Here is a 405857-nt window from a genome sequence, read left to right as displayed (position 1 = left end):
GCAGTGACAGTATGAAGAGATCAGAATTATTATATTCTAGTGAACAGCAGCTTTGAGAAAAAGGAACTGGTAAACTGACATTAAAGACAACGCTTTAATAAAATATACACCACTAGCACTTTTGCCTATCTACCATTTTTAAAGTTCTCCTGATCTCTTATTTGAAACTGATGAGTATTTCAAGGGAGGCTATGGAAGTACTGAGGAGATTATCTGCCTTAAAACAGGATCTGGTAAAAATAAAGGATAATTTCTGTCCAAGGTTGGAAAAGACCTCCAAGATCATTTAGCCCAACTGTCCACCTACAGCCAACATTTCCCCACTAAACCAAGTTCCTCTGTACTGCATCTAAATGTTTCTTGAACACCTCCAGAGATGATGACTATGCCACTTCCCTGGGCAGCATGTTGCAGCACCTGACCACTCTTTTGGAGAAGAAATTTTTTCCTAATATCCAACCTTAATATTCCCTGGTGCAACTTGAGGCCATTCTCTCTAGTCATATTGCTAATCATATGGGAGGAGAGGCTGACCCCGACCTCACCACAACTTCCTTTCATGTAGTTGTTATGAGCAATAAGGTCTCAGCCTCCTATTCTCCAGTCTAAACTATACCAATTCCCTCTTAAGTTCATAAATGAATTTAAAAAATTCATGGGCAAAAATCCATAAACAGATACACAAATAGAATACTCATGCATATATCTTCTAGCATCACCCATTGAATTGTGGGTGCTGGGAGACCACCAGTGGAAATGGTAAGGGTTGCATGCTCTTCCTGAGTAACTTTACTGTGCCAGACAGAATACTAGGCTGCATAGAACATCAGTCTGATACAATTGGTGTTTCTTACATTTATACTCATGGATATATACGCTCTGACACACCTGAAATGTACCTACAGCTTATTCTATTGCAAAGTACAGACATATATGACATATATACAGACATATATGGTTTTATTTTATTTCTATCAAGTACAGTAGTGATCTAGATTTAAAAGATGTTTTTAAGGGAGCTCTGTATACAGGATAAAGAGCAGAATTAATGCACTGACATTTTACAAAGTGCCAATACAAGTTTTTTGACTTATTGTCTAGGTTAGTCTCAATTGGCTTGACTTAAAGAAGCTGACAATTCAAAATAATCTGGGTTAAACTGATATTTACACTAAGCAAACAAAAACCAAACAATAAATCAACTTTATTTTGTACATACAGAGGATATGCTAACTGTTCCACTGTTTGTTATGTGCTGAATCATTCATCTGTGTGAATTCCGAGACAAAAATTCAAGTGGAACTTTCTAGTGCCACTCCTATTGCCTACGAGTGACTGCATATGATGGTTAATTTTTAAGTGTGCATCTTCAGCAACTTCAGATCTGCCTCCATTACTAACGGGTTATTTATCATTTCTGTTAAATTTATTGGGAATTTTGGCTATTCTGTAATGCTACAAATTAAGCAATGCTTAGTAGCATCTAAGTAGTACCACTGAGAGTTTAGACCATAACTTTTTCTACTCCTTCTATCTATAAAATGGAGACTCTAAGGCTTACAGAACTTAGAATGTTATTAATGTTTGTACAGTTCTCAGGTAAAAATACCATAAAAAGGCAAGGTCTCACTTTAATAAAAGTTCAGGGCTGTGTCTTATTTTATTTATTCCTTTTATGACCTTTGAAGAGAGTGAAATCTGAACTTTCTACTGATCCTAACTATAATTCCTCATACATATTACTTAGAACTTAAAGTATCTTTGCTTTAGCTGTAGTTATCATTAATGGCTGATGCAAATGCATTACATTTGATGCCTTGAAACTGAGAATTTGACATTATAAAAATAACATTAACAATACTGTGGCACAGAGGCTATGATAACTGGATTTTAAAAGATAATTCCAGTGAACTCCTATGATGGTTAGTAATTCAAGGGAAACACTTTCTACCTTTGCATTCCTTATTCTTATTGTCTCTTTTCTTCAGTCACCAGCAGAATCATGTTACAAAAGCAATGTAGTTAGGTAAGAGGTCCTGGATATGTATGTGGTGCATGCAGTTCCCTGAACGCTCTCACAAATGAACGATACAGCAGTTCACAGACTAGAAAGTAGCTTTCTGGAAGACATAATCTTGCAATAAAATATGGTGTATTCTGTGGGCTGAGGCTTCAACAGATGTAATTTTTAATAACTGCAACCAAATACATTTTTAGAATGTTATGTTGCTTGAAGATAAGCAGTTATCTGGCAGTGCAGAAGTTCAGTTCTCAATCAGGAGTTTGATAAGGAGAATGTTTATGCTTGTCAGATCTCCATTGAAAAGTAATGGAATGATGACAGAAGAACTTGTTTTCTGGCATGAAAAGAGTAGTGCAAATAATTTTAACTTCACAAGACAACTTCAATAAAGTTAGATGCATTACCATGGTCATTTTCAAAAGACTGTTTAACATGACCATTTCTATTTCGACTAAAACATAGATTTCAGGAAGGCAATGTCAGATGTGTAAATCTTTAATGGTCTGTAAAATCATATTCAACTACGTAATATATAATAGATATATATTTTATACAAAAAAATTAAGATTGGAAGCAGTACAAGTAAAAGTATTAAGATAATCATTTTTTTTAATAACTTTTATGAAAGAGAAGTATGGATGTTATATAAAAAAGAACTGATGGTTCTCATCATAATGCCTATTGTAGGAAAACTACAAGGTGATGCTGTCTTCTGAAAGATTTCTTAGTATAATAGATACTATTCAAACTTCTAGCCAATATATATGAAAAGTTACTTCTGGCAACTTCACTTGCATAAAAGTCACTATATCTTGTCATTAGAATTCATTGACAAATGTATTTAATTTATGCTCAGTGTAATTGAACTATTCCATCATTCCTTCCTGTTTGGACAGTTATGGCCACTTAAGAATTTTACATCACTTTTAACCTTGGATGTTACAGGTTTTTCTTTTTGATGGTCTCTGGACCAAGAAACTATAATTTGGTTGTTCACTCAACATTTTTGTATTTAGGTGGTTGTTTTTTTTTTTAATCCATTTATATTTTTACCAATGTTGGATCAATAAGAATTCCTTTAACAAAGATAATGGAAAATCTCCATGCTCTTGATTAGTTCTCTTTTTCCTGTTTTATAAGTATTTTTAAATTTCCCTATCATTTTTTCCATGCTTACATCTTCATTTTAACTAGCTATTTATCTCTTTAGAGTATCATATTTGGACACTCTCTTTTTGAAACATTGATTATAAAAATGCATCAATAAAATTTCTATCTGTATGTAATGCACCTATAAAGGTTCTAAAAGGGACATATTACAAGTGAACATTTAGGCTTTTCCAGTTGACATCTTAGGATGTTCTTTGTCTTAGAGGTTGATTGCATCATTTTGGGGGAGGTAAATATACAATTCTTCAGGCCGGGAAGAACCTCCAGCATAACACTGGTAAAGCATAGGGATTTAACAGTACTACTGAGCTCTCATCTGTTCAGGAAACTTCAGTGGTGTCAAAGGTATATATGAATATGTAGAAATATGTGGATTTATTTCCCTATTACTAGTCTAAAGGAAAAGAAAGGGGGAAAAGAACAGGGTTTTTTTTGTTGTTGTTGTTGTTTAAAAAAAAAAAAGGAAAATTAAAAATAAGCAAACAAAACAAACCAAACAAACAAAATATTAAAAAAAGGGGGAAGAGGAAGAAGAAAATCCTGTACAGAGGAAGATTTTTTTATGGAAATAATTTCTTTTTATCTATTGTTAGGCAGACAGCCTGGGGAAGATGACTACTCACTAGCATTCTAACTCCTCTCTTTAGTCATATATCCAAGACTACTCATTAGCATTCCCAAGCATGTACCAATTTGAAAATGTCTTCCTTTCAACTCGGCAATATGGAAACCCCAAAGTGCACTTTATTTGTCTAATAGGTTCCGTCAAGATGTTCAAAATCAGTTGTGAGACTTCTAGTTTTATTTTAGTAAAATCCACTCAAAGGAAAAAAAAATCTTTTTACTAAATAATGAATGCAGACAGTGCAAAAAATATGGTGCTCTTGTCTGAGCAGTGACAAGAAACACATGGTATTCTCTTATGATGATATATGCAACACTGTGATCTTAACAGCATGGTATCCTGGTTCTTACCAGATCTGATTCCAGATTCACCAAATAGCCCCAAGAAAAGCACACCAACAGATAATATTATTTTGGTTGCTAAAGAAAATATATTTTATAATGTTCAAATGACCATTCAGTAGGTTTATCAGCCAAAATCACAATCAACCAAGAGACTGATGAGTTCAGTATTATTCAGAGCACAACAGTTTTCCTCCGCACTACTTATTGTATTGATTTTGTTTTCTGCTCTACCAGGAGCCAAGAAAAGCCCCTTCCGTCCTCTACTCAGTAAATATTACCAGTGTACTTATATTTGTACCTCACTTGTTCTGTTGTGCTGTGTTCAGATGCTATTTATTTCCTTTCATCTTGTATTATGCACTTCCCCGGAATAAGGAGTGAGTGGATGCCTTTTTACCAGCAAGTCTGAAAATCTCCTTTGGTAATAGAACGAAGAGCACCCCTACTGTTAGTAGGCTGAGAAAGTTAACAAAATTATAAAGAACTGCAAATACAAAGACTCTGTACCATGAGCATGTAAGATGAAATTGTAATCAGGGGGGACATAAGTTGTGTTTTATAAGGCACAATCAAAGCACCTTACTGCCTACTTTGCCTTCATTTAACTGGTTAATGGCATTTTCTATAACACAGAAGAATTAATCCCCTTCCATCTCAGTTTCCTGTAAAACAGGGCAGCGATATATATATATACCTCCCAGGGCTTCTGCAAGGATTCACTAATTAGATATAGATTGGTTTTCAAATGGAATGTATTCAACCACAGCTCAGTCTCTCCACTCTGCTCCAGCAGGGTCAGAACTCAGGGCTCTGGCTTCCCTGAAAGCTCTATTCTGAGCTTTGATGAAACGATGAAGATGGAATTGGAGAGAATTTGCTTTAATGTACTGCATGCCGTATTTCAGGAGAATTACGAGATTATTTAGTGATACCGTAATATTATTTAACAATACCTTAAAAATGTATTTAACAATACAGGGAAGGAAGGAACATGTTTAGAGTTGGCATCTTAGTTGCCTGTTCAACGTGCACTGTGAGGTCCAAGTACAAATCTCCTCAAAGTTGTACAGATGAAAGGAGCTTCCTTATAGCTTTCTCAGCTTTCTTTTGTGGGAGTTCAGGGTGTGGTTTTTATCTAAACCTGTATGTCCATGCTGTCTTTCAGCTTCTAAGTATTTTTTCCAACTCCGTCTGATGCATTCTGCAACAGCTTTTCAAGGGTAATGAGCTACACGGGAGATCCTGTTCACCTGTAAAAATTAAAAAAAAAAAGATCTGTGTATCTGCTTGGATGAGAACAGGGGTAATCTCAGAGGAGATCCACTGTGGGAAAGTTCTAAATGCTTAGACTCATTCTTTTCCAACAAATGTATTCTTATGTATCTCAGTTCCTCATTGCAGTTTAATTAAACGCAGGGCAATCATTTCCCATTTTAGAGAGGGAAAAAAAATCTCCACACACTAGCTATACGCAAAGCTATTTCTTCTCAAAGGTTGAAACAAGAGGAAATAATTCCTACAGCTTCAGAAATGGACATTTTTACAGTTGTGAATCGCTCCTGCCTTTAACACTTGACAGCATGTAAAGTAGATGGACTGCATTTTGCTCATATTCACTACATATCTGCTTCCTCCTTGACAATACAATTTTGGCTCCATAACAAATCACTGTTGCAAATCATCCTAAGAATTTTTGTCCCATAATTTACCCAAAGCTTTTTGACCTTGCTAACTGCAGTTTTTTAGAGCAGAAGTTTAAAATAAATGTGTCTTGCTGATATGGCCATATTGTTTTTTCCCAAGAAGATAGCTTAATAAGTTTTGACCACAGGAAATGACGATTTCTTGCAAATTTCAAGAACCATCACTAATTTATTTTAATAATGGAAAGCAAAATAGCATGTGACAATAATGTTGTGGTATATACAAATTAAGCTCTCACATCAGCAATGAAACACTCTTAGGTATAAGAAGAAGACCTCAAAGTAATATATGTTACTAGTGATTTGGTATCCATTACATTGTTATCACTGAGGTTGCTGTTAAAAAAAAGGGTATTTACATGATAACAACGAAGGCAGGTATACTTTTTATTTCATTGCTGCTGACCTTAAAAAACAGAACATTCATCTAGATGAGCTATTCCACTTGAAGGCCTGTTTTTCTCTTGCTAAATTCAGTACAGAAATTGTTACTACTAATAAGAGCAAGAAGGTGCTATACTGAAGGTTTTAGAGCTCTTGAACTTGAATGACAATGGTCACAAGGCTAAATATGAACTCAGTCTTTCCAGTTCTTTCCTGTGTGTCATTAACAGAACAAAATATTACGGGGAAGATATTTTCCTAATTTTACTTCTCTTTTTTCATAGAGAAAAGAGAGGATGGCCAAGAGGGCCAAAGGTAATTGTTGGGCTTGTATCAAAAATAGTGTGGCCAACAGGACTAGGGAAGCAGGAAGTGATTGCCTTCTGTACTCTACCCTGGTGAGACTACACATCGAGAACTGTGTTCTGATTTGGGCCCCTCACTACACTCAAGGTTGCAATGATGACAGTGTCATTCTCTTTTCTCAGGTGACAAGTGAAAGGACATGAGGAAATGGTCTCGAGTTGCTCCATGGGAGTTTTAGATGGATATCAGGGAGAATTTATTCACTGTACAGGGTTGGTTAGGCATTGGAACGGGTTGCCAAGGGCAGTGGTGGTGTCCCCAGCCCTGGAGGTTTTCAAGAGATGGACGTATAGCTTGGGGACATGGCTTAGCAATGACTTCTAGTGATAGCTGAGTTGTTGGGTTTTTTAGGATCTTAAAGGTTTTTTCCAACTTAAATCATTCTACAATTATATGGTAAGAGAAAGAAATTTGTAGTCCTGAAAGGACTGTAGGCACTTGATACCTTCAGGACTGAAATATCCTACAGGCATCAGCAGCTACACTTTTCAGGGACAATTTGTTGACCACATTCACAAAACAGTCATCAGCCATAAATGAACACTGCATAGAATTTTCCTGATGATAAACGAGATAAGGGTATAAGCATGAGAGATACTTTGAAGGAGAAAGGTGTTTGTTTGTTTGTTTGTTTGTTTTGTAAGATAAATTCATCTATGTAATCACAGTACAAGTTTGTTGACTGCAGAACAGAAATGTCTAAAATTACCCACAGTTGTGGCTGCATCTTGTAGAGATTATATTATTATATTATATTATATTATATTATATTATATTATATTATATTATTATTATATTATATTATATTATTATATTATAAAGAGATTTGTTCTTATGAGATTGTTGGTAGTTTTGATGCACAGTGAACGCTTGAGTCAGTACACCGAGGAAAAAGAGGAGTGAAGTATTTCCTCTTACGCTGTATGACATCAGAGCTGCAAAAGGTCATCTTTGGCATTCTCATGCTAGCTGCAGTACCAGGCTCTGAACATGACAATGAACAGAGCATCTCTTCAAGATTTCAGTGTACTTCTTCTGAAGGATTTAAGGGATTCTAAATGAGATAAACTTGATAGGGTATCACCCCCTTTTGGCAGCAATTACTTGCAATCCTAAGCTGTATTACTTGGTAAGTGAAAATGATTCACAATGCACTGAAATGGAAATTTTAAAAGAATTGTTTCTGAATTTAATGCTGATGAGAACAAATGACCTTCAGTGGGACATGATGCAAACAGGAGCAAGACAGAGCAAACTGTCCCAGTAGTTCTAGTTATTCTCCTTTTCCATGAAAAAACAAAGCTACCCATAAGTTTCTCTTGAATAAACCCAGACTATCTCTGCATTTTCCCAGGCTACAGAAAAAGGAATTCTATCCAGTCTTTATATACATTCTCTTTAATCAATTTAAACCTGTTTTATTCCTGTTCAATTTATGTCAGTGAAATCAGAGGCACTGAGTTAATAAAATTGTTTTTAAAACAGATTTCAGTTAAACAATATAATTTATGAGTTTAGAAAAGGCCTACTTGGTTCTACATGAAGAGGCATAGTAAGCATATGTCTTCAACATGCAACTATTTTTGTAAGCGTATGACAGGCACTTATAATGTCTAACCTGAAGGTGCAGTCACTTTGTTCTATTCTGACTAACTTTCCAGAGAGAGAGTTGTAGAGACAACTGCGTAATTTCTGAAGTTCACTTCACCATTCACAGTGCTCTTTGGTCGATTCATGGTGCATGCATGGATGCTTCCCCTCTGCCATACAGAAATGCTGTTTCGTATCCCATGCCCTGAGTAAGTGCAAGCATGTTCTGTGTCTGATCTAGACAAAATCACAAAGACACTCACAAGGAAGCAAGAGGTCATGAAGGTTCAATATTTCAGACTTTTTCTTGAAGATCAGAATGTACCTTTATCTGTAATTATGCAGTGTTTATATGTTGCTCTTTTCTTCGGATTTGCTGCTACACTAAGCATGGAAAAACACAACTTCTGAGTAAAATAAATGGTGACAACATATAATTTTCTTCTTTGTGGCCCTTGCTATAATTTCCTGCCTTTCAAGCAACAAAAAAGTCGATTTGATAAAACCTTCTTCATTAGTCTTGTCAGCGTCTTGTTACTTATGTGTGGTAATTGTATGACTAAACACCCTAATTGTTTCAAGAGGTACAGTTCACAGGTGCTTTATACATAAAGTAAATATCTCCCAAGACCACATTATGGAAATAATTCACTAAAGCACATAACTTTCAGTTGTCAAAAAGAATATACTGTCTGAAAAGGTACTCGGTGTTTAATAAAAAAAATTACTGAAGACTTGGATTCCTTTTGTCAGATGAATGAATGTTGTTTGTTTTGTTTTCTAATTAACTACAGCAATAAGAGTATTTATATAGCTTTGTTTCTCTCATTACTGATTCTACTATACCACATGCTTCTCAGGGTTAATAATGATTTCAGGACAGGCTATTTAAGCCACAAGGCACCTTTAGGCAGATTAGCTACACTGTCAACTGCTCTGCCCAAGGACAGCCAGCCCCAGAGACTGAGCACAGGAGCAATAGTATGGGGACAAGTAGCAGGGAGGATGCATTCTTAGTCGTTTCTTTCCTCCTTCGTTTTACATTAAATAATAATACTAACAGCAACAACAACAGCAAATATAATAATAATAACAATAATAAATTCATTTTAAAAAATTGAACTAAGTATTTTGGTCCCCTCAGGATTCCTGATGCTTTGATCACGTTCATCCACATAGCTTTCACCTCTCTTAACCCCCTGCCTCTATGCTGTCTCTGATGCTTTCAGCCAGCAGTGACTGCTCATTTTCAGTAGTCTCCCCATGGCATTTCTTCTCCTGGGACTTCTCCTGGGTACTAGGTACAGATTTTTACAAGCTTCACTGAGGAGCACCCTACTAAGTTCAACACACTCAACATTCAACACACTAAGTTGAATAAAACACATGTTTTGTTACTCTGAGGAAATTGTTCATCATTCTGTTGTATCCTTTCTCTGACATTTTCCTTGGTCTTAGCATTTCCATCTTCCCTTATGTTTCCCAAACCATTTGATATCATTTAACCATTCTTGCCATTCCTAATAGGTTACTAACAGCATCATATCTCCATGGTGTAAAAGTGGGACACTGCGGTGCCCAATAAAGATACACTAGAGTAAATGACCCTTCCTGCAATAATACTGCTTTGTTATTGAGAGAAGCAGACAAGCCCTATTGCCTCCTTCAAACAGCAGGATAGAAGCAGACAAGCCCTATTGCCTCCTTCAAACTTCAGCCTAAAGAAAATGGACTGATAGAAGAAAATTGGTCTGATTTATTCTTGTTAGTCATAGGCTGTATTGCTTTAGGATGCTGGCAATAACAGAACATCCTCACAGTTTGACAGCATGCACAACAAATGACTCTACACCAGTAAATCAGTCCCTTTCAGTTTAAACATATAGCAATACTCAAATACTCAAGAAAAAATGACATATAGTTTCCCCATTATTTTTGTCAATTTTAAAAATAATTACAAGCATACTCACTAATTTTGCCCTTTGAAGTGAGAGGCTTTTTTCTTCTTGGAATTCAAATGTCTCTCAAAACAAGTAATTTAGTTTTCCTTGTTGTTTACTGGAACCTACATGATTCAAGTGCTCTGCAGATTACTCTTCTTCCCAGACTCCTATTCTAGTTCTAGCATGGAAGGGTACAAAAATATTTAATTTTGTGCTACTGCTACATGAAGACCAGCTAACTTTGGCAACTCCATAACTGTCAGTGGAGGATGTTCCTTCGCAGCCCCAAAGACATTTCCCAAAGCATGTAGGTTCTTTCCCAAATATGGCTGGACATTGAGAACGTATCTTCAAGATAATATACCACGACAGATTTTCCTCTGTACTGTCCACATCCAATGAAAGAGCATTAGTTGTTAAAGAAATACAGATAGCCACTGTTGCTTTTAATAACAAAGCACATCATGTGACCAAAGAGACACATCTGAGGGGCAGGAAAGGAAGCTCCAGCCTTCAAAGCAATAAGGCAGACAAATTGCCCTGTTTGATATCCATTTATTTGAACTCTGAAAAGAAACAGAAATGAAACTGGAAATCATTAAATGCAAAAATATAATAACGCCAAAAGTCAGCGAGGAAAGACTGATTTTTGTAAACTCCTCAACCCCCATGCTGAGGCTTATATTTTCTAACATAGAGATCAGACAACAGTTGTAGTACAACAGGTTTGATTCACACTAAAGCAGTGTTGATTAAAATAAATAAATAAATGAATAAATAAATAAAATTTAGTTTGTGGTGTAAACAACCAGTCTTTCTGCATGAATTTCCCCATGGATTCTACCGTAACCAAAATTATGGCTGCAGATAAAGTGCTCTGTCCCAGCTTTAGTCAGTTCCTTAAATAAATAAATAAATACATAGAAAAATGTCTCCCTTCTAATATCCCAATTTGAAAATGCTGTGAACCATATCAAAGTGAGAACAGAGACGATAATCCTCAAAGTTCATTTACAGGGTTCCCACTTCAGTAGTCTTGCTGGAACAATAAAATAGTTTGAATGCAACCTTATTTGTTAAAGTGTATCCTGATTCGCTTCCTCAAGATATTTTTGATTGCTATTAGTTTTCTCACTAAAATATGTGTGAGTGTTCTGGTTAGAGAAGCTTATGATCAGCAGCCAGACATTTTGAGATCAATAATTTGTTGTGGTTCTATTTTTTTTTCAAAATTAGTTACTTTACTGCTATTAAAGGCTAAAAATAAATGAGGCTGCATATGCTAGACAGATTATAAATGAGATGAAACTACAGCTGTGCCTTTCTTTTCAATAGCAAGACAGCTCCTTTAGCCCCAACTAGTCTGATTTCCACCCCTGAAGACTCTCTCAAACAGACAACATTCACAAGAGGCATAATACATTATTCCACCAAGCTCCAGGTGGCAGCCAGAGTTTTGGATTCAGTATCAGAGAGGAGATTACCACCTCTTATTTTGGTTCATTTCTCCATGGAACAAAGGCAAGCTTAAAATTCACTGAACAATCAGTCAGACAAACCTTTGCAAAGCAACATTAAGGAATGTAATTGCTGATTAAACTTTCTTCCCAATGTAAAATTAATCCTGTGGAAACCTATAAATTTAGTGAAACCTAACCACAAAAGATTAAAAGTGATTATTCTTTTGTATTGACCTAAGATTGAGCTAAATTTAAAACCTGAAACACTAAGCATTGCTGTAGCTTCATTTGCAAGAGTTTGCTTCTTCTTTATGATTCACATGGGAATTACTGTTTTTTATTGGCTGTGTACTATGTGCAAGTGAGAGCTTTGAAATACATTAATAAGCTATTTTCTTCTGTCAGACCCTGAAATTTTGTAAGTAGGGATCATACCAGGACTCTGAATTTTAATCCAGTTTACATTCTATAAAAATAGCAGTACTTTATCTCTTATGAGGCTTTGCTTTATTATACTGCTTGTTGAGATCGTGTTGTTTAGAGGAGTGTTTAAGGTGAAACACTCAGTGCAACAGGGAAGAGAAGTCTGTTTTCTCTGAATTGAGAAGATGAACAACTTGAAAACAGAAGAATATAGCGAGAAAGGATAAGAACTGACAGTGATTAAGGCAATTATGAATATTCATACCCCAATGGGACTGCTAAACCTGCAGTATCTTTACATTTCACTATTTCTATATTATTGCAGCATTTATCGTTAAAGGAACTAGCTTCTCTCATAAACTGTATAAGAGATTACTTCACTTGACATCGAACAGACATGCCGACTGAAACAACTGTCTACCTGATGATTCTTAGTGAAGGAGAAAGTTGTACAACTAATGCTAAAAATGTGATAAAATTTAATTTTGATAATCAAGCTGATTAGTGTTGAAGGAATCTAATATCACAAATTAATGAAACAATACCCACAGCTGATGCTCATATACCAGTTATATAACAAACATGCTATAGAGGATGCGAAACACAGTTAAGGTAACAAATATTTTCGTTAAATTACATTCAAAATTAAAAAGCTTCCTGGTCACTTTTCCTTGTAAAGCAAATGGTCTCATGAGGCAGATAGCAGCCTTGAAAACATAAGAATCTTGAGGAGAATGCTTCCTCTCCACTTTCTACCAATAGAATTTGAGAATTACATCATACTCTCCAAGTGAGACAAAAGCCAGAAAAGAGGGCAATTCCATTGAACCAGTGTTATTTGCATGTTTCCACAATCTGCTTTCTATTATATAGTCTTCTACTGTCATTGACATTTATGAATTTAATGACAAAGCAATAAACTTAGAACATCTTATAGCTAATGAAACACTAAGACAAAGCAGATCAGTCCCTGGAGGACCACCAAGATGGTCAGAGGGGTCTGGAGCACATGATGTGCAAGGAGAGGCCAGGAGAGCAAGATCTATTCAGACTGGAGAAGAGAAAGCTACGGTGTGGCTTTAGATAAGATAACTACCTAGTGAGAGGGTATAGATAATAGAGGCAATATATTTTCGGAGATGAAAGGGGCAGAAGGAAAGAATGCAAACTGCAGCAAGGGAAACTGTGTTTAGATAGAAGGAAAAAAATCTTCACAGTGAGATGACTCAAACACTGAGAGAATCTTTTAGAGTCTACATCCTCAGAGATGTTCAAACTCAGCTGAGATGAGGTCCAGAAATTTTATTTTAAAGTTGATCTTAGAGAAGGCAACCTTCTGAAGTCTTTTCCATCCCCAACTATTTTATAATTCTGTGATTCCTTGAGTTACTGAAGGGTTAAAACTTGGGAAAAGTATTGCACGCTGAGATATTCAACAGCACTTGTATACATGGTTCTTAATTGTATAATGTGCAATCTTCAAGCCTTATCTTCAGCTTCTAAAGCTTGTTGACTTCGTTCTATTAATTTCTATTTCATAGATTCTGGTCAGAAAACACTCCTTGTGGAAACAGATTTGAACTGAAGTTGGTAAATATGGAATCACTTACAAACATGTAATAAGCTGCAATTAATTTTAGTTGAAGCTGAACATATTTTAAGAACAGAGGTAGAAAAAAAAAGATGTATTGAATTGCAGCAAAACTGAAAATTACAATTTCTAACAACAACAACAAAAAAAGTTTTTGACAGTGGAAATACACAGCTGCATAATATGCTAATATTATTTCTCCTAGAAGATCTCTTAAAATAAAATGCTTCATTATTCTCTTGCCACTTACCTGAGGCTTCCAAAAATATTTACTCAGATAAAATAATACACTGCAGTCATACTTTTACCTAAGTTGTTCAATAAGTTAAGGTGCCTCTTAACTCTGAGTAAATGATAAATATACACAGCTACCAGGAAATCTAGTCTAAAAGAAGAAAAGGATCATCAAACACCATCTATTAGTGGTAGTGTGGTTTCCTGGGTAATGCAGTATAGAACTGCAGAAGTCAAATATTTGGGTCAGCAAAACAACTGAAAATAAAATGCCTTAGTCTACGAACACCAAAATATTTTATTTCAGCTGTATGTATTTTTTAGCTTTTTTCAATTATTGTGCATTCTGTCTTAGTCTAAGATGCATCCATAAGCTGTACACAGTAAAATGCAGGCTGTTAGGATGTAACAGAAGCAATACATTCTGATGATCAGTGCTCAGTTGCACAAACAATGTTTAGCCTGGGCAAAAAAATGAGAACTCAGAATTCCAATTCAGAACAAAGAGTCTCCTATACTGAGATAATTTAGCTACAAGAGAATTGCTTGCTACAAAATTCAAACCTCTATCCTATGATATTTTTAGAGTGTGGGCTTTTTTTTTCCTGTAACTCCCATTTAAAAATATTGAAGGTAGCGTAACAATGAGTCAATTTCTATGGAAATGGTCTTGTTATTATTTAATCAGGCCAGCATCTAAGTGACTCATGAACTGCAGGTTGGAATTTAGTAAGTAGTTCAAGAATCTCTGATTTGAGAAAATCTGAAGGAAAGAAAAGAAAGAGCGTCCTTCCACAACGGTTTTGGTAAACACTATGTCAATGATGAATGCTACCTAGTGTATTTACAACAGTTAAAAGATTTTATTCCATAGGTTATTCATTGTTAGCTTATAGAAATAATGAGCATCAGTGATGCATTTTGCTAAGCACTGTATAAATCCTTAGCAAAAAGATAACCTGTACCTTAGAGAAAGTAACTGAACAGAGCGGTTACAAAGGGAGTTAATTGAAATTTGGAAGTACTGTAAACAAGCCAGAAATTTTCTTCCATAAAGGGATAGGGATCAATATGCTGGAATAAAGCTGCCTCATGCTTCCAGCAGCCTTTTTATTCACACTTTACTCATACCTTTTCATCCTTAAATTCTTCACCATAAGGCCAGGAAAAGTATCCTTTGTTGTTTTCCTTGCATTTTTATACATTTGTATACATAAACAATTCTGTGATTCTATGATTCTATGATAAACATGCTTGCATGTGCCCTATGGGTACACACACAGCACTGAAGTCTCCCCATTCACCTTAAGAGCACCTTGTAGTCACACTTTCAAGCAAAAGACTATTTTTCTAATGTTTCCACAGGGTGATCTTAGTAAGACTATTAAAGAGTTGTAATTAGCTAGAGCTTAAAATAAGCAAATGGAGGAAGAAAATATGCACTCCAACTCAGTTCAACGTGCAGAATGAGCCCAGAAAACTGCAGCATCCTGATGTTTAAAAGAGTGATACTGATTTTTTATGGAACAAAAATACTTTTCCTCACTGCCTTTTATTGCCTATACTCCCACTCAGCCAAGTTAAGTGGAAAAGGAAGATGGATGAAGAAGGTAGGTGAACAGAATCCTGCTGGAGCAAATGGTGCAGCTCAAATTCCTCTCATTTTGCATCCCTGCCTCTTGACTAGATACGTGCATGGCTTTTTTAAATAAAAAATTTATCTTCTGAGAGGTTCTGATTGCTTAACTCTTAAGTTGCATCATTTTTTTCTACCTGCTTTCATATACCTTTCTTATATCAAATATAAATGTGATTCCCTTACTTTATCAGGCACAGAGAGTTCTTAGCGATACTTTACCAAGATGAAAAACATATAAGAGGCAAAACATTTTCTATATTATTATTGTAGCCCCAGTAACAAGACTACTGTATTGCTAGACAGAATTTCAAGAAAAATGAGATTTTTTTTTTCCAGATCATTCTATAACTATTCTTGCTGCAGGGGCTTGTGAAATTTTGCAACATATGTGTTTTGCTGAATAAGGGTGCTTACAGTACTGCTAGAGCTTGCATGATCCTAAAAGGTGGTGACAGAGTGTTGTTAGTGAATAAAAAATAGATAGGATGAAAGAGGCTAAGCAACAAGAGCTTTGAATAAAATGAAAAATATATATCACATGGAAAATCACTGAGTTACCTTCAGATTTTATTTTCTTTATCATAAAATCATGTTGACTAATGACAGAAATCAGCTAACACTCACTAAATAGTTGTGTTTCTACAGACAATGGAGATGCTCCAGTATGAGTTTGCTCACTTTGTAGAATCCTTGCATCACCTTATTGATCATCATTATATTTAAATGTTTTAGCTACTAATAATTACAGGCACTCCCAAGGGCATTCAGTAATTAATCTGGGAAGAGGCCAATGTGCATACCATTGAAGCTGCTTCTGCATGGTTTCAGACTGTCTGTACAGTGAGTTTTGGCTGACCCTTTGAGGTGAGATGTAAACTCAGCTGCTCATCAAGCAAGTAAAAAATAATTTTTCCATGTCATCATTGACTGAAGGGTTGTCAAAAGGCAAGTATAGAAAACAATCTGCTGCCATAACTGTGGGAAATACAAACCCTAAATTGACATATTTTAGGAATCTTCTGCTGTGAGACAGGGAGAATAAACCAGATGGGGAATGAAGGTGAGGAAATGCAGAGAAACCATGGCAGTGGCCCATATTGAAAGGCCCAGGAAATGTCAAGGTTCATATGTGGCCTCAGAGGTGAGAAGGTAAGAATAAGAATTAATGTACAGTGAAATGTGAAGAACTTGAAAGAATTTTTGTTCTACCAAGCATTTCCTTACTGCTGAAAGCAAAGTTCAGACATCTTCGTTAAAGGACTGAGAACTGCACTTAGAGGCTTTTATAGAACCATTTTAGAGCCAAAGAGCCTGGTGTACTCTGTGCCAGTATGGCTCTATACAAGTCAGTGCAGCTGAGCTGCTCTGAAAAAACCTCTAGTGGAGGACAGTTTAGCAGGGACTTGCTTTTGCTGAGTTGTCAAAGTTTTATATATATATACAATTTGTTTTTTTACCTTCCAATTTCTAATATGAAAGTAATAAATAGAACTAGGCTTTTTTTTTTTTTTTATGTTCGGCCTTCTTCAGTTGCATGGGAAAGATAAACTTGAAAGATTCTTGTTAAAGTGACCTCTTCAGGTAAAGACATTTGTTTCTTCTGGTGGAACTGTGTTGCTCTTCAATGGTTCCACTGCAATCACTGTTTTGACTGGAGGGCTGGATCTAAATTTGTCAAAATCCATATAAAAAGAAAAGATGTATGACAGAATAAGACAGACAGCTTAACAATTCATATCAGTAGTGCTTATTTATTAGGAATATGACCACCATGGTAGAAAGTAGCAAACTGTAAAGACCAGCAGACATTCAGGAGATGGGAATCTCCACCTGAGCTCTGTTGGCTGAGAGACCACAGAATAATAGGGGAAACAGGATGTGTGCAGAAGCAGTGCTGTTGAGAACCTTAAAGTGACGATGGAGTGCATGTCAATCACTTACACAGAAAGCTATAACCTATTTTCCTTATCATATTCACACAAGTAAAAAAGTGGAAACTTCATATTTTTTGTAATCTCCAAGTCCAACCTTATTATACAGGGACTGTCACACTGAATAAATCAGAACTGTTTAAAACCCTAGGCTGTTCACACAACTCATAGCCACCTGTTCTTGTGTCTGGTGCCTTTCTATGACTTGCTGTAAACACAATGTTACTGAGGTCAGCAGCTGCAAGACTTGGTGGAATGGCTGCCCTCAGTTACATGCAGCCACAGTCAGATTATATTACAGCTCACACAGTGGCCTTGCAGGCCCTCAGTGAATAAATGTTCTCCACAGAAAGCAGCTCTACATTCTGGGACATGGCATTTATAAGGCAGTCACTTATTCCACACTTACTTTTATGTATGAATATATAATCAAGGGAGAAAGGAGCAGAGTGAAGCAGTTTAAAAGCTGCAGTAAAAGAATCTGTGCCAGAGGCAGCAGTAAGGCAGACCTTCCATCTCAGCTTCTGAAGACTTCATTGTGAACTTAAAGCCTGGGAGAAGGATCACGGCTGTTAAATATCTGCCCACAAGTATTGCTTAAACCATTTAGTCCTTAAGAAGTTCATTCCTATCACTGACATTAATTCTGCAGAAAAGGTATACTTTTAGGCCACATTTCCACTGAAGAGCTAGCAAAGAAAGCAGTCATGCATACCTCCAGCTGAACAGTTGTGTGATGGTTTTCTGAAGTGCAACCAACTCAAAAACACATTTGCTCTTAAAGAAAGGGGCTTAATATATAATTCTACTCAGGCTCAACCTGGAATAATAAAAAAAAAAAACAAAGCAAAAAAACAAAAAACAAAAAACAAAAAAAAAACCAACAGAACCAGCTGCCAACCAACCAAACACAAACAGAAGGGATCAACCTGCACTAACTTTATTGTTTGCAGAAAGTGCTACTATCAGATTTCACTCTTTTGTGCTAGTTGCTATATTTTGAAAGAGCATGGCCTCCACCATTTCCTTGTGCTGCTCTTCATGATAAGAAGCACCCTGTAGAAGATCCTGGTGAAGCACAGAAGATTCTTTCTTGCTTCCTTGATGAGCTGAGCTCATGTCTCACCTTCCCAGCTGAGAAAGTTAGCATGTAAGTGACTATAAGTGGAAGTAAACTATTAGTAAACTATCTTTAGGATGCAAAATTTGGTACTTTATAATGAAGAAGAGGGAGTAAATTTAAATCAAGCCTGAGAATTCCATGGTAAATGCTAAAGATTATGTATTGTTGGCATATGTTCCATCAATGTCCTTATTGCCTTGCCAAAATATCTAACCAGTCTTTATTCCTGTACTGTCTGATCTGATATGAATGTTGTGTCCCAGTGCATATGTTACAGACTTCTTTGGCATTGTAAAACTGGCAAGTGAATCCAGTCAGATTTATAAGCACTATCTTTCTGACTCCAGAGCATCTGTACACTGTGGGCAGACTGTTCAAAGAACATGTAAACTACTTATGCATCCAAACGGGAAGGGATACCCATGCCAGTTTAGCATGTGGTTTGTGAAATGCAAATTAAAATAAAAGATTGAAGATGAGTTTCTGGTTCTAAATCATCCTGGCTAATGCAAAGATATTTGAGAAGTACTTCTTTGTCAATAGATCCGAATCATTGCCTTTCTAGCAATTATTTTATCTAATCTTCAAGGATGCATTGAGCTCCATCTTCCTCGGAAGGCTGTTCTAGATCTTTGTTACTCTATTCCTTCTGTGTTTTGCCCTTTTATCACCAGATAATTTTAACCAATTGCTGGTGCCACACCAGTGAAATTATTAGACAAAATAGTGAAATTATCAGACAAAATCAGGCCCTCAGAAATACCACTAATAACCTTCCACAAGCCTACCACTGTTCTGTCATTGTTATTCATTTCTATCTCCTGCAGATAGGTCATTTTATTCAGCTTTTTGTCTCTCCGGCTTTGCCAACAGTTTTCAATTGACTCAGTATCCAGTGCTTCACATACTAAAAGAGTTAAGATCTACTGTGTTGACTTTGTCTAAAAAATTCATTATCAGACTACTCTTGCACGATTTGCTTCCACTTATTTTTTGTTACATTTAATCAATTTTGTCTTATAGTATGCAGACAAAATGGCAAGCTTGTTCTTGTCTGAATCGTGTTTATTCTCTACTGTGTGTATCAGCTACTCTTCAGTCATGTAGTTGCACTTCTTACTGAAAAGATTTGTTAAAAATACACACTGCTGTACACCAGCTTGTATGGTAGCTCTCTGAAAATTGGTGGAAACTGTGAAACGCATCTATGCCTATTTTCTTTGCATTACCCACTTGCTCTGCCCTTTTAGTTTGTTTCATAGTCTTGTTCTAAAAAATAACAAATTCTTTGTTCTACCGAAAATGTTATGGTGAAGTTCTTATCATCTTTTTTTCCTGCTATATGGAACCCCCAGTATATTTGTTCTCTTTTAGCTTTTTCAACCTTATATTATTTTAATATTGTTTTCAAATGCTCTCTTCTACCTGAAATTTTTGACCTCTTAAAGTGATATGTATTTACTAGCTAGTCTTTAAAGCATTCTGAATATGCTTTTGGCTTGTTCTGAAATGTCCTTCTCTGTGCAGTCAGACAGAAGAACCATAATCTGCAAGTTTTATAGCCTCTATGTTGTATGGTATATAAATCGCTGACAGTTTTGCATCAATGGACTAGGAAACAAATGTAAACCTGTTGCCACATTCAAGTCCTGGAGTACTAAGCCTGATCATTAAAACTGAACAATTCTTTTCGTTTGTCAAAGTTTATCCAATTTTGTCCAGACAAAAAAAGAATGTTTTTTTCCTCACTAAAAATGACTAAAGCATTGATAAGATCCACCCTCAGCCTTCTCTTCTGCAAGCAGAACAGTCCTAGGTCTCTCAGCTTTTCCTCATAAGGGAGATGCTCCATGTCCCTTGTAATCTTTGTGGCTCTCTGCTGCGCTCTCTAGAATTTCCTTGTCTTCCTTGAATTGAGGTGTTCAGAACTTGTCACAGCGATCCAGATGTGGCCTCACCACAGGGCAGAATATAGGAAGAGGGTACTTCTAGATGTAAGGATTTAGATAACTGAGGTTGTAGGAGATGGGCATGAGTTTAAAAGGTTTCCTGTGAGGAGAGTTAAGATAAGGGAGAGCCTGAAAGCTGAGAAACAAAGATTTCTTTAGAGAAATTGGTGGTGAACAGCTGCCAAATAGTATTGCATATATTCAGCATTAATTTTTTGCAATTGAATTGTAACAAATTCTACAGAATAAAATGGAAATGAAAATACAAAATTAAAAATAAAATAAACTCATCAAACATCAGATAATCTGCCTCTTGAAGGAAAGGTCTATTAATATGACATCTGCCTTGCTCTCTTTCTGCTCTTTGCATTAGGAAAAGTCCCAGACAGTGTTGGGCTAAATCTGATCCATCTACCTTTGCAGCCCTCCTTCCACTCCCATACAACCATGCATGTCGTGTAGTGTTGTAGCAGAAGATAATCAGGTTAGTACATGAATAAGATGATTATTTTTGTTTTACGTATGCTATAAATCTGTCCAATCTGTTTTAAAAATCCTTTCAGTTTTCAGTTCACTTAGCATTCACCGAATTGAATTCCCCACCTGAAATATATAAAACAACTGAGATTAGAACAAGGGAGTTATTTTTTTACTTTTAAGTACAAATCTCTCCTACTTTCTTGGAGTAATTCTTCATTAGAATTATGTGGATTTAGCACACAGTGTATTGTTTAATCTTAGGACTGTCCCTGAGATTTTTAATCACCTCTCAACCTAGCATTACTTCAATGGACTGTGTGTGACATTATCCTTCTTTGCAGCTCAGTCATGGTATCTTCCTGGCTAGCATTGGTGAATGGGTTGCAAGTATCAGCTGCTAGTTTGGCAGTCAGCTTGCTTCGAAGGAACATTAACTGTGGGGCAATGCATACCTGATAAAATGAGCTAAAAGCATCAGGGAATCCCTGAGCAGGAGCCTGCTATATTGAAAAAGGAACAGTATCTAAGTAAACTCTAAAAGGTTTCTAGCATCCAAAATGCGAAGTGGAAGCTGTCTTCCTTTGGAAGTTTGCATAATAATTTAATTTAATCCTTCCTGTGGTGTTTTCCAGTGAGTGCTTTAGTTCTTTGATCATAATATGCTAGGACAAATGTCAGGAAATATGAGTCTACAAAGTGATGTAAATCTTGTTCACTATCGGAGATGTAACTATGAGCATCATCTTCATGATATTTTCTTTCCCATGTATTTATTTCTGCAATGTTTTTTACAGTTCTAAGATGACAGAGAAAAGCAACACCTTTCAAGTTAAAAAATGAAGTTATCTTGTATTCTTGCTCTGGTTAAGAGGGTACTTTACCTTCTATTTCAAGGTATGGAAAAACTGTATTGTTCAGAATATTATCTGTAAGATATGTAATAATGTGGCATTTGTAATAAGATGTCTTTTGGCTTTTATATTGTTTTTCCACTTACTTCATCAGCATATGTGATGAGTTCTACAATATGTTTCTGTCTCATAGCTGTGAAATATCATAATACAAATATTGCAATTTCTTTTCTTGCTCTTAATTAGCTTTTTGAATTTATAAACTATTGTTAATTAGAGTGAATGAAAAAAATGTTGAAAATCATATATATATGTCAATAACTGCATAGAAATTAGCATGAAATACAGCTAGGACATAAAGATCTTTATGGTTCTCTTGAACTTTGTATTAAAAATTATATATATATATGTGAGAGAAACTTAGGACATATCTATCCTTGTAGAATATATTTTATATCCATTTGAAGTTTTATGTGATTACATAGTGCTGTTGAAATCTTTATACTAAAAGGAAAAATAATGGTGGAACATAGAAGGCAGAGAACCAAAACTATTTTGTTACAGCTAATATTTTGATGTCTGTTAAGTAACGAATATTTTTTTCACCCGTGAAGTCCTTGCTTGCTTTTAATTAATACCACATTAGTCTTTTTCATAAAAGCATCCGTTTAAGATATTGCTAATAACAACATCTATTTAAGACATTAAGTTTCTAACATTAATTTAATGGAAGATTTACAGTGGCAACTATTATATGTTCCAGTTAGATTAGTATGATGGTCTTTTAATGGATATTTTAATGGACATTATTAACCAGAATATTATAAAATTAAAGCTGCACTCAGTGGGTTCTTTGAGTTATTGTAATGTTATTTGAAGTCTGATTCTGAAAAATAACAACCTATATATTTTTTAACTTAATTCAGTGGCCTTTGGCAGGAGCAAAAACATCCATCTATAATGACAGTACTAAAAATTACAGTTAAAGAACTGGAATATGTCTGGTCTAAAAACTGTCTAGCAAATTTGATTCTGTGGGTGAAACTCTTTCAGAAGGGGCTTCAAAACTTTTTGGTAACAACAGCCATGGTCATGCTTTTTCTCCCTGCTGATGTCTGTGATGAACTGAATTTTTTGTAGCAATCAGCTCTGAAAATAATTCAGAGGCCACTTCTTCAGAGAAAGAAGCACTCTTTTTATAAGCTATTTCCCATACTTTTCAAAAAACTCATTTTCTCTTGTTTGCAAAACTACACAGTGGGAGGGCATTGTAAATATCAATTCCAGCTGGGCTACTTCTACCCCAGGTTCAAACTGAGAAGCATTGCAAAAATCAGTAGATAGCAGACCTGCCTAGCAAGTTCTTATTTCGGTCAGCAAACATTTAGTACGCAGGCAGCAGAATTTGAACTTTCTCCATATTGATTTTCTGTTTGTTAGCCACACTACTGAAAGTACATATTTTGCCCATGGAAAATGTTAATGTTCTTAACAATGAAGAGGGCTGTTGGTCATTATCTTCTTATTTCAGCAGCAATTATGATTAATTCCCATTTTCTCTTTGGAACTTTTTTTTTTCTGTTGTGGAAATGTGGAAGGAGAGACACCTGTCATACACTTAAACAACACAGATAAAAGTGTCTTGTATAACCAGTTAGTTGTCATTTTAAATATGGCATTATCATTTACATTGGGGTAAACTTCCCTGTGTTTCTCAGTGCTACATAACCAGCCCTCCACAAAGCAATGCATAACACAGCATGATTAGCAGAAAAAAAAAAATTTAACGGAATTATTTAAAGCACCACCGTTTTTTTTCTTTTTCTGAAATCCTGATGATCTTTTTTACGCTGAAAATTGCCATTTTACAGGACAGACAAAGCTGGAAGACCTAACGGGATTTCCCACTGGCTTTTTCTGTAAGCATAAATCCAGCCTTCGCTAAAGAAGGACCAACCATCTCTTTCCCATCTCTCAGAATACTTTGTCAAAATGTTCAAATGAAAATCTTTACTTTTCACATAGCTCTTATGCTGTCTGCCTATATCCATCTGGCACTTTGTGATAAGGTCATGCCCACTGCTGCTATCAGATGAACAAATGATATAGAAACTGGACCTGTGTGCTATAGATATTATGCATGTAGAGAATAGGTAAGCAAGTAACAAACTAATGAAGTTATAGCACTGAAGTCGCGAAACAAACATACATCAAGAAGTTAAAGGGTTTTGTTGTGCTTTTCAGAAAGTCGGCCTCTTAAAGGTATGTCTTAAACTAACATTCTTAAAATAATTCTTCGATAAGCGGGAGGATCATTTGTCCAAGAGTAGTGAACTTTGCACTGCATTCTCTACTGTTGTGCAGAGAATTGTTTGTTAGAACCTTGTTGTAATAGAACCTGCCAGGAGGTTCTATTAAGAAAAGAAGATGCTCTTATTTATAATCTCTGGGATTCCCAAAATGCAATGGGGTACAAACATACTTGAAAGCAGACTTTATAATAATATGAGAAAAAGATGTGAATGTCTGCTGTGCTGAGCCGGTTTGATTACCAAGTAAAACTCTTTAAAAACTGAGATTAACATCTCTTTGGGGAGAAGAAGGCAAGTGAAAATGGGCATTCATAATAGGTCTCTGTGAGATAAGGAGAAGCTGGTTGCCACACATGCCAGTTTGCCTGTGCTTTTCATTTTAGTTTGGATGAAAATAACTCAGACTAGTAAACCAAGGGAGAAAATGAAAAAAAAAAAAAAAAGAAAAAAAAAAGGAAAAACAGAGTTCAGTATTTCAAAGAGATAATGAACTTCTGAATTTCTACTTACCAGCCTTTTCCCTTAAGAAAAGAAAAAACTGCTTCAGGCAAGTTCTGTTGCCTGTATTATCTGTAGGCAAGTTCTCCATCTTCCTTTCTCTACTTTCCAGCCTCAGACCTGAGCACAGGGCTGAGACAAGGGAATTGGAGACCCTACATCTCCCCAGAACCCTCTCCAAGTTCCTCATCTCCATCTCTGGGACCAGACTAATATGTCTGCTGTGCTATGGTCAATGTTAATGTAAAGCTTCACAGAAGCAGCAGTTGACTTATAAAAGCTCTCGATGTTATTTGCTTACTAGTAAGAAGTGAGTCTATTGAAACTGAGAGATGGTTCTTGTGTCCTGGTTTCAGCTGGGACAGAGTTTATTTTCTTCATAGTGTCTGATATGATGCTGTGTTTCGGCTTTAGGAGAAAAACGATGTTGATAGCATACTGATGTTTTAGTTTATGCTGAGCAGTGCTGCACAGAACCAAGGACATTTCAGCTTCTCATAGCGTCCTGCCAGTGAGGGGGCTGGAGGGGATACAAGAAGCTGTGAGGTGACCACAGCAGGACAGTTGACCTCAACTGGCCAGAGGGAACATTCCATACCATATGGTGTCATGTTCAACAATAATACTGGAGGAGCTGGCCACAGTGTGGTGGTGCCACTGGGGGGGCCAGGTACAAGTGCTCTCTATGGCGTGGATGAAGCTGAATCCCTCATATTCAGGACTTGTTTAAATGAAAAATGTTGGCTGGATAGAGGATGCTGACTTCTTGGCGTGCTGAGCAGGACACTCGCCTGAAATGCAGATGACCCAGATCCAATTTTCATTTTGAATTCCAGTTCCAATTTGGATGGAAGTAGGACTTGAACTTGCAGCCTCAATTCCCAAGTGAATACCAGTGACTTAAAACCTAGTAGCTAGAAGAGCTCCCAGGATTTTTTAATTTTAATTTTGTTACAGAGATTGCAAATTGGAGCCTATAATTGCTTTCAGCTGTATTTTCATTGAAACAAATATATTTCTATACAATATGATTTAAAACAGATTGGCATTTTCTGCCAACATCACTGAATCAAGAATATTTTGGGGAACTATACTAGAGAAAAACTATTTAAAAGAAGACAAATAGTAAGGGTAGAAGAAGAAAATGGCAGGCAATCAGAGAAAAAGGTAGATAAGCCAAAATTAAGTCCTGCTTGGAAAGGAAACAATAACTTGTCTTCCATTTTAAAAATACCTCAAAGCATTCCTGGTTTGATGTCTGTTCTGCTTACAGTCAGCAGGCCAAAAGATTTCCTGCTAACCAGTGAGAATCAAGTCAGTGATGGATCCTTTTATTAATTCACTAAGTTATCAAAGTCAATTTTGAATCTAGAAAGCTCTACTTATAGCCAAACAAACAGCCCCAGAGCCCACTTTAGAATCAAGACCCTTGACACCTACTGTAGCCAGTGAGGATTTCTTTTCTGGCTTTTTCCTCACCTTTTTCCTTTTATAGTTTCTAAAGTAAAGTTTTCTTATACAAGTGCCCTTTAGTTTTATATACTGCCCTTAGGCAGAACAGAATTCTTCTTTATTGCACTGGCATTGTTTTGTCCAGAAGACTCAAAATCATTCATCAAGGAGACAAACCTCTTGCTCTGTTCCTTTGAGCTGGTGTATTGATGCATTTATTTCCTCAGAACAACTGATGTACTTTCTTGAGAAAATCACCTTATTTGAGAGAAGACTACTGCATTCCAGTAGTCTTAGAGCTAAAGAGTTTAAATTTTTTAACCATGAGGCTAACACCTGATCTTGCCCGACTTCTTGGTCTGAAATCTCGTGGGATGAATGACAAACTGTCTTCCTGTGAAATCTGTAGGATGATAGTCAACTGTAAACAGTGCCATGATGTTCTACCACTGCAGAAAAAATGCGGGGATTGTTTTATCACTTGGAGATAGTCAGGGTCCAATTTAACTCAGAAAACTTGTGACAAAATGAAATAATTGCACAGATAGCATGAAGGCCAAGAGGTTAAGAACCATTATGGATATGTGCAAACCTAAGGACTGGAAAATATCTATAATCTTAGCCAACTGTTTTTCATAAATTCCTTGTATACTCCTTAGGAGAGCGTGAATTATAGACCCAATTAACATGATAATAAACCAAATAGCTAAAGGCATGAGAATAGACTATTAAACAAGTAAGGAAAAAACCTTAAAATGGGGAAAGTCATGAAGCTGTAGAAGTCCAGAAAGCATGTTACTGTGATGTAACACGAAAGTTAAGGAAGTAAATCTTATGCAAAAGCTGATAGGTTATTTGACACAAGTATAAAAATGAGCCTTCTGTTGTGCAATAAAGTTAATGACTTTATCTTTTCATATAAAGCAATTCCATTAGTTCAGCATATGCCAGAATGTGTGGCACATTCATGACAAGCTGTACAAAGCTGCCACACCTATGCACATCCAGGTTGGTAGATAGTGATGCTACAATAGAGGAAAAAACATCCCCTGGGAAAGCCGCCTGGGAAATTTCCAGAATATGCAGACATCCTGATTATCAGATGAAATCTTCTTATTCACTTTTTGCCTGTTGAAACTGAGGTATCTGTTCAGTACTATTCGTTTTACAGGATGATATTTTTGAAAGAGAAGAATGGCTTTTTTGACTGTTCAAGGCAGATGCTACTACTGTTACCACTTTCTAGTAACACTCTGGTTTGTTTAGAAGCTGCTGTAGCTTGTAATAGGATATTAGAATACTGACTTAGTGTTTAAAATAATGAATAGCAGCACAGGGAACAGATATGTTGTTGGTGCAGACATATAAGTTCAAATGATTTTTTGCTCATCTTTCCTTTTCTGTCTAATAAAGAATTATTAACAGTTCAGTACATATAGATTTCTGTGTACTGGCATTGCAACTGGATTGCCCAGGATTTGAGGATCCTTAGTATTACCAATTACTACAATTCAGACAAAAGATATCAAATCCTAAATCTCAAAAGACTTGCTTTAAAGTGAAATATATAAAAAATATGAATATATGTATCATATTTGTTCCTGTACTATTTGGTACTTGGGTGGGTTTGTGCTTTTTTAAGCTTTACTGTGTAATGTTTTTAAGCTAGCCACAAATGTAAAACAAGTGAAAAATAATTCTGAGAAGTTCCTGAAATCCTGAGGCTCAGAGTGTAGCTGTAGGAAGAGTGCTGAATGTCAAGATAAATTGAGTTGACTGAAGTAAAATTTTGATTTTCACTTGGTGGTTTTACTATGCGTAAATCAATTTGCACCAGTTTTTTAAGATCTGTGAAATTGAAATATAGCAAATAAATGAAATGTGGTATATTATTTTTAATTTGGAATACAGTTTCAACTGCTTGACTCATCTCTTACTGCTTCATTCCCCAAAACTTGTTTTCAAAGCAACTTACATTCTGAAATGATAATACGTATGTTTTGGGGAACAGTCACTATTAAATTGGCTTGTAAAATTTGAACAGGGAAGAAGAGTGTGTCTGAATTTTGTAAATAAATATTCAGTTGCCTAACTGTCAGCCATTCCACTGATTTTGCCATTTCTTCTGTTCAGAAATTGAAATATCTGCTTTAAAATATAAGCAGATTGACTTCCAAACTACAACTTTTGAATTATTTAAAAATAAAAATGGCAGAAGACTGAAATAAAGGTGAAATCAGAGAGGAGATCTGCAGAATAAACATCAGAAACACATGATTGCCAATGCAAAACAGTTATGCTAAGCATGCTCTAGTGATATAATATGACTGGCATTTTAATAACAGAAAACATCTGAGAGTTAGTATATGAGCAGGATGTTATACGGTTCTAGCCCAACCTAGATGCTCCTGACAGCTGCTGAGAGAGGCTTCATGTAAATCAGTTTTTAAAACTGAGTCTTTTCTGATTGGTATTCATGTTATATCCATTACAACATACTGCTTGAGGCGGCAACAGCCCTGATGTGAATGTGATTTCTGAGCCTCTCACCCAATACACCTGATGCTGGAGTGGGGTCAGACTTGCTCTTCCAAGTCCAGGAAGAACAGGATGCTCTATTACCTGAAGTGCTGTCTAAAACCCACAATCCCAAACTCGATAGAAGAGTTCCTATCAAGATGTCATGGCACAGGCAGCTGTAGCATGGAAACGTGTATCCAGCAGCTTCAGCGCCATCCTCCTCCACCTCTCTACCAACTCACATTCCAGCACATTGACACTCGGAATCTGCAATTTTCAGATAACTTTCTTAAATTATTCAGAGACTCAGCATCAACAAGAGCACCATGGATCTCAGTTCTTAGTTGAATTTGACCCTATGTAAAAGCATAGCTCTGTGTCCCACCACATGATGACTTTTCTTTAATCTTTGTGTTTGGATCACAGGTAATAGATCTTCCTTAGTTTTAACAGAAAACTAGTTCAGACAAGGAAACAACCAACCTGAATCCAAGATGTGAAAACGAGTGAAACCATGTTTAGAAACTACAAGCTTTTTGCTTCTACAAGCAGAATTTTTGTGCTTATCTCCACTGGGCCTAGTTTGGACTTTAAGAAAAAGTGGTAAATTCACTTTAAAGCAAACCTAATAACACAAAGATGACTTTCATTTCATTTTTAGTATAAGCATTATCTTAAAGCTGAATGATGCATCAATGGGAACATGTCAAGGAAATGCATTAAAAAAAATTCTAGAAAGAAATCTGAGATTCAGCAACTTCTTAGCTGACATTGCGTTGCTAGAATACAGCATTCAAATAAAGGGACAGTATTCTTGAGGTCAATGCCATCAAGTGAATATGTAAAGAACAAGAAGCCAATTAAGATATTTAAGAAAAGAGGTGAATCTGAGAATTTAGGATAGTCAAAGATCAAACTAGTTCCACAGTCCTAAATTAGTTCTAATTGGGAAGTATAGATTCTATTAAACTCATCTAAAGACCATTAAAATGCCAAAACGGAAGACAAAAATTGTATGTTCCAGAATTGCCAATCATCTTGTATGCAATAGATTTTGAAGAGTCTAGTAACAAAAAAATTTGTCTAAGTAATGCAATCTGAATATAGTGAATCATATACAGGAAGTCTAGTTAAAATGAAGTTTATGAGGGCTACTCCAAAACTAATGCCTTATATTTTATGTTGGCCCAGGACAGCAGAGGTGGATGTTAATGGTGGGGCAGTAGAGGTTGAACCTCCCCACAAATGTTCCATTACATTTTGTTGTAGTGCAGCAAATGGAAGTAGTGGGGCTGTCTGACAAAATGGTGACATGGAAGTGCAGATGAAGCAAAGGTTTGATTTCCTGCTTTTCCTACTGAAACAGATGAAGCAAAGCAATGATTTCCTGCTTTTCCTACTGAAAACAATCCGTTGATGTTTGCTGAACAATTCTGGTGACCAGTGGATGTGAGCACAGTGAGGTGGTGCATGGTGTGTTTCAGCAGCCATGAAATGGGTACATGTTTCAGCAGCCATGAAATCTCTGCTGGTGCGGATTTTTACAAGCAGGACATGCAGGCTCTTGTTCATCACTGGTGGAAATACATAGTTAATGGTGGTGACTATGTTGATAAATAGTGTTTTGTAGCTAAGAATTTGCTCTGTTAAATAGTGTTATGGTGTTCTTCGTACCTATTTTAATTTATGCATGGAAATAAATAGGAAGCATTACTATTGGACTGACCTACATTAATATTGAATGTAGTGTTAAGGAAGAAAAAATGAGCAAAATGATGTTAAATACAAACAAGACATGGAAACTAAATGATATTAATGAAAAGTACTCTCACAGCCAAATGCGTCTCTCAGACTATGATGAACAAAGGCCAAAAAATACTTCAAGTATAAAGATACCTCCATTTACATGCCAGTATCCACATATACATAACCAATACAAACAGATAAGGCATCAATTATGAAGAACCAGAAAGAGACCTGGTCATCAGCAGTCTCACACTTTAGATTATCTGGGCTTTCCTACCAGGATCTCCATTTTATAAATTCTGTGTCACAAATGTTCCAGATTTCTGTCATATCTTTAGAGAGATCATGATACTCTGTTATCAGCATAGTCACGTGTCAGTGCAATAGATTACATGTTTCAAATCAGAATATACTTCTGAAAATCTTCCCAGAAGTCTACAGTAGGGAATTCTCACTCTCCTACTGTAGGTCTATAACATTATACAATTCTTTAAAGGCTGAAGGCACAGAGCAAAGGGAAGCTTTAATTACAGTTTATGTGTGGAACATTATAAGTGTTATGTTAGGAATACAGAAAACAAGATAAGTAACAAAAACTGAAAAAACTGATGAAAAAATTGTTTTAGAAATGACATCCTGAGGCAAAGGATATTGATGAATAGTAATAATATTCAATGTCAGATAATGCAGATGGCTCCAGCAAGAGCTGCAGAGATTATGTTTATCGTGATATTAGTCATTTCTCTGTGGCTTATTAGGTGAATCCTAATTCAGTCAGTCCTCCAATTCTGTCTCAAGTGGTGTGATCCAAAAACAAAGATTATTGTTATACTTCCTCTCATGGAAGAATGCATTTTTTTTTTTAATTTTAACTTGAATGTACAATCTTCTGGGAGACAGAACTATAGAAGAATCTGTTACTGAAATTGTATTAAAAATGTAGTTCTAGAAAGTGAGACTGTTGCATATTTTAAGGTTGCTCCAGGGTGTTCCAGCAACCTCTTGAAGTTAAAAAGAATAAAATCAGAAATAGCCTTTTTCATCTTTTTCCAGACAGCACTAAACTCCTTTCAACTCTAAAACAATCTTCTAACTCACAGTATGTTCTCATGCTATTAGAAGCATCTCTTCATTGCTATGCTAGATTTACTACTGTTACACTGGCTTTACTACTTTATTTACTTTAGTATTGATATTTTACTTTATAGACTTCTTTATTTTTGCTAAACATATTATTTTTATTTAACTCGTTACTTTACTCTCAATTTTACTACTTCTGTACTGTTTTTACTACTTCTGTACTATATTTTTACTGCTACAATAGTAGCTTTACTACTTCTGTAGTAGAAGTAAGCATATTAGACAGCATAATACTTCATTGTAGAAAATTTAGGTACTATCCTTACACTTCAATATGAATCTGTTCATGACAGCTTGGAAAGGAAGTTTCCAGTGTATGATGAGAAGGTAGACAGAGAAAGCAAGGAAGAGATGAAGTGATATCTATTTCAAAGTTGTAGTATTTGAATGAACATGCAAAGAATAAGTACAATTCTAGATCTGCAACAAGTTATCCATCTATATACACATTTGTAGGGGTGATACTTGGACTAATTTTGTACTGCTGCTGGAAGTAGTACCTTGATGCATGCTGAAGTTTCCATCCAAGGCATGCATACCAGTTGCTTCCACACTGCTGCCATCTGCAGAACGCATCAAGAAGGCATGACCTGTCCCACACTGGCTTCACCTAACTATAAAATCTTAAGACTTTCAAGTCATTATAAACCATTATTTTGCATTCACTGTCACTCAGTAGCTGTTTCAAACACACTGGTATTATGCCAGGCAGTGAATTGCATTCCGTCTCTCAAAAGCCTCAGACACAAATCACACCAGCCACTCTGAATTTCCTGTTAGTGGTCATTCGTTTCTACTCTTCCACCAGGAGAACCAGGAGAGAATCGGTTAAGCATGCGCAGAGAGGTGGATTGGATCTAGTCATTGCTGACTGGCAACTTTGAATTGATGATGTTAATTGCAGCTAGTGGAACTACATCCCCTTCTAGACAGTGAACAGCTGAAAGCAGGTTTTCAGGATGACAGTGCATTTCAGGATGAGAATAATCACATGTGCCCAGTGTATAGTGTATTCCTCTGAATCTACTGATTCTAGAAGCTATTTTGAGTCATCACTCCTTCAGGCTTAATCATTTCTGGTCATTAGTTTGGACTGGAAAAATCTGCTGTCAGGATAATAGAGTAATAGTGTTGAATGGTTTCAGAGGAATTCCTATCCCTATCCTCCTCACATAAAAGGTACTACACTGCTTCCTCAAATTTTTGGAGCTATAGAGGGTGCTCCTATCACCAGCTGATCACCACTCCAGGAGATACAACTCTGAAACAAGAGAAAAGTATATATTTCCCATCCTGTAAACCTTCTGTGACTTATAGAGGGTGCAAACTAGCTATAAAGAGCAGGTATGCAATTTGTACCCATTGTGTGGGAGAAAAATAGCAACTCCAGTTTACCATAGGTCAGCAATAATGGCTGTATTAGGTACCTACTTGTCTGGCCTTCTATAGCTTTTTGAGGACTAAGGACTCTTCTGTCACAGCATGCCCCAAAAGGACAGGTCTCCCCATTTAACACTCCTTTCCAACACAGCAACAGGTAGTGAATTTGGATCCCATTAAAGAGCTGCTCAGATATCATCTGTACGCATGCAACATAAATGGAAACTTCAGCAGGCCTAATACTCACTCCTCAGCTCCAGTAACAACAAATATTGCTCGCTTCTTAATATTCTGTTGAAGTGCCAGCTACTCTGTATCTCTGACACTCTCATCTCAGAAAAGACTGCATAAACCCAAACGTGGCTGGAGCTATACTGGCTCAACCTGAGACATCTGAGTATGAGGGCACAGGCTGAGGCAGAGATAGTGGCAGATGACCTGCAAGGGAGCATCTGCTGAACAGAATAACTGCAAACATATCTTGGTCATACCAGCCAAAGAAGTAACTGTTAGGATAAAACAGCACATTTGTGTTCTTCGGTGTACAACATGCAATTTAAAAACCACCACATAGCTATATAATCTTAGTTGAGCTTGTCTCTGGTAAGCTGGTTAGGAGCTGTTGTACTGAACAGGAATGGTTGCAGCCCCTCAGAGCTTGGCTCTTAGCCACCCTGAAACCCATTTCAGGAAGCCACCCCAGTTTTGGCTGGTTCTGACCAAGGATGGGCAAGAAGAAATGCACCCTTTTGATTCTTTGACTTATAGCTGTAATTCAGATATAAACATTTTCAGCACGTCCTTTCAGAGAAGAAAACTGACTGTATCTTTGGCTGTATCAGCAAGACATAAGCCATCAGGTCAAGGGAAGAAGTACTCCTTTCCTATTCAGTACTTGAATGACCACATCAGGAGTGCTGCATCAGTTTTGAGCACTGCTACAACGACATCCCAGACTGAGGTCATTGGAGGTCCACCTAGATGGTGGTGGAACTTCCTTTCTTCAAGACACTCAGAACTTTTCTGTACAAAGCCCTGAACAACCTGTTCTATTTGGTCCAGATTTGAGCATGTGGTTAGATCAGATGACTCCTAAGGTCCCTTTGACTCTAAGGTATATTATAATTCTATGACTACACTTTACTAGCAGCAAATTTTCAAGGCTGAAATTATCACATAAACAACTCAAACCATTGTTCTCATCTAGCTCTCTAACCAGAACCAGAAACAGGAACCGAACCCTAAATGGATGCTCTGCATAGGTATGGCAATGTGGATTAGATGTCCTTGCACAGGGGTGTATAGGCTGCTGGAATCCTTTTGGAGAACTATAAGCTGGACACACATAGTATGGTGCATCCACAGCGAAGTAAGTGAAAACACTTCAAAAGTATTAGCTAGTCTCTGTACTCACACTATGAGATGCCTCTTGTAAGGCAGCCTCCAGATGTGTTCACCAACATATAGGCAATATTTAAAGTCAGTGGCAAAACCTGGGAGTGCAACAGCATGACAATAGTGAAATATGTGCAGTAAGTTTGACTGGAACATTTCTCATGTCTGATCATCACTAGAGGGTCAGTGCTGTTTTTCAGGGCTGATCTGCTGACAGTAAAACAAGAGTTCCAACTGCAGACAGAGGTGAATCTATTGCCATTGTGACTTCTGTAATCTATTTCAGCTCAGCCTGCAGAGTAAAGTGTGTCACAGTAAATGAGACATTAGATTGTAATTAAACTGGCAATTAAACTGTAAATAACTTCAGCAAATAAGCTTTTTTTGCTCAAAGAAACCTGCCAAGGTTTTTTTAGAAGTGGCTGCAAGAAAAATCAAGTTCTATTTAAATTCAAGTACAAAGGAATATAAAACTTTTTTGAAAAAGTCAGAACATTTTTATTATCCCATGTAACAACAACAACAAAAAAGCATGACCTGGAGAGAAGCCCTGCAGAGAAGGACTTGGGGGTTCTGGTGGACAAGAAGCTGGACATGAGTCAGCAGTGCAAGTTTGCAGCCCAGAAGGCCAATTACATCCTGGGCTGCATTAAAAAGGAGGTGGCCAGAAGGAAGAGGGAGGTGATTGTCCTCCTCTACTTGGCCCTTATGAGGCCCCATTTGGAGTACTGTGTCCAGACCTGGGGTCCCAGCACAAGAAAGATGTAGAGCTCTTGGAATGGGTCCAGAGGAGGACCACTAAGATGATCACAGGGCTGAAGCACCCCTTCTATGAAGCAAGGTTGATGGAACTGGGCATGTTTTGCTTGCAGAAGAGAAGGCACCAGGAATATGTCATTGTGGCCTTCCAATACCTGAAGGGAGCATACAAACAGGAGGGGAAACTATTATTTACATAGGTTGATAGTTATAGAACAAAGGGGAATGGTTTTAAAATGAGATAGGATATTTGTGTTGGGTATTAGAAGGAAGTTTTTCACTCCGAGGGTGGTGATGCGTTGGAACAGGATGCCCAAAGGGATTGTGGAGGCCCCATCCCTGGAGGCATTCAAGGCAAGGCTGGATGTGGCTCTGGGCAGCCTGGTCTTGTGCCTGGCAACCCTGCCCATGGCAGGAGGGTTGAAACTAGATGAACTTTGAGGTCCTTTTCAACCTAGGCCGTTTTATGATTCTATGAGTCTGATTCTGTCACCATTTTTCTTCAAAACCAAACAGTTTGGCGAGACAGAAAGCCTATTAATTTTCAAGGGAATAATCAAAGTGAAGAATTACTTTAAAAACAAAACAAAAAATAAAAACACACAAAAAAAGACCCCAAATCCCACAAAAACAACCACCCCTACAAAAAAAAAAAAAAAAAAAAAGAAGAAGAAAATAAAAAAAGAAAACACCTTGAACAAACCTGTTTAAATTTTGGAAGAATGACTGATGATTATAATGCCTTTCTGTGATTATGGTGGAGAAAGCATTTGTCATGGGTTCTAGCAGAAGGAAAAAAGTTGAGGCACAAAGGAGAGCACTGTAAATCTCAGAGTAACTAGGTTCTCATCTTCAGAAAGAACATTTTAATTGAGAATTCTAACATCAAAAATCACCACTTCTGTGAAAATCCGCACTTATGGACAAGAAGATATCGGTCAAAATCCTTAAACTAATTAGTACCAAACATTCCTTCAGGCTGAACTTTTCCCTGGGATCAAATTACAGAGCTTAAAGTAGAAAGCTCTCAGACTGATACCAGTATGGGCAAGGATGAGCTCCTAGTGATGAGAATCTTTATCTCATCACTTCTCTCAATCTTTTAAAATTCTTTTTATTTTTTTCTTCTCTCCGTAAGTTACATACCTGACTAGGTACTTGTGTTCACATACAAACAAGAATTAAAAAGAACAATGAATTAAAAAGAACAAAACTCAGTGAGTTTTTCATTACTTAGCAGGGAACAATGTGCTGTCACATCAGTCATAATTCTGTTTTACTTTCATATTTAAGATAAAAGGACCAATCCCATTTGTTCCAGAAACAGGTTTAATGTCATGGGTAGAAAAAATGATTGTGGTTGTCCAGATCATTTGACACTTTGGATTAGCAATGCTATCCCAAAATATTTTCTTGGGTGAACAGGAAGGACAGAAAAGAAGGAAACTAAGAAGACTTGTAACTAAAGTCAAAAGCAGAAAGCTAGAAAGGTGATAGGGGATTCTCTTTCATGGATTTACAAGCACCAGGGGAAGATGGTACTGCCACTAAGAACTACTTAGTAAGGAAGAAACTATGTCCCCGGTGTGCTATTGGAGTATGTTCCCTTCAAGCTTCATATTTAAGCTCAGTTTGAATTAAAATTATTCCATGCCACATTAACTTCTTTGGGTCTTAAAGATAGCCTGATTTACAGAAGACAGCAGTTACACTTCTAAGACAGAACGTCCACTACAGATTTATCTGTGTAACTGTGAGGAGAATTAAGTTTACTGGGTAGGATTTGTCATTATTTTGCCTAAGTTTTTTTAAAAAACAAGAAAGTTTGTATAAAAAAATTAACATTTTATAATGATTAAACATTCAGGCTTGACTTGGATAAATATCTATCAGGATTTGCAGGTGACCTTACCACTGACCTTATCATCTTAACAACACAATTACAGTCAGAGAGCTCTAATCCCTCCTGCTTTTGTGGTTTGAAGGCAATGGTATATACTACAGAAAAAGCAATGTGGGAAACAAAACAAGCATTTTAGTTTGCAAACAAAATGGTGCTGACAGACAGAATTGCCATAGGTAACTAGTTTTTACTGTATTGCATTTAGGCTAAAACATAGCTATGAAGAAACTGAAATTTAAAAACCTTCTCCCCTAATTATATTAATGAGATATAATTTCCAGTTCATTTATCCATGTGTTTTGCAAGCTTTTATGCCAAAGAGTAGTCTAAACATCAGAACTGTGAAGAGACTGCATTTCTGTGAAGAAAATAAATACATTTTTTAAAAAGGACAGAAAATGTTATGAAACGGTGAGTGGTGCAAAAAAAAAAATCCTCACTTTTTTATGGTTTAGGATTATAAACTATTATTAATTATTATTAAACTATAAATGCTAGAATAATTTCACTGTGCCTTTAAATGAAATGATTGTGCAAACTAAATGCAAACAAACTCCTCTGAAATTTTACTTATCACTGTACTGACATTATAATGTACTAACTGAAATTTAAAATATGTTGACTAGCTTTGTGCCCTAGTAACTCTCTTGTTTTTCTCTTCACATTAACATTCCTGGAAAACTCTTAACAGCTGAATGGTAACCCCTGTCATGCTTCAGGGCTGGGCTGGCTTTTTGGTACTTCTTTCTTATGTGTATTTTTCATGATATAGATCTTGTGGAGATCTCGAATTAGAGACATCAAGTTCAGGAAGCTTGAATCCATAAGTTCTCACCTACAGCTCAGTGATATCTTCTATGTATGGATTCTTCTATGTATTTTCACCCTTACTCTGTTCTCAGGGTAGTGTTAACATAAACATACTTGCACAGGCAACTCATCTGAGACTTTCAAAATTGAATTAACATCATCCTTATTTTGTAGTGGAGATCATGGAATGACAGGGATGACTCTTACATGTATTATAACAGCTTTAAAAGACATTTATTGATGTTTCAGTTGTAACATGGACAGCCATTACATAGAATCCCAGAATAGCTGAGGTTGGCAGGGTCCTCCAGGTCCATCTGGTACAACCTCTGCTGAGGCAAGGACACCAGAGCAGGGTGCCCAGGCCTATGTCCAGGCAGCTTTTGAAGCTTTCTAAGATCTCCAAGATCTATCTAAGCCTCTAGATCTATTCCACTGTTCTCCTATACTAAAAGTGTTTCCTGAAATTTAGGTGGAACCTCCTGTGTTCCATCTGTGCCCATTGCCTCTTGTCCTGGCACTGGGCTCCACTAAAGATAGCTGATTTCATCCTCTTTGCACCTTATATTCAGGTACTTATAGACATTAGTAAGGTCCCCCCTGAGCCTCCACATCTTCAGGCTGAAACCACAGCTCTTTTTTGTGATTTGTGAACATCAGCTCCTCAAAATTAAATTAGAAATCCCACTTCCCATTCTTTTTATTATGCAGTCATCCATATGATGCATATGGTCACCAGTGATAAAAAATTTTACACTAGGGATGCCATAATGCTCACCACTACAGAGTAAGATTGGAGATTAATAATGCCTAGGCACTCTGGAAGTCATGGTTCAGTTGTTCTTCATTTTATATAGTAGACTGTGCCTGAAAGTGAAACCAGTCAGTCCTCTTTGTCCTACCTGCACTGAAAATACTGTTTATCTGGAGTACCACTTTGAGCACCACTTGGGAGAAAACTGATTTTCAAAGTGAGGAGGAAGATTGGGGAAGTGTAGTTCTCAACCCAAAACAGAATCCCTGAACTAGGGGCACCATCTACAGGGGAACAGACTGACACTGACTCAGATCTGTCCTTGTATTCACAGCTGACATTTCTGCAAAACATATGCAGATTGATTTGACTACCCTTGAACTCCCTTGTAAGAGAATATTTCCATTTTCATTTATACCACTGCAGTGTCCAGAAGCCCTGGGCAGAAATCGGGAGCTCTGTGTTAGCTGCTATAGAAATGCAGATTAAAAGAGAACATCTCTGCCTAAAACAACTCAGAGGAAGCAGCAGCAGATGTGTACAGATCAAACACAAGGAAACAATGAAATAAAAATGACACACTGAGACAAATATCTGTCAGTGGACTAACAACTGATTTGATTTTATCCTTTGAATTTTAGCTAGGATTAAAAAAACCCAAACAAACAAAACAACTCTTATCTCTCTGTATATCAAACTCAGAATATCACACATTGCTCCAAAAATCATCTTCAAACTATACTTCATACGGCACGTGCTTTTATTAGTTGCACATAGCCAAGAAGTTACTCCAGTATTTATTTGTTGTACTGAAGGTTAATTCTCACCTTTGGGACTTGAAATTCTCACTTTGCTTTCATGTTTCATGTTTTCCTAATGCAGACTTTGCTTCTTGATTAAGAATGTGCCTTCTAAATACGTGAACATCACATAGTAATATACTGCGGAAATTTCACTGAACTCTGTGGGATGACAGTGTCCTAAAGTGGGATTCCAAGCTTTTAATTTTCAGCTGTACATGCCAGTCCTTGGATGCCTGTCAACTTGGAACATAAACAATAAAGAGTGGGTGTTTCATCTGCTAAGATGAGAAGTTTCAGACATCTGTGCTTGAACTCACGCAATCAGAACATGTTCAAATACTGTCCCATTCCCCTAAGCAAAAGATAATTCCTTTGTCTTTAGACTTATAATGAAAAACTTCAGAAAAGGCCAAAACAAAGGAAAAATGGGGAGAAAATAATGTGACAATGATGTAAAAAGTAAAAATCTCTGTCAATTAAAAATAGGTACCTGTGATCTTGGACAACACAAGGTCGGAGAATAATTTCATCATGATGATACAATTCAATTCCTGATAGTTTACAGTTCTAAATTCTGCCTGATAAGTAAACTAACTGCCATCAATATCATTGACGCATTCACCTCCTGCTGATTTGCCCTCATGATTTGCCTGACTTCCCAGCTTGTACCTCTGACTGTGGTAGTGGTGATACTTGGTCACACAACAGCTGATGTACAAAAAGAGACTGATGGCAGCTTAGGCCCAAAGCCAGAGCCCTGATTGCTGTTTTTTTTTGTATACTACTAGCACTGTCTTTCCTGAATTTGCATCAGTTCAGTGACTACCATTCTAGTACCTGCTCTTTATATGCCATAAAACTTGCCAGGACAGGCCTGAGATTACTTCAGTTTCATTGACTTTGGCCCAGGCTTCTTCCTTGTTTATAGAGCAAATGGGAGTCTTTTACTTTCAAAACCTAGGTTTTACAGCTCATATTGCTTTCTAATCTTGAGATTTTATCTTGAAGCCGTAGTATACAGAGAAAATAGAAATTGCAAAGGCAAAATGTACCATTTCTGCTCTTGCTTTTTTATTCAAATTCTTCCCAGATGCTCCTGTACCTCTGGCTCAGTCAAAGTATAAATTAAAAATAAGGAATATGAAGGATGATTCAGAGTCAGTTTCTTTGTTTGTATTTATCAGGGTTCTTGATAGAACTTCTAAATGGTAGGCACTATTTAAGATTCTGTTTTGATGCACATTAAAAAATAGAATAAGTCTTTGTTTTGGAACATAATTTTGTCTGGTTTTGCATATTTCTTCTTTTTTTCTCATGACAGAACATCTTTCCTGAATGCAACTGTGCAAGACACAACAATAATAACAATAAATACACAAAGGCAGCTTTGAAAGCAATACCTCCTATTTTATTATGTTGGAGGATGGTGGTGTTATGGCAGTAGAGGTTGAACCTTCCTGACAGTATTCCATTACATTCTGTTGCCATGTGACAGACAGAAGCAAAGGGGCAGCCTGACAAAACACCATCTGACATGGAAAAGCATATGAATTCTTCCATGTGGGAAAATTGATGTCTATTGACCTTCATTAACAATTGCTGAATGCTTATGGAGACCCAACAGTGAACATGAGCACAGTGAGGTGGTGGGTGGTTCATTTCAGCAGTGGACAGCGACATGAAATGCAAGCCATATTCCGAACAGCTGTGCGCAGCGTCTCAATCAGCTCATCTGCATGAATCAGGAGATTACAACGAGGGAACTGTATACACAGTTTCAATACATTGGAGCTTCAATGCACTGGAAATTATGGTGGTAACACTGAAATATTTCAAACCTTGTGCCAGGTGGGTCCCACGAATCCTCAAGCAGGAACAGAAAGAACACCACGTGCACCTACTGAAGAAATATGAGGCTGAAAGAGTTTCCTGGATTGCAACTTTACTGGTGACAAGATGTAGCATCACCACTACAAGATGGAGTCAAAACAGCAGTCTATAGAATGGTGATGTAAATTCCTCATAAAAAGCAAGTTCAAGATGCAGCTCCCAGCAGATAATGTGATATGCACTGTCTTTTGGAAAAGAGGTGATCATTCTGTCTTTCCTGGACCTAGACAAACCATCAACTACATCACAGCTCTGACTCAGCTGAAGGCTTGAAATTCTAAAGTTAGGCAAGAGAGAAAGACTTTCTCTTGCAACGTGGTAACACCAGGCCTCATACCAGTTTGAAGACTGTGGAGTACACTGGCAATTTTGGCTGGACTGACCACACCCACCATAGATTTACTGCCTTCTGACTTCCATCTACTCAGACTGGTGCAAGTTGGACTGCATGGGCAAAGTCACAGTCACTGCAAAACAGTGGGTCACCTCCACTGGTGCAGATTTTTATGAGCACAGCATGCAGGATCCTGTTCATTGATGACAAAAATACGTAGCTTATAGTGGTGACTATGTTGAAAAATAGAATAGGTGAGAATTTGCTCTATAAAATATCGTGGTTTCTGTATCTCTTGTAGTTTGAAAAATAAATAGGAGAAATTACTTTCAGGGTGACCTACGTACAATGATCAGTGCTTTGTGAGTGGTAGCGCTTGACTAGCACTATAATCACATATCAAACGCCTCCAAGCTTTTCCAGAATTTCCTCACCCATTCAGGATGTGCTCATTGTCCCTCGAGTGCCATAGCCTCACAAGCTTTCATTAACAACATGACAGCAACTGCCCATTTTGTTGAGGATGCAGCAGTTAAACAGAATTTGCTCTCAGGACTGGAGACCTCTCTCTGCATGAACAAGCTATTGGGCATAAAGGGAAATGAAGCAAGTGGGTGCAAGAAGGAAGGAAACTTTGGCACCAATTTCTCCAGTGAAAATTACCAAGCTCAGCAGCGGAGATGAGGTGCATTATCTCCACGACTCACCAGTCCCTACCAAAAACATCTTTTTATCTCTCTCTATACATATCTATTGATATGTAGCAGATTGCATATGGTCTGCCACAAGCAGAGAGCAAGAAAGTGATGATACACACTCTTCAGGGCTACTTTTATGTTGCATTTTTATTCTTATCCATCTATGGACTAAGAAAATTCCATTGGGTTTAGATGATGTGTTTTGTCTTTGCCCAAATCCAAAGACAAGGCACACAGCACCCGGACTTGAGAGCACCTGAACACTGCAGGCATCTGGTCACACAGATGTTATGAATACAGCACAAAGTCCCTGGGGTTATCAGCACTGAGACATGCAGGTTTTTTAACTGATCGTATATGTGATCCTACAACAGTCCTTGAGACCTGCTGCACTGGAGGAAGAGCTCTATTTTTAAATGGCACGAGGTGGTGTGGGTGCAGGTGACTGCATCTACACTATGACGGCTTCTCTATACAGCCCAGCAGAAACAACATGTATTTTCCTTTTCCCTTTTCTCTCTCACAACAAAATGTTCCCTCACAAATCAAAACGTGGCTAACAGACCTCAAGGCACTGATGAGATCGGGAAATATGTCTTTGAGCTGAGCCGAAGGCAAATGTCACCACCACAGCGGGTCTGGGGATTGGCAGGGTGATGTTCTGCTGACAGTGCAGGTAAATTCCCATTCTCTCAGGTTTGCTTAGGACCTCCTTGACTCTCTGTGACCTGCAAACGGCAACATGCAGAAGGGGCTCTTTGCCAAGATTTGCTATTTATCATATTAAAGAATAATCTGGGTAACTGTCACTGTGGTGCATACTAAGTGAAGCCAACTCCATGCTTGTGAATACATTACCATGTACTCAAGTTTTCTTCTAACAGCCATAATTCAGCAGCGTGCAGCGCACTGAGGCTGGGCTGGAACCGCATGCTTAGCTGGTATTGTGCAACTAACTCAAGGTTATGGGAAACCCTCCCATAAGCATCACCCTATTATTTTTAGTTTTGCAAATGAGATTACACTTCTTTCCCATTACTTTGAGGTATGGATGCAGCACTGAAACAGGCTGAAGAACAAAGAACTTTAGCCTGTCATGTTTTTGAACGCTGAACTTACGTCCCCATCTCTTTCCATTTCCCACTGGAGCCCAGGCAGCTCTTTGTGTTGTATTAAACATTAGATAAATAGCATAGATCTAATTAAAAGTTGAAGAAACGTGCTTCCCTTAATTGAATTCGTCCCAGTTACATTCCGCAGAGCGGCGTTAATCAAAGCTCCGGGTCACAGCGGCAGTGGAGTTAACCGCTCCGTGCCCTTACCTGCGCACACGCACGGTCCGCTCCCCGCCGGCCGCACACCCCGACCACGGCCGCGGCTCAGCGGGGCGGGCGCGCCGCAGCGGGAGGGCCTCGCACCGCCGGGCTCGGCAACGGCACCGGGCACCGGGCACAGGGCACCGAGCTCCCTGACGGCCGCGAGCCGGCCCCGCTCTCCCCTCCTCGGAGCTCCCCGCTCGCCGCTCCCGCGGCAGCCGTGCGGCGGGGATACCCCCGCGCCCCACCCCTACCGGCCCCGCCCGACGGGGCGGCCGGGGACCGCGCGGCCGCGGGATGGGCGAGGCCGGCGCGGCGGCTCCACCCATGGTGGGCGCGGGGCGATTGGCTGGCGGCGGCCGTCTCCCCGCCCCGCAGCCAATGAGGGCGGCGGGCCGGGGGTGATGGGCTGCCTCTCGCGGGAGGGATTCCTGGAGACGCTGCAGTGTGGCGGCGCTCCCGGCGCCGCGCAGCCCCCGTGTCGCCTCCGCCTCCCCGCCCGCTTCGCCTCGCCCTGCCCTGCCCTGCCCGCCGGCGGCCGTCGCCGAAACTTAGCGCCCGCCGAGCGCGGGGGGCCGAGCGGCAAGAGCCGCGAGCGGGGGCGGTCCGCCGCGCACCCCGCTCCGCTCCGCGCCGCAGCCTCGCCCCGGGAGGGGCCCGGGCAGAGCGCTGAAGGACGCGCCGGCGGCGCCCGCCCCGGTTGCCAGGTAAGGAGGCAGCGCCCCGGGGCCGCCCGTCCGCGCGGCGGCGCCTCGAGCCTGGGGGCCGCGGCGCGGGCGGGGCGGTGGCGGCGGCACATGCTTCGGGGGCGGCCGCCCGGGGGCCGCTCCGCTGCTGGGGGGCGGGGGCTCTCCGCGGGGGGAGGGGGCGGCTCGCACAAAGGGGCGCCCACGCTCCCCCCTCCCCTCTATTCTCCTCTTCATCCTCTTCTCGTCGTCGCCTCCAGCTCCGCCGCCGAGCGCCCGCTGCCCCGCGGCTCGGGTCAGGCTGGCGGAGCCAAGTCGGGGCTGCCGCCGCCGCCGTGCCCTCGCCCGGGGCACCGCGCCCTGTCCGGTGGCGGCGGGGCGCGGCCGTGTGTGCCTGCAGCGCCCGGCCCGACCTCCCCTCCGCTGCCGTTCGCCTGCCCGCTTATTTATTTTTTATTTCTTTAAAGCCTCCGTTGGCTTAAGCTGTCACGCTAATTCGTTTTTTCAACCCCGTGCGATTTCACATTGGTTTCTCGGATGCTGTTTCCCCTCCTTTATGCGTACCGCCGGCTTTGATTTCTCATGTCTCCTGGTCTGCCTCGTGCGCTCCCGCGGTCTGGGTGCAGGATCCGTGCTCTGTTTAAAAGTTAATTTGGCTTATCAAACTCCTCTAGGTAGAGTAGTCAGAAAGTGGCGAGGAATGTTAATATTTCTTTTGTTTCAAGTCTTCTGAAATGAAGATATCAACCGACTGCCAGCTTCTGGTAGTCAGTATAGTAAGTAAATTAAATGTAGTCATTGGAATGAGGCTTTATGGCACTTCCAACAATCTGTAATTCAATCATCTCTGATACGAGCTGCCTTTTGCTATTATTCATCAGACCCAGCTGAGTGATTTCTGTCAGATGGAAAGTGGTGGAGGGAAATCTCTAGGTAAATGTAACTGAAAAGCTTTCCGTGCGGAGTCCTAAATGAGCACAGAAAGCACTTGGCCGCAATCTGGAGACAGATGTTGGCATCGAAAGAAATCATTTCTTTTGATTGTCAAGGGGTTGTCAGCTCTTATTTCCCTTATTTAACAGCCATTTGCAAGTGAAAAAGAGGGATCTCTTTTTATGTTTATGACCTTGCAAACTCAACGCAAAACGCTGCAATTCAATAGTATTTCTCTCTTTGAAATACCAAACTGACCTTTGTTCAGAACATCGTCGTTCTGCGTGCACATACACGTTGTAGACCACGGCCAGATTATGGGTCAGCACCGGCAGTGTTGATCCTTGGAGCAGTGGTGTGATTGCTATGCTAATCTATTGCGTGCTGTGTAAATTGCTTGGTAGTCTGGGAGAGTTCCTTAGTCCTGAGGAGCATGAGGTGATAGTTGTGGCTCTGGGAGGAGTCCCTTCCCTGGTGGGTGGATGTCCTGAGTGGGGTGAGAGTTGTGGGATGGCCCTGGGAGGAGGGAGCTCTGGGGCATGGGGACAAGTGGACAGTGAAGTCGTTTGCTCTGTGAGTATGTAAGCTGTTATCTCCTGCCATGCTGAAATAAACCTGCTCAGAAAAGTGTGAGGCAATTCCACTTGTGTCTGAAATAGTGTTTTCTTGCTCCTTGTTTATTTCTTGGAAACAAGCGACCTGATTTTATGTCTTGAGAGTCAAACCTATAATATATTAAAATATATATATTTCTTAGAAGCATTTGGAATTGCAGTTCCATTAGTAGTGTCCAAGGGGAATATATTTTACCAGAAGCTCAGTAATAGACCATATTATAGTTGCTCAGAATTTGCATGCATGCAATTCATAAATTGAAAACTACATAGCTTAAAAACATAGTGTAGGCAGCTTGAGTGAGAAGAGATAATTTAAAAAAAAGAACCACAGGGCAGAAGATAATGACATACTGTAGGAAATAATCATACTCCCGCACTTGCAAAAGCATGAAATGTTCCAGTGTAGCCATTTCATACGAGCCCAATTTTCCTTCACATTAAGAGTGCCTAAGTGAGCCTTATTAATGTTTGATGCCAAAGATGCTAAATCCATTTTGAGGGTTGATACTGGATTTTAAAGAGGTAGCTTATAGACTGATGGTGCCGTTCTAACACTTCCCGAGAACAGATGTGAAAGTCGCTGTTTGCCGACTGTGTGCCACAGCTGTGCAAGTGGGGCACAGTGCTCCCTGTGATGGTGGCAGACCTGGAGCCTTTTCAAAACTGTCGATTAAAATAAAAACAGGATTTGGTTTAACAATCTGAAACTTTTTTCCACCTTAATCATAACTTGGATCTGCCGTAAGAACCCGTGCAATGTTCAGCTTTTGTTTGCGGAGTAGCGTAAAGGTGTGAGATATGGAAAGGCTGGGTTTGTCAGAAACCTAGGGGAAAAAAAAAATCTATACTTTTTCAGCTGGCATAGAGAGACCGGAAACACAAAATCAATTTTTATGGTCCTTTGGCAGGGTTGGCTGTTAGACTTGAAAGAAGTCATAGCTCAGGGTCTTGGCAGAAGTTCTTAAGCCACTCAGCTGTACAGAACTCAGTTAATTGATGTTTCCTGACATGAAAATGAAGCTCTAATTTAGCGTATTGTAGTTTTTCTTGCCCATTTAGTGATCTGATTATGATTTTTTAAAAGTATTTGTGTAAACAAGTGTGGCTTTATATTTATATACACACTGAAATGCAGAGAAATCTGTACTGGGAAGGGAGTTCCACATAAAAGGCATATGCAGTCTCGTATTACATGCTGCAGGAGAGATGTTGAAGTTTTCAGTGCTATTACAAAGAACAAGATGATGTTTCTGTGCATTCTAGAATGAAAGTGTGGAGGAGTTGTTATGCACGTATCCCAGGAGCTCCTTTCCTCTGCTTCTGGTGCCTGTACACGTGTGCCAGTCCTTGAAGGAATACGTGATCATCTGATTTCCTTTCTCTCTATAAAATGCTTGTTTCAAACGTTACTCTGTATCTAGGAAGAAGCTTAATTAGAAACCCACGTAAGGGAGGCTTGTTAGCCAGCGATGACTTTGTGTTTACCACTGACATTTACTAAAGATACTTGAGGTTAAGATTAAAGCATTTGCCAGGCTGAATAAACAAAGCATTATGTTAACAAATATTTTCAGGATCTTTATGTACAAATGTCGTCTTCGCTGGAGTAGGCTTTACTCCTCCTAACCCTATGGTAAGAGGGGGGATTAGGAAATGCTGGTTATGCTGCTGCATCTCTTGCAAAAATACCGGATACCGAAGCAGGTGGATTAGAGGGAAAACAACAGACAGCGACTCTTCGTGATTTCTTTTGGTGAGAGGATACAAGCAGCTACAGGTGACGTTAGTTAGGAGGCACGCAAAGCAGTAGAGTGCTTTGGACAAGCAAGTGTGGAAAGAGTTTTCTGGTTTAAATAAATTATACCAAAATAATTATATTTTGAGACTTACAATGACTAAATGCAAGGGATTAGCTTTAATGGGACAACTCTTAGTGCTGCTTTTGATAGCTGCCCAATCACAATGCTTTAGAGTGGGCTGCTGTCTGTTGTTTTTTTTTTGTTGTTGTTGTTTTTAACTTTCCAATGCATTTCCCAGTTCTTTCAAGTACTATAAATACACGTGAGGAAGCTGACTATTTTTCTTAACGTGTTCTTATCATTATTGGTCTTGAATCCATTTTCTCAGAATCGCAGGCGCTGAACACTTCTCCGTCCTAGAAGGAGTGATGTTGCTATCTTCTAAATTCCGAAAGATTTGCCAACTCAAGATGTCACTTTCTTTTCCAGCCTTCCCTGAAGATGCTGGGAGAGATGTGTCAGAATTCAAAGTGAATCCAGAGTGCCTCCAGTGCTGCATTACTATCTGATGAGCTACTAATACCTTTATTTAGGAATGGAAGGTCATATAAATACAAGAAAGTGTTTCCAGAAATAATCTGAAGTAGTTGTTTTTCAGTAACTGGGTAATTATGCTAATAAAATATTTCAGCAAATTAAAACATATTTAGAAGAAGCTAAAACCAGTGTGGGTATTTAATGATGCTGCCTATAAGTTAGCCAGGTTTTATGGGAGTACCCAAATGTGCCATAATTAGAGTAGCCAAGGTTACAGTGCCTCAAATACAGCAGAGTATGTGCCTCGAAGCAGCTCAGTGATGATTTGATGAAGCTGATGATAAGCCTATTTGCAAGTTCTGCTTTATACTCTTTATCTGAAGGGTATCGGGTTCCCATGTGTTGTTGAAAATCAGTGTAGCAGTTGCAATATGGGGAAACTGGTAAGCATCAACCAACATGGCTTTGAGTTGTAGGATTGCCAGCAAACTGTCTCATTTCCATGTATTTGAATAGCCATGGAGAAGCAGATGGGATGGCTGGAGTGCTATTGTGGACAGCACTGTGGAAACAAAGGCTCTATGTGACTGGTTTACCTGGTTCAGGACACTTTCTGATAGCGATACATTGCCTAGAAAATGTATGTATATACATCATTGACAGGTGGACGTTAAATATAACTCTTCTTATTTTGAGTACTTAATAACTGCTAATTACATGCATTTTTTTATTCCTTTCCAAAGTTACTGAGATTATTTCTTTGTAATTATTTTCTACTTCATTTTATCATAAAATTATAGAATTGAGGTAAATTCTTGAAAGCTTGTGTGGCAATTACAGTGGTTATTTTTACTTTACTTTAAAAGACATAATGCTGCAACTTGAAATCCTACAGTGTCACAGTGTCATTCTGAATCAGTGTCTTAGAAGACACGATCTGTTGGCAAATACTTGAAGGCTAGAGGTTGCTAGCATAGTACGTCCTAATCTATGTTGCTTAAAAGGAAATTGGTGTTCATTTAAAAATGCAGAGCAAACTTTTGCTGTTGATCTTTTGCAAGTTTTGTGTTTTGACTTGAAAAAGATATAAGATTTCTTAGGCTAATGTTTAGGTAAAGAAATAGTATTGGAGTAGGACACCATTGTCCGCGTGAACAGTTTTTTTTAAATTTTCCTTGACCAGTTGCAGATGAAATACACAAGGTCAGCTCCAAAAGTAATGCCTCCTATTTTATTATGTTGGCTCACAACATCAGAGGTGGATCTTGGTGGTATGGTACAGAAGTAGGAATACTTCTTGCCAGTATTCCATTACACTTTGTTGCTGTGTGACAGATGGCAGCAGAGAGGCAGTCTGATAAGAGGATGTCTGACACTGAAGTGTGGATGAAGCAAAGGTGTGGCATTGAATTCTTCCAAGTGGAAAAGATGGCATCCGTTGAAATTCATCAGTGCTTGCTCAAGGTTTATAGAAACCAAACAGTGAATGTGAGCACAGTGAGGCAGTAGGTGGTGTGTTTCAGCAGTGGTGGCAGCAGTGTGAAAAACAAGCCATGTTCTGTGCAGATTTCCATCAGTTTGGTGTGCAGACGCTTTTTCATTGCTGGTGAAAATGCACAACTAATTGTAGTGACTATGTTGACAAATAGTGTTTTGTAGCTGAGAACTTGCTCTGTCAGTGGTTTATGGGCTAGTTTGGCCTGGTGACTAATGGGGTCGGGGGACCACAGACCCACGAATCAGGGAGGAAGAAAAGGGGGAAGACAGGGAGATGGGCCTAAAAACAAAAAAGCAGCAATGATTTGAGGAGGAAAACTAATTTACTAAAGATATCAGCACGCAAGGTAACACAATATAATACTGTATAATTGGAATTGAAGCTAATAGATAAAATGAGTGTCCAAAATCCAAAGGCCTTACTCTAATGGTAAAGACAAGATGACTAGGGAGCACGTGTTCTTCCGTGATGAGCAGAAGGGGAAAAAAGGGGCATCTCACGACATGCAAACAGTTTTATCTATTCCCTGAATAGAAAACGGAAACACAAAGTCCTCAGGGTTATGTATGGTGGGTATCCAGAAATTATTATGTGGGTACCCAGAAATATCAATAATCCATGGAACTGGAGTATTAACTCTTTAACTCCCACAGGACTACATGATATTGTGGTGTGGAATGCTGATAACAAAAAATCATAAATCATAAAACCATGCCACTGTTGAGTAGTGTTATAGTGCTTTTAGCATCTGTTGTAGTTTCCATGCGAATAAATAGGAGACATTACTTTCAGAGCAATCTATGGCAATGAGGAATCACCATCTCTATTATACCAACTCTGTTCATTGTCTTTAACAATGATCTGGAATAAGAGACAGAATCCATATTCATGAGGCTAAAATTGGAGAAAATGCTATGATAGACTGTCTTCAGCAGGTTTCTCATCCTACTACATTTCAGTGTATACCTCAACAAAGAAAACTATAGTATTTTTGCCTACTTCTAGTTTTTTTTTTTTGTTTTGTTTTAATTTAAAGAAAGTTACTGGGAGTCACTCTGTGAAAAGGCTTAGGGATTACATTCAGGGAACAGCATCTGTCATTGCTCAGAAGTCATTTGCAGTCATAAATGCTGAATCGTTGGAAGTAAAGAAGTTGCCCAGTGTCAAGGGGAATGCGAGGCAACTAGAATTAGTTTAGAGAAGAGATCTGGTAACATGTTTTGAGATGTCCCAGATGCACACATTAATGAGATTCCAACAAGCTTTGCATTCTCTTTGGAAAGGAGAATATGCCAGGACCTTCCTTGGTTCCTGCTTAGTGAAAACACTGTTAGTAGTAATGTGTCATGTGGCAGCCTGTCTGGGCTTGTAAGCTGGAGGAGTTCAAACTTAGAGATACTGATTTTTATCTATTAGGATAGTAAGTGTATCAAGCAGCTTACTGAGGAGATGGTATTTTCTACTTGAAGGTAATAGATTAGTCTTCCATCTCTTTTTAACTACACTAAGTACAAGTTCTAGTTAGAATTATAGAATAGAGTCTTTATGGTTGGCAAAGACCACTGGGATCATCTAATCCAACCATTATCCCATCATAGTTCTGATACAGAAGTTGCTGGAGGAAGTGGTTTTTAGTTTATATTAATCCATGAGAACAGGCTAGATGGTGAATTGGCATGCTGACCATGGAATTGCTGACCTGTTGAATTTGCTGCCATTAACGACAATTGAGTCTTGGATGAGATTTTTATTATTATTATTTGTAGAAGGTATTCTGACACATTCTTCTTGTAGCATGAAGATACAGTGCTGTCTAAACTTCTCTTAAGCTGTCCTTGTGTTTTATAATCCTATTTTGTCTCACCTTACTTAGAAGAAATTTCTATGTACGTGTCTAATTGGCTTTATTCTTTGAGATGTGACTTAAACCCCACTGAAATAAATAGAACGGTAATTATTATTCTTCCTCAGACGTGTTCAAAAATAATGTATTTAATAACAGGAATTCTCTTTAAAAGGTGAATGTATCATATTCTTTCAAGTGTGGGAGGACCAATATACTACATCTCATGAGTTTGGTCCGGACCTGCGTTACAGTACCTCTTATGCAGATGCCCAAAAATAACAGTGCTGCCTGAAGGACTGCATTCTGCCAAGCTGCTCTGGAGCTAGCCTTGCAGGTGGCAGGCCTTGTGCCTGGCATCTGAGACAGAGTGCTCTGTGTGGTGCATGCTGTCTTGCACTGTCCTGGATAACTTTCTGTTGGCTGGGGGCTTCCCTGTTCCTCTTTCCACCTGCTGGTACCAGTAGCTTAACGGGTGACCTTTATGAGAAGAATACAATCTTACCAAAGTGGCTAGCCAAGTATCTTTGAGAGTATCCTCACAAATGTATCTTTGGATTGACAGATACATCCTTGCAAGGTCCAGGAAGAGATGAGAAATAAACACGTTCTTGTCGGGGGATGAAAAAAAAAAATGGCTGAATTGTAGGATTTCTGCATCCTGAAATTAAAGTGAACTTTTTGTTTATTTTTTATCAGTACAGTTCCAATAAAACTTGTCAGTATTACTCTAGTTATGGCTTTTAAATTTACTCAGTGTCAAGGTGATACTGGGAGTATTTAATTTTGCTTTGAGTTGAAATTTGGCTCTTAGGAGTGGCTCAGATGTTCAGCTCTTCTTATCTCGGAACAACTGAACACTTGTTAACTGATTTCAGGGGGTGAAGCTAATTTATTTGCTGGAAAAAATCATCACCTGGCATTCCTTAGTCAGTGGTGTTATGGCTTTCTCCCACTCAGTTTTGTGACCTTTTCTATGACGAAGAAAAGTAATCAGTTTTGGAGGAGTTGGGAGGTTGTCAGGAACAACAGACTTTTAGCAGTATTTTCACTGTTTTGGCTTCAGAAGTAGGTGAAAATGTGAATTTGGAAGGATATTGCAAAGGTGAACAGAGGCCTGTAGATAGTTGCAACTAGTGCCAAGCTTGGTCAGAGATATTCAGTTTATTATGGCCAGCATGCTTACTTGTGTGTACAGTCAAAGTGTGAACAAGGGTAAGCAGTTGCAGGAGTAGTAAATACATTTTGTGTTTTTTGTTTTTTTTTTTTCCTCCTAGATAAAGTACACAGGACTGGTCTACCATGGACACACTGAAGCAACTGCTTCAGGCCACATTTTTTTTTTTTTTTCCATCAGACTTGTTCTAATGCTTTGCAGCCAGTTCTGGCTGGCTTAAACCAGAATTCTTTTTAATCATATTTTGTTTCATTAAGTGAGTTGAATTATATCCCTATGTTTTTATTTTATTTTTTTCAAGTCATTTACACATGATTTGTCCTTTTATGGAATATTCAGTTTATTGTCACCATCATTTAAAATATTTATTTAGGCTTCTAAACCTTTTATGGTTTTGTAGGGCTACTTTCTTGCCTTGATATGTAGGAAAAATCAAAAGTGGCATTTCAGTATTTTTTGTGGCATACATCCTAAAGTACGGTGGGTGGATTTTTTTCCTTGTTTGTTTTAAGGAATAAATAAAAAGTGCAAGGAGTAATGGCTTACCTCTCCTAACACTGTGAATTCTGAATGTGGTCTGTAACTAGTGACAGCTGTTTCATCAAGAATCGCTCCATGTTTGTGAGAAGCAGTGTTTGCTTTTGCAGTCTCTTTAGAACAGGGCCTGACATAGTTTGTAATGTATTTGTACTGTGCCTAACATAATAGGATCCGGATCTTTGACTGAGGATTTGGCCTGTTGGGCAAAACAAATAATCATTAGTCCAAATGTAGAAAAAGTGACGTTATTTTAGGCCCCCAGAGCTGAACAAACAGTTCATTGCTGTGACGATATCGGCTGTCTCTTTTGCAGAGATTTTAATTCTATTCATGTATGAAAGTTCTGAGAAATAGTGAACATTTCTGTTAGGTATTTGGTTAGACATGATTTATACTTTGCTGGTCATTAAACCTTCACTGTTCAGATATGGCTACTTGGGCCCTCAATTTAGAGCTCTCGATAGAAACTCGTCTGAGTTATTCTTTACAACCTCTTTACTCTCATCCTGGTAAAACGTTCTTATATATCAGTATTAAATGGGAAGAGGAGGGCAGGAATGGGGATTTTCCTGTTGTCCACTTATCTGATTTACTACTTTCCCTGAGAATTTTTGCTGAAAACTGGGTAAACTGTTTGGCCTGCTCATAAAGAAAGCTGTTTTATGAATAATACCGTGTTCACAACTGAGATTTGAATTACCTGCAGGAGAGATGGTGCAAGGGAACTGGATTTTAGTCTTACGTGGCCAGGAGGGAATTTACGCGGCATAAAGCAGATAAGTACTGCTGCAATTAGAATGAGTTTAAAAGGCTAGCTACTTCTTGGCAGAAAACAGTTTTTAGATGTTTCTGTGATAGAGGAATTAGCAAAGTTCTGCTACATCAGCTTTTCCTGTACAAAAGCCAGTTCTCTGTCTGGTGATGGATGCAGTTTTCAGAGATCTGTGTTCCCTATTTTGTTGAGATTGTTGTTACAGAAGAAGCAACTAGTCAGTCTGATGTGATATTTGTAAATGGGTAAAACAAACTTAAAGCCAAAACCCTACATAGCCTGTCCTAAAAGTAGTGCTAAAGATTTGAGGTAAAGTTCTCATGTTTACCTTTTTGTAAATAAATACAAATCTTAGATCAGATGGTTGTTTATATAATACTTACCTAGGAGCATGAGTAGTGCAAGGTAGGCCTCTTATGTATCCTGTTGATGTGGTGAAATATAAATCCCATTTCACAGATGGGGATCAATGAATGACAGGGAGACTGAGGATGGAATTAATCTCATTTAACTTTAAATTAACTTTAAATACCCTCAAAAGGTGATTCATTTGACCAAATTTGGACATTTATATTACTGTGAGTTAGACTGCTCTCTGGAAGTATCTGTTCCTTTCTTGTATAAAGAAGATGGGATGACTAGATAAGATGTAATCAACTAATTTTTAGATGCCTAACACGGGCCCTTTGAATTCTGAATGATGTCCCTAATGCCTTAGTAGGGAGCATGGGCTAAGACTGAAAATTGAACTCAGATTTTATTAATTAAATTAAATTAAATTTAATTAATTAAAACTTTAAAATTTAAAACTTAATTTTATTAATTAAAGTTAATAACAATAATTACAATAGCATCTTTTCTGTGGATAATTAGATGTATTTAAAACTAGTAGTACATGATGAATACTCAAAATTGCTTTCAACTGTTGCAAGTAATATTAAAAAAAGAAACAGTGATTGAACCAAAAGACGGGTATATCTTGAAAGCTCCCAATTGAGATCCAGTTCAAACTGTTTATTTTGCTGTGGCTAGTATTAGTGTATGTGATTTGTAAGGAGAAATGACAATCCAAATAGTGCAGTAACTTTATGCAAGAGAGTAGATTTGAAAAAGAATATTTAGTGCAAAACTTACATCTGATATACTATATAGTAAAATAACGTGGAAGTTTGCAGAATCCACAGATCTGTTAGGAAAGAAACTTTATATCCACAAATAATGTTATTTGTGTCATTAAACTTGCCCACCTTTCTATGTGTTAATAGATATGAATGGACAGAAATATAGACATGGGATTACATGAAATGAGACACCTTACATTCTGTACACCAGCTCAGACCTTGCTGTAGTGTGTGTGTTTTTTGCCTCCTCAGAGCTGCATTACATCTTGCATCTGAATCAGATATTGTGCTTTTGGAGGTTAGCTTGGTTCCTTCTTGCTTTCCTTCCTCCCTTATAACATATTTTAAGGCTGTGATTTTGACTGAGATGAAATCATTTTCTGAGCTGATGTGCAGAATCTATTTAAATAGATTTTGTATGTAATTCGTACATAGAAATCTATTCAGATGATCCTGGTAAAATTTGACCCCCTTAAATTCATGGCACTGCATCTCTTTTAATGGGAATACATGGTGATGTTAAAGCTTCAGGGTGCAAAGTATTTGTTTTAATGAAGTGCTATGAAGAAAAAGCAGGCCAGAAAAAGCTTTGCTACATTAAGATAAAACAGAAGCTGGCAATGTGAAGAATAAAATAGGATGTATATTTTAGGCTTAAACAATTTCTTCCCCTAAAAACTTGAAAATGACTGTTAATTTCACAGTACTGCATATAAAAGAAATCATATCCTCATGTTAGGTCTAAGACTGTTAACATTTGAGTGGTTTAGAAAGAAAAATCCAATACTCTGGAAAAATTACATCACATTAAAATGGTTGATCTCTTTCGTCACCAGGATTTCTTCTTCATTTCTATTCTCCTTTGAATTACAAGGTAAACATGATGTTCTCGTAGCTTAATGAACCTTTCATAAGCTAGATGTCAACTATATATGGATACAGAACAGTAGATCTCAAATCTGTCATACTGTCAGAGTACAACTGTTTTCTCTGTGAATATGGAAATTGTCAGTTATGTGCATTCTCTCCCTGTCCTACTTTTCCCCTCTATATGTTGATATTCACCCATGTGAAAGAGGCCAATTATACTTTGGCCATTGTGGAAATAATGCAGAAGTTGTTAGTAGCAGAGGAAAACTTGTTAGAAACCTGGGGTAGTGAATAAGTAAAAACACTTTTTAATGAGGGCAAATAGTCTTTGCTTCTATGTCTCATCATGATTATATATATGTGTGTTTATATGTTTTATGTATGTATTTAAAACTGCTACTGGTTTATCTTTTCTTATGAGCACTGGCTGTAATGAGTTCCCAGGTCAATCTTCCATCTGGTTATTTTGCTCTGCAACATTTTTCCAGCTGTTTTTCCAAGATCCTCCTGTGAATAGGCAGTGGTCTCTCCCTCACTCTGATGTGGGTGTTGAGCACAGCCAGAGATGGAAGAGTGCCCTGGCATTGTCACCAGAAATGACTTTCTCTTCCTCCTGGCTCTATGAAAACCATTGGGAATGTGGAGTGCAGTTAGCATCAGGCTACCATAGAAGTGGTCAGTCTTGTTACAGGTGAACTCCTGAAGCTGAGGAGCAGCTTGGCCAGCTCATGTTAGTTGTTGTGGGTACAGCCAGGCCCAGGCATTTGCTGCAGTTGCTATGACGTTGGCCTAGCTAAATGGCAATTAGCTGCTGTAATAAAGTGGTAGCTGACTGTTCTGGGTGAAGGCCAAAATCTGATTCCAAATGATGTGCAGAACTTGATTTCTGAAACTGCTGTTTCTCTTGAGTATTATTCTGGGAGAGATTTTGTGACCTTCAGCTTAGTATGTCAAACCACGTGCTAGGAGTCTCACCAGCATTCTCCTGTGAAACTTGCAGGTCTATGTGCCTGCTCTGTCCATGGTACCGCTTACTGGGGTGCAGACATCAGATTAACAATGTTACTAGCCCTTGCCTCACATAATTGACTTTGTTTTCAAGTGGCGATGCTCTTAATGTAGTTCTTAAAAGGATACTTGTAAAGAGAGATAAAGACTGCATCTTCACTGTGGCTTAGAACAGGAGTAATAGGGAGATAACCAAGTATCTCCTATTTTTTGATCAAGGAGCTCAAATTTTCCTTGTTATCTTTACTCTTTCATGATTGAGCTGTTTGTTTCCAGATGGTGGCTATGCGTGTGACACTGGGACACACAGCGGCCAATCTGTTCAGTGGCAGGCCTCTCCTCAAGCAGGGCCCGAGGTGCTGGGCAGGCGGCTGCGGGAGGGCAGCTCATGGGGCCCCTCCTGCAGCAATTAACTCTGCTTTCATTTCCCCACCCACAGGCTCTGTAGCAGCATCCTTCTGTGGGAGGGAGATTCAGCTGCAAGAGCTGAAATGCAAAACTGCAATGACCTAGTACCTTTCAATTGAAAGTTTTTCCACAGTACCAAAACATTTATTGTTCCGGGTGTTGGTTTCAGTCTTTTTTTTTTCTGTCGGAGCAGAGTTCTTAATGTAACATCAGGTATATGTCATGTGCAGTATGTTAACAATTGTTTTCTTGGCATTTTTGATAGAAGTCCTCCCTAGAGAAGGGAGATATTTTGTGGAAATACAAAGTCTGCATCATATGTTTAAGGGCATGATGTCATATTTACAGAGAACTGAGGCAATGTTTACTCTTTTCTTTGGAAGTCCAAATATTATTCTTAGATTTCTTTTTCTTTTTTTACCTATGGCTGTATTACAACTTGATTGAATGAAGATTTTGTACTATTATACCTTACCTTCTCTCCCATGCTTATAAAATAGTGAGGGGCAGGGAAATAAAATGAAATGTGGAACAGTAAGCTCTTATTAAAAAGCAAGTAGTCAAATAGCATGCAACATACTGAAAGGGCTAAAGATCTGTTGCACTGAGTCAAAAAATAACTCATTAATACAATAGAGAAGATATGGCCATATTGACCAGGATGACTTAACACAGTGATTCAGGGGTTTAATTGGCTGTTCTTCAGTGAATGAAGTCCAATTCTATTTTGTTCTCCAGGAAAGCATGATGGGGGCTGATGAATAAGCACTGATATCTCCCCCGTGGTAACTGTGTCAGTCTCTGAGCTTCTGGAAATCCCTCTGAAGTTGAGATAAACTGTATCAATGGAAGTGTACTCATTAGTAGAATGAAAAAAAAAAAAAAAGCTTTTGAAATAAAAGCATGAGATACTGTTGTCACATGGCTGTTGTGCAAAGAATTATTTTTGACGGTAAGATATCCTGGAAAACCTTTCACTGTATGTGATTATTTTCATAAGAGAAATATGCCACACCTGATCTGGGAATCTCTCTTCAGACATGTTACTGATATGCTTGATATGTTTGCTTTTAAAAGTATACCAGAAATTGAGTGAACTTGAAGCATTTCAGGTAGCTTATGAAAAGGGCGTGATTGTGTGTTTTTTTTCCCAAACTCTAAAAACTCCTATAACACCTGAATAGACACTTCAAGCTTTAGTCTAAGCAATTCTAGTGAAAGGTTTTAGTTACCTATTTATTATTGTAGCAAGATTTTGGCTTGTCTCGAAACTAACTTTGGAAAAAAATATCCAAGACACTTTAACTTGTAAGTCAGCATTGTTTATCTTAGCAGTACTATACTACATATACAAAAAGTAAGTTCAGATCAAATAGCTGCAAGAGCAAGTAGAAGTTCCATGTGAAAAACACTAGTCACATGAACTGAACACTGAATGCTGATACCTTTTTCAGACCCCTGCCCCAACTGAATATTAGTGAAATAAAGCATTTCAAAATAAAACTTTCTAAGCAATAGACATTTACTACTTGTTCACCAGCAGGAAATCAGTCATTTCTGAAATCACTTGATGTGGAACACTTCAAACATGTCAATCTTTGTCAAAATAGGAAGGCATTTCTTAATTCTGAGTGTTACAGAACCAAATATAACCTTCTAAATTTCTTGTGTCCATTCCTGTGATGAACAGCTTTATACAAGCTAGAAATAATTTAAACTGTTTATGCAAGTAATTTGGATTTAAGTTTTCTGTACTTATTGGGGAGTGGAGCATTTAAATACTTCTTGTGGATGACTAACAGAAATCTACAGAAACGTGCTTAAAGTAGTTCACACATATGATATATATTTTTTTCTACCTTTTATCTACATATTTTGACTTTCTGAGCTGATTTAACTGTAAAATTCATTAAAATTGAACTTTTTTTTTGAGGGGATGGCAGGCATAAACTGCAAGAGTAATTCAGAATAATACAACAACTTGTTGCAAGTAGTATTTCTGCTTTTTTAATAAAATCTTTTAAGTACTGTTTCAGTTTTCAGTAGATTGTGGGGATTGTTTTTTTTTAATTGTTTAAGTAAATCCTTTTTATTAATATGCTAATAGTACCATACAATGCAGTAGCAGTAATCTTGCTACAGGTAAAATGTTCAAACATGATTTTTCTTTTCCCCCATAAAGAACAGTAGAGAGAACTGCACAGCAGTCGCCTTCCATTGTAGAAGATGGTAACATATTATTCCTTTCAATTCTAGTTTGTGCTTCATTGCTCTCAGAATAGATATACTTGGGACATATGCCCAAACTCAAGATGTGGTCAGTGTGCTACTATGATTATTTTGTTACTGAAGAGCTGCTTTTATTTTTTTTCTTTAATTCTTATTTTATTTTGCCAGAGACAGAATTATCCAAGACAGATGCTACTGTGAAAAACAGCTTGATGCATACTACACTAGATGCTGGAAAGTTTTATATGATGAAAATGTAGTGGTATTGACATCATAAATGCTTAACAATCTTGTTCATCTTAGGTATGTGTGGGAAGTAATACCTGATAAAATATACCTGTCCAAGTTTTTTGGGTGAATGGCAAAACTGAATAGCTAAATTATTATTACTGTTTATGCAGGTCTGAATTTGTAAATGACTGGTTATGTCAGCAGTGCCCAGCTTGAAGCACATTCAGAAGTGCCTTGTTTTCACTATGTGCTGGGCATGCATCCTGCTAAAATCAGACTGTATGTACACATGACTGAAGGGCAAGTTTTCTTCATATTAGAGAAGCTGTGAGATGGAGGTAATCTGAACGCATTCTTTATGTGACTAAAGAAAAGTTGCTAGATGGAAAGCCTGATCCAGTGTTGCAGCTTTGTCTTCCTAGACAGGGAATAAAAATAGGAATGTACTTTGCTGTTCTGGTGTAGTGGCTTTCAGGAAGCTTGCTCAGGATGGTACCAAGCCCATTCTCATTATATACTGAATAGATGTATTTGAAATTTAGTACGCCATTGTTATCAGCTGAGTTAACTATCCTGAAGGTAGTTGTCTAGTCTAAGCTGACAGTGATGACTTCTTATCATTAGAGGACTTGGAAGAGAAGATTCTTAATTGTCCCCGTTTTAAATAGATTTTGTAGGATGCTGGACAGATGCTGGAGCTCTTCTTCCATTGCCTACAGTGGGAGACCAAGTAGCTGTCATGGATCTAGGAGGATGAAACGTTTGTGAATTAAAAGGATTCATTAATTCTCACCATAAGAAAAAAAAGTTAATTGGAATTTTCCAAGAGTTCATTTTTCAGGAATTTTCTTAATTTAACAGTGAAACAAATAGGTTGTATTGACTTCAGAAAAAAAATGTTATTTGAGGGTAGTTTCCATGATAAAGGGTTTTGTGATGAGATATACTGTAAGAATTTAGGGAAATGAAGGAAATGTAATTTGACTTGGTAATTGTATCACTTCTAGACCCTCTTAGGGATTTTGTGTATGTGTGGTACTAATGATGTCTTTCAGTACTGAATGATGAATGTTCAAATTAATTTTAGTCAGTATTAAGAGTAGTATGACAGTGCTAATGTATGCTAATGTATTTTTTTTTAATCTGACCAAACTTTAGTGTGAGCTTCTATCTAGTTGTATAAAGGTTTCTTTCCCATCTACAAGGTGATCTGAAAAATAAACAAAATAAGTTTCTGCTTAGTTAGAATCACAGAACACTACTGAGTAAGAATGAAGGACATTCCCATAATATTTTGTGATGATGAGGATGCGTGTTTATGCTTATGTAATTTTGTCTTTATTTATACCTGTGGCTGATAAATGGTTTTACTGATATTTTGGTACTAGTTCTTACATGGTATTTTGGTTATGTATTTCTAAATCTCCTGAAGCAGCAAAGAAAAGACAAGCTGCTTTGACATTAAATGTTACTAATGGGTTTTTGTTGAGTACCTTTCAATGCTCTGCTGTTTTACGTGGTCACTTAATGGGATTCAGAGGGACCAGCCATTGTAAAAGAGATTTCTGAAAACTGTATACATTCGAGGCAGATATCTTTTGCTTATGCTTTCTCTTTCTGACTACATATCTATTAGTGTGAATCCGTGTATTCAGATGATAGTGTTGTTACTTCTGGCAAGATGAATGTGCATGCATGACTGTGCATCCGTGTATGGTGTAGCTTGGCATCACACGGCTTGAACATGCCTGCCAATAATGCTTTTAGCTTGGCGTGGTATCCTTGGCCTTGGGCATTTCTTTGCTATTCCTAGGGACCAATGCCTTCCTTCATGTTCTGTCATTTTCCATTTACAGGAGAGGACTCAGAGATGCTAAATAACTGCCATGTAGCCAAGTTATTTCCAGAGTATATTTGAAGTCACAGGTGGACACACATAATTCATTTACAAATTGTGCATGCAAATCGCCTCTCCAGCTCACCAAAACTAAACCTTTGATTATCATGTTTTCTATAACCAAACAGACCTCAAGATGTTTGTGGAAATGCATGTGCATAAATATGCAGTGAATGCGCAAGTACTATTTTGTATCCTTAAGGATAGTGTGAAAATCTATAATTGTTCTCTTCAAACTTCTTGTGTTCGTGCACTGGCTAATTTATGATGAAAAGACTGGTGTTACTAAGACTTTAAAGCTTTTTCTTTTGTTTGTTTGTTTTTTATTTTGTAAATACAATGTTCTTTTAATGAAACAAAACGATCTACAGCTACAAGACATGCAGATTGATGGTTGTATTGCCATTGTCAAGCACCAAAAATGCAGGAAGCCTGAAACATTATTTGCTGTCATTTTTTTCTTTTTCAAATACAGATTTCCAAGTTCTTGTCCACTATAACAAGTGGTTTTGATGACTCTATTTTATAGAGCTTTGGAGCAGGTGGGAAGATTCACAGATGCAGACATATTCCTTCGATTTTTGTAGTAATCATGCAACAATTCTTCTTTTCCCCACATGTTCTGAAAAGAATAAAGTCTGTAGATCTCATTCCTAGTGGCAGCAATTATACTTCAGAAGACAGTTCTGAAAGTTTTAAGTGATAATCTCCAAAAATAATGGACAGCTGAAAATGAATACCTCAGAAGTCAAAGAAGACGTTTAAAAAATGAACTGAAATCAACGCCATAAAAAAAGACAGCTAATTCATGGGGTTTCTTGGTGTGTGTGTGGTGTCTTTTTTTTTTTTTTTTAAATTCTGATGGTTCTCTTGTCTTTAACAACTAATTCTAACAAGGATATTGATTTTATACAAACAAATGGTAAAGTATCTGGGCAGTTGAAGGTTGACTTTGTTGTTGTTGTTATTTTAGTCTTGTTCTTGTTAGTTACTTAGTCCTGTGTCCTAAAAGCTTCAACATTGTAAAGCTGAAAAGCGTGGTTATACTCCCATTAGACATTTATTAACTAGTTAGGAATTTACAAGCTTAATTGCACATAGAATGAAGTAGACATAGATTTTCCCAAAAGCTGGAATGCTAATTTTCAGTGTAAAATGCTGTCAGAAGAGGCTTCTTCCTTGTTGCTACTAGCTCTCCAGTCTGCCTTGAAGTGTCCTCATTGACTTGATCTGATTTTTCAGTAGCCCTGAGCCTTCTGAACATAAATTTGCATGTATCTCTTCCACAAAAAAAAAGTACATTTTTCCTTTCTTTCCTTTAAGGAAGGAAATGACAGTGGTGAATGCTCCTTATACAATGATTTCTTGTTTCAAATCACTCATCTCCCAGAAGGAGTTCAGAATGAAGATACTTGGCTTTTCAGTCTTCTTAAAATCGTTTCTCTATTTTTTTCTACTTTAAGTGACTGTCTATTCATGCTATGTCTCTGATTATTAAATAGAAGAACCAGATTATTGTTGCCTCCTCATCTGATCATGTTTTTTTGGGTTTCAAAGATTGCTTACTTGTAGGTATGGATGCTCAAAGCCTATCCCTAGCATAACTTCAGGAGGCTGATGAGTGCTTCAGCAAATGCTCAGCACAGGTGCTCCAGACAGGGTAAGAATAATACTAACTTTGGCACACAAAAGCAGCTCTGCTGTATTCTCAAATTCTGTTGCCTGTGGAGCTTAATTGGAAAACACAGATGCTGAACACCTTGATAAGGAGATTAAGAATTATGTTCCTGGACTGTCATCTATTTCTGAAGTGGTCATATGTGGAATTAGAGGCTCTTTGTGTAGATAAGGCTATTTTTCTAAAAAGACCAAATGAAATAAGTCTAGAATACCAAGCATGGAGAAAGGACCTGTCGTGCATGTTTGTTCCTGTAAGGAAGAATAAATCTCATCAGAAGCTAAGTAGCTGTAAGTCTTAGCAGTTTCAGCATGTAGTCCAAAAAAGAGAGCTGTCAGAAACTTACTGAGGAAGTCTGAAGTAAATTGAACTGGGATTTAAGGTGGACTTTCAAAACTGAAGTGTGAATGAGAAAAGGTTGACTTCCAATATATTCCCCATCTTTTCTTCAGAAAAGTGTATTAAAGGCCTACATTTATTTTAAGAAAGCTTGGAAGCTTTAGCCAGTGTAAGTCTATGATTTATTATGCAAAAAAAAAAAAAATGGTTAAAACTGTGGAATGTCGTAATTTAGCAGTCACTAGTTCTGGTGACATATGTTATATCTTGTTCTGTTAGTCGCAATTTGAGATGTTTGATATATGCATCTTTGCTGTCTTGTTTTTATGAGCTACTTAAGCCCTACAGATTTAATGAATCTCTCTAGACCACACACTAGAAATAAACATTTTCAATGTGCCTGAGACTTGTACAGTATGATGCAAATTGGAAAAGTGTTTAGATTGGTCATATTAGAGCATAGGTTTACCAAATTTACTTTATAAAACCTGAAAATATTTTTATATATGACTGGCAGTTTCTAAAGGGTTCTGTATAATAAATCATGCTTTTAACCTTAGTTTCTTTCTCTCAATTATGAATTTAAAATTTTGTAGCATGAAAATTTTGGTTTGGGGAACTGCTTAAGTGATTCTCCACCTTCGCTCTGCACTGGTGGGACCACTTTTGAAGTACCATCTTCAGTTCTGAGCTCCCCAGTTGAAAACAAATGGGTCTTCTAGAAAGAGTGCAGTGGAGGGCCACAGATATGATGAGGGGCTGGAGCATCTTCTATGTGAGGAAAGTCTGAGAGACCTGGGGCTGTTCTCCCTGTGGAAGAGAAGGCTGAGGGGATCTCAGTATTGTTTGTGAATATCTAAAGTGTGGGAGTTAGTTTGATGGGAGTATACTCTTCACTGGTGTGCAGCCATAGAACAAGGGACAATGGTCAGAAACTGGAACAAGGGAAGTTCCACTCAAACACGAGAAAGAACATCTTTACTGAGAGAGTGACAAAACACTGGCATAGGCTGCCTGGAGAGGATGTGGAGGCTCTTTCTGCAGATATTCAGAATAGACCTGAACACTGTCCTGTGTAGCATACTGTTGGGAACCTGATTTAGCAGGGGGGCTGAACTTCACTGATCTTCAAAGGTCCATTCCAACCCCTGCAATTTAGTTATCCTCTGAAGTGATGAATAAGGATCAGTGTTTTTCAGGCGACTGTTTGATATGGTCTGGAAAAATATGAATTAGATAATGACCCTGCCATTACAGTTCCTGATAAGACAAATGGAGTTTTCCAACTTGTATACTGTATATTGTTTATAAGATAATGAAGAAGTATTGGTTAAATTGTGGAAAGGGAGGCTAAAAATGGTGATTAAAGACAAATCCGAAAAACTAAGAGGGAGGAACAAAGAGAAGTATCAACTAGTAAGATGCTTATTTTCTTCTACTATCTTATAAAAGGATTATACATACTCAGATAAATGAAGGATTCCAAGAAGCATGAATTTGGAGTGTATATCTCAGTTTCCAGAAATTAACTGTATATAGGCATGTGTTGAGCATCATGGAGAAAATGGAGGTGATTTTTCACAAGTTCTCTAGCTTCTTGTGGAATTGTCCATCATGACTATTCAAAATAATGCATTAGATCTAAGATATGAAACTGCAAATAAACTTTCATTTTAAAATTAAATGTTTCTGTTCTTATTTGAAAACTGGGAAAACTGTTGCACAATGAGAAGTCAGATAACCTTGCTTCATGGAGTTTACAGGCTTCAGGGAAAATGACTTAAACTAAGTGAGATAGTTACCATACTGTACTTTGAACTCGAGAAATGTATGTAGAACAGAATTTTTTGGAAGAGTAACACATGCTGTTATTAGTCCCAAATTTGAGTACAAGGAAACAATTGGTGGTGGTTTTTTTTCAGTCTAGCTGACTGCTGTTTCTGTATAGTATTCCAGCTGAATCTGACTCTAGGTTTATTACCAAAATGTATCACACGAGCTTCAGATAAACTGAGTTCAATTAATAGGCATCACTGTATATGCTATTAACTCCTCCAATTGTATATTGATCTGTTTGTGATTCTAATGTTCAATAATTGCTTCATGCTTCTGTGGTTGTCGCCTACACCCTTGCAAGTTCAGTATTGCATCTGGGCATTAAAAAGACAGCTCTTTTTATTAATTTCTTTAATTTTTTTTCTTGACATAGTAGGTCCAGATTGAATAGCAATTCCTAAATGTTTAACTCATAGATGGTTATTTAAATAAAACCTGTATCCGTTTGTCTTGATGAGGTCATGTATGGAACTGACATTGGCCTCTTACTGCTTCTTAGCATCAGTTGATTCAGAAGTCCTTGCTGAATAAAACTTGAAACGGTCATTGTAATATAACTATGGTTATTAACTGTTTATGTTACATTCGTTACTAATACTAATTATGAGTTGGCTGCTCTGAAAGTAATGCCTCCTATTTTATGTTGGCCCATGGTATCAGAGGTGAATGTCAGTAGTATGGCAGCAGTGGTGGAACCTTCCCACCGGTATTTCATTGCATTTTGTTGCTGTGTGACAGGCGGAAGAGGGATAATCTGACAAAATGGAATATGACATGGAACTGTAGATGAAATAAAGATAGTGTCATTGAAATTTTCATGTGGGGAAAAAATGGCACCCATTGACATTTGCTAATGCTTACTGAACATTTATAGATATGAGCACAGTGAGGTGGTGTATGGTGTGCTACAGCAGTGGTGACAGAGGGTCATCTCCTCTGTGCAGATGTTTACAAGCGCAGCATTCAGGCTCTTACTTATAGCTGGCAAAAATGCATAGCTAATGATAGTGACTGTTGGAAAAAGTGTTTTGTAAATGAAAAAGTGCTTTATCTACCAGTGTTATTGTGCTCTTTGTAGTTTCCATGGAAATAAATAGGAGGCATTACTTTTGGAGTGACCCACATATAAACACATTTGAAGCATTTCTAATAAGACTGTCCAGCAGTCTGAGTTCAGTTAGCTCTCTCCATGAACTCGGTGAAGAACCTGAAGAAACGTGGGGAGCATGCTTAAAGTCTGAGAGTTTCCTCCTCCCCAGATGGGTAGTACCCACTGTTTATATATCTAAGAATATTATATGGCATGTATAGAATGCTATATATACCTGTCTCTTTTTCTTCTGATGTTATGTTTTCCCTTCAGCTGCCCAGACTGCGTGAAGGAAGCCTTTCACCATTGCTCATGTTTAGGTGACTGTACCAGTCTGTAGGCAGATGCTGTTTCTGTAGTAGAGAAATCTTGGGGAAGGGGTGAAATGCCTGGTAAAGACATTGCAACTGGGAGACAAAGAATGTGAGTCAGGGAAATAAGGAAAAAGGGAATAGATCTAGGTGTGATGGAAAGAAAGGGATAGAGCCACTCATCTGCTTCATTTACTACACTGTTTCCCATTACTGCAGGAAATGAAGCTGGAATTCTACTGACAGTCTCCTTTACTATATAACTCAAATTAATCCCTAGAGCAACCTCTGCAATAAATGAAGCAAAATTCTATGGAGAAAAATAGTAGAGCCTTAAAAAAAGAATTGAAGACTAAATTGCACTAGGGGGCTGAATTAACTTTGCACTAACAATCTCAGTTCAGCTTTTCTTAAGTTTAGGGTGCTTATCTTAGCAACCTTAGCATTATTTTAATGTAGGTCAGGGGGAAAAGGGATTGTGCATATAATTATCACAAATGGTGAACGTTTCCTGCATATTCTATGTGGTATGTTCTTTGCAGGTGGATGTACAACTCCTACTGACCTCATTGTGTCATTGATTTGAGGATCCAATTTGCCTACTACTTAATCACTTTTCTTTAAAAAATACTATAAAAAGAGAAGGTTCACAGGCATAAATCTAGGAAGGCAGCTTTTAAAGAGTGTGGAACAGAGATACTTCCAAAATAGCTGTTACCATGAAAACGATTTATGAATCCTAGCACATATCTTCTATATTTTCATCCTTGTTGTGTAAATAGCTATTGCTTCCAGGTGTGCTGACCCACCTAGCCGTCAGAAAGCAAGCACACTTTGTGAATTATTTAATAGTTGGATTACAAATATTAATCATAAAAAGAACAGAATGTTTTTTTAGCATATTCTTGAATATGGAGCTTTGTTTGCAGGTTCTTTCAGTGCAGCCTGGTACTGTAACTAATAGGTGTGCATGAAGAAAACCATTTCACTTTGCAGCCTTTCCACCCACATCTTTAGGGTTGCCAGAAATCCTATCTGTCAGCTAAAGTGATGTAAAGTTCTGTGCTGTTCTAATCCAAATATGACAGAGAATAGGATTAGCAGAAGCTGTTCAAATGTGATAAAATAACTGAATAAAAATGAGTTGAAGAGGAAAGCGTGATATTAGTGGAACATGACCCAATTATATATGTAAAAGCATACCCACCAAAATAGGTCAGAAATACTCGACTAAATGCATTTACATACTGTTTTGAATGTGAATTCTGTGCAGCTGTAGGAGTATTATATAAGATTTTGGTATCTGGGTATTTATCTGTAATGAACTCCTGTAAATATATGGTACTAAGGCGAGACTTTGGAATCTGACTCTTTTAGAATATGAGATGTGTAAACCAGAACATCAGGCTCCTGGATTGATGCAGCTTTCATGTCATTTCTCTCTCTTCCACAGTTCAAACAAAATTTCAGTAGGTAACTTGCATAAATGGAGAAAATAAATTTGTTGACATTTAACGAAAGGAGTTTATTCTTTCAACAGTGAATTTCCACCATATATAAAATTTATTCATGCTTACAGGTTAATAAAACAACCTAAAATACAGTTACTGCTTAAGAAACTGTGTCTAATGTTGTCACCGTTAGGGTGATGATTTTTCTATAGTAAATAAGTGTTAAATCTGTTAATTTAAAGAGACAATGTGCAGTTTTTCAGTTGTTACTCAGTTCTCTTGACAGTAATAAGATATACTCCAATTGGCTGTTCTGTTTTACTTTCATTATTTAGAGAGAGAATCATCTGATATGGACTGAAAAACAGAAATGGTGTTCAGATCAGATGTAGCTTTTTTGTTGTTGTTCCCAGATTTTTCTCATCATGTGAATGACCCATCTCTATATGTTGATTAAAAGATATCTTTCACTTTTAGGTAAATAGAAGTATTAACATTCATTAATTGAATGAAGTGAAAATTTGGAAATACATAGGGCATTTACTGGAGTTCGTTTTAAAAAGTAGGTTTGTATTCTCTGCTCTTTAAATAGAGGCTCCGATCTTCAAAATACTTTTAAAATAGCCAATGAACTTAGTCAGAATTGGTTGAACAAGCAAAGAACCTTTTAGTGCATTACAGAGCTAGCTGAAAATGGTCTTTAAATCCTGTTTTATCTTCCATTAGCTAAAGAAAGCTCACAATTAGAGACTGGGTTAACTCCTTCCTCAAGAAAGTTGACAGCAAACAGGACAGAGAACAGCAGTGGAGAAATGGGAAATTATTCTACTAATCTGATAAAAAAATGGCCAACGTGGGTTCCCTGTATGTATAAGATTTATGCTAATTTAAAGAGGCTTTAAAATACTAATACTAGTCAGTTCTTCAGTTTCCAACATTACAAGTTCTTTGAGATATTTCAAGGAAGGTACTTATTGTTTTATGGATGAGTATTTAAAATAGCTATACACACTTATAACATCTTTTCATAGCTTCATTCTGACAATGTCATTGGAAGTACTTTACTAAATGGTCCAAATTCATTAAAATGCGTTGTCTTAACCAGTGAAAATCCAGATATTAATACTGAGTGCTCTTTTTTTGGATATGAATTTAGTAAACTGTATATAACTCCTGTAGACAAAGATCATTTGGTTTGATTGTTAACAGACATCAAGCCAAATGTATAAATTATTATAATGTACATAAAAAAAGTGTGTTTAAGAAGTGACTCCCCTCAGTTATACTAGGATTGGTATACATTTGTTCAGTGGCAGAATTCATTTCCACATACCTAAATACAGGTTGTTTTCTTGTAATATGATACCCAGGATTTATTCTCCATGTTGTAGCTGGAGTAAGGGAGTGCTGAACTATAGCAAATTGCTGCCCTCTAACCTCCCTTTTCCATTTTGCCCCTGACTTTGTGGTCTGGACTCCTCTTACATGATTTCTTTCTCTTTTATGACCAGATGGTAAGTCAGTTCAAGGAACTAAGCCAACAGAAAGAGAATCCAGGAGAGGAAAGCAGAGTAATTACTTTGGATGCTCAGGTCACTGGACTTGCTCGTAACCTGCTCATCTGAGCGTGAGTGCCAATGCAAAGGAAGAAACATGATGGTGTGGCCAAGGGCAGGAAGCTGCAAGCCTTCATTTTGGCATTGCTATGTGCACTAGGTAGTGACTTTCTAGACAAGTTGAGCTAAAAGCAGTCAGAATTAATAAGTGTTCTAACAGAGACAATTGTTTTTCCCTTGTTGTAAATCTGAATGTAACCCTTTTTAATAGTATGCTTATTCTTTTACTGTTAATTATGTCTGGTAAAATATTTGACTTTGCACTTTTACTTATCTTGAAGGAATGAAAAATATCTCAGGATTGCATTGAGAATATCCCAGTTTACCAGCTTAACATCCCTGGAAGCCTTCTGCTAAATTATTGCATCTGTAAAGAATCTTAACTAGTTTTCTTCTTTTAGATAGTCATTCTCAGTGCAGAACCTGGAGAGATTAATGTTTTATTACTGATGTAATCACTGTACTTATGCACAAAAGTCAAATGAGTCTGTTTCATGTTGTAGTTTATCCTGACCACGTAATCAATCAGGGCGTTTGTGTAGCTCACTTACTGTTACTTGGTGCAAAACACCTGTTTCAAGGGAGCTTCAGATTGTGTTCCTTGATGCAGTTTCTTTAAGCCCAATTACCAGTTTAAAAACATGTGGAGCAATATGAAGATCTTGTCTGTAGTCTATCAAATAACACTTCATAAGACTGCTGATTTCAACTCTTACACTCTTGAAATGGCTGAAGTGTCTTCTGTTCACTGGTCTTTCTTTTCATTCAGTGTACATAGCAGTTGAGAAATTTAGTTCTTGCCTTTGGATGAACACGCAAGAGGAGAAACAGGATGGATAAATAGCTTCTTTTTTTGTCAGCTGTTTTTTTCCAGTTTCCCATCTGAAAAAAAACTTGTATCTTCCTTTATTTATTTATTTTTTTAACATATAATCCTAGAATCATTTGATTTGGAAGGGACACTTAAAGATCATTTAGTCCATCTCTCCTGTGATGAACAGGAGCACCTACAGCTAGATCAGGTTGCTCAGAGCTCCCATCCAGCCTGACTGTGAGTGTCTTCAGGGATGAGGCATCTACCACCTCTGGGCAACCTGTTCTGGCATCTCATCACCTTATTGTAAAAATCTTATCCTTATATCCAGCAGCCTAAATCTCCCCTCTGTAATTCTGAGACCATTTTCACTTGTCATGTTGCCACAGACACTACTAAATAGTTTGTCCCTTTTCTTCTTATAGCCCCCCATTTAGATGCTGAAAGGCTACTATCTATCTATCAGGTCTCCGGAGCCTTCTCTTCTCCAGGCTGAACAGCACCAGCTCTCTCAGCCTGTCCTCACTGGGGAGGTATTCCATTCCTTGGATCATTTTTGTGGCCCTCAATGCAATATTTTTTTGCAAATGTCAGATGTTTATTGTGCTACTCAAAGTATCGACAAATTGTAGTGACCTTGTCAGAAACTCTCTTCTGTCCATGTTTTAGTTGGACTTGATGTTTCTAATGAATAATTGTTAGTGAACAGGTTTAAATCAATGTGAGTTGTATTTTTAAAATACCCTTCTGCATCAGAGCCTTATAGTTTAGCAAATCAACATGTTCTTGACATTGCAGTTGTGTTGCCTGTAACCATTACCTGTATGATCAGGACTCTGTTTCCTGTTGAACTTCTGGATATTATAGAGAAGGAACAATATTATGGAGGAACAGAGGACAAAAGGTGGAGCTGTGTGGGAATACTTGAGAGTGAGTGATTCTATATTGTAATGTAAGTCTTTCTCTTCCAAGGGAAAAAAAAATATCTAGAAATTAATTTTCTTTGTTTGACTTAAAATCATTCAAAAATCATTTTAGACTACTGAACTGGATGGATCATCATATTACTGTTGTTTCACTTGGGGAGAACCTGTAATTTTGAGATCTCTTGTCACAGCCATCTTCAAAATAGCTGGACATCCTTTATTAAAATGAAATAACACTCTTCACTGAGAAACCTAAGTTTTGTATGACATCTGAGTGCCTGAGAAATATAATTATGTGCCAAACTGAAGATGTGATCTCTTCACTCTTTCCATGTCATAAGTTCATAACTCCGTTGCAAGTCAGAACCACTGGTCTGTCACAGAATCATAGAATGGCTTGGGTGGGAAGGGACCTCAGAGATCATCTAGTTCCAGCTCTCCTCTCTTGTGGGTAGGGTTGCCAGCGACTAGATCAGACTGCCCAGGAATCCATCAAGCCTGGCCATCTCCAGGCATGGGGCACCCACAGTTTCTCTGGGCAGCCTGTTCCAGTGTCTTATCACCCTCTGAGTAAAGAATTTCTTTCTCATGTGAAACCTGAACCTCTCCTTTTTCAGATTAAATCCATTCCCTCTTGTCCTGTTACCATCTATCTACATAAAAAGTCAGTCCTATAAGCTCCTTTTAAGTACTGGGAGGCCACAGTGATGTCTCCCTGGAGCCTTCTCTTCTCCAAGCTAAACAATCCCAGCTACATTAACCTCTCATCACAGGAGAGGTGCTCCTGTCCTCTGTTCTTCATGGCTTTCCTCTGGACTTGCTCCAGCAGCTCTTCATCCTTCACATACGAAGGAGCCCCAGCCTGGATACAGTGCTCCAAATGGGGTCTCACAAGGACAGAGAAGAGGGTGACAATCCCTTCCCTCTCCCCACTGGCCGTGTCTCTTCTGATGAAGCCTGGGATGATGTTGGCCTTTTGGGCTGCAAAAGCACACTGCTGGCTCATGTCCAGCTTTAGGTATCTAGTTTTGCTCTCAAATGAGGCACTGCAATTCTATTGATCTTAATTTATTCCTACATTAAGTGGCCTTTTGAAGACCGTCTGTTGAATTTGCTGCAGCATTGAGAACAGACTCTAGATTTGAGTACCAATTCAAGAACTGTTCCATGCTGATTTATCTGCCACAATTTTATAGTTTATTGGCCACAATAACCCCATGCAATGCTATAAGGTTGGGGCAGAGTGGCTTGAAGAATGTAGAGAGGAAAAGGACCTGGGGGTGTTGGTTGATGCTCAGCTTAACATGAGCAGGCAGTGTGCCCAAGTGGCCAAGAAGACCAACGGCATCCTGGCCTGTATTAGAAATAGTGTAGCCAGCAGGAGCAGGGAGGTGATCATCCCCCTGTACTCAGCTCTGGTACGGCCGCACCTCGAGTACTGTGTTCAGTTTTGGGCCCCTCACTACAAGAAGGACATTGAGGCCCTGGAGCGTGTTCAGAGAAGGGCAACAAAACTGGTGAGGGGTCTGGAGCACAAGTCTTATGAGGAGCGGCTGAGGGAGCTGGGATTGTTTAGTCTGGAGAAGAGGAGGCTCAGAGGAGACCTTATTGCACTCTACCACTTCCTGAAGGGGGGTTGTGGTGAGGAGGGGGTGGGCCTCTTCTCCCTGATAAATAACGACAGGACGAGAGGGAATGGCCACAAGTTGCGCCAGGGAAGATTTAGATTAGACCTGAGGAAACATTTTTTTTCTGAAAGAGTGGTCAGGCACTGGAATGGCCTGCCTAGGGAGGTGGTTGAGGCACCATCCCTAGCGCTGTTCAAGAAGCGTTTAGATGAGGTGCTAAGGGATTTGATTTAGTAGTTTAGTGGGTAGGGATGGTGTTAGGAGGATGGTTGGACTAGATGATCTTGTAGGTCCTTTCCAACCTAATGTACCTATGAACCTATCTCAGTGTTGAAACTTTTAACAAATAGAGTGACATAAACTTTGCAAACACCTATCAGAGCATGTGATCCCTGTTATAACAGATGGCTATTCTTAGAGTATGTATTTGTTTCCTCTTTGCTGGTAGAACAGACAGGTTTGCCAATGTTGAGCAAATCTTGTCTGGTGAAACTGGGGATGGAGATATTTTTCAGCTGCTATTATTCCCCTGTAGCTGAAAGCTTACTAATAGTGGAAAAAGTTTTCCCTGCTGTTCAGCTAACTGTCTAACATCCATACTGAAATCAAAGTGAGATGCTTAACTACCCAACAAAATGTCATAAATGTTTCTGCAAATTACTGAATAAGAACTATCTGTTTTTCTGCCATTATTTTTTTGTAGATCGTCTTGAAAATTTTCAAGTCTACCAAATCTGATGCAGGTATTTGTGGCTTAAGACACTGCCACCCAGTAAGTTATTAAGCTGAGCTGTAGCCTATTTCATCTTGCATTTTGTTCTAAAAAACTTCAGTAATGTTACATATTAGAAGTCCTGGCAGTTACTGGTTGCATGGCAGGGAAAGCACTGAGTCTAATAATGTGTTTCTAACAGAACTAACAGGAAAGCCACAAAAGAAGTGGTGCTTCTAGGAAGAGCCATTTGAAGCCTTTCATATTCTTGCTTATTTCATTGTTGTTGTTTATTCTATTGCTTCACTAAAACTGTAGGTACTAATATAGACTTGAAGAGTTTGAAAGAGAAGAAAGCATGAGTGTGCTTTGAGTGAGTAGGGTGGTGGGTTGCGTTTTTGTTTCTAGGTTTTGGGTTTTTTGTTTTGTTTGTATTAAGATTTCTTCCCTCCTCCTCCTCAAGTATTTTGATGCTGAATGTTTCTCTTCCATCTGTGGAGGAAATGTAGAAACTTTCAATAAAAATTGTCAGACTTTGTAAACCTGAATAAGGAAATGTGTGATGTAACATGGCCCAGGGCATAAGAGGCGACTGAAAACTGCTTGTGGTTTTTCTTTGTCTGTATAGCTTTTGGTGCTTTGCTGTTATTATAGTGCCTTTTATCTCTTGGACCATTTGACTGACTGCTTGCATTGACAGCAGTTCTTTAATGGAAGACAGTTTGTGTTTATCTTGCTCTGTATGGACAGCAGATCTCAGAAAGCAGATGAGAACAGTACGTTGGTGGCAGTGATTAATTTAAGACTTGAGATATTTTCTTGCTATTATTTTTGGTTTTTTAAAAAAAGTCATTGAAGATTGCTCCCCTTCCTGTCTTCTCCCCTCTACCTTAGACATGGAAGGAAACAGGCTTGGTAAATCCAAACTGGATCTTAGGTTGTGCTTGACAAAGAATGAGCTTTTCAGGTAGTGCTGGAAGGACTACAAGGAATGGTTCAAGATACAGCCCTCCTCATGAGGTACACAGAGCTACTGGTAAATGCCCCCATTTGTTGTGGTTTGTCTTCACCTTGAGGATAAAGTTATTTCTATTCAGAGCAGCAGAAGAGCTGTGCTACAAGCACTGCATAAATTCTGTCCCAAAGATTTATGCCTTGAGCTAAGTGATGTATTTATTTATCAGCACTGTTTTAAAATTTATAGACTTTTGAGAATAGTTGGTATGCAGAAATAATCGAAATTAAAACCTCTCTTCCAATCTGTAATCTGTTACTCCTTTTGTTCACTTTGTCAGCAGTACCAGGCTCAGAGAGCACACCTTAAAATTAGAGGGGGATTTGTAAACAGCATAGTTCTTTTGTATCCTCTTCTTTTCTTTTTTTCATTATGTCTTCTCATCAGTAAAATGGGTTTCTAAAGCATTGTTAATAATGTTAATGCTGCTTGTTAAAACATTTTTTTCCACTTAACACTGAGCTGAAATGGGTTACAGGAGAAGATGGTAACTAAAAACATCAAATTATTATTGATGCTTCTTTTTTCTGTCATAGCACAGATGAAGACCAAGACAAAACATAATGGTATCTTCTCTTCCTGTGAAGCCCTGGGAGGTCTAGCTATAAAAGGTCCAGTTGAAGATAGAAGTGCTGTTATACCTGGTATCAATTATTACTTATTGTAACATGTAAAATTTGCCTGAGAGCTAATTTATAGGTACTATGTAGATTCAGATTATAGATTTTTGGCTCAATGAGCAATTATTAAAATCTTAGTAGGCCAATTTTTTTAATGAGCTGACCTGATCGTGGCTTTTGCTCCTGGAAACTGTAACATTTTATGCTAAGTACTGTCCAAGCTTATGTACATCAGCACTACAGCTGCTGAGGTATGTAATTGCACCGCAGACTTTAGGGGCATCTTATAAGCAGGGGGAATCACTCACCGGTGGACCAAAGAGACAAGAGACCTTTATTGTGAAAGAAAAACATTTCCTCAAAAGCTGGCTTCTTTTAAATGAAGAAAGTCCTGCTGGATTTCCCGTTGCCATTGTGATAAAAACAGTGGCTTAGTCTTGGCAGAGGTGCCAGAAGCTGTTACGTCAAAGTGATGAGACGAGTGAAATGGCAGAAAGGCAGTACTCTTCAGACAGCAGTTAGCAGTCTCAATATGCTAGTATTCTCTGTTACACTGCTACCTCCTTTAACATGAATACTACTAAAATAGGTAGGTTATTTGGGGGGCTTGGACTAGATGATCTCTAGAGGTCCCTTCCAACCCCTACAATTCTGTGATTCTGTGTTTTTTTTGAAATATAAGACAGCTTCAAAAGACTGTATTGATGCTGTTTTCACTTAAAACTAGTCTTCTATCTCAAGTTTACATTTCAGCCTTGAAGAAAAAAGAGTGGTTATAGTTTATTAGTTAAGACCTCAGTTGAGGCTGTAGGGCAGTACAAAGAACTCATAGGAACAGAGGGAAATTTTTCCTCTTCTAAGACTTGAGATATTTCAGGTCTGTCTTGAAGTCATATGAGGCATAACACTTTTCAGATGTGTGAAGCATATTGCTTATCCTTTCCATGAAAGGAAGGAGAAAGATTGTCATAATGACACAGTGGTTATAATCTAATAATTTTTGAGATTGTAATGTGAGTGGTAAGAAGGTAGAAGAACTGTGAGTCTTCATAAACATATGCTTCTCAGAATTGTTTATCAAGAGGGTCCTGAAGATGATCACTTAATCTTTGCTTTAACGAAGACTTGATTCCAAATAAAAATACTTCTTAATTATATTTTCATGGAGGACTGACTTGTTCAGGGAGGGATAAAAAGAAAAGTGTTGTTTTGGTTATTTTTGCAACTTAATTTGAATAAGACAGGTTTATTTATAATACTTTGACATGATTTCCAGACTCAGTTGTTTTAATAGTGTAGCTTAGTGGTTAAGCTTTATATCAATAGTTAGGAAAAGTCTGAGCTTTAATACAAAAATTATATGCTGCTACTATAGTTTTTACTGAAGTAACACGTATGATCAGAATAGGAGATAATTTTGGCATTGTATAAAGTAATGAAAAATGTATGCTTATTTCTTCAGAAAAAATAATGAATGGAGAATTGCTTTATTTGTCTTGACAGACTGTTTTTCCTTTAACAGAAGATCTGACATGCTTTAGAATTTACTTCATTTTTAATTTATTATTTGAAATTGTGTTTTTTAAAAAGTTATTGATCAGAATAACTTTTTGACAATATTGATTCTACCTGGTTTCACTTCTGTGTAGGTGTTTGAAAATGGCAATCAACTTGTTTAAAGAAAAATATGAAGAAAATTCTTCAAAAGCAAAGACAGCAGCAGGATATTAATGCCTGTGCATGATTAGCAATCAGCTTGGAGAAGTACCAAATGCATCACAAAGCTCATTTACAGAGGGAGGAGGGGAAGGAAGCTCTACAACAAAGCACTTGATATGCACACCCCACAATGTTACCCAAAATGTGTTATGAGATATAAACATCTCTTCTAATCTTTCTGCTCAAGCCTGATTTTCTTTTTTAAAGCGTAATAAAGTAGCAGAATAATTAAAACTTACACCACAAAAGATTAAGCAACATGGGATTCTAGATTAGTTCCAGTTGTTCCAATTTCAACGTCAATAACCTGAAGTATTTACCTAGCAGTTCCAATGATGAAGTATACTCTCTGAAAATCATAACAGAATTATCCACATAGGAAAACATTAAACTAGAGATAATTCTGGTAGTTATTTTTCACTATGGTTCAGTTGGTAGTAGAATACCAGAGTGGTATAGTGATGCTAAGGGTGTTGCTAAGCTGTTTACGTGTGCAGTCATGTTTTTTCCTTGTTTGACAAAAAACTTTTATTCATGCTCTTACACTCATCAAGAAGTGCTTTTTAAAACAATTATGCCATCTACAGAATTGTGTGTAATTATGAAGTGCATTAATCAACTGTTCTGATCTGTCTGATTAGTAATTTTTAGCCATGAGTAAAATGGAAGAATACACAGAAAAATGGAACTCCATGTTTTGCGTTGTGTTCAGGTATGCAGGTTTAAATGAACAATTTATGTAAATATGGCTCTGTCAGCCACCCCTCAGGGCTGCTTTACTGTTGTTCACATTGTACTGTCATTACTTAAATAACCTCTGAATTGGTGCCTCAATGTGTATGAGCAAGTTTCCTGTTTCCATGGGTTTATTGTTTATTTGTTTTTTGATAATAGAAGATGAAACCTCCTAAAAAAATTTGTATTTGCCAGTGTAAGCATCCAGTTTGAGTCACTTTGACCTCTTCTACAACTGGTTTATCTCATTCTGTGGTATGTCTGTCTTTACTATTCAGCCTGCTTATGAAAGTATGCTTTTGAGCTAGCCTTCTTGGTGGCAGGATAAACATCTCTTCTAATCTTTCTGCCCAAGCCTGATTTTCTTGTTGGAAGCGTAATAAAGTAGCAGAATAATTAAAACTTACACCACAAAAGATTAAGCAACATGGGATTCTAGATTAGTTCCAGTTGTTCCAATTTCAACATCAATAAACTGAAGTATTTACCTAGCAGTTCCAATGATGAAATATACTCCCTGAAAATCATAACAGAATTATCTACTTTATCCACCTTGATGTCTTTTTCCATCTGTTGATGTACAAGGCTGACTTGACCATTTAGTACAAATAAAATCATTTTATTTATTTATTTTTAAAGGAAATAATTTATTTTCTGATTTTCTCATGTTCCCTTTACCATTATTACTGAGACAGAGATGCAAGTAAAGTGTGGTATAGTAAGTACGGATTTTAATCCTTTGTTCTGATGGTAGTAAATAGTTCATATTCCATTTATACTTTTTGCTATGAGAGCTTTGAAAACAGAACTTAGCCTAATCCATTGCATCTAATGTTTTTCTGACAGGATGACTTGGTAATGCCATTGCATTAACAGACAGTGAGCACAGACAATCACTAGAATTCATTTATCTAATGAGGAAATATCTGTTTAATTTATGTGATGCTGTGAACTTTTTTGATTTTTTTTTCTGAAATGACATTAAATAGCTTTATTTAGCTATAACTGCATACTATTCTAGAACTTAACTGATATTAAGATGTAGTAATGACATTAATTATGAAGTTTTTTGCCCAGTCTAAGTCTTTACTGCCTTTGCAATGTCATTCTTTAGCTTACATTCTCAAAGTTCCATAAAGACCATCAGTGCACTTGCATTGGTGTTTGCTTGACTTTAGGAAGAGGTATTCTTTCTCTCCTATAAACAAAGAATCATTGTGTTTGAGTTTCTGATGCCCCAGAGTTTTCTGCTATAGTGGTTGTATGGTTTAACCTACTTTTGTATCGCTTCTGATAGGTAAACTACTGCTCCCAGACAACCATGCTATCTTTGTAAGCCGTCTAAATGAAATGCTCAGCCACTATTCAGATCTGAAAACGCAGTTGATAAGAATACTTTCTCCAGTTGTCCATTTGCATATGCTTAATCAAGGGAAGTGTACAGACTGGTCAGTATTATGAAAATGCATCAATAGCCTTATCTTTTATATCTCACCAACTCTATGGGAGGAAAATAATCTCAGACACTTGGTTTTGACTGGATGCAAAAGTAGAAGAAGACCAAACTGTTTCTTTCTGATACATTACATTGTAACTCAAATCTTCCCCCCCCCACCCCAGTCTTTATATAAACATTATTTCCTTAGCACTTTGAGAAGTGCTTTTCAGGTTCAAAGCGCTTTACACAAATTATTTTAATTAGTTTTCACATCTCCTCTGAGAGAGGTAAGTAAATATCATTATCCTCGTTTTTACAGACAGGGACTCTCATCTAGTGAGGTTAAGTAACTTGCCCAAGGCCACAAGGGGATATAATGTCATTGGTAGCCCTGGAAATTCAACAGCTGTTAAAACTTCACTCTTCCACTTCGTTTGCTAGGCAGCAACTGAAGTTGCTAATGGCTACTTTTGTGTTACAGAAATATATTTTGTATACAGAAATATATTCTTTTGTGCAAGCTATAGTTTAAGCAAGGAAGAAAATGGATTTTTCTGTAATTGGACTGTAGCATAGTAAGCGAGCTCAAACTTGGTTTGTTCTCTCTTTTGTCCTGTTGGATGTAGCACTTTCCCGTGTTAACTTGAACTTTTTTTTTATCACTTTCTGACATTTCCTTTATTTCGCAAGAAACGATATTGAACTTGATTCATTTGCCTACAGAAAGGCACTTGCTTCCTTCTGCGATCTCTTAGATTGTGCGAGATTTCTCTATAGGGCTGACAGGTACTACACAAGACCTATCTGATGTACTTGCTCTGCTACAGTGGCAGATGGGCTTCTGGGAGATTCTGTATGTGCCCCAGGGTACTTCACTGGGGGCCTCCGTGATTGCATTTCTGTACATCCTGCAAAACACATAAGGCTATGAACTTTCTCAGTTACCTTACCTAGACATCTAGACCACAGTGGAAAAATTAAAAGGTGGAAGAAAAGCAAGCAAGCTAGTGACAAAACATGCTTTATGAAGAAAAAATACTGAGTGTTTTGCCAGACATTTTGGAAGCTATGTGCTTAGCATATGTGCAGCAAGATAAATTGATTAGCTACCAGCAGGGTGGCAAAATTAGTCATCAGTGAAAGCGTCAGGTAATTCTCTATGATAATGATCACGCTAACCAGAGCTTTAGGGATAATTAGTATATAAAGCTTGAAAATAGTCACCATCTAGCATACTACTGCCCCTTCCTTTTAAGAAACAAACTCCATTTGCACTGAGCTATGAAATATTTTCTCTTTCAAACAGTCTGTCCGGGAAGAATCAAATTGCATTATAACTGTTTATAGTATCTGTTATCAAAACCATCTTCTTTAATAGCATCTCACTCCTTGGTTTCAAAACACATGCATTTATTTCAATATTATTTGCAAGGTTCTTGCTCTATTAGCTGTGCAGAAAACATTTATTCTTTTTATTTTTAGCATTATAAATGCACGTAGTGAACAGTGGTTAACTTAAACTATTTGTGGGATGCCAAAGTAAATAGTATCTGTGTTACTGGATTTTGCAAATTACAGAAATTAATCATACAAATTATTGTTAATAAAATGTCTCCATTTCCTAGTAGTGAATTTTTCTGGGTTTGGTTGCTTCTAAAACATCGTCTAGAAATTTTGTTGGTAAAGCTTTTAATAATACATAACTTCTGTGAATGATTTAAAGGTACCTTCCACTCTCCTTTGCTGCAGTGTCTGGCATCACTTTCTGTACCAGATTACTGCAAGCAACTAAATAGTATGATTTACTTATATATATATGTATATATGTATTTTTTGAGCATTATTTTGCCACAGCTAGGAAAAAGACAAAGATGTGTGTCTTAATGGTGAAAAGGTCGTAGAGATATCATGTTCTCTGGCTTCTGACCCTCTCTCCTTGGTCTACGTTGTCAGAAGCAGTGGTGCTAGCCTCCTGCATCCTGAATTCATATCTTGACACTCCAAAATCTGTGGAATTCTGGTGTTGTTTGAATTTTGAGCCTTTGAATGAAAAAATGCCTATTGTGAAAGCATGTGAGAGTATTTAACAGAAAAACAAATAGCTGCCTCCTCAGCGTGGGGCCTGTGTTATTCCTTTGTTTTTACAGTAGCATGCAGCACAAGGACTATTGTAGGCCCTCTTAATGGGGAGGAAGGAAGGTAAAGAATGTGGATGATTTAAAAACAAACAAACAAAAACAAAACAAAAAAAGCAACAGACTGTTCAGAAAAAAATGTTGAAAGGAATATTTTTGAAAGTGTTTGATATATCTTTAAACAGAAAGGAGAGCTTAGAGAAGGAGCTGTGTAGTGGGATGGCCAGAAGGCCTGGTGGTAGGGGAGCTGGCATCCCTTTGCAGTGTGCGCTGCCTGGGCTGGGGAGAGAAGCCAGGGAGCCAGAGCCAAAGGAAAAAGTAATGATTATAATGAGATCAGAAGGCCTTGATGATGGACCCATAGATTACATCAGAACCAGAGATAAGATCAGGAGTCCAATACTTTTAGGAGAAGCAAAAACTGAGTTGAAGAGGAGCAAGGCAATGAAGTCATCCTGCTCAGAGTTGTGTTTTGTGGCTGCTGTCCGGCTCTTTGGGCAGATAGGCTTCTGCAACAGTTACAAGCATCTGACACCTGGTTTGCCCTACATAGATAATGATGCATTGTTGTGTATCTGTGTAAGGGCTTTTTGACGTAATAATAGCAGATGTTATTGCAAGATTGCATAAGAATTATTTCTGGGCAAAACCTACTTGTGGGATACTGCATGAAATCCTGAACAAGTGCTAAACACAAATGGTTTTAGTGTTGTTATTATTAAAACAGATAGTATTTAAGGACAAATAACTGGGTAAAAAACAGCCAGAGGGGTGAACGTTAATGTTCCTTTTTCCAATGATGTACTTGCAACTACAAGTTCGATGATTTTCTCTGTTGAAAATTTTACTCAAGACTCCTCAGGAGGGAGAGACAATGCCTACTATTACTTAAATCTGTAATACCTCTTGATTATGCTTGCTGAGTTATACCAAAAACCTTGCTTTGAAGTTTAGTGTATTGTAAGTTGCACGCACAGTAATTTTAATCCATTTTTAGCATCTATGTATTCTTTGCATGGTAAATGGTTACATCTTTCGTGGATGGTAATACAAAAAGAAAAGGCAAAACCAGCTAACCCAACTCTATATCTATTGTAATGATCTTCTCTACTGTTAAGGTCGCTTGGTTCTAGTTTTAACCAATATTGTTCATCTCAGATTGTGTGCAGTAGGCACTTCAGAGGAAAATTTCTCCAAAAATATTTTAAAATGCAGCAGTGATGGCCTAGCCAATTCCTTCTAAGACCTTGAGGAACAAACCAAATACCTTTATAGATGGCTTGAATCTTTTCCTTGATTTCTGTGACAAATTGTTCAAACTTCAAATTGTTTTGGAGGAGGAGAAAACACTAAAAATGGATGTTATACAAAATATACTGAACTTAAAAAATATATAATAGTGGCAACTGAAGCAGGATCTATGCTTACTAGATTTGGGAAGGAAATTGCTGTTGCCTGAATAGTCCAATTGATTTAACAGATCTAATACACAAGTATAAATCTTCTTCCCTCTTATTATAATAGGTTGGGGAAAAGTTAAGTTTCAACTTGGAGCTAGAGCATAAGTAATATTTTAAGTAATACTCTTCAATTTTCTCAGATAAAGATAATTTGTGTGCAATATGGTTGAAGTCTTACTTGTCACAGAAATTATATCCTGTAGTAATACTGAATGCTAATTACACTGCTGATGACTTTTAAGAGTTTACAATTTGATATAGCCCTGGCTGGCAGAACTACACCTTATAATGTGTGCTAAATTAAGGGTTGAGATGCACGCTGAAAGGGAGATAGTTTTTGTAGTAGCTTTTTTTGCAGTCTTTTGCTTCAACTTAACAATCTCCAGTTTTGTGTAACTATTTTTTAAACATAAAATACATGAGTTTATAAATTGCACTTCATTTATATGGCTAAACGGTGACAAGAACTTTGATTATCTGTTTATGTGGTATATCTGCAAGCTAAGCTCAGTGTCTCTTATTGTAATAAAGCCTGATTTTTCTTCGCAAGTAATATTTTTAATTTATTTCTTAGAAGAAAAGTAAAACACAGAACAGCATAGTACTTTAGTTGTTAGTGAAAATAGTCTTCCAACAGTGAGTCTCTATACTTAAAAGGAGAGCTGTATTTTATTTACAGTAGTGGGTAATCTACCTATTGTTTTGCAGAATTTAGAGAAAGCATATGTTGATCTGAAGTGGTAGTTCTCACAGTTCAGCATACATACATGGAATAAGATTGTATATAGAAGATTAATGTTAGAGCTGTGAAGTCAAACACTAAAACCTATGCAGTGTTCATTATAATGTTGCCCAGGCAACTTTATTTCTGTCATTTTTTTTTTTTACATGTTAAGGTACATTTATTTTTCCCCACTATTTTGCAGAGTAAAAAAAAAAATTATTATTATTTTTATTTTTTTTTACTTGATCAGTGTCTGTGACCTCCAAAAACTATCTTCAGTTTTCTTCAGTATATCAGTGTTGTTTACTGCCTATCTCATTGCTCATATATGAGCCAGAGGACTGAAAACTTAATACGTAATTAAAGACCCGCAGGAGGGTGGAATTAAGATTGTAGGTATGATGCTCTGTATGATACCAGTTAAAGTGCAAAACATTATTGGTGTGAGAATTGGAGGAAATGGATATGGAGTTAGTGTTGTCATTAGTTTGATGCCAGCTTTCTATAGCAAGAATAACAGGTCAGATTTATGGTCAGCTACAGGTAGCAATTTTTAATAGCTTCAGCCTGGCCACGTCTGCCTGTATTTTTATGGGTCAGTGCATTTGAATCCTTTCCTCTGTGCATTCCTCTTTCAAGCAAAAATAACATACTGGAAATTAATGTGAGGGACACGGGGGAGGAAAGTGAGAATATATTAGTACTTCAAAAGAAAAAAAAAATATTTCTCAGCTTAAATTTTCAAAGGCAATGTTTCATCCTAAAAGCTTGACTTGGCTCCTGCCCTCTAACCCACTTCCTCTGCCAATATCCATGAGTAGGAGATGAACCATAGATTATTCTGACTGCAGAGTGACTGTATAATTAAAAAACATTAGCTAGGTGTAACATAGGTGTTACAAGCTCTGTATTATCAATGATAAAATAAGATTAACTATATTTTAATATGGTTAGCCAGATGGCTAACGGATGAGGAACCTGTTTTTTCTAAGAACAAATGTCAGAAAGAAGAGAATAGGACATACTTAAGCCAATACTAAAATAATATTGCATAAAGGTAGGGAAATAAATGAAAAGAAAATTAAATGCCAGATATGATTATTTTGCAAGTCATGGAAAATTTTTTATGTGACCTTACAAGGCATTTAATAATCAACGAGACTAGAGAACAGTAAATGTGGTTATTGATCGAACATTAGTAATTTAGTTTCAACATACTGTGTTTAGAGTCTGATTCATGGTGCACTAAAGTGGAAACCTTTCAATAATGAGTATGGAACCATCTGTAATAGTTCAGGAATACTTAATTCTGGTGTAGCTATTGCAGTGTTATTTATTAATAGGTTAGTATTATTAAAGGAACAGATTAGTTTAATTCCATCATGTTTCTTATTCAGATGCAAAGAGCAGAGCAGTTTTAGATAGCTGGTTCTAAGTCAGATGCAAAATGAAATTCAGTTTGGTTTTATAGGCCAGCCTGATGGATTAGCAAAGCTGTGAGTGCAGAGGACTTGTTAAGAAGGAACGCTATGACCACTAACACTGACAAGACCTGTCATCTTGTTTCTGATCAGTCTACATTTGATGAATGCGCAAAAAGAAAAATCAGCCAAACAACAACGAAACCTAACAAACCTCACTGGAGAACAAAAGCAAGGCAAATAGTCCCACCTCTATGACAAATCCCTGCAGTGCAGGGATTAGGACCAGCCTTTAAATGATTATGGCCCTAAGCAAAAATAAGCTGACTGAAATGAATTCAGATCTATAACCTCTAAACACAGTATATTGGAACTTGGAAAAAGTTGGCAAGTAAGAAATTCAGGCCTTAGTGTGCTTCAGTTTCATACTGAGCAGATGAAATTGGTCGTGGTACGTAGCTGGTACTTCAAAGACTGCTACCTAAAACTATTTCTAGATAGCATAGTCCACCTGACTAAGAAATCACAGCGGCTATTGCATTTCAAATAATAATAATAATATTTTCTTTCTGTACACCAGAACATATTTGTGTTGACATTTAAGTATTGCTTAGCTAAGATGTTTCACAGCTTGAGGGATAAGAAAATTTCCTCAGCACATCATGATGTTTTTTTCTGAGTGACTGACATCAGCAGTAGGAAAGGAGATGGCTGAGCAGTAGAAGGGTTGCTGAAGGATAACATTAGAGTATAATCCTCCCTGTGGTATGTTCCTCTCCATTTGAGTTCTATGGCTTCTCCATTCTCACTTGCTTACTAATTGGCCCCAATCAGTACCCCTAGCAGTGATAAGCCTTCCCACCATCTCACATCTTCATTTGAAAAGCTGGTGCCAGCAGGCACAGTGCTTTGTGGATATAATTGCTTAGAGAAACTGATGACCCTGGATGAGGAAGGGAAATGGTGTAAGACCTCGGTAAACCTGATCTCTGCATCACCACTGGCCATCTCCATCTGGCACAGCTCTCCATTGTATCTCCAGGTCATAGGAGATTGTTTTGAAGGCTGGAAGAATGATTTGTGACCTTTCCCCATCATGTGATCTTATAGAAATACTTCAATCAGAAATGTTCACCACGAAAATCTGTTGTACTTCACCCACTTTTTTTCTTTAGAGTCAGTAATTGCCATAAAATATGATAGAAGGGTTTGCCAAGATCTGGTCCCCTCAGTGAGTTCAATGGGGCATAATGCTCTTATGTCTTCTGGGAAGCATGTTAAACTTGGAAATAAAATGCTTCATCTACACTGAGAATGCAGAGTTAATAAGTGAGGTCATTTTAATGAGGCTATTTTAGGCTGATATCACATATGATCCAACAGGCTCTGTATTCTGGAAGGATGCTACTTCTCTGAGCTAAGACTTAAGGAAAGAAGAGTAGTAAATGACTTTCTGACATTTACAATACAAGAATGAGTTGCATGTGTTGGTCCTGGCTATTTCTAAACACTTTTAATGTTCAGATAGCTTCTAGTGGCATCTGGAGCTCCTCTTCTTTTCCTCAGTGCAGTCGTATGAAATTTTTGGAGATGAACCTGCAGCACTGTTCTGTCATATATATTGAACACTGTCTCTTCTTTGCTAGCAGTTGCACAGCATTGCAGAAATACTCTCAAGGGAGTGCCTGTTGGAGTTATCAATAAAAATGCATCCTTTCATATTTTTGTTTTTTCATCTGTAATGATGTCTTTCGAAACTAAGGCAAGCAAGAGGGGTAGGGAAAGTTTGTTTCTCTTGGTTTTGTCTCTCTGTTACAAAAGCTTTGCAGAAGTCAATAAATGAAACTAATATCAATGAGGCCTTGATTATTTGAAATAATGGTAGCCTTAGGTCTAATTAACTCACATGGAGTTTGTCAGTGACCTTGAGATAATGTCCATACTTTCTGGAGAGTCATCAGCAGGAGCTGTTTGAAGTGTGCAGTAAACAGCTGTAGGGTTTTTTTTTTTTTGTGTTTCTTTTATTTCTTTATTCCTTTATTCTGATGCTATACTCAATTGTTGTGCATGTGGACACTTGGTGTAATATGAAATTCTGGGACACAAATCTCAATCTGTCAGGGAGAGATTCAATTAATCCAATCCATTCCCCTCTCCTCTCCCCCCCAAGCCCCCAGCAACCCTTACAGAAAGGCTGCATTTTTGTGCAATCACAACTCAATGGCAGAGATCTAAGCACAAAAGAGTGTTTTGCAGAGTGAGTGTCTGTAAGCCCTGGCTACTGGCACACGTCACTGATAGATGCATGTGTGCTGACATACTACTGTGCCTTCTGACCACTTCCCTCCCCTTCCTCCCAGTGCATGCAGTCCTGTTAGCGGAGCCTCACAGCGGAAGAAGGTTAATGGAAAATATGCATGTACCTTTCCCTTTGTAGAAAAATTGCCTATTTAGAGTTTCTATAATAAAAACTATGTTGGCTATCTCATCTAAAAGATACTACTTCTGTCTCAAGTACTTTCATTGTCCTGTACCTCTTTAACTTCCTAGCAAACAGCAGTGAATTCCATTTGTCGGTCTATTTGTTTGCGGATATGTTCAAGTAAGATTTATAGATCTGAATTAACATGTCTGGTAAAGCTTTGTGGTTTTTGACAATTTAAGTTGGGAGATGTAAGCAGGTAGTTTCAGGAGCTTTGAATCCTTATTTATTTTGGTAAATAGCAGCTCTATTGTTCTTGTAGAAGAGTGCACCAAAAATAATGGTTCTAGATCTTGATGAACCAATGTGAAGCTTAACAATCTAGTTCTTGTCTTTAGAGAGGAAAAAAAAAAAAGGATAAGTAAATGGAGCTCTGATAATCTCTGATTTTATAATTGTTTGTTCCCTATGATGGGGAATCTTAAATGACTACCTTAAAAAAGAAAAAGCATTTTAAAGTCTTAGGAACATACAAAGATACTATTTTATGAATGCCAAATTTGCAAATGACTTTTTTTTTTTTAATTTAGGAAAATAAAACCTGTAATAATAAAATTCTTAGGAAAAAAATACAATTAGCTGAAAAGACAAATGTAATTATCTTCGAATTAGAACTGATTTTCTGTAAAGGTGGGCAAAACTGAGCCTCTACTGTTTTTGTGAAGCAAGCCCTTGTGATATTTTTCTTCTTTATACTGCTAAGATTTATCTCGTCTGTAGTTGTTAATGTCAACTGTATGATTTTAAATTGCTGCCAGTATTGTCACATGTGATTCTGATGGTTTCCTCAAACCTTACATCCAGTATTTGGTTCACAGTTAAACTGTAGGAGATTGAGGAGTCATAAGGAGATGAACTTTCTGTGAGCCTTGTTTCCAGCTGGAATGACGTATGTGACTTAGAACAAGCTCTTCCATCAGTGTGTTTACAAAGTAGAAGATCCTGTAACTCTTCCTTGCAAATCTTGAATTATCAAAACTGTGAAAACTGAAGAATACCTTGAGCTAAACTGTTCTGCACTGTAAGAAGAGCCAGGAGGAGTGATACGATAGAAGGGGTCAGCACTTAAGAATTGCATCCAGGTAGGTGTGAGCTTTTTTAAGAGAAACAGGGAGGTAAGGCACCATGTGTTCACAACTTGCCCTGTTGTGTCTAGGTAATCCAGTACATATGGCCTTCTCTCAGGAGCTGCAGGAGCAGTGGGAGAGTGTACGTGCCATATGTTCTACTATACCTCGTCACTTGCAGGAAGTTAAGGACAAAGTGGCAGCTTTAACTTATAATTTCCTTTTATTGGTGTGTATCTCAGCTTTAATGTGTTCATTTGCATATGTTTAAATAACTATGTAAATTATAGCTTTGAAACTGACATATGGTATTTTATGTGCACATCTATCCTCTAATGTATACTTAAGGAATACAACACTTTGACTAATAGAGCCCAAATGCTGCACTAGAGACATGTTGCCTGCTTCTATCGTTTCTACATTTAATGCCTGAAAGGAGAGGAAAAAAAAAGTCCTTTTATTCCAGGACAGTTGCATTATGTAGGAGGCAGTTGAGTCTGTCTGGAATTAAAACTGAACACAGTATAATGTAAATAGTATGTCACTCTGGAGAGTAATGGTTTTAAGAAGTTTTCAGATTTTCAAAGCCCAGGTGAGACTAGAATTTCTAATTAATGAACTTTTGAGGAGGTTATTGATGTAAAATAATTATTTCAGCACTCTTGACAAGTTCTCAGTTTGTCATCTTTTTCTCACACTTGTAAAATTACAATAGAGACCAGAACTAATAATGCCTGCTGTGCACTCAAATAAATTCTGGTTTGCAAATTGTAGGAAGGTGGATTCTATAGCATTAATTGATGTAACTGCCATTATTCATTTTGAAATGGCAATCTATTGAACTTAGAGTCCTCAGAGCAGTCTGTGCTTGCTGAAAGGGGCTCATTAACATCATCTGGTTGCTTTTCTTTTTGTTATGCACAGCTAGTATCATGGGTGGCTTAGAAGAAATAAGCAAGTGCATGTAACAGTTTTATCTTCTGATGTTACAGAATTTCAGTTTTTGCACCCATTTTGCTGTTATTTGGTTTGCTGTTTTGTCTCCTAAAAAATGCAGATGATGAGTAGCATCTTATGCAGTCAGAGAAATGAGCAGAATGCTTGTCCAGCTGACACTGCTGCTGATCTCACAGTTCACAAAGTCTTAGTCTGTACTCCTGTTGCTCATCCTGCATAGACTGTGAGGATCAGCAGACAGCTCCCCTTTACTGTACAATTCAGTCACTTGTAGATTCATAACAGACTTTTGGTGAGACTGCAGGAAATACAGAAGTTAGCACGTGGAGAATCTGGAGACCTTCACAGATTTGGCATGCTGTTAGGCAGCAAGACTTGAAGCTGTCACCATTACTGCACCAAGAGTTTTTCTGGACCAATTTGATTCCAGTTCTCCAGCTAGGCTTTTCAGCATGTGTGTAGGCACACTCTATTCTTTGGCTTTTTGGGGAATATAAGCTGGAGACCTTGGTATGTTTAGAAGATATCTATAAGTTGTTTATAAAAATTATGAAAGAAGAAAAGGAAAGCATGTGGCGCTAGATCTGTTCATTGCTAAAATTAAATTGCAAAGTTCCCCCTCCTACCCTCTCCTTTCCCTGTCCTTCTTTATTCCTTCTCCTCTGGCCCTGCCTCCTTCATCTAGCAGACCTGCTGTAGGCTTCTGGGTTCCTTGCCTGGCAAGAAATTCCGTATTTCTGTAACCGTATTTCAGACTATGTCCATCTTCCTGATTAACTTCCTTCTGGAAATCCTTCAAGGGATCAATGCAGATTGATACTTTCTCCCAAAAGTTGTCAGTTTCCTTTGTAATCAGCGTATTTCTTAACTACAGTAAAGATCCTCCTGTTCCTTTGGAGACATAAATGTCTCTTTGTTAGACACAGCATTACTTTCTGTATTGATTAAGCAGTTAACAATTCATCAGCTCGATGAGAGATAATACTCTCCTCATAGCTCCTTTTAGTGACTTAAGGTGGGATTCCAAACAATTCATTGTCTGCACTGAAGTTTCTGTTCATCATCTCTGCCTTCTCTTTTCTTCCCATTACCAGTGCTTCACTTGGCATGGCACTTATCAAGAATTGATTCAGCCCTCTGATTGCACAGAAAAACTGAACAGAACAGGAATCTGTCATGTCTGGAGATCATTTTGGCTTATGGGAACAGACAGGGCAGAGAGCATATGGCAGTGGAGGGCAAGTAGACAGGTCTTCTCCCCTTCACCCAGCACTGCTTTGGTTGCTTGGTGCTTATGGGAATGGTTGAGATTTTAGTTTGTCTTTGTCACTGTGGAATCTCCATATTCATTCAACTTCTATTTGTGTGCCTTTTTATAGTAATAAGTTTGCTTAATTCAGCAAATGTATGTAGGTCATTATTAGCTTCTCATTGTCAGAAAGCATGATGTTAATAAACCACTTTGGAATGACATGGGATTTAGAATGACTGACCCCCTTTCTTCTCTGGATTCAGTGTTACTGGAATAAAGGCAAAGGAGGAGCAAGTGAAATATCTTCTGTTCTTCCTTATATTCACTGTAATGTAATTTGCTAAACAGGCTCAGAACTTGCTGTGTAAAAATCTAGAGTGGAAGAAATAGCTACTTGTGACTTCTCTTATGGAAAAAAAATAAAGGAGTTTTGCCTGTAGCTGATGTGCTCTTAAATTCCATCACAATCTCAGTGTGGTGAGGGATATGCAGTAAATGGTATGTCAAAGAAGCTTCCAGAAGGGCTGTATTAAATGTTACGCTTAATCTGTTTCTGAGATAAGAATTTTGTTTCTCACAACTCTGATATTTTTGATTTAGTAAGCATGGTTAAATTTTCATCTACACAAAAAGCTTTAAATATTATTTTATACTTATGTATATACAGATATGTATACAAATGTATACACTTATACAATTTGTTGGAGTGAAGCATTACAGAGTTAGTAAGATGACACTGGCAGTAAGCTGGACAAACAAAGATTGAGAGGTCAAGCCAGTACTCATCTGAATTATTATCAAAATTGAGCATTGCTCTGTCTTACGCAACTGTATTATTTCTTCTCTTTTTTTCCAGCATTATTAAACAAGCATTTATTTTGTTTGCAGCATTATAAAGGTTGGGATGGGAGTAGCAAGAAGGCTCAGATTTGCTGTCATTCTCATTTATGGTAATATTCCTTTGCTGAGGACTGACGTGATCTTTATCAAGTTAGGTAAAAAACAACACAGATCAAGCTCCCCACCCCACCTTGATGGGCAGCCTGTTTTACTGCGGTTGACTCTGGGTGGGAATGCTGTTGCTGTAGGAGGATGCACAAGTAGAACAGAAATACAGATTCACACATTTCTTCCACATCCGTGACCTACTTGAAACAGCCTCCCTGGGACATAAGTAGCTGGGTTGTTGACAAGCAGATGCTCTTTTTATCCTACTGATGCAGCAGATACAGAGTGCAAAGAACCAATGTGGCTATAGTATACTTTAGTAGATTTTATCTGTGTTGTAGCAACTACATTGCAGTGTACCCTGTCCTTTATTAGTTTTAATTTTATTTATATTTATTTAATATTTATTTATGTTTAAAAAGAGCAGAACACATTTTGTTTATGAGCAAGCTTGATTAGCTCTGCCCATTATGAAGTAATCAAATGCTTCTAATTACTTTCATGACTATATGTTTGTTTGATAATATTCTTTCAAACTGAGGCTTTTAATTGCTTCTTTAGTGGTTCATTTCTCCAGAAATGCCAGTTGTATGAATCTCTCCACTTTCCCATCTCTTCATGCTTGTATATGAATTTATGACGTGTGACTCCACTATGACTTGTATTTATTCCTAAGTCAATATTTTTTTTAACAATGACAGCTTCCCCAGACTTTATCTTTCCTTGACAATGATTACAGAAATAAACACTGAAAAACACATCTGCAAGACTTGAAGCTAGCCTCTTTTTTGTATCAGCTGTCCACTGAAGGTCTCTTGTCTAGCATATGCTGCTGCCAAATTTCTATCTCGTGTTTTTATTTCTTTCCTCCAGGGAAAAATCCCCTATGGAGCAACTCTCCTTTCTGCTTCAGAAGCCGATGACTTGCTTGTAAACAACGCAGTCCTTACTAGTATTGCTAGGAAAAAAGCCCAACAACATCTACCACAAAGCTCTATAGTTGATCAGATTTGAGCATGGCCAAGAAGATGCAGCTGTATTCTGGTCCACCCAGTAACAACAGCAGTGTGTTCCCATTCATTCTGTTTTCCCTTCAGGGCGCATGGAATTTTGCTTAACAGGAATGTGTTTTATGCTGAGTTTGTAAGCAGTAAAGCATACTTCTGTGCTTTCTTACAGATGACTAAAAACTTAAAGTGGAATACCTATTTATAAGGAGAACTGAAATATGAGTGCAAAGTCTTTCTGACTTCACCTTTCTCTCCTTTCAAATTTGACCTATCAAGACTTAATGAAGTGTGCAGCATTCAGAATTACTCTAACACATTTGCCATTTTCATTATTCTCTGTATGTGCAGAAAGTTTCTACTGGGATTCTTCTTTGTGCTTGTTTTAGTGTGCTTATGTGATGGCAAGTAATACTAATTTACTTAAATTGGGACGATATCTATGGGTGTTCAGTTAAAACAGGTTCGGATTAGTTGTTACAGTTTATTTTAAGGCACTCAGTCTCATCAGAGACTAATTCTGACCACGGATACAGAAGACTTCTGCTGCCAATTGATTGCACACTGGTCCCATTTTGAATGTAACAGCACTAATGCCTGAGAAGGACCATTAAGTGTTCCTTCCATCTCCACCAGGGACATAGAGAAAGCCAGCAACCATACACTGCTAATGTTAAGGGGCAGGGTGAAATGAGCACTTCAATCTCATGGTTATAAGCACTGTATAAAAATTCCACATAGATATAGGCAAGACACACAACAGGTTTCAAACATAATTAATGCAGATGTTAAAAGGAAGTTTAATGAATTATCTGAAATGGCCAAAACATTTATTTTCCACTTTTGTTGCAGAGACACTTGAGCTATTTTAGAATCCAGGGAGTTTGAGGTGCCAGATTGTGTTGTAGAAGTAGAAAGTACAAGAAAGAGATGATCTTGGCAGCATCTCCCTCCCTTGCAAGGCAGAATACCAGTAGAGGCTAGTAGTAATAAGAACTTATATTTGCATTTGTGTCTACTCTGTGAAAGCATATGCAGTTTGTAATCTGTAGAGTTGTACTTAACCAAATTCCTTCAGAAAGGCGATTAGTTCAAAATTCTTCAAATGTTTTCTTATTATCATTTTTCAGTGAGCTTCACTCAGCTCTAACAGCAGTGGTAGTATAAGAAGTATTTTTAAAGATGGTGTCTGGCATGAGTGCTGGAAAAAGAATGGAGTAAAAGTAAAGAAGATAGAAATACCACTGTGAGGTGGAAGGATAGATAAAGGGAGAAAACAAGGACATTAAAGGAGGATGTATGGAATACTGTTAACAGTCATCATGCTCTTACAGTGTAAGGGGAAGTTAATTCCTTCTAGACTGGAGAAAAACGTTAATGAGCAGATATCAGTGCTTGGTCTGCTTTTGTTTTGTTTGTTCATTTGTCCTGTAGGAAAGCACTGATTTTTACAAGATTTTTAGATAAAATACAAAGCTTTTGGAACTTGCAAGACTTTTTTCCATTTCCAGTGAGAAATGATATTTTGTTTTGGTAGAGGATAAGAACAGTGAAGGTATTTGATTTCTGAAAATGCATTGGCACAGAGAATATAAAGAGGACATTGAGTGCTCTTGGAGCTGAGTGCACATTCACCAGCACTAGGAGACTCGATAGCTTCTGTGAGGGTGAGAGGTGTGAAGAGGGAATGAAAGGTTGCAGGAGTGTTCCTGACTGCCCCTCGCTTGCTTTGTCTGTGTGTCAGCGACAGGAGTTGGGAGAGTGGGAAAAGGCAAGGTAAAATGCTGGCAGCAGCAGAACTGGCAACGAACACAAGGTATTAAATCATTACTGGGACTTGGAATATGATTAGTGAAGTTAATGGAAAACTAAGCCACTGTGCCAAATGACTGTTGCTAGGTTAAAGGAGGCTAATTTGCAACACCATAATGAAATTAGGCATGCTGCCTTTGTTCCTGACACGGAACATGAGGAAAAAAAAGTTGCGTGTATTGTGCACTTTTGGCCCCTCAACTTTCCTGCTGGATGGGACAACTCGAATGGTGCTACCAACTTTGTGTGACAGCTGTTCTTGGTTACTGGTAGGGTTTTAATAGTAACTGGGGTTAGTCATGTATGCAAGATGGATAGTGAACCTGTCAGCCAAGTGCCACTTTTAAGGTGAGGAGAGATCATTAAGAATTTTCTTGTCTGTCATCTACTTTTTAAATAAAAATAATTCCCAAGAGGTATCACATCTTTGAGCAAAACTTTGGAGCATAGAGATTTCACAGGCTCCTTACAGAGCTAGAATGCTTGTCCTCAGGCTGCATGGCTATGGTATAATGAGTGTCCTGTCCTTTTTGCTACAAATGATGTTCTACTGCACGTAAGTCCTGCTTTCTAAGCTAAGTATGTATCAAAAATTTTTGAGACTTGTGATTTCCAGATTCTAATAAAAATATAAATAAAAACAGTGGGTGGGATTCAATTTACCTGCTTTCTAGATATCTACAGTTATAGCCATCAGAATGTGATCTAACATCTATTTTTATAGTCAGAAGAGACGAACATTTACTTCTGAAGTCCATTCATCCTAACCTGGAGTAGCTGCAGGGAGTAAACTTTTATTCCTCTAACTGTTAATGGAGCCTCAAGTGTAGATGTCTAAACTCGTGTTCTTTACCACCCTTCACTCCTAAAGCAGCTGCGGAGAATTATTTTATTTTAAATAGCGTTCATTAAATCAATAATATTTTATATTGTTTTTCTAATTAATGATATCCTCTTTACAAAAACAATATCACCTATAGCCTTTTCAACATAGGTCACAGGACTGTCAAGAATTTAATATTAATGTAGGATATACTTTTTTGAAATGTGGTGCAAATAAAATTAGTAATTTAATGCATTCAATATACATGCCTGTTAAGACTTGTTGTAACAGAAGATTAGATAACAATCGTTGTGCGGTTTTGTTTATTACAGAGCTTGACCTCTTATATAATCTTCCTCAGCTTTAAAGCAGCTCCTCTTCGCTAACATTTCCCGTCTTAAATAGTAATGAAATGGCCTAAATGTTTTAAAGTTTAAATATTTCATGAAACTTGAGTGATTATTTTGGTGGAATAACAGAGGTAGATGTTGAAGTGGAGTACCTCTTTTGCAACTTCTCAAAAAATCCAACGACTTGACCTACTTGCACAGTTTCTTTAACAAGGAAGTAATGTTTCTCTAAAACATCTAATCTTGTTAGTCTGTGTGGATTCTCCTGGCTTGTGCTCGTTTGCCTGCTGTGTTATACAGACAGTGAATATGATTCTCATAACAGAGACAGATTCAGGCTAAACACATTTTATGGAGGGGTTTATATCTGAGGGTTAAAGAGAATATTTTAGCTAATGCTTATTTATTATTATATGTTTCCTTAATAAAGTCTAGGAAAAAAAGAAAAAAAAGAAGAAGCGTGAGTTTTGCATGGCAAAGAACTGTGATTTTCAGAGAAATTTGGGTAAGACTTATGTATGATATGAGACATATAGAACACACTGCTGTTTTTTTCAATCTCCATGCAAAATGTATAGCACAGCAAGAATGACAGCCAGTCCACATTACAGCTCAACAGGAACAGTTCCATCAGCTCTGTAAACTTCACACAGCTCAGTTATTTATCATTGGTTTTTTTTGTTTTTTTTTTACCTTTTCCAGGAAGGTGTTTTTATTCTGTGTCCTTACTCTACAGGCTATTGCCTAGGCAACATTCCCACACAGAAATTGCCACCAAAAATTACTGTGTCACAAGTGTATACTTTGCATAACTTTATTTATATTCTCACTCTGATAGAAACTATTTTATATTTTGTGTATGTGCCTTGCACCGAAGGTGACATAGTATCACCTGTTTTAGGGGACTGATGATCTTCTTCACTATACCAGGTAGCATAAATGGGAAAAAATTATAATTTTAACCTCATACAGAGCCACTCAGCGCTTTCTAGTATGTAGATAAAAATGACTTTGTCATGAGATGGGAGGACAGGGCAAAGCCTCAAACACTTGTTTGAGCTCGTTCCCACTGCTGGGGCCATAGGGCAGTGGGCTGGGGGCAATAGGATGGTACCTGTGGCCCTTTCCAGAGTATCCCTGCAGCTCTGGGCCACACAATGGCTTCCTGGTCAGCTGAAGTGTTTTCCAGCTGGAGCCATCTCTGGTTGTGTAGCTCAAAGCCTCTTGCACCATTCATGTGATGAGCAGCTGTGATGGGGACCCCTCGTTCTGAGGAGCCATCCTTTGCACCTTCTTAATGACACTGGGGGAGCGGGGCTTTCCTATCACTGTGTGGGATATGGTCTGTCACAGGGACATTGACCACAGGCAGGTACAATTACAGCTTTATCACCTGTAGTTACTCTATAAATGGGCATTTAAATATTGGTTTGCTATACATAACAAAACTTTAGGTATTGCAATTAGCATGATATCTGGGGATGCACAGTTGTGTAGGTAAATGATTTTTCTAGGTAGAAAACATTACTTTTGACAATCTTAAATCTGTTTACTCAGGTTATTTTAATTTATAATTCATTGCAATTACCAGTAAGAGCAATTATGCAGGTAACAATGTAAGGTTACTTTGTTAAATTCAAAATGCGTTTGGATTTGAGTCCTGCAGTGGCATTTTATTGTAATTTAACTCAACATTTCAGTTATTGCACTGTTCATTATTTTGTTTTCTTCCTACATATATTCAATATATATACCTTGGATGATCTACTGCTATCAAATAAACTGAATTAGAAAAAAGCTACATACTGTTCAAATAATTTTGCTTGATTACTAGGTTAAAACATGCCAAAGATACTGTAGAATATGCTTAAATTCACATTAAAATCTAATTGTCTGATACAAAGTACAGCTATTATTAGATAATTTCTTACCAGTTTTCATGGTGGCAGTATGGTTATGTCTTTTTTTCCAGATAAACTTTAACATAAAATGTAGAGTATAAAAAGCTTCGTTGTGAGCCAAAATTTATTTTTATTTTTCATTTTAAATCCAAGTCTATAGTTCCTCTCTGATAGAAAAATTGCTTTTTTCATGAACACTGTTCTTGTCTTTCATTTTAGTTGTTTGGTTGTTCCTTTATTTTTTTTTGTGTGTGTGTGTTGGATTTTTGTTCCCAGTGAAAGATTGTATATCTTCCTTGAGAACTGAATAGCTCCATGAATGGTTCATTTCTTGAGCAGTAGGGGTTTGGACCAGCATACCCTAAATTAATTGATATGGCCATATCTGTCACAGAGCTTTGCTGACACAAAAGGTCTTCGCTGGAACAAAATACGAAAAAGCAGATGCTTTCTTGGGAGTTATTTTATTTGAAAATCCCTGGGAATGAAACTTCCCTGGAAGTCACTGGCTGTGTACTCAAGATCTTGTATTTTAGCATGCTCAGCTGGAGGCATTTTAAAGAATCAGCACATCACAAACTTCTGTATAGAACCTGTTTTAAATCCATATGTGTTTAAACACTTCCATTTAAATCTGTTTCTCCTGCTTCTCCAGTTTTTTGTCCCCCTCCTAGATTTAGAACATTAAGGAAATGAGATATAATAGATACTACGTATTTAAAAACTTTTGAAGTTTTAAGGTGTAACGAGATGGAGTATCAGCCAATACATGCTCAGTTTTAATTTTGATCTATCCTGTTTTTTTCATTATTTAGTATGCCCTCTATGTTTGACTTTTGATTTAGAAAATACTGTATTGCATACTTTGAATATATCTGCCTTATACATGTAGTTGCGTTAGACCAGATGTTTGGGTACTTGTGGATGATACCAAATAGTGAAATAACCTCTGGTATAAAACATGTTGACTATTTTGGAGTAAATGTATTGTGCTTCTTAAAGCATCCTCTATGCCTTTTGATCATACTGTTATTAGACAGCAGTATGGTGTGAGATTAGGGGTGTGTGCTAGCAGCCACTTTTGGCTTGTGCCTCCAACAGCACTTGCTGAGGGAGCTGCATGATTGCAACAGCAAGGGAACAGCTGCTCTCTTTGTGTGGTTTTGCATCTCCCTAAACAAATGGTTGATTAGAAACTGCAAAAAGCTGTATTCAGCACAAAACAGGAAGGTGTCCTGTGCTTCTGAAGTGTGCACGTGACTTTTATCATGAGAGGAAGAGGAGGTGCGGTAGGAAGAAACGTTGTCTCCCTAAAGAGATTTGGCTTCTGAGAGCCAGCAAAAAGCAATCTTGCGTTTATCATGGAAAGCCAGGCACAAAAACCCAGCAGCATTTTTTGGGAACAAAAAAATCAAATCAAGATCTATGGTTGTATGGACGAGGCTATGTTTTAGAGCCCACTGCTGTCAATTGCTGCTATTTATGCAAGCTTTCCTTTCCTTAAAAATGTTTTATTCTTTCTGTTATGTGACGGTACTCCTGGAGGTGAGCACTGGTATTTCAAGTTAGGGGTTCCTTGAGAGTTTGGATGTGAATACATGTCAAATTCAGTTGTTACAACAGAGCTAAACTTGATCTCATAGGTTGTTTACAGATATTGTCCTCAGCACATAAGTGCTGCATCTAAATCTGAGTGAAGCTCAGTTTGTGGTGAACAGCAACCAGTTACCATTTACAGAGAATGGAAAGGCGTGATGGGCTCCTGTTGTCAGTGGGCTCCTTGCCATTAATCCACCTGGGCAACTGATAAGTCTTTTGGCAAGAGACCTAGCAGAGCCTGCTTCCTGGTTGAATAGAGAAATGTGACAGAACAAAAGCAGACTGGCTTATAAATAGTAGGGATTAGTGTAATTCATTATCTGCTCCCCTCTTGCCATCACCTTTTCCTATCAATCTTCTCTGAAAGATGGCAGCAATATTTGCCTTTTTATCATGGAGATGCTATGATGACTAAATTAAAAAGACAATTTAGATCTGTTTAGAAATCTTCAGTGACCCTCAGGCCACAGGCCTGCAATTAGTTGAAGCTTTTTTTTCCCTTTGAAAACAGGTTTAATTATTGGCATTTGTGCTCTCACACATAATCAGCAGGACCCTATTTGTTTTTCAGCTGGAGCTGCCTCTTGGTGGCCAAGTAAACAGCACCTTTTTTTTTTTATATGGAATAAACTGTTGGCATCAAATGCTAATTCAGAATTAGCATTACTTAAAAATCTCTGATGCTATAATCATGACAATTTTATGACACAAAAACTATTGTAGAAAGTGGGGCAAGTGTGGAAAATGGTTTTACAGCTCCTCTCTCCTGCCATCCGCTACTGTATATGAGTCCTTCCTCAAAAGCCAAGCCTCAGTATGAACATGGTCCAGGCTGTTTACAATGAGAGAACACCTCAATTCAAGCAGCTGTCAGGGAGCAGGTATTAATCATGCCAATATTCAGCAAACCATGTCTGAGAGCTTTCTTGTTCCTTTGAGCTTAATATGGATAAAGCAGGTTGAGAAAGAGAAATTGGAAAAGGTGGCTTCACTGATAAGAAAACGTACCATAAACTTTGAATTAGTGACAGTGTACCAGATTTGCCTCTGGAGTGTTTCATTAGTATTGTGTACTGCTTCTACTGCGTGTTAGCTTTCTGCTGACATGTCACCTGAGATAACAACATCATCTATTTAACGGGCACAGGAAGGAAACAAATTAGTTTCATACTATCCTAGGAAAAATGTGAATGCTCAACACATTCACAGTGTTCCATACTCACTGGAAATTGTTTTACGTTTATGATTTACACATTTTTCTTAGAAAACCATCATTTTTTATTTTTTCCCTGAAAATTATATGACAGATTGAACCAGGGAGCTAGATCTCATTCAGGAAGTAAAGCAATGTACAATAACATGATGGGAGCAGCTGCTCTCTTTGTACAGTTTGCTACGTAGATTGCTATTGCAGAGCTTAATAAGGATAAAACCAATTAGCTGATTAGAAGCTGCCAGAAATGAGAGAACACGTAAGTGACAACAAAAGTGAATGCAGTTCTTCAGTAATTTTGCTCAGTGCTACCGATATAAGAATTTGTAGGAAATCGTGGTGCGTTATATTATGCCTAAGATTGTAATAATCCAGCACCTTTTTTTAAGCTTAAGAGATCTTGATGAAACTGCAGTGCTAACCAAGAACAAATTCTACACATTTAATGGCAGATTTTAATAAATAGAACAGCTGAGCATTGATCAAAGTTAATACTCAAGAGCTACATAAAAGGAGGCAAGCTCTAAAATGAACATTTTAACTTTTAGAGTAACATGGGATAGTTATTTTTTTTTCAAGAAGCATCTCATTTAAATGTAAATTTGGCGTTCTGTTATCAAAGTGATTTTTTTAATCATTCTACATTTCTAGGGATCTAGGATCAAAGTCATATATTGCACTTGCAAGCCAGTTATTCAAGATGGCTGGTGATGAGTTCTAAATTACATGAAGGTAGAGTTCAGAGCAAATATTAAAGAAAGTGAGTGGACAGAAAGTGAATTCTGGAGGATTCCATGATTTTAAAACTGCGATCTGTACATTTTAGCTCTGAGATTACCTCGCAAAAGTGATAATTTTTCAGATTCTGTCTAGTCTGGTGCAGAAAAGCCCAAGGGAGGGAGAAAATTGGGAATGGTGGTAGTGCAAATGCTTTGGTACTGCAAAAGCACAGCAATACATCCACAGCAACACTTACCAATTGGCACAGGGCAGGCCATGTCTTGGATAGAAGAAATGAAGCCAACTGAGTGCAAACAGAAGCTTTTATAGCTCTCTTCACAGGTAGTATGATGGCTGCAGTGTAGCTGTTGATACACAGCCTTGAAGCGTTCTGCCCAGGAATGCATTTAATTTCATTAAATGCAGTCCTACATGAAATTCTCCAGGAGGCCTCTGTAAGCGAAGTCAATTTTTTTTTTTTTGCAAGTTTTGTGATTAAAGAGCAGGTTGAATCGAAAGCACTGATCTGCATTCTTTTAATAAGTATAAACCCTGTACAACTCCTCTGTAGTCAGCAAGTACTAGAAAATAACTGTTATACTAATAAGAGAGGCAAAAGTTTGAATACCTACTTATTGCAGGTCAGTGCTGGAAGATATGGTCAACCAGAAAATTGTTTTCAGTGTGAAGCACTTTGCACATAGTTGTTTACTTTTTCTTTTTTATCTATGTACAAATAGGACACCTGTGATGTTGCTGTTAAAAGTCTCTCTCCTCACAATGTACTAGGGCAGAAACAAGGTTTAAAATATCACTGTTGCTAATGCTATGTTTTCTCACCATCTATGTGTGTTTTGGTATATGTAGTTTCTTTTGTATTCCAAATAGTTTAAATAAATTATAAATATAAGAAGCAATATTGCAATAAGCAATTAAATCTAAGGCATGTGCTTATGCTGGGAAGTGCACAGTTGACTTAAAAGAATAACACCTAATGATAGTTTGTCAGCTTGCAAACTAATTTTGGAAGCAGTTTACATTCTTTATAGTCCGTTGCCTGAAACTCTGAGCATCATGTTCTGGTAAAACACACTAATATATGGCAATGCAAAACATGTAGGATGGAAAAGTGGGTTGTTCTGTAATGGTCCAGATTTTGAGCAGGGAATGAGTAGTCAAGGTGCTATTCAGTCAACAGAACCAAATGAGGTTCAAGAGAGCCAAGTGCAAGGTGTTGCACTTGGGTTAAAACAATCCCAGATACATGTACAGACTGGGAGAAGGACTGCTTGAGAGCAGCCTGCTGAGGAGGACTTGGAGATTCTTATGGATGAAAAACTGGACATGATCCAGCAGTGTGGGCTTACGGCCTGGAGGGCCAACTGTATCCTGGGCTGCATCAAAAGAGGGGTGGCCAGCACGGAGTGGGACGTTATTGTCCCCCTCTTCTCTGCCCTTATGGGGTTCCATCTGCAGATCTGTATCCACATCTAGGGTCTCCAGCACAAAAAGCACCTGAAACTGTTGGAGTGGGTCCAGAGGAAGGCTATGATGATGATCAGAGAGTTGGAGCACCTCTACTGTGAAGAACAGTCGATGAAACTGGGCATGTTTAGAATGGAGAAGGCTCTGGGGAGATTTCACTGTGGCCTTCCAGTGCTTAAAGAAAGTGTACAAACAGAAGGGGGACCAACTTTTTACATAGTCTCACAGGACAAGGGGGAATGACTTTAAACTAAAAGAGGGGAGATCTAGTTTAGATGTTAGGAAGAAATTTTTTAGTCAGAGGATGGTGAGGCACTGGAGAATAGGCTGCCCAGAAAAGTTGTGGATGCCCCACCCTTGGAGATCTTCAAGACCATGCAGGATGGGGCCTTGGACAACCCGATTCAGTGCCTGATTTAGTGGTTTGCAACCCTGTCCATGACAGGGGAGTTGGTCGCATCCAACCCAAGCTATTATGATACTTTGATTCTGTGATTATTTGATTCCTAGGTACTGTGCCTTAAAATTAGTTATCAAGTATCTTCTATAATGGCTTTCCCAAACAGGTCTTGGGTCTTCGTTTGGCCCATTAAAGTCTTGACCTTATCATAAAAGAAAAGACTGTCAGGGTCTCACTGACACTTATTCCTTCTTCACTGCACCCATCTCCTTGCTCCTCAGTCATTTCCATTCAGAAAAATGAAAAGGTTACTGCTCTTTAAATATCCCTTCTCAAGGGTCTGTGGTAATTGAACTGTCTAAATTCATGTATCCAGTTAGATTACTATTTCTTTACAAAAAATAAATGCTTGACTTTTGTCGGTTTTTACCTCCTTAGGAATAAATCGCACATGTGAGCCTGTTCTAGAAAGTGGCTGTTAATGAAAGAGTGGTACAGATATGCAGTGCTGTTATGAAAGCTACTTTATCTATTCATTCAGTTTCTGTCAAATAAGCACATCTTTTATACTACATCTGAAGTTATGTTAAAAAAAATTGCCATGCTGGTACTTTTTGTATCTTTAAACAAGCGGGAACGTATACATATAGAAAAGGTGGGATATATTAAGAAGAAGGTGAGTTGTTGATTTGCAGTCTTAGAAATTAATTCTTCATGGCTGGTGCTGGGTGGTATTTTTCTTACGTATTTTCCTTTACTTAAAGCAGAGTTGTTACTTGAGTGTATGAAAATGCCACTTAGCAGTTCAGTAAGAAAATATGTTTGAGATGGAAAGATCACAAACATCTCACAGGCGTGCAGCACTGGATTCCTGAAAAATTTAAATTATTGTTTTAATTAATATGTTTAGTCAGTGGAAAAATGGTGTATGATTCTGTAAGCAGTTATGGGCTCAGATAAAAAGTTATGGTTGCTGTTCAAGGAGTTTTGGAAATGTGAGATTGGTAGGGATTTCTTTGATTGACAGCTCTGGAACCTCACTGTTCTCAGTATCTCTTTATACTGGTCCACCTTATAAGCTTGCAAAACAACATGCAGCTAAGTTGTTAGTCTGAGGAGAGGATAGGAGCTCTGTTCCCTGTTTACCAAACCTGTTCCCAATTCTCATTGTTTTAATGTTTAGATTTTTTGTATATTTTAATTTCTAGCCTAACTGTTTGTGGCCATCTAATATTCATTGTTTTTTGTGTCACCTGGCACCCCTGGATTGAATAATTATTTTTCTCCTTCATTGTTCAGTACTCTACTGTATTTTCTCATATTTTCTCATATTTTTCAGACCAGAACAGCTTAAGCACTTTTAGCCTCTTTTTATCAGATAGATTTTTCCATTCCTCTGATCATGTTTGCAGCTCTTTTCTGCACCTCTTCCAACTTAAACTTATCATTCTTTAACATGAGTGAGCAGGACTCTGGCGTATTAGAGCTGGCAGTGATGAGATTTCCCCCACATTTTGCACAATAGCATCACTATTTACTTCTCTAGAAGAATTTTGTCTGTTACAGCTTAGAGTTGTATTGTCCATGTAACACTAACAAATCATGCATAATTCCTGCAATTGATTTTTTTTGCAAGTGATGAACTTCTGGCTTTTGGAAGAAATGATTTTATTAGCCTTTAGGGGAATCAGCTTGCCAGAAGTGTGACAGTCTCGTTTCATTTAATATTATTCATGTTCTCAAGGTCATCAAGTCCTTTGCATATGGATATCCTAATGCTACACAGTATTGATTACTTTCCAAGAAAAGAATTACTGTAAGATTTCATCAGTATATTACTGATACAAGGTCATTATGAAAACATTAAACAAGACTGCTCCCTAGTCTGGCCACTGAGAAACTCTCTTAATAGCTTCCCTATAGCCTGAAACTTTTCAGTGCTAATCACTTCAATTTTTCCTTTAGTTAGTGTCTTATTGACTTAATATTTCTAGAATTAATTCTAATTTTGTCTAAGTTAAGTAATGATTTCCTGTGTTGGCACCATGTGAAAAACGCATGCTTTTCTGAACTTCAGATATGTAAGGCCTCTCACATCCTTAATGTTGGAAAAAAAAAAAAAAGCCAAACCAAAACAAGAAACCACAGAACCTTGAACACTACTGACGTGCTCTAGTATTTTGCCCTTTTTTGTCCTTCAGTAACCTTCACGTCTTTAATTACATTTTCTCTGGAAACATTCTCTAAAAACCTACACATTTCTTAGATCAAGTTTCTTTGCCATCAGTTGTTTACATTGCTTCTTTCTCATACACATAACTTTATGCTATATTCTTTCTCCTATATCTGTAGGACAAGGCATGGATCTTGATACCTGAAATATTTTTTTCCCATTCTTTCAGAATTCAGGCTGGAAGCTTCTTTGACACCATCATCTTAATTGGTTTGAGCTTTTCTTTCTCTGAGTTGCATTGTTAACTCATATCTCATTGTTATCCATCTTATCTTCATCCCTTCGTTCATTATCTTCAGCATAATCTACCCGTAATATAAGCTCTGCACCATCTGCATTATGGTTTTTTGTTCTTATTGTTTGTATTCAGAGAGGTGAAAATTTTGTTACTACTTGTTTCTGCTTGTCGGTTTGTTTTTCATTCATTTATTTATTTATTTTTACCATTAGCTATTTCACCTTGCACATGTACATACATGAGTATATGTACAAAAATTCTGGAGCTCTCTGTATTTTTTCTTATTTACCTACATAAAACTTTGAAGGAACCATTTACTTATAATACGTTATGCATATAAATAGGGTTAGGCAGATATTCAAAGTAGCAACTTAATTTTTTCAGTCAAGTTTTAATCTAGCCTAACAAGTACAATAAAAATTTCATGTTATGATCTTTGTTAAATCATTGGCTTCTTTCTCTTTTCTTGGATAAGTCAAGTTAGTACTTGAATTTTATGGGTTTTTGGAAGACTGCAAGGAGGAAATTGTAAATGCAAGTCAGATAGTAGCTGGGAGAAGGTTCCCCAAAAACTAGTTGAATACGTGAAATCAGTAAGAGCAAACAGAAGCACTCCAGAACCAGAACTTCTTAATTGAACACAAAAGTCAGAAATTAATGTGGAGAAGAATAAAAAAAAAAAAGAAAAAAAAGAAAGAGAAAGAGAAAGGCTACTGCTTCGTAGGTATGGACAGTAAAGAGGAAGTGAGAGCTAGGCAGATTATGGGTTATTTCACTGGCGTAGAAATAAGTTTTCTGCTATGAGAAGAAAAATCAATGAAATTTCCCACATAAAGGAACATGATACGGCAGGGTGAAAAAAATAAGAGGAAAAAGATTTTGTGCCTGAAGGAGGAAAATGTATGCTCACTGGAGGCAGCCACAGCTTCAGTGATACAACATGATAGAAGACTACTATAAATTAATGCAGTGTACTTATATATGGTAAAAATTTGTTCATACGAGAGGAAAAAGAATTCAGTCCTAAAAAAAATTCCTGTTCCTTTCACATGGATTTTGATAATAGTAGTTGTACAGTATTAGATTCTTCAGTATCTTAATTTAGTAATACAGACCAAAGCCTCTAAGTGTGCATCTCAGATCTCAGGAGATCATAGGGTTTGTTTTGAGGTTTCCTTGTTATTTATTTAGTTCTGGATAACTTATTTTCTAATATATCAGTACTGATGATAACAATAACAATATATCTAACTCTGAATAATAACACTGATTAATTGCATTTATACGGTGAAGGAAATGATCATGGGTTGCTTGGGTTGCTGTAGGCTTGTGTGCATGAGTCTGTTGTGCATGTGCATGCATTTGCCAGTGTTCTGTTGAACAGCATCTGCTATGAGAGGGAAGGATGCAGGTGTATGTTTTAGAACAGAGGTGGCCAAGCTCTCCCAAAGCTCCAGCAGCCCTTCAGTTGTAGTTCAGAACAGTTTTTACTTTGCTCAGGACCACAAATAGTCAGCAGTCAATCACTGTCTTGTTAACCACTTTAAAGTACTAGCTCATTCCACCAAGTAAAAGTGAAGGAGCTGTGATGGGCATACTGCTACCAGACAATTATGTAGCTGAGGCACTTCCGTCCTTCTGAGGGGTAGAAAATAGCTTAGTATGTCTTCATAACTGAGAGTCTAATCTTCCAGATAGTGCTACACGTGTGACATTTTGAGAAATAAGTGAATAAGTGGATGGAAACTTTAAGACAGAATCTTATTCTTGTGGTTGTTGGAGTACCTGATGAAGCTCCCTTTGAATTTCATGATTTCATGACCACGGGGTTTCTCTAACACCTAGTCAGGAAACTCAGATCCATCATGTGGGGTATTCACTGTATGCACTGACAAGACACCACTGACACAGGTGTCCAATTTGAGACATGAGACAGCAGCTGAATATAACAGCCAAAAGAAGTAAAACCTCCAGAATATTGTCTTAAAGAAAGGGTTACTTTTAAAGGTAGGTTTTGATCATAGCCTGAGTTAAACAGCTAATTTCTGTGGCATCTCTGCTTAACCTGGTTTGTTCAGGTAGCAGTACTTCTGGCAGCTTTAACAAGTACTATTCTCTGTAGGCACTATGGTTCGAGGTTCTAAAAGCAGAATGAGGAACCACTGCATCAGTTTTTGATATTTAGTAGCCTTTGCACCATCTGGAGGATTCATGAAATGTGTCTTCATTCCTGGTAAATTTTGGTTTTAATCTCAACTATTACTTCCTTAGAATTCCATTTGGAACAAAAAATAACTAATTAAGACTTACACTGCTTACAAATGCAGTGTCTCTGACTGTTATTAGTGAGCTTTTAATATCCTTTTTATTAGGAGGATGAATTCTCAGTAGGAGTGATTTATTGCTCTCCTGATAGTAAGTTTTTAAAGAATCCTTCAAAGGGCTATTTAAAATATGTGGGGGGAAGAATCTTTGCCAAAGCTGATGTTCCTGAAGGAAAGATAACAATAGATGATAAACTCTGTCATGTTAATAGGAAGGCTTATAGCTCTATGGGCATATGTGGGACTCTACGCAAAACTGCTCTCTCAAATCAGTGGAGATAATAGGTTTAGATGAAAGGGATGAAGATGCTCAGCTGGTAAATTTTCAGCTGTATCAGTAGTTAAATTAGTACTAAGGAATTGCATGGATGTTAAAAGTGATTTAAAGAACTAGGGTGGAAGTGTTCTTAATGGCACATCAGTTTAACGAGTAATACTGAGTGAAGAATTAAATTGCCTAATGAAATAAATTATGTTTACCCAACTTTAGCAATACAATTAAAATAAAACATAAATAGTATTTGTGGAAAAATCTGTTGTTAGTAAGCAATTACGGTAGTTTGTTTTATTTACAGTATTATATACAGTTTGTTTTATAATGTTCTTTCACTGAAAGAAAATACAGACATATTCTGCTTTCATATTTGGAACAAATGTTACTGTTTTTCTCTTACATGGTCATTTTACTCTTTTTCTTTCACCCAGCTGTCTATTTTACCTTTAACTCAAGAACTACTTTTGTAGAAATAATTGAGTCATTTTTAATTACCATCAGAAATTTATTATTGAGACTGATGAGTACTCTAGTTTCAGTCTCAGCTGTACTTTACTGAAGCTTTTTGTATTGTATGCTGCAAAGTGCTTTTGTGGCAGCACAATGCCCACTTTTCCACCCTTGCTCATTGTGCGTCCGTGTCCTCTGCCTCTTAAAGGATGGGATGTTCAATTTTCATACAGTTAGTATCATTCTGTGCACATTTTTCAAAGAATACACATGTAGAAATAATCATCAATATAAGTATATTAAGTATATAACCTGAAGTATTGTGTTCAGCTCTGGGCTCCACGGTGCAAAAAAGACAGGGATCTCATGGAAAAAGTCCAGCAGAGGGGCACAGAGATAATAAAGGGCCTGAAACACCTCTCTTATGAGGTGAGAAAGAGACCAGGGTCTGTTCAGCCTCGAGAAAAGAAGACTCAGAGAAGATCTTATTAATGTCTATAAATATCTAAGGTGCAGGAGGCAAAGGGATGAGGCTGGACTCTTCTCAGTGGTGCATGGTGATAGGATGAGGGGAAATAACCACAAACTGAAGCATAGGAAGTTCTGCACAAATGTGCGTGGGAGCTTCTTCACAGTGCAGTGATGGAGCAGTGGCACAGCTGCACAGAGAGGTGGTGGAGTCTCCTTCTCTGGAGACGTTCCAGACCCACCCCTGTGCAACCTGGGCTAGGGAGCTGCTTTGGCAGGGGGTTGGACTCGATGATCTCTAGGGGTCCCTTCCAACCCCTACAGTTCTGTGATTCTGTAAAGGACAGCAGATAGATTTAAGTTGAATGACATGTACTAGAACAGCTATAATATAAGGGATCAATATTTCCAAACTGATAGATTTAAAAATGAGGTCTGTACAAACATGACACTGTGGCTCATTGCTAGGCTCTTTTGTTTGTTGGCTTTTATACTTCCTCAGAAATTATTGTTGTGAGATGACCTATTTATTTACTGGCATTCTAAAGGATAATACCAGTAATTCACCTGAAATGACTATCAACCATCTTATGGAGTCTTACTGCTGAGGTTCTGTTTGAATGCTAACGTAGGTTGTAATTAATCAATAGTGACTGTGCAAAGCATATAGCATTTATATCATGCTCATAACTGACATCTAAATTCTCCTTAAGAGATAGCCTGAAATAGTAGCAGAACTTTGCCTTGAAACTCTTTGTGCTAAGCTTTTCCTGTTTGATGTGCTAGAATATGTGCCTTAAAATAGACTCAGAGGTAAGCTGTTTCAGTATGGCATTTGAACTGAATATAGTTTTGAGTGTTCCTATAGTATATAAAAGTAATAATGCTGAAAGCACTTCTATGTAGCATACAACAGAAACTAAAATATTGTTCTCTTTTTGCTCATCTTTCAAAATCAGAATGACAGTCTATCTATATGATATTTCTTTAAATACTATTTCTTAATAAAGAAAAAGTGGAACTTTATTTTTTATAGGGCTTGTGTTTTCATTCTTTTTTGTATATAAAATGCAGTCTCTTTTTTCCAGGCTTCACCCAGCTGTCCTTTGTGTTGTGTCTTTTACACCTTAATTTGGGTAATAATGCGTAGTCTTCTTACTGAACTGACTCTGCTTGATAGATTTTCCAATATAAATAGGAGTTATATTCACATATGAACATTTCTGAAAGTAACCAGGTACTATGTACTGACTCTCCAATATCAGTATGTCGTAAGCATGTTTAAACTCCTTGTTTTATTGTTGTAATGTTTTTCTTTTTTTGAAGTAAACAATTCCTTTCTCACTCTCCACCTTTCCCCTCAGAACAGCTCACCAGCAATTATGGGAGGGGTTACAGAATGAATTAATTCAGGTCCTTAATTTCTTAAATTCACATGTAAACCCAGGTGGTTAGTGGGCTTGTTAGTGTCATTTTATGATGTAAATCCTCTGACTGAAAAAAACGATCCCCTGTATGGTTCATTTCAAAAACTGAAATAACGTGAAAATGAGGAAAAAAATGTGTTATGTCATAAACATTACTTAGCAGTATGTCTTACAGACAGAGCATTCTAGAACTGCTCTTATACCGGGAGAAATAACTTTCCAATCACAGAACCTAGAAACAGCCAATTTTGTTTCTTCAGATGTTCCTTTGGTTGAAAGATAGAGCTAATAGGCTTGTCATACCCTGTTTTTTAAGCTTTCTATATTGCTGTGAATGCTACACCTTGATGGTTACCTTTTGGGAAAAACAAACAACAAAAAAAAGTTTTCTGATTGGCATTGATAAGGACATTGGTAAGAAATATTTGGATGTTATGAAAGTTGAAGGGAAATATGTAATAGGTCTTAAGAAAGTGGCTAAGCATAGCAGGTACCTAACTCCTCTAGAAGTCCATACAAATAAGGCATTTAACTCGTTCAAACATTTTGTTAAACTCCATTAGGTGCTTATGTACTTCTTCAGGCATCTGAATACCTCATCCTGTTGTCCAAACAAAGGGCTGCATGCACTGACAGCATTTACAGTGATAGGAGTCAGGTATGATTTGACTCACATCAATGGGCTGTGTTCACTTATGCCTCAGTCTGAAGATTTTCTAGTTGTCATCGGTTTCTGGCTGATGGAAAAAAGTCAAAACCAAAAACCAACAACACCAAAACCCCTCAGCTGAAAATCTACATTTCAGGAGGAATAATAAATGTATTTTGAAGATGAGGAGACAAAAAGTAAAATTACTTACAGATGACACAAAGCTATTAGAGGTCTGATAAATCTGGGTTAGCTTCATCTTTAACAATGGCTGATATTAAATCCCTGGCCAAAATAATAGATAATTAGAAACACGCCATACACAGCTCTTCAGTTTGGCATCAATTTTGAAATACAATAAAACTTGTCATTTGTAAGCTTGTCTAGTTTTTAGAAAAAGGCTGTGAACAATTTGCTCTGTCTTGATACATAAGACAATACAGTGCAGGTGGTTTAAAAACAAAAAAAGTTAATCAAGCAAAATTTTACTTAAACTACCTGATGATTCATCATCCAGTCTTTGCACAATCAATTGTGCCTTTCTGAGCAATTATTTATGGAATATTTAAATAGCTTGGAGAGCATGTGTGACTGCTGAGAATGCTATTGTATTATGAATTACTTCTCCAATTTGTTTCAGTTCAATGTAGACTGACAACATAGCAGTGAGTCAACCTTCTGTTTCCCTGCATGCAATGCAGTGTAACACTTATAACAGAAATTAAGTTTTGCCTCCAATAGTGTTTTGACTGTTATAATATTCTTGAACTAAATTTTGAAATGGTATGAAAATAAGAATTTCTTATTACATTATTTTTCCACTTTATTTCATATGTGTATAATCACAAACTTGAGAAGTTTTGGGGTTTTGTTTGTTTGTTTTATCAATAATAGCCACTATTCAACTCTTGTTTGTATGACTGCCATTCAAGCATGTCTCTGCTTGGGAGCACCAAAAAAGGATATGACAGAATAGTTCCTTAATGGGCTGGGAGCTAGTTGGAGTTTGTGTAGAAACTGGAGGAATGCACAGAGTAGCAGGAAGCTGAAATATGTTAAATATACAGAGAATGAGATGGTTAAGAACTAGAGAAGATTTGCAGGCCACAAATTAAGAGGATGAACTTGGGGAAAGTAGAAAACACAAAAGAGAGGAAAGGAAGGAGGTGATATGGTTGCAGACATGAGGTGTTTATGGTGTACCATCTGGAGCAGGGAGCTTAAGTATTTTTTCTTGTTGTACGGGCCTTTGGAGAGTGGAATGACAAGTACCTGGAAATTAGACTGATGACAACAGAGTTCCCATCTGGTTTGAAGACTGTGACTTGTCTAGCTACATCTAGACTACATGACAGCACTTTCTGGGATACTTGTTGTCTGTTCCTCAGCCTACCTGAAAACCAGGGAAGAAATGATTAAGGGAAGTGAAATGGGGAGAGGTCATATTACACATTCAGAAGTCATACTGACTAAACTGAGACACAGCTGTGGTGCATATCACAGTTTGGGTACTGGGTCTGCCTGTGGTGGAGCTGGCTTTCTTCATAGCAGCCCATATGTTGCTGTGTTTTTGATTTGTGGCTGAATCAGTGCTGCTAACTCACCCTTGTTTTAGCTGTTGCTGAAGGCCTTGTGTCAAGGCCTTCTCTCACTCCTCCCCCAACATACAGACTGGGAGTGGAAAAGAGGTTGGAGAGGATGTAGCCAGGACAGCTGACCCAAACTGACCAAAGGAACGTTCTTTACCACTCAGCAATAAAAGTGGGGGGTGTTCTTTCCAAATTAGCTATTGCTTGGAGGCTGGTTGGGCACCACTCTGATGGGAGGTGGTAAGTGATTGCCTTTGCTTATTCCCTTCCCCCTTTTTTTTTTACCTCACATTATTGAACTGCCTCTATCTCAACCCTTAAATTTCTCTTCTCTTGCTTTTCCTGTTCTACCCCTACCAGGGGCAGGGGAATGGCTCTCGGATAGGTTTTGGTCAGGTTCAGCCCAGCACATTTGAAACTTTAAAGTCCTTCTGAGTCCTGTTTCGCGAGGGAACCAAAAAGCTAACAACTAGAAGTAAAGCAGTAGTGTCAGTTAAGTGTAGTTACAATGAAAGTATTTAATTGAAAATATAAGAAAGATAATATTAAATCAAGTGTTGTATAGGAAACTGTGTCAATGGCTTTTTGTGGGTTTAGTGGTGGTTTTTTGTTTTGTTTCTTTTTTGTTTGTTTTTGTACCACTGTTATTAACTCTGTAAGACCTTCTGTATCACTCAGTGTTCTGTCGAAGGGTCACAGAAAACATTTGCTTTTGTGGCACGTTACTTCACCCTTTTTAAGCTTAATCATCTAATATGGAAATGCTCAGGAAACTAAGCAGAATGTTCATGTGCTTTAAATGGATATTTTGAGTGGCATTTTTGAGCTAATGGCTTGAAGGCTTATGTAACCTTTGGTCATGATATCTTCCTCATCACATGGGGACTGTAAGTATGAACTTCCTTTAGGTACTCAGAAGTCATCAAACAATAATAAAATTGTATCTTGTTATTTTTTACACATTTTCTATTTTCAGTCTTGAGAGAAATAATTATATAATCTCCAATATGATCTTTCAGAATGCCTAGTTAAGGAGAAAACTGAAAGACTATAAAACTGCATTTCACCTTCAACCACACACTATGGCAATATGGACTGTTTTAATCTCCTGCTAGGTATTTTATGGAACTGTTTTGTATTTAAAAGACTAGTACTTCAGTGAAAAATGAGTATTATTAAAAATACTATCTCTACTATATCCTAACTGGTATGAAATTGTGCACTGAGCATTAATACATTAATGTTCCTTAGTCTGTGTTTGATATAACATATGTCCAAGTTATAAATAAAAGATGAAAACTGAAAAAACGTGGGCATTGCACTTCTTTCCTTTTTCAAGGCTTGTACTGCATATTTGTTTTCCTGAACTAGTTTAAAAGTCATGTGCGTGTTGTAGTTTGTCATTCCTGTTCAGAAAGTGGTTTCACTGTTGTAAGTTGGCTGTGCTGTCCCTGTGTTTTCCCATTTCCAAATAAGAGTCATGCTGAGAACTAGTTATGCAACCTGTGTTGGTGACAGGAACTCCAAGGTTAGGATGCAAAGCAGAATCAAAAGAATCACAGAATGATTTCAGTTGGCATGGCCACAGTGTCCATCTGCTCCAACTCCTGTTCAGCAGGGACACCCAGAGCAGGGTGCCCAAGCCCATGTCCATGTGGCTTATGAAGATCTCCAAGGATGAGACCCCACAGCCTCTCTGGGCAGCCTGTGCCAGTACTCTGTCACCTGCACAGCAAAGAAGTGCTTCCTGGTGTTCAGTTTGTGACCATTGCCTCCTGTTCTGGCACAGGGCACCTTTGAAAACAGCCTAGACTTATCCTCTTTGCACTCTCCCTTCAGGTATTTATGCGCACTGATGAAGAATCTCATCTCAGGAGGCTCAATCTGAGCCTCCTGTTCTCCATGCTGAACACTGCCATGTCTTTCAGCCTCTCCTTATAGGATTCCCATTCTCATCACACTTACACTCTAAGCTTTTCATTGTAACTTACCAGGATTTGACTGCTTTATGTGTGCATCTAGATGGCAGTTTGAGTTATAGAGTGTATAGAGATAGCAAAGCTTCTAGGATAGTGGATGAAAAAGAAGTCATGATGAACCTTTTGTTCATTCTAAATGTGAACAGCAATTTTCAAGGGAGCTAATTAAAACCTTTATCTGATCCCTGGGTGTGAGAGAGCTCTGCCTGGACGCATGCGTGACGTTCATGTCTTTGGAGATTCCTAATTTGATTGTATATTTTTTTTAATAGTTTCATGGTAACAGCATTTTTTTATGTTCATAAATCTTTGCCAGAGGAAATAGCAACCTTCCTTTTAAATGTTGTAGTTTAGAAACAACACTTTGTATTTTTTTTCTTTATGTATGTAAGATGTATGGTAAATCAATCTATTATAGTGGTTTGTAGGATTAAAAACAATATTATTTCCAATCTGGATGGATAATAAGCTATTGTTTTGAAGAGAATCTGACCTGAAATAACATACAGAATCTTGAGAAAAAGCAAGCTTCATTTGCCAAGGTTAGTGAAGATGGTTTTACCATCCTAAAAAGACATGCAGAATTTTATAGATTCAGAGTGGAACATTGTACATCAGCTGGATATCAGCAGAGAACATTAAACTCTTAATTTGACATTGCAGTTTGTCAGCTGGTCACATCAGTTGACTTAATAATTGCTAATTGAGCACATACACAGATGTGGAAAACAAAACCTCAAAAACTTACCCTTTGGCAGATTGATAGTATTATGTGATTGGGCTGTTTTCACTTGTAGAATGAAAAGAAAGTTTATTTTCTGTCTGCAGTGAGGCCTGTACCATCACATCGATCTTGTGTTTGATGTCTTTCATAAATTGAAGGACACACTCATAGTTTAAGCTTGAAATTGTTCCATAGTAGCAAGTAAATGAGTTGATCAGTATGGAATTGGGTTGGTAAGAGAGGTCAGAAAGAAAGTTTGAGGATAGGACTTGGCACAATATAAGGAAATCATATAAATTTGAAGTGCTCACACTGCAGTGAACTATTGATTCTTACTTTCTATTGCATGCTTCAGCCTTCATGTGAAGGAGAAAAGTTTATAAAGATCAAAACATGATGTCTGTAACAATCTGCTTAGGCTGTAGTAGAAAACTTCATGGTTAATTACCTGAGGTAAAGTGAAAGAATTTTACTTAGAAACCTGTTTATGTAAGTAAAGTGGAAGTAGGAAGGTAATAATGATACAGAATTTTTCACAAAGACCATTTAGGTATGGCAGTATTTGTTAACTGGCAAGATCATGACTGATACCTTTGCCAGTGCAAACTAAAATATGTATCTGTATATGTTTATCACATGCGGGTTTTAATAAGGAAGTAAAAAGTGACCAAAATTTTCTGTCTAAAATGTGTATAACTGTAATAGAAACACAACAGTTCAAATTCTCCTGTGGAAAGATATCCCCAAAGGGAGAGTCTAAAGCATCCTACTGGGACCAGAGAGGCTAGAAAACACGTATAAGCTTGAATAGTGTCACGTGGGGACAGGCATATTTTCTTGAAGGGTGATGAAGGGTCTGACATGGAAGTGTGTATGTGGAATTGGATTCCTCCATGCAGAAAAAAACTGCACCTCTTGACATTCATCAATGCTTGCTGAAAGTTTCTGGAAACCAAACAGTGGATGTGAACATGAGGTGATTGAGAGTCACCTCTGCTAGTTCAGATTTTTATGACCACAGCATGCAGACCCTAGTTCATTGCTGGTGAAAATACTAATAGGGATGACTGCATAGAAAAAGAGTGTTTTGTAGCTGAAATTTTGCTCTATCTGATAGTATTATTGTGCTCTTTGTATGTATTGTAGTTTCCATGGAAATAAGTAGGAGGCACTGCTTTCAAAATGACCTTTGTACTTTGCTTATGTCTTTATATTGTTGATCGCAGGTAGTGACTTAGTTTTCTTTCAAATATTTCAAATAAAGTTTGATAGTGCAAAAATATCTCAAACAACTGAAAATACACATCTGAGGCATTATATCTCAACCATTTAAGGTGGAGAAGGCAGAAAAAAGATGTTGCAAAATTGCACAGATAAATATTTCCACTCTGTGAATCAGCTTGTTCATTCTAATATAGCTGTGGGCACTCTCAGAAGTTTGCAGATGTAAACAGCCAGTGTTATTATGGATTGCATGCAGAGCAGAATTAGACCTTTCAGCTGAGGGGTGCCTGTTAAGGAGAAGCTAGTGGACACTTTTTTTTAGCTCAAATTATAGAATGAACAGTTACTCTTTTCTGTGGGCCATTCTTTTGATTTGTTGCTTTGTTGTTGTTTTCTTAGAAAGTAAAAAGAACAAAGTGAATTCATGTTCCTGTGTTTTAGCAGAATATAAATAAAAATCATAAATTGATCATTGACCTTTCTTGATTAAGAGAAAAAAAGAAAAAGGCTTTTCCCATCATCTTTTGTTACTTGCAATCTTCTTTTTCTCTTCTCTTTTTTTTTTTTTTTGCCGAAATATTCATGTTACTTGGGTGGTTGAGTCTTGATGGAGAAAGACTGGTGCATTTAAAATATTTGACTAACTTAAATATCTTACTTATCTACTTGAAAAAGAGACTAAGATGCAAAATACAAAAAGAAACTTTTCCACAGCTTCTTTTCCTGTTTATTTTGTTTGCATTTTGCATCTCTATGGAAGATTCATAAAGGTTTTCCATAGAGATGCTAGTATTCTGGCAAATTTTCACTTGTGATGCATAGACCACTGAAGAGCTGACAGATGCAGTATTATACAGAAATGCAAATATTATAATCATGTCTCTGTACATATCCTGAAAAAAAAAAACCCACAAAAAAACCAACCAAACAGAAAAACACTGACCCAAAACTTTGAGATCTTTCCTTGTTATTCTGTTGCAGAATGCTCAAGATGTCTGTATTTTGTTTCCTCAGTAATGTTCACATGCATTTCAGGCTGCTTAATTTCATTACGCAAAGTATTATGCACTGCTCATCCAATAAGTGAGAGAGGTTCATTCTGCTACCCAAGGGACTTGTAAAAAGAAGTTTTAAACCTCCAAGAAAACCTGAAAATTCTTGTTGAAACATGGATCATGTTTTACTGTTACCTTTATTAACATACTAAACCTTACTTATTGATTAAGTTATCAGTGTTTTTCTGACTCCCAAAGGCTATCTGCTGTTTCTTTAGAAATATTTACTTCTACCTAGGATTTTTTAATGTAGTTAATATCTCTACTAAGCATATTTGAAAACTGCCTTATAGATGAACTTAGGTCTGCTGCCTCAAAGTAATATTACTGGTTTTGATATAATGTGGCTGTGAACATCAGCAAATTTAAAAGGTTTTAAAAAGCATCGGGATTCACGGAGGCAGGAGCGATCTGTTGACACGGAAGAAAAGTCTCCATCCAATGTCAGTCACTGTTGGGTATGCTCAGGCATCTCTCAGCTCCTTAGAGTGCAGCACACACAACAGCACTGTGGAGGTACTGAGGACACTTGTATTGCAAGACTAAGAAGATTGATAAAAGAATATTCTGTGATAGGAAGGAGCCAACTCCAGCAGTGAGAGATGGGCTCATGTGTACCTGCTGGGACCCTATAGGGACCCCAGTTGACAGAAGAGCACCAGTAATGGAGAAATACTGTCAGTGTTCAGCTGAGATGGTGACTGAGGCTTAAGTGGCAAAAACTGTGGATTGGTAGTCAACCTGAAGAATGGGAAGGGACATATAAGCTGAGCACGAAATGGGAAACTGGGACTAACCAGGCAAAACGAGGGTTGGCAGGAAGCTCTAGGGAGAACAGATTGAATAAGGAACTGGATATTGAGGTAGTAGGTTTATTGCTGTCAACATATGTCCATTAGCATCAGATAGTAGTTCTAGCTGGGGAGAACTAGGACTGGTTGAGAATTGAGACAAGAAATCAATGAAACAGACTTCATTGAGAACTGTGCTCTAGTACATAGGAATATGCAGTCTAGGCTATGTGTGCTTCACAAAATAAAACTCAGAAAAAAAATAAGGACTTATTAATAGGTGTTAAACATTACTGTTTTCTTTTCAATCTTCCAAGAATTCCACTATGAAAACCAAAACTTAAGGATGTACTCTGTGATTGGTGTCCAAATCACAGAGTACTCAAAGAGCAGGAAAGAAGGTTCCTTTAAATTCCCTGAACAAAGATAGGTGCTAGATAAGCATAACTCCACCCTGTAATATATGGTTCATTATTAGAAACTATTAGAAAGAGACTGAATTAAACTTTGAGTGTTTGATGATGCAACAGTGTTGTTTTATTAATGTTGTGGTTTGGATCTAGTAAGTTTAATTTCACTTTGATGTTTTGTTAAAAAAATATATTCTATACAGACAACCCACAGGATGCAAAATAATAGTCCACTGTGAAAGCCAGAACATTTTTAAACCACCTGTTCCTGATCTTTATCTCTTAAGCCCTTGTTCCTGGAGTTATTTGGAGAATATCACCTTCCTTTTCCTTTCTCATTTCCTTCTATATTGCTTAGCAGTGTAAATCCTTATTGCCCCATAACTTCGGTGACAGAAAATTCAGTGCAGTGTTCTCTGTTAATTTAAGCTGAACTCCCTAAAAAATTTAGAAAGCTAATTATATATTTATTGAAAATACCATTGCTTTTACTGCTTTAGTTAACAACATTGATTTCTTGGTACACAAGTAGTGAAAAATGAGTTTCAAAACTATTAAAATACTTCCATTAAACTTCTGAATTATTCAATGAAGTATTTGCAGTAAAGATCACAGTATGCAATAAAACTTGGTATATGCATAATGTAATCTTATTTCTAGGTATTGTTGCTGTTTTAACTATTACCAAAACCAACAAAATGAAATAATGTCTGTATTTCATATTAAGGAAAATAATAGTGTTATGTGCAAGATATGAGCACTGAGGACAGTTTTTGTGGTGTATGATAAAAGCACTGAACAAGTCAAGATATTTAAGGCTGAGAAGATTCCTTAAGCTAGATTTCTTGTCTGACATTTGGCATATTAGTTAATTCCATGTTACTAAGCTTCCTTATATATGAGAAATGTTGATATTACTTTTTTCTATCCTCTGCCTGTCTCAGGGATTTGATTTATTAAGAACTTGAAGATCTCCAACTGTCTTGTTCAAACAATGGCCACCACAGTATGCATTCAGTCTTCACTGAAGCTTCTACACAGAGCTGATGGGGAAAAAAAACTAGATGAATCCTCTTCATTTACCAGAATCTGAGATTCTGTAGAAGAAAAATACTGTATGGTATAAGCTGAGTCATTCCAGAAATTATTCAAATCTAACGATTGAATTTTCTTTGATCACCTTTGCCTGTTAATACAAACTGTTTTGAATTGTCTAGTTGTGTATACAAGAAGGAGAAAAGAAAGCATAGAAGTTCAATTCCAGATCATTTTTTTAATCAAATGAGATCAGAGAGCATGCTAACTTAAGGAACCTTGTGGAACACAGCAGCAGGAGAATATGTTGTTGGTGTCACCACTGCAATTGACCACAGTTGACCAACTGAGTAAATCTGCAGATATATATATGAGCACATTAAAAAAATAAAAAGAAAAAAAAAAGAAAAAACTAACCGAACAACAACAGAAACAGATCAACTGAGTCAATGATGAAGGAAATTTGTACATATCTTTTTTCCTGTGTATGTTAACAACCCTTTAACAGTATCAACTCCCATAATCAACTTCTGACAATCAGCAGCTGAATGGCACCGAACAAACCAAGTCCAATTAAAATATTTTTTAAGCAGCAATTGCTTGTAAGCAAAGATGGAAAATACAGCTGTGTAGGTACAGGAAATGTTTACATGGAATGTCTTAATGTTCTCTTAAAGGGAGAAAAGAAAAAAGGACTTTTTCTGAGCTGTGAAGAAACAGCAAACTGACTGATAGAGCCTATCAAGATTTCCCTGTGAAAAGAAAACTGTGTTGATGCCAGTCATATAAGGTATTTTAAACAAACATGAATTCTTTTACATTCTGTACCCTGTTAATGCTTTAATGCATGGCGCTTTCCTAGAAATAAAATGGAGGTAGTAAATGATTTAAAGTCATAGTTTTTCAGATGTACAGTCTATTAGATTGGTGAACATATAATTTTGTGGGAAGGCGTAATTATTTCAAAATGACATGAAAGACAAAAAAGCAGTTTGTATGCATTTGTTGACTGTTCATAATGTACTTGTATTTTTTGCCTGTTCTCACCATCAACTTGCATTTTGTCAAATCCCAAGCTGTCATGGTTCATTATCCATAGATGATCTTGAGCAGCCTTGCATCATAAAAAAATATGCTGTGGCATCTGCCATTGTGCACCAGTATACAGCTCATTTCTTACTAAGATTCGTCTGATTTATCCATTCAGTAGTTTGTGCTCATGTATTTTTGCATGTGAATATCTTCAGCAATGGGAGCTGCACGTACTACATTACTGAGATCTTTCAGATTCTATATATAATATGTCTCCCATGCATTTTTAGCTAATGAGTTCCATTTGAGCTAATGTTTGTACAGCTTCATCTCTACCAGCCAGTCATATCACTGCTGTAGTCATTTCATAAACTCCTGTACCAGTGATGTAGACAGCACAGTGAAATTAGCAGTTGTGATAGCTGTGATTATAACATCAGTCTTGCACTGTAGACCCTATATTTTGATTTTTCTGATTTTAGGAGAGTTAAATGAAATTTACATCATGATTGCATTAGTAGTGAGCAGTAGAGTCCAGACATAAATATATTTAGTAATGAAGTCTCTGTTTTTTGTTAAGTTAATCACATTGGTAAAAACTATTCTTTTTTTTGAAAGACAGTAAAAATGCACAGTGCTCATAGGTATCAGTGAATAAAAGCAATCTTCATCCCTCTAATTTAAATCTCTGTTTAACTGTTGTGATGGGTAGTTGAATATATTTTGTTTTAGAGATGTTCCAAGGTCATTTAACTGTTATTTTCTTTTAGTGGTATGGTATTTGGAAATGAATTTGTTATTGCAACTGTTTAATGTAAAAACGTTTCAACATTCAACACTGAAAATACATTACTATCCTTTTTAGCTTTGTTTAAGTTCTGCTTGAATTGGTGACTATTTGAAATTAATCAAAAAAGCTTTTTTTAAGGAACTGTATGAACACTTTTCTGAGTACGTTAAATCAAAGTAGAGTTGATTGCTGTAGACTAGATAGCCTGTCTTCAGCCAGTTGCTTTGATGTTTCCTCCAGGGAGGAAGAGAGTAAGAGAAACAATCTTGTTCTATTAAGATTCCTTATAATTGTGAGGCTTGATGCAATTTCAGTGAAACATTGCACACAGAAATCATTCCTTTTAATAGGTGAAAACTGCCTCTCTAGTCTGAAGATATTTACAGGGCTTCTGTTTGCATGTCACAGCTCCCGTACCAGTTAATTGTCCATACTTACAAGGGCTTTAAGGCTTCATTTGGGTTACAGCTTTTTATACTTTTTCTGTTTGTTTGTACGGATATTTCACAGAGAGCTTGTGGAAGTGCAGATCATTCACAGGTCAAATAGAAAGCAACAACATGTAAAGACAATGAAATGTCAGGGCCCTTTTCAGTGGAAGTTCACAAAACAAATGAACAGCCCCAATAAAATGCAAAGCAGTATGTCCTCAAAGTAAATTGTCCCCAAGGAAAATAACTCACTTGAACCAGAAGACTGCTTTTCTTTTGTATTGTAGAGCAGATTGTTGTGAGACTGTCTTGATGTGTGACTTTTTCAGTGGCTGTCATTTTGCCCAAAGCCTACCTTTTATTTTCAGTAATAAAACAAAGTACAGCTCTGTGCTGAATGTGGAAAAAGAGGGGGGAGAGTGAGAGAGATTGAAAAAATATTATATTTTTTAATTCCCCAGCATCTGTTCATGTTTCACCAAAACTTGCAAATGAATTTTGATTGAAGTAGTAGTGTATTCATCACAGTGATAAAATTAATTTCTATCTCTGTTTACCATCTTGAGTCTCTCAGTTACAGGCAGTTTCTTCTGAGAATATGAAATACTGTCTATGAATGTGTCTGGGAGTAAGTCACCAATGTTTGAATCTGTTATCAAAGATAAACTAATCTAAATGAAGGCAAATGTTTTGAGATCTGAATTTCCATCTGAACAATAGCTTCAAAGACTTGTGTGCACATTTGACTGTCTTGTGCCCTGAGGTGGATTGCTACTAAAGAGATTATCCATATATATCCACAAGCTACAATAAGGTTCTTAGGAATGTGAAATATAATAATGTCTATAAGGTAAATATTAAGAGGAAAAGCAATTCCAAGCAAAAAATGAATATGAATGACCCCAGGAACATAAAAAAAATAAAAATAAATCTACACCAAACACTTAAAAGACATAACAAAGCCTGAGGATCTTAACTGGAAATGCTTCTTAAATGTGTCACCCAATTCACACAATTTCTGTAGAAGTTCTCTAAGTATTGTTGGTGTCTATATACTGTATTATAAATTGGGTTAAAGGGTATATATTAATCAGTAAAGTCATTAGGAAATACCTTCTGAGAATATTGAATATTAGAAAGTTTAATTGAGACACAAAATAAATAATGCTTAACAGATGGTTAAGCATTACAAGGAATCTTCCTATTTAAAAAAAACATTAAAATATTAAAAATAGTCCTTTGAGTATTTTAGATGCAATGTCTAATACTGATTTCCATTTAGAAATATTTTTAGTATGTTGATTTTGATGTTACTTTTTTCTATTATGTGACAATAAGAATGAGGATAAAAGCAGTTGTACTGGACAACTGAGAGCTGGGGCTGTTTAGGCTGGGGAAGAGGATGCTGAGGGGAGACCTTATTTCTGTCTTCAAATACCTGAAAGGTGATTGCAGCCAGAACGACTTTGTTCTCTTCTCACTGGTGACAGGTGACAGGACAAGGGGAAATGGCCTCAAGTTGTACCAGGGGAGGTTTAGGTTGGATATTGGGAAAAACTTCTTTACAGAAAGGGTTGTTAAGCATTGAAATATGCTCCCCAGGGAGGTGGTTGAGTCACCATAACTGAATATGTTTAAAAACCGCCTGAATGTGATGCTCAGGGACATGATTTAGCGGTGGGTTGTTAGAATTAGGGTAGTGTGGTTTGGTTGTGTTTGGACTCAGTCTTGACTGTCTTTTCCAACCTGAACAATTCTGTGATTCTATTACAGGAGTTGTTCCTTCCAGTGTAGCTGTTTCAGGTATTCAAGAAATGCAGTGTGGTGCTCCTCTCTGAGGTATTCCCCACAGAGCACGGAGGAAAGCCTGTAAATGATATAGGTTCAGAACAAGGAGGCCGTAGGCCAACTGCTTTCAGAGCTCTGACCCCATTTAGTACAAAAAAAGCCATTCCAATTTATAGCAACACTCTCGTGAGTTCTTTTCAGGAAAACAAGAACAAGTGCTAGAATTCCTATTTCATTCTCATGCAAGTAATAGTCAGCTAACCATGATGAACCAAGTAGGACTCCAGATGAAATTCCTTTTCAGTCAGTGAATTTGATTGGAGGAGAAAACCATAGGACTTATATCTCACTAAAAAGTGTCTGATACACTAATATTAAAATCCTTGCAAACTGGAGATTGTTCTCTAGCTTGATGGAGAAAAATGATGTTTCTTATCCCCTTTTTTTTTTCTTTTTTAAATAATTGTATTTTGTTTCTAGATTTTCTGGATAGCAAAGTCCTATATACTGGAAAAACATTCATATATTGTCATGGCACTATTGAAGAATCAAGAACTAAGGCATTGTTGCAATAAATGCCAGCATTACAGATGAATAAAAATTGCCAACATTTGTAGATCTTTTTCATAAGAAAGGTTGTAAACAGGAATTAGCATGTCTTTTTGGTGGTTTATATTACATTTTTTTATATTTTTACCTTTTTTTTTTTCTGAACTAATGCTTCACTTAATTCCTCTTATAGGATCCAACTTTCCACTGATAAATAAAATCCCTAGTCTGTAGGTGGATCCATCTTGCCTACTGCAGTCATTTCCATCTTAAAGGTAAAGCTTTAAGCAACAATGAAAATTGATTTTTGTATAGATCTATGGTACATTAATCCATTAGAAATAGAGAACACGGTAATGCAAAATTTACTTCATTTAATCTCTTGAAACTTATTAAATTGTTTAATGTGCTTGGTGGAAAGTAACTACTATCTTATATTGGCAACACAGGTTGCAGTGAGATTTCTGGCCTTTGGCCATTTGTGCAAAAAATAAAATTTTCACAAAACCATATAGTTAAGTGCAGGTTTTACTCTCCCTTTTAAGGAAAATGAAATTGCTGGTGCAAAGAAGGTTTCTTTCTTCCCACAGTGCTGCATATATTGTGTTACAATCTAAAACTGCAGCAATTATACATAGCAGTTAAATAAAATGAGAACAATCAAACAGTCAGCTCACTGAGCCAGAGGTGGTACTTGGACTCCCTGCTGTTTCTCCCAGTCAATCTCAGCATCAGTGATGGTCAGGAAATAGACTTCATTTTCCTGCATATGTTTATGTGGTGGGGGGGAAAATGACTTTTCTTTTTGTCTGACCAAAAAAAAAAAAAAAAGAACAAACTAAAACTACTTGGGGAACAAAAAAAATAAAAGAAAGAAAAGAAAGAAAAGTCATGGATTTGTGGGGAAAGCAAGCATTTACAAATGCTGCGTAGAGGGTCCACCTGATCACTACAGGACACCAAGAGGCCTACAGAAATCAAAAGTGCTTGGAATTTGTATTGTAATAAGATTTGTAGCAGTAAACTCTTGCAAGATTCTAGGGAGAAGAAAATGCACATGTAGGGCATAATAGATAGATAAGTGGATAGGAATTTTTTTCATAGACACAATTGTATTTCATGTAACTACTGTAAAAGGTTACACAGATTTTTGAAGTAATTGTTCCTGTAAGTGGTCAGAAAGAAGTTGCAAAGATGAGGCAGACAGTAAATTTAATGTATGTTTGAGATGTCATTAGGTCAAGTCATGCACATAAGATTTTGTTACAAGTTGCCTTAAAAAAAAAAAAAAAAAAAGCAAACCAGGATATGTTTACCCATCTTTATAAATGACATACATATGGACATTTTAAGAATCTCCAGTGTAGAGGTAGGGGAACAGCTGTGGACTAAACCTATCTAGAGTAGTTATTTTATGAGTTAGACTGGAAATCATGACTCTGAAAAAGTCTAAGGCTGTAGTATTTTGATGGCCTACAACTGCGCTTTTACTGGAAATTGTAATCTTACTCTCCTTTGTTGTTCCAGCATTAAGCTCTAACAGAATAGTTTTCAGCCAGATAGACCTTGTTGCTGACACACAAGGAATAGTAGTTATGTGCATGTGGGAAGTAGGGCAGAATATCATCTGTCTTGGCAGCCACAAAGCCTTAAATCTGTTTAAGCACCTCCTGATAGCATTCCAAAACTCAGCCTACACAGGACGGGAGGGAGTGGGTGCTGACACCACCATTCTCCTTCCATGTAGCAAATGACTACATCACTAATGGCATCATGCTCTGTATTGTAATGGATAATGAACTCCAGTCACTTTTGTATAACAGAGGTACCCAAATTAGTAAAATCATTTCCTAGACTGGATTCCCAAGTGTGGTGGGATGACCTTGGCTGGCCACCACATGCCCAGCTGGACACTGTTACTCCTCCTCCTCAACCAGGATAGGGGGAGAAAATAAGATGGAAAAACTCATAGGTCAGAATAAAGACAGGGATCCATTTGAATTATTACTGATTAAAATAGATTTGGATGGTGAGAAAGAAAAAACTATGACACCAGCTCCCCAATCACTGCTTTTTCCTAGGCTTAACTTTACTCCTTCACTTCTAGCTCCTTCACTTCCATGTCCCCAAGCACTACAGAAGGTGGTGGAATAGGCTATGCTCAGTCCCTAACTCCACTCTGCCATTTCTTTCTCCTTGCACTTTTCCTTGCTCTACCGTGACTCATTCCTTAAAGAACAGTCTTTCAAGTACTGCACCATCATGGGCTCTCCATGGGCTGCAGTGTGATTATCTGCTCTGGCATGGTCTTCTTCGTGGTCTGTGGAGGGTCAGCCTTCTCCACAGGATTCAAGGGAATTCTGCTTTGCTGCCTGGAGACTTTCTCACCTCCTTTCTTCACTGACCTTGTCTGCAGAGCTGTTTCTCTCAAATCTCTGCTGTCTTGTATTTTTGACCTTTCCTAATCCGTAATCCTTTAGGTGCCACCATCATGGCTGCTGGCCTAGTTGTGTCCAGTGTGAGGCTGCCCCAGCTTTCTGACAGCACCCGTAAGTGCATGCACACCCCATACCACAAATCTTCTCTCAAACAGTTTAAACAGTGAATTAAAGGTAATTTTCTCCGGGTGCTCTTGAAAACCTTTTCTTCTTAACTAATCTTCGGAACCTTGAAACTTTTTTTATGATCACAGACAGCTATTTTGTGTTCATGTAACAATACAAATTGCAAGGAAGCTCTTCTCTCGAAGTATCTTTGGAAGTACAAACAGAATAAATCCTGTGATGTATTTGAAAGTATTTTTTTGAAAGTATTTTTTTTTTAAACTTTCATTGAATCCAAAATTTGCATGTCCAGGATGAATTAGGAATGGAAGAGAGAGACCACAATGGAGGCAAACCTCAGAGCTTGCTGGAGGCGCTCACAAGACATAGCAGGTGGATGACCAGGCAGCTCTGCGTGGCACCCACCTGCTGTTTCATTGCTGCATGTTCTCCAAACCATTGATTAGAATACTTTCCTGAGGTGAAATTCATCCTCTGCTGTTGTCCCAGTATTTCTGTATTAAAGGGGGTTCATAGTGATTCTTCTTTTATTATTATATATGTCTCACAGTGTTGAAAACATAATGACCCAACTAGTGTCCCTTGTAGTATGACAGGCTGGTTGGAACTGTTTGTATGAACAACTGATTTATTTTGTTCTCACCTTAAAAATATATATATATATATGAAATCTTATCTATTTTTTAAATATAAATTCTTATCTGTGCCTGACAGCTCACATCACTATGAGAGGTCCAAAATTGGTGGTTCTCTGTAAAATTTAATTATCTGGCACTTTCCAACAGCAGCTTGTCTACTACTGACATGTAGAATTTCATTTTGTTCAAACATCTTTTGTGTGTGCGTCTCCTTGATATTGATAACAGTGGCTTGTGGTAATGCTTATCTCCTTTTGATTCTGAAAATGTAATAAAGAAGGAGAATACAAAGTAATGGCTACATTCATTAGTTAGACAGACATCCGTCAAAGCTTTGCATGAGACTTAGCTTTTCAGATATCTCAGGCAACAGAGATCACAAAAGCAGTGTTAGGATGGAAAGTGTCCACAAAACCAAATAAATCACTGTCGAACAAGGAGTGAGCCAGGACAGATCCTCTTGTTCATTCATGGAATTATTTGTTCTCTTTTCCAAACATTTTTTTCAAATATATTGTTAATTGCTAACCACCATGGTTATCTCTCTTCATAGCTACAGTAATTAAACTTTTCAAGGCATGTAAGGCTTGGGTCCTTACCACAAACTCTGGAAGATATGACAGCAATAGGAAACTAGTGTAAAAGAGAGAAAATAGTCTTCATAATCTTGTGTTTATAGATAAGAGTGGTTAGCTGGTAAAAAAAAAAAAGTGTAGAATTACATAGAACTCAGTCTCATCTGTTTAACAACCCTATTATTAAAGACCTGTGCATATAAATACAAGAAGCTATTGATAGAACTCTTGCTTTATAGTTTCTAATTTAGGTAGTTTTAAAGCTCTGGATGTTTTTATATAGAAAATGTTTAATTATGTGACTTCCTGTGAGATACTTGTAAGTAATGAATTAGACAATAATTACATCCATCCTGGTGTGCATATTGTACAGGTGCATATTGGAAGTATCTGGAGTAAAAGTTAAACATTTCATAGAAAAAAAAAATTGGATGGGTTTTATGTTCAAATATATATGTCCAGTCATTTTGTGTCTGGCACAAAAACCCACTGTGTACAGTGAAGACTGTATGATGTGTCTCACTTGGTTAAGCTTTCATGACACTCTTGTATCTGGAAGATCTACCTAAAATCTCTGGACTGTCATTGGAAAAACAAGTTAGAAATAACAGTAATGATTTTGAAAAATCAGTATTATATTTGTTTTACTTCGGTTGGTTTTGAAAAAGTAAAAAGTACATTGTTGTTTGATAAAAGATTATAATTTTGAATGAGAAAAAAAAAGTCAAGTATTTGAGCCAGAAAAATTATTGAAGACTGTAAGTCTTGCACTGGGATTACATAGGAATCATAAAAATATTTTAAGGCATTTTTTTTCCTGTGTCCAACTCAAACCAGCCAAAAGAAACTGACTTTTCTGACCTTGGTATTCAAATTTCAAGGTATTTATGATCAGAACTTCTCAAAATGGAAATTTTCTAAATCTTGTAATTAAAAAAGTTACTTTTCAGTACACTAGAAATCATTTCCATTTTCATTTTAAAAGCTTTCATTATAAGACTGCGTAAATGTCGAAAAGCATGCTACAAGTAGATAATATTTTAAGCTTGAATTGACAAAATTTAATTTTAATTTAATTTTTTATTTAAATTAATTTTTGATTTAAATTTAATTTAATTTTTGATTGACAAAATTTAAAATCATTGCTGAGGTTGAAATCACTTTACAAAGCAGGGAAGGAAATTTTCTCTACATGATATATTAGATACTTTCTAACAAAAATATTAGTTTAGAAGCCGCAATATCTTTTTGGGAATATGTACCAGTCATGATTTTACATTGATAAATGTGTGCAGTTATCTTACTATGAGGCTTTGACTTTGTAGCTCTTAATTTGTGCAGCCAGGTTCAGTGCTGACTGAAGACTTGGAGGAGAAACCTATGTATTTCTTTGGGAGGACGTATGATCTGAAGAGAAAAACACTGTCAATCTGCTCAGTATTGTGAGAAAACTAGAAGTGTTTTTGGCTTTCTGATAGGCTGTCAATAGACCTTGATAGATGCAGTAAACAATTTTAAGTTTTGCTGTGTTCCACAGAAGTCTGTGCATGGTGTGGTACAGCCTGTGTCTCAGGAGAAGCAGAGATAGAAATTAGGATTTTCTGAGCTTGTCAAATAATTATTTAACAGCCTCTCTGAAAGAAGTTAGGTGAGTACAGCTGTAGGAAAACCATACACTTGATAAACTTGTCATAGTTGTGGAAGTAGTATATCTAGTGATCAGGGATGGATATATTTTCCTTAGGCAGAGAAAACTCACATTGGGTATCAAACGCAATAAGCATTTCATTTCTCATACTAGGTCCATCTTTTGTGGTGGCTTACAAGTGGGTTATAATAGTATAGCCAACAGGGAGCCACCTGACCAAAGCACACAGAGCTATACAGTTTGATCTAAAATAAAATAATAATAATAATAAAAAAAAAACAACCACACTCACACAAAACAATTCAGCAGCAAAAAGCTGTCACTCTTCAATTATCTACCTCTGGACAATGTCCAAGAGAAGACATGTCATACACGCTATGCAGTAGTGTTTTAAGTATGCAGATGTAGGAAAAGATGGACAGGAGGATCCGTTATGGTGATTGAGAGAAGAGTAAGCAAGTAGGACAAGCAAGGACATCTGGTATATATGGGCTTTTGCATGTAAGGTCTGAAGTGTTCTGAAATATTACTAAACAAAGGTGACGAAGGGAACAGGTGTGGACAGAGGAGAGACCTTCCATCTTGTCATACTGGTCCATCGCCTCCATGTTAGGTCAGAGAGCTGCATTGAAGTGGGATTCCTTTCTATTCTGTAAATAAAAGATGGATTTTTTTACAGAGAAACTATAGAGAATGTAGCTCTATTTTCAAAGACAGAAAAAAATGATGGCATGTGGTAATCCTTACAATATGTGATTAGTTCTGGCAAAAAGATGCAAGGTGTTCTTACTGTACTTTGTGAAAGACAGCTGTTATTGCTTTTATTTGACAGAAGAACTCTAACCTGCATCCATTAATGTTCTTGTTTTGCAGGAAATAACAACAGTTAAATAGGATTGACAAATTGTTTCAGCACAAACTAGTTATAAATGAAGGGTGTTAGCTCCAAAATTTCATTCAGCTGCTACCAATACATCATCTGTATACAAGGGTATGCCTGACATAATTTTGAGCTCAAAAATCACCCATCAAATAAACACTTGTTTACCACACGGTGATGTACAAATATAAAAATGAATCTTTTTTTTAATATCTCTGCTGCTGTACATTCTGCTGATTCTTCTTCCTCTAGCAGCCAAATGGTTATTTCTGTATTAATACCTTCACTGTTTGGGCTGATGAAAGAAAGATAGATTCAGATCTTGCTACAGTGAGCAGTGTTTTAAAATGTGCATTTGATTTTCATCTGTAAGCAGTATGGAAGGCTACCAACCTTGCAAGTTTTTGTCTTCTGTTCTTGTGCGGATAATGTTATATGGGAAGTGTGGGAAGCATATATTCACATATGCAGCTGTGTGTATAGTGCTGGCTTATTCTTATGGCTGCCTAGGAGTGCTTCTTGTGTTTGTTTTTGAGCAGCACAAAGAAGCTGGGTAGATAATGCTGAGCAGACAGTTTCTCAGTCTATTTGGTTTCTGCAAGTCAGCTGCTTCCACGACTAATCAATACATTTCTTGAAAATGAGAAGGACTTAAAAGAGGTGCCAATTCCTGGACAGCAGACTTCTACATAATTGTGTCTGGTGGTATTCTTTTGAACCTGTGAATTCCTTGATCAGATGCTTCCTGTACTACTAACTTCTTACAGGAAAGGAGGATGTCTTACCCATAGATAAGCGATTTTGAATGAAGTCCAGGAGATTGTTTTTATCTTGAAATGCAGGTTAGCAGTGAGATTTCACATACCCATCACAGCCAGATGTACTCTGAGGTTTACAGAAAAGGATATGTGTCTATGAATTGTGGTAGCATAAAGGCATCCTAAACAAGTTTCTTAAATCCAAGTGTTGTATGCAGATCTCTTGAAAGGGTGGTGCCCTGAAATAGGCATTGAATGCCACCTGAGAATTGTAGTGCCAACTTTTACATGTTTGGTTATGTTGATTTCAGTGAGACAATTTGTGGATTAAGATGCTAGCCAAACGTGCTAGTCTGTGTCAGCAACTAATGAACTCAGCTTGGCTAGGACTAGTGATAAATCTGAATCTAGTTAAAAATGCAACATGGTGTTCATTAGCAAGGGTAATTTCTGAGATGAAGTGTTGCTATCACCCAATGTGTTAAATAAGCAGTCGGACTAAGCAGGTGGTGGGCAGAGATCAATGACTTTCCATTAAACAATAGGTAATTTCTCAGTAGGAAATAACTCATATTCCCCAAAAGGGTCACATACCAAATTTCTTATGCTGCTTTATAGTTGTGAGAAAATTGGCAGTCAAGTATGTGCACTCTATAAACAGGAAGAGGCGGAAAACGTTGTAGACTTCTTGAAGGATGATCTTCTTTTTTCTGGTATACCACTGTGCATGACGTTCTGTGCACAAAAGGACAGGTTCATATCTCAGCTTTGCACTGAAGTTCACCACTAATTTATTTGTATGCTGAATTTTTCCCAGTATTACAGCCATCCTCTTCTGTGCCCATTTAAATTGCCACCATTACGTATGATGGAAGTATTGACTTCATATATTTATGTCTGTTTAAACAGAATTTTGAGAGAAAGGGTTATAATATTTAGAGATAAAGATGAAGATTTGGATAAATTAGTCAGTCTACCTTCTTGATTAAACCTACAGACATGTAATAAATTTTGGAAGGAAAAACCTGTTATTTTTTCTTTTCCTCTAGCCATTTTATATTATAGCCTATTTTAGATTGAAAGCAGAAGTGACAAAAATTCTTGTAAGTTTGCTCTCCAAGCATTTCAATTTAGTTGTTTCATTCTTTACATCCTGATTTTTTTTTTAACCTGAAGCTTAATCAGTTAGTTTCAGAGGTTGTACTTTGTCTAATCTACTGTTATAATGTAGAAATCTGACAGTGGATGGAAGTGAGTGAACTTGAGAAGGGATGGATTTGTGTCCTTACTGTTGAGGTCATGTCCAACCAGTTCATTTGATTTAGTCTCTTTCTGATTGACCATAATACATTGGTGTTAAAAATGGATTGGCTGGAGCTGACCAATGAGCACTCTGTTATTCATGCCCGGAAGGTAGTGAAAACTATCTGAAGAGCAAGGACGGGTGGAGGACTGGAATTGATTATACTTTTTGCCATCTAGTTTTTTTGTCTAGCCACCACAAATATGTGGAACTATGTAAGACTTCCGTGATCTTTAACTGTGAATTATCAGTTAATGTCTGTTGATATTTTGCACATACCCAATGTGTTGATTTACAAACAATAACAAAAATAACCTGACAGAATGAGAAATGAATGAGATGTTAAGAAAAGTATATGTATAATTTATAATATATAATTATAATAGATAAGTAATAGAGCATTAGTATTTTCTGAGGTTTTTAAAGATATATAATGTAATGACCCTGCCCTGGTAGAGTTTGTGATTCGAGGAAGATAGGCCTGGTAAAAAGCAAAGTCAGGACCCTGAACTTCAGGAGAGCGAACTTCAGAATGCTTAAGGAATTAATGGGTGAGATCCCTTGGGAAGCTGTTTTTAGGGACAATGGAGCAGAGCAGAGCTGGCAACTCTTTCTGTATACCTTTCTGAGACTACAAGAGTGCTCTGCCCCCAGTATAAGAAAACAAGGAGAGGAGACAAAAAATTGACATGGCTGAGCAAACATTTGACCTGTTGGTCAAATGGAGAGATAAGAAAGACATGCATAGACAGTGGAAGCAGGGACATGTGGTTTGGGAATAATACAGGGATGCTGTCCAGACATGCAGAGATGAGATCAGAAAAGCCAAGGCACAGATTGAAACAGCTGATACAATAGAAGGAAGGAATGCCATCCAGAGAGACCGGATCAAGCTAAAAGTGCAAGGTGTTGCACTTGAGGCAATCCCAGATATATGTGCAGACCAAGAGAAGAATTGCTAGTGTCTTCACAGAAAAGGATTTGGAGATCCAGGTAGATGAAAAACTTAACATGAGCCAGCAACATGTGCTTGCATCCTGGAAGGCCAACAGTATCCCCCAGGCTGCACCAGAAGAGGGCTGGCCAGCAGGGAGAGGGAGGTGATTGACTCTCTGCCCTTTTGAAGCCTCATCTGCAGTACTGCATCGAGGCCTGGGGCCCCAAGAAAAAGGAAGACATGGAGCTGTAGAATTGGGTCCAGAGGAGGGCCATGAGAATAATCAGAGGGCTGGAACACCTGCTGTATAGGAAGGCTGAGGCACAGGGCTTATTCAGCCTGGAGAAGGCTCAAGGAGACCTACTTGCAACCTTCCAATAAGGGTAGGGAAGGCTTATTATAATGAGGGAACTTATAATCAAGAGGAAAGCTGACTTTTTACATGGTTTGATAGTGATAGGAAAAATCTCAGCTACAAAACACTATTTTTCATCATAGTTATCATGATTAGCTATGCTAATAATTAACAACAATCTGCATGCCACTCTCATAAAAAGTATGCATGGACATCCAGAACATGGCTCGTCTTTCACATCACTGTCACCACTGCTGAATCGAACCACCCACTGCCTCACTGTTTGGTCTCCAAAATGTTCAGCAAGTGATGAATGTAAATTGGTGCCCTTTTTTACACATGGAAGAATTCAATGATACACATTTGCTTCATATGCACTTCTGTATCAGACGCCATCCTGTCAGACTGCCCCTCTGCTGCCATCTGTCATAAGCAGCAAAATGTAACCAGACATGGGTGGAAAGGTTCAACCTTTACTGTCATACCACCAACATCCACCTCTGCTATCAAGGGCCAACTTAATAAAATAGGAGGCATTACTTATGGAGCATCCCTCATATATGTATAAGCATGTTTAACTTGGAAAGAGAAGGCTCCAGGAGACCTCACTGTGGCCTTCCAGTGCTTGAAGGGAGCATATGAACAGGAGGGGGAATGACTGTTTATATGGGTTGATAGTGATAGGACAAGGGGGAATGGTTTCAAACTAAGGGGAGATTTGGGTTAGATATTAGGAAGTTTTTCACTCAGAAGGTGGTAATGCACTGGAACAGGTTGCCCAGAGAGGTTGTGGATGCCCCATCCCTGGAGACATTGAAGGCAAGGCTGGATGTGGCTCTGGGCAGCCTGCTCTAGTGGTTGTGACCCTGACCACAGCAGGGGGTTAGAAACTAGATCATCTTTGAAGTCCTTTTCAACCCAGGCCATTCTATGATTCTATGTAGTAATTTTTAGTAGTCTATTCTGTATATGAGGATAGATTTGGATTGTAAGATTGCAGAGATCATTCCTGAGATTATATTAGAAATTTTATATATTGCAACCCCAGCCATAATGTTTCACATTCTCTATGTAGAGACTCAGTAACATTGAATGTAAGTAGTTGTTCATTTTTTATGACAGATTTCAAAATAAGTTCAGTAACAGAAATATCTACTTCAAATAAGTGAAATAAAAATGCTTTACATCACATTTTAGGACCTCATTTTTCCCTGGAACAGGTTTCCCAACTTAAATAGATAGTGTGATAGACTGTCTAATATGTTGCTGACATTCAAAGTACACTGAATTTTACACAGTGTAAATATTAAATTTACCTGTTTAAAGATTGAAATTGTGGTATCTTTACCCAGTTAGCTATTAAATAATCATTCAATTTACACTTGACTAAAACAAATAAGTAAATATAACGAACATAAGTAATGTGTAGCTAATTAAGATCTTTTGAAAGTAAAAAAAATTGTGTATTTTTTCTTTTTAATATTTCCATTTTGTCTGCTATGGACTGAGATTTATTTGGATGTTTATGAGCAGAAAAACTTAGTAGTATTTTCAGCCAGTGTGGAGCAAGAAAGAGGCAATAATCTCACATCTACTGAGAGTTCTAGCCTCAAAAATTATTTATTTTTTTGTTTAGAAGTGGTTTTTCAGATATTGCATAGAGTCATTCATAATGTTTTAGCAGAGGATCTAGTGTTAAATAAGAATAGCAGACAAAATATATTGGAAAGTTTGTGGATACAGGAGTATAAAGTGTTAACTAATGCAGAGATACCACCCAATCGTGGTAGTTGTGTAGTCTGTCACACTTGCAAATCGCTCACTTTTATAGTAGTTGATTCCTTGTTCTAGCAGTGCATCTCACAGGATTGTATTTCTAATCTAATTTAGTTTTTCTTTGACATTCATATTAATAGTCTTAATCTATGTGAAGATAAGACCAAGTTTGTTTTTTTTCACTTTTCCTCTTGTTTATTCTTTTTCTTTCACTTCAACTTATAGTGAGTAATTTTTAATACAAGGTAGCGACACCTATGTCTTTGTTAGTGTCTGGCAACTTTTCTTGTGAGTTTTATGGAAGATAAGACTGTGTCCAAAGGGAAAGCTTTTCAAATCTCCTATGCACTACAATTCTGGGATTCTGGGATTCTGTGAAACCCTTTCTCACCTTCCTTACCTTTGAGTATGCATGAAATACCTAAATACGTTCCAGAACAAGCAGATGTAAAAATGTCCATGAGTTACTTCCGTTACTGTTAAAAGGCTGCATATCAGTGCAGTTGAAATAGTCTTCTAATGTCACCCAAAGGCTTATGTTGGAGCACCATCAGATTATGAATGGAATTTCATATTGCGATTTCCTGCACACTGCATCAACCCAGCTTGTGCCTTCCAGATGAAATGTATTCAGATTCATATTATTAGAGGCTGGAACCCTCAGTAGGTACAAGACAATATTGACTCTTTATTGCTGTGGTTTCAGATCTTGCAGTCAAATGATGCACGTAGATGTCTGTGTGAAATGTTTTTAATCACAAAATTACCTGTTCGTCTGTTACTATACAATGTTGTGGTGGAAGTCAAGCAGTATGAGTTAAGGTTTGTGATTCACAAAATGGATTCTTTAGGAATGATCTGAATATAGTTATTCTGGGACCTGATAAAGATCACTTTGCTTGGGAGCAGTTTCAAGAATTTGTGAAATCAAGAGCTTAGACATTTTGATACACCTGTTTTTGTTGAATGTGTAAGAAACAGGGTCTGAAGAATAGAGGGTTGAAGAATAGAACAGTCTTGTGAAAGGTGAGCAAAAGCTGGGAAGGCAAGATTGTAGTTACCAAGAAAGAAAGGAGTTAGGCTGTAGACAGAGTTTTTCTTTTTGAACAGAAAAAGTGGTGTGTATTTGTGTGATATTTTTTAAACAGAGAACTCAAGTAAAGGACAAGACTTAGTAAACCTGGCATGATAAGCAATATCTACAGAAGGTTTTAAGAATAGTTGAGTTTCTTATTACCTGCTAAATGAATATGCTTCTGAGAAAAGCTTGAGTTCAAAGAGAGGAGTGTTTTGAGCAGGTAAAAAAAGTGCTTATATGTTTCAGGCTGAACAATTTGGTTTGTCTAATTTGGTTTTATCTGCAAAACATCTATCTTAATTTTGAAAAGATGTTGACCCTTAACGTAATGACATACATTTTAACAGTGAATTCATTAGATTTCCTTTTAATAGGTACTACTGTCTTCGTCTTATGATTACTTCAACTCATGCACATTCTTCCCTCCTTTCCAAGTAAACAATTTTCTTCCATCAAGTCTGATCTTTTCTTGAATGTTGTCAATTAGGATTGCCTTTATCACATATATTTTTCCCCTAAAAAGGTAAGTGACTAAGTCAGTTTTATCTGATTTTTGTAAGAAAAGCTCAAACTCAGAGACTTTAAAGTCTTTAAAATCTTCTATACAGGTGTTACAAAGGTTAAAACCCAGAGAAATTAGATAGTCTCTGACACGAGGATTTTATTTAGTAGAACCATTATTTCTCAATTGATAAGCAATCCCCTTGTTTATGCACACTAAGGCCTCTGCAAACAGGTGTTACACATGACTCTGTACAAGTAGCCACTGGTGCTTTTTGCCTTGTTACCTGAATGCAGGTTTTGTTTGTCTTGGTTTATCTTCACCAGGTTTGTGACACTTCCTGTGTTAAATTTCATGTTGTTGTCATCTGTCCATATTCTTATCCTGCCTGATCCTCTTCACTTTAGTGATATTTTCTTTATTAAATTCTTTTAATATGTAAATCATATAAATGAAGTTTATATCATTAATTTCAGCCCACTCTAATAACAAATTAAAGTATGCATTGCGTTAGAATAGTAAAAGACAAGACTGTGCTAAAGGACGTTTTATCATCTGGCAACTTCTCATGTTTCATGACAGACTCATTTTGAACAGGAGGAACAGCAGGAACAGCATAATGTTAAGTAATTTTATTGTTTTCCTTTTTTATTACTTAGGATAATTTATTAGAAACACAATTAAAATAATGAAAAGTTTTTCCCTTCAATGTGTTAGCTACTCCTGGAGTATTATCAGTGTCGTTCCTGTACAAGTTTGACCGATAGCATTGCCAAACACATTTTAGGTTAAGCATCGAGCAGCTCTGTACAAGCCCTGTGCTAATGTCTGTAGTGGTAACCATCAATTATGAATGCTACTGATTCTAAGGAAAACTCTCAACTGGGGCTAAAACTGTGGTTTGGGGATTAAATTTTTGTATGTGCATGTATTTTTGTTTCCACATTACATCTGCCTTTGAAGTAGCACTGTCCATACTTGAACAGCTGTGATCTTCAGCTGTGTATGTTTTATGCTGTTTATAATTACAGTGCCGTTCAAAATTTCTGTTCTGCTTGATATAATTTGAAATACTACTTTTAAAATAAATGGGCAGATTATTGAAAAATCAGAATCAATTTAAATATTAGCCAAAAACGGCAGTGACAGAAATGTAGGCCTGTGACAGAGTCTTGTATTTAGAATAAAAGCTACATTTCTAAAATTAATGAGTTCTTGAGTAGATGCATTAGTCTTTGTTAGTGTGACTGGATTTTGAACTGGAAATACTACTTACTGGAAAAAAGGGAGTGTAAAATCTTGTCTTTTGCTTATTCTGAGTTATTTTCCTTGATAGCAGCTTTTTGCAATTGATTTTCAGATTTTATATCTGGCCATGTGCTTGATATTTAAAACTCAATATTCACTAGATAAATCTACTACCTCTCTTACTCTATGGAAGCATAATCAATAGCTGCCAAATGTCTTGGCTGTCTAATAGCTTTCTTTTTCTTTTCCACTAACTGAGGAAAACAAAAAATACAGAATTACTTCCTCTTCTCAGAAATATAAAAGTAAGAAAGGAATCATCTGGAACCACTGCCCTTACCCTGTTCAGATGTTGTCTTCCCACCTTTGAATATATTAACTTATTCACTTATCTCTGTTTACCTTTGCAATTTAGTGTCAAGTTCATATTAAATTATACATTTGTGAGCTAAACTCTTTCTTCCTACCCTCCAGAATAGCTTTCACTTGTTCTCTTGCAATTCGTCTTTTGTTTCTTCTATTTATAAAACTATCTTAAGGCCCTAGAGAAGAACTTATGCATTTGTCTTTTGAAATGCTTCTCAAGTTTGATTAAAATGCAGTGTATAAAAATTAATCTTTTTCTTCCACTGAAGAACTGGAAGTTTACCAAACTCACTCAGTATTCCAAGCCCAAGTTTGACTGCACTGTTGTTGCAGTCAAATGCCATACTTTTTCAAACTGCTTGATGAATGTCAAGGATGATATAAATTCAGATTTCATGTCAAAGCCTGACTTTTTTTTTGCAGTGTCATGTTTCTGTCTGTATGTTTGTTTAAAAAAAGACCTGGCATGACCAGAATGCTCTGCTTGAAGTCCAAGTATTTGGATTCTGTAGTTTATACTGAACTTTATTCACATCCATTTAGGTATTATTAGGAATTTAGGTATTACGTATGGATTCTTGTAACTGATTTGGTAGAGTAACAATCATGCAAATTTACTATAAAAGTAATGTCTGATGTGGAGTTTGTAGACATCTAGAAAACATTTTTTTTCTTATTTTTCTGCTTACTCAGTGTCTCTCAAGATGCTGATAAACTTTAAAAAAAATAGAAGAGGAAAGGGAAGAGGAAAGGGGTGGGGAAGATCCTAGAAATACATAATGAAGATATTTCCTTTGTAGCTCAACTTTAATTGAATTTCCATTTTCTCCTCGTGCAATTTCTTTTTCAGTTAGGACAGAAATTCCAGTGGGGTTAGTCTACTTTCTAAGAGCTTTTGTAGTAAGGTTTTGTCATGTGAAACACTGAATCTGAAATGGAAGAACTGCATCAGAGTGAACAAGAGTTCACTGAGATTACCTAGATACAGCTTAAGCAAAACAGCTAAAGTGTGAATCCTCATGGATTCTTTCTGTTTATGTCTGCTTTGTGTCCACTTCATGACTTCTGTAAGAACGATGCTTTTCTCCTCCTGTCTTATCATCTCATGGATCTTCCAGGTGGGCACAGAATTCATCTGAGTTCCTTACAGCTGGAATACCAACTCCCATCTCTCAGCTGTGTAACTACCACTTATAACGGCTCAAGTGTATGGCAAAAATAGCAGCTTTCGATGGCTCAAACTTCAATCTCTGCTTGTGATACATATGTATTTGCCCACTCTGTGAAAAAAAATAAATAAATGAAGCAATTGTTATGAACTGCTTTGAAAAGATCTAACATATCCGCCAAGAAATTAATAAAGTGGATATGAAATTCTGGTGCATTTTTAATAATTTAGTGTGATGGATGGATTAACCAGGGGACAAAAGAAGGCTGTGCATTTCTAAACTTTCAACTGCTTGGTTTTGCAGCTTTAACAAAACCGTTTTTGTTTAATCTGTACAGGCGAGTCAGTTCTTCATATTGACTGACCTGTATTTTATAAAATACAATCTCTTCAAGGTAGCTAATAAGTTAGTGTAGTTGAGACTAGTCGACCTAAGTCCAGCAGTTCATGAAAAAATAGCTAAAAGTGTTACTGGAGCCTGCAGTAACATAGCTCATCAGCATAAAGATTACAAATTGAAGTGTGTTACTGGCATCTGGCAGAAGCAGTGGATTTGCATTAAAGAACTTGACAGAATGCTTACAGAATGCTGTAGTGCTGTCTCCAAGTCTGCCCTCAGCAGCTTTCCTTCAGCAACTTCTGCTTTGTATTGCAGTAGACAGAGAGTAATTGTGAGAAAGAATATAGAAAAGTTATTTATTTGACTCTTTATTTGTATAAAACATTTTCCTTTTTTATACCTCATTTCACTAGTAGCAGCTCCACACTGACATAAATGGAGTAATCTTTTTTACCAATAACCTTACAAATTGCTTTAGAATACCACACTTCACCATGTAGTGACACTTACACTCTGAGCTTCTGCAAAACACCATTTTGGGAAACAAAACCCATGTCGCTTTACATGGCAAGAGAGTGAATACTACATTCGTAGCTCATATAGAATCTGACAGTTCAAAACTAAAACAAATTATTTGGAAGGTCAACTCTCTTCTTCATTGACCTTCATATCAATAATGTTTGTGCCCTGGAATGTAAATGAATCACGTTGCCAAATTCCTTCTCTATCAGGATAAATTAACAGCTTTTTAATTTATGTATCTATGAACTCTGGTTGTTTTCAAACATGTAATTTCAATCTACCTAAATCAATTTAACCAGGAAAAGGCTAGGATATGACTCACTTTCTTCATGCCAGTGGGTAGTATTAAGCTGATAAAGGAAGAAATTCTGACAGATTTGTGTGCCTGAGCGTCTTCCTGGATATTTGCAGTTGACAAAATTTCCACAGCAGATAATGTCTAAGTGTGGGATCCAGTGCGTGAAAAAGAGCTCGTCTGAGGGAGATGTACACATTTTTCATGCAGAAATTCAAGCTATTGGGATAATCTTTTCCTGTAATTCTTCTTTTAACCCAGAGTTATTGTTTTCTTTCATTTATGATATCGCTTTTACTTTTTGACAACAAGAGGAATCAAAATAGGTGGGTAACTGTAGAAATACAAGATGTCAATATAAAGAGTTATTCTTCAAGTACCAGCAGATTAAGAAATGTAATTATAGGAAGTCACTACAGAGTCAAACTATGGCATCTGCTCTCTCTACTTGGCTCTACGGAGAGCAGATTGGAAGAGTCAGAAATTCTGACATGGATTTCAGGCTTCCAATGGGGAAAACTGTGATTTTCTCTTCCTTGTTCTGTCTTTCCTTTCGTGGCAGTCAGCTGGAATTCTGGACTAAAAATAAGCATTGCAACTCTTGTGCTTGGCATTGTAAGTCAGGCTTTCTGTGTGGAAGAAGCAGCACAGTACAGCATATACAAAACAGAAAAATACTAACTAGGACTGGAACATAGCTATGTTGTAATGTGCAAAAATGGCTAGCAAAATTTGCTTTTATTTTTCTGTAATCCAGTGTTGCCAAAATCAGAAGTTCTGTATTGCAAAATCTGCATGCTTCACTGAATGCTTAGTTGAACAAGTTCTTCTCATGTCCATTAGTTTTTCATTGAAATATGCATGGCAGTTTCCAAATTTGGAAATGGAAATTGGAATAGTCTCAGTGGAAAGTGTAGGCTAATGCATCAGGAAAAGCTTTTTTCTTTATGCCTTTTGAATAGATTTTTTTTTTAATTTGTGTATTTTATTAAAGGCATTATTGAGAAAGAATAAACTTTACTGTAAGGCTGCTACATGGGAAACAAAAACTAATGTAAGCACAAGTGCTCCTGAACTCTAGCAAAGGAATCTGAGTGATACTTTGTGTTGTCTTGAACCTAATGAGTATGAACTGCATCTGATTTTAAGAAGTAATACTGTTTACAATGCAACCCTCAACAAAACACTTGTAGATATCCAGTCTGGATTTAGTTGCTTACTTTTTAAGATCCAGGGACAAAACACAGTTAATGCATCTGGTGGGTTTTGTTTTCTTCCCAGACACATATTACATGTCACAAAAAAGTGAGAAATACCTATGTTGTCTCTGTTGTACAAGGTCAGTTTAGTATGAGCATGACCTCTACATAGAGAAGACTGTTTGCATGTCTAAAAAATGCTCCGTACTGTTATTTTTGCCTTGTACATTCCCTTGTAGTATCATTGTACAGCCCGTTGTCTTTCCCTGGACACTTAAAATTATAGAATCATTATGACATTTTGTCAACAGTTTACCGGGCTGGTTCAGCCCAGTTCCACGACAATTGGTGCGGGGGACCCGCAGACCCACGCCCCAGGAGAGGGGAAGGGGGAAAGGGAAAAGGGAAAAGGGAGATGGGCCTATAAACAAAACAGCAGCAACGATCTGAGGAGGAAAGCTAATTTACTAAATAAAATATCAGAAAGCAAAATAACACAATATAATACAATAATTGGAATTGAAGCTAATAAATCAAATAAAATGAGCAAGAGAGAGTGTCTGATAAACTGAAGGCCTTACGCTAACGCTGAAGGCGGACGGCAGCGAGCACCCACTGCTGAGTCGATCCCAAAGGAAAGAGAGTGTCCCATGACCGCAGACAGTTTTTATCTTCCCTCTGAGCGTAAATAAGTAAAAATGCAAAGCATCGCAAAGTCCTCTGGGGAATGGAGTTCTTCTCTTCTGAGACAGGTATACCCAGAACTATCAGTCATCCACGGAGCTGGAGCATTAACTCTTTAACTCTTAATGCACTACATGATGTTATGATGTGGAATACCAATGCCAAAAATCATAAAACCATGACACATTTACTTATGAGGTAGCTAGTAATTGCATGGAGCTAAAAGCATTAACGTGCTATATTTGCTACAGGAACTTCATGCTTTTAAATATTTGTGCTAACAGTGATAAATTCTTTTACCCAAAATAACATATATTACCTCATTACAAAAAAAAAAAAATATATATATAAGGCCATATATTAATAAATACCCACTGAGATATTCAAATGACCTAAGTATTCAAGATGATGGGTTTTTGTGTTGTTTTTTTTTGTTTGTTTGTTTTGGTTTGTTTGTTTGTTTTTTCCATATTCAAACATAACCGAGCATCCATTTCCTGCTGGAGAAGGATGCTTAATATTCTGAATGAGGCATTTTAAAGTAATTTCTGAATATAAAACAGTGAGATATACAAAATCACTTTTAAAAATCTTGGGTATTTTATGGAGAGCTGTATCACTTGCAGAGAAAACAATAAGCATGAAATACAAGCATTTCCGTTTCGGTAGAATGGCATCACTGACCAAAAGTCTCCCAGTTAATGAACTAGGATGATGAAGTACACTACATTATCTGATAAAAATATTTTCAGTAGCATGATCATAGGAAAAACAGAACTAAAACTAGAAATTGCCGGATTCTTGCTTAGTATTTGAAAACAGTGGCTCAGAAAAGCAGAAGAGATCAATGTCAAAGAGCGGAGGGAGAAATAACAGGAGAGTTGAGCTGAGGGAAATAACTGGGGAGAGGTTGGAACCTGGACAGTAGAGTTGACAAGGACAACTGCATTGTTCGGTTAAAAAATGAAGACAAAATGACATGGAAGAGATGAAGGAGAAGAATGTGAGAAGAATTTGACTTTGGAAGCAGGAGGAGGGAGAGAAATGGGAGAAAAGTGGGAAGATAGGCAGGTAGGAAAGACCAAAAAGGGAGGATGACTCCCATTCAGCTGATTGAAGAAGTTGATATATCACATGACAGTAGAAGGGATTGGGGTGAAGCAAAAGCTGTGTATAAGCAGAAGGTGTGATATTCATTAGGACTGGAAAATAATTGCTTCTTGGTCAGAAGAGGAACTGATTTGAAAGAGGACAGAACAGATTTCTAGTGAAAGAAATTGATTTGGTCGAAGCTTTTCACCCAAGGGCATTTGGCATGAACAGAATTAGGAAATGGAATGTGGAGGTTATAGGTCAGGAGAAGAATGGAAGAGGAATAGGGACTGCAAAATATATTAATTCAGCTGAAAATAGTTCTATATTGTTTTAAAAAGAATCCCATATTTCATGAAACCCATCAACTTTGTCCTGACCTCAAAAGATAAATCTCTTGTAAAAACTGACCTATCAGAGAACTAACAGTACAAGATGTCCTCTCAGTTCCTGATCCATTTTATCAGCATTATTAACCCATTTATCTCAGAACATGTATTTTCAGCAAATTAAAACGGGAATCACTTCACAAGATTCCCTATTAAAGAACAGCCACGGTAGTTAAATAAAAACAAACAAAACATTTTGTTTCTATCACCATGTACACAAGTTTCAGCTTCGTAAGAATAATAATGAAAAAAATAGCTAAAGAGAACATAAATCTTTCATTTTTCTATCTTAAGACTGCCTGATGTGCAAGGGGGAGTATCCAGAGAAAATCAGGGCAATTGATAGCAGGATGAGGAGAATAATTACTGTATTTTGAAATATATTACTGCTATAGCATTATGCTATATGGACTCTACAATATGTACAAATAGGAAAGAAAATACAATCCTTACTCCCAGACACTTTTCAGGTGTTAGGTAAAATGCAGTAGATTCACCAAGCTTTAAGATTTCTGTGCTTATTGAGTGAAAGAATACAAGACAATTTAAAGCGATGTCTGCTTTCATATAACAATAAATACCACAGAATTTCCATTAAAAAAAAACCAACACACAAACTTGGAATCAGTCTGAGAGTACTGCCAGCATTATAAAAGCAATGTACTTTACTGGGATATGAAAATTCATTCTGAAGGAACTTTATGAAGGAGTCATTTTATATTAAATACAGTTTTTGGTTTTTTTTTTTCTTAAATGTAATAAATGTTCTCATCAGAGCAAGAACTTTAAGTCATTAAAAGTGAGTTTTCATTTTATCCCGCTCATCAAAGGCACTCTTGGATATAAAAATTAGTTACCTGAAATAATTTTCATTCATTTAAATATTTACAGTTTATTAAATTTTATACTAACAGAATATCCTTTTTTAGTTAGAAGAGAATGAATAATTACATGTTAGCAAAGCCAGACAAAGTTTTTTCCTAAAATAAAAAAATATTTGCCAAATCTGATCCTACTGAGGTTGAAGTGAATTTTAAATTTCCCATTGACTTTCCATGTGTAAGTTGAGGATTCTTTCAAATCTGGAATTTTTACTTCTTTAATTCTTGAACAGAAGATGCTATTTAACTTCTTTTCAGCTCTTTCCCAAGCATCAAAACAAAGAGGAAGTAGTACAAGACAGAAGTTTTTTAGCTGCAATTCAGTTGTATAGGATTTCTTTTTGTTAATTTGTCTTTTAAAGGGTAAATGTGTCTACATGCAGGGGAGAATACACAGAGGCAGAGTTAGAGCTCCTCTATAGATGAGGAAAGGATTGACAGGTTTATTTTCTTGAAAAGAAGATGTGCATATATATGTGCATATATAAGTGCATAAATACTTGTATTAGTTATTTGCATTTTATAACTCACATGTTATCATTTCCTATTAGTGCCTCAGATCAGATACTTTTATTTTGCCTATGTTAATTTCAATGGCATAGCGTATGGGTAGTTCTAAAATAAGGCAATGTATCATTGGAAAAATAGGTTATTGGACATAATTTAGAAGTGAAGGACCACACAAAGAAGCTGAGGGCATTAGCAGAATCTGCTCTGTAATTTCTTTTAGCCCCCCAAAAAACTATTTTGCAAGTACTTGATTTTTTTAATATGTTCCTAAGGTTAGAGATGGTTGACTTAGCAGTATGGAAGACGAAGACACTCTGAGGAAAATCTAGTTGAGTTTTGTTTTTTTTTTCTTTCCAAAACTACTGCTAGGAATATTAATTGTTTCAGAACTGTTTGAAATTTAACTTCTGATGACATGGGATCATTTTTAGTTTCGGAGTTAGATAATAGTTAAGATGAATATCTGCTTACAATTTTTAAAACATCTTGGAAGAATTGAAGAGTATCTAGAGTAATTTAAAAGCACTGAAAGGAAGCACTTTTTATTATCTGCATCATCACAAGAGACCAGAGTAAAGATAGTTTGCTCAATCTTAGATCCCAAGGAGCATGAGGTTAACGATGAAATTATGTTAAGCCTAAAATGTCCATGATCATGACAAGGTCAATAATGGGATATTCAAAGTCTCCATAAGGGAGATGGAGGAGATGATCTGGCTGCTGTTGCATGCTAGTATTATGGGAATTTTACCATTTGTTTGTTTGCCTTTTATTCATATACTTGGAATGTATTAATTTCAAGATGAGTCAAAAGCACACAGAAACTAATTTATTTGTCTTGTGTGAAAACTATGTCTGTTATTGCAATTTTTTTAATGTGTGAGATACATTACCTTTGTCAGGGCATACTTGATTTATGCACAGAATTAAATTAGCATACAGCCATCAAAAAACAAAACTGTAGGCACCCCTGAGCAGAACAACAAACCGTAATTAAAATGCTGTGATTTTATGATTGATTTATTATCAGAAAGCATCAGGGCTTTTTCATCCAGTTTTTACAGTTATGACTGTCTCCAAGCCTGACTGTTCATTGATTTAATTATATAAACATATGTTTAATTTTAAGCACAGAAGTAGTCTCAAATGTTTTCAGACTACTAAAAGCAGTTGAGTATGTTCTTAAGCATCTTGCTGAGTGTCTATCTTTCCACAGGCTGCGGCTATTGTTTAGGGAATTTGGCATCTCTCAGGAAAATCCCTTCTGGTCGTGTTAAACTGGCTAAATGTAAAATAAAGTCTAAATACAAAGTAAATAGCTGTTCCTTGATCTGTGGAGAGCCACATAATTTTAGAACTGAGCAGTGAATGAAGTTTACCTGCCAAAATTTAAAGCCAACGAACAAATCTTAGCGTACTAACTCCTTAAAGGAATGAGGGGGAGTATTACCTGGGGAAAAGAACAAGGAGAGCAAGAATGAAAGGAAGCTTTGGGATGAAGTATTACACGATATGAAAACTGCACAGATCATTTTTGCTGAACCAGGCTAGGATATTGTGAAGCAAGCCAGGCCCTACAGCTTACCACTGAGCTGAATAAAAATTCTCAAAAACTCCATAAGCAGAAGGAGAAAGCCAATGCAAAGAGCTCCATTGTCCCCTGTCCTCTGCAGTAGAGAAGATAGAAAGGTCCTGTCCATCCCCCCCCCACCCCCACCCCCCTTTCTGGACGTTTTCAACTAGGCTTTTCTTGCACTGTTGCAAAGACTTAAGAAACCAGGGTATTTTTGAGCTCTCCTTCATCCTTCCAATGATTTAGAGATTAATGTAGCTTTTGACTTGTTTGTATACTTTGCCTGTAGCTTTTGGCATGGAAATTGTCAAGTTCTTTCAGGGTAGTATGGAGTGTTCTGCACCTTGTTGCCTAGGCAATGTGCTGAGTATTCCTTAAGGCCATGCAGGCTCAGACACTGCTTAGTGGCTTGCCTCCAATGGCAGAGGACTATACTCAGTGCCTGGGGCAATCCCTTCTATTCCCTTAGGGGGTTCACTTCCTAGTTCTAACAGTTTCTTGATGAGTACTGCAAGTCTTGTGACTTTTTTGTTGTATTCTTTGTCATTTCAAAGCAATAATACCATTTTGGTTTTGTAGGAAGTTGTGTAGTTAGACAGAATTGCCTGACTTTGCTTTAAATGATGTAAGCTGGACTAAACAGGAGGAGGAATTAGGCTGTCACAGTCAAAACATTTCTACTTTTTATAGTTGTCCATCTACTTTCATTCTCGGGGCAAAGATTTTTCCATGCTCTACCAAGAATTTCCGACCAGATCAATCTGCAGTACTGAGGACCGGCTAAAGCCACCAGTCTGGCACTCAGTTCAGTCCCTGCAGCCTGGGAAACCCTCCTTTCAAGGCTATTGACCCAGCTGAACTTGACTCCATTTTGTCTTGCCTTTTTAAGATGGTACCTGTCTTTTGCCTCTCTTCTTCAAGAAGAAGTACCAGAATCCTTGATGGGACAGGACCACCTGTTACCTTCAGGCAAAAAAACATGCTGTACGCTGTCCAAGTTTTACTAGCTTTAACTTATGGATTAGTATAGGACATAATTAGCATAGCCTCCTGGAGATAATTTCCGTGCACACATAATAACTAAAAGCTGAAAACTGAATTGGTTTCTGGCTCCCGTTTTACTTGAAACAAGCTATTCATTTTATTCTAGGTACTGTAATGGGAAAAAAAAATAGAAAGGTATTTGTATTTATTGTAATACATCAGGAATTTCAGAAGTGAAATTTTCTACTGATGTTTGGAAGATTAAGCGTAAGTGAAGTGCTGTTTTTAATAAAAAGGCTTGTGAACAGAGTATGCCAAATCAGTATACTTAGTGGACTTTCAAAAGAGATGTTCCTGCACTCCTGCAGCACAACCTTTTGCCTCCTGCCAAGGTAATTATCACTTTAAATGATGATATATTTCAATATTTATTTTAGTTACACTGCTTAAGACCTCAGAAGGAATTGAGTCAAAAGGAAGACCTAAAGCAACTCATAAACAGTGTCTCATAGTCTCTGTGTCATATCTATGCTTGAGCACATCATCTCCCTCTGCTATTCTTATGCTATAAATTATATAACATTTATTAAGGTTATTATTTCACGGTGGTGCACTGACCAAACTGAGGGTTTTACACCACCCTGGCATCAATGGCCTCACTGATTTTGCACAGAGGGATATAAATCTCTTAACTGTTAACTACAGAGGCTTCTAAATTGGGATCATCTTACTTTTTCTTTGTGTAAATCAAGGCTGAGGAGTCAAGAGCCTTAGATATAGGCGATCCTTTCACAACATAGATTGAGTTCTATAATGTTACATGACATATTTTAAAGACTATAAATAATCTATTCATTTTTATTTATTCAAAAATGACAACAATTTTTTAATGTGAAGTTTATTTACACATTCAGTCACATACTGGTACAACTGCAGTGTTATATAAATATTTCTATGTCAACCTTTTACTTACAAAAAGAATATAATTTTTGTCTGCCATAAGCATACATCTGGGCTTTATCCAATACTTGTATGGAGCACTCTAGTTCACAACCAGAAATCCCCAAATAAATCCAGAACAGATGAATGCAGCAGGCTTGGAGCTTTGTTTTCTGTGGGCAGTAGATAAGGAAAAGGGATATGTACCTGTGCATGGATACAGCTTGACAGAAGCATACATATCTGCAGGTACAGTTATGTGCCTATACATAAGGTGGTGTGATTTCATTTAAGGCGATAAATATAAGAAGATAAAAATTACTTATTTTAGTATTTTAATTAGGTAATATAGTAAATGCAACATGCAAAAGGAACAGTAAGCAAAAAAGAAATTCTCTGTGACACTGAAACAGAACAGCGAAGCAAGTCAGAATTATTACTGGATTCACTTAACTATGTTTGAGCAATCCTGTAAGTGCTGTGAACTGACAGTAAATACTGTTAACAGTCTTGCAGCCGTTCGGCCCTATACTGCTTCTCTTTCTCGGCTTAAGCCATTCCATGAGTGCATTCACTTTCTGGTTGAATAATTTGACTGCTGGTAAAGACATACCTCTTCGGGATTTAGTAGGATGAATGTAGTATTAATAGCAGTGGCAGGTGGACCATGTTAAATTTATTATCAAACATACTGTTTCTTTTCAATACCGCCTTGCCCATAGAGTCAGATGTGATGAGCTTTCTACAGTTGCACAGTGGGAAGCACTTGTAGCTTCACTGAATTTTGTAAAACAAGATGGTGCAAAACATAAACAGAGGGATGAAAATTTCATGCTTTTCCTTTTCCAGCTTCAAATTTCACCTATAGTAGTTTGTTACTTTATATACCTTAGACTGCTTTAGAGAAAAAGAAGAGTGGATATCCAGCCAGTGCTTTCTTTCCCAGTTTTATTCTGTCTACTTTCAGAGCTGGTCTTGTGCCAAATATTGTCTCGGTTTCAATCTTTCAAATATTTCTTTCTCTCTGTTCAGCTCTTTTTTCTTTCTTTTTCCTTTTTTTCCCCACACCTCCTTGCCTTGTTTCCTCTGTATCTCCCTTTTGAGAGTCCTCTTTGGTTTTCTCATCTTTTTCAGTTATCTGTTCAAATACTTCTTAATATTGACAAAGCAAAAACAGAAAGCAGATGTATTTTCTAAACAGGCCGAGATAAGGGTATTATCTGTAATAAGCATGGAAGATAGCAGTTGAAAGTCCCAGAAGCACATCAGTCTGTTTTGTTGCTATATCTCTTCACAAACTCATGTTTAGGAGAGAGTACTGGGTAAATTACAAGACAGTAGATATGGATTTCACATCAAGCAGAAATTGCTCTGCAGTTGAGGTAACTTAACTTTTCTCTCCGTCTTCGCTTATTCTTAAGGATGTTGAAAGATATAAATATAAGAGAACTTTTAAGGATTTTCTTACCATACACTCAGGAACTGTCAAGTGCAAAGAAAAGCAAGTAGTGACTATGTAGGATTCACATTTTAGTTTACAGAGAAGATGAAGAAGGAGAAAGAGTGCAACAGAAAGGAGCAAGTGAAGCCAAGGCCGGAGGAGAATATATCTAATTTCTTTGATTTTTTTTTTTTTGTCTTTCTGACTCTCATTGGTTTTTAGTCCTACACATACTAATTACCTTGAATTGCCTGATGTATGCTTTATGAAAAAAGTTAACAAATATTCTGATTAACTGATATCCAGGTACCTGAATGCACCCTTATTTTTCTGTTTTCAGTTGTCAACTTGTTCTGTTCATAAAGCAACATTTCAGGTTTCATCCTACAAACTCCATGTACTGCAGAGCTCTACTAACAGCTGACACTGCTGTGGGTTGTGTTTCTGTGTTGCAGGGGAATTAATTTAGCCTAAGAGCCCACACTTCAGATGTTCTTAAGACAGGACTGTAACCTTATAGGCGCAACACTGATTTTTGTCAAAAGGAAAAGAAACTGACAGTCAGCTCTGCTAGAGTTTGTTGAACATGCATATTTAATATCACTGCATAGATTAGAAAATTGTCTGCATACTTTATTAAGCGATAGTAGAAATTGATTAAAGCAATTGATTGTACCCTGTGCAAGGAAGTATTTATGGTCATTACATTAATCCTAAAAAGCACCTGTCAGCTTCAGAAAGGGCAACTACTGATTTGTTGACAGGCAATTTCATATTTTCTTTTCTCAGAAGCTTTTATTAAGGGCTTGCTTGAAGTAGATGATCTTGAAAAGATATTTCCTTTATGCCAGATGCTGAAATGCAATTTTAGATACATCATGTGGTGTTCTGTCGATTTGTTTTAAAATCCACCCTGAGAGGTGTTGAAACAATCACTTTCCGTAGCAGTGTCCATTATGTTATCCCTTTATACCCACAAATGCAGTTGTGCACACACTAAACCTCTTTAGTGGGACCTCCTAGATATTCCACTGGATCATTCAATGGAGAAGGTCAGCATTTCTATGTTAAGCAGCTTTCTTTTTTGGGGGGCTATTGTGGGACCTTTGACAGTGTAGCAGTTTGCTAGAGAATGAAAGGGAAAGAATTCAACAAAGGGGCCAGAAGAGCTCTCGTAACACAACTGCAGCGTCGCTTCCATGAATTAGACTGCCATATATTTTTCTTCTCCAGGCCCCTCCATAAATGCGTAACACAGCCTGTGTTGACAATATACTGCAGTATGAGGTGTTCAGTGGCCAGGCTTGGTTTGTCAGTTAGAAAAATAGATGAGACATTTTGGATATTGCTCTGCACTGAGGTAAAGTGTGTCCCTGCCTCAGGATGATTCAGATATTTGTTATGTTTTCTAACTTTCTGCTTCTGCCTCTTCTGGGCCATGGGTAGTACAGATTACTTTTGTTTTATAGTCTAAGCTAATGTGTTTGCAAATTGCAATGAAAGAATCTCAGAAAATTACTCTATACATCAGCGGAGACAGAACAAACGTTTTTTTGTTGGGGTTTCTTTTATTTTTTTTTCTTTCAAACTGCTCCAGTGTGCTATTTGAGTGCAAATCAGTAGTGGCTGAAGTTAGGTCTGAATAAGCTATATTTCAGAGGATCTAATAATCAAAAATTTAACAAGTTTCCTCAAGATGGATTGAAAGATTAAATTAAAGGGTGGTTTTTGTTAACATTTGGCTCTACAAAGAGGGAGAAATATTGCTGTGTGGAATGCTTAGCTTCATTAGCAAAAGTAGCCCAATTAAAATATTTGCCATATGGGTTTTGTAGGGATTTCAAATAGACCTTTCTTGAATTTTCCTTGATTCAGAGATGCTAACATTAAATGTGACACATGAGATGATAATTGTGAAGTAATTATTTGATTTTCACTAAACAGACATTTCCATTAGATTCCTTCTGGCAATATCTTGCTGAGGAAGTTCATTTCATAGCCAAATACAATATCAAGATGTCTTTTCTTTACTCAACTATGTAAGGAACAATAACCATAACTACCTCTTTTAATGTTCTTAGCCATCTGTACCTAGACACTCTGCAACGTATGATGTGCTACTTTCTGATTAGGCTATGAGATTCACTGAATGTGGACTCGATGTTTCTCTTTTCTTTCATGAGGACTTGCAAAACCAGCACTTGCCTTTTGTCCTGCTTTTTGTAATAGCATCTTTGAATGTAATCTACAAGGTTTGACTGTTAAGCTCAGCTGTTACAGTCCAGGGTGAGTCCTGTGATTAAAAGGTCTGCCTGAATTCAAGAGACTCTAGTTTTGTTGTTGTTGTTGTTGTTGTTTTTTCTAGTTTCAAGACGAAAAAATCATGGTGCTTCAAAGTATCATCTCAAGAAGTGCAAAATCAGCTGCATTTTTCAGGCAGGGGCGCATAATATGTAAACGACGTTTCAAGAAACTGAAATGAGACCCTTCTATGAGGTGATAGCATTATGAATTTAGACCCAAATTCCTATGGCAATAGACTGCTTAAAACTTTTATTCTGCTTCCATATTTTACTTTAGATGCACTGGCCAACCCTGCTGAGATCATTGATCAGGCAGGGAAGCCAAAGTGGGCAGGTAGTACCTTACTGAGTGCCACCAACCCTGGCTCAACCATGCTACACCAAGACCCCACCTGTGCTTGGTTAGTAGCTCTGATAATTGAAGTCGTCTCTTGCTTGCACAACCAGTCAGGCTAATGACCAATTTATATCTGCTGAACTCCACAGCTTCTGCACATCAAGGTAGTGCTTACAGCCATGGCCACTATGGTGCTTTGTGCAACCTGAAGATTTACTCTCATCATTGAGGTTTTGTAAGTTTTATCAGCAAGCTGCAGCCTGTCTGTAAACCCTAGTTTGCACTGCTCTTGGAATTCACGTATTTTATACACAGACAGTGCTTTTGCCTACCTCTTTTTCTGTTTGGTTTGGTTTCTTTGTTGATGTCTGTGTGACTGCTTTGTTAAGCACTGGAATAGGTTTCCCCAGGGAGGTGGTTGAGTCACCATCCCTGAATGTGTTTAAAATCTGTTTTGATGTGGTGCTCATGGACATGATTTAGTGGTGGGTTGTTAGAATTAGGGTAGTGTGGTTTGGTTGCAGTTGGACTCAATGATCTTGCAGGTCTTTTCCAACCTGAGCAATTCTATGATTCTATGATTCTTTGCTTACTGTTGTCTAGGAAAAAAGGAGAAGCACTGAAGTACTGAAAGATATACAGACCGGTCATCAAGTCACAAGTGTTTGAGAATCCGTGTTACTGATGAGCACGTCTCATTGTTGCTTCTGTAATGGCACTATATGCAGCCTCCCCATGAGACAGGGCTGTCTGCTACAGTGACATTCGCTGGAAAAACAACATTCTGGATAGTAATAAACAAAAATGACACTTGTCAGTGTCAGAAGAAGACTGTGACAAATATGAATATATCAGACAGTTAAAAAAAAAAGCATCTGTCTTAAGTTCTCTAATTTCCAGAAGCGTCTCCATATATAGTGTTGCTTTCATGATAATCTATTTTACATTTCGATTCTTTAGGCTTTTGTAACATAGAGCATTTACTTAAGGTTCTTTTTCGCTAACTGTAAGGAAAGCTAAAACTCCAAAATGCTGAGGAAAATGAAGGAGATGGCACAAGATGAATTCATCTTTTTCAGCAGTCTTTTAGTTGTTAATATAGCAATTTCATAATAGTAATCCATTCTTGTAACAAATATATCAAAGAAATGCTGCAGTTATATTTTTAACATAAATAATTAGTAAGCTGCAAATATTTCTGTATTTTTAACTAACTGGTTGCAATTTTATCATCCATATCTCCCCTGGTTTCCTGTAGGCGTCTTCAGGTACTGGAAGGCTGCTATAAGATGCCTCCAAAGAATTCACTTCTCCAGGATGAAGAGCCCCAGCTCTCTTAGACTGTATGCATTATAATAATGTTCATTTAATCTTAAATCAGCAAATGGTCCTAAGCAATTTGTATTTTTGTAAATGTATTAATAAAATATATTTTATTTCAAATGTGGAAGTATATTTACTGATACTGTTATTCATACGATGTAGTATCAGTATAAAAGATTAGTGCTTCCAGTTCAGTTACTAATTTGAGTTTTTCACTCTTTGCTGCTGATGACTGTAGAAATTAATGTGTATTTCTAAAAGAAAATCATCATTTAAGTTGATGACCTTTCATTCACTTATTATTTAAAAATGTGATTAAAAAAAAATCCTTACAAAAGAAAAAAAAAAGTCCTGCCAACTGTGATCATGAGAGCTGTGGAATTTCACATGCAGTTCAGTAGTAGTATTCTTCAGATATGAGTCCTCACATAGTTTAGGAAGATGAAATAGAGCAGAGAGCAGTTAGTGCAGAACAAAGGATGTTGCATGGTGGGTGCAGAGCAAGCAGTGTTAAAATAAATGTGAGAAATGGTGGGTAGCAGCTTTGGGAGTTGTTGTACCTCTTCTCATAGGATTTGTTTTGTTACTTACCAAAATCAGAGCAGTGTGTATATCTTTTTGGATTTGTAAAGGAAATAGTAAAAAGTAACTTGATTTTGCTTGCAGCTCATTTTCTTTTTCATAATTTTCTGTAGGAGAATTAAAACAACAGCATAAATAAAAATTATAGTAAGTGTAGGCTAAGATTATACATGCAGTGAACTATTCTCTCTTAGTGCATGTAACCAAGTGAACCTCAGAATATAGGCCGTTTGTTTTACTCTACACAGTTTTCCTTGAAGGGATGAATTTAAGTGGCCAGCAAAGATTGAAGTTTGTTGTCACCCCAGGTCTTTTTAGGGTAGTATAGAAAGGCTGTTAAAACTACTCACCTGTAGATTACATTGCTTAATCTGCTCAGGTGCATATACGCAGTATCAGGTTTCATGGTTGAATTGCTGGCCCACATTAGAATATTTTTGTAAAGCAGAATAGAGAAATAAATGTAAAAGCCTCACACCAAACTCACAGAACATAAAGATCAGCAGTGTTATGTAATGCATAATCACTTCCTGCAGTGGATACTGTAGCAAGTTCTTTTGTCCTGGGATAAAAGTGAGTAGGTTGTGAATCTCCAAATACTGAAATACAGCCCAGCATGTACTGAAGGTGCTGATGTTCTTGCGGTTACAATTAGACAACTTGTATTAGTTCCATAAAATACAGCATCTATTCATGTAAAAATCCATGGGTTTGGGAGACTGATTAATAGCCTTCTCTATACTTACAAATCCTGGTCTATAACTGTAAATAAATATGATTTACAAAATCAGTTTTTACTAGGAACTACATTCTGGTCATTTCATATAATCAAATGTAGTGTAAATACTGTTATGAAATGACTTGTGAAAGATTGGATTTCTTTATTCTGAAATGACTCGGAAGATACTGACAATTCTTTATCTTTTTTTCACTAGCTTGAAAATATTTGGAATTAAATTTGCAAATATCAGGAGTGTTGGTTGTTTAGGCTGAACTCTGAATTTAGGAAAATGAAGTTACCCTTTGGTCAACTTCTTAGAGCGTTTTATTGCTATTAAATGACAGTAGTATTACTGTGTGTTCATATTTTCACATGTAGTAATGTGTGCTTTGAGTAAAATTTGAAGACTGTACTGTTTGTGAAGAAAAAGGCTGAGATAGCTAGCAACCACAAAGCAGCAACAGCAAGCTGTGCACTGTGAAGATTCTGCCCAGCGCGGCTCCACAGGTACTGAGTGGCAGAGGCAGCACAGTGGTTGAAGAACCCTATATAGTGTGAGCACATCCTACCCGTCTGCTCTAATGGTCTGTCACATGCAGAGATTTCCTGGGTGCATGTGCCACATTTGGTGTATATCCATATCTCTGCCACATCTGACATCCCATTTAAGGAGCAGGATTACACTAGCTTCACTGTGAAATGGGTGGTAAAAGAGGAAGAACTGTATATGATCCTGTATAGGGAATGAAGAAATGCTAGTACTGCCCAAAGTCCTCGTGGTCATTTGATGTTCCTGTGAGTAGTCAAGAGGTGTCCTAGGAGCATAAGCTCAAGGTGGTTCAGATACTGATTTGTCACTATATTGCCATTGGCCATATTAATAGGTTTTCTTTCATAAAAAGAGAATCTTTTGGTACCCACTGATTCATACTATTGTTTATTCATCATGAAGTTATGTTACTGCCCTAAATGTGGTTGATTGAAATATCAGAGTGGATGGCTCTTTTGACAAACCAAGCATGAGGATAAAGCAGAAGGTTGGGAAAGGCTATTGACAAGCAACAGATCTGTCTGTGACAACAAGTGTTTCACTCCCTCTTTGTTTGTCCCTTCCTTTTGATTTCTTTTTTTCTGTTTATTTTTGTATTATACTTTATTTTCCATTCTGTTACCCTAGATTTCTCTCTAGTATTGAAAAAACAGCACATTCCTATTGTTTGTCTTCTCTCTTTCATTTCCTGCTCCAGTAGCCTTTTTGTTTCCCTTAGGAAAATCAGCAGCTTGCATCCACAAACTTACTCCCTGTCCTGTTTTTAACTCCTAGTTTTGAGAGGACAGAGAATCTGGTATCAGGCTGTGACAGGCAGAAGTTTACTGTCTCTTCTTCGTACACTGACTCCTAATGACAGGAACACATCTCTGAAACTTCTGAATGCCTTTGGTTGTTTTAAAACCTGCTAGACTGTTGCAGTCCAAGTTGTGAGAGCTGTTGAGTACATTTCTGTGTGATTTTCACTGAATTAATCTCATTCTGTGTACAGTCTGAGAGGCTTTCCAGAAAAAGTGGTCCATGGAAGTGATTAGCTGTCCTATTGCTATTATTTCCTGATCAGACTGGCTAATTGCCAGACTTTTCACTCAACTTGCTATCAAGATGACCATAAATACTTTTTTTCCAGTTTATTAGAGAACTCTCTACTGAGATTGACTCACAAAATATTGAAGACTACTGAGTCTATGTCCATTTTTCTGCAACTTGATGTTAATTACTTGTACCATCATATGTGTATGCCTTTCATATAACATGTATGTTGTTTTCCACTATTCTGTACTGTTGTCCATCGTTTCTTATTGGCAAGGAGTCAAGGAGATGGGTGTAGGGAAAGAATGCTATTATGTAATATATGGTAGCTTAGATGAATGCTATTTTGTTATTTTTGTGGAGGTATATTTAAAATTAGTTTCTGTTCTGCTGTATTAAAGGCCTGAATTCAGCCAGTAATGACCTCAATAGTGCCTGTTTTGATGTAATCCCTGCTTGCTGACTGCTGTTCCAAGAATAAAAATTTAAGCCAAAAGATTTAATGAAATCCTTTGGGATTAGTGCTCGCTGGGCTGGGGAAATTGCATATCAACCTTTTCTCTGTATTCTAACCATAAGGTTTGGTATTTGAATAGGAGGGTGTCCAAGAGCGACAACTCTGAGTTCATCAATAATTTACATTTTGGTTAGTTACAAACCTGGTATTTGGGATTCTGTTGCCATAGTAATCCATCTGGGCCTGAACGGATAGTGTTTTAAGTGGTGGTTGTATAGGGATTCTCAGTGTGTGCTTTAAATCCCTTCTAAACTAATCCTCAGATCTGTTCTGTGTCTTATTTGAGGCTCTGACAAAATCAATGTTACTCACAGGAAAAAGTTTATGCTAAGCAAATTAAACCCATAAAATATTAGAATATGCACATGATCAAGTGTTCAAAGTTCATCATGTATGACAATTTCTGTTTCAATATGGGTAGCAATTAATACATGCCCAAAAATACTTTTTTTTTTTTCCAAAATACATTTGATTTATTGCACATTATGCAACTAGAAATTGCCCAGACTCTGTACTCTGGTTTATTAGCTAATTTATACTTCATAATCAAATGCTAGCCTCATTTTCCCAGATGTCAGTTTTACATTTTACAGGATGTCAATCTATTCATAATACTGTATAACATCCACTTTCAATTAATCTTTTTTTCTCTCTTATAAATAACTGTAAGGCTGACAAAAAAATTTGAAATTTCTATTTTCATTTCTATCACTGCTGAAGTTGAATATTGAGACGGCACTGCTAAACTCAATAGGCAAAACACCAGCTGCTTTTAGTCTGAAACTTGGTTTGTTTTTTTCATTTTACCACCCAACGCTTCCAAGTGGTTTATTGAAAACCTCCCAGATATGCCAGAAGAAGGGAGGTACTCAGACCTGAAGAACAATAGGTAAACTCCCCGGCAAACCTGGACTACTTGCAAAACTAAAACTATCCCCAAACTACCTGATTTTCAGACCTTTTAACTCTTTATAGCAAAAACTGTTGCCTAGTTGTCCTTTTGAATTGTTAAACCATAGTACTGATGTATCATCACTCCTGAGTATAGCAGTTCAGTCAGCAAAGTTATTCCTCAGTTTTGAATTGAGAAAAAAAAAGCTTAAATAATAGCCATATGTTCTACTAATGAGGTTTTAGTCTATAATCCTAAACAGAAAAATAATAGTTTCTTCATACAGTCTATAAACGTCTCCTTCTGGCTGTAGGGCTAGGAATAGAATAAAAAAACTGCACATGACCCTAGAGATCTTGACAAAAACTTTATTTACCAGACAGCTTTCCTTTTGTCTTTCATAATATGGCATAATATGGCTCACAGTAAATAATGAAGCATGTCACTGCTTTATATAACTTATTTTTGTCATTCAAGATACTGAAAATGTTCTTTGTCACCTGTAATAAATGTAAATCTACTGTTTCTACAGGAGTTGAACAAGTTTTCTGTGAGAAAAAGTTCAACAAATGTCTCCTTTGCAGTGGAGTGGTATTTCATTTCACTGGCAACAATCTGCGTGTATATTATTAAATTAAGTGCGTCTGACTGAAGTTGGTTTCTTTTATAGGCCTCGTTCCTCTATCTCAATTTAATGGGGCTATTGCTGTAACTATGTGGTTACCACTAAATGTAACTAGGAACAGAGAACTTAAAATTAAAAAAAAAGGTTTTGTTTTGATTGATTTTGCATATCCTTGTGACTAACAAGCAAAAGTTGCAGATCGTTTACATGATTACTTACCCTAAAATTACATGCCCTAAAGTATCTTCTGTAGATATCGTTTGTGAAGTATAGATTGTACTCCAAAGGGATATTAGAAGATGTATGCAGGCATATCAAAACGCGTTTCTGTTAAAATTTCCTATGGTTTTCACTAGGAAAAGTCTTCTGCAAATGTGACTGAAATGAAAAGGGAGTCTTGAAAGATACTAGCAGTATGACAGATGCTATTTGTGGCTCTGGAAATATAGTTGTCACTGCAGGGGATCTCCTGCACTGAAGACCCACAGGAGTCCATAACCAAGGGTGAATGAATTAATCTTCCAACACATCTCATAAAAAATAGCTTGTGTTTAATAGGAAGTAATAGAAACACAGTTGAATTTCTGTGATATTTCCTTTACCTTTCTCTGCAATTACAAATCTTTGGTTTCCTTTATTTCTCTCTGAATATTTTAGCATTTGCAGCTCATTGCAAAGAGTGCTGCTTTTTAGTCCCTGTGACTATTATTAGATCATGTTGATTGGCTTTTACTCATTTGTTCCAGATCTGCATTATAGTTTCTGTATGTTTTAGAAACTCTGCCAGTGAACTTCACAGGGGCAGGCAGCCCGGCTGTTCTCGCTTAATGGCACTCTACAATTACTCACACTTTTCCTTAAGTTTGCTTCTCTAATCTAGAATTTGAAGTATATTCTTGTTTGGTTATTTCCAATTAATATTCCAGTAAACGTCTAACTTCTCTTTCCTTTACACTTTCTGTCTTTTTAGTAGAAGGAAATAGTTAATCTTCTGAATGGCTCAGTAATAATAGGACACAGCTTGACACAGACAGCTTAGAGAAACAGGGAAGGATTGAGACAGTGTGCCACAGAGCAGGTGTGACTCTGTGTGTTAATTTCTCTAAGGCACTTGCAGCTACCTCTATTCAAATGAAAGATATACGCAGGGACCTGAACCAAAACCTTGGCTCTGAACCCTGGGAGAAGTTTGAGATTAGAGCTTTTAATTTAAACTTCTCACTGAACAGATCTGAATTTCAGATCCCTCAGTTTGGGAGGACGTGGATAGCAGGGAGAGGTAAAATTTGTGTTGGGTCCCTTCAATAAGTATTTGCATACAGTAGTCCAGAGCAGGTCTTTTATAGCCTGTACCACTTCATTTTATACAGCTGGCAAGGAACACCAGGCCTGCTACAACTATTTCCAAATGTCTTACAAATCCTAGGAAACAAGTGAGTTTATCCCAGAGCTATGTTCTACATCAGCATCTGAATTATTAAAAACCCTTTCAAAAAAAAAAAAAAAAAGGGATCTCTTAGCATCATCCTGCTAACTTCACACTGTTTTATAGCTCCTCAACTCCTTATGGGTCTCTAGGGCATAACAAAGTAGGCACTTGGAAGAGCGAATCCATATAGTTTTAGAAAGTTTAAAAGTTAATATTGTACTACAGTCTGCTTCAGACTCATGGCCCATACAGCCCACAACAGAAACATGTGTTGCCTAACAAGTATTATCAGTAGACTGACATGCAAATAAGTAGTTTCTGGGACATTCTGGGTGCTGAAGGAACCATACAGAGAGCCATATTCACTTGCTATCAAAAAGAAGGGAAAATTAGACCTTTAAATCAAATATGTTCCAAATATTTTATTACTTGGGTCATTAAAGATGTTTGCTGAGTTAATTTAGAGTGTGTTGCTGGATGAAATCACAATTTGACTTTTGTAAAGTGCAGAGTAAGGGTCAATGTGATGTACTTCGACCATTTCAGATAATGGCAATTTTGTTCTCCTCTGAAAAAACTGATGTAAAATTGAAAATATGTTTACCTATCTTGATAACCGTTCATTTGCCTCCCTTTTTTAACCACATCGAACAAATTGGTCATCTTTGCATTTAAGTGCCTTCACAGTTTGATCTTTCCTGCTCTTTCATATCGCCGCTGCCCTTATTGCAACCTTTATTGCACATCAGTCCCAATTTTCTCCCTTTTCTCATGCAACCTTTATTCAAGGAAACTGTTAATAGTAAAAATCTGTAGAGACAGTATGCTGTGTTCCTTCAGATCCTGCCTTAAAATTCATCTCTGCTGTGTTGTTGTAAACTGACAAAGACTCAGCAGCTGGTGTGCTGTGATCGCTGCTTATGATGGTAATTGTTTGCATGAAGCAGTGGGAGGGAAGAATCAAACACCCCTCTGCTGCCCATCCCCCTGCCCTTTGGAAGCCACGGAGGGCTGTGACTGTCCTTGGAGGTACACATTGCTTCTTCTTTACCTCCTCAGCTTCATGGGGTAATCCAGCTGATGTCTAATACAGAATGAGAAATTAGTTTTGAACACAGGATTGCTGGTATGGTGAATGTGAAAGCCTGTCACCTTTTCTGAACTGAGGAGAGCCACAGGTGTTCAAATGCAAATCAGGTGCCCAGAATTTGTATGAGGTTTCAAGAGGGATTTGTCCCCAGAACCTGTGGATTTTCCCTTGTATGCTTCTGTTGTATTGTGTAAGAGTAGCAAGTTTGTTTTTTAAGGAAATGGAGCCATATGGATTTTCTTCTTTTCTGGGTTCTTTCACAAAAAGCTAAGGCTTCAAATATTGGAGTTAACCAAAGCTTAATATAAAAAATGGCAAAATTCTTTGTGATGTGAAACCAAAGTAATTTATTTTATGTAGATGACAAATGCATTTATTTGTTTTTCTTACAGAAACATAGAATCCTGAGTAAACAAAGAGAAGAAAGCTGAGCAAACAGTCTGCATTGTGAACAGTAAGTGAACTGACTACATACTCTGAAGTTGATTGTTATCTGCACTTCCATTTTCATGTTTTTCCTATTCACAGTTCTTTTAGCAAGTGTTAAAAATGACTGCAGTGAGCATCTCTGCCTTTTATCCAACTCAGTTTCATGTCACAGGAGTAGGTTTTTATTAATCCTATAATCATCTTAGGTAAGAGGCCCAGATAATCCATGCACTGTCTTCATCGCTGCCCATACTGAAAATATTGCAATTGCTTTTTTTCTCCTCGGTAGAAATGAATTGTAATACTAGAAGCTACCAAGATAAAGTAGAATGACACAAACATTTGCTCACAACTGAAATTTTGCAGAGGAGTATTTAGGTTTTGGATTAGCATAATAGTCAGATCCTGTTGGGTGGATACATGAGCAAGAGAGTTTTATGGCTTTGTTATCCACTTAATCACTGATTAATTGTGTTGAATTGCACTGGTCAGAGCTGTACTGTTCATTGCCCAGTATGAGCAATCGCCTGCAAGCAATTGTCTGCATGGGCTGTGAAGAGAATGAACCACGAAAATGAGCCATGTTTGTGTTGAGGAGGATGATATTGACGTTGTAGTTTGAAAAACATCTTAGGTTCAGGCGAAGTATCAGTTGGGATGCAGCAGAGAACAGACACTGCTTTTACTGCCCTGGGAAAAGCAGTAGGGTGTATGGTTGAACTACATTACCAGTTAATGAAAGGCAGTAATATCCTTCAAGAACCAAAGCTGGTGAATGTGTTTTTGGGCATTTCTATTAAGAGTTCACACATAACAGTTCTTCTGTGTTATGTGCTAATAGACACTACCCCTTTGTTGAAGAAGGTAGTGGACAGTATGTAATATGCAGTGAATATGTGCTATTCAGCACTATTCTACTTACAGGGTATGTGACTGACAGTAAAGCTGATGGTATTTCTCTGAGCAACCAAGCTCAATGGCAAGTTTCAGTGTTACGTTTCATCAGATATCATGAAAGGAAATGTGTGACATTTCACTGAAGCTGAGGGCAATATAGTTTTGTTTTTTTTAAATTGATGCTGTGTATGTATAGTTATTTATACACTGTACCAAACTGTGCTATCAGGAGGCATTTAATAGGCTTATAATGAAACGTACATATTTTCCAGAAGATCATTAGGAAAAAAAATAAGCCTCAGTAAAGCTTCAAAACTTTATCTATTCCTTTTAAGTTTCCATTGCTGCTTCTCAGTCAGACTTTCCTTCTATTCTCTCTGCTTTCTCCCTTCACATCTTGTGGTTTATATTTCACGCATGCATCATAGCTCTCTTCACCCTATAGCTTTCTACTTTTATACCTACACAACTAACCTGCTCCAACTTCATAGTGTTTTCTCACATCTCCCACGCGGGGCCATTGCAGAACTGCCTTGCAGAATGTTTCTGCTTTGCAGAATGCAGATCTTTGGAAAATTTTGAGCTTGCTATTTCTAGTATGAAACAGACAGTCTACACACCCAAAGCATTACTGCTGTTACTGGATAACATTACACTTAATAATGCCTTGTACTATATCTGAGGATTTTGTGAAAGAGTGCAATAGATCGCAATATATGTCATCTCTAACAACTTTTACTAGTAGGAAGTTATCTTGGAAGTTTGGAGAGTTGTTATTTGACACATGGGATACCTTCAAACAAAGCAGCTGTGCTATTAACCAGGGTCTGAAGTTTCGGCAGCAGATTACTGATAGTAATGAGTATTAATAGTAGCAATTCCAAGCAATTCATATATCATTTGACTTCTACAAATATAAAAAATCCTGAGGTCACTTTAGAGCTGTTTGTAGAAAACAAATGTCATTATTGCAAACACTCAGATATTTTCTCTTCACTATTATTCCTCTGTCAAGTGGCCGGAATTCACAGGCAGATGTTTCAGAATAGCATGGATTTATTTGTGTACAATGAAAAAAAAAAATTAATCAACCGTTATTGGTACTCCATCACATACAAATTCTCTCTCTTCTGCTGACAGAATAGGTTGATGGAACCTTTTCATAGTGTCCATCAGTTAATTTTATCAGTCATGGCATTATGATTATAAACCTCAAATGACCTAACAATGACTATATAATTACAGAAATGAAAATGTACAGTGGTTATTTAACATTTGTAATGTGTAATTTATTTAATACTCTCTTTGGAATATACATGGGAAATTAGAATAATAAAACAGAAATAAAATGGCATTTAACTTTCATCCATCATCAGTGAGAAGCAATTTTACCAGCTCGAATCAGGCTATACTTTCACCGTGTTTGTGTGTGCTACCTTTGGGCCTGCTTCAAACCATCCTGGTGAACTGTATGTTATTCATACACTAAGCTATGAATCATTCTTCTGACACTGGGATCAATAAATTGTCCTTGTTTTTAAATGTTTTTCTCAACCGTTTTCCCGAATTAAAAGCTAAATTACAAAATATCCAGTGCCAAAGGCAAAAATACTGTATTGCAGGTATAGAAAGAAGATAAAATTATTTACATTCTTATTAAGAAAAAGATACTTGGTAGGTTTTAATAGTCATCTTTATTTTAAATGCAGGAGTCTTTGTCATTTGGCTTTGAATACTGCAAAAGATCAGTCAGGCTCTTGTGGAGGAAGGAACAAATCTTCCTGTAGGTTTTCCAAAAAAGTAGTTAGCAGCAATCAAACTTCATCTGTCATATATTTTAGTTTGTTATAATTTGATGTGTTTGGTGGCTGTTGGTTAATGGCAACTTTCTCATTCTTCTTCTGTAATAAAGACAGTTCAAGTAAAGTGACATGAATTAGACTGCAGAGATGAATAGCTAACACAAGTGGAATGGCCCAGCCATGCTCTGCTGCCATTAGCCTAGAGGTTAGACTTGCTGAGAATGACTGCACAGGCAGTGTGACCCAGTACTTGGAGAGGAGCTAAGCTCATGTTCCACTTATCATTAGCTTACCAGCTTGCAGTGTTGCCATTGTTTATCCTAAAAGCTATTTCAAAAACATGCTGAATTTGATATTGTGCCAATTCTCCATATTATATCCAGAGGTATGTAATGTACCAGAGACGAGGAAGCTAAATGAAGGGTTCCTTGGTTTTGGAAGGGTCTGTTTTGTAAAAGTTGAATTTATGAGCCTTCAAAAGGAAATGAGGCTATGGTTTCTGAATGTTCTCTGCTAATCACAATAATCTTCCCTTACACTGCAATTTCAATCTTTCATTGCAGTGCAGTAATCTAGAAGCAGCATGGAAGTACCCTCATTCCCTGTGCTCCCAGGTTTTCTCATTGCCCATTAAAAATCATGTGCATATACTGCAGGCTTTGATAAAAGACTTCATTTGAGTATTCACACTACCTGAATTCTTTAGTGAGGTCTTCCCCTAAATTAGTTCCAGTTCTATATTAATTTATTTTTTTCCGCAGTGGAAGTATGAAGTTCTGGCAAAGTATATAGTAACATTTGCATGCTGTAAGGATTTTTTTATTTTATTTTGTCTTTGTTTTGGTTATCATATTTAAAATATTCAGAGTGGTATATTCTCTGTGACTCTTTGACTTAAAATTTTGTGCCTCAAAATCTGATTTTTCCTTTTTTTTACTGATTGTGTGTTAGAGCTACAGCTTTGCATTTTTTAATTTGAGATCTCTGACACGGATTTAGATTCTGTAGTGCTTTGAGATATGTTAGTTATGCAACCTAATTTTGCAAAATGGCTCTGTGCATGTGCTTCCCTGGGGCTTCAGTTTAGTTGTCATCTATCATTTTAGCACTGTGAGTGATTACTCTCTACTATCTAATTTATCTTCTGCAGCTTCTCAGTTTTTTCTTCAATTGGTAAACACATACCTTTCTAGAAACATTTTCAAATGATATGTTTTCCAAGTGCTTCAGAAGTCATCTAATCTTATTTTTTTCAGTTAGGATTTTAACCATTTAAATAAATTATTGGTGGATATTTTGTCTGTTACTTGGAAGTTCTGTCTTTCAAATCTGTGATTCATGATCCATTTTTCAATTTTAGTGTATTAATTTATTCTGAAACATGCATATCTGCTAACTGCTTCTATGTCTATCAAAAAATAGAAAAATAAATGAGTACCTTTTTAAGTCTAGGAGCCAAAAACATTAGCTGATGCTACTGCAGTAGGCTTTAGCTGCCTTTGCACGTTAAGTTTCAAATGCAAAATCTTTGACTTAGTTAACTTGTTGGGATTTCACAAGGCAGCTTCAGTCATAGGGTTAGTGGTTATAAGTGGTTTCTTGTGTGCTGTGTTCTTGTACTATTTTTAGACATCACATGGAATATCAACTTGGCTATTATTTTTTAAAATAATCACAATCTTTCAGAGTCACATTCAGCTTTTCATTTAAAGGAGGTTTATTTTGCATTAAGTCATAGTGTTTATGCATATGCTGGCCACTTTAAACAGTTACTGTGGCAACTCCCAGCAATCTAGATAATGAACAGCTTCTGTGGTCCACATAACAAAGAATTTTTACCTTTTTCTCTTTGTCTTACAATTTTTATCATACCTCTCTTATCTATATTTTGGGATGGGGAGATTTTTTATTGGTTTTGTTTACTTTTTAGTTAACAGTTGTACTTAGCATATGAGATTAAAATCTCTTCATAAGAAGATTTATACTACGTCATCACAGTGCAGATTTTGCTGACATTGACTACTGTTGTAGCTCTATCTTAAAGTACAGTCAAGCATTGGTATGTCCCATGTTGCATGCTTTTGGGGGCCATTTTGGAATTCTTTGTGAAAGACAGCTTTAACCAACACTTAACTTCTGTTTGTAATCTTACTATATTTGCACAGTTCTCTTTTAAAGACTACCAGTTCATGATAGGTGAATTCTAGCCCCATTTTGCAGACCAGTAGAGACAGCCAGTCTTCTCCAAGTATGAATTTTTTCTTCAGTGATGGCTTTGTTTATTTCTTTTGACGTTTCACACTGTAAATCTTATTTTGAAGACATAGCTATCATAAACATCACATTTTGATAGCTTTCTTATGTGAATGAAAGTCATTAAAGTAAGTCTATCCAGTAATAAAAAGATGCATTTGACCTGTATGCAGTGATATCTTTAAGCATCTAGTATACTGACAGCATTGACTTGACTGAATACATACCAGATTAAAAATATACTTTAATATATTAAACTTACATATTTATCTTGATTACTGAAGTGTGCAAAAATGTGCTTCAAATTTTTTTTCTTGCGGTAAATACTAGAAAAATTCAAAATGAAGAATTGGGAAATGTGATTCCTTGGTTCTGTCATGGGAAATTAATATAGCATGGGTTTTTTTTCAGGTATTTTTATTACCTAAAATCAGCAAGAATTTTGGAATGCTCTAGAATATATTGACTATAATATAGTGGAACTGCAGTGTGCATCTGCTGCTATACTTTCAACTTTGTACTAAGCTAAAGAAGTTTCGAGTTTTCCTGGAAGAGGAGCCTCTCCACAAGGTCTTTTCCACCAAATTTGGTCAATATATTCACTACTTGAGACTCTTCTAGCTCTGCTAATTGATGTAACAACAGTGATTTGAGCTGAAGCAAAGCAATAGGACTAACAATGGACTCAAGTTGCACCAGAGGAGATTCAGGTTGGATGTCAGGAAATACTTCTTGAGAGAGTGTTCAGGCACTGGAATGGGCTGCCCAGGGAGGTGCTGGAGTCACTGACCCTGCAGGTGTTCAAGAAATGTTTAAATGTTGCATTGAGGGACACAGTTTAGTGGAAAATATTGGTGATAGGTGGACAGTTGGACTGGATGATATTAGAGGTGTTTTCCAACCTTGGTCATTCCGTGATTCTGTTTTTTAACACGGTGGTTGTAATAGCCATGTTTCTAGTCTCAACTGGAAACATGCTTAAGTTAAGTCATAAAAGCCATTAAGATTGTTTTTTAAGTGAGCCATATATTTGGGAATTTTTCTCATCACTACCTGATTCCCGTGACTGTGCTTCAGTCCCTCCAAAATCTAAAGATTTGAAGTGTATTTTTCATTAAAAGGTGAGATTTTCATGCAGTCACAGGGATTCAGGAGTGGGAGCTTCCACGGGTTATCTTCCAAACATGTATTGCAGTCTGGCAGTTCTAAATGCATGATAGCCTGGAGGTCTCTGCCAGTACTGTACAGCAGTATACTTTGATCTTTCCTATAATCGGTCTCCCAATACCTTTTCATTTCTAAGAGAAATAGGGCCCAGGCTGTGCTTAGAACGTAAGCTGATTTTACTCATCCTTACAATTTGTGATGTCAAGTGAAAACATTTGTTTTAAGAAGGATAAGAAAAAAAAAGGAGGAAGATGTCATTTAGAGTGTACAACCTTAACAATCTTTAATGGGATTTTGCTCTTCGAAGTGTGTCTCAGTGCTTGAATCATTAAATGAAATGCTTAACACCAACAGAGTTTATTTAAAGATCTAATTTTACTTCAGGGAAAATAATTTTAGGGACTTTAAACTGCATTAAACTATTAGTTATTTAACCACTAGCTATTTAACTGTTAATAGTTTATCCTGCAGATAACAATGATTCCTTTTGGAGAGTTATGGTCTATTGGGCAAATGTGCATTGAGGGAAGTTTTAAAATGAGGATTACATCTAAACTTTATAATTATGCACAAAGACATTTCTTAAGGAGAATACAAGCAGTGGCTGTTTATACGTAAAACAATTTGCTCTTCAGAAAAATCTAAATGCTTGCAGTATGCAGCTATTGCAGCTATTCTTATAACAAGAAATGGTTATGTATCAGCCTGTATCATTGCTAATTTTGTATTTGCTCTAAATCTTGCCTATTTGCAGCCTCAGTGCTTGGAGCTATGGACTGTTGGTGTAGACTCTCCAGTTGCACTCTGGGACCAGTCCACACCTTGGTCTTTAAAAACTTAGTTTCATATCTATTTATTCATAGTAGTAAACACAGAAAGAATGTAAAACCTCAGCCCCTTCTACAGGTAGGTTTTTTAAAAAAGGTAGTATAACATACATGATGCCGTCAGTAGTTCACATATTTTAAAGATTGTTTTCATCAGAAGAAATAATTGTCCTTCATATTAATAATCTCCTGAATAGGATCACTATATTGAATTACAACTAGAGTTCCACATACGCTAATTGCCTCTGAAGTAGAATCAGTGACTTCAAGCATGTAGAAAGCTGTGCAATTCTATCCAGCCCCACCATGGATCTTACACAATGGCTTTCACAGCTTTCTGGCATTCAGGGAGAGTGTGAAATCTTACTTTCTCATTCGTAAGTGGGCTGTACTTTGTGGCTGATACACCAAGATTTTATTGATGTGATTGCTGGAAGTTTGATTTTCCTTCATTCGTTTATCCTGTTTAACGTTTTAATAGCATTTTTTCAAAAAAAAAAAAAAAAAGAAAAAAGATTTAGTTAACCAACTTTCAGTTAATATAGGGATCCTTTCCTCATGACATCTTCTTCACAGCTTGAGATGTGCTTACATGGACAGGAAAAAAACCAAACAAAAACACAGGTATTTGTGGCATGGAAGAAATCCAAATGTTTAATACTGAAATTTTCCAAGGATATATTGGCAGACATTAACAACTTGCTTAGGCCTCCCCTAGTCCATTCAAACTGAATGTGGTGGCACATAATTGTCAAGGGGGTTGCAATTCACTCTGTAGTGACACTGATAGTATTTATAACGGATTACTAATGGCATGAAAAGAGTGTGCCAATATCATTCCAGTATTGCAAAGACCTTGCAGAGCTACAGTAACATTTACTTATTGCCATTTCTGATTCTGAGGCTGTTCTGAATATTGGTTTGTCCAGTAGAGCAAACTTCTTAAAAGATGCCATTGTATTATTTTTAATGTATGCTAAAAGAAGCTGAGATTGTATCTGTTGCTAAATGTGACTCAGAAATAAAAATACTGATTTGCTTGGTATTTTCTCATGTTGAAAAAGCCTGTGTACATCTGCGAACAAATCATGCAAACATCAGAGTTCATTGCTGGAGTTTTTTTTTGTTTTTTTTTGTTTTTTTTACAAGTATAAACTCTTCCTGCTTCCCCTACTCATTCTTCTGGGAAATGCAGCAGACTTTACAGATGTAGCCTGAATAATAAGATGGGGATAGGGAAGAGGAAATCTCCGGTATTAATTACCCTCATCTTCTGTTACATGCTACTGTACCATCTAGCTCTACATTGTTTCTGATGCTTCTTTTGCCTTCCATTTTTATTTATAATCCCTGGTTTTTCCCTTCACTACTCTCTTCCTTGCAATCTGCTTAAATCTTTGTTCCCCTTCTAGACCCACCTTGACCTACAGTCCTCTGGAAAAGGTCTCTCATTTCCCACTGCTGCCCCACTTATCTTCTTTAAGTTTTCATTGTCCCTTATCTTTTTCTTAACAATGCTTTCTGAAACATGATAACAGGGATAAAATAGGGCTTCTTTCTCCTCAGATCTGCTGGAGTCCTGTGAGGAGGCTGTGCCTGACCTCGCAAAGAGGTACTTGGGCTGGGACAGTGCCCATTCCCATCATCAGCCATGTATCTTGGCAGAGAGAGAGCAGCTGTTTTTACATGTATATTTCATCCTCCCAATGCCCAGGTGTCTTTGTTGGTGCTATAGAACAGTGAGCAAACCTGACTTTTGTATCTGCTCCAAGTGTTTCTTTCTTTGACATCAACTTGAAGTTCCGTAGACATTCTTTTACCCCAGTTAGAAATCGGTCTTTGTAGCTTTGTTCCTGGAGCTGCTTCCTGTGTAAGATGTCAGGAGGCTGCAGCTTATTTTGCTAAGAGGTGATCTGTGAATATGTTATCTCGTTGCCTTTTTGTTGGTAGTTAAACACTTTACTTTCCCTCATCTGCATGCTGCACGCTAGTTTTGATCTGTCTAAAGAGCTGCTGGTTTTTGCTGATTAAAGATTTTAGTAAGAGCAAGACTGCAAGAAAAAGTTTGCTTCTTCCTTTTCTTTTAGCTTAGTCTCTCTCCCTCTTTTGCTTGTCATCTCTCTCTCTCTTTTTTTCTGTTTTCTGGAATATTATGTCCTTAGTTGTCAAATAGCTTCCCTTTCAGATGAAGCTTCTGTGCTGATTCAAAAGAAATCAACCAGAAGCCCCAGAAAAGGTTTCTTTTTCAAAAGGAAAACAAATGTTATGAGTTTAAAATGAGTAGAAGTATATTACTAAAAATATAGTATTAGGCTTGTGAAAAAGGGGTCTCTAAGGTTTAGCATAAAAAAAACGAGAAATGTTTTGATAAGATTATGAAACCTTAAGGGTTTATTTGAATGATTTGCTTGTTTCTACCAACTAAATAAATAATACTCCATTTCATTAATCTTAGGTGTTTTTTCATTTATTATGATATATTCAATCACGGCTACAGCATCTCTTCAACATTAGCTTCCCAGAAGTAGCAACATCGAAGTGTGACTATCAGTCAACTGAGTGGTACAGATACAGCACTGAAAATGCATGTGGATGATTAGGCAAGTCACTGTCTCTTCCAGAAACAGCACGTCTGCTTCTGTGCAGTACCAATAGGAGGTTTTAAATGTAGATATACATATATAGAGAGACTTCAATAAAAACTGTTGAACGAGCTGTTTACTGACCAATAAACCACTTTTGTGAGGTAATATGTTGATAAACAAAGGCAAAAAAGAGAGATTGTAAGTTAAAGAATGTCATGAGTTACTTGGTACAAGGAAGGCAGTTCATACTCTTGAGAGCTGTGTGACAGCTGTGAATCATAGCTGGTTAAAGACATTATAGCTACTAGGAGACATTAAAGCGTTCTCTGTTGACTCTTCATGAAGTTGATTAAGATCTGAGTAAAGGCATTTCTGTTGCATTCAGCACGTCGTGAGTGGCTTTCAGGTGAACCAATGTGCAGCTTATCTGTCCCTGTTCAGCCTTGCATATTTCTAGACATATATTCTGGTTATCAAAGTGTTGCTTCATCAACTTATTAGGGGTACAATGTAAGTGCTGTCACAACTTTTGCAGCAGAAGATGCCTATGAAAATTATGACGGGGTAATTGGACGATTTATTTAAAAACTTGAAACTCATAGATTTAAAATGAACTGAGCTGTGTCAGATGATTATATACTACAGTGCAACCTGCCTTATGGGAGTCATCTCAATTTAGATTTAGAAATCATTTTCAAGAGATTAAGGTTATGTATTTAAGCTTTTTTTTTTTTTTAAGTGAAATTGAAATACAATTAGTACTTCTCACAGAATTAAGCAGAAGGAGCAAGTGAACCCCAGGCTCCAGTCAGTAATCACAATTTTAGTTGTTTAAGGGAACAAAACGTGACCAGAACCAAGAGAAAATCCAAAAATGTGAGAACAGAAAATATCTGAATGCTTGTTGATAATAGCATTTACCACCTCTCATGTTGCTGTCTACTTAAGTCCAGTTTTCATGGTTGATCTTAGAATGGTGCCAGTAGAAACAATTTGCTCATTTGTTTTTCAGGGACTAGAAATTTTCTAGGCCACTTATAGTTAGGAAATATGGCACACCAAGCTGGACAGAAAAGAAAGAATTAGGGACTTGAAATGATAATGCAGAGGAAGAAGGATGAAATATCACAGCTTTGTACATTAAAAAAAAAATCTCCATAGTAACTGCATTTATTTAAGCATTTATTTAATCCTTAAAATGTGTATTGTTACCTCTTCTGTGAGTGAAATTAGTTGGTCATCTAACATTTGATGAAACTTGTACCCTCAATTTCTCTCAAAGAGCCTAAGAGGTTGAAATTAAAGAAATAAGGATGAGCAGATGTATCTGGAAACTAACTCTGAGAAAGTGATGAATAAATGTATGCAAGTTCATGATGTTCTTTGGTAAGTTAAGAGGTAATAGTATTATATGTAAGAAAGGAGAGAGCTTGTGAGTTATGTTTTGAAGGCTTCGTGTATAGTGAAAAGGATCACTATGTTGGTTAGCTGTAAACAAAAGCAGTGACAAAGCGAGAAGAATGCACTTGAAGGTTTTGTCAAAATAAGAGTAAAATCACTAAGCTCCTTTACATACTCTGATGAAAAATTGCTGGTTGTCGTTTTTCCCTTATGGTTACCTTGACCTGTATATTTTCTGTAGAAAGTCTGTCACTTATACCCAAATAAAAGTAGCCATTCTGAATGCTTTACATTTTTCTTTTAGAGTGTGCCTGGTAAAAAAAAAATAAAGCAAGTATTTGGTGGTAACAAATGGTGACTGATCTGTAAGCAGTATTTGTTGTTGCAGTAATGTAGAATGCCATCTCATATATTTGCAGTGTTTTTTCATACTTGGCTTATACTGATGCTTGTTCACAGATTAAGTGGTTTCATATATGTCTGGTTTATGTGGTTACTGTACATTGTTAATAAGCAATAATAATTCAGTTGGGTTTGGGAGAGCTGATCACAGAACCTGCACATCGCTCTTTTTCAGAACTGTTATGGAAAGCATGCTGGATTAATATATATGTGGTTTTTTTTTTGGTCTGGCATAAAATACAAAAATTCCTTCAAAACAAAACAAAACCGAAAGTGAGTGAGATTTGTTGCTATGCTTTTGGGTGGATTTTGTATGTCATTATTGCTCGATATCTTATTTGCCTTGTGATAGTATCATAAAGAAAAGTTAAACTGGCTTGTATCCTGTTTAGACTGAGGTACCTTTCTTGATTATGTATGCTTGGTACCTTATTTGTTCTTATGAAGAGGGTACTCCTCAGATTAGCATTTCTAGAAGACAATCCATGAAATCAGCCACATTCCTGTACAGAAAAGCCAAGTTCCTAAAATAGTTCTTGTGTGGAGGAGTCTGGCAGAATTCATGGCAAGGACATGATCCCACACTGGACTTCCTGCTGACACAATTCTTAATATACAGAAATGTCAATTTGAGGAATGCTTGCTGATATGGAGAAGTTTTGTTGCTAGATACTCCAATTCTGTTCCCTTTTGGCTTTTTATGACAATTTCATTTAATTTTCCAAGAGAAGGCAGTTCCTCTTGTATGAGGAAGTATAAAGCACGTTTTCACTGAAGTTAATAGTTATTGCAAGGTAAGGTGTGACTTCTGGGTAGATGGAGCTGCCTGCTTGCTAAAAAAGATGATGGCTATTCTAGTGTCTCTTTTTCCCTTCAGTTGTAGTTTTTCTTCTCAGTTGTTTCGGTATTTTTTCTTTTTATTCTTTCTTGTCTTTTATTATTATTATCATTTATTTATTTTTATTTATACTTGCTCTTACTTTATTCTTGATGTTATGTATCTTAGTTTGTGTTCTATACAAGCTATAATGGTTTATTCTGTGTTAGTTAATTCAATTTGGATGCACAGATGGTTGGTAGATAATTTTTAGTATCCATATTGCCTACCCTTGTAAACCTTGAAACTCTAGATCATGCAAATAGCTTCAGGAATTTTTAACAATGACTGTATATGCCAGGACACTCTATACTTTAAGGAAATTGGCTTTCTGTTTCTCAGTCATCGCTAGAAGATGGGCAGCTGCCTAAGTTGTCACATACCTGGCAGGAAGTCAGGTAATGTCTTGCAGTCTACATGTGTTTGCTCCTGCACGCTCCTGGCACTTACACATTTGTCTTCATGCCTAGTTATGGAAACATACACAGTGCTTTCTCTGGTGCTCGCAGTGAATAGTGTGTTATCAAGACAGGCAATCACTTCACCCCTGGGTTGCAATAATGCTGCTTTTTAAACTGAACTAAGCTTCCTTGAGGAGAGCCCATTTAGATGGCTCTTCCCCAGAGTCTGAACCAAAGATCCAGGTCAGATTCAAAGCACTGTGTGATGTCGTTGAAATATAATGACTAAAATGCCACCTGTTTGTCCCCGTAGGGCTGTTATGACACACAGGTAACTTTTTTAGCTTTTTAATTAAAGATACATATCACAGATAAGCTAGAAGAAGGAGTTCTATTAATTGACTTCCTGTAGTTCATCATTCTGTCACTTGCAGGCTATTAGTAAATATTTGGTTTCGTCAAACCTGATTTAAAATTATAGGAGAAGACATCAGTTCATTTCCATGGTTTTCTGTTTGTTTGCTTATTTGTTTATTTTTTAACAGTGATATCTAATTTCCAGGTCATATTACATGTTAAAAAAATATTGAAGGAATACAGGAACATGGTACAGTTCACACATATACATGTATAAATTTTATCCCAAGATGTTATCCTAGCTACTTACTACGAGAGTCAAAAATACCTTTCCATAGAAAAGAGTCAAGTTTATAGAATTACAGAATTTCTCCAAACATCACTTGAAAAGGTGGCTTTTTATTTTTAAAATTTATGAGTATGTTTTTAAAATGCTGTTTACTGTAGGGCATGTTCATGGTCTCTTGAAATTTCAGAATATAATAGGGAGTGAATAATGGACTTTATTAGAAGTAGGAACAACAGGTGAAAGCCCTATATCAAAAGTCACTGTATATTGCAGTTGTTTTATGGGCTGTGTATAATTATTTCAGTTTCAGTGGAGGGGTAGAATGCAGCTGTTAAAAAGATCAGTTCTTATAGCCTTCACTGTTATTTTCCATTCCATAGTAAAAGTTAAATTCATTCTTTATACCTAAATTAATATTTTATGTTGAGGCCTGGGGAAGAAAGAAAGAGCTTCGGAAGGGAAGAGATGAAGTGTATATGTATAATTGAAAGCTTTGCTAAAAAGGACGTTTTGGTTAAGCTGGTTCCCATGGTTACTTGCAAATAATTATGCAATTTTAGAAACACAAAACTTTTTTTGCAGTCTTACTTCCAGGCAGTTAAGTGTCTACCTGTTAATTACCATTAGCCATGTAAGAAGTAAATTAGCAGCCTTGATAGTCAAAATTCATCTTAGCCTACATATTTTACACCTGTGTACTGCATCTTTATTGGCTTCACTAAGATTAGATTCCCAAGTTAGGCAATTCTGTCTGGCTAGAGTAATCATTTCAGTTCACTCTCATGGCTTATTTTTACTTCCCCAAGTTTTATCGTAAGCTCTGAATGCCTTTAGAGAAACAGTGTTTTCTAAAACAGCATCTATTATACATTTAAGACTTTTAGTCTTTTCTCTCAGGGCCTTTTTTTATTATGTATCTAATTTTATTAAAATCATTCAGATCATGGAGACTGCAGTGACGAGAATAGAGCTTGCATGAAAGCTGGTCATAAGAGGCTACTGTTCTTTTTTGTTTCATTAATGACAAATATAAGTTTGTCTTGTTAATAGTAGTAGTAATATGATTATTATATTTGTAATACCTTATTAACGTGATGAGAAAAATAAAAAGATTAAATTCAACTGCTCCAATTTTTCTAAATGAAAGAAAACTCTGTCATTGCTTTGTTTGTTTAGCTGCCCTATGTCGACTTGGAACTACACAGCAAACATCGTTGCAGAATTAGGGGATTGCAACAAATGGCTTAAAGCTTAGGCTGATCACAGTTCTGACCTTTTTTCCAAGAACATTTGGACAGTTCTGCTTTGTGATTCATAAGTAGTATCTCAGCAATAAAAATTGTACGAGGAGTTGGTTTTAGGTGATTTTTTTCTATTTGGATATATGTGAATTTTTCCATGTTTTATGATTAGTCAGAAATATGAATAAGAAGGTACTTCATTTCATTATCAGCTCTACTGGCCTTTAGGAAATACTACTTCTCCAAAAGAGTGGTCAGGTACTGGAATGTCCTACCCAAGGAGGTGGTGGAGGCACCAACCCTGGAGGTGTTCAAGGAACATTTAGATGTTGTATTGAGGGACGTGGTTTAGAGACAGCTATTGGTGTCAGTTGGACTGGATGATTGTGTAGGTCTTTTCCAACCTTGGTGATTCCATGATTCTGTTCTATGATTCTATGTGTCCTTGTCTCTTTTTCATTAAGGGATGCAAGTACTGGGACAATAAATCACTATTGTGATTAATACCTGTTATAAAATATTCTGTGTAACTACTTTATGTAATTTTATTTTTGAAGTGTAGGAGTCATTTTATATTTAGAATGGCTATCCTTTTCCAGCAGAACACAGATACAGTTGTTTTTAGCATAGTAGTTTGAGTCTTCTATGTTTGCATTCAAAATCTAAGTACCAAACATTCGTATTAACAGCGGCTGTGGTAGTGATTTTGGGATGATGGTAAGTAAAGCTATGAGGATGAGAAAATACTTCTTGGTCACAATATTTTCCTCATTTTGTCTAGAAAGCTATGTTGTTCAACATTTGTATTTTACTCACTGAGAAAAATAATTGCAACTTTAGTATGGGGATTGTGGATTTAAATGCTCTGAATGACTTTTATTATCTGTACACTCTTAGAAGGTTCTGTGAAGGAAGACCAATTGAATCCAGGGATTTTCTAAGTATACAGTGGGTTTATTAATAAAAGTATGTTAAGGAATAAAAAAGGTAGTAAACTCTGCTAGAATGTGAATTCTCAGTGACAATTCTGGGAGTTGAGAAAGCAATACCTTGTCAGAATCCTGGGTAGCTGTGGCATTGGAACTTAAGATGGCATGGGCAAAGATTCAGAATTTTCCAACTGGGCCTTCAACGATCAGTGGAACAAGAGAAGCTGGTATGAGCTGATGACTCTAGCACAGGAAGAAGAGAAACTCTTTCTCAGATAGAGTACAAATGCAAAATTATTGTTTCAATTTATGATCGTTATCTTGTAGCTCTTAATGTACGTGTTGTGTCATGTTTTAAACTGAATTACTATACAAAATATACAAAACAAGTGGTCTGAAAATTACAATTGTTTTTTTAGGCAAATCTCTGACATTTTCTCAATATAATATTTAAATAATTTGATTTTTATATTCAAATCTTTATTTTAGGGAAGTTTTATTCAAGGTCAGTGTAGTTTCACAAACCTTGAGATTTTATTTTTTTTTTTATCTCTCCAATGAAACCGTTGCCTGACTAAAATGTGCAAGAAGAGATTCTCAGAAAGATAGTCTACTTTTCAGAACTGCTACTTTATGAAAGCACAACAACTAGAAAGAAATATATATTTGAAACTGCCTTTCAAACAAAATGAAAGTTCTTTATCACCAGTAGATCGTTTATCAGTCTGGAAAGCTCCATTTTGAATCACTGGAAAAACAGATGTAAAACATGTCTGGATTTTAGTCATATTAATGAACTTGAAAGGGAATTCATGTCTATTTTTCAAGTTGGGGATAACTAGAATGGCCACACAGTTATGTAGAGTCAGTTCCGGAGGGTAATGTGTCATCCTTTTACTGTCAAAAATCATCAGTCTTATTATAATATTTTTGTTGTTGAAAGTGGCTAGATACTTAATAAGCATTTCATTCAAACAGCTGGATAAGGCAGCTTTCTCTAAAATAAATAAATAATTTTCACTTCCCTTATTCTGTATGTATTTTTCTACATGGTGCTACTCTTCTTCTCACAAATTTTCCATTGAGGAATATTTTATTCCATTTTAAGTAATCACTTTATGGTCTCCTTTTTTTTTTTTTTTTTAATTTTTTCCCTTTACTTCAGTGCTCAGTATTTTCTTCTTTTTTCTCCTCTCTTACAGTTTCTTATTGCCAAGTCACATTCCAGATAAAAATGTGAACATGGACACCTAGCTGTGCAGCCTGCTGTAGGGAGCCTGCTTTGGCAGTGGGTTTGAACTCGATGATCTCTAGAGGTCTCTTCCAATCCCTACAATTCTGTGCTTCTGTGATAGTGGTTACCTGTTTAGCCCCCTACAAATGTTGTGCAGGACTTGCTGAAAAAGAGTTTGAGTTTTCTGAACATAAGAATTATTTTGTAGACTTGACAATGCTGGCTTAGAAAAATCTTGTTGTCTGTTAGACTGGAAAAACCAAAGTCAGTTTGGGTAAATGAAGTTGCAGGATAAACTACCCTGGACAACAGAATCTAAATACTCCATAGCCCTCTGCATATCACTACTAGTCAAACCTGAGGCTGAGAAGAAAAACAGCTTGCCACATCAGCTCCCTTGAAAATGCTACAGAACATTTAAAGCAGGGGCTTTGTTCAACTTACTTGGTTGCTCTGTGGTAAATTCTTTTTTGTCCAGGTTATACAGTAGTAGTTCACCAAGGGGAAATCATGGTGGTAGGCTTCTGTGATGTAATAGCTGGCTTGGTGGATGAAATAAGAGCAGTGAATGTTGTATGCGTTGATTTCAGCAAGACTTTTGACTCTGTCTCCCATAACATCCTCATAGGTAAGCTTGGAAAGTGTGGGATAAATGATTGGACATTCAGGTGAATTGAGAACTGGCTGACTGACAGCGCTGAGGGTTCTGATCAGTGACACAGAGTCCAATTGGAAGGCTCTAGCTAGTGAGCTCCTCAGGGGTTGGTATTGGGTCTGGTCTTGTTTAACATCTTCATAAGTGACCTGGATGAAGGGATAGAGTGCACCCTCCCTAAGAGTCCAGACAGTACAAGGGTGCTAGGAAGAGTGGCTGACACACTAGGAGGCTGTGCTGACATTCAGAAGACCTGGACAGGCTGAGGAATTGGACAGAGAGGAACCTTATGAAGGTTCAGCAATGGCAAGTGTAGAGTTCTACACCTGGGGGGGAATAACTGCATCACTATAGATTTGGTCCTGACCTGCTGGAAAGCTGCTCTGCAGAGGAGCTGGGTGTCCTGGTGGACAACAGGTCATCCATGAGCCTGCAGTGGACAAAAAGGACAATGGTATCCTGGGGTACATTAAAAAGTGTGTGGCTAGTAGGTAGAGGGAGATGATCCTCCCCCTCTACTCTGCCCTGGTGAGGCCATGTCCAGAGTGCTGTGTTTAGTCCTGGGCTCCTCAGTTCAAGAAAGACAGGGAACTACTGGAAAGAGTCCAGTGGAGCTCCACAAAGATGGTGAGGGTCCAGAAGCATCTCCCATATGAGGAAAGGTTGAGAGACCTAGCTCTGTTCAGTCTGGAGATGACTGAGAGGGGATCTTATCAAAGCTTATAAATAGACAAAGGGAGGATGTCAAGTAGATGGGGCCAAGCTATTTTTGGTGGTGCTCAGTCATAGAACAAGGGGCAATGGGCACAAACAATTGTACTCTGACACGTTGAACGTTTAAAATGAACTGATGGTTTACAAATCAATGGGTTTATTGGCTTGAAAAAGCTAGCCTTATTTATATGTCTGAATAAATGAAATAATCCGATGCAATGAGTGCTTCAGGTGAGAAAACACATGGAAGAGTCTCCAAAAAATATATGAGTTCAGCACTGTCTAAAAATAATGCACGTGAATTCTGTGCTGTCGTAACTTATTTCATTGTGAATTAGTGTTATTCTTCTTATATGAATAACAACAAAGTAGAATGGATGGTTAGTGAATATATAATGAGAGTGAACACCCAGAGCAGGTAAGAAGCTCAGTTTTAGTAGAATGTTCTTTGTTTTGCAGTATTTTTAAATATTAATCTGTATTCTCCAGCACCATTAGAAATAGGAGAGCCTGAATCTTACATGTCACAACAGAAGTAATGTTCTATAAATGATTCAAACTATGATCCTCATCATAAATACTGTTTTTATCATAGTATAATTTTGTATTATTCAATATTATGTATCCAACAAGTATTCTTTATGAAAAGTGCAACAGTCTTCCCAAGATAGGAAACAAAACACTTTTTCAGTTCTATAGAAAATCAATGTTCAGAATGTTGTACTTAGAAAGATAGTAAATTTGGGCTTTGTCATTATGATGATAAGCCAAATTGAATTTTTGTCCCACTGAGATATACTAGATTGTAGCAGAAGTGTATGTTGGGGGGTAAAATGTACATCTATTATTTTTATTTATGAAAATTTCTATATACCTATTAAATTATGCATCTATCTTAAGTTTGTGTATTTTAATATGTATAGGTTCCTGTCCAGGAGGATGTGACATGAATGGTTTCTCTTGTTTTGACATTAAAACAGCAAATTAATAAGCTATAGCTGTGTAATGATGAAAATACTGAAAGAAGTGTTAATATTTAATGGCTGCAAACTGAAGTCTGGAATGGAAATAATTTGTCACTAAAAACCCTGCACCAAATTTTTCATGTATTTTTCAGACAATTAATTGAATATCTTCACAGTACAGTATTGTTGTAAATGCATGCGATGTGTAGACTAAAATCAGTGAAATTTTTAAATCTGAAATTTGAAAACTGAAGATTGATGGTAGTAAGCAAGTCTTTCCACTAGCTTCAGTATATGTGATTTTAGTTGTACGATTGTATCCCAAACTAAGGCAGAGCATTCTAGAATATAAGCAAAATGGAGAACACTCAGGAGAAGAGCAGATGCTCAGAGTTGTTTTTTTTTTTTATTTCTCATTGTTCAGGAGGATATTTACATTCAAATCATTTCCTGAAGATGAAGTCATTTTTTTTCTGTGTTACTTAACTTTATTGTCTGGTGATAGTAATAATATGATTCTCAGATAGTAAGAAACTTGCCGCATGCATGTGAAAAGAGGACAAGGTTTGGGTTCCATTTTATAAATGGGTCAGCAAGGCACATCATGCACAAGTGTGTCCATTCATTGTGTTTGTCCAGTGAGCACAAGATCTTTAACATCTTTATTCATGTAGAATACTGTGATTTTTTGTTGTTGTGTATAATACATTAAAAACCTCACTTGGAGATATTTAAAAGTAGGAGGAGAGACACACAGTTAGTGGGTTTCACAGCTATTTGAGGAGAGCAGAAGAGTACTGAGAAGTTGAATTCCAAGGCAGATACTTGTAGGAGAGTGCTTCTATATGGCATTGAACTTTGTTCCTATTTCACCAATTCACTGATCTTTTTCTCTGAAATTCTTTGATCTGTAATAGTTCTTCTGCCTACAATAGTCTTCCCCACGCTCTTCATAATCATTTGCCACATTCTCATGTGCTCTTTAGGGTCTGTATGCCCATCCAGTATTCTGACCCAGAGCCTTCCTGCCTTCTGTCGCTTCTCTTCTTTGATTCACCTTTCCATCGTGTGTAGTTGGTCTGACTGGCCACCAGTTTCCATCCCTCCTCCCTTGTTCTTGCCTAGTGTTGATGCCAGGACATATAAAAATATATACAACGTCCAGCCATCCCCCTTGGAGACAGTTCTGTCCTTATCTAAACCTCTCATTCTGATTGAAAACCAATGAAGTCTGTCTTGATTTTTCATACCTCCTACTTGCCTGTATGACCTCAAATAGGAAAGGCTGTTCTTTTATTCTAGGGTCCTGTATTATAATTTCAAGTTTTCTCCTGCACAGTATAAGTCCTTGGTCCTTCCAGTTCTTAGCTGGAACAAGGTGATGGCAGATGGAAATTTGGTGATAGGAATGTAGCTGCTGATCTCTCATCTGTACAGCAAATAGAGGAACTGAGAATAATTTAGGCACTTCACAAAAATCAACACGTGCCAAGGTGAACCTTCTGCCAGAGTGGAAACAGGTGGGAAAGCAAAACTTCATGAAAGATTTGTAAGATTCTTGTCTCCAAAATGTCTTTCTTCCAAAGTAGTATATTTTTAATCCACTTGAGGAAGATACACAGTGTGGATATTTCAATGGCAAACAGGCTTGGCAGAGTAAACAGTCACGTAACCAAAAGCACTGACAGTTCTTAAGAATAGGCCTGAGATTGCTGCCTATCAGAGCTTTTAAAATAGTTTCTTCTGCATCTCTCTGTATGACAAAATTCATAAGCTGTGGATTGGAGATAAATATCTTTCACAGTATAATTCTAAATTTACATCTTTATTAAATTCAGTATATAAATCATACTCATTAAGCAGTAGGGCAAAGCAAGAAAAAAATCAATTATAGGATTTAATAGAGCATTGTGTTGAGATTTAAATGACTGCCATGAAAGCATAAAGAATCTGTTTGACTTTCATTAAGTGACAGTTTACTTCTATTGAAGAAGTTAAGCCTATTTTCAAAAACTCATTTAATATTGTGCCATCTTCCTTTCTCAAGAAATCTGGTTAGTACTTGTTTACAGCAAACTGTTTTGCTGTTTTGATTGTCAGAACCTTGGAAAATATCAAGGTCAAATATAGAATTGCAAATTAATGCAAAAATGCATTTAATTTACTGATACATGATCTGTTCAAATGTTCCTATTTTTACACTTATAATTTTTTAATTGTAAAAGAGAGGAGTGAATTTAATGAGATGAAACTGATGGCTTAGTGTTATTAGTTGGAGCTAGAACATTTTGCTTGAGTGATATGCGGTTTTTCTCATAGAACTCTGCCAATATAATTTAGTCCAAAACTGAAAATAAAATTACAAACCTAACTTGGCTTAACATAACACAACTTTCACTGTACATCATAGCAGTATGTGGGAAAGAAACAGAACAAGCAAATATTAAGTTATTTAAGTTGTCAGAACACTGTCTAGTAGGCACTGTGATAAGGCTAAAGATAGATTTTTTTTAAATAGTAGATATCAGCTCTAAAAACTTTCTCTATCCTAAACAAAGATCTTTTGTCTCTTTATTTTCTGAATCTCTTGAGATTTCATCATTTTGTAGAAGTGTGTTGTAGAAGATCTTGTGTTGGCTTCTTACACACACTGAGTTTGTTTTTAGGCATTTTTCTGTTAAGAATATTGTTTATATGGAGGCAAAAGTGTTTGAGTCCATGTTCATTAGGTTTTCTTCCTTGTATATTTGAAGATGTAAGTTAATTAAAATATATAATTAATTACTTGGTGACTCTAGAAGATTGTATTATATTGTTTTCTATAGAGTCTACAAGTTGTGAATCTACATGATACCAAGCTAATTGCATTTATAAACTTTCAAAAATCAAACCACAATATTAATTACAAAGTAACTTAAAATATGTTATCCCACAGTGGCAATTGTATTGAAAGATTAGAGAGTATAATGCCAAAAGTGTTGTGTAAGAAAATCTAAATAAACATGAACTTGTGATTGATATGGCAAAAATTCAATTTGGAGTTTACTAACTTAAATCCTTACATCAGTACAAAAGCTGAATGTAGAAAAGGGGGAAGTGACAAAATTGTTGATTAGAGTATTACAGACCAGTGGGAGGTTGGAAGTTAGGAGAATCAACATCAGGCACTGAACTAAGCTGACAACATTCTGCTCCAGCTCTCTAATGTACTCCTATTATTAGGGAGAAAAGTAAAAAAGCAAATAGAAAAAAAAAAAAAAACCGACTTGCTGTGATCTCTTATCAAACTAATTGTCATAAGTGAAAACCTGCTTTAGCCAGAGGGTTGGACTCAGTGATCAATCTGGAGGTCCCTTCCAACTACTACGATTCCACGATTCTGTGAAAACCTGCAACTCATGTTCAGCAATTAGGTCATCTTATGGACTCTAACTATGGAAGATGAACATCTCCACATATTTCTAAAAATCCTAAGAGCTACTTCGTGCAGCGCTTTTGTCTTAACCTCATATTTTCATTTAAACTCTCCATGCTGTTTGCTGTATGTACCAGTGAAATTGGGAGAGAGAACTGTTTGAGAGTGTCTTCATAGTGACTGAAAGTACAGACTGTCCCCAGCTGGCAGACAGAATGAGGCTGGGTTGTCAATCAGGATGCAGTTTTAAGTTAGAAACAAAATAATTTCAGACAAAACAGAGAACTTTGGCACAGGTCAGATGTCTTCCAAGTTCCCTTCCAAACAGCACTGATTTCCCGGCCCATCTTGTGGCCTCATCCCTTTCCTCCTCCCTGCTATTCCCTTCTCCCACAAAGCTGTACATGCCATTTCATGAGGGGAAGCTGAACAGAAATAATCCTTAAACAATTTGGTGCCAAATTCCTTATCAACCAGTGCTTCACTGTATCTTACTTAACCTTAAACAATTTGGCACCAAATCAGTCAGTTTGTGCTGCGCTATAGCTGGATGAGTTTTATCAGACCTGTCTCCAGAAATACTCTGAACTTATAATCCCTATCATTGACCAGTGTAGTCAGCAAAACAATTAATGTAGGTGGTTTTTTTTTGTTTTGTTTTTTTTAATTGTTAACTTAGTATGTTTAAGATATTTAGACACTGGGGGAAGAATCACAGAAACAGAATAGTTGAGGTTGGTAAGGTCTATCTGGTCCAACTTCTGCTCAAGCAGGGATACCCAGAGCAGAGTGCCCAGGCCCATGTCCAGGACACTTTTGAAGATCTCCAAGGAGAAAAATCCACAACCTCTCTGGGCAAACTGTGCCAGTGCACCATAATCTTCACGGTAAGGAAGTGCTTCCTGATAGACAAAAAAAATCCAGCGTTCCAGTTTGTGCCTATTTCCTCTTTTCTTCTTGCTGGGCTACTGAACCCTCTCTCCCTTCAGGTATTTGTAGACACTGATAACGTTCCCTCTGAGCCTCCTCTTCTCCAGGCTGAACAGTCCCAGCTCTCTCAGCCTCTCCTCACAGGAGAGGTGCTCCAGTCCCTTCGTCATCTTGGTGACCTTCTGTTGGACTTCTTTCAGTATTTCCATGTCTCTCTTGTACTGGGGGCCCCAGAACTGGACACAGTGCTGCAGGTACAGCCTCACCAGTGCAAAGCAGAGAGGAAGGATCACCTCTCTTAACCTGCTTGGTTAGGCACATTGCTGACTCATATTCAACTTTGTGCCCATCAAGACCCCAGGTCTTTCTCTGCAGAGCTGCTTTCCATCAGTGTGGCCCCTAGCATGTCTTAGTGCATAGAGTTGTTCCTCCCAAGGTAGAGAACTCTGCTGTTCTTGTTAAATTCCATTAGGGTCCCCATCAGCCCACCTCTCCGGCCTTGTCAAGATCCCTCTGGATGGCAGCACAGCCAATGGTGAGTCACCCAGTTTTGTGCCATCTGCAAATTTACTGAGGACAGTCTTATCATCCAGATGAATAATAAACAGGATACGACTCAGTTCTAACCCCTGGGATATTCTGCTCATTACTGATTTCCAATAAGACTTTGCACCACTGACCACCACCCTCTGGGCCTGGTCATACATCCAGTTTTCAATCCAGTTCACTGTTTGCTCACCCAGCTTTTACATCAGCAGCTTCTCTATGAGGATATTAAGGGGAAGAGTGTCAAAGGACTTTCTGAAGTCCAGAAAGACAATATCCACTACTCTCCCCTCATCCCTCAGGCTGGACATTTCAATTATAGAAGCTTTATCATCAGGTTGGTCGAGCATGACTTCCCCGTGGTGAATCCATGCTAATTAGATCTTCTTCATGTGCCTGGAAATGGTTACCAGGATTAAATGACAAAGAAATCACCAGGTTCACCACAGGATTGACATTTGCTTTCCTCCGGTATTCAGGCACTTCCCTCAGTTGCCGTGATTGAGCAGTTCTCTACAACGAGAGTAGACTTGTAATCACATCTACAGTATCCTAGTATTCATGGGTCCATCACATCAGGGTCCCTGAACTGTGATTGTACAGTTTGCTAAGTATTTCATGACCTGATCCTCTTCCACCAAAGTTATTATCTTACTTGCTTCAGCCTTTTAGCCTGGTCTCTGGGACCTGGGATTCCTGAAAGCCAGTTATGCTGGTAAGGACTGAGGCAGCCTTAGCTTTTTCACTGTCCCAGATAACCAGGCCACCTATTTCCTTCAGGAGAGGGGCTGCATTTTCCCTAGTCTTTCTTCTGCCATCAAGGTACTTGTAGAGTAGCCTTTCATATTGTCTTTGATGTCCTTCACCAGATTCAATTATTTCTGGGCTTCTACTTTCCTAATCTGAACCCAGGCTGTTCAGATAAATTCTCTGTATTCCTCTCAGGCTACCTGTCCTTGCTTCCATTTTTTGTAGGTTTCATTCTTGCGTTTGAGCTTGGCCAGGAGCTCCTTGATCATCCATGCAGGCCTCCTGGCATTTTTGCTTCACCTCCTCTTTGTTAGGATGCATGAATTCTGATCTTAGAGAAGATGATCCTTGAGTATTAAGTAATTTTCACGGACCTCTCTTTCCTAAAATTAGCCCTTACTTTCTCTATCTCTACTTGTGCTGGATTCACTTTCCTAGAGCAAGAGCTTCCCTTGCAGGAAAGTGATGCAATCTAGATGTTACATTTTAGTGATTTAGTAATGGTATTGACTATCTAATGCCATTTTGATAATAAACAAATACACATAATATTAAATACCCAGGGTCAATTTGAACGTAAACAGTGTGGTAGCTTTGCACTGATTATTTACTATTAGAACACAGGTTTGAAGAAGCTACATATAGTACAGTACTGTGTTATGTCTACATTTGAGCAGAAAGGAAAAGGGAAATCAAATGTGAAATTTGATGCACAGCGTGAAATATACGTAGGTCTTATTTGGCTCATATGTATTACCCGATTCTATCACCAAAGATGACTTTCTTCCACACACGTGAGAGGTAGCTTTATTCTCTGGAGCTGAAGGTTGTTAGAACTGCAAGGAGGGCTGTAATGGAGGAGATGGGAAGAAGCTGTGTAGTGGTCTGACACATCAACATCACTAGAAAAATTTGTTCTTTCTTCCCTCAGTTCTCTGGTGAACACTAGGTACTGTCAAGGGAGGAAAGGGCAGCATTCATTTAGATGATACTTACAAATGAGTTGTACTTTCCAAACAATGAGACCCTCAAACACTGCATGAGTGTTAGCTGTAATGACTGATGGGCTGCTGGCTGGAACTGTTCGCACTGGGCTTTTGCCATGCCATCCCATTGTTTTCAGTTGCAAAATTAGTGAAAGCCCCAAGTGAATTGCTTGTGAATTCTTGGAGGTTGGCTGTTAATTAGGGTTGGCCTTAGTAAAGTTCATTCCAGAGCGTACCAGTTCCATGGCTAGTCCTGTTTGACAGAGCTCCTGTGGGTTTGAAGAAGGGCTTTTGGGTATGGAGTATTTCCAAGCTACAATTGCTGAAGTGAGACCGAAAATGAATGGAAGTGTCTGGAAGCATGTCATCAGTACTGAGAGTAGTTTAAGCCTCTCACTTTTTGACTTGCCCTGAACTGGTATAGGAGAGTTAACACGTTGTCAGTATCCCCACACAACAGCAGAGACATTATAGCTTTTTAAGGTTCAGCCATCACTCCTGGGGCTTTGCATCGATGTCCCAGTTTGGAGGGAGCTGTCTCTGCCTTGAGTCATAGGGTGGTCTGCTGCTGATCACAGCTTCTTAGACGGGTTAAATGGGGTCAAATGTCTCAGACCAAGGAAGAGCCTGGGAAGGCTCTGGGCTGACACCTCTGTCAAACATCAAGTATCTTCACGCTCCTCCTCTGACTCTTGTATCAGGGCAGGGAAAGACAAAAGAAAAAACAAAGGATGGTATGAAAACCAATCTGTATTGTTGCTGTAGCACAAGAACATGAATTCTTTTTTGAGAATATACAAAAGTGATTCATTGTTGTGGCTGTGGAAGTTGTAGAAGAAGTCTGTCCCTTCCCGACTTCAGCACAGATCATTCTCGTAATGCATATAAATCAGACTGTACAGGAAATTATTCATGTCTGAAGCTTCAGCAACATAATAAATGTTGTTACATAGCTTGGTATTTTTCCTTACCAGTGGTTACAAAAATACAGCTACTAAAATCAGTACTTTGAGATGCATCCACTTCTGAATGTGAAGTGAAAGCCATTCTATTGAAAGCTCTGTCCCAGCTGCAGGAGCTGTACCCTGTAGTTGCTGTGGAAAAAAATAAGTGCATTGGAACCACTGTTGAAGAAAAATAAGTGCTTCCTGGACATTAAAGTTGAATGTCAAGCTAAGTGATGGTAATTTTGTTTTCACATGATGTCTTTCTGATGGCCCAAGGCTAGTAAATTTCTCTTCTTCCCCTTGTAATTTCATCAGTTCAAACCTGAAATGTGAAGTATGTTTATTAGGAAGCCAGTGTGGTCATTGCTTTAAATGGATGATGCTGACAGTGTAGCTGCTTATATGTTATTTGTGTGTTGTTTTGCCTGGAATTTGGACAAGCTTGCCACTGAAGCAGAAAAAGCACAGCCAGTGTTGTCAAATATTATTGGTGCAATGTGCCTTTATATGTGCCTGGCTGAGCAGCATCAAATGGTATTTGACATGGTTCTTTCCCAGGGCCATAACTTGCTGCGTACTGCAGACTCTCAGTGAAATCATTTATTTTATTTTAGATTTACACACATATCATATTTATAATCCATAATGGTGATTTGCATGAATTTGTAAAATATTCCTCCACCTACCCTGCTTAATCTTTTCATTTTATATTAATAAGCTACTTTTAAAAAAACAAGGTATCTTTTCCTAAATAGTATGCTTGAATTGAGTAGTCTCAGTGCATCTATGATATACAGCATTCACAAATATGTTTTTGAAGCATTAAAAAGACTAGCACTTTAGCAGTTCTTATCCATACAAGTGTTTGAATTTATTCTTTTTCTCGATTATTTTTTGGATGAAGACTTTCCGACCTGTAAGGTTTTTTTATTTGTTTGATTGGGTTGGGTTTTTTATGAAGCTCTGAACTCTTTATGTTAGCTCTTGTTACAGAGAAATTTAAACAGCATTTATTGTCTCTGTCCTCAATGCGAATAGAAATCCAACTACATTATGTAACATATTCTACACAGAAATCACAGAGAAATGCCACAGTAGCATTAGTTTGGAACAAGTTGATCCTTTAACAGTATTCTAAAATGCTATTTTGATTCTTCACAAAAGCTGTATTTTTAGGATTCTTCTGTTGAATGTTCATTTTGAAATTCATAAAATATTATTTTAGTGGTGTAATAACTTTGATGCCCACCTTTGCAAATTTAAAATCACAGAATCACAGACTTGTAGGGGTTGGAAGGGACCTCTACAGATCAAGTCCAACCCCCCTGCCAAAGCAGCTCCCTAGATCAGGTTGCACAGGTAGGCATCCAGTTGGTGTCCATTTCCCCTTGTCCTATTGCCACACACAGCTGAGAAGAGTCCAGCCTCGTCCCTTTGCCTCCCACTACTTACATATTTATAGGTGTGGATCAGATCTCCTCTGAGTTTTCTTCTTTCAATGCTGAACAGACCCAGGTCTCTCAGCCTTTCCTCGTTAGGGAGGTGTTCTACTCCCTTTGTCATCTTTGTAGCCCTCTGCTGGACTCCTTTGAGGAGGTCCTGTCTTTTTTGTACTGGGGAGCCTAGAACTGGACACAGTGCTCCAGGTGAGGCCTCACCAGGGCAGAGTAGAGGGGGACCATCACCTCCCTCGACCTGCTGGCCACACTCTTTTCTAATGCTCCCCATAACCCCATTGGCCTTCTTGGCCACCAGGGCACACTGCTGGCTCATGACCAACCTGTCATCCACCAGGACACCCAAGTACCTCTCCTCAGAGCTCCTCTCCAGCAGCTCATCCCCCAACCTGTACTAGCACATGCAGTAATTGCTCCCTAAGTGCTAGACTCTACACTTTCTCTTGTTAAACCTCATCTGCTTCCTCCATGTCCAACTCTCCAGCTTGTCCTGGTCTTGCTGAATGGCAGCACAGCCTTCCGGCACGTCAGCCATTCCTCCCAGCTCTGTATCATTATCAAACTTGCTGAGGGTGGACTCTATCCCCTCATCAAGATCACTGATGAAGATGCTGAATAGGATCAGAGCCAGCACCGATTCCTGAGGAACACCGCTAAGTACATGCCTCCAACTGGACTTGCACCACCAATCACAACCTTCTGAGCTCTGCCACTCAGTCAGTTCTCAACCCACCTCACCATCCACTCATCTATTCCACACATCCTCAGCTTTGTTATAAGGATGCTGTGAGAGACAGCGTCAAATGCCTTGTTGAAATCAAGGTAGACTACACCCACTTCTCTCCCCCCATCCACCCAGACAGTAATGACATAGAAGACCACCATGTTGGTCGAGCATGACCTCCCCCCTGGTGAAATGAAAATGTAATAGATGCTAACTTGTCCTGTTCTACTTTTTGTACAAGTCTCCTCCTATTCCAATAAATTATGTGAAAAACAGATGTTAGCAATGAGAGCAGATACCTAGTATGGGTGTGAAGAATTATTTCTGTTTTAGCCGAATTTTGACTAATCTGGACCGAATAATAGTAGCATCTTTTCTGCATGCTGTTTTTATTTTTCTGTTCTCTTTAAACGGAGATGAAAAACACCTGCCAATCCATACTGAAACGTTTGTGTCTCATTGATTGCTACCTGCAGAGACCATCTCAGTAATGACAGTATAACAACTTGGTGGTGAAAATGATCTTTCTGTCTAGTCTTGTGTGGGATAACTCCCTACAGAGAAGGACAAAATGGTCAAAGCCTCAGTGCTACTTTGCCCTAGACTTGTCCTTTCATGAAGATTTTGTTCATCGTACCTCCTGCTTGCTGCTGGCTGTAGATGTTTTTTTTTAGCCCTAGCTTATGAAATTATAGTTTTATTAAAGCCTGTACAGTACGTTGTTAACTTGGTAAGACAAATCTCTGCATTATCTTTAAACTCAGATAATAGCCTAGCCTGTTTTGTTTTAATTCAAAATCAAGTTCCAGGGAAAGTAGTATGTAACCGATTTTTTAATATGCTAAAATGAATTTTAGTGGGGACATCTTGTCAAGCTATGTAGGATTTATCACCTTGTCAGCTGTTTGTTGAACTGAATTATTATAAGTTGGTAGTCATAAATGTACTATTAGTATATAATATGTTGCCACTTTAAATAAAGATTTGTATTTTAAAGTAATTTCAAGAACACTGCTAATGCTTGAATCTTCCTTCTAATTTAGGCAATATAATTTATTGTTGAAGTGTTCTTCTTTTCCCTTGAAGAGTGAAGGAGGAAAAGGAAGGCAGGAAAGAGGAAAGAATATGTCAGAAAAATTATTCATCAGCTGTTGTCAGATGTAGGGAATGAACCAGCTGGATTAGAAGCAAAGGAGGAAACCTATAATCTTTTCCAGTTTTAGCAATATTGGAACATTCATTCTAGAATTAGCCTAAAATATTTCATACAGAAACGTAGCGTTCTTTTTAAACATCGTACATTCTGAAAATTATTACTGTTTGTTTGTTCAAACTTTGTACTGTGGTACAAAATTGTTTAATAGCGGTGCATATGCCACTGCATATGTTTCATATTCAGTGTTCACCTAATAAAGAGATGGTGCATTACAGAAGATACCTACAGAAGATACCAGAATAGAATTTCTACTATTTTTAACCTTAGCATAAGAATCACTATTTCTACATACATCATTTTAATGGAAATTAGTTTTTATTTTCTAGATATGAAATGATTCTCTTATTTTAATTTAAGCTTCTTAATTTCTGAAACTGAGAGATCAATATTGAATTGAAGCTCCAAATTCATACTTCTTTTCTTTGAGATTGATCAAATGTTACAAATAGTAAAGTTTTTCCATTGGACATATTCTGTTTTTTTCAAGTGACCACTTGCATGTGACAATTGTCACTGTCTTTTCTAAACTACCATCATTACTATCATTCCTATGAAACTGTATTTCCAAAAGAGAATGACATTTAGTTTTATTTCTTCTATTTCTTTCCCTATTCTGTTCCTCCATACATCTGCCTGCCTTCATGCTATCATGGCTGGATCTCTACCAAGAGATGCTTTCTTTTTCTTTTTTGTTTTCTAATCACTTCAAGGTTAGGCATGCTTGCCAAGATTTTCAGAAAATGTAGTACTTTATGAGTATCCAAGTTCCAGATTTAAAGGAACATAATTTTCAGCACACACTGAACATAAGTTCTGTGAAAAATAAGATCTCTTTAACACAAGCTAAACAGTGCCAGCAGTCATCAGCTCAGAAAGTCATGGATCTAGTACATTTATTATGATCTAGGAGGAGAACTACAGCTTGTCAGTGGTGACTTTGAAATGATTTCTTTATGCAATTTGAATTCTTCTGGTCTTTTCTGAGCTAATGTGTATTTTCCTAAGGTGGATCTGATTTAAGAAAAACAAGACTTGTAATGATCTGAAATTGATGACTAACCACATATGATTTTAGAGTATGTGAACCACACACTAAACAGGATATTCTGGAAAACAATTTTCAATTGATCCAGTATATTACTATTGATTTTTTTTTATTTATTTATGTTTTTTTTTTGTCCTTTGGAGCTTCACTGGTACAAATGTGGAAATAACTGCATGAAGCACAAACCAGAAGCCAGTGTCTTATCTGTGTAAGTGCACTACTTAGCAGTGGTCTGCTTGTGTTTAACACTTGTTTAAGATCAAGAAAACAGTGAGATTAAGTCAGGGTTAGTATTCAGTCTAGCTCACGTCTTCAGAGCAGGATCTCTAGCTAATTCAATTGTTTTCAGACTGTCAATTATAACCAGAATGTAGCAAAGGAAGCTTTAACAGTGAAAATTCTTTCATTTCATATAACAGTTTACCCTAAACAATGGAAGTTTACCCTAAAGAATGGAAACGTTGTGGTATGTTATTAAATCTTGTCTTCAATCCAAATTGCTGAAATTGTATTAAAACAAAAATAAGAAAATTATCATTGCAAGTATGCAATGTTAAGAAAAAAAAAAAAAAGAAAAGAGTTAATGGTTTTTCCTTGTATAGGAGCAGAAATCTGATTTCCAAGTCTGGAAACTCCTCATAGAGTTGCCCTTTAAAAATGCACAAAAGCCTTAAAAAATTGCTTACTTAAGAATTCCTTTTTGAGGAAAATGAATGTTTTTTTTATTATAGTAAATAGTTTATTGTCTCCAGACAATATGAAATCGCCTTTTTTTTTTCTAATTTGATTCTAGTCATCAAATTTGCTATGATGATAGAATACCTCTTAAGAAAGTAGAAATGCATTAGAAAAGAATGATTTTTTATGATTAAGTTTGAGGATTGTTTTAATAAATCAGACCAAACAAAATGGGATAAATTAAACATAATTTTTTAATATCATCACTGAATTAATTCTAGTATTTATGATATTATAAAATGTGCATTTCCTATCTGTTGCATTTGAATATTATGGCAAACTTTTGCAAATTATTACAACCTATTGCAAAACTTTTCCATCTCTAGATTTATCAGCCAAGCTTAAATTTCCCATCTACACATTGGTCTCAAATAATAATTAAAAATACAATAATGTGAAAGAATCTTATTGTAATATGTAGTGTTTTCTGCTATTAAAATACATATGTGAATATGTGAAGAGTGTAAAAATCAACAAGGAAATGTAATTCTTTTGGAAAGATTATGTGAAGAAACATTGTAAAGCTCAAATACCTCCTTTGCTCTTGTTATTCAGGGTTGACCCGAGTAATGGGGAGAATACTGAAGTATTTTGCACTTGCATTGCCCCAGGGTCTATTATTGTGGGCAGGTGAAGGATTTACGGGACTTGAGAGTCATGTCACATATTCACTAGGGCAGCCTCATATTTTCCAATAATTTTTATTCCCAAAGAGTTAATTCAACTACTGAATATCTATTAACACTAGAGGTCTAAGCATGCATCTATACATTTTGTAAATTGTATTAAGATTTGTAAATATTGAAAAAGAGAAGATCACTGTCACTAAATGAGATTAGCTGATTTATAAAGCTTTTACTTGTGTGAAGCTTATTGTTTGACCACAACTTAGAAAGGCTCTGAGACAAAACAAACAAACTAGTGATCTTCTTTCAAATAATTACAATTTTTTTCCCCTAGTGATTAACAGAGTATCCTATCACTCCCATTCATGAGTACCTAATCCTCTTCATGTGTTTTGGGATTGTGTTGGGTGTCTACAAGTACCAAGGAAATACCTATCTGTTGTAAAGGGAAACAAGGCAGATCCAAAATATTATGTTTTGGAGATAACCAGAAAGACTTCTTGTTACCTGTCACATAATCAAGACTGAATCCAGTAACAAACTAAAAAGAGGGACCAGAATCAGCAGCAGTAAGGAAGTGATAACAAGAGAAATGGTTAACCTTGTAGTACTAATTATGTTTGGGTTGGAAAGCTCCTTTACTGTGAAGATTAGATTTATAAGTTTGGGGGGGGAGGGAATGAAAAAAAATATTGAAATGTTACTTTATGGATAGTAGGTGGATTTGTAAAGAGACTAAGAGCGAGCTGACTCATAAAACACTCCGTCAATTAAATTGTAATTTAAATAAATCTGAAAATATTTAAACAAAAAAGTGCTTCATCTTATCCAAATTATTGATTTAGCAACTTTTCTTATGTTAAGCCTTTTACTGATTAATTGATTTAATATCTCAGTAGATGTATATATTGCAGTATTGCTCAGATATCCCTTTCAAATGTAAAATACTTATTTCATAGTGTCCTGCTGACACAGAAGTCAAGTACTAATGGAACTGTCTTGATAGTTATAGGAAGATTGCATGCTAAGTGACAAAGGATTTAGGGGTAAGGATTAAAAAATCAGACAAACTAGAAATACATGTGACTACTTTGATTTAAATTGCTCAGGATAGGGGCTTTTTTACTTTTATTTTTTTGAGGATGTTATGTGCCATGAAATATTACTTAAAACAAACAGTAAGTAAATAATATAATAGAGTGATGAAAGGATTTTGAAGTATTTCTCTTGGGAGAAAAAAAATGCAACATTGAATGAAAAATGCTATTTTGCAAAAAATGCATCTGTAGCCATTTTAAGCATGGGATGGTAGTTAACCATTTCTAGTTTTGTAAATTATACTCCATTTTCACAGTAACATGAAGGTGGAAGTTTAAGGTTGTGATTTTTCCTATTTCTAAAGAAAGTTAATGTTAATTGAAGTCCAAAATTTATTCTGCCTTGTATATTTTCAGGGAGTTTAGTTGAATTGCTTTATACCAAAGTTATCATTCTGCAGAGAATCAAGTTTACTGAAGCCAAATAGAGCCATTCTGTCCTCAGTCCTTCATTAGTCAAGGGCAGTTGTTGAATTTCTCATGAGTTTCTGCCATTAGACTTGAACAAGGTAGAAGGTACTGTGGAAAATATGCTCTCCAGCGAACTATTGTAATCCACAATACTGTGGCAATCTTCTAGTATTTGATATTGAGAGTGCTCTGTATGTATCTTTCAGGTATCAAAATCCATTAGGAAAGTGGGATTATACTCTGTTGGCTTTTCTTTTACTTTTCTTTTTGGATGAGTTACAGATGAATGTGATACATGGTTCTCATTAAACGTGATGCTACTTTATTTACTTAGAACCCCTGGTACAAAAAGATGGGAGCCACACACATCAAGGTAGTTTTTCAAGTTTGCACTTTAGTGTATTGGTGACTAAATAACAGATCACCTGGTGGGAAACTTTGATTACCTGTCAAGGCCAATCAGGAGTCACTGGCAGAGAAAACACTTATTCCAGCAAAATATTCCTAGTGTAGACACGATCAAGTAATCACAAAGACCCTTGGAGATGAAAACAGCTTCTATGCAGGATACTTTAGTTGCTAGCAGCTAGCTTTAAAGAATAGACATGGAGAGACTGCTTTTGCCAAGACTCGTCCACAGACTGCTCACCTGAAAGTGATTTTAAGTTATTCTGGGTCTAATTATCTCAGTTGAAGGCAGAACAAAAAAAATGAATTTTAAGTCCAGTTTGCCCAGAAGGTAATGGTGATAACTGAGACAAATTAATGGAAGAGGGAAATAAATATCTGTCTTCATCATAATCAAAGCAAAAAGGGCATGGACAGAGTAAACATGGACAAAAGTCACTGCTGTCAGTTTTCTTCAATCTGCACTGAAGAGCAAGGTCACCTTTGCGTAGAGAACATCTACAATTTAGATCTCCTGATGTGTCTATTCAGAAACTTGGTAGCCTGGCATTTCACATTTTTATTACTTCAGAGTCTAAAGAATACAAAAATCTCTTTGTTATATATTATTGGATAAGTTATCTCCTGAATGAAGACCATTTCACTGTGTTTTTTGTTCTTCACTGATATTTAATGTTAAAAAAAACAACCTGATATAGAGTTCTTACAACGATGCTGTGTTTTTTCTTTTTATTCTGACCCTGTAATAATCCAGGATAAATGGCTTTCAGCCATTGGATAGAATTTTTTCTTAGCCACTTCTTAAACGAGTTTGATTGTTATTGTGAAAATGAGTAGATTCCCTCATTATGGATCAGGGCCAGCTTGTTCAAATACTGTATGAGCTTGAAACAAAATATACAGCCCTTCTCATAAAAAAATAAAAATAAAAAAAAAATAAAGTGATGATGAATTAGAATCACAGAATCATTGAATGACTTTGGTTGTAAGAGATCTTAAAAATTACATGATTTTAACCCTCGTGGTGTGGGCACATTTTCCAACCACTAAATCAAGGTCTAGACCAGACCAATTACAGAGAAATGCTGTACTAAGTTTTGATGGAGATTGTACATAGACAGTGAACGGATCACAGGTAACAACTGTGAAAGTGAGGATGGCTTCAGTTCTGCTAAGTTGTTGCATCACTTTGTAAAGTCATGGGTAGATAAAATGAACATGAAGCTTTATTTCCAGTCCATTCACATGGATCAAGGGTGGCTTGCTGGCACTCTTGGAAGCCAGAACTACAATCCTAGTGTGGATTCATAATGTCATGATCTAGAGCCATACAAGTATCGCATTACAGCATTTGGTTCCTTTGTTGTCAGTCTGACTTTAGGATCTCATTTTATTTCTGTTTTAAAATGCAGATAACCAATTAAAGCATAGGCATGCTTTCTTTTGCAGTGGTATTGCCATGTGTAAAAGCTACTGTTATCTATGCTTATTGGAATTTATTTTTTTTATTTTTTATTTTTATTATTATTATTGTTATTTTTTGTATTGAAAAGGAATCAAGTACAAAAAAGCCACAGGATGCTATTGCTTTTACTAGTTCTTCATTTGTGTGGAAAACAGACTAGAGAACTCCTGGTCATTTTTGCAGATTCTGACAGTGTGGAGGGGAAGGTGTGAGGCAGAACTTCTTAGATTTAGCCACTGTTCCAATGCCTGTTTAGTGCTGAAGGCACTTTCTTGGTGAGAAGACAGATGAGGTGGAAGAACCTGTCAGTATTCTGTATGACAAAGTGAATTCTAATGAAACACTGATGGTAGCAGCTAACCTGTTTTGAGTGTATGGACACTATGCTGCTTATACTGTTAGAAAAAAAGAGAGAGGAATGGTGCTTATACATTAAACTGAATACTTAATACTAGGATAGTTATGTTTTTCTGACTTCTGTATTAGTTTTAGGACTGTTTGCAGAGTGTGGTTTTGCCTGTCTGAATTAATACTAAACTGAAATGTAAGTTAGCTTAAATCTCTTGAGGAAAGAGTAATATCTGGTTCAATTAGAGAGTAAATGAAGTTTAAAGGGAGATACAGTTGAGAAAATCGTAGAAGGAGAGACAAACAACTTGGACTGGAAGAAATACATTTATTGTGAAGGAGGGATGAGTTACTTTGCATTTATATCAATCTACTTTATGTCAAGATTCAACCAGCTCTCACTCACTTTAAAGAGACTTTGATTGTTCTAAGCGAGAACATGTGAAAAACACTATGTAGATAGTTAGAACAACAGACTATCCCTTACTCCAATTCTTTTGTGTAATTTAGTACCTATGTACTGACCTCAATTGATGACAACTGAAATTATCTCTCAATGTCTGCAGAAGAATTTTGATATAAGCAGTATTAATAGAAGTTTCTGCTTTTTGCCACAGCAATATATTTCATCTTTGCTCTTCAGGTTCAGCTCTTGATGTGAAAATAGGTCAGTTTTTGTTCTCTGCTGTCTGTCAGTATGTGTGTCAATCAGTCTGGGAAAGAACATACTCCCGTTTGGGGTTATATTTGAGATCATCAACTCATTTCAAGTAGGCTTCTAAACAGATGGTTTCTCTTGGTCCCCGGAAACATTATCTGGATTTGAACCATTGATATGAGTGTGAAATAACCTGTTTATATTCACCACAGAGTAGCTTCTATCTATTAAAATTTTAAAGGCACAAGAATTTATTCTGTATGAATAAAGCATATGAAAAATCACTGTACTGGATTAATAAGTAATTAGTAGATTTTCCTTCAATTAAAACTGAACACACAAGCCTGCAGCCTTGCATATTGAGTACAGTCTTTAAAACAAAGTAGTCACTGCTATAACGTGAAACAGAGCTGTGATGTAAAGTTTTCCAGCATATATTAGTATAATAAATTTTGAAGGTGATTTGCATTTTATGCCTTTCCATTCCTGATGGTTCTTTTCAAGAATTTCTAGGTTGTATTTTCCATTGGATTTTATTAAGTGTTCAACTGTTCGGCAAATAAGAAAATAGCACTGCAGTCAGAACAGAAAAATCCTGCCTAAATTATTTCTGGTAATGCAAATGGAATATCAAAGTCATCTCATGGATTTTTCTGAGAATCTTGACTTCTACTTATGAATACTTCTATGAGCTAATGACAGACTTAAGTTGCATACCAAAGTCCACATTTTTTATTTCCTAATTTTGTTTTATTTTTTGCCTCCCTCTCTCCTAGAAATACAATGCTGTTGAATGTTGTTACTACTGTTTGATTTGCTGTACTTCATAATAGCCATAGTCAGGATCAACATGTGTGATGGTTAGTGTATGTTACAAGATGCAGTGTAACATTAAAAGACCAGAACTAGATTTAAGAATTAAGAATTATTGAGGGTACTTGAAGCAGTCTAAGAAAAGAACCATTGGTCAGTAGTTATTTATTCCTCTTAACTTGATGTAGATACACTCTTGGTACAATTTCTGCGAGACAGCCTTATGTGATGTGCATTATACATGCATTAATGCAGTAGTGTTTGTTTCAAAGTTGTATGTATGCTGCATGTAATGTATTTGATTGTGTATTTATGATAATATAATACAGCATCTTGATTGTTTTGGTGAGATTTAGTCTATTTAAACATCAGCCCTGTATATCAGAACTTCTCAAGGATTCAAAATAATAGAAGGTACTGTTACTACTCTTATGAAAATCAAATCTTATAGCAGAAAATACTATGACTACAGAAATATGGAAGAGCTCGAATACTTGAAACGTTGCCTAAGAGAAATTCAGTTAAAATGCATACTCTTAATATCACCTAGTACTTATTTAGACAGCTGTTGCTTCTGAAAAATGTTGACACTGTGTCAAAGTCAAGATGATAATTGAGTATACAAATAAAGGATCAATATAGCAGTATGTTCGGAATTATATTGGCAAGGTGTTCTAGGTTGATTTTGGCAAGTAAAGAAGATTAAATTTCTCTGTTCATAAACTAGGAAGAACATACAGAAATGCTTGTAGAGCAAGTAAAAAATTACAGTTATGCAAGGCTTCATTATTTTCTTTATGAAAATGCCAAGTTTGGTGTTAAAAAAAAGAAAAAGAAAAAAACAATAAAGTCGTTGAGTTGGTGAGACTTCTTGCATAACTAGAAATAATGTATTCAAACACCTTAAAAATTGGCTACAAAATTCTTTACCAGAATACCAGAATTATATACTGTAAGAATTCTGTTTGAGATACCTCATAGTCCAGGCTACAAATGAAACCTTCAGTCACATCTCCCTTTCATACTCTTCCCCTTCTAGCTTTGATATTTCTGAATTACAAAGCTGCAATAGCTGCCAATTCCACTGAGTTACACAGCAACCCCTTTAAAAAGAAAAAAAAAGCTTTAGTATGCCAGTCTCGTGATTTTGGTGCTCCTTAAAAGCAGCTTATGAATACATGGCAATAGCAGTAAACAGTAGTTTCTCTTTTCATAGCATGTATTTTAGCATTTATGGCTTAAGTAGAAATCAGAAAAGTTGATTTTTCCTGAACTCAAACGTAACCTCATAACCATCAGAAACTTCTGCAGTGGAAGTTTCCTACTGTGTTTTGTATATTTTAAAAAGTTAAGCTGGCTACTTAAGGCGGATTTGAACATGATGGGTATTCGTCATTGTAGTGCTTCTTGCTCTAGAATAGCAATCAGATACTAGTAGAAATAGGTATATTTTTATCGTAATAAGTAAGCCATTTCTACTCCTGGAGGGTGATATGTATCCAAAAGGAAGGATTCAGCATTGTCTGGGTTTCTTGAATGTTGACTTAGAGAGTTGGAAGACTATGATTTGTTTAGTGGAAGGCTTCATAAGGATAGCGCTGAACTTTCTTGTCTTCTGATGCTACAAAATTCTGTGTCTTCTGTAGCCACTGGTGGTTCAGAATTCAGGGTTTATTTCCTGTATTTATATGTATTGCTGTAAGTTTGTAGTCTTATATCACTTTTAACCAAGCAATTTATTTTGTGTTAATCGTGGCTTGACTTTATACTGCTTTCAGTAAAATATACTGTTGTGCTATATCCAGGACTTCCTTTAAAATCTTGCTTCTACCACACCAGCAGTGTGTAGAGATTGGCAAGTGTCAAGAAGCTTATGTTGCAATAAATCGTCCTATACTTTAGCATACTCAGAACATATGACTATATCTTCAGTAAAGATGAGAAATAATGCTTTCTTCATGAAGTAGTATTGAACACTGATTCTCTGTAGTCACCCCCACAAAACATTTCTTACTGCATTCGTCTTTTTTCCACATCTTGCTCTCCTTTTCTCATTTTTCTTTTTCCTTTCCCAGAAGAATTCTGTTTAAGGGCTTTGGGCCACAGATGTTTAATCATTATTTCTGACACACAAGACAGAGTAACTCTGGCATTTCAAACTAGATATCCAGATTTCGCTGTGAGTTATTCTAAGGGTCACATTATTGAGACTTTTTTTTTCTTCTGCTGGAATGAAGCAGGAGTTGTTGCCTTCTTAGTTAACATGGAAATTACATGGTGACTTATTACACTGCTGACACCTTCTGAGGGTCTGTCTGGCTAGTACCATCTCATCAGCATGGTGAAAGAGTAAGTGACTGCACACCTCAGGTAATACAAGTTGCTGAACTACAGTTCGCTTGCATGGTAACAGTAGTGGGTAACTGTGTTAAATTTCTCTGCATGTTGCTCACTACTGTTAAGTACACTCAATTGTTTAAGATTCTACAAGAGGTAATACAGTAGTACTGCTTGTGTCAATAACTTTAAAGCACTCGCAAGTGTAGTTGAGGATGTCTTTAAACTATGTCTTTTTAAGAATTGCATTCTATTTGGTAGTCTAATCCATTCCCATAAAGAGATGAACTAGACTTGAGAGTCTTTCCATTAATGAGTTTTCCAGGCTGTACAGAATAGGTTTAAAGATGAAAAAACTGTGACTTAGTGAGGTTGAATTACATTTGTTACTACGCACAAGTGAACTCCCTTCTGGTAGCTGGAGTGAGCTTTTAAAGCAGATGAGAAGAATAGAGCATGAGGCACGCAGCAATTTTTCATTGTTATTGCAGATGACATCTAAACTGGCAGCAGGCAAGCATGAGAAGGGCATATAAATTAGGCAACAGAACTTCTTTAGACTTTTTCAAAAGTATCAACAGAAGGGAGGAAAGGAATGAACTTATGTAGAATGTGAGAATAAACATCATAATCATCCTTACCCATCTATCTTTCAATGACAAAACAAAACCAACACCTAGAAATAAAAGTAGTTTCAGAACTCTGTTCTGCAGTAGGCAATAAATAAATAAAAATTTGTACTGGCTTACCTAGTATCATGTGCATATTATAGTCATTTTTCATTTCAAACAGAATTAGATTACTAACAAGCAATTCAAGGAAAATGTTTTTCAGGATGGAATGGATCTTTCTGTTCGTGAATTTCCTGCCACCTTCAGAGTTTCAGTGATCTTAGATCAATAGTAAAGTTTGGCAGATGGTAATAACCTCTTATTTTTGCCACTGCAAAGCTTTGATACATTCTGTGGTAATGTTTGACCATTACAGTTGAGCTCTACTGTCAAAATTGGGCAGTGGCTAATTTAGGTACTGTCAATGCTTTTATCAGTCTGTTCTCAGCCTACTTAATTTAAACTGAAATAAAACTTCTGTAGTAGAAATGCCTGTATAGCACTTGATACAGAAGTTTAATTAGAAACAAATAGATCTGTATAACTTAGACAATGGCTTTTAAGAGAGAGCTTTTGTGTAGCCTAAGTGAAGAAAAGGCTTTTTCTTTGCCTATCTATTCACTCGATTTAGATCAAACATTTGATTTTTGTGTACTGAACAGGTAAACTAGTTACATGCCAAAGACTCTTCCATTCTAATCACCTTTTTTCTGTCTTGCAAGAAGTTACAAGGGGATCTATCTGATATAAGTTCATAAGTTCATAAGGTTGGAAAGGACCTATAAGATCATCTAGTCCAACCATCCTCCTATCACTATCTCTACCCAACTACTAAATTAAATCCTTTAGCACCTCATCTAAACGCTTCTTGAACAGCGCTAGGGATGGTGCCTCAACCACCTCCCTAGGCAGGCCATTCCAGTGCCTGACCACTCTTTCAGAAAAGAAATGTTTCCTCAGGTCTAATCTAAATCTTCCCCGGTGCAACTTGTGGCCATTCCCTCTCGTCCTGTCATATAATTCTACTTTGAATCAGAGTATACTCTTTGTACATATGGAGGCAATCTCCCCAATCACACTGGTTAGCCTGCTGCTAACAGATTCTTAAAAGGTTTTACTTTTCAGTATATCAGAGCTATTTAGGAAATAGACCAATTAGAAATAATAGCACTTGCAAAACAGACAAGCACATACACCTAACTCACTCATAGCACACTCTCAGTAGCACACAGTCTGGATGCACGCCGTGGGCCACGACCCATTCTCCAGTCCCAACATGGACTCCTCCTGTGACACCACATCTCAGGCCTCCACACAGTTGTCAAGCCTATGGGAGTCTACCACTTTGGGATCTCTGTGTGGATCCCTCCACATGTAGCTCTGGCCGAGATTGCCAGCAGGTACCATGCCCAGACTATAGAGGTTACAAGGGTGGAGCATTGGGAGCAAAGTAAGAGTGTATTCATGGAACAGTCTTCCTGGCTTTACCAGGAGGATAGGAAGATGAGAGTATGGATGAAGTAGTTTGAAGGTGGATCTTTTGCTACTTTACAGCCTAATGGATGTGGAAAAGGTCTTGGCATTTAACCTTACTTAAGAATTTCAAACTATCAGCCCATTTTTAGCTTCCACCTTGTATTTCAGATACTCTGAAGAGAGAATAGCCTCAAAGAAAACTTAGACAAAGTTTCTTTCAAGTTCTGCAACTTCAAATTAATGTGATAGTTAGGTTCCATAAAAATAATTTGTAGAGAAAAATGAAACCAACCATCCATCAGTGCATTTAATTCCAAAGTTATGCCATCAAAGTATCGTCCTCCTATTCTTATCTACTCTTTCATCAAAACAAATGTAGCACAGCCTGATAACGTTAAATAATATCACACAGCATAGGGACTACTACTTCCTAAGATTGGCATAAAGAGGATATTGCAATTGCATCCGTTTTATTGGAGAAAAGAACTTTTAAACTTTCACTGAAATGCACTGCAAACAGCTTTTTTCCCTGCCAAATACTTGCAGCATAATGGCGAACTGGCTGTTAATTTACAAAATATTTTTACTCTGTTTATTTTAAAATAGAACCATATATTTTTTTTTCCTGTTGAGTGGCGGTAAAACAATATTACATGATGTAAGCAATTAAAAATAATTGCAAAGGCTTGAAAGCTAAATACTAACAAGTAAAGGCCAAACTGAAGTTTTTGCTTTGGTTTCTTTAAACAAGATTCTTGTTTCACTGCAGTTTCTACTGTGGCACTTCCTAATTTAAAGCACACATAGGACTAGATTAATAAAACAAACTATTAGACGTTGTCTGCAAAACATGCATCTTTGAATGCACTTAGTCATCAGTGCCCCAGATAAGTTTTATGTTAAAGAGCGGAGTATGAGCATACAGTGTTGATGTGTCACTCTATATTCCTTATTCTCAGTTTACCTTGCCTGGATACAGTGTTGACTTACCTCAGAAATACTCAGGCAGTATGGTTTAGTTCTTTTATGAGCTTTATTAATTACTGATGCTTGTTTCTGATATGACTGAAACTTTGTCAGTGCAACGTTACCAGAACCTTCTTTCTCTTCTCCAACAGCATTGCTTTCTTGAACATTTATCTATATTCAAAAGTTTTTTGCAATATATTTTCAGCCATTTTGTTTCCATGGGTTAGGCTGTACCTCACCACACTTCGAGGGCTCTACTACATCAGAGCATGGATGTGATGAGTTAACAGTGCTGGCTTGTCATATCTCAGTATGTGAAGCGTGAAGGTGAAAACTGCAGACAGCAGTGCCAGTCAAACAGATTAATACTGTTGCTGTAACTGGAAAAAATGACTAAAGCAGGTTAAACTCACCATCTTCTGTAAATGCTGCTCTCACCTAATTTGATTTAATTTTAATGACTGGAGAACTAAGGAGTAGGATTCATTTTGTCCAGTTGTAGATGCCTGTAAGTTGGGTGTCCGTTTTACAGTATTGACCTCAGCTGGTTTTACAGCCAGTAGAAGGGCAATTAATCCTATTTTATGTCAACCTCTATTATGGAATGGGATGACTCATCTTCTAAGAGAGCTGTTTCTTGCCACTGACTATGAAGGAACATAGTGTCTGTCAGTTAAATCAGGGCAGATGAACTTGCCATGAAGCTTGCTATGTTAAACTCCTGGAAATATATATCATTCTGAAACTCAAAATACTTAAGAGAAATGCACGTTTACTTCAGAGTAATGGAAACAGCAAATGTTCCAATGGATTAATATGTACACAGGTAGTGAACTGAAACAGTTATATAGGGTTACTAACAGGTTAATATTTATGCATAAAGATGGTGGGATTTTATGGTTATCTGTCTTTTTTATTTTTATTTTTTTTCAACAAACTTTATTTTGGTAATACAAGGAGGACAGGAACATGGACGTAAGGTACTTTTCTCCACTTGAACAGATGGTTCAATGAATGGGCCAAAAATGCTTTTGCCACGAGTGTATGGTATTCTGAAAAAAGATATGGGAAAATATCTGAGAATTGTAAAATCATCTTGTATCATGCTAACACATGACATCTTCATCTAGTGTTTTATATTCAGAATTTCAAATAAAGACATCTTAAATTCCCTTTTCAAACATTATTTTACAGATTTTGGTATTTACAAGAACTCTGGCTCCACAGTATGTGCAACCATACCTTCATCTTGTATTTCATGGAAAGTGATTGTACTTGTTAGCACAAATCTGGGGGTGTGACAGGATTGTTTTATATCTGTATTAGATCAACATCATAATTAGAGAAAAACTTTCTTCAATCTGGCATATCTTAACCTTTAAAACTATTCTGTAGGCAGGCAGGTTCACAAATCATTTAGTTTCTCAACCATTTATTCTCTGTAGAATTTTGATAAGGGAAGGTCATTAAATAATTTAAAAAAACATTAGAAATTGTGTATAATATATGATAGCAGGAATAAAGACAAAACTAAAATTGCGATCACTCTATTTATGAAATTAATCATACTTATAATTGGATTTTTTTTCTTGATCTTTCACAATTACTTTGTAGTCTTTAATTTTACTCCCTCTTTTCTCTCTTTGTTTTGTTATCATGGGACATTTGTCTCCTGACCCTTTCCTGCCTTCTCTTTTCAATTTCCTAAACAGATTTGGAATGCAGTTAGAATCAAAGTGAACTTCTGAACTTAGTGTTCTTGAGCTGATTAGAAAATGTGCATGATAGGGAATCTCGTTTTTAACAATGATTTTGTGGCAGTAATTGAATAGCATCTTTCAGCTAGAGATCTCAAAATGCTTTGTAAGGGTGAGGCGGTATTATTGTTCAAAAAAAAATAAGGAAAAAAAAAAGTGGAGCAGATAAATTTAGGCATGCTTTCAAAAATGTTCACCTTTGAAGTGGGGTTCCAAGGCCTTTAGGCACTCAAATGCTAGGTCTAACTTTATCAACATGACTACCTGGGAGCTCTTTTTGAACCTGTAGAGAGCTGTAAATGAGGAGAGAAAAATCACAGTGTTATGAGACGGACAGATTAACTGAGTACAGAGCCATTCTTAATCTTGATGTATGCATTTCTCTTACCAGGTTACTTTTTCCTGATACTTTTTCCTGATAGAATGATATTCCAAATTCCTTATCCTTCATAGTTTTCTTAAACACAGTTTTCCTGAAGTCCTCAGATGCACAGGAACTTTTCAACTCTTCTTTTCTTCGAAGGCTTCATGTGCAAATCATCTTCCAGGGTTTGATGAGGGAAAAGAAGAAAATATAACTGAGCCATAAACATTTTGCTTTACAGGAAAGAGAGATGGATGATTTAGTTAAGAAATTAAATAATGCTATTATCTCAACTGGAGCTGTGATGATTCAACAGATGTGGGGTCCTATTAAACCTGGAAGCTATGGCTGTGCCCATTCTATTGAACTTACGTGTGGAATATTCAGAGATCATTATGCTTTCATTTGAGCCAGAAACAGACAATTCTAACATTACAGAATCAATTATAGAATCTTCTGATTTGCAAGGGACCTCTAAAGGTTATCTAGTCCAACTGCCTTTCAGTGAACAGGGACAGATACAGCTAGATCAGGCTGCCCAGAGCCTGTCTAGCCTGACCTTGAGTGTCTCCAAGGACAAGGCTTCCATCACCTCTCTGGGTAACCTATTCCAGTGTTTTGTACTGCTGTGTAACTCTTTTTTACCGTTTTCCTCCACTATCTGAATCATAAATTCATAGCTTGGATTGGAAGGGATCTTAAAGATCACCTAGTTCCAGCCTCCCTGCTATGAGCAGAGTTGCCACTTAACCAGCTCGGACTGCCCAGGGCCCATTCAACCTGGCCTTGATCACTTCCAGGGATGGCGCATCCACAGCTTCTCTGGGCAGCTCTGCCAGTGCTTCATGACCCTCAAAGTAAAGAATTTCCTCCTAATAGGTAACCCATATCTCCCTTCTTTTAGTTTAAAGCCTTTTCCCCTTGTCCTATCACTTGGTCTCCCTTCTGCCTATAGGCTCCCCTTAAGTACTGGAAGACTGCAGTGAATTCTCCCCAGAGCCTTCTCTTCTCAAGACTGAACAAACCTGGGACCCTCAGCCTTTCTTCCTAGGAGAGGTACTCCAAACCTTTGATCATCTTTGTGGCACTTCTTTGGACCCATTCCAACAGCTCCATGTCTTTCTTGTGTCAGGCAAGGTGTAAGAGATACAGCCTCGGTCAAAAGTACATTACGATACAGTGCAAATATTTGTAGCAACAGTAATAATTCTTTCACTTCATGTTCAGAGTGTTCAGGCACTAGCATTGCATCTGTTTGTATAAATCTTAACTTTCATCACACTGTAACTTACAGGCTGTATTTAAAGAGTAAATTGCCATAGTCTCACCATAGATAGATGCGGCCCCCTCAAAATTTCCACACAATATTCTTAACCAAAACAAAATATTCCCCCATCTGTCCTGGTTTGGTTTGGTTTCAACTGCTGCTAGCTGTGGCAGCTTCTGAATGTTTGTATTGGGAACATCTTTCTGCAGAACATCCCTTCAAAGGAAGAGAATGTCACTCGAAGCCAAGAGCAAGCAGGTGCACCTAGAAGGTGTTTACTGATGTGACTGCCACATCACTGACAGTTGACACTACATTGTGATATTAAAAATTTATCAGTTTAAAGCTCAAAAATAATCATGTAATTATGCTGGCAACTGGAATGTTCCCCAAATCTGCATGTTCCTGTTATTGCTGATGACTACATAAGTAAGTTTGCTACAGTCAGCAGTCTATTAGTAGGCAAAAACTGACGGGGCAAAATTTAAAGACAGCTAATATCATATCTTAACATTGCCAAATAGTTAAGGATTTTTAATGCAAGCAGTTGTATTAAAATACATATTTTGTATTAATACAAATCCATTTGTAGTAAAAGGAATGGGAATCTGCAAAAGGTTATAAAGTAACATCAGAATCACTAAGGCTGTGCATAGATTTTGCATGTGCTCTGTTTGATTTCCAGTGAAAACTGACATTTCAGGATCTTACTAAAAATAATTATGAACATCAGTCTATTACAGCTAAATATTCTCTGGAACAGTTGTTTATTTTTCCTGTTTTAAATATTTTTTTCCCAATTTATATCAAAAAAAAAAAAGCTTATTTGCCAAATTCTTGCCATCTTGCTGCACCTCCTGAGGCCAATAATAGCCCACAGATCTTCTTGTTAAACACCCCTACATCTTCAAAGCAAAAGTAGATACTTGCATGGTGTTACATAACTATTCTAGCTGTTTATCCCTGGCCGTCCATGCATGTTGAAAAAAAATGGAAAAAAAAGGTGGACTGTTGTTTAAGGAACTCTCTCTTTTAATGTACCCTCTCTGGCTGTGTATTGTTAGGAGTTTTGTGACTTCAGAATTGCTTTATCTGCCTCTGGGACCACTTTACTTACCATTTCTTGGTGTTAAAGGTCCAGCAATGAGGTATTATTTTGACCTTTATATGAAAGTTACTTACTTGGCCAGAACTTTGCAAGAAATGTACTGTCAGTTTGCTACGTAAAATCCTGCAGTATTTGCTCTTTATGCTTTTATAGATAATTAGGCAGGTGTTTAGCTATTGGGAAAGAAAGTGTAATATTTTGCAGATGTAAAGAAAGAACACATACCTGCCTAAACTTCCTTGAAGAAAATCTTTCAGATAATGATTTTTGTCATGATTAGTTGTCTCGTTTGTGTTATTCTTCTTCCATAAAAATCCTTTCAATTAAGTTTCCTGTGACAAACCCTTTCTACTTGCATGTTTTCATGTATGCATGCATGTTTACAGTGTACTAAGATTGATCTATTAATTTCTGAAGAATACTAAGCAGTAACAGTTCAACCAGTGGTATAGAATGGATGGCTCTGATCAAGTGAATTATCTATGATAAAAAGGATACTAAGCCAGGAGTGTTCATAAATGTTCTCTTCTATACGTGAAAGCAAGCTCATTGTCATCACAATACAGTATTGTTATTATGGAGTTCCTTCTACTTCAGCAGTCTCTAAGACCACTAATGCTGGAAATCATTAATAGTACCCTGGCAAACTCGTATCTGAATATGTTTTTAAGGATTGTCAAAAGAACTCTCTGGGTTTTTAATATCAATTTTCATTGAAGCCCTGTGGATGTTCCATAAGCCTGTGGGAGTTAAGGTCATGCAAACATTTTTTTTAAATGGGTAAGGTAACCTAGGTAATTATAAGCCTGTCAATCTGATATCAGTCTCAGGCAAAATAATGTAAATGCAGATGTGGGACTTGAATAATAAAGAACTCAGCTACGCTGAAGCAAACAATGTGTTTCAGCAAGCAAAAGATATAGGGAAGGAAGCTCAAATTACAGAGTATGAGCGCTATCCAGGAAAGCATTTTGTTGCCATAATGGATAGTAATAATGAGTGGAGCTTAGTCTTTCATCCAGAAAAAGCCAACACGAGCTAATGTAATCACTGAACCTATATATAGAGCAACATTTAATGAAACTGAGGCCATTTTATCCCTTTACCTATGTCCAACTAGAGAATACAGAAAACATTTCCAATTCAGTAAGGATGTTGGAAACCTGAAGAGGACTCAAAGAGCCTGAAAACTCATTTGAAAATATTCTGTGATACATTATCTTGAGGACTTTTATTCAACTGATTTAGTAAAAAAAAAACATTAAAGATTTGTTATCACTCTATAACTGTAAAGTTGGAGGGCAGAAAACTGATAACAGAAGGCTTAAGACCTAGCAGACAAAGATATAAATAGATTATAAATTGTAAGATGAATTTGTTCATTCTAGAAAGAATTGTCACAATGCTTCTGAAAATAGTAATGGTGGATTCTTTACATCTGGAAGTTTATAAATCAAAGTTGTGATTTTTTCAGACTTATTCTCAGCTACAAATAGGAATTTCTTCTGGGAATCCCTAAGCCCTTTGTAATCCTACAGGTTAGACCGCATGATAACAATAGTCCCTTCTGGCTTTGTCATCTATCTGTGAGTCAGCAAAGAAGGTATGGCTTTGGGTTTTGCTGATGTTAATGCTTTGCAGTAATTGGGGTCTCGGTGTCGTGCCAGAATACGCCTTTACATGTAACCATTGGCTGATAGAGCAATGATAGCCTTAACTGACTCTTGATCACAAGGACAGCACTGAAAAAATCATACTATTTTAGCACTGAAAACAAATACTGTGCTGATTTCAGCTGTTTAATAGCCAAGAGTAAGACAAATAAGAAATCTATAAATGTAAGTAAGAATAGGAAAAGCTCTGTGGGATACTGAGGAAGATTTTGTAAATACTGTGTGGTTGTTCAACCTTTTAGCTTGCCAGGGCCACACTGAGCAAACAGGAATTGCTGTGGACTGCATATAAAATAAAGCGTAAAATAAATTTAATGTATGTAAGCCACAAAAGTTTTTCTTTTTGTATGTGTGTGTATTTATATTAAAACAGGGAGCAACAGAAATATGAAACTTGTAGGCTGTGTGACCTTGTTTTTGTGAAACTAACACATCAGGCTAGTTCATTGGCAGTGGTTGCCATTCCCAGTAAGCTCTCAAGGTGTTCATCATAGACTTTTGATGAAATATTACTCTTCCTGTGCACCATCCTGACAATAATTGTTCACAAATGTACATAATGCCACAAAGTGATGATGGAAATATGTGTGACTGTGAAGTGAGGGCTATTTTTCTCTGGTAAGGTAGGGCATATGAAAGTCTGGTACATAGACATGGCCAAATTTTTCTTAGAGTTGAATGTCTGATTGCAACTGTATACATTTCATGTTAAAATGTGCAAGTAATGTGTTTTTGTTGACTGAAAATGGAGTTGCAAATATACAAAAATGTGATTATTCTTTTTTGCAATCTGTAAACCTATTCTCCAGTTTCTCTATCAAAATGGAAAGCACAGCTGCTTATTTTTCACTGTTCACAGGACTGTGTTTAGCCAATATATCAAAATACATACAATTATTTGCCATAAATTAAGCTTGCCATAATTTAAGTTTCATTTCAAATGCTGTTATTGTCTGAAACATTGCACATATAAGGTGATTTTCACCTTGAAGATACATGTTTATCTCATTTAAATGAGAGATCAAATCCACCCAAAATGCTTGATCTGTGGTCCATTTTTAATCTCTATATTCTGGCACAAATTTTCTTTTTGATTCCATAAAGGACTTCATTTCACTTTGCAAAGTTTTCTTAGTATTTTTCCCTGATCTAGCCTTCAGAAAACCAAATGATGTCCCCATAATCACATCCATACTTTTAATGAATTCTTAGGATTGGCGATGATTCAGACCTTTGGACTTTATGAAATTCACAGCTTTGATGATGATTTGCATGACATTATCCAATTTTAAAACTTTTGCACATAAATTTTCTTGATGTCTGAGACACTGGTATTTCATCAGACATGAGATACTGATGGTAATTGCAGCATCTTAAATTTATCTTTTAGGTCCCTCTTTTTTTACCAACCATTACTGGGCACCCCTGCTGCCATGCTGCATAGTGGCTGTGCTCCAGGAAAGCAACCCCTCACTTGGCACCAGCCAAACACCAGTGCAGTTCTAACCCTGTCTGGGCTGAAAGCAGGGCACATTCAGGGCACGGTGCAGATCTAACTCAAGTGATAAGAAATCAGTTCATGGATTTTGATACACTGGCTAAACACAGTCCTGTGAACAGTGAAAAATATGCAGCTGTGCTTTCAATGTTGATAAAGGAATTTGAGAATAGGTTTCCAGATTGCCAAAAAAAATCCTCAGTTTGTTGGTTTATTTGTAACTCCATTTTCAGTCGACATAAATACATTTTCAAATTGAATGCAAAGAGTTGGAGTCAAAAAAATAGACTAGGAATCTTAATAGCCTTTTAAAAGCCCCATCGTATCAGAGAAGAATATCCCTCACTGCAGAGTCACGCCTTACTCATGTCACCACGTTTTTGCATGTTTATGGAGCCCAAACAGTGGATGTGAGCACAGTAAGGCGATGGGTGGTGCATTTCAGCAGTGCCAACAGCAACTGTGGGACACCTCCAATGGTGCTGATTTTTATGAGTGCAGCATTCAGGTTCTGGGTGGTGAGTTGCTGGTGAAAATACAAAGCGAATGGTGGTGACTCTGTTGCAAAATAGTGTTTTGTAGCTGGGAAATAAAATAGCTCTGTTAAATAGCGTTATTGTGCTCTTTGTAGCTGTTGTAGTAATAATGTTATTATGCTCTTTATAGCTGTTGTAGTTTCCAAGGAAATAATTAGGAGGCATTACTTTCAGAGCAACCTTTGTAAATGCAGACCTAGACAAATCCTTTTCATTCAGGGCAGCCCAGGCAATCCAAAAGGTTTGACACCCATGGTTTAAACTATATAGTTACCAGGGGGACATGGGAATATGTCATTTTCAGTCCTTGCTACATACATCACTTACAGTAAATTACTAACAAACAGTTATGAGTTCTTACAAATCACAGAAAAATATCAACGCCAAGTATTTTTTAAAAAGAGGAGAACTGGAAACATTTTACTTCCTTATGCAAACATTTAGATCAGCAGTATACACATCCTTCGGTATAAATATTTTAATATTTTTCATTTTCAGCTTATCACCCTAATGCCTTTCTTTCATAAATAATCTTTAAATAAAACTACTGCTAAATATCTGCATGTATCTCTAAGATATATGCATAAACACTGATACATAAGGAATTCACATCAAAATTAAAAGCAAACTATGTTTACTGTTCATGGTACAGACATCTCAAACCATTTGTAGTACAGATTTGAAATAGAGAATATATATATATAAATACTCCATTTAAAATTATTATTTTATGCTAATGTTTATTTTGTTTAATTTACCACATGGCAAAAATAAATAGGCACAATGTAATGCTTGGTTGGGCCTGTTTATATTGCAGTATCAAGGTATGAGTCAGTATTTTCAGGCTTTTTCTTTTGCCCTGTCCCAATGAATGGCTTTGTGAGAATTCTGCAGGTGGTTAAGAGAGCATGTTGCCTAAAGGACTGCAGTGAGTAAACGCACTAAAGAAAATGTTTAAGAATGTTTTGAATTTGTTTCCATCTTCCTTTTTCACTCTCTTCCTTGGCTCTTAAGAAAGGGTAATTATAAATGACTTAAAATACTAATGTGTCATACTAATTAAAATGTATTTGAGTGTTTGATTTGAGCACTACAATTCTATGATTTTGCAGATTAGTGTCGGTCCCGAAGTGAGAAAATCTACCCAGCGAGCAGACTTGATAATCATTAATGCTATTTTACTTTCTATTATCTGTATTAACATTTTTTAATGAAAACCTGCCATAGTTTGGACATTGCTCTGCTGATCTCACTGGAGTAACAGCAGCATTCCAATTTGGGCAGAGCTAGACTATGCTGAAAATGATTTTCAGTCTGAGCATCAGGGGACTATGGTAATTTATGCCACCTGGCCATAACACCATCACATATGTGCAAGTTGATGTGAGGTTTGCTCTGACTGCTCTACTGATACTAAGTAGTGGGAGCCATACAAGAGCGAGAAATGTGAAGGGAACTCATGCTTGTCCACATCTGGTTGCTTCTTATCTTTATGCTCAGACAGGTGGACCTTATGCTTGGGCACTTTCTGGATCAATTATAAAAATTACTAATGATCATGTATGAGACCAGTGGCATCTTTTATATGTTTCTGTGTACTCTGTTTTCCAAACAAGGACTTCATGAAAAAGAAACACTGGGAAAAAAAAAAACAAAAAACTGAAAAAGAAGATAAAAAGACAATGTTTAAAAAAGTAATTTTGCATTTTGTATGGCTATTATTACTTAATTGACCCTGCTTGATTTTTGGAACTGTAGAAGGCTTTTACGTAGATGCACACAAAAAAAAAAAGCAGTGTGATCTCTGACTTCTAAAAAATGAAAATAAAAAATTCAAATAACCATGAACATGCATAAATAATAACCATGAACATAATAAACAATTTCACCCCTTCACCTGACCTAGCCTGTAACAGTGTAACTGCTATCGAATTCTCTGGGGTATAAAATACGACCGTATGAGTGGCAATCAGACTTGGATTATTTATAGCTCCAGCATACAGGGCTTTCTCCCCATCCTTTAGTTCTTGTTGGTGGTTCTTTTGGGAAAGAGACATAAAAATTTTAAAACAAAAGTTTTTCTGATGTTTCTGGTACTAATTCCAATTTGTGGTGTTAGTAGTAGGGAAAAAATTGGGGGGACATCGCCAGTCCCAGCTACAGATCTAGTACAGGAAATGTAAAACTCCAGATGAGTTTCTGTAGTTGTGTATTTTAGAACTTATGGACATATGTAAAGCCCTGCATTTTTTCATCAGGCACTTCACTTTTTTCATTATGTCTTATGAAAGCTTTATCTGAGCGGGAAGCCTATGACAAAGCATTTTGGGGGGTACAGTTAGATGCCTTCAATGTATAAAACACCACAGAAGAAAACAGTAAAAAAAGTTAATTTTCAAGACCTCGTGATAGATGCTGATAAACTCTGAAAACTTTGATATTTTGTCTAAACTACTGTTGCTTGAGTCTACTGTTAGGTTGTCTATTGTACAGCAGACATAAAGAAAAAGCAAGGTATCAGTGGAAAACATGTTCTGTATCAGCTCTGGAGGAAGAGCCCTTCTCTGGAGCTTTTTCAATTGCTCTACTTTTCCACACAGCTGTGGAGACAGAGGTTCAAATGAGTGCGTTTCTTGCTGTAGGGTGAATGTGGTCAAGTCACCTCATTCCCAGTCTTCCTTGGTTATATCTCTGTAGAAAATGCAGACTGACATCCTGACTCCTCTTACTGTAAGTACTTTTATTTGCTTGTATTACAACATCCTTCACAAAAGAGCTCCAGACTTTTGTGATATCTGTGCCATGCAAATTAAGACATAGCATTTCATTGTATTAATTAATTTTAAAGAGCAATTACTATAGTAATTGGCTGCTTACTTCAGTACTGAAAAAAAAAAGAGAACACTTGCGAAGAAAGGTTTAACTGAATATAATAAATTGGAGGAGGAAGAAGAATGCAACTCCATGAAGGCAAAGAACACAAAAACCTCATGGGTTACCTACAGTGTGCCTTTGGTTCAGAGTGGTGACTGTTTCCTTCGAGTGATGAGAACAGCATTTGGAGCATGCAGAATGAAATAAAATTTGAACGATGGTGTGAGAGCAGTGTGCATTGCAGGTGTGAGAATAAACATGCAGCCTTCCTTTCAAACAGGGCAGCAAACACCAGCAGTGTGCCTTGCAACTTGCTGCTCTCACGCCAAGTTGCCATGCTTTCTTTGTAGCTATTCGGCACCCTGTGGCAAGTCCTAGTGTGGGAGCATGATGTCTTAGCTTGCTGCAAACCAGGCACGTCAGCACAGCCCTGAGAAGGCATGACTTTGACATAGTGTCAGCCTTTCCTATCTTCTCATTTGCCCTCCTGTCAGATTTGAAGGGAGAAAAGAGGCTTTGCAGGCTTGGGCTTAGTTTAACTACACAGGTGACCACCATGCTGGGGGGTGAATCAGAGTCCTGAGACTTGACATTGCTATATTATAATCCCATATTAAAAGAAGTTATAATTCTCTGCATCTTTCCATCAAACCTTTGCCAATAGATATAGATGTTATTATTAACATTAATTGATGCATAATGTTATTTACCTATATATTTGTTTTTTAGTGCTGAACTTCTTTGCTTCTAATAGCTTCCTGCCACCAAGCTCAAAGCTGTCTAGTTTCCCTGTCTGCATTCATCAGGTCTCATGACTGGAACTTCCAGTGAGACAGTGCATTTTACTAATTCAGCAAACAGATAAGATAGTGAAAAACTATTAGTTTACAGCCGTGCTAATAAATACAGTTATTTCATAGTGAACATCAGTGAGGATCAAGGAAGATGTAAAGAATTTATTGGCCCACACAGGAATATAGGGAAGAGAATCAGGGAAGAATGTAGGCAAAACCTCCCCCATTTACTCTATCACTTCCCTATAGCTCCTCGTTTTGATATTAGAAATCCCAAATCATATGGACTTTTCTCTAGTGTCTCAGTTTCTCTCATGGACGCTATTTTCTTTCCATGCAGAGTTTGCTTCTCTTTCCATTTCCTTAAACTGCAGAACCACAGCTTGGGTGCTACCCCTCAGACACTAGAGATCAGGACTGACACCACCGCGGTGTTGAGCAATAATTAGTTATTTTTGCTATACAGTATTCCTAACCTGATGTCTGCAAAATAATGAAATTGTTAAGAATAAGTGGCTGTAGCTTTCACCAGACAAAAATAATTGTTCCTTGTTCGAATGTCAGCTGTGGGATTGCTAGTTACAGAGTACATTTTTTAGGTTTGACCACACGATCAGTGTTTTGCATGCAAATGACCTGAGCTGCATCACCAAAGGAGCAGGCTCGGTCTCCACAAGTTCTTTACCAAGTCCTTACATTGCTCTGTGCTTTTCTACCCTTGTCTTGCATAATTTCCTAGCCTATTCCTACTGCTTACAGTTTGTATCCCTACAGATAGGAACGTTTCATTTCCAGAAGGAAATAATCGATCACTTTTTTTTTCCATTATAAGACACCTTGTTTTACTGTTCCTAGTGTTCCTGCAAATTCATGCAACAGCAGCAGTGTTCAATAAGTACAACATAAATTGTGGAGGAGATTAAAGAAGAAACATAAACTCCAAAAGAAAATGTAAACAGACAAAATAGTCTCATGGTTTACCCCCACTTAAATACTGAGGAATGATGAATCTGCTTCACGAGCGTAACAAAATCTTTAGAATAATGCCTTCTTTTTGTTCCTAAGACATTCTAAGATAATAAAATAGCAAAATCTGTTGCAAGTTTTATAACTTGAGCAGAAGTTGTACGTAAGTATTGAGTTCACAAAAATAAGATTGTACTAATTTAGTAGTACAACTATACTTCAGTTTTGTACTCTCCAACCTGGTTTTAATAATCATTAAAGCATATCCATATTTGCATATATGTATATGTGTGTATTATGTGGGATATTATGACAAGGTAATAATGTATTATCTTACCACTAGTGTTCATTATGTTAAACAGTCTGTGTCATTGATTTTAGTTTCTTTTGCTGGCGGATTGGGATGTGCACCAGGACCCAGCCTCAGTAGAGACTGGGAATTAGCATATTGTTTCTTGGGGAATGCCCTTGAATGTGCCTGAGTGGCTGTCTTATATAAGACGTGAGCAGCATTGCTTAAAGAAAGGGTGGATGTGTGTTTGAAGCAGTATGCAGCAATCCTGCATTGCTGTGCATGCTTTGAAACCTCAGGAAAGCTCTTTAAACCTTCAGGATCATTGTTCAGTGAGTAGCAAGCAGCAGCAGTGTGCAGGTTTGTCACCTGGAAAGTCGGTGCTAGGTCACTTTGCACAGCATTTTAGTAGAGATTCGAACAGGGTCCATGCAGGAGGCCAGGAATGAATCTGATCTTACTCTTTCACTCTGAGGAATGAAAAGCAAACCTAAGGTTTTTCTACTGCCTCTATATGGAGGGTGACAGCAGGGTGTGATGTGCTGCGGGAATAATATACAATGGAGATTTTCTAAATTTGGCTTTTCTTCTTTTTCATACTCGTATTTATTTTCAGAAATGTATTATTTAAATAGGGATGTGACTGACAGTTTTGCTGAATGCTAAATGCTACCAAAAATCAACCTTAATGAGACCAACTAGGAGCGACAGGCAACATGACTTTTTATTAATATCTCATGCCAAGGAACATGGTGTCACCTGCTAAGATGAATGGAACAAAGTGTTTCTTTTTGGCACAAAGGTTAGGAATGGAGAAAATTACAATCAATTACAGCAACATAAGTGAAAATTAAGTGAAAAAATTTAAGAGAAACCAAGAAACATAACTGTGTAACTATCTCCCATTATATCTGATTCAGTTCATATACAATCCACTGTGAGATTTTTTTATTCCCACAACATTTTTTAATCAAGACTTTATTGTGAGAAATGGAATTCCATTGAAATCCCATAAACTATTGCTTGAAGGCTTTTTTTCCTATGTATATCAAATTTGGTATGTCTGCATGTGCATACAGTGTAGCATATTTTAATGCATTAATTCATGCTAGTAACATCAGACATGGAAGTGGGAAATTTTTCTTTGACCTTGGTAATAAAAGATGGCAGGCTGCAAGGAACACTGGTCCATATCAGCATGTGCCACTTCGTAATTGGAGCAAATCCACCTGGTGACAGCAGGTGTTTAAATTTGGTGCACAAAACAAAAAGGCAAATTCACAGTTTGTAGATATGTTTAATTTTCAATTGAAAAAGAACTCTTATTACTATGTAATTTATTTAAGGTAATATTTCATTACATAAAGGTATTTCTATGGTATCCTTGTTGCATTAATTTTATATTAAATGATATTACCAAGAGCTTATTATTTCCCACTGAGGAACAGCACCTGTAAGTACACTTGTTCCTCCGTGTATGTGTAACTGAATGATCATTTTCTGTTATGCATTACACTGCTTTGTATGCTGTGTTCTCAGGATTTCTACTTGATTAAAAATTGGGATTGCACCTGTGAAGGAAAGAAGAGCTGACATTAGATTAAACTTGCAAACAAATAATGGCACTTCATTTTATTTTCAATTTTTCTTCTAAACTGCTGTTTGTAGATTTTCCTTTTCTTAATGAAGAAAATATCTTTGCCATTGTAATCTATTAATGAACAGTAGCCTTGGCATGTATGTAAACATGAATGTAAATGTATGTTGTCACTGTGACTGTACCACTGGTATGGCCTTTTTTCTCTTGAAAATTAAGAGGACTAAACATCACTTGGCTTTGTCTTTCTCCATAAACATAAAAAAAAAAAACCAACAAGAATCATAAGTACTGGGAAAGCCAAAACTACATTGATGAGAGGAAATACATTCAGGCTCAAAGTCGCAAGGTATTTCTAAGTCTTGATTCAGGAGATGTTGGAATTCCTAAAGACCTTTGCACCTATGGATCATCATGCTCTAGCAGCAAGAAGTGACATCTGTAGTAAAAGAGATTTTGACAGTCTGTCTGAAACAAAAGCTGGTTCACATGACACCTGAAGAATCCAAAGATATCATCTGGAATCAATTGTTGTGCTCTTTGTATTGTTTCTTACAGTGAAAGGAGGCAGTTTCTGAACTTACACTAGCAACCGCTAATGAAGCAATTACTGATTTTAATTACTTCTCAAAAACAATGCAATGTTACAGATGAAGTTCTGATTGTCTCTCAGATAGTATGTCATATACTGGAGTAAATTTCACTCAGAGTTATGTAACTATAGATTTGGGTTAGCTCTATTGTAATTAATCATTTTTTTTTTTCAGTTCATATGTTTTATCAGTGTTTCTGAGAATAGAATGTGTCCTGAACATTTTTAGTTGAAAAATGTTTAAAAAAGGACTTAAGAAACATCGCCTAATATTCACTCACTCAGAATCTCAGTTGATTAAATTAAGTAAAGAAACGTTTAGGAGTTTATTTCCTTTTAGTATATACTTTCTTTGCAGGTAAGCTGATTTTACAAGCAGTGAGACGTGATAAAAGTGCTTATTTACTTCTTTCCATGTTGCAGACTTCCTTTCTAGTACTACAGAATAATTCTCTCATTTGGGAATCTATTTTTTTTTTGTCCGATTAATAATTTTGTTTTCCCATTTGTCATTACTGAATAACTTGTAATCTTTCACTTAATTTCCTGTATAAAATACAATTCCAAATCCCTAACTCCAAATCAAAGCATTTCAAATTAACATATTTACGTTAATTTCCATCACAATTTTGTTCATTCTGTTATCAAACAGTAGGAAACCATGCTTATGGGAAAAAGTGTATAGCAAAGCAGATAATCATAAATTTATTTCATCTGATATTTATTCTTCCCCATCCTGTACAAATTCTAGTGTGCTTTGGTCATATACTGCAGTTTGCTTATGACTTTGTTTACAAACTATGTAAAAGGCAAGAGCAGATTTACAGTAGTTTAGCATGACATCCAGTGATTTTACGTACCTCACCAAATGGGACTTAGTCTTTTGAGCTGCTAGCCCAGCTAAATATAAAACAAATGTGCCCATGGAAGTTTAGGGAGAACTTCTGCTCCTTGTTTATGATATCACACAAATTTTATTAGCTATGTATCACCAGACTGCTGGAAATTTTGAGCATTGCTGTATTTACTGCTTTACTGTCTGCCTCATTTTCCAGTCTCCCTAATGATTATATGTACTTCAATTTTCTCCCCTTAAAGACAGTTAAGCCTGAAAAAATGTATTTTGCATTTTTAATATACCATATTGCTCTATATTGAAAGATGAATCTAAGCAAAAGTATAGCAATCAAATTTATCCTTGAAATAATATTTTATCTCATGGCACATATAAGTTGTCACAAATAACACTATTATTAAAGGATAATTATTGGAACAGGGAGATAAACTAGAGGATAACAGTAATTATGAAACTAAAATGTATCAATCTTTGGAAATTCTGGTAACGGACTAGATGACTTCAAATCCTGAAATTTCTCTCCTAATTCTGAATGCTAACAGGTGAGATATTTTCTTAATGATTATTGTTGATTAATAAGAGGTATAAGAGCATGTTTTTTTTTTTTTCAATGCAAGTTACTGGAAAACATTTAAACAAACAGTGGAGAGCCTGTCTGCTTATGGCCAGTACTGTTTTATGTTGTAAAAGGAACGCAGTTATTATTCAAAACATGACATTTTATTCAGTGAGATAATAAGAATCAGTGGAACATGAACTAAACTTTATCATCTCGTGTATTATTTTTCTTCTCTGCGTGAAAAAGAAGTGGAAAAAAAGTGAGACTCGTGTAAAATAAGGCGACCTCACTCAAGAAAAGAATTTCAAGGTATCAACATTCTGTGCATGCTGCAGGAGGGACAAAAAGCCCTTCAATTGGAAAGATCTGTATTAAAGTATTTTTGATGATAGAGGAGGAGGAGGAAAAATTAACATCAATATTAAAGTGCAGTTGGTTTGGATCAGAAGTCTTGATGATGCATCTGGGAACAGAATAATGTAAATCGCTGCAGGTATAATTATGAAAGTAATTGCAATGCAGTATAAGTAATACCAAAAAAAAAAAAGAAAGAAAGAAAGAAAGAAAAAAGAAATTAAAAAATTGCAAAGCAAATAAAATCATGAGCAGCCAAAAGACAAAAAGTTTGTGATAAATGGTTCATTTAGACCTGCAGTGCTGTGTGGGCAAAATTGGATTGCAATCATAGCCATTTCAAAAATGAAAACATTAAGAGAAAAGGAAATTGGACAGAAATGGCATGGAAATTACAGCCTTTGATCCGTTTTTGAAGAACCTTTTATGAAATATCATCATGAGTGGGCAGCAAATTCTTTCCAATCTCCTCTTAAAGCACTTGTGAAAGCTTGGAGACCGTGAGACTGAAATAACGTTTAAGCACAGATTGTAGGAGCGTATCTCTCTCTTCTGACCTTTTTTAGCTTTTAAGCAGCACAAAATTGCACTGAATGTTTAGCACTGTAATACAGAATGTATATAATATGTGCAGTTATATAGAACATAGCCCAATAAAAAAAGAAAGGAAAATATTTTCTGTAGTGGCATTAGTCTTTCATTAATTTTCTGTTAATAATTAAGAATTACAGGTTAGGAATGTCTGCATGCTGTTTTTAGAGATGTGTTAGATAGAAGTGCAGGTGTTTGTTGCAGCTTATGCTTCTGAGGGCTCACTTAGTCTGGGGCTGAGTACCTCCCTGTCTAAGCTTGCCACAAGTTATGTACCTGAACAAGGATGTGTCTTTTAATAATGCATTGGTTTCAGCCTTCTGGGTTTTTCTCCTCTCTTGAGGTAATTATGAATTCTAAAAGTGAAAATTCAGTGTATATTCAGAGAAAAGAGGTAAATTGTTAACATGAATAATATACTGTAATTGCCAAAGCATAGCCCAGCTCTGTATTAGCTAAAATTAGATTAACCTCTGAGGCTATAAAACAAAGATGATCATAGACTTGTTCAATCACTATTAAAATATCTGTAATTCTGTTGTAAAACATTAATGTATGGATGTATTTGGCAGTGTTCCTTATTAAATACCAGTAATTAAAATCAAAATACATTGGGTTAGCTTTCCCATTCTGTAAAGTCTGAGTAATTATCTTTCAGGTAATTGGTCAGATTAGTAACTGCACATAAAATGAACTTAGATTATTGTCGATGGGAAGAAATATGTTACATCCTGATTTGAAGGATCATCAGTGCTGTCACATAAAAGAATAAGCATGCTATTTTACATTTCAGTAAACAACAGCTGGATTCTTCCAAGAGTGCTGCTTAAATCAGATTCAAGCTGCCTGAAGCAAAATCCCTGTTTATTTTCTTATTTTATTTGACTTGACTGGGTTCTGTTTTCATTAACATTTTCTATCTGACCTTTTGAATTAGAGAACCTTTTTATTCTACAGAAAAAGTCAAGTTTTCTTTGAATTTATGAAATTTAGGATCTCTTCTACTTCATAGCTTTCCATAGCATTGTTAAGGTGAAAAATACTGTCCAGTATGCTGAAACAAATATTATAGGAGAACTAAATATAAAAATAGAAAAAAAAATGTTTCCTCATTCATGGACGATTCGATTTTTTATTTTCTTATTGGGTTATTAAAGGGAAGGTAGACACAGAGCTCTGTTTTGCTCTTCTGCTGCTGCTATTATCATTATTAATCATTTATATAGTTTATATATAGCTACTGTTCACAACTTAGTCAAATAAATATGTCATCCATGCCCTAAAGTATTTGCAATCTAAAATTACACACACACACACACACACACACACAAAAGAAAAAAAAAAAAGAAAGCAATTGGCTGTAGGGATGGGATAGTTGGAAGAATAATGTCATTGTTTATCTGCTGTCTTCTTACCACATTCAGGTTGAAATGCCCGCATCTCACAGGCTCATAGAATAGTTAAAATTGAAAGTGATCACTGGAAGTCTAGTTAGGGTCTAGTACAACAAAGTCTGCAAGCTCATACTTTCCAGTAAGGCAGCCTCAGCTCTTACTGTGATTGATCCTGCCCAGGTGCAGAATTTTTACTTCTCTTTGCTGAATTTCATGAAGTTCCTATCAGCCCATCTCTCCAGTCCATCAAGATCCTTCTGATGTCAGTATGAGCTTCTGTTGTATCCACCACTCCCCCCAGTTTTATGTCATCTGCACACATGCTGAGCGTATGCTCTGCCTCATCATCCAGATCGTTAATGATTATGTTAAACAGGTCTGGACCCAGTATTGACCTCTGGACTGCAACTACTAGTTAGTTTTCGGTCTTCCAATGAGACTGTTCCTCTAAACAACAATACCCTTTGGGCTCAGGTATTTGGTTAATTTTCAGTCCACCTCCCTGTCTTCCCATTCAGCTTCTCTGTGAAGATCTTAAAATAGTAGATAATGTCAAAAGTCTTACTGGAGTAGCAAAGGTTGATAAAATCCACTGCTCTCCTGTCATCTACCAAGCCATTTAGAAGACCATCAGTTTTGTCAAGTATGACTACCCTTGGTGAATCTGTTGTCTACTCCCAGTAACCTTCCAGTTCTTCATAAGTCTAGAAATAGTTTCAAGAATCAACCATTCCATCACCTTCCCAGAGCTCAAGGTGAAAGGGCTCTTCTTCCTGCCCTTCTTGTTGTGGATCCCAGTCTTTGTGCTGATTTCCTAATTGCTGTGGTCACTCTAAGGTTCTGAAGAGTATGCTTGAGAATCAGACAGCTCCCTCTGAATTTGTGGATACATGCCATCAAGGTCTATGGATTCAGTTATGTCCTCGTTGGCCAAGGGTACATCTTTCTTACTCTGGCCTTTCTCACTGGTTTCCAGGACCTGGAATTCCTGAAGGCTGGTCTTGCTAGTAAAGATTGAGGTAAAGAAAGCATTCAGTACCTCAGCATGGCGCCGTTTTCCCTTCCGTTTGGCACCTTCGTATTTGTAGAAGGCCTTCTTTCTGCCTTTGACATAAAAAAAGTTCAATTCTGGGTAGGGTTTGACTTCCCATACTGCATCTCTGCACCTATACTTGAGGATGTCTTTTTCCTCCCAGGCTGAGACTCCCTGCTCCCATCCGCAGAAGGCTTCCTTTTTGTGTATGAATTTTGCTCTTTGTTTGACCATGGAGGCCTCGTGGCATTTTTATCTTACTCCCAACTCTTTGGGATGAAGTAGTCACATCTTCTGCCATGGACAGTCCCAGCTCTCTCAGTCTGTCCTTATATGACAGATGCTCCAGTCCCTGAATAATCTTTCCACCACTTCTCTGTGCTCATTCCAACTTGACCATGTCTTTCTTGAATTGAGGAGTACAGGACTGATGCAGATGTTGTCTCACCATTGCTTTTTTACAGGTGGTCATAGCAGGAGTTTTAAGTAATGGATATGGTAAGAGCAGATTGATTAACATGTAACTAGGGAGCACTTTCATAAGCTTGAAAGAAAAGGGAATGCAAAAAAGGTCTGAACAGTCGACAGAGGAAAGTCAGTGGAGTAGAAAGCACAACTAATTGGAAGCAGTGAAATAGAGCAGAAGGATGAGATAGATATATTGGGAAGGTGAGTGGGAGGGTGAGGATAAGAGGAAGTAGCTAAAGCTTGATTTGAAGTTAATTGAAGGCAACAGGAATCTTTTATGTTTATTTCACCAAGTCCTTGTTAGAGAACAGGTTGTGTAAGTGGCAGGCTGTTAGAAATAAGACACACCCTTGTCTAGACCTGCTGTTTCCTGAAGTTCAGCCTAATAAGTGTCTCTGGGGCTTTGAACCTGCTTTCTTAGGTTGGCCGCTGATGGTTGCCTTGGTACCTCATTGGGATGTGTTTTCAGGAGGGACTGAAAGTAATAGGAGCTGTTTCAGAACAATCTAATAAGTAAAGGTAGTTCTTCTGGGTAAAAAAAAAATAATCTGCTTGATTGTGACCAAAGTAGATTACTCCTATTTTCCAAAGAGTGAGTATATTAATGTATTTCTTCAGAACATAGAAAAGCTGCACAAAATGAAAATAGGGCCAAAGGAATGTTTTAAATTCTAAAAGTCCTTGCTAGAAAAATAAAAGCCAAATTTGGATTTACTACTTAAATTATACATATATTTGTACTGAGCCAATGAACTGTTAAGAAATTAAATGGTCCTAATTAGAGTAGCATCAGATTTAAGCAGACCTGTAGTATAAGATCTACACAACATTTTTTTGTGTATGTATTATGTATTATATTATGTATGAGTCCTGAACTCTGGCGGGACCACCCTTTGCCCTTACTCCGAGGACTGTTCGCTTGTTTTGCTTTTTTACTATTTCCATGTCTTTTTGATGTTATTTTATAGATACCTTGAGATTCAGTCCTAATGTGCAAAACACATGCCAGTTACTCTGTTTTGCTGCTATAAGCTCCAACTCTAAATCTTCAAAAACTGTTTAAGTTATCTGTTGAAATCTCCCCTTTCAGGACTGTTGCTGCTATGGTCATCTCCATGCAGGAAACTGCTAACTTGATAGCAAGTGTCTTTTTGGTCTTCCTGAAATGCTATGATAAATACCTGTTATGTTTGTTCATTCTCCTCTGTAGAATCCACTAATATTTGATTTGAAAATCATGAAGATCTCATTCATCATTTAAAAAAAAAATAAAAAGCTTCTCAAAATTTTGTTTCTGAGTGCCACATGCTCTGGCATGCTCTGGTATATAAAAGAGATTTATGTAAATTGTCCAGATTGTTGGCACATCAGATCTTCTGTAAATAGAAGAGAATGAATTCCAAAGTTTATGAACAAGTGAAATACTTTGGCCCTCTTTCCATCAAGTAAAGGCAGCTCTTGTTATACCATTCCTATTGAAACACCGTCACAGACTTCCACGGATGTGGGAATAGTATCTCCAGTGAAAAATACTTTCTCCTAGAGCACAAGTATAAATAGTTCCTATTTATTCCTAACATACATATGACCCTCATGCAACTGAGTGGAAAAAGGAGTCACTAATGACAGAACACTAACTTAAGCAATACTGTTCAACCAAGGATTTCATATAATTGTATGGGACTAAATAGTAATAGGGAGTGAGGTACATTCCCTCAGTGTGAAAGCATTAGAGCCTTTGAATACAAAATGGGGAATTATTTTAGTGGTAACTGAAAATGCATTGTACTTTATTTGTTTTGTTTTGAGGAGATGATGGGAGTCTGGGGTCAATTCCTTTTTTTCTTCTTTCCTATTCTTACTAAAATGTTATTTTAAGTTAGGGATTCTTATATTCTTTTCAAACTTCAAGCAGAATATATGAAAAAATATCATTTTATATCATTCCAGGAATACCTCATAAGAAGGTATCTGAAGTTTTAACATTCTGACTTTTTCATTACCATAGCAGGTGGTCATTTTCATATAAATGAAACTCGTAAATAGCAACCCACCTTTTTCACATGGATTCAATTACAGTGAAGGCCAAGCGCATGAAAAACAAAATCATCCTTTTCATTCTCTCTCTAACCAAATGATGAATTTTTGAATCTTATTTTTCTTATACACTGGTCATAGTCTAAATGCAAGAAAATACAAAAGAATACTACTCTGCTTTTTTTTTCCTTCTTTCTATTTTTCCTCCTCTTAGTTGAATCTAAAGCTATACGTAGAATATTTCAAGAAAAAGTGAAATTTACTTTTTCAGTTTATAAGTTTGTAACATAAGTTTCAGGTTTCTAACAGGTGCATATTAACTTGTGCTATGCTTTTCCATTTTCCTCACTTATTTTTGTGTTAGAGTCACTCTCTTCATTTGGGTGTTGTTATTTCCCTGGCATTATTATTTCCCTGGCTGCTGTCTTCTTGTGAACAAATTATAGTTAAATGCATGGCACCTCATAAACTTGGATGAATCTGGTCAAGTTTTAGGTGTATAAAAGTTAGACATCACATAAAAACATGATAAAAAAGAGAGAATTATATAAAATACCCTCTATATGTCTCTGTTTTCTCCATTCTCTTTTTCCTTCCCATTCTGCTGTTAACTCAAATTCAGTATCCAAAATAAAGTGAGAAAAGTCCTTCATGCCCCAAAAACTTCACTTAAAATGATCATCTAGCTACAGATTTTTGAAGTTAAATGAAGTTCAGGCAACACAAAGTAATGATTTCTAATGATGTCATTATCACTTTGAAATGCATTGTGAAAGTTCATAGTATTTTATAGGGTCCATGAAAGTTTAAATTATATTCCCAAGTAAAATGGAATGCTTCTTGGAAAAGCATTGTAAGGTGCCCAGGCAACATTTTAAATAACAATTCTTAAGTGCAGCTTAGGAGACAAGAAATACATCTTATCTTAGCAGTACAGCTTTTAACCTGTATGGCACTAACACCAGCAATGAAAATAAATACTGCTTAAGCTAGGATTCCCTATTTAAACAGCATTTAAAGAAATTATTCCCCAAGATGAATTTACAAACGTGTTGTTGGTATAGGCAAATGAAAGCACTATCCTGGCTCAGTGCTTGGAGCTGCTATTGTCAACTCATTGGGTTCTGCTGTAGGAAACAGATAAAGTAGCACAAAGAGTTTACACAAAATTGGTCAATTTAATTGGGGTCCTTCCAACTCTTTAAATCTTTGTCTCCAGCAATCTGCTGGCAGACAAAGGTGGCAGTTTAAATCCCTGGCATTTCAGATCCTTCTAATCACAGCAGATGCAGACTTCTGCCATCAATGTCTGTCTATTGCATTTATTGTGGTTGAGAAGAGATCTAAAGTAAGTACCTGTTCTTTGTTAAAGAAGTTAAAGTGATTCCCAAGATGGCCAATATATGTAGTAATTACATTTCTGTTTCCCTGTCAAATGCATCATGATTTAAATTGCCACTCTAACACTACTGAACTGTGTCCTAAGAATGAATTCTTTCCAAATTACACAGCCAAAAATATGAACGTTGGAATACATAAAAAAAAAAAAAAAAGAATTCATGATTACTTTAGCATACAGTTTGTATCTTTTGAAAACTACTGTTTCTAAGCTCAACTGCTGATGAAACATATGTATGTATTAGTAAGTATGAGGACCAATAAGCATATTAAATCAGGCACATTAATTTTTTGCATATAAATTATGATATCACAGAAGAAAGGTTATTGAGCTGGACACAGAAGTGCTAGCAGTGATTTGTAAAACAATTTTTCTAATGAAGCTGATGATAAAAGGCTGTCTCAGAAGTAGACATTTAGCTTTAGGGAATCTTCCTCTATTCTGTCCTTACCCTTCTGTGCCCTATACCATCCTCATCCCATAGTATTACAGTCTTTTGTACTTACTCTATCTGTGCTATTATAAACACAAGAATTTGCATGTAGTTCTTTACACTGCCTTTAAAAATATATACTGGAATTTCATTCTAGTAGGTGGTTTTGGGGTACAAATTTCTTATCTGTAGAGACATGAATGAGCTTGTTCCAGTGCCTGAAACAGGGAAATCTGATATTACTCTATTTTGCAGTTTCTCACTACAAACAGAACACATGAATCTATTGTGTTTTCCAGCTAACTAACCCATAAATTGGTACTTGAACTACTGAGATGACTATGAGTTTTATATTCCTCTCACATAAACATTTACTGAAACCTAAACCATATGCAGTTTTAAATATTACATTCACACCATTTCACATAATTCTTAACTAACATCTTGCAAACCTTTCTATAGAGGTGTAACACAACATTGATTTGTCACTAAAGAGCATTATCACTTATTTATATGGAGTACTTTATGAGTGCACATAGTTACAATAAAGCTGATAGAGAAATAGAAATATATATATACTTTTATTATTTTTATGTATATACAGTTTTCAACTCAATCTAGAAAATTTCAGAGGTAAAAATTACTATTTTAATAATTCCCCAGAAAAGGAAGATTAAGGATTAAACATTCTATTTTTTCTGTCATTTTGATATTTTAATAATCCAGATAAAATAATTAAAACACATTTTTATTTCTAAGTAATGTGAATAATGAAGAATGATAATTCAGACAAGTTTTTGGAAATTATAACATTTGTTTCTGGATTTTGCTGGATTTTTTATTATTATTTTTCATATCTATTTTCATTTCCTATTACCTGTGTTGTATTTAAAATAAAATAATAATTATTTAATAACCCACATCTGTTAATAATTTAGAAATGTCCTAGACTCTGAAAATGTTTTAAAAAGCTGTGGTTTAAAACGTGGCTGGAGATGGCTTTTTATTATATGCAAAAATCTTTTTTTTGCTTTCATACTGAGAGATGATTTGGGCTAAGATAGACCATTAGTCTGACCTCAGTAATATACACGAATTTAAATGATAATTTAACAGAAGCATTGATTAGAAGCATCGAGTCCTACTGGAATTAGCAAATATAGAGCATGGCAGACTAAGTTCACCATGTTCTTTAATGAAATAACTGTTTTCATCTCAAGAAAGAAACCTCGGTAAACTAAACTTCATCTGTATGGATTTCACAGCATTTGATATGGGAACATCTTGGCTATGTTGTGAATGTGTACAGGAGTAGAGAAGTGTTTAACAAACCAGCAAAGGGAGGAAACATGATGCTAAGCTTTGTTTACAGTTATGGGACAGGGAGGGGGGCATCAACACAAATCTTAAAGGAACATAGGTCTTGGATCATTATTTTCCCTTAACAACTGTTCCCAGGAAGTCAGAACTAAAGAAATTTGCTCCTGATACAAATTGGAAAGAGATGGCAGCTTGTAAAAGGAATGTGATATCATTGAAGAAAGGAAGGGAGACAGAGAAGATAATTAGAAATCGGTAGTATGTAAAAATACTGAATGAAAGTGAGTCAATGATAAAAAGTTCTGCCTTGCCTGGGTTCTCATAGAGAAGCCACCATGCAAAACTGAAGGATTTATAGGAGTTATTGGACAAAATACTCAGTAAAAATGGAGATCTGTCAGTGAGCAACACAAGTAAATTGCACTTGGAATGCTATCTGCAAGCCTTGCCATCATTCTTCCAGAGAGATAAATCTATATGAGAGCAGATGAAGAGAAAGGTTATTAAAATGATCAGGGGAAGAGGGAAACTCATTGCATAATCAAGATCAGTTAATGATCAAACGGTCATCACAGTTGCCTTAATAAGCAGTGGTTGGAAGGGGACTGTGGCGGCCAGCACATGCAGGAAGATGAATTTCAATGCACATCAAATGGAAAATATAAATTTAGTGTACTGTTTGAATCCCGGTTCTGTGTTTTCTATATTCCTTAATATGCTATGTAAGAAATTGTATGATACCACTTTTGACAATGTCTTAATCTTAGCTTTGTGCCAACTGTTCACAAACCCTACTTTAAGCTTTTTTTGTGTGGTGATTAAACATTATTTTTCTGATCCAACATTTTAGTAGCTTGTAGCAGTGAATAGATATCTAAACTCTGTGCTGTACCAATGTATTCAGAATCTACTAAGACATACTTAGGAAATAAATCCTTTAGTGCCCCATCAAAGCTCATATGAGCTTTTTTGGTAGATCACTGCTGTGATAGAACTAAATCCGAAGTTCAAGGGTAACATTCTAACTGCAGGATGGTACTTCTGATTGCATTTATACAGTCGCAAATTAGGTATAACTTTATTAGCAAAAATATAGTAGTAGAGAATCCCTGGGAGCTCAGTCTTAGCCCTTCTAAGTGTTGCACTGCCCAGCTGTATTATTTCAGTATTTCTGTAAAGAACTCACCTATGTGCTAAGTGGAGATGCTGCAACAGTACTTGCTGGATGAAGTACCTTTTCTGCTAAAGAACTTCATTCTCAAATAAGGTTAGGCTATTCTAATCTTAGAGGCTAGATTTTGGAGGAGGGGGTAGTCTAGTAATTTATTTAGAAATTTATATTGAGGTGAACTTCTGACATTTTATCTGTAGTTCAAAATTGATCCAGGACTAATGCTCAGTATGCGTCATATTGTGCAGCTCTGGAAATACCAAATATGAGTCAATATTTATGGTGCAAATCTGGGCAGCTCTGGCCAAGCACAGAAAAACTTTTGAAAAATACTGAAATTCAGCTAGCACAAAAAGCCATGTCAGCCTGAACCACTTAGGCCAGGCCTCCATAGGGAGATGCAGCTGGGTAAAGAACAAGGAAAACCAGAAAAATAAATAATTTCACACTGATAATTGATCCTATTGCTCTGCTTCTGTGTAGGAGGGGTCCTGCACTGTTTAAAATGCTTCCTTTCATCTGGTAATTTGAGTTTGCTTCACAAATCTAAGAGAGTTGTATTATCTGGGTAGCTTCCTCAGTGTTAAAGGCATACAGATGAGTCTTCAAAATCATATATAGCAGTACAGTAACTTTAATTTGCACATTATACGAGATATTCAGGGTACTCAGACAATGCACAAAATTTTCAACAGATTTTTAAGTCACTGAAAATTTCAAATATGGAAATACCTGTCAATTAAAAAACCTTCATTTATTTTAATGACTGTCATTTTGTATTTGAAGAATTGCGTGGGAGGCTTTTTTCTGTTTTGAAAAGACTCAAGATGCTTGTTTGATCTAATAACCTCTTCTCTTGTCCTACTGTGTGGAGGTTTTATTGCCATTGCGTTGTTCAGGGAATTAAGTATATATGGATGATTATCTGTCTTTATCTAGACATGTGTTGGTATCTGAGAGCACTTGATATTTTCCTTCTTGCCTTGAAATTTCATTACTTCCAATTTTGCTTCTAAGATACCAAACACAGGTTTCAATGCTGAAAAAACAGTTCTAGAATGATTACTCCTGTGAATATTTTGAAATTCTTCATTTCCCTTCAGAACAGGATCTCTTCATTTGTTCTTTATGCGTTGTGAGCTGCCTGGCAAAGTCATTTTATTATGCTTTCAGCTTTTCTGTCATTGAATTTAAGAACAGCAGCTCAGGCCTTCTGCCAAGTCAGTGTTTTGGGACTGAAATTGTCACTGTTTTTCTTTGTTGCTAAAAATAATATGATGTTCAAAGTTGAAGCCAAAGTCCTTTCTCGTAGACTAAATAATTATCTTGACATAATTTGTGGTTTTTACATGTGGCATTTTGTGAGAGCAGAGCAAGATGGGTTACAGTTCTGAAGAGTTTCAGTTCTATTTCTTGGTTTACTTCAGCAATAATTTCTCATTGCCTTTAAACGAGTATTCCTTTTGGAAACACAGTTTCTATATTGTGAACTTGCTAGTCTGATGCCATGTGTAAGCTGGCAAGAAGTGTGTTTCCAGTGCTGGATGTTTTAATGGCTGGACACAGAATCTTTTACCCTTGAGGAAATGGTATCCTGGGTTTCTGTGTACACAGGGGCTTTTTTATCCTCCCATTTCTCCAGTTCAGATTACTATCTGGAGGACTGACTTTGAAAAAAGCAGTTTTACATCCCTGAGTTCAACCTACCTAGCTGTTTATGAATATCTCAATTAAATGTTAAATTCATACTTACCTCCAAGTTGTGAAGACGTTCTGCTAATCATTATGGCAAACTGATACAGCAGAAATGCTGGAGGTTGAAGAAGAGGAAATGCACATGCTAGGAAACTGCAACAGGCAGCATTTTAAGGTTTGTCTCTGCTTCAGTGTGCTGCTTTTATGTCCTTGCTTATGTTTAAGTGTAACACTTTTGTTGTTTATTGGCACTAAGAGAGCTATGGATGGCAACATATTTGTAAATTTTTAGGTAAAGATGCTGGAATGGGAAATTTGGGAATAAGCTTTTCCATACTATTCTATGGAAAACTCATACAGTCCCAGTTTTCCTGTGCTTCAGTTACCTACATACAAAACCAAGATACCATTTCCCTCCTGCCTGCCATACTAATTCTCCACTCCACTATAACAAAAGAACACTCAGAACTGCTAGGTACAGGAATTCCATATATATACATCTAGAGGGCTGGAGGAGAGTAATCCCACTAATTGTGAATTTTTAGGGAAGGGAGAATTTGCCACTTGTTTAGAACAGATTCATTTCAGTTGTTCTTCATGCCAGTGTGAAAAACTTGTAGTGCAGTGAAAGCCAATAACATCATCCACCCATCTGCCCTTCCCCATGTTTTCCAAGCACACTGCCCCCTTCCCACAGGCTTTGAGCGTTGTACTGATTTCAGGAATAGCACATATAGATTGAAAGCACTCTTACGGAATATATGCACTGGTTTGAAAGGACTGGAAAAGAAACAAGAGATTTCCAGACTGCAAAGGGGCTGCAGACCTTCCAGAGTGTGTTGGACGAACATTGGGGTGCCGAAACCCACTGGTGCATCTTTGATGTCTTGAATGTCCCCAGGGCCTGTTCTCATTGCTGGCTGCGGGAGCAGAGAGTGGAAGTATTTCAAACTTTGTAGCAAAGGACTTTGAAGTTTGTCAAATTCATCTCAGTATGGAAGGGGAAAAAACCTGCTTGAATTATTTTTACATGAGGAGAGAATTGCTTCCTGCTCAGCACTAGGCAATTTCAGATTGTGGTTCTCAAACGTGTACAAACACACTTTTATGGTGTTTAACTGCAGGGTTTGGGTTGGCACCACTTCAGAGGAATATTTGAACATTCCCATTGGATATCTGAATAATGAAGGATTAAAATTTGGTCTATGGTATATAAACGTGCGTGCATTTTTACAACATGTCTTATTATAATGAAAACTGAAAAATATCCCTTCAAAAAACTCCTAGGTATAAAAAAATCCGTAAAATATAAGTCAAGCTCGTCACTTTAAATCCAGCTTTGACTTCTGATGTGCCTCCCTCTTCATTAACAGAAGTCATGGGGAGGCAGACAGAGCAGGAGGGTAAGAGGAGGGTAGAGCTGTGTCAGCTGCCTTTCCCCTCATCTCATTGAGCAGTTCTGCCATCCTTGCAGCCTCCGTGCCAACCCCCTGTAACCCTGAGCAGTACCTACAGCTGAAGGATTGCTGTCTGTGCACAAACGTCTTCGCTGTCTCTTACACTACAATCTGAAGATATGTCCCAACTGGTGAATCTGTTCCTTACTGTCTAATTATCTCGTCCAGTGAAACAACTAAAATATGGCAAGGGTAATTAACGAAAGAAAACAAATTCTTTGTGGGATTTTTTTTGTTTGTTTTGGTTTGTTGTTTTTGTTTTTTTTTTGTGGCTCAGCCTGCTGGGAGTATCCACACAGCCACGGGCTGTAGCTGACCCACTTCTTGGTAAATCCTACAGCAGAAGTGACACTGAGGCAGCTAATGCCATCTACTGACTGAAGTAACACTGCCACTGAGATAGTCTGCCTCAAATGATACTGCAGAGCTGGCAGCATTAGCAATACTCAGAACATTATGTTCACCTTTCTGATTGCATATAAGCCAAGACTGAGAATTTAAACCAGATGCTTCAGAAAGTATGATTAGTCTTAAGCTTGTTCTGTAGCAAGACTGCTAAGAGGCTACAATAGTCCATCTTTGGAAAAGCCTTTCAATAACCTGATTTTCAAAATTTCTAAGTGCCTGCTCTCTCATTGCCTTCAGTGAGATTTGTGCCCTCTCACAATCACTGAAGATCTGCTCTGCTATGTATATATGCTCTAACCCATTTAAAAAGGAAAACAGGCATTTGCCCCTTCTCATCTCCTTTCACTGTTTTAATGGGTTATACCCAAGTGCTATGAAGTTTTTTTCACTTCAGAGGTGAGACTGGGCTTTTTATTTTTGCTACCTCCATCTACACTGAAGACATTATCATTGTGAGGTGTGTCTCTGCTTTGTGATACCTGCAAATAAGCCTTTAATTTTAAATACCTTTTTCTGTGTTTATCTTATCAAATATATTGCTTCAGTGCAATATGCAGAGAAAATTATTGGTTGAAATAAGTCACATTTCCTGCTAAAAACTGTTGACTGAGCAAGTTGGACTACATATATCAGCAGCCGCCAGGTTAATAACAAGAGAACATTCTCTCTAATATTGAATAATCACCTCTACACAGTAAAGTAAATCAGTGTGTTCAGCTCTCCCATAACTCTTTTACTACTGCTACCATCTTTAAGTCCTTCAGTTTTTATCCCTTGATACATACTCCATTCAGGATTTCCTTTTCCTTCCCATCACAGACATTTTTAGATTAGCATTTTCCTGGAAGGTTTGTCTCCTCTCCATCAGCACTAGTCCTGAATTCTCTTTTCAGGAGGAGGAATGGGGATGGGCAGATAGTAGTTCTGTCCTGGTGTAGCATCACCTGTGAAGAGGAGACAGAAACCTGCATCTCAATTCAGCCGAATTCACTGTTCTTTCTCCAGTTGGTACCCCAGTGTCAGGGACAGAGTTGTCCTCAGAAGGCTGAAATGCCAGTCTGAAATATCAGTTAATGTCAAAGAGGAACACAGCTCTAGTCCTTGTAGATTCTCACCAAGTTTAAATGTTAATATTAAGCTCTGTGAAATACAGAGCTGAGGGATTTACAGACTTACAAGTTTTTGAATCCGTGGCCATTACTATTTAATTAGTTATTTGCCTTAACAGAAGTTGACTTCTGCTTTTGCTTTTTCTAGTGTTTGATCACTACACTCCACAGTCTTCTCATCTGAAGTCTGTTCATAAATATTACATGGCAACAGAATATGGTGGGAAAAAATGGCTCTAGTGGGGTGCTCTGAATATTCAAATATTGCATTAGGTTCCACTGCTAAGCCATTACTTTATTCAAGTCTTCATTGATTTTGTATAATCTGAACTTACATGTATCTCTTTTTTCTCCTCCAAAGGAGAATGGAAACAATGCATAAAAATTTAACTATCTAGAGCAGACATGGCTGAAAAGGCATTATTTGGGAATCCAGATACTATCAGCTCTTGTATGCAGTTCTTCAGATGTATCCATCCTCATATTGAAATATAAACAGGCTTTTTTATTTTTGTATTAAAGCTTGTCTTCAGAAAGAGAGCTTTGTTTTGGTCAGAAAAAATGCTTAGCTTCAGGTAATAGAATTATTCTTCTGCTTTTAAAGGTTATTTTCTACTCTGTCTCTTCAGTGCTTTACAATGCTTCACAAAGCCAAGCTCCTGAGGTGCCTGGGAAGGGGTTCTGTAAGAAGGGCCTAAAATAACACTTAAATGTAGGTGCATAATGAAGAGAAGATAAAGAAGATTGTAGGTAGCAGCTGCACAAGGCAAAACTACATTTCACAGTAATTGTAGTAGCCTACTTGTGTCATTATTGGTTCAGGGCCTCTCCGCTTTCTTCTGAGTTTCTGTTTCTCTCCCAAGGTTGTCTCTTGGCAATGACAGCAGATACTCTCAGGACTGGTATGATGTGTCCCGATTAAGAAAATGCTGAAAAATAGGAAAAAGTTTACTAAGATCAACAAGGGATTGAATAAGTTGAATTTTACAAAAAGAACAAGCTTGTTCACTCCAATAAAAAGACTAAGAACGTTACTGAAAAACACCAGTGTTATAAATATTAGCAGGGGAAAAGTACTTATGAAACTAAGGCAACATTGGCCATAAGTAAACTTAGATCAGGAGTTAAAGATTTCCAACTGTCAGAGCAATAAAATTCAGTAAGAGTAGGAAGAGAAACAAGGGGAAGTGAATTTAAGAGGAATTTTGACAGATTGCTGAAAAGGACTGAATGATACCCTTGACTGCAGCAGTTGAGCACTGAAATCTAGATCTAATTGCCGTATCTCCCAACTAAGTTTCAGTTAGAACTATATCTTTCAAACACAGAAGAGTTTGAGAACATTTTTCTGGAATGCTGGTTTTCAACACAGGTGCATCATCTTTTACAAATGTTCTCCTGGGAAACATTTTTTGTGAAAGTCTGAGTGCAAAAGCACAGTTAACCCTGTTCATGTCCTGCTATTTTGAGAGTTGCGTTTTTTTTTTTTTTTTTAGTTTTTCTTAAGGATAAGTGGAGGGTGTTCTGTTCTGTAAGTTGGAATTCTTTCAGAAGATATACAAAAATGTGCAGATATTTTACAGGGGAGCTGCTCAGAAAGTGATGTCTTCTCTTTGATTATGCTGGCCCACAACTTCAGAGCTGGATGTTGGTGGTATGGCAGTAGAAGTTGAACCTTTGTGCCGGTATTCCGTTACATTTTGTTGCTGTGTGACAGATGGCAGCACAGGGGCAGTCTGAGAAAATGGGGTCTGACATGGAAGTATATTTCTTCCATGCAAAAAAAATGGCACTCACTGACATCTATCGATGCTGAACGTTTATGGAGACCAAGCAGTGGATATGAGCACAGTGGGGGGTGAGTGGAGCATTTCAGTAGTGGTGACAGCAAGAGTGGGTCACCTCTGCTGATGCAGATTTTCAGCAGTGCAGTGTGCAGGCTCTTGTTCATTGCTGGTAAGAATACGCAGCTAATGGTGGTGATAGTATTATTGTGCTTTTTGTATCTGTTGTAGTTTCCGTTGAAATAAATAGAAGACATTACTTTCATGGCATCCTACATCCATACATACTATCCATCTGATACAATTAGACTGAGTTATTTTAACATGGGAGTGGTGAGCTAAGCTTTCACAACCCTATGAAACATTTATTCTTGTTATCAAGTTTTCAGAAGCTTCATTCTTTTCTCTTCACTTTTTCATTACAATTGGGATGAATGTTGTGAATGTTGCTTAAGCTTATCCACATGTTACAATGACACGTCATGTTCCAGCAAATGAGTACTTCAGTTAAAGACTGTACCTGTAACAATCTCCAATCCATAACTCCAGTGCATGACCCTATTTTGTCTGTGATTGTCACTGGGTTGCCCTTAATTATTTTGATATATTCAAAGAGTTCCCATATATAGAACTCTAAAATGCTGCATCATATTTTGTTACTGTGTTTTCCCTTGCATTTGAATTTCTTAAAATGCCTTAGAATTTTGTCACAGTGCCTTCATACATATGCATGATATGCCACCGCCGAAGACAGAACTCTTTATTTTTAGAACTTATGAAAAATGCATCCAAACTTCAAAGTTGAATTAGAAATCAAGATTTCTGATTAGATATTTTGGGATTCAAATCATTCAAGACCACTAGAACATAGACAATAAAAAGGGTGCTATTAACGTGCTTTTAGAGAGTAAAAAATAAAAATAAAAAAATAAAAAGAGAACTTTTGTAAATCTCAAGCATTTGGAAGATTGGAAATACAAAACTGCAGTAAAATTGGCAATTTGGCTGCCTACAGTTTGAAGGCAGCTTGTGATAGTTTTAATATGATTGCATATTGTTTCTTTCCAACTACATCACTAAGGATTTGAAGTGTCCAAGAATAATCTATTTTATATATCAGAGTTCACTGAAACACAAACAGAAATGAAACATGGTGTAGTGTAATGATTTCAGAATTACGGCGTAGAAAAAATTCAAGACTGGACTCCTTTATTAATATGTTTGTAATAAATATGACATTTCTACCTATTGGACGTATTTATTCGTACAAGGTCAAAATCCACTAACAGGTTTTTGTAAAGCTGAAAATGTTTTATTAGCTTTCAACTGCCAGAGATGTACAAGTTTAAACTCTTTGCAAGTGACAGATTGAAACTAGGAATTTAAAATGTAAATCAAATAGCACAGCCCATTGCTAGTCTGTGCTTATTTGATTTTGCAGCATTTTGTACTACAAATATTTCATCTGACTTGTCAAAAAAAAATTCTGCAGATCCCATTGTGACACTTGTTTTGCTTATACGCTTATTGAACTGAAGTAATGTGTTTCCTAATGATAGTAGTATCAAATGAAAAAATTACTGAAATTTTTGAAACATTATCAACTTGAGGTGAACCAATAGAAATGTCAGAAATGTGTTCTCAATGGTAAGAATTTGCAAACAAATTTGTCTTCTTCTTGGTACCTTCCAGTCCCACATTTTATTTGCCTATTTTCATGGGGAAAATCTCAAGTTGTTAAATTTGTGAAGCTTGTAATGTCTTTGAACTATGTTCAATGCCTCCAGCTTGCGGAATTCATAAGCCTCACAATTTGAAAGTGATTCACCAGTTTGCCCTTCCAATGAATTTACAGTATGCCAGAGAAAGCCCTCTTCTGTGCTTAGGAACTGCATGCACAAAAACACCCCACTGTGCAGTTTACAAGCTGTGCAGCAGAACAAAGATGTCAACACAGAATCTGATTCCTTTTTTTTTTTATTTTTTAACAAAGAAAGTTTTCTTGGGTGAAAACTGCCCTGCTTTATGCACAGCTCATTAGCAGATAAATGTTTGCCTGCCCCGAGCTATGCTCATTTGCAGAACCTGCATATTAGCTATAGTATTCAGTTAGTTCTCCCTCACAGAACTCAAAGCTCCTCCCTGAACAGGAGGGTGACTGCTGCTTACATGACAAATTGCAATTTTAGCTTCTTATGATTTATTCTCTCCAAACAGCAAAGCATTTAAATCATATCTACCCTAAACATTAGACGTTTGCTACATTCTGCAGTTTGAGATATGCTCACAAAATATTGCCTTCGTGCATTCAAAACAGGAATTCTGATTATTATAGTCTAATGTGAAGAGATTCTTTCGGAACATTAGCGCTTCCTTTTTTTACCTGCTCTGTATCTCCACTCTACTCTATAAAAAATAAAGCAAAAATCAAAATAAAAAATTCTACAGCAGACAATAAGGATAGAAATATTTAAAGGAAATGATCATAGGTAGGAACATACGAAGAAAAGCCCTGAGATTGCTCCGAATATAGCAGGCACTAGGTGGTGGCCATTTAAATGACTTTAAAGCAATGTCTAACGAGGTTGAGTGGGAGAAGCAGTTACTCCAACAGCAGAAGTGAATTGGGTTGTTTAACTTGTTGGCTTCTTGAGCATTATAGCCATTTTAGTATAATTAAATGAAGATGAGTTGGATGACTATTACTTTCCCATATTTACAGAATTTAACTATGATTCATACTTTGTGTGTAAAGTATGCGACAGAAATGTAGTAGAGCTTGGCATATAGCCAAGCGCTGTTCCATGTTTATGAGTATACAGAAATACAGAGATTTACTATAGTAGATTAAACCTGCATTCCATCAAGTTTAATGTAGGTGAGTACCCATCCAATATAGTATATAGTGTCTGTCAGTATTTAGAATCAGCTGCTTCAAATAGACATGCAAGAACTCCTAAAACAGCCTGTTGTGGAGTAATTTGTTATACAGGAAATCACTCCTAACCATTTTCTGCTCAGGGTGTGATACGTGCATAAAGGATTTGTGGATAAAGCTTTGTAGCTTTCCAAAGATGGCAAACATATCTCCAGGAGAAAAGACTTCTTAGTGTGTGGGAGAAGACTGTTTAGGTCACATTGCAGTTCACTTCCCAAAAGGATAAATAGAAATGTCTCTCTCTTTACACAAAATAAATTCTTTTAATCTCTCGTGTGTCTCAGGAGGAGATTCTTGGCTGTATATTCCTAGAACATATTAAATAAATAAATAAACTTGTTAAAATGTGAGCCCTAAAGAGTGTACAGAGATGTATGTTAAGAATTGTTCCTGATAGGTGCTCAAGACACAGTTTCCTACTACCTTTTCAGTTTCTATTGCAAGTGCCAGTCGTGGGATAACAATATAGCCAATTAAATTTTGTACAGCATCGTTAGGCTACAGTGTGCAGTGCAATGGGGAGTTTTGCTAAAAAACATTCCCTTATTTGCTAGGCTATTATAATGAATTTTCTTATACAAATCTTTTAACAGTCTCTGTTCTAATGAGACAGCCATTCTGAATTAAAATTTCCATCACTCCTAAACAGTTGTGACTTATAAAAAAAAGCTCTGAGAGGAATCAGTTATTATTCATTCCAGCTATGATAAAGGAATAGATCTCCTTGAATCTGTTGAATTGTTGAGCAGCTGAAGTTATGTTTTGCAAAAACATAAAGCATGTCCTTAGCCCATTAGTTAGATGCAGAGTGCCAAAATCAATAAATATACTCTATCAAATATTTATTTTGCACCACAACTACCATTCTTTGTTGTTCTGGTGTTGTTGGGTTTTTTTTTCTTTGTTTGCTTGGTGTTTTTTTTGTTCTAAAAGGCCATTGTGTGTCAAGCATTTATATAACTGTGCTGAGCAATTCCTGCAAGCGTAGGTAGAGCTTATACTAAAGAAGTGGCATGTTTGCTGGTGAAGTCCCACTTCCTTCTGAAATTGGGTAATGCATGCTGACAAAAGCTGCTTCTGTTGGGATAACTTCATGCCTTACAAGTTCTGCTGACATCTCTGTGCTGCACAGATATGCTGGCAGAGCTATGGCCTAAGCTAGGTAAGCAAAAAAAGAATAAAGAGAAGAGAGGAAGGAAGGGATGGATGATGAGAGACAGACATGAGTGTGGGAGAGTAGTGGCGACACATAGCTGAAAGTGCCAAGTAAGTAGAAGCAGAAACTTGGCCTTAAAAACATAAAAGTAGTCTAAGTTAAAAGAAACACACTTTAATGCAGGTACTGCTGGGTAATCTGGTGATGATAAGGAGGGCGTCTGTCTAACTTCACTGCACATAGATGCTGCTGCAGTGCATTACCAGGAGCTGGAGCTCATTTCTTGAACTGAACACCCATTACAACACGCTGGGGCTTCCACTCTGGCTACACATGTAGATCTCAGGAGAAAGCTCTAAGAGTAGCTCTAAATGCCTTTTAGGCTCCTGTGCATATTTCTGCATAATTGACAGCCATTATTACTGACCAGGTTCTCATTTTTCAGCTGCTATCACTCTCCCGTATTATTACAAGACAGCTTGTAACCAGAAGTGTAAGTAGGCATAAAAAAAAAAAAAAAAGCAGATCACCCCTGTACCACCTTTCCCTGTCAGAAAGAATTAAATAGACAAATACATATCGCTAACTCTCGTATTTCCAACTGCTGCTCTAAATCCAAGGCAATAGTCACCTGTGTTAAGCAGAATTCAGAGCCTTGAGACAGCAGTATCCTTGTTTCATTGCTGTCTCACAGGGCAAAGTGGGTACTGTTCTCTTCCCATGTGGGCTACACTCAGAAACTACTGAGCCTTCTGTTGCTCTGTAAATCCATGAATTTTTGATTCAAGTATTGCAAAAGACCCAACAAAATTCACAGTGATCATATAACCTGAGATTCTTGTTTTGTTGGATGAAAAAGCAGAAACATACAGGCTTCAGGGGTGTCTTTTGAAAGCTTGAGATCATAATTTCAGTGTTCCTACAACACAGAATCTCAGCTCTGATTTGATCTGCAACCACAGGACTGGGTGCCATAGGGCAGTGCTCATCAGCTGTGACCCCACATCTTGCAGGTCCCTGCTTTGAGTCTGATCCAGTCTGTCAGGAGGAAAAGCTGCTGTGTTGAGCTATTCCCATGTTGCAGGCAATATGTTTCTTTTTTAAAATGTTGTGCCATCTCAGCTTGATTTGTGAAGTTGCACTGAGGGGATCTATCACCATCCCCCCAAGTTTTGTTCCTTAAATTGTCCCCTGCTAATTATGAACTCATGGGACTGGAGTGGAGGATAAACAAATAATGAGTGAAGCACTTCCCAGGATTTAGTCAAGATTCTGCAGACACAAGGAAATGGCTGAGTGAGAGAGGTAAAAAGGATTTGCTGAATCTAGATTGGACAATAAAAGCACTTTACACCATACAGTTCTGACTGGGGTTTCACTGTGCAGGCAGACAAAGGGATTCCCAGTGCTTTTGCCAGCACTCCTCACCATTCCTTCTGCTGCTTACCAACACCCTCTGATTTGAGCCTGTTAGCAGTGGCCACTCTCAGCTGGTGCCTGGCTGATAGTGCAGTCCTTTGCTCTTCAGCATTTCTTCTGCAGGAGCCAGCAGTGTGTCACAGAGATGTCAGTCTCCCTTTTTAGAGACAGCCAGCTGACACTAAATTTTCTTCTCTCCCAATGGTGTATTTTGGCAGCAGGTTTCCTTTGCAGCTGTGAAAGCAATTTGCATTTGGAGAATATTGCTTTAGAAAGAGAAGGTATTTAACAAAGCTAACAATTATTGTTTTCAAATGGTTGGAAAGGTGATGAAAATTCCAGGCATTGCTTTTGCTCGTGGATTAAAAACAAATACCACTGTTTGCCATAAATGCTGCTTCTCTGTTTCCTACCGTGATAACTGGTAGCAGCTGAAACACAGATGCCATATTAGCCCAGGTTTCAGTGGAGGGGACTTTCATTGGACTCCAAGTTTCAGAACTTGAATGGGTAGGACAGGGGAGCTGCGATGATTGCTAACACCCCAGGAGATGCCTTGGCTTCTGGTCTTTAGGTACTCTGTGAACTTAAAACTGCTGGTTTTCTAGTGAGCAGAAGGTGAGAAAGAAGTGCTGTTCTACTGTGTGTTAAAAGAATTAGATGAGGCCTTTCCATCTAAGTCTATTTTTCTTAGTTTAAACAATTTCAAATTACGCTCTTTAAGGTCTTTTGTCTGCAAAAATATGAACAGAATGAAGTTCTAAAATATGTTGTTTCAAGATTCTCTTTTCCTAGCAATTTGTGTTAAACAAACAAGAAATACAAGGTTATAATTAAAGGACTAGTAGTTGCTGCTTGGTTTAGAATGACCTTGAAGCGGTATTCTTTTCATCTTTCATTTTCCTTTGCTAATGTACATTCCAGCAGGGCTAATTCCTCTTTTTTCCTCCAAGGGCTTTGTCAAAGTGAAGGCAAAACTCTAACTTTCGTCTCTTCATATTTATAATAATCTTTTTCTTGTCACGTTCTTAACATTATATTGCATCCACTTTCATTCCATTGTGAACGTCCCTTGTGCTCTAAGTCCAATTTTCTGCTTTTACCTCACACTGCTTAAACTATCCATTCTATTCTGTTCTGTTTTCAGAGAACCAGCTCTTAGCAACTAGATAACAGCCTGATACTGAAGGTTTCTTCCTTTCACACAGTATAATACATCTTTTCTCTTCCAAAGAGATTTCTGGAGCTCAGATACCTGTGCTACAGAACAAAGTATCCATGTGCTTTCTCTTTAATATCTCTCCACAGAATTCTGAAATGCTACTTATTTATTACTTTGCTAAAGAGAAAGCAAACAATTTCATCAATCATCTTGGATCCTTTTGTGCTCCCTTTTTGTCACGTAGGTGTAATCTCTGGAAAGCTCTTGGCTGCAAATTTGTTAAAGAGAGCCAAGGATTTCTTTAATAATTAGTGCTGCATTCATTCTGCGGGACTAAGTTCTAGCAAGAGAGTGCTGGCATTATCACTGGATTCCAGTCCTGTGTTTACTTGCTTTCATGAAGACAAAATGTCCATATAACAGTGCAGAAATGCATGTGCTAGAAGAGTCGTAAAGATTGTGCTGGCCTCCCTGCATCCTGCTTCTGTTTTGCTTCAGTATCCTCATCCATTCCAGAGCAATGTACTATGATTTTCAGATAGCAAAGGGCAGAAAGACAGCTATCAGAAGCTGGATATGAAATGAAAATAATCACTTCTCTGTCTCAGCAACTTCCTCCTCTTGAGCACACGGAGCAACGGGGAGCATGAGCATGGAGTTATCCTGCCCATCAGCCAAGCTCATCAGCCAGGCAGGACCAGCACACAGCCTCACAGGGTTTGTGCCTTGAGTGCTGAAGCTCCCCCAGTTGACAATATTTTTTTGACAAAGAGGCATAGTGGTACACCAGCTATGGTGACCTAGAAAAGTGGGAACTCACTGTGTAAGTATGTTTGCTATGTACTCTACAGCAACAGATTGTTTCCTGCCCATGTATGCTCAGGGTTTTTTAGTTTTCATTTTCAAATGTATTGTGTTTATAGGTTCAGACCAACACATGGTTATAATGCAATAACTGAATGTTGTGCTTCACAGTAAACAAAGAAGAGGAGAAAAAAGAAAATTGAATAAGCATTAAAAAAATTATAATCACATTGGAGCGTACAATTAAGCAACATGAATGTCATAATCAAAGAAATTAAGAAAGAGGGTTTTTTTTAATTATACAAATAAGATCACGGAATCACAGAACTGTAGGGGTTGGAAGGGACCTCTAGAGATCATGGAGTCCAACCCCCTGCCAAAGCAGCTCCCTAGCCCAGGTTGCACAGGTAGGCGTCCAGGCGGGTCTGGAACATCTCCAGAGAAGGAGACTCCACCACCTCTCTGTGCAGCTGTGCCACTGCTCCGGCACTGCACTGGGAAGGAGTTCCCATGCACATTTGTGCAGAACTTCCTATGCTTCTGTTTGTGGCCATTTCCCCTTGTCCTATCACCACACACTGCAGAGAAGAGTCCTGCCTTGTCCCTTTACCTCCCACTCAGATATTTGTACACATGATGTCAATACAAAGATATCAGTAGAAAGTAGAACTCTGTTTCTACCACATTTTTGCTCTCTTCTTAAAACTGCTGTTTTTCTGCATGAATGTTAACTGTAGAGCACTTAGTGTACACACAGCCCTTCTTCTCATGTCCCATTTGGACAGTCAGTTCAAACAGCTAAATCTGCAGGAAAACTTAAGAGTATGTGACAATGTGTACAAGCATGTTTAACTGCAAGATGTCTAGCCTGCTGTATTGTGTTGAAAAGTAAACACTCTGTAACCAGCAGTCCAAGTTTAATTACCAGTAAATTATGCCTGGAAAGCAGAAGTAAAATTTGCTCAGATTTGCATCCACAAACTTGAAAAACTGAGTTATCCTACTTACAGGCTTTTAACAGCATTTTCCCACCAACAAGCACTGAGTCAAACGGCTTAAAACAAGAACTGTACTGGGCAGAAGGAAGAAGCACAGAACAAAACTGGGAAAGCCAACAGTAGCAATAAATCAGCCATGCCTATTAAGTAGGATTTCTATCTCCCCAGGTTGTTTTGGCAATAGCGCTAACCTTAGTTGCCCTCCTGCAGCAGTAAGTGGCTAATGAGGCAGAGTGCTCTATCAATCACTGCCTCAGTCAGAATGCTACTGCAGACTGTTGTCCAAATTTAGGGTAGATCCATCCCTCGGTCTAAAAGGGCATGATGCTCTGGGATTTCACCTGCCAGCCTAGATGAGGCACGCAGGAGGACGGTTTTCAGAATTCATCCCCAGCATCTCAGTTGGCCTTTGTCCAACTGAGAGCTTGGAGGATACAGACAGATGAAGAGTTTCTTTCGAAGCTGTGCTGAACTTCCAGATGGAAATGGGTGATATGACCCACAGCCAGACACTGCAGACTACTTTAAACATCTCATATATGCAAGTGGAGCAAATCCAGGTTGAGGAACCCCCGTGCTGTACATATATAAATACCCCCACTCTCTACAACCTTGAACTGGATCATGGTTTTCAACCAAGCTTCCTATACGATTTCCAAGATGTATGTACCTCCAAATGGGAGCCAGCACACCGAGCGAGGATCTGCCTAATCAGCAAGATGAGCTAAAATGAGGAGTAACTCATAAATCCTGCTCCTCCTGTAAAATGTCTCTCCCATCTTCTTCCAGGTGAGGTATGCTCCTGGCAGGCACCCAAAATCTTCTTTTTCAAAAAATAGAACAGGGATGATTCTTCTCTTTCAGAACACAAACAGAAGATGCAACACCACTGTGTGCAAAAGTCAGTGATGGGAGAACTCACTTGTGAAGGAAGCCTTAGGCCAAAGTCTATCTAGAGGGCCTTCTCTGGTCTAGAGAGGTGGGTCACAGCGAGCATTTGCATGTGCAAAGAAACTCAAAGTTTTAAAAGTATGAAAATCCCTAGTGGTATTCAGTCTTTAACTATAATGGAATTTTTTAAATCCAAGTATTTTTTATTTTTTTCATATACTTCTGTTATTTGCTTACATTTATTACCAGATTGTTTTCTTTAGTATTGCTCATGCATGAGTTGGATACAGAATTCTTGTGAATGGGACACTTCCTATTGTTTACCCATAGAAATAACTGCAGAATGGGAAACCATCGTACTAAAAACAGAGAATGGTGTTTACACTAATATTTTATAAACTGGCTCGGTTTAGGCTTAAAAATTTTGAAAACAGTTTCAGGTACTTACAAGGAGACTTTCAAAGAGACAGCTTTCCGAAACACTGTAGGGAATGCATAATTTTTAATCTCAAATTAGGATCTTTTTTTTTTTCTTTTCAGTAGAAAAATGTTACAAGTTAGGAATTAATTGTCTCGTAATTGATTGATAATTTTCCCTCCTGCTGTGTGCAGAAAGCTATTGGATGATGGCATATCATTCTCAACAGCAGGAAAAAGTATCAGTCATTATGGGACAATTAGTTCCAATTTCAACTATTTCTGTTTCTGTGAGCTGATAAGATTTCCTTCAGAGAGTAAGCATAGTAATTAACCATGAATATCAGGATGTTCTTTAATTTTATTTTTAACTTAGAAAAACAAATCTCATTGTGGATGCTTCCTGTACCCCATGCGCTTCTTTCCTGGATTGATGATGTTCGTGAAATAGTAATTTTCATGTAGCTGCAGTTACCAGAACCTTTCACAGCCAGTCAGGATGGTTTTGCCAGGTTGACCCTGATTTCAATGCTGCTCTGATGTGGTTGAAGAAAACCACAAACATCTTTTTATCAGTGTCTGTTTCTGAAAAGTGAGTATTTCCTCACAAAACTGCTATCTCTTTAGTCAAGACAACAATCACCTCAAAGCAAGCACTGTAGCATACCATTTGTTCATACATGAGAGACATACACATGATGGATATACAAAGACAGGTATGTTTGTACATGCATGGGTATTTTACATGCACCTGATTGATCCTGAGATATTTCAGTCTAGAACACGTGTGTCTGAAAAATCTGAATCCTTTACCATGCAGAATTTGCAAAGCTTGATCTACATTATTCAGTCACTTGTGAGTATTTTTCCCATTAGTACACAGGTGACACATCTTGCAGCCTTACTGCCAAATACCAACTGTTTACATTTTTCTAAATGCCAGCCTTGCAATTTTATCCTGAGGTCTGAAAAACTAACTGAGCTCCTTCTTTCTTCCACCTACCAGCAGTCATGCAACCCAAACTTTATGTTCTTGGCTGTAAAATATAATCTCATGCTTTCATGTATATCTCTTTAACCTCCTGTAGGTTCTCACAGATGTAATCAACTGGTCTTTGAAATTTAGTTAACAGTTATATTCATGATGCACAGGAGGAATAAGTCTTGCTCATGTTCTCTTAGCTTTTTATACTGGAGATATAACGGGAAAAATAGCACTCAAAGTTGAACTTGGAATGTGTTGCTTATTAAATTCAGCATATATGACTGAATATACATAGGGAGCAGATCTTTTTTTCAGAAGGAAGGTGCCATTTTTGTATAGTAACTTGTCAGAGTAGAATCACACTCCAAGTTGCCAATTATTTCACAACCTAAAACCAAGATTTAACTAATCTGTGAGGTAGCAGTGAACTGCACATCTCAGGTTCCTCTTGTTTGCTCTTTACTGCATGTACCTTCCTGAGTATTCCTATTTCACTAATCCCATGACAACGGAGTGCAGAAATTGGGGTGTATAGAGAACCTCAACACAAGGAAAAATCAAAGATATCAAAACAACAATATTAATAGCATCTCTCTCCGTATTTATTTTACAATTCTGTTGTTTTGTTCCTTATGAATTTTCCACGTCATAGCTAATCTCTGTGACACTTCCCAAGCTATAGGCGTTATTAGAGACACCGATCGGACAGTAGCTAAATATGTGAATATAAATTGATTTTATGCAGTGTACACAACAAGGATTTTATTGATATAAAGGGCTTCATTATTTGCAGGATTACTTTAAAATGGTTTTGGAACAAGAATAATTCTCTGTGGACCAAATTAGAATTTCTTGCGTGAATGCAATTGAACACTAATTTTTATATAAATTCTTTTGTCTTACACTGCTTTATAAGGGAAGTCTGGAAGTGAATACCAGGGGAGTAAAAATGGAGATTACAGCTTCGGGTAACAAGATGCAAGTGGGAAAGATGACAGAATGATCATGTGGGAGGAAATTGCTGCAGTTTCTCTCTCATTCCTATTCATAACTCTAGCTGGTATCAAGGACCTCAGTCATTCTGAAGCAGCATTTGCAGCAGTAGAGGAAGGCAGAGGGGTTAAATTATACATATTCTGATGCTTTGACAGCTTTGGTAACCTCACTGCTGCTGAAACATTACCACAGTGTCAACATCCAGAGAGACAGGCCTGTCTCCAGCCCCATTACCTCTAAAAATCAGAAGAAATGCATGACTAAGAAATATCGTGTACTTAGGGGAAAATTACAGTTTTAAAATGCAGCCAGGAAAACAGGCACTTTATACAGTGAATGTGCTCATGGGGCTCGCCACTCTTGACTTGCCACATTGCTCCTTGCTCTCAATTTTTATGTTTTTTTTTTGAACTGCTGTGGCTTCTCTGGCTCCAGCATTGAGGAATGTGACTTTGCAGCACAGTCGAAAAATTGTGGCTTCTTGCTGGAAAATAATTAGTGTTGGCCTTACTGTTCTCACTTAAATTAACCGCAATCTTATCAACAATTTAAAGTTAAACATGAAAATGTCATTTGGCACAACCTGCAGAGATTAACTCTTCACAGATTACCTATCATCAGACTATGCTTCTTTCTGAAAAGAGGTGACAAGGTTTCCCTTGCAGTCTCTGCCACATGAGAGATTTCAGTGCCCAGTATGTTGAACAGTTCCACCTTATTTAATAATGGGTAATCAGGAAGCTGAGGGAGAAAAACATATATTGTGCTATGTACTGAGGAGTTTGTCATACTTCAGTTGTCAGTGTCCATACTTCTTATAAAACACTCCATTTTCCACTGTGCAGGTAATTTCATGTGACATTATATGATTAGCTTTGAAACATGTTTGGAGACGAAATCATACTTTTTAATCATAAATAAAATGATAGTTAAATAAAATGTTTATGTTTATCATTACAGGAAGCTGCAGACAATTCTATGCCTATTCTACATATATGCTATATTTATTAATCATAAAGCAAATAAAAAGTGAATCAGGTTAAAAAGGGTATACAGAGGTAGGGATATTGTTTGGATTTAAGCCATGCTAAGGTAACAGCCTTCCAGAACGAATATGAGCCCAGAAATCTTACTAGATTTCATTTTCTCCTGACTTTTCAGGTGCTTCTTATTCCTTAATGTGCAGACACGCATGCTTTGTCTGGCTGTTAGAGAATGTCTACAGGTGAAATGCGTATCTACATACACAAAACTTCTGGACAGTTACACTGCCAGAAGGACCTCAAATAATAACTTAATAAATGTCTGAGAAAAGGGGCAAAACTCTTTTAAGCCTACAATAAATAAATAAATAAATAAATAAATAAATGTAAAAAAGCCCGTTTTTATTTGTTACCTTCTTTCAGCTGTTACTCTAAAATATTTGTTGCTCTTTTAAGGAAGTTCTGCAGACTGATACTGAGCTCAGCGCCCAGTGAGGGGAAGATTTGTTGCATGCTCCAGGACTGTGCTGTAGATAACTCAGAGTACCAGTTGTTGGTTTCCTCAACTAACAGTTTTGATGAACTGTCAAGAAGCATTTCTGCCCAGCTCTCCTCCTGTCTTGGAGCTGCAGCACTGCTGCCAGTCCTGGTACGTCTTTCGCCGCTCCCACACTTGCTCAGACTTGTTCTCAGAGGCCCCTCCTCTGTGTGCCATGTCTTCATCACTACTGACCAGCCACCTCCCAGGCTCTTCCTCTCTACAACTGTGTTCCTATGTCCCGCACCAGACTCAGTGGCAGGACTCTGCTCACACCAACATTCCCAAACCTGAGCAATAAAGTAGCCATGGATTGTAGGAGAGATTTAGGTGATTTATCTTGCTTTTTCAGACAGGGCAACAAAAGTGTTGATCTGATATTAGTAGCGAGCTTTACAAAACCAGTTTGCAGAGCTAGTGCATTACCAGGATCTACAAAGTTTCAACTACACTGATTTTTTACATATGGCAGCAGGAATGTTTCTTCTCAAAAGAGGTGCAGAGAGGAAAATTTGGGGTGTGGAGGAGCAGTTGCTGAGGCAGTGCTTGTGCATCTGGAGCAGCATGGGTGGGGCATCTGAATTCTCCCATCCAAGTTCTTCATCAAACCTTTTTTTCCCGTTAAATGTCAGGCCTTAGCAGGACTAAATGCGTACTGCATTGTAGGCCTATGAGGTAGCAGTGAAAAGGCTGTTTTGATATGTCATCTTTATTGTGACCTTCCATTCTTCTGAAGATGTAGTTACAGACTCATCTTTAGAAAATGCCAAGAAAGTCTCCTTTCTTAGCTTGTCTTTTAAAATAAATGTACATTACTGAAGCTAGAAAGATAGCGTATTTCATTAATAAGAAAATGAATGAGTATAAAATGTATTATTAACATCCCAGAATACTTCAATCTAGGAAGAGAGCGTTTATTGTAGATATCTTTAGACATTCTAGTAATGTTCCTATCTTCTTAATGTTGAATTAATTTCATTAAAAACAGTCTAATGGAATAGGGTAAATTTTTACTCTGGTGTCAAATCTTTCTGTTACATACCCTGCCCATAGCACCATTGAAAGACAATCATTTCTTCCTCTTGGTGCATCTCTTTCTCAGATAATGTTGTGATCACATTCCAAGTTTAATGTATCTGCTGGGATGCTGAGAAGATAAAGCTGTGCAGGAAATACTGTTAAGCAATCTAGGTGCCAGTTTACAACTTTGCGTGCTTATGGAAGTACAGTGACTATCTCTGTTACAGCTACAGCAATAAGCATTGAATAAATGGTGACAATTACCTCTGAAAACTTACACAGTTACTCACTGTAATGCTACATTTGTATAATTTAAATATTAAGTATGCCAGAAAAATCTAAGAAGCAGCAAAGTAAAAGGACAGTCTCCAATAAATACCTCATGACACCCCCTCTGGTCAGTGTGGGATGTCTGACCTACTCACCATCTCATTGTGTCCTGTTTATATTCAGCAAGTAAGGGAAGAAGCAAGCAAATTATATTGACTGAAATACACCATGCAGAAAATTTCTGTCCATAGGATTAAGTATTCAATAAGTCCTTCAGTATCTGCTGTAGTGTATGCACTGTCAGTTAACCACATAGGAACCACAAAAACTCACTTTGCTGTCATTTGAGCCTTCCCTTCTCATTTTTTTATTTTTATTTTTATTTTTATTTTTGTTATTGTTGTTTTTTGTAAACTCTAGTGTAATATTCTCCATTATTTGGCAGAAGATCACAGAATCATAGAATACTGCAGGTTGGAAGGCACCCACAATGTTATATCGAGTCCAACTCCTGACTCCACACAGGACCAACAAAATTTAAACCCTGTTTCTGATAGCATTGCTCAAATGCTTCTTGAACTTCGGTGGCCTTGGTGCTGTGACCACTGCCTTGGAGTGTCTGCTCAATATGGTACACTGTTCTGCTTTCACTCCAAATCATGAAGAATGCCATAGGAATCTCTGTGAACCTTCTACTTCTCATAAATGCTGTCACATTATTCAGATTATTTTTCAAGAACAATTAAAAACAAGTATAATTTTCCCATGGGATTTGTCCTCCCAGGTGGTGCACATCCCACTTCAGATAGGCCTGAATGTTTGCAAAGGGAAGCTGTTGCCCCCAGAACACACATTTTTCAGAGGCTGTTCCATGCTCTGTAATCAACCATGTCTGAAATCTGACTCTTCTTTACTCCTCTCAGGAAGTGTGTTCCAGCAAGTCTCTCAACACCAGGTTCCATACCAGAATACACAGGCAGTCAGCAGTACTTTGTACCTGCATAAGGAAATATATTCCTTCCTGTGAATCTCCAGGGCGCATTTGTAAATTATTCAGATGTTTCTTTTTCAGAGGAAATGATGTAGAAATTCTATAGGCTTTGGAGCTGATAGTCATTTTTGTCAGGATTTTTCTTGCATAGGGAACAGTAGGGTTCTAAATCCCCTATCTCCTCAAGGGTTCAAATCACCGTTTGCATTTTCAGTCAACACTTAACCTACTTCTGCATAGAAATGACAGGCATTACTTCCAAGCATTCCAAATATTTTTTTTCAGAGGTTTGGTTTTTTTGTTTGTTTGCTTCATATCTGTTTCGTAGGGATTTTATGGTGATACTTGGGATGAGCAGTGTATACCCATATAACAATCAGCATGCTCAGGGACTATGGTCTGTGCTGTGTTTTATAGAAGCATGTAAATGAAATAGGTATTTTATTTATGACCACAAATGTGCTCTTACTTATGACTGCATGTTACACATGTAACATGTATTGTTTCATAACTGGCAGTATCATCACGGCAGTGAACACTGCACTAGAAGCGTAACTGAATTCCATGACTTTCCATTATTTAACCAACAAGAAACTTCTGCTTCCAGCTGCCATTTTATAAATGACAGATAATTTGTTCATCTTTTGTAGATCTTTACCTTTAGCAATGCTCAGGAGCAATAAAGTAACCTCTTTTTTTTTTTTTTTTTAAAGGCCAATTTAAATCTAATTATCCAGTACTCTGCAGTCCCTAATAATATGACAGTGTTTCTACAATTATTGTGGGAAGCTGCAGCATTACAATAATAGAAGCCATCAGATGTTATCTCTGTGAGGCAGTGGGCATGTGTTCTTCAGAAAATTCTTTCCTGCAACAGCTTTTTCTGAGACAAGATGCTTCTTCGGTCTCTTCACACCTATTTAAAATACCAGGACAGTGTCATTGGCATGTAAAGGTCAAAGGCTCTGTAGCAAGTCTCAAAGCATTTGTGCATGCTTCATTAGATGTTGTAACCTCTATCTGCACTAGGGCTCTACTGAGGATTGTTCCTGGAGATCAGAGAAGTACAGTATTTTGTTATTTTTTCCTTTTTTGTTTTTTATATAAACAAAAGCATAGCACTTCAAATTTATTCTCCTAATATATTTTCAAAATACAACTCCAAAACTAGAAGCAAATAAATTACATTTGCCTTAATTTTTAATTAGCTGAAAGTCATCACTGCAAATTGTGTCTTCCGTTACAAAATAAAATAGTCGACTGCCAGGCCTGAAATAATTAACCAATATATTATAATTAAGCAATTTAATTTTGATTTAATTATGATATATCATACAACTTTTCTTCTGATGTAACTGACATTCACTGACAAAACGCTATAATATAAAACAGCATTAATGTTTACAGCTGATGGCTCTGCATGTTTTGCTTCAGAGAATTTGGCATTCATCAGAGCATATGGAAAAAGTCTCCTAGTCTGAAAGAGCTGGCACGTAATTCTATACTACACAAATTATGCACTACATGTTTTTCCCAATCATTATTGTGAGAGGCAAGGGGGGAAATCTTCGCAGACATCGGGCTTGAGCCAAAGTTCATGGATATTAACTGGAATCTTTCCATCAGCTTTGGTCTGCTTTAGATAGCGAACTGCTCCCATGTTGTTACAGGCAAATAGATAAGACTGCATGCGTATGAAATATTTATGTAGCTATCTCACATACGCACTTTGTCAACATCAACATGATTTTATATTAGGCTAGAGACTGTGAGGACAAAGGCAGAAGCAATGGGCAGACAGGGAATACTGCTTCATTCAGTGCTGCCTCGATAAAATTGCTGCAAAATATCCATCAAATTACTTCTTCCCACCAATGACAATCCTCTCTTTAGTAAACATCTTTTCCATAAGATCGTGTATTAAAGGATGAGTTCTGTTACAGAATACACTGATGTGCAGACCCCTGTGTAATGATGGGAATGGTCAGGATGATTTCCAAAGGATCCTCTGCCTGCAATTGAACACACACTAGATCTTCCTAACTGAGGGTTTACACAAGAAAAGCTGAAAGACAAAACGCCAGTCCTCATTTGGAACTAGTGGTGTGAGCACTCTCAGCGTTGTGGAAATGCTAAGTCACAGCTTGAATCAGTGATTGAGCACTTGGTGGGAAAGCAGGGCCAACCCAGGGGGAGCTCAGGTGCATGCAGTGAACCTGAGTGACCAGAGAGGGTGGAGCCAGGTTCCACCCCTTCCCAGACCTCATTTAAGGGCTGGCAGAGGAGGTAAGGGTTTCTTGCTAGAGATCCTTGTCTACCTGAGGCCTTTCCAGGGTAAGCAGATTGTTTCCTTTGTTTCTGTGTCTACGGCTGCTGCATTTGAGCAAATGCTCACTTGCTGCAGTGTAGGACTTTGCTACCCACCTATTATTGCTGTGTTTTCCATCACGTTATAGCATTACACTCAGCAGCATCTATGAAAATGGTCATGTAAGGCAGGAAAGCTCACAATCATGAGGTTGCATGCAGTCAAGTGCTCCTATTTCCCTTTAATTTTGATGCGTTGTCTTTTTTGTATGATGTTTAAATTTCTCAGCAGAAGGTCTAAGGCCAAGTTTCTTCTGGGACTGAGAGCAATTGTGCACTCAGAGCAATAATGAGTGTTTGTTATCTTTCAAACTCTCTTTCTCCCTCTGGTTTTCTGAAGAATAACAAAGCATGATTAGTCAGATTAGTGCTATTTGGGAAGCGGCAGAAATTCAGAACAATATGTTCAAACCAATATAAGCATTTCAGCCAACCTTCTAGTAGTACTGAAATTGCACTGTGCAGTCACCTTCACCCTACTGGCCCCAAATTCTTTGCTTTATACTGTAAGCTCAAGCAGAGGTTTTGCAAAATGCCCATTAAGTGAAAAATAGGCCAGTGTGTTATGCTCATGACAGCCTTTCAGATTCTTCAATATGGTTGCATTTAGGTATCCCACAGATGTCATAGCTTCATGAATGCACCAATGAGACGTGAATAATTTAACAGAGTATTGTCAGTAGCAAATGTCACACATAATAACTGGAAGGAAAATTGCCTCCAATAAATAAAGATAAAAATGGATGCAAATCAATTCTTGTTTAATATAAAACTTGCTTAAGTATAAAACAATAGCTTATTACTTTGGCAGCAAAGTATGAAGTGTTTTTACTACATCCTTATCACTTCATTTGTTTGATATTGAAACTGTGGCTGTAATCTGCACTTCTGTAACTCTCCTAGGTAAGTAATTCTGTAAGTCATTGTGAAATCTGCAAATAGGGAGCACTAATTACCCTTTGTGCTTTTACTTTCAGAATTGAAGAGCAAAAGGTAAATCTGTGTGAGTTTTACAAGAATTCTGAGTTTTCAATTTCAGCAGTTCACATTTCAATGTGATTGAAGAGGAGCTATAAGCACTAAAATGACTCTGACTGAAATTAACCCTGCAAGAGACTTTTCTCTCTGTTCTAATAAATATTGTATGAAGAACATGAAGCAGTGTACTGACATGGTCACATTTACTCAGTAAGCATGAGCACCAAGTGATATCCTGCCTATTTAGTCTTTGATTGATATGAGATCCTTTTTCATAATGTAAACATGTTCTCTATTTGCTGTTGCTCTTGTTTTCATGATGTAAACACGTTCTTCCTCTTTGTTTTTTTTCGTTGTTTTTCCAACAGCTTCTGTGGGGGGTTACAATGGTGAGTGAAAGTCATCATGAGGCCCTGGCAGCCCCGCCAGCAACCACGGTAGCAGCAGCTCCTCCAAGCAATGTCACCGAGCCAGCTGCTCCTGGAGGAGGGGGAGGAAAAGAAGATGCATTTTCAAAGTTGAAAGAGAAGTTCATGAATGAACTGAACAAAATTCCATGTGAGTAAAACTTGATTGATTAAAAGCTTCTTCTGGCAGATTAGATTTAACAAAAGTGTCCTAACGTATATTTAGAGAATGTACTAAATGTCTTCAAGTTAGAGCTAAAATAATCAGAAGGTAACCTTAGTTTAGCAAGCTCCTCAGAATTAATCGTAGTAGAAAATACTGAGACAAACTCAGTTGTGATTTGAAACTATTTTTATATGTCAGATCATCACTGCAGCTTTTACTGGTAAATTATTGCTGAGTCATCAAAACTGGAATGGCCAGAGCACTTCATGGTGGTAATGGGGACAAGGCAAAGTATTTCCTTACAGTAACGCTTAGGGTTTTGTGTTTATTACATATGCTGTGTGCATACTACTTGAAAGCCAAACTTGACACTAGTTCAGAAATCTTGTGGAAAATAAAGGTACTTGTGTACCTTTAGGGATTAAAAAATGAAGGAAAGGAGGAAAAAAAGCTTTTTAACAAGGAAGTAGCTCTATTAAAATTTCAGTTTTTTTTTCTCTCAGTAATTCTTTGAGATCTTGTTGAACTTTGTTGGCACGAGTTTGTTGACCTTTGCTGGATATTTTGAAAGTACCAATTCATATTTCTGTGAAGTCAATAGATTTAAAGTCTTTAGTGTTCTTTTGGTCTTTGCTAGAAATAGTTTATTCAAATATATACATGGTTTGTATATATTCATTAGCTTTCTGCTGTTTATGATAATTAACCTCAGCTTGAACCTCTTTGGTATATTTTAGTACGTGCACATTGGTCTTAAATATGCAACTAAGCACTTTCAGCATAATTTTATATAAGTTAGATTTTTTTAATCTAAATATACAAGCAGATAATTGTGGCACTTTTATATAAACTGAGGTTAAATTCTTTGTGCATCTGTGCTTCCATAGCAGGCACTATAGAGACATTCAATCTCTAATAATTTTTACTTCACAGTAATGTAAAGTACTTTCAAGAAGATGTTTTAACCTACAGAATAGTTTTCATTTTTAGAACATTCCCATTTGTTTAATGAAATGTTGTATGGATTGTAAAGACAGAAAACAAATCAGAACATGAATTGATTTTTTTTTTGTCTGAGATGGATCTTGGCAATTTGGCAGGTGCAGTTTTTGCAAAATTGATAGCAAACAGCTTTGCTCTGTCACTCAAAATTCTCACTTGAAGGAGTAGATACGTTACAGTGGTAAGAAGTCCATATGTCATTAGTTTAGTAATCTGCACAGTCCAGTGCAGACCATACTGAAATGAAATTGTTCAATGATATTATGGGAAAAACAAAACTGCTAGAATTAAAAAAGAGGTAAAAGGAAAGGGTGAGACATTGAGGGAGAAACAGGCAGTGTTTTTAAGATATTCTTTTAATTTAGTATTCTTTTAATTTAGAGCTCCTTGTTCTATATAAACAAGGTAGATTATGCTTCTTACTAAATGGTATTTTATTTGTAAGTTTTGATCCCAGTTAGTTCTAGGAAAATAGGCATGGGCATTTTGAACTTTTTTTTAAAAAAACAACAATGAAAACAAATGGAAACTCTAGTTTTGACAATATTTCCTCATGCAAAGAAATAAGAACTTACTGTTATGTGATTGAATTGTTTTCAAAGGAATGTGTACTATGCCATGAGACAACTGTTTTTATGATGAAACACATTTTAGTAATTATAAAATATGGTTCCTTCTGCTAAGACTGTGAACAGAACGTGTTGCATCTTTTTTTTTATGGACTTGGCTTGGTTTTGAAAACAGCTATCCCTTTCAGAACAGTTATGCTTTGAGTAGATGCTCACTCACTTCCCTCACTTTCAGAGAGGAGCTCTGAGGAGATGGACCTGGGTGGATGACAGGATGGCCATGAGCCAGCAGTGTGCTCTGGTAGCCAAGAAGACCAATGGGATCCAGGGGTGCATTAAAAGAAGCATGGCCAGCAGGTCAAGGGAGGTGATCCTCCCCCTCTACTCTGCCCTGGTGAGGTCTCACCTGGAGTATTGTGTCCACGGATCTCCTTGAAATAGTCCAGTGGAGGGCTGCAAAGATGATAAAGGGTGTGTAACATCGCTCTTATGAGGAAAGGCTGAGAGACCAGGGTCTGTTCAACCTTGGGGAAAAAAAAAACTCAGAGGGGATCTGATCTATGTCTATAAATAACTGAGGTGCAGGAGGCAAACGTATGAGGCCAGGCTCTTCTCAGTGGTGTGTGGTGATAGGATGAGGGGAAATGGCCACAAACTGAAGCACAGAAGTTCCACACAAATGTGCATGGGAACTTCTTTCACAGTGAGGGTGACAGAACACTGGCAAAGGCTGCACAGAGAGGTTGTGGAATGCCTCCAGAGAACGGGACTCAAGACCCACCTGGACGCCTACCTGTGCAACCTGGTCTAGGGAGCTGCTTTGGCAGGGGGTTGGTCTTAGATCCAACCCCTACCATTCTGTGGCTTTCCTATCAGAAGATCATAACATTTCTTTGCTGTTTTTTCTTATGTCAGTAGGGAGTTGACAGTGAGGTCTTGTTAGCTTGTTAGGAAGTTGAGGAATTTGTTTTGGTAGAAAAAACATCAGACCTTCCCTCTTCCAGCTGGTTGCAGACTTTTTTAGACTCTTAGAGCAGAAAATTTCTTCCAACAATATAAGTTTTTGCTGGTCTTCTTGTCAATTTCTTGCCATATGAGAGAGGGAAAAAAATAGAAACATGGTGTACCAGCCTCTTTGGGATAGCATGGATAATTGGATCTAAGACGACTTCTGCCACGTGGAAGACTTTAAAGCAGTATTTTTTTCCAGTCGATTCAGACTGAATACCTGAAGTTGAATCTTAGTAGAGAAATGCAATGGTCAGAAATTCTCTGATATTTGCTATTGGGAGACAAGTATGGAGCACCATGTTTGGTTTGGTTTTTTATCTTGTATACTTATTAAAATCTTCCAAAGTTTTTATGTTCATCCCTACATGACAGGGGAGTCTTTCGAAGCTTCCTGGTTACCTTGAGAGCATTTTTTTTCCAGTGCTTTGTTGCCTGTATGCAAGAGAGAAATGTTTTTGGTTCTAGTTTTAGCCTCTGCATAAGATGTCTGCAGATGAAAAATAAGCCATTGTGATTTAATGAATGTCTAAAAAGATGTAATGTAGCCATATTGCAAAAAAGCTCACCTGAAGTCAACTGTAGTAGGATCTAAATTACAGTCTCCACTTTCTGGCTTTCCATGGAAATTCTGTAATGTCAAATCATGTTGCTATACACTTGCACACACACAGAAAAAATCCAGTAATGTTGGTGATAAAAATAAAGTTGCAACAAAGTATACCCAGACAAATAAATAGTTGTTCCTCCCATGTGGCTTAGAATAGGACAATCATCTTTCAAAAATAATGCTTTATAGAACAGATAAGTCAAAAGTTAATTAGGCTAGACATATTTAACTGAAAATATCAGAATCCCTACTGAGATTTCATCTACAGAACTACTGTATAGGGTCTATGCAGTTGAAATGATACTGTTATTCTTCCTGTGATATACGCACCAGCAAAGACTTATTTTATCAGAAATTGATTAATTTAATAAAATGAGGAAATAGAAATTCCAAGTAGAATGAAGGGACCATTTGTATTAATATATATTTGATAGAAGAACAGTGATGTAATATATAAATCTAGTTAAAATTTTGATCAATATAAGCAGAAATCCTAGCTTTTCATTTATTTGTCTCTTTAAAGAAGTAGATACGTCACGTTTTGTGGCAGGAGTGCGCAGGCTTCCAGAAGCACACAAATCATACAAAATGGTGATTTCCTAACATATATTTCACTCTGAATAAAGAGAGTGGCATCATTTTATTACAATGAGTCATACAATTGAAGTGCAAGAATCCTGTAAGGTTACTGAGGCATAACTGTGAAGAATTTTGTTCTCCGTTATGTAAATCTCTACATTTTGGTGAGTGGCTGATTTGCATAATCACAGTGCAGTTGTTTTTGGACTGCACTGAGTATAGAAGTCACTCTGTCTTCATTGATTCTTATATTTTTATCCCATTTTGCCTTTAATCAGCTGAATTTTTAAGCTGTTAATCAGAACGAGGGAGAAAAAAAGATAGCTTTTACATTTTTCATTTTAAACGTGCAATTCTGACACATTTAACAGGGGGAGAAACAATGCAATTAAAAAATAAGACACACGTAAAGCTATTAGAGAGCGTTCTAAGAAGCAGCTGAGGTCCCTTGGTTGGTTCAGCCCAGAGCAGAGGAGCTGAGGGGAGCCCTGATGGCGGCTGCAGCTCTCACAGGGAGTGGAGGGGCAGCGCTGAGCTCTGCTCTGTGACAGTGACAGGGCCCGAGGGAACGGCATGGGGCAGCTGGGGGTCAGGGACAGGGTCTGCACCAGAGGGTAGTGGGAGTGGCCCTGATGTTTAAGGAGCATTTGGTCAACTCCCTCAAATATGGTTTGATTTTGGGTGGTTGTATGTGGAGCCAGGCGTGTGACTTGATGGTCCCTATGGGTTCCTTCCAATTCAGGATATGTGACAAATGTTTCTATGAAAATGGTACTTGGACATAAAAACCTTTATCGTATACATCGGCTATTTCTTTCCTCCCCTTCTCTGCCCTTCCATCTGGGCCATTCTCTACAGACAACAAAAAAATAACTGCCATATACTTACTGAAAGTTAGTTCTGGGTTTTTCAAGATTAGGGAAATGCAAAACAGTGACAGCTTTTGAGTAGAGGCTTTAAATGTCAAGATACTGTTAGAAACCATATGAAGATAAAACTTAATATTAATTAGTGTTAATTTACTCAATGGGAATCTTTGTGAAATCAAAGTGATCTTGATGTATATCCTAAAAATACATTCCTGTACGAACAGAAGACCTTGTTCTGCCAAAGAGGTAAATAAAAAAGGAAAAACTCTACCAATAAAATCCCAGTATGCGTCTGACTAATAATAACACTCGGTTCATGCTTTTGGTGTAATCCTGAATAGCTGCAATATCTGAATGCCTTCAATGCAGGGTACTATTATTACCTCTTTAATAGGAAGTTACTGTGTCCTACATAGTAATTGGATAAAAAGCTACATTTCTATACCAACCATATTCTGAAATTTGTCTGGCTCGCAGCTCCATTTGGCCTCAAAACCCCTACATTTGATTTATTGTGCGTTAGGGACTGATAGACCCCCAAACCGGGAGCTCAAAGCGATGTGACAATTTGGGCTGAAAAATGGTGTTTTGTTCAGACTTGTCTCATACTCTGCAGCTGTGCAGAGAAAGGTTTGTTTACCTCTCCTTGGGTTTGTGACTAGCTCTCCAAACGAGAAATGGGACTGGAGGCTATAGAGGAAATCAGTAGAAAATGTAAAAATAACTGTAAGACTTGAGTCTGGATTAATTCTAAATAATAGCTTAATAAGCTAAAGTACAGACTTATACATATATTAAGGTTAATCAGCAAAATAAAATAATTCTTGATTTATATGTTTAGCCAATTAACTTAAAGTTACTGCATTCAGCAGTCATCCTAGACACACCTCTGTTTCTTTTTCCCTGATGATCTCTGCTTTTTTTCTCTCTTGACTGGCCAGCTGCAGTTACATCAAGAGTTCTTACTATCCTCTTTAAATGGCAACCAAGTTAATTTCTAAACTTTTCATTTTTGCTTGGTGTTAAGATTTGAGGTGTAGATATTGTAGATATGTAGATATTGTTGACTTTTGTCTGTCATTAGAAAATTAATGGTTTTGTGTGTAGAGTTTTCTTGAAAATTAATTTTCAAGAAGCTCCTAGTTTGAATATTTGAAGAAAATAAATTCAGGCTATTCATTTCACTGCTTCTTATAATAATTGCTTGAATGCAGGTGTTACTGACAGGAGAGGGCAGGGTTTTTTTCTAAGCTCATAGAAAGGAAGCAAAATGAATGCTTTCTGATTTCAAACCTAGATTGAAATAGGCAAATACCGAAAATGAGACTGGAGTTCTCAGTAATAACTATTTGCTATGGGAATACAAATAGTTGTTTTCCATACCAATGTGAGGTAAGGCCTATGATCTTCATAGGAAAAGAAATAATAAATCAATATGACAACAATTATAGTAATAATATTTAAAATAGTAAGTTCCTGTCAGTAAGTGTCAGTGGGTTACAGTTTTTTCTGCACAGGGGAATTTGGTGACACACCTTGCTTCATATGCCCTTCCATGTCAGATGCCATTCTGTCAGACTGTCCCTCTGCTGCCATCTGTCACATGGCAACAAAACATAATGGAATATTGATGGGATGGTTCAACTTTTACTTCCATATCACCAGCATCCACCTCTAACAGTGTGGGACAACATAACAAAATAGGAGGCATTATTTTTGAGCAGCCCTTGTACTTATATTTCTGTCCACATAGGCATATGTAAACACACGTAGATACACTGCTACAGTAAGCAGGGGTCTCAGCTTAGGTGCAGCCTGATGTTGTCAAATTCTGCTTAGGTGTCTTGTCAAGGAGGGCGTATCAAGAGAGTTTTCAAGGAGAATAGAGAAGGCTCTTGATCTTCAAACAAACCTAAAGAACAGTGCTGGAGAAATCAGGAAGGAATAAATTCAAGTTGTCTCAATTTTATGTCATCAAATCATGAGCAGTTGCTCATGCCAAGGAAATATATGCAGCTTTACACTGGGGAAGAAACAAGAGAAATTTATTTTGGAGCATGGTTCAGGTACAAGAAAGAGCTATTGTAGTACAATAGTAGAAGAGAAAAAAATCTGTATTTCTAAATACAGTAATGAAAATGCAAATCTCAGATTACTTTGGTTTCTCCATGAACTGCTCAGCCCCAGACTTCAGTGATTTCATGACAACTTCAAAATTCTTCACTAAAAAAAGTTTCTAGACCAGCTGCAGGTAGGGATGCTTGAGAACACTGCCCACATGCCCACACATGACACAAAAATCATGAGACAAGGGAAAACAATTCAACTATATTTTATAAATTAATGATAGGAGAATGCAATTTTTCACTCTTACAGCCTGACATGTTTTGAATGCTGAGGGAGTGGAGGAGTGGAACTGAAAATGTGGTTAAGCAGAACATGGATGAAAATCCCTGTGTGGAAGGGGCTGTGTGTGGTTGGAGTTCCTGCTGTATTACCTTCTGTTGGTATCATAACAGCCAATTCTATCATGGGGGACATGATCTTACTGCTGTAGCCTGACCAGGAGCACCAACTCCATCCCCAGGACAGGGGGATCTGTTGCACATCCCTAAACCCACTTGCAGCACCTTGAGAATGGACTGTCCTTTTTGAAAGGAAATGCTGCCTGTTAAACAAAAGCATAATGGGTGCATAACCTTGATGTCAAACGGAATTGTACATTATTGATCACGTTCTGAAACATCATTTTCAGAAATAGCAGTTGGCTTTGAGTTGCGTAATCTGAAACAGGGAGAAGGAGAAGCAAGTCCCCCTGTAAAATACATAATGTTGAGACCATTCAGCAAAATATGAGAACAAAACCCCCTTTAGCTTTACAGATTTACTTTTACATCCGTGGAGATGGTACTTGTCTATAACAATAACTGAGGTGAGCACCTACCTTTGGTTTGCTGCCAGGTTTAACAAGGGGTGCAGAAAACCCCCAAGGGTCTCCTATAGCCCATCACTGTGATTGTTTTATATGTTAGAAGGACTCTGAATCGTGTGATTTTATTGCACCATAGATATGTCAAGTTGTGCAGTGCCTTATAAATTGAGTACAGAATTCAATTTACAAGCAGAAAACTGAACATAGTTACTGGCTTCCTTTCAGTACTGGGAATGTATCTTAAAGTTTCATTACTTTGTGTGAGAAGCGCGCAATAAAATTATGTTTACATACATAAAATAAACACAATATTTGCTAGTCTTTTTCTAAGTTACCTGCAGATGAAGCATCTACAGAAATTACCCGTTATCTGTTATAATTCAGTTTGTAATCGTGCTCTGAAAATGCTCAGTAATTGTTCATGGAACAATTGTTCTCAGCTTTAAATTGAAAATACATTTAAAGATTGCTTCTCAGCAATGTACTTCATAAAAGGAAAAGAGCACTTGGGACTATGTTTAATAGATCTGCTTTAAAAATACATGGTATAAGAGGGCAATGAAAATACAGGAATTATTTTAAAGATTGATATTCCATCCTTACCTCTGTGACTAGTGCCTAGGCATTGCAGGAAGATATGAGGTATTCTGGTGCACTTTTATAGACACCATGAGTAGATAATGAAGCCTCTGTTATTTTGAGGCACTGTTGTAAATTGGCACAGATTAACAATAAAATGTCATTCTTTGTTGTTGTAGTTAATAATTCTGCTTTGTACTGGGTTTGCTGCTGAGAATTATCCAAACTGAAGTCTTCACTGTGGGATTATAAATATTTAACTTCCCTACTTACTTTGGTTGATATGTGTTTTCTAAAGTATTTAAACTTTTTTGAAGAGACGGAAATACTTATACTGATATATGAAGTGTTTAATAAGATATCAAGCCTGCATCACCAAGGTGGGTGAAATATTAAGCCACTGACCATCAGCAGGAGCTTGTAGTAATGCTAAAGATCCCTGGAGCATCCTTTTCTGCGTTCTTCAACAGTCCCTTCCAACTCTAAGGATTCTATGATTTAGTAATTCTGTGATGTTTTTCGTCTTTTTAGGCCTTCTTGTGTTTTAAGCAAGATCTTGAACTATATGAGACAATCTCCATTGCTTCCAGAACACACAGATAGTTTGCACAAGCTGTGGAGATAGCCTCAAATCTTCAGGCAACTCTTGGTATGGGTAGATTTTGCTGTGGCTCCAGAGAAGGAACCTGTGCTGTTGAACTTGAGCGACTGCCTCAGGAAGGCTGAGTTCCAGTTGGCAGCCGAGCGAGCCATCTGCCTACTCCTGTGCAGGTTTCTGAATCTGCCTCTAATCTTAATTATCAACTTCAGCAAGAGCTCCCTAATTTGCTCACAGCCCTATATCATCTGGGGCATGTTTCAGTACTGTAGCTGGCACTGTCTCCTTATTGCAGTGAGAGCCACCAAAATGAAATATGAGGTTTGTTCTTTTGAATGGGAAAGGTATTTCAGCCCACATCTAAAAAAGAGCCCCCAGAAATGGTTGGGGTTTCCACACTGTACTTTCAGGATCTGGGCTCTGGGAGTCAGCTTCACACATCCAAACTAAACTCTTTAGTTCTTGTGAGAACGACTCAGCAACAGGAGGCCCAGTTTACCCAGAAGGAATAACTGGAGGGAGATGTGCTTAAAACCATACTGCTCTGACAGACTTTGACAGCTAGGAAGAGCCCTAGGCCTTTATTACAGGTGGATTCACAGCCTGAAAACTCACAGACCTGATTTATCTCACTTTGAGAGCAATAGGTTCACTCTCTTCTGTCAAAGCTTAATCCAATGAAGATCATGGTGTCTCACTGAACCAGAGATCTGGCTGAAGCACAGTACGTGCATTTGGCTGTGAAATGTCAGTGGGCAAAATAAGCAAATAACACTGGATATTTAGGTCTCCATACTCTTAAACAGTGTCCTGCACTAAGCTAAGCAGTCTGATCCCATGAATCCTGTGTCTCTTTTCTAGCTGTTGCTGCAAAAAAGACAGACCCAAGTTAGTTTTCCAGCTTGATCTCCTTTAGTCTCAGGAACAGCAGGAGCTCAGATGTTATAGGCTACCGCCTAATACTCCTCAGCTATTGCAGGGAGCTCCTGTGTTGTCAGTTTGAAGCACCTACACAAACTATTTGTTTGACATCACAGAGAAGGGATGGCAGTTCCTTCATGAAGAAGAGAGAAGGATATCTTAAAACAAATGAGCTGCCAGTAGATCTGAAAGTCATTTCCACACAGGAAGCTTTCACCCCCTAGATCAGTGTTGGGTCCACCCCTCACACAGCTGTTCTGCAGCAGCAGGGAGAAAATCTCCAGGATTAGGGCAGGTATCAGACTTCTTTAATCGAAAGCATTGTATAGAGAAGTAATAACATTCTTCACCTACACATCAAAACTGATAAAAAAAAATTACTCCTTTCTTTAAAAAAAAAAATGTTACAGTCCCTCCTTACCAGAATTCATTGAACTGTCTGGTTTCTTTCGATTTCATCTATAAATTTATGAACAATTTTCTTCAATTCAGAACTCATGAAAAAATAGTCACAAGTGATGGTCTTACTAATACAATATTCAGAGTTGTTTCTTCTTTGGGTTTTAAACCTTGCATTCCCTCCAAGGACATCTATTTTGTCATGGTTTCTAAGTCCTTAGTAACCAATTTTCAGCAAATACATAGTCTGAGCTGAAATATCAAGTCTTGGTCCAGGAACCAGTTGTTTGCTGGTATTATGCCATGGGTGCAGATTTACTTGCAGCATGGGCAAGAAGGACAGAGGAAGATAAGGCAAGCTTACTATTCATAAATTTCAGTCTAGCATGGCATTTTAGATTACAACTCTATGATGGTAATCACTTCATATGAATCTGTTCCAGAATACCAATTTCTTGCCTCTTGAAATATTTATTAATGGGTTTTAAGTCCTAGGACACCAAGGTGGCCAAGATAAAGGAAAACAGTATTGAAAGAGGAAGTGGGGTCAAGAACAGAGGGCAAAAAAGAAAGCTTAATGTTATCTAAGGGCGTTACAGTAATGATGGTAAAGTAGCATGAAAAAAGGTCAAACATGACTTCACTGGCTCCTATTCTGCCACAGCCACGCATTTATTTAGCAGTGATTGTATGTTACAAAAATACTTGCAGATTCTGTTTTTTGATGTAAATATAGGCGTATATCAAGAGACAGAAAAGGGAAGCTATTTATAAAAAACTTTCTTCTATTCAATTAGTGCATTAACTGAATTGTTTAAGCTGTGCGACATCCTTGATTCACAACAGCTCTTTTTTTGTTAGGCGACTGCTAACAATTGTGCTCTGATTCTGCACAGTACATGGATGTGTCCAACACTGCTACTGCCTCTCACTGCCATCTAGAATAAGAAAACTAGGTATAATTTTATAATGAAGCACTTTCATTGTGGTGAACTGAATATTTACTTGGTAATTTTTGGTAGTAACAAGATGAACAGAAAATATATCCTCTTTAAAAACAATCAAACCCCTCATTTAAGTCAGTGTTAAGTAAAATAATTTGTGATACCAAATCCCTGATGGTACAGCAGCTAGCTGAACCCGGCAGTGTAGGTAGAGTGCAAGCTGGTGAACATCTTTTCAAGTCATTTTCTTGACTGACATACTCCACTCCTCTAAATAACAAAAAAGGTAACAGAAGTGCACTCTTCCTTGATTTAGCATGCAAGTATAACCTGGGTATGTAGGCTGTGCTGAGGCACTGAAATGATACACAGCAGATCGTAGAATTTCATAGGGTTTAATCCAGTAAAGTATTTATATATGTAAATCTATGCTCCTGAACAGTCCACTGAACTAAATTTGTTACACACAAATCGTGTGGTGGTTTGAAGGATCAAGACTGTAAATACATTTCTAGCACATGCTACAGTTTACCTCATAAGTTGCTACACGTATTTGTACTTTAAAATGTCAATTTTTGTTGAGCTATTTTTATTTTAAAAGTTTATAAGTAATCTTAGAGATGTGTACTACACTTACATGCAATGGTTGTAGTAAATTTTGTATTTTCATAAATGTCGGTGTAATTTGTTTTTCTCCCATTTCAGTTTATTAGGCTGCTTGCTGAGACTTGTACCCCATTTTGTCACATGGCTTATTACCACAACACATTTTTTTTATTGTTGACAAAAAAAAAGACAGGATTTAGAAAAAGTTTAAGTAATCATTAGAGCGCTACTTTGAAAACGTTGGTGGGGGGACTGAAATTTTGCAATGGAAACTGTTGGAAGGATGTAATTATCTCACTTGGGATTTGGGCCAACCTTGCAAACATCCAATTTCCACAGAAGTGATTGAGGTTCTTTCCATTTAGTTTAATGAGAGTTGGATGGGGCCATAAGGCATTACAGTCCTTTTGGGAAAATCCCAGGGGATCTCTCATCTCCACAAAAGCTCAGATCGCTGGTTTTATGCTTCCTCCAAAGCACAGCAGTTCACTAGTGTGTCTCACCACTGTTCCTCAGCATCACTGACTTGGGGCAAGCAGCCCACCATGGTGCTGCTTTCTATGCCTGAGAGGAGCCCAGGATGCTGGCAGATGATGTTGTTTAGCTTTCTTCTGGGCCTAGGTCATCCATGAACTTCACAGAGATTCTCAGCTGTTCGCTGAGTATTGGAGTGTCTGTGGCAATAAGCAAACAGTGGATGTGATGCTTCACTAAGTTTTCCCTCCCTTCAGGGTTGGTGCTGAGAAGCATCTGAAAGTCAGCATCAGATTATCACAGGGTTCAAAAGTCCTTGCAGTGGTTGAACCCCAGCCGTTCATGCCTTGCAAAATGAAGTAAAAGGTTGCCAGCAATCATTCTCTGTTTCTGCTGACTGCAGAAAGTTATTTATTTTATAAATATTATTATATTTATATTTACTTATATTTAGTAAATATAAGTTATTTTCTGCAGACTGCAGAGACAATCTTTTCTCCCTGTATCAGGAAATTGCAAACTATGAAATGCTAGGAACATACATTGGATCACAGTCATGCATGGTAAGATTGATCACTTAATAGATTAGCAAGTGTGGTAATACCACTCTGTTTCAAAATTAGCTTTGTTTAAGTTCGCTTTTTTAAGAGGTAAAGACCATCTGTAAATACACTTCCCTCATCACAGGACTGAAACAAGTGAAATACTGTTGTTAGCCTTACTATTCAGTTCCCAAGCTCAATTAGCCTACTCCAAATAGTAGGATGTGTAGTTACAGCACTTTGTTACTCATACAGTCATATCAGAGTGATGGTTGGGAGCCATTGTCAGGTTGAAGCTTTTAATACTTCATGTAGTAGAGCAATGCTGCTATTGTCTGCTTTTGTATTAATGGGATAAGAAAAATAAGGAGGTTTTGCACCATTGTACTGCCATCTGAGGAGTGGAGAATGATGATCTCAAAAATATTTGTATTCCTGTCCTGATGCTAGGTGAAATGAAAAACTACTAATTCCTTCTTCAAGGAAGTGCAACATGTGCTTCCACCAGCCACATGACCCTTAATGACATTATATGTCTTCACAATCTCCATATCAATAGATTTGATGTTATCAGAATTGCTATTGCAGAGTATGTTGGCAAGATGTATGGCTTACGAGCACAAGAGGTCACATCTGTGATCTGGGAGTAAATAATAACAAATTTGTGCCTAAACAGCTGCAATTCTTCTCACTGGCTTTCGTCTTTTGCTTCTTTTCCTTACTTTCTGCCAGTTCCCTCATCACACAACACCTTCTCCTCTCATTTAGGCTTCTGACCTCTCCAGAGAGAAACAGTTCTGCAGTGATAAGACTTTCACAGAGAATGCAGCTGGCTCTGCATCTACTTGAGAATGGAAATAAGTTAGGGTCTTTGAAACTTTTTTTCACATATGGCTTGGAGAGACGTAGGGCTCTTTGCCAGTGCAAGTCCCTGCTCCCTTCTGCAGGCTGTCTGTCTGCCATAGGATACTTCTGAAGAAAAGGAATAAGTATAAACCAATCTCTGTCTACTTTTCCCTCTACTTTGCATAAAGCATGCTGTGAGAGAGTAAAGAATCATTCAGCTTTCCATTAAAGCAGATGACTGAATATGGACGTTTTATTTTTTAGTAACGTCAGGCCTAATGTACTGTAAAATACACAGTTTTTCTTATTGCAATGGCAGAAGCAATGAGGGTTGGCGTAGCTGGTGTTGTTTGGTTTTTTTTGCAGAAGAGTAACAGTGCTTCTGACAGTGGTTGTTCCTTACCTCATTAATATATTTTGGACATATTCTTCCACTGACCCATAAGCTGGAAATCTCAGACCCTACCCAAGTGTTTTCCAGCTGCTACTAACTATGCTACTAGTTGGACAAAAAGCATCTTTGGAAGCAGAGTCAGAAAAGCATGTTGTGTATGACCCTGCAATGTCAATAGCAGTCAGCAAAGACTGATAAGAACCAAAATTAAGAGACAAACCAGGATAAATTTCAGCACTACCATATGTAGTGAGATTCCAAAGGAAAACTGGTTTCAGTGTTGGCTTCCATAAAGTTTTTTTCCTGGTGTGATGCGACTTACCTTGAAGGCATATGAGGTCAGATACTACTATCCACTTGGAAGGGATACACCTGTCAGAAACCAATTTCAAAGCAGGTTAAAAGAGCTGTCAATTAACTTATAGCCTACATATTGGTTATAATTATAATATATTGACTATGTAGAGAGATGTGAAACAGGATTTAGTTATATCAGTATTTTTAACTTCTCAGTGGTTGGATTTGTGGAAATCAATGTCAAAGTACCTGATAGCTGAGCCATCAGCAGTGGGGTAAATGGCATTTAGCTCTGCTCCAGGGAAGGACTTACTTTTTTATCAAGTGTCACCTCTACCACGATGTGCCTGAATAAATATAACTGTGCGCTTTGGCTTTCGTAGAGTCTCCTGGGAAAGCACTGTGAATATAAGTTATTTATGATTTAGGATGGGATGAATGCTAGTTGCAGCACAAAAATATTACCTTACAAGCTCACTGCATCTGCAGGTGATAGAGACAAAAACTTTACCCTTTTTAAAGGACCATTTCACCATAAGAATATAATTGAATCGCCCACTTCTGCTTCTGCCAACTGCACTTCTCAGATACTACATTGTCCTTGCACATAGCCATGACTCTGAACCTGCTCAGTTCAAGGACAGGCTCCTTACCACCAAGCAGATCCAGGAGTTTGTGACAAGTCTGATAGGAACACTTAAACTGACATTCAGAATGAGCTGCTTCTCTCTTAGTTCCTGGAAACCTCGTTTGAGTTTTTATCAAATCAGTCCTAATTTTGCAGTACTGCAAAGTGATGTGCTGGCATCAGCAATCAGAAAGTGAGGGAAATACTTGCAGATTTGTTTCTGAGAGAGTTCGGTGAAATTAATACTAATTCTGCTACTTTCTTCATCCTAGAAAACAGAGCAAGATATTAGAAACTTTGCATTAGATAGACTGTATTGTTTTTAAAACTAATTTATGCCTTGCTGTATCTTGTATCTTTTCAGCTTTTTATGACATGTAAATTACTATTTTTACATTTAAGGTGGCTGTGTTGATTCAAAGAAAGTTTACAAGTGACTGAGCTTATAGTAGTAATAAAAGTAATTTGTGTTATATATTGAGCAAGCATGGGAGAATAATGAAAATGCACAAACAATAAATAAATAATGACTAATTAGTAAACAAAATAATATATTTTGAAGAATAAAACAAGTAAATGCAAAGTCCTTGATGAACTGTACTGCATATGTAGCCATTTGTTTCTGTCACACTCTTAAAAGCTACAAATTGCATTGAAATAAAAATGTATTAAATGGTATAAAAATAACAATATATTTTAGGATCTCCTTCTCATTTTTTATACGATACCTAGATTAAGTCTAACATTAAGAAAATCTAGATCAGAATAAAATTTCCCTCATGTTAAGTGCTTTTCTTTTCAAACTTTTCTTTATGTTACGTATTTAAGGAAAGGAAAACACAAGTTTATTGAAGTCCCTGTTACCCTCAGGCTTTTTATTGTAACGCACAATGCTGTTAGCCATCAGTGCACATGTTCACATGTGGAAATATTCATTCTGGTGCAGGGGCCTCTGTGACAGCCCATGCATAAACCCCCATTAAAGTAGATTTTGAATTACAGAAGATGCCTTTTGCTTGGTTCTACAACGGAATAAATTTCACAGCAGCATATAGAAAAATACCGTGAAGTGACTGATTAGCAATTTCAGGCTGACATTTGATTTGAAAATTAGTTGTGACTTACCAGAGTAACCCTTTTCTATGAATAACTCACACATCTTTCCTAGGTTAAAGGAATGCCGTCAAAATATCCAATACTTTTTTTCTATATTATTTGTAACTTCACCTTAAGGCCAAATCCTACAAACATCGTTCAGCATAGTTTTGCTGAAATTAATGGAATTATTTACAATCAAAAGGACTCAAATAGGTCTCTACTTCTCCAGAAACATCAGATGGCAAGGAAAATTACTTTAATGGGACAGTTTTCAGAATTTTTCATCTCTTTTATTTCTCTGACAATACAACCCTCTATGTACATTTTTCAAATAAGAGTCCCAGTTTTCAGTATGAGATTCCTCTATTTTCTCTATTGCTCTTTTTCTTGCAAGCTGTGTTTTCACTCTTGGATCTAGTGGGACTGGGAAAAGGAAAGAGGAATGCTGACAGTGTTGTCACCCATTTTTTTATGCAATTAGGATAGGCATTAAGACACTGTCATGAGATGAGGAAGAACATGGCTTGTGTCTTGCTAACCTTAAGCAAGATTAAACCCTTGCATCTCATCCTTAAAGAGCTCTAGGTTAGACTGCATGGAGAATGCGTTACTCATGCTTCTTATTGAGGGTGATACAGAGCTCCTCCATGGGAGATACAGGGAATCAGGAGGATTGTTCTGTGGGAAGGTTTTTGAACATAAAGTTTTGTAATGGATTTTATGGTTGAAAGATGAAATATTGGAATTTATTCTTGTATATTGCTCTCAGAACTCATACAGTGTGTGCTGGGTAGAGGGTTGCACACATTATTTTACTGTCTCATGGCCATTTTAATTTTCAGTGCTGCAGTTGCTTATGACAGAATTTCAGTTATGAGCGCTACATTTTCACACTGAATTCAGAGTCCATGCAGTGTTCATTTGCCAGGGAAAATAAGTGATTCTGTTGCAAGAATATTTTTAAATAGATCTCTTGACAAGGCAAGGTTTTGATCATGCTTGGTTTTGCTGTGTACAACTCATATCAGTAATGTAACCCATCTGCAAAAGTGTCTTTTTGTAGTTGAGTTCTGCCTTAGTCAGTAAGGCTGAAGGATGACTTACAGCTTCTTTTTTCAAGCTGTATCATTTTGTCTAATGAAAGTCCATTACCTCCCCCTGTCAATGTGGCCTCTGTTGCTGTAGTAATGCATCTGTGGATACATTATCACTGCTTCTGCGTCTGTGAATGAACAATTCCAAAGAGGCTACATAGAATTTATTTGTTGATTACTTACCTGCTATTAAAGTGGTTCCAAATAAAGTGGAATGGCAGACACTGCCTTTTGGAAGCTCTTTCCAACTATAAAAGGAATTCTGTGCGTTATCTGCAGTGCTCAAGCTGCTTTACAGATGCACCATTTTTAATTAGATTAGTTTTAATTAGACTACAGATGCAAAGTTGCATCTGTGTATCACTATTAGTCTGTTTTGAGACACTTTCAGCCAATAACAAAGCACCATCTTATTTGCATTCATTTAAGTGGGTTAACCATTTGCTAGCTGAAGTAATACACTGTGGAAGAGCATATATAACTTTTGTTACTGTTATGTGGAACCAGACACAGAAAGCAAAGTAGCCAAAGAGAAAATCATGCAAGGAAATAAAGAAGGAAATTGCACTGAAAAATTAATTCACTTTTAAATCTTTCTGTGAATTCCATTTGTACTTATTTAAATTCCTTTAGAGTACTTATTTTCCAAGACAGTCTTGTGAGCTTTGGACTTTATTGATTACTCTTTTACCCTTAATGTTTGTTTTCTTTATGATCTTTTCATTTTTATTTCTTCATGCTTCACAGAGCCCATTTTCTTTTGCTGCCTTTCCCTTTCTATTCTGAGCTCAACTCAGTTCTAAGGAGACGGAGGATTAATTGTTCATTACTGGTGATGCTACAGGTTTGAAAGAATTTTCAATTAGCTATTGCAAACTTTTTATTATCAGGAAAGAGTGCAGATGCTTCCTTAGCTAATGAAAGAAGGCTAGCAAGAGAAACTGGGAAGTTGGGGCAGAATCCTTGTCAGATAGAAGTCACTAGAACTGCAGCCATTGATTTGAGCAGAATTATTTTTTTACCCTGACTTCCAATCCCAGCAGAGATTATTTTCCTATGCTTAGCGTCAGCATTCTTTTTTAATTTCTATTTCTCTGTTTTGGACAAGCTTCAGATTAATCACTGCAGACTTAGTTGTATTTAAATAGGGGCAGAAGCAAGAATTCTGCCATGTACTTTTAAGATTTTATAATTGTTCTGCCTCTTTGATCAGTAGTAATGAAATTAATCCAGTGAGAAAAATGGCTTTTAATTAAACGATTCTAATAAGGAGAATGGACTTTTGAGCAAGGACGGGATGCACAGGTGGTTGAATGCCAATAATAAAATGTGTCCATGTAAAACAGCTGCTAAGGTTGACCGTGAATACTGGAACAAAGTATTACTAAAGTGGTAATATGCCAGTCTCAGGGGAGAAGCATGCTCTGAGCAAGTGGCTATGTTGACGATTCTCAGGTTTTAGTAACATTCTTTGTAAACCCTAAAGCAAGTCACAGGCCATCTTCTCCTGGCTTTCTTTCTTTAAAAGGAAAATAACACTTATCCCTGATTATACCAGTTAGCAGCTCCTTGTTCTGAAAGCACTTCATTGATAAAAAAAACCATGAGCATGGAGTTAGTCCAGAGGACTAAAGATCCAGGTTTCATAGAAAACTTGCATCAGACCCTGATGACCATTTGCTGAAGTCACAGAGGGATGTCAAATAATTGATTTTCAGAGTTAGAGTAAGGTTCTGCTTCCAGATTTCTTTTCAGTGAATAGGAGAAGCCGGTAACATTTCAGCACTGAGTTTTCGGACTGCCCTTAAAGGGGTGCTTAACTTAGTGGAGAAAGTCGGGCTTGGACATACCTGTAGGATCAGTCTGTGCTGAGCGCACCTAGTATCAGTAGGGCACTACAGAAGGAGACAGAGGAAGGTGATGCTCTTTCTGTCAATGGAGCTTGTACAATTAACTCCCACAAGGGATGTAAGTGCCTAGAATGTGTCTGGTTTTCATCTGAGCACTGTAAGGCAAAACTGACACCTAGTGCAGATAATCAAAGGTGGACTCTGGTACTGAGAGAAGATTTATTTCTTTCTGTCATATCCAGGAAAAAAAAATATTGACATATTTTGGAACAGCTTGCGGCCTGTATTCTGTATTACATGGTTGGACTTCAAACTCAGCACCAGTGGGAGTCAAGGGGTCTCAGAACAATGGAAAGCCTTGCAGGCTGGCTGTCCAGCAGCAAGCCAGATGCAGGGATTAAGATAGAAGGTTTCCATCCAAAACCCTGAACACATATCTCAGAGCAGCAGACAGGTTCATCTGTCCTCCTAACACTTGGAAATGAAAATTCCCTTTTGGAGGACAGATGTCTGTAGCTCTTTTTTGGGGGGAGGCAGTTGGTAAGGGTAGAGGTAGGAATTGAAGAAGGCCAAGTCTTCTGATACAATTCTGTTAGCACAGCTCTCCACTTCTTGTATATTAATCTGAATGTCAGAGCATTCCTCCTGGAAACTGAGAGACTCAGTTTACATTCCTTCATCAAGCTGGAAGCTATAATGATTGACAGCACTTTCAGCTTATGTTGAACTCACGGTATTATGTAGGAAATAACTCAGATTATAGGCCACAGTGAGAGGGGTGAACTGCTTTCTTGTTCCCTTCTCAGCATTGCTAAATTTTAAAATAAGGAAGACTCGCCAAATAGAATACAGAAACTGGTGAAAAGGGTCATCTTTTTATGGTTCCTGCTCTGTGCCAAAGCTTGCAGTATCATATCTCACCTCTATTTTATGTCCAGTTTAAAAAGAAAAAAAGAAAGCAGATAAAAGTACTCAAGCAGATATTTTAGGGAGAGTTGCTATCTTGAAATACAAACTGATAGTAGTTGCATTTGCTGGTAGTCCACGATATTAACAAGACAAAGTAAACATGGGGCAAACTGCCTGCTTTCATCTACATTGGACAGAAATATTGTGTGCTGTATCCCAAGATGGTATGTGTGCTTAGAAAACAGTCCTTCCTTGAGATCCACATCATCCCCAAAATTGTCAGCTTTAGTTTGCAGCTGTAACATACAGTCATAGCCAAGCTGAATACAGGGGCTGACTACAGCTTGCATGAATTAATTATTCGGGCTAATTAGCAGAAGACCGAAGCACAACATGTGAGAAAACAAGTTCCAGGTTTGCTAAATTAATAAGTTCTAACATTTCTAGATTGCATAGTTAGAAGCACAGCAAGAGTGATGAGTGTACCTCACAGAAGTAAAGATGAAGGATGCAGGAAACAATTTGCAGACAGGATGAAGGAAATCTGGACTAAGATATCAAAATGTAGTCTGCAGCTTTTTCCTTCACTGATCTGAAGGACTAAATACATAAACCAGATGTATGATTTTGATGCAGATTTCAACATGCTAACATGGAATTCCAAACATGTACAAACAAAAAACATGTTCTTGTTACCTTTGGCAAACTGACCATTTTTCCGAAGTGCAGCTTCCCTGGCTCTGGTAAAAAAGAGAGACATGGGTAGCTTTTAATGCTTCCTAAGAACAGTTTTGAATTGTCTCAGTCTAAAAAAGAAGAGCAAAATGAATGTATAGAATTGGCCTTACATCAATGGAACAAGCTTTCGACTTCTGTGTTTGTAAGAAACGAAGAAAAAAACACTCTGAGTTGCCATTCTGAAAAGGACAGTCTTCCTTCTTAGGGAGCATAGCTCCAGATTTGATTAGAGCTATTAATGAGGTCAAATGATGCTTTTAGGCTGGTAGCTAATGTAAACCAAATCTATTTATCACTTTGGCAGTGGTTCCTGCAACAAAGTTAATGACCATTACCGCATTTCTAGTCAGCCAATCAGGAATGGTGCTTTTTGTGCAAAAAGGCAGAAGTTAGTAATCAATCATCATCATCTTCATCATAATAGTGCTGCTAAATGAGCTTCTGAAAAAGAACAACATGGCTATTAACCTTAACTGTATCTTGAAAATAGATTTCTCCCTACGAAGGCCATTCCCAATATATGGGCTGCAGCCTTGATAGCTTCTTGAAGAATAAAGGAGACTGAAATACTTGGCAAGGACACAAACCATATTTAGATTCCTTTCTTTAGTCTTTTGAAATAAAACCGGACATACAGAAAGGTCAGTTTTTGTTTTAAATAGCAGATGAAAACAACATTTTGCCTAATAGACTAAGGTTGTATACAGTCAGTGAATAATGCAATTAATCAGTATTTTTTTTTTTTTGTATTAGCAGTATAATGACATGAATTCCATCAAACTTTATCTTTCTAATGTCTTACGGTAGATGCACTTATCCCACCCAGATCAACAGAGTCAGCCAAGGTATGGAATAGCACATGTGTTGGACTGTCTCCAAACTCAGCTTGAATGTGAGCCTCCTCCTGAGGTGCCTCAAAAACTCATGTGCAAGAAATGCCTTCTGGGAAAGAGTGAAGGTCACAGCCTAGATTGTGTGGAGTTATTGATGTACTCTATTTTTGCTTGGGGCATTCATATTACAAGCTGCCCTCTGCCAACTGTTTTCATGGTTGCCTGAGAGCCTGGGGAACAATTTCTGTTTTGATTTCAAGCTTGATCTGGAAGACTAGAAAGGGCCACGGTCGAAAGCTGGGTTGTCTGGTGCTAACTGCTTTTGCTTCAAGAATCCAGATGACTTGAGCACTTACTTTGAAGGATTCTAGGTTTTTTATGTCTTTTGCTCAGGGCTTAGTCTTGGCTGTAACCTCATCCACTGGCACACCGTGAAGGTGCCAAGCTGGCTGTCTGGGTGTCCCCCAGAAAGTGGGCATTCATGTCAGAAGTGAGCAGGATCTTAAGAGGACCTTCTGAGGTTAAAAAAAAAAAAAAGGTTTATTAGAAAGGCCTGTGCACAACAGTGTGCTGGGTGTTGTGCTTGGGTGGACTGGATCTGTCAGTTCACCAGCCTGGTCCATTTTGTCGTAGGCTGATGTATGAGTCAGGGTCTGGCCCTGTGAGCAATTGGTTGGACTGAGTTGCCCACATACTTGCCAAAGACTTGGGAACTTATACTGCAAAGCCTCTCAGGCCAGTCTGCTTTTTTGTTTCATCTGTGTGCAGTATCTAATCTGGTAAGGCATTTCTTCTGAGTCAGTGCCTTTGGGCACTACCCACACACAAATGAGAGTCTATTAATAATGATAATATTTAATTAAATAATCTTGTTCAAAGTTATATCAGTATGTTTTAAGTAACAGATCAAGGAATGCAGGCATTCACTTGATTTCATTAGGCACACACTATCACCCAGAAAAAGAAATATACTTTTACAGATACATTCCTATCACAAAAAAAAAATACATGGTTTTTCATACTCCATATTATTGCTGCCTACATAGTTCAACTGATCCTACATTCCTGGAAAAAAAAAAGTATTTAAAAAAATCTGTCTGGAAGGAGATTGTTTTTTGTTTGCTTCTTGATTGTTTTTATAATTGATTTTTCACAACTACCGGTATGAAATTAATTTTTTAAATCATTCTGGACATTGAAGATATAAAAGAGCTCCCAAACTTATTAGAAATTAGCTTTTCTCACTGCTTGTCATGCTTAAGTATGCAAATGCATTCCTGTTGAAATGGTTAACAAGGAGAAAAAGAGAAACAACAGCAAAGACTCATTTATGTATCTGAAAATATTAATCAGTTTTAGAAAAGGACTGTTTCCATGATTTTTAACTGCAGAATGCATGTTTCTTGAATAATTTAATGGCAGATATAATGCATTGATATAAATACATATATACATTTTGGTATATGTACACACACATATATAATGGTACTACCCTCTGTGCTGTAGGTGAGTCTTTAGCCTGTCTTGATCTTGTATATCAGAGAGTAAAAAATAGGTTCATCCCAGGCCAGTTAAAGGAGTTGATAAAAGCAAATATATAAACCAGCTTAGCGTCTGTTCAAAGTCAATAATACAGCTCTGCTGGACTGTGTAGTGCATAGAGGCAAAAGATCATATCCCAAGGGAAATCTTGTCATACTTTTTATAAATAGAAAGAGTTTGATTATTCACAAGTTAGAAATACTTTGCATTTTAACATTTGGTCTTTATTCACATAGAGAAGTAGTAAAGTTCACTAAGAAGTTCTGCAGAAATTTCATTAAGAAGACAAATGAAAATCTGATCTGGCAATGAATCCATGGAACAGAAGGATTCTTTTAGTAGGTAAATTTATCACTCTGGTATAAATGAGAAATGAGTAAATTCTGCTTACCATTTACCATCCCGAACGTGAGTGCTTTGAGTGTATGGATTCTGGACACAATATTGCTGTCTGGATAATAAAATGGCAGAAGTCAGGAAAAAAATGTCGTTAAAGCTTTAAATAAGATATGAAAAAACTGTTATCAAAGTAGAACATAATGACGAATAGAACTTTAGTCTCTTAATTTATACTACAGCTCTGAAGTTATAAGGGCCTGGGTACCCTGCAAGCCTAGAGCATAGAACAGGACAGTGGTCACCCTGTTCCACACCTACAGTTTTGTATGAAACAGCACAGCAGAAAACCTGGAAATGCACCTCTGGCTTGGGAAGAAGCAAAGTGGAAGAGGTGTCCTAGTGGTACAGTTTGGGCTAGAGAACAGTCCTCCAGAAAGGTACCTGTGGGTTCTGGTTGGCAGCAGGTTGAATGAGTCAGCAGTGTGCCCTGGCAGCAAAAAGGGCCAACTGTACCCTGGGGGTACTTCAGGCCCAGTACTGCCAGCAGGGAAAAGGGAAAGCTTGTTGTGCTCTGATCTGCGCAGTGCAGCCTCACCTCCAGTACTGGGTGCAGCTTGGGTGCCACTGTATCAGAAGGACATAGAACTATTGGAGGGTGTCCAGAGGAGGGCTATGAAGATGGAGAAGGGGCTGGAGTGCAAGACATGTGAGGAGCGGATGAGGTTCCTTGGTGTGCTCAGCCCAGAGCAGAGGAGCTGAGGGGAGTCCTCATGGCGGCTGCAGGGAGCAGAGGGCAGCGCTGAGCTCTGCTCTGTGACAGCCACAGGGCCCGAGGGAATGGCATGGAGCTGTGTCAGGGGAGGGGCAGCTGGGGGTCAGGGACAGGGACCTCTGTGATTCTATGAAACCTGCATGAAGTAGCATCCCATGTTGTGTTTATATATGTTAACAGAACATTCACATAAAGAGAGAGCGTTTCTATAATTTAATCTTCTTAGAAAACATAAATCAGTCCCTTTTTTTTTAAAGAATTTTATATCTGCATAATATTTTATAACAAAATGTGCCAAATTAGCTTTTTCTTTGTTAGCAATAGATTTTTTTATCTAATTTTAAAAGTTCCAACATTGAACGTGTACAATGAATGACTAATTCTGGTAAGGAATGCAATTCGTCTTTTCAAGAAAAAAATTCAAACTGCTCCTCATACTTGGAAGGAAAGACTTGAAAATGTAACAGAAATGTATTCCCAAGTGCTTAGAAACTGAGAAGTAAAATAAAACAAAAAACGTTCATTGCATACAATGAATGAAATCAGCTAAGAAAATCAAATACACATAGGCATAATTGCTTGTTTGCTTGTTTTCTATCCCATCAATTTCATTACTTTTGACTCTCTTGATTTCTGAGTCCTAAGATTGGTATGATAGGAGTATTTTGTCCATTTTCAAATTCCAGTTTGAAGTCAGTGGCAGTTTCATGACTTTTTGTTGTACTTTCCTATAAACTATCAATCAGAGTGAAATGTGTAGTATGTGTCATGGGAAAAGTGAAATGCTCCTTAATCACAAATTGCCATTGTCCACATGATGGAAAACAGTCATCTCAAGCTTCTGCAGATTTGTTTGTCAGTGTTGAATATTAGCTTCATGAGTTGTTTTGTGCCTTCTCAGGGAAGTATTTGGACTCAGCTGCTGTTGATACATACACTGTTTTTGGAAAGCCTTCAGCAAACCTGTCTGGCTTCCAGATCCGGTTTGAGGCTCCAGCTTGCTTCATCTTCGCCAGCTGCTCACTGTGTCCGGTGCTTTCTCTGGCAATTATCTAGAGCCTGAATTCATTTATTTTATTTTAAAAGCTGTATGGTGGTAGATATAATGAACTGATAGGAAGCATCAGTCTAAAAATATTATCCACTTGATTAGAAAGCATTTTCCAACATTTTTTTTCCTTTCTCTACTCCATTTTCTGTAGTAAGTGATGCAGTGGTTTTGCTGGACAGGGAAAGGTGTTACATTTGTTGAACTGGGCAGCATTGCAGCCTTTCACAGTGTTTTGCAGCAGAGAGATGGGCTGCTGGTTTCTTCTCTGGGCTGCTGCATACCAGTGGGCCGACATGCTGGAAGCAGTGGGGATATGCCTCTCTGTAGAAGTCAATGGGTGAAATGTAATGGAGGTGCCCAAGGAAGGGGGAGGCAGAGCATGTGGGAGGACTCAAAGCTGTGGGAGGATGAGAGGAAAGCTGGTAGCATTGCATTGTGTCTCTCAGAGATGATGGCTGAGCTGAAAAGAAGCCTGAGTGAGAGCCCAGACCAACAGCGGTACAACCAGCAGAGGGGAAATTCGTTTTAACTCTCTTTTGCTTGTACTCTATTTAATTTTGAGTACAAGAGAGGATGAGCTGGTTAACAGAGGATCTACTTTTGGTTTAGCATTTATTCATATGAAACCTGATACTTGAGCCTGAAAACCCTGCTGATCTCTCTGAAGTGCTTCTGTCAAGGAGACATCTCAGCAGCTTCACTTCCTCGCTGTCCAGTCTCACCTGGAGACTTCCTGGCCTTGCCTTTTCAGCCACGTATCTCAGGAGATGAGGAGAAGGGAGCTGCTGAGACTGAGCAGTGAGGACCTGAGGGAGAAAAGGAACAAAATGCATAGGCAAGAGGGGGAGAGAGAGAGAATGGGAAGAGAGGGAGAGAGATTGGAATAGTCCTGCTCTGCACAACTGGGTGGATGTGTTTCTTCACAACCTGTAGCTCCTACGTTCCCTAAAAGGTGAATTAATACTAACAATAATAAATGTAATAGACTCAGAAATTCTCATAGTAGATGTGGTTCACTTTCAGGTAAATATTTTGGTCATTTAAAGCATTTTGACTTCCCTGAAGCATGCATCAGATTCTCGAGTGGACCAACCTCTTCAGCTAAATTTGTAGCTATATATAGGATTCCTGCTAAATTCAGTATCAGTTTATTTGTAACGACATGAATGTTCAACCTTATGAAGTTGGCATAATTTCACATGAGTATATCTAACAAACTAGATACAGACAGGAGTACATTCAGTGAGTGAAGCCCATGTAATCAGCACGGTTCCACAGACTGTATTCACGTGGGGAGCTTTCACTGTCAAAACATGCATCTCTTAGCTCAGTTAAATCCTCAGTAACTTCCATAAAATATTCATGGCAAGAGTATTATGCAACAGCACATTGCTCAAGTAAAAAAGGGACAATGAAGCATAAGAGCATTTTTTTTAACAGGAACCTTAGTAAAGGCTCCTTTTAGTAATAGGTCAAAGCCATTAACTCAAACACATAAAAAATCTGAGATAAATGTAAGAATGTGAAAATAGTGTTTTGCAAACAGGCTGTTAAAGCAAGGTTTCATATATAAGAGTAATATAAGAGGATATATAGCTGTGTAAGCCTGAAGGTTAGCATTTAATCACCAGTACTTTTAAGTACATATTTGCAATTTTTCTCTGCCTCCTTTACAAGTAATTCTACCATATATCAGTTTTTCCTTTTCTTTACATTGATTACTATTGTATCCTTTCTGCTTTTAATGGTGGTATCCATTGGGTCCTTGCTCTTAGTACATCTTTTTTTTTAAATAATTTCTAATGAAAGTCAAATGGGTTCCCAGAATCTGTCCCTGTGGGAGTTGATAAGAGAAAGAATATGGCTATGTATTATTTTTGCTTCTGAACGGAAGCTTTAAATGCAAAAAAGCTACAATAAAACTGCAGTTTAATAAATGAAAGCTGCCATTACTCTCATGCTTAGATGACCAGAGATTGAGCTTAATGTGTAGTGCTTCATATACAGCTATGTGATAGTTGCACCTTCCTGTTAAGTACCATGCCCCCTCTGAAACATAGGTTATTAACATTTATCAATTGCAACATACCATGAGCCTCCTTTGTACTGTAATATGAAATCTGCCATCATCTGATAGTCCTTTGCTGTCACAATTTAAATGGGGCTGTTAATTGCTTAATTGGGAGTTGTCATTAGATAGCTTTCTTGGTATGGAAGTCTTTGCTTTTTAATTCAGCCTTCTCTCTTCAGTTCTTTCTTGACCTTCCTTCTCTTCAGATTCTTTTTTAAGCTAATGAGGTTTCCTCTGACATTACACGCAGAAAGGGAGAAAAATTATTAGGATGAAGGATTTTATTCTCTTTTACAGACTACAGCACTTTGATGCTGTTACACATTTTGTGACTTCCCTCTTACTGTCTTTCCTCGGGAGCCGAATGTCCTCTGAGGCATTTGATAATTTTAGATTGTCTGACAGGAATGTCAGTTCTAGACCCAAGACATGTATCTCTCCAAGCATTTTGTGTAAGGCTAAGTAAGGATATGTTTATATAAAGGGCACAATTTGTAGCTCTTCCATGAGAGCTAAATCATGCCCTCCCAGATCTTGCACACTGTAAGTGGGGATGGTCTGGAGATCTGCCTCATCACACTATTACATCCAAACTGAAATGGTAATGTCAGTGCACCACAGCTGCCATATTTGTGAAATGGATACAGACGCATCGAGTGGCCCACAGTATGCACACAACCCTGTCTGACCTTAATGGTAGGAAACAGCACAGAAAGAGAGAGAGAGTTCACAATTTCTTTAGCTGCTTCCATTTCTAACTGATGTTCAGCATGAGTGAAGGATGCAGTCTTTGTACCAAAAATGTCTCCATTATCAACACAATCCTGGAGACATTATTCTTCCCAGTGCTCTACTATTGCTCAGGGAAAAGCCACACATTTCATTTTTCCTGCAGATTCCTCTTACTCCACTCCAGCATTTCTGAGTGTACACTGTTTGGGTTGGATCAATAAGACTAATTAAAAATTTTGCTTACTAACTATGCTACCTCAGCAGATCTCCTCCTATAGATTTGTCTGTAAGAGCCTTGGAGGTTCACCAAATCATGCAGTGATTCATGACAGTGTCTTTAAGACCACAGGGGCAGAACAAAGAAAATAGCACTGAAATACCAGAAAGCTTATGCACATATTAATTATACTTAAAGCCATAGCTTTTCCTTGACAGCTTACTTAAGTATTGCTTGTTTCAAAGCACCCCCTTGTGCTGGCACTAGGAAAGACAAATTGTACAAGAAGCTTCTGGCTCACTGATATATCTCTATCACTTGGTCAGGATCTGTGTTTTTTGTGTCACCCATGTCTGCTGCAGAGGCCTTTAGCTTAATGGCTCATGTCCAAAGACGGACAGAGGTTTCAGAGTACACTACTAAACCTGATCAAACTGATTTCATATAGATGGAGGTAGCCTTCAAACTGTAGATTCTTACTGTGGATCACTAGGAAAATGAAATTATGTGAACATCTTATGTGTGGGAAAGTTTAACTAGATTTAAGCATGATGAATAGCTGAAGGGAGCCACTTAGCAATAACAGGTTGATACACTGTCCATAAGGTTTTTGTATATGTCATTCACAGCTGGTATGCCAGAATATTAAAGACTGTAGTTTTGTCACTTCCAAAGTTTGAGTGACTTTGGTCATTTTATTCTGGGCTGTCCAAAACTACCTTTTAGAATTATCTTTTTCTCTGGAATTCAGGCTTCTCTGGTCTATAAAAATTCTTTCTGGAATTCAGGCTTCTCTGGTCTATAAAAATTTTGGAAAATCTTGCCTGCATTATGTAAAGACAATAACATTTAGTTAGATAATGTTTTTGAAAGGCATCGTTTCAAAGCTAGTGATAATGATATGTTGCACTTCTCTTACATCTAACATGGATATCCACTGCCAGCAGTATTTGATTGGGCAATCTCTGTTGGTGGCAGTGTTCTACTGGGACTTCTCCTTGGCAGGGACAGTGCACTTCTGTTGCAGAAAAAGAATCCATTCCTTTTTGTTTTTTCTCAAACTTGAACGTTAAAGATGTTTTGGAAAATATCCAGATTCTGGATTACCTCAATTTTTTATTCTTTACTGCTTATGCTTTCTGTAATAAAATTGAAGCACATTTTCTTTGAGCAGATAAATGAAGGACTCTGTATAATTCTTGGTGTCGCAAATATTAATTTGGTGCACATTTAATTGCATCATAAGAGCTATTGGGTGAAATTAAATTACAAATAGATGAAAGCAGACAATGTATTATTAAAAAAAATAAGTGAGGTATCTGCAAGTGTTTGAAATTCTCCCCAAGGCATCCTACATTGTTCATGCTTCAGAGAACCGTGGCAACAGTGCCAGAATACCACTTTGCACAACAGCTTCAGCACACAGGCACCTGACTTCACTACCTACACAAGCTTTTTCATCTGTAGCGTGCATATTTATATATCCTCCCCACATTCCCTGTCTCCTCAATTCCTTGGTTCTCCCAGCTTAGCTGCATGTGATGTGCTCTGCCTTTCTTTCCTCCCACAGTGCTATCCTGCCAGCAGAACCCAAACCATACTCTCGTTGCTCCCTGTGTTGCCTTACACTGTGCTTTGAGCATTCCTGGAAAGGCGGCAGAACAAATAGCTGATAAATTTAGGTGCATCATTCATTTCGTTATTGACATAACTCTTATGAATTAGCTTAAGTAAAAAGTATAGCATTCTATAAATACTATGTCAAAGCCTATGTGTTTAACGCGGTGTAAGTATACCTGTGAAGTTTAAATTTGAAAAGGACAAACTGTGAAAACCAGCACTTTACATTTATGAGTACTGGGTGAAAAGACAAAATTTTGTAGAAGTCAGGCATGCTATGAACTGTTACCATTGCACCAGATCTGAAGCAAAAATGAAAGCATTAATGCATCAAATACAGATTTTAAGTTGTGATAAGTGCAGATTTAATGCAACTCTTATTGCAGAATTCTTGCTGCTGACTCCATAAAATACTTCTCATAAACAGCTGTTAATCTGTTCACATCATCTTTTAACATTCATTTGTTTAGTAATCAGTTCTCATTTGTTCTACATATGGTATAGCTTCTCTTTTTTAGCAGCTGCATTTAATGAACATTTAGAGGCACAAAATGTATTACAAAAATTACTGTTTAACTCTTTTTCTACATTATTTTTGTATCTGTCACCAAGGACTTTTGAATGAAAGTTAGAAATCAAAGTCATTAAACATAGAGTAAAGAAAGTATAGGTGCTTTGTCCTCTTTCTGAACTGATAATTTCTAGTCGAATTTCCTGTGACCATGCTTTGCACTCTGCTTAGCTCCTTTAAGCAATTAATTTTCTCTATTTATACTGTCCATTCCCTTCTGTGATTCACTGACGTCAACATGTCAAATTTGATTCACTTGTCAGTTTTGTTCTGTATCGTATGAGAGACCTCTAGGTAACACACTCAGAGAGTAAGTTGCAGACCTGGTGGACTGAGTGCATTTAGAGATTTTAGAAAATGACACTAAAACACTTAAAGTTTTATCCAGCGTTCTGTGTTCAATGTTGGGATCTGTGGTCATTAAAATTGAGTTGTGTGAAGATAATTCCCTCCTGGACTGTTTGAGTGTCATCTTCTTAACTCCTTTTTTCCAATATTCTGGTGTTTTAACAAGACCATTTTATCACAGTAAGTGTTTTGCATTGCTTATTCATACTTGTGTACAGATTCCTGGACAGAATGAATAAATTGAATAAATGCTTTTCTTGATAAGAAAATATGGATGAAAATATAGCTATCTATGTACTGCAACTCTGCTAGGGTATGACTAATAGCACACATGCCCTTGGATTGGCCAGTAATATGTTCTTGGTCAGTGTTTACTGGTGACCTTGACCTGTGCTGTGTTGTGAGGAGCCTATACAGCAGCAGGCAGAGAATTTCATCAAAATTTGCTGTTGGATCTGATGCTGTTTTGAAAATTCAGGGAAATTACTGGCCAGTTCTACCCAGTTCAGCCACAATGCCAGGTGGGTTGTGGAGATGATTAAAGAAAGCAAACAACTGCCTAAGTATGCTGAACGTTTTCCAGATCTGCACGGTGTAAATATTTTGGACGTACTGTTTTCAGGTGGTTGATTTATTCAGAATAGCTGCAAGTTAATTTGATATGTGTCACCAGGCATGTAAATAGATAGATATTGGCACTGTGTGTGCAAACGCTCAGTTGGGAGAAATATACAAAAGATGACGGAGTGTTTTAGAAAGAATTTCAGGCATTTCTGCAAGGCATTTTCTTTGCAAAAGATTCAGCTGTAAGAGAAATGTGCTTGTTTCTAAATTTAACGCTACTAACAGCTTGCCACCTTCTCTTTTTTGTTTCTTTTTCTCTTCCAGTGCCACCTTGGGCCTTAATAGCCATAGCCATAGTTGCAGTCCTATTAATCCTTACCTGCTGCTTTTGTCTCTGTAAGAAATGTTTGTTCAAAAAGAAGAACAAGAAGAAGGGGAAGGAGAAGGGAGGGAAGAATGCTATTAACATGAAAGATGTTAAAGATTTAGGGAAAACCATGAAAGACCAGGTAAAGTACCTCTCCTTTTCTTCAACTCTTGAGTTATGTTTGCAGAATTCTGCTTGTGTCTAACAAAAAATGTTGTGCTTGTCGCCTTGATAGTGGCTCTGTGAAGAGAGGACTGATTGTCAGCATCTTCTCAATAGTACCTTAAAAGGGTGAATATGTTTATGGCATCACTGATAAAGCAGCCAAACAGTTTCTCTCCTTTGCTAATAAAATGAACAGATTTGTAATGACACATCTGGAAGGATAAAGTTTATTGAGAATATCTTGGCTGTCACAGAAATATAGCAAATGTGTGCAATTTTCAACAGTCTTTTTCAGGACTTTGACCAAGAGTAAGTATAGCATTTATATCTTTCTAGCAGTAGTTCTGAGCACAGGTGATAAACAAACATAGATCGGTATTCTGAATCTCTTTTTACACAAAGCATAAGGTCAACTGAGAAACAAACAACAGTATAGAAGAGAAAATGAGAAACATGGAAACAAAGGAAAACAGAAAGAAATTGCATAGAGCATTCAGCACAGTGATACTGAGAATTCATTTTGTGCAAGAGGTAGAGCTAAAAGATGTCAAAATATACTTGCAGCTGCAAGTCAACAGAGGAACTTTGAGGAATAGATTAGCATAATGCCCTTTGAGTAGTATCATTTTCATGTGAGCAGGCAAATTTGTCCTTTAGATCTACTTCATTAAAGAGGAGCAAAAGGTTGTAGGATCTAGTCCTCAGTGCAGCAGACTTCGTTAATATGTTCCTGAAAAATTATTTTTTTAATCAGGATTGATTATTGTCCTTCTTCCTTATGATTCCGGTGTTAAGAATTCATAGGGAAAACTACTGAGGGTAAAAAGAAGAATAGGGAAATAAATGTGAAGAATTCACATATTCTTACTGCATTGCCAGATTTCCTAAGCAAAGACAAAGGGCTGTATTTTTTCAGACAAAGAGTACTAAGGAGACAAAGGGAATTGCTATGTGAAACTGAAACCTCTTCGGTAGGAGACAATAACTGTAAAGATATTGCATGTGTCTGTGCACCCAGGACCTTTTGTAAGGTCGAACCAGAGTAATCAAGAAGTACTTATCCAGCCAATGAGAAAAGATAAAATGAGGTAAGGAATGAGTAGTGCCTCCCATTATCTGGAACCTAGCGTGTGAAGAAAGATGGGCTTGCAGACTGGTTATCAGTAATAAAAGCTAAATCTAGGAGCCTGAGGAGTAGTGCCATCAGATCCAGAACATGGTCCGAGTAGCTAAGAGTTGTACGGAGCCGACAGGCACAAGTGGTGGGATGTCACTGATGGAACAGCCACTGATGGGGCTCATCAGCCAGACTTCAAGAGGTTAGCATAATTCTCCAGGCATGTAAGTCGTGATAGGGGAAGAATAGCAAAAGCGGGTAGGGAGAGCTTGTAATTTTGATGTCTGACTGCAGCTATTGCCATTTTCCAAAAGGATAGTTTTTGTTGTTGTTACTCAGTGGATAGTAGTCATTACTGAAATGTCAATGCATTAGACTGTGGTTAATTTTTCTAGGCTATACACTATACCAGTAGAGTAAACTAGATGGTGCCCTGGTGCACAGCTTCAACCTTGGTTCCACCAAGAGGGATGATACTTTTCATATACCACACTAGTGTATTGAAGCGCAAAGCTTTGAGTATATACAGAAGGCAATTTCACATCTGCAAACAACCTCACCAGCACAAAGTCACTAATGTAGATGTAACTGTTTCAGGGTTAGGAAGATAAGCAAGGTTGAACTCAGAATACAACAGAGCAGAAATTTGGGTTTTTCCTTTGAAAAAGATACGGTATTTTAATGATTTTGTTTTCTCCATATGATGAATGTGAAACAAACCCTTTTTCTTTAAGCACTCAGGTTTAGGATTCGTGAATTCCCTGTACTTATTTAGAGATTTTATTATTAAGCGATTGTGATTTATTTCCCCATAAGCCCTACTTGGAAAGTCACATAATCAATTGTTGGTTTCCTCAGGGCTACTTTTAGCTGACTTCTTCCATTGAAGCAAGGATAATTTGGAAGAACTCTGATTATGTTGTGGAAAAATCCCTTCCAAAGTTGTTTGCTGTATTCTACCAATAATACTAATGATAATAAAGCTAATATTTCATTTCAGGATAAACAATCTGCAGTTTGTTTAATGATATTAATGTGGAGTTTGTTCTGTATCATTTAAGACTACTGTTGTATTGACAATATATTATTAAGTGTTTTTAATTGTATTTGTTAGGACCTGGATAAATGACCATGGATTCTTAGAAAATAAATCTATAAAATGCATGATTTTATTATGTAATTAGTATTAAATTTAATATCTTTATTATTTCCCTGGGAAATTTTGATAAAAAGCTGATTCATGGCTCCTTATTTACCAAAAAGTACCTCAAATTTGAAATGTTGTACAGTTAGCTATTTCAAGATGATTCCATTCAAAGTATTCTGTATAGATATTTAAACATACTTTTTCCCAAATATTTTGTGATTTGACTGACATGGTTTGGTTTGCACAGGTAAACCTGTCATGGATAGATTCTCAGCTGATGGAAATGTTGGACACTTATTAAGTGACTGCATCACCAGCACTCCATCCAGTTTTCTTAAGTGTCTGGGCTTTCTAAAACAGGCTGATTTGAGTTACCTCCTATGATTTCGTACCACTCAGTAGTGTATGCATTTTAGGTCCTTTGATTTCAATAGTTTCTAACTACTTAATTCCTAATTTTTGAAAACTCAGCTGTCTTTTGTTTAACTTTTTTGTTAGCATGGGTGATTTTTTTTTATTCTTACAGTTTAATCTGGAATTATTTGTGCAGGCTTTATATAACTAGCTGAGCTCAATGCAATGTTAAATGTAAAATACTTCACTAAAGAGGAATTAATCACTTTAGAGGTTCTGTCATAAAACAGAAAAGGGTAAAAAATAGAAAAGTAATTGTAAATGAAGATTTTAATCTGTTACCTTTATAAAGGGCAATGTACAGTACCAAAAATCTTAAATGTCATCAAAAAACAAAAAGCTTAGTTCAGTCATTGTTAAGCCTGAATGTACAAGTGCTAATTACCTGCTGCCTTCAGCTGAGAGTACATAATAGCAGTTGATAGGCACTTGGCATCTTGCAAGATCCTAGTTCCCTAGGCACACAAAACTTGAAAGGGAGCAGCATTTGGCAGTGTCAGCCTCTGGAAGTATAATTTCCAGCTTAGCCTGGTTTAGTTTGTCAAAGAGAACTTCTAGCTTACAAGTGCCCATGCTGACCTGCACGTCCATGCCAAACCCTTATAGAACTGTATAATTTGACATAGGTAAAGATCTTTTTGACACAGAGACTCAGTTGGATCAGTAGTCGTGGACAATAGCTAGATATTATAGAAAGTGAAATAATTTTTTTTCCTGTTAGACTTATACTTCAAAATGACCACATTCCTGAACACAACTTTTAGTCTGATTTTTAAATGAGAAGCTGTTTGTGAAATAATATAGATTATGAGCAAATTTGATTGCAGTGAAGTGAGAGAGAGTTTACAATAAGGCAAGGCTTTCAGTCTTAAACACATTTCTATGGCACTCCGTGGTTACTTTTTCAAGCAGGGTATGCAACTCTGCCAAGAGTGCAACCTGGTGTAGGGAGCCTGCTTTGGCAGGGGGTTTGGACTTGATGATCTCCAGAGCTCCATTTCAAACCCTACAATTCAGTGATTCAGTGAAGAGCTAGAGGGAGGAGAAGATTCTATCTGGGGAGGCAAATTATTATAAGAATGTACTACTGTAAAAAGGTCATTTCTCCATGGTTTTTTCTGATGTTTGTATGTGGATGTTTTAATTTTTATTTCTTCCTTCTATGTCCTCCTTGTCTGTGTTGTGTCTCATGACTGTTCTGGATTGTCACTTGCGGTAGGTTTACTTTGCTGTTCGGATGCACCTAGTCTAAAGCTCTGATACATATAGTCTTTTGACAGCTCTGGCTCCTCAGCTGAGATTTATATGTAGTAGCTTTGGTACACACATCAAGAGGCTGAACCAAACTGATTGGGTATTTTCTTGGTGGGGGCAGGCTAGAGTAGGCGAAAAGATTTATTATTTTTTCTGTAGTTCAAATATTACGTCAAACTGTACTAGAAAGCTCAAGTTTGAAATCGATTGGTACCTAAAAATAACTTGCTAGTGTTATTTCCTTCTAGTATAAATGTCACCATATCAACACTAGACTAAAGCAATAAGTATTTTTACTGTCTTTTTCTTAGATTCAGTAAAATTATTGGTACCTCATGAAACTTGCTGTGGGCTGTCACTTCATCTCAGTGCAGTGCACATGCTTTAAGTTCATAGTAGAAACTATGTATACTGCACATAGTAGCGTGCAGAAAATTAGTAAAAAAAACAATGTGAAAAAGTCTTTCTTAGAAAACAAGCCCATTTATTGTACTTCGATGGTCGAAGGCTCCAACAATCATCCTACTGCTTTTATATACACCTGTCTCAGAAGCCAGCTGTTCAGGATGCATAAAACTTCCTGAAGAAATGTGAAAGCAACATCTTTGCTAAAATATAATGTAATATATGAGTATGTTCTACAAGGTTTTCTGCAAAATTATGCTTTAGCATGGATTAATATTAGACTTCATAACCTTGGAAATATGGAAGCAACATCTATGAGCCACATGGCTGGGCTTATTTGCATTCCTATCTCTCAGCCACTCCCAAGAAGACGTAACTCCTGCATTTCATTTTCCTCCCTTTTAACAATATTTTTCCTCTAAAATAACTAATGTTACTTTTATTGTAACCTATCCTACTGTTAGGATGAATTGAAGATATAGACTTACACGTCTTATTTGCTGTACTGAATTTCTTACCATTGGAATCTTCCGCAGTCAAGGATGTTTATTTCTTGCATTCTCTTGATTAACAGACCAAGTTTGAATTGTTTATTCAAGACCAGAGTTCACAGGTTCCTAATGAGTTGTGTCTAGGAGGTATGCAATTATTCCATAAATTAAGTGATTTGAATCACATTCTCAATACATTCACATGTATCCACTGATTATGTGAAGAGCTAAGCTCCTACACTAAGTGCCTGAAGTTATTGGAAATGAGTAACCTACAACAAGAACAGCAGTTCTTATTAATGAAGTATGAACTTCAAACCCTATTGGGAGTACTTATTTGTTTAATTTTTAAGCAAAGGATGTATTCTTTACAAACAGAAAGGTGGATAATGTGTATAAATTGCAGAATAACCTTCAGTTATGAGAATATCAGATACTTGATAAGGTTCTGTTTTAAGGATGGTCAAAGCTTATCGCTTTATGTAGATGAGCCAAAAGGGTAGTTCTTTGCCAACTTTTTCTTCTTATATCTGTGTAGCACCCAGTAAATCATGTCCAGCTATACTTAGATTAATTTGCATTGTTAAATAGATGTGGCACTAATTATACAGTATGACAAATTTTAAACAGAAATAAATTTAGAACTCAGAGTGGTCCTCCCATGCCCAGAAGCCAGCTCTATCCCAAAGCATGCTTCCATCTGGCCGTCTGCCATTCATTTGGGAAGGATGGAGAACAATTGATTGAGCAGCATGCACTGGCCAAGCAGCCTAAATCTGCCTCCTACTCACAGCCTGTTGCTTAGCACAACGAACCACTGCCATATGGAGCTGGGGGCAGAGCATGCTAGCATACTTGCAAGAGCACTTGCATCTTTTTGTTCATGAACATGGGCCCTGTGTTCATCGCACAGCCATGATCCACAGGGTGAACTTCCAAAATAGACCCCTGGGTTGATGTTGTCTGAATCTTTTTTCAGCAAATAAACACTGGCAACAACAACAACAACAGAAATGTTTATTTGGGGACTTAAAAGCTCCAACTTGAATCTACATATCTGTATTTTACATTTGCTACATCTCTCTATTGAAATCAGTATTTCAGTACTCCAACAATTCAGTGAGCTCTTAAGCTGACTGTGATGGCCTCATGTCAGAGAGCTCCTAAAGAAAAAAAGCCTTTGGGTAATCCAACAGACCATTTAAAACCTGGATAACAAGCAAGGAAGTAGTGTCAGAGCATCACATGCTGGACTCAGCAGGGTCATTCTATGCATCAGTGTGGACTACTGCTGATAAGTGAGGCCGACAGTCTTACAGCAGTAATGGCAAAGTCAGTTTCACAGAGGCCAAAACCCAGCTCAGCCACTGGAAACTCATGCACAACATGCTATTTAAATTAATTCATGGAGAGAAAGCAGATGCTGAAAGAATGAAATGTTGCCTTTCCTTCTGAGGGACTCTGGTAGAAAATGTGTTACAATTGCAGGCTTTCCTGTTTTATGATAGGGAATCAGGCAGGAATTTTTAAAGGCTTTTCTTTCCCCCCTGGGTAAAAATTGGCCACATCAGAATTGTGGTGTATTTGAATGTGAAAGAAATTGATAAGAAATGCACCACCATTAGGTGCAGCCATTCCTAAGCATGGACATCAACAGGAGAAAAAATTGCCTTTCTGATAAATTCATTGTTGGACATGGCACAGAACATTCTTGATACAAAATAATATTGTTTTCTTCCATTCAACTCAGCAGGCATTGCACAAGCCTGAGGACTGGACATCATTCATATGTTATAAAAAGCCTCCTTCACCACATGAACGAGAAGGCTGATTGACAGGGCAGGCATAGAAGGAGGTCAGACTGCAGCATGTACCATGGTGAAATAACCTTACAGGCTGCAGTCAACATTATGTTTTCCTTCCTAACATGTCTCCCTTCTTGCTTACTGGTAACTTTTTCCTTACAACTGAGGCCACAGGTCACCACACGAGTGGAATCAACCCTTAAACACTGCTAATGAAAATCTTTTCTTACCTGCAACACTGAAAAACGCTCTGCAGTCTGAAATAGATTGTGAAGTAAGCATTAACAAAGACACAAAGATAACTGAGACCAGAATCAAAGAGCAAAGTGCACCTTCTTGGGTCTTTTTTCCCCACATTGACTCAGATGGGACTGTGACCTGTGCCTTGCTTTGCAGGAGGCAGCGAAGTACACTCTAGGGAGATATTAAATAAAAAAATACATGGAGCTCTTTGAGTCCCATGTGGACTGTGCTTTGTGGTGGATAGCAGTTGTGAAAACCCATTGACAGGATGTGGGTCCATTGGTGTAGCCAAGCTGGAAGGAAAGGATATTCACAGCATCAGAACGGCAGCATCATTACCAAGAGACTTTTGCTGACTGCTGCAGTGAAGCAGGGAGGAAGCCCAGGAAGTGCAAGAACCCAATGCAGAGTGTGGGGTCTGTAGAACCACAATCGCAGGCACTGCTTTGGGTTTTCTTTCCTTTTTTTACGCCAAAGGTAAAACTACCAAAAAAAGAAAAAAGAAAGAAAATGAAGCATTTTCTTTAAAAACCCAGAAGACAAGACTGTAAAACCACCCTTAATTATGTTACAGAAATAAAGAAGAAACTAGTAGATTGAACTGTGCATCTCTGCTGTAATTTAGCTCTATTTGTTGTAGAAGTCACTACAGAGTATGAGCTGGGAAACAATTGACTAAGCATGGCACAGAAAAGAAAATCCTAATGGCATATGTAAATGTATGTCTGCACCCTTGATTCAAACTAGTTACAGAGCTTATTCAAATAAGGATTAAATGAGGGGTTACTCAAATAATTAGTTTTTCAGCTCTAAGGAAACATTATATATTGTGTGGCTCTGCTACAGTCCCTGACACAACATAACTTTTCCCACTTGCTGATTTTATTACATGTGAATGTGTCACCTTGTAATGTTTATCTCAGGCTAACACTTTTTTTTGGACATTCTTACTTACATATAAGCATAGATTTGTCAGACACTTATACATATCTAAGAGAACACAGACATTTCTTTGCAGTTTATTTCTTTATATGTTAACCCGTGAACTTCTTGGACTTCCCTAATTAGAAAAAATAAATGTTTTTCAGCATGATGAAATAATGTATTTCTATGCTGCTTATTTCACAGGAAAAGCATTAAAGAGATCATGGAATTAAAAGAATATTTACAAACCAAAATATTTCAGAAATTCAGACTTTTTGATCATACTCATGTCTGCTGAAGAGGCTTCAGTTGGAAGTTAGCTTATAATTAAAAATATTTTACTTATTTTAAAACCAATAAAATATAGCTACTTATTTTAATTGATTGTAGCAATACAGCAGTAAGAACCAACATGGTGTGATACAGTGTACTGTAAATTGAGGGCTGCAGTGCTATTGCATTATTGATCTTTCAGAAAATCTCAATACAAAATGAGAATCTCTGTGGGGTGTTTCATGTACTTTGAAGCAATTCAATTCCTCTTCCTCTGTGGAACACAGCAGCAGCGTCAGACATGAGAAAATTCTGTGCTTCCCTTGACCCAGCTTCTTAAAGCATTGTCCTCTAATCTGAAAGCAAATTCCTCTCCTGAAGTTAGAAACTGCTACGCGCAGTCAGCTTTAGAACTAACCATTTGTCATTTCTTCCCTCCCCCCACCACTCCTAAACCTTGGCCAAATCTGAACGCCATCTTATTCTTAGTGTTTCTTCTTCAGTGTTTCTGAGTCAAGGTCAAGAAGAATAATATAGCTACTCGGCTGATGTGAGTAACATAAAACATTTTCCCTTTCTCTTGGGAAATAGCTTTCACCTTCCCGTAGGACTCTTATAACCTATGGAGAAGCGTTTACCAATCATGCAGTGTTTTGTGCCTGCTCTTCAGAAATGCCTTGCAAGAGTTCTAAGAACTCCTTAGGCTCCCTTTGTATTTTCTAAAGACATAGTAAGAATTTTTTTACATGACACAGCCAAGCTCTCATATCTCCTGATGCGACCAGCTATGCAGAAGAGTATATGATTCTTCTGGAGAGAATATGGATATGTAACTTTCGCCTTGTTGCAGTAGTTACAGATGCCTCATAGCTGGAGAGGATCATAGAAGGTTCTCTTTGCAGTCTCCATTTTGTTCCAGAGGAATTGCTGCAGGATTGTTCTGCTCAAACCAAATCCAAGTCAAAAGTAGGTGTAATAGCAGAAAGGACTGTGCATATCCCAGAAACAGTGATATCCTGGAGCTGTTTATCACTCTTCTATCACGCAGTCCTCTACTAGGGCATTACTAAGATGATTGAGTGGGTCTGGAAGTTCACCTCCCATTCTGAGTTAATGCTTCATGTTGTCTCCACATTCTGATGAATTGCTTAGCCTGATTGAGTCACATCTTTTCTTTTTTTTTCCTTTAATTTGTGATCACAGAATCTCAAGATTATTTTTTTACCAATGAAATCAAGGTGTTTGGTATAATCATGTAGCTCCATATCCTGAAATTCCCATGTCTGGTTCAGTAGGATTTGTGTCCAGACTGGCTTTGCTCCAACATTATCTTCTTGCTACATTTGTTGTTTTGTCAACAAAAACATTGTTGTGCCACAGCCAGGGAACTCAGCTCTGCAATTAAAATATCTCAAAATACTATTAGGTAGTCCAGTCCTTCCAAACACAAATGTTTTAGTTCGGAAAGTATTATTTTTCTAACGTTAGGGGTGATTCTCATCCTTTGTCAACCTGTCCCACTGATGGCAACATCCTGGTACAGAGTGAAGAGTCCATCATTCAGATATTTAACTCCGACGCAGCTCTTCAGCTTGCATAAATCAATGTTGCTGCATTGATTTCACTTGTGCCATGCCAGCTGAATTGCTAGCTTTTTTTTTCAAAAAGTAGAAAAATAATTGCTTAATACTGTACAGTTTTCAGCCTGACCTTTTGAATTTTAGATCTGGCTTCTGAAAAATAACATTTTCTACTTCAGAGATCAATTCTTCCTCTTACCACACCCACGCAACTATTGCACGGCCCCCACTTCCTTCATGGCTGACTGAGAATGTTAATGCTTTTCTGCAGTTTTTATTTTGTTTTCACAAACCACTATCAGCCGTAGGTTTTGCTGCTTTCCAGCCTCACTGTCTCTTCAGCTACAGAGCTCCAGCTGCAACCTATTGTATATAAATGCTGTAGATTTCTTCAGACTACATCACATTGTGAAAAAAAGAAAGAACAAAATAGAACAGATCGAATCTTATTATTGCACTCAATTGTCTGTCTGTGCAGGCAGAAGCTCCATATTGAAGGGGCTTTCATCCAGACAGGGCTCTTATAGATAAGCATATTCTATACTGCCATGTCCAAATCAGAATTCTGGATGAGTGCTCTCAGTATTGTTTCTTTAACAATCTAAACTTTATTTTTATGTATTCCACAATTATTCCTCATCACTTTTATCCATTTTTCAGTTCTTACACAGGGAAGAATCTGCTTGTATAAAACTGAACATGTAGGTGAAGTTTGTATGGTTTAATAGTTGTATAAATTCCTCTTTTCACGGTGCAAATACTTCTGCTTTCTAGTACAGAAAAAAAAAAGACGTTATTTTGTATTTTCACTGTGTAACTGCAGCCTCCTTTGAAAATAGCAGGTTTTATATAATAGGCAAAACTGTAAGCAGTTCAGTATGTCTTTATTTTTTTATTTCTTTCCAAGCAAACGACAATCAGTTTTCAATCAATTTGGTTCAGCTATGCTTTACAGGAAGAATGAATAAAAAGGAAACTGGTCTTGGGAGGGAGGGAAAAAGAGAAACATGCATTTGCTAATGGCATGGTGTTACCTTTGCTTCCATATTCATTCTAAATAAACATGAAAAATGTTTGGCATACGATTGTAGGAAGAACTCATCCACAACACATGCTCTTTATCATAGTAATCCTACAGAAGCGTGTTGCCAATTGCAAGTGATTCACAGCATGCACAATCAGGTTTCACATTTCCAAGATATCCTTAAGTTGAATGAATGCGTGACTTTGCTTATTTAATAGCATGTTTGCCTCCTTGTGCCTCTTAAGAGACGATGTGAGCCCAGAACAATTCTTTGGTATGAAGTTGATATTTTCTTTCTACTTTCAGGTTTTATGACAACTGTTGCTTGTAATATTCCAAGAAGCTTTCTTCCTATTTCCATTGCTTGCTTGCTGATATACTATGTATTGAGCAACCTAAATAGTATCAACATATACACGTGAACTGCATATTTGGATTTCTGCTGTCATGCTTGCTTTTAATGGCTTCAAAATAGATTTGAGGATATTGCCTGATTTAAACTAGTACATAATAGTTAACCTTATTTATTAGTTCTACATTCCTTCATTCTAGGCCCTTAAGGATGATGATGCTGAAACTGGGCTGACTGATGGGGAAGAGAAAGAAGAACCGAAAGAAGTGGAGAAACTAGGGAAAATCCAATATTCTTTGGATTATGACTTCCAGAACAATCAGGTTTGAAACAATCAACCTGTAACATTTCAGTTCTCTGTGTGCAAGGGGAGAATGAACTTATAGCTGTAGGTACAGCAGATATCTCTGAAATCCTTACAGCTTGTAAAGGAAGGGTAAAGGAAGAATTTCCTGGGTAAAGGAAAACTTCAAGACTGAAGGTACATGATGGAAGTACTACTAAGTTAGCGTTCGGTGTACTCTGAATTTGTAACTTCAAGCAACACTGAATACAGTTATTTCTAATTATTTTTAGTCATGTATTGAAGTGTCACCAATTGATATCAAGCCACATTATACTATGAAGCCTACATGTGAACAGCAAAAGATAGCTTCTGCCTCTCGGTACTTAAAACATAGGCAAACAGACAATGGGAGGAAAAAGGGAGGCACATAAAAATAAGTTAATTCATCAGTAGATATTTTAACAAATTCATAAAGTTACCAGTAGTAGCTTTCTCTCACTTCTTCGTGTCCACTTTTGCCTTATGAAATTGATATCTCTGTTGTTCTCCATGAAAGTATTCCTTTTTGGTAAAGAAAATTTAGTTAGGAGCTAAAAAGCTAATAAAAAGTTCACAGAACAGGAAAATTGAACAGGAAGAATCTTCAGTCGAGAGCTGATTTTGAGAACTGTATTTTAGGAAAGGATACACGTTAGGAAAACTACATGGAATCCATGGAAACGTGTAGTATTTTTTTAACATAGTAAATTCTCAAGGTATGGATTCCTGTTTAATTTTGCTGTTCTAAAACATGCTGCAATTTGGAATTTATTGGAGGGTGGGTGATTTAGAAGAGTGGAAAAGGAGATTTAAATTTCTAGAGAGAATGGTTTAGGCTATTGATTTGTTGCAGGGTTAAGACTGAAGACAAGATAACTAACATACTTCCTTGAGCATGATGCCTCAATTTTAGAGAAAGAAATTTTAGTAGGGAATTGAATTGCTTTTCCGATCTGTTAACTACATGCCATAGATCTGTTTTCACTCTTTGATGTAAAAAACCTATGCTGATCCTGAACCTATCCACATATTTATGAAATATTAGGCATCTAGAATAAGAATGTGAAAGGAGAGGTTCTCTACTTATGACTAATTTAAAATGCTTCATGGAGCTTTAGAGGTCCATACTGTGGAAATCATGCAGGACACACAGTGGTTTTAAAACAGGAAAAAGTAAGTCCAGCTTTGAGGAATCTCCCAGCAGCCAGGAGCTGCTTTCCTTGTTTGTCTATATCGTTCCTTATTCCATTTCTTAGATCTTCTGTTTCCAATTTGAAGCATTTCATCCATGAGAGGGTCCAATATGATGTGACAAAAACTGATATAGAAGAATGTATTCTCGGATTTTCTTCCCGTCTCCTAGTCACTTGTCTGCAGATTGACCTTGAAGAGTCACTTGGATGTTTACTTTAGTTTCATGTCCATGAAATAAGAATGAAAGTATTTTCTCTCTCTTAACTTCACTATGCTGATGAAGCCTAATGTAGGGTGGGATGTTTAGACAACATATCATATGACTTAATCTATTACACTAAAAAATGACTGTGCCATTCATGTTTCAAATGTGCTTTTTTAGAATGTGCATTTTAAAAACGCGTTAAGAGATTCAAGATACTAACTTTTCTTTCTCACTGTGAGATTACGAATTGTTATTAGGACGTAGTTAACAGTGGTTAGTTTTCATCAGACTTCATTTTGAAAATGTCTTCAGATTACTGCCTAAATTGACCTACATACCTAGCAAGAGAAATTAAATAAAAGGAAGACTGCAAGACTCATTTGTTTTTAATAAAACTCTACCTTAAGATTTGCTTCTTATATATTACCTTTTTATGTTTTGAGGGGAAAGGTTAAGTGCTGGGGATTTAGAATACAAATTTTGTAGTCAAAATTAGACATTCTTGATTGTTTAATAGTGTGATTTCTATTCATGGTGCCCAGCATAGAAAAATAATGCATAAGAGGCAATAGCAATTGAAAGTTATTTGATTGCAGTCTTTAAAAAGCTGAAGTCTGTATTTATCTGTAATCAGCTGCCCTTTGAAAACCTCTTTTCTGCTTAAAAACAGCTTTTGTACTGTCTGCATCTGCCATAATTGGTTTTCAAAAGTCTGTAGTGTTGCTTCGTTTGCCTTCCTTTGAAGGTCAGGGGGGAACTATTTTTCATAGACCAGAAATAGTGTGAGTGTGCACTTCTCTGGTACAGGATGTTTTTTTTTTAAGTTGTTTGTTTTGTTGTTGTTGTTTTTATAATAAACATCTCTTTGAAATTTCATTCTGCTCTTTTTCTGACTTTTCAGCTTCTGGTTGGGATTATTCAAGCAGCTGAGCTGCCTGCATTAGATATGGGTGGTACATCTGATCCCTATGTGAAAGTGTTCCTGCTGCCTGATAAGAAGAAGAAATATGAGACAAAAGTCCACAGGAAGACCCTTAACCCTGTTTTCAATGAGCAATTTACATTCAAGGTATTTTTTTTGTTTATAATTATTGAAACATTTTTATTTAGCTGCTATATGTCTCATGCTGGACTACAAAGTTTGATATCTTAGATAGTTGGTAACTGCAGCATAGTGTTTTTTTCTGTTTTTACTCTGTAGCCCATCTTATGCTGAAAATGATGTAACACAGGGACAATTCTCAGCAGGTGTAAAAGGCACAGTTTGATTTTAGGCATTTCAGTTATTCAGATTTATGATAATCTGATCTATATTTTATGGCTGGATAGAACTTACAAGAAAGTAGGAAAACAGTTACACTTCGACAAATGTCAGGTGAATTTCACTAAACCAGCATTTTCTTTAAATATCTCTGTAGCCTGATTTATGAATTTCAGTATACCATTTCTTTTTGCCACAAAAATAAATTAAACTCAGAGAAGGTAAATGGATGAAGGACAATATAGCAGATTAATCTTACTAGACTTTGTCGTTGCTATTCTTTGCCATGTTACTTGGTATATGAATAGAAATCACATCTTGGATTAATAATATATATATTAAATAAATGTAGCTAATCCCTACATTGTAATAAGTTGTTCCAATGGCTCCTGTCAGTTGTGTCTTTCTACAACCGTAGCCATACCTATACCCTGGTTAAATACAATAAAGGAATAGTATTCAGTATGTTTCTAAGGGCTTCTCCTAATATACATTCCTCTGCTGTTACTGGAGGCCTCTCTGTCTTATAACGACAGCCACAGATTGAAAACAGGAACAGTGAAAGACTCAGGCTATGTAATCATTCAATGAGAAAGATATCCCTGGAGGCCAGAACTACTACTGCATATATAAGCTTATGTTTTCCCTTGAAGATGTTCATAAAAATAATCTTTTGTGGGGAGTTATTTTTTTCTTGAGCTTTCCTAAGAGACTATTTAAAAGAAAACAGTGTTATAAATTACAGATTCCCATGCAGCTCACAAAAGAAGAGAAAGAATCAATAATGCTGTCGTCTGAAATGAAGACGCAAAATATAAATCAGAGCATCTACTCCTGGACTATAATGTCCATTTGTTTTAAGTCACATCATAATATGCAAATTTTATTCTACTGAAAAAGTGTTTGTTTTCCAAGCAAGACATGACAGAAATGTTTAGGTGCTTATCAATATCATACTGGTCATTCCCTGTGTAGTGTGGTCTATACTCCAGAGAAAACTCATGGAACGTGCCAAGTACTGTCATTGTATAGGGACTATAGTATGAGAAATCAAGTGACCATTTAAATAGTGCTGCAGCTTTAATAAGTAATTTCCCTGGAAACTACTGATGGCATAGCACTTAAAGGGTGCAGGTCTTCACCAGGCTGCAGCAGTATGAAGTGTATACACACATTCAGCTGCTGAAAGGAAGCAGAAATCCAAGCTGGACTGCACCAGAAGTGTTCCTCCTTAGTCCCACAATTAAATGATTAATTGATCCCCACAGAAAGGTTCCTGCGCCACTCCCAAGGCAGGAACAAGGTTAGTGTCTGGGAGGGTGACAAGTCTGTGCCAGAAAAAGGCTCTTCTGTGTGTCTTTTAGAGAGGTCTCACCTGCACTCAGAGGCTGAAACTCCCTGAGCACAGCAGAAGGCAGGGAGCAGGAGCAATCCTTTACAAGAGCTGGGTGCGTCCTTGGCTGGGTGCGTCCGAACAAAGCTGTTGGCTGAGGCTGCTGTACAGATAATGAATGGAGGAAGCACTGCTACTAGATCTTCTTTAAAAATGAAGGTAGCTAAAATAAGCTTTACTGAGGTCAAGTTGATGATAAAAAATACATGGCAGTAAAAGTAGCCTTCTCCTGCATTCCAAATGGCCATGATCCATTAGGTGCAATTGTAAACTGATGGAAAAGGGAGCTTTAGATAATTTCTCTTCTCCTGGTTTTGATGCTGCATAAAAATAAAAGTGAAATTTTCCAGAATTTTGCCTTCCACATCCATTTGCCTTCTATAGCTTTTTAGAAGCTATAAATAATTTACAGAATCAAAACAGGTTTGGCAGTAGTAATTGTTTACTTTTACTACAATGCACAGCCTTGGACCCATTGAAATTATTGTACTCAGTAATGGAAGCTGGGGCTGGCTCTCAACTTGAAAAGCTTCTTTTAAACATTACATAAAATGTTAGGAAAAGAGTAAACTACTCATGTTATTAGGTAGCATTTTGAAGAACAAGTAGAAGCCAAACAGTAACAGAAGACAGTAATCCTCGGGTTTAAACAGACTGGAACATATAGAAGTTAACAAGGTTAGTGACAGTGCTATGCTTTCGGTTCTCTTTTTATTTAGACAATTAATAGAGGAATGTTTACTGAAGCCCTAGGAAGCCATTTATACTTGCAGAATATATTCAAATAGACCGAGTGTTCAATGTAAGTGCAAACAATTCCTAAATCAGTGTTTTCTAGACAGCCACTCAAGTATAGCTTACCTGAACTGCACATCTTCATATGAATATTAAAAATGTGACTCATAAACATCCAAACTCACAGCATCTGTCTGAAATGCATCAGAACAGCTGGAGAATTAGTCAGAACTTGGACTTCTGCCACCACAATTTCTAACCGTGCACTGTGACTTATAGGCACCTTTGTGTCTGCATTGTGAAAGGTATCATAATGAAAAATATGCTGTGGTAAGTAATAGGTGGTGGTGCTGTAAGAAAACTATTTAGTGTCTAATTACTTTGTGTCAGATACAGCAAGCCAATTCTGTTTTTTCATCAGTCTGGGAGCTACCCATTTCTGAGTGATGACAGTTGATTTATAGAGGAAAAGACACCATTGTGTGAAAAGTTCATGTGTCTTCAGTGCAAATAATTGGGCTTCCTGTTTCAGTTTCATCACCCACAGTATAACCTGAAGTAGAATGAGAAAACCCTGTAGAGTGATGAGTGAGCTGCCACATTGTTCTATTGAGTGCCATAGACTGGTCTCGAAAAATACTGCTTTTGGTGACTCTGAAACAAATACACCTCATAATTTTCTCTGCTTTTCAATTTACCTGAGATGACAGCTGATAAACTAAAGAAATAGATTTGCATTGTAGTGAACTGATCTTTATTGTCAGAGATACTGAGTTTGTCATTTTCTCCTCTTTATAGGTGCCATACTCCGAGCTGGGTGGAAAAACTTTAGTGATGGCAGTTTATGACTTTGATCGCTTCTCCAAACATGATATTATTGGGGAATATAAGGTTGCGATGAACACAGTGGACTTTGGCCATGTGACCGAGGAGTGGAGGGACTTGCAAAGTGCAGAGAAAGAGGAGGTAATAAAAATGATCTGCTTCTCTTTTTCAGGACACTTTTATTCTCAGCTGGAGAAACAGTCAAACTAGCAACATTATTTTTGCCAAGACAGTTCCCATCTGTTATCAGCATTTCTCAGACTTCACCTGATAAATTTTGATAAGCATCTTTTCCAATACTCACTGAAAAGATGCACTCTCCTTTGATAATCCTATTTTCAGTCTTTTTTGGTACTTCATGCAGCATATTTAGGGAAGTTTTTATGAGTCTGACTTTTTCTTGAGTTGTTGCACCTAGGGTACATGGAATTTGTATTTTGATTATAAGAATAATATGCATTTAGGCTTTTTTGTGGCCCTAAATTCTGAATATTTTCATCTCAAAGCATCTTACTGTGCATGAAAAGAATGATAGGTTTTCATTTAAATAATTTAAAATTTTATTGAACTGCTATGCAATAATATCTATTGAGTAGAAATGTAGATTTAAGAAAGACCTCAGAATAAATGGCATCTCACTCCAAAATTAATCACCTTTTATTTCTTTCCACTCTGTGCCAACATACAGTACATTCATTATTTAGTAGGTGTAGTCCAACGTGTACACAAGATAATTTTCGGAAATGTTTCATCATTATATTGTGTGTTCTGTGAGGTTTGTCATACTGGCACATCCACCTTTTTTGCTTATTTTAAGACTATTTTGTGCTCAGTTTTTCATTATTTTTTGTTTTGATTGCCCACTCATAGTAATCAAAGTGCACAGCACGCTTCAATTCTCTGGTGAGAGAAGAAGGAATCTGAATCTTGAGCTTTTCTTTGTCTAATGTAGCTGACAAGCTGTTCTGGATTCAAACCATGGTTTCTGTAATTGAAGGGACAATATCTGAATGAAATCTTACTGTAATACAAGTGACAAAAACCTGAATATTGAATTTAGACTACAAGGTATGGAAAACTGAGCAAATGTTGTATCATGCTGCCTTCTCAGAAGTTCAAAAATGGTAGATTTCAGTCTTCTTATTTTGAGCATTTGCTTTTAAGGACAGTATTTTTAAATGAATTTCTTCTACTTCTTACTGATTTAAAACTACTGTTACCATGAGACTATTCTGCATGGCATTATTTCATTGTGACAGTGCATGGGTCTCTTATTACATGTGACAGTGGTAACCATGCTATGTGGGGCTTTTTACTTCCCATCTTAGAGCTAGAGATGAAATAGCAGTTTGGAAAAGAAATCTCTACCAAGAACCAAGAGAGGTACATCTATCAGTGGTCTGGGGAGCTGTATTTCACAGGAAATGTCATTCAAATTTCCAGATTTGACTACTGCCAAGTACTTCACCACCATCGAAGTTCCAGCCTCTTTGCTCAGCAGCAAAGATCCCAAGCAAATTCTGATAGATTTTATGCTGTAATTAGCAAGAGACAGAGGGCTGTTATAGGTCCTTTTTCTCTAAACCTGTTATTAGTTGACACAGCAGACACTGCATAATTCATAGCAGATACAACTGTGACCAAGCAGTACTCTAGCTTCAGAATTAGCAAATACAGTACTACACATACAAAGACTAATATGCTTTACATAGGGCAGTCATGTAGCAACAGAAATATGCATGTGTCTTGGTAGTGATCATATGGCAGCGATCATATGGCAGCCTAGCTTAACTGATTATAGGAAAACATGATACAAATTAAATTAAAACCCTAAGCAACTGGAGGTCATCCAAAATACTGTGATAAATGAAATTCTATTAACACAAAAAATATATTTTTTAGTTTATTCTCCATTTTATAATTGCATAATGAATTCATCCCTGAAAAGTGCATCTGTGTGTAATCTGCATTATTTGAAGAATAACATGATCTACTTCCTTTTTTGCCCTTACAGCATATAGGTAGATTTGTCAGTTCTTAACAACATACAGCTAATTAGAATTTTAAATATGTTGGCAGTTAAGTATCAGACACCAAAATATCCGTAATATTCTGATTATGATGCCAAAACAGTATTTTTGCCAAAGCACATCAGTGGCAATTGCCACTAGTTACCTTGAAAGAATCATCTAGATGGCAGCAGTCAAATGGAGTATAAAAATCTTATTTTCATTTCACTTCATGTCGAATTCAGTTGTTGACACTGTAGAATATACAGTTTAATTAACTCTGTTATCATAGAGGGCAGAATCATTTTATGAGCTGTTACTCCTCTGTTTGCTCATAAAGTTCCACTGTACTTTCCATCTTTTCTTCTGAATGGGCTTGAAATTGATGGTAGAGGATGAAGGTTTAATGAAATGTTTGAAGCTCTGTTTCTCACAGTTGAATGCCATCTCTCTTATACTCCCTTCTCTTCTGGGAAAGGTCTTATTAATATATTTCTGTTGGTAAAGCACTTGGAAGGTACAAGACTTCATGTAAGTATTTGTTATGTCTGAGAGAGGGCGTTGTGAATATATGATGGTGATTTATCTAGTAGTCCTTCAGCCTCCTCTGAACGAACAGGAGGGAAAAGTGGTAGATACTGAAAGATTAGTCACTTCTACCAAGCCTGACATAAAATGGTTTGGGCACAGAGAATTAAAAAACAGATGACAGGAGTTTTCTCCTCTGTGTCATCTACCAGATGTCACTACCATTAACTTTATCTGAGTACAGACTGCACCCAGTATCTGTTATCACTCCAGTACAGAAGGCCAGGCAGACCTCGTCTTTCCTCACAGCAGTATGATTCACACTGAGAGACATCTCTTGCATGCTTCAACTGATTCTGCTTCATCCATTTTTGTTATATTAGTACTTCAATTGAAAACCTGTTGTAGCAGACATTCAAAGAAGTTTTCCTAAGTAGGAGAAGGAAGAACAGAAACAACTCTTTCCTGAAAGCAATGGAGAAACAGAGCCTCCTTCCATGGGAATAAAGATCTTTAACCTGCCACTACCTACTATCTAGATTTCTGCACACCTCTTATGACTGCTATCACATTACTCCTGGCATTACCTGACAAGGAACCCACTGTAGATGGATCATTTGATTATTTGTTTCACAGTGGGTTGTGATGAGAATGTGTTGTATGTAGCTTCTGAGGTGGGAATCTGCTGGAATATACCAGCAAGGTTGACAACAGCTTCTCTCCTGCATGATGCACAATCCCAGACAGAGAGATGCTACAGTTCTGCCTTGGAAATGGGTAAGACTTGAGGCAATCTGCAGCTAGGGAATGGAAGACCACTTCTGTGAATCTTGACAGATACACTATGCATGTGGATTGTTCTTTCCTTCCTCCTCAAAATATAAAAGAAGATGGAAAGAAAGAGATGGAGACACAGGCCTGAAATTGGCATGTTTTTCATACTTTGCTAAGCTACATAGAAGTTGAAGACTGACAAAACTAGAAAGCTGTCTAGCTTAGTGAATCCTGAGCAGTGAAACTTGCAGAGAGTTAAGAGGAAAGGGCATTTTTAAAAATGTCACTGTAAAATCACAGCAGCAAATCACTGTCATTTTCTGTTGTATCAGAGATGGACAGATCTAATAGGCCTTTTCCAATCTCTAATAATAACACTTAGCTCTTGTACATCTTTGCAGATATCATAATGCTTTGCAAAAGGAAGTTTCATTATCACTATGGAGATGCTGTCAGAGTGTCAGACAAATTTTAAAATGAGGTCTCCTTTATTTAGCAGCATACTATATTCGATTGCTTTGTTTTCTGTATGGTGCTTAAGTTTTCTCAAATTCACTTCATCTTACACCCAGTTAAACTTAAAAATGTTAAATTTGAGCATTTTTTAATTTCCAAATTTTGTGTCAGAATTACATGCAGTAGTTGCACAATGTTAAGCATACACTAAGTGCAACATCTGTCCTAAAGAGGAGCTGAATTTTGTAGTGAGACAGAACAAAACAGAGGATCTTAATATGAGGGAAATGTCTGAAGTTTGAGAGTATGCAAGCCTGATGTGAAATCGTTCAGTAGTTAATTAGCTGGTTTTGCATCTTTACATTGAAGATGCTGAAGTGCTATGATTTTAAAGGTAAAACCATGTGACTCAAGTAGAGCAGCTGCAGTACTGTTTCAAGCTATTAGAATTCTGCATTTCTTCTCTCGCCTTCCATGTTCAAACTGCAGACAATCCCACTGTATACATTTGTCGAGTATTCAGTTTCTTTACTCTCTGGAAAAGGCATCTAACTTTGGAGGTCAGAGACATTCTTTTTTAATAACAAAAAGAATTGGCTTACCTGAAATCAAAAGGGAACTTGTCTTGATTCACCTCAGACTTTCTGGCTCTATAGAAATTAAATTCAAATACAGAGGGCAGAATATAAGAAGCAGAAGTTTGGTGATAGTGTTAAATTCTACCTCTGCTGGAGCCCATTGATTCTGGATAGTGTTCTCTCTCAGATCAGAAAAACTTGCATGGCGTGATTGTCAAAAACGTGCTTATTAGCATTTGACTTTCAAGCATGGAAAAGCATCTTGAGGTTAAACTGTGCTGACAAAATGTATCCTACACTTGCTGCTCTCCATCTTCTAATAATCCATACACAAAATAGTAATGATTTTAGACAAGGCACATTCCTAATGACCTTGTAGAAAGCTACAAGGTCAAAGAAGGAATAGTGGACAGCTCCCCAACTATACATCTTCATGTTACTGGTTTCTTTTGTGGGTTTTTTTGATTGCTTGAGTATAGGATATTTTTCAGTGCATAATGGAGGAGAAAGAGCAGACCAACCAGGGAGTTTGAAAGCACTGGACTTGGATGTTAAACACAAAGTGACATTTGGAAAACCAGATTCTGGACAGCCTTATAATCAGCTTTTGAGAAAGATACGAAGAGGAATCAAAAGCATCATAAGAATTCTTTTTACAAAAGCTTAAGCAAAATCTGTGTTGCTTAGTTGCTGGAAGCATTCTGCTGTGTAGCTGCAGGTGATTCATTCAGCTCGTTGATGCATCTGTCATTTGCATGGATTTAAGTATATTTTAAGGGGAAGGCCTGAGGGCATTAGGAGATGTTTTGGACTGAAGCTGCAGAAGGAATGCCAGGGAATTCAGCCATAACTTGCTGGAACTCCCAGTCATAAAGCTATACTCTGAAAGGGACGACAAGTGCATATGCAGAATCTACTGATTGGCATAAAAGGACCACAAAACATGCTATAAATTAGGCATGTTCAACCCCCAGCTCGCATCCCGCATGTGGCCCAGCTTGACAAATAATCATATGCATTTTGATACTTTGGCTAAACACTGTGCTCTGAACAGCGAAGAATACACAGCCATGTTTTCCATTTTGATAAAGGGGTTTGAAAATAGGTTTCAAGATTGTGAAAAAAACGACTGATTTATGTTTGAGACACATTTTCAATTGATATAAATACATTACCTGCAAATTTTCAAATAGAAAATACTTGCAATCAGATATTTGACTAAAAAATCTGACCATGTCTCTCTACCAGACTTTCATAATCCTTCACTTCACAGTCACGTCTTATTCATGCCATTGCTTTTTGGCAGTACGCACATTTTTAACAATTATTGTCAAGGATGGAGCACAGGAAGAGTAAAATTTCATCAGAAATTTCTGGTGAACAACTTGAAAGCTCACTTATGGTTGCAACCACTGCCACTGAACCAGCCAGATGGGTTAGTTTCACAAAAAAGAAGGTCAAATATCTCACTAGTTTTATGGGCATTTTTTTCTCTCTTTTTTTTCAACATTTTAAGAAAAATATTAAAAATTAAAATGTTTTGTTACTTACTTATTAAAGACATTGTGTATTTTATGAGGGTTGCTCTGAAAGTAATGCCTCCTGTTTTATTATGTTGGCTTACAACATCAGAGGCAGATGTTGGTGATATGTCAGGTAAAACCTTCCCACCAATATCCCATTATATTTTGTTGCCATGAGACAGATGGCAGCAGAGGGTTAGTCTGACTGAATGGCATCTGACATGGAAGTGAATACAGAGCAAAGGTGTAGGATTGAATTCCTCAATGCAGAAAAAATGGCGCCCATTGACATTCACTAATGCTTGCTGAATGTTTATGGAGACCAAGCAGTGGATGGAAGCATACTGAGGCGGTGAGCAGAGCATTTCAGCCATTACAACAGTGGGTCACCTTCATTGATGTAGATTTTTTGGAGTGCTGCATGCAGGCTCTTGTTCATCGCTGGCAAAAATGCACAGCTAGTGGGGATTACTGTTGAAAAACATTGTTTTGTAGCTGAAAATTTGCTCTGTCAAATTATGTTGTTGTCCTCATTGTATCTGTTGTAGTTTCCATGGAAGTAAATAGGAGGCATTACTTTCATGGAAACTTATGTACATATGGCCCAAGGCAGTTCTCACTAAGATGGCAGCTTTTTCAGAGAAAGGTTGAGGCAGTTTTGGACACTGGCCTCTGGTTGTTGTGCCCACTCCACTTCAAACTAAAGGATCTTGGTTTCCAGAGGCATCAAGGATATATTTTTGAAAAGGTTAGAAGACAAAGATTTAGGAATAGCAACCTGAGAGAGAAAGGCATTAGTCATTTTCTTGTTGTTGGTTTTTTTGTTGTTTTGTTTTTTGTTTTGTTTGTTTGTTTGTTTGTTTGTTTCATCTAGTCTCTCTAAATACCAATTCGGACCATGTCAGGGATTACCACAAAAACCATTTAACCTCTTTTCAGACTCTATTGTGTTTTGGTTTAGTTTAATAATGAGTTTAACTATCATTTGAAGCACTGTGTGCTGTGACAGGAATTAGCACAAAATGCCCATACTTTAGAGAAGTCACTGTTACAATCTAAGACATAATAATGTATTTTCAGTTTAGTAGTATTGAGCTTCTATTGGTTTTATGTTAATATGTTTAAGAGGCAGAGTACACGGATTTAGGATATTTTTCCAGGTTTTATTTCTAGACTAAATTGATGACAGAGAGTAGTAACTCATTCCTACAGTTTCCTGTTTGGTCATATCATAAAACTTAGCCTTCCCCCAGAGGCAGAAGAAATTGTACACCTTGGCTGATGTGCTACTATGCTGACGTAGTCCATCTGAGGTACCTGGATGGTTTTAGTGGAATTAACCCTGTACTTATTTCATCTTTCTTTTCATTAAGTTTTCTACAGCTTATTCTGTGAATGTTTTCATCATAACTATAGAAAGACTCAGGACAAGAGGATTTAAATTAGATTCAATAAACCTTTGGATAGCAAAGCCTTTTTTTCTTGCTCATGTCTAATTCAGTCTGGGCAAAATGCTGTTGCACAAAATGATAACTTGCAGGGAAAAAAAAAGAAAAAAAATCCTTTTCATAGAATATCTCTGTATTTCTGCAGTTTATGCATTCTTACCTCGTAGGTTAATGGAGAGCTGACATTTCCTGTTTTTAAGATGTTGCTGTCTGCCACATACAAATGGTTCTTTCTGAAGGGCTGATTATGGCTAGTCTTTCAGTCACACAGATCAAAGCAAATACTATCATTCCTGAATGTTCATAGGAAACTACATCATACATAAGGTTTAAGGAGGGAAACAAGATAGATATAAATGTTGTTTCATACCTTATCTGAACATAAACATTTACGCTACTAGTATTATACAGTTCAATTTTTTAACCTGTCATCTAAAATTCTAATAGTGAAGAATTTTACTCCAGGAACGATAGCACTGTCTAAAGATCAAACCATTTCTCCTCTCTCCTAAATCTGCCTCTCTCCAGACTTTCAGTCGCTGGCCTCACAAAGGGAGAAAATCATCAGATGCTGAGTGATTTCAGTTTCTCATTCTTTTAGGCATTTTATTTTGACCTCTACCATCATTCCATACACCTGAGTCAGTTACTAATTAAGCTGCAGATTTTAGCCTGAAGTTGTTAGTTTTTAGTACCTATGCTGACCAGAGATCAAGCTCTGTGAATCACTCCACCTCCTCACTTCTCATCATCTTCTCTAAGTTTCTGTGTAAGGTGTAGACTTGAGTATGGAGAAGAAATACATCTTTCTTTGATGATTTATCTTTTGGATAGAATTAGAAAAGCTTTTGTGGAGACTTTAATAGTTTCATAAGCAGTCTTTAATAGCATAAACTGAGACTTCTTATTTTGCATGATTTTCTGACAGATGGATAGAGTGGTACTGTAGCTGTTCTGTCCCTTCCACTCACAGTGTTTCCAGAAAATGAACTGTTTTGTATGGAGTATGTTCACTGATACAGAGTTAATTCTCCTGCTGTTTATGACTTAGAGCAGAATACTGCTTGTTTTGCACTACAGTCATCAGTGTGCAGATGAATTCAGTTCTTCTGTCCTTTTTGAACACAGACGTTCTTCTGCACCAAGACTGTGTACTTTTGCTGGCCAATCACTAGGTGAAGAGAAATACCCACAATTGAATCCATTGACATGGAGGCCAAGATGGTTTCCCTGAGGATTATATCTGCAATTACAACTATAGCAATAGTGCCAAAGGCAAGACTTTCAAAACTAGCAGTAAGAAAGATAGTTCCATAGCGGATTGTTATTGCTGCTTGATTGGTTGGATGCATTCTCCTATAACAGAACAGAATTAGAAGTTACTGCTGCTTCTACTGTCACTGAAAATGACAACTAAATTTGGGAACCCTAGTGCCTTTTGTGACTTGTGGCTGACCTTGACATCAAATCTCATCTTAGATAGAGACCTTCCCATAAAATTCAGATCTAAATTACTCACTAGAAGATTACTCTTTTTCTTTTGCATCCACCAGTGTAGAACACAGTGCTGCACTTTCTCACTAGTGTGGATGGAGGTAGACAAAGCTCCCAGCTAGACCCTTAATGTAATTTAGGTATTATTTAAGCTGTTCCAGATAATCCCCAGAAGTGCTGAGTTGTCTGGAGCCCAATTATTTCACCCTTCATTTTCTGTCTTCTCCAGTAACATTGAAAATAAACAGGAGGATCTCTGTTGTTGAGTGGAATTCTGTCTTCAGAATTTGCAGCAGTTTATTTTCATGTGAGTGCCCTGAAGTCTGCAGCTGATGACCCCTGTCTGTTAATGCCCAGCCCAGAATTAGATAACTGTGGGCTATGCTGAATGTTTTCATTCACTCAGACTATCACATTAATCAACCGGGCTGAACATTCATTTTCTGTGTCATCTTAGAACAGGCAAGCTTTCTAGGAGAGATGGGTCATTTGAATTAACTTTTGATTGGAAGAGAGTTACCAGGAGCAGTCAGCATGGGTTCACCAGGGGGAGGTCATGCTCGACCAACCAGGTAGTCTTCTATGATGTCATTACTGGCTGGGTGGATGAGGGAGAGCAGTGGATGTAGTCTACCTTGATTTCAGCAAGGCATTTGACACTGTCTCCCACAGCATCCTTATAACAAAGCTGAGGAAGTGCGGAAAAGATGACTGGACAGTGAGGTGGGTTGAGAACTGGCTGACTGGCAGAGCTCAGAAGGTTGTGATCGGTGATGCAGAGTCCAGTTGGAGGCCTGTACTTAGCGGTGTTCCTCAGGGGTCAGTGCTGGCTCCGGTCCTGTTCAACATCTTCCTCAGTGACCTTGATGAGGGGATAGAGTCCACCCTCAGCAAGTTTGCTGATGACACAAAGCTAGGAGGAATGACTAGGCTGACATGCCGGAAGGCTGTGCTGCCATTCAGCAAGACCAGAACAAGCTGGAGAGCTGGGCAGAAAGGAAACAGATGAGATTTAACAAGAGCAAGTGTAGAGTCTTGCACCTAGGGAGGAACAACTGCATGCACCGGTACAGGTTGGGGGATGACCTGCTGGAGAGGAGCTCTGAGGAGAGGGACCTGGGTGTCCTGGTGGATGACAAGTTGGCCATGAGCAACTTGGCCAATGACGTCCTGGGATGCATTAAAAAGAGCATGACCAGCAGGTCAAGGGAGGTGATCCTCCCCCTCTCCTCTGCCCTGGTGAGACCTCACCTGGAGTACTGTGTCCAGTTCTGGGCTCGCCAGTACAAAAAAGACAGGGATCTCCTTGGAAGAGTCCAGCGGAGGGCTACAAAGATTACAAAGGGTGTGGAACACCTCCCTTATGAGGAAAGGCTGAGAGACCTGGGTCTGTTCAGCCTTGGAAAAAGAAAACTCAGAGGGGATGTGATTCACGTCTATAAATATCTAAGGAGTGGGAGGCAAAGGGATGAGGCTGGACTCTTCTCTGCAGTTTGTGGTGATAGGACAAGAGGAAATGGCCACAAACTGATGCACAGGAGGTTCACACAGATGTGTGTGGGAACTTCTTCCCAGTGCAGTGACGGAGCAGTGGCACAGCTGCGCAGAGAGGTGGTGGAGTCTCCTTCTCTGGAGACGTTCCAGACCCGCCTGGACGCCTACCTGTGCAACCTGGGCTAGGGAGCTGCTTTGGCAGGGGGCTGGACTCGATCATCTCTAGAGGTCCTTTCCAACCCCTATAATTCTTTGATTCTGTGGGTTGTTTTTTTTCCTTTTGTACTTATTGTATATAATGTAGCTGCAACTATTACAATTCAGTGACAAAGAATAAAAACTGTTGTTCTTCCACAGCATGTTTCTTTTTTTAAAAAATACAACCATACCCTTTAAGTCATTGAATCATTTAATATCTCATAAAAGTTTTGAGTATTTTTTCAGAATATCTGTCTGTGACACTGAGCTTTTACTTTATGTTAATGGAGAACTGTATGATTTTACTTTTATTCATTTGCCTAAAGAAAACAATGCACACTTAGTGTACTGAAAGTTACAACTTTTATATTTAAAAGCATAAAATCCAAAAAATAATTAATATTGCCTGATATACGATAATTTTAAATGAGAACAGATTTGAATTAGGCTCTACTAGATTTGATGCAGCAATCACATATGTCAGAATGACTGGAGAATATTGGCTTCCTTCTTGGATTTCAGCTTTAGAACTCAGCAACTGGCATAAGTTTCTAGAAGCACAAACATCAGTCACATTTGGTAAGAATTTAAGGCCTTGAAACTTTCCTGTTTATATATTCCCTATCATGAAAACTAGCTGTTTATCAGCCTCAAGCACAAGCACTACACACAAAAGTGTGAATATTTTGTATATAAACACTTGTGCATACTCCTTAATTCTTTTAACCCACCTGTTCAATGATTCCTTGGGTTTATTGCCATAAGACACCAGTATATGAGTTCTTACAACTTGCTAAGAATGACAGGCCTTTAAATCCGATATGTTTTATTTGCACTTAGCCTAGACTAGCTAACATTAACATTTGGTTTTTTCTCTGGGAAAAAAAAATCTGTAATTTCAAACACCTTTATTTTATTTAGAAATGGTACTATTTTCTATCAGTTTGGATAGCTTTTCAAAATGAGATAGGTTGTCTGCCCTAAATCTGGAGGAGTTCTAAATCTTCAAGGAATATTTAGAAGAATTTAAAGAATATCCTATAATCCCATTTAATCTAGGAAACAGGCTGCATCTGCAATGCAGAGTTGTTACCTCTGTGCCATGTTGGGAGGGAGAAAGCACAAGAAAGCCTTCTAACAAGCTTGAAAGTTTGGTGTTTTGTTTTGGAGCAAGGAACAAGAAACCCTCTAATTCTCAATTTACAACATCTTGTCACATCTATGTGGCCATAGACTGAAACTCTGAAAGCTCAGGCAACCTGCCCTTCAGGTTGTGAACATTCTACTGGAAAATTTTGCATGAGATCTTACTAACAATGCTTGTATCAGTAGGCCAGTATTTACTATAGGCTGCTTTGATGGAAAACTCTTAACAGGGTCTACAAATGGTAATGAAGAAAGACATCCCTAACAGTTTCTGCAGCTCCTGTTTAAGATGTATACTTTATTTCTTCTATGGATATTTTTGGATTCTGTGTCAAGTCCTTGATATTTATTTTACCCTTCTTCACTAATTTCAAGGCATTTAATCCATGATGCTTCCTCTCTGTGGATGTATTTATATACTGCAATCAAGTCACCTTCAGTCATATTTTCAAAAAGCTGCAGAAATTCATCTTTTATGTTTCTTATGATCCGGCTTCTTCTTCAGTTTTCCTGCTTGTTGTGATTTTTCACATTTTTCTACTTCTCAAAATCTTGAAACAATATGTTTGCTAGAACTGTGTGCAGCATTCAAGCTAATCTTGCCAGAAAAGGAAAGTCACCTGCTGCTTCTGCTCTTCTACTGTTGACTCTTTTGCGTAGTATTGCACTTGCAGTTCATGGTGTGTAGCTGATGACCTTAAATGCTCAGCAGGAAACACTGCCCAGGAAGGTATATTTCCTGATTCAGTAGATATTTAGAAATAGTCCAAGCTCTATTTTTTCAATCTGTGTGATTGGTTCCAGCTGACTCAGCTGACTGGGTGATTTCGCACTTTTTCTGTGACCAACTTGTTGCATTGTTTTTTACCATTATGATAATTCTTTTATCACCTGCTTACTCTATCAGTAGAAAAATAAAATTTCATATTCATAAAAACTGCAATATACCTTCAAAGAACTTTTGTGTGTTTCCCTGTTTTGGTTTTACCTGGCAGGTGGCTGAATACCACACAGTTGTTCTCTCGCTCCCCACTATATAGTCATAACTAATATCCTTTTCTATATATTTAAGTGTATATAACAGGAGATGCACTAGCAATTGTTCACCACCCTCTGACCAATGCCTGTCTGGTCCCTGACTAGCAGAAGAGAGTGAGGTGAACTCCCACCCCGCTTCAAAACTCCTTCTGCATGAGCTCATGTGTTATAGAATATCCCTTTGGCCAGTTTAAGTCAGCTGTCCTAAATCTGCTCCCTCTCAACTCCTTGGACCCTCACTGTGAGTGGCCTTGGGTCTGTACAACACTGCTTAGCAGCAGCTATAAACATCAGTGTGTCACCAACTTTGTTTTTCTCCTAGAACGAAAAACATAGCATCATATCAGGCAATCTAGAGAAAACAATTCCATCCAAGCTGATCCCTCATCAGCCAAATCTACAATCTAATCACAGGATGTATCTGGGTTTAGTCAGAAAGGTCAATTTTCCTTATGAATATGTGGCTTCACATTCATTATATTCCATATCATTTAAACCATCATTAATGCAAAGTGTTATGAGCTTTTCATTGTTTTATCTAGGTTTGATAAAAGGCAAATGGCTGATAGATACCACCTCCATCCTATATGGCCTTTTTTTGAGAAAGATTGGCATAACATTAGCCCTGTTCCAATCCTCTGGAATTTCCCTTGTGGTCTAAGATTTATTAAAAATGAACATCAATGAGCCAGAGATCTCATGATAAGTACAGTCTTCTTCCCTAGATTTTTGTAGATGACTGTGGTGACCTCTTTTACTAAAGAGATTAATGAAATTCAGTGTGTGGTACTGATTGCTACAATGACCTTTGATGAGCTGTCTTGTCTTCCTAAAGAATGTGTTAAGGGAGTGCATTTTTCAAAGTGAAGTAGTCAGAAGAAACGGAGTAATAAAGAAGCTTTTTACCTGTATGTATTAATCCAAGAAGTTGCATATATTTCAGCAGCTTTGTAAATGTATGATCTTGAATGCTTGGTTTAAGAAGTAGCTAGGAGCCAGGTACGGGGAGGTCAGGAGATTTCAGTACACACATTTGAACTGAGCAGAACTTTTTACCAAGCTGAAGTCCAGTGTCGTAATTCACAGGCTGTGCATTAGTTTCTTCATTTCAGCTGGATCCAAAGACAAAAATATTGAAGTCATCTTGAGAAAGTGTTTTACATACTTCTGACTTCCCTGAAATGAGAAAGCACTACAGAAAGAGCACTTCTGAGAGTTTTCAACTTACCTCTTCTCCAGCTGTGTATTCTTTAGTTCATGTTTTTAGGAAGTTTAGAAGCTCTAGAAAAAAAGAAAAATACAAAAACTAGTACAATCAGGTCATGTAAGAAACCTTTCCAAAGGAAAAACAGTGATACAGAATAGGATTTCAAATCATGCCAGTGTTTATAGAAAAAGAAATATATAAAGCAGTAAATGGAATAGGTGGCTTAGATTTGAATTAGATTATGGAGGTTAATCTGGATAATTTACAGGTGGAGAACTATATTGTCTTAAGACTTAACTCACTGTCTTTTAACTCATATCATCTGTCCATAGCTTTCCCATTTAAAAATCCCATTTCTTTTCAGCTTGCCTGTGCAGTTCCTTCTCTCCAGCCCCTTCCAGGTCATCAGTATGACTGCTGTGCTGCAAATTATCACAATTTGCCAATGTGGTTGAGTTTTCTTCCTATGAAAATAAAAGCACAGACTGGTTTGGTCCAGAACTGTTTTACATTACTTCTCATGAAGCTGGGGTGTGTGATAAGGCAGCTCCTGTAAGTTTAATGAAAACCGATGGCTGAATGAGGACAGAAACAGCTTCTTGCCCTGTTTAGGGAAATTCTTAAGTATGTGTAATGTTCTGACATGCTCTCTGTAGCCTGCTACTTGCTAACCAGTAGGTTTCTAGTTTCAAACCAACCAACCACATCGTGTAACGTCTCTTGTCTAATTGCAAATTTAGGAGATTTTGAAGACAGCAGCTGTATTGTGTGGAGTTTGTGATTTGGGGTCATGGAAAAGAACTGGAAGTAGTACCAGAGGATATAAATGGGGCAACATGAAAGCTGAATAGTGTTACAGAAAGCAAGAAGTGAGGGCATATGTCCACAGGAGATGAACAAACTAGATCGCATTAGTGTCACTGCAAAAGGAGCCATTTATTTATAATGTAGGTGTGATTGGTGCAAGGAAATTTTGTCTCAGGAGTTCCTTCCAGAGGAAAGGGGAAAGGGTGTAATAATCTATTGACTCCTGTGAGGTTCTGTTTGTGACTCTTGCAGATCACTGAGAAATAGAAATTTACTGTATATCTTCAGTAATGGAGTCTCTGAATTTACACGATAGTCTTTCACTGAAGGTGCAGAATTTCAGCAGATTTACCAGGAGCCATAGAGAATTCATTGTGTTTTGCCCCTCCTACTTACTGGTTTGTTAAATCTGCCTTTTCTGTCTTGTCATTGACTGAAAATTATTGGTAATTATAGCAAGGACTTTGTAGGTGCCAGATTTTTTATATAGCACTACATATAATGCAACACTGATCCTGACCAAAATCTGCACGCGTTACTTTAAGGGGAAAAAGTACCTTATATAAAGATGCTATTTTGGATACAAGTAAAAGTCTGTAATTGATTTGATTCTTAACTAGAGTTCTCTGCTATTTACTGGCCTTGTGGTTTTTTTTGTTTTTTTTTTTTTGACGTGTCCTGTAATTTCAACCCATAGCCTAAACTATTTGAGTCAGTTGCTTTTGGAAATAAGACACTTTCTTGGTAGTAGAAACTGCACTAATGAAGCATTTCAGTGCCCACACTTATTCAAGAGATGTCTTCAAATCATGCAGTGTACTGTGACTTCCTCTGTCCTATCACAAGATGACAAGGATTTGCTGTAGAGTGATTGCAATGCACGTGTAATTTTCTGCTAATTATAGAAGAGCTTTGTGATTTGACTTCTCACGGTGTCTGATAAGCCAAAAAAACACCTTTCAACTGTATTTCATTTCCTTTCAGTGTTGTACTTAGACGACTCACTAGAAGACTAGCCTCGTGACATGCTATAGTTAATAAGTTTTCCATGCTGTCAAAAGTAATAATATTAACGTGCCATTCAGTTAAATTAATTTTGTTTTGCGCACTGGCTTGCATAAACGTGAGTGACATTTAGAAATATGATCAGGCAAGAGCTGAGGAGAAGCCAAGTAGCAAAGCAGAGCAAGATGCAATCGTTAGAGCAGCTAGCTGCAATCATTTGTGGGTAGGCTGGGAGTCACACTCTGACATCATAGGCTGGTTTTCAGTATTTGCTTGGTTTTATTCATTCCTTCCTTTCTTGTTTACTTAAGAAATTTCTTTTGTCTTCTTTAATTAAGAACTCAGTACACTCAGCACAGTCTCTCATTTGGAAATGAAAGGGTGTGTTTCTGCTAATCTGATTTCAAGTGCCTTTAGCCACAGCTTTTTTCATTTGGAAAGATGGCAGCTGATTATAATGCTTTTAAACTGTTGACCATCAAGTGTGATTTTTTAAGTCTTTGCTCCTCTTTTTTCTCTGCTTAGAAGCAGTAATAGAAATACTGTCTCTAAACAGTTAAAAATTTGTTGAAGAGGACTAGAAGAAGGAAGCTGGTAGAGCCTGACTTGGTTATTTTTTTTTAACATTGACTGGTTCACATTATTACCCAAGTTGCTTTTGAGTCAGATTTATCACTGTGTTGGAGACTATTACATAACTGGGGCATGATAGAGAAATGCAACACACTACTACATGTATAGATATAGATAGGAAGGCAGAGATTTGTAAATAATTTGTATGTCAAGTAGTGCTGTTCAGAGAGGGGATAAAAAAGTTAGCTTTATTCCCATAGGAAGGAAGGCTTGTTTGTTCTCTTTAAGTAGAGGTAAAAATAGAGCTGTTGTATGAAAGTTGTATGACAAAGGAGTCAGAGAGTAGAACTGTAGTAGGAAAAGGAATATGCAATTAAAGCATTTCTTTTGGTTCTTCCATGCTCCTACTTTATACCTTGACTGTATCCCTACAGATACCACCTCCTGATACTTTTAATAAATTCACTTTATTTGAAAGAATGTTCCCTATCTACTCTAAAACTCCCTTTTAAAACTTACCTCCTGGACTTTAGCTTCTATTTCTGTTCACTGTTCAGCTAGCATCAGCCTCATTTACATCTCTTCTTTAGACTGTTGTCACTGCTAATCCCTTTTTCAACAGTATTCGAAGCAAGCCCTTTGGATCCCTGCCTCAAGAACCTTCTGTTTCTTTGAGATCTCCTGCTGTAACCTATTTGGCTTTGCTTTGCTTCTTAATTTACTTGCTATGTGGCTTGTAACTTAACACTTGCATTAACATGAGCTTCATTTTATGGCCAAGCTTGTACGTTTGAAGAGGGTATAACCCATGAAAGCATTTCTGAAATAATGTTAGTGAAGGCAATCAGGAGAAATCTTTGATCACAAATCTTATACTTTGAGAGACAAGTGGGTTATTCCTGCAAATAAAGATTGATCCTTGAATAAGGAGGCACATGGCAGAGCACTTGTCTGTTCACATTTGTATTATGTTAAAATACTTTATTCAAAAGTGCAGTAGGTGCAGTCATGAAGGTTTCTTCTCTGTCTCCAGAGGCATTTTGCACCTGTTTATTTCCAGCTGTATAACAGTGCGGCTGCTCCATTCATGGGCATAAAATCCTTTTAGACAGCAGGAGAATTATTCTGCTCATCCGATTAATGGTTTAGTTAAAATCCTTACATTTGTATTGACTGCATTTATAGTTAACGTTTCACAAGTCTGAAATATCTGTTTCTGTAATTAGACTTTTGCCTGACAAGGCTGGCAAGAATTCTGCCTTTCTTATTCACTCTCAGCGCTTTATCCCCAAACTTGTTCATTCATTTTGGGTATGTTGGTACCCTGAGTGCATCCATATTCATGTGAGAATCTCAAGAAGTGCTGTAATAATGTGCTGACAGATTAGCTCTGGCTTTTGTTTCTCTTTCCAGTTCTTCTGCTTTCTGTTTCACTACCTATTTCCAGACTATCTGTACTTGGGATTTTATATCCTTCTTGCTCACTTGCACTCCTTTGCCTAGTTATCTTAATATTGTTGGTTCATCAGTTCCCTGATTTGCAAGAGTAAGACCAGAATTTCTTCATACCTGATGTGGGTTTGAAGTCAATGCCTTTAGAGCTAGTAATGTTAAAGGTAGCTATTGTGGCAGTAAAATTTCAGTCTTAGAAAAAACAGGGTGGGGAGCAAAAAAAAAAAAAAAAAACCCCAAAGTATTTCATTTTTCAATATGATCTCTATTTGACCTGGAGGAACAATATATATTATACATACATAGATACATGTTGCTAACTCTTCCTACTTGGTCTTCTGGCAGCTGTAGTGAGGGCCAGTCCAAGCCATCCATTTCTGCATCTTTTAGGTTCTGATACTATTGTTGGTGTGATTCTTTTGTGATCAAATGCATTCACAATTTATTTGCCAGGGCAAGAGAACGTGTTGGATATTCGATCTCTTTATGTCAACAGAATAGCAGTGGCTTCAAAACTGTCCAAAGCCTGCTGAGGTGAGAATTGCAATTAGAGGTTCTGTCATTACTATTTACCTGGATTTCCTGAATTATGAAGAAGCTAATTTAGCTTATAATCCACCTTTGTGCTGTCCCTATTTTCTCCACAGAGTTTTAAAACATTTTGATTGGTGTGAAAACTGTATAATGAGCCCTGTTAGCTTGGTATTGCAAATATTGATTAGTGGGAGATTGTATTCTGGGTCTTCACCTAAAATCACATTCTGTTGTGTTTCTCTCAGGCTCAGGCAAATATCTACAATCAAAACTGGGTATTGAATTTAGAAACCCACTACAATGTGTTTATATCCTTCTTTCCACTAACTATTTTGAAGTCGTAGATCCAATTAAGAAAGAAAATACGATGCTGTGGTTTCTTTGGTATTGTTTTACCAAGAGAGCTGTGAGTGTCAACTTCCTCATAATACCATAGACAAAAATGTGGAGACTGCTTGTATTAAGAAGATAGATATCAGTGTTAAGAGATTCTGCAGTGTGAATGAGAGTAATCTGCATAAATAGCATTTTTCTCAGTAGCTTATTAGGAACGTGTGCTGTCAAGGCAGAAATGACTACTGACAAATACAAGAAGAAACATGAGACAGGCAGGAGTTAGAGTCTTCTCTAAAAAGACCAAGTTCTCAACAGGCCCTCAAATAGCCTTTTCTAAGCTGAAGAACTGTTACTAGTGCTGTCATTTACGTTCTGCTTCATTGCGTCCTCTTTAAATGGAATGAAGTTATGAAGTTGCTTAGATGGAGAGAGTCTATTGATTGGTGTTTAGGCATTATACATGAATAGGTTAATGTCTGTGAACCTCCCAGTTGGAAGTTTCTAACGCTAACTTACAGTTTCCATCAGAGATCAAAGTAATTTACTAACATAAATTATTTATACAGAGGACTGAAAGAAATTCATAATAACAATAAGGCACCTCCATGAGATAATCACCATACCAGAAGCACTCATCTGTACCTCATAGCCCTGCAGGGGTTTGTAATTATCTCCTGCAAACCACACCTCTAGTGATTGCTTTCTGTAGCTTCATTGCAATGCTGCCACTTGCAGTACTTTGCCTGACAAATATCTTTAAAATTACAAAAAGAAAAAGAAAACACACACAAACCAGCTTACGAATAAAAAACTTAGCAGCAAAGCAAAGAGGAAGATGTCAAAATGCAAAAAATATTCAAGAAATGTATTTATTACAGATCATAGGGACAGCAAAAAAAAATACTACATTTAAGCAGGTACCTATGCTTTCTCTTCAAGTTATTCACTGGAATGAGCCCATCATTTGCTGTCATTTCCCACCGCTTGCTGGTGATGTATGGAAAACTGTCTGTTTATGTGCTGCTGGCTTCTTTTCCATGCTTCACGCAGCTAAAATTACTTTAAAAGAGGCTAGAAATACATTAAATACTCTCATAAGAATACTTTCCTGTGTAGACAATTGCAGTATTTGCACAAAGCATGACCTGATTATAGATGGAGAAAAGCCAGTGAGAGGTGATGGTCATCATGGTAATAACTGCTTGTAAAATGCCTCCTCTGGACTTTACTGAGGCACACAGCTTAGGAAAAAACAAAACAAACAAAAAAAAACCTAATAAGATCTTTATAAATGTTAACAATCCTGACACATAACATTCTTACACAAATACAGGAGTACAACAACAAGAAAAAACAATCAAAGGATCAATTAGAAACATAGCATTAATTTAAAAATTCCTTCCAAAATAGATGCTTAGATATTGTGATAGTGGCACAATACATTTAGCATGTTTCTGTGCTACAACCAATGCACTGCCCAGTGAATCTAGGGATGAGGGCAGAGCCCTTTGGTTTCAGTTGATACATGAATACAAAGACATCTGAGATGGTGGGGCTAAGATGAGCTTTCAAATATCTCGTTTCAGTCTTACTCAGAGGCTAATGAATCAGCCAGGCTAATTAAAACTAAGTCTACCATGTAATAGAACAGGAATGCAAAGAATACAAGGTGGCTGGGTGAGTTGTTATCATGATAACACAAATCAATAAGCAATTGATTTCTTCCAGTCCGAACAAGCTGCAAGTGATAGATCAACTTCACCATTAGCTCAGACAAGAGCATTTCCCAAACTGAACGTCAGAGAAGCATGCTTTGCCATCACCCCATCATTGCATGCTCAGTTAGAGCAGATTGCAAAGCTGAAATCCGTATTTCCAGGATAAGAATACGTGTTGAGATTTATAGCAGCCTATAAAGATAGAGAGGAATAGTGAGTCCTTTCATAAAATGTAGTTCATGCTGTAAAAGACATCTTGGGTTATTTCAGGAATGAGCTAAAAATGTAAATTTTTGACATCAGGATCTCCCATCTACAGGAAGGGTCGTAAGGAGGGAACTACAGGGTCAGTACCAAGGAAGGTTATGGAGCAGATAATCTTCAGCGAGATCACATGGCATGTGTGGGACAAATGGGGGATTACACTCAGCCAGCATGGGTTCATGAAAGGCAGGTTGTGCTTTATCAACCTGATCTCCTTCTATGATCTAGTGACCCATCTGGTGGATGAGGGAAAAGCTATTGACATTGTCTACCTAGACTTCAGCAAAGCCTTTGACACTGTCTCCCACAATATTCTCTTGGAGAATCTGGCAGCCCGTGGCTTGGACAGGTACACTGTTTACTGGGTAAAGAACTGTCTGGAGGGCCAGGCCCAGAGAGTGGTGGTGAATGGAGTTGAATCTAGCTGCCAACCAGCCATGAGTGATGTTCCTCAGTGGTCAGTACTGGGACCTGTCCTGTTAAATATCTTTACTGATGACATGGATAAAGGCATTGAGTGCACACTCAGTAAGTTTGCAGATGACACCAACTTGGCTGGATGTGTCAAGGGTAGCAAGGCCCTACAGAGGGATCTGGACAGGCTGGATCGCTGGGTTGAAGCCAATGGGATGAGGTTCAACAAGATCAACTGCTGGGTTCTGCACTTTGGCCATAGCAACCCCAGGCAACGCTACAGGCTTGGGGCAGAATGGCTGGAATGCTGTATAGAGGAAACGAATCTGGGGGTATTGGTCAACACTCAGCTGAACATGAGCCAGCAGTGTGCCCAGGTGGCCAAAAAGGCCAATGGCATCCTGGCTTGTATCAAAAATAGTGTTGCCAGCAGGAGCAGGGAAGTAATTGTCCCTCTGTACTCAGCACTGGTGAGGCCACCCCTCGATTACTATGTTCAGTTTTGGGCCCCTCACTGCAAGAATGACATTGAGGCACTGGAGCATGTCCAGAGAAGGGCAGCTAAGCTGGTGAGGGGTTCTGGAGCACAAGTCTTATGAGTCGTGGCTGAGGGAGTTGGGATTCTTCAGTCTGGAGAAGAGGAGGCTCAGGGAAGACTTAATTGCTCTCTGTAATTACCTGAAGGGAGGTTGTAGTGAGCAGAGGGTCAGCCTCTTCTCTTGTGTAACTAGTGATAGGACAAGAAGGAATGGCCTCAAGTTGTGCCAGGGGAAGAGATTCAGGCTGGATATAGGAATTTCTACTTTTCCAAAAGAGTGGTGGAATGGTCTGCTGAGAGAGGCGGTGGAGTCACCGACCCTGGAGTTGTTCAAGGAATGTTTAGACATTTTGTTGAGGGACATGGTTTAGTGAGAACTATTGGTGATAGGTAGACAGTTGGATTGGATGATCTTGTAGGTCTTTTCCAACCTTGGTTATTTTATGATTCTATGATTCTATCTCTTCTTTTGATGAAAGTCATAACATCGCTATGGCCCATCTCAGGCAGGTGAAGGTTTTTAAGATACCCCTTCCCAATATCCTCATTTGAGTCTGAAGAGTCATAATGTACTTAACTGTTCCTCATGCAGAAACAGTGTTTTATCCTTCATCATTCATGCTGCTTTGTTTTGAAATCCTTCCCAATTAAACAGTATCTGTTTTGGATGTATGCCATAACCACGCCGGTTTTCAATACGTGGGCACATGGGCACATGTATTTGGCAGTATTTTATGTGTGATACATACATTGAACATCATGAGCTGTTTTGTTCTATTCCATCTGATCATTTTACAATTACACACAATTTTGTGTTTGTTCTGTATGTTTTCTCTCCATGGTGATCATGGAGCTGATTTTATGCATCTATTACAAGCGTTCCTCATTCCCAACTTGTAATAATCGGTTCAGAATCTATCACTTTATAGATATTACTTGGGGTTTGTTGTTGTTGTTTTTTTAAGTTTTGGCAAATTGAAAGGAACGATAACTTTATCACGCTAAGAAGTTTTTAAGATATAAGATTGCAGTCCTTCACCAAAAGCAGCATAAGCAGATTTTTGTATCCCCAAGGAAGTCTTCTCAGACAGACCTATGCACCTTTTTGACATGGGAGGGAGATGTAAACTTTGAAATATAGCTGAATATCTCACATGCATCCTTCAGATACACGTACTGAAGATCTTTATTCAAACCTGGACAAAAAAAAAAAAAGATTGTGTATAAGAGCTGTTGAAAGAAAATTGCAAGGAGAAAAAAAGTAGAATATATGCTTGCTATTCAGTAAGGATTTAATTTTCAAAAATGCTTCTGCAGACAGAGATATTTAGATACATATGCTACACAAATTGAAACAAATAACTATTTTAAGATTGCATATGCAATATTATCAGTAGAAAGAACTTGTAAAAACAGATGTCTAGTATTTGTAAAGCTAGACATCTATATCTAACTGCTACTGATGCTGAAAATTTGGCTCATTGTGTAAAGTTCAGATTCTCATAAATCACTTGCAAGCTTGAGCTCCCTTTAGAAAAGAATATTTTGATGCATTTTCCATGGTGGAGTCCTTAGGGAGTAAGCTGGCTCTTCTTTGTGAAATACCAACAACTACATCTGTGGGTCTATGGGTGGTTGTTTTCAGTGGCATTCCCACAGCTTTTTAGGTAAAGTTAAGCCTTTATGTCTCTTGTCACGGCACTCTGAACTTGGTCAGTTGCTATGTCCTTCTTGTATCTCTGGCATGGGGAAAAGGTGCATGATACTGCCTAAATTACTTAGTGTTGTAACCAAAAGCTTGAGTACACCCCCAGAACTTTTCAACAACCAACCTTTCAAGTTATTCCAATAAAGCACTGGAGCCACAGGGATTGACAGAAATGCACTTTATACTATACTTGCAGAATAAACTGTGGAAAGCAGAGACCATTGTCTCTGAAAAAGTGCTATCTGAAATGTCTTATCAGACTGTTGAGTATTGCGTGATTATTCTTGCCTCAACGCAAACCTGTTTGCTCCTCTAGAGATACCATTGTGCATGAAAGGAAGGAGGAGAGCAGCTCAGATCATCCCAATGACTATTTCTAAGCAGTAGTCTTGCTATTCTCCCTCTTTTGCATCTGCAAGTTTAAATCTACTTTTAAAACAAAGTTCCTGTAATTCTGCACAGCCTCTCTGCCTTTGCCAGAAACGTAAGGAAAGTACAAGCAATGAATTGCAATAGCTTGTGTTTGGCAGAATCGCAGATGATAAGCTGCAAGGCTGAAAACAACACCAGATCTTTCCAACCACTACTGATGTGAAGAAGGATGCATTGTGTGCTTTCCTTCCCTGTCTGCCTTCCTGGTTTGCCTGTCAGATAGGAGACATCTTTTTAGTACCCATTCCTTTGTGCTGTGCATTTATGTATGTTTTGCTTTTGTGACTAAGTGTGATGAGAAAGACCCACATTACTGTGCAACAGAAAATAGTCTAGTGGTTGTGTGTTCATGTTAATTGATGTCCACTGAAACACAAACCGGAAAAAATAATGCTTTGGTGATTTTAAAGAGCAAAAAGTATCTGTGGGAGTCTGATCGTCCAAGGTAAAGTGGTGGGCAGTGTAACTTGCTTTGCAGCCAGCACAGCTTGTCACTTGTGCCTGTACAGGGCAGTTGCTGCAAACTGTAGTTGTTGACGACAGACCTGAGGCTATCAAAGATTCAAGTACCTTGTGGTACCTCTGAGTATGCTGTGGCAGATCTCTTGTTAATTTGCATGTCCTGTCTTACAAAAGGAATTTGAATTGTAATCCTGCTAATTTTCTGTGGGATTTTCAAAATTATATTTTTAAAAGATTCAAAATGATTAGAAAAAGAAATAACGCTGTGCCTTGTTTGCTTTCACAGCAAGAAAAGCTGGGTGATATCTGCTTCTCCCTCCGTTATGTGCCTACTGCCGGCAAGCTGACTGTTGTCATTCTGGAGGCCAAGAACCTGAAGAAGATGGATGTCGGTGGTCTGTCAGGTACGTGCATGAAAATCTGCTTGTAGAGTTTTTCAGGATCATAAGGCAGGAAATCAGCTCATTTTCCTTTGGAGAGCTCTTTGTTGAGAGAGTAAGGGCTCTTGTTCACTATCTGAAAAATGCATTTTGTGTTTTCTGAAACTTAGGGCATGACTGAGTATATCAGAACTCATTCTAGCTTAAAAAGAGAAATTTCATTATATATTGCATTCCAGTCTGAGACAAGGTCTGAGAAGTTAAACAGTCAGATAGTGCTCTCTATACTTTCCTTCTCTCCTGTTACCTAGAGATAAATATGGACTATTCCGACAAGAAAAGAAAAACCTGACTACTATTCCTATTGTCTGTTTAATCTCATAAAATGTGAGCGTTTCCCTACAATGTTACTGATGGCAAACTCAACACAGGTCACTGCTGACTATTGGTTGAGGCGCTAGGATAATTGTTTCTGCATTTGAAGGGCTCAGGTGTGATTGCTCCCTTAAGCTGATTTAGGAGTATGCTGCATTAATATGTATAGCAGCAATCCCAGTGACAATCTTCCACTTGTGAGAGTTGATGAGGTTGATACCTCCCACCTACAGATGGTCCTTGCAGCCCTTCTTCATCATAAGGCCATGCAAGCAGTGAGTGGGATGAGGTATGCCATCCCCAGGGGAGGGTGTCGTCAGCTCAGGGCACTGAGGCTGTGTCGCAGGTCCTGCTGGAGCTCTGTACAGGATTCTGCTCTCCTCTGTGTCTTGAAATCTTGGACACAGATTACTGCCTGAATTTGCCAATTAACTGAGATCAAATTAAATAACAAGATGCTTCATAAGGAGAGGCCTTTGGAGGAGAAGTTTATTTTATATACCGTCTGTTAAAAAGACGTAGTTTTTACAGACCATTGAGAACGAGGATACTTCTATCACAGCTCTAGAATTTAACACTTGCAGCTGTCATTACCACATGGCCAATGTAATTGTTCATCTTGAAGTAGCAAGTGACAAACAATGATAAAGTGTTTCATTCAAAGTGGTTTTCATTTTCTCATAGTCTTAGCCCAAGGTAAGAGGTATATCTAAAATATAGATAAGAATAGAGGCCTGCTCACAATAAGCATGTAGGTTTCATTTACCGCCTTTGAGGAACAGTAACATGAGGGTCTTCACAAAGTGAAAGGATATGAAGTCTTTTGCTAGTAACCTTTATAGTATTTTACTTGCTTCTGAAGTCTTCTGCTGTACAGCAATAGACATCATAAAGTAAAAGACATGAAAATATTGTTGTAGTTGTTAGCTGAATCAAATCTAACTTTCTGAACACCCATTCTAAAATGTGAACACACCAGTATTTGTTTCCTTAGTGCTTACACTAAACCAATTGCAAATTAAAGTTCTTAAGCACTTTTCCTTTCTAATGGTTTCCTAACGAAAAATTACAACTTTAAAGCAAGGAAGTGTGATATTTTTATATATTTTTTTAAAACTAAAGTAGAAATCTATGAGTCAAAGCATCTATTCTTTTTTTCCAAATTTTGAATGAAGTGTGATGGAGAATGTCTACAAAACTCATAAGAAAGGAAAGGATCAGGGGAAGTACTAATAAACTGAAAACCTTCTACAAACTTCAGATGAAAAACATAATGCATTGTGTTGGAAATAACCATGAGGAAATGAATGTGCTATGTGCTGAAGTGCCAAAACAGAGTAAAGGACATTTAAATGCATTTCTGGGGAATTACCAGTTTTGTTCTCCTTTGTAGGGCCATACCACATTTGAAACACTGTGTTCTCTCAGAGACAAACAAACCCAATGGGATGCCATGGTTGTAGTAGGAATTCAGAAGTCCCTGACAGTGATAAACAGCAGCTAGTATGGTATTCCTGAGGCAGTAATTACAGATGGCTTAAAATGGATCCAGTATCTTTCATTAGGGAATTTATCTTTTGAATAAATTATGCAGAAATAACTTCTAAAATCCAGCTGAGATTCTGTTGTCATTATTCACGCTAAATAATACCTGCCTTCAGAGTATGGTACTGTTAAGTGCTTGTGAAGGTGACAGGATTTTATCTCAATTAGGGAACACTCTCCTCACTTCTTTGTTATTTTCTCTAGACACTAAAATTGCCTTTCGTTTTGCAAAACTGAAAGTTTCACATGGCAGCGGAGGTGGGAAAACGCTAACAATCAAATGTTGTCTCAGACTGAATGCTACGTATATGCTGAAGAGCACTTACTGTCACCAAAGGAAGACCATTAGCAAGAGGTGAAAATTATGTAGGTTTCATGGATGGAAAAAATAAATCAGAACTTTGACAAAAATCACCAGAAAGTCTCTCGCTTTTGAGCTTAGGATATTTAGAGTTTAGGTACTTTTCTGTTATTCTCTCTTGTTTTGGAGAATATACTGGAAAAGCAGAAAACAGGCAGTAGGAAATGGTTCCTCTTCCTCTTGCATCTAGCCTTTTTGCCTCTTAGTGGAGTTTATCCGCATTTCATGATGGAGGAGCACGGTCCTGGCTTCTGCAGGAGGTCTGCCAAGCATTCACAGCAAACAGCAGGCAGCTTTGCATTTTCCTTCTGGCTGCTGCCCTGAACATCTTGAGTATTACTGCTTATACTGAATATCTTCTTTGCTCTTCAGTGATGGGGAAAACTCTAGCAATTATATATCCGTTGTCCCAATAGAAAAAGTCAGTCACTGTAGCTCAACGGTCTTCTGAACTTCTTTTTAATAATTTATCAAAAACTGGAATGCATCCATAACTGTGATCAGTCGTACTTTAAAATATGCTTGTTTTTCAATGTGTTTGGTTATACTTCGTAGAAACAGAGCACAGTTAATTAAGTACTTACCAAAAGCAGGAGATAAAACCAAGTAGTTTTCTTAGCATTGTTCTAGTAGTGATACCTCAATCCCGCTAGTCAGTCTGTGTGTTCCATTGAATGGTTACTGCAGGTGGAAAGAAAGTCTTTATCTCCAACATTTTGAACTTTTCCATAAATTTTATAGACAGTCAAATGTCAGGCATAAATTACTTCAGACAGTCGATAAAAGACAACAAACTAATCATCAAATTTATTAGACTTCTTGTAACAAAACCAGATCACCCATCTGAGCAATAAACTCCCAGGTCTTAAACTTAATTGCAACATCAGGCTGTGGCTAAAGCAAACCTTGGCTTGAGCACTGGAACTGTTCAGCTTGAACTCATCAAGTCACCACAAGTGGAAATTATTACTTCCGGTGAGCAAGGGCCTCTGGCGAACAATTATGCATGTTTTTAAATGGCATTTTAATTATTTAAATTATATTCAAATACATTTTTAATGAATCTGACATCTGGCAGGTGAAATGTAGGAATGTTAACTATAAGGAGATTATTTTTATTTGTCTGAATTTGGTAAAACTGGGGTTACATGGAATTATAGGCATACTTCACCCCAAACGTCTAAAAGAAGCTTCTGTCTTACTGAAAATCAAGGGAACTTAGACTCTCAAGCCACTGTGTTTGGCTTTTTATTTGCCTTTAGATGATTTAGAATATTTTTAAAAAGGCTTGCAGTTTAATCTCTCCAAACAGTCCATAAAGACACAATCGATCTAATTCCTTGATAAGGGCACAGTGCAGCTCATCAATGTCTTTCAGTTCACAAGGGTTGTCTATGAATTATGATACATTATTTAGGTTTACATTCTCTTCTTCTCCTGAAATGGAAGAAATTATCTGCAGCTCCCCTGTGAGATATTCATTTAAATTAGTGGCAGTGATTTCAGTTACTGATTTAAATAAGTATAAAGCTGATTTATCAAAAGTGATTTTGATCTTGTGTTGTATTGGTTGGGTTTTCTTCTTTTTTTCTAAAGAAAAAGATGCTGGTTAAACCTGTAGCCCATCTGACTAGCAGATAAATGCAGTAAATGCAATACTTTTTATTACTCAGAAAGATTCCCAATACCAACACACATTTATGTAGGCAGTTCTGTAGATTTCAGTGTGTTTAGCTGGCATTTATGTTCATTTTTGTTCCCAACACAAAATAAAAGCTTTCAGTTCAATTTCCAGCAGCTCTCCCTGCTTTGACTGAGCCAATCTTTGAAATAAATTATCTGAGATGAGTGCTGGCACCTGAACAGTTGTTGTGGCTGTTTAGCTACCCAGGCCCTTTGGCATAAATATCTTTTTCTTAAGAAGTTCAGTGTCTGTACGTATTACTAATAGAGAAACATTTTATTTCTAAAAAGTATCATCTATTAGTAGATGGTAATAATTTCAAGCTTTAACATATCTTACCTTCTTGGGATTAATTTCAATGAGATTTTTTTCTTCTGAAAAAACTTGGAAAGCTATTGCATTTTTGTTTTATGCGTTATTTTAGTACGCTTAATTTTTAGTCATTCTAATTATCAGGCACTTATCCCAGTAGGAAGCTTTTTCCTCACCTTATCTTCATTGCCCTGCTGCCTCTCACCATCCCCAAGGTCAGACCCGGGTTACCAATGGGGATGAGGACCCAACTAGAAAAGGTTCAGCTACCGCTTGTAGCACAGTTCACAGATTATAGAAACCCCTAATCAGTATCCATTTATGCCATATTAATATTGAGAAAGAAATACAAAGGCTGTGATTGGATCCATGTGCTCTTCCTTCTGCAGGAAGCTGCAGATACAGCCGCAACAGAAAAAGCAGCCCATAATCCAGTCCATCATGTGTGAAAGCTAATCTCAATATTTATGAGCCATAAAGAGAAAATACAAAGCACTTCTTTGTATCTGTCAAGGAAATATTATAAATCAGAACCATCGCAGGGGACCAAATGGTACTACATCAGAATAAAGCTGGGTTTCTACACTTACACATTTATTTTAAATACTATGTTCAAATTCAAAAGGCTTTGAATAAAGTCTTATAAAAGATTTGAAAAATAAAAATATTGTTTAGAAACCGGTTCTTTGAAGACAGGGTGAAGGCTCATGAATTATGCAGACAGAGCATTCACTTTAATAACTTCATTAAAACATAAGAAACCTTAAAAGCTATCTAACACAAATGTATTATTATGGGAAGAGAAATACTCTATTAGTGCCATAGTGTTTTTATAATCCATATTGTAACATGATTCTGTGAGTATTAGGGAGAGGAAAAGAATGTTATTAAAAGACAAAAGTAAAAACAGCTGCATTCACAGCTAGCCTCACCCAAAAGAATCCAATGGAGATCAGTACTAGCAAACATTTTAAGATGTCTACTTCCTGTGAGGATTTCTGTACCATCTAGTGTTTCAATATCTCTACTGCAGTACAGTGACTGGCAGAACTTCCAGCAGTAGGGGACTGTGACAATACATCTCTCTAATGCTTGCAAAACAGCCTCACAGCATCACAGTAAATTCTCTTTGGGTTTCAACAGTGGGAAAAGGATCAGACTCTGTCATATTAAATTCTTTCTCTCCTACCCAGAATGACATTCCTGTTGGTGACATCTTCCCTTGGTCTGGGCAGGGGCAGTGGCAAGGGGTCTTGACTAAAATGGTTCTCTTTCAGTGGATGAAAAGTTGGGGAGTTGTTTCTTCTAATTACAACTCAAACCTTTGACATCAGATCACCTGAAGTGATGAGCGGAAGAGGATAGTTCTAATATCAAAAGACAGTAAAAATTACATCTTCATCACAGAAGACGTGTTAATGGATACATTAATGGATAAATTAACACCCATATTTCAGTGCATTTTGCAAGTTCTTATAAAGAATCTGCTAATTAATTGTCCATTTTGGAGCAAGTACACAATTTCCACTGAATCATTTGCTACAGGCTATTTCACACCATAATATATTGTATTAGATGAACCATCAAATGCAGCAGTTCCTACAAAGAAGCAGCATCAAATCGTTCTCCTCTTTTTTTCCTGTTATGTCTCAAATTAAGAAAAAGAGATTGTGTTAGCTGATTATCACTGAAATTGTACAAAACCTCTAGGCATTGCCTTGAAAAGCCTTAGTAATTTTAGGACAAACACTGTGGCACAAAAGCGCCTGGGTTAGGAGGTGTTTGAACAGCTTCTTCATTTGAGAAAGGAAAGAAAGCTTATTGTATGTGTCCATCTCCTTAATCATTCACCCTGACCAAAGGTACAGGAGGAGATCAGCACCCAGCTGTGAGGACTGTCAGTTACTGGGCACAATTTTCTAGCACTGCTATCAGTTCCCTACCCCCACTCCCTGAAATAGGAAGCCTAGAATCTTCTTACTCTTTTATTTGAATATCCACATCTAAATAACGCACTCTGTGTGTGTGCTTCTTTCTGGTTATAGTATGTTTGCATTTGCTTATACAGTCTCAGAGCAGACGTGAAAATCTGTGTGTTAATTAATTATACGAAAATGAGATGGTTAATACTTGAAGTTTTCAGACTCCATTAGAATTCCAAATCTATATGAGTGGCTGTAAAATAGATGTATAAATAGTGTAGATGGATTCAGACATCCTTGGGGAAATTAGTCAGTTCTCTTACAACTAGTTTAATTTATTTTTACTCTCTGAAAATGGCAGCCCATTTCTTTTTTTTTTTTAATGGATTAGAAGAAAACAATTAAAATATGAACTCAAAAAGAAAATGCCCTTTCTTTATCTCTGTAAATGCAGTTTAGATGAATACTTAAATGTTCACAGGAAGTGAGAAAATTACAATTGGGGTGAGTTTCCTTTTTAGGACTATATAAAATCATACAGGTTTATATGACAGCATGAACAGTACATCAGCACTGTTACTCATTTGAAGTTTGATGAAGTTTCTAAGATTTTGTTAAGAAAAAGGCAATTTTGAAATTATATTTATGAACTGCTTTAAAGCACACATGCATATTTTATTTGATTAATTCCATGCAGGCAAGAAAGACGTTTAGTTTTTGCTAGGCCGTTATGGTGGTTGCTTTCTGTAGGCCTCCTAGCACAGTTTCTGAAGTGTAGCCCCTTCGTGTGTGCATCTCTGGGAAAGAAACATTTTAAAGATTAGATTCCAATCCTGAATTATGCCTGAAGTGAGTAGGGGTTGTATACTGAGAAGAGAGCTGTGTGTTTCTTCTTGTATACTGTGCTGGAAGTACATCTGTGAAGACAGAGAAAGTGTTTACATTAGTGCGGTGAGAGAGAGAGGAAAAAATGGTGTTTCTGCTTCTTTGTCTGTATCCTTACATATATGTTTTATCTGTACTAGTTTTTCAAATCTGCTCGCACATTTGCTAAATGAAGCTCTCCACTTGCAGCTACAAGATGTCATTTCAACAAAAATGAAAAGTCTTCCCATTTGCCATTTCCAAAATTCAATTTCCAGAAGCTTCCTAACAGAAGGCAGAAGTCAAGTTCTCCCTTTTCTTCTGTTTAGACAACCCCCGCAAAAAAAAAGTTTCCATTACCTTCTCTAGGTAACAGAGATAAATACAACATTGTTGCTGTCTGATATTGATGTGCCAGCATTCAGTTATTCTCATTTTTCAGGCAGCTCAGGAGAGTCAAATGAATCTCAATTCTCTTTACAAAAATTTTATTCTCCACTTTTATCCCATGACCCTATTGATGAGGTGGAAAAGCCAACATCTGGGGCTTGCTCCAGCTGGCCAGCACAGGCCCCGCTGTCTTAGAATTGTCAGTCAGAGTGTTTTGATTACCTGCCAACAATGTGGAAAACTGAAGACTAGAAAATGCCACTTCCCCCCATTGCGCTCCCCTTCCATCTCTGTAAAGATATTCCTGTGTGGTGGAGGTTAGAATTTCTCTGGGTTTAATTCCTAGCTACTATTTCTTGTGCTTTTATTTATTAGCTGTTGAAGTCAGCACAGTGAGTGTTTTTGACTTCACAAGGATCTTCTGTATGATGATGAAGATCTCTTTACATCTTCTTTGGAAAAAAAATTGGAAGAACAATTGAGCTCTTCAGGCATATTATTGTAAAGTGTGTTTATCACTTCTTTGAAACTTTCACAAGTATTGAAGAGGAAGACAAGGCTTGTTATGAGTGAACTATCTACATAATTCAGTTTGTTTAGGACAGCTGAGGTGCTAGACAATTGTTTTGCAAGGCCAAAAGGTAAGAGGAATCTGCGGAATCTCATAACAATATGTTTTTAAACTAAATACTCTTTCTTCTGCATTATGGAAGTGTTGCTGAATAAGATGGCTGCTTCTCTCAACTGATGCGTGTCATCCATTATTGTTTATTATGCTGCCTTTTTGCTCTCTTGCAGAAGAATATGCAATTGCTGATTCCTTACCTGAATTCTTTGTTTCCACTGAGCTGTCCAAGTTTACAGATATTTTTTACTGTCTCTAAATCAAAATAATTTATGTGCAGGGTTTTCTTGTGTCATTCCATCACGTTAGATATTAACATAATAAGTGAATAGTAAAATATTTAATGCTCATTAAGGAAAGACACAAATAGAGCACAGATCACATAGCATCTGTCTAGTATGTAAGCCAACAGATATAAAGTTGTTTACTTGAGTGTAAAATTCAAATGTTATCTAACACAACTGACCAGTGCCCAGTGAATAATATTTAGATTTTTTATTGCAAAACATGCCTAAAAGGAAATCTGCCATAAGGAATCCCACCCACTAGAAAGCCAAGTTGTTTTCTACTTGTGAAGGCAGAATGGAGGCAGAATTTGTAAGCTCTGTAATGTGAGCTTTATCACAACATAATATCTCTCAGATCTAAGTTCGTCAAAAAACAAGTATTAATACAGATACATTTTTTTTAAATGTTCATGATATACTAGTAAGTTCTATCTTTTAAATAATGGCACACAGAGAGTTCAGGATGCAAACATAATCTCTGCAGCTCAGCAGCATCTCTGTAGGAATTGCTTCAGGTCGGAGAAATGAGGGTTTTGTTTAATCTCAGCTATCAAACCTGCTTTGTGCTACCGTTTTTTTTTCTTCTGATTCCTGATGGCGTCATAGACCACTTCATATACATGGATCTACAGGTTAAATCCACCATTCCAATGGAAAGAATATGATAATGTCCCCATTTAGCCCTACTGAGAATGCATCTTAATTTCTGTTTGAGTCTCTCCAGAGGTCTGTGCAGTACAGCTGGCTCCAGGGCCGTTATCATTATCATATTCTTGTGAGGGGCTGTGTTTCTGCAGCAGGTTCCAGGAAGCTGTTGGAGTACTCAGCTATATCAGTTGTTTCCCATCAGCAAGCTATCACATGCTTGTCAACATTTGAAGGATGCTAAAAGTGTCGATTATGCAAGATGATGGGTTTTTTAAGTTCAGAAGCCCTGGCTATGTGGGATGTGAAGAAATGCTTATGTAACCATCTGACAGCATCAGCAAGTCTTGCACTGCAGATTTTTTCAGCTGATTGGGATCTAAGTTAATTCAGACTGCTCCCTCATGGCTAAAAAAATAGAGGAGAATGTTTAATTAAAAAGAAGCTGCACGATACTTAATAAAGTATTTGGGATTTTGACTTGGAAAGCAAGGCCTGGTGGAGAGTGGATAAAGTTGTTTCTGGGAGAGGTTTCTTGCTGTTGTCATTTGGAGTCATTTTCACTGGGGCTAGACAAGTTTAAAGGGTATCAGATCATGTTCCTCCATGGGCAGTGGAAGTTGAGGACTGGCTCAAACATTCCTGGAGACCATCCACAGTGCCCCATTGCTGAAGGACATTTACTTCAGGAGGCTGCTGCCTGACTTCAAGTCAGGAAACATCACTTGACAAGAACAGTCATTCCATCAGCAGCTCTGCTCATCCTTTGTGTCTGGTAGTAACTACAGGAGAGCAAGCTAGTGATTTCCTGAACTGACAAGTACTTTCACCTTAATTAGTCAAGAAATAGACCCAAGTGTGGGATAGATACTGCTTTTGTATAATATGAACCTGGATCGCTTCTTTTTGATCAGGGTATGGATTCCTTTTTCAGCATAATGGAGCAGTCCAGGAGCATCCACCCCAAAGCACTGGCAATATATTTATTTATGAAAATATTTATGTTTCATAAGTGAAAGTTATTCAGACAAGCACATCTTCCACATACTCCAGAGCACACTTTTCTTTATGTAGCTAGTATGTCTGTATCTATAAAATGTCAGTTGCAACAGTCTCTAGGAATTCTGGCCCTCAAGTGCAAATTACATGAGGAAGAAGGGTACAAGGACTTGATAGCTTTACAGCTTTAAGTTTTGCACTACTGATATGTTCTGTCACATTAAGAGTTGACTACAGCCGAAGGCCAACAGAAACCCTCTAGTAATTTAAAATACAGTTCCATGAGCACAGAAATTATAGGGCATGATTTCATTTAAATTTCAGAGTGTGACTGGCTATTCTGGCATCTAAAAAAATACATGCTTCAACCGAAACTTTTGTCCAGTGTGCACATCCATAATATCTCTTTCACAGATGTATTTTTTGGTGTGTAATAAGAGGTCAGACCATGCTACTGCTTTCACCTCATGGAGGGATACTTAGTAGGCTTTCTCTGCTCTACCTGGCTGCCTACACTCACGCAGCATGAATTTAATATCCTTGAAAGGCCTGTGATCCTATCAAGTTTGATTGACATTGGCCAATATACTAAAAGGTATGAAAAGCGAGCAGTCAATCACCAGACTGGTACATGCGCACAAAGAGGACAGGATGATCATCCACACTGTGTTTCCTTGGGAACTCAAACCAACAAACAAAAATGTACTTTGTTTTATTGCAGATTCACAACTGTGCTCTGGCGATTCATATTTAAATCTATTCTCATTTTCTTGCTGTGAGTCTGTTCCTCTCTTTGGATAATGGATATTAATACTTTTAGTAAAACTCTATATAGCTGCTCCAAATCATTCAGTTACTTCCTTTCTAGTTTCAAGTGTTTTCTGTGTATAGGAGACCGCAAATCTGAATAACCTGAATCATACACTGATTTTGGAAAATATTTCGTCTCTGTTGGCTGCTGGCTTCGTATTTCAGCACAAAACACAGTCCCTAAGCATTCCATTACTGTGTATTTGCATACAGGTTTGCTTTCTGAAGAGCATTCACCAGGATAAGCACTTTGACTTTTCTTGTTTACATTCTGTTTGCTGCATTTTCTCTTTGTTTACAATTGTAGTACACTTGAATCCTGATAGGTTAAATGGAAGACTCACATCATCCACAATGCTGCTGTCTGACCTACCCAGCACACACATCTTGCTTTTAGAAAAGCCCAGTCATTTTCACGAGCATTTTGAGGTACATTCAAATCTGTTCTGGCATTTGTCCAACCCTGCATAATATCAAGCGGGGGACATCCTGTCTGAGAGAACAGATTGTTAGTTCAATTATATTCCTGAAATCAAGTTAAATTTCCATGAAATCTGCTTCAAATGTGAAGAACCCCAGGGGAATGTAATTTTTCTTTTGTTTGCTTGACTTACATTATAACAATCAGACATACTAAATGAGATGCATTGTGTAAGAATGTGTTGCATTTGCAATTTATGGCTGTGATGTGTTTTAGAAGAGTGAAACAAGTAAATTGATAGTACTGCCATCTATAGACAGTAGAGGGTTATTGTACTCACAGCATGATGAGAAATGTAGAGGAGCTCAGACTTTTTGTGTAAATTTTTTTCTAATAATTTCGTATTCAACAAGAAAGATACAGAAATACTCAGAGTTTCTTCTCAGTAGAAAAGAGTTTTCTTAAAAAAAAAAAAAAGTCACTAGCCTGTATGTCTCAAGCATGAAACAGTAATTCGTTCAGTATCTTTGGCTCGGCCTTGGTTGCAAGCTCTGTCTTGAGACCATTTTTGTGGACTGAGAAGTAGCATGCCTGGTATTCTTGCATATATGTGTGTATATGTATGTATATATTTATATATGTGTGCGTGTGTATATATATATATATATATACACATATATATTAGGAACTGTAGTCTTACTGTAATACGTATAATTCAGTCCACTTTATGGTAAAAGGACAGATGGTGCCATTTTTCTGGCGGAGATTCAAACATCCATATGGTACAATAGTGTTCTGTATTAATTCCAATGCTGTTTCATTGAAAGACATCATTCTCGTCATATGCAAAACTTTCATGCTCAATTTTACATTTTGCCTTTGTTTTTCTCCGTTAATTTTTATTTATTCTCAAAAGTATAAAAGCCATCTCATTCCATCTGTCAATTTTATCCTTCCATATACAGTAAATGTTTATTTCCCTCATTGCATCTCAAATTGCATGCATATTTTAAGATGTGAAGACTGGCAGAAGCACAGTTAGATTCTGCTATTCTGATCAAACCAATAAGATGTGTTCACAAATTGTCCTGATTTTCATCAGGTGAAGTTTCTATTTCATCATTTACTTATGTTGGGTTTTTTTAAATGTATACATGGCCACAGAATTCATAAAGGAGTGAGCTGTTGCTGGAGTACGCTTTGTTGGCTGGATGTTTGTTCTGCTTTTGCATAAATTAACACCACCTTTTTGCCTCTAGGAATCGAGAAGTATTGCCCATCATTGTGAATTTTATTTCTTGTCAACCATTACCCTGCAAGTTTTTACACAGAATTAATAGAAAGGTCTCAGTTGTACATATTCCTAAACAATCTGCAAGCCACAGTAAAGAGAAAAAGTAGTGATTAGTGATTGTTCTCCAAGCTAATCAGAATGAAAGAAAGAATGCATATAAAAATCAGGAAATCACTTAATGACTTAATTAGGTAAGCGTAAGTTAATCAGATATTACAATAAATAATGATACAGAAATGGAGAAAAAAAGTAATTAATTACAGTTAAAAATATTTGAAATAAATTACTGCAAACTTCCAGTAAGGCACAAAGTTCTAGGTTCATAAAAGACATAAAAAGTTGCTATCTATGAATCACCAAAGAGCAGACAAACTAAAACACAGTTGCATCATGACCTCAACAATAAAACACTACTGTAAAAGTGGTAGCACAAAAGTAGAACAGCACAAGCTTTTCAATAGCCATACTAAATCCACGTAAAGCTTGCCTTTTCCTCTCCAAAGTCCCAATAAGCTGAAAGATTGACATTGGTTCAGGTGCATATTTTCAAGCTTTACATCATCACATTTAACAGCACAGAATATGCTGACATCAAACATCCAGATCTACTCTTGGTCATGAACATAAAGCTCAGTAGACAACATGCTAATAAATTAAATGCAATGAAGGGTATGACAAGTTTTACTGAAATGACCAGGAGCTTTTGCTAACATTTTTATAGCAATCAAGGAAAGTCCATGAATTTGAGCTTCAGTAGTTCATTGGAATTTGGGATTTCTTTATTTTACAGAAACGTATAGGCCAATGATGCATCTTTACTCATCTTCTTGCATATGCAAAGAAGTGGCATTTGATTCCTTATATGAGAGGTGATTTTAAATAAACAAAAGGTTATTAAAAAAAACAAAAGACTTATACAAACAACTTTGTATTTAACTGGGGAAGAAAATTATTGAATTAAAATAATGAATTTTAAGGAGTTAATTTTAAAAATGAGAGTGTAGACATTTGGTCACAGTTGTTAAGTAATTTTTGTGCGTTGAGCTGCAGAACTGGAGGTCAGATGGGATTTTCCATATTTCTCTGAAAGGTGCTTAACGATTTGCTTTTGAAAATCCCACTCATAATTTGTCTTAGAATGCAACCAATGTTTACCAGTTGGTCACTGTAACCAAATAGTCACTGAGTTAGCAGTTTAGGGCCAAGCCATCACAGAATCACAGAACTGTATGGGTTGGAAGGGGCCTCTAGAGATCACAGAGTCCAGCCCCCTGCCAAAGCAGCTCCCTAGCCCAGGTTGCACAGGTAGGCGTCCAGGTGGGTCTGGAACGTCTCCAGAGAAGGAGACTCCACCACCTCTCTGTGCAGCTGTGCCACTGCTCCGTCACTGCACTGGGAAGAAGTTCCCACACACATCTGTGTGAACTTCCTGTGCATCAGTTTGTGGCCATTTCCTCTTGTCCTATCACCACACACTGCAGAGAAGAGTCCAGCCTCATCCCTTTGCCTCCCACTCCTTAGATATTTATAGACGTGAATCACATCCCCTCTGAGTTTTCTTTTTCCAAGGTTGAACAGACCCAGGTCTCTCAGCCTTTCCTCATGAGGGAGGTGTTCCACACCCTTTACCGTCTTTGTAGCCCTTCGCTGGACTCTTCCAAGGAGATCCCTGTCTTTTTTGTACCAGGTAGTCTAGAACTGGACAGAAAAAAAAAGCCTTGATAAACTGAAAAGAAGGCTGGTTTCTCAGTCATACTAAAACAAGACAGTAAATCTGTTACTTTTTTATGATTAATTAGATGACAAGTTCAACAAAGAATTTTTTTCTAATACTTGAGGCTTCACAGCTATTTCAGGTCTTAAGCAAATGCTTACCTGAGTCTGTTAGATGTGCAATCAATAGGGAAATAACAGAGTGCGTATCAGTTTAACTATCCATCAGATTACTTGGACAGCCAATTTCGAATAGGAGCGCTCAGAATAAAAATGTTCACGCTGCTCACTCTCTTTAGCTCTTTCATCCAAAAGCTAATAAAAATATTTTTTAAAGTAAATACACTTGCCTTTCTAAGGCATCAAAATGACGCCAAAAGAGAAAATCTTCAACTTTATTTGTCTTAGAAATATCTGTAGAATTTCTCAGGGAGTCTCTATACACTAATATTCCCTGTAGCTTTGCAACTGCAGTTGCATAAGGTGGGTGGCATGGGAGCGTGACTAATCGAGTAGTAATTTGAGCTCTAAACTGTCTGGGAAAACTTAGGATCTGTTTCTTGCTTTGTGGGGGAGCTTTAACTCATAACTTTTACTGAAAAATAATTGCACAAGCTTTGCAATATAAAACTCTATAAACTATAGACCTCCATATCTCCTCATTCTTCAAAGTGGATTTAAATCACCATCCTTATTGGTAATTTAAAACAGTCTTAGTGGTTTCAAGACATTTCCGAACAGATGTCTTTCTTCTCTCAGGAGTTTTTCTTTCTCTTGTGTCCCTTCCTCTGCTTGTGTCCAGATTTGAGAAAAGGATTCAGTTTCCTAACCACCAACCAAGACTTCAACAAGGTGGATAGGAAATGGTTGGAAGAGGTAGAGGACTGAATTCCTTTGCATTGAGTAGGGATGTGACCAGGATTCCTGATGCCCTGATGCAGGTTCTGCTCATGAAAAGCAGGTTTTCAGAACCACCTCCTGTTTCAACAGACAATTACATGTTTTACCAAGCATGTGAAGGCTGTGCTTTTTGCAGAGCTCAGTCATAAGCTTTCAGCCTGTGTCTGTGAAAAGCATGAGCTGAGCATTACAATCAGAGCATATCCCAAAGGTATATGAAGTGCTGTTTTCCATAACCCTAAATATTTCTGGACAAGGAGAGGATCTCCAGGTTGTGTCACCAAACAGTTCTGTTCTGTGGGGGGTACCACAGATATTTTCTCAGAAAGCACTTATAGCTATGTCCTTTCACATGTCTGTGTAAGATATTTTTAAGTTTACTCATTTTAGTACCTAAGGTATACCAGTGTTGTTCTGTGTGCATCTAAATACTATGTACTTATGGGTAAAAGCTCTTATTAGATTTGCTTGTAAATTGTTGTTTGACCATAAAGAAGGTATTTGGCTAAGCTTGACCTTGAAGAACATTTCTTTATGCCTTTTTTTTTTCACTGATATCTCCAATGTGGGATGGGATTGCCTCTTATCATATAGAGCAAATTTCCAACTGAAAGGGGCCTCTGAGTGCTACTGTGGCAGTAGTAACAGTAAGAACTCTTGAATTTCATAACGTAAATTCACTGCTTCTGTTATCTAGAGCTCTGAGATTCTCCCAGCTCCTTCAGTTTGTATGCAGATCCCTGAGACTATGTAGCCTATGAGACTACACATAGCTTGTATCATCGCTGTACTTAAGATCAGTCAGTTTGACCATGCTAAATAACCCAAAAAGCATTACATAGCAGAATTTTAGATATTTTTCTTCCTTGCCATCACCTGAACACGAATCAGAAACATAATGGGTGAACAGGAAGCATAAGGAATGATAAGCACCTCTTATGAAATGCATGGAGTTGGGCACTTTATCAGGGGAATTAACTTGTTTACATTCACCGTTCATGATACACAACCCTGAGAACCATTAGCCCAACTCTTCTTTATATTCACAGAAATTGAGGTATACAATTCTCTAGTCCAAATTTGTAACGTTTTTTTTTTTTTTATTTTTTTACTTATCTGTGTATTCAGTCTCACTGAATGGAGGAGCATTTGTAGATTCCAAAGTGAATGCTGGTACATCTGTAGCTGAAACTGTCTCAAGTTCCCAGTGAATCAGATAATTCTTATCAGATATCCTTGAAGATGATAAGAGGATCAATGTTGTCAGCAAGTGCAGAGCAGCACAAAAACACAGCTCGGTAAAAAGGATCTTAATTGTAATGCAAAAAACATCTCTGAGCCTTAGCCATCCTGGGAGCATGTGTGCAAGAGTTTGAGTGATTTGAATACAGGATTTCTTTTACAATAATTTCTGTCACGAATGAGACCCATAATGATTACTTGTCCCTGTAGGGTAAATGGACCTGCTCATCATGCAGGTCTTTGTAGAGATAATATATACACCTGTTAGGAAGACTTAATATTTGTGGTTGAAATACCAGGTCTACAACTCAAGGGTTATGAAGGACAGTTAAGCCTTAAAATCACTTGGAAGCAGCTGATTTTAAGTTGCCATGGCAAAGGATTTTCAGACAATGAGAAGCTTTTACATTAATATCTTTGTAAGCCTTGTTGTGATAGAATTGTCTCTGTGAAGAGCAGTCTCTTACTTGCTCCTGCCAACACACACACCGATAAAATGATAAGGTAATTATATAGAGTTATAGTGATTCTTGTGTTTCTTCTCTGAGGGTTTTGCCACTGGTCTGGAGATTATGTCTCCAGTAGCTTTTATAATAGAGAACCGCAGTATTCAACATCTGCTTATCAAAAAATTGTCAAGATACCCCTTGTTTGCAAAAATGCTAATATATGGAAATTGCATTCATTTTCAGTCACATTAGTCTATGAATTTTGAGAAATAACTGAATAAAAGCTATCAGTTCTTTACTTGAAATAGAAAATACTTTGCTTAATCGCATATTTTCTTTTGTTTGTTTGTTTGCTTTTAAATTTGTGGCTGTGATGCCTGAAAACTCACTTTTGCAACATGAATTTTACAATTAGCCTCTGTGGTCCTCCTGTGTTTCTCCGTGGTACCCAAAAATATAGGTCTCAAAGAAGTGTGACCCATCTAAGATTAGGCTGAGACGAGAAAAGAAGCCTCTTGGTAGGGTGAAGTTTGTGGAGTACTTTGCAGGGATTTATTCTGATTACATCTGCAGAGCATAGGGTGTTATGTCTACTCTTTGGAAAACAGTTTGGAGTTGTCCTGGTTGCTGCTGGTTAAAGTTATGTAGGCTCTTAAGGCCTCTGTCCTTCAGCTCAGGGCCAGAGCTGGGAGCTGTAGCCCGCTATCTTTGCTCGGGTGCACACAGCGTCTCAATGCAGAAAAGACTGAAGGCCAATACTGTTATTGCCATTTGTCTTTGCCAGCTCCCCAGAAGCTGATGCAAATAGTATTGGTAGCACACTGCATGCCAAAAGCTGGAACACTTAATACCTGTGTCCGTTCCCCACCGCCTTCCTTGAAGCCGGATGAGCTCCTTGGGAGCTCAGAGATAAGTTTCCTGAAATGCAGATTGCTGGTGCAGAGACAGTCAGGAGGCAGGGGGAAAGTTTTCAGGCAATAAGGGCTTTGGGGAAAGCAGCACTGAATCTCTTACCAGCACTGAATCTCTGACATTCACGCCTAGTGGCACTTTGTCATATTGAAATTTAATGGGCTTCAGGACATAAAGTGAGGCGTATTTGTTCTGACACACTTTTAATTAACGTTTTTATCAAATGCTTTTTAATTTAATTTTTACTTGACATTGACCATTCCTTGTTTGGGATTCAACGGGTCTGGAAAGCTTTCAGATAGGACTTTATGAACTTATGAACTTATGAACTTATGACTTAATTGGAGGCTTTTCAGTGTAATTATTATTTGTGTATTACACAGGGATGAAGCCAATTCTTTAAGTTAGCACAGTATAAACGCTTCATACACTGAGGCACTATACTAATGCTAATGCACAGAACTGGAATATGCATTACAATACATCATCTCCGCTGTCTGTACTGCGACACAGACTATTTATTCAGTGACAGCAGCAGCACATATGCAACGGGCCTGACAATTCGCTGTGGGTATCATTAATTTACTTCTAGATTTTACTTATAGGCGGTACCCAAATGTCATAACAACATAGTAAAAGATTTAAACATTAACAGGTTGATTGGATCACATTGATAGTTTGATTGCATTAATTTCAAATCCATGCATTTAAGACTTGTGTTATTAGTTATGTGTAAGCATGGAGCAAACTGATGCACATGTGTGGGAAATAGTACTTTGTTCAGCAGCAAGAGATGTTAGTTATTAAAGAAAATTATTAGTTGTTAGACAAAACATTTAAACTGACTGAAGTGAACAACCTAGGAAAGTTTTAGAGGTGGCTGAAATCTTGATTATATATTTGAAGGTCACAAACTATAAAATAGCCCTAAGTTAGAATGGCAAAACTATGTCAAGAAAAACAAGATATGAAATAGAGGATGTTGAATGGTGGTGGGGATAGGCTCAGTTTATGTAGCAACGTAAGTTAGAAAGTGAAATCCTAAATGACTGGAAAACCAAAAAACAACTGTATTGCAACGTTCATATATTCACAGTTCTTCCAAAAAGCTGAAAGGGTAATTTAAAGCAGCAGTGAAGACCTATTCACCTAGCATAGGAGCACAGTGGGGCTTAAATTCTGCAATCTTTCTCCTATCACGCAATTGAAAGTATGCTCACCACATGACCAAAGTACTGGTATCTTCTCCCTATCTGTTTTCATGCTGTGGACAGAAAATGTCCCAACCATAGGATGAATGTCCTTGTAGTCAGGCAATACAAGAAGCCTTGTAGACCTGCAGGAACACTACTAGCAAGAGAGATGGAATGAACTTCTGCAGCCTTTGCCCAACTCACTTTCCCGCAGAGGACACAGATATGAGGACCTTCTGGTAGCTGCAGTCCAGACACTCCCCAGGCTGGAGGATGTCCTTTCTGTCTTTCTGGTTGATTCTATTGCACAAAGACTAAACTTTCTGGTCTAAAAACTTTGGCTGGGTTGAGCTGCTAGCATTGGAGCTGCTACTGATCTGAGTATGCAAGATTGCCATTTATTTGGGATAGGAAGAGCTTTGCTTTAGGTTAAGTTTAGGTAACTATACATTCTAAAAGCAGATAGAACTACTTTTCTAAAATGTGTGAATTGGGTTTGTTTTTTACTGAGAAATCAGTTGCATTCAGGTCTTTCTGATATAGAAAAGGAATAGCAATTTCTAGTGAGTTGGTTCTCAGAGACAGGAAATTTTGGATCCCTTAGTAGTGGTAAAGATGCCAAACAGGCATTGAGAAAAATGACAAGAAAATATTTTTCAAAGACATTTCAAGTGGACAAATGCTATTGAATTGTACTAGATTTACATAGGTTGCTCTGAAAGTAATGCCTCTACAACAAATGCAAAGAGCACTGTAATACAGTTTGACAGAGAAGAGTCTCAGCTACAAAGGAGTATTTTTCAACAATCACCACCATTAGCTGTGCATTTTCTCCAGTGACGAACTAGAGCCTGCATGCCATGCTCATAAAAATCTGCATGGCTATCTGGAACGTAGCTTATCTGTCACATTGCAGTTGCCACTGCTGACACACGCTATACTCATATCCACTCTTTGGTCTTCATAAACATTCAGCAAGTGGGGCCATTTTTAATTAATTAATTTATTTATTTTGCATGAAGGAATTGAGTGACACACCTTTGCTTCATATACACCTCCATGCCAAATGTCATTCTAACAGACTACCTCTCTGCTGTCATTTGTCACACTGGAACAAAATGTAACAGAATATGGGTGGGAAGGTTCAACCTCTTCTGCCATACCACCACCATCTGCTCTTGTCATTATAGGCTGGCAAAATAAAGTAGGAGTTATTACTTTTGGAGCCACCCTTGTATAGGAAACTAGCCCTGCTAAGACAACGTTTTGATTCACCATGCCTCCCTGTGGGTACATACAACTTCACATAGGAAATAGGGATAATCCTGTAATACTGTTCATTTCATGTTTTAAATGACCAGTCATGTGATGTGTAAGGCTTTTTGGAAGACATACGTTATAGCATATTCCTTGGTTTTGTAGCAGCAGGGGTGAAAGCAGAAGAGTGAGTGTGGTAGAAAAATAACACAAGAAGAATGACAACTGAAATTCATCATTATGACAAATGAAGATGTGAGGAGAGAGATGGGTCCCAGTTTGTTATTGTCAGTGGTTTGGTCAATAATCTATAGTGCGCAGCTATTTATGTAGTAAATAAAACCCCGTAAGTGCTGCTTTTCATTACTATGCAAATCCCCTGTGTGGGAGTAGTGCTCCTGCAGGAGTGTGAACAACACTGAACAGGTGTTGTTCTCCCCCACTCCCACGCTGTTTCCAAACCAGAATAATTTGTAGTTCTTATAACCAAGACAGCCTGGAAGAAATGAATAAACATTCCTTCCATATAACATTAAAACAGCGTTCAGAATCATTTACAGCCAACCTGACAAGGCATATGCATGTGTATGTATATGGATATAGATATATGGGATTAGTAAACGTGGATGCAGAGGGTTTTTTGTAAATAAGAGTTTTTTGATCTTAAAGTCTAGATGGTATCTAAACAAAAGAACTGGAAATTTCTGAATTAGGATTACAAAATGAAATAAAGGGAAGACTGTAACCATATTATCGAAGTGTTATAAGATCTATGTGAGATTTGCATCACGCTTTATTGTATAGTCAGAAATCCAATGTATTTCTCTGGTCTTTGGATGCTTGGGACTCATTATTTGGAGGAAAAGAGAAGAAAAAAAAATCACATCTATACCCATGTACTTGATATCATACCATTCCATTATCCAGCAAAAAAAATGGTTCTACATGGTGGCCTCTTGTGTGGTAAACAACATGATTGGATTGCAATTAGGGAAAATGAAGCAGCTCTGTGGCTCAGTATATTGTTAGGTTTATGTTGGAAACCTGCTGCTTCTCTGAGCAACAGCAGCTTGCAACTGGCAGGAATTGTGGCTGATTGCAGGTATTGTTCAGGGTGTGATGGGGACCGTGCTCTGCGGAGGTGTGCAGGCCGCACTCTTTTGTGGCTGAGCACTTCCACAGAGACAACTCTACATATCTGTGGCTGGCAGTGGTTTCCCTGCTCAAAGGGACTAAACAGTAAGGCACAGTAAGGTCAATTCTATCATTCCTAATTCCAGTTATTGCAAAATCCTTTCTCATTTATTTTGGCTAGTGGTGGCATGCTTGCAAAAAAATAATACAAACCATTTGTAATGCTTTTACATATTTTACTCCTTTTCTCATTTTTATGTATTCTCAAATAACAATGGCAGTTTACACACAATTCAATTATTCTGGATGAATTTTTATCACTTTGAAAATTACCTGGTGAGTGAAAGAATGAAAACAAGTTTTTGTATAAAAATACTTTGATTTTGAATAACTCTGTATCCATCCTCTATGGTGCTAAGTGTGTAACTTAGTGTGTAACTTCTTATCTCATACACTTCGATGACACTCTCCTGACATAGGCACACTATTTTTCTTGCTTTGTATAGAAAGTGTTTAATACCACAATTCTGAAGTATCACTTGGTTTTTACAACTTACTATTATCCTCAGAGAGTTATTTATAGAAAGTTTGAAATACTAACACTTTATACCCAACTTGGACTAAGCTCAGCATAGCTCTGAGAGCTTCTAATGAATGCCTTATTTCAGGCCTGCAAAATAAAAATATCTTAGCTTTGTTACACAGAAAATAAAATCTACAATGCAATAGCAATTGAGACTATCCTAACAGTTTATCCTATAATTCTTTAATACAGCCATCGTGTTGTTACTGTTTATTTGTGCACAGTAGTCTTGGTCATGGATCAGGATCCGACTCTGTTAAACTGTGTAAAGAGACAGCTGATGATGGTAAGCTTGCAGCGTTCTGTACACTAGCCTCCAGCAGGGAGTAAATTCTGACTTTCATGTCATGTAATTATTGCCATTCTAATTGAAGGATCCATTAGATGACAATTTTAGCAGAAAGAAAGAGGATTGCTCTCCTCAATTTTGTCCTTTCTGCCTATAAATACATTCAGTACTGAAGTAATTTCCCCGAAGTAAGTAATGAATACGTCTGTTGTTTCACTTGCGGCAGGGTGCTGCTAACTACTGGATTTTATTAATTCCTTCAAGGAGTAAAAGACTGCATACTGTTGAATATTTTCAGAGAAATTTAAATTGATATTCTGATCTTAGCCTGTGAGATGGAAGAGAAGTGGTATATACATAAAAATGTTCATAGTCTTAGGCTGTGTTTGTACTGGTGGCTGTTTGGGGCAAAGATCATCTATTATTCTGATCGTATATGCACAGAAAATGAAATCTATTGAAAGAAACCCAATGAAAAAGACATTTCTGTATGCGAATGACTAATGCTGAAATATATGCAGCCCCTTTCTAGAATTATATTGGTCTCAAAATGAGCCTCCAAGCAGATTTCTGAACATCATTTGAAAAGAGCATTGTTCGAGCTTATCATATACCACAAAATAATTTTGAAAACAAGGAAAAAACATTTTTAGTCCTGAATAAGGAGTGCTTGAGGGCTGTAATTTAAACAGGGGAAAAAAACACAAAATCTACAGTCATTTGTTCTAATATGTATATCACGAAGATGGCCATCAGCTAAAATGGGCTTTTTTCATTATGCTCTATACATGGGTAAGATTTCCAAGGAAAGAGAAAGACATCCTCTTTGAGAATTATTACAATCTTTACTTAACCTCTGATTATAGAGAATAAGAATTTCCTATTATGACACGACTAAGAGAAATGAGATTAGGAAATAGCTGAAGATTCCTTTTGTTCAGGCTTCTCTGCTTATTGTGCCAAGCAGATTCTAGGCTGCCCTCCTGGGAGTGCAAAATATGTGAGAAAATACCAGGCAGCAAGTTGAGGCTACATATGGCAGTTTGCTGAAGCTAGGAGCAGAATAACAGAACACAAGAATGTCTGAGGTAACAACAGTCTTCAGATTAATGTGCTCTAGCATTGAGGTCCCTCAGGAACTAACAAATATCTTTAACCATTCTGAAAAGGTTCTTGTACTCTGCCCCACTTAGGCATTAATAAAACAGCTATGGAAATGTTCATTTTGCTGTAATCAAAATATTGTAAAGATACAGAAAACAGCCTCTAGGTTGGCTTTTGAATATTATGGTACAGCTTGATTCATCACTGTTAAGTATTCAAATGGAAGAGAACTGAAACATAAGGTTCCTAGAGAGTATTAAATTAATTTAGCATTTTATGATCTTAGTCAAATGAGCATTATTTCTTACAGAATATGTACGAAGAAAATTAGGACTGTATGAAAGTAAGTAATGTATTAAAAGATGCCCTCACACAAAGACGTGATGCCATAAAAATTCTAAAACATGCTCAGAATCTTTCTCTGTTCACTTACATTACATCTCACATACTGAAAAATATACTTATCCATAGGTTGTATCCTTCTGGAAATTCATCAGCTTTAGACCTAGGCAGACTTATTATAGACTTGAGGGTGATGCTGTCAGGTGTGAGAAGTGTTTGCAGTATCTATTTTGCCTAATATGTATGAATCACAAAATTGTAGGGGTCGGAAAGGACCTCTAGATATCATCTAGTCCAACCCCACTGCCAAAGCAGGCTTACACAGAAAAAGAGGTTACAGACAACAGTAATTACTTCCCCAGTGCAAAATAGTAGCAGGGATTTCAGATACCAGAAAGGGACATGGACTATCCTCAAGCGAAAAAGAGAGGGAACAAGTGAAAAGTTATTCACGTACGAATGAAGACAGTGCATTCGTAGCATATATTTTGTTGGTGTCCAGATCTGAACTAGGCAAATTCTCATGAGGAAAAAGACAGTTTTCATCTCCCATCAGCCTGTGAATTGAACTTGAGATTGCAAGATGGAAAATCATTAGGGAATTGGTCTAGGGTTGAGCATGAACCTGATTTCCTAGTTCAACAGAAGATTTGTTCAATCATGTAGCTGTGTCTGAAAGATGACATAAAGTACAACCAAACTGTAAAGGCACGTTTCTGTGCCCATTCAGCACAGATGTAAATAATTCAGCATGATGCAAAGCAGTTAAGATCAGGTCTAGATAATGTAATCCTGTTATTTTGAACAACCAGGCACATTGTGTTGCTTGTTCACACAGCATTCCTGATATTTAAGGTATTGGATGGTGTGTTTAGGGTCGACTTTTTAAGCTTCTGTAAGTAGTGCCTTTTCACATGCCGGTCTCAGCATGTCTGGTGGATCTGACTATTGATCTGAATTGAAACAGGCAGACTGATATGAATAAAAATTGAGATGTCACTAGGGCATTTGTCAAAGAGGGAAATATTATCATTGGTTTTGCTTAGATTAGGAAGCTGAGAGCACAGGAAATAAAAGAGAGAGCAAAAACATTAGAGGAAAACAAGACAGAGTGTGTCAGAATTATCTTGCAGTAGCAGGAGGTCGTTCAGGTCTGGTGGCTATACTGTGCTACAATAACTGAAGCAGTGCCCCCGTTGTGATTCATTATCACTATATAGCACTACTGGAATTAATAATAATGAAAGACAATCATAAACTGATGATAGAAATTGCGATGTTCCCACATGGTTTTATAACTAAGCGGCTAAATAGTTGTTTTTGTGGAGATATTTCCATTATAAAGAAAACCAAGGTAACCTTTACAGATAAGTAGTTACGTAATTTTTATCTGGTAGGGCATTATCGGCCCAATTCTCCGCTTATCTGAACAGATAAAATTTCTCCAAAGATGGTGATGTTCCCATTTATTCTGTCAGGGAGCTCTGCACAATTTTAAATTATCTGATGTAGTTTGAAGTGCCTTTTTGTCTTTGCTTCGTTAGAATCAGTTTCTAACTCTTTTCTCATTGGGGTTGCTTCGAAGGCAGTTTGGGCCAGCACAGTTGTTTTTGTGGCATGAGGACTGCCAGGGAACTGAGGCTGTGATGGGGAGTTAGCAGGGTGCTGGTTAGCATCTGAATATGCAACATGATGTTCTTCTCTCGGGGGTGAGCAGCACATAATTTTCACTGATCAACAGTCTTTGTCTTTTGAGCACTATCAGGAGAATTGTGCTTCTGTGACCATAAAAGCTATAATTGTGCCCCGTCTTTATGCGTGTCATCCTGAGATGTTAGAAACAAAAACTCCACTGACTCACCTTTGACAAACTCCTCAGAGCTCACCCAGATTTGTTCTGCTGTTATTCCACAGCCTGCAACAGATCCATCCAATTCTTGTTTCTCAGTTTATCCAAGTTTTTGTATGCAGTATTTTTAATTGCCAGTAAATCCAATCTGGGATGTCTTGTTTGTGCAAAACACAGACTTACTTTATCATGCCAGTGGAAGATAGTTAAACACTGCCTAAGGAAAGGAAGTTTCTGTAGCCATCATAGAAAAGAGTGGCACGAAAAAGTATAGTGTTTAACAGTAACACATTCAAGAAATCATGACAGCAATTTAGTTCTTGGCTCCTCTGAAGTCCATAAAACTTGACTGACTTGCTGCCCACCATTATGGGTACCAGAGGTTCTATTTCTTGGAACGAATGCAGCCAGGAGGATTTTCAAACTCAGCATTTGGAGGATGTAAACTTCATTTAGAGCAGGGAATCAGATCTCCTCCTTCCCAGGAGAGTCCTCTCTACACAACTAGAGTAGTACCACTAGTACTAGAGATTAACTGTGCCCAAATATCTGAATATTCATTGGAGGAGGGACTTCAGCTGCTTTCAGTCATCTTTCAGGTACATTTAACCACTATACTCAGTGTTCCTTCTCTTCCTCTGATTTCTCTCTCCCTGTTTACCACAAGTAAAGGCAAAATAGGTTGTGATACTCATCTCCACCTTGCCTTTTCTTTAAATTATTGAAAAATAGTGATGATGTGAAGACCTGCTGGCTAGCCTCTTGCAGTCCTTAAGAAGTGTCACATCTGAATTCAGTCGGCTGGTTTTATTTACTCTAGGCCTGAATGTTAATGGGTTACTCTTCCAATTCTATTTGATTAATTCTTCCAGGACTTGAAATAAAGTTTTCATCTGTTTTTTTTGGGAGACAGATAGAGTACCACAAAGATAGAACTTTTCCAGTCCTTCTAATTGTTGCTTCCATTTTGAAAAGAAGTTATCTGCAATCAACAGGTGAAAGAGAGAGATTGTCTTTTCAAACAAAACTGAATATATTCAGTTCTGCCACTGTTAACAACTTGAACTTAAGCAGCTTATAATAACTACAAGACTTCTGTAAGGCATTACTTTTTGTAGCATAGCTCAATTATTTAATTATTTCCAATTTCTGAATTTTTGTAGTCGGCAGTAGCTGTGTTACTGCACTGTTTTCAGTTCTTAAAATGAAGTAGAGAATGCCAAATCATTAGTGAATGCTACTGGATAAGCTAACTGGATAAGCTAAAACTAAGCTAAAAGCTGAGTTAATTCACTAAGAAAGAAAGAAAAAATAAATACAACGATTATAGATTATATTGGTTTCAGAGATACTTGCAGCTATTGCAAGGTTTTTGAGTTCACTGGATTCCTTTAAATTCTATCAAAGCACCTCAGAGCAGTGTGGAGAGTTGATAATGTAGGCAATAAAAGAGTCATCCCAGGAGATACAAACTTGATAAAGTAATCATTTGGTGAAACAGTGCACGTGCGCTAAAGACCGGATTGGCTGCATGCAGTGTTCCTGCTTTGCTTTAAATGTATGAATACAATCTGATGAAAAATAAATAACAAATAAACAATTACCTTGTGCAGTAAACTGTGGAGGGAAGTGTCTTGACCCATTTGTAGACAACTCTCAGTGGAAGTTGAATGCCCCATGCTATAAACCAAGAAAATGAAGTGATATTTAATCCACCCTCAAAGTCACTTTCAGAGGTGGATCTGGTTGTAGAGAGCATAACAGATATGAGATACATCATTACCATCTATAGTCAGGACATAAATAGAAAGCAGGAGAAATATGGCTAAGGTGACCCAAACCTTGAACAAACTGGGGCAAGGAACCTGGTGTTCTTAAGTGAGCACTGCAGAGGTCCCATAAGTGCTGTGCATTGGGATGAGGGATAATCAGGAATCTTTAGGATAACAGTTAAACAGTAGGTAGAGCCTTTTTTCCCCCCTTACCTCCCTTTCTGACTAGCAGAGGACTGATTCAGAGTAGGAGCACAGCCCAGGTGCTCTGCTTCTGGGTGACGGGAGCAGCTGCCCAAGGAGCCACAAGGTAGGCACAGAGAGTTTGCTGTGGAAACTGCAGGGAGGTTTCTTCAGTCCAGCACTTCAAAACCCTACTTTTGTCTGATTAGTCTTCAAAATTGCTTTATTTTCTCCTCAGGAGGAAACCTAAACAATCATTGACAAAGAAGCTTTCTATCACGCTTACAGTTGGAAGCAGGCTAAGGGAAGTTTAGTGATAAATGTTTTCCCAACGGTAAATACAGTTGTAACAGACTGCAGCAGCTAGATAAATATTTTCCAAAGTTGTGAGAACACCTATAAGGGTGAATTCATGCCGACCCAACAGTGAGTAACCAGTGTAGCCCTGGTTGTTTTCCTTTGTCCGTGTTAACATTTCGCCTGGTTCTGTGTGGGCATCTGTTATGGGTGTCAGCATCCTGTGTCAGAGGACACCAAGAAGAATTTTCCAAAGCCTTTCTTTTGACTGAATCTGACTTCACTCCATTCTGTAATTGTTCTGGATGAAATGCCAGGAAAAAACTGCTGGGAAAAGGCCTTCTTAGCTATGCTTTTAAAGCTTTTAGCACTGCATATTGACAGTGGCTGAAGTGAGAACTATGAGAAGATGTAAGAAAAAAAGGTCAGAAGGAGCTTAGTTTTATGGTATGTGGTTGGTGATTAGAGGACAGTAGCATCAAAATTATTTCTCTCTGCTTAAAAATAAACTCATTTAAGTAGTAATAAATAAATGATTCCTGACTTGAAGCTTTGGATTCTGTGCTTTCGGACTTTTATTTCTAGCCATGAGGGTTACAGATGTTATTTCTGATTTGAAATTAAAGCTGAGAATCAACGGCTTCAAGAAATACACTGTGTACCTCAAGGACTGTAATAAAATCACAAGAGTTGTCAGTGGTGCAATATTTTTAAAGTTTGCATACAGTTGATTTTACAGTCTCACTTTTCTAATGATACAGTACTTACAGGAGCTGCTTGCTGGCATGAATATCAATGCCAGAGTTTTTCAGTACATTGTCTCCGGTCAGTTAATAGATCTTAGAATAATGTCCTGGTTCTGATCCCTACTGAAGTCAGATGCAAAAGCAGACCTAACTGCTAGAACCATAAGCAAGTAGAAAGGTAGAAAATAGTAGAAATATGTTATTTGAAGTACCCCCCAACACTTTTCCCCTAAAATCTGTTAGATTTCTGGATGATAGCAACCTTTTAGACATTATAATGCTTGCTCTCCTTCACTTACAAGATCAGCCATTTTTCAAAGCAAGCAAGTTTTAGCTAAAAGTTTCCTGAGGTGCCTAATACTGTATTCTGGCCCAGTCAATAACTGTGAATGATAAAAGGTTTTCTCTCAGGCTTTGTGCTCTCTGGTTGCATTAGAGACTGAACGAAGATATATGAGATGACACAGCAGGCTTTTTAATCCTTTAGAAATGGTTGGCAAAGTCACCTCTTTGCTTACAAAAAAAAGTAAAACATACAAAGTTGGGGTATATGGGTACTTTATAAATAAATGTCAAATCTTTGTAATCTGCTATATTTTCACAGCCTGGCATTGGGTGAAGGGCAGTCCATTAACATGCCGGGATGTGTTTATGGCCAGTTCAAAAGTTTATGAAACAAAGGTACTGACAGTGCCAGGAGAAGCAGAAAGATACCGAGCCTTTCAAAAGCTTCTGTGTCCTTTGCTCTATCTTGAGTTTGCCATGGTTTGAGTGAAAGCAAAAGCAATGCTGTGAGAAATAAACCTGAAATGCTGTGGTGCAGCACAATGGGGAAATTGTAGGCAAATTTGTACAACAGAGCTCACTTTGAAGCTTTAAAGGCGCCTTAAGTCTTTATTTTGTGAAAATCTAATTGAGATATCAAATGTGTGCTAGAAAGATTCAGAGTATCTATCATCCATTCTTACTTGGTTTCTGGTTGATTTGAGGGGTTTAACTAACAGAACGTGGTATAAACACTACATTTTCTTTTGCATTTTTTCACTGCTTTTTCTTTGTAATCTGTGACTCTTGCTGCCAATGTCATGTTGTTCCTTGCACACTAACTCTTAATTGAACAATATTTCCTTATTACAGCAGATGTTCTAACTGTCTGGCAAAGGAGAACCAAATGAACTCGATGCAAAGTTGAGTCTTCTGTAAATACTCTGCCCAATATTCTTCCCTGCTCATCTGTTTTCAATCAACAGTAGAGCTTCAAATCCCCTAACCTGCAATGGAAGAGAACAGGGCTTTAAGGCCCACCATCCCCTGTTCCTGCTGAATTCCTACTCAGTGCCCCAGTTTTTTAGGAGAGCCAAAACACAATTGGGCAAACAGAACACAACTTCCTTTCTCACTCCAGCTAAAAAAAATAAAACGAACCCAGCAAAACTGTTGTAGGCTGTCATCTGACTGCATCCTCTGGGTGCCACTACGTTGCCATTCAATCAGCCTGATCTCAGCTTTAACCACAGGGCTGTCCCAGGCCCCAGGGTGGACAAGTGCTCAGTGGTGTGATGCCTGGCATGTTTCTGATCTTCATGTTGGTTCACAAGTCAAGCTTTCAGAGTGTGAGCTGGGAAAAAAAAATATATCATTTTTGGGGCAAAGGGAAATCCGTACAAAGAGTTGGCCAGCAGCCAACTGTCAGTTTCTGATTTTCCTTCCTTTCATGTTTTTGGAGTGGATAGGTGTATCTGGCCACAGTTCACAGTGTAATATATACAAGTTTTGTTTGCTAATATTTATATAGTGTGTGGATATTTGACTGGCTAGGACTGACTTGGAAAATCAACACACTTGGAGCTGACAACAGCATGCAGCTACAAAGCCTGAGCAGGAAAAGAGAAAAGACAGCAATGAAGTCAGTGTGCTGGAGAAGAACTATGTAATTAGGAAACTGCAGCTTTTTTTCTTATTTCTAAAGCCATAGAAAGCCATGACTGCCATTCTGTTTCTGCAATCCCTCAGTTGTTGCTTATTTTTATACAGTGACAACTTGCTAGGTTGACAGAAACTTGCTGATTTCCTTCCTCTGAACAAATGCAAGATATACATACAATCTCCTTTTTATTGTTACCTCCTTCCACAAGCCACCTCTCTCAGAAGAGGTGGTGACATTTCCACAGGCAAAATAGGATTACTGCTGCTATCTTTACAACCCTTTGAATTAAATTCCATGGGGTAATTACCTCATTCCTTTTGGTTGTGTGAAACAAAGGATGCCACAGGAGTTTGATGGCTATGGGTTAGAACAGGATATGGATACAGAGGAGTTCATTACGCCATTTGCCTTCCCAAAATGTGTTACAATAGAATTAAGTCTTTACCATATTTTGCTGGCTATGTTCTTATTTGGCTTTGCCTCGTTCACACAGAATTTGTACATTTTGATCACATCTACATGTAAGATGGAGTGGATATCTTACAGACCCCCTCTGTTAAACATTCTTCAAAATATGGCAATACATATGTACTAAAGTACAGTAGTGATCCCGTGTTCTGCCTTCATACACTTTGCTGAATCACCAGCAAAGCCTGTACTTCGAGCACAAAGGCTGCACTGTGGTATCATGATGGCTGTCCAACCCAAAACTATGTGATAAAAACAATGGACGCTGATCGTTGATAAGTGTCTTGCTATTATTTCACTCCATAGCAAAAAGAAATGTAAGGAAGAGGGTTTTCTCATATCTGAAAATCTACTTTCTTTCTACCCTTCAGTAGGAAGTATGATGAAAGCCAAACAGATAAAGAAGCTTTAAGTCCTACTGCTTTCTGCTTAGGATTTCATTTTTAATTATTATTTATTTTGTTTCCTGAATCACTTTGCTGTACTCACTTGGCTGGAAGGCAAATGCATTCCCTGTTGATTTATCCCCACTCAGCCAGGGGCTTTGCTGCTCCGTTTGATTCCTAATATGGTAGCAAAAGCCAATTTTGTGCGACTTCCAGAGGGCTCCTCTCAGCTTGGGGAATGCTGCGAGAAAGGAGCCCTGCAGAGATGAACGGCGACAGTTGTTGAGCTAATACTAATAAAGAGCAGAAAATGGGCTTCCCCACATGTGCTAAAATTTCTGCTTTCACTACTCTCTAAATCACCGCTTTTGTCTTACTTTATGGCGAGGCAACAAAATGTTTCCTGCTACCTAGCTGAACAGGCTTTCTTGTGGAAAACACCTCCTCCATCACAATGAAGTTTTCATTATACTGGTGTTTGGCTTGAAAGCACGGTGTCACAGTGTCAGTGGATTCATTATAACACAGGAATAAAATGGTGTGTAATTAAAAAAAAAAAACCCTTAATATTTTCCCCTTTGTTTTGTTTTCCTTATTGATTTGATTCTGGACAGTCATCTTTTCAATGCTTTGAAATACCTGCTGTCCATTATAGAAGGGAAACTGTTTTTCTGTATGTTTGTTTTTTCATTTTAATAGTGCTCTACAGGTAAGAGGCTGTCAAATTTACCCAATCGCAAAATGGCCTTTTCTGGTGAGGTAGCAAAATCCACAGGATTTTATTTCTCAACCAAGCAGGGTCTCTAAAAGGTTAATGCAGAGTCGAAAATTAATTTCATTCCAAACACAGAACAATAGTGTGCAATGACATTACTTTGTGATAAGCACTTGTTAAAGCTAAATCCTCCCTAAGCCCTGCAATTGTCTTCCTTTGTGCTAATGGCAAGCTAGCCGGAGGCATTCCCACTCTCTCTCCCTGTTTATCTCCTCTGAGGGTATCCTGAAGGCAAGTTTATTGTTTGCTAAACCTGGCTTTTTTAATTAAAACCTCAGTTCTCCTTAGGTCAGCCTTTTTAACATTTGTGATCTTCCTTTCCTGACGGGAGAATATTTTGTCTTTCTGAAACGCATTAACTTGCTTTGCTGGTTGCCATTACTGCTATGTACACGTAACAGAAGGAATTTTAACCATTTCTTATCATCACTGTTGAGTGACTCTCTTGGATGTCATTATTCAGACATGCATAAAAGGCCTTTTGTCACATAGGTATTGACTATTTCAGAAGAGTGTTCAATAGGAGTTTCTAGAGAAAACCTGAAGCCTGAAGCTCTGAGAAATCGATCACATTCTTACCAGCATTTCTTAGCAGGGGCTGGGTGCCTTTGAAAATGGACCTATTAAAACACTTAGTACCTTAGAAAATCTATATTTTGGGAATATATTTATATTCTCAACTATACACCGATGCCTAGGCTTGGAAGCAGCGTCATCCACCTTTCCCTTATTATCTTTTCAGTCTGTTGATTCCAAATTGCAACAGTTATCCATTTCACTTCTGTGTCCTCGTCTTCTTCCTCATCTAATAATCTCAAACACTCAGGCTTGTCTTTTCAAATATTGTTACTTTCAATTCTGAAAGCTAAAGGATTTCTGAAATTCATATGTGCTTTCTGGATTCTTGGTTTGTTTGATTTTATTACAGAACATGATCCCTTGACTATACTGCATCAGGTTCTTGTCTCAATGGAGTAGCGCAAAAAGTTATGCCAAGTTGCACAGATGCAATCTGGTTTGTCAGCAAAGTACAAGATCAGATTGCTCCACCACTTTTGTCCCAGATTGGATAGCCACTGTATAAAATTGTAGCAGGTATCCAAGCTGAAAACTATCATGTACCTTTCTGATCGTTTGTGTCACATTTGGCTGACTTCTAAGCTAAAGTGGTGCACAGTAAGTGATGAAATCATAACATGTCAGTCAAATATCCATTTCTTCCATTAAATGGCTTGGAGAATTTGAAGAAGCTTGGGGTACACTGGGGTATGGGTCATGTTCTCAGAAATACTTCCATCTTTCATCTAATGATGCCATTTGTCAAGTTGTCTGATCTCGTCTTAGAACAGGAATAATATTTTTGGCAGCAGAGCGTTCCTACTGCAGATACTGTTGGCTTTGAACACTTCTGTAGTCTGATTTTGAGTGTTACCCCACTGTTTTATGTTTCCAACACAGAGAACTCCAGGTCTTGAACTTTTCTGTGACTCGTCTAGGGCACTTTAGAAAGGTAAATTGTTTCTCTGCCAAGGACTTCTGCACTTCCATAACTGGGGACATAATCCTGATGTTACTTTTGTTTATGTAAAAATTTGCCTTGAGTTTCAGGTCACTGCTTTTCATTATGTGGAGGCGACAAGAATGCAGCCCCCCAACCCTTGCTCTGTGAGAGCCTGAGTTCAAAATCTGACCTCTATGCTTTTCAAAACTTTGTGGTTTTGTTCTTCTGCACAATAGGTTTTCACTCAGTTGTCATTTTTTTGCCAAACTGACATAACTTAGTTGAGCTCAGTTGAAACTGCAGATAAGTTTAGCCTATGTAGTAATTTCTCTTGTTGGGACTGAGATGAAGATGTTACCTGTCCCAAGACAATCTGCTTTTGATCTTCTTTCCCTAACTGTGACTAAGTTTGATTCCAGACAGAGCCAGTCTTCTGAACAGCAATGGGGAACACCATCCAGAATGGCCCTGTTCATGTCCAGGGCAGACACAGTTCTTGCCTTGTAGTGTTCCTGGAGTCTCCTTCTCACCGCTGAAAAGCAAATTGACTGGAGCTGTCATTACCGTTTGTCTTGGGCAGACAGGAGGGAAAGATTTCATGTGGCCTCTGAGTCTAAAAGAACACATATAAATGTCTCTATCAAGGGTTGCTTTAGGTTTCTTGTAGAGGTATACTGGTATATTGGTTGAGGCAGCAAAGACTTTGTTCTTGTGAATCACACTAAAATTAGCTGCCAAAAATAGACTGTATGAATGCACAAGAAAACACTCCAAAACCCTGCTGAAAAGACAGCGCATGTTTTAGAGAGTAGGAGAGAGGAGGAGGAAGAGGAGAGCCATTTGTTTTCTCTTAGTTATTCTAAATGGATATTCGTAGGCTAAAAGCACACTGCAATCGTTGCTCCTTACTTTCATTTACACTTCTTCCTTAATGCTTAAATCTAATAGAAAAAAAAGAAAAAAAAAAAAATGGAGACAGAATGAGGGTTGAACTTTATGCGGATAGAGACTTCTCAGCTTGAAGAAGTCCTCGGAATATTACTTCAAAGTGAGACTGAACAACAGTACAAGGGGAGTTGTGGGCTCCCTTTGTATACAAGCACTGATAAATGGAATATAGTTGGAAAGCTTTGCCATGTTCTTAAAATAAATATCAACTTTGACAAAGCATAACTAAGGTTGATTACTCTTCTGTGAAGATTTTGTATCAGGCTGCTTTACTACAATCCACAGATGTTGTAAGACTATTTTTTCCTCCTATACTGCAGAGTTCCTGCAGTGTTGTTAGTTCTCAGTGATATCTCCAGTTTAATCATCTGAATCACACGTGTCCCTTTCACATTGTCTAAGACTGAATGTTTGCCTGAATAAGAAAAGTAGTTTGTATCAGCAATTGTTTTTTATTAAAAATGACAGATTTATTTTTCAGTATGTAGTTTTACATTGTTCTGATAACTCATTTATGTGAGCTGAGGCAATTTTGGGTTTCCTTCCCTTCCTGTCAGAGGCAGGTAATGCATACTGCAGCTTTGCTTTTCTATGTTTTTATCCTCTGCATTTTCTTCCATTTCATGCAATACTGTCTTCAATTGCCTGTATATGGAATATGTGGTTTGCTGCATTTGAAAGGCAAAAAAACCCCTCTCAGATGTAAATAATGTGACAGTTCAGTGTTTTCTATCACTGCCTTTGTCTTGAATGTATTGCTGCTAACCTTCTATGGGGGAGGACTCAGATGAGATGGTCTTGTTTCCTGTAAAGACAGAGTGTGAGGGGACCATGCTGATGTGCAGTCATGCCACGAACCCTTACGGTGGCAATGCTGACACAAAGAATCTGAACCAGGGAATGTATGTCCCTGCTACAATAAATAGCTAATAAACCAGTTAGAACATTTTTTGGCTTTTAATAGAGTTTCTCTCTATTTCAGGGTTGATTAATTCCTTTCAGTGAATACTGTCACTCACTTCAGTGCAGTTTGCTTTATTATCCAGTAATACTGGAACTCCTATCTGTCCTCTGTGCAATTTGAGATTAGGACTCGTTTTGCCTCACAGCTACAGAGTTTGGGTTTTTAGTGTTTGTTTTTTTATTTTATTTTTATTTCTTGCTATGGGGGTTGGAGAAACAACCAAAAAAAGGCATTTGCTTTCAGCCAGCATATTGCTGCAAGTGCACAGACAGTAACAGGAAAACTGTATCCACTGTTTTCAGAGAAAGAAAATGGAAATTGAAGACTGTTTCCTACCCCATTCCTACCCCATTTCCTACCCCAGTGCTGAAATACCCTTACCCCATTTTGTCCTAGGTAAGGGTATTTCAGCTCTCTGCTGTGGCAGCATATTCTTTTGGATTATTATCTAAACTTATTTCTGATTGGCATTAATTCCTTTCAATTAGCTCTTCCTATGAGCGCAGCATTCCACTGCATGAAAGAAATTGCTTTTTTTTGCTTCCACCCAGTATTTCCAGGTGCCTTTCTCACTCTCGTCTCTGTCTAGCACAGCAGTCTTCCTCAAGACTTTCATCTCGCACATTTAAGCCTGGAAGCACAGAGTAACATCACCAGGCAAATGGAAATTCTTGGCTAACAAAAATTGGTAAATCCCTCTGGGTTTCTTTCAGTTAAGTCCCCTAAAGTCTTGCTAGTCACACCATCATCCAGCACAAAGGCAAGAAGCTGTTTGCAGCAAAAATGCACAGGAGGGAGGTGGTTGAGGCACCATCCCTAGCGCTGTTCAAGAAGCGTTTAGATGAGGTGCTAAGGGATTTGATTTAGTAGTTGGGTAGGGATAGTGATAGGAGGATGGTTGGACTAGATGATCTTGTAGGTCCTTTCCAACCTTATGAACCTATAGGAGCCAATAGTTGATCTGACAGAGGCCCAAAGATGAGGATCACACAGATAAGGTGGGCAAAGGTACTTCCATCACAGGCAGGAAACACAGCACCAGCCCTAGCTCTGCTAAATGATGGTAGTACTCAAAATGCAGTGTTCTGCTCAGCAGTGCAGACTGAGAATCTGTTTCTTGTGTCTTTTAGCCTTGTCTCAACCTTGGGACATATGTATGTGGGTTCAGATGGGTTCAGCCAACAGAACCTTGGCCTGAGGGACTTCTCAATCAAGTTAGCAGTTTAACCTCGCTGTTTCATCATTATGTTTGAATTGTAGGTACAAGAAGCAGTGTGTGCCTCAGAAAGAAGAACTGCACTCTGTCCCCTTATCTCAAAAAATGGTACCCCTCTTTGAAAGACCTGGATAGACAGGCAGCCCAGTTTTGCAGGGCCCCCAGATGCTCACAAGCAGCCCCACCAGATGCACCATTACTCAAGCAGTTTCTCTTTTTCTGCCAAAGCGTCATATATGACCTGTTCTTTATCCTCAGTTTCATTTTGTTTTCCATATAATATGCTTCTGCTTCTCTCTGCTCCTGTGTTTGCCATTATTTCTCAGTCAGGGTGTATTTTCCCCTCAGTTCACTTCAGGATAGTGCTTTGAATCTCTCTAAGCTTCTATATATTATCCTCTTTCTGTTATTTTCACCACCACCAATTTAATAAATATAAATGTAATTAATTTTTTCTCTGTCTCATCAAAAGGTATTACATAAATTCAGACTCAGCAGTTTGCTGGAATGTGCTGCCTGAAGTATTGCCAGTTGGCTTTGGTTTCTATCTGAATTACATTTACTGGACAGTCTGCCTGCATCAGCAACCCCACTTAATAGTTTTCCACCACTTTAAGTTAATGCCAGCAACGTCGTCATCGTTACTGTATTTTTTTTTTGTCTGTATATTTTGTCATATACAGTGACACTCACAACAACATTTTACATACTGCAGTGTGCTTTTTTATTTATTACTTGTTACCTTTTTGCAGTGTGTTAAAAGTTTTACAGAGCCACACTGTTTCTGCTTGCTAAATTCAAGCTTCATGAGCAGTCAGCTCCTCCTTTTCTGATGCAAATACAGAGTTTACTGCTTTGTTGCTTGTAGTTTGCATGTAATCACATTTACAGAGTGCCTGGTTTAGTTGCTTTGCTTTTGCACCGGGGCATTATGTGTTTACATAGAGCCAAATCTTAAGGAGCATTTTCCTGTTGGTTCAACCCACACTTAGTGCTCTTCATAAAACTATTTATTTTGCCTCTGTGCAGCTATGTTGAAATGAACTGCCTGCATGCAAGAGACAGATCAACTGCCCTTGCTCTGGCAGTAAACTTAATCATAATCTCATAAGCACTAATTTGTGCTGTTTTTAAATAAGAATTTTGGCTTCTTCATTTTTTCAGTTTTATGCTGCTTCCCCCATCTGGTGTTGTAACATTTGTTGTTATGTTCCAGTTGGAAGCACTAGGGGTGGAATTACAGACTCATCTGCTGGCTGAATAGCCCTTAGGCCTTTGTGAACATTTCTGTTTCTACTGTCAGCTCTACATGCTCAGCAGTCTCAGTTTGGGATTCTCAGATGAGGGAATTGCTGGCTCTGCTGTCAGTTTTACAACACCTCCATCCTCCCAGAGCTCTCTGCTTCTCTGATCTCAGCATTTCAATAACAACTTGATACTCATTTAACTGCACAACTGTTATTCCGAGACCACTTTGCTACACAGCCATTCACCTTTTTCATTATAACAGGGGGTATTGTTAGTTCTTCCACATACCGATCCCTCTTCCCCAACTTTAAATGGATTATTGGAATCCATTATTCCTCTGAGAATCGATCTGCTGTTACTGGCCATGAACTGACAAATGTTTTCATGTATAAGTTATCTGCTCTTCTGCTAAAGATGCTCATGGAAATACATTAACCAAAATCATCAAACCTGCTACGCCGTGACACATAATAGGATAAAAAAAGGGCCCTGAGCTGCGTCTGGAACAGTCCACCCACAGAGCACAGATAGAAGTTAGCACAAGTAGTATCAGTCTTTTTGACTAAATTGGTTACAGCTATCAGTGATGTCTGACACCCTGCCTGGGCTGCCTGCAGTTTCCGAACTCGATTCGTGGCCACGAGGTGGTGTTGGGAGATCTCCCAGGCACACAGCTGAATCCTCAGCCCATTTAATAAAGTGATTTTTAAAAGCGTTTTGCTGGGATCAGAACCGGCACAGATGCCACCACCGGAAACTGCAGCAAATACTTTTGCTACCCACATTTCCCTTGTGCGTTGGTCAAGTACTCGCTACAGCTCAAGATCTGGCTGATAACAACATGTACTCTGCAGCCCAGTGGGGGTATGGAAACTCCAATGATGTCCCTAGTGGCTAAATGGGAACGCTAGCTGAGGACTGGACACGAAGTAGCACTTTAAATAAAACTCAGCAATCCTGTTTTCACTGAAATACTGTGGTTAAGGAAAAAAAAAAAAAACAACAAAACCTATTTTTTAAGCCAAGAGACTTCCTCCTAATAAGAATGTATTTCAGTATTTCTCTTGGGATGTCAGCTGCTGCTTAAAAATTTTGTTCCACTTCTCGTGTGCTTATTTGTGGAGGAAGGTAGAAGGTCCAGCAGCTTGCATGAATATAAACCAATACAAAATGGACCGTAGCACTTGCATTCCTTCTTAGGAGTTGTATCTTACATTGTTTTTTCTCTAGATAACACATTTTCTCCCCTTCTGGCTTTCTTTCCCATTCCAAAGTTTTTAGTTCACCTGAAAAATAGCGACTTAGACAATGCAGGCACTCCATGTCACTCCAAACTCATTATGTCATAGACTTTAATTATCCCCTCTCATCCATACATGAATACACAGAAGAAAAACTTAAGGCAAATCACCCATGGCCTGAAAGCCACAGGCATCGTGTGAATCATCCCTCTCCTGGGAGAGAAGGGTTTATAGGCCCACAGAGGGAGCAAGTCCCATGATTCTCAGGAAAAATCAGCAAACCTGTGGGAACTACTGGCAAAGTTTTTCCTGCAGTGCTCTGTGGGTGCCATACTGAGTCCAGCCCTCCTCCTGCCTTGCTCAGAGGCACTGACCTTGTGTTCCCACCCTGCTGGTTGCTGCGGGACATGAGTGAAACCGGCTCTTTAGTGTGGAGCTGACAGCCCTCCCCACAAGTTACCTCTGCCCTAACTGTGAGTGCAGAGCCTTTTCTAGGGCTACATTTCAAAATCTGATTTTCTTGTTGAATCAATTTCTGAGTTCTTCAAGAATTCCTTCTGCTTCCTGAAATGGAAACACCGCTGCGTGCTGACACCTTTGCTCTCAGTGTCAGCGGTATGTGCTTTGGCATGGGCTTGGCATCAGTTTTCTTCTGGTGAGGTTAAACGTGTGCTAATTAGCACCCAGTTAGCTTGAACAGTTTGAAGACAAAAATACAACCGGAGGCAGTTTTGGCACTCTATTTCTTTTCAGTTTCTACATTTTATTTGAGTACATCTTATTACAGTGTTTGTCATAAGAAACTTTACTCAGCTGTATCTACGACTAGTTTGTTCTGGCTCAGCTTTCCCCTCTTGATCTTGTTAGGATTCCTTGAGGCTTGAGGAGGGTTTTCTCTGATCCCACTGCACAGAGCTGTATGGGATTTTTTCTTTAAACTGTTGCTCTCCCCGCACATGGGTTCTGGACTATAATTGCACAACTAATCAAGTCCAGTGTTTCCCCTGCAGCATTTTTCAAATTTGTCAACTTTCTAGCTGCTTTCTTTTCATGTTATGGAAGCCTTACAAATATTTATCAAAGATCAGCTCTGTCCTTATGTTTGCATTCAAAATAAGCCACCATAGGAAAGCCATGCCAAGCTGAGTACTTTGTTGACATTTTTCTGCTGAAGATACATACAAGTGGAAATTTGTGTGCTGAATACCACCTCGAAAACGATTTTTCATTAACTACCGATCCCTGCAACACATTTTTCATCTTAAAACTCACTGTCAAACAGTCCGACTTTCACTTTTTCCTCAGATACGGTCATTAGCCATGATTTTCTTCTTTTGCAATGTAGTATTTACTTTCAACTGCCACGTTTGCTTTTTCTAAAGCCCTGATAATTAAGTGCATCTTGTCTACAACACGATGATGATGAAATAGTCATTATATTAAGAGGATTCTAATTGTGTATGTATGCTTCGTAGTCCACACAAATCAAGACATCTTTACCTGATATTACATGCCATTTCAATTACCCTTTAAATAACATACTGGCATCTTACTGCAAACTTCAGGAAGACAAAATATGTCAGCTTGTCACCCAGTGCTTTAAAAGCCACCCTCCTTTGAGATGTTGTAAAATCTATAATGCACAATTAGTTATGAATTTTACAGCTTTTTAGCATTCATGGATAGACTGTTAATGAGTGAATAAATAGCACAATTTTTTTAATCCCACACATTTCTTAGTGTGAATTATTAAGCATAGGACACACAGGCATTCTGTCTCCTTTAGCAGAGGGACATCTGTAGTGCCCATGATGCAATATCCCTTCTTCCAGATGGTTGGGTAGTGTAATGCACTGGGGATATGATGTGGATCTAAGCCCCTGCTTACTCAAAAAGAACAAAACAGTAGGAAAAAACAGAGTGATTTTCATCTCTTCTAACGTCAGCTTTCTGCAGCATAACTGTTCACATCCAAGCTAATAGGCTACCGTGTCTTTTGGAGTACAGCCCATTTGACTAAGGACAGATACCCACTCTGGAATTAGATGATTAACCAGAGTATACAAAGGGGAAAGCATTTTAATTTTCATAGGCATTGGATGTAGACATTTACATGTGGTCAGAAGAATTCAGCTCTCTATGCCCATGCTATGCACGTAATGTATATTTATTTTATCATTGCCAGGTTTTAATATCAGTGCTGTCATTCTTACTAGTCTTACTTATTCTGTGAGTCTATTTACATATTAAAGCATTACTCGGCATGAATAATGGTGCCAGCACTGAGCTTATGCTGCAAGTAGAGAGATGTTTCCGTTAGCATTAATCCTCATCTCAGAAACGTCATTGTAGACGGTCACTTCTCAGCGGTTCTGCTTGCTTTTGATCATCCTCCCTTCTTCCAGTAATTGACTCCAAAGAGTTTTGCTTCCATTATTTGGTGGAAAAGAACCCATCTTTTTGTGACACTTACTTGTGAAGTTACAAGGATGTCTGTGTAGGTCGCATGCAAAAATATTCCTGGAGTGTTGGTGGAGGTGGGGCTGGTGAGGTGGGTTATGGGACAGTCTAACTGAAGGGATCATGTATTGAACTCAGAACAAAGAGAGGGGAGAACAATGTATGGCCAGCATACTTCAAGAAACATAAAGTGGATGTGCAATCTAAGGAGGATGAACTCAGCTAAAATCTCTCGTTCATTCATATGCAAGAGTTGGGCACCCTGCTCTGATCTGCACTGTTTCTGTGATTAGTGAAGTTATTTAATACATTCTTCTAAAACTGGAAAAGAAGGAGCGTGACTTCTTCAGTTAGATGACTTTTTAAATTCATATTTAGTTTGGCTTAGCAGTTTCATGATGAAACTGATACGATGAAAAAAACTGAGGCTGTTCTATCACATGGTATGTACCCTTCTGTGCTCCATTTGGGACCTTTGCCACTGACATTTCTGCGTGGCAGTGGCAAGATGGTACCACTTGAATCTTTCCTACTGAAAAAACTGACTTTTGCCTCAGCTGAACTCAAATACCCTGACAGACAAACATAAGAAACTGATAGGATGTGAAAAAGAAGCTACAAAGGTCTAGGTTTATTTGCCTTGTTCTGTGGCCGTGCGTTATCCAGAGTCAAATTTTGCTCTAGTACCAGCAGGAGGATAAAAATGTCTGTTAAAATCAACAGAAGCAAATAATTTAAATTGAATGTACATGTAATCCTCAAACATTCATATACACTTAGAATTCTAGGTTAAGTATTTGTCCCCAAAATATGTAATGTTTATCTTGACTTGGAATGTATTTGCATTGCTATATATGTATGAAAGTCATTACAGTAGAGCTCCTTACGGGCATATGAATAATCATCAAATCCGTTTATGTTATCTTTGTACAAGCACAGGTCACTAAATGATTGGCTTATATTGATTGCAGTTATTTTAATAGACTTCCTCAGTTCTAATCCCCTCAATAATAAATGATCACTGCACTACATAGCCGCCCAGCCTAGCCTAGTTACTCAAATTATATTTTAACAGCAGTATATCTCATTTCTGTGTCTTAATCCACTACCACTGGCTCCTTGACTACTAAACTTTCTTAGTATAAATATATTAGCTATACCTAAAATATCATTTTTACATGTCAAAACTGTTGTGCAGTCAGCACAAAAGTCAGCAAAAGCAGTCAGGTAGGTGGGCCTTTTCTCAACTATCAGCTAATGAAGGAATCCAGGTTTGCCAGTTGTCTACCTTCAAAACACTGCGTGCCATGATGTTGAAAATAGAATTTAAAATGGTTTTTTTTGAAATAATTTTGTCATCGTCTTGCTAGCATTTCTACATATTTCTGCTCTGCCCTTAATTCATACATTGTGCAGTGAAAAGGAAGCCTTGCAATTCCTTATCTAGCCTAGGGCATAAAACTACCCAGATTAGTTTGTATTTTAACTTGTGTCACTTGAGGAAGAAGGAATCTCAGTCCTCTGTGACAGAGAGCTCACCACAAAATCTTGAGAAGCTATTCCAGCTTTTTCAGTAGCCTCACTACTAAAGAATGTGCATATTTCTAAGCTAAAAATCTGCCTAGTTTCTTCTCACACCTATTGGATCTTACTAGACCTTTGTCCACTGTCTGGTAGAGTCCACTAGCAGAATTATGTTCTCTTCAGACATACTGAAGGTTGTAATCACGTTACTCCAAAACTTTGTCTCCAGCTCCTATGTTCCCAGGCACATTCGTGACTGTAGCAGAAGACAGTTATTGTTCTCATACCCTTCAACCGTGAATTTCATCAGAGAGTAAAGCATGGATTGTTCACAGTGATGATGTTTAGTTTCAACATCCACTTGTCATTCTCATTCTGTAGCTCCATCCTTTTCTTAGGAGGGATGTGAGAAACCCTCAGACAGCTTACATTCAGATTCTCTTAATTTACAAAACACTTCACTTAAGGCTGGCAGGTGTTTTCTATGGCTCCATATAACTCCCTAGAGGGATGGCTTGCCTCACCCTACATCACAGAGCATCTGCCTAAAGCCAAAGGAGATACCTGCCTAAATGTTGACGATTGTACTATACAAGTTGTTGAAAAAGAGGAGCTTGAGATTTCAAATAGTGTTTTATGGTAGACATAAAGAAAAACACAACAGTGCTCAGAGAATGTATTGCTGATTAGCACCAGGATCGTTTCCAAGATGCTTAATGAACTGCAGAACAAAGTTAGGTGGAAATTTTCCCTTCCCTTGCATGGCTAAGGAGATAATACAATAAATATTTTGTACCTTTTCCATCGCAAACACTTTGCAATAGTATATAAGTTTTCTGATGGTGAACTGTTCGATTACAAGTTGCTTGTTGGTAAAGATATTTCTTTTTTTTTTTTTCTAGAGCTCTGAGTTTGTGAGATTAAATTCTGTAGAAAGCACACTGAACTACCTCTCTTACCTCTACCTCTTCTCTTGACTACCTAGATCCCTATGTGAAAATCCATCTGATGCAAAATGGTAAGAGGCTGAAGAAGAAAAAGACGACAATTAAAAAGAATACTCTGAATCCCTACTACAATGAGTCTTTCAGCTTTGAAGTACCATTTGAGCAAATTCAGGTAATGTCAAACAGCGTTTTGTCTTCTCTCTGCATTCCATTTCTCAGCCCTCATAAATATTTAGCAGGAATCATGTTAATTATCACATGTGCATGCCTTCATTAACACCTAGGTGCCAGCCCTGTGCTGTAGGAGATGAGTGTGACTGCTTCAAGAGGGAAATGATAAAATGCACAGTATTTATAGAATGGATAACTGACATTTTATGTTAACAGAAATGGATTCTGAAAAAAAAAATCTGCAGGGAGATAGAAAAGGAATGTGCCTGCAAAAAAAGTACAGGGATAAAAGAAAAGTCATGTACTATAATTTCCCCCAGATTACTGGAAATTATAAATCAATGCCATTGATCAGTTGTGTTCCCTGTGCACTTTTAGGAACTAGCTGTTGCACATACAGCAGTGTCCATGTCAAGTGAAGGGCATTATTTTAAAACTTCTTTTATAGTTACCCATCACACCACAAAAAACTTTTTCAGTGGTTCCCACATCTCTTTGAAAAAGATGCTTGAGAATCTCAGGGGTATGTTTTCTTGGCATCTCAGTGCATCTCCAGCAGTTCCTCCTGCGCTGTTCCTGAGAAGCTCAGTTCCTAAAATTAGGAGGCTCAGAAATCAGCTCACTGAGCTGGAAGTTACCTCCCCTCATCATGGAAAGTACCAGGTGACCACAGCAGCATTATTCAGTAACTTGAATACCTACCTTTTTTCTACTGAGAGGCAAACACTTTCTTTCTCGTGTGAGTGAGATTTAACTTCTTCTCACGTTAACTAACATTTTTCTCACAAGAGAAATGATCTTAACCATCTCAGATAGCATATTGGAAACTTGCACTGAGTTTACTCCCATTCCTAACTCAATTTGATACTTGATCTTCAGTGTCTTAACAAGTATTCTGGTCATTTGTGACTATGGCTTGTTCTGGGAGTGCAGCCCTCATTGTTTCATAAAAAGCTATGTGTGTGATTGACCACAGAGCATCAGTTCACCTGTCTGTGGCATGGATCACTTGGAAAAGACAAGACTTTGAGCTCTGATCTGGTCTATGTAATGTAATCACATGAAGATCAGTTGGTACAAGGTGCCTCCATTTTAAGCCGTTTTTCTTCTTTTGCTCACTTGTTAGAACATTCATGGTCAGGGCAAGATACAATGGCTTAAATATGCCCAAATGGGAAGAGAACTGCATGCTGGTTTCCTAGTCTCCCAGGAGGCTTTGTGACCATGCGGACATTAAACATGACAAATTCTTTTCTGAATGGAGCTCAGTACGGAAAGTGTACATTCAGAGGCCTCCCAGTTTGAAAGATAATAATTAGAAGTCTGGGAATGCATGCTTTTGTGGGTGCCTTGCTGCTATGGGGGTTGAAATGGCATTGGTTAAATGTACAGCCAACAGACATTGTTAGGGAAAACTACAAGGCAACGGAGGACTGCAAGGCAGCCTTCTCTTGATTAGGAGAGAGCCTGGTAGGGGTTTTGGGAATGTGCATATTCAATTCTGGTAGAAGCTATACTGGAGAGAAGCTAGGGCGTACCTCTTAACAAAAGCTGCGTGCTTGGCTTTTATTGGCTTGGTACTGACTAAGACAATAAAGCGAAACAAGATGAGGCACTAGGAATAGTGACTAGACTGGCCCTCCTGGGAGTTTTTTGATGCCCTGCAGCATTGATACAGATGTCTATGGACAGGAGTCTAAAAGTAGGAAATCCAGTGGGGGCTAATTCCCATTGATTTTGATGAAAGCTGGTCGTTGTGCTTGTGAAACATCTCAGAGCAAGCAGCAAACGACCAGAAGCTAAGAAAAGATCAATCATATCGAGCCTCTCTGGAACATCTTGATTTCTGAACAGGGATGGGAGTGGGGAACCTGAATGGACACCTCCAAGTTATCAAATCTGAGCTTTGGCATGTTAACACTTACTCTGTGGGTGCTTTGCCATTTTGCTCTCTAAGCCTAAATCAACTTAGTGAGGTGGACACAGATCTTTTAAAACAAGTGTTGTAGTTTAGCTGTCTGAAATTTTACTGCTCTTTTGATATGTTTATTGGAGTGACTTAAGGCTGTTTACCTCAGGATATAGCCTCAATTTAATGATCTGTAGTTATGGACTGTGGTCACATGCCAATGTATTTTGAAATTAGTTATGAAAGACTATATTTAGAAGAGATTTCATTATGGTCACTGTAGTAATTTCATCATTAGAAAAAAAAGTACATTATAAACATTGTTTAGACACAGTAATTGCTACCATTAATTCATATAAAAGACATTGAGAAAACTTTTGCAGTCAAATAAAGAAGTAATGGTTATACAAGTTTCATGATGGCTGTCAGAGAGCAAAGAAAGAGGTGGTGAAGGGAAAGAAGCTCAATAGCAACACCTTCATGTGGTTTTAAATGGGCCAAACCGTGTGATATAAGAATGGGTTTGGGCTCTGAATTGAAATGGACCTGCAAGAAAAAGTGGTATGTTGAAAGGTAATGGGAGAATACCACCAAGTACATTTCACCACTTTCAAGGCAGTCTCCAGTCCCTTTCACTCCAAAGAATGCCTAGTCACACCAAGGAAACGGCTAATCCAAGTGTAAGAGGTGATGCTTTCTGCTGTAACTGTGGGGTTTTGCAGTGCAGCTGTTCCTTTAATATGTAGTACAAAAGTACTGAGGTGCTTACATTCCTCTGTGGGTTTAAGTCAGAGACCATGCAGTGAAAATCATTTCAGCGTTAACCATCTGAGCTACTTTATCTTCCATCTTTATAGATCAAAAAAGTGTCTTTTGTTTTCAGTGCTCACTGTTTCATTATGATTAACAATGGAAAAATCCAGTAATAAGTAGCTACAAGCTTCTAGGTACAGCAGGCAACTTTTTTTGTACCATAAAATAGTACTCATGTCTACGTTTTATGTCTGATTGTATCATGCATCTAAAACGTAAGTGTTCATTTGGGGAGGTACCATCAACATTAAAGTGACCATATTGCAAGCAGCAAAACTGAAACATCATTTTGGCATCTAGAAATACTTGCTTCAAGATATTGCTATATATCACGAGTGCTCTGGGGAGAGAGAATCTTGTGTTTGGTGTACTCTTTTGTCATCAGCAACTATATAAATACTTTAGTTCTTGTTGGAATTGTTTCTTCCTCTGGCTCAGTGAATTGCAGTCTTGTAAGAGAAAGGACCCTATAAAATAGACCTCACAAGTCTGGTCTCACAGAGGTGCTTAAGGGCTACTTTTAAAAGATAAATCCTATTACAAGCAATAAAATTAATTCTGCTAGTAAGAAATCCAGGCTGTAAACATACTTAAAACCTTAAATTTGAGAATTTATTTTTTTTCTGGAAGAAATCTGTTCCATTGCATTTCTTCCTCTAGTTCAGGAGGCTCACATTCACATGAGGAACTGTGTATCTTTATCAGGGGATGGAAAATAGTCAGGAAAAGAACTGTATGCTCTAATTTAACAGGAAAATCCCTAAGGAGGAGCATTTACAGTTAAGTAAAATCTGCCCAAGGCTGTTTAATGTCTCAAATCTGTTGAGGAAGAATAACGTTCCACTGAAGGCGAAGCTGTTGGTGCTGTTTTAACAAAACAACCTGATAGAGAGGAACATGTGCACGTGTACGCAAATGCCTACCTTGAATTCTGCCTCTCAGTGTGTCCCAGTCCAAGTGAATCTGGTCTGTGAGCTCCAAGTGATGGGCTCTCACAATTCTGTGGGCAGAGCTTAGCCCTGTGTGCCAGAGCTTACCACTCCTACAGCCAAGTGTCTCTGCAGCACCACATCACAGGCCTGATCTCACTGTGCCTGGTAATGCCCTCAAGACAACACAGCTTCTCTCTGTCTCCCTTGGGTGTACAGCCTCTTTTCCTGACTTCTTCATAATTGTATGGATCTATCATGTACACATACATATGAGTGTGCCATGTGCACACACACAGGTACATGTGTATATCTGTGGATAGCAGCTGTAAGGGCTATCCTCTGAATTATTTCTGAAAACAGCAGATTCACATGCAAGATAGATAAGAAGGAGTTGTTTAGAAGTAGAAGTAAATAGATTACAGCACTGGAGATGATAAATTGTTGTGGAGCCATTTCTGTATTGCACCTTTTAAGCGTAACATTTATTTATACAATAGCGATGTGTTTAATTGCACTACTCTTTAATTAGCTCAGCGTAAGATCTCACTTTTAGCCCTGCAGACTTCAAGCAGTCTGATTTTCAAGTAACAACAAAAAATTTATATATGTTGTTAAGCCGTTAAAGGGAAAAATCAACTTAAATTCCCACATGAAGCTCTTTGATGCAAGGGGGTGAATTTCAAGTTAACTGTGAGGTTCTGAGTAGAAATACATCTCAAGGGCTCACAAGAAGCAAAGACAAATGTTTGAATTTGCTTATGGCCAGAGGAGCCTCCTCTGGCAGTCATGCACCTGCTCCATTTGTGTCTACAGTCTCAGTCGTAACTGTCTTTGCTGAAATTCCTCTCTGCCCTCTTCCCCTCACCGGTCTTTCTCTGTCTCATTGTAGAAAGTGCAAATTGTTGTGACTGTTTTGGACTATGACAAGATTGGCAAGAACGATGCCATTGGGAAAGTCTTTGTGGGCTACAACAGCACCGGAGCAGAGCTGCGACATTGGTCAGACATGTTGGCCAACCCCAGGCGGCCCATCGCTCAGTGGCACACCCTACAGCCTGAGGAGGAGGTAGATGCCATGCTGGCAGTCAAGAAGTAAATTAAATTAAAATTAAAGTACGAAGAAGAAGAAGCCTTTCTGCATTTGCCCACATAGTGCTCTTTAGCCAGTATCTGTAAATACCTCAGTAATATGGGTCCTTTCATTTCCAGCCACGTGTTCCTGTCACAGATCGGTTGTACTTTTAAATTCCCATTTTAATTTGCACAACGTTAAATGTAGAGAGCCCTCTAACGGCGCTTCATTTCACCACTGCCCCCCAGATCTACTCTTCTTTTAAGCAATATGATGTGTAGATAGAGCATGACAGAAATTATTTATTGTATCACACAGTTGTATATATACACCAGTATGCTGAGAATTTATTTCTAGTTTGTGTATTTGTATGTTGTAAGCGTTTCCTAATCTGTGTATATCTAGATGTTTTTAATAAGATGTTCTATTTTAAATTATGTAAATTGACTGAGATATAGGAGAGCTGATAATATATTATAGGATAACTATTGTATCGTCTGCATTCCAGAAAAAAAATTCCAACTTGTAAGGCACTAGTAGTGTTACACTGACATCTTAAAGGACAACTTAAATCTGAGCTTTCAACTGGACCATCCTAATAACAAACTACACATACACAGTGAATCTTGGAGGGGCACATCCAATTTGGTAGACTTCTTTGACAGGCAGCTTGAGCAGCTCCGTGGCTGACCTCAAGGCGATGTAGCCAGAAGCCAGGATATCATTTTTTTGTATATATTCCAAAGCGCAAACATGACAGACTGAAATGGCTTTCGATTGAAAGTTGAGGAAGCAGTTCCATAGGAGGCAACAGTTTCATCTCACGTAAAAGTTAAGAACACTGCAGAGGTTATGCAGGGAAAGGGGGGATGGGAGGGGGAAGACGCAGCGGTCGCAAAACGCTGCCATGAAAACAAGAGTAGCTCTCCGTTATCACCTTTATACAAAATTTGCATACTGTGAATTCCATCCACGATTTCACATTATAATGAGTTTGCACATTAGACTTTGTAACGAAATATTTTATTATACTGACTCAGATTAGAAGGAATGCAGAATATTTTTTAGACACAGCCGTGTGAGTTTATTATACAAAATAGTTTCATGGTAAACGGACAGTATTGTAATCCCATCAGAAGATGACAAAATTTAGCCATAGTTCTAAATGCACTTCAAAGTAAGCCAAAAGAGAACAGCTAGTGACCTTTTATATACTATTTATACTTAAGTTTTAATTTGTCCTTTAAAAAAAAAAAGTGAAAACAAAGAACAAGTTCTAGAAAACTGAAGCAACCTCTTCTGTATACTAGATGCTCGTTTCAGGAGGAGTTTTTAAATGTTTTCAATGTTATTATGTAGTAAATGGCACTATTATGAAGCTATTAGTCATTCCATAAGAGTCTTGAAAGACTGCTCTGTGTATCACTGTGACTGCCGTGTGTGCTTAGAAATGTAGTTTTCTCAGTGGATAGCAATCAATTTATTCCGTAGTGATATTGTAATAATACTGCCATTCCCTTCTACTGCACTGCCGAAGGAATGCATAGCGCAAGCAGTTCTAGTTATTACGGACCAATTTAGAACTGGAGAGCTATGCAGGAGACAAGGAGGCTATACTGAATGGGTTGACCACGCAGCATTTTGTCAAGCCCTGTGCAATATTCCACATTTCCAACCTCCCTCGCCCTTGCCCCCCGCCGCTATATTGTAGATAGCCATCTTCCAGCTAGCCAGCATGTCATCTCGGCTTGTACCATCTCATCAAGTCATTTAGGGCATCACTTCTATCCCATGTACCGTCCTTTGAAGCCTCTCGCTTGTCTTTCCAAGCTGTGAATATATTTATAATGCTTTGAAAAGTGACTTATTTTCAGCCGTGTGGACTACCCCAGAAATGTGGCAATGCTATACCTTTTGGAGGGAGGCATGAGACACAAACGCTTTTCTCAACTGTGTCTAAAAGAAATTATTGTAAAAAAAAAAAAAAAGAAAAAGAAAAAATGAGGTATGTAGTCAGCTAGCCGTGGACTGAAAACAAAATCCTACACCCTCCCTCAAGGCTGTGCTGCTGAGAGAGCTGTGACAGCCTGAGGTCAGTGTAGTGATGGCCACATGCCACCATTTTCAGTGCACAGTGGGAGAAAGGAGCAGCAAAGTGATAGGAGATAAAAGTACAGATCTCTCCTCACCTCCAAAAGTAAGTAGCAAGACCCATTTTCTTTCTTTTTTACATGAAACATGGAAAATACACAAGTGAGACATTTTCTGATAGAAACAGGCGCATACATGCAAAGCATCAAGCTGGAATACTTTAAAATCTTAACCTTGAGGACCAAACCCCACCAAAGAAAAGACCGAGACAGTCAGCTTTCCAGCGTAAGAGCAGATATTCAGCTTCATGGTCTCTAGCTTTCAGTTGTTCATACAGGATAGCTGCAGGTTCAAACTGCCGGAACTGATTCATTGTGTTAAGGTATTCTTAATGCTTTTTCTTCCTACACTGCCAGACTGAATGTCACCGTAGAATTGGTTTGTAAGGTACTATGATTCTCAGAGACTGAACCTGCTATTTGACCAAGATGACATTTTCATCCTCAAAGAAGCCACATGTACCTTTCTGACAAAGCTGTGTGAAGTATTAGAATCTGATGCTGTAGAAAGATCCTAGTTGCCTTTGTGTATATTTACTGCCTGCTTGAGTGTTTCTCTGTGTGGGTTTTCTCTGTATCTTGTAGAAATGTTTGGGGTGTTTTATCCTGCCATATCGCTCGTGGCCCGCGAGCTGACAACTTTAGCCGTATTTTACCTTCATTTTTGATGAGGTGGTTTATATTTTGTTTCACTTTGTGTAGTGACTTCCCACAGTAGAGTTTTCCAATTGTCGTTACAATAACATACATATTACACAGATATTCAATAAAAATGTTTTATTTCCTGTTGATGTTTCAGTGTTTCTCTTTTGATCTAAAATGTAATAATAAAAAGACATTTCACTCACAGTCCTCAGCACAACCATAAACTTAGCAGTATTGCAAGTGCTAAGGCACCAGGCCTTTACAGGGGCTGCTAGGTCTGTCGTAAGGCAGTTACAGCCAGCGCTTCTCCAGTTGGTGAACTCTGCCTTCTCCTGCGGATGAAGTATTCCCCTGCTTTTTCTGAGGAGGCTGATTATTTGCCTCCCAAAACATCATTCTCTTAACAAAACACAGAGTACTTTCATACCACGATGAAAACGCCAAGCAGTGCAATCAGTACTCCTCCAGCCAATTGTGATTAGTGTTTGGAGAGAGTTGGTACGTTTTAAGTTACATCCAAGAGCTACTTCCAAGCTGGCCATAAAATCAAGCCTCCTGAAGACTATAACTCATTAGAGAAGGGACTAAAACTTTATGTGAGAAGTTGAATTCAGAAATGATTGAACAGCACTGTGCTTCAAAATGACTGAATTTCCTGAGCCTACCAAGAGAAACCATTCAGAACAAACAACAGCAACAGCACGAAAACCTGTAGCCACATTTGCTTTAAACACAACATTTTCCACAGCAAACCCTTCTGCTACTGCTTTTTCTCCCAGTCTACAAAGAAATTTACCCATTCCTTTCAGGAATTGCAATTACTGATATCACAGAATCACAGAACTGTAGGGGCTGGAAGGGGCCTCCAGAGATCACGGAGTCCAACCCCCTGCCAAAGCAGCTCCCTAGCCCAGGTTGCACAGGTAGGTGTCCAGGCAGGTCTGGAACGTCTCCAGAGAAGGAGACTCCACCACCTCTCTGTGCAGCCTGTGCCAGTGCTCTGCCACTTGAGATGCAGCACTTTAACCACAGTTGTTGCCTGCACCAGGAGCTCACTTTCAAATCACTCATTTCCCTATTCCTATTGCTCAGAAACTGCTCATTTCTCCAAGCTGCTTTTTTTCATCTTGAGTCAAGGAGCGCCAAAGGGCCTCATGCCACTTCTGGTGTCAGCATTTAAACACCAGTTGACATCTCCCAGTGGGCGTGGTGGGTTTGCCAGCATCCCTCTTCATCCAGGACTGTCAGCATGTCTGCATCTGTGTCTTGATGGAGCTGCCTATGGGTTTACACTTCTGTAGTGTGCTGCAGTTCCCCATAGATACAGGCAGGTGCTATAGTATGGAGGCATGAGGTGCTGCTGCTCCTTTCCTCGCCATCTAAGCTGTTGCATTGCTCAGACCAAGTGTGTACTTCCTTAAGAGCATCAGTTTGCTTAAGAAAAGACCTAAATCTATTAAAGTCAATAAATAAAAATACTTTGATCCTGGCTCCATATGTATCAGCTGTTTTGGTTGTTCTTGAGAAGAACAAAATAACAACTTTGTCAATCAAGACCAGTTCTTCCAACAGGGATAATCAGTTAAAGACGGTTATTACAACTAATGTAAGGAAAAATGCTTCGCATAATAGCTGTTATGCTAAGTGGGAAAAGCAGCAAAAATTACCAATTATATTCAGTTCATTTAACCCCTAATCAACTGTCAAGAAAAACATTCTTCCCAACTGACAGACTGTTACCAAAGCAAAGGATCCACATCTCTTGATCACTTTTCACATCATGAGTCAATGAAAGTTAATTGCCTGTTAGCTATGCAAAGCAAGAGTTAGAACATTGCATTTTCTGATAACCCTAACAGTCAATTTCTTTATTTATTTAGGCACTGCTATTTTCACTCTAGGCTTCCAGTTTAGTTTCCTGTACATGTGCTGTCCCACTTTTCAGAAGGCCCACATACCAAAGTCATGCCCAGCCTCTATTTTCAGTGTCAGTTCGGACACTTATTCATTTGGGTATTACAGAAAGCAGCCACACTAAGAGGTTTATTCAACATTAAAAAAAGAAATGTTTTCTAAATGAAAGAATGATCGGTATTTGCATAATGTTGCTTATGAAGGGGGAATATAGCATGGGGAGGCAAAGGCAGTTCCTCCAAGCTTTTGGGCTGAGGAATGAAGGCACAGGTAGTTTTGTATTTTTTTTTCTAGACATGCACTGTGCAGTAACACAGCAAGATTCTCATCAATCAATTAGGCAAAAATAAATAGAGTTAATAAATTTCATCTCATGACAGACTCACCATCTTGACAGCTGACATTTAATTTCCGTCAGACATTTCATATCTTTGCATACTCTTATTACTTACAACAAGGAGAGCACTCCGTACACAACGCACTGATGCTGTGCACCAAACAGAACTAACATCAGTTTTTCTCAAAAACAGATGAACAGTACAGAAAATATTCTCTGCAGTAAAATATTCTCTGATCTAATAATCAAGATTGACCCACAAACCCTTCACAAACCTCCCAAATTTTGCTTGTATTCTCTCAAAGCCCAGTAACAGTTCTGTCTTTGTACTTTGTTGTACTGATGTCATTGTGCTTCAGATTGTGAGGCTCTTCTTAAGCAGCAGCAGCACCCACTCAAAGGTTGCTCCAAAACACTGACAGGAATCTGTCATTGAAGAATTCCAGGTTGGCCTTGGGCTTTATTTGTCTGCTCCCTTGGGCCATTCAACACAAGGAGGAGGATCTCTGGCTGCAAACCCTGATGGAAAGCCTGGCAGGTTGTAGAGTGGAATGTGCCACTGTAGTCAGCTAACTCACACTTAGAAGCATTATCACCCTAGGGAACTCTAAGGCTCAGTACCTTGCACCCTGCTCAGGGTGTATTTTTTCATCATAAAACTGGCATTATTGTTAAACTTTCGATGAGGGATGTTTTCTGTGATATTCCCAGAGTCAAATAGCTTTCCCTTATTTTCTTTCCTTCATATGAAAGGTTACCTCTAGTGTTTAATCCTCAGTTAAGGATTTCTAAGGTACCTCTTCAAAGTTAATAACGAGCAGCTCAAATTGCTTAATTAGCTCGTGAATACGTATGTGTTCTTATCAGAGACTTCATCCATACCAGAACTAGAGAAAAAGCACCTTGTTATAGATTTGTACCAGAGTAAAGATGATTCCTATTTAGGCCACATATCACCTTGTGTTTGAGCCTCCCACGTCTCCCACATGAAATGCTGGGAAGATTCAGGTTACAGTCCTTGATCTCCTCCATGCTTCTGAAAAGAGTCTTTTTCCTAACATGATGAATGACATCTCCCACTTCAGCACAGTGATAAGGTGAACTGCTTAATGCTCTCGTTCCTTGGATTTAACACCAACAAATAGCTGCCTGAAAGGTTTGAACACCGTGACAATAATTAAATCTGCAGTAATTATTAATGCAGTAAGAGCAAGCAAGAAAAGCAAGCCAGCTTCTCCAGTTGACATTTTAAGTACAGATAACACAGGAGAATAAATGGGAAAAATGCAGGAAGAAAAAGAAATCACTTGCAGATCAGAAGCCCATATCTTCGCCTCTCTACACTCCTTCCCTATGTCCCTGTTACATTATAAGAGCGACAAAATCTCTTCTAAAATTCTGATCCTATGTTTGCTCCCATTTCTGTGGTATTTACTGTGTTCCTTCTTCTAACTGAGCACAAACGCTTCTGTTGTTGATCATTCTCTTTCTTTCCTCCTCGTGTTCTACCTCTGCTTAGCTGAATTCCCCTTCCTTCCTAAAGTTTATTAAAGCACTCACCCTGTGACAATTGGCACCTAACAATCTCTTAGGAACATGGATTGAGGAAAAAACACTGAACCACAAAACCTTTCACAACCAGTTAGTATGTGCTTCAAAGTTTATACTTTTATAAGTATGAGAACACTACAGTCTGTAATCCCTCCCACAGTATAAAACCTTTCCGTACCTGCTCACTGTAAGGCATGCTTTCTTCATGATCTGATTATACATCTCATTAGCAATGTTGAGTCATACCAGCACCTCATAGAATCGTAGTGGCACTTTTGATGAAGAAGAAATGTGATGGACTGGGCGATACTGAGGGCTTTTTTTCCCCGCACCAGAAATTCTAAACCATTTCCCACCGAGACTTTCATCATCTCAAGTGCCATCTTCAAATCTCCTGTAACCCTCTCCCTAAGAGAGAGCGAACACTCTGCCTAGCACCATAATACAAGCACATTTCATTATAACCAAGGTAAATGAACAATCAATATGAACTGCACATTAGCCACAGCTCATCTCCTTCCAGCCTTTCAAGCTGGCATCACAGATACTTCTCTGAAGACACACTAAGAGGACTATCTCTACTTTTGATTTGACTTCAGCAGCTTCGATTTGCGTACTCCCTTTAAGGCATTTCAAGGGGAGCAAACTTGGTCAAACCGCTGTTCACATCCACTTCCAGTTTTCAAATTAAGAAAGATGTACGTGATACAGACATTAGCAATTAATTAGCATTTAAAATGTTTTGATAGAATTAGCAAGTCAAAAGGGAACTCCTTCATTTTCCTGGTAGCCAGGCTATCCATTTTATAGCATCTTCTCTTCCTTTAGTATGCACACACATTAGTTATCGCCTGGTTGACAGCTCCATAAATCCTCTCAGACTCTCGATGTGTCCAAGGATAGATGAGGAGCTCCTTCATGACAGACTATTTCACGTCCCCACAGAGTTACACAGCATGCTCCCTCACTAGCAGCTGTTAAAATACAAATACTCACTGGCACTTTGTGTTCCTCAGCACCCCTAAAACAGTAGGCCTCCTCCACAAGTAAGCAGCAACAGACCATTCCCTGCTGAGAGTATTCATGGCATGTACCACATCTTCCAACTTCATTTGCACTCACACTGCTGCCACGTTTGACTTCTTTTCCTATAACGTGCGCTACAGAGAGTTCTGGTCCACAATTTGGGGAGATGGTTTTTACTATGCTTCAAATGCTAGATATGCAAACTTCGTAGCCAAGGCCTTCTAGATCCATGGCTTCTAACTTTGGAGGTCTGAAATTACCATTGACACAATCTGCTAAACAATTGTGATACCATCAGTGAAGTGGTCTTAATAAAAAGTCCTCTGGATTGCTGCATTCTTCTTACCAAGAGAGTAAAAATAGAGAAAAAATAAATAAATAAAATAGAGAGAAGATTAATATAATTTTCTGATCATCTCATTAACAATATATTTCTATACTGTAGAACAGCCACTGATTATGACTCGGTTTTGCAGAGCTAAATCATTTTCTTAAATCCTTCAAGAATCGTATCCTTTTCATCTGAACTACTTAGCAGAATGTATGAAAACATTTGATCCTGTTAATTATCTAAAACATCTATCCATGACGTGCATTTGGTCTTATTAGCAGCAACATGGCCCTTTCTTTGCTATGCAATATGATTCAGCACATGCCACAGGGTACTCGTCATGAAAAAAAGAAAAAAAAAAAAACACTTTGGAAATTACTGATCTGGATAATACCACAAAATAACCCGTTCTTAACACATGGCTCCTGGAGACTGTCTGAAGAAGGCAGTCCAATATCAGCCCTAAAAGAAAGCCAGGAGTTAGCACACAGCAGCTAGCTGCTTGTTACTTCATGGACGCAGCCAGGCAGGCAGTTTCCCTATGTTTAATAAGTAGAGGGCACACAGCAAAGACGTAAGGTCAGGTTTTCCCCTCCACTAGAACTGAATGAATCCAGAGAGACAAAGCTGTGGGGCAGAACTGGATTTTGCACCAGCTGTTTTACTCCCCATCCCCATGCATAGGAAGGAGTTGTGGCAGAGCTTTACTGCTAATTGTAGGAGCCTGGATATCTGTACCTCAGGGATGTCCAAAGTCAGTCCCATTAGGCCAATGACCCATTAGCTGCTGTCTCTCATCCAACAGCTGTGCCAAACTATTAGCTTAACCTCTGCAAGCTCCTCACCTTCAGATCAATGAGGGTCTGTTCAGACTCAGACGTGGTTGATCCATCTTCTGGACCATGCTGATCCTGTAGATAGAAATTGGGTGAACTGCTGCCTTTATACGCTCCCAAGTGATACCACTGTCTGTACTGCTACCCTGCAGCTGCATGTACACTGTTTTCTTTTCTACTCAGCAACCCAGGGCTGCATTTCACAAACCTTCTCTGATTCCAACCACAGCTGCAGCTGTTGCTTTTTCTGTCAGGCTCACTATCCTAGTTAATTGGACTTCTCATGTGTTTAGGAGATGATTAAGTAATGGCTGGCCTGATGGACAGAATGCTACGTTGGGATGATCAAGTTTTACTCCTGACTCTGACAAAGAGCTTTTTTTTCTTACAGGGAGTCTCATATAATTTACTTCATGTTCTTGTTGCCTCTATTTCCACATATGTAATGAGGAAACAATAATAAGTTGAAGAGAAAAGTGTTGTAGACAGCATGTAGCATAGTTATATAATAACAACACCATTAATTCCCCAATTAGGATTTATATGAGTCCTTGGTTTATCGAGGTGCTGTATAAATCCTGATCGCCGTATCTCGAGGATTGCGTCAGTCAGGAGTTAGTAGCAGTAACTCCCCTGTAGGCAGAATGTGAATGCCACTGATTTCAGATGAGCTATATTCCACACAGGGCTGCAGCAGTGCTTTGAGCTTCGGTCCCAGCCTAGCTCCAGCCCCATAAGTATCTGCATTCTCTCACTCAGCAGTAAGGTATCACTGGATAGTTCCCAGAGATTTCACAGAACTCTTTGTGAGACCTTGAGGCATCACACCAAAGCTACTCACCTCCCAGCACACACCACCACGTAGTTAGATCTTTGTCAGAGAATTGAACAAAACTTTGAAAACCCCTCTGACTGTGCCCGGGAGGAGACTATAACTGCAGTACTGGTTGGTTCCTACCTGTATGTGAAACCACTGATTGGAAAACTAACAAATGTTTTCCTGAGAAACATCCTGACCAACCTCAGTTTGGATATGTGTGAAGGTCAGGAAGAGGTATGCCATGAGCTAGTACTTTCGTGCTCAATCAAGATGGATTGAGAAGCCTAATTTCTGGGCCTAGTGCGCCACAAAGCCAGTTTAGTGGCTTAGCTCTCCTTCACATGCAGCTGTCAAGTTTCAACTTTTTGCAGAGTGCAGAGTGCTGTTTCCTTATGCTTCAGTCACTGTACCACATCCCTTTCTTTCAGTGCAGCTGTAGCTCCACTTTGTGGAAGATGAAGAAAGCAGAGAGTGAGCCAGGTATCTGAACTGCAGGGCTGTGAGGATTCTGAGGGAAACAGACATAGAAGAGATGCTGGTCGATCATTATTTGATTGTAATCCTACAAAATCAACTATAAAATACAGCAGGCTAAAAACTGAAGGCAAATGTATTTCCTACATATCCAGATATGGAGCAGTGGAAACTGCCTGACCGCAGATCCATTTTTGCCACTGAAAAAGCCAAGATACTTCAACCTGGCTGTTCTGTTCTGAACTGGTATTGCCTTTCTTTGGAAGTTTTCCACATCTACAGTTAATGCTGGAGCTGAAATGCCATGGTTTTGAGTGTCCATGTGCTGCACTTACTTACGAATGTTCTCAGAGGTCTTAAATAATTTCTAAAATATTTAATTTATATTTCTGATTGAAATATTTAAAACGTTAAAATCTTTTAAAAAATTTATATCTTAGAAGTGTTTTTCATACAGTGGAAGAGGACTGGCTTTCTGATGTGGCTACTTATTGACTGTGCAGAATTGAAGTGGTTTTTCAAAGAAGATGATCTGGAATAGCCATTCTTAAAAAAACACCCCTTCTTTTCAACGCTGCAAAATCAAGTTCAATTATTTGTAATGAATGTGGGCATTCAGTTTAGGACATCTAACTACAGGTATTTACATTCAGGTGTATAAAAGTGCACCTGATGTATAATCCCAAATATAGACAGCAAAGATGTGGCCAATACAGATGGAACAGATTACATATCAGTGCATGCACAGAGAATACCATTGCTCTCCAAGCTCCTACTCTGGAAGTTTAGGTGCCCAGTGCTCATGTGAAGAGTAAGTGAGCATCTCAATTTAATGTCAGTGTCAAAGTAAATTCCTCCTACTAAAACCAGAGCTGCCCTCTAACAATTTGGCTCTGGATGGAATAAAGCATTCAGGCATTTAGTTTCAAAGACATTTTGAAGTGCTTTAGGAACCCTCCTCACCACAGGCCCCATTCTGAGCTTCAGCAGAGCATGTGCTCTTAATTGCAAGTTCTTGTCATGTCAGATCGTGCCAAGAGCTGTAAAGCCTTCCTAAGTGCTGGTCACAGCAATTTGATCAAAACCACAGGCTGTATCTAAATAACAGGAAGAGAGAGGAACTGGATTATCCTTTTAGTAGGTGGGGTCATCGTCTCAGTTTTGGACCATAGGGCCAATGTCTTTAATGCTCTGTAGGCTGCACACACACTCCAATCAGACCAAGCAAAGGAAGTGAAAGCAGCTAAAGCACTTTTAAATGCTCCCTCGTGACTGTTTTATCAGAAATTTCACCTTGGGGATGACCTTGTTTGAGGAAAGGCTCAGGTCTATGTGAGGAGCAGGAAACAGACACAGTCTGAAGAACCTTCAGAAATGATTTTAGGCCCTTCCAGAAAAGCAAAAAAGTTTCAAGATTTTTGACATGACATTGGAAGTGCTGAGAAGGGCACTACAACATCTACTGCCCATGGAGCTCTGAGACCTGCTAGTAGCATCAATGGCAGGGACACTGCAGGAATGTAGCATACAGCTCTATACATCCACCATGAGAAATGCAGGGAGAATACTGAAAAATCAATAGCAGTCTGAAGGAAAAGCATGAGAACACTGGATGATGCACTCAGCCTCTCTTGTACAACCGAGAGAAAGGTCTTGAGGGACAGCACAGACAGGCCTGAAGCCTTCCCATTGATGGCTGCACATGGGAACAGCAGTTGCTCTGGGGGAAATAGAAGGAATCAGGCCCGAAGTTCAGGTTCGAACAATCTTAAAAAAGATTTTGTTTACTCTAAAGAAATTCAAGAAATCAACACAGCTAGTTAGAAGTTATGGTGCACACTAGCCCCAAGGATGCTATGTGCACCTCAAGAGGCAAGCAGGCACCTGGAGCACAGGCAGCAGCCCTAGATTCACTACTACTGAAAAACACTGTGTTCTGATGCTGACAGTTTAGAGCCTTTGGTTCCCACCAGCTCTTCACACTAACCATCCACGTGGGGGATGTCTCCCAAGCAGACTTCTTTAGAATTCAAAATGTCATCCTTTAGGGTTTAGCGTAACTCCAGGGAAGCAGACCATGTAAACAGTCTGAGCCTCTGAATGAAAGGAATGCGGAGAGGAATGAAGATGAAGGACTAGAATGTCATTCCGGTAAACACAACCATCAGCCTTTTTTAAATTAAACACATACCTATCTTCCCACTGCTTCATCTATGCACAGCAGCTCAGTGAAGTCCTGGGAAGTGTCAGAGGCAGCAGCACAGTATGCCGGAAAATATTGCTCTGTTTTACTTAAGGAAATTAAATTTTTCGTGTTCTATAGACTATATTGCTATGAAGTGTTGTGGCTACATGACAGATGTCCCAAAACGGCAAGTGAGATCACACAGAATCACAGAATTGATTGTTGGGGTTGAGGGTCCTATGGAGATGGTCCGCTCCTCCAGGCAGGTTCCCTAGAGCAGGTCGTGCAGGAAAAGCATCCAGGCGAGTCTGAATATCTCCAGAGGAGACTCCACAGCCTCTCCGTGCAGCCTGTTCCAGTGCTCCGTCACCCTCACAGAGGAGCAGTTTTTCCTCACGTTGGTCGGGAACTTCCATGTTCCAGTCTGCCCGCTGCCCCTGTTCCCATGGCAGGGCACCGCTGAGCGGAGCCTGGCGTGGCTGTTGTCGCGGGGCGCAGCGCGGGCGGCCGCCGGCAGGTGTCAGGCACGGACTGGGAACTGGGAGACAGAGGGCAACGCTCCTCCGAAAGGAGTCCGACGGGAGCAGGTGTCATCGCTGGTCATGGCTTTTATTTGTTTCTGGCGTACATTTTATTTGTTTCTGGGAGGTATCGGCTGCTAAGAGCAGGACAGAGTTCAGTGTATTGCAGAGCTAAAGGTTTATGACGTGTAAGAATGCAGAGCTTTGGCTTTTGCTCTCGCTACAGAAGATTTTATGACTTCTTTTCTATTTCCCTACAGCCATCCGTAATCTTTACTGAGTACTGTGATGACAAATGGAGCAATAAAAGCACTCGCATGGATTCACTTCTGCCCGGTGGCTAATGCTAGGCAGGTAGCAACTGGCAGTGCACCCGAAGAGATTCTCAGTGAACTTGCCAACATCTAGATACCAGATTGCAAATTTTTTTAATTGTATTATTATTATTTTTTTAATATAAGTGCTCCTGCAGAAATAGCCTGAGCAAGCTTAGTCCCCTACAGATTTGAGGTGTGATGGGATTGCCTTGCCTTCAGCTGGAGATGATCTTCAGATGGTTTGGACTCACAGAACTGAATCACAGAACTGTAGGGGGTGGAAGGGACCTCCAGAGATCATGGAGTCCAACCCCCTGCCACAGCAGCTCCCTAGCCCAGGTTGCACAGGTAGGCGTCCAGGCGGGTCTGGAACGTCTCCAGAGAAGGAGACTCCACCACCTCTCTGTGCAGCTGTGCCACTGCTCCGTCACTGCACTGGGAAGGAGTTCCCATGCACATTTGTGTGAACTTCCTATGCTTCAGTTTGTGGCCATTTAACATTTCCCCTAGGTTGTACACATACAAGAGAGGCTCAGGGCATCATCCAATGTTCTCATGCTTTTCCTTCAGACTGCTGTTGATTTTTCAGCACTCTCCCTGCATTTCTTAGGGCAAATGTGTAGAGCTGTATGCTACATTGCTGCAGTGTCCTCACCACTGATGTACCAGCAGGCCTCAGAGCTCCATGGGCAGTAGATGTCGAAGTGCCCTTCTCAGAACTTTCAGTGTCTAGAAACAGAGAGAAAATCTTGCACTCCAGATGAGGAGCCACTGCCCTGCTGCAGTGCCCCAGGACAGAAGGGTTTTGCTGTCCCAGCTGCTGGCCTAATGCAGAGCGGGGGTAGGGAAACGGAGAAGTTTAGTTGAACTCCTTTTGATGAACATAGACTGAAAGAACTAAAAATGCAATTAAAGCCAAGTCTACAATTGGAACCTACTTCACTGTCTAAAATGTTCATAGCCTTAGCAGTAAACAACATGAACAATTAAAAGCATTTACATGTGTATACCTATTCAGCTATCTTTTAAATTGATTGGTCACTTTAAAGGCTAGAACAGAAGCCACCCTAATACTTCCTTTCATAAATCTTCTGGTTTCCTGCAAGCACAACATTGTCACTTAATGTTTATAACTCATAGAAGTCGATCATCATTATATTAGGATTTTTATCCTTGTCATTTTGTTTCAATTGAGTAAAACAGTGATAAACTGCACATAACTTCAGTTTGATTCAGTCACACACCCATTTCTACTTCATGCCAAACCAGCCCTGAATTATTTAAAACCTCTACTTTGCTGCTGACCTGGAGTACTAGAATTTTTAATGGAGTTCATAAGCTAACAGTGCGGGTCAAGAGAAGAATGTTGAAAACGGGAGACGGTAAACAGACTGGCTGAGAGACATGACTTCATCAAAACTCCGACTCTTGTGGAATTTAAAGGTTCAGAGAGCAGCATTTTGAGTCATCACACACCTTCAGGGATCCACTTACTTATAAGCACGATGTAAAACTGTTGAACTTCATGGAATATATTCCAGTAAATGGCATTACACTGCAATGTTCCATATGAGAGGAAAGGAAGACTATGGATTTTTATTGTCCTCTGAATTAAACTGGCATGTGAGTCATCATCCAGGGAAAACAACATAAGCCCCACCTCTTCCTTTTGAGAAAAACTTGCCAAGTCGCCCATTTGAAGTCCCTTCTACCTTTTCATGAAGATAACATTCAGCTCCATTGAATGTTTCTGTTTTGGTTTGGTTTTGCTTGGGTTTTTTTGATATATTTTTTGTTTGTTTGTTTTCATGTAGTCTTTGTAGTTCTGTATGCCTTATGTAGAAATTAGAATAGCTCTTACACCTGCAAAATACAGATGAGGTATAGAACAAATGTTCCTGAAGAGCAATGTCAAGAAACTTTGCAATATAAATAACATGAAAGGAAGTAATATTGAACTTTCCAAGACCTACTGCCATACATGGCAAGTTTTCATTCAGGGCATTTACACATACAGAGCAGTACACAGCTCTGTTTTTATCCTCCATTGTTTCAGAAGTGGACAGTTTTTTGTCAGATCATTTAATCCAGTCAGGACTGGAGAAACACACACAGCAAGGTCTATAAGAAGGAGACCATTGATTGAAAGAACTTGACTAAAAATATCTATGTATCACTGCCAAAGAGTAGCTAGGCTACTGAAAGAAAAAATGCTGGTTTAGGCTGGAGATTGTATCACTTGTTGTCTGTAATCTAGCATGCATAGTAATGAACTAGACAGAGATCCTGTTTCCTCAACACCAAGTCAAATAGCAGAGTAGAGAGAGTCATTGGAAGGGGACTACTAATAACTGTGCAGAGAGGTTGATGTTCAACTGGAGTTTGAGTGATTTAGATAGCATGTGGGCAAGCACTATATGCCCCGGTCTTTAGCACTGCACCAAGTCTGATCCCTCCTGAGGGCTGACATGCCCCTCCAGTCATCATGCTGCAGATGTAGTTTTCATAAACAGCTTAATACCAGTGGTTTCCCAACGATGGGCCACAAATCACATGCCCCTGATTTACAGAAAGCTGGCCAGCTCTGTCAAGCTGACTCTAGTCATTTCTAAGAGAAACAACAAATGAGAAAAAATGCACTGAAGTGAAAAATGGATTCCACGGTTGTATCTGTATTACATTAACAGAAAAGGAAAGAAAACCTTACAGAGACAAGCTAGAGACACACATTTTCCACACAGGCATGTTCTGTAATTGCTAGAGAAGTAGTTATGCAATTCTGAACAGATCATCTATTTAACGTGGTTATACTTGGGAGGAAACTTGGGAAATAGTTTTTGTTCTTGTACAATGAAATTACTTGTGGTAAGACTGCCCTCTTCCTGGCTTTCCGGCATCCAGCTCTCACAGAAGGTCTGCAAGGTGACAAGGGGACATGGAGACTAGTTAATCTTGTGCTCTATCTGTTTTTAATTCCTAACTTGGGAACAGATTCCAAAGTGGCCATCATAAGCCCTGGCATGTTTCCAAACTATCCAGCTCTCCAGTAACACAAAAACCCATTAAATCAGGCTCCTGTAGCAGAGCAGAGAGATATGAAAGGTAAGGTCGTCTTCCTTCAGATGCACTTGACCCTGTGAATGAGACAGTGGCATTCCTTCTTCCTTTTAAAATATCTGTTCAAGGGACCAGATGCTGCTCTGTTTCTTGAAGTGGAGAAACTAGTCCATGCTATCATCCTCTGCTATTCTTTAGCTTCCTTCACAGCTCTTACTTCAGCTATATTTCAAAAGCATGGATTACTGCTGGTGGCACTGGAGTGTAGAGTGTGCAGAGTGCTGTCCTCATGCTACCTGTTGTCTACATTCCCCTTCACTGTGTGGGGAAATATTCACATCCCTGCCACTCCGTCTTCTCTTCATAAACTGTCTTTTATATTCTGGCTGCCTCCTGCGGAGTTTGGAAACTCCCAGATTTCTCTGCAATCTAACAAACTAAATTTGCTGACAACTTCAGAGAATCACCCACATGTTAATTTCAAGAAAAGAACTAAGAGAGTGCACTAAAGCACATGCACATTCACAGCTGTTGCTCAGAATTTACTATTGCTTCTGCCGAATTGCCTTCACTGCCTGAGTATACTTTCACTTCTCCTTTCATTGCACATTTTATCTCCCAAAGTTGCTTTCAAAGGATATCTGACAACATATGTATTTAGCTTTGTACTGCATAGCTTATTGAGGATCATACAGACTTAATAGCACACACAGGTTTTTAATCAGGTGCAATCTGACTCAAACTGCAGCCTTAAAAAGATCCAATGCCCAAAAAGGAAGAGCCTTACGGCTCTCACCTTTCATAGCCCATAGTCTGGATGCCTTTCTAAGTTGACAGGATGCCGTTCTGGTTGACTGCTGTTATTTTGCTGAGTGCTGGGACAGGCTGTCTGCTGGCGAACGCGCTGCTGCTGCCCTCCCCTCACATTTGCCTCACTCTGCCTGTTTGTTTTAAAGCCCTTCTGCCACATTCACTTCTTTCACACTCTGACCCTCGCCTGTTCCTTTCTACTTCCCCTGCATCCCAGAGCTATTCTCTATTGCACTGAACAAATAAGAGGGAATACAAAATTCAGCATGCTCGAGGACTTATTTTCAAATTAGAAAGTGTAAATAGCATTTTCCACGGGCCTGCACGGCCTAGCTGCCGTGATAACTATTTCCATGCCAACGTGCCAAGCAAACAGCACTGTCCTTTCCCCTCCCAAGTAAAACACCATCAGCTCACACAAGCACACCTCATGGGCGTGCTCCCCGCTCCTCAGCCCCTACCTGCTCTCCAGCCTGACCTTTGCTCGAGCTCTGGCTGACACACCCACATTTCTGTGACATTCAAGCAGCACAAGCCAGCAGCAGAGCCACCACAAAGGCAGGCAGCGCAAAAAGTGTTGTCAGATGGAAGGTAAAATGCTACAAACCACAGCCAGCTTTTCCTTCAGCTGTATGGCACTGCGCTCGAAGCAAAGGCCTTGCAGCTTCCCACCCTAGGGCTGTGACCAAGCTCCCTACATGCTTAATGCTGCCTTAGCCAGCAGCTCTGCATAATGCAAACCGCATCCACAGCTTCCTTTGTTCCGTGCATTTAAGCCATGTTTAACAGAGGCAAACCCTCCAGAGCATTCCCTTACACATGTACTGGGTCCTTACAAGTCAGCAGGCAGAACACGGATTGCTAAAAAATTCACACTAAATAAAGGTGTTTCCTTCTCTTTGGAAAAAGGCCTAATCTTTAGCTAAGTTCTGCGCTTATTAGGCTACTTCATATAGAGATCTGATTTCTTAAGCACTGAAAAAATTAATCCTCAGAATGTCATTTTATCTCTTCTGCTAAGTGCCAAGAATGTGTAACAAACTAAATAATGTAACACTGTGCAGGGGACAGAACAGGAAGAAGAAAGCTCTGCCCATGATTTCAAATTAGGATGCTTTATACATAGTACTTTAATTATTACTTTTCACAAGAAGTGATTAAACTTCATTTAAATTCAAGGCATCACTTGCCAAGATCACAAAAGCAGTTTATTATTTTAATTCCTGCATAATTATGAGGAGAAATGTGTTCTGCTTCGGCCTCTGGTGAGGAGATATGGCACATTGCCACGCTACAAGGAGGAAAATTCTCTGTGGTGCCAACGCCTAGTGAACTGCATCCTGTGTCTCAGCTCCTCGACGCCGAGCAGGGCGGCTGACAAATCAAGAGGAGACTTGCTTTAAACCTTCCTGTTTCTTGGTATCAGAACAGGCTGTTATTTGCAAAAGAGCAGTGGGAAAAGCAGGCACAGATTTCACACAGGAAGTACAGAGGAGGAATGTGACATTCTGCCAATTTGCAAATAAATGGAAGCTGATTCGTCCTGTCCGGTAGGTTTTTCTATCAGCACTCGGTTAATGACACTGCCCTGAAATACGTTGGTTCAGCTGTCTGCTCGCAGCAGCTTAGTGGACAGTGCTGCACAGCCTAAGAAGGGAAAATACACCAAACAGAAAGTGCTTACCTGCAAGCTGTCCCCTGTGCAGGTACTTCAGTTGCTTCATTTTTGTAATCACACTGCTCTGATGAAGCAGCATTGGGCCAGAGAAGACTGCTAACAGATTCAAGTATTGAGTATTTAGCAGAATTGATACAAGCATTTCCCAAACCCTTGTTTTTGTTTTTGTTTTTTTTTGCCTCCGGGATGGCCTTTCTTAGATTTAGTATGTAAACTGCACTGTATTTCAGCTTTAGCACTAAAAATCTCAAGACGTGTCATAATAAGATGAAATAAGACAAAAGAGGAAACTGAAACTATGGAAACACACAGTCATACTCTTCTAATGGAGAGCCCTCATAGATCTACTTGTATTAACTGTCCAAAGAGAAACTCGGTGCTGTTTAAGAAACCAAAGAATACTGAAGTTACCTGTAGATCTCTGTTAACAAAATTCAGAATATTGCTCTGCAGCCCTGTGAGCCCTGTAGCCAGCCAGTGATGCTCTAGCATCGGTGAACATTTCCACAGAGCAGTGCATCAGTCTCTCTACGGTGGAGTGAGTTCATTACTGCCAGTAACGGGTTCCAAGTACTGGATCACGCTCCCACAGAAGGCAGCCAGTGCACTCCTAACTACTCTCAACTGTCCCAGCTAAAATATTAACAGCATTCAGAAAGCCTCATAAACTCAGTGGGCAGGTTGTAAAATAAAAGGGATTTGAGTACTAAGTGGACAGTTTCTCAGGAGAATGCTGACAGCTGCTTAAAAGAATCGGAATAAAGAACACACTTACTGAGCTGCACCAGCCTTTTTATTCAAACTAAGAGGTACCTTTCCTGAAATTCTGGGCTTTTACAGTGAGGTGCATCTGGAGAAGCCTTTTTCTCCTGCTGCAATGAGGATCAGCCAAAAATATACATAGGGAATCTAAGGGACATGATCTACATTAAGAAGGTATGTAACGGATGTTCCTGAATATTAAATAAAGTCCAAACATAGAAATAATGTTTTTTTGGTTTTTTCAACCTGAAGAATTTTTTAAATAAGTACAGCTATTGAATGGTTTTATTTCAGGAAGCATCTGAGCAGTTTTTGTTACATAAAATATTATTTTCAATTTGTAAACATAAGCCTATAATAGATTTTTAATTTTTCCATTATTTTCAAATATCACACTAACACAACAACATTAGAATAGGCCTAGTGTATCACACTAATAATATGTACTTAATGACATCACTCACTAAAATTATATTCAGAGTGCTTTTTAAAAGCTTTCTGGTTTCATTTTGTTCTGTAACACTTACCTTCCGCTACCTGGTGTAATGAAAAGGCAGCTGTGTCATTTGTTTTTCACAATTCTCAGCAGTCATTGGAAGGAGCTTTATAATGTTTAAGTCTGTGGGATGCAACAAAAAAGGAGCTCAGGAGCAAATCAGAAGTCCTCCATAAGGTTCTGGTGCTTTAGCAAGGGACTTGCAACCATATCCTGATCCTGATTCCATGTTTCTGGTAGAGATCTAAATACCTGGGGCAGCCCTACACATTCCCCTATGCATCAGACATACTAGCTGATACTACTGTAGTACCACAGATTAGGTGACATTGGGAAAGTAAGGTTCAAAACTGCTGCCTCCTCATTCACAGCCTGGTACTCAGTTTGTTATCCTTTCTGTGTAGTAAACTACTTGAAAAATTACAGGAGATAACATAGGTTTTCTTAATTCCTACATACCTTTCCCCCTCCTCAGAACTCAGCCCCACACAGTCTCACCCCACACATTTTCTCATAGCTTTCTTCCTTGTTTTAACCATCTTTATAAATCCTATAATCTGTTGAGTAAGAATGGAGAGCAGTCAGTCATTTTTTAAAAGTCACTGCTCTGCACAAAGCCAGAGTAACACATTATGGAGTTTTGTGAGCGATGTTTTAGATGAGCTGTAGTGAGCAGAAGCAGTTAAATAGGTAGAAAGAGTGATTCACTTGGGAACAATTAGCATTTTCTAAATAATTGCTTCAGAGAGAAGTATGAGAGTTATTTCTAGACAGTCTCAACTTGCAAAGCCTCAGTGGTTTTATTGTCCCCACCCATTAAATGTATTTGGTAGCTGGCTGTAACCACACTTATACTGTTGCAACCAAAATTTTAAACTCTTTAAAATGCATCATTGTTATAAGGAGCCTTCAGGCAAATGCAGAGATTAACATTTCTAAGGGAGAGAGGAAGGAAAAAAAAAAAAAAAAAAAAGGCTTCATTCCACACGTTCTTGGTCTACAAAACATGACTTCCACAGATAAATACCTATGGAGCTTGTGCCAAGATGCACTTTTCTCATATACAACCTCACGCATGAGGAAAAAACACCATTTTTCTTTAACATTATGCTCAGGGCTTTTAGAAGATACGCTGGTACAAAGAAGAGGTTTAATCTGTACTGTCGCTGCATTATAAGTGTGTCCTTCTGTTTCAGAAAGCTGGGACATTTCTTAGTCATAACACGAGGTCAACAATGAGCAGATTGATTACAGAACATCACCATCTTCTCTTTACAAGAAAAAAGGCAGAGAATTAGCACCGATGTGTGTACACTGTCTCCCTTTTAAAGAAATTCCAGTTCTCATAACAAACTGATGCCCATGTTTGTAACCTATAGTTTCAGGTTTTATCTCTTACTATCTGTAATCAAGCTTCCTAACGTAATGAATACCTAAAAGTCAAAGATGTTAAAAACTCCTAAGGAGGCAACTCCTACTTCAAGGACTTACACAATTATTGCCAAAGTCTACTATTTAATTACTCAACAATTAAGCTATAAAACATTTCTGAAGAAAACTGACAATGTAATTTAAAAAGTAAGAGAAACTTGCTTTTCCTTCTCCATCAGCAACAGTTCTACTGTGAGTTACTGTGTTTTGCACAACTGAACCCAAATTAGTAAAAAAGCAAGTCAGTCCTTCTTACAACTTTGCTGTTACCATCTAATACATCATGGCACTTAAGGACTCTGCTGTGCAGAAAGAACTGTTTTCTATGGAAGACATCAACTCTTACCAAGGTAGTCAGTCAGAAATACTGCTGGTTTTTATCTTTAGCAAGATTCCCTTTGACAAAGGAAACAAGAGCTTACAGACTTCCTATGATACTTGAAGTGCTTAAATCTCAACTCTGCTCCTTGAACGTTTCCAGTTAAACTTCCAGTTCTCATTAAAGGAAGGACTGGAGCTTTAGGTTTTATCAAAGCAAGTATTCTGATAAGAATGTAAAATGAGTTCTATTTAATTGTGTTAAGATTTAATAGATTTCTCTGAAAGTAGCAACTTTTGCTTAAATAAAAGGCCCTGGTGACTTGATGTTGTCTGAGAAAATGAAGTGCTGTTCTTTCATCACGTGGTGTAGACTCAATCTATTTCCTAACTGAATAGTCTAGCAGGTCAACTGTTCAATATTATTTCAAATGTCTCTGTGATCTAGTATTCATCAGTCAATTATTCTTACACAGAAAACCCTACTGAGGTATTAACAGGAGAGACCTTCCTTCTCATGTACTGCTAGGTAAAATGTGAGCATCATTTTCCATACTTGAAAAGCTGCCGGCTGCTACAGTGAAGCTCTATGTTTCAAACATGTCAGTGCAGGTGAAAGAAACACTAGACCTCCATGCAGAACTACCTCTGCTTGAGACTATTACGTTTACATCAGAACATCCCCCTCGTTGACTCCTGCTCAAATGCTTTCCATATGCCATCACTCTTACATGTGATGCTCCTCCAAGGTTTCTGCTTTATTGTTAATATAACTTTTTTATGGTATAATTAGAATAATGAATCTCCTCATATCCATATGGATACTCAATCCTCAGTCAGCTCTTGGCATCCCTAAGCAACTTCCTGGAGCAGTGAGTTCCAAAGCAGGATTATTTACCAAATGAGGAGATGTTCTCATACAAATCTTTGCGTTCTGCCTAGGAGAAGAAAAAATCCAGTAACATGGACATTGTGGACAATTAATGGACTTCATTACTTTTAATAAATACCTCTTGAAGTTTCCAGCAGAAAATGGGAAAAACAAGATTACAAATGGCTAAGGGGAAATGAAGAGATGGGCTGTGAGAAAAAAATTAGAACATCCAAAGAAAAGCATACAGTGTTATTAAGATAGATGCTCTATGACATGGTTCAGCAACTGAAGAAAGAACACAAACTTGTGCACTTGGACGTAACCTTTCCCAACAAGACCGAAGAACCTAAAGTGCCCAAGATGAAATCTGAGAAAGGACACACTTCTGTATTTTCAAGCCAAACTAAATCTGAAGGTGAGTAGGCCTTCACAGGGAATGCAGATTGCTGGAATAATGATCTTGAACCAAGTTTTAAAATCGGTTCAACGTGTTATGAAACTAACTGTGCAAATGCTCATAATGTCCCACTCAGAAAGTAATCACAGTGTTGGATGCATGGCTCATTGTAATATTCATGCTTCAAGTTGTGGGTTGGTTTTGGTTTTGTTTTTTTTTTCAGTCAGGCAAATTATACACGTTAAGAATAAACTGTTATCTACCTACCTACCTACCTACCTACCTACCTACCTACCAACCAGTGTTCCCTGATGATCCATAGTGCTGGTCACCTACATCCTTTCTATAGCAAGCAATGAGTGGGAGGTTGTCCTTAATGATTCGGCCTGTAAAGAAGTGAACATGCATTCAAATAGAAATCTACAGAAGTAGCATCATAAACTTATCCTGGGATCAACTGAACTGAACTTCTGAAGCATGAGCAAAAGTCAGGTCCACCTAATTGACCGCAGGACGCGACTCACTACATTCCTGAAGGCAGAGCGAGAGCAGAAAATGAGAACAAAAGAAATACACAGACTTCTCTGCTGTGCACAGACTTGCACACTGGAATAATTTCATCTGAATGTTAAAAAACATTCTCAGTTTGGGAGCTTCTCAGTATTGATGACAAATCCAGTTAGAATTTCAGTCAGACAGCATTAATTCTCCTGTAAACACAAAAAATAGCCAGCCAAGATTAAAAAGAATTTGCTTTTATTTGGACAAAGGCACACAGTCTTTATTGTTAGATTAAATGCATATCTTTTACCTGCAATAGTAAATCTCAACATCAAATTTCATCTGATACCACAGATAATATTACAACTAGTCAGTGTTCAAAACTAAAAAGGGTATTCGGTTATTTAATGGTGCTTTGAGTTCTTATATGCATAAAAAGGACCTTTATAAAAATGACTGTGCATTATGAGATTATTTTCAGAGGAAAAGTCAACTATCACCATTCTTTCAGAACAGGAAAATTACAACTAGCCAAAACCTTGAACAAGAAAAGTTACACCACAAATCCAGAAATAGGAACAAAAGGATTAAATTAACAGTGTAATGTACACCTGCTGCAGTACAAGGAAAAATGGTAGCTGGAGAATTATACAGTAAGACGCCGTACTTGGAAGATCAGGATGGTATATAGAACAGATATCAAAGTCCTTTATATCCTGGACATGTGACACATAAATGCTTAATAACACAAGTAGAAATTCTCCATATGGAGGTACTGAAACTGGAATGACTGACTTGCAACAGATCTGCAGCGAACTTTCAGCAGAGAGGATCCATATCAGATTACGTGACAAGATGTAGAGTTCATTTTCTTGCTTATCTTAACAGATATTTTAAATATGGCCTTAGCTCCGTTGTCTCAGAACTAAGGGATCAGCACAAATTTATTTTATTGCATTTGTGTAAGTCACTGTTTGCAATGGCTGTTTCTCCAACTGAAGTGGTTGCTACTAAAATTGACAGATGTTTATGATCATTAATACTGATGAAAATGGACGAAATGAATGACATCTTCATAAAGGGTCTAAATTCAAGAAATACTGACCAGCCATACTTACGCATAGTTTGTTTCTTTCCCAATAATTACCCCTCCTCTTGG

The 405857-nt window shown here is 37.7% G+C and overlaps 1 protein-coding gene across 2 annotated transcripts; it reads left to right on the top strand.

The window, feature by feature from the left end:
* Window positions 1–44056: 44056 nt before the first annotated feature.
* On the top strand, window positions 44057–384206 carry SYT1 (synaptotagmin 1). Of its 2 annotated transcripts, none has more exons than XM_065743252.1 (11): window positions 44057–44246; window positions 120877–120989; window positions 163228–163289; window positions 258901–259090; window positions 290576–290760; window positions 302022–302135; window positions 304438–304605; window positions 307724–307891; window positions 332173–332290; window positions 376409–376542; window positions 381085–384206. In XM_065743252.1, exons 4-11 carry the CDS (start codon window positions 258919–258921, stop codon window positions 381289–381291), a joined length of 1266 nt encoding a protein of 421 aa, XP_065599324.1. In that variant the 5' UTR covers window positions 44057–44246; window positions 120877–120989; window positions 163228–163289; window positions 258901–258918; the 3' UTR covers window positions 381292–384206. The 2 variants fall into 2 exon arrangements, with proteins under 2 accessions (XP_065599324.1, XP_065599323.1); XM_065743251.1 differs by having other exon boundaries at window positions 44061–44246; window positions 302013–302135.
* Window positions 384207–405857: the final 21651 nt, after the last annotated feature.

This window comes from Cyrtonyx montezumae, unplaced genomic scaffold (genome assembly GCF_038088225.1).
Source record: "Cyrtonyx montezumae isolate F1298 unplaced genomic scaffold, pur_monq_1.0 scaffold_3, whole genome shotgun sequence".
Lineage (NCBI taxonomy): Eukaryota > Metazoa > Chordata > Aves > Galliformes > Odontophoridae > Cyrtonyx > Cyrtonyx montezumae.
The sequence above is the reverse complement of the archived record's forward strand: the minus strand, read 5'-3'. Positions and strand labels throughout refer to the sequence as shown.

What these genes read in the sequence shown, in the direction of transcription:
- SYT1 (XM_065743251.1), top strand. Translation starts at nt 258,919, where the DNA reads ATGGTGAGTGAAAGTCATCATGAGGCCCTGGCAGCCCCGCCAGCAACC. An exon ending in GGAAAACCATGAAAGACCAG is followed by an intron (nt 290,761 to 302,012) that starts GTAAAGTACCTC and finishes CCTTCATTCTAG; the next exon opens with GCCCTTAAGGATGATGATGC. An exon ending in TACCATTTGAGCAAATTCAG is followed by an intron (nt 376,543 to 381,084) that starts GTAATGTCAAAC and finishes GTCTCATTGTAG; the next exon opens with AAAGTGCAAATTGTTGTGAC.